Here is a 534,691-nt window from a genome sequence, read left to right as displayed (position 1 = left end):
TATAGTTGCCCAATTAAAGAAATTATGAGTCTATAGTTGAAACCCATGAACCTAAGGGTAGATGAATTTTGCCTGACATTTATGAGGGGAAAAAAAAGAAAAGATGAATAGGACTAATATGCTTCAGGCATATATTATAAACTACAAATCCAGATTCAGAGAATGAAGGGTATTTTCTGGATGCAATGCACTAAATTGACAAACAAATACAATGTTTTAGAGATTCAAAACTAGCTGGAAGATTCTTTTTAGAAAACAATTCAGAACATTTAAAAAATCATTTCCTTGTCTTGCTGAAAATTATAACTACTATGAATTATATTTTAGTGAGGAATGAAGGCAACAGACAGGTAAACAAATTTAAAAAAAAACTATAGTTAATGATAAGTGTCTCTGAAGAGAATAAAGGCATGGTGATGCAAAAAAAAAAGATATAGCTGCCATCAGTCACTGACAAAAGATGATATAATCTTTTGCTTCCAACTTCTGTGTCAAATAAAATCATTTTTCATAACAAAAAGAACAAAATATTTTGATAGAAGGAATTTATGTCTAAGATTGGTAAGATGATTTTTAAAAATGCAGTTTGATTCTCTTTTAAACCTCCAAAACATATTATAAATGGAATGGGATATATTGTATACCAGATAAGTATGTTGTCATCAGGGTAGACTGATGATCAGTTAAACATAACATGATGTAATCTGATATCAATAAACATAAAAATTTTCACTACCTGCCAAAAAACACAACTGTAAAAGTACAAAATAGGGAAAATACGCTGCTTTTTATATCCAATTTCATCACTAGACAAGGTCATCATAATATTTTGAGTGATGAAAGGCTAAGAGCAAAGATGAAAATAGCAACTGTTATGTTGGATCCTGGAGAATGGGGTGATGTGGACCTTGATAAGAAGCCAAAATGTTGTCAATGATGAAGCAGAGATTGGTTAGGTCAGATACTGTGGTTACTTAAAAATACATAGCAAACTGAAGCATGGACACACCAGAATCAGAATCGCTAGGAAAATCAATGATCAAACTACAAGAAGACAAAACAGAAGACCCTAAGCAGGCATGCAAATAAATAATCCAGACACATAGTTATGGACAGCATTTCTGTTATGTAAACATCTTCCTTAAGGACACATAGATTTACCCCTGTACCTAAAATTTAATATGACATCAGGTAGATTAGCATGAACGGAATCAAATGTTTATTCTGGAGTAGAGAAACCTCAGCGAAAACAAGGTAGCTGTGTTCAAATACATGCTGATTTGTCATAGGTAATCTCAAAGAGAGGATCTAAGACTAGTGGTTGATCTAAAAGAGATGCATATCTTAAATATAAAAATAAACCCTTTGAGAGCTTCCTTTCAAAAGTTGAGTAAGTTAGATCAGTACATATGAGTTGAAAGTATAGATTGTAATAAAAACCTTATTGGTAAAAAACTCAAATCCTGAATAAAGTGATCCGTCACTTCAAGTAGATGACTAAGACTTTTTTGACCCAAAGATCCATAATTTTAGTCATTAAGTGTCAAAGTGACTAGTTTGATTTTTTTTTATTTCATGTCCTTAACTCAGCATTTGAAGAAGTATAGAGTGAGAGGCTAAAAAGAAAGTACATGAAAGTCAAAAGTAATTCCAAGAAAAGTCACTTCTGTTCTTTTTATCTTATCCATCATTATCACTATTATAACCATGTAATTCTCCTTACAATGCTTCAATGATTCTTGACTTCTCATTCAGCGTAAGTTCTCAGCCTGGTGTTCCAATGTTTCTAATAAGTATCCATAACAACTCTCCAATCCAAGCTTTTAATTCAATTCAAATTCATTCTGATCTTTCAAAACTTATTTCCTTTCTGTGTCCTCTATTTCTAATTTGTTCCCATTAAAATACATAGCAAAATACTAGTCAGAGAGCAGATTCTTAGCAAATAATTTTTGAGTGGTCAATAGCTGACTATACAGCTTATGGCTCCTTATAAGCTTCATTTTTTTTTCCTCCAGCTTTAAGAATCCCTAAATAAATACCTACTTAGTTGTGGCATCACTGATGAAGTTATAATGAACTTTTCTAACAGTTGGTACCTGAAGATTCAAGTTTCAATCACAGAAACAAATATTTAGTCAATATCTTAATACCAGAGATACAACAGCACAGGCTCTAAAGGAATGCATAATCAAAGATGGAAGAAAAGAAAACAGAATTTGAAGTGCCTCAACATAAGAAGGTGAACGTGCACTGGGGGAGCTCTTAACAGCAGTGCTTAATCACATTGTTGTGAGAACCAGTCAAGAACTTGTAACAGGGAATAAACCTAAGTTGGTTTGAAGCAAATCTAAGTAAAAATATGTTAACAGGGCAATGAAGTATGGTAAGAGTCTGGAAGCAAATGAAACTGTACGTACAAAGAGCCAGAAGAAAGAAGAAGAGGCATGCTCAGTGATTTGAAAAGTTTTCAGTACATAGGGGAGAAATGAGAGAGAAAACTGAAAAGGTAAAAAGGAGATCATGTAAGATCTTTGATGCCACACTTAAAAGTTTTTTTCTTCTGTAAGTGATAACCCACAAGATAGTATTAATGTAAGAAGAAATGTTTGAGCCATAGAGCAACATGCTGTCTTGGTGTCTTGCTACGAGAGATCTGTGCTTTTAGATATTTAATATTTTAGTTTAGCTTCTCATATCATGGTGTCACTAGCACTACGCCAATACAGGTAAAACATCACCCAGTGACTAACGTGGCTGCAAATAAGGCCATGTGGCAACACAACTCAGACCATGTTCCTAGGGGTAATTGATAGCTCTTCCTAAGAGAAATAGGTTAATGAAAGGAAAAACGCATGGATCCATCCTAGATAAAAAGGTATTAATATACTTCTGGTCCCCAAAACAGAAAGAGTGTTGTTCTTAAGCTATTTATACATCATTAGTTGAAATCCATGAAGCATTTCCCCATAGAAACATTGTGGCAAATGGTTAGATCTTCTTCTTAGCTTTCAGCCAACAGGAGCCAGGAACTCTGACTTCCCTGACACAGAGTGAGGCTTCATCAATAAAGACAGATAATAACATAGATGGAGGATATGGAGATAGTAGGGTAAGAAATAGAAGGCAGAAGACAGAACAAGTATTCCAGGGAGATATATCTGAAAGCATCCAGAATGTGCTTCTTGTGTAATTATCTGGAAAACCTCTCTTTCCATCCTGCTCCCATCTTTGGCTTCTGATCAACCATACTTTCCCATCCAAGCCAATGCAGTAACTGAAACAGTCATCTAGCTTTGTGTGCATCTGAGTGTAGGTGTTTGTGTGTGTGTGTGTGTGTGTGTGTGTGTGTGTGTGTGTGATTTTCTAAGGGTATTGCTATTGTTATCATTCTGCTGTCAGAGAATGAGATAAGGCTAATTCAATAGGCTAAGTCACAGAACATCAACCCTATTCTGTTCCAAGGGTTTTAACCTAAGAAGGAAGTGATGCAAGACATGAATCCTAGGGATGTAACCAGGGAAATGGTGTGAGGGACATAACTTTGTCATAACTAATCTCCCCCCAGTTCCCTGGCCTGAGTCCTCGCCTTGTGGTGAAGTGAGAAATTGGAACTATACTTCTATGAAGGGCAGAATTAGAGAATTGTGCAAACACAGATAGCTAAATAATTAAAAGCAGATTTAACAAAATAGATACATAGATCAATGGAACAGAATAGAAAACCCAGAAATGGACCCACAACTATATGGTCAACTCATCTTCAACAAAGCAGGTAAGAATATCCAATGGAAAAAAGTCTCTTCAACAAATGGGGCTGGGAAAACTGGACAGCAACACGCAGAAGAACGAAACTAGACCACTTTCCTACAATACACAAAAATAAACTCAAACTGGATTAAAGACCTAAATGTGATATTGGAGGGGCCCCTGGGTGGCTCAATTAAGTGTTTGACTTTTGATTTCAGCTCAGGTCATGACCTCACAATTCATGAGTTTGAGCCCCGTATCAGGCTCCATGATAACACTGTGGAGCCTACTTGGGATTCTTTCTCCCTTTCTCACAGACCCTACCCCACTCATTTGTGAGCTTTCTCACTCTCCCAAAAATAAATAAACTTTAAATGTGAGACAGGAAACCACCAAAATCCTAGAAGAGAACACAGGCAGAAAGCTCTTTGACTTTGGCCATTAACAACTTCTTACTAAACACATCTCCAGAGTCAAGAGAAACAAAAGCAAAAATGAACTATCGGGGCCTCATCAAGATAAAAAGTTTCTGCACAGCAAAAAAAAAAAATTAATAAAATTAAAAGGCAGCCTACAGAAATGGAGAAGATATTTGCAAATGGAATATCTGATAAAGTGTTAGTATCCAAAATCTACAAAGAACTTATCAAATTCAACACCCAAAAAATAAATAACCCAATTAAAAAATGGGCAGAAGACATGAACATTTTTCCAAAGAAGACATCCAGATGACAAACAGACAAATGAAAAGATGCTCAACATCACTTATCATCAGGGAAATACAAATCAAAACCACAATGCAATACCACTTCACACCTGTCAGAATATCTAAAATTAGCAACATAGGAGACAACAGATATTGATGAGGATGTGGAGAAAGGGGAATCCTCCTATACTGTTGGTGGGAATACAAACTTGTGCAGCTACTCTGGAAAACTGTACGGAGGTTCCTCAAAAAGTTAAAAATAGAACTACCCTATGATTCAGCAACTGCACTACTAGGTATTCACCCAAAAGATACAAAAATACTCACTTGAAGGGGCACATTCACTCTAATATTTATAGCAGCATTATCGACAATAGCCAAACTATGGAAAGAGCCCAAATGTCCATCAACTGACGAAGGGATAAAGAAGATAAGAAGGAATAAGAAGGAATGTTATTCAGCCATCAAAAAGAATGAAATCTTGCCATTTACAATGATGTGGATAGAGCTAGAGTATAGTATGCTAAGCAAAATAAGTCAGTCAGAGAAAGATAAATACCATATGATTTCACTGATATGTGGAATTTAAGAGACAGAACAGATGAACATACAGGAAAGGGAAAAAAAGAGAGAGAGATGGAAGCAAACCATAAGAGACTCTTAAGCATAGAGAACAAACTGAGGGTTGCTGGAGGGGAGGTGGGTGGGGGACAGGCTAAATTCTTGGTGGGTATTAAGGAGGGTAGTTGTGATGAGCAATGGGTGTTATATGCAAGTGATAAACCATTGCATATATGCCTGAAAACAATTTTACCATATGCGTTAGGTAGCTAGAATTTAAATAAAAACTTGAAAACAACCGCTGTAAATATTTAATATTTTGTTTACTTTAAAGAATTATTTTAAATATATTTAATTTTAAAATCATTCTGTTTTAAAGACAAGTACAATATAAAGACAAAAGTCAAGATTAAAAAACTAATTCATGGTTTATAATAATGTTCAAGTTATTTTCCTTGCATAATTAGACCTTGTATATTTATAGTTTTGGTTAACTCTTACTAACTGGAATATAAGCTCTTATTTTTGGCTACAACTTCCTCAATAAAAATGCCTTTTTAGTGGGGGAAAGTATCTTCCTGTCTGACAAATGCATAATGCATAAAATATTAAAGATCTTAAAATAGCAAAGTGATATGATCCCTGAGAGAGGACATCTTTATGCACATAGTAACTCCCTCATGAAAACAGATATGTTCTGTCATCTCTGAAATCTAGGCTGGGATTTGGTCTCCTTGACCTTAACCAACCTGCACAATAAACCAACAATTATTTAAGTAGTGTTTCCAGTAGCTACAACATTTAACATGCAGGAAATCAAATCCCAGCTCCAATTAATAAAATGCAACTTTAATATTGAGCTATTAAACAGATTTTCTAAAAACCCCATTGAATCCAATGAAAAAGAAATTTTCTTAATCAAAACATCATTAGTGTGAATTAACTAATTCTAGCCAAGGGAGCATAAGCTCTTTAAAAACACAGTTTTTAAATATTATGGTAAAACATTGATTTAAAAGATATATATTATTAATCACAAATATCAGCTGTTAAGGTGGTGTTAAGGGAAGCTAAATGCTTGAAACTACAAATTCACACCATTTAGAATCTGGCACAGTAAAATTAAATGTTTAAGAAGCAAGTTGATATCCTTAAAAATTTGGGATAGAAGTGAGTAAGATGTTAATAATTTTATCTTTTAACACCTCTCTTATGACAATTAGGTTCTTCTTTTCTGTTTTGTAATAATGTATGTGTTTAAGTTTTTCTGGAAAAAAAAGGGATTGAGAACGGGAAAAACACACATGCTTTCAGTTCGATGTATGACAAACAATTTTGTGACAATTCAATCTCATGCCACTCTTCAAAGATGGGTAATAGTCAAGAACCATTATCCCTGGTGTCTATTTTGTTGTACTCTATACACTGTGTCTTGTCTATGATAAATTGCTACAGGTCTTTAGAGATTTTAACTATTTGGTTTTGACTTCCACATCACATTCCTTGATTTAAAGGCTTTACCAGGTATACGGCAAGCCAAGTTTCCCACTGCAGGGCTATGACCCAAATTACTACTCAGCTGCCATAATCGATAGTTGCATCCCTATTCTCTGAAGACAGTATCGTATTCTCCTTGTCTTGGTGGTATTGAATAAGTATGTTTATCACCACCTGATTAAATAGTTCAGTACTCCTGGGATTTCTACTCCCATATTTTCTATGATATGGGCATATCAAGAGCTGAATCGCTCTATCTGATAAAAAAGAGATCACCTCTGGCAGTAGAAATCAAAGCTACCATTCAGCAAAATGACATATTAAATATACTTCCTGGAAAGATTTTTCACATGTTGGAAGAATAAAATCAGATCCAGTAGTTAGGATTCTGCCAATATTTACAATCTACTTATTCCTTCGCAATGCCTGATACCCACAAATGAAGAAATCCCTCTTTATGAGGTGCTTGCCTAATCTATAAATAATACTCACTTAGCAGAAAATAATTTGTGCATGCTGTAAATGTGGCAGGTAGAATGAAATTAATTTGGGAAACTGACAATAATAGAGCACTTCTATAATACTTGAACTGAGGAAGAGACATTAGATTAATATTTATTTAGTTCTAACTATGTGCCAAGCACTTTCACATACAATATTTCATGAAAACTTCTCATCTGCCCTAGGAAAATTGTATTTAATCCTATTTTTAGGAACTAAACCCCACAGAATGCAAGTAATTTCCCTAAGATCACAACTGCTAATAAGTGGCAGAGCTGGCATATGAATAAACTCTACCTAAACTTAAAGTCCTATCATCTTCCCTCTGTACCAATAAGGAAAACTCTGTCTCTACTGGCTTTGCAACATTGAGCGCAATGCATAGTGCTCCACAGAGGAAATAATGGCTGGATCCCCAAAACAGACTAGAGTATTACAAGGCTTATTGTAACAGGGTTTTTAACTTTTAAAGTCTATAAATCTCCCAGTTTGAGGCTAGATGCATAGACTATCTCTGTGGTCTCACAGGGAAAGTGACAAAGGATCCTTCCAGGGAGATTTCCACTTGTCCTTTTAGGCAGAGATCTGCCAACTATGTCAAGCGAGTCTAGAAAATACAGAATTGCCTAAAATCTGCTTTCCTGAAATATACTCCTTTGATAGGGTTAAAATCAAAATCAAAGTACCTGCATTTTATCTTGAACTAGTTATAAATGCCTTCAAGAAATGGAAAGGAACCACTGCAGTCTTCACATTTAGTGCTATTTGAAAAATTTCCCCGGCAATCCTGTGTTCTAGCGTACAACACAGCATATTCAAAATAGTTGTGGGAGAACAGCTGTACTGATCAGACACAGATTTTAAAAGTGGATGAAATAGCAGTATTGTGTCATCAAATCTTCCAGCCCCAGGAGCAAGTGATAAGACATGTTCTTTTTTTTCTTTCCCTTTGCAGGTGCAATCATTTACAACTAAATGAAAGGAATGTCTCTCACACAAGCAATTAATACACACTAGAATTTTCCCAGTAACCAGATGGCATGCATTTCATACCAAGCTTTTTGAAATAAGAACTAAAATCATCTGCCAATAAGTTGCATGGAAGTTTTCCACAGTCTCCTTAGGTGACCTCCTTTAAGATTTTGAATTTTTTGAGGTCAGAAAGCTTATAAATATTCATTTCTTGATGACTCACTTTCAGGGCTGTGGTGGAGTAATTATAGAATAATTCTAGTTAGCCATCATTGAAAACATTCTGACTTTAGCTCATGTTAGGTTATGCTTTTTTTTTTTTTACTTTCTGCTTGTTTTCAATATAGTTCTTACTCAGAGTGCCACATAAAGAAATGTAGATAAATCTAAAAGGCTATGGACAATGTTATTCTCTTTGACTAGAGACATTATTGCTTTGAGTCCAAAACTTTAGAGAATGTATGAGAGTATTGAAATTATACTTCAAAATTTTTCAATATACGTAAGCATTATTTTGGTCTAAATAGTATCTGTTGCCTTCTCATCTGCAACTGATGCTCTAATTTTCTTTTGGATGATATCCCTACCTTCTTTCTACCAGTCCCTTATTGAAGGGAGGATATGTGATCTGGATCTGCCTGGAGGGGTACACCACAGGATTCATTCAGAATGGTCACATGTCCCAAGTCAGGCAATCAGAGCCATAAAACACATCTGTGGGATTTTTGTTGAAACAGGAAGAAATATCTTTTTCTTTAGACTTAAAACTTATAGAATATAAACACAGAGATGCTGGTGGACATCTTGTTACCATATAAGGGAGCTTATTTAGGAGTAAAGCCAGAAAAGTAGAAAGATCTCAGAAATGGAGTAAGAAAGAGGGAGAGAGAGATGGAGATGGAAACAGAGACAGAGACAGACAGACAGAGAGGGAGGGAGGGAAAGGGAGGAGGGAGCGAGGGAAAGGGGGGAGGGAGAGAGGGGGAGGGAGAGAGATGCTGCTGGAACCTAATTCTATATATTTTAGATATATTTTATATATATACATATATAAATATACATGTGCATGTATATGTATATGTGTGTGCGTGTGTGTGTGTATATATATATATATATATATATATATATATATATATATATATATATTGCAAATTACATTTGTGCTCTCTCTGACTCTGGAAAAACAATAGTGTGCTCCCAGGCATTGATTATACTATTCTATGGGAACGTTCTCCTCAGATTTGGAATAAATTCATTTCCTTAGAAATATGCGTCAAAATTCTCATTCTATCTAAATTAACCAAGATACGGATTGTTTGCTTGTCCAGTCTCATATTAAGAGATGGTCTAGTGAAGATGAGTGTGGCCCTGGAGGAAAATTCTCTTACTCATGAATTATTCTTTATCTTTGCAACATTTATACACATGGATAGTGGTATCATAAACTGCAGGATGGTTGTTGTTTTCTATACATGAAGGAAACCACATAACTTTAAAATACAATTTTTTTCCTAAGGACAAAAAAGGGAGTAAAACCCTATTTCAGATGCCATCTCGACTTATGATTTCCTTTGTCATTTTGGGCTCAGCTTTCAGCTTCATTTGTTCAGTATGGTACTGACTGGATTTATGAGGCATAACTGGACCATTCTAGTCTATTTCCCACAGTAAATGTTTCAGGCTTTCCCTCCCTTTTCTCTCCAGCATTTCTTTCTCTCTATGTCTCACTCTCAAAATTATCAGACTCTCAGAGGATTTGTCCATTCCCAAGTTGTTCCTTTTTCCATGTTCTTTATCATGTTCCTTTCCACCTCTCTAAAACTTTGCTCTGTCACTTCTACATGTGTTTTATATTTACAGTCTTTCCCATTTCAATCAACTGGCTCTTTCTCTTTTTCCTTCAAGTATAAAAAATATATATATCAAACTTGCCTTGGGAAAAGAAAAATCCCCTGTATTATCACCCCATTCAGGTCCCATACTATGGGGAGTCATTAGTATAATCTGCCTGCCCATGTCTGGTTTGGGTTTCCTAATGGGAGTCTTATGATTAGGTGGACCTGTGTGACTAGATCTGGCCAAAGAGTTGTGAGTAGAAGGGACATATGTCACTTCTAAGCCAAAATACATAATCGTCAATGCAAGGCTGTCCAGAGCTCCCTTTCTATGTGCTGATACGTGTCAGTACTTGAAATAATGGATGTTCCATCAACTTGAGACCCAAAGCAAGAAGATGTGGAATATAACATCAGCCAAAGGACGTGTAGTGAGTGAAAACTTGTGTTAATCCATTAAGATCTGTGGTTACTGTGGTTTAAATTGGCTTATTCTGATTGATACACTTACTATTCTGTTTCTTTGTCAGTTTATTTATTTAACTTCTAATCTCCTAAACAGAAGGTTTTTTTTTACATGTTTCCACTATTTTCTGAATGTCCCATCATTTCTAAAGGTAAATGTGGCTTCCAAAATAATGAAGGTAACAAACTCTTGCAGCCCTAGTCTGTTGCTCTGCCTTTATTCTGTGATATTTGACTTTCTGCTGCATCTCATACCACAGATCATGACTTCCATCTGGAAATTCCCACAGCTTCCATTGCCCTCAATTTGTCTGCCTCTCCTATTTCCTCTCAGATTCCCATTTCCTACATCGATTCTTCTTCCTTTGCCCAGCATTCAGTCCTGGCAGGTTAGTGTGATGAAAAAGACAAGACTCTGGAATGAAACGAACTGGGTTTAAATTTCACCTTCACCACTTATTAGTTATGAGACCCTGAGAAGGTCACTTAACCTCTTTAAGTCTCAATTTCCGTTTCAGGAAATAGGGATGGTAATTGCTAACTAACAGCATTGGCATAAGGATTAGCAATATGATGAATGTAAAACACCCAGTTCATAGTAGGGACTAAACGATGAGGATGCTGATTTTTATGTAATTCAAGTGTCTCTACTCTCTGCAATTTCAGAGTGTGACATTTTTCTTTAAACATGGTGGCTGCAGTACAGAATCCTAGAGGGCACCACTCACATTATGTTTAAATATTGGTTCTCTCTAAAGAACAAGTCCAATGTGAATGTTGCCTCTGTTACTTTCCTTTCTCATATAGTTTCTCAGAATTCTTGCTACATCAATGTTGAATATGTTCATAATCTGTGATGGCTGTTACTTTGATGGTCTGAACAACTATGGCCACAGAATCCTGCAGACCCTTCTTCACCATCTCATAACTGGCTACTTTAGACTGATGGTGCTTGGCTTATACTTCTATCATTCTCCCAAGTACAGCTAAGGCGTGCTGAAATGTTTAATTCACTCCTCCAGAAGTTCAGATGACTAAAGTACATCACAAAGAGTAATGATGGAATTGGCTCTAAGAAGAGACTAGACTTAGGGCCCATTGTTCCAAACCTAGTGCTTGGGAGGCTTTCACAAAGCTCAGCATCTAATAATGGGAAAGCCCCAGCTTGGAATCTGGAACCAACTCTCTTAGGACCCAGAGGGAAAAAAAAATAATTCTCTATCCCATGTCAAAGCCTCTTTCCCGTAGGAGGATGATTAGCAGAGGACAACAGAATTGATTAGGGTGCAGTATCAGATGGGATGGGTTTGAACCCCAGATCTATCACCTATTAATTGTGACTTGGGGAAGTCACTGTAACTTCCTATACCTCAGATTCTTCATAATGAAAATAAGGATAATAATATTATATATACCATAGAGTTTTATGGAGATTGAATAAGAATGCACATGAAATACTTAGTATATTGACTGCTTATTATAAGTACTCCCTCCATATCAGGTATTATTATAATTATTAATCAAAATCTAGCACTTGAAGAGTGCCTATTCTGTGACAGGGTAGGGTTAAGAACTTTACAAATGTTGGACACTATGAGGTAAATACCATTATTTATTTATATCAGAGAAAAAGTTAAGTGGTTTTTGCAAGGTCAGAGTTGAGGCTGAGAAACAAAACCATCTATTTAGGTTCTCCCCGTTGTCCTGAGAATGCAATCACAAAGCCCAGGAGTCCATCCCAAATTTACAGTGTACTGGGGGCACAAACAAATCATCTAGAAGTTTCCAGCACTGCTTGTCCAGCCTCTTGCTACCAGAATAAGAAGATACACCTTTCACCTTTCTAGGCGGTCTGTAAGCCTGATTTCCTGTTCAGGACACACACACACACACACACACACCTCTTCCCAAACTGCAATTTTTAGGAATATGGAAATATAAGTTCACAGTTAAGAAGTGTATCACTGCTAAACAATCCAATATATGTTACCAAGCAGAGGACTCAGTAAATCAAGTCTATAGGAAGCATTCCAAAACCATTATGTACTTAACTTATAGCCATTTGACTAAAACACTCTTCCAGAAAGGAAAAAAAAAATCAACATCTACCCTAAAATGTAGAAACTTCCCGCACCCTCTAAAATGGCAATGTTTTAAATATCTTCATATCCAGTCTCCACTAATGTGTTTCTCCCACTTACTTGAAAGTATAATCCACACTTTTAACATCAAGTATTACTACCATATTGCTAACTCCTGAAGGAAAACAAACTTGTCTAAGCCCTTCAGCCAAGTTCTATCTAGTTCCATACACCTTTTCTAGGGCATCTCCATTTGGATGCCCAGCTATCAACTAAGAATCACAGGTAAAGGGGAGAAAAGTATCACAAACTGATTCAAAGTGTGGCTTTAGAATCATCCAGCCTGGTTTGAATCCAAGTCTTATCATATATAGCTCTGTGACCTTGGGCAGCTTATGAAACCTCAAGACTGTTTCCTCAGCTGTAAAACGGGACTAGTAATAGACACTATATTACAGGCATGTGAGATAGAGATAATGTAAGTTAAGAATAGCAGGATGAGGGCCATGTTTGTACTTCTCTAATAAATATTTTTCTATTGTTTTTTACCTTACTATCATTATGCACAAATTAAATTTATCTCTCATTATTCACATGTAAATTTCTATTCAACACAATTGTATCTGTTCCTCAGGATCAAAATCTTAGAGCTTTCTTTAACTTATTTTCTCTTGTTTGTATGTTACTTAAATTCTTCATAGAATGATATGACAAAACTAATGAATAAACTGAATCATATGAAAAAAATGAAAAAATAAAATATGATCACCAAGTGCTAATTTCTTTTAAAAAAATTACCTCACTCTCATTTCTGCCTTCAAGATCCCAGTTTGGACTTGTACTTTCCAATGCATAATTACTCTATGAAGCCCCCAAACTGAACACTCAGCCTCTAGGCTTTTGCCCTACAATTCATTGTCTAATCAAGTTTTCTAAGACATGGTTTTCATTGCCCTATAAAGGCTCTTAGTTTTCCTACCTGACTTTAGTCCAAACTGCTCATTTTGGCATTGAAAGACCACCATCAGGAGGACTTCCCCCCAATCTGATCTCTAACTGTTCCCAGCATTGACCTGTTCCTGAACCTGGGGTCCTCACCCCTAACCCATGCCAAATACATTAGACATCATCCTGCCTCTGTCTTAGCCACCTGGAATCCTTTAAGCCTTTGAAAACATAAATCTAATTATGCAACTCCTCTTTACTTTATCCTGCAATATCTCTTGCCTTCAGAATAAAATACAATTTCTTTATCAGCATGTTTATATAGAGTCAACCATGTTTCAAGCATTGTGCTGAGCAACAGTGAGCAGGATTCAGTTCTGGCTCCTAAGGTCCTCACAGTCTTACAACAAGATGTAAAAATGTCCTGTGAATTTGGTCCCTGCCTAACTCTGGCACACTTGCCACTCTTTGCTTGAATCTCATTTTTCAGCCTTAATTAACTGCCAGCAGTTTTCCACATGGGTCCTGCTCCCTCACTTTCCCAGATCTCCCAATATCCACCCCCACCCTTGTCTAGTTTGGTATTCCTCTTCTGCATTCCTATAGCACTCACTTTGTAATGGGTTCTTCCACAGTATTACAATACCATATGGAAGGTCTTCCTAACCAGACAGTCAACAGGAACTGTGCTAGTTAACTCCTGTGGTAGCTAGTACATATCATTACGTGATGGCATGTTGCTCTATTCTGATTATTGATGTTTATGGAATGACAGTCTGATTCTCTCCAGAAAGAGAAAGGTCGATGTATTTGAAAATTATTATGAGCTATCCCTTCACTGGCTTCCTTTCTTAAAGAAATTTACCTTCCCTTGTAGGCCCCTCACTGCTCTTCCCACAGAGCTTATGTTCCTACCCCTGAGTGTTCTTTATTACTCTCCTCTGGGCTCCTTCCTTATAATAGTTTGTGCTTCTCTCCTATTTAGGATTTGCTACTCTGGATCACATTTTCTGGGCATATTATTAAATGACAAATGGGCTCAGGAGTCAAACAAACCTGCTTTCAAATTCTAGCTCTGCTGTGGTGAAGTGCAGGTTACTTCCCCTTCTTATCCACAGAGCTTTCATATAGAAGGTGGGATAATAAAATAAAATACTGTCATACAGAATTCTTTGGAGTATTAAAGATATACTCCATCTAAAACACCACAGTAGCCACGACTTTTGGGAAACCTATGTCTGTTTATCTATTTATCCATCTATCCAATAATGCTGTTTTTTGTTAAGCTCTTACTTTCTATCATAGTCATTATTACAAAGACCACAGAGCTTGGTTTTTAATTCCTTTTAGTTTTAGACAGACATCCTTTTTTTTGTTTTAGAGACTTTCCAATCACTGAGCACATGAATAAATTATCAGAGCATTCAACTTCCTCCTGTACTCTCAGCAGAGATCTTGGTCTCCTGCTTCCCAGAGAAAATAATAGCATCAAACAGGTACTGCCTCAACATCTCACTCCAAAACCTCTGGGTCTGCAGTGAGAGAACGTGCCTCCAATCAAGCACAGGATTTTACCTCCCCCCAGCATTCTCAGCAACATCTGCCATCAAGTTAACCTTCATACTCTCTCTCTAATAACTTTAACCATCTACTCCACTGATTCCTTCCCATTCATGGGGAACTGTCACTTAGCTCTATATCCTGAGTCCTCATACTTAGTAGCTGGTAAACTAGTAATGACTTGGTAAGCATTTGCGGTGTGAATAAATAAATCAGGATCCCTGTCTGCTGGAAATTGATCTCCTCCACAAAGTTGGTCCAGTTGGTGCTATTCCTCCCTATCTATGAGGTCCTGCTGCATTTGTGTGACCACATCATCCCAGATCAAACTTTCCAAATGCTTCTCATTTCTTTCAGAGTAAACACCAACATCCTGACAGTGGCCTATGAAAAGGTGCTCCTGCCTCAGGGCACTTGTACTTGCTCTTCCTTCTACCTGGATCTTCTCCCCAAATACCTGCTTAACTACCCCCTCATTTGCTCCTAATTCTTGCTCTCTTCTAATGTCATCATCTCAATGAGGTCCACCACCAACATTATGACTCTCTTCTTATCCCTCTTGCTTTATTTTCCATAATGATGCTTCTCACTATCTAAGCTATCATCTCTTTTATTAATTTGTTTTATTTATTGTCTGTCCCACACATGCACAAACATAAGCTTTATAAACAGTTGTGTTTGCCTATTTTATTTTTTGCTTCATCTCCAGCACTTAGAATAGTGCCTGACACATAGCTGATGATCAATATATATTTGTTGAATGAAGGAATGACCCTGTGATTGGTTGTTTTACTTCATTAACTCATTCCACAAATACTTATTGAAGTTTTGTTATGTACAAAGCACAGTTCTAAATAAACTCTGGGAAAGATTAATGAACATGAAGGGCAAGGGCCTCAAAGTTATGAAATTTACATTATCTTTAGCTATTTTATATATATATATATATATATATATATATATATATATATATAGTGTGTGTGTGTGTGTGGTGTGTGTGTCTGTGTGTGTGTGTGTATAGTAAGATTTCTGAAAGAAAGGAGCCAAGACTCCTATTTCTTTTGTGTAGCCAGCAAAGTCCTGCTGAGAGCAAGTTTATGGGGAAAATCCCATAAACTTAGTGACTATTTGAGATCTTTTGGTCCTAAAGTCCACAAAAGTAGAAATATGAAAATATCTGTGGGATAGATTTTGGGGGATAGAGGATCATACGGAGACTAGTTAGGAGCCCATTGCAGTTGCCACACGGAGAAGACTATTGCTTGAACCAAGAGCAGGGAGTTGAAAGCAGACTCTGTAACAAGATTAGACATGTAGAAATTGTATTAGGAGAAATACTGTGTGAGACAAAATAGAAAGAGTCAGCAGAGGCTGGAAGGTAAGTCAGTCTGCAATGCAAGTGTGACTCTCAAGTGAAAGAGAGGGGAAAGGGAGGTTGGTAGAAGTACCCTAGACAGCCATGCAGTCTAAAAAAAGTAGTTCAGCAAGGCTGTTAAGGAGACCTCAAGCTGTCAGAGACATTGAGCCTGCTTACTGTATATTACAGCACTTATTATTTGCTGGAAGCAACCCATGGAAAGCATGGGCCCAGAATAAACCTTTTCATGCACTGAGGATTTTGGAACCAAACTATGCCATTCTTTGGAGTTAATTACACTATTTTTTAGATACAGTTTCTGACTTAACACTGGACCCTACTAAAGACTGAGCACTTGATCACAGACTACCAAGTAGTCAGGTCATATGAGCTGCCCATGCATATGAGTTGTTGGCCTACCAAGCCATAAAGCTGGGCATGCATCACTGAACTTCATCATCAAGAAATACTGCATATGGAATCAGGCATGACCAGATCCTGAACACACAGATAAGTTTCTGAGAAAGTAACCTAGATTTTCATATCTCCTACTCTCGCAAGATTACCTTCTCTCTCTTTCATAATAATGAATAAAATGTCAGCTTTAATTTATAGATAGTTCCACATGATATGTCAAAAGTAAACAACTGCATTACTATAGCCTTAGGAGTAATCCTTAAGGACAACTGTTAAGGGAAATTGTTCCAGTGGGCAGAAATTCAAGCAGTGCAGCTATCTGTTAATTTGACTCAAAGAAGAGATGTCTGAGGTACAGTCTATACTTATTCATGTCCAGTGGCTAAACGTTTGAATAGTCAAGAATTTGGAAAGGGCATTATTGGAAAATTGGTGGTAATGGTGTCTGGGACAGGCATACAATTGAATACTTCTCAGCAATAAAAAAAAAAAAAAAGAACAAACTACTGACCCATACAACAATGTGGACAAACCCCCAAATCATTAGGTTAAGAAAATCATGCAGAATCAAAAAGCAACATATTCTATGATTCCATTTGTAGAATATTATAGAAAAGGCAAACTCTAGAGACAGAAAACAGATGAGTTGTCACTAGGAGCTAGTGGAAGGAAGAATTACCCATAAAGGGACATGGGGAAATTTTGGGGGGTGATAAACTATTCAATATCTTGATTACAGTGGAAGTATACAAGTATATGTACTTGCAAAATTATGAAACTACATAGTAAGATGGGAGAATTTTTCTGTGGACGCATTTTACTGAGTGGAAGAAAAGACACCTAGATGACTATATCAATATCTGACAAAGTAGACTTTGCATGAAGATTATTACAAAAAGGAAATATTTCATAAGAACAAGTATCAATGCATCAAGAAGACATAGCAAGCCTATACATACCTGAGGCTAGTAACAGCTTTAGTACACATGAAGCAAAAACTGATAAAACTAAAAGGAAAAAATTTTAAATCCACAATTATGGTAGAAAATTTCAGTATTCCTTTTTCAATAATAGTTATGAGAAGTTGGTGAGAATTCCATCAAATATATATAAAAGAACTGAACAACCACTCTTAGGCAAATTTACCTAACTGAAATGTATACAATACTCCCCCGACAACAACAGAATATATACTCTTTTGAAGTATACATGGAACAGTCACTAAATAGACCACATTATGGGCCATTAAAATTTTTTAAATAAGTTAAAAAAATTTAAAGCATGAAGAATTAATTCTTAGACCACACGGACAAGAACAAATTAATGAACTAAGATACAGAAAAAAGAACTGATAAAATCAATGAAACCAAAAACTGATTCTTTGATAAGATCAATAAAGTTAATGAACCTCAAGTAGACTGATCAGGAAAAAAAGAGAAGACACAATTAACCAATATGAGAATGAAAGAGGGACATCACCATAGATCCTTCAAACTTTCAGAACGTAATAAGGTACTATTGTAAACAATTTTATACCAACAATTTTGACAACTTAACTATTGGACAAATTTCTTTAATAAGGTACAAACTACCAAAGCTCAGTCAAGAAGAAATAGATAAGCTGGATAGCTATCTATCTATTAGAAAACTTAAATTCATAGTTAAAAAGAAATCTCCCAACAAAGACAACTTTAGGTCTCACAAGTGAATTTTACTACAGTTTTAAATAAGAAGTAGTGCCATTTTTACACAAATGCTTTCAGGAAACTGAAGAAGGCCAGTATTACCCGAGTATGAAAACTAGATAGACATCACAAGAAAGGAAATGACAGACATGTTTCTCATGAATACACATGCACACAACATCTGTAACAAAACGTCAACAATCAAATCCAACGTTGTCTAAAATTATAATATTTAATGACTATGATGGTTAATTTTATGTGTCAACTTAACTGGGCCACAGGATGCCCAGATATCTGGTTAAATATTATTTCTAAATGAGTTTAAAAGGGTGTTTCCAGAAGAGACAAGCATTTGAATTGGACTGAGTAAAGCAGATTGTCCTTTCCAGTGTGGGTGGGCATTGTCCAACCTGTTGAAGGCCTGAATTTAAAAAAAGGTGGGGAAAGGTTAGAAGGTTGAATCCTCTCTCTCTTTCTGCCTGACTGGTTGAGCTGAAACATCAGTCTTCCCTTGCCCTCAGCTGGGACCTACACCATCAATCCTTATAAACTACACCACCAGTTTCCTACATCTCCAGCTTATAAACAGCAGACTGTGGGACTTCTCAGCCTACACAATCATGTAAGTCAATTCCTTTTAATAACATATAAAATTATTAAGATAATAATTATACATATTTATTTTTATTGTTTATATATATTACAGTTATTTACATATAAATTTACATTTATTACATTACATGTAAATACTAATACATACAACCATTAATATCATTTGTGATTTGGAAAAAAAACATTTAGAAATATAAGAATAGAATTAAACTTTCTAAAAAGTTCATCTAAGAAAAATCCAGAGCTAACATCATATTTAATGTTGAAAGTCTGAATGCTTTCTCCCTAATATTAGGAACAAAGCAATCTATTCTCATCAGTTCTATTCAACATTGTACTGAAAAACTTAGCTACTGCAATAAGGCAAAACAAAAATTCCATGTTCATACTAGAAAGGAAGAAGTGAGACTATCTTTAGTCACAAACAATATTTTAATCTATTAGAAAAACTTAAGAATTCTAAAAAGTCTCCTATATCTCATAAGTGCATTTATCAAGGTCTCAGAAAACAAGGTCAACATACTAAAATTAAATGTACTTTACACAGTAACAATTAACAAGTAGAAATGAAATTTGAAACCCAGAATCACCTGCAATAACATCAAAAAGATCAAATACCTAAGAGTAAACAGCAAAGATTTTCAAGAACTCTATCCTAGCAATTATAAAGCATTATTAAAGAAATTAAAGACCCCAGAAAATTATAGTTTATTACTATATTTATGAATTAGAAGACTCAAAACAGAACAGTTCTCTTCAAATTGTTGTATTTAATGTAATCCATGTCAAAGTCACAGTGGTTGTTATTTATTTTTGTTTGTTTTCTGTAACAATCCACAAACTAGTTCTAAAATCTATATGGAAAGGCAAAGGACCTAGAGCAGTAAAAGCAGTATCAAAGAAGACAAGAAATGGAAGATTTATATTACTAGATATCAAGACTTATCATACATCTATATGATATATGATATATCTTACTATATATCTATAGTAATTAAAACAACATTGTCTGGCACAAATATAGACCAGCACATGGAGAGGTCAGAAACACCCACACAAATACAATTATCTGATTTATAACAAGAATTTGAAATTCACTGGGGGAAAGAATGAATATTATATTTATACTAAACAGTGCTATGTCAATTATATACCCACATGGAAAATAATGAACCTTGACTCTTACCTCACTCCCACCTCAGACACACACAAGTGTGATAACTCATAGACGTACATCTGACAGCTTCTAAAGTAAACCATAGGATAATAGTTTTATGACCTTGGGAAAGGCAAAAGTTTTTAAAGCAGGATAAATAAATAAAAAGCACTGATCATAAAAGAAATAATCAGTACACCAGACTTCATTAAAAGTAAGAATTTCTATTAATCAAAAGACACTATGAAGACAGTAAAAGGCAAACATGCCACAGACTAGAAAATGGTACTTCAAATACATAAAATACATAAAGCATTTTAGGATTTCTAAAAAGTAACTTTCAAGTTAATAATAAAAAAACATTCAAAAGAAATAGAAGCAAAGACTTAAAAAGACACCTCTCGAGGGAAGATATAAAAATGGACATTAAACAAATTAAAAGATTCTCAATATCATTAGCCATTAGGAAAAAAATCCAAATTAAAATTATGAGATACCATTTTACAATCCCTATGGCTAAAATTAAAAATCACTATAAAATTCTAGTGAAAATTTAGATTAAAGAAAAGTCTCTCATGTTGATTATGAGTACAACTTGATACAAACATTTTAGAACTTTCTGGTGGTACCTACAAAAAACTAAATATGCCTATATCTAAGAGTGGAATCCTTGGATATGAATAAATGAATAAATGCCTATATCCAAGAATTCCACTCTATTAGTGCTTATATCCAACAAAAGACCTGATAAAGAATATTTATAACATCTTTATTCATAATATCCCCAAACCATGAACAACCCAAATTTCCATCAGCAATAGACAGAGAATAAAAATTGTAGAATAGTCATACAATGGAATACTACAAAACAGTGTTAAAGAGCAAACAACTAATACATGCAACAATAGCATGCATGATTCCCAATGCTACAAAGATAGGCGAAAGAAGTCAGACATATCTAGTATTAATATTCTGGTGATAGCTGTGAGAATAGTGCATGTCCTTATGCAGGGAGGCATAAAAAAAGACACAGGGTTGAATAAAATCACCAAGGAAGACAGAGTAGATAGAGAAAGGGAGGAATATACGTACACACACACACACACACACACACACACACACACAGAGGGAGAGAGAGAGGGAGAGAGAGAAAGAGAGAGAGAGTATGAGCATTTAGTCAAGTCAAAGAATAAAAGTCAAAGTAGAAGTCAAGTCAAAGGATAAAAGTCAAAGTAGAAGTCAAAGATAAAAACCAGCACTTGTTTATGGAAGACTAGTGCTGAGAAGTTAGGGCATAAAATGTCAGTGAAAGAAATGACAGAAAATTCAACACTAGGTTGGAGAACATAGATATCATTTGTGAACTTGACTAGTGGTGTTAAAAGGAACTGAAGTAGGATTGGTATGTTAAAGAGGCTATGGATGAAAAGAATTGGATGCGGGGAATATGGATAACGTTTTTTTAAAATAAATTTTGCTCTAAAGGGGAACAGAAAAATGGAGCACAAGCTAGATTAGAATGAGAGGTCAAGAGACTCTTTTGATAGAAATATTATAAGATTACATGCTGTTTCAGTTAGAAAAGAAATTTTAAAGCTGTATGGAGGCAAAGATGGAACAGTGTCAGAAGCAAAGTCCTTTTAGATTTAACAGAATACAACCCTGGTTATTTCCAATTGGAGTTCTTTTCTGATGAAACCTCGATTCAGTCACAATTATTTATGATTCCTGTCACCATCGACATAACTCTAAATGAGCATTAGGTCATTCTCAAAGAACTTTCATTGGGCTTTAGGTTGCTGCCTTCACGTGAATTATCATGCTGACCAGCTGATAAGTTGTGCATACATTCTTTGCTGTTGTTGTTGTTGTTGTTGTTGTTGTTGTTCCTGTTCCTGAAGCTAACTGTTTGGAACTTAGAAAGTATTCATGCCAAAACTCTTCTTGGTGACAGGCAAACTATTACGTTAAGAAAATAAGAGTCAGCATAACTAAAGTGTATTCCTTATAGACATTTTTTGGATGGTGGGCTTTAGTGGGGACATTTTACTCTGGGATTAAAAAAACAGGCAAGAATCCCTTCAGCATGATTTTGGGTTCTCGTGTCTTTTTAATTTGATAATTTGTGCCTTCAGCTTATTTGTAGATGACACAATGGGGCATGATTTTAAGTTTTAAGCTGTATATTGACAACATCATTGTCATACAATTTGGGGATCCAATTTATACTTATTTTGTGTCTTATATTTATGTTCCTTCCTATAATATATTTTGCTAAAATCATAACACACACCTTATTATAACATAATAATTAATATTCAGCAGACATAATTTAAAAATTGGTGTATATATATACATATATGTGTATATATATACACATGTATATACATATATATACACATATGTATATACATATATACACATATATACACATATATATGTATATGTATGTATACATACATATACATATATATGTGTATATATATATATATAATCAATAAAGTCCAGTTTTATTCAACACCCATATTTGTGTTAACCATACACATAACTGATGGAATTTACATAGGGCAACCCCCACACACAATTCCTATTTTTCTCATGTTTTCTCATGTTTGTAAAATAGAGAATTGGACTCCAAAGATATGGTATTACTCCAAATTAAATTTTAAATAATACATAACTAGATTTGTATTTGCTTTATAAATTAAAGTTATATTCTTGGCAACAGGAACCAGGGATTTGGCTGGTGGTAAGAAATAACAAATTCTTCCTTCCCTTGTTTTGTCTGAATTCCTTCCTTTCTCTGTCAAAAATCACAATGCCCTCTTCAAAAAGAACACACCATGAGTCAGAGAGATCCTGACTCTCTTGCTTTCATTCTGAGTATACCAGCATCAACAAATGACACAGTTCAATGACAGGGCCCTGCCTGCTTGTCTATTAACCTAATTGACAGTGCCTGTGACACGTGTCGGAATGACTCCTCTCTGAACAGCTCACAGATTTGAGCAAATAGGAAGGGATGGGGAGGGAAAACCTAATCACTCCTGCTCCTTCATCTCTGGGAGAATAAAGTGCCAGCCTGACAGTTCAGGATCATGTCAAAAACTCAAAAAATTATTTGCAAGTAACATATATGCGATGAGGGGAACTTCCCAGGATGGAAAATAGGAGCTGTGAAAGAGTATGTTATTAAGGGCCTTCAACTTGGTCTTAGGATCAGGATACAGCTGTGTAACTGATCAACAAAAGAATTTTCAAAGGCTTCCTGGACAGTGATGAATAAAATTATTCATCTAAAGGCAGGTGTATTAAAAAGGAGAAACACTGTTAACTCCTAATATGGAGAATAAATATAAGGGCCCAAGAGCATGAGAGCAGGAGAATTATACAAAGCAAGCTCAGATATGCATGGTAAGGTTGATAAATTAGTAATATAGCCTCGGGCTTTTTGCCAAGAAAACTTCCAACACCATGGCTCAAACTGTCGTGAGACATGTTTAGTAGTATGTCAAAAAAGTCAAATTTCACTCTCCTTATCTAGCAGAGAACAAGAATATGTATATATTTTAAATGTCCCATTGCAGCCTAGCCCGTAGGTTATATGAAACTTGTGATTTTCATGCCTTATATTTTCCAGTATACTACTAAGCTTTTTCTTGTTTATCAAGACGGAGAAATTAATTTTTTGTAAAAATCTACTAATCAATTCTTCTTTGAAAGGGGTCATGGAATGTCCCCAAATTAAAATGACAGAATCCCAGCTAAGTTGGTTGTCACTTTTGGATCCTTCTCCCACACATTTTCAAATAGCGAGACAGACCATGCCAAACACTAGTCAGTCTAACCAGGAATTCTTGTAGAAAAACACCTCATGAACACTGTAGGTATTAATAGTTCTTATCAGTTTAAGCTCTGAAAATACTGTGACCGTTTCTTAGAAATAATGATTGTATTCCTTTGCTTCCAATTTCCATTACAGGCATTTTACAAACTATTCATTAGTTTATCCAACTAACATTTATTGATTGTTTATTATGTGCCAGACCCTCTGAGAGAGGCTTGTTATTGCTACTCAGTATAAATGTAAACTCTTTATGAACCCAAACTTTGCAATTTTTTAATATGTAGAAGCCATTGAATTAATCCCACCATTAGGATAAGAATTTTAAGGATGATTATTGTTTTTTAATTTGTTTCTTCTAAAATTATAAGCTTTGGGACACAAGTGTTGAATCACACAAGTATTGAATACTTGAACACAAGTATTGTTCTCATTTTTTCTCCTAGACATCACCTCACATAGAAGACCTTCAATATTTTCTACAGACATTGAGTTTACAAATTGATAAGTATATAAAATATAATATAATCATCATTTTTCAAAGCAAAGTGCAAAATGTTGGTTGACAGAGTATAATTAAGTAGAAAATGCCCATTGTTTATATTTACCTATTTTATTCATCCATCCATCTACCCATCCATTCATCCATCTATCCATCCATTCATCCCTCCATTTATTTCTTCAACACTTTTTATTGAGATTCTACCATGTGTCAAAAATAATGCCAGATGCTAAGGACAAAATAGTACATAAAACATAGGTGTCTGAGTGGCTCAGTCGCTTAAGCATCCAACTCTTGGTTTTAGCTCAGGTCATGATCCCATGGTCATGAGATCAAGCCTTGTGTCACACTACTCCACACACTGGGTGTGAAGCCTGCTTGAGATTCTCCCCCTCCATCTCCCTCTGCCCCTCCCTCACACTTTCTCTCTCTCTCTCTCTCTCTCAAAAAAAAAAAGTACAAGGGTTCTACAATCTCAGGAAGATTGTATTCTTCTAAAGGAAAAGAAACAAATAATCACATGTTGTAGTAAATTCAAAGAAGGAAACCAAAAGACATACTATAGAAAATAATGAGGACTTCAAGCTATATTACAAAGTTGTAATCATCAAGACAGTATGGTACTGGCACAAGAACAGACACTCAGATCAATGAAACAGAATAGAAAACCCAGAAATGGACCCACAAACATATGGGCAGCTAATCTTTGACAAAGCAGGAAAGAATATCCAATGGAATAAAGATAGTCTCTTCAGCAAGTGGAGCTGCGAAAACTGGACAGCAACATGCAGAAGAATGAACCTGGACCACTTTCTCACACCATACACAAAAATAAACTCAAAATGGATGAAAGACCTCAATGTAAGACAGGAAGCCATCAAAATCCTTGAGGAGAAAGCAGGAAAAAACCTCTTTGATCTTGCCAGCAGCAACTTCTTACTCAACACATCTCTAGAGGCAAGGAAAACAAAAGCAAAAATGAACTACTGGGACCTCATCAAATAAAAAGCTTCTGAATGGTGAAGGAAACAATCAGCAAAACTAAAAGGTAACCAACACAATGGGAGAAGATATTTGCAAATGACATATCAGATAAAGGGTTAGTATCCAAAATCTATAAGGAACTCATCAAACTCAACACCCAAAAACCAAATAATCCAGTGAAGAAATGGGCAAAAGACATGAATAGACACTTCTCCAAGGAAGACATCCAGATGGCCAACTGACACATGAAAAAATGCTCAACTTCACTCATCATCAGGGAAATACAAATCAAAACCACAATGAGATACCACCTTACACCTGTCAGAATGGCTAACATTAACAACTCAGGCAACAACAGATGTTGGTGAGGATGAGGAGAAAGAGGATCTCTTTTGCATTGTTGGTGGGAATGCAAGCTGGTGCAGCCACTTTGGAAAACAGTATGGAGGTTCCTCAAAAAACTAAAAATAGAACTACCCTACGACCCAGCAATTGCACTACTAGGCATTTATCCAAGGGATACAGGTGTGCTGTTTCAAAGGGACACATGAACCCCCATGTTTATAGCAGCACTATCAACAATAGCCAAAGTATGGAAAGAGCCCAAATGTCCATCGATGGATGAATGGATAAAGAAGATGTGGTGTATATATATACAATGGAGTATTACTCAGCAATCAAAAAGAATGAAATCTTACCATTTGCAACTATGTGGATGGAACTGGAGGGTATTATGCTAAGTGAAATTAGTCAGTCAGAGAAAGACAAAAATCATATGACTTCACTCATATGAGGACTTTAGGAGACAAAACAGATGAATATAAGGGAGGTGAAACAAAAATAATATAAAAACAGGGAGGGGGACAAAGCATAAGCGACTCATAAATATGGAGAACAAACAGAGGGTTACTGGAGGGTTGTGGGAGGGGGATAGGCTAAATGGGTAAGGGCCATCAAGGAATCTACTCCTGAAATCATTGTTTCACTATATGTTAACTAATTTGGATGTAAATTAAAAAAATAAAATTAAAAAAAAGAAAGAAAATAATAAGAAGAGATTACCTTAGATTATACTCCTCTTTCAGGGAGTGGCATTTAATCTAAGAAGTAATAAGAGTTAGAGAATTTTAGTTATATTTGCAAGTGCAAAGGCTCTATGAAGAGAAAGAACTTGATGATGCCTGATGCCTGGGTTGAATAGAGTTCCCCCAAAATTCATGTTTGCTCAGAATGTTGGGATATAACCTTATTTGGAAATTAAGTCCAAATGAGGTTATTCTCTGTTAGGGTGGGCTCTTATCCAATGACTGCTATTTTTATAAGAGAGAAAATTGAACACAGACACAGGGAATAAGGCCATCTGACAACAGAGGCAGAGACTGGAGCTTTGTTGTCATAAGCCAAGGAACACCAATAGCTAGACAAGGCAAGGAAGAATTCTACCTGAGACCATTCAGAGGCAGCATGTCTCTGCCAACACCTTGATTTTGGACTTCTAGCCTCCTAAACTGTGACATTTCTATTTATTTTATTTTAATTTCTATTATTTTAAGCCAGGTACTTTGTAGTAATTTGTTATGGTAGCTCTAGGAAACTAATACACCTAGAAAATGTCGGGAGGCTTTGGCTAGAACCAGTGAGAATGAAAACTTTTCTTTGCTGAAGCTGCTAATCTGGGTGATTCAAGCCAGAGTACTTGCCATGGCTAGGGGACACCTTTCCAAAGAATAAAGGCATCATAGACAAAACTGAAGCAATAGGTAGATAAAGCCTTCACTGGACATCTGGATTCAGCCTAAGGCCTTTTCTTATGTAAGTCAGTTTGAGTTGAATTTCTCTCATTTATGTCTTAAAAAAAAACACCTAAATGATACAGAAATCAGTACTTGGAAATAGAATATTATACATGACAGATCCTAAATTATGGGCTTGTCTACATCAAGATGGAGTTCTGAGCAGTGAGTTCTCTGTTTCAAACTGAGAAATTTGAAGCTCCTGTGGATGGCAAGAAAGCAACTGATTCAGCTGATGCCTGTTGTCTCTGAAGACAAAAACACTATGTTTCACCGAGCCTGGATATGAGTGACGTCATAAAAAGTATCAGGTTGTAATTATAATTTGTTGAAGATTTGGCAAATCCAAGGCAAAGGCAAAACTTAGATTGAAGGAGGCAGAAATGGAAGAAAATAGGTTTTAACTAGACTGCATCTACCTTTGGCCAGAAATTTATAGTCAGTGAACACCTAGAAAGTTGTGCATCTGACCTTAACTGAAGGACAGGGGAGCCAAGATAAGAAGGCTCGAAACAAAGGGGGTGGGGACCTGGGAGGAGTTACTTACTGATTCCCCATGCCCTTCATAAGTACCTCTGATCATCACTCCTTGCCTGTCCACAGCAACAATTACCCTCATCGTAAAGGGTCATTCCTGGAATGCAGCCTATAAGCAGTAATGAATCATGACTTCCTCCCCAGCAGGCTTTCCATTGACCCAAGATATTGGCTAACATGGAAACAATTCATCTAAGGACTTGAAGTTTGGCCAGAGAGCACTGAGTCTAGTTTTTAAGAGATGGACAATCCCAAGTCATGGTTTAATTTTAAGGACAACAGTGTGACAAGATCTGACTTTGGGTATTAGACCATGCATTAACAAAAATTGACTAAATCCCCAGATAAAACCCAGCCTGAAAAACAAAGACTTGCAGTTACTTAAATGCTAAGGTACTCCTTAGATTTCCAGATCTGCACCAAATGAGCACAAACTTCAAATGAGTGTCTTCCTAGTAACTCACCCCCAGTGTGGTCAGAGAGAATAATGAACAATGGACAAGAAGAAAAAACAGGAAAATGCAGGTTGGTAAATTTTTGCTCCTTATTTTTGCAGAATATGCTATATTCTGTGAAGTTGTAAACTTCAGATGTGAGTTCATATTTGAATTTGTTTGTTTTCCTGCTACTGGGAAGTTGAGTGGTTTGACAGTAGTTGCAGTGAGCATTTTATTTACAGGTCTCCAGACTATGAGAAGCTCTGTTGAATCTAATCAAGGTGAGTGAACCTTATCTTGAGTTGACTTGGAGTTCAATGCCACCGGATATGATTTTGGTTTTCTCCTGCCTAGGAGGGATTGATGGTCTCTTGTTGATGGAATAATGGCATAACATTCAGTGGAAAAGATTTTGAAATTCTATATACCAAAAGAAAAATTTATGTGGATCATAAAAACCTAGAAGTTACAGCCTGTTGGGCATATTGGACATATTCTCTTTGCCTTTCTAGCATCCACTTCTACTTTTTCTGGTTCTTTATTTATTACAGAGTCATTTTATCCCTATTTGTAGTCCATGCCATTTAGGGGTGGGACCTGCCCTACCCCAGATCAAGACATCAGCGTAAGAACCACACTCAAGTCTTCAGAGTGACTAGCTCAGAGATGGCACACGGTCCAAGGGGAATCATTAAAATTTGATAAGTTTGAGCTCCAAGCTTGTTTATAATATTCTGTTAGCTTATCAACTTAGAAACTTCCTTTCTTGATTTATTGTCCTGGAAAATTCCTAATCTTGTGCAACCAAATGTAAATGTCACCTCTTCAAAAACCTTCTCTGCTTCCTTTTCACAATGCTAATCACTCCTTTTTGCTAGTTTTTCTTACCTGCTTTTCAAATGTATTATTTATTAAGTACCTACAATGAAGCACAAAGCCACACACTAGAGATTCAAAGAAAAATAAATTATGGTTGGTGTTCTTGGAGAATTTGTAAACAATTTAGAAAGAAAAAGTAAACTCATACTTGCAATATAGCATAAAACATGGTATGATGGAGTGGGTATTTTCAAAAAAAAATTACTCAACTGGTTTCAGGTTGGCAATTGACAGCAAGAACCACATTGTTGATAAAAGTATAATTTTTCATATGATGAATGTACATGTCATGAGAAATAAGCCATATTTGCATGAACCAGTGAGTCAGAGAGACTGAGCAGAGAAGTCAGGTAAGATGAGGTATCAGAACTAAGGAGAAAAAGAAAATGATTACATATATGAAGGCCACATTAGAATCAGCACAAAGGAGAAGACACTGCAAAAACATCTTTCATGTCTTAAGAAGAAAATGGAAATGAACAAGAAGTTTCAAATGAGTAGAGAAAATACCAATATATATGGAAAATATAAGAAGGAAATTCTAATATATAGAATTGTTATCCTTTAGGAAGAACAAAACCCCCACATATATGTCATATTTTCTGAGACAGAAAACATATTTAAAGAAAAATAAAAATCACTGAATAACTGACACACATACATACCTAACAGAATTATCAGACCACAAAGAGATAGGAAGGAAAACAGAGAAAGAAAGAGGGGGAAGGAGGAAGAGGGAGGGCATCCATACTCCCTGCTCTCCTCCATTTGCTTCTTCAGAATTGAAGAAATAGTGGTAGCTACTAGAGAATCTCTCAAAGTGACATCGCACCTGGTTGAAATGATGCTAATAATGGGTATGTAAGATTAGGACCTTGCACTCTAAATACAATTGGTGTTGCATGTGCATATATTACCAATGCAACTATGAACACCATTCCCTCATTGTATGAGTAAATAATAATTAACAACATTTTTCTGGACAGTCTTTTAAGAAAATCCCTGCACTCCAAGAAGATCAGCAGCATGAAGTGCCTTACCTGGGCATCTCAATCTGCAGTCATACAACAGATTTTTCTTGATACTTTCAAAATAAGAAAATCAAGTTTGTCATCCCCTCACCAGTAAAATTACCAGTATGATTACTTGAGTACATTCGAAAAGCTTCTCCTGAATACTGGAAGATGGTAAGAGGATAACTGGTTCAGTTTAGGTAGGACATTTTGAAATTGTCAGCCACATACTATAACTGCCTAATGAAAACCACTCTACCACCTCCTAGGAGAAATGCTGTCCCCAGTAGTTCTTCCTGCAAAAAGCTACCAGGGCCAATGCCATGCATGAAAGGAGAAACCAACATTGCATCTCTGTGAAAACTGATGGAGAGGGATTCACAGTAAATCCAAAGGTAGTAAAAAACAAGGATAAGCAAACATTTTTGTGTAGAGCCATTCAAATATGAAGTTTCTGAAATAAGAACAATAATAAATACAAGCAAAATAAAGTTATTATTTCCCTTCTCCTACAACCCTCTCCAAATCTCAAAAGGAAAAAAAATGAATCTAGCAAAACTCAGGTTCATCCAAAATAATTTTACTCCAAAGGGATGTAAATGAAAGTTCAGTTGAGCAAGTGGTCCTTCTGACTTTTTGTGCTATGGGTCACTGGAGAAAATCACGAAGTTTGAGCAATAAAAGTAAAGTTCTGACTTCAGATTGCCATGGAATATTAAAACTGAATTAACAGGAAACTCAGCACTGCATACTATATACTGAATCAATGTGGCTGGTTAATATTTTCACTAGTAAGGGGAAATTCAATACAGAAAAATCTCTCAGGAGGCTTTAATTGAAATGAGGTGCATAGAATTAGATCACAATCCACAGGAACACGGAGGAGGCATATCCAAGTCAGCCTGAGGTTTTCAGAAAGTTTTCCTGAATGAGAAAACTTCTCATGAGCTGAGTTCTTTAGGACAGAGTAACAAGATGTTGGATGAGGGAAAGACTATTTCATACTAAGAAAGTAAAAATAGCAAGGAATGGTGACATAAATAGCCTGGCATTTTTGAAAAACCACAAGTTATTTGGGAAGATGATACCCAAAGGATAAGTAAGACTTAGCTAGGGAAAACGTGAGGGGAAGAGTATTTTAGGCAGAGAAAACAGTGTGTGGGAAGACCCTGGGGAAAGAAAGAACTAGGCACATTTGCAGACCTGAACGAAAGCCACTGTGGTTAATGCATACTGAGGAAGGGCGAGAGCAAATCGAGGTCAGGTTGGGCAGATAGGAGGGGCCAGCTCATGCAGTGTCCCATGGGTATGTTAAAGACTGTACTTCGTTGTTAGTTCACAGAGAAACTATTAAGAGTTTTACAGAGGAGTGATATTTTTAAATGATTACACTGGATACCATGTGGAGAATAGATTATGAGGAGACAAGAGAGAGAACAATAGCAAGACTTAATTTGTCCAGAAAGATATGACATGATTTGGACCAGGTTTGTGGTCTTGGGGTTGAAGAAAGACAGATAAATGAATATAAATGATAAAACATAAGAGAAGATAGAAACATAAGAGAGAAATGATAAAACAGAAGATGGAAATGATTGATTTATTCTATAGCTAGAGGGAAACATTAAGAAATTTTAAGATTTTAAGCAGGAATGTGACTTGATTTTGCTATTCTATGACAACAGTGTAGAAGACTAGAAGAGGAAAGGCAGACTAGAATTGTTTTTAAAAATATCAGTCAATGAGAAAGAAAAAGAGAGAAATAGAGGATATAATGACAGAAGATACATTAAGGAGATAGAATATCTAGTTCTTGATAAGTTGCTATAAGGATGATGGAGAATGGAATGTAAAATGAACAGATCTTTCGCTGAGTTTCTAGATAGACAGTTGTGACTTCAACTGATGTATAAGCTATAAAAGAAGACAAGAAATTTGGAGAATAAATAATAAATCATTTTCCAGATTGCTCAGTTTGTGGGACATCCAAGAATGTGTAGAAATGGTTCTGGGTTTTGGAAGGAAGGTCTGGATGAGTCAGAGAGAATCAATGTCATCAATGTAAAGGTGGTATTTGAAGTTATAGATTTGCACGATTGTCTAGGAAGAATGTTTCAAACAATTAAACCTCATTTTGGTGTGTTGTTTTTCCCAATATATCGAAAGCTTAAGGCATATACATCTCATTACAAGTGATTTTAACCATGTTAACAAGCTCACTCACATAAATGTAGGAGGGTTAACAACAACAAACAAAAGGAAAATAAACTCATATTTTTCATACTTTCCATCTTACTCCCAAATTATTGAAAGCCAATAATAGAGATTTATAGATGCAGGCATCCCTGAGGAACATCAAAGTTGCCTAAGATAGTGGCCCTCACATAGTAGGCTCTCAAAAATTATGTGTTAAATGTTGACCAGAACAATGAAAGATCCCAAATGGGACAAAGAAAGTAAATGGTTGAAGAGGAAGAAGGAAAGATGGTGCTAAAGAAGCCAAAGGAAGAGATAAAAACTGTCAAAAATATATAGTGACTTTATCACACTCTATTTTTCTTTCTCCAAATTTAAATGACACATTTCAGCCTGTTGTCCACCAAAACTAATAATACTCACTTAGACAACCATCTCTAAGCTGTATGATAAACAAGGCAAAATTGAGGATAAGCTGTACTTTTGCTCAGTACATTAGCCTTCCCTTAATGCTTCCCTTTTATCTATCACCCAAAACAATCACCAGAATGCTAGTGAATGAGAATGATTTCATTTCAGGGATAAGCTACTGATAATAGCGAACATTAAAACACTCACACCCATACACACACACACACACACACACACACACACACACACACACAAACCATGTAACAAATCGTGTGAGATAAACTCCAGAAATGATCACAGTATCAGGACAGAAGTGTGGGGAGGTGTTGAAATTGAGAGTTGCTGGACTCAACTGTGACCTCCTTTGAATTTTTGTATTCTTAGTACCTGGAATATGATAGGCACTAAATAAATGTTCAATGATGTAGAGTGAATTAAATTTCCAAACTGAGAAGTCATGGTTTTCTTTTCCTTGTACCTTCAAGAATGCCTTCTGATGTGGTCTGTATTGCCTCTGGCTGGCTACTACCTGCTCATTCTCAGAAACTATGCTCATACATCTCCAAAAACCTTCCTTCAGCCACCTCCTCTTACCCCCCTACAGTGTCCCCTCCCCACCGTTACCTCAAGGCTGAGTTGAGGTGCCCTTTTGCATACCCCAACTCTGGATACTTAGCAATGTCTGGGGACATTTTTGGTTGTCAAAACTTGGCTGGAAGTGGTACCATTAGCATCTAGTAGGCAGAGGCCAAAGATGTTGCTAAACATCCTACGCACAGGACAGCCCCTCACAACTAAAAATCATCCAGCTTAAAAATTTTAATGTCTATAATGCTAACATACAGAAGCCCTGTGCTAAAGCATTTTGCGTGTGTATCTCTCCTTGTACTTTTTGCATTGTATTACACTATATACTCTTTAAAGGAAGGAATTTTTATCCATTTTATTCAAATTATCTGGCACCACAGATCACAACACTGCACTTATAAACCAAGGATCATGAATTAACTTGTTGCTGGAGCCTTCTGTTTATTTCTAGTGTCTGGCCTCAAACTAAAAAGTGGTAGATGGTCAATGAATGATTGAATATGTTACTTAATTCTTGACCACTTCAAATTCATTTTTCATCTCCTAGCCCATTCACATGACCTTGAAGGATTGTTATGTTAGTATTTCAAATTAGAATGTGTTGTGTGTAAATGTGGAGTTTTTATTCTTTAAGACTATGTATAAAAATTTAAAAGTAAACTTTTTCCGAGCATTAATCCTTGGGGTACCATACCACTCACATCTCTCCATTATATAAAGTATCTCTTTCTTTCCTTCATTGGCTTTCTATCTTTCTTATAGTTCCCTAGACATGCTAAAACAGGCTACAAAACTTATGGTAATTATATTGCCCAATGGCTTTCACTAGGGAGAGATTATTGAAAGCCTAAATCCATCTTCAGTTACAGCCACTGCTTCTTCCTTCTCTGCATGTTTATTTACCTACTCCAAGAACTTGCATAGGTTAGTTAGGCATAATTTCCTTTTACAGAGTGCCATGATGCCTATCCCTCCATTAGTTTTGTGTTTAAATGTTCAATAGATTTGTTTTCCATTCCTTTTATAGCTGGAACTTGTGAGGCCCCCTCAAGGGATGATATTAGCTCCTCTGAACAATCTGGACAAGAGATTACAACCCACTGGGCAGAGAATGCTGGCAGTGTGGCTCCTGGGAAATGAGCATCTGTCTGACTTCCTACTGAGCTCATCTAATGCTGTGTCCCAAGGTACGTATTTCCCCCTAACCTCAGTGGCTCCACTGTTAAAGCAAGCATGATATTTACTACTACTCTGTAGGAAAAGGAAGATCATGGCATAGTAGCACAAACAAGGACTCTGGAGTCCAGAAGACCTGCCTTTGAAACTCAGAGCTGCTATTCTTTAGCTGTGTGACCAGGAACATTCTTTTTTGTTTTTGTTTTTTCTTTTCCAAGTCTATAGTTTATTGCAGGAAAAGGATTCAATACAGAAAAAAACATTAAAGTAAGGATATGCATCACAAACAACAGCAAGGGGTCCAGATGGACCAGACTCAGGCTCTAAATGTTTTCTCTCTGTTAAGGACTATACTGGACACAATTTTTCTCTCCAATTAGGAACCAGTGTATACATGGAACACTTTAGAACCAGGAGCATGAAATGGAATCTCAGATGTTAATTTTTACAATTTGCTGGTCAAGTAAGCATATTCCTGCTTTGTAACCAGTTTCTGATAGTCTCAATAAATGAGGTGTGAATCATCAGCATCACTCTTATCAATAATAATGCTGATAAACTGAGTACAAACTACTTCAAAACTTCTTAGACTTCTGATTACAAAGGAACACTTGGCAAATCAATAGGTTTCATGGCTTGATGGGGGGGGTCACTGTGATGCAGAAATTTCAGCAGAACAATTTAGTGGTAATTCTAGGCCTGCTGGAATTAGCCTTTATAGCACTATTGCTGTGAACAGTCACGTTGCTATCTTTTGATAGACATGTGCACATTTCTCTTGGGTGAAATTGTGCTGAATTACAGGGTATGAATATATTCAACTTCAATATATAATCCCAAACATTTTTCAAGTGGTTGTACCAACTTACGGTATACGGACAATGTAAGAGGATTCTCATTGCTCTATAAGATTATATTATTGTTCCCTTGAGGTTTAGTCATTCTGGTAAGTGTAAAGACATTCACTGTATTTTTATTAGAAGCAGGAGATAATATCTACTTCAGATGCTTAATGAACTAACACATACAAATATTTAGCAAAGGATTGGGCCAAAGTTAAGTAAATTAGAGCTCCTTTTTCTGGTAACTGTGTTACATGTTAGCCAATAGCAGTGAATTAGAGAGTTCAAGAGTAAGATCTAATTTTAAATCCTTTTTTTTTTTAAATGAGAGCAATGAGTGCACTGAATCACACCAACAAATTTTATCCTCTGCAGGAAGAAATATAAAATGTAGCAATAAAGCACAGTGTGGATTTTCTTGGTGGGGCTTCACATCTGGTAATAGAGCTCAATGAGCCCCTCTGATAAAGTATTCCCAGGTAACTCTCTTTTGGATTAGTAGCCTGCAAGATTTTTATTCTTTCTAATTTTCATGTGGCTGCCTCTTGTCTCTCAATCACAAGGACCAGAGATTCCAGCTGGCTAATATGTTGCATACTGTGAAGTGGATGCTATTTTAAATTAAGGCACTATATGAGAACATGTAAAAAGCATATAAAAATCATTTGACTTTTTTTGACATTCCCATATTTTTTGCATAAATACATAGAGGACACCTTCCAAATCTCCCCAATGGTCTGTCACAGTTCATCTCAAGGGGAATACAAATCACAGCAGCCGAATCCCAAGGAATACTCTAAAAGCAAGTGACTCAAAATCTCAAGTGGCTCCATCTTGTTCATTTGCTTTTCCACAGACTAGATTTTGTGCCTGGGTGATCACTTTTCCTTTAGCAAGAAGTAAATTGTATTTCAGCTGCTGCTCTTGCATATTTGGGACTTCACAGATCTTTGATTGCTGAGACGTTGCATATTGCATATAGAGCTGGCTTTAATGACGTGTTCATGGGAAATTAATGTGCCTCGTCAGGAACTGACATTCATCTCAACTGCTCTGGTAATGCGAGTTGCTGATCTATTTGCCAAGTGGATGGCTTCTCTGAGATCAATATTCAAAGGCAGCATTATTAGTAATAATAATATATTAAAGTCCATGCTATAAAGCTCTTCAAGTACTCAAATTTATTTTTCTCTTTAAGCCTGGCAAATGCCTTCAGTATTCAATAATCTGTATTTTAACCAGGACCTTACTCTGGTAAGTTTTCTTGAAAATTTTTAAATGATGGCCGCTTAAGAACTACCATCTTGGTAAGTCGCGGACCATTTTTATATAAAGTAAATGCCTAAAACTCATTTAAGAAGAAACCATTCAGAGAAACTTTGCTTTCCAGTATCCATTCTTGTGTGTTTCTTTGTCAAGAATATTAATTATTTCTCAGGTACCACTAATGAAAATGGAGGCTTAAAAATATAATCAATCAGCCAAATTGAGAAAAAAAACCTTACTATGGTTTGTAATCAATGCCAAAGAGACTATTATACTTTTGAATTTGTAACAAATAGGCCTTACAACCTTTTAGAAATTTGCTATAATACTATAGTATAATAAATATAGCAAAAACCATTCTTAACCCACTAACTCAAAAGTGTAAGAAGTAAACTTCCTTCCTATCATTGAATCTATGTTTCTATTTTTAACCCCAATTTCCCTCCGTTTTCATTTTGGTCGTGGCTCTCTAACAGGAGATCAAAGCTGGTGGGAGGGGAAGGTCTGATCTGGACCTTGGTTTCAAGATTGCTTATGATGATACCCTCTGCAACATCCTCATTCCCTCTGGTCCCATGTAAGTTTGAGCTGAAGTGTCCCTCATTCCTAAACTCAAGGCCTCATAGGATTTTGCCCCCATTACTTTGATGCCTTTCCTCTGTTTGGCATCGTTTTATTGCCCCTAGATAACACTACCCATGAAAATTCTATGGAATTAAAACCCTCTTGACCTCTAGGTCACCCTTGAGCATATTTATGACCGACAGTGTTCTCTCTTTTATAGGTTGCTGGGGCACAGGTTTCTGCTAATATTGACTTTGAAAAAATATTCAAGATTTGAATCTAGGATTCCTGCATTACGTGCAGGACTGATGAGGGAGAATGGTGTTTCTCACAAACCCAGCAGTTTAAGCTCTCCGGGCTTCCCTTCTAAGGAGCTTCCCACTCCAATCTGGGAAAAGTGAAATTAGTCTCTAGACAGCAAGCCCTACTCGAGTTCTTCACACAAGTTTTGAATCTGTTCTTTGGGCGTCATGTCCCCTGAGGCTTCTGCTTATGCGAATGAAAAGGCAGAAATGGCTCTTTTCACTCCACTTTGTATTATAAAACTCCTTCCCTAAAGCACTGAAAGCTCAATGGCCCGAGTACTTACATTTGAGAAGGGTTAAGTAGTATAAGGAAACACAGGAATAAAACCTCGGTTCATATTTCAAGTATTGCCACATTTCACTAAATATTATTTAATTCCAACTCTGTGTCATGCAAAGTGATGAGGAAGTGTGGGGCAAGCTGAGGGCAAAGTACAGGCTAACAGCACCCTCCCTCCAGGTGGGATACATGTGATATTCCTCAGACACTCCTAGCTACCCAAGAACAAAGGAAAGGGGTTTACGTACTTGCCAGGGTAATGTGGGAAACTAAGGCAAATGAAAAATTAAATTCCCTTACTGCGTACAGCCCATTAACAAGTCCTTGAAACAGGCAGGGCGACCTCCCTCTAGGAGCTCAGCTGCCTGGATGATAACACTTTGCTAGGGGCATAAGGGAATTAACATTATCCTGACCCTCTCTAGGATCCTGTAAGTCTACTTTAACTTAGAAAAATTCCTTTGGAAACTTCCTTTACCTCAATTCCCCCAAGATATATGCTGGCAATCATATTCCAAGCTTAAGGACCCCTGATACACATCTGAAGGGTCTCATGACTGAGGTTTTACTAAACGGTAACAAATGGCATTTTCCTAACAGCAGCTACCCCCTCAAGGTCCTGTAAGTAAACCTGTTCCAAAATTTCTTAGAGACTTATGCTCTTCCTGACACCCTCCCAACCTGAGGGTATATAATCAGCTACCTATCACAACCCCAGTGCAGCTCTTTCTGCCCATGGATCCTGTCCCTGAAAGGGCGGACCTACACCGGCAGACTCCATCTTGTTCTGTGTCCTCCACCTTGAGTGACTATGTCCCTGACATGCCCCCTTTCCGGGAAAATCGAAGAAACCTCAGACCACGCCTCCTCCCCTTGAATAACCTCCTGCTCACCAGTTCAAACTTCCCGATCAAAACATGCCCAGCGACCTGCGTAACAGGACTCCGACCTTCCCCAGCCAATTGGCTGAGGCCACAGCCATAACCTCACCAACTGCCCCTAGACCCCTATAAAACCTTTGTGCTTTTGAAACTCGCTCTCTCTCTCCGGTATCTCACCACTGCGTCAGTGCAGGTAGGGGATTGAGCTCGAGCTAGCTCGAATAAAGGCTCTTTTGCTTTTGCATCAGACTCGGCTTCCTGGTGATCTTTGGGGATCACGAATTCTGGGCATAACAGTCCCCATGCTTTAATAAAATCTTTGCACCAAAGACATCTTCAAGAATTCTTTCTTGGCCATCAGCTCCAAATCTCCCACCATCTAAGTTTCTACATGTCTTTTTTTTTTTTTTTTTTTTTTTTACCATGCATTACTGATGCCCATCGTAGCATTTGAATGCTCATTAAATGTTAGGTATAGAGGAAAAAGAGAGTCAGATGAGAGTAAACAGTGTCCTGGTAGAGCTGGACTTTAAAGTTTATTTATTCATTCAGTTATTCAATCAATCATCCAAAAATACTTATCGAGGGAGGCCTGGCTGGCATCTGACTCTTGATTTTGGCTCAGGTAAATTTTCAAAAAATACTTATTGAGCACCTACTATATGCTAAGCACTGTTTAGGCATTAGTTTTAGTATAGTGACCAAAATGAACAAAATCCCTAATGAGTTTGCCTTCTAAAAAGGGATGAAGACAATAAACAAACAAATAAATATGCAGAACATCACAATATGATCAGTGATGTGAAGAAAATAAAACAAAGAAGATATATAGAGTGCGGCCCAGATTGGGAGTTTATTTTCTTTTCAAGAGAGCAGGTCCAAAATGTCTATCTCAAATAAGGTTATATTTGGGCAAAGACCTAAAGGACATGCGAAAATGAATGATGTAGATGTTAGGGCTGGAGGGAGGAGGGACTATTCTATGCAGAGGGAACTATAAGTGCAAAGATACTGAGTAAAATGATACTCATTGTGTTTAAGGAACAGTAATGAGGCAGTGTAGGTAAAGCAAGAAGGAGGGTAGGTAATTAGGTCTGAAAAGTCTTTTATGTAGGTATTTTTAGTCTGTGACAAAGATTATGGATTTTATTCAGAGTGTGATGGGAATTCATTAGAGCGTTTTAGAACATAAGATTGACACACTCTTAAATCTTGATTGACATAAGTTAAATTTTAAAAGTATCATTCTGAATGTTGCAGTAGAAAAGGCTATATAGGATCAAAGGTGAATGCAACAATACTAGTTAGGAGGTTATTGGAATTATGGTGCTTAAACCTGGGCTCTGGGAAGTAGAATGACTCCAGATGTATTTAGAAGGCACAGCTCATAGAATTTCCTCATGGAATGATATGGATTCTTAGAAAAATATCTGAATTAAGGATTACTCAGGATTTGGGCCTGGGCAACTTGGTAAATGGTGATACAATATCCTAAGAGAAGATATACTGCAGACAGAGCTATGTGGGGGGAGTAAGGGAGCAGAGGAATCAAGAGCTTTGCTCTGGACATTGTAGGAAAGGAAAAAGTTTTCTTCACCTTTCTTAGGATCCTTGGCTGGGTCTGAAAATTAAATTGACAAAGACAGATTAACAAGTGAAAAGAATATAAATTTTATTAAATTTTTCATGTACATTGGAACCTTCACAGGAGAATGAAGACCTGAAGAAGTGACTCGAGCAGGAAGCTTTTAGACAAATAAACAATAAATATGTGAAGAATTGACAAGACCAACGAGTTTGGGCTAGGGGTAATAACTGGTAAAAAAAAAAAAAAAAAAGTAACTAGGGAGATAAGAGTTAATTCAACAAGGTTTATTTGAACTGATTTCTTGGCCCCCAGTTCCGCATCTGTGGTGATAAGAACATCTTCCCTCCTCCCAGTTACTGGGATGGTAACTTTCACATAGAAGATTTTTTTTTAAGTTTATTCATTTATTTTGAGAATGAGAAAAAGCATGAGCAGGGGAGGGGCAGAGAGAGAGAGGGAGAGAAAGAATCACAAGAAGGCTCCATGCTGTCAGCACAGAGCCCTATGTGGGGCTTCATCTTATGAACTGCGAGATCATGACCTGAACAGAAATCAACAGTTGGACACTCAACTGACTGAGCCACCCAGGTACCCCCACATGAAGGTTTCATAATCTATTTCAGGGAAGAAAGGTGAGGGAGGGGTAGTCAAAGTGTCCTCCTTACTTCTGTTATTTTAATTTTCTTTAGCTTCAGATATTTAATATATCAACATGATGTATTTGGGGATAGCCTATCCTGAACCCCATCAACATGTTTACTTTGAGATATCTATCTGACATGCAGGTGGAAATTTAGAGTAGGGTGATAAAAATAAAAGTCAGCAGTGCAGGGGGAGAATGTGAGACGAGACACGTGAATCTGGGAGTCATTTGCCTATAGGAAGCTTTTCAAATTGTAGAAATGGGTGAGATTAAATAGTGAGTGTATGTATAGAGAAATCAGAGGACTGAGGCCTGGACACTCTAATGTTTAGTCAAAATTATTCAAAAAGAAAAGAGTAGAGAAAAAGAAGGGCTCCTCTACCTCTAATGTCCAGGCAGCCAAAGTATGAAGGAGTTATGGGGTAGTATGGTCTGCTGGGGCAAAGGCTGCTAAAAGGCAAGTTAGGGTAAAAACTGAGAATTATGGATTAAATTTGGCAATGAAGTGGTCATTGAAGACACTGATATGATCAGTTTCAAGAGTAGTGAGGACTAGGGGCACCTGGGTGGCTTAGTCAGTTAAGCGACCGGCTTAAGCTCAGGTCATGATCTTGCCCTCCATGAGTTTGAGCCCCACGTCGGACTCTGTGCTGACAGCTCAGAGCCGGGAGCCTGCTTCAGATTCTGTGTCTCCCTCTCCCTCTGCCCCTCATCCATTCATGCTCTGTCTCTCTCTCTCAAAAATGAATAAATGTTAATTTTTTTTTTAAAGAGTAGTGAGGACTAAAATCTGACTGCTTATTCAAGAGAGAATTGAAGGAATAGTGGACCATAATTACATAGTTCTTTATAGGAAATTTACTATAAAAGTAGATAAGGTGCAGACAGACATGGATTTGGGAAAAAGGAAAGATTATTATACTTTTAACTTTTTTTTAAAAAAAGTTTTATTTATTGGGGTGTCTGCATGGCTCAGTTGGTTGAGTGTCCAACTCTTGGTTTCAGCTCAGGTCATGATCCCACAGTTTGTGAGTTCAAGCCCCACACTGGGCTCTGCGCTGACAGTGCAGAGACTGTTTGGGACCCTGTCTCTCTTTCTCTCTCCTTCTCTCTCTGCCCCTCCCCCACTCGCTTAAACTTTTAAAAAAATAAAATTTTTTATTTATTTTTGAGAGACAGAGCATGACTGGGAGAGGGACAAAAAGAGAGAGGGACAGAGGACATGAAGCAGGTTCCGTGCTAACAGCAGCAAGCCTGATGAGGGGCTGAGATCATGATCTGAGCCGAAGTCCAAGACTCAACCAACTGAGCCACCCCTATACTTTTAACGTTTAATCTTGAAATGATAGTAGATGCACAAGATGTTGCCAAGGTATTACAGAGATCCTGTGTACTCTCCACCCAGCCTCATGTACATGAAAAATTAAAAAATAAGACATATTTTTTCGTTCTTATAAGAATTATCCAATATTGGGGAAAATGGATGATATAGAATAAATGGAGGTAAGTGTAGTGGTAAAAGCTCTTTAGTCGGTGAAGGGGTAAAATCTAGTACACAAGTAGAAATCTGAGATCTGGAAATCTGAGAAATCTGGATCTGAGCAGGGCATTGTTACTAGTGGAAAGACATCCTATACATGGTTTATATGTTTATTGGTGGGAATACATATGAATTTTCATCAAATTGCTCCCATTTCTTCAGGAGTATGCGGAAGTATGATGAGGTGTTGCTAGGCTGGGGATAATGTGTCATCTAGAAGAGGGGTAGGAATCTCTGGACTAAGAAAATGTAGTAGGGTTGTTGTTAGCAGTAAGGCCTCTATAAGGTTTGTGGTCGTGATTTTAAAATGAAACTAATCAGTCTTACAGCTTCTTTTTCTTCAGTCACATTCAATTGTTTGGGTGAAGGTGTAAACGGAGAGTCAGATTTTCGCCAGGGATGACATTTCAACCAGAAAGTAGGACAAAGAGAAACTGCAATAAGAGAATTGGAAATATATACTCAGGAGTGATTTCTATGATGGGCCATAGGATGTAAACCAAGTAAGGAGGGAAGAGAGGACATACATTGGGGAATGGTCAATGGATTGTAACTCCCAGCAGAGACAAACATTTCTGGAGCTTACACATTGAAGCAAATGAACTTGAAATGTAGGAAGTGATGGTAAGAGATGGATATTTAGAGTTTGTGGAGTCAGTGCAATTGTTGGTAATGAATAGGTCTGGATAATGACCATGGGAGGAAAAGACTGAGATGAAAAATTACCAAGATTATGGTGGCAGTAGTTTTGGAGAGAATAGCAATAAGCCAGATAGTAAAAGATTTGAGGAATAAGGGGAAGTGACAGACATCAGTGGATGACAAGCCAGAACCACAAGCCCATAAGATGCCCATAAGCAAATTAGAAACAAGAAAACAAAACAAAACAAAACAAAACCCAGTATCCCCACTGGGGAGACACTGCTTCACAAAAGGTCAACTAGGAAGTGAATGGTTCCTTCGAACACCTTTAGACAAGGAGCGTCATCCATGACATGGATGCATCCCTGAGCCAGGTCTCATGACTTAGGAAGAACTCTATGAACCCTTTAGATTATAAATCATTGTGTAGGCACCATTTGTCCCTGTACAATCATATGGGACAGCCGTGGCTATAATAAATGATTGATATTGAAATAATCTGGGCATGTATAACGAAGGAAGAAGCAACCTTCTGGGAGCAGCAACTAAGAATAAGAATGCTAACTCCCTTCCCCTCAGTCTCACCAGCATCTGAGTGTGAAAGGGAGAATTTCTACAGAATCTATGTTCTCAGAAAATAGCCAAGCTTTAGTAGAAGAAGGTAATGTTACTTTCAGAAGAAGGTGAGGATATCAGGAATTACTCAGGAAAAGTAATGTGTTTCATAGATGCAGTGGAGGGAGGGGTTCAGGGATTTAAGAGGCTTTGAGAATGAATCTTGAACTTCGTGAGAAGATGTAACTAACTTTGGATGAAGAAAATAACAGGATTAATCTTCATTGCATTTTAAGAAAGATAGAAATCAATTCTAATTACTGCCTCCTTCTGAAGACTAAATTCTTTGGCATTCTTGATGAAATGGAAATACTGATAGAGTAAAACTGGCGTTGGCCCAAAGAGGCTGCCTTTACCCATCTTTGCCTAACTTTGCCAAGGTTAGTGTGGAAGCTATGTGAGGGATTTACAAAGAGAATTAAGTACATGCCGAAATACAAATCTCTACTACCCTTAATAAAACCTCATTCATTCTGAATAAATTGATTTAGAATTTGTCTTATTTTGACCTGAGCTGAGCTAAAGCTTACTATTCTGTTGTATTTGAAGATAAGGTTTGCTCAGCAAAGTATTACTACAAATAATATTGCAGATGTTTAACTTACTTGGAAGTACTCGTTCAGTGACATTTACACATGAATGTGTTAAATTGATCCTGTTAATTTACAAGTGAGTCATTTAATTTGTTATAAATATATATGAGTGCATTTTCACACAGTAAAATCCTATTTATGATAAATACCCTGCCAAAAGTATGCCTCTATAAATATATAAATGCATGGTTATTCTAGTAGGGAGTATGTTCCCAATTGTGTCTCAACAACAGAAAACTTAATTCTGTGCCCAGTTATACAATTTTAGATAGCTATTGCATTTATTTCTGCATCCTTTATTGTTTTAATTCTGTTGAATACCTAAACGTTTAATTTTGAAATAGCTTATTAACCTATAAGCTACCTCCAGACCTCTTCAAAGGACACAGCATGGTGTAGTATCAAAAAAACCCTACAATGGGACTTTAATCCAATGTTAATAAGGCTTATTAAAAAGTGAATTGTATACAAAGACCATATGATAGGCCACATATTACCATATTCTATACTGAAAAAAGCTTTTAGAATAACATCTAACTAAAAAAAGAGGCAAACTTATGTGATTAAAAATTTGCAAAAACAAAGCTACAGATGACAGAAAATTCACTACTAATTCCTACAGCCATCTTTTATTATATACACTTGTCTCCTTTCTATGAATATATATTAATAAGTTGTTATCCAAATGAATATATGTTTTGTAGGTTGTTTTGCTTTCCATATAATAGGTATCACTAAAAGTATATATTTTAAAGGGATAATTTTAACTTTCACCTATAGTCATGATGGAGTAACTGTTATCAGATTTGCCTGATAGGAAAAGATTTAAAAACTGCACTAAATATGAAACGGTTGTTTACAGGCACTGAATGACAAGCAACACAAATCTGTGATTACTAAGGAGGGCAGGGGAAACATAAGCCCTAAGATAGCCCTAGCTTTCCAGCTGGAGGCACTTTCCAGACTGCAATGCATGAAAATATACCCAAGCAGAGCATGTCTCATACAGCAGAGAACATACAAATGGAAATTTGGGGAAGCCAATATGAATGGAATTTAAAAAGCAAAGTACCAGAAAGTAAATAAATATAAGAAGAAAGAGAAGAAGGAGGAGGAGGGAGGGAGGGAGGGAGTAAGGAAGAAAGGAATGAAGGTAAGAAAGAAGGAAGGGGGGAAGGAAGAGAGGGAGGAAGAAAAGGAGCCCTTGAATTTTTGACTCAATACTAAGCTGAGTATTTGTAGGAAGATTCCATGAAGTTAAACAAAATACTATCCAGGAAGAAACAACTATTGGGAGTTGTAGCTAAATGATTCCCAGAGCTGAATAAAAAAGGACTGAGAATTGTTTGAGCTCTGACCAGGGTAAAGATTACTTGTTCAAATCCCAGTGCATTCAGTAGAGACTCTAAAGGGTAAATTTAGTAGAACTAAACTATCTTTAAAGACTGCTATAGGACCTTTTTAAGAGAGTTTAAAAATAAGCCTCCCAAAATTAGGTTGACCCACAAGTTACTTACCTGCCTAACAAACCAACAAACAAATCTATACTTTTAAAGAACATCCAGACCTTAAATACATATCATTCATAATGTTAACCATCTGATTGAGAAATGCTAGATATATGAAGTAAATAGGAGCCATTTTAGCCAGGAGAAAAACCAGTCACTAAAAACAGACCCAAATATAATGGAAGTGAATAACTTTTATAAATTTAAAGAATTTAAAGGAAAATATTATCATAATAAAGAGGCAAATGAAAGATTAAAAAAGAACCAGATGGAATATTAGTGCTAAAAAAATTAATATCTAAAATAAAAAAATATACTGATGGGCCTAATAGAAGATTGGACATTTTAGAGGAAAAAGTCAATTAACTTGAAGATTTTACAATACAAATTATCCAAATTGAGGCACAGAAGGAAAAAAGTGAATGAGAAAAAAGAATGAATAGACCTCTGATGAGGTATGGAACAATGTCAAGTGGTTTAACATGTGTTATTAACCCATATGAGAAATAAAAGAAAGGATGTCACGATAGAGCCTATAGACATTTAAAGGATAAGAGACCTTATGAACAAATTTATCCCAATAAATTTGACAACTGAGATAAAATAAATGGGTTTCTGAAAGATGGAAATTACCAAAATTGAATGGTAAGAAATAGAAATTCTTCATAGCTTCGTACCTAAAGAAAAAAAAATGAATTTGTAATACAACCCTCAAGATAACTCCTGGTCTAGGTGGATTCACTGGTGATTTTTATAAAATGGTTAAGCAATAAATTATATACATCTTTCATCAACCCCCTCAGAAACTAGAAAAGAAGGAAACAATTCTCGACTCATATACTCTAATAATAAAGCCAGAGGAAAACATTAGAAGAGAAGAAAATTAGAAGACAACATCCTTCCTGAACACAGATGCATAAATCCTTCATAAAATATTTGTAATACTGTGATATATAAACAGTATCATGACTAAATGGGATTTATCCCATTAATGCAAAACAAGTCAGTATAAGCCACTATAATCAATAATCAATGTATTTCATCACATCATGAGAATAAAAAGGGAAAAATAAAGAAAGAAAGAATGCAATTCATTGTATTAACAGATTAGGAGGAAACAAATACCCATTTCAATGGTTGTAAGGGCATTTGACAAAATTTAACACTGGTTTAAGACAAAAATCTTTCAGTAAACTAGATACAGAAAGGCATTTTGTTAGTCTCATAAGGAGTGTCTACCAAAACATATAGATAATCCATACTTAAAGATGAAACTCTACGATTAAGAAAAATAAGAAGAATGTTTTTCCCTCACCGCCACTATTCAGCATTCTACTGGATGCCCCAGATAGCAGGAGAAGAAAAAGCAGCAGCTTTCAGTCTGGAAAGAAAGAAGTATATACAGCATGATCACATATGTAAAAAATTCTAAGAAATCTGCATAACAGCTGTTACAACTAGTAAGTGAATTCAGCAAGGTCACAGTATATACGGCCAATAAACAAAAGCCATTTTTTATAACTTATGAAAAAACAAATGGAAAATGAAACGTATTAAATATTCCAATTATAATAGAATCAAAAGCAAAATTCTTAAGGATAAGTTAAGAAAGAAGTGTAAGAATTATACACTAAAGACTACAAAACATTGCTGAGACAAATTAAAGAAACCCTAAAGGAATAGTAAGCTATATTATGGTTAGATTAGAAGATTATATCATTAAGGTACTATTTCTCTAGATTAATCCTTAGATATAATATAATTGTAGGCTTTTTTTTTGTAGAATCAATTGAAATGCTGATTCTACAATTTATATGGAAGTGTTAGAGACCTCAAATAGCTAAAGCAATTTTGAAAAAGAAAAGGAACTAATTCAGAGGATTTATACTACTGATTTCATGATTTATTATCAAGTACACTAATCTAGATGGTGTTATATTGGTATAAGGATAATACATAGATCAATAGATCTTTTCAACAAATTATGCTTGAATAACTGCTAATTCAAAGGAAAAAATAAATTAAACTTGCTCTTACCTCACACCTTACACACAAACTAACTAGAAATAAACCATAGACCTTAACATAAAAGCCAAAACTATAAAAACTTCTGAGAAGAAACATAGGAGAAAATCTTTATAACTTTGGAATACACACAAATTTCTTAGGATAAAAAACTATTACTATAAATTTCAAAAAATTGAAAAGTTGGACATCATCACAATGAAAAACTGGAGTAACAATACTAAATATTGACAAAGGTATGCAGGAACTAGAACACAATTACATTATTTTGCTAGTGAGACTCTAAAATGTCACAGCTATTTCAGGCAACTATTTGGCAATTTATCATAAACTTAAACATGCATCTACCCTATACTCTACAATTCTACTCTAAAGATAAATGAGAATATATGTCTACAAAAAGACTTCAAGAATATTCATAACAGCTTTATCCATAATATCAAAAAAGGGGAAACAATCTAAATGTCTATCAATAGGAGAATGGACAAACTGTGAGATATTCACAATGCAATCATTATTCGGCAATAAATATAAACAAATACTGAGATATGCAACAACATTATGAATCTCAAAAACATAATGCTGAGCAAAGAACCTAGAGTACATACTATATAATTTCTTTTATATGAAATTCTAAAATAGACAAAACTAATCTATACTGACAGAAAGCAGGTATGTAGTTGCCCAGGCCCAATGACTGGGGAAGACTAACTGCAAAGGGCATGAGAGAACTTTTTAGGGAGATGGAAATGTTTTATATTTTGACTGATTTGGTGGTTACTTGGTTATGTCAAAAATCATTGAAGTTTATACCTAAATGTGTTCATTTTACTGAATGAAAATTATACTTCAAAAAAGTTGATATTTGGGTGAACTTGGATAGCTTACAGCATAGTTGGGGATGAAGGGAAAAGGAGGTTATAGATATTATCTATATTGCAGGTAAACTTTCAATCAATGTACTCAAAATTTAATGGTAACCACTATAGCTAGTACAGGAATAAACTTTTTACACCACTACAGGAAAAAAAAATCTATTATTGTAACCATAGACAGAAAACAGCAGGAGAGAGATGGAAAACAATAGGAAAAAGCATATTTGTGAGATAAAATATTTAAAAGACACTTAAAAAAAAAGACAGATCCCGCTATATATTATTAACAAGAAAAACACCAAGTAACAATAGAACTTAGAAATAAAGGAACAAGCAGGGATAGAAGGAACATAGCTCTAGATTATAAAGGCCATATACAAAAGACCCACAGCTAATATCATCCTCAATGGTGAAAAACTGAGAGCTTCCCCCCTCAGGTCAGGAACACAACAGAGATGTCCACTCTTACCACTGTTGTTCAACATAGTGTTAGAAGTCCTATCCTCAGCAATTAGACAACAAAAAGAAAGAAAAGGCATTCAAATCAGCAAGGAAGAAGTCAAACTTTCACTGTTCACAGATGACATGATACTCTAAGGTGAAAATCCAAAAGATTCCACCAAAACACTGCTAGAACTGATACATGAATTCAGCAAAGTCACAGGATACAAAATGAATGTCCAGAAATCTGTGGCATTTCTATACACCAAAAATGAAGCAGCAGAAAGAAAAATCAAGGAATTGATCCCATTTACAATTGCACTGAAAACATAAAGTACGTAGGAATAAACTTAACCCAAGAGGTAAAAGATCAATATGCTGAAAACTATAGAAAGCTTATGAAAGAAATTGGAGAAGACACAAAGAAATGGAAAAATATTCCATGCTCATGGATTGGAAGAACAAAGATTATTAAAATGTCTATACTACCCAAAGCAATCTACACATTGAAGGCAATCCCTATCAAAATAACACCAGCATTATTCACAGTGCTAGAACAAACAATTCTAAATTTTTATGGAATCAGAAAAGACCCCAAATCTATTTAGCCAACGTAATGTTAGAAAAGAAAACCAAACCTGGAGGCAACACAATTCCAGACTTCAAGCTGTATTACAAAGCTGTGATCATCAAGACAGTATGGTACTGGCACAAGAATAGACACTCAGATCAATGGAACAGAATAGAGAACCCAGAAATGGACCCATAAACGTATGGCCAACTAATCTTTGACAAAGCAGGAAAGAATATCCAATGGAAAAAAGAAGATCTCTTCAGCAAATGGTGTTGGGAAAACTGGACAGCAACATGCAGAAGAATGAACCTGGACCACTTTCTACACCATACACAAAAATAAACTCAAAATGGATGAAAGACCTAAATGTAAGACAGGAAACCATCAAAATCCTAGAGGAGAAAACAGGCAACAACCTCTTTGACCTCAGCCACAGCAACTTCTTACTAGCCATATCTCCAGAGGCAAGTTAAACAAAAGCAAAAGTGAACTGGTGGGATCTCATCAAGCTAAAAAGCTTCTGTACAGCAAAAGAAACAACAAACTAAAAGGCAACCAACAGAATGGGAGAAGATATTTGTAAATGACATATCAGGTAAAGGGTTAGTATCTAAAATCTATAAAGAACTTATCAAACTCAACACCTGGAAACAAATAATCCAGTGGAGAAATAGACAAAAGACCTGAATAGACACTTTTCCAAAGAAGACACCCAGATGGTGAACAGACACATGAAAAGATGCTCACGTCACTCACATCACTCATCACATCACTCACATCACTCATTATCAGAGAAATACAAATTAAAACTATAATGAGGGGGTGCTTAGGTGGCTCAGTGGATTAAGTATCTAACTATGACTCAGGTCATGATCTCACAGCTTGTGGGTTTGATGCCCACATTGGGCTCTGTGCTGATAGCTCAGAGCCTGGAAGCTGCTTCGGATTCTGTGTCTCCATCTTTTTCTGCTCCTCTCCCACTTGCACTCTGTCTCTTTCTCTCTCTCTCTCAAAAATAAATAAACATAAATAAAATAAAATAAAATAAAATAAAATAAAATAAAATAAAATAAAATAAAATAAAATGTAAGGACGGTTAAAAAAAAAAAGAAACCACAGTTAGATACCACCTCACACTAGTCAGAATATCTAAAATTAACAACTCAGGAAACAATAGATGTTGGTGAGGATGCAGAGAAAGGGGAACCCTTTTGCACTGTTGGTGGGAATACAAACTGGTGCAGCCACTCGGGAAAGCCATATGGAGGTTTCTCAAAAAAACTAAAAATAGAACTACCCTACAAGCCAGCAATTGCACTACTAGGTATTTATCCAAAGGACACAAAAATGCTGATTCAAAGGGGCACATGCACCTCAATGTTTATAGCAGCACTATAAACAATAGCCAAATTATGGAAAGAGCCCAAATGTCCATCAACTGATGAATGGATAAAGAAGTTGTGTGTGTGTGTGTGTGTGTGTGTGTGTGTGTGTGTGTGTGTAGAGAGAGAGAGAGAGAGAGAGAGAGAGTGAGAGAGAGTGAGAGATCTGACTCTCACTCTCACACACTCTCTCTCTCTCTCTCTCTCTATATATACATATATATACACACACAACTTCTTTATCCATTCATCAGTCGATGGACATTTGGGTTCTCTCTCAGATCTCTCAGAGATCTCTCACTCTCTCTCTCACTCTCACTCTTTCTCTATAGATATATATCTAGTTGTGTATGTATATATATAAAGTTGTATATATACATACACAACTAGATATATATCTATATAGACATATATATGCAATGGAATATTACTAAGCAATCAAAAAGAACGAAATCTTGCCATTTGCAACAACATGGATGGAACTAGACTGTATTATGCTAAGTGAAATAAGTCAGAGAAAGATAAATATTATATGATTTCAGTCATATGTGGATTTAAGAAACAAACAGTTGATCATAGGGGAAGAGAAGAAAAAAATAAGATAAAAAGAGAGAAGGAGGCAAATTATCAGAGACTCTTAAATACAAAGGACAAACTGAGGGTTGCTGGAGGCTGGAGGGGTATTTGGATGAGGGTATAGGCTAAATGGGTGATGGGCATTAAGGGGCACTTGTTGGAATGAGCACTGGGTGTTATACATAGGTGATAAATCACTAAATTCCACCCCTGAAATCATTATTACACTATATGTTAACTAAATTGTATTTATTTTTTTTAATTTTTTTTTCAACGTTTATTTATTTTTGGGAGAGAGAGAGACAGAGCATGAACGGGGGAGGGGCAGAGAGAGAGGGAGACACAGAATCGGAAACAGGCTCCAGGCTCTGAGCCATCAGCCCAGAGCCTGACGCGGGGCTCGAACTCACGGACCGCGAGATCATGACCTGGCTGAAGTCGGACGCTTAACGGACTGCGCCACCCAGGCGCCCCACTAAATTGTATTTAAATAAAATTTTAAAAATAAAAAAAGCAAGGAACAGAAAAAATATATACCAGAAAATGGAAATAAAATAAAGCATATATAACACTATTAATATTATATGAAATAAAACCAATTCAGAAAGCTGAATCTTATCCCAAGAAAGATATTTAGCAAATGTTATTGTTTATCACAATGTGTATCTTAAATCTTTGTTTTCCTTTGAATATGCCTCATATTCTTTTTAAAAACTAATTCTATTAAATAAAGTAAAAAAGAATAAAGCATATCATATAAAGATAATAAACTAGTATAATAGTTCACAATATATTTCCCTAAATCTCAGTCATTCTGCCTTAAAATTCCAGTTGGAGGATATCAACATTCCAGTTTAAATCTTGACTTTTCAGGACAACTATTCTTCTCTTTCTTGAGGGAAATACATAGATAAAGACATGCCTTGTTTGATCCCAGCTGACCTCCTGGCCCTTCAGTCTGCAGCATTTGCAGAAAAGATTTTTTTCACAGTTTTCTCTAAGAACAATAGGTAGTTAACTATAATTTTATTAAAGATATAACAGAGCTCCTGCTCATGTAATACAAACTCCTCCAAAAACTCCTTTTCTGAAAAATTTCACACTAAAAGGAGTATCATTTTAAAGGAAAAACAGGTTTGAGAAAGATCAGTCAAAGCTTCTGAAACTTTTTGTTCAGAGCACTAACATAAACAACTGCAACCCCCAAAATGTTCAAGCACAGTTAAAAAAATAAAACATGCTATATCCCTAAAAAATATCATTTAATATAGGACTTTAACATTGAGTGAGAAAAATAAAGGCCAAACTAGGGACAACTGTAGGGAAATATTAAAGCTACAATTTTATGGACACAGGGAAAATGCACTTGCAGGAGAGAACATCTCACCTAGCTGAAGCGAGAGAAAGAAAATGGGGGTACATCCAGTACCACATCCTGGTTAGGTGCAGGGCTTGAGGTTCAGCTGCTGTTACTTGGTAGGACAGAAGCATTTATGTGTTGAAGTGAACCTATGAGCCAGTGAGCCTTCTGTCACAACATCATCCCGTTTATGAATCATATTAACCAATTTGCATCAGAGAAATATTTGCTATGGCAAAACAGAATGTAACTTAAAAAACACACCCAGGTCGGGGTGCCTGGGTGTTTCAGTCATGTTAAGCAGCCAACTTTGGCTCAGATCATGATCTTGTTATTTGTGAGTTTGATCCCAAGTCGGGCTCTGTGAGGACAGCTCAGAGCCTGGAGCCTGCTTTGGATTCTGTGTCTCCCTCTCTCTCTGCTCCTCCCCTGCTCACTCTCTGTCTCTCTCTCTCTCTCAAAAGTAAATAAACATTAAAAATAAAATTAAAAAAAAAACCCACACACCCAAGTGAATTTTCCAAAGCAATAATGAGGCAGAACTGATGAGGGAGTGTAAGGCAAGCTGAGGGCAAAGTACAAGCTAACACACTGCCCCCAGCCCAGGTGAGATGTGTGTGATATTCCTCAGGCCCTCCTACCCAAGAACAAAGGAAAGGAAAGAAAACAAATGGTTAATTGATAGAGATCACAGTCATACAAGACATGAATCTCCATCAGTTTACAATTATCTTTGTAAATTACAAGAAAAAGGCAATCTTATCAATAGCCTAATCTCCAGAAAATCTATAGACTCCGTTTCCTAGAGCCCTAACATCACCCTCCCCTCCATAGTGATGGGGAACAAAGGCAAGAAGGCAATGGCAGATAAAATTGAATTTCCTTATAACCTGCAGCCCATTGACAAATACTTGAGGCAGGCATAATTCCATGTTTTGCTAAAGGGAAAAACAACTTAGCTTGACAACAGCTAAACCTCCAGTAATCTGTGAGTCCTTAGCATATGGAAAATCCCTTTAAGAAACTTCCTCTTGACTTTACCTCCCCCAGCCCCATAGTATGTAAGGAGTCACTCTTCACAACCCCAGCGAAGCTCTTTCTTCCAGGACAGGGTCCTGTCCCTGTGCTTTACTAAAATCACCTTTTTGCGCCAAAGACATCTTTAAGAATTCTTTCTTGGCCATCTGCTCCGAACCCTCCATCACCCCAAAACTTCATCAGAACTATTAACTGCTACTCCCTAAAGAATAAAATTTAAAAACAAATAATCAAAAGAACAAAAATCATTTTTAGAAAAGCATCTTTTTTCATCATGCATCTTGCTAGTCAACAAATTATAACTGAAAAAGGATAGGTCCCAAAACCTGATAATAGCCTATGGAAAAATAAAAACTACTAATTCATACCAAAATAAGATATATGATGAGAATATTGAATTCTTATAAAGCTAAATCAACATTATTTTTAAAGTTTTTTTAGTGTTTATTTTTGAGAGAGAAAGAGTACGAGGGGGGAAGGGGCGGAGAGAGGTGGGGACAGAGGATCCGAAGTAGGCTCTGAACTGACAGTGGCAAGCCCAATGTAAATTGACATTATTTACATCCTTTGTATGTCAGGTAACCAGACACAATTTACCTCAAATTACCATTTGTTGCCACTTTTTAAAGTATCTTGGTTTTATTATATGGTAATCCTATTTATAGCACTTTTTACTTTTTTGTACAATATTGTGGTCTATTGTTTCTTCTTAAAATAGATCAGCACAAACAGTATGTATAGGTATATAAATTATCTCTAATCTGCACCCTAGCCGAGGACCCACAGAGGCTGTTAGCATATAAAGTCCCTTAATCAAGAATCTACACTACAAGTGTGCTTAGTTTGCACTTGACACATGCTAATCAAGAACCAAACCACAGAAATGGCTAAGACAATTGTTTTAAATGTGAAGGACTGAACTAGAGGGATTTTTAATTAGATAAGGGGTATTAGAAATAATTGGTAAACTGAGTAATATTCAAGACACGTGATTGGCCAGAAAGATTGTATCTAAATCTTTGCATGAACAAAATATAAGAATACCAATTTCAATAACCAACACCTTTATTTTATTTTGAGAGCGTCCATGAGTGGGGGCGAGGGGCAGATAGAATCTTTTTTTTTAATGTTTATTTATCTTTGAGAGAGACAAAGAATGTGAGCAGAGGAGGCATGGAGAGAGAGGGAGACAGAATCCAAAGCAGGCTCCAGGCTCTGGGCTGTCAGCACAGAGCCCGACGTGGGGCTTGAACTCACAACCGTGAGATCATGACCTGAGCCGAAGTCAGACGCTTAACCAACTAAGCCCCCCAGGGGCCAAGAGAGAGAGACAGAGACAGAGAGACAGAGACAGAGACAGAGAACAGACAGAGACAGAGAAAGAGAATCTTAAGCAGGCTCCAGACTCTAAGCTGTCAGCACAGAGCCCATCACGGGGCTCAATTCCATGGCCCTGGGATCAAGACCTGAGCTGAAATTAAGAGTTGGATGTTCACCTGACTGAGCCATCCAGGCTCATCAACAACCAGCACCTGACTGAACTAGAAAATGTCCACTGGTCTTGCCAAAAGCATTGTGTTGCTTCCATCTTGAAGTGACTTTTTATGTCAAGTGCTTATTAGATGCCTGAGGGCCATAAAGCAAAGGTCTTTGCCCACTGCCTGGAATAGGCAGTGCCTATTTGGTGCCTGCTTGCTAATAAATTCTTGCATTCATAGAAAATTCATCCTCAGGCTTTTGATTCATCATAATATCACAACAGGTGGTGAGGTTGTAGGCACAGAATCACATAGTCCCCACCTGCTTCTAATTGTCACAGACTATTGGCATTTAACAACAAAACCTGACAGACTGTGAAAGGTCAAATTGGCTTAGGGTTTTCAACATGAGTTGTTGGTTTTTTAAATGAAAGAAGTGTAAAAGTAAATATCAGCATTTGTTTCGTTTTGTTTTACTTATTTTGTGTTGCTTGTCTTATTCTACAGCTCAAAATAAAAAGTAGCAAAATGCTACGATTCATCTGTATTTTACTTCATTATACTTGTTACTTATTCATAAATGGATGGACCTCATCCTTTTGGACTAAAGGAATAGAAACTATTGATCTAAAATGTGCATAGGGGGGTGGTGCCTGGGTGTCTCAGTCAGTTAAGCATCCAACTCTTGGTTTTGGCTCAGGTCACGATCTCACAGTTTGATGAGTTCGAGCCCTGTGTCAGGCTCTGTGCTGATGGTGCCCTGCCTGCTTGGGATTCTCTGTCTCATGTCTCCCTCTCTCTCTGCTCCTCCCCTGCTCACACTGTCTCTGTCTCTCTCAAAAATAAATAAATAGACTTAAATTTTTTTTTTAATTTAAAGATTAAAACATTAAAAATTAAATGCTCACAAAACTATAGAGGATGGTGAATCAAGCAAGATTTGGTGAATGAAAGGATGTGGACAAAAGTAAAATTTATGTGATGAATTAAATACTAATCTGGGGTTTTACAAACTATACAATTGTGTCATTGGAGGAGATGGTAAATTGAGGAAGAGAAACTGGATTGGGGAGGGACAAGAATTCATTAATTACATTTTTAATATATTGTACTTAAGGCCACATCAGGTCATTCAATTGAAAATATAGTCTAGGGGTGCCTGGGTGGCTCAATCGGTAAAGTGTCCAGCTTTGGCTCAGGTCATGAGGCAAATTCTCATGAGTTTGAGCCCCGCTTCAGGCTCTGTGCTTACAGCTCAGAGCCTGGCGCCTGCTTCATATTCTGTGTCTCCCTCTCTCTCTCTCTCTGCCCCTCCCTGAGTCATGCTCTCCCTCTCTCCACCCCCCTCAGAAATAAATAAACATTAAAAAAAACTTTTTTTGAGAAGTATAGCCTAGAGCAAAAGTGAGTGTTGAGGCTGCATTTTATTTATTAAGCAATTATTACTGTGACTTTGCCAGATGTTAAAGTAAGAAACTGGGTATACATGCATGGTGAAAAGGCAGATTTAGTCCCCACCTTCACAGAGGTTATAATTTGAAATTAATGGTCTAGGATAAGCACTTGCTGATCACTATTTCAAGAATGTATCAAATGTCACAGAAAAGTCAAAGTAAAAATTAAAATGGAGAATGGCACCAAATTTGGCAATAATAAAGTCATCAATAATCACTGAGAAAACAGTTTCATCAGAATGATGAGAATAGAAGTTGGATTATAGAGGGTTATCGAAGGGGTAGAAAAGAACAGCTTAATAGATGGCATCACTACTGTCCTCAAAATTAAGAAGAGTTTTTATGAAATGATCACTTGTTCTCTTTGGCTCATGCAGAACCAAATTGGAAAAATAAAAGTTGGCTTTAACTAAACCAGGAAGACTTTAAATCCTTATAAGAAATAATTAGCATAACAATAGCATTCTCAAATGTCCAAAATAAAATTTGTAAAATGTAGAAATGGTTGCCTTTCAGGTTTTCACAGATACAAAATTGTCTTAAAATATTCTAAAAAAAAAAATCCTTTAACACCGTGATCATATACCTCTCAAAGTGTCTTGCAAGCTGCATATAGAGAAGTCAAGAAGACCCAATTTTGAGCCTGGAAATGGAAAATAATGGTCTCTTCAGAGACGTGGGGAACCCTGAAGAGAAGGAGTTGGGGGAGCCTCATCAAGGCAAGTCAATGAGTTGGAGTTAAAAGACTGAGCTGAAGTACAGATGTCCTGTTCACATTGGTTTCTTTTGAGAAAAACTTCTCTTTGGTCATTTTCCAAAGTCATACCAATCTTCCCTAAATTTTTTTCTGCAATATTTCTTAAGATCAGCAACCTATTCCTGGCTTGTCATTTTCTAAATTCACCTATTCTTTTCTTGAAGGATGTATTCCAATGGCCCTTTTAGAGTCTTCTGGAAACTCTCTCATTTTCCACATTACGTCTATAAATGGTGGTTTTGCAATCCCATCTCCCGGTTCTTTCAGGATCCTGATGTACAATCTGTGTGGGCTTAGAGTCTTGAAGTCATTTAAAACAAATGTGTCTCTTTTCATCTACCCGCCTACTTTGAGCTTTAATTCCCTATTAATGATGTTCATTTATTTAAAAAGATTGCAAATTCATACTAATTCAGTTTAGCCTTTGCCCTTTGTCATTTAGTAACACTAGTTAATAACATTGTTGCATTTCATTTTAGACTCTATTTTCATTTGGCCCTGCAGATTATTAGATAGGATTTTGAATGGTCTTGTTATGGGAGGGTTTACTTTAAAAGACTTTCTTTGTGAATTGCAACTTAATGTCACTGAATCATTATTTTAACTAACAAACCAGCAATGGAGTGTTTTCACAGCCACTAGTTACCCAAAAAATGAGCCAACCTATGGCCTTTTCTGGGTGGGAGGAATCCACACTGATAGTATCATCCTTGTTTTCTGTAATTAAAAGAATAAAGACGTCTTATTATAAGAAAACACAAGATGTCTTTGAAACACCTAACTTCTAGTGTTTCTAGAAACTCAATCCATTGAGATGCTTTTCTCCAAATTGAAGAAAAATAGAACCGCTCCTAGGCTGAGGTTTTGGTGTGTCAAGTTTCAGCCTATAGTAGATTTTTTATGGCAAACCTATGAATCTCTGAAAATAAGAATGCATGTGGAACTGCTGACATAGCTTCCTTAATGGAGCTACTCCCTCCTGGCACTGATAGGATTTTATCCAAGAGCCAGAGATGATGGGCCTAAATTGCTTGTCTCAGAGGAAGCAAGATGAACATTTGAATAAAAAAGTGCCTCAGTTAATACTTTCTCAATTTGTCAGTAAATTTGTTAGTGAATACAGCATCCTCCCCAAAAAAATCACTTCTTAACATCTAAGGGATTCCTAAATGAGTTTTTGTGTTCAAATCTGGATTTTTTTCATGTAATTGTGATATTTTTAAACCATGAGTTTGAAAAAAAAATAACCAAACAAATTCATCCTTGTCTGTTTTGTCTAGGAATGGAACAATAGTTTAGAAATGGAATTCTTATCTTAATCATTTCATTGCAAAGTTTTCCTTGCCTCATTTTCCATGCGTAGAAAGGTAGGTGAATTAGCTCCGAAAACAGTAAGTAAGAATTACTATTATTGGGGGTGCCTGGGTGGCTAAGTCAGCTAGGTGTCTGACTCTTGATTTCAGCTCAGGTCATGATCTCACAGTCATGAGTTCGAGCCCCGCATTGGGCTGACAGTGCAGAGCCTGCTTGGGATTCTCTCTCCCTCTCTCTGCCCTTCCCCACCCCTCAAAATAAGTAAATATTAAAAAAAGAATTACTATTACTAGGAGAGTAATACAAGCTTTGATCTGAACAATGTTTTTCATTTTACCAAATAATATTGCCGGTAATAAAAGGATATAAGATTTGGAAATATCACTCTCTAAGAAATGAAAAAAGAGTACAGAGTACTGAACTACAGAATGCACAAAACTTTTAAATAAATAAATAAAAAAAAAAGTCCAAGTCTGATAAGCATGGACCTCTTGATTTTGGCTCAGGTCATGATCTCATGGTTTGTAAGACAGAGCCTGGAGTGCCAGGCTCTGTGCTGTTAGTGTGGAGACTGTTTGGGAGTCTCTCTTTCTCTCTCTCTGCCCCTCCCCTGCCTCAAATAAATAAATAAACAATAATGCCATTTTAAATATCATGCATTATGTTAGTTTTCTTTCACTACTGTTACACATTACTACAAAGTTAGCTGCTTAAAAAAACCACATTTATTACCTTAAAATCTGGAGGTCAGAAATCTGAAATGGGTCTCATTCGGCTAAAATCAAGGTGTTGCTGGGCTGTATTCCATTCTCGAATTCTAAGAGAGATTCTGTTTACTTGCTCTTCCCAGTTTCTTGGAGCTGCCTTTGGCTCTTGCCCCCTTCCATCATCAAAACCAGCAACAGTAGGTTAAGTTCTTCTCCTGTGCCATTCCTCTGACCTCTTTCTTCTTTTGCATACTTCTTCCACATTTAGGGACCTTTGTGCTTACGCTGGGCCCAGGTGGCTAACCCAGTATAATCTATCTGTCTTAGAGTCAGCTGATTAGATCTTAATGCCATCTGCTATCTCAATCCCCCTCTGCCATGGAACATAAATTCACACCCCAAGGGATTAGTACATAGATATCTTTGGAGGGCCATTATTCTGTCTACCAAACATACACAGATTTTAGTTTGCATAAATCAGAAAAAAAACCACAGTCATAAGAATTTTAGCGACCAAAATTGCCTTTCATCATACAATGTTTGCTTTTTTTTTTTTTCTAGAAACTTTAGGTTAGAAAATTTTCATAATCTTTATCTAAAAGATCTTTTGGTAGAACTTCAAGATTGAACAAAAATGGGATAAATACTGTCATAAAGGTATCTGTATTATTGATATCAGTGATTTAATCATAAATCAAAAAGGGAAGAAATATATCTATATTGATAGCCTTTCTCTATGGTGTATGTTTTGCTTTCACAGTGTGTTAGGTAGGCGTGATTCTATCAGTTTCCTTCCAGGACATTAAAAGTATTTAATTCAACAGATTATATATATAAGTAAAATGAAAATATTAAAATGCAAAATGGCACCAAAATATAATACAGAGTTAATAATTAATAATATCACTGTATTATTAGCTTGGCTTTTACACTCTAAAAACATTAAAAAGCCAAATGAGTCCCAGATTTTTCACTTTACAATCAGACTTTAGTTTTGTAATACTCATGTTTTATTAAGGGTCCCAAGAGCTTACAATGGCAGACAGTTCCCCAAATGCTCACAGTGCTGCCTGAACTCTGCTATATCACCTCCAAACTGCTAGCTCTTTCCCACTGATGCTCTCTACACACTCTCAGGGGTTCTTCCAACCCCCCCCCCAACTAAATATTCTCCCTTTTCTTTGCCAGTGGGGCACAATGTCTTTTAAATCCAGTATTTCCTAGCTCCATTAAAGTCATGGCCTTAAGAATTAAGAATTGAATCAGTGTCATACATAAATTTCAAAGGCAGAGAAGGGAATTGTCTATGAAAATCCATCTTGGGGAGCCTGGGTGGCTCAGTTGGCTCAGTGTCCCACTTCAGCTCAGGTCATGATCTCAAAGTTCATGGGTTTGAGCCCCACATAAGGCTCTGTGCTGAAAGCTCAGAGCCTGGAGCCTGCTTCAGATTCTGTATCTCCCTCTCTCTGCCCTTCCCCCACTCATGCTCCATCTCTCCCTCTCTCAAATATTAACATTTAAAAAATTGTTTAAAAAATAAATAAAAATTAAAAATGCTGTATTATTTAAAAAGAAAATCCATCTTAACCCCCCTTTTTTCTGTTTTACATGCCTTTGTTTAACATTCTAGCTTTCTATTTGGTTAGTGTTAGGAACTCAGGAGTTGCTATAACAGGACGAAGAGCGAGTTAATCATCATTTTACATTATACATCACAACACTCTCTTTTAGTAAGTCAGGTATTCATTTACTGACTTCTGTTTGGCCTGAACTCCTTTAAGCTCTTTGTTCCTCAATTTTTTTGGCTGCAAATAGGAGTGCTATTTATGCATTGCTCCAATGTGTACATTGTAAGGAATGAATTTGATCATATTGTCCTTATTTTCTACACCGGTAAATATATCTTTGTGTAACATTATTTCAATAGGAAAGAGGAAAATACTGGACTAAGCATGGCTTAAGTGTTACAAAGAGCAGGAAAATTACATAAAAAGCAAATCAGCATCTCATGGCTAAAGAAGATGAAGCCTCATCCTGGAAAAATAGTAGGACTTCCTCTTTTAGATAAAATTAAAAATAGGAAAGAGAGGGCATTAAGGAGGTAGACAGAAAATGCCGACAGAGCACCCAATATCACACAATCTCCTGTTTTAGACTTTATTCCTTTCTTTATCACTAATTTATTTACTTCAGAGATCTATGAAGAGAAAAAATAGCTGTCATCAATTTAAGTTTGAAGACAAGAAATGTGAATGAACCAATTCTCAACTGATTCCTCATATTTCAAAGTCCTGCTAATATTAGCTATCATGTATACTTGAAAGCCAATTGTACTCCAGGGATTGAGGAAGTCAGGTAAGGACTTTACAATGGTTATTCGCTAGATGGGTGTGCTAATACTGGGACTGCACTTAGGACAGGAAGGTAAGACCCAAAATGACATTTCCCAAAGTGCATATCTTACAAATTAATCTTAAGTGGCTTCATGTTAAAATCGTTCTGTGGTCAAAATGTTTAGAAAAGATTACACAGCACATCCCTCTCATGGAAGCTACCTCTAACCTGCTCATATAGCAATCTTCTTATCTTAGTAAATGGCTACTCCATTCCTCTGTTGCTCAAGCAAAAATCATTGGAACTATTTCAAATCTTCACTTTTGTTTATGCCCCACATCCAAACCAATGGCAAATACTGTCAATCTATTCTGAAAATATATTCAAAATTTAACTAATTCTTTGGTTTATAATACTACTACTCTGATACAAGCCATCACCTCTCAAGTGGATTATTTCATAGACTCCTAACTGGTCTACTTGCTTTCACCTTGTGATCTGTTAAATTTTAGTCTTGTGTTCATACCCTTCCAATGGCTTCTAATTATTTGTTATTTCTATTTATTTGCAATCCAATGTGATTGGTTTTTTTGCTGGACTTCTGGCCCTTCCTTTGTTCAATCCATTCGCACTGGTTTCTACTTTGTTTCTCAAACATGTCAATTATATTCCTAATTTGGGGCTATGGGAAATGTTTTCCTCTTCCTTTAGACCTTTTTTCTGCAGAGAGACACATGGCTCACTTCTTAACTGTATTTAGGACTGTGCTCTAATAAAACATGATCAGAGAGATCTCCCCAAACAAATCCATTAAAAAAGCACCCTCCCCAGCTATATTGCTTTGATCTATTTTATTCACCATTGCACTTTTAGTGTCTAGAAGAGTAGATACTCAGTAAATAAATATTTATGATTTGAAACAAAAATAGCCTAAAGTTAATTCCAAAATTAAAAGAATTGGGAAGAAATATAACTCATGTGTTACCCAGCATAACCTGCCCAAATCACTCAATTTTTACTGGGGAGAGACAAAGAATATTTGCTCAATAATCTAGAAAAAACTAGATGGAAGAACTTCTTCAGTATGGCAGAATAATTCAAAGTTGTCATACCTTCTTAAGCCTCTGGTTTTAATTCCTGCTCTACCATTTAATAACTCTGTGGCTTTGGTCAAGTCGCTGAATTAAAATCCCTGAGACTTACTACCTTCTTAGTGATAGCCCATCATCCTCCAGAATAGCAGAAAGAGGCCCCTTGGGGGACAAGCAATGTTACATGTGCTGTTGAGGCACAGTGGATACTGAGAGGCAGGGGTTTCAAATATAAGTCAGCAAGTGAAAAATAAATTTGGACCTACTGGCTTATTTCCTGAAATCAGTGCTTATTAATTCTAACACATGTGGGGGGAAAAGTTATAAAATAGAGGTATGTATGTATGTGTTTGATGCCAAGGGGAATACACAAATATAATTTTATATAGTTCAACATTTAAATTTAGGAGGGTATCTTTGAACCAGAGGGAATATTTATTAACAAGATGTCTCTTGGGCCTAAACCCGCATTTCTGGTATCTTTCCTAGTTCTAGCGCATATTAAACTCTTAGAGTTGAGGTCAGCATTGAGCACACTTCCAAAGCTCTGTGTCTTCTGTTACTAATTTTAATGAACACTAAGGGCTTATATGTATTTAGTGTTTAAAAATGCCACACTGTTTTGAGGGTCTGGAAATTCTCACTTCTGAAAATACTGGTGCCAAAGAATGCCTCCATAACCTTCACATTTTAGGAGAAATATTTGCTTGTGTCATTCTTTTGTTTCCGCACACACAAAATCATCAGAGATGTTACACTATTCAGCTCTCAGACAAAAAAACTAAACTCAGAGCACTATTGAGCAAAGGTGGGAGAAAGGTCAAAAATCAGGAATGGTCCTATTTGCAATATTTTAAAAATGGATATTCCATAAGTACACAGTATGTTATTTGGTTTTTCATAAGGAAAACATTTTTTAAAAACTGTATAATTCTAGCTGTTCTTAGAATTCTGGCCCAAATGGAGAGATCTTAAAACACATTTTGTAGCAGAAAACAGAAATAAAGGCTGGAAAAGTAACATTAAAACTTTTTACAAATCACAGTTCAAAGCTCCTAGGGTTCCAGATTCCATTTTGATGTCCTCTGACTCTAATATCTCTTTCTCTTCCTCTCTCCCTCCTTCACTTCTTCCCCTTCTCTCATACATACATACCAAAACACACACACACACACACACACACACACACACACACACCGACCCCTCACAGGGAACAGAGTCCAAATATGGCACTCTATCTGCAATCTTGACCTTTTTTAAGATAAAGGAACAATGAATAAATTGTACTTTGGAACCTCAGTTTTCTCATCTGTAAATATAGAATTACTATTCTACATATCTCAGAAAAACTGGTAAAATTTAAAGAAATGAATATAAGGCATTTTTCAAATGGTAAAGAACTATACAAATGCAAACTGTTACCATTCTCCAGTGTTGTAACAGTGTCAATATCATTATCAAGAGAAAAAGCATATTTCAGTTGAATTAATTAGGGTATAGGTTGTGAATAAGGATCACAGAATCTTGGTGCTAGAAGAGAATTCAAACAAACATTATGTTATCTAATCTTCCAACCCATTTAAGGAATTGCCCTCTACTACATCCCTGACAAAAGGCCACTGAGCTTCTACTTAAATAATTCCATTGATGGGCAATTTGATGGGGTTTTTTTAGACTGTTTATTCCACTAATGGAAATGGAAATTTTCTTCTTATGTTGAATTGAAATCTTCTCCATAATTTCTAATATAAGCAGACACATAGCTTGAAAACTTATATCCCTCTTCTCTCTGGCAGTTCTCCAAATGCTTTATAAAAATCATTATGCCTCACCTTTTGCATTTATCCAGCAATGCCATGTGTCAAGCACTGAGTTAAGTGCAAAGACTTAAAGATTAATCAGAGCTAATGCCTGTCCTTGAGTAGTGTGCCAGTCAGGGTCTAGCCTCCCAAAATAAAAACCAGACTCATAAATAAATAGAACAAACCAGTGGTAGCCAGAGAAGAGGGGTTGGGTGGATGGATGAAATGGGTAAAGGGATTAAGAGGTACAAATTTTCAGTTATAAAATACATGAGTCATGGCGATGTGAAATACAGCATCGGGAATATAGTCAATAATGTTGTAATAACTTTGTACGGCGACTGATAGTGACTACACTTACAATGGGCAGCATATGGTAATATATACGAATGTTGAATCACTATGGTAAACACCTGAAACTAATATAATACTATATGTCAACTACATGTCAATTAAAAAAGTTAATTGAGACAGTACAGGAGAGATTTCAAACAAATAGAATTTAATAGAGGGAATTAATTAGTAAGAGTTGGAATGCTTAGGTAACTAGTTATTGTCTACAGGAAGCAATGACTACCCAGTGGCTGAGCAGGAAGCAGTGGTCACCATTTTGAAGAGGTGGAGCTAACAGAACCTAGCAACTTGGCAGAGGAACCACTTCATGGTTGGTGCTTAGATCTATAAGGGCAGCATAGCATACCTGGTGCTCAGCTTTCCCTGGGAGCAAGCATGCTGTGTAGCAATGCATGGACCACCAAAAGTAGAATAGTCAGCTAGCTTCAAAACTCTGAGGAGGCCTAGCACAATTGGTAATGAGGGTGCAAAGAAAAGCTGGAGACTGAAGCCATAGCTGTCCTTGATTGCCTGTGGAAAGCTGACAGTTCAGAAAAGGATATAAATCCTTCTCCCGGTCTTTTTTCCCTCCTGTCTGCCATCAGTGACTACCATTGGCAAAACCAATTGCAAAGAAATTTACATGGTAGTCTGGAAAATGTACCCTGAAGAATCCCAATCCTAGCAACACAGAGTAAAGTGTGTAGAGCAAGCTTGATGCTAAGACACAGTAGGTAGATTAATAGCAAAATCTATATTTTTGGCCACTCAACATCCCTATGCATTCTCCCATCTTTATTTAAAACTCCATAGAGCAACAATAGCATCACATATCTTTCTAATAAGATTGAAGTATCCTTCATAAAAATAATTCTCTCATCTCCCCAGAAAGGGCAAATACAAGTTTTAAGAGTGGCCACACCCATCTCTTGATGATGTTATTCCTCTTCTAACTCACTCAACCTCCATCTGAATATTCTCTAACACAAAGACTAAAGTTTACCACTAAAAACAACCAGTACTTAAGAGGATAGGGGAAAGATATAAGAAAGGAAAATTTAGTTAATATATATAAAGTATCTATGTTCAGCTGCTACAGTCATCAATTATAAATCTACTCTCAAGAACATAGATGCTATTTATATCTTCCTTATTCTCTACCTATTCCATTACCCCCTTGTCCTCAGTTGATCAGGGTTCTATAACCTATTAGAATCACACACAACTTCATTTGGGAAGGTTATGAGTTATCAAAAGCACTGTTTTTATTTTGTTGCTCTAGTTTTTGGTTAAATTTTACTACGGATAAAAAGGGGAATAATGGGAAGACTAAGAAGCCCCTACCCCAGATCTCCTAGAATCCAGATATAGAGCCTCCCTACTCCCATTTTGCTTCAATCACCCAGTTTCTCCTCAATAGTCAGGGTCAGTAATACTATCCAGCAGAGACACTGCCTCCTTTGCCGGTAATTTCAGTGGCATGAAGAGCCCTCTATGGTCAGGTGGAAATCTTAACTCCCAACTCAACGGGACTGAAGTTTTGAGTTCCCTGCTAGAAGTTTTTCTCTCCTAAAGATGACTGTACCTAAATTATTAGAGCCTAAAGTTGAAGTTTTAGGAAACCCAAGTTATTCAAATGGTTCATCTTTTTAATAGTAAGAGATGCTTCTCCAACTCTATTTGCTTTTCAGACCCAAGTATTCTTTACTAGTTGCTTGTTAAAAGCATGTCTTATGGGATAATGCCCTAACCTTGCAAGTATTCCTTCCAATTAACATATTAACTGAATCTTCTATTAGTTACCTATTGCTGGTTGAGTGGGTATGGACATTAATACATTTCTTAAGAGTTAATCTTTTGCTATACTTCTTTTTCTGTTAAAAGAGTTTCTTGGTTAGAAGCAGTGTTGTATAGAAGGAGACTTCTGGGGAAGATGATGGAGTAGGAGGACCTTAAACTCACCTTGTTGCACAGATACAACTAGATAACATTCATATTAAATAACCCAGAAAACAACCTGAAGACTGGCAGAACAAACTCCACAACTAAAGGTAGAGAAGAGGTCACATAAAAAGAGGGTAGGAAAGGCAGAGCCATAGTCAGGAGCTAAATGGGCCCTCGAATCTGTCTGTAGGAGGGAAGGAGTCACTGGTACAGAGAGAGGAAGAAAACAGACTATCCTACCAGGGAGCCAGCCACACAGGGAAGACAAATCCCCACAACATTTGGTTTTGAAAACCAGAGAGGCCGAATTTCTTAGTTCTTACAACCAGTGAGACTGGTTTTAAAGCCTAGAACTTTAAAAATCAGTAGGCTCAGTTCTGCAAGAGCCTAGAGGGTGAGAAGAAACTGAGTCTCCACCCTTAAAGTGACAGAACAATAATCAGCCCACAAAGATACAACATAGAAGCAGCAGCTTGAAAAATGCCTGGAGCATACAAGAGAAAGAGTGATTTACTAATGTCAGAGCATGTCCCAGAGAAACAGAGGTCAGTGGGAGAGTCCTCTGGGAACAAAGGAGCTGACATGTGCCATTTATTTCCCCTACCCCAAGCATAAACACACAGCCACCTATAGGAGCCAGCACAGCACTGGTATTTACTACCTAACTTGCTTACACAATGCCCTGGCCCCTCCAGCCAGACCTGCCTCAGTCCCTGTGTTGCAGATTCCCTCCCCTAGAAGACCAACACAAACTTTGCAAACACCGTGTCTCCCAACCAGGCACTTTATGGGACCTGAGTCCCAGCAGCAGTGGTGGTGGCCAGTCAATCACCTCCCATGGAGGAGGCACACACCTTTTTAAAACTGAATGTCCTGCCTGCATGCTTTGCAGAACTACCTGGCCAACCCTAGTCTCAGTGTTGGATGCATGTCCCTTTGGAAGAGGCCCATGATACACCCTGTTAAAACTGTGCACCTGGCCTATTATTTTCAAGAGAAAGAGATGTAGCTAACTTTTCTAACAGAGAAACAGACACAGGGAGTTAGACAAAATGAGAGGACAGAGGAGTATACCCCAAATAGAAGAACAGGACAACACCACAGTAAGAGACCTAAGTGAAAGGGAAATAAGTAGTATGCCTGATAAGGAATTTAAAGTAATGATCATAAAGATACTCAATGGACTTGAGAAGAGTGAAGGACATCAGTGAGACCCTTAACAGAGAGATAGAAAAGAACCAATCTGAGAAGAACACAATAATTAAAATAAAAAATACACTATATAGAATAAGTAGAACAGAGGAAAAAGAACAAACCAGTAACCCAGAAGACAGCAAAATGGAAAGTAGTCAAGGTGAGAGGGAGAGAAAAAAATTATGCAAAATGAGAATAGACTTAGGGAATTCAGTGACTCCATCAAGCATCACAATAGTCACAGTATATGGATCCCAGAAGAAGAGGTGAGACAAAAGGGGGAAGAAAATTTATTTAGCTGAAAACCCCCCAAATCTGGGGTAAGGAATATAAATTCAGATCAAGGAGGCACAGAGATCCCCACAAGACACAAAGTAATTAAAATAACAAAAAAAAAATAGTGATGAATAGAGATTTTAAAAGCAGTATGAAAAAGGGGGAGGAGTTAAGATGGAGTGGTAGAAGGACCCTGGACTTACCTCATCCCATGAGCATAAATATTTGATCATCAAATCATTTCGAACACCTAAGAAATCGTTCTGAGGATTAACAGAAAAATATGTATAATTTGAGGAAGAGAACATGGCATGTACAAGATGCAGAGACATGAATTTGGGGAAAGAAAAGCTGTGGTGCCATGGAGGGGTGGGAGCCCTTTTTAAGGAGAGAAGATAGAGAAGGAGAAAGGAGGAGAGAGAGAGAGCAGGTTCACGCCAAGAAAAGCACTCCTCCCAAATCATTGATGGGTAAATTGGGAGGAACTGACTATGGCAAGTTTTTGCAAGCAGTGGAGCTCAAATTCTTAGGTTTTGGAAGTCTAAGCCATTTGCTGGAGTCGATATGGGTGGGTGGCAGTATTGCTGGGAAGGAGGGTGGAGGCTCAGGAAAGGACAGCAGATAGCGTGGTGTGGGGATCAAGAGAATGTTCCCCTTCCTGGAGTGCATTTGGAAGAAGGTATATTGCCTCTCCAAGGACAAAAGACCCTGTAGGCACCACTGAGTGACCATTCAACAGCAGGAGACAGAGGCACACACAGAGGGTGGATAACCTAATCACAGATTTTTGCTATGCTTCACCATAAACTCCAGGCACCTGTGTGGCCCTCTGACTGCTTTTCTGGGACAGAACAACACCAGGTGCAGAGCTGTGAGACTCTCCTCAGAAGTAGGGGAGTGGATCCATGCCTTACTAGGTCCTTTAAGATTTGGAGTTTTGAGTCCTGGCCATGTGCCAGGGATAAAATACGGGAAAGCTGTGGTACTAGGCATGACAATGGCCTCAGGCACAGATGGGTTGAGGGCAGGGATCTAACAGAATCCTGGGACACAGGAGGGGAGGGCTTCCTGAACAGCAATGGCTGAGAACTCCCCTCCCCAGGGATGAGAGCAGGGTGATGGCATACCCTCTCACATACACCTCCCATCAGCACAGTCAGCTCTCAGAGAGCAACATAGCACCCCCAGGTGGGACTGGAGCTGCCTACACCAAACCCCTCCCCCTTGGGCTCTACAGGGCATCTTTATCAGGACAGGTTTGACTGTAAGCCAGCACAGCAAGCTTCTCCCTCAGAGGACTAACACAGGCCCCTACATGCACCAAATCTATTGATCATAGAATGCTCCAAAGCATCAATTTCATGTCCAGTGGAAATAAGACCAGAATCAGGCTCATAGCTTTTTGTTCATTTGGGGTTTTTATTTGTTTGTTTGTTTTTGTGTCTCATTTTTTGAAACTACCTTTTTTTTCTTTCTTTTTCTTTGGAATCAGTCTTATAGTTTTTTTGTTTGTGGGTATTTTTGTTATTGTTATTGTTGTTTTTGTTATTACTTTTCCCTTTCTCTTTTTTTGAATCAGGTTTTTTTTATTATTTAAAACAGGCTTATTTTAACCAACAAATCAAAGCACACCTAGTTAAAGGTTCAAACACTGCCCACTGCAACCAAAAACAACTCTGCAGAGGAATGACCTGGGGGAAGAGCAGCCAAATCACAACAACATAGTGCACACAGCATATACAGAAACACTTCCTGAAATGCCAAGCCCTGGACAGTGTATGACCCCTAATATAGTAATACTCTCAGGAGCAGGAAATATAACAAACTTTTATAACACACACACACACACACACACACACACACACACAAATAGAAACCCAGAAAAAAATGACAAGATATGGGGAAATTCTTCCCAAAAGGAAGATCAAAAAGAAGCCACAGCCAGGGATTTTCTCAAAATGGGTATAAGCAATATATCTGAACAAGAATTTAGAACAAGTCATAAGAATACTAGCTGGGCTTGAAACAAAGGATAGGAGACACCAGAAAAACCCTTGCTGTAGAGATTAAAGACCTAAAAAATAGTCAAGCTGAAATAAAAAAATGCTATAACTGAGATGCAAAACTGACTGAATGTAATCACAACAAGGATGGAAGAATCAGAGGAAAGAATAGGTGATATAGAAGATAAAATTATGGAAAATAATGAAGCTGAAAATGAGAGAAAAAAAAAACTATTAGCTCATGAATGTAGACTTAAGGGAATCAATGACTCCATAAAGTACAATAATACCCATATCATAGGAGGTCCAGAAGAAGACCAGGAAAGGGGGTCAGAAGGTTTATTTAAACAAATTATAGGTGAGAACTCCCCTAACCTGGGGAAGGAAATAGGCAGTCAAGTCCAAGAGGCACAGAGAACTCCTCTCAAAATCAACAAAAACAGGACAACACCAAGACATATCATAGTGAAACTTGTAAATTACAAAGATAAAGACAGAATTTTGAAAGCAGCAAGAGACAAAAAGTCCTTAATCTACAAAGGTAGATACGTAAGGTTCATAGCAGCCCTGTCCAAAGAAACTTGGCAGGCCAGAAGAGAGTGACATGATGTAGTCAACATGCTAAACAGGAAAAATATGCAGCCAAGAATTCTTTATTCAGCAAGGCTGTCATTCAGAATAGACGGAGAAATAAAGTTTCCAAGAGAAGCAAAAACTAAAGGAGTTTGTGAACACTAAACCAGCTCAGCAGAAATATTAACGGGGACCCTTTGAGTGGAAAAGAAAAGCCAAAAACAACAAAGACTAATAAGGAACAGAGACAATCTATAGGAACAGCAACTTTATAGGTAATACAATGGCACTAAATTCATATTTATCAATAATTACTCTAAACAACAATGGACAATGCTCTAATCAAAAGAAGTAGAGTATCAGAATGGATTAAAACCAAAACAAAACAAAAAACAAACAAAACAACACCCATCAATATGCTGCTTACAAGAGTTTCATTTTAAACCCAAAGTAACCTCCAGATTGAAAGTGTAGTTACATGCAAAAAAATGAAACTGGACCACTTTCTTACACCACACACAACAATAAACTCAAGGGGTGCCTGGGGGGCTCAGATGGTTAAGTGTCTGACTCTTGGTTTCAGCTCATGATCTCATAGTTTCATGGGTTTGAGACCCCCATCAGTCTCTGCACTGATAGCATGGAGCCTACTAGGCATTCTCTGTCTCCCTCTCTCTGCCCCTCCCCCACTCATTCTGTCTCTGTGTGTCTCTCAAAATAAATGAATAAACTTAAAAAAAATAAATTCAAAATGAATTAAGGACCGAAATGTGACACCTGAAACCATTAAAATCCTAGGAGAGAGCCAAGACAGTAATTTCTCTGACATCAGCAATAACAGCATCTTTTCAGATATGTCTCCTGAGGAAAGGGAAACAAAAGCAAAAGTAAACTATTGGGACTTCATCAAAATAAAAGCTTATGCACAGCAAAGGAAAGAATCAACAAAACTCAAAGGCAGCCTCCTAAATGGGAGAAGATATTTGCAAATGACATCTCCAATAAAGGGTTAATATCCAAACTATAAAGAGAACTGATACAACTCAACACCAAAACAATAAATTGTCCAATTTAAAAAATGGGCAGAAGACATAAACAGACATTTCTCTAAAGAAGACATACAGATGGCCAGCAGACACATGAAAAGATGCTCAACATTACTCATCATCAGGGAAATGCAAATCAAAACTACAATGAGATATCACCTCATATCTATCAGAATGACAAAAATCAAAAACACAAGAAACAGTGAGTGTTCATGAGGATGTGGAGAAAAAGGAAACCTCTTGTACTGTTGGTGGGAATGCAAACTGGTTCAGCCACTGTAGAAGACAGTATGGCGGTTCCTCAAAAAATTAAATATAGAATTACCATATGATCCAGCAATCACACTATTGGGTATTTATCCAAAGAATACAAAACACTGATTCAAAGGGATATATTCGCCCTTATGTTTATGGCAGAATTATTTATAATAGCCAAATTACAGAAGCATCTCAAGTGTCCATCGATAGATGAATGGATAAAGAAGAGGTGGTATAGATAGATAGATAGATAGATAGATAGATAGATGATAGATAGATAGTGTATTTAGCATTTCTGAGCACAAGCTTCAAGGTTCAGTTTCTCATCATCCTTACTCCAGGATGTAAGTCTAGACCAGAGTCGACAAATAGCCCATGAGCCTAAAGTTTTATTGAAACATAGCCACATAGCCACACTCTTTCATTTACATATCTTCTATGGCATATATATATATATATATATATACACATATATATATATATTAACTGCCATATTCCATATATAGCAGAATATTATTCAGCTACTAAAAGTAATGAAATCTTACCAGTTGCAACAACATGGATGGATCTGGAGAGTATAATGCTAAGTGAAATAAACCAGTCAGAGAAAGACAAATACCATGTGATTTCACCCATATGTGGAATTTAAGAAACGAAACAAAGGGAAGGGGGAAAAAGAGACAAACCAAAAAAAAAGGTTGACTTCTAGCTATAAAGAACAAAGAGACACATAATTACCAGAAGGGTGGGGGAGGGAGTATGGGTGAAATAGGTGAAGGGGATTAAGAGAACACTTATCTTGGGGCACCTGGGCAGCTCAGTGGGTTAAGCATCAGACTCTTGGTTTCAGTTCACATCATGATCTCATGGTTTCATGAGTTTGAGCCCCGCATTGATATGCTGGTGGTGCAGAGCGTGCTTGTGATTCTCTGTTTCTCTCTCTCTGTCCCTCCCCCACTTGCGCTGTCTCTGTCTCTCTCAAAATAAATAAACTTAAAAAAAATTTAATAAAAAAAGGGTACACTTCTCATGACGATCACTGAGTAATATATGGAGTTGCTGAACCATTACATTTTACACCTGAAACTAATATAACAGCATATGTTAACTATATTGGAATAAAAATGAAATCAATTTTTAAAGAGCAATGTCGTGTAGAAAACCAAGATGGTGAATCAGAGCTGCATTAAGTTCCTGGGTAGTTGCACTGGTAAAAGTACTGCTAACACAAAGGAAAACTCTATATTCAAAATAAATGTTCATTGTAGTAAGGAAACGCTTCCCTTATATAATGGAAGGTGCCCAACCTGCCAACAGTTGGCTGCTTGGTTTCCTCAGAGAATGGTCCATATCAAGAATTGAGTATTGGTCTCTTGTAGGCTAGTTAGGCACTTGGCAGTGATAGTATTTATATCAAGCTTTTGTGAGGGAATGCCTTCATTGCTAAATACACATGTAAGCTGTACCCCTCCTACAAAGAATAATTTGTACTTGAGTCCTTTGAGCAACACTGGGGATCCTGAGGGAAAGGGCTTACTGACATCTACAGAATGGGTTACAAGTCTGTAGAGAAACTATAATCAACTATCCAATGTGAAAGAACTCTGAAGGTCAAAAACCCTGATTACCATTGCATCCCTGCTTCACTTTATGCTCAGTGTGCCACCTTGTTTCTGGCAATTAAGTGCTGTTGCATTGGTTTTGAGCTCTCCAGGACCCCATGATCCCCACTAAAGTTAAAAGACCTATTCCAAAAGCAGTTTCTCTCTCTACAGAGAATAATCACTACAGAGCCTTTCAAAGATGCTGGAGACAGCTCCCTGGTGGCTTTCTTGACTTTGTTAAATATCCTCTGGACCCTCTCAGGGAATTTGTTCAGGGCAGAGAATGAGGGGATGAGTAGAATGAGTAAGGATGAGGTTATATGTGATAAATATACTCCAACATTCTTATCATGGATTCCTTCTGGCAGATTGTGTATTTACCATTTATGAGCATAAGCTTCAAGGTTCAGTTTCTCGTCATCCTTACTCCAGGATGTAACAGCCTAGACCACAGTTGGCAAACCAATAGCCCATGAGCCTACTTAAAGTTTTAATGAAACATAACCACACTCTTTCATTTACATATTTTTTACGGCAGTTTTCATGTTAGTACTGCAGAATTGAGTAGTTGTGACAAAGACCTTATTCTAGGCTGGCAATACTAGAATCTATGTAGCCCTTTAGAAAAAATTCTGATCCCTGGCTTAGATTGCCTTCAGTCTTGCCTCTGCCTATTTGAACTCTCTGTGTTTGTTTTTTTGTCTGCTGTTTGCTTATCCACAGTTTCTATTTTGTCTTTAGTAAACATCCCAATTAGTCAATCAGGAAAACATAGTCATTAAGCTTTTGACACATGCAAGGTATGTATTAACCATAGAGTAATGGTGAACAAAACAGATATGAGCCTCATGGAGCTTAAAGCCTACATCATACCTTATTTCATGCATTAAAACACTAAAAGTAAATTATATATATAACATATATACATTATATATATGTAATATAATATATAATATATATATGTATACATATATATATAATATCTCTAGCCATGTGATGTAAAGAAAACCAGTAAACCAGTATGTTTTCACCTACTGCTGAGAAGACCCAGGGACTAACTCCTGTTATATCATGGGGTGATGAGACTCTGACAGCCTGATTTATGAGCATAGAAACATACACAAGATGGGCTCAGACATCAGAATGCTAACTTACTGATTTACAATGAAAAATTCCTGTCACAGAGACCAGAAATATGTGATGGCCATATGCTCAGCACATGCTCTCCTACAGTCAAGCTGTAGGGAAAGCCAAAACCTAATCAGAAACCACTTTATTGATTTCTCAGGAAAAATTATTGCAAAGCAGGACAAAAATACCCATAACTATATGATTAGTGCATTTTCCATGTTGGTAAAATTGCATGGGGTTTAGAAGACTGTTTGTTGAACACAGAAACAGAATAAGGAGGTACGATTAATGGCATCAAGCCATTACAGAAATTTGGATGCACTCATCAAATGTAAAGGTGATTTTGTAAGTGGGAGCAGAAACAGTTGAAGGCTAATGCTGACAAATCCCTATATTATCTCTGCCTCAAAGAGAGCCTTAGCAGTTGGCCTTATCAGAATATGCAAGACTTCCTCATTTTTATAATATTTCTTTACCTACACCTCTACAAATGATCAGCTTTCTTGGTATTGAAATTGCATCTCTTTAAGTGTGCTAATTATAAGACCCATATAACTTTCAACCTCTTTCAGATTATTTTGCCTATTTCAGTTCTAGTGTGTTATGTGATGATCTTATATTTGTATACTCAGAAACATCCATCCATAGTTAATCATTTATGATACTTTCCAAATAAGTTTGCTGTGGGAATTGAATACGATAATTTTTGTAAAGTGCTATTACTAAGTGAAACACATAGCAGGTGCTTAGTAATGAAAAACAGTATTATACTGGAGGAGGCAGATACCACAATGTATGGTATGTCATGAACACTAGTGGTAGGAACCATGTGCTGTGGGAACATATAGAGGAAATACTCCCAGGACCTTTAACTATTCAACATATGCGACTGTAAATTGCTTCCTTACTGTCTGTCACTTTTCTCTGGCTGTATTCCAGAGCATAAATACCAGATTCCATGTGGGGCCCAGAGTTTGACACTGTACATAGAATGTAGTTCAGCTCAGGCTGAGTACAGGATAAACATCACTTCTTTATTAACTCAGACTAAGGAAAGCTTCACTGATGCTCACATTAATCTTGTGGTCACCCAACCACTGTGGGTTTTGTTATGTTAATTATTTTCACATCAAGTCTCTCCAATCCTGCTCTTATAGGACTGATTAAAAAAAACACACACACACCTAAAACAGTATTTTAAACTAACTTATTTTCCTTCCTCTAAACCATGGCTTTCTTTCTCATGTCATGGTGTCATAATCTACACTTACTTGAAGCTAGAAAATTCAGTCATAGCTATGTCTGCAAAATCTATACACACTGTCAATTCTTCTGAAATTGCCCCATATTGATCTTCACTTATATCTACTGCCTTGTTTGCTTAGTTTTATTTATTTTTATTTAAAAAATTCTTACTGAGTCCCAGGTACTGTTCTAAGCACTTTAAAAATACTAACTCATTTTATCCTCCTAACAACTCTATGAGGAACAAAGTATTATTACCCTTAAGGCACAGAAAGGCTCCATGATTCTCCCAATGTCACAAATCCAATGTATGGATATTGACCCAGGCAGTCTGACTCCTGAGAATGAGTCTTATCTATTCTGTTCCATGCACTTTTAGTTTAGTTTTTTATTATCCTTACTCTAAGCTAATTGCCTGAGTATTAATCTCCCTGTCTCCAGGTTGGCCTCTTCCCATTTGAACTTGTCATCCTCATTGTAGATAGAGCTACATCTTGAAATAACAGATATACTTATACTATCGCTGGGCTTAAAAACTTGAGAAGTCTCCCTAGAGATGCAAGGTAAAATCTTTAACATAAAGAATGATCTGTAATAATTGCCAGGGCACTCATGTCTTTTCATAATCTGCCTTCAATCATCCTGTCTAGCTTTATCTACTATTTTCCCACTATCCCCTCAATAGACTCTCTTAGAGCCATACTAGACACTGCATGCTGTTTCCTGAATATATCCTAAATGTTTCTACCTCTATATTACTCACTTTCACTGAACGTCTTCATCCCTCCAACTGCTTACCATATGTGCATGTGCATACACACACACACACACACACACACACACAAATACAATACCCATATCCATACTCATGGAATTCTAATGATACATCAAAGCTCTAACGAAATGTCCTTGAGACAGTTTATATAACCATAGTATATACATAATAACTACTCTCACCTTTAACCTCTCATACCAATTTATTTCTTCTGCAAAATTGGCACTTCAAAAATTGTCATATATGTTGTTGAATACATATCCATCTCTCCTACACGGCTGCAAAATCCTAGAAGTTAGGAGCTGGGTTTTGCATATGTTTCTATTTTTATTACTTAGCATTTTTGGTACTTAAAAATATTAAATTAAAATAAATTAGGCTGACCTAAACTTTAATAAATAATATTTTTTAAATTGTAAGCATATTATCCCAATTTTTATAAACATTTAGGTGTAGGTATCTGAGTGTGTTATGTATTATACATACATATTAAAATACTAAGAATGATTTATTTAACAAAATGAGATTCTGGATTGTTTCAAGTTTACTCTGTAGTTCTATGTTTTATAAATTTTCAATTAAAACTTTTAATCAGAGCACCTGGGTGGCTTAGTCACTTAAGTGTCTGATTCTTTATTTCAGCGCAGGTATGATCTCACAGTTCATAGATCACGCCCCACATTGGGCACTGAGCTGACAGCATGGAGCCTACTTGGGATTTTCTCTCTCCCTGTCTCTCTGCCCCTCTCTTGCATGTGCATTCTCGCTGTCCCACTCTCTTTCTTAAAATAAGTAAACTTAAAAAAAACTTTTAATAACAAAAAAGTTGTCTTCATATATAAAATTTTATTTTAGTGATTTTAGCCATATTTGAAGCTCGATCTGACTTGTAAAAATCTTTATACTGTTTATCAAACTTCCATTTCCAGTAAGGATGTGGAATGTGAAATTGCTGTGGTCCCAAGGCAATCACAAGAAAAGTCTGAACAAAACAAAACAATACTTTCCTATGAAGAAAGCCAATAGGATTCAAAGAATCCTTGTTAAACTGAATTCTAGAAGGAAATGAGCCCTTCATAGTAAGAGGAGACCTTGGCATCTTCTAAACTCGAGAGCAGACTCCCGGTCTCAGAACAGGTGAATGAGTGGTGAAATAAGTCTCATATAAACAACGAAACTTCATAGGAAATAAGCTGAGCCTCAGGTGGCAGTGCAGTCTGGGGGGAGATTTTGGAATCTGGAAGAGTGGCAAATGTAAAAACAAATCATGTGATGCCCAAACAATCTCTTTCCCTGACCAACCACTGAATTTTGCTATGAAAGGAGCAATGGAAACAGGCCTAAAAGTAGAGGGAAACAGCAATCGTCCCACACGTTCTCACAATCAGATTGTGGAGACACACTGGAGTTGAATCCAGAAATAAACCAAACCAAACCAAGCAAAACAAAACAAAACAAAACAAACTACGACGACAACAAAAACAGAGGAAACTGATAAACCAGTTCCCTCTCAGATCAAATACTGACTTGTTGAAAAGGTGGAGGTGGTGCTTGCAGGAGTTTAGCAAAGGCCATCTAAGTGAATCTAAATGAGCAAAGGCTAATGTAAATGAGCTCAATCTAAATGAATCTCAGACCCATGCCCCAAAATACTTACTCTCACCCTAACCACTAGACAGAAGAAAAGAGCTTGCTTCTCTTATGAAATGAATAAAACAATCTCTACTATCATTTTATACACAATATAACAAAAAATATATATATGAGACATACAAAGAACAGGCAAAAGTGACTCATAATCAAAAGAACATAACTATTAGAAGAGAAACCTTAGATCAACACCAATTAACTGAAGCAGAGAGACAAAGAAAAGATTAAGGAAAACTAAGGGAGGATTACTGACATGTGAGATAATGTAAAGCCACCTAACATACTTGTAATTGCCATCCCAGAAGGAGAGGAGAGACAAAATGAGGAAGGGGAAGAAGGACTTGAAGAAATATTAGTCAAAAGTTTTCAAAATTTAATTTAAGATATCAACCCAGAAGTACAAGAAATGTGATTATGATTAATGCAAAGAAAGCTTCATTTAGGCACATCGTTATCAGGTTTCTGAAAATAAGATATAAAAAGAAAGTCTTAAAACAATTCAGAGAAAAGACACATTACCTCCAGGTGAACAATGATAAACATGATTAACTTCTCACCAGAAAAATGCAAGTTATAAGAAAATGAAACATCATCTATGAAGTACCAAAGAAAGCAAGACTTATCAACCTAGAATTCTACATCCGGCATAAATATCCTTCAAAAATAAAGACATTTTGGGGTGCCTGTATGGCTCAGTCAGTTAAGTGACCAACTTTGGCTCAGGGCATGGTTTCACGGTTAGTGAGTTTGAGCCCCGAATCGGGCTCCACACTGATGGTGCAGCTCAGTATGGAGCCTTCTTGGGATTCAATCTCTCTCTCTCTTTCTCTCTCTCTCTCTGTCTCTCTCTTTCTCTGCTCCTCCCCTACTCTTGCACTCTCTCTCTCTCAAAAATAAATAAACTTTTAAAAAATCTTTTAAAAAAGACATTTTAAAATCGGTGAAACTATAAAAAATTCATTGCCAGCAAAAAAAATGCATAATATAAATATTTAATAGAGAATTTATATCATATCCAAAATAAATAACTCCTGAGCAAATGGTCAAAGCACTCAAGCAAATGCTTATCAAGGACAAAATAAGACATAAAATAGCTACTGAGTACATGATAAGGTATATTATAGCATTAGTTATCAGGGAAATGTAAATTCAAATCAAAATGAGATACTTCACACCCACTAGAATAGCTAAATAGGTTTTAAGAAAACTGATAATACAAAATGCTGGTGAGGATATGGAGTAACTGGATTTTTTATATATTGCTGGTGGGGATGCAATCACTTTGGAAAACTGTAGGAAAATTTCTTATAAGGTTAAACATGCACATGCCTTAGCAATTTCTTTCCTGGAAAAACAAAAACATATGTCCACAAGAAGATTTATACAAGAAGTATTATTCTTCAAAAATAAAAACTTCTACATGAGTGGACAACTGATACAAAGAATAGCATGGATAAATCTCAAAAACATTACATTGAAAGAAATAATGCAATCACAAAAGAGTACATACACATAATTTCATTTATGTGCAATTCAGGAACAGGCAAAATTAATCTAAGGGATGGAAACTGTAATAGTAGTTACCTCTCAGTAATGGAACTGAATGGAAAGTGGTACATGGGAACCCTTTCTGGGTGATGAAATCTGTATTTTGAAATGTATGCTACAACTGTCAAAACTAATCAACCTGTACCTTTAAGGTATGTCAATCTCTACTGATGGACGTAAAAATAAAGACTACTGTCTACAAGCACACTACTTATGCCCCTCAAGGTTTCTGCCATATGCAAATTATTATTATTATTATTATTATTCAAATACTCTTATTAATTCCATTGTAGTTGGTGAAGTAGAATCACAGGTGGCTAATCACTACATCATTTTGTTCATACTAGAACTTAACTTTCAGCAGGTAATCAATTGAAATCAATACTTTTAATGTACAATTATTATATTAATCTCAAGTTAATAATTTTTAGTTATTGGCTAAACCACAATCAGGGTGAGTTCCATCCGGAAATTGTTTCCGTCCAAAATGTGGCCCTCTCCTTCTCTAGCTTTGGTACTAAGTGGACCTGTAATAACTGTCTTCCACAGCCTCACAGTTGTGTCACAGATACAGATCTAATCAAAGCACTTAGTTTCTGTGTCCACTGATCGCTCCAGCATGAGCAGGTGACTCAATCTAGGCCAACAGAGTTCTTTCCCAGGACTATTTTATTTAGAGTTAAATGAAAAGGGACTTTCTCTTTTTTGAGTATTTTCCTAGAAAAATGCAAATTGGGGACTATTAGCAGTCTACTTTTCCACTAGATAAGGAATGCTCATAGTGAGAAAGTGTAAAGTCAAGTAAAGACAAACATACAAAAGAGGAAGAGTTCTACTGTTTGCACTGAGGATCCAATTTTCTTCTGTAAGATTCCTATAAGGACCTAGTTAACTATAAGAAAAACCATCTTGGTTTCCTGAGCCAAAAAATTTCCTTTTTGTTAATGTTAGCTTGATGTTAAATTGATGTTAATGTTAAATTTCTGTTGCTTCCAATATAAAAAAAAAATTGGACTACTATATCATACTATCACTGAGATAATGAAACAACACCAAAATAAAAAGCTTCTGCAAAGTAAAGGAAACAATCAACAAAACTTAAAGGCAACCTACAGAATGGGAAAAGATATTTGCAAATCACATCTCCGATAAAGGGTTAGTATCCAAAATATATGAAAAACTGATACAACTCAAGACCCAAAAAACAAATCCAATAAAAATGGGCAGAAGAGGGGTACCTGGGTGGCTCAGTGGGTTGAGCATCCAAGTCTTGATTTTGGCTCAGGTCATGACCCCAGGATTGTGGGATTGAGCCCCATATCAGTCTCTACACACAGTGTGGATTCTCTCAAAAAAAAAGGGGGGGGGCAGAAGACATGAATAGACATTACTCCAAAGAAGACATACAGATGACCAACAGACACATGAAAAGATGCTCATCATCAGTTATCAGAGAAATGCAAATCAAAATTATGATGTGCTACCACCTCACACCTGTCAGAATAGCTAAAATTAACACAAGAAACACAAAAAACACAACTTGCATTGTTGGTTGGAATGCAACCTGGTGTAGCCATCTGGAAAACAGTATAAAGATTCCTCAAAAGTTAAAAATAGAACTACCCTATGATCCAGCAATCACACTATTGTGTATTTACCCCAAAATACAAAAATACTAATTCAAAGGGATATATACACCCCAATGTTTATAGTAGCATTATATATATGTTAACTAACTGGAATTACAATAAAAACTTTTTTAAAAAAGAAAAAAGTGAAAATTAGTAACAATAATATTAAAATGGTATGTAAAATTCTTATATGATATATATAGATAGATAGATATGAAAAAAATCAAGAATACTTTGGTTAAGGTATTTTAAGTTTAATAACTATTTTTAAGAAATTTAGTATGACTACTCCTGGCACCTACTAATCTATTTATTTTGTTCTGTGCTTAGAAATAATGCATTTAACATTTAATTCTAAAGTATCAGTAGATATTAATATCAATTCCAATACTAAGTAATCTCCAGTGTCTTCCTTTATAAAAAAAAATAATCCTTGGAAAATGGCAGTGATGGTATTTTTCAATATTTCCAAGTCATCTATCAAAATAAATATACTAACTAGACTGGGGGTGGTGGCACACAGGGCCCATATAATATGTGTGCATAAAAATGAAGAGGGAAACAATGGGGAATCTAAAAAATCTAAAAATAGGAGAACCCCCAAATATCCAAAATATTCACTGGAAAGTATGATGGGACAATTTTGAAATAACAGCTAAAAATGGGAGGAATTTTGGGATGTGTACAGAAATGAAAGTAGTGTAGGCTCTACGATGTCTCAAAACTATCCAAATATCCCTTCCAAAACAAAGTCCCACACTAAGTAGAACTCATAGGAACAGAATATAAATTGAATAGTACATGAATAAAGGGGTGTATTGGTCAGCTAGGGCTGCCATGACAAAATACCAGAGTGGGTGGCTTAAAAAGCAGAAATTATTTTCTGGAGGTTAGAAATCCAAGATCAAGGTGCTAGAAAATTTGGTTGCTAATGAGAGTTTTCCTTCTGGTTTGTAGACAGCTTCCTTCTTGCTGTGTCTTCACATGGGCTTTTGTCTGTGCACACATAGAGAGAAAAATATTTCCCTGATGTGTCTCTCATGATTTAAGAATACCAGTCCTAGAGGAGTAGCACACACTCTTATTGCCTCACTAATTATTACCTCCTGATAGCCCCTATCTCCAAATGCAGTCATATTGGAGATTAGGGCTTCAAATATATGAATTGGCAAGATGGGGGCACAATTTAGTACATAACAAGGGGTCAAAGGAAATAGAAGTTCTAGATAAAAACTGGAAAGAAGAACAAAGACAGGAAATCTCAAGAAGTCCATGACTATATATTATTTAATACTTCACAAAAATAACAAAACACAGAACTTTAGAGTCACAAAGTTAAACTGCTGTCCTGACCTATTTTCTCCCTTTTAAAAGTTTAGAAAACAAAAATGTACAACAGAAATGATTGTGATTGAATCCCAAATAATGTCACTATAATAAAAAGGATAATAAGGAACAAGCTAATACCCTTACAAGAAGAGAAAAATGACAGAAAGTCAGGATCACAACATAGATAAAAAGTGTAACCTAATATTTCAAAATCAGGTTAAGGAAATTAAGAAAATAATGTAAGATATAACATAAAAACAAATCAGAATTAAACATAAATAAGAGAAGACCTCTGGTTTCTGTTCTGACATGCAAAGATCTTAGAATTTATCAATCCTTCATAAAAATTTTAAAAATGAAATTTTTAAAACAAAAATCAATGATTTGTCTTAGGTTCCTTAGAGAATTGAGATCACATCGCTGCCAACCCAAAATCCGAGGGAAAATGTGAATACAGAGAATCAAGACAAGATCAGCCTACCTAAAGCAAAGCTTTTGGAGACTGTAACTGGACAAGGAGGGAAGGAGGAACCAACCACAGACAAATTAATGAACAAACAAATGAAGAGGTTAATGTTTCCCAAAATTAATTACAGACACAAAACCACAAATTTAGGAAATTCAGAGAACACCAAGCAGGATAAGTACCAAAATATTTAAACCTAGCTTCACATTCAAACAGCAGAAATTCAATGATAAAAAATCTTGAAAGAAGCCAGGTAGAGGATGGGTTAAATAGGTGATGGATATTAAGGAGGGCATTTATTGTGATGAGCAATGGGTGTTGTATGTAAGTGATGAATCACTAAATTCTACACCTGGAATTAATGTTACAATGTATGTTGAACTAACTGGAATTTAAATAAAAACATGAAGGAAAAAAAGAGCCAGAGGATAAAATAACTTACCTGTTGTTATAGATGAATTGTGTCCCCCCAAAATTCATATGCAAAGTTCTAACACCTAATGTGGCTGTATAAGGTCTTTAGGGAGGTAATTACAATTAAATGAGATCATAAGGGTGGGACCTAATTCAACATGACTGGTGCCCTTAGAAGAGAAAGAGAGACACCAGGGAAGTGGATGCAGAAAGGAAAAGCCTTCTGGTAACACAGAAAGAAAATGGCCATATGGAAGCCAAAGAGAGAGGCTTCAGGAGAAATCAAATCTTCCAACACCTTGATCTTAAATTTTTAGCTTCCAGAATTGTGAGAAAACAAATTTCTGTTATTAAAGCTCCCTACTCTGTGATATTTTGTTACAGCAGCCATAGTAGACTAATACACTTATACAGAAAAAGGGATACTAATTGCATCAGACTTCACATTAGAAACTGTGCAGCAAACTGGAGTTTTTAAAAAGTGAACTTAGATTATTTATAAATGTATATTACAAACTCTAGGGCAACACTAAATAAAATTAAAAGAAGTATAATTACAATGCTAAGGAAAGAAAGCAATGGAATTATATTAAATGTTCAAATAACAGAGAAGGCAGACAATGAGAGAAAGACAAAGGAAAAAAAAGACAAAAATAATGAAAAAAATCATCACAAATATGGTAGATATCAATCCAACTATACCAATAAGAACTTTAAATGTGAATGGCCCAAATACACTAATTAAAAGACAGAGACTATCAGAGTGGATTTTAAAAAGTAGGTATTTTCTAAAAGAAATCCACTTTAAATATAAACCTAGGGATAGTTTAAATGTAAAGAGATGAATAAAGCTATACCATGCTAACACTAATCAAAAGAAAGCTGGATGTTAACTAACTTGGATTTAAATAAAATCTTGGGGGAAGAAAAGAAAGCTGGAACAGCTATATTAATTTCAGATAAAGCAGACTTCAGAAAAGGGAAAATTATTAAGGATAAAGAGAGGCATTACCAAATGTTAAAGGGGTCAATTCTCAAAGAGGTCATAACAATCCCAAATATACATATACCTAATAACAGAGCACCACATACATGAAACAAAAACTGATAAAACAGCACAGAGAAATGGACAAACTTACTAGTTATAGTTGGAGCCTTCAATAGCCTTCTTTCAATTTTGATAGGCCCAGTAAGCAGAAAATCATTGAGAACATAGTTGATCTTAACAACACCATCAATCAATTAAATCCAGCAACAGTGGAATATATATTCTTCTCAAGGTCACATGAAACATTTTCCAAGATAGGCCACATTCTGGGCCATAAAACACACCTTAACAAAATAAAATGAATAGAAACAATGTAAAGTATGCTCTCAGACCTCAATGGAATCAAACTCAAAAACAATAACAGAAACATTTGGAAAATCCAAAATATTTGGAGATTAAATAACACATTTCTAAATAAAACATGGGTGGAAAAGTTTAAAATTTTTAAAAATATTTTGAGCTAAATAAAAATGAAAAGAAAACTTGCCTAAATTTGTGATATGCATTGAAATCAGTGCTTACAGAAAAATTAACAGCATTGAATGCGTATGTTACAAAAGAAGATAAATCTAAAATCAGTAATATAAACTTCCACCTTAGGAAACTAGAAAAAGAAAAGCAATATAAACCTAAGCAAGCAGAAAAGAAACAATATATATTTAAAGAAAAAATCAATGAAATTGAAAACAGGAAATCAATAGAAGAAATCAACTAAACCAAAAGTTGGTACTTTGAAAAGATAAATAAAATTTATAAACCTCTAGCCAGATTAAGAAGACAGAATACATAAATTATAAAAATCAGAAGTGAAAGTGAGGATATCACTATTGATCCCAGGGACACTAAAAGAATTCTGAAGGAATATTGTGTACAAGTCTGTGCCCACAAATTGAATAACTTAGGTGAAATGGACCTATCTTTGGGAGGCACAAGCTACTTAAACTTACAAAGGAGAGATAGATAATCTAAATATGTATATATCTATGAAATAAAGTAAATAAATAATTAATAACCTTCCAAAAAAAGAGTACCAGGCCCAGATGGTTTCACTGATGACTTCTACCAAACATTTAAGAAAGCAATGACATTGCAGTGCCTGAGTGCCTCAGTCAGTTGAGCGGCCAACTCTTCATTTCGGCTCAGGTCATGATTCCAGGGTCATGGGATTGAGCCCTGCATCAGGCTCTATGCTGCATGGAGCCTGCTTAAAATTCTCTCTCTCTCTCTCTCTCTCTCTCTCTCTCTCTCTCTCTCTCTCTCTCCCCCCCCCCCTCTGGCCCTCTCCCCCGTAGTGCTCTCTCTCTCTAAAGAGAAAGAAAGACAGAAAGAAAGACAGACAGAAAGAAAGAGAAAGAAAGAAAGAAAGAAAGAAAGAAAGAAAGAAAGAAAGAAAGAGGAGAGAGGGAAGGAGAGAGGAAGGAAGGAAGGAAGGAAGGAAGGAAGGAAGGAAGGAAGGAAGGACATCAATTCTGTATAATCTCTTCTGAAGAGGGAAATAGAGGGATTACTTCCTAACTTATTTTATGAGGCCACTATTACCAAAATACCTAAACCAGGTCAAGACATTATGAGAAAGAAAGACAAAAGGCCAATCTCTCATGATAGCTGTGAAAATCCTCAACAAAATATCAACAAATTGAATCAAATGATGTATAAAAGGATTATACAGCATGACCAAGGGATACTTATTCCAGGTATGAAAAGCTGGGGTCATAAAAACTATACCAGTTAATGTAATCTATCACATCAATGGATAAAGAAGAAAACTCATAATCATATCAATAGATACCAAAAAAGAAAAGCATCTGACAAAACCTAATACCCACTACTGATAAAAACTTTCAGCTAAATGGAATAGAGGAGCACTTCCTCAACTTGACCAGGAATACCTGCAAATAACCCATAACAAGCATCATTCTGAATGGTGAGAAATCAGATGCTTCCCCACTAAGTTTGAGCACAAGACAAAAATGATCCCTGTCACAGCTCCTTTTCAACATCATATGAGAAGTCCTAGCTAATGCAGTATAACATAAAGAAAATAAAAGATATACACATTGGAAAGGAAGACATAAAGCTGCCTTAGCTGTCTTTGCAGATGACATGATTGCCCTATGAAGAAAAACCCAAAGATAAAAAAAACAAAACAAAGCCTCTTGGAACTAATAAGCAATTATGTAAAAGTTGCAGGACTTATGATTAATATATGAAATTGAATTTCTTTCTTATATACCTGTAATAAACAATTGAAATTTGAAATTTAAATCACAATATTATTTAATTAGCATAAACATAATGAATACTTAGGTATGAACCTAATAATACATGTACAGATTTATGTGAGGAAAACTAAGACATTAATATATATCAAAGAAATTCTAAAAAAATGGACAAATATCCCATGTTCACTGGTAGAAAGGCTCAATTATCATTAGGATATCAATTCTTCCCAACTTGATCTATAGATCCTATGCAACACCAATCAAAAATCTCATTTTGTGGATATTGATAAACTGATTCTAAAGCTTATATGGAAAGGTAAAATTCCCAGAATGGCCAAAATAATGTTGACCAAAAAAAAAATTGGAGAACTAACTTCAAGACTTACTATCAAACTAAATTAATCAAAGCAACATAGTGTTTGCAAAAGAATAATGTATGATAATGTAATGTAAGAATATTCAGTGGAACAGAACAGAGTCCAGAAATACACACACAAATATACTCATAAAATACAGTCATATAAGCTGATCTTTTACAAATGAACAAAGACAACTCAATGGAGAAAGTATAGTCTTTTTAACAAATGGTGCTGGAACAATGGGACATGTGCAAAAAATAAAATTGAGAAAGATACTATACCTTTCACAAAAATTAACTCAAAATTTTTCATAGACCTAAATGTAAAAGATAAGACTAAAACTTCTAGAAAGTAATACAGGAAAAAAATCTAGATGACCTTGGATTTGGCAATAAGTTTTTACATACATACTGAAAGCACTCTCCTTGAAAAAATTCTGATATTTTGTACTTTATTAAAATTAAAAACTTCTGCCCAACCTAAAGACACTCAAGTAAACAAAAAACAAGCCACAAAATGGGTGAAAGTATTTGCAAAACATACACATGATAAAGTACTTACATCCAAAACAAAAACTCTTAAAATTCAATAATAAAAAAGCCATACAATCCAAATGAACAATAAGCAAAAGAACTGAATAAGCAAAAGAACTAAACATACACTTCACTAAAGAAGAGGTAGAGATGATAAACTGATACATAAGAAAAGATAGTCAACATCATATCCTATTAGAGAATTTCAAATTAAAACAATAAGGTACTAATACACGCCTTTTAGAATGGCTAAAATCCGAAAAACTGAAAAGGGGGGTGATGACGTGTAATATCAGGAACTTTCATCAATGCTGGTGCAAATGCACAATGGTACTACCACTTTGGAAGACTAGTTTGCAGTTTTTTTTTTTTAGAAAGCTAAATATGACTTTGTTGCCTAGCAATTATATTCCTAAGTATGTACCCAGTGGAGTTGAAATGTGTAAACACAAAAGCCTGCACCTAAATGTTCATAGCAGGTTTACTGATGCTTATCAAGAACTGAAGCCTCCAAGAGGTCCTTCAGTGACCGAATGGATATACAAACTGTGGTATATACATACAATGGAATATCACTCAATGATTTTTTAAAATGAGCTGTGAAGGCATAAGAACACATGGAGGAACTTTAAATGCATATTCTTATGTGAACAAAGTTATCTGAGAAGACTACATACTCTTCAATTCCAACTATGTGACATTCCGGTAAAAACAAAATTATAGAGAAAGTAAAAAGATGAATGGTGTTTCTAGAGACTTAGGGGAGGGGAAGAGGGATGAATAAGTGAAACACCAGTTCATAGGGGATTTTTACAACAGTGAGGCTACTTTGTAGGATATTATGATGAAGCATATATGATATTATGCATGTATTAAAACCCAAGACCAATATAGCACAAAGAATAAACCTTAATGTAAATGGTGGTCATTAACCATAATGTATCAATATTGGCTAATTAATTCAATAGATATACCACACTAATGCATGATGCTAATAAAAGTAGAAACTGTGTTGTGGGGTGGGGAGCATATCTATTCAATTTTTCTATTAATCTAAAACTGTTTTAAAAAAACCTGTAAAACAAATAAACCTAGAAGGGAATTAAAAATAAAAGAAAAATGCATTTAAAAAATAAAGACTAAACCAAAAGAAACACAAGAGCAAATAAACCCAGTACATAGTAACTTCAGAGAAATAGAAGGTGAAAAGAAAAATAAATAAAGAAAAGAGAAATAAAGAAAAAAGTATAAAGGATTAGAGAGAAACTGATAAATTAGAGGCTGGTAAAGAAACTCCAGCATACATAACAGAGGTCCCTGGAAAAGTAAAGTAATGCAATGGAATAGAATCGCACCAACAAAAACCTGTAATTCAAGAAAATGCTTCAAACAGAAGGATAAAGTTTGAAACTTCATATTGAAATGATCTACTGTGTTCCTGGGAAATTGGCCCAGAACAAACAATATCAAGAGTGCTAGGCAGAGTTATGACCACCCTACAAGATGGCTGCACCCTAATCTTCAGAACTCTGAATGCACTCCCTTGCATGACAGAGGGACTTTACATGTGTAGTTAATGTTAAGGGCCTTGAGATGAGATAATCCTGTGTCATCTGAGTGGGCCCAATCTAACCACATGAATCCTTAAAAGAGGAGAACATTTCCTGACTGAGGTCAGAGGGAGATGTGACTACTGAAGAACTATCAGAGGAAGATACAGTGATGCTGGCTTTAGAGATGAAGGAAGGGCTCCACATGAGCCAACAAAAGACAAGGAAATGGATTCTCCCTCAGAGCTTCCAGAAAGAAATGCATCTTTGCTAATACTGTGATTTTAGCCTAGTGAGACCGACCCATTTTAAATATCTGACATAGAGACCTGTAAGAAGATAAATTTGTGTTTTTTAAGCCATTGGGTTAATACATTACCCATTGGGTTAATGTACCAAAAAATAATAAAATCAGTCAACCTTAAAAATAAAAATTCTAGGCAAGAAAGAAATTCAGACTGCAATTAGGCTTTTCAGTAGCAGTGCTATTGGATGCAGCAAAGACGGAAAATGATGGAGTAACTTTTTTAAGATATCCAAAGAAAAAAGTGAGACAGATTTTATATCCAGTTACCAATAAATTAACAACATGCAAGTTCACAGTGACTACCCTCAAACCTTTCCTAAGGAATCTTCTACAAAATGAGCTTCAGAGAACACAGATGACCTGAGAGACACTGACATAAAAACTATTATGTCACTAAAACTGAGATTGATAGCATGGGAGAAAGAAAATACAAATGTAAAAACCTGAATTTAATAAGAAAATATCAACATAAGGCATTAAATATTTTATCTTTATTTTTTAAATGTTTATTTTTGAGAGAGAGAGAGAGAGAGAGAGAGAGCACAAGCAGGGGAGGAGCAGAGAGAGAGGGAGACAGAATCCAAAGCAGGCTCCAGGCTCTGCCTTGTCAGTGCCCAGCCCAATGCAGGGTCAAACTCACAAACCGTGAGATCATGACCTGAGCGAGCCAAAGCCAGATGCTTAACCGACTGAGCCACCCAGTTGCCCCAATATTCTATCTTTAAAAAGCAAGAACTTATAGGGGTGCCTGTGTGGCTCAGTTGGTTGGGCAACCAACTTCGGCTCAGGTCATGATCTCAGTTTGTTGAGTTCAAGCCCTGATTCAGGCTCTGTGCTGACAGCTCAGAGCCTGGAGTCTGCTTTGGATTCTATGTCTCCCTCTCTCTCTGCCCCTCTCCTGCTCATGCTCTGTGTCTCTCTGTCTCTCAATAATAGATAAATGTTAAAAAAAATTAAAAAGCAAGAACTTATACGTAGTTTTGTCTACTGAAAGGAAATAGTGACTAACCTAGGTGCAATGTATGCAGCTGGTACATAAAACCCAAGCTGTGGTCTCTAAGTACTATTTCCTACTGAAAAAGAACCCAAGGATTCTTAGCAGAAGGGTTGTCCAGGTTTGGGGAAGGAAACATACAAGAAGGCTGAAATATCTTATAATACAAGATAGCCATGACTCTATCAAAAACTATTCAAATAGTTTGAAAGATCTCAGGAGTCAAATTGAAGAGGCTCCTGCTGGCCAAAATGATTTAATTTGAATATCATTGAAAATTATAGGTGCAATTGCTGAAATATATCAAACATGTTTATTTACATGACTTTATTATAATACCAAAAAAAAGACTTGATCATCATCAGAACATGGAAGAAATTGAACTCAATATTTTAGAAATGGGTGAAGAGAAATAATCAAACATTTATCCTGCTTTTCCAATACTATTGTACCATTGAGTTACCTAACAGCAGATCAGATGAAGTTTCACTTTATAATAGTATTCTAGCTAAGAAATGTAGAAGGAAGGACAGAAGTAGAATGTCACCATTTTCTCCCTTAATCAAGTATTCAATCCAAGCACTGAGCATCAGTGCCTGTTAACATCATAAAGGGAGAGAGAACCAGACATAATTTGCCTTGTGATGGAACACACCCCCACCTATGAAATTGCCTTGGGAAAAAAAACCTAACCAAATATGATCAAAACTCTAGATCCACTACCAATTTTCAGGATATTTAGAAGACAGAGCAACCTGTTCAAGTACAAAAAAAACCAGCCAGCTTTTCTTTAACAATGACAACAACAAAAGCAAGAAATAAAAGAAGTAGAGACAGAGAAAGAAACCAAAGATTAAAAGAAACAAAAAAACCCCATTGCCACATATTGCGCTTATTTGGATTTTGATTCAAACAAAATGTAAAATAAATTGACTTATTGAATTTATGAGACAATGGGAAGTTTGTATGTTTACTGGATATAGGATCATATTTTAAAATATTCAATTTTCAGTTAGGGCATTGATATTTTCATTACATTAATAAGTAAATTCTTTTAGAGATACTGAAATACAAAGAGATGAAATTGGATGTTTGAAATTGGATTCAAAATTTTAAATTTTTTTTACATTTATTTATTTTTTGATAGAGAGAGACAGAGCACAAGTGGCAGAGGGGCAGAAAGAGAGGGAGACACAGAATCCGAAGCAGGCTCCAGGCTCCGAGCTGTCAGCACAGAGCCCGATGCGGGGCTCCGACCCACAAACTGCGAGATCATGACCTGAGCCGAAGTCAGACCCTTAACCGACTGAACCACCCAAGCACCCCTGGATTCAAAATTTTATAGGCTGAGAGAAAGTAGATATATTATGGGCAACAGAATATAGTATAAGAGTTGGTAATTATTGAAGTTGTATAATAAGTTTAGAAATTTTATTATATTGTTCTATTCTCAAATATGTTTGACATTCTCAACAATAAAAAGTTTCTTTAAAAAATCAATATAATTTGACTTTTTCTAGCCTTGTGATGACTATTTTGTTTTTTCTCTTCAAGATTACTACACAACACTTATCATGATGAGCACTGAGCAATATATAGAATTACTGAATCACCAGAAACTGTTGTATACCTGAAACTGATATAATGCAGCATGGTAACTATACTGGAATTAAAATTAAAAACTTAATAAAAAGTTAAGAAATCTAAAAAGATTATTATATATGTTATGAGAACAGCATTATGAAGTACTTTAAGTAGTTTGGAATATAATGTATATGGAAGTGGAGACTTGAATACATGTAAAGCAGCTCAGTTCCCTCTTACATTTCCTTCACTCTTTCCAGATTGATTAGTTGTATGGACAAATAACATGGAAACAAAGGATTGAGGCAGGAACAGCTTAGCCTTGACTAAGTCAAAGGAAGAGTAGTCATAACCCAAGAGCCCGCCAGGCATTTCTCTTTTAAGACAGGTAAAGTCTTGAGTCTAAATTTGAAATATATGTGTGATTCACTTTCTTTTTACATTAAGTAAACCCAACTCTCACTTGGGGCAAGAGGGAAGCTACAGATAGACACTGCAATTATTATAGATTTGAAGTTTTTGGTAACGGAGTTCATTGCTCTGTTAATGGGACAACATCATTTGTTTTCTTCATGTTGAATTAAAAAATGTACGATGCTTACTTTTCTAATTTTCGCTCATATTATTTCCCAATAATTTTAAAAGACACTAGACACTTTCTGCTTATACTCTCCAGTCTCTGTGAATGATATTTATTATGTGACCTTTGTGAATAGAGAAATGTTAAAATTTATTAAAAGTTATATTCTATTATTCCCTAACTTGAATTTAAGAGCTTAATACGAAACTATTTGAATTTCTAATTTCTCCCCTCACAGTACAGCAGTAGCATACATCCAGCTGCAGGATAATATTGGCAAGCACAGCAATGAATTTTCATGAAAACCCCAAACACTGAATGCTTCATTTTTCTTTTTCATTCTTCTTTTTTTTTCAAGAAATTCCCTATCGTATGAGATATGTAATGCCATTTGTGCCAGACTGCTTTGCATAATAATGGTCTCCTTCAGTTTTCCAGGCTTACACAGAAGAATCACTAAGGAAACTAGGCTGTAACACCAACAACAAAAAAGAAAATTGCCCATTTTTCACTGAAACTGCTCTTATTCTTCTCCTAATTTTTTTTAGCAATTTTATCTTTTTACATGTAAATACTTGTAAGAGTTCAGAAAAAGATATCCAGTTATTAACATTTCAGGTATAATTATTACTCTTCCTAATCTCCACCTTCTCCATGGAGCAGTTTTCTTTAGAAGAAGTATTATTACCTTCCTACTTGTGTGGGCCCTCAGACATCTTCAAATAAATGTCTGTAGGTGGGACTCTGATTATAAAGGCTGAGTGAAATTAATGTTATTAATGTACCAAGGTGTGAAGTATGAACTTCAACTGGATTTCCATAAAGAACTCTGTTGATTATGTGTTTTAAACTACAGAAGATCTGTCTAAAATGTCGCTATTGAGGCCTTTCACTAGCTCTTGTGCTAATCAGGGAGGAAAGCCTGAAGCTTTTCTATACTGTGGAGTCAGAGTGCTGACAAGCAGCTTATCAGTGCTAATGATAACTTCTGTGTTTCAGCAGCCAGGATCAGAAGATGCATTTCACATTTGAGCTCTTTTTTTTCCAAAATTGAATACTTGAGAAATCAGTAGAATGTTGCCAGGAGCCTGGCCTACAAGCTGCTGCCTTTGAGAATTTTTGCAAGCCTTTAAAAGAGTACCCAGAATATATTCTGTAACTCGTGAATTTCTTAGTCTATGGGAAAAGCAGAAGTGTAAGGTATCCTCCTATGGACTGTTAGACATATCTAATATTCTAATCATTTTCTGCATGTCTGAAATCTCTTAAGACTTATATTTTGAAATATTTCAAAAGATGCAACTGTCAGGATATTGATGTAAACTGTATTTGATAATGACAAGGGGGATTCTGAGTCAAAATTCTACGGGTTTCTCCTAATCCTCCAGCTTCTAAATCCTTGCCAAACTTAGAAATCTTGACTTGGTGAACTACCTTCAACCCACATCATTGGTCTCAAACATTCACTTATTAATTCATTCATCCATTTACTCATGGATCAGTCAATAAATATTTGCTGAGCACTTACTGTGTACTCATAGAAAAGAGGATAAAATTATCCTGAAAGAACTCATGATCTATAGAGGATGCATAAAAACATGAGCTTTCATTGAGTACCTCTGGCGGCTAGGGAAGGAATAAAGAATGCTCCTTGGGCAGTGAGGCAGGCTTCATAGAGGAGGTAACAGTTATCCTAGGCCTTAAAGAATAAGGAAGGACTCTGTGAAAATGAGTATCGGTACATTTTATAATGTGTTCTTTATAGTACCAGTGGGACATCTTCCTTGCCCCGTGGCGGGGGGGGGGGGGGGGGAGGGAATATCATGATTATAAGCTAGTAACAACGCCTTGATCTTTGGTGTCAAGAAATCTATCTCCAGAAAGTCCCTGTTAAAATGTGAAGGAGGCTTGCTCATTAACTCTTTTATAGGATTTCTAATAACTCTGTTGTCACATCACATACTGATATGAGGTTCAAATGAAAAGATATTTGAGAAATCACATTCTTTGTAAATTGCAAGTACAACGCAAATGTTAGTTATTTGTGCTATTACTATTATCACAGTAATAACATTATTACTTTAATAAGGATTATTTTATCAATTTTCTGGACTCTGGCAATATAACTTGCAGAAAACTGAAAAATATCAAATGTCTTTAAAATATTTTTATGTAATATCATGGTGGATACTTTCAAAAAAACTTATTAGGGGAAACTAACTTGGAGCTTTGTCATGAAGATAAATCCCTTTGTGCTACCAGACAGACAAAACAGCAAATAGGCTAGATTATCGGATCTAGTTTAGAAATTATGATGACTTCCAACTAGTTGTCACACTGTGGAATCCAGGGCTCCATCTCACACATCTACCTTAGCTGCAGCACCTTATTTCAGTAAAGCTGGCTTTATCCTTCATCTGCTTTCCCAGTCCATCTATGGATAATCCACGTCAGCTACCATGCAAAAAGTTACCTAGTGGATAGCCTAAACCCGTAATCGGGTGCCAACAAATCAGAGACCCCACAAGGAATATATCAGAAGGAATATACTTGATATTTCAATTAGATTTATCAAAGAACTTAATCCTAAAAAAAACTCTTCTGTATTACCTAGTCTTCTTTTATCATTTAGAACTGTTTTTATTTTTAATACATGTGGAAGAGGCACCACAAATTTTGTGTTTAAGGCTCACTAAAGGTCTTAATATGTCCCCACTTGGGATTTTAAAAATGTTTCATAGTTTTCCTGCAACTCTAAATGACTGAAAGGAGTGACAGCATGATTTTGTAAACTGAGGGAAGAACTGAACGTCACATTCTCTGAGCACCCCCTCTCCGCAAACAGCCAATGAATGGTGCTTGGCAAATGGGAAAGGATATTCTTAAACCAGGTGATATTCTTGGGTGCAGACTGAAGGTAGCCAGCACTAGCAACAAGAATGACTGTTAATGACTTCCAGTAAAATTCCCCACATCTAAAAGGGGCTAGCCTCAAGCCTTCCTGTCTCCTCCATGCTACACACAAGAATTAAAAGCTGTTCCCACAGTTTGATTTGAGGTATACCATAGGTTCCCAGGGTGCATACAACTTCTCCTTAGTTATTTCCTCCTGGTCTGAACTAGTTCCCTATGAAGTCACATTAGACATGTGGTGCATTAGGCAACAAAGCCTCCCATCCATCGGAACATGTGTGACCACAGGTGAGGTGAGAGGTCTCCACTCAAGAAGCACATTCTCCATGAACATGTTTGCATGGATTAGTGCCCCAGAATGTGCTGAGTTTGTAAACCTCACTAAGAAATGACTGTGGTGTTTAACATTAATGTGGTGGTATAATCAAAAACACACTCCAGAAAATAGAACAGGAAATTCAAAATAGTAAGTTTTTTTCCTTACATTTTTAGAACATTGTTCACTGCAACCTTTCTTAAAATTCCCCTTTCCTTTCACATCCCCTTCTTATGCTCCTAACCTTTGCCTGAAAAATTCTCCCACTGTCTTTCTATAAATTCCCCTTTCCCTCTACTTACCACCGTGTGGAGTCCCCATTTGGTCCCCTCCTTAATTATAATATCATATCATAAAAGCCCAGGATGAAAGAATTGGCTTGGAAACAGCAGACTTTTCCTTAGTGTGTGCAGCAGAGGAAAGCCCTTAGTGGTAAAATCTAAACATTTGATTTTTAAAAAAAAATTATTTTTCCCCAGCACAGTTGTCATTTGAGAAAGCTGAACATAAGGTCCTTAAGTAAATGAGATGAGACAGGCAAGTTTTATTTGGGTGTGGGTGATCCTGAGAATCTATAATACCATTCAGGAAAGGCACCCACAGAATAGTCACAATCATAAGAGCCACTGATTTGAAACCTTCTGTGTACTAGGGAGTTTCATGCGCTTTATTTTTCTTCAGAGTAATATGGTGGGATAGATTTAATTATCCCTGTCTTACAAATGAAGAAATAGAGAAAATCAAGGAAATAATATGCAGCTAATTATAACAGGTAGCATGAGAACCCAGTTCCTGGTTAGCTTTTAGGCCAAAATATTTCCCTTTAAGTCACATTATTTCCATGGTGAGAGGAGACAGCATTAGGGCTGTGGGAGCTCCTGGAATACGTAGAATTTTACCAAAGACGACATTCATCCACCTGCCCCTTGGCCCAGCCTCTCTACAGATTTGAAGGCTGTGTTCATACCAAGCACACTTTGACCTGCCCCTTGTAGGATGAGAGCTCTCCACTATCATTCCAGTCATAGGTGTCTGATTTCCACTGGGAGCTGCAAAGAGGAAATACCCATGGGGGGGAGGAGGGAGGGGAAGAGGGCAGCCACTCAGCTTTGGGGTAGTTCATGCTAAGTGATAGAAAGTAATCTTTTTCTTCCTGCCTCCTCCCCTTCCCTGTGATTCAGATGGGAAGGTTCTCAGTGTTCTTAGGGGTTAAGGGGGTTAAATCTCCATAGGCCATTTTCAGAGCTTTAAAACAAAACAATAAAAAGGCTCTGTAAGCCCTAACACCTTTTATATATTTTGTTGTTAAAAGAAGAAAGAGAACAGTGTGCCCCTAGCAAGACAGTTATATACTTTCCATTTCAACTTCTTTCCATTCTAGCCCTGTTTTCTCTATATAGCCTGCTGGTAATATTCTTAATTAGGGGTCAATATTTCTTCCCTTTTAAAATAAGAAATAGTATAAAACCTCCCATGTTCCACTTTAATGGGAAGGACCCAGAAACACATTGGTTAAAGGCAGTTTGCATTCAGTTTCCACACTGAAGTGATCCTTATAAAACCCAGTTCACTGTATAATTAATGACCCTTTTCTCATGCTTTAGGGCATAAGCCGATCACCAGTCCTGGTCAGAGAAAACACTTCCCAGGTACAGGATTGCACAATTAAACATGTGGTGAGGAATTTGTGCTTTCCTTTGATTCTTTGGTCTTTGCCATAGTGGGGGGCAGGATACTGGGCAGGACAGGGAGGCAGTTGTGGTACAATGCCATATCATCTGTTTCCCCAAACATACTGGAAAACAAATTGAGACCACCTGAAACACTTATTCCACTGGTTCCTTTGGTGCCCCCATGTGGAGAGGGGGTGTCTGCATGCCAGTAGTCTGGATGCAGCCAACTGAAGCAATTTTTAACACTAGGTGAAAATTTATCTTTCTGGAAAGACAAAAAAGACCCCCTCCCAACTCGATTTGCTTTCACTCAGAAGTTGCTGACCAATCATTTTTTGTACACATTAACACTAGTGTTTTTCATTTTAACCCAAGCAAAAGAAAATCGTGTGTTCTCTAAAACAGACAGAAAAAAACTGTAAGAACGGTACACATAATATAGGAATTTAAATAATTCAAATGGATATGGTTTGCTATAAGTTTGGCCAAAATTTATTTTCTAAAGCAGTACCATCTAACAGAGTTTTCAGTGATGATAAAATGTCCTATATCCTTGCTGTTCAAGGTGGGAGCCACTGAAATATGGCTAGTATGACTGAGGAGATGAAATTTTAATTAAATTTAAATTTATCTAGTCACATGTGGCTAGTGACTACCATATTTGACAGTGCAGTCTTAAAGTGTATGCTGTGACTATTTAGCATTTGATATAATGAGCATATTAAAATAATATTAGCAATTCAATGTGGTTTCTCTACCATTCATTGAAAATATTTTGTCTCACACATGGGGATAGCAAGCATAGGATATGTGCTTGATCTCCATCTATGGCCCTGCTTTAAGGTGATAAAAACAAGCCCCCAAAATGTTAAGAAACCCTGCTACACTTACTTACTCTTTCACTCATCCTCACTTCTGACTTGCCTCATTAAACTATGAAAGTAAGAGAGATCTGTTATAAGGAAACAGATGAACCTTGTCTCCAATGAACATTTCTACTAGCCCCATTATCTTTTGAAAGACCAATGTAATGCAAGAGTTGAAAAGACATATAACCAAACAATTTCCAAGATAAAATAATTATCTTTCATTATTTCTCTCACTTTTCTTATCTTCATATTCCCTTTCCAAGCCTAATTTCTTCTTTCTGGCTTGATAATCATATTAGTTTTCTAGGGCTGCTATGACAAAATATCATAAACCAGGTGGCTTAAACAACAGAAATTTATTTTCTCACAGTTCTAGAGGCTGGAAGTCCAAGAAACCCTCTTGCACTATCATTGGGAATGCAAAGTGGTACAGCCACTATGGAAAACAGCATGGAATTTCCTCAAAAAGCTAAAAATAAAACTACACTAAGATTCATAATCACACTACTGGGTATTTACCTACAGAATGCAAAAGTACTAATTCAAAGGGATACATACAGCCCTATGTTTATAGCAGCACTATTTACAATAGCCAAATTATGGAAGTAGCCCAAGTGTCATCAATAGATGAATGGAGAAAGAAGAGGTGGTATATCTATATACAGTGGAATATTATTCAGCCATAAAAAAAGAATGAAATCTTGCCATTTGCAATGACACGGATGGAGTTAGAGAGTTTTATGCTAAGTGAAATAAGTCAATCAGAGAAAGGCAAATACCATATGATTTCACTCATATGTGAAATTTAAGAAACAAAACAAATGAACAAAGTGAATGAAAAAAAGAGACAAGCCAGGAAATAGACTCTCAACTATAAAGAACAAACTGATAATTACCATAGGGCAGTTAGGTGGGGGGATGAGGGAAATAGGGGATGGGGATTAAAGAGTACACTTATCATGATATTAATAAAATAAAATAAAATAAAATAAAATAAAATAAAATAAAATAAAACAGTAAATAAGTGAAATAAAATAAGCAAAAAAATGAAAATGAAGGGGTTCTCAACTTTACCTAATGCCATATTTTAGCTGTTTACCTAATTAAGAATTTTTAGCTGTTTATCTAATTAAGAATAGATAATTCAGAAACACATTTTGCTATGTTACTAACTACAGCTCTTGGTTTTTCATAGCTTGCCATCTCATCAGAAATGAAATGCTAATTATCTAAAATCAAAGTCAGTCAAATGAATTTTTGCAGTTATTGTAACTGAAAACTTGGTTTACACTATTCTTTCTAGAAATAGGCTTCTAAGGCAAAATGTACCAAAGCAAGGAAATGTAAAAAGAATTATCAAGTCAGAGATGAAAGCTCCTAAAAACAACTCTGAATAATTCACAATGAAAACTCAATTTTATTTATCAGACTATGTATCACCATAATTAATAAATCTGATTTATTTCTACAATTAATTAAAAATTAATTTGCTATAATTCTTTTGTCTTGATGTACATTGAAAAATGTTAAAAATAAGAAGGGCACTTGGGATGAGGACTGGCTGTTATATATATATGCGATGAATCACTAAATGATGTAAATCATTATTACACTATATGTTAACTAACTTGGATTTAAATAAATTAAAAATATAATACTAATAAATAGAAGCAAATATGGTTTATGACTTCTCAAAACTTTTGATTTTATATTCCATCCATTAAAACTTTTACAGTAATGATACTTAGATGTAAGTACATTTATATAAGGTGCCAATCTTTTGCCACAAGTGTGCCAATCAATGTTCCAGTAACATTATCTCCATCCTAGAACATGCTAAGACATTCCTAATTCCAAATTCTTAGGACTGAACATTTTGAAATTTTAAGTATTCCTGATTGTAGAAAGGTAGAATAGTATATATACCACATATGATGTAAAACCTTCTCTCGGTTCTGATATAATACCTTGTAATTAAATGCATTAATATTTTTACAATGAAAAATATGCATATTGATACTAAGTGGCATAACTAAATTTATTCAAATATATCTTAAAATGTTCAGTTTTTGGGAGCGCCTGGGTGGCTCAGTCGGTTAAGCATCCGACTTCAGCTCAGGTCATGATCTCACAGTTCATGAGTTCAAGCCCCACATCAGGCTCTGTGCTGACAGCTCAGAGCCTGGAGCCTGCTTCAGATTCTGTGTCTCCCTCTCTCTCTGCCCCCTGACCTGCTCACACTCTCTCTGTCTCTCAAAAAGTGAATAAACATTAAAAAAATTTTTTTAGTGTTCAGTTTATAACTAATAGGCAAACCACAGACTGTGGGAAAACAGTATTTGCAATACATGTATCGGACAGGAGGTACACATCCAAAATATATAAAGAATTCTAAAAAAAAAAAAAGAATACTAACAATCAACATTTTAAAAATCTTATTTAAAAAAGGGAAAAAATTGTAAATCTCTTAATAAAATGGGACATACAAATGGCCAGTAAACTGTAAAAATGCTCAATACTTATCATCATAAAATATAAATTAAACCTGCAATGTTATACCATTTCATATCCACTAGAATGCTTCAAGTCCCAAACACCAAGACCAACAATGCCAAATATTGGTGAGAATAAAAGCACCCAGTATCTTCATACTTTCATAGTGGGAATACAAAAGAGTAAAACTACTTTAGAAAGTATTTTGCATTTTCTTATTAAGTTAAATATCTAGCTCATGACCCAGAGATTCTATTCCTAGATATTTACCCAAGAAAAATAAAAATACATATCCACAAAAAAGATTTCTATGAGGATAGTCATATCAGCATTATTCATAAGCCAATAAGTAGAAGAAACCCAAATGTTCATCAACAGAAGGATATACAAAGTGTGTTATATTTATATAAGAGAATGAAACTCAGGAAAAAGAGAACATATTTCAAATAAAATAAGGATGAATCTCAAAAGTTTTTGAATGAAATAACTCAGGCAGAAAAGATAATATGCTATATGACTGTTTATGTGAAGCCCAAGAACAAGCAAAACTAATCTGTGCTGATAGAAAAATTAGAAATGTTTTCTGGGAGGATTATGGAGAAAATGGAGCAGGCTGCAAGAAGGAAACTTTGTGGGGCATGGAAATAGTTTATCTCTTTTTTTTTTTTTGAAAGTGTGGGAAGTTGCACAGGTGTATACAGCTGTCAAAACTCATCTAACTGAACATTAGGATCTGTTATTTTATGTAAATTTGACATCTTTTTTTAAAACTGTTTTCAAAATTGTTCTAAGTTTGGAATTGCAGGTAAAGCACTGTGGATCTGTATTAAATGCTTATTTTCTAACAAATCTTACCACTGATGGAAGAAGTTAAGTACATTCTATGGTACAGAAAAATTCTGTTGCTAAGGACTGCTGACCTGCAGTTTCAATACTTAGTGATTGACTTTTCACAGATAAACCTTACACAGATTGGTTTGGTAAACCGATTAGGTTTACTTCAAAGATAGAAAATGTGGTTTTGCATTTAAATCCTCAACATACACCTCAACATAATACACCTATTATCTAATATTTAAATCTTAAAGAAAAGGCGTGGGGCCCTTTCTAGCTACCTCACTCATCTGTACTCCAAAATGTTAATTTTCCAACGACAAGGAGAGTGAAACTAGAGATGAGACTTCACTTGTTTGTACTCATTATGGAGGGGTCTGCAGATGGAGCACCTACTGTTCACTTAACTTCTGCAATCCTATTGGATTTCAATATGTCCAGTCACATGGCAGTGCTAGGCCTTGAACTTCCTTTTCAAATTATGTTCCATATTGTAGAATAAACACACAGCTCCAATGGGAAAACCCTTCCAATTGGCAGGCAGAGCATTTGCTACAATTAAGACTCTTTGGGGAATGACCTGATAAAGATTTTCAAACCAGATTTTGCTGTCTTCATTTAAATGTTGGCTTTGAAGAAGGTGAAAAGCTATAATTATCTTTTATACAACCGTCAAAAGTCAAATGATTGTACCTGTATGCTTCTATTCTAAAGGAAAATCAAAATTAGAGTGATGTTAAATCTTTAAATTGTGCTATATGTTTCCATAAATTACAGTTCATTGAGAAGAATCTTTTTGTTTACTTTATGATATTCTTGCATTTATTTAGATTGTGGTCTACTGGGTGAATGGTAGAGAACAAATTTAATACATATATATGCTATTTATACATATAATGTTATAAATTATGTTGGTTATGCAAATCTTAAGACAATTCACTGTTTATTCCTGAAAGTAAAAGGCACTGTGGAAAGGAACCCACAGAAGTTGGGTGGCATGCCAGTGTGTATTCAAATGCAGTTATCTTTCCTAGCCATGGAACCAGAGATACTTTCCTGATACTACTTAAGTTCTAGTTTCCTCATCTATAAAGTGAGAATGATAATATTTATTTCAGTAACTACTCTGAAGAGCTACTGAAAGAACTGATAAAAGACACTTTTGAAATGTCTAGCAGAGAAGCACCATATTTAACTTTCTTCACAAATTATTGAGCAAATCAAATAATTTCTCTTTGCCTCAATTTTCTCATCTGTAAAATAGAAATAACATCAGTACCTGACTTATAGGGTAAAATTAATATATGTAAAGGTTTTAAAAATTGGCTGGCCAAATCAAAATAATAAAAGGCACCTAATATTAACATTATTTCTCTCCATTCCTACCGTTTATTGTGACATGAACAGTCTCATGTCACTTCTTTCTATACCACCTTTATTTTGGATCTTCACCTGTCATTGAAAATTAAGTTCCAGAACTGTTCAAGGCCTGAATAAGTGTTGAACTGACACTTCAGTCTTTGCAACGTAGAAACATGATAATAACAGTTGACATTTATTGCAAGTTTATCATGTGTAAGACACTATACTGTTTTACATACATAATGCCATTTAATACTAACAACAATAACAAAAAAAACAGTGATATCAGTAGTATTATTATCCTCATTAAAAAGAGGTGAAAGTTTAAAATGTTAATCTATCCATGAATATATAGGAAAGAATTAAGATCTAACCCAAGTCTAATGATTCAGGAAGCGAAAAAGCATAACCAAAATGCAGCAAGGCCTCCACAGGAAAGAGATGAGTTAAACTGGGGGTTGGGTTAGGAGATGGGAGGATGGGGCCTCAGAGTAAAAGGTCTCCTTGATTAGAGGAGAAGCACAGTACTTCTCTGAAGTATAATTCATTGGAGCAAAACTGCCTTTTTCATTTCTGATGATCTCCAATGCCTAAGAGAGCCCTTGGTACATAGTATGGGTTCAAGAAACACATGCTGAGCTAAATAAACTGTTAAAACTCGCCTGACCTAAAAAGAGTTTCCCTGAATCTCCCTGACGGGGGGGGGGGGGGGGGGGGGGGGGGGGGGATTAAATACACATAAACACAGTACAGTACAATTTAGTGATTTGCATTAAGACTTTTAACGATATTCTTACATTTTAATAGAATAAGTTCTCTTCTCAGAGTACATTCTAAAGAGATAATTGGTGTGGGAAACAAAGGCAAATGAAAAATTAAATTTCCTTACAACTTAGAGCCCATTGACAAGGCAGAGTGACATTCCTCTAGGAACTCAGCTGCCTCGATGATGACACTTTCCTGAGGGCAAAAGGCAATCTCAGTGTGACCCCCCAGGATCCTCTAAGTCTACTTTAACATATAAAAATTCCTTTGGAAACTTCCTTTAACTCTATCCCCACCACAGATAAATGGTGGTAATCATACTCCAAGCTTATGGCTCACTGATATATATCTGAAGGGTTTCATGACTGAGTTTTTACTAAACAGTAATAAATGACCTTTCCTAACAACAGCTAGCCCCTTCAAAGTCATGGAAACCTTGCTTCCAAAATTCCTTAGAGACCTACACTATCCCTAACCCCCTCCCAACTTGAAGATATATAACCAGTCACCCATCACAACCCCAGTGCAACTCTTTCTGCCCACAGGTGCTGTCCCTGTGTTTTAATAAAACCACATTTTCACACCAAAGACACCTCAATAATTCTTTCTTGGCCATCAGCTCTGAACCCCAACATTTTATACATCAATAATCAGTTGTGAAATAAGTCTTGTACAATGATATTTTATGCAGAATTGCTTATAATAGTATAAAATTGAAGACATAAAACCAAAGGAAAAGAGTTACATATGTTGTGGAAAACCTTTACATACAATATTATAGAAATTTTAATAATGATGTTTTCAAAGTTAATTTGATAACTGGAAAATACTTATGAAAAACATAAAGTGAAAAAGCATATATAAAGATAGAGATAAATTTTTCTAAAATGTGAATGGTACTATCTCTGGCAAGCTCTCAGATAATTTTTATTTGCTTCTCTTTTATTTTTATGTTTTTTCTAATTTTCTCTGCTGTTTTACTTTAATGAATAAAGAGAAAACATTCAAGATCACAAACTATAATAAAGACCTAAAAAAAGAATAATTTATACTGTGAACTCCTCTGCACCTCTATTGCCAAGCAGTGGGGTGTCTGGGTGGCTCAATCAGTTAAGCATCTGACTCTTGGTTTCAGCTTAGGTCATGATCTCACCATTCATGGACTTAAGCCTCACACTGGGCTCTGTGCTGAGAGTGCAGAGCCTGCTTGGGATTCTCTCTCTCTCTCTCTCCCACTCTCTCTGCACCTCCCACTTCTCTCTCTCTCAAAATGAATAAAATTTAAAAACAAATTTTAAAGCAGAGAAATACAACAAAAGCACAAAGAAATTAACAAGGGTATCCCATGTTCTTACTCCATTTCTTATTTTAGTTACTTGGGCCCTCTCTCTTTTTATCTTTATTGCTAAAGGTTTATCAATTTTGTTTGTTTGTCTTTTCAAAGAGCAAGCTCTTAGTTTTGTTGATCTTTTCTATTTTTTTTAAATGTTGGTCTATTTCATGTATTTCCATTCTGATCATTATTATGTCCTTCCTCCTCCTAACTATAGGCTTTGTTTGTTCTTATTTTTATAGATCCTTTAGGTATAAGGTTAGATTATTTGAGATTTTCCTTGTTTCCTGAAGTAAGTCTATATTACCATAAACTTCCCTCTTAGAGCTGTTTTTTGCTGTGTCCCATAGATTTTGGACCACTGCATTTCCATTTTCATTTGTCTTAAGGTATTATTTATTTTTTTTATTTTTTACGTTATTTAAATACTAGTTAGTTAACATACACTGTAGTATTAGTTTCAGGTGTACAATATAGCGATTCAACATTTCCATACAAGTGCTCATCACAACAAGTGCACTCCTTAATCCCCATCACTTATTTAACCCATCCCCCCTACCCATTTCCCCTCTGGTAACCATCAGTTGTTCTCTAGAGTTAAGAGTCTGTTTCTCAGTTTACCTCTCTCTCTCTCTCTCTGTTTAATAGATCACATCTCTACCCCCTTTTCCCATTTCAATGTAGCTTTTTCTTTATATCCTTAGTTATATAAGATCTGTTCTGCTAGTCCTCAGTTCATTCTCAGAGATAGTTGTCCTACTAATTGAAGATTTTGGTGTGTCCACGAAAGAAGATGAGCTACCTTTATCTACTTGTATTTAAATTCCCTTATTAGAAGACCCCTGATTGGGGCGCCTGGGTGGCTCAGTTGGTTAAGCATCTGACCTCGGCTCAGGTCATGATCTCACGGTTTGTGAGTTCGAGCCCTGCATCAGGCTCTGTGCTGACAGCTTACAGCCTGGAGCCTGTTTCAGATTCTGTCTCCCTCTCTCTGCCCCTCCCCTGCTCACACTCTGTCTGGCTGTCTCTGTCTCTCAAAAATAAATAAATTAAAAAAATTTTTTAGAAGACCCGTGATCTTGCTCTACATTCTAGTCTCATCATATTATCAACTTCCTTTTGAAGTCTCTGCTCCAGTCCTTTGTTCATTTCCTCCCTCACACTTTTATGTTCTCTCTTACCACAAATAGTGTTCAACCTTGTTTTCAGTGCCTCAAATGCATTTCATCCTCCCTTTGCCTTCTTAACTTCACCTCATCATACCAGTCTCAGCTTAAATGTCACTCTTTCAAGAAGTCCACTAGATATTTCTGAACCAATGAAATTCCCCTACTGTATTTTAGCAATGCACCAAGTAACTCTTCTTCACTGATACCATCACATGTTTATTTTTTTAACCACATGATGCCTATTAGCCGCTCAACAAACAACTGCAAGAATGATGAATAAGAAGCTCTTTACAGGCCTGAGTCAGATTAGCCTTAGGATCAAAAACAAGCTCCAAGATCTCGCTAACTCCAGTGTCACTACATCAAGCAGTACGCTATGTTATTAGCTATGTGACTCTTGGGAAAGTATTTAACTTCCTTTGTTTGTTCTCTCAAGAGACTTTTGGTTATATTAAGAACTATCTTGAAGTGGTGTAAGTCAAATTCATTGGCTCAAGTACCTAGAAAGAGAAGTTCCTCAGACTCTAACCTCCTATATTTAACCCATAACAGTATCTGTTTCCACAGACTCTTTCTTCCTATTACTATAGATGGACTATTTTCTTGTAAAATACTTCTGCACTTAAAAAAATCCTTCTGCATTTGCCCCCTTAATTCCATTTTCCTCTCCCCTGCTCAGGGAATGTGATCCAGAAATGTTTCCTCTTACTTATTCATCATCAATTTTTCTTTTTCTCCTAGATCATTCCCATTGAGCCACAAATATTTTCTCTTAAAAAAGAAAATATTTTTTTAAAAGAGCCAAATGCTGCCTTTGCAGCCAAATGCTGCCTTATGTATTTGTTTCCCTTCACAGCAAAAATCTACAACAAAGTTGCCTATCCCCACTGTCCACCAATCATTCTTCTCTTGTAATTTCTTAGAAGCATTCTAGTCAAGTTTTACTCCAGCTATTGCACTGAAACTACTTCCAGGAAACTTCTCCTAACAAGGCCATCAGTGGCTTCCGTGCTGACCCATCTGACACAGTTGATCATGCCTTCCTCCTGGATCCATTTTCTTCACTTGCCTGACAAAACACCACCCTCTACTGATTTCTCTCACACTTTAGAATTCACTTCTTGGAGGGATTCCTCTGCAGTTCTTACGACCTCTAAATATTGGATTGCCCCAGGACTCTGTATTTAGGTTTTCTTTACCTTCATATATTGTTTTGGCAAACTCCTCCCTTTTCAGGTCATTAATGCCAAATTCATATCTTTCACAGACCCATTTTCTTAACTCCATATTTACATATTCATTCCCTTATTATCATAAGCACACAGATGTCTAACAGATGTCTTAAATCCAACATGTCCAAAACTAAACTCCCGCTCCACCTACCACCCACAAAATCTCAGCTGATAACAGTTGCTCAGGGGGAAAAAATGATATCATCACTGATCTTTCTCATTTTCTCCTAATATCATCCAATACCTCAGGAAATCCATCTGACCTTGTATTCAAATCCATAACCCAATCATTTCTCATATTCTTGTCCAAGTCACCAGTAACTATCTCCTCCTTCAATTATTAAAATAGCTTCCTTCCTAGTTATTTCTACTTCCATTGTTGCTCATCTGTACAGTCCTTCTCAATAAATCTTTTATTTTTTAAATTTTAATAAAATATTTTATTTAACCTGATGTGTCTAAGATATTCTCACTTCAACATATAATCACCATAAAAGTATTAATGAGATACTTTACATTCTTTATGTTCGTCTTTTTTTTTTAATTGTACTAAGCCTCAAACTCTGGTGTGTATTTTACACTTCTCATATCTCAGTTTGGACTAGCCACATTTCAAGTGCTTAGTAGCCACATGTCGCCCAGGGCTACTGTTTTAGACAGTGCAATGCTAGACTTCTGGCAGTGGTAATTTCAAGTATGCCCAAGCACACTCTGTCCAGCACTATGGAGGAATTCTAACACACTGAATAAAGAGTCAAATATTCTGTTTCTAGTCTTCACACAACTATCAATCTTCTTTCCCCTCAGCTAATTCATCCTCAAAACTGAGATAACACCTTCCTTACCACTGCCATTTAGTTTTCTTTTTCTTTCTTTCTTTTTTTAAATTTAAATCCAAGTTAGTTAACACATAGTGTAATAATGGTTTCAGGAGTAGAATTTACTAATTAATCACTTACATATAATACCCAGTGCTCATCACAACAAGTGCCCTTTTAATGCATATCACACTTTTAGCCCATATCCTCACTCAACACTCCTCCAGCAACCCTAAGTTTGATCTCTGTACTTAAGAGTTTCTTATGATTTGCCTTCCTGTTTTTAACTTATTTTTCCTTCCCCTCCCCTATGTTTATCTGTTGTGTTTCTCAAATTCCACATGAGTGAAATCATATGATATTTGTATTTCATTTAGCATAATACACTCTAGTTCCATCCATGTAGTTGCAAATGGCAAGCTTTCATTCTTTTTGATCCCCAAGTAATATATTCCATTATACACACACACACACACACACACACACACACACACACATCACTTCTTTATCCATTCATCAGTAGATGGACATTTGAATTTTTCATAATTTGATTATTGTTGATACAGTTGCTATAACCATTGAGGTGCATGTGCCCCTTCTAACCAGCATTTTTGTATCCTTTGGATAAATAACTAGCAGTACAATTGCTGGGTCATAGGGTACTTCTATTTTTAACTTGTTGAGGAACTTCCATATTGTTTTCCAGAGTGACTGCATTCCAGTTTGCATTCTCACCAGCAGTTCAAAGGGGTTCCCTTTTCTCCACATCCTTGTCAACATCTGTTGTTTCCTGAGTTGTTAATTTTAGATATTCTAATAGGTGTGAAATGGTATCTCATTGTGGTTTTGATTTGTATTTCCCTGATGATGAGTGATGTGGAGCATCTTTTAATGTGTCTGTTAGTCATCTGTTAGCCACTTTTCTTTGGAAAAAAATGTTCACGTCTTTTGCCCATTTCTTCACTAGATTATGTGTTTTGGGGGTGTTGAGTTGAATAAAGTCTTACAGAATTTGGATACTAACCCTTTATCTGATCTGTCATTTGCAAATATCTTTCTCCATTCTATCAGTTGCTGTTTAGTTTTGTTGATCGTTTCCTTTGCTGTGCAGAAGCTTTTTATCTTGATGAGGTCCCAAGAGTTCATTTCTGCTTTTGTTTACCTTGCCTACAGAGACATGTCTAGTAAGAAGTTGCTGTGGCTGAGGTCAAAGAAGTTGTTGCCTGTGTTCTTCTATAGGATTTTGATGGTTTCCTGTCTCACATTTAGGTCTTTAATCCATTTTGAATTAATTTTTGTGTGTGGTATAAAAAAGTGGTCTAGTTTCATTCATCTGTATGTTGCTGTCCAGTTTTCCCAGCACCATTTGCCGAAAAGACTGTCTTTTTTTCCATTGGATATTCTTTCCTGCTTTGTCAAAAATTAGTTTGCCATAAACTTGTGAATTCATTTCTGGGTCCTCTATTATGTTCCATTGATCTATATGTCTGTTTTTTTGCCAGTATCATACTGTCTTGATGAACATAGCTTTGTAATACAGCTTGAAGTCTGGAATTGTGATGTCTCCAGGTTTGTTTTTTTTAACATTACTTTGGCTATTCAGGGACTTTTCAAGTTCCGTACAAATTTTAGAATTGTTTGTTCTAGCTCTGTGAAGAATTCTAGTGGTATTTTGATAGGGACTGCATTCAATCTGTAGATTGCCTTGGGTAGAATAGACATTTTAACAATATTTGTTCTTCTAATCCATGAACATGGAATGTTTTTTCCATTTCTTTGTGTCTTCTTCAATTTCTTTCATAAGGTTTCTACAGATTTCAGTGTACAGAACTTTTGCCTCTTTGGTTAGGTTTACTCCTAGGTATTTTATGGTTTTTCATGTAATTGAAAATGGGATCAATTCCTTGATTTTTCTTTCTGCGGCTTCATTATTGGTGTATAGAAATGCCACAGATTTCTGTACACTGATTTTATATCTTGAGATTTTGCACAATTCATGTACCAGTTATAGCAGTTTTTGGTGGAGCCTTTTGGGTCTTCCAAGTAGAGTATCATGTCATCTGTGAAGAGTGAAAGTTTGACTTCCTCCTTGCCAATCTGGATGCCTTTCATTTCTTTTTTTTTCTTTTTTTTTTTTTGTCTGATTGCCAAGGTTAGGACTTCCAGTACCATATTAAACAACAGTGGTGGGAGTAGACATCCCCGTCATGTACCTAACCTTAGGGGGAAAGCTCTCAGTTTTTCCCCATTGAGGATGATATTAGCTGTGTGTCTTTCATATACAGCCTTTAGGATCTGGAGGTATGTTCCTTCTATCCCTACTTTCCTGAGGGTTTTTATTCAAGAAAGGATATTTTAAATGTATTTTTTCAAATGCTTTTCCTGCATCTATTGAGAGAATCATATGGTTCTTATCCTTTCTTCTATTAAGGTGATATATCACATTGATTGAATTGCAAATATTGAACCTCTGCTGCCCCCAAAGAATAAATCCCACTTGATTGTGGTGAATAATTCTTTTAAAATATTGTTGGATTCAATTTTCTAGTATCTTGTTGAGAATTCTTGCATCCATGTTCATCAGTGAAATTGTTCTGTAATTCTCCTTTTTAGTGGGGTCTTTGTCTGCTTTTGGAATCAAGGTAATGCAGACTTCATAAAGTGAGTTTAGAAGTTTCCCTTCCATTTTTATTTTTTGCAACACTTCAAAAGCATAGGTATTAACTCTTCTTTAAATGGTTGATAGAATTCCCCCGGGAAATCATCCAGTCCTGGACTCTTGTTTGTTGGGAGATTTTTGATTACTGATTCAATTCCTTTACTGGCTATGGGTCTGTTCAAATTTTCTATTTCTTCCTGTTTCTGTTTTGGTACTTTATATGTTTCCAGGAATTTATCCATTTCTTCCAGATTGCCCAATTTGCTGGTGTATAATTTCTCATAATATTCTATTATTGTTTATATTTCTGCAGTGTTGGTTGTGAATCTTTCCTCTTTTTTGTGATTTTATTTATTTGGGTCCTTTCCTTTTTCTTTTTGATCAATCTGGCTAGGGGTTTATCAGTTTTGTTAATTCTTTCAAAGAAGCACCTGCTAGTTTCATTGATCAGTTCTATTGTGTTGTGCTTTTTTTCCATAACATTAATGTCTGCTTTAGTCTTTATTATTTCCCTTCTTCTGTTGGTTTTGAGCTATATTTGCTGTTCTTTTCCAGCCCTTTTAGGTGTAAGGTTAGGTTGAAACCTTAATTCCTTCTTCAGGATGGCCTGGATTGCTATATACTTCCCTCTATGACCTCTTTTGCTGCATTCCAAAGTTTCTGTACTGTCATGTTTTCATTTTCATTGGCCTCCATGTACTTTTTATTTCCTCTTTAATTTCTTGGTTAACCCATTTATTCCTTAATAGGATGTTCTTTAATCTCCAAAGATTTGTGGTCTTTCCAAATTTTTTCTTGTCATTGACTTCAAGTTTCATAGCACTGTGGTCTGATAGTATGCATGATATGATATTGATCTTTTTGTACTTGTTGAGGGCTGATTTGTGACCCAGTATGTGATCGATTCTAGACGATGTTCATGTGCACTTGAGAAGAGTGTGCATTCTGCTGCTTTAGGATGAAATGTTCTGAATATATCTATTAAGTCCATCCAGTCCAGTGTGTCATTCAAAGTCATCATTTCCTGTTGATTTTCTGATTAGATGATCTGTCCATTGCTGTAAGTGGGGTGTTAAAGTGTCCTATTATTATTGTATTATTATCAATGAGTTTCTTTATGGCTGTGATTAAAAGATTTATATTCTGGTACTCCAAGTTGGGGGCATAAATATTTATAATTATTAGATCTTTTGGATACATCCCTTATAATGTCCTTCTTCATCTCTTGTTACAGTCTTTGATTCAAAATCTAGTTTGTCAAATGTAAGTATGGCTACTCGGGCTTTTTTTTTTTGATGTCCATTAGCATGATAGATGTTTCTCTATTCCCTTACTTTCACTCTGAAAAACATGTCTCTAGGTCTAAAATGAATCCCTTGTAGGCAGCACATAGATGAGATGATTTTTTCATCCATTCTTATGTGCAATGTCTTTTGATTGGAGCATTTAGTCCATTTACATTGAGAGTGATTATTGAAAGATATTAATTTAGTGCCATTGTGTTGCCTTCACAGTTGGTGTTTCTGGTGACATTCTCTAGTCCTTTGTAGTATTTGTTGCTTTGGTGTTTTTTGTTTTGTTTTGTTTCTCCAAAGGGTCTCCCTTAAAATTTCTTCCAGGGCTCATTTAGTGATCACAAACTCCTTTAGTTTTTGTTTGTCTGGGAAACCCTTTATCTCTCCTTCTATTCTTAAAGACAATCTTTCTGATTAATGAATTCTTAGTTCATATTTTTCTGACTCAGCATGTTGAATATCTCCTGCCACTTCTTTCTGGCCTGACAAGTTTCTATGGATAGATCTGCTGCAACCTGATCTGTCTTCCCTTGTAGGTTAAGGACTTTTTTCTCTTTGCTGCTTTCAGGATTCATTCCTTAACTGTGTATTTTGTGAATTTAACTATGATATGCCTTGGTGATGGTCAGGTTTTTTTGATCTAATGGAAGTTCTCTGTGCTTCTTGGATTTTGACATCTGTGTCTTTCCCCAGAGTAGAAAAGTTTTCAGCTACAATTTGCGCACATAAACATTCTGCCCCCTTTTCTCTTTCTTCATCTTCTGGGTCTCCTATGATATGAATATTATTCCTCTTTAATAAGTTGCTGAGTTCTCTAAGTCTTGTATCATGATCTTTTGTCTTTGTTTTCCTTTTTTTTGCCTCATTATTTTCCATTTTATCTTCTATATCACTGATTCACTGCTCTGTTTCATCTATTCTTGCTGTTATAGCACCCATTAGAGGTTGCATTTAATTTATGGCATTTTTAATTTCAGCCTGACTAGATTTTATTCTTTATCTCTGCAGAAAGGGGTTCTCTGGTGTCTTCTATGCTTTTTTCAACCCCAGATAGTATTCTTATAACTTTGGTTTAAATTGTAGTTCAGACATCTTGTGTTGATTAAATCAATGGCCATCATCTTTCTTTTGGGGTGAATTCCTCTGTGTTGTCATTTTGGAAGAAGAAAAAATAATAAAATTAAAAATTAAAATTAAAAACAAAACAAAAATATCAAATAAAGGAAGCTAGATTCTAGGTGTGTTTGATCTGCTTGTTGAGAGAAGCTTGATAGAAAACAGGAAAAAGAGAAAGGAAAAAAATTAATTTAAAAAGTAAAAAAAAGTCAAGTAATCTAAAAAAATAGAGATAATAAAATAGAATAAAAAATTAAAAAAAATCTTTCTGTATCTAAGAGGAAGAAAAGAAAGAAAAACGAAAGCAACATGAGCAGAAACAGCAGCAAACACAACAAACAAACAAAATGAACAAACAGAATGAAACTCAAATGAAGTTACATCCAGTTTCCCCCAAACTGAAACTCTGCAGCACACCACAGTCCGTAGACTAACCTGGTGGAAGAAATTTCTGCTGGTCTTCTGGGGAATGTGCCCGGAGGGTGCAGGTGGGCAGGGTTTGGTGTAATGGCTTCATTCTCCACATGGTGGCATTGTTTAGCTCACTGGAATAACCCCATGGGTGTGTGCATGCACACTATCGGTGAAAATAGCTTCACGCAGTTCTCTAGTCTCTGGCACAGCAATTTCATGCCCTCACAGACACATGATCAAGCAACCCTCCTTTGTCTCAGGTTTCCATCTGTTCCCTGCCTTTACCTTGTCTATGTCCAAGCTGTCTGCCTGCCAGGTTTGTCTCCCTCCAGAGTTTTAGCTCAGATGGGGCTGGGTTTCAAAGCCCCCACACTTCAGAGACCCCCATGGTTTGGACCTGCACTGATTCTTTGTGGGATATCCTCTCAGAGCAATGGCCCAGTATCAGTTTGTTCCCCAAAACATCCCCATGATTGCTCAGTGGCAGAGACTCAAAGTTTATGGTAAGTCACACACACAGCTGGCTCCAGGTTTTTCTGCTCTTTGACATCTTTGTTCCAATATCAGTAAATATAGCAGCTCTCCAGGTCCACAGGGACTTTTGCCCACTGGGAGGGTATATGGCCTCTACAAAATGCACTACAAGCAAGGAAACTGCTTCTCCCCATGTGGCCCATGGACCCCTCAGACCACGCTGCCTGCTCCTAGGTATTCACCCTATTTCCTCACCAGAGCACTTGTAGGCACTGAGCTCTGAAACTTCAGACTCTGTGCCCCACTGTTTATAGAATCCTGGTGGTATTGAAACTCTCTCCTTTCTCCCCATCAATGGTTTTGGGGAATAGATTCCTTGTACAGTCCCCTGTGAGAGTTTTCATCCTTTCTCTCTCTCTTTCTCTCCAGCTCAGCTATTCAGGCAAGTGCGTTTCTTGCATGATCCTGATGTGCTGCACTCTCCCCCTTTCTTTCTTTCTTTCTTTCTTTCTTTCTTTCTTTCTCTCTCTCTCTCTCTCTCCCCCCCACTCTGTCTTCTCACCACAAAAATGGGTCCCTAACCTCCAAGCCACTGTTGCTTTTCTCTCTCCCAATTCACTTCTCCACACCGCATACCTGCCAAGTTCTCTGGCTCAAATTATGCAGATTGTTGAATCCTCAGATCAATTTCCTAAATGTCCAAAATTTGATCCTGATCTAGCTGTGTTTCAGGGATGAGACAAGCTCAGGGCCCTCCATACTACTTTGCCATCTTGACTCCTCCCCTCTACTCTCAACAAATCCTTTAAATGTATAACCCAGATCACTTCACTCTGATGCTTAAAATTTGATAGTGGCTTCATATTTCACAGAGATAAAAACAAAAACTCTCACATATGGCTATCCAGCCCCATATAATCTGGACCCATCCTTTTTTGCCTCTCTGACTTTACCTCCTTCAATTTTCCCTTCAGTTTCAGCCACACTGGCTATCTTATCATTGGCATATACTTGGCTTGTTTTTGCTGGAGGTTGCTGCACTTGCTGTTTCAGCTCCTTGGATCACTCTTCCCACATACCTGTTTGCCTCACTCTCTACTTCTTTCACATATGTGTATAAATGCCGGCCGTAACTCTCTTATTTAAATCAAAACCTGCCTACTTCCTTACTCCTATGCTTTCCTACTTGTTGTTTCACCCTACTCAATCCCTTGTACCTCATAGGATTTATCATTCCCTAACATACTATGTAATTTACTTAGCATTTTATTGTCTGCCTCTTCCTACTAGAATGTAAATCCCACCAGGCAAGTATTTTTAAGTGTTCTTAAATCTCCCAAACCTACAATAGTGCTCAGCAGTAGACTTGGTAGGAACTCAGTAAGTATCCACTGACTGAATGGGAAAATTACAAGTGGATTGGGCCTCAGGGACAACTAGCTGCAAACACAGGACCATATTACCCATGAAGGTTTTCTACACCCATTGTCTCTGTTTCATTTTCTCTGTGTTTTAGCCACATTCTCTCCTAGTACAGGTATATTTCTTCTACAGTATGGTGGGGGTGGGGTTGGTAATATGACCACAGACAGTCCTACATTTATGTTGTCCCAGCTATTGATACAAAAGTGAAAAGACAGCTTTTCTCTTTTAAAAGTCAATAAAATTCCAGGGAAGAATTCTGGTTCAGTTTGTCAATGAGTAAAACAATTGCCCAAGTCTAGGTCATAAGGCTACCCCTCTGGGAGTACAATTCTGTGACTGACAGCCTCACAGGAACCATATGCAGGAGCTAAGTTGTATTACCAAAATATAATAGAATATTACAGAATCTAATAAGCTGGAAATATCAAAAGATGATCACTACACTGTTTTGTTTCTCTAAACTTTTCCTTTTCTGTTATCCTTTTCCTAATTTCATTTTATTTCTTCTTCTATTAGTCAATATGTTTTTTTTTTAAAAATGTCTCTAATTGGAGTACAAAAAATCTGGAAAATATTACCTCAAGCCTTAAAATGCAGGGGGGAAAAAGACCGTGAAACTGAAAACTGGAGAAGGGAGTATCACACATTCATTGGCAAGGCATGTCTAATAAATACTTCCATAACAATCACAATAATAACTTATCTGCATATAATGCCTAAAGTGTATAAAACTAATTAACATACAGACCTTTAAGATAAATTATTATTATTAACTGATTTTATAAATGATAAATCTGAGAGATAAATATTTATTTTCCCAGGGTCCTGAGACAATGAAATGGTATATTCTGAATTCAAATTCTGACTTTGTGTCCAGGTATCACAAATTTCTTACTAAACAACACTACTTGCATATAAAAATTTTGCTAGAAAGTAACGTTTTTATCACTTAAAAGTTTTCACAGTGGCCACATTCTTATCCAGCACCCCAACGACATCATCAAGAGTAGATACATAACTAGAATCCTCTCTATTCCAGACCAAGTCCAATTCTAAGGAACATGGCCAAAAGTATGTTTTTGTTTCTTCCATATCTATGAGGAGGTAATTATATGTAAGAAATTTATGCATATTCTATGCTTTCTACCCAATCTTTAAAGATTGATATTCCTGCCATAGCAACTTCTTTATAGCGATGCCTCCTGAACCAAGAGGAAAAAAAACTAAAACTATTGAAACTTCATCAAAATAAAAAGTTTCTGCACGATGAAGGAAACAATCAACAGCAACAACAAAGGCAATCTACGGGATGGGAGAAGATAATTACAAATGACATATCTGATATGGGGTTAGTATCCAAAATATATAAAGAACTTATATAACTCAACACCCCAAAAATGAATAATCCATGGGCAGAAGACGTGAATAGACATCTTCCCAAAGAAGGTATAAAGACAGCCAACAGACACATGAAAAGATGCTCATCATCACTGATCATCAGAGAACTACAAATCAAAACTACAATGCAACATTATTTCATACCTGTCAGAATGGCTAAAATCAACACCATAACAAACAAAAGGTGTTGGCAAAGATGTGGAGAAAAAGGAACCTTCTTGCCCTGGTGATGGGAATGCAAATTGGGGCAGCCACTATGGGAAACAGTATGGAGGCTCCACAAAAAGTTAAAAATAGAACTACTCTATGAGCTAGCAATTGCACTACTAGGCATTTACCCAACAAATACAAAAATACTAATTCAAAGGGGTACATGCACCCTGATGTTTATAGCCAAATTATGGAAACAGCCCAAGTGTCTACCAACTGGTGAATGGATAAAGAAGAGGAGGTGTGTGTGTGTGTGTGTGTGTGCGCGCAAAGACATATTACTCAGCCATAAAAATAAAAATGAAATCTTATCATTTGCAATGACATGGATGGAGCTACAGAGTATTATGCTAAGTGAAAAAAGTTAGTCATAGAAAGACAAGTATCATGACTTCACTCATATGTGGAATTAAAACAAAACAAAACAAAACAAAACAAAACAAAACAAATGAGCAAGGGGGAAAAAAGAGAAAGAGGCAAACCAAGATCCAGACTCTTAACTATAGGGATCAAACTGATGGTTACCAGAAGGGAGCTGGTGGGGAAGGGATGAGTCAAATAGGTGATGGGGATCAAGGAGGGCATTTGCTGTGACAAGCACTGCATGTTGTATGTAAGTGTTGAATCACTATATTGTACACCTAAAATTAATATCATGCTGTATGCAAGATTACTGGAATTTAAATAAAAACTTTAAAAACAAGATTGATATCCCTAGGAAATATCTTATCTACTGTGAGTGAATCAGTCTCAAACCATTAAGAAATGGAAATTCTTTCTAAGATGAATTAAGGATGGGAATGTTCAGCTCAATTGTCCTATTTTTGTCCTCTCCTCTTCACTGATTCATCATTGCAGTTTCAAGAAACTGCTTTATAAAAGACTTTTAAAAACAGATTCATACTGGCTTGGTGTATGAATATTATACCTCCCACTGATTCTGGGCAATAAAACAAATTTTATACAAAATTAGGTACTAGTTTCTAGATAACATTTCCCCTTGCTACATAACAGTAAAAATATAGTCACTAAAGTACTCAAAGAAGTATAGGATAACAATTAGATCATGGATCCTAACGCCAGAATACCCCATTGAAAATTTCAGCTCTGTCACTTACTAGCTATGTGACTGGGTAAGTTGCCTCTTTCCACTGCCTGTCTTTCTCCATCTATAAAAAAAATGGAATTGATAATAGATCACACTCCATAAGATCACTGTGAGTATTCAGTGAATTATATAAAAAGCACTTAGAACAGTGCCAGGAATAGAATAAATGCTATATAAGGGTATGATTTTGGATGTTATTCAACCTTGTCATTTTACAGATGAGGAAACTGAGGCAATAAGAGGTTAAGGAAATTGCCCAATGTCATAAATCTAGTGTATAAACATCTGTTAAGTCTTAATCCCTTTGCTTTTATTTGCATCATCTTGCCTTTTGTATACATCTTTTTAACACACAAAAAATTTCCATTCATTAAGAGTAAATGTTTAAAAAACTCTCAAAACTGAACATTACATGTAAAATAACTTTGGCCACTTGAATACATACCATAGTTTAGGTAGTAAATAGTTTCAGGTATATAACTGAAGGACATTGAGAATGACACACAAGTCAAGCCATATTTTAAAACTCTGTTAGCCATTTGATAAGGGCAATGAGGAGCACGTGTTCTGTGTTTCTGTGATTATAATATTGCTTTGCATGAATAAAGACCTATTCCTTTCTTATTTACTTTGGTTAATTTGCTGTGCAGATGGACACCAGCAGAGATACACTTAATAAAGTGTGAAACATAAAAATGGACAACTTACTATTTGTTCCAACAAAGTATAGGGGAGACAAACAATGCACTGGCTATGCATTCATCAAGGTGTAGTGTCAAAGTCAATGTATGTTACAGAGAAGGATGTTGCATTCAAAGGCTGGCCTTGTCATATAAAACAGGACATATGAAATCCCAATATACTATCTAGGCTATGAATTATCATCCCCTTTTCTACTCACTTTTTTCTTCCTTTTTATTTTAATGATAATGAAACCCTGAGTTAGGTATTACATGTCAACCTGAAGCATATGTCTTCAGTGTCCTTGCATTTATTGCCAAATACAGCATCCTCCACCTCAATAGACACTTTCAGTATACAGTGCTTTCTTGCCTGGGAAGGTGAACAAGGACAGAGCAGACAAATCAGAGGTTGACAATAAGGCACACTGATGTAATGTATATAATGTGTCACATTGACAAGTCACTCCAGGAAACACTAAAGGGCATAGTCTACACTGTTTTCATTAGAGTGCTTATTAGAGGGAATTTATGTTTAGACAGAGATTAATTTCTAGATGGTCTGAATGTAAAATTGTTGGTATCACTTCTGAAGAAAGCCAGTACTTGATCCTTTCATTCTTAAGTATTTAGTTATGCTTTGAATATATAATTTTTCTTAGGATATCGGCTTAACTCTGTTTCATAATAGTAAGTAAGTTATATGATGGAATGTAAACAATCATGAGTTAAGAAAGTTGACCTGGATATCTACAGCGTAAGAATGTATCTGAATTGACCAAAATATCCTTTAGCTACATTAAATCTCTCCTTTCATTTGCATGTGCTCATTCATCTATTTGCCAAGTGTTTATTTAGATCTCATAGTCACTGTGTGAGGCCCTAGGGATACAAAGTCCATCATTTTCCCCATGGGGCTTAATGACTAGTGAAGGAAGTAAGCATATTCAGAAAATTACAGTGCATAGCTCCTGAACACAGTGAGTTCACTCAAGCATGTGTTTGAGTGAATAACTACCCATAAATTGTTAATACAGCTTTATATTTGATATAATATAGGTATAAATATAGTTCTGAGAGGGAAGAGACTACCTCTGTCCCCCTGGAGTGTGAGAATGTGTCAGAGAAGGGACGACATATGCAATGGGTCTTAAAGGATTAATAGGGAGTCAAAAGGAAAAGATAGAACACATTTCAAACATAGGGATAAGCCTGTGCAAAGGCACAAAAACTTGACAGAGAGTGATGTGTTTGGGCCTGGGTAGAAGCTCATTCATTGTTCATCTTCTCAAATCATGGATGTAAGAGTTGCAGGGGGAAAACATAGCCAAAGGGGTAGGATAGAGTTGGATTTTATTCCATGGGAAAACTTTTTTAGTTTATCTTACGGTAATTATGGGATCACCAAAAAGTTTATGCAAAACTGTGATTTGTTGTTTTGGAAGAAAGTATCTGGCAACAGTATACAGTCTAAAGGAAAGATGATAGAGTAGTATCAGGAAGCCACTGACAAGACAAATGAAAGAGATGTCCCTAGCCAAAAATGCTCAAAAGTCAAAGTAAAGCAAAGCAGGGAAAATTGAATATAAAAGTTGAATTCAAAGAAAAAAAATCCCCTTTTCCAAGATTATTATTTCATTCCTTCAACTGAAGACATCTCTGTGACAGAGTAGCACCTGATCAGGCAGTCTTTGATTAGGAATAAGGAAAAGACAGACATATTTAGAAGGACTAAATGCAAGGCACTTTAGGTAAGATATTAAGTTCGAAAGCATGAAGTAGTAACAGCTGATGAAGAGAGAGGCAGAGATGCATCAGATGCAGAGATGATTGTCAGCAGGCTGACTTGGGTACGGTAGGCACTACTGGCTCATCAGCCATCGTGAGCTGAAGTCACAGTGCAAAGACCACAAATTCTTGTCTGTACACACACAGCATCATCTTTACCTCCCAGAACCTTTCAGTTTTATTCTTGTGACGTAATCAGACTGGAAGGTGTTCATTATAAAAATGAGTGTAGTGGGTTAAATGGCGGTCCCCCAAAAGATATGTCCACCTGAACCTGTAAATGTAACCTTTTTGAAAAAGGGGTCCTTACAGATGTAAATTAAGGATCTTAAGATAAGATCATCCTAGATTAAGGTGGACAGTAATCCAATGACTACTGACCTTAGAAAAAAAGGAAAGAAGACACGCAAAAAGAACATGTAAACAGAGACTGGAATGTTGCATCTACAAGTGAAGGAAGGCCAAAGATTTCCAGCAGCCGCTGGAAGCTAAGAGAGACACACACAACAGACTTTTCCTCAGAACCTCCAGAAGGAACTGTTGAAGGGGTTAACAGAGAGAACATGACCACTGGTTGATGCCTGAACTGGACCTGGGCAATCAGAGGTTTCTCACCTCCTCCCCTGTCCTCAGAATATGTGCTCTGTTTACTATTCTTCCAGTGGGAGCTGTTCCAAAGACATAGCCTTGAGACAGTAAGGTTTTGTTCAGACCATCTGGACAGTATATGTGACTAAACCTCATTAAGGCTTATATATAAACTTTTAAGATTCTGGTTGGCAGATGTAGAGATCTATTTCCTCTTTCGGCCACCCAAGACAAGCCTCATAAGTAAGTTCCCCTGCTTATTAAAACTGCCATCTACCAATCTGAAGTGGTCTTCCTCTTTCTTCAGTCTGTCCTTGCCTTCTATGTAAGGGGGCCAGTTTGTGAACCAACAGAAACCAACCCTGCCAACACCTACATTTCAGACTTCTGGCACCTAGAACTGAGAAAGAATAATCTTCTGTTGATTTAGGCCACCCATTTTGCAGTAATTTTTTACAGCAGCCACAGAAAACTAATAGAATAAGTGGTCTTGTTCTAATGCGTGAGTTAGCACTCCCCACTTAAGAAGTCATAGGTATACTCAGCATTTGGGGTATTCAGACTCAAATCTATCTGAGTTGTTCTACAATACAACTGCAAATTTTAACTTGAGAATATAATTAAAGGATCAAATAGGAGATGAATATTTTAAATGCTGCTAAAAAAAAACAGTTTTCTATATGCACATTAGAAAATGCTGCCATGGGTCCATTTTGATTTCCTAGACATTCTGGTCAAATTAAGATTCAGCCTCTAGAGAAAGAGAGACATAAATGAGAATAAACTCTTGGTCCCATCAGTGCCTAAGCTACCCAAAGCAGACCCCTTTTGTGACAAGGTTGCCCTCAATTTTACTTTTACATTTATAATGACTCTCATTACCCTTTCCACTTGTGACATTCCTATTTGCCACTAATTGACCAAATTAATCAGTGGGACGGGAAATAATCGCTCACTAGCTGTCAAGCAAACCTTGTCACTTTGTGACTTCCAAGGGCTCAAAGCCATTCAATTCAATTAGCTTCAGTGTTTTATACACAGTACTATACAGCCATTTGGAAAATTCCTACGTGTTTTGTTTTTTTTTTTTTCTTTTTCCCCCATTAGACAATGACACGTCTTAATAAAAATGCTAAAAATACATACAGAACTAACAATGCTAAAAGTGCTGCTTTTGAGGGATTCAATATCATCTGCTTCAAAATTATCTACTACAAAAGTTGTATCCTTTCTGAGTGCCCTCTTAATGTCTGGAGGAAAAACCAGATTTTCTGGTTGTCCAAAAAGATCAGTAGCTAATTACAGCTAATTACAGTCAACTTTCACCTATCTTTGCTAATGGAAGGAAGCACTGATGCAGGCAATTCCCAAATGGCAAATCTTCCATTCGATTTCAGCAAGTAAAACACAAAAGACATTTAAACTTCAAGGATTTTCTCACAGTTTTTTAAGAAAACTCCTGATCAAGTCAGGGGTTCACTTTTAGATTGTCTGGAGGTAACACAGTTATGTTTCCACGACTGACCCACTGGACTTACCATGCAACTGTACTTAAACTAGAATTAAGATGTAATTCGCGTCCCTTGGCAAGCACTGGCTGAGAAATAAATGGAAGGAGCTCAAAGGGCTCATGTCACCAAGCCATAAAGCTTGTAAGTCACACTCGCACTACCGGTAGTAATTAATAACAACAACCATAATAACAGTTCCTGTTACTGAGTATCTATTACATGCCAGATACATTACCTTCATTATCTACAATGCTAGAAACAATCCTGCAAAGGTTTTATTACCTTCATTTTACAAATAAGGAACTGAGTCTTGGAGAAGTTATGTGACTGACAGTGTTACCTGAACAGTATATACTGAAAGTTAGATTCAAATTGGATCGGACTCCACAGTTTAGGCTCTTTCCACAAGGATGTTTGGATAAAACAAGTGGACAATGTTTACTGGACATTTTTTAATTCTTGTTACAATTACACACACCTAGTTCGTGTACTAGTTAAGCCACTTTCTAAGCCTAGATACTTAACTAATAATATCCTAAATAAAAGCAGAATTTATTGTATGATAGATGGACCTTAAGGGTTTATTTACTGAAATTTTAAAAGATCTACTTAAAGATTGTTTTCTTTAGAAGGTGTCTGATACTAAAATGTACGTGTAGGAGCCATTGTGTCAGTGAAAGACCTATTATATCAAGACTCTAGCATCCAAAAGTGTCATAATCTTGTTTCTACATTAACTTTACCCAGTGCCTGGTTCTCAGCCAAAATTTTCATCAATCAAGTGTAATTTGTGTTCTAACTATGTAAATAATTGTTTTCTAGAAGTGAAGTGAACTTTTATTTTAAAAATATCTTAAAACTGGGGGCACCTGGGTGGCTCCGTCGGTTAAGCGGCCAACTTCAGTTCAGGTCATGATCTCACAGTCTGTGAGTTTGAGCCCCGCATCACGCTCTGTGCTGACAGCTCTGTGTTGACAACAGGCCTGGAGACTGCTTCGGATTCTGTGTCTCCTTCTCTCTCTGACCCTCCCCCATTCACACTCTGTATCTCTCTCTCAAAAATAAAAATAAATGTTAAAAAAATATCTTAAAACTAGACATACTAGAAAAAAGATAAATATAGGAATCCTCAATAAAGAGAAATTATACTTCTACAGAATGAAAATTGTGATGAAGACATATTATAAACGTTCTTTATATTCCTCAATTAGCCATTATCCTTGAAGATATTGACTCAACTAATAATTTCATGTTATAATGGTGGTAATTAAATTATTATCAGTAAAGTACATTCTTATCCACACTTACAGATTGAGCCTGGTGCTACAGTAAGGGCTGGAACACGGAAATAATTAGTAGTCTCTGACCACATTTCAATGTAAGAAGCACACATATACACAAATAATTATATCCAAAACTATAGCTTTTATTGATAGCACCACCATTCACAATATCCCCTAAAATAGAAATATGAAGCCAGTCTTCATTCCTCACTCTCTGAAACCTCTACTTTCTGTCATTCTCAATGTCTTGATAACTTTACTTTGTTTTTGGTTTTGTTTTCAATTCTAACCCCTCCTCTCCACCCCCACTCTCATTGCCTTTGGCCACGCCTTTATCATATCTCACACCTAGACTTTCATTATGGCCTCTGTCCAATCCTCTTATTTCTAACATATCTAACATTCCCATATTTTTCCCCATAGAATTATCTGTCTTAATTGAAAGTTTGACCATGTGATTCTCATGCTCTCAGTCAACTAATGAATGTTTTTGTGATACAAAATAGGATTTAAAAACAAAAGAAGTTCAAATCCTGGATTTTCTATGTACTAAATATATGATCTTGGGAATAACTTATTCTCTGTGAACCTTGTTCTTGATATATAAGTTGTCAATAATAATATCTTGGCAACCTCAGGAATAAATGAGAATATTATAAATAATACAGAGTAATCACTCAATAAAAGAGTCATAATCATTATTTCATGTTCACAATCATTATATAGCTTTGCATACACAAGTCCTCTGTGGCATCTTAAACATCTTTCTTCCTTGTACTTTATGCCTTAAAAACATATAAACATTTATTATCACCTAAAAATGCCATCGTTTTCCACACCCTATAACTTTCCACACCTATTCTAATAGCTCAGTTTGGAATGTCATTTCTTCTCAGGAAAGCAGGATCACCAGCAGGAAAGCCACCTCTGCAGTCACAATTTTCCTAGAGCAACCTATATCTGGTGCCTAAGGTAGGCAGGAGTATAAAAGCCCAGTCATTTTGCCCCAATTCTGTCAGTCCCAAATATTCATAAAATTGGGTAGACCCAGAATGCACACATTGTGAGATGGAAATGTTGCATGTGCATCAAGTCCAACCATGGCCAGAGGGCATGTTAGTCCAGTCACCCATGTCACATCCCAAAGTTGCAACAGCATCCCTCCCTCAGCTCATACGTAAGGCCATCTGGGTCCCATGGACAAGCTTAATGAAGAAGGGAAAAAACCCAACCTTCACATGCCAATTGGCCACATATGTGATTAAAGCCAAAAGCAGGTGATGACTTTATTCCTGCCACATTTAAGAAATGGCTGTTGTACGTTACTTATAGGAGTTATAGGAGTTATCTGTCCCTATGAGTACTAACCACTAGCTCTCTCAGGATGGAAGAGACCCAATGTCGTCAACTGGCCACCAACTAATCCTCTTAAGTAATGGTGTCATATTGGGAATACAATGTTGGTAGGCTGGGCATTCAGAAATGACAACAGCTATAATAGTCATAGGAAGTGGAAGTCTATGCTGTTGGACTCATGTATATCCTACATTTCTTCTACCATTGCTATTCCTATCATTTACCCTTGTGTTAGTTCTGGTGTTGCTGCTACTGATGACAGGCTAATATCAATGAGATGAGTTGTATTCTTGGTTATTTAGTGCATCTTCTGTGGTTCATGCTGTCCAGTAGACATTAAGATGTGATACAAAAAAATCTTCATGTTTTATTTCTACTTTCATATGCCACTACCATATTTCTTTCTTCTGTATCTCTGATCAGACATTCAGACCATTGGCCATTGCCCAGAATCTACATATATACTAGCACCAACCACTTTCTCTTTCATACAGCATAAATGATCAGATTCACCACTTTCTGTTCTACCCACTAGTAAGATTTTCCTTCTCCCTTATTCCTTAATGCTGCACTAAATTAGAGAATTCCAATATTGTGCTGTTTCTAATAGGAAGAACACATAAGTTAGGGCAATAAGGAATGGAAGCATGAATGACCTCAATTATCATCATCCCTAATGATCCACTGAGGAACTTTCCATACCCACAACTCTTGGTTAAAAGTCCTGGTTCCCAAAGGAGCACACTCTAGCCAAAGAACACACCACAGTTCCCACTGAACTACATATCATAGTTTCCCCTAGGCACTTTGGGCTTATTGTATTCGAAGACCAACAGGCAAGAAGAAGAGTCAACATTAGTGGCAGGGACATTTGATTTTGATCATCATGAGAATATAGTGCTTTTTTCACACAATGAGTGAAGTGAAGAATACAGTTGGAACCTAGGTGTTTCATTTGGTTCACTTAGGATGACCCACTCCCTTACCCAATTAGAACTATGACCATACCACAGCCGTGACCTAAGATGGTTGTAATTACCAGGGATTTGGGTATATCAGAAATGAGGGCTAAGATTACATCATAAACTAAAAAACCAAGATCTGCAGAGGTGGTAGCTGAGGTTGGGGAGAATTTAGAATAGATAGTGAGTAAGGATGATAGTGAATACCATAGCAATGGGGGATGCATGTTTTTAAGTTTTTATTTATTTATTTTGAGAGAGAGAAAGAGAGCAAGTAGGGAAGGGGCAGAGAGAGAGTATCTCTTCCTCCTCTTCCCTTTTCTTCTTCTCCTCTTCCTCCTCTTCCTCCTTCTCCTCCTCCTCCTCCTCCTCCTCCTCCTCCTCCCCCTCCTCCTTCTCCTCCTCCTTCTCCCCCCCCTCCTCCTTCTCCTCCTCCTTCTTTTGCCTGCATCCCTCCTCAAACTATAAACATCATGATGGAAGGTCACAATCTACTTCTTCACTATTGTATACCTAGCATCCTTAACAATGTCTCACAATACTTGGCTTTTTTTAGGGACCCAATAAATGTTTATTGAATGAATAACTAAATACAAAGCAGGATAATGAAAATCATGGAAATAAGTCAAGGGAGGACCTAGGGAGGAAGGACAGAGGTGGAACTTAGGAGAACTCCACTGAATAAAAAACATTCTGCAGACATTTTTAAAAGGTACCCTGCAGTTTCAGAAGTAGGCAGAGTGGAAACTATTAAGGGCACTGACCCAGCTTAGACATAAATCTTCAGAACATTGGATTCTACCCATGACATTAGTTTTATTGGCAACGTGGTCAGTTCTTGTCTACATGGGGATAAGGATGTCATTGCACTTTAGAAGTAACCCAAGCCAGATGACGCCAGATACAATAACTCCCTAGAGTCACAGCTTTATTTTGGCCAGTGATAAGAACCAGTCTATTGATGAGCAGGTTATGGAACTAACTTAGATGCACAAAGATTTGCAACTCCTATCATAGGGGGAAAAAGTTAAAAGATGCTCTAAAAAGTAGCTCCTCAAGACCTCTTCTCTTTTCACCTTCCAATTTGCTGGACTCTCTTGTACTTATTCTTGTTAACTTCATTCCAGATTCTAAGTTTTATATACCAGATTCTATACTTGCTTCTAAACACTATTGGATTCAATGACTCTGAATTCTTTCCTTGACTTTTCTACCAAGTTTATGTATTCTTCTATGTTTGGGAACTTTTTCTGTTCCAGCTATTTCTGTGTACATCTTTACTTTGAGTGAAGACTCTCCACTTTTTTCCAAAGGAAACCCAATCCTCATCCTCATAAATAGACCATTTTATTTGAGGCAAAGAGAATCATCATTGTAATAATATTTATTTAAAATGTATCATCCAGAAGCTATAAAAATTACATTCATTTTTCTGAGTTAGAAAGAATTACATGCATGAGTACTTAGTAAAGTCTATTAAATCAACATTGGTTTGAAGATAGTTATTATGAAGTCATCAGAAACTGATGTCACTTCAATTAGACATCAGAAGTTGACATGCCCAAGAACGTATCTTATGCAGTAAATTTTAGTCTTAATGTATCACTTTCAAAAAGCCTTAAATTCTCAGAGGGACATTTGTTAAAAGAATAAAAAGTAAAACATGCCTGAAATGTAGAACATTTTCCAACAGCGTTCTTTCTTACTGATCCATCCTTCCCCAGCAAGGAAGCTGTGTAGGTTTGCCAGGAGGCTATACAACCTATGGAACTAAGCAGGCAACAGAAGCACTTCTTAAGCATAGCTGTAGCACCTCAATGCAGAGTGCAAGATCTAAAAAGTGTCTCAGTAGTTTTTCAAATACAGATGATCTCAGGGGCTGGGCAGTGCAAGGGTGTACAAGGGCAGTGCAAGGGCTGAGTTGGAGAACCAGGGACTCAAAGGAAAGAAATAGCAGGTTTAAAAGGACAAGTACAAGGAGGACCAGAAAAAAATATTACAGACAATAAATTAGAACCCACAGCCCAATCCAGATGTTAGTTTATGGCACTCCAGTAGCCACTGCATGGAGAGTTTAGTGAACTACATTTAACATGTGTGCATTTCATTTTATTTAATGTTTAAGCTCTTTAATTCTTTGTGTCTATGAAAAGTCACAGTCAGAAAATCCAGATGGACTATATTAATCAGAGCACATAATTTTAGTGGTAGACATGCTTATTCCCAAAGCCTGGATATATTCCTAGAGCCGTTGCAATGCCTCGTTGTCTCGAGGTAAGAAATATGGTTGGCTCAGCAGCATTTGTTAATTTATGTAAGAAAGAAAATGAATCACATATAAACATATGGAAATATCCAAATGCCAATTTTTTTTAGGTTAGCTCTTTGCGTCCTCATTTTCCTTTTAACCTGGGATTTATGCTATCAATTTTTAACATTAAACAGATTCCTCACTTATACTTAGTTTTCAAATGTATGTATGTATGTATGTATGTATGTACATATATATGTGTGTGTGTGTATAAATTTAAGATATATATGTATGCATGTATATAAATATATATATATATATATATATATATATTTCAGACTAAGTAAAATTAGTGTTTTCTTTGGATAGAAAACTGACAAAGAATGGGAAATCCTTACTTCAGGATATTACAGTTAAGGGTTGTGAACATTTAAGCAGGAGTTAGTGCCATCCAGAGGCAGAAAGCCATGAACTGCCATATCCTATTACAGTTTTACCAAAAAGGAAGTAAGCCAAGAGAAATGTGTACATTGTTGCAGTTCTGCTCATTAAATCACCATATAATGGGAAAATAATAGTTAGAATCAAGTGTCACTGGGTCTGTGGTCCTACTGTCATCATAAATGATGGAATATATTTAGCATTCATCAAAGCTAGTCATAGTGAAGGAGAATGCAGCTTTCTGTGATATAAGGCTAACCATTTCCACAGACTCCTCCAAGTGCAAAAGTATAAAACATCTTGTAAATGAACTCTTCTATGTTTCTTTGAAACTATATTTATTCTTGTTTTGAAGGCATATGATACCTCAGTGGAGACATTAAAAATTAATGATTCCAGTGGGTGATGAAGGCAGACTATTACCTTCAGCATAGGTAAAATACAGATTTCCTGGCTATGAAAAGTCTATCAGGACACTAATATCCATCCTATAAAATACTACTCAGTATTTGAACGTGGGCTTCCAAAAATTGTTTACAATATATATAGTAAATCATTGTAGTGGTATTAGTAAGTAAAATTCTAAAAGAGTTGGCAGAGTTGAAAAGTGCTGGGATTACTTTGAGAGAGTTCCTTATTATACAGGTTCTGACTTGGAGAAAATTATATGCTATTTTTCTAGTACTCCATCATTTGACATTACTATCTGACTATGTAAGGGTCAGTTTTCACAGCTGTTCCATAGGCCAAATTCCCTCTGTCAATCAAAGAATAAACAAATACATTAATTCTAGAGTATTACCACTTGCTTACATTTTGTTGAAGATCCAAATTCAAAACCCACATTAATTTCAGGTTTTAACACAAGAACAAATAATTTTCTTTCTTTTCTCAGGCACTTTACATGCCAATGAAAGGTATAGATATGACCTTTTTAAATGCCTTTTATAACTTTGAATACACACACACGATCTGAAAGATAAATCAAGTAAAAATGCAATCCTGTTAACCCAAGGCTACTTCCATTTTCTAACCAATTCATACTACACAAAGGATTTCAGTGTCATACCATTTGGAATCAAATAAAATAATTGATAATTAGATAAGAAAATGTTATTAAATAATAAGTTTCACTCTGCCCAAAATATTTGTTGTATATGTTAGAATGTTTTCTAGAAGCCCACATTCAAATGTACTAAAGGTGGGGGGAACAAAGAAGGCTTCACCCATTAGTAGTATAAATAGTTTTGACTGTCAAAAAAATCCCCAAACTACACGTCTGTAGTGTCCTGTGTTTTGATCCCTGTCTTAAAGCCCTATTCCACTTTTTGTTTGTGAGTATCTTTCCATTAGACTTCTTCCATGTACAGGGTTATCAGTGCCCTCTACTGGTTTTCAGCCTGAAGTAAAGAAAAAAAAAAAAAAAAAAGAAGAAGAAGAAAAAAAAATTGAATGGAAACAAACAGTCTTTTAAATCCTGGGAAACTGCACTCTATCTAAATACAAATTAATTAATTAATTAATTAATTAATTAAAGTCTCACTTATGCTGATGTTATTTGTTTGTTCACTTGTTGTCTTAGTGAACTATTTATATCAAAGATCATTTGTGAGGTGAGTTGTTTCTGAGGAGTTCCAAATCATTATTATGTCTTAATTCACTCCAGAAAAGGAGATAGCAACACAGGATAAAGGAGTAAAAAAAAACTGAAAATAAATTGAAAATCCTTTATTTATTTATGTTTATATATACATAAACTATTTGTAAATGACATAGAGTAAGATTTGGTGATGCATATATACTAAACTGTTAATAATAGTTACCTCTGAAAAAAAGATTGGTATTTTCTTTCTATACACATCATTTAAAACTTTAACAGAGAGATTGCATCTTGAATCCCTATACTTCTCAACTCTTTTCCAACAACCATTCTCTCACTGGACTACAAGCATCCCTCAGCAGTCTGCTAACTTCTCTTCTTGCATCCCTTTTGATCTTCCTATAGTCAGTCTCATATAGTGGTCGGAGTACTCCTTAAATATGACTAATATTATGCCTTTCCCTCACCAAGGCCAGCCTATAGCTTTCCCTCATACTTAAAATAAAACATGATCTGTTATTCTCCAAATTCTCCAGAAGCTATATATATATATATATATATATATATATATATATATATATATACCTGGCACATAGTAGATACTTTGTAAATGAGTTTTTAATACATAGATGAATAGACAAACAAGAATGTACTATGAAAATTTTAAAAGAAAAATCAACTTGGAGAATACATGAAAACCAGTTGCTAACAGTCTGACTTGAGTGAATTTATTTTACCTCTTTGGGTCTTATTTGTCATATGGACTAAATAATGGCTCTACATCTAAAGTTTTAATGGTTTGAGGTCTCCAGTTTTCATACCTACACAACCACACAAACATACCAGATGTCTGCTTATTTTAGGGGGAATCCTATCTTAAGCTGTTTTTTGATGACATTACACTATACAAGTGACAGAACTCTAAAGAATATAGGTGACATTGAAAATATGCTATGTGCCAGTAGTAGGCTACACATTTATAAACTGATTTAGAACTTCAGGTATATTCACTTATTTATACTTCAAACAACCAATGATATAGGTGTTGTTATTAATTTAAATATGGGGGAAATGAGACAGAGTTTTGATTAAATATCATTCATATAGTCATAGTCAGTAAGTGATACATTTGGGATGTAAACTCCTTCTGTCTGGTTGCATCACCCTAAGCCACTCAAGACCAGTGATACTCACCAAAGGAATGCCAGGAGCTGGTAGGCTTTGTCAAACTAGCTTCCACTCTGAGACTAGAAATGGACACATCCTCCACTGAGTCACATAGGAGATGTGTGGATAGTTGTACAAAACTGGGGTTCTGTTAGAAAGGAAAAAGAGGGAAATGGCTTCTGTGTGGACAAACAATAGTGTTTCTTACAAAACAAAGACTTGTTAACAACATAAATGTCCGCCACAACAGAGAAAGAGAGAGAGTTAAGTAAATGAGTCCATATCACAAAGGTAAAATATGATGAAGCCACTAAAACTGAGGACAACATTGAACAGTAAGAGAAATGCACAGAGGAAAATCAGAAAGCACTATAATTATAATTATGCAAAATTGTACATGCATATGAACAAGATGGAGAAAAATTGTGTGTGTTTAGTTTTTTTATTTTTAGATTTCCATTATTCTTGATTTATTATTGTTTGTGTAGCAGAGAAAAAGAAAACCAGTAATCAACATCAATTTTCCTAAAAGCCTACTCTAGACAAATGAACTAAATATAATATAGCCTGAGCAACAGCCCAAGGAAAACCATAAAGAATGTTTATCACATAATGAAAATATTGATCCCCATGAAAAGCCTATGATTTGTTATATTCCTCCTTATTATCTTCTCTACCATCATTTCCTTAGAGTGAAATTTTTCCTTTAATGCATCTCATTTCTTAACCTGTTTCTCAGAACCTGAGAAACCCTAGAACCTGTTTCTCATTACACATTTACCTTAAAACTTAATCTATAATGGTTTTTTTCTAGTTAAAACCACCCAATAGAGTTTATTACTTAATTCTATGACCTATTATCTATTTAGTGTATGAGACATTTCACATTCATATAGTTTATCATTAATGAAGTACTAGGAAATCTCAAATATATAGCACTATATTTTTTTTAACGTTTATTTATTTTTGAGACAGAGAGAGACAGAGCATGAATGGGGGAGGGTCAGAGAGAGAAGGAGACACAGAATCCGAAGCAGGCTCCAGGCTCCGAGCTGTCAGCACAGAGCCTGACGTGGGGCTTGAACTCACGGACCGTGAGATCATGACCTGAGTCTAAGTCGGACGCTTAACCAACTGAGCCACCCAGGCGCCCCTATATAGCACTATATTTAGATAAAAAGCCCATGAGTAACATGTTTTGTTTTGGGAATATGAGGAGGAAGGTGTGTTTGTTATACAGAATGGATGGTTAAGATTACTTTCTTGGAAATTTACCCTCTAAATTGTAGAATTTTAAATTAAAAAAATTAAAATCACATGGTTTTCATGTACTTTGTTAAACTGTATGTGTATATAGGTATCTATGTAACATGTGCTGTGTAAATATCAAGTTATAAATGTTTTTATTTTTGTTTATGTGTGTTCCACGAATAGATCTAATTCAATTATAATTAATAGATTAATTAATTAACATAATTAATAGCACCAATTATAATTGGTGCTTTGTTGCTGTTTTCTTCTTTTACATGTTTAAAACTCAAAATACAATCAGAAGTGTCCGATGGGGTGCAACTTGAAACATAGCAACACTAGACAAATATTTTCAACTGTCCAAAGGGTTCTTTACATTTCAATATTGTCAGAAAATACTCAACTGAATTGGAAAGAGAAATTATCCGATATAGAGAAAGCAAAAGTTCACATCTAGTTCAACCACTTGCAGAACAAGGTTGATAAAATTAACTATTAACAAAACAAAAACGTATATATAGGAAAAAAGATTGTGTAAACAACTTAAGATATTATATAATATTATAGATAATATTTTTTAAATTGTGAAAGCAATAAATTTAAGTCCTATGAAAAGCAAATAAAACTTTAAATCAACAAAAGAAATAAAGAACAGAATTAGACTCCCAAAGATTTTCGATCATGGATAACCAGTTGTACAACATAAAATAGACATATTAAAAATATTTCTTAGAAGCAAAGATCTATTCAAACATCTATGCAAAGCCTTAAGATACTATTTAGAACCCTATTCAGGTTAAGGAAGAAGAAAAAATAGAATCTAAAGAAAGAAAAAAATATAACCACTGAAATTAAAAACTTAGTGGATAGATTGGTATTTATCTATCACAGTAGACTGCATACAGCTAAAAAGTAATGAGTTCACAAACAATCCAAAGACTAACCAAGAAAACTGCAGAGATAAAAAGATATAACACATGAATAAGAAGTTAACAGACATGAAGGAAAGAACATCACGTCTAACTGAGGTAACAGAAATACAGAATAGAATAAATTGGGGGATAGGTCACATTCAAAAAAGTTTGTAACTGAGAATTCAGATTCAAGAATCCAAATCACAAGCACAATAAAGAAAAAATATACACTTAGGCAAATTAGAGTGATACTGCAGGATTCCAAAACAGAACAAGACAGAGATTTTTATAGCAGCCAGAGAGAGAAGATATATTACTGCAAAAGCATAATTAAATAGACCAGATAATTTTTAACAGAAAAAACAGAACCAAAAGACCATAGAAACATTTTTAAGAACAGGACAAAATAAACACTTTTCACTCAATTAACATCTCTAAAGATTTACCTCCAACAGATCTCCCCTAAATTAAGATGTAAAGTACTTTAGGAAAACTGAAAACTATTCAAGACAAAATGAGTAAGAATGATGAGGCAAATAAACAAATAAAAGTAGATAAGATGGAAAAAATAGTGACTGTACAAAATAATAATAATAACTAATTATGGAGTCTAAACAAAAATGGAATTAAAACGTGGAACAAAGATACATACAAGATAATGGGGTTCTGTGAAGTTTACGTGTTAATACATATTATTCATGAGTAGAGTAGGGAAAATTATTAATGTTAGACACTGTCAACATATATATACATATATTATAAGTAATACAATTTAAATATAAGCACTTTAGTAGATTGCATGGCAAATTGATTGATGGACTCTAATTTCTCATACATCCATAACTTTGGTTCTAGTGCAACTGCCTTTCCCAGTCACATTGTTTTAGTATGAATAGACCATCCCAAACCCCTGCCCACCCCACATCTACTGACCTGGGAGTTTTGCAGGGCCTCAGTTCCACACTGAGGTCACAAATGACCAGAGCGCACTTACTTAAAACATGCCATAATCAGGCCAGGAACCAAACAGTGTACACAACAAGCAAAGACAGCCTCTGTAGACAACTTGTCTGAAGTATAAAGTGGCCAGGACTCAACAGCAGAGCACATAAATCATACCTTGAGACACTCCCTGAAGCATCAAGTTCTAGGGACATGGGACACTACATTGCAGAGCACTACAGGACTATTTTCTTCATAAAGCCATTACCCTCAAGAACAGAAGATGTAGCTAACATTCTTAACACAGAGAAGCAGGCACAGGGACTCAGACAAAATGAAAAGACAGAGGAATCTGCCCCAAGTGAAAGAACAACACATGGCCACAGCCAGAGATCTAAGTGAAACAGATATTAGTAACATGCTTGATAAAGAATTTAAAGTAATAATGAGTCCACTCACTGGACTTGAAGAAAAAGAGTGGAAGACTGCAGTGAGACCCTTAAAACAGAAATAAGGAAAAACATAACATAGATAAAGGGCTCAATAAGCAAAATGAGAAACTCTCTTGATGGAAAGAAGAGCAGGACAGAATAAGCAGAAGAATGAATTGACCTAGAAGACAAAAAATGGAAAGTATTCAAGCTGAACAAAAGACAGAAAAAAGAATTATGCAAAATGAGAATGGACTTAGTGAACTCAGTGACTCCATCAAACAAAATAACATTCACATTACAGGAGTCAAATGAGGGAGAGAAAAGGGGACAGAAAATTTATCTGAAGAAATAAGAGCTGAAAACTTCCCTAATATGGGGGAGAAAGCAGATATCCAGATCCAGTAGGCACAGAGAACCCCCAATAAAATCAACAAAAGCAGATCCACACCAAGACATATTATAATTAAATGGCAAAATATAGTGATAAATAAAAAATATTTAGAGCAGTATGACAAAAGATGATTGTTACATACAAGGGAAACCCCATAAATCCATAAGGGGATTTTTTAGCAGAAACTTTCCAAGCCATAAGGACATGATATAATCAAAGTGTTGAATGGGAAAAATCTGCAGTCAAGAATACTTTATCCAGTGAGGCTATAATTCATAATAGAAGGAGAGGTAGAGTTTACCAGATAAACAAAAGCTAAAGGAGTTCATGACCACTAAACCAGCCCTGCAAGAAATATTAGATTACTCTCTGAGTGGAAAGGAAAGACCAAAAGTGACATTTTGAAGGTAGAAAACACAAAAGCAGTAAAAATGAATATTTTTGTAAAATATCAATCAAGGAACTCACCAAAGGATGCAAAAATGACACTATATCCCTAAAACATGAGGTAAAGTAAACTGAAGAATGGATAAAAAAAAAAGACCCATATATATGCTGCTTACAGAGACTCATTTAACACTTAAAGACACGTGCAGATTGAAAGCGAGGGACAGAGAAACATCTATTATGTAAATGGATGTCAAAAGAAATCAGCAGTGGTAATACTTTTATTGGACAAAATGGACTTTAAAATATTGTAACAAAAGACAAAGAAGGACACTAAATAGTCATTAAGAGAACAATCTAACAAGGAGATATAACAATTGCAAATATTTATGCACCCAATATGATTGCACCCAAATACATAAAACAGTTAACAACAAACATGAAGGAACTCATTAATAGTAATACAAAAATAGCAGGGGACTTTAACACCCCACATACATAGACAGATCATCTAAACAGAAAATTGACAAGAAAACAATGGCATTGAATAACACACTGGAACAGATTTAACAGACATATTCAGAACATTCCATCCTAAAACAGAATACAGATTCTTTTCAAGTGCACATAGAACATTATTCAAAGTAGATTACATATTATATTAGCCCACAAAACAAGCTTCAACAAATTTAAGATCGAAGTCATACCATGAATCTTTTCTGACATGATGCTATGAAACTAGAACTCAACCACAGGAAAATATCCAGAAAGACCACAAATACATGAAGGTTAAAAACACATGTTACTAAACAATGAGTTGGGTCAGCCAAGAAATAAAAGAAAAAATAAAAATGTACATGGAAACAAATGAAAATTAAGACATAATGGTTCAAAACCTTTGGGATTTAGCAAAAGTGGTTCCAAGAGAGAAGTTTTTAGCAATACAGGCCTACCTAAGAAGCAAGAAAAATCTTAAATAAAAAACTTAACCTTATACCTAAAGAAGCTAGAAAAAGAACAACAAACAAAATCCAAAACAAGCAGAAGGAAGGAAATAATAAAGATTAGAGCAGAAATAAATGAAATAGAAACTAAGAAAAAAAACAAAAACAAAAACAAAAAACAAAAACAGACCCATGAAACCAGGATCTGGTTCTTGGAATAAATCAATACAATTGATAATACTCTAGCCAGATGTATCCATATCAAGAAAAGAAAAGAAAGGATAAATATATCACAAATAAATACAGTCACAAATGAGAGAAGAGAAATAACAACCAACACCACAGAAATACAAGCAATTATAAAAGAATCTATTATGAAAACTATATGCCAACAAATTGGACAGCCTAGAAGAAATGGATAAATTCCTAGAAGCATATAAACTACCAAAACTAAAACAGGAAGAAATAAGAAATTTGAACAGACTGATAACAGAATCTATTGTGAAAAACTATACCAACAAACTAAACAGCCTAGAAGAAATGAATAAATTCCTAGAAGCATATAAACTACCAAAACTAAAGCAGGAAGAAATGGGAAATTTGAACAGACCAATAACCAGCAAGGAGATTGAATCAGTAATCAAAAAACTCCCAACAAAAATCCAGTACCAAATGGCTTCTGAGACAAATTCTATCAAGCATTCAAAGAATAGTTAATACCTATTCTTCTCAAAATTTAGCAAAAAATAAAAGAGGAAGGAAACCTTCCAAATTCATTCTACCAGGCCAGCATTACCCAGATACCAACACCAGATACACCACAAAAAAAGGGAACTACAGGCTAATATCTCTGATGAACATAGATGCAAATATCCTCCATAAAATACTAGTAAACTAAATCTAACAATACATTAAATAATAATTCACCATAATCAAGTGGGATTTATTCCTGGGCTGAAGGGTGGTTCAATATTCACAAATCAATCAATGTGATACATCACATCAATAAAAGAAAGGATAAGAACCATAGGATCAGTTCAATAGATGCAGAAAAAGCATTTGACAAATTACAGCATCCATTTATGATAAAAACCCTCAACAAAGTAGGTATAGAGGGAATATCCCTCAACATAATAAAGACTATATATGAAAAACACACAGCTATCATCATCCTTTATATGGAAAAACTGTGAGATGTCTACTTTCACCACTTTTATTCAACATAGTACAGGAAGTCCTAGCCATGGGAATAAGACAACAAAAAGAAGTAAGAGGCATCCAGGGGCGCCTGGTGTCCCAGTGGGTTAAACATTCAACTTTGGTTGAGGTCATGATCTCATGGTCTGTGAGTTCAAGTCCCAGGTCAGGCTCTGTGCTGATAGCTTGAAGCCTGGAGCCTGCTTTGGATTCTGTGTCTCCCTCTCTCTCTGCCCTTCCCCTACTTAAGCTCTCTCTTTCTCTCAAGTTCTGTCTCTCCCACTCTCAAAAATAAATAAACATTAAAAAAAAATTTTTAAAGAAAGAAAAGGCATCCAGATTGGTAAGGAAGAGGTAAAACTTTTACTATTTACAAATGGCATGATACTATATATAGAAAACTCAAAAGACTACCAAAAACTGCTAAAACTGATAAATGAATTAAGCAAAATCACAGAAAATAAAACCAATCTACAGAAATCTGTTGCATTTCTATATATCAATAATGAAACAGCATAAAGAGAAATTAAGAAAACAATCCCATTTACAACTGCACCAAAAATAAAAAGATATCTAGGAATATATCTAACAAAAGAGATGAAAGACTTGTATTTTAAAACTATAAAAAAACTGATGAAAGAAATTGAAGATGAGACAAAGAACTGGATTCCAGGCTCACAGATGGGAGAACAAATGTTGTTAAAATGTCTATACTACCCAAAGCAATCTACATATTCAATGCCATCCCTATCAAAATACTAACATCTTTTTCCACAGAGTTAAAACAAACAATCTTAAAATTTGTATACAACCACAAAAGACCTCAAATAGCCAAAGCAATCTTGAAAAAGAAAAGTACAATTCCAGGCTTCGAGGTATACTACAAAGCCATAGTCATCAAAACAGTGTGGTACTTGCACAAAAACAGACACACAGATCAATGGAACAGAATAGAAAACCCAGAAATGAACCCACAACTATATGGTCAACTAATCTTCGACAAAGCAAGAAATAATATCCAATGGGAAAAAGACAGTCTTTTCAACAAATGGTGTTGGGAAGACTAGACAGCAACATGCAACAAAATGAAATTGGATGACATTTTTACACCATACACAAAAATAAAATCAAAATGGATAAAAGACCTAAATGTGAGATCTGCAGCCATAAAAATCCTAGAAGAGAACACAGGCAGTAACTTCTCTGACATCAGCTGTAGCAACTTCTTTTAGATATATCCCCTGAACAATGAATGTATAGAATTATTGAATAATTATGCTGTACACCTGAAATTAATATAACACTGTATGTTAATTATACTTCAATTAGAAAAAGAAAAAGGCAAATAATTTTAAATGAGCTCTCAATAGGAAAATGAAAAGTCTATGACTAAACAACTCACAGAAGAAAACAAATGGTACATACACTTGAAAAGATGCTCAACCAGTGACAAGGAGAAATAAGAATAAAAACCACACTGAGGAGTCACTTCACACAGTCAGATTTACAAAAATAAATTTAAAAAGGAGTTTAACAATATAAAGGAACATATGACATGACAGGTACAATGCTAATGTGAACATACATCAATACAAGTGCTTAAGAAATTTATTTGGAACTATCTCCTAAATTTAAAGATGCACACCCCTTACCACCAGTCATTCCACTCCTAGGAAACTTCAAGATATGTACAAAGAAAACTAGTACATAAATGTTTCCAAAAATATCCAATAAATGAATTCAACAATAATACCTACCAAGTAGAGGACAGACTAATAATTTATGCTATTCTGCAACAGACTATAATATACAATTAAAAAGAGATGAAAAAGAACTCCTGTATCGATACGAATAAATCTCACAGAAACAATGGAGCAAATTCCAGAAGGATATAAATAGCATTTTTCAATTTCTAATTTATATAATGTCTTAAAATATTTAATTTAGAGAAATAGGATATATTGTTTAGGAATAAGTTGTCATTCATCTAAACAAATAAATATATGGAAAGACAATCGCAAAAGTCAGACACTGGCTGCTTATGGTAAAGAAAGAGAACAATATGAACAGAAATGGGCCAAGGAAAAAAATTATATTTGTAATGTTTTATCTCAATCCATTTATGAGTATAAGAATATTATATTAATTTTGACATTTTTTATATCAAAATGTTTTCATTTAAAAAAACGAAAATAAAGAGAGCATATAATCTAGAATCAATCTAGAGAGCATATAATCTAGAATCATAATCTAGATGAATCCCAGCTCCATCATTACTACATTATTTTGAACCAACTAATTAACTTGTTTGAGCCTCATGGTCTGATAGAAAAATAGTTACAATACCTAACTTACAGATTTATGGTAACAATTAATGCACTACTATTATAATATGTAAAGTACTCAGCATAATGCCAAACAGAAATCACTCAATAAATGGGAGCTATGATAATCTGTGTGTGCCTCATCCTCTAGGGAGTTGTCTCTTGAGCCTATTTATTGTGGAATCATTTCTATATTGTAGTGCAGTCAGGATTTTCTCAAGAAGGACACACTAATTACCATAAAGTTTCTGGTACCCTTAACACTTGTCAATCATGTCATGTGAAAAAAATCGTTATCTGGGGTACTAAATGTTGCACACATTTAAGTAAACTATTGTCATTTAGTTAATTGATGAATAGATAAGCAAAATTATCAGAAAAATCTCACCTCTTTGCTAATTGCAAAACAAGCGGTTCTCTGGTCAAGAACTAACTCTAGATTAGCTTTTAAGCAAAGTAGGTAAATGATCTTAGAAATTTTTTAATAACATTCATCCTCTCCAATAAAGAATGTGCTGCTTGGGGCACCTGGGTGGCTCAGTCAGTTAAGCGTCCGACTTCAACTCAGGTCAGATCTCGCGGTCCGTGAGTTCAAGCCCCGCATCGGGCTCTGGGCTGATGGCTCAGAGCCTGGAGCCTCCTTCCGATTCTGTGTCTCCTTCTCTCTCTGCCCCTTCCCCGTTCATGCTATGTCTCTCTCTGTCTCAAAAATAAATAAACGTTAAAAAAAATACTTAAGCTTTGGGAATACTTAAGTTTTGTATTAACAGGCAACTTGGGAGTTTTTATTGCACTGAATTTCCTATAGAAAATAGAATATAAATTTACCTTCTAAAGATAAGCAAATCAACGAAGGATATTCTTTCTGCTCTTTTTCTCAGTGAAACAAAATGAAAAGTCCTTTCACATGCTTTATCAGTACATGGTTCGTCATCAAACTTACAATGTTTTTGCCACTAAATTTTATTTTTACTTAAACAAGAAAAAAACTTTGAATATTAGCATGTCAACCACCATAATATTCTATGTGTTCTTGGTCTATCTAATTACAAACAAATCTAAAAAATTGATGCAGAAAAATAACCCCTTGATTCACCACTATAAAGTCAAACTCCATAAGAAAAAACAGACTCATCCCATCTCTTTCAAAACCAGAGAAAATAATAAGTAAAAATCATCAAAAGACCATAAATGTTAAACACAAAGTCTTAATAATTAGTTTTGATCTCAATATTTTTCTCTCCTCATCACCTTTCCAGAGTTTTGCTTTATGAGAGAAAATGAGACTTTCTGTCCTAAAATTGTGTAGCCTGGTTAGAACATGAAACCAAACACTGTGACTAAAAGTGAGAACAGTGTAATTGTGATTATACAGGCCAAAGTGGAAAAAAAAATGTCACTTCAGGCTAGATCTTCCAACACACACACATCCCAAACAGGAATGAGATATGAATTTATCTCACCTCACTTTTACTATTTTGCTCTTGAGCCAGAATAGCTATTGTTTCAAGGCTGCATGAGCTCCTTTTCTGTCTTAATGAATTGTTCATCTTAGTAAAACAAAGCTACAACAAGTAGAGTAAAAAAGCAGGCATTGTTACATTAATAATAGACAGAATACAGAAAAAAGTATTAAATGACAAAGAAGAATGTATTCTATTGTTAAAGGCTACAAATCACAAAGAATAAATTACACCCAGTATCTACATGCTCCAAACACAGCATCAACTTTCATAAAGAAGCAGCTACAGGACATAGAAGAAACGTAGTGAAGATTAATTATAAAGGATTTTTTAATGTTTATTTATTATTTATTTTGAGATACAGTATAAGCAGGATGAGGGACAGAGAGAGAAGAGAGAGAGAATCCTAAGCAGGCTCTGCTCCATCAGTGCAGAGCCCACACAGATTTTGATCCCACAAACTGTGAGATCATGACCTGAGCCAAAATCATGAGTTGGACACTTAATGGACTGAGCCAGCCAGGCACCCCTAATTATAAAGAATTTTAAATATCTCTCCCAATTCAAGACAGATTTAGTGGAATAAAAGTTAGTAAAGATAGAGGAGACTCAAAAATAAAAAAACACAAATGCATAAAATAAAAATTAAAAAACCAATAAGATGTATATTATAGGGAAATATTATAATCTTGCACTTTAATAGTAGATAAGTTATTTTCAAATGAACATATACCATTCATAAAAATTGACTACATATAAGCCCCCAACACACAAATCAATAATTTTTTAAATGGAGCTAGTTTAAAAATATTAAAGTAAACAGTGCATATACTTTGATTATATACAATAAACTAAACATAAAGCAGAAACTAATAATAAAAATTTTAAAGTCTCTTCTACTTGCAATTTTTAAAAATGATATTAAACACCTATTCTTTCCTATGTTGTTAATTTTATCCATTCTGACAGGTGTGAAGTGATATCTCATTGTAGTTTTTATTTGGATTTCCCTGATGATGAGTTATGTTGAGCATCTTTTCATATGTCTTTTGTGGAGTACAGCAAAAGTAATGCTTACAAAGAAATTTGTACATTAAATGCACATATTAGAGAAGATCTAAAATCAGTAATCTAAATTCCCACTTTAGGAAATTAAATCCCGAGGAGCCAGAAGAAAATAAATAAGATTTAGGACAGAAACCAATAAAATTGAAAACAGGAAATCAACAGAGAAAATCGGCAAAACCAAAAGTTGGTTCTTTAAAGATATGAATAAATTGATAAGCTTCTAGCTTGGCTAAGAAAAAAAGAGGATATAAATTAAAGAATACATCAGAAATGAAAGAGGGGACATCACTACAGACCTTATGGCAGATCTTACAGACATCAAAATGATGGATATTAAAGGAATACTATGAACAACTCTATGTCCACAAATTCAATAACTTGGATAAAACAGACCAATTCCTTGAAAGATACAATCTGCCAAACTCACAACAGAAGAAACAGAATATCTGCATAGGCTATATATAAAGAAATTTAACTAACGATTAATATCCTCCCAAAACAGAAAGCACCAGGCCTTGGATCATGATGATGATCTTTTATATACAACATCAAAGACATGACCCATGAGAGAAATAATTAATAAGCTGGACTTCATTAAAATTAAAAACTTCTCCTCTGCAAAGGCAATAGCAAGACTATTAAAGGATAAGCCAAAGACTGGAAGAAAATATTTTCAAAAGATATGACAAAAAATAAAGGACTTTTATCCAAGATATACAAATGGCTAATAAAACTCGACAATAAAAAAAAATTATAAAGTAGGCCAAGATCTTAACAGACACTTCATCAAAGAAGACATATAGATGGTAAATAAGCATATGAAAAGATACTTCACATTAGATATCATCAGGGAAATGTAATTTAAAACAATGAGATACCACTGCACTCCTCTTAGAATGGCCAAAATCCAGAACACTGCAACAGTAAATGCTAACAAGGATGTGGAGCAACAGGAATTCTCATACATTGTTAGTGGTAATGCAAAATGGGACAGTCACTTTGGAAGAAAGAGAGTTTGATGGCTTCTTATAAGACTAAACTCACTCAGCATATAATCCAGCCATCATATTCCTTGGTACTTACCCAAAAGACTTTAAAACTTAGGACCACACAAAAACTTGCACACAGATATTTATAGCAGTTTTATTTATAATTGTCAAAACTTGGAAGCAACCAAGGTCCCCTTCAGTAGGTGAAGAGATAAATAAACCATGGTACATCCAGACCAGGGAATATTATTCAGTGGTAAAAAGAAATGACCTATCAAGTCATGGAAGGACAAGGAGGAAGCCTAAAGGCATATTACTGAGTCAAAAAAAGCCAATCTGCAAAGACTATCAACTGTATGATTCCAAATATATGACATCCTAGAAAAGATAAACTATGGAGACAACAAATAATCACTGCTTGCCAGAGGTGAGAAAGGAGAGAGGTCATCAGTAGAGCACAGAGGATTTTTAGGGCAGTGAAAATACTCTGTATGATATAATAATGGATATATGTCATTATATATTTGTACAAATCTATAGAAAATACAACACAAAGAGTGAACCCTAAAGTAAATGTGGACTTCAGGTTATTATGATGTGTCAATGTAGATCCATGCTTGGTAATAAAGGTACCATTCTGGTGAGTGATGTTGATAATGGAGGGAGGCTATGCATGTGTGAGGGCAGGGGATATGTGGGAAATCTCTCTACCTCCCTCTCAGCTGTGTTGTAAACTAAAACTGCTCTTAAAAAAAATAAAGTATTTTTTAAATGTTGGGGAGATATGTGTGTGTGTGTGTGTGTGTGTGTGTGTGTGTGTGTGTGTATTTAAAATTCATTGGGAAGGAAAGGAAAATGTCTATTAAATATGTAAGAAGATCCTCAACCTCACTTATGAGAATGACCTAAAGGCTATTCACTGTAGTATTATTAGCTATAACAAAATCTAGGAACAACTCAAATGTCCATCACCAAGATGCCAGTTGAATAAACTATGGTACATCAATACAATGACATGGTATGCAATATAAAAAGAAAGGAAAACTCTATTAACTCTGATAAGCAATGATCTCCAGGCTACCTCACTAGTGAAAAAGCAACCTGTAGAACATCGCTGCACTTTCAGAATCAAAATCTGTTTTTATTATCTACTGCTACAGAAAATATTACCCCCAGGTTTAGTGGCTTACAACAACAAATGTCTCACAATTTCTCTAAGTCAGGAATCTGAGCACAGCTTAGACTGTCTGGCTCACAGTCTCTCATGAGGCTGCAATCAAGGTGTTGGCAGTCATCTCAAGGCTTGGCTGGAGGATCATCCACTTCCAACTTCACTCATGTTGTTGACAGGCCTGAGATCTTTGTTGGCTGTTGGCTAGTGACATCACTTCCATGACACATGGACTTATTTCCATAGAGCTGCTCATAACATGATAGCTGGATTTTCTCAGAGCTAGTAAGCTATCTTTTATGAAAAAAGAAGGTGTGTGAGTGAGTCTGTGTGTGTTTATGTGTGAGTGTGTTTATGTGTCTTGAATTATAAAATAACCATTTTGTAACCAAATAAGCTAATAGAATGAGTCAACAATTGTTGATAGATATTAAATCACTGGGAATTTTAAAATGGTAGGATCAGGCTGACAGCACCTGAAACCAATAATCAAACTTAACTTCATTAAAGGTCCTCAACCAGACATTATGTTTTTCATAGTATGTTAGATACATTTTTCACAATAAAAAAATATAAAATAAAATGAAACTAGTCAAGCCTCTAGACTTAACTACCAGTTTATATAAAATACAGGTATGGAACAGCAAGATAAAAGACCTAACAAGAAGGCAATCAGTGTAATTCAGAATATGGAATTTTGTTAAGGACAAAAGACCCATTTTCTCTCTCCCAAAATTCATGGGCATGAATAAAAAAAGGGGACTAGGAGAAGATGGTGGTGTAGGAGGACACTGGGCTCATCTCATCCTGCTAATCCCTTAGATTCCACCCACATCTGCCTAAATAACCCAGAAAACTGCCAGAAGACTAGCAGAACAGACTCTCCAGAGCCAAGCGTAGACAAGAGGCCCACGGAAGAGGGTAGTAAGGGCGGAGACAGACTTGCAGGAGGGAGCCAGGACGGTGGAGGGTCAGCCTGCCTGGCAAGGCAGAGCCCCTGAGTCTGGCTTGCAAAACCAGAAGGGCCAGACTGTGAGTTCTGACAGCCAGTGGGACTTAACATCTGGAACGTTGTAAGTCAACAGCTCTGCTCAGAGAGCAGGAGGGTGAGAGGACACCAGGAGGGAGAGGTGTTGAGCCCCAGAAGACAGAGCTCAGCTCTTCAGGGAATAAAGGCGCTGGCCAGCGCCATCTCCCTCTCCCATCCCCCAGCTGAAACCCGAAAGGCAACCAGTTCACCTAACTTGCTTGCACTGAGCAAACACCCAACACTGTGCTTCTTTGGATCCATCCCTCCAACGGGTCGGCCTCCCTCCCAGTGCAGCAGGGCCCCTCCCACAGGGGACCACCATAGGCAAAGCAAGCTGAGCCTGCCCCTCCCACCCCTGTGCACCTTGCGGATCCACCCTGGCTAATATGTCAGATCCCATCAAAGCAGCACCACAAGCCTGTCAGTATGCAAGTAGCCCAGACAGGGGCCACACCACTCCACAGTGAGTCCTGCCCCTGAGAGAGGGGAAGGTAAGGTACGCACCAGTCTGACTGTGGCCCCAGCAGTGGGCTGGGGATAGACATCAGGTCTGACTGTGTCCCTGCCCACCAACACAAGTTACTCCAGACAGCACAGGGGAAGTGCCCTGCAGTTCGCACCACCCCAGGGACTATCCAAAATGACGAAATGGAAGATTCTCCTCAAAAGAAACTCCAGGAAGTAACGACAGCTAACAAATTAATGAAAAATGATTTAAGCAATATAACGGAACAAGAATTTAGAATAATAGTCATAAAATTAATCGCTGGGATTGAAGAAAAGAATAGACGACAGCAGAGAGTCTATTGCTACAGAGATCAAGGGACTAAGAAATTGTCATGAGGAGCTAAAAAATGCTATAAAGGAGATGCAAAATAAAATGGAGGCGAACACAGCTCGGATTGAAGAGGCAGAAGAGAGAATAGGTGAATTAGAAGACAAAATTACAGAAAAGATGAAGCTGAGAAAAAGAGAGATAAAAAAATCTACAAGTATGAGGGGAGAATTGGAGAACTAAGTGATGCAATCAAATGCAGTGATATCCATATAATAGGAAATCAGGAAGAGGAAGAGAGAGAGAGAAAGGGGCTGAGGATGTATTTGAACAAATCATAGCTGAGAACTTCCCTCATCTGGGGAAGGAAAAAGGCATTGAAATCCACGAGGCACAGAGAACTCCCTTCAGACATAACTTGAATTCATCTTCTGTGTGACATATCATAGTGAAACTGGCAAAATACAAGGATAAAGAGAAAATTCTGAAAGCAGCTAGGGAGAAACAGCTCTAACATATAAAGGGAGACCGGTAAGACTAGTGACAGACCTATCCACTGAAACTTGGCAGGCCAGTCTGGAAAACCTCCAAAAGCATGGAGATAAAAGAACTCCCTACTAAAGAATGAATGGGTCAACCAGGCTATTAGAGAAGAAATTTAAAAATATATGGAAACAAACGAAAATGAAAATACAACAATCCAAATGCTTTGGGATGCAGCGAAGGCAGTCCTGAGAGGAAAATACATTGCAATCCAGGCCTATCTCCAGAAACAAGAAAAATCCCAAATACAAAATCTAACAGCACACCTAAAGGAAATAGAAACAGAACAGCAAAGACACCCCAATCCCAGCAGAAGAACAGAAATAATAAAGATCAGAGCAGAAATAAACAATATAGAATCTAAAAAAACTGTAGAGCAGATCAATGAAACCAAGAGTTGGTTTTTTGAAAAAATAAACAAAATTGATAAAACTCTAGCCAGGCTCCTCAAAAAGAAAAGGGAGATGACCCAAATAGATAAAATCATGAATGAAAACGGAATGATGACAACCAATCCTTCAGAAGTAGAAACAATTATCAGGGAATGTTATGAAAAATTATATGCCAACAAACTGGACAACCTGGAAGAAATGGACAAATTCCTCAGCACCCACACACTTCCAAAACTCAAACAGGAAGAAATAGAAAACTTGAACAGACCCATAACCAGTGAAGAAATTGAATCAGTTATCAAAAATCTCCCAACAAATAAGAGTCCAGGACCAGATGGCTTCCCAGGGGAATTCTATCAGACATTTAAAGCAGAGATAATACCTATCCTTCTCAAGCTGTTCCAAAAAACAGAAAGGTAAGGAAAACTTCCAGACTCATTCTATGAAGCCAGCATTACTTTGATTCCCAAACCAGACAGAAACCCAGCAAAAAAAGAGAACTACAGGCCAATATCCCTGATGAATATGGATGCAAAAATTCTCAGTAAGATACTAGCAAATCAAATTTAACAGCATATAAAAAGAATTATTCACCATGATCAAGTGGGATTCATTCCTGGCTTCAGGACTGTTCAACATTCTCAAATCAATGAATGTGATACATCACATTAATAAAAGAAAAGATAAGAACCATATGATCCTGTCAATCGATGCAGAAAAAGCATTTGACAAAATTCAGCATCCTTTCTTAATAAAAACCCTCAAGAAAGTCAGGATAGAAGGAACATACTTAAATATCATAAAAGCCATTTATGAAGAGCCCACAGCTAACATCATCCTCAATGGGGAAAAACAGAGCTTTCCCCCTGAGATCAGGAACACGACAGGGATGTCCACTCTCACCGCTGTTCTTTAGCATAGCGTTGGAAGTGCTAGCATCAGCCATCAGACGAAAAAAGGAAATCAAAGGCATCAAAATTGGCAAAGATGAAGTCAAGCTCTCACTTTTTGCAGATGATGTGATATTATACATGGAAAACCTGACAGACTCCACCAAAAGTCTGCTAGAGCTGATACATGAATTCAGCAAAGTCGCAGGATACAAAATCAATGTACAGAAATCAGTTGCATCCTTATACACTAATAATGAAGCAACAGAAAGACAAATAAAGAAATTGATCCCATTCACAATTGCACCAAGAAGCATAAATACCTAGGAATAAACCTAACCAAAGATGTAAAAGATCTGTCTGCTGAAAACTACAGAAAGCTTATGAAGGAAATTGAAGAAGATATAAAGAAATGGAAAAACATTCCATGCTCATGGATTGGAAGAATAAATATTGTTAAAATGTCAATACGACCCAAAGCTATCTACACATTCAATGCAATCCCAATCAAAATGCACCAGCATTCTTCTTGAAGCTAGAACAAGCAATCCTAAAATTTGTATGGAACCACAAAAGACCCCGAATAGCCAAAGTAATTTTGAAGAAGAAGACCAAAGCGGGAGGCATCATAATCCCAGACTTTAGGCTCTACTACAAAGCTGTAATCATCAGGACAGCATGGTATTGGCACAAAAACAGACACATAGACCAATGGAATAGAATAGAAACCCCAGAATTAGACTCACAAAAGTATGGCCAACTAATCTTTGACAAAGCAGAAAAGAATATCCAATGGAAAAAGACAGTCTCTTTAACAAATGGTGCTGGGAGAACTGGACAGCACCATGCAGAAGGATGAAACTAGACCACTTTCTTACACCATTCACAAAAATAAACTCAAAATGGATAAAGGACCTGAATGTGAGACAGGAAACCATCAAAACCCTAGAGGAGAAAACAGGAAAAGACCTCTCTGACCTCAGCCGCAGCAATTTCTTACCTGACACATCCCCAAAGGCAAGGGAATTAAAAGCAAAAATGAACTATTGGGACCTCATGAAGATAAAAATCTTCTGCAGTGCAAAGGAAACAATCAACAAAAAAAAAGGCAGCCAACGGAATGGGAAAAGATATTTGCAAATGACATATCAGACAAAGGGCTAGTATCCAAATTCTATAAAGAGCTCACCAAACTCCACACCCGAAAAACAAATAATCCAGTGAAGAAATGGGCAGAAAACATGAATAGACACTTCTCTAAAGAAGACATCTGGATGGCCAACAGGCACATGAAAAGATGCGCAACATCGCTCCTCATCAGGGAAATACAAATCAAAACCACACTCAGATACCACCTCACTCCAGTGAGAGTGGCTAAAATGAACAAATCAGGAGACTATAGATGCTGGGAGGATGTGGAGAAACGGGAACCCTCTCGCACTGTTGGTGAGAATGCAAACTGGTGCAGCCACTCTGGAAAACAGTGTGGAGGTTCCTCAAAAAATTAAAAATAGACCTACCCTATGACCCAGCAGTAGCACTGCTAGGAATTTACCCAAGGGATACAGGAGTGCTGATGCCTAGAGGCACTTGTACCCCAATGTTTACAGCAGCACTTTCAATAATAGCCAAATTATGGAAAGAGCCTAAATGTCCATCAACTGATGAATAGATAAAGAAATTGTGGCTTATATACACAATGGAATACTACATGGCAATGAGAAAGAATGAAATATGGCCTTTTGTAGCAATGTGGATGGAACTGGAGAGTGTTATGCTAAGTGAAATAAGTCATACAGAGAAAGACAGATAGCATATGTTTTCACTCTTATGTGGGTCCTGAGAAACGTTAACAGAAGACCATGGGGGAGGGGGAGGGGAAAAAATGTTAGAGAGGGAGGGAGCCAAAACATAAGAGACTCTTAAAAACTGAGAACAAACTGAGGGTTGATGGGGGGTGGGAAGGAGGGGAGGGTGGGTGATGGGTATTGAGGAGGGCACCTGTTGGGATGAGCACTGGGTGTTGTATGGAAACCAATTTGACAATAAATTTCATATTTTAAAAAAAGGGAGTATAATACGGACTTCTATAAAATAAAATAAGTTTAAAACAAAATACCAAATGCAGTGCATCATCCTTGTTAGAATTCTAATGCAAATATATTACTGCCAAACTTTTAAACATTCAGAGAAATTTAAACACTCATTATCTGAATTATTATTTCTGTTAAGTGAGATAATGGAGTGGTATCTTTATGTATGTACATAAAGATAATTATTCTTATTTGTGAGAGATAGGTAAAATAACATGATGTCTGGAACTTGCTTTAACATAATCCAGGGGAACAGAAATTGGGGGGGTGCTGAAAAATGAAACATCTTTTTATTTTAACCATTAAGAAATTATGTTTTTATCTTCTTCTTTTGTAAAACTGCAAGTAAAAACATTTGAAATCATGTATCTGCCTTTCCTAATTTTTAATGACACAGGGTTTCAGAGCTGAAAAAAAAATACTGCTTGGAATGTTGGGTCAAATAGCTAAAACATATATATTTATAGGTTGCAAAATGCATAGGTTAGACTGTAAAAGAACAAATAGTCCTATAATCTCAGTGACTTAACAACAAATACTTAACTTTTTGCCCAAACTACATGTCCAGTCAGAACGAGTGTGTTCAGGGATTTAGTGGCTCCGTGGGAGAACTGATCTTCTCGGTCGCCTCGTGGGCAGGAGGAGTAGCCTGGACATACTTGTTACCATGTTTTTATTTGAAAATGACACAGGTCACTGCTGCATCTAGCCCACCGGCCAGAATACAGTACATGTCTCAAACCCAACTGATGGGGATGCTGGGAAATAAAGTGTTTCCATATATCCAATAATAAGAAATTAAAACAAAACCTTTAAAATACATATTATGTCTGTTCCAATCACAGCACCCTCGTATTGTAAAATCAACACTCAGGCACCCCTTATGAATTCTAAAATGGAGCAAATAAAATTAATCTATAAAATCAATACTCTTATGGCTCCAAGTAGATCTATAAGAACCATACAGACACTTCCCAGTTCTGCAAACACTAGGAAGCTCATCCCAGCATTGTCCCAGATTTTAGATTTATATTGTCTTTCTTTGAGGATTGTATTTTGTATTTGTGGTGTCTGTGTTGGTGGGGGCTCCGGGAGTGAGATCATTGATGAGTAGGCACATCTTTGTGTCACTCTAGTAAAGACCTCAAAGGAGACTAGGAAAAAAAAACACCAAAGCCCACCTGGACTATTCTGCTGAAATGCCTTCCCACCCACAATGTATTCATTCATTCAACAACTGCATGTATCAGGCACTGTTTTAGGCCCAGGAAGTACAAATGAACAAAAAGATATGCCAGTCATCCAATGGCATTACTTTTATCTGCTTAAACCCATACTCTAAGAAATATACTTCAGGGCTTTCTATGCCTCAAGATTGCTTGATGGTAAAATGGAACAGATTTCAGGGTGAAGTCAATTCCTGTAGGTGGGAGGAGAAGCCTTTCCTATAGAGAAGTTTAAATTTACACTCTGAAAATTTCAGTAAAGTGTGAAGCATATTAGCATAGTTCCATCAAGAAATCAGATTTCCCAACCTGTTTTCCTAATTAAAGAAAATTAACTTCTCCCCACACCATTTATTTTTTTCTGAATGTGACATCTTATCAGATGTTGTACTGACAAGCCAGTTAGCTTGTATTTTGCACATATATCAAAAAATCATAAGTCAAAATGTGTTAAATCATTTAATATCCATGTGCTCCTTTAATAGGTAGGCTTTCATTTCTAAGTAACAGAAGTCTTTCAGAACCTTTGAAATAGCTTCTCTCTTTTTCAGTTGGAGAATATTGTTTATGTTAAGCATACTGTTAACAGCCAAAGGGCTCAATGTTTAATTCTATATGCTGTTAATGTAATAAAGGGGAAATTAAATGATTTATGTGACTAGCTGTGTATGCAGAAAATATGTAGCCCTTTGTTAAGGTGACCAGTAAGATATAGGACTTCATGGATTTACTTAACAACATTACTTCCCACATTGAAAAGAAATGAACAGCATAAGCTATTCCTGGGATACTCTGTAATTATGATAAATCATATAGAAAGATAAATGGGAATACATTTCCCTTTCAGAAGGGAAACCTTTGTGTCTATTTTGAACTGCTCATAGCTAAGTTTTAAATCGTGGTTGATTCCTGGCCTCTTTTTCCTCTTCTGCTCCCCTTGTTTTGGTAGGTCAGAAGATGTTAGCCTAAAAAGGAGTGGGGGAAGTAGCCTATTTTGCTACTTTATAGCTGCTCTAATAAAAACCTTTGGACACTGGGGTGAGATGGGGAATAGATGCGGAGGTGCTTCTGGGTGGCTCAGTTAGTTGATCATGGGACTCTTGATTTTGGCTCCAATCATGATTCCAAGGTTGTGAGATCAAGCCCCATGTTGGGCTCCATGCTCAGTGTGGAGCCTGCTTAAGATTCTCTCTCTCTGTCTCTCTCTCTCTCTCCCTCTATCCCTCCTCCACTTGGCCTCTCTCTCTCTCTCTCTCTCTCTCTCTCTCTCTCTCTCAAATGAAAAAAACAAAAACAAAAACAAAAAAAAGCAAAAAACCTTTGGACACCAGAAGACTGCACATTTTGGAGAAAATAAGATGCAGGAATTGATAGTACATTCAATATGTCTCCTTTCACTTCAGATATAGTCAACATTTACGTTTATGTTAACTCAAGGAGCTCTTGTTTTTAAGCTCTGGATTATACTTAAGGATGGATCATGTTTGAGAAATAAAAGCCTGGGGTGCCTGGGTGGTTCAGTCGGTTGGGCATCCGACTTTGGCTCAGGTCATGATCTCGCGGTCTGTGAGTTCAAGCCCCACGTCGGTCTCTGTGCTGACAGCTTGGAGCCTGGAGCCTGGAGCCTGTTTCGGATTCTGTGTCTCCCTCTCTCTCTGACCCTCCCTTGTTCATGCTCTGTTTCTGTCTCAAAAATAAATAAAAGTTAAAAAAAAAGAAATAAAATCCTTTAATGGTCCCCTTTTGGTCTTTTTTCCTATACATCTATTTTGTAACAGTTGTGAAGGTATATACATATGTATAGATTTTTGAGCCATGTGAAACTGCTATTTTTGTAAGGAAAAAAATGATCAAATATATACATGGAAGTCATCACATGATTAAGTTTTATATGAAAAAATATGGAAAAAAACAGGAGTAAATGAATATACAACTCCTTAAGATACCATTAAATAGTTAAGTTCTTACTATTTGTTGAATAAATGAGAAAATTATAAAATTAACTAATAGACAAAAGTCAATCCAAATTTATTAAGTGAGTCAAATCATCATTCCAAATTATTTTTGCAATACTAAGCTAAATGCTATATGATACAGACAGAATAATCACCTAGATTTCCTGTACTGTCCAATTTATATTTTCATTTTAAGATTTCAAACTTACAGTGGCCTACAAATCCAGAAAGCAACAAATTCACTACCCAAATTCCAAAACTGACTGCTTTTCTTTACCTGTTTCCAACTGCAAAAGTAAAATTGTAATAGACATCTTTTTAACTGAAATTCTAAAGTATCTCCCCAAATAGGAAAGTTGGCCTGCAAAGCAGGCCATGTATTACTATACAATAATCTTTAAGCCTACCAATCATGTCAGCCTGCATTTTTGATTAATAATCAGCCAAAGTTGATTATTATTTTTCTTAAACATGATGTGAAGACTGGTATCATATAAGTTTTATGAAGGAAGTTGATATTCAGAAGAGAGTGACTTGTTTTAAGATCCTCCTGTCAGTTAACTTTATATGCCTAGTGTCCTGTTTGTAAGAGATAATTTCTTTTCATGATGTCTCACAAGATGGATAGACTTCTGCAAATTGAACAGAAAAAAATAGCAAAGCTCTTTGCTGCTTTAGGCTTTTAGATGAAGGCTAGAAAATCTGAGCTTATTCTCTAAATTTCCATTTTCAAGCTGCTACATTACATTTTTTTCCTCCCTCTTTACTTGACTTTTTTAACGTTAGGCAACATTCATCATGAAAAGAATCTCCGAAATCCTTGTGCATCTACTTTACTCGGTTGTTTTCTTTAAAGCAGAAGTTGTATGGATGAGCAATTTGTAAATGTTTCTAAAAGCACTTTTTTTAAAAAAAGCGGTAAGATGAATTTTAAGGAAGGATCTTGAGGCCACTTGTTTCATCTACTGTTCCAATAAAACTCTTCTGTGGGAGTGGAAAAGTGGCCGCTGCATATAATGTATCTTTCCCACTCAGTAAGAAGTCCAGTTGAATACCCTATTGATTCCACTGAACTACCCACCACACAGATATTTAATGAAGTTGGTAGTTTGAGAGGACAAGTCACAGGATGTGTGCCACTAGACCAGATACCTCCAGTGTAACATTGTTGTCAGCTCTGCCTCTATCATGAGATGATGTATTTCCATAGCACGTGAGAAACAATTGATCTAGCAGGTAATAGATAACTCCAAAGTAATAGCATCCAAGAAAAGCAGAACAGAAATCACTTGAGCACCATTCTCTAGTACCTACGAGTGAAAATGAGCTTTCATGTGAGCCTACACCTAAAAAGGATGCATTCTCATTTTCTAGAATATTTATATAATCTGCTACATTTCTAAATCTGTGTATGTTGATCAAAGTTAGAAAAAGCAGTGGGTTTTATTATACATAAGCTGTGGCCATGTTAATACTGTACTTGAGATTGATGGGCTGATTCTCCAAATCCTAGCTGTAATTTTCCACCACACTTGACCAGCTAAATACACATATTGTAAAGAGTTTTGGCAACAGTTTTCCCTTCACTGTCGGTGGTTTTTTTAAACACTGACAGAAATAGGGAGGAAATCCTCAAAGAATGAAATCATTAGAGTAAGTTCTATTTGTATATTTTTAGACAATCAGAACAATTCTTTGAAGGCAGTTTGTGGTAATAATTTTATGCACGTTTCCTATATTGCCTATGCCTGGAATCTGCCCTGCTCTGGCTTCCTGGCTGGCTGCCCTCCTGTAAACACTGCAGAAATGAAATGCTGCCACAAAGAATTGTCTTCGAGACTGGCCACTCTACTAAAGCGCATGCCACGGTGGCAGTCTTAGGAAAACTAACCCCGTCATCAAATTCAAGAAATTCCTGCTAAATGAATCGTGAGCCTTTTTTCCTTTAGTAGTGGTGATGAGGATTACTATATATTGAGCACCCAGTGAACACCTAACTTACTGATGTAAACACAGAGGTAAGCATTGAAAGCACTTAATCTCTTCCTTGTAACAACACTACAAGAATTGTGTTATTCTCTCAAATTTCTGGGTGAAATAAACAAAGGCCAACAGAGGTGAAGACTCTTGTCCAAAGTCGCACGCACAGTAAGAGGCATCTGCCTGGCCCAGCACCTAACTAGAAGAGCTGAAATTCTAACTCATTCAGCAATCAGCCAGTTGACAGGTTCCTAAAGTTGGCCGCAACAGTCAGCTGAGTCCTGAGCAAAATAAAGCACGACAGAATAGCGCTCTCCACACAGAATGAGTGATTTATATCGCCATCTATCTTTTAAACCTGTTAACCTGCCTCCCAAGAAGTTGCCTGGGTCTGAACAAAAACTAGAGAGAAAATAATAACAAAAGTGTGAAATGTTGTGTTGACATGAAAACCAGAAAGAACGTGTAAATCTATTTTCAATTCATAATTCAATTCAATAATTTTCAATTCATCCAAGTAAACTGCATCTATATGTAACTTCTGTTGTCCAATTATAAGAGACAAAAGGATATAAAAGACAATTTGAAATAAACTGTGACATGACCCTCAGTGCATGCAATAAAATCCTTGCTTTCAATATAGAATTATGTAATTTTAATCAATACAAAATTATCTTCTACCAAAAACCACCGAAAGAATGATGAACAACAATATTTTTAAAGGTCACTTAAAATAGTTGCAAGTTATTAGGAAAGCAGTGATAGTTTAAATACCTACTTTATTCATCTACTTATTTATTACTTATTCCACAATGCCTGTGCTAGCACACAAGAAGACAAGCTCCTTGTGTCTCAGTCTCCTCATCTGCAAAGTAAGAGAATTTGCACTAAGCGATTCGTATGTTCTCTTCAATCAATTCAAACAACATGAGACTTCATGTTTTATTTTATTCTGAGGAAAGGTTACAAATGTAAACACGTATTACCTCCACGATCAGTAACTTAACCTTCTTAAATGGGAAAGATTTAGTATTCCATACATACCATTATCATCTTCCTAAGCACCTTTTAAACACTTGTTTGCCAGTGGTGATGAGCTATGTGGTGGTCAGAGTATATCTTAGGAGTTTATTCTTAAAGGTGAAAACGATAAATAACAGGTATGAAATATCAACATATATTATACTGAAAGCTGTATGTGAAAAATAAAGATTCAACTGACTATTTTATCAATACTGTGCCTTCCAGAAAGGACCTGCCTTGTATTGAGTGGCACAGACAACCACCCGCCTCCTGTGAGTTGAAGACTCTCTATTTCTAAATTATATCTGTCATTATATATGAAATTCTACCACTTCTGGTTTATTTTTTTGGTTTAAGACATTATCTCTGGGATTTCCCATCCAAGATGCAAATACCCTTCAGTGAGTTCACTGCTTATAAGCCGAGAAGAGATTACAAAGAGAAAATGTAAGGCGTGTACATGTTGATGACTTGGAGGGAAAGTAACTGAATGGAAAGCAAGCTGCCTTGCAGAGGCTCTTTGCAGAGAGAATCCTGGTTCATCAGAAGCCAAATGAAAGCTCTTTGCATTAGTATGCCAGAAGGAAGATTTGGCTGTGTCAGGAAGAGAAACACGGAACAAGGTGGGAGAACGTAGAAGACAAACTGTGTCCACTTTTCAATTTTTCCAAGGGTTAGTCCTAACGCCATATGTTTGTCATCTAGGCAGTAAAACTTGGAGTGATTGAACTCTTTATCTTTAATCCTGAAACATTCTAATTGTTTAGATATGTTCATGGACATGTCAAGAGTGGTTGAAATTAAATGAGATATTGCACATGAAATGACTTGTATCAACTCTAAAGTATGAAACAGATGTTATTGTTTTTATTTGATAGAGAAAGCAAGGGCAAGGAGCTTTAGAGGATAAAGGGTAAGGGAAGTAGCTATATAAATACACAGAATTGTAACTGGCAGCATAAGCTAATTTATCCCAAAAAGCAAATTTGCCTTCTCTTAACTATAACATCAATCCCTCACTTCTGAACAGAAATGTAGGTGTGTCTTATAGAGAAAACCTTTCCCTGCCTGAACATAGCAGAGTAATAACACAGCACAATGGGTTCTTGTCAGGAAAAGAAGTACGTATCCTGTAGCCTGCCCAGAAGACATTAGGGTTTCACCTGAGAGAAACTCTCTTCTATATCAGGTAGAAAAAAAAAGTGATACAGACAAAATTCCAAATATAAGCTAGAATTAATTGAATTACTCAGAGTCCATTTATGAAATGATCTGTGAAGGACAGTAATGAGCTCACCTTTGAGCTTCCCATTAATGACTAGGTTGTATCATGCCTGTCTAGCCACAGTATCTGCAATAATTATGGAATGATTAGAAAGCATTATTGATGAACAATTAGAAAGTTGACCATGGGATTGATTTTGACAGTAGTTAAGGACCAATTCTACTCTCAAATATTTACAACAGTCACATTTTTGAAACTCCTGGATCACAAAAGCAAAATAAAATAGAAAATAGTTCCAACCTCCAATAGAGAAAAGTTCCAATTCCTATATGAAAATCTTAACAGTTTTCTTCCACAATTTGTAATAATCCAAACTGATATTCACGAAGCTTGATTCCCTAACAATTCCAAGTAACATATCATATTATTCCAGATTCAGTTTCCATTTCCCAAAACACCTCTCCATCCTCAATTCTCTTTGCTTCTTATTTTTATTTTTTTTATAATTAAATAGAAGGAAATCATCGTTGCCCTGATTTCAGATAATAACCATAATGTTCCACTCAGGAATTCCCATCTAATCAACACTATCCACCTGAGGATGCCTTTAGCATAGAATATACCCTGTAGGAAGAAGTACCTACTGCTGGAAGCAGTTAAGTTGTGACTAGAGTCATACAGAACACTGAGGTTTATTGCAGAGAAGTCCAAGTTCAAGGGCCAGGCTTCCTCAAATATCTGACTCTGATTATTAGCCTAAGTCCCCAGAAGAGAGTTGGCCAGCCATCAAAGCTTTGTGGAAATTGTGTTACTGAAGTGACACAATCCTGGCAAAGAGTGGCCTATGATGGTTCAACCATATAGAGTCTAGGCCATCTCTAGCCGTGTTCTACAAACCATAGTAATATGAAGTAAGCTTTCAAAGAGAAGAAGAATCCTCCCACCACCATACCCTTCTCTAATGGCCACAAATAAATAAATAAATGAAAGAAAAAAGGCATCTTCATGGAAATTAGAACCAGAAACAGCTAGGTTAGCTAATGTCACTTCTCAGAGCCCTTGCTGACCAGGCCAGCAAAAAACAATGAAAACGCACTTTACATCTATTAGATTGGCAAAGGCAGAAGAGAGCTAACAATGGTAAGTAAAGACAGGGACATGGAGGCATGGGATCCTCATATGCACTGCTGCAGGGAGTGCAGAAGAAGTGTATGACTTCTCTAGAGAACAATCTGGGAATACTTAACCAAATTACACAGACACGTTCCTTACAACCCATCAATTCACACACACACACACACACACACACACACACACACACGAATACATACATATCCCAAAGAAACTCTCACACAGGCCCCTAAAAGGACCTATATGAGGATTGATTCCCATATAAATTGGGAGGCAGGCAGTTGATGGCAATTTGAGTATCTATCTCTGGGAGAGTGAATAGGAAAAAAATGGTATGTGCATACACTGATTTAAGCAACAGATTAGAAGTACATATATTAACATAATTGTACATGTATGTACAGGGGGGATAAGAAACTGAATGAAATAAATAATGCAGTACTATCTTCATAACTAAAAAATACAAGCACACAGAACCGCAATATACATCTGGGAACAATAACTGCAAAAATATCGACATTAAATATACTAGAAGATTGTCTATGGGGGACTGGAGGAGAATAAAAGTAGGAAATGGGTATAAAAGAGAAGGGGGAAGGAAGAAAATAAGACAGGAAGCATCATTATATAAAATCATGATAATTAGCCATACTGAGAAATATGTTTAATGCAATAATCTGTATCTGAATCCAAACATCCCATCTGTACATTTTGACTCACATATACACTGTTTCACTTTTCTCTTTTCTGTCCTTCATGTCAACAGTCTTATTTAATATAAAACCATATGCTCATTACTGACATTAGAAAGGAGAGGTGCTAGAGTCGATGGTTCCTCTTGCTGACCCACAGGTGTCCCTACACACAATCGAATATCTGGATCCAAGGCTGGAATTCTTGAACAGACTTCCTAAAAATCCTTGCATGTTAAAGCTGGAAAATAACTTAAATATCAAACTTTACATTTTACAGATGAGGTGGCTGGAACCCACCACAATGGCAAGTGACCCAGAGAGAATGCATGTCACATAACTCCAGCTAGGAGATTTTCCACTACATACTTGAACTACAAGTTCAATCGAACTACATAATTTAGCATTAAATGACATTACCTTATACAATTTTCTATTATTTCATCAATATTTCTGAAAGCAGTGGCAATGTCTTATTAACCTCTCTCATTGTATTCAACTCAGGAAAAATTCATATCAAGGCACCTGACTGACTTGGTTGAGCCTCCAACTCTTGATTTTGGCTCAGGTCATGATCCCAGGGTAGTGGGACTGAGACCCATGACAAGCTCCACACTGACCATGGAGTTGCTTGGGATTCTCTCTCTCTCTCGCTCTGCCCCTCTCCCCCCACTCACATGCTCGCTCTCTCTCTCTCTCTCTCTCAAAAAATAAAAAATAAAAAATAAAAATAATGAAAAATTCACATCAATGAATAGAAGCTAATTCATTCCAAAATGTTGATTAGCCTACCCTGCTATAGGCAAAGTTATAGGTTCAACAACTGGAAGGACCACCTACTTCCATTCTAAGTGTATTCATGATGAGATCAAGAATCATAGCAGACCCTTATGAATATTAGATATATCTTGATTAAATCTATCAGTTGGCACCACAATGAGGAACAAAAGTGTCTCTCTAAGATGATTCTTGTTTCACCAGAGTTCTCACCTGAAACACAGCAAATTAATTAAGCCATGACTCAAGATAGAGTTCAGTACTTTCTAGTTGCTAAATCCCTTGATCTAGTATTGACTTAACTTCACTGAAGTCCTGCCATATTGATTTCTCTACAACTACTGTGTCACACTATGGCAAGGGAGGTAGCAAACAAAGCTTTTAAATACACTCCAATAGTAACATTTTTCATTCTCATGTATGCCATATTTGTTCACACCTCTGTGCCTTTGCACACCACCAAAAGCCAGGAGGATCCCAAGGCCTAGTTAATTTTACTCATCCCTCAAGACTCAACCTAAGTCCATGTAAACTCCCTGAGTTCCCAGAACACATTCAATAAAAAATCTATTGGTTTTTTATAATCTATATGTCTTATATTTTCACTAGCCAGGGCTGTAAGAATGCAGGAACTGGGTCTTTTTCTTTATTCTCCATAGCATCTATCCAATTCCTGACTCACAGGAGGAGTATAGTAATTGAACAAAAATATATAAAACAGCTAAGAGAGGCAAGATCAGGAGCCCAATTTGGTTTCTTCAGATATATTAGTCAAGAGACTACAGTCCAGAGGACAGGGTAGTACCATAGTTTTAGGCAAGCAAAGGGTATAACTTAATTAGTTCAGTATATGGAAGAAGGGTAAGCTGGTCTCCCTGGTCAGAATTTGGCAATGGTTGATGAATGTAGGTTTTAAGCAAGAGGAAGCAGTTATTCAGGTTATGAGACTTAGCAACAAAATGTCAAAGACCTAAGCAGGATACTGGAAAATAAATACCAGAAAATCAAAACTTTTATGACTCTGAGCCAGGGCTCTCTATAAACTTTAGGCCAACTACAGGGGCTGGTCTCAGAATATGGGACAACCTAAAATCTAAACTGACAGCAAGTCAAAATAAGTTGCTAGTTTGGACACCAAAGAGACCAAGAGCAAGCTACTTTTGAAATGACTGACAGATAACTCAACATAAATTCAGCAAGATAAGGCTACATCCTAATATCTCCATCTAAAATGCATGAGATTAGGGGCGCCTGGGTGGTTTATTCAGTTAAGTGGCAGACTTCAGCTTGGGTCATGATCTCACAGTTCCTTAGTTCAAGCCCCACATTGGGCTCCCTGCTGTCAGCACGGAGCCCGCTTTGGATCCTGTGCATCCCCCCCGGCCCCTCACCCGTTTAAGCACATTCTTTCTCAAAGATAAACATACATACATACATACATACATACATAAAATGTGTGAGATTAAAGCTCTTATAGAAATACAACATATGCAGAGTATATTCTTATAAAATCTCCCAGTTTTATTTCAATGCCTATTCTAATATGAAAACAATGTTATCTTTCCTAAATATCTATAGTCAAGATCTATAAAGGAAAGTTGTTAAATCATTCAGAAGTAATATATATATATATATATATACATACATATATATATGTATGTATATATATATATATATATATACACACACACATTCTGGAGGCTTTCTAATATAATCATAGAACAAATAATTTTAATTCTCATTTGATAAAACTGCTTATTAAAATCAAATAATATTAGTTTAAGCTTCTAAAATGTATCTTTATTTTTATATGTTAACAAGACAGCCTTTACATCTTTTTACTTAAAGCTGCATGTTTATTTATCAGAAAATTAAGCTCAAAAGTGAAATAACAGTTTCTAAGGATGTTCTCCAATAGCTTGCAAAGTAATTCTTTTTGAAAAGTTGCAAATTTCCACTGTCACCTCAGTTTAAAACTTTCCTCGTGAATCAGTCCTTCCTCCAAAGCCCAGTACAAGGAAGTTTCTCACACAACTGTCAGATGGCCTTGACGCTTTTCCAGAATGCCATGGAATTATATCCTTTCCAGAAAATATTTTAGGGAATAAAACAACATTTATATCAGTATATAATATGGTAGCAATGAAAGAAAATGATTTAGAAATTTTCCAGAATAGTACTTTTTTTAAAAGAAAGCCCTTACAAAACTCCATTCTCCAATAAAAGTATTCCAATACAAAAGTGTAGCATGCATACCTTGCACTTTGTTTCACTGGGAACTGGTTTAATGCCCTTTTAGAGCAGTCCACTGATACCCCTGTAAGAACCTTCTGAAGGTTACAGATTACAGAGGACAGGTGATAGGAAAAAGAATGTAAAATGTTGGAACATTTACTGGGCTATTAGACAAGGCAGAAGTGGGATAGCGTTCAGGGCAGAGGCAGTCATGTGTGCCGTTTCTTCCTCATTCCCACTTATCTGAATGAAATGAGGAAAGCCAGAGAGAGGGTTTAAAATTACCTAACAGACAGTAGAAGTGGTTCTTCCAAGCACTCTCTCACGGAAGCAAGCATTCCTTCTCCACCATGACTTGAATTTTGGATTACAGACAGGCAATGTACTCTTCATAGAACATTGACATTTGTTTCGAACACTAACATTTTATTTCAATAAAAATTTTGTCTAAATGAAATGTGGTAACTTAGGTAAAATCATGGAATAGAAAAACATATATATTAGTGACAAACTGGAGAGATTTGAATACAGTCTAGAGTTCAGTTAATGGTAATGCATAAAGATTGGTTTCTTAATTTTTCCAAAAGCCCCAGGCTAATATAAGATTTCAACAAAGAAAACTGGATGAAGCATATATAGGAACTCTCTGTACTTTCTCTGCAACATTTCTGTAAATCTAAAATTATTCAAAAACAAACAAATGAGTAAACAAACAAAGAGCAGAAACAGACCCATAAATACATAGAACAAACTGATGGTAGCCACAGGGAAAGGATTTAAGGGATGGGCGGAATAGGACTCAGGGAGTGGGAGGTATAAGCTTCCAGTTATGGAATGAGTAAGTCATGGGGATTAAAGGTACAGCACAGGAAATACAGTCAGTGGTACTGTAATAGCGCTGTATGGTGACAGACGGTAGCTGCACTTGTGCTGAGCACAGCAAAACATCTAAATTTGTTGAATCACTGTGCTATACACCTGAAACTAATGTAGTATCATGTGTCAACTATATTTCAATTAAAATAGATAAACAATAAATAAATAATTCAAAAAATTAAATGTTTATGAAAAAAACTATGATAAACTTGTTAAGTACAGCGTTTACCACTCCACACAAAATTTATTTCATTCATCCTGACTTTAAAATGAACATAAAATATATTAAATCCCCTAGCAGCTAAACTAATAACTCTAACTTGTGTTGGAAGAACAGATATTCATTAAAGCATCTGGAGATTCTGTAATCTCATTATAAATCAAGTCATAGATGAAAGAGGATTCATAAAACAGTGGATAAAAATGCCAAGATAACAAAGGATAACAAATTCAATTAATGGGGATTGTGAATTTCACATTTCTGTAAGAAAGTAACTTTTATAAAAGCAATTGAAACTCCTTTTCAGTATGACATGCTAAAAAGAACAAATGATTAATTTATTTCAATTTAATCAAATTTGATAGCATGTGACCCACTGCTCTGATTTGTGAAGAGGGTACTAAATACACAGGAAAACATAATACTGAACCTTCATTGATTCACAATATCTACAAAGGCTTTTCCTAGGTTGAGTCACAGAAGGAATAAACTTGGTGAGTAAAGATAAAGAATTATATTTAAAAAAAAACACTAAACATTAATACAGAAAAGAAAAACCAGGTTTTATATTATGAATTTTCCTTTTAAGTTTTCACCCAAATAAACTCCTATCCTATCTGAAGGCCAGAAAAATAAGTAAGTATTACAGTCAACTAGAATGATGACTGGATGAGCAATAATAAAAACAGTGACAGGCATTGATAGATGCCACCCACAGTGATGCCCTTGCAGGAATTCCCATGCAACAGCCCTTACAATCCGTCCTCCTGTTGGCAATAGGCCTATCCATAATCACCATAATTAATCTTGCTCTTATTTTAAGAAGATCTCCAGGAAGGACATCAGATGGCCTCCCTTAGTTGTACATTCCAATACTTAATAAATCTCATTCCTAGAAAAGTTTTCCCTTGCTTTAGTTTCCAAACTATTGTGTAATTCCATGTAAGAAAAACAGAAAGGAAGGATATTAGTGTATCAGCATTTTTAACAATCTTTTCTCTGTTGGCATAGCATGAATCAAACACTCAGAGACTGATGCTCTCTAGATAAATGAATAAAATAGAGCTACTTAGACTCTATCCCTGGAGTGTGACAAACCAACTTCTCCATATGATTCCCATCCTAACCCATCCCAACATATCACAAAATAAGCCAGCAGACCTATGAAGGCTATCCTGAAACATCCAGTTCTACCCTTCTAATATCATAACATTCCCTAACCCAGCGTATACATTTATAAAAGACATTAAAAAATTACAATTCAGTTAAATATGGCCACCTTTATTGAGATTTGGATTACAATACGAATATGCTCAGACAATGAGATCTCTCTGATATCTTATGTGGCATAAAGCTTTACATTAATAAAATCCTACAATAAAACCCCAGAGCAGGTAGCTTATTAGGCAACTATTGTCCCACAAACTACCCTTCCCTATACTTCATAATCTTCATATGAGCTTATTTCAGTACCTTTAAAATATTTTTTTCCTATTAAGAAATTTGAAAAATTTACTTAGACACTAAAATTAGCAAATTACCTTGGATTTGCAATTCTATTAATTGTTCTTCCCTTGTATTTCTTGGCAGACACAGAAGACTTTGTAAAATCTAGTTCTACCTAAAGTTGACGAAATATTTGAGGCCACTGGAAGTGTCACTAATGTCATTTTCCAGGCCAGTTTCAAATTGAAAACATGTTCATACTTTGCACACAATTTTGTCACACAACTACTCTTAAGTAATCTCATAGCAATTCCAGTGATTTTTTTAATAAGGTTATTTGTGGATACGACAGGTAGCAATTTTTGACAAACCAAGTGAAAAATAGATGTTCAAAAATATCCATTTCTTTTTATTAAATTATGTTTAAGATGTTAATATTATGTGGCAAACTATAAAATTTTTTAGACATTACCAAATTACTCTCCAAATTACTATTTTCTCCACTTTATCTACGGAAAAATGAGGTTAAAATACATTGTAAACAGCGGAGTTAATAAAAAGCAGAATAGAAATGATCTTGTACTTTGAGTTTTAGCTTACTATTATGTGCCTACAACCTTTTTTTTTAAACATTTGTTAATGTTTACTTATTTTTGAGAGAGAGAGACAGACAGACAGATAGACTGTGAGCGGGAGAGGGGCAGAGACAGAGGGAGACACAGAATCCGAAGCAGGCTCCAGGCTCTGAGCTGTCAGCACAGAGCCCAATGCAGGCCTGAAGTTGTGAACCATGAGATCATGATGTGAGCCAAAGTTGGATATTTAACTGACTGAGCCACCCAGGCACCCTGACCTCTTTTCATCATAGTAAAACCTCTAGATTGTTGGAGCCATCTATGTCTTGAGCAACTGAAAGTACAAACTTGAGAAAGATAACAAATAACTCTATTAAAAATTCACACAGAAAAAAAAGATTTTATTTTATAAATTAACCTTTTCAATCTTTACCCAAATGAACTCCTAGTCTATCTAAAAGGAAGAAGAATAAATATTGTTAAAATGTCGACACTACCCAAAGCAATCTACATATTCAATGCAATCCCTATCAAAATAACACCAGCATTCGTCACAGAGCTAGAACAAACAATCCTAAAATTTGTATAGAACCAGAAAAGGCCCCAAATAGCCAAAGCAATCTTGAAAAAGAAAACCAAAGCAGGAGGCATCACAATCCCAAACTTCAAGCTGTATTGCAAAGCTGTAATCATCAAGACAGTATGGTACTGGCACAAGAACAGATACCTAGATCGATGGAACAGAATCGAGAACGCAGAAATAGACCCACAATCGTATGGCCAACTAATCTTTGACAAAGTAGGAAAGAATATCCAATGGAATGAAGACAGTCTCTTTGGCAAGTGGTGCTGGGAAAACTGGACAGCGACATGCAGAAGAATGAACCTGGACCACTTTCTTACACCATACTCAAAAATAAACTCAAAATGGATGAAAGACCTCAGTGTAAGACAGGAAACCATTAAAATCCTCGAGGAGAAAGCAGGAAAAAACCTCTTTGATCTTGCCGCCAGCAATTTCTTACTCAACACTTCTCCAGAGGCAAGGGAAACAAAAGCAAAAATGAACTACTGGGACCTCATCAAAATAAAAAGCTTCTGCAGAGCAAAGGAAACAATCAGCAAAACTAAAAGGTAACCAACACAATGGGAGAAGATATTTGCAAATGACATATCAGATAAAGGGTTAGGATCCAAAATCTATAAGGAACTCATCAAACTCAACACCCAAAAACCAAATAATCCAGTGAAGAAATGGGCAAAAGACATGAATAGACACTTCTCCAAAGAAGACATCCAGATGGCCAACCGACACATGAAAAAATGCTCAACTTCACTCATCATCAGGGAAATACAAATCAAAACCACAATGTGATACCACTTTACACTTGTCAGAATGGCAAACATTAACAACTCAGGCAACAACAGATGTTGCCGAGGATGCAGAGAAAGAGGATCTCTTTTGCATTGTGGGTGGGAATGCAAGCTGGTGTAGCCACTCTGGAAAACAGTATGGAGGTTCCTCAAAAAATTAAAAATAGAACTACCCTATGACCCATAAATTGAACTACTAGGCAATTATCCAAGGGATACAGGTGTGCTGTTTCAAAGGGACACAGACACCCCAATGTTTATAGCAGCACTATCAACAAGAGCCAGAGTATGGAAAGAGCCCAAATGTTCATCGATGGATGAATGGATAAAGAAGATGTGGTGTGTGTGTGTATATGTGTGTGTGTATATGTGTGTGTATATATATATACACACACACACATATACACACACACACACATGCGTACACACCACACAATGTAGTATTACTCGGCAATCAAAAAGAATGAAATCTTGCCATTTGCAACTACGTGGATGGAACTGGAAAGTATTATGCTAAGTGAAATTAGTCAGAGAAAGACAAAAATCGTATGACTTCATTCATAGGAGGACTTTAAGAGACAAAACAGATGAACATAAGGTAAGGAAAACAAAAATGATATAAAAACAGGGAGGGGACAAAACAGAAGAGACTCATATATATGGAGAACAAACTGAAGGTTACTGGAGGGGTTGTGGGAGAGGGGATGGGCTAAATGGGTAAGGGGCACTAAGGAATCTACTCCTGAAATCATTGTTGCACTATATGCTAACTAATTTGGATGTAAATTTTAAAAAAATAAATAATAAAAATTATAAGTGAAAAAAGAAACGAAAAGAGAAAAAAGGAAAGGAAAAGAAAAGAAAAGAAAAGAAAAGAAAAGAAAAGAAAAGAAAAGAAAGGAAAAGTAAAGGAAATACAGGTAAATCCAAAAAAATAAATAAATAAAGGCAAGGGAAAAAATGTGTTAAGATCTAATGGAGTGATGATTGGAGGAATAAGGATAAAAATAGTGATAGTAGTGTAGGAAGAGAAAATAAATTTGGGAATTCTTGGCTCCTTACCCAACCTGAGTATTTTTGTTAGATGTGTATTTTTAACTCCCTCTCTGGGTAACAGTTTTTCCCACTCATTGTTCAGCTTTAGCTCTACCTGTGGGAATCTATAAGTTTTTCCTAAAATCAAGTATAAAATTTATGTTACTGTTATTCTATCTAGGTGCCCAGCAGGATGGACCAGACTGAATGAGGCCAGGACCCAGAGACTAGACACACCCACTGAGGGGAGCCCAGGTGGATTCAAAAGCAAATAGCAGAGGAAATCCAGTTAACGTAACTATGCTGGAGATGATGTCCAGTGTCCGCAAACAGGATGATCCAGGCAGGCAAGGAAGTAGTTGGTCAGCATTGTGGAAGAGTAGCAGGAGGGTAGTCAGGTTTTTCTGAAAAGAAAGTAAAACAAAGAATGTCCAGGCAATATATTCATAATAAGATAAATGTGAAGTTGGCCTTGGATTTCACTAAGAGATTTTATTGGAGGAGGATCAGCAAGCAGAGAACTGTGTCTGGGTGGTCCTAGAGTCCTGGGCAGGTTGTGAAAGTGGGGAACCAAAGAGAAGGGCAAAATAAGTCTCTAAGTTTCTACTCAATGGGCATAAAGTTTCTACTCAATGGGCATAAACTTTCAACTACGCAAGTAAGTTCCAGAGATCTGTACAACACTGTGCCTATAGTTAACAAAACTGTATTATATTTAAACATTTATTAAGAGGATATATTGTCTTGCCACAATTAAAAACAAAACAAAACAAACAAAAAAACCACAAAACTTCACTCCTTAGTCCCAGGATAAAAGGCAGAGAGTCTTTTTCACTGATCAAGACAAAGTCCTGCCACTAGAATGAAATTGTAAATTCAAAGCCATAGGAGCATCATCCATTAATGTCAAATTGAATGAATTATTGGCCCAGTAAAGGATCTGTAGCTTCTCCCTTATGTATTTTTTTTAAATGTCATTCACCTCCCCTTCTTCAGGTTCCTTGTCAAAATAGGAACAAGTGGTATTTTTCGCCCTCATACTTCATGTGTATATCTCACGTATCTTCCACTGCAACTTTTTATGTTTCTAATTACAGAAGGGAAGGCTTTAACACTGCTAATAGGAAGTTCACTAAGGGGCACGTCAATTGTCTGAGCTGGGGAGGCTCAGCTATTCCTAAAAGTCACTGACTTCATCACTTAGGGCTTTTTTGATGGTGGGAATGACAGCAGGTAAGTCACTGTGTCTATGGGAAGCAGAGTATGAGAATATCCCTACCCCTCTTTTCTCCCATTTTTTTTTGCACTGAAACCCTTTCCATAATTTAGCATTAGTCATTCTCTTCTTTTAAATCCCTTTACTTCTAATCATTCTTGACTGAGTTTAAAATTTTACTCCTAACAATTTACTCTTGCCTTTGCATCAATTTGTTGCCTTTGTCATACTTAAAGTTCCATTACCAACATCACATTATGTTATAATTCCTTGTTTACTTGCCTGTTCTCCAGTATACTACAAATTTCAAGAAAGCAGTGATCAGATTTATCTCTTATATAGCAACTCCAGCACCTGGACTAGTGTTCACCATTGAGATTTAAGCATTCAATTAATATTTGTGGAAAGAAAAAATAACTACATAAGCCAGGGACCCATACTATTCTCTCTCCCTTTATCTGTTACACAATGTATGTTCTGAAATCCCATCCTGACTTCTACTCTTCCCAGGCATAGTGTATAAACTGAAAATCCTACAGCATCATGGTTCAGATTGTCTGCTGCCTTAAGAATTGGTGGGGGAAAAAAAAAGAATTGGTGGGCTGCTCTATTTCTCCATCTTCCCTGCCATCATCCTAGAGCAAGCCACAGTTAAGATTTCCTGGAGCACTATAGTGGTGACCTATGGCCTCCCTGCTATCACTTACACTCATCTTCAAAACTTTTCCCCTGAGGGCAGCAGTCATATTGTGAAATCATCAATAATACTTTCTTTTCCTTAAAACCCCAGAATGGCTTCCTAATACTGAAAGAGTAAAATTGAAACTGCTTTTTTAGCCCCTTCCATGAGATCTAATTTCTTCCCATCTCTCTACTCTTCCCCCACTATGGCCTCTTTTCAGGTTTTCAAGAATAGCTGAAATGTGTTTCCCTGCCAAACAGTTCCTTGCATGGCAGGCTCCATGACATTTTTTTAAAGATCTTACTTTGTCAGATCACCTTCTCCCAAACTCCTACCCCCTCCTAATTATTTTTTAGCATTTCTAAACTGTACAATTCCTTCAAATTATGGACTATAAATTGAATCAAGATCTGTTTGTCTACTTCTTTTATTATCTCCTCCTCTACTAGACTATAAATTCCATTAGGACAAAGATCTGCTTCTGTTTTTCTTCCTTGTCTCCCAAACTTGCAGAACTTGGCTCAAAACTGATACTCAACACATATTTGTTATATAAATTGTTGAATAAAAAATAAATGAGTGGGAATTCATAGCCAATATGAAAAAACTTAACAGTGGAACAACAATGGGAACCAGGTAGCATAAGAAGGTGTATTAGTCTGTTCAGACTGCCATAACAAAATATAACAGACTGGATGGTGTTAATGACAAAAATTTTATTTTCTCACAGTTTTGGAGACTAGAAGTCTCAGACAGAACTGCTGGCAGATTCTGTTTCTGGTGAAACATCTCTTCCTAACTTGTAGATGGCCACCTCCTCACTGTATCTGCACCTGATCTCTTTTCTGTGCATGAGCAGAAAGATCTCTTATGTCTCTTCCTCTTCTTATAAGGACATCAGCTCTGTTGGATTAGGGCCAAATTCTTATGACCTCATCTGACCTTAGTTATCTCCTTGAAGGCCTTGTCTCAAAATATCATCACAGACGTTTAGGGCTTCAACATACAAATTTGGGGGAACACAATTAGTCCATAGCACAATGAAACACTAGATGCTAAAAGATTAGATCCTAGACCTTTGTGCAAGCTATCATGAAAATTAATATAGGCTCTAGAGAGCAAAGTTTTGAAATGAAAAAACAAATTAATATTTGATTGTTTAAAACACATCTAATTAAATAAATTTTTATGGGCAATTTATCATGCATACAATTATACAACAAAGAAATTATTGTGCATAATAATATATCTGTAGCAAATCAGCTTTGATGTAAATTTTTAAAATTATTACCACTAACTATATATGCTCAGTTTTTGTGAATTTCCTATCAAGGAAGATTGATTGTATGAAGAACAAGTTCTCAATGCTGTTGCATTTTGGTTTATTTTTGTGGGTGGGGGTTATTGAGAACAACTTTAAAATAATCAGAAGTTCTTCATCTCTCTGATGCTAAGTTCTACTTGGCCACCCTACTGCGTTCAGTGTTCTAGCACAGTTGACCCTCTGTTTGCTCTTCTCATTTATGTGAATGTTCATTGGGCACCTCTAAGGTAACATTCCAAAACTAAATGTACCATCTTTGTCCAAACCTATTCATTCAATGCACATGACTTTATGTTTTAAGTATCTGCACTTTCTATTTTCTCCACCAAGAACTCTTCCACTGGTAAAACCTACCAAAATTTCAAAACTGTGTTCAGGTGTTTTCTTATCCTGGAAGCTCTCCCTGAATCCCCAGAAGAGACTAGAGATTCCTTTTTGTTCTCCTTTGGCACTTAGTGCATACCAACCTCATAATTTACCATAATATATGCAATAGTCTTCATTTTTTCTATCTCCTTTCCTAGACTATTCTTTTCATTTCACAAATACCTGCCAAGCATCTATTATGTTCCAGGAAAGTCTATGGTTCTTAGGATACCTTAGTGCACAAAACAATTTCTTGCCAAAAAGGAACTTACACTCTAGTGGAGAGAGACAAAGGCTAAATCACTTCTTACATTATAATAAAAGTAAGCAAGAACAAATAGAATAAGAGGAATTCAGAGTGCATGCAGGGTGTAGAGGTCAGGGCAGGTAGCAATATTGGATAGTGTGGTCAGTACTGGGTTACTGATAAGGTGATATGTGAATAAAGACACGAGGACCCCCAGAGAGGAACTCAAGAGGAAGAGCATTCCAGACAAAGAGACTAGCTAGTGCAAAGTGCTTACATGGGAATTATCTAGTGTTTTTAAGGAACAGCAAGTTGGCCAGTGTAAGTAAACCAAAGGGAATAAGGGTAGAGTAGCAGAAGAAGAAAGTCACTGAATTATAATGGGTTCCTATAGGCCATTATAAGATTATGGCTTTTACCCTAAGTAAAATAAGCAGCATTGCGGACCCTTGAGCAAAGGAATGACATAGTGATTTATTTATTTATTTATTTATTTAGAGACAGAATGTGTGTGAGTGGGAGTGAGGGGCAGAGAGACAGAGAGAGAATCATAAGCAGGCTCCACGCTCAGCATAAAGGCCAATGTTGGGCTTGATCCCACAACCCTGGGATCATAACCTGAGCTGAAATCAAGAGTCAGGTGATCAACTGACTGAGCCACCTAGATGCCCCACAATTTAAATTTTTAAAAATGTTCTGGCATCTAACTTAAGGCTAAACTCACAAGATAGTGACAAGAAGCCCTGTTAGAAGACTACTGCAGTAGATGTAAGGGTAACTCAAAGCAAGGAAGTAGTTATAAAAGTAGTGAGAAGGGGACAGGTAGAACACACAGGATTACATAACAGGTTATGTGCAGTTTGAAGGAAGGACAGAAGTCAAGTAAAACTGCACAATTTTTGGCTTGAGCAACTGAAAAAAAAATGAAGCTGACATCAACTGAGATGCAATTATCAAAATAGTACATGTAAGATAAAGAGGAAGATCGAGGTCTAAGCCTCACAACACTCCAACATAAAATGGCAGGTGAAAAGAGGAGGAAGTAGGAAGAAAGACCAATAAATAGTAACTGTGGATTTAAGACAAAAAGCAAGAAAGTATGATGTATAGAAGCCAAGTCTGGAAAGTTTACCTAGGTGCAAGGAGTAGTCAACAGTGTGACAAGTTGCCAAGATGCCAGGAAATACAAGGATTGAGAATTAACTGTTTGACCAACTTGTGTATGTCTTATTCACTTTGAACCTCCAGCACAATACAGAGTAGGCAGTCAGAAGTTCTTCCCTCTGTGTGTATCACAAGAACATTAGCTAATAGAATACTGGAAGAGATCTATAGTGGAGTGGAGGTGAAATGGGAGAAATAGGTTAATCATATTACATGGTAAGATTCTTAGCTCAGTGTTTTGTCGGGTGATTCAACCTTATTCATATGCCCATGCCATGTCTAAATGGGCATAGATGATTTATAGAAAGGCAATTTATTTATGAACTTTACTTGTATATTGGCCATATACAACCTTACTAAATATCTCTTGTATTGCTTTGGTAGAGCTCTCATTAACTTTCCCAGATATAATTTACTTGTAATTATAAATTTCCAGATTCTCCAAAAGGAATTTTCATTTTTAAACAAATACAGTAAAACGCTGAACAAAAAGATGAATGAAAAACTAGAAAGCACAGTGCAATTTTAAACTACAAAACTTACCAAACAGTCATAGACTTTCACCTTGGAAAAAGCAATACCAGTAAATAACCAACTCAGTAGAGGAAATGTACTGAGCTTTACTAGGACATTAAAAACACTGCATTATGAAGCCCTCTAAGAAAGTGTTTTTAAATTGATTTGTTTAAGCAACCTGTCACTGAGACTGAAATAGCCAATAATGAAAAACATCAGCACCCTGAACTGAGAAGATATTTAACGGAATGGCAAAGAGGAGAAAGGTACGCCTTGCTTTATGTAGCATACTAATTAACTATTTAGAAGGAGGAGTAAATATTTGCAGATTATATTCAGAGATGGCATTCATTTTGATAATACTACAAAGATGATTAATAGAGGAAAATAAAATGCACCATGGCCTGGGAAGTTTGAGATGTTAGTAAGTGAAAGAAAAAAGATATAAAGAAAAAAATAATTTTTGAAAAATTCTGAAGAATAAACAAACCTTGAAAGTAATAATTCTAGTTTTTAACATTTATAGAGGCTAATATATTATTCTGAGTATAATAAATGTGACATATACTGGACTCAGCAGATTGGGGGGAGCCATGCAAAGATAAAATGGTTAAAATTCCTCTTGGAATAGAATATGAAGGAAAAGGGCAAAACTTTGGAACACTTCAATCTAAACCTGGTATGTGCTTACTAATATGAATGGGGCATGAAATGTAAGCACCAGGTTGGGGGCGGGGGTGGAGGAAGGACAAAAAGTATTACAACAATCTTCATTTGTCCTGGTTGCTCTGAAGATCATAAACTTTACACAAAAAATAAACTCTTATGGCTGAAATTCCTCTAGTATCAGAGCTCTCAAGAGGAAGAGTTTTCTGATTACAGCAAGATGGCAGAATAATATCTGAACTTCTCTCTAAAATATTCATAAATTATGAAAATATTTAATAAATTTAATGCCTATCTGAGATATCCAGAAAAGAAAAGAAAACATCCAACTGTCAGAATTGAAGAGTGAATCTGAAATGAGGAAATCCATGTAAGCCATCTTGGTATCTGCCTAAGATGGAGCAGGGCACAGAAGAGAAAAATGGCGGGTACTAGTGTCATCAGCAGTAGATACGCTTTTTCAGAACCAGTTGAAACAGAGTCAGAACTAAAACCCCAACATGAGGGGCACCTGGGTGGCTCAGTCGGTTAAGCGTCTGACTTCAGCTAGGATCCTGACCTCACGTTTTGTGAGTTCAAGCCCCGCATCAGGCCCTGTGTTGACAGCCTGGAGCCTGCTTCAGATTCAGTCTCCATCTCTCTGCGCCTCCCCTGCTCATTTTCTGTCTCAAACATAAAATAAAACAAAAAAAAAAAATTAAATTAAATTAAAAAAAACAACAACATGAAATGAGAATCCCAGAAGATGTGCACTTTCAGAGAAAGGCGCGGGGGAGGAGGGGTGCTAGAAAAAAAGTTTCCCACCAGCACAAAGAGACAAAAAAAAGCTTATAATTGCCCGATTTGGGCGGGGAAGGGGAGGGAGAATTCTCCTTAGAAATGACCACTATAAGCACCTCTACAAATACTGTCTTGTATATCATGCAGTTTGAGGATCCAAATTTATACAACTACAAAGCCTGGAGCCTGCTTCAGATTCTGTGTCTCCCTCTCTCTCTGACCCTCTCCCACTTGCACTCTGTCTCTGTCTTTGCCTCTCTCTCTCTCTCTCTCTCTCTCTCTCTCTCTGTCTCTCTCTCTCAATCTCTCATAAATAAATAAACAGTAAAAAAGGGTTGTTTTGGGGCGCCTGGGTGGCTCAGTCGGTTAAGCGTCCGACTTCAGCTCAGGTCATGATCTCACAGTCCATGAGTTTGAGCCCCGCGTCGGACTCTGTGATGACAGCTGGGAGCACGGAGCCTGCTTCAGATTTTGTGTCTCCTTCTCTCTCTGCCCCTTCCCTGCTCATGCTCTGTCTCTTTCTGTCTCAAAAATAAATAAATAAATACATTTTTAAAAAAATAAAAAAGTGTGTTTTTTTTAAGAACACAACATAAGATCTACCTTCTCAGCAAATTTTTAAGTATACAATACAATATTACTAACTTTAGGCACTATGCTTTTAGTACTTCCTACCAAAAAAAAAAAAAAGTTTTCAGAATGGTTGTTTGTATGACAAAAGAAACTGAGTCTTTGTATCCTGAAATATTTTTTTTATATAATATCCTCAAATCAAATGAAAATTTGGCTAGATATAAAATTATAGGCACAATGTAGGGTTTTTTCCCCTTTTCTTTACGTCTTTAGAATATTATTCACGTTTCTTTTTGCTTTCAATGTTGTTGAGAAATCTATGGTTACTGTTATCCTTGTCCCTTTGTTCATAATCAGCTTTTTCTTTGAACTTAATAGAAGCTTCTCAGTGTAAGTAATGTTTTTAAATTTCATTATACTGTAGATAAGTTTGTATTTTTCTTATTTACCCTTTTTGATACTTTACGATCTCTGAAGCCAGAAGTCATTCATCTTTTTTCTTTTTTTGTAAACTTTTAAATTGAAGCATAACATATATAATATAAAGTATACAAATTTTAAGTGTATAGCTCAATGATGTCTCTTTGCACAGTGAATATACCCATGTAAACACCACCCATATTAAGATATAGAATACCCCAAAATACTCCAGAAGATTAACTATTTTTTAACTTCTCTCACTAAATATTGCCTCATGTCTATATACAAGGAATCACAGAATTTTATATCTTTTGCTTCTGACTTTATGCACTAAACATATTATGTCTGAAGGATTTATTCATGAGTCCAACATTAGTCCATTATTATCATTGCTATTTAGATCTCCATTGTATTAGTATATTACAATTCATTATAATTCTTCTTTTAATGGGTATTTGGATGGTGTCCAGTTTGGGACTATTATGAGTACCATTGTAAGTATTTTTGTTCATGTGTGAAATTTCTGTTGGGTATATACCTAAGAATGGAATTTCTGAGTCAGAGGATATGCACATGATTATCCTTAGTAGATACTGTCAAACAATTTACCAAAATGGCTGTATACATTTAAGCTCCCATCAACCATAAATAAAAATTCAACTATACCAAAGTTTTTTTATATCTACTCATCCTGCATACATACAGAGATATATATTATTTCTCAATACTTTTCTTATGTTTAAAGGACTTCACAATTTTAAAAATATGTAAAAATATGAAAACTAAAAGCAATTTCAGGAAGAATATTCAACTAAGTGGGGCAAGATTGTTTTATTCTTGTCCCTCCTTCCTCCTCCTGGACAATAGATACATAAATGTTAGGGGAATAGAGATATTGACCAGCAAGACTTGGGATTCTTTAACATAGTAAGATTCAGGGAATATGTGAAAAGAGCTTGATTTTGACAGAAGGATAAGGTCAAATTTTCTCATAGATACTCTGTCAACAAGATCTAGGGCACATCTTTCAGCATCCCACCTTTACTCTGAATCCGAGAAGCTCTTGCAGAAGACCTAGGAGAAAAATCCAAGGGTTTCTAGTAGCAGTGATAAAACAAAGGGTTAAGGGCCCTTGTAGGAAAATAAGATGAAAAGAATCTAAAATAGGGTGTTTTTTAACCCACTCCATGGGAGGCCATGTGGGGCTGCCCAAGGAGCCGAGACAGAGTAAGTATGGTAAGGAGCTGAATAAATTAAACTACATTCTAAATCCACATGCTCCTGGGGATCTGTACAAGGAGCATGTTTGCCTTGCAGCTGAAGTAAAGCAGTTTTGCATATGTTAGTTTCACTTACAGTAAGCTTGCTTACAATGGACCCTACATTCTTCTAAGAGCAAAGTCAAATGGTTGTACTTGAGTCAGCATTTCTGGGGGTGAACCCTGGGAATCTGTTCCATAAACATGCTCCCTTGGTGATACTGGTATGCAGCCAAGTTTTGGAACCACTAATATGTAATCTTTTGTATCACTGAGTTGGCTCATGGAGTTAAATAATTGAAAGTCACTAAACCATGGATATTTCTGGCTCCTATATTTGAAGAAAAGTTCATTCAGGGGATATGGATTCATTTGGACCTGCAGCCAGAGGTGATTTTACATTATCTACAGCGAGAGAGTTCTGGGTATGCAGCCCCAGCTTGAGAATAATGAACTGACCCAGGGTGGGCCTGCCCACCAGAAGACAGCGCTTCTAAGACAACCTTCAACCCTTGCAGACCACAGGGCTTAGTTGGCAATCAGAAAAACTACAGTATGGTGCTGTATCTTTTCTGCAGCTTTATCCTCCATTTTATGAAACATAATACTTACTGGAAGCTGAACAGAACATCGAAAAAAATTTTTTGACTCCAAAAATGGAATAGCTGATTTATAAAATTAGACACACATTACTTAGTGTTTCAGAGCATTCAATCTAGATCGTAAATATTTCCATTCAGTTCCAAAGGTAAGCATTTTATCCCATGCATTCATTATTCTCCTTGTTAGGAAATCACTCTCTTTGTGATGAAATTACTTTTTCTTTTCTTAAATCAAACCATAATCTTCCCTCCTCTCCCAAACTATAATTTTTCTCTTTTCTTTCTCTTTTTCTAAGAATTTAGAAACAACTTTTTACTTTTCAAGACGTGAGGTTTCGATGTTAACAGCATTTCATGCACATCTTCCTGTATACCAGATATTGTATCAGATACTTAGTATTTTACTATATTGCAAAGGATTTGGTCTTAGCAAAAAACTAGGTGTGGTAAGGGTCACCATCCCTACATGACACTTGAGAAAACCAAAGCTCTGTAAGTTTACATCATGTGCCCAAATTCATACAGCTAGTGCATGAATGAGTTAGGATTCCTGGGCAGTCATTAAGATGTTCTATCTCTTGTTTTTTCCATAAAATGAGTGGTTTTCAGATTTGTCCTCTGGAACCTTGGTAATCCAAAGACATAGTCCAGGAGTTTTGCAAATGTTAGACACAAATTTCATTTTTCAGTGTTATAAATCAAACTTGGACATGCTGAAAACTATCATCTGTTGGCTGCACAGTTAGATCCATTCATTTCATGCCCTCCTCAAATTTCCTCCTACCATCTCTATACATACATTTAAACTTTTCATAATCTGCTGATTAGAAAGATTTTTCTTTCTGTACTAATCTTTTGTTGAATTTAGATTCAACATGCTCATGCTTTCATAAATTCCACAAACAGAACACATGTGTTACATGTACTCAGTTAAATACCAAACAGAGCTCAAGAACATCTGCTCGATGCATTGGCCAATCATGATATGCAATCTATTGTGAAATAAGAAGTTATTATAGAGAAAGTCTGCTAGTAATTACAGAATATTACAATTAATAGAGGTGGCTATTATCCAATTTGTATTCTGAATGTCTGTTTTAGTAAAGGAACTGAATCAGTTGTTAGATATTATTAGTGATTCTTTTTGAGAAGTTGTATTCATTTTTAATATTGGAAGTATTCTATATGCTTTTCAACCATCCCGACATTATAAAATGAGCTGTTTAAATAGTTGTTATCCTTTGCAACCACCTCTCTGTATTAGTCATGATTTTCTTGATACAGTTTAACTAAAACAAAACAGAAATTAATGTTTATGACACTGACTACAAAGTGTAGCTGTCATCCTTAGCTGTTAAATTCAATATGTGCGTTCACAAAAAAAAAAAAAAAAAACAACTCATTATTTGATTCTTAAGAAATAAATGTTATCAATTTCAACTTCTAAAAAGACATTTGGCCAAAAGAAATAGCATTGTTATCATTCTATATAATGGGGTTTCAATTAAAGTTTTCCTTGAAAAAAGAATCCTACTGCTTTGAAATTTTAAAGATCAGTCTACTACAACAACCTGACATTTGGCAAATAAAATAGTACCCTGCCATGAAAGAAAAAATGAAAACTTATTGAATAAACAGACTACTTTGTAATTTTCCATTGTAATTAACTGAGGTAAAAATACATTTTACTGTGTTCCATTATTCTCCCAAGCAATCTTAACAAAAATATTATATTCTCAAAGGACATTTCATCTACAACATCCTTAAAAGAAAAAAGAATTTAATTAAAATGGGGATGAAGTTATAAAACTGGATCACTTTGGCCAATATAGCATTGCATATTTCATTGTCCACTTACATTATTTATAGTAAGATATGAGGAAGTTTCTATAGTTGTCTATACTGATGCATTCAAGAACAAAGCAGTCAATACCACTGATGTCTAGAATATTATTTAGAAATAGCTTCTTCCCATAATAAAATATCATGGTATATTATATTTTCTACTTAATAAATAATACAAAATCTACTCTTCTTTCTCAAAGTTCAATCTCTCCACACTGTTTCTTTATCTTTCAAATACATATGATAGCTCCTCTAAAGCCAGCCTCTCCACTTGTACCCAAATCCCATCCTTCCCACCCACTTAAGGACATCACTAGAACAATGCTCCATACCCTATTCTATGCCATCAATTCTTGCTTTCTGCTGGATCTTTCTTGTCAGGGAAAAACATTCTTTTAAAAATTTTCCCATATTTAAAGGAAATCTTCTCTAACTTCAACTTTCCCCACTAGCTGCTATTTTACTTTTTTTTTCTCCTCTTTTTGGTAAAAAGTTCCTGGAAGGGTGCTCTGTATATGCTATCTTCAATTTCTCAGCCCCATTTTCTCTTAAATCCACTCCACTCAGTCTTGTATCACTTTTGCTCCTATCACTCTTATCAAAGTCACCAATCACCTCCACAAGTCAATACCCAATGGTCAACTTTTGGTCTTAGCAATAGCGTTTGACACAGTTGATCATTCTTCTTTTCTACACTTGGATTCCAGCACATCACAGTTCCCCAGACTTCTCTTATCTCAATGCTTGTTCCTTCTCAGTGTCCGTTGTTAGTTCTTCCTCCTTCTCCTCCCGTACCATGCAATGCTGGATAGATTTCCACTATGTCTTTCCTATTTTTATAATAATTCCCTTGGAGATTCCATTCAGACATGATCTTAAATGCCAGCTATGTGCCAATAACTCCCAAATTCATATCTCCAGCTCCAACCTTTCCCCAAACACCATACTTAGGTAGGCAATTGAATACCTGAAATCTCCATCTGTTTGTTCAATAAATAGATCAATTCAAACATTAAACCTACCCCACCAACACTGCTCATCATTTGCATTGATGGCAACTCCAACTTTTTCAATTGCTAGTATTGAAATCTTACAGTCATCCTTTTATCCTCTACTTCTCTCACATTCTACATCCAGTTCTCAAGAAATTTTGTTGTCTGTGCCTTCAAAATATATCAAAAATCCAATCCCTTCTCATTACTTCCAGTCCCACCTTCCTGACCCAAATCACCATCATCAGTATCCTAAATTATTGCAATAGACTCCTAACAGGTCTCCCCGCTTCTATCCTACACAACTACCACCCCCAACAGCCTAATCTCAGCAGAAGAGTCAGATGATTGCATTAAAAGGTAAGTCACCTCATGTCATTCCTCTGCTACCAGGTCCTATGGGTTCTGGCCCCTTGACCACTCCCTTCATTCACTCTGCTTCAGCCACATTGGACTTCTTGCTGTTCTTCTAAAGGCCAGGAATGTTCCTACCTTAAAGCCTTTGCACTGGCTCTCCCTGCCTTCTTAAATGCTCTTCCTCAGATATCACCAACTTCAAGTTTTTGCCCAAATATCACCTTATTGAGGCCTTCCCTTAGCTACTTACTCTACTGAAACTTGCAACCTGTAGCCCTTCCCTGCCATCTGCCATTCTCCTTATTTACTTAACTGTATTTTTTTTCTTTTGCCTAATACTTACCATCTTCTAAAATTGGCTAAAAATGTTGAGAAGTAATCTCCTCTCTAGAATGTAAGTTCCATGAAGGCAGGGATCTTTATCTGGTTTGTTTAGTAATGGATGGTAAGCACCTAAAACATTGCCTAAGCCACACCAGGTATTTAGTAAATGCATGCTAACTAAATGAACCCCACTCACAATGGACTCAACAACAGAATCCTTGATGAATTGAAAAAAACAAAACAAAACAATGGAAATCATCATTAAATCACATCAAACAATCAATTATATCTATAGAGTTTCAATCAGTGGTTTTCAGTGCAGACTGATTTTGTCCCCTCACTGCCGCCACCCAGGGAAGATTTGAAATGTCTGAGACATTTTTGGTTGTCATATTTTGGAGGTTGCTACTGATGTCCACTGAATAAAGATCAGGGATACCGCTAAACATTCTACAATGTGCAAGAAAGCCCCCATAACAAAAAATCATCTGGCCCAAAATGTCGATAGTACTGAGGCTGAGAAACCCTAGTTTACACTGAGATTTTGAGAGATCCAAAAAGAACAGGATATTCAGAAACTAAATATTATAGAACTACCATGCTTAGATATTTTATTATGCCCAAAGTTTTATTTAGTTCAGTGAATCCTTTCTTATATTTTTAGTATGTAATAAGATCACAAGCAATTGAATCCTGCTATTTATAGGGTAAACTAAGTTCCCAAAGAGATTTAACAATGTTTCAATCCTCACAAGGCCAGTTAAAAACAAACCATGATAATGCTTTTAAATCTGAAAACAAAAACAGGGGCACCTGAGTGGCTCAGTCAGTTAAGCATCCTACTCTTGACTTTGGCTCAGGTAGGTCATGATCTCACAGTTCATGGGTTTCAGACCCACGTTGGGCTCTGCACTGACAGTACAGTACAGAGCCTGCTTGGGATTCTCTCTCTCTCCTTCTTTCTGTGCCCCTCCCCCATTCATGCTGTCTACCCCCTGCCAAAATAAATAATTTTTTAAAAAATGAAAAATTTTAAAGATCCAAAGATGAAATAAATATAAGAAAAGAGTGCAATAAATAAGATGCCCTAGAGCTGGTATGCCCTGTGTCCAGGAGGTTTTTAATGACTTCTCTTCTTTTCTACAAAATGATCCTAGACCACAGAACATTTCACATGCCTGCTGGTGGTTTTAAAAGACCTGAAAAATAGGGGCACCTGGGTAGTTCAATCTGTTAAGTGTTGGACTTCAGATGACTGTGATCTCACAGTTCGTGGGTTCGAGCCCCATGTGGGGCTCTGCGCTGGACAGCTCAGAGCCTGGAGCCTGCTTTGGATTCTGTGTCTCCCTCTCTCTCTGCCCCTTCCCCCATTTGTACTCTCTCTCTCTCTCTCTCAAAAATAAAATAAACATTAAAAAAAATTAATGAAAGACCTGAAAAACAAACAAACAAACAAACAAACAAAAAACAGGCATGGCCCCAGTCAATACAACAATGAGCAAAGAAAATTAGCAATAAAACAGCTGCAGAAAAAACTTAAAAACAGCTTCGTCTCTATCAACTATCCCACCCCTTTCTCCTCACCAAGGAAAAAATATTTAAATCTAACCTACTAATTGTCTGTATATAGAGAAAGAATACTCAACATTTACAATAAAAGTGTTAACCTAATGTATTGTTGGATTATAAGCAGTGATATATTGAAGCTGGGTCCCACCGCATAATAAGAGCCAACTGTACACAACTCTTCCCAAGGCTGCAATAGCTTGAAATCAGCCTCTGCAATAATATTTACACCATGGAAATTGGCAAATTGAACAAATCAGCCCCTGTCCCCATTGCTGAATTTGTTAACATTTAAGAGCATACCACTAACTACACCTAACATGGTACCAATGGGTCTGTTGGACCTTTGATTTCCCAAATTAATTTGCAAAGAAGTCTCTTTAGTTCTGAAGGTCACCATAGCAGGTTGAGGAACCCCCACTTGAGGAAGCCAGCTTTGATTTTAAAACTATATAAGCCAGGATTTGAATATCAGTCTTAGGTAAATTACTTTCTCTTAACCCTATCCTCATTTGTGAGGTGTGGATAGTAATACACCCAGCAGAGAATTGACTGTGAACATTAAGTTAAATACCTACATAAAGTTCTAAGTTCAGAGGCTGGCAAGTGACAAATAGATGTTCAACTAAATCCATAAGCCCTGTTCTTATGTGCTTGTCCAAAGATAGAAAGTATTGCTGGGGTTTGAGACATGCCAATGGCCAACATCGTTCATTTCCTCCTCTGACTTTCTCTCAACTAATAGTTACAAAGGATGTGGGAGACTGAAGGAGAAATCAATTATTGAAATTAATTACTAATTAATTATAATTAATTAATTCAAATATAATTAAACAATTTGGGGAAATTTTTCAGAGTATTAGTAGGTCACTCATTCACACCAAGATTCAAAAGATTCATCTGAACTATAAATGTTACCTGGCTATTTAATTTGCAGGGCGCAGTGCAAAATCAAAATATGGGGTCAACTTATTTAATTATTAAGAATTTCAAGAATTGACAGTGTAGCACTGGAGTGAGCATGCGGTCCTCCAGGGTACAGGGCCCTACATGATGCACAGGTCACCTGCTCCATGAAGCCAGGCTTGGTGACTTCTTTCTACATCCTTCCTTCACTGCCTTCTCCCCTTCTATCACTGTCCACATACACATACATTCAGATTCCCTTTCTGATGCCTATAAAGTTTTTGCCAGGTTTTAGCAGCACAGATAGCTTGCTGTGGATGCCAAAGCTGAGGGGAAAGGGACATCTATTTCTGATTTGTGTTCTCTCCTCTCATAAGTTCCTTTGTTGATGTTCACTTACAAACAACTGTCCAATCCAAGTTCTTCCCATCTACCCAATAGTATTTTGACTTATGGGGGTTATTATATTTTAAATATTTGACCTAGATTATATATGGTTTTTAAAAGCTATTCAGTATGTTTTATTTATTTTTTTTATTTTTTATTTAAAATTTTTTTTTCAACGTTTATTTATTTTTGGGACAGAGAGAGACAGAGCATGAACGGGGGAGGGGCAGAGAGAGAGGGAGACATAGAATCGGAAACAGGCTCCAGGCTCTGAGCCATCAGCCCAGAGCCTGACGCGGGGCTGGAACTCACGGACCGCGAGATCGTGACTTGGCTGAAGTCGGACGCTTAACCGACTGCGCCACCCAGGTGCCCCTGTTTTAAACACATCCTAAAAAAATTGTTTTTTTTTTTAAATTCAAAAAATGTAAGCTTTGAAGATAGACAAACTGAAGGTTTGCTGATTATTGGATGGGTGGCAATAATTATAAATTATATTTGAATTACATATCATTTTAAATTATTAAGAATTTTAAGGCAATGGCAATAAGTATTAAACCAAGCATTGGGGCCATTAGAACACAGAAAAATTATATGAACTATCTGACAATCAGTTTTGTCATTTATAACAACTATGAAAGTTTAGTACATAAAGTTTTAAAAAGTGCTTGGCACTTATTTTCCAAAATCACCTATCACAATAGGTATGTAATCATATTATTACAACTTAATACAGTTTCTAGCATTCTAGTTTAGGGTCTTATTAAGCCAAAATAATAAAACAATAAATGAAACTGTGACATCTTTAGCAGATCTGGAAAGTCAAATACTTTCATCTGTGAAACTATAGTTTTTTATTACAGAGTGAAAGACAACTGCACTGTGTAAGTACCAAATATCTGTAACTAAAATAATTAAAAATCAGTACAGATATAAAAGGACAAACACAGAGCTCCACATCATTTATTTATCGGACAAACTGCTGAACCTTTCTGCCTTATTTTCTCCATTTATATAAATGAGAGGATAGAACTGAAAAGCATAAAGACTTTATGCTCATTTAAGGAGCCATACTGAAGAGGAAGAGGTCTCAGAGAGCATGTCCCATAAGCATTCCCTCCTTGGTTACTGGTTTCCAGCTCCTGGTTCTCAGCTTTTCAGATTCAGAAACTATCTTTTATTGTTGTAGGCAATCAGTTAAACTCAGAGAGATTTATTTAGGCAAACTGAAATTGCAGGAGTCTCTTTTAGAAAAGTTTTTTTAATGTTTACATATTTTTGAGACAGAGAGAGACAGAGCACAAGCGTGGAGGGGTGTGCAGAGAGAGAGGGAGACACAGGGAAGGCTCCAGGCTCGGAGCTGTCAGCACAGAGCTTGACTCGGATCGAACTCACAGACCACAAGATCATGACCTGAGCTGATGTTGGACACTCAACCCGACTGAGCCACCCAGGTGCCCCTGCAGGAGTCTCTTTTATAAACCAATAAGCCAGTTATTAAGTTACAATAAAAGAAATAATGCCAGATTCACAGCCTTTGGTCATTTGCCCTGGGTGCTGCTTCTTGGTGGATTGATTCACTTCACAGACTAAATTACAGGTCAGAAGTTTGCTTGAAGAGCCCAGAATCAGAATATAAAAGAGTCATCAGTGAAGGAGAGATATGTGAGTTGGATTGCTTCTCTTCACTGGGGGTGTTTTTGCCCCTGTAAACAATATTGCCCTTTCAGAACAAGAAGGACACCTTCTCTACTATACTAACATGAACACTATTTACTATTCCATACCTCCCTCTTTTCTCTTTCAATCTCTACCTAGAGTAGTGCCCTTCTATTAATTCATCCCTTCATCAGAAAGTTACATTTTGATACAATTAAGTTGCTTCTTTAGTGACATCTCAGTCATGGAACTATACTCTGGTCACATGGTTCACCTGGGCATCCTAATCCACAAATTTACAGATCCTCTTTTAGGAAAGAATATCTTCATAGATATCTACTGTACAGAGATTTAGAATACTTGCTTTGGGACCAGACAGCCTTGCGTTAATTTATAAGCAAATTTAGACAAGTTAATTAACTCTCAAAGTCTCAAAATCTTTATCTGTAAAATATGAATAATGATTCCTACTTCTCACGTTTTCCAAAAGGATAATGAAATAATGTTCATGAAGTACAATGTTGAGCCTAAAGTAAGGACTCCACATTGAACAGATATAGTCATCAATACTTTCAAACATTTGACATTGTGTTTTTACTAATGTCAGTCTTCCAAAATGGCCTTTGTATTCCTTTGTCTCAAAATAAGGGAAACACCTATACAACCCTTTATGTCTTGACCGCATATTTCAGCATTAACTTTGTGTAAGTCAACACGTGTACAAAGGCAAATGCAGGGGAAGTTTCAAAGGCAATATACTCTTCACAAAATTGAATGCAATGAATTATACATTCGCTAATAACTAATTATAGCTTTTTGTTTTGCTGGTTATATGACAATGCATTGTGCTATTTTCTCACACTGCAAATGTTACTCGACTGAACCCATCAGTTCATAAAAACAAATTTGGCATCTCCTTGTCATGTTTAATATAAATCAACTGCACCATGAAATTCTGCTTTGTTTAAGCTCATGATAGTCACCAGCGTGGACCATGCAAACTTTGGCCTTTAAACTCCAAGACCATTTTTCATTATATTTCTTTGTTAGGAGGACCTGTTTGTATATAATTAAATGTGGCTTTCTTAAACCTTTACAGTTGGTAGCTTAATGTATTTTTGTTTTATTTCGAGTACAAAGGCTATATTATGCTTTTGTTGGCATCAACACTAGTTAGTGTGCCAGCTACATAATTTTGTTCTCTGCAATATGTCAGTATTTGAGTGCCTTGGGCTCAACAGGTGGTGCTAGATAAGGTTCTGGCAAATCAAATAGGTAATGTGGTTATTTCTTTTGTCAAATTATAATTAAAAACAGTCTGTGTAAAATGAGACTTACATTTTCCTGTTTTAAAAAGGGCTCAACATCCAGTACAAATTATTTTCTATAACAAAGACCCATTAGTGAGGGAGCATACTGCCTGCATAAATGTGCAACACCTTCTCATGTGCAGTTTCTAGCTCAAAGTAAAGTTTACTTTGTAAACCTGAAGTGTAAACATTGCTACATATGGTTGTGACTTTTCTACCCTTCTGTAATTCAGGAGTATGTACTTAAAACCCCACCAAAAATTTAATGGGGAATTTAAACATTGTTATCCCCTACCTTCTAGAATATTAAGAAACTCCAAACATTTTACTTAAATCATCTGGTTAATATAATTTCCTTTGTATGCTATGATATCCTAGTCCCTGATTGCAACAGGAGAATGGTCTCCATTATCAAGAAAGTGGAAAGACCCTTAGCCCAAGAGTTAGGGTTAATGTCAAGCCCTGCCAGAGAACTGGGAACTACCCCATATGTGATGAGGCAATGGGGACTCATACACTCAATTATGCCTCTGAAACCCCCCCCCCTGATGAAAGATGCTTCTACAGGACAGGTATATGTGCTCTTGGCTCATTACTTTTATGTGCTCAACATCATTCCAAAATGAATAAACTAAACAGTGGCTACATGCTGTCTTTGTTCTCAAGAAGAAGCCACCACTGTCTTCCTGAAAGCCAGAGTACATTTAATATTCTGGTTTGAATTTTATTGTGCCCTAAAATAAAGACATGCTAGAAAAAGAACTTATCATATAGTTCTTTTATTTGAACAAAATTTGATCCGATAATAGTAATTCATTCATGTGTGTCCATATAGCAAATTATCTGAAGAAAAACAAAGCAAATCAAGAATATTCATCTAAACTTCTTATCTCTGTGATAACATCTTGATACATGGAGACATCTGAGTACTTGGTATCTTACAGACATGACACATAGAAGATTAATCGAAACTTCTTCAGGAATTGAGTTAGACTTTAATAAAGAACATCTGATTTTTCTTTTTTCCACCGAATTTTCTTTTCTGCCCCATAGTAAATATACTTCATTTAGATTTTGACTTTCTCTAAGTAGATGAGTTTTCTAATGTCTTCATATAATGAATATTAATGAATTATTGTGTATAAATATTCTTTAGCTCTAAGATGAAGATACATAGTTCTGACAGACTAAAGAGCATCTATATTGTGTGTCTATATTTGACTTTATTTATCAAGAATATACCTGGCTACAGCTCAGCAGTAAATCAGGTTTCCAGACTGAAAGCCAAAGATGATGAAATTTTGCACATATTTTAAATTGAAGGTTAAACAAATTGAGTGTATATCACACATTAGATCATGCTTCTGGTCTAACACCACCGTTATCAAGCTGAGTAAATGAGAATAGAACTTCTGTTTGCCTGCAGTTTTTAGATCTATAAAAAAGGGTCTGAACTGGAACCAGAGGTTTCCAGATGTTTGAAAGCACCATCTCTCCTTCTTCAAGGGGAGAAAAAAAAAAACACAAGGCATAAACCTAATACAGAAAAATGGGGAGGGTCCCCTGAACTTTCACTCTTTCTCCTACTCAGGCCCCTAATTCCACCCTCTGGTTCTGGGAAATACCTAGAAAATACCTAGGGCCCCAAGGACTGGTGAAGTAGCTAATCTCTGTGGTCTTGGCCCAGGTCCACAACTCTATTACTCCAGCAATACATAATACCATGAATTTTATAAAACCTTACAAAGTATTCACTACACTTTACTTTCATCTCAATCCTTTGAAATAAGGAGAATGAATGGGTTTCATTATTGCTATTCTGTAAGTTATGAAGTTAAATATCAGTGAGATCAAGATGAACTCCAAATCCACAGTGAATAATGGTTACAACTAAGATTAGAAGCCAGAATCTCCCGGTATTGTTTCCCACCTAAGATCCCTTTCTATATGGCATACTGTCATAGGTTTGATGCTTTACATTTTTGCAATGTTCAAATAAGCCCTTTAAACTCTGACCATAAACATGAAAACAAAACTTTATAGAAGCTTAGAAAGAAACAACAGACAAATCACCAGACTCAATAGGCTGAAAGAACCCCTTACCATTCAATGCTATAACAAACAACAAACAAACAAACAAACAAAAACAGTTACTACGATTAATGACTTTGATTATCCTCATAAGGTTTTAATTCAGAGATTTGGACTTTCACTACTCTATATTGAAGGTGTATAGCACTGAATTAACCCTAATCCATTAAGGAGTCTAATGGGCCAAAAATCTTTTTTTCCCATTTTCTCAGCTATTGGGGTAATATCAAAGAGAAAAGTCTATGTTGTAAAGCTGTTGATTCTCTCCAAGTTCCTTTATAAAGAATATAAATCCAGTTAAAATTCTGACAGGATGTCTTTTAAACTTAATAAAATTATTTTAAAGTTTAACTGAAAAAATGCATGAAAGTAGGTACAAAACTTTTGGGGGGAGAAAATTTTACTACAGAGTGTAAAACATATTGTAAATATGCACTAAATTAAAACAATGAAATATTAGTTCAGGAGGTAGACAGATGCATAGAAAAGAATAGAAAGTTCAATAGGCTAACGTAACAGTTCTTTTTTTAAAATATTTTTTAATGTTTATTTATTTTTGAGAGAGAGGATAGACAGAGTGCAAGCAGGGAAGGGCCAGAGAGAGAGGGACGCAGAATCCAAAGCAGGCTCCAGGCTCTGAGCTGTCAGCACAGAGCCTGACATGGGGCTCAAACTCACCAACTGCGAGATCATGACCTGGGCTGAAGTCCAACAGTTAAGTGACTGAGCCACCTAAGCGCCCCTAAAGTAGCAGTTCTTAAAATGTGATCCAAAGACCCTTGGGGGTTCTTGAGACCCTCAGAAGGTTCTCCCTTTCCCAGCCCCATATCTATGTAAAACTAGAATTTACAAGGTTCTCCCTTTCCCAGCCCCATATCTATGTAAGACTAGAATTTTTTTCATCTTCTTTAAGGAAAATAAGACATCACAACAGATTGGCTGAAAAAGCAGATATGAGAATCCAACTGTCTTCTATAACACCAGACATTCAGAGATGTGCAAAAACAGTGAAACAATTCAATTTTTTCTCACCAGTTTTTTTTTGTAGGAAAATAAGTTTTTTTCACAAAAAATGTTACTTATATTAACATGTAAATATCCTTATTATTACTCTTAATGAATTAATAAATATTTTAAATAGTTCTTAGTTTTAATTTCTATTATGACAAATATCAATAGATATAACCCACATAAACGAATGCTTGTTGAGAGCTTCAAAAAAATGTTAAGGGTGCAAAAACATGTGCAGCCAAAAACTCTAAGAACTACTGGCCCAAATAATATATTAAAATTTAATATGTGACAAAGGCAACATTTCAAACTAGTGGGAAAAGAATAAAGTATTTAATCTTGTTGGAACAAGAAACCAATTATTTGGGAGAAGTGTGTGTCCATGGCTAACAAAGCCAAAACAACTTTCTGATTCTCCTCCTCAGTGTGAGGTGCTCTCTCAACTCCTGGCTGAATGGAAGTTGGACAGTTAATACTTAAACATTTGTCCCCATTATGCATCTTAGTTTCCACAAATGGATCCAATTCCCATCTGTTTCTATGATTGTCAAATTATAACACATACCACTGTATGAGCTCCCTAGGGGCTGATGAGAGATTTAATCTCAGTCACAAATCTCAGATCCTCTTTTTTCTCTTAGAGTTATGACAATATCCTGCAGTGTTACTCAGGACCAGTGTATCATCCCTTCACACTGAGTACCATGGAGATAACCACTATCTTAGTCCACAAGTACCCATCAGGGTCAGAGCTTGTAGACCACACCATGAGCTAGGAACCACTGGCCAGTCCTGTCTGATACCTTCCCAGGATGCTGCCAGGGCAGCTTACCAGGACCCACGTATCTGTGAAACCCTCCTCCCTAACCTACCCCAGGTGTGGTAACCATCATTATATATTCTGTATTTAATGCTTTGGCATCCTTTTATAGGCCATACTCTAACCGCCACCCTTGTTTACCACCCTGGGCCCACTTGTGTCATTCCCTCTATTATGGGGGTGTGCATTCCATAGTGTACAATAACCAAGCACATTTAAACATATCTGTATCACACTTATACAACAGTAAGGGACTTCCCCTTTCCCTGATTCTTGCAGTAACTGACAGCACTCAAGACTCAAGATTGTTACTATTCTTTTTCCTGTCCACCTTGTCTAACTGTGTGTCCCCATGTGGCCCTGTGGGGTATGCCATGCCAATTCCCTAGCAAATTGTGAGTAGAACAAACTTCTTCCTTCACGACAATGACTTCATGACTCTCTGTCTGTGCATCTTACCACATCTAACTAAACAATACCAAGTACCATCTAAAACACCAAGGGATTTCCTTTTAATCTCGAAGTGTTTCCTCTGTCTTTGCAGTCTCCTTGGAAACATCCAAATGCTCCTTGCCACTGACCTTATACTGACATGAAGCTAGATTTTAGTAACTGGCTCCTTTGTCATTCTTGGGCCTGAGACCAGTGATCTCATTTCCAATTTTTCTGCCTTCATCTTTGGTTTTGGTGTCTTACATAGAAGCTTACACCTTTACTAACTCTAAGCACTGTCTTGGTTTTTGAATTCCCCTCCCATATTCTATGGGTCTTATTACCCAAGAACAAAGCTTACCCATTTCAATTTTTTAGATGAGAAAACTTAAGTTCATATAGGATGAACAGACTCTTTGATAGCAAATTTATTAGTGGTAGAGACAAATAATACCAAAATTTCAGTGTTCTTTTTACTATACTATGCTCTTCATATTATATAATGCAACATCCAATACATTCATTTAATTTGCTTTTGCATTTGGCAGTGAATTTTTTTAAAAAATGAAACACATTATGTATTAATGATAAATCTTGCCTTATATTTCTCAAAAAGAATCAAAAGTGTAAAGTGTAATAAAAAGCCATAGATACACATCTTCTAGAGAATGTGTTTACTATGTATTAAATAGTCAAACTAAAATTGATGTTAAAAATATAATTTACTACAGAGCTTGCAAAAAATTGCACTTATTTTACAAAGTACTTGGATTTGTATTGTTTTGTTTGGGTTTTATTTCAGATACTATTTCACTTGTGAATGACTTTTGCAATGCTTTCTCTCAACAATAAAACTTTACATGCTTTTCATTTTTTTCATTGAAGTAAAATAGACATAGAACATTATATTAATTTCAACTATACAGCATAATGATTCAGTATTTGTATAAACTCTGAAATGATTACCATAATATGTCTAGTTACATTCACACCATACAAAGTTAATTCTTTTTCTTGTAATGAGAATTTTTAGGATTTATTCTCTTAGAAACTTCTAAATGGCACTACAATTGACTAGAGTCACTATGCTGTATATTACACTTCCATGACTTATTTTTTTTATAATTGGAAGTTTGTATCTCTTGAGCTCCTTCACCCATTTCTCCCACCGACAACCCCCCTCCCCTCTAGTAAACACTATTCTGTTCTTGTATCTATCAGTTTTATTTTGTTTTGCTTTTTTTTTAGATTCCACATATAAGTGAAACCATATAGTATTTGTCTTTCTCTGACATTTCATTTGACATAATTCCCTAAAGATCCATCCACGTTGTTGCAAATAGTAAGATTCCTTCTTTTTTATGACTGTGTAGTATTACATTAGGAGACTCTGTGCGTGTGTGTGTGTGTGTGTGTGTGTGTGTGTGTGTGTATTTTCCTTTATCCGTTCAGCCATCTATGGATACTTAGATTGTTTCCATATATTGGCTATCGTAAATAATGCTTCAATAAACACAGAGGTGCATATATCTTTTCAAATTCGTGTTTCTGTTTCTTCTGGATATATACCCAGATGTGGAATTGCTGCATCATGTGGTATTTCTATTCTTAATTTTTGAGGAACTTCCATACTGCTTTCCATAGTTGCTGCACCAATTTAGATTTCTACTAACAGTGCATGAGAGTCCTCTTCCCTCCACATCTTTGCCAATGCTTGCTATCTCTCGTCTTTTTGATAATAGCCATTTTAGCAGGTCTGAGGTGGTATCTCACTGTGGTTTTGATTTGTAGTTCCCTGATGATTAGTGATGTTGAGCATCTTTTTATGTGCCTCTGTCTTCTTTGGGAAAAAAAGTCTATTTAATTATTTATCCAGATGGTTTGGTGGGACTTATTTTAATGCTATTGAGTTATAGGAGTTCTTTATATTTTTTGGATATTAATGAATATACGATTTGCAAATATTTTTTCCCATTCAGTAGGTTGCCTTTTAGTTTTGTTGATTGTTTCCTTTGCTGTGCAGAAGTTTATTAGTTTGATATAGTCCTATTTATTTATTTTTGCTTTTCTTACCTTGTTTTTGGAATCAGGTTCAAAAAATCATCTCAAAGACAGATGTTAAGGAGATTATCTCCTGTTTTCTTCTAAAAGTTTTATGGTTTCAGGTCTTACATTCAAGACTTTCATACATTTTGAGTTAATTTTTATGTGTAGTATAAGACAATAGTAGTGCATATGGCTATCCAGTTTTCCCAGCACCATTTATTGAAGAGATTGTCTTTCCCCATTGTATATTTTTGCCTCCTTTATGTGGGTTTATTTCTAAGCTGTCAGTTCTGTTCCATTGATTGGTGTGCCTGTTTTTGTAACAATACCATGCTGTTTTGGTTACTATAGCTTTGTAATGTAGTGTGAAATCAAAGAGTGTGAACTTCCAGCTTTGTTTTTTTGTTTTTGTGTTTGTTTGTTTGTTTGTTCTGTTTTCTTTTTCTTCCTGACTGCCTTGGCTATTGGGGGTCTTTTTTTGTTCCACACAAATTTTAAGTTTGTTTATTCTATTTCTCTGAAAAACCCCATTGTTTTTTTTGATAGAGATTGCACTGAATCTATAAATTACTTTGAGTAACATGGACTTGAACAATATTAATTCTTCTAATCCATGAGCATGATATATCTTTCCATTTATTTGTGTCTTTTTCAATTTCTTTCATCAATATTTTATAGTTTTCAACATACAGGTCTTTCACTTCCTTGGTCAAATTTATTCCTAGTATTTTATTCTTTTTGATTCAATTGTAAATCTTATTAAGTTTCTACTAACTAAAGCAACAACTAGTGCATTTCAAACAACCAAAGCCTTGAAGAAAAGAAAACTAGCAAAGGAGAAAGGCACCTTACCAAGACACACAGGTTACATCTTCCATATTGTCAAGCCAATAGATTACTCATTCTTGGTTAATTCAGAGCGATCCAGTGAAGAAAAAAAAAAACATGCAAAGTAGAAGAAGAAGAAGAAGAAGAAGAAGAAGAAGAAAAAGAAGAAGGAAAGAAAAACAATGACATTTTAGAATAATTTGTGTTTCTTTTTACTGTATTAGTATCCTATAGTTAAAAGTAATTAAAGCTTTCAAATTAGCTACATATAACATTTAGTTTCCTAAATAAATATACAAAATTGTCAGTAAAGACTGGATAGCCCAGTGGCAGGCATACTGAATGCTCTCAATAATGTTAACTACATTATTATTGGTAGCAGAAGCACTCTCATACAACTCATGTGAGACCAATGCAGAAGACTTTTGCTGAAAAAAAACAAATTTTTGAGGTAAAATGGCTGGAAAGATAAGTCATTCCAATAAGAAGGTAATTTCAGTGGGACTCATACCACTCTAAAAAATCACATAAATAAGCCCCTTAATTACTGTTTCTAAGTCCTTAAGTATAAAACAAGCAAAATAAGGATTTGGTATTTAAGCCATGCCAATTATTGAAAATTAACTTAAATATTCTCTGACCAAAATTTTGTGGGTTTTTTTCTCTCTTTCTACTTTCCAAGTGTCCCTGCTTCTTAACCCAGCTCAGCTAACAATATCTATGCAACCATCATTTTATTTACAAATTAGATGCTTTATTTTTGACCACCTTTAATTCTCACTATAAAAATTTCGTTAATTCTTTTAATGAATATATCTTTTAATCATACACTTGTCACCAAATCAAAGCTTTAAAATATGCTGCACATTTTCTTCATGAGATTTCCTTTGTATATCTCATAGTTAAAAAACAAAACAAAACAAAACAAAACAAAACAAAACAAAAACACTATGAGTGCCTGGGTGGTTCAGTCATTTAAGTGTCTGACCCTTGATTTTGGTTAAGGTCATGATCTCACAGTTTGTGGGATCAAGCCCCATATCAGGCCCTGTGCTAATAGCACAGGGCCTGGTTGGGATTCTGTCACTCTCCCTCTTTCTCTGTCCCTACCCAGCTGACACACATTCTCTCTCTCATTCTCTCTCTCTAAACCTCAAAATAAATAAATGACTATTAAAAAAAAAAAACAATAAGAATGGCTCAAGAAAAAACAGAAGACCTGAAAACTTCTACATATTAGATAGTGCAAAAGCTAAATATGATAAAAATTAGAAAAAATTAAATTAAAGCAATTCAGTATATTAGCCAAACATAGGGGAAAAAACTTATGATCATCCAAATAAGAGTACAGAGAATATTTTAAAGAATGCTATATCCAACTGTAATCTTTTTAAAAAGGAAAAAATGGAAATTTCATAGAAATCTAAAAATTGAAAAGAAATCCTTAAACTGATGGAGGGCATATGCCTCCTCCAACCTCCCAAAAATACAGTAAATATGATACTCAGTGATTGGAAAAGCAGAAAAGTCATTTGGTAGAGAATGTGATTTCTACATAGAAAATCTAAATAATCCACCAGTTTAAATTAATAAGAGTTTAACAAAGTTTCTGCTTATATTATCAACACACGAAAGTCTATTCAATTTATAGACATCACCAAATATTAGTTCAAATTTACATTTAAAAAAACATTTGGGGGTGCCTGGGTGGCTCAGTTGGTTAAGCATCTGACTTGGGTCAGGTCATGATCTCATGGCTCATGAGTTCGAGCCCCACATGGGGCTCTGTGCTGACAGCTGAGAGCCTGGAGCCTGCTTCCAATTCTGTGTCTCTGTTACTCTCTGCCTCTCTCTCTCTCTCAAAAATAAACATTAAAAATTTTTAATAAATTAAAAAATAAAAAATTATAAAACTTATTAAAAGTGATATTTAAGAATATTTTATTAAGTTTTTATTTTAATTACAATATCATTAACATACAGTGTTATATTTAGTTTCAGGTGTACATATAATGATAAGAATAGTTTTTAGAATCAAAGAATAAGGAAGTTTCTTAACTGCAGTGCAGAAAGAAAAAAATGAAATTCAACTAAATTAAAATTAAGAGTTACTGTTCTTTAAAAAATTTTTTAAAGTGCTCTAAGGAGAATTAAAAAAAGCTGCATATTGAAAATACACAGGTATCTTACAGAATAGAGAATCTTCAACTTCATTAATAATAGAGTAAATGCTAATTAAGCTCACATAAATTTCATACTCATCATGTTTGTCAAATTAAAATCTCTGTCAGTGGAATGCAAATTGGTACAACCACCCTGGAAAACATTTTCACCATACTTGTCAAAGTTGAACATGTATATGCCCTATAACTTATCACTTAACATTCCTGAGTACATACATAATCAAATCATGTCCCCTGGTGCACATGTGCAAGAGGCAATGCTATTCACAACAATAAAATCTACAAAGAACACATAGGTCCATCAACCACAGGATGAATAAACCATGGTATGTACTCTCTGCCCTTAATGGAGACTATTTTTATTGCAAGTAAAAAACAAAATCAACTCAAATTTGCAAAAGAATAAAAGGAATGTTCTGGCACCCATAAATGAGAAGTCTAGGAATCATTTTAGATTCAGGCCCATTAGATCCAACAACTCAAACAATGTCATCATCAGGACTCTGTTGGCCTGACACTTTCTCTCTGCTTTCTTCTGCCTGTAATGTCTTTCTTTATTCCCAGGACATTTCCACCTGGCACCAAGATAGCCATCAGCTGCTACAGGCTGGGCACTTTTCTGCAATCCCAGCAGAAAAGACAACTTTTTCCCAGTAGCTGCAACTGAAGTCCAGCAATTTAATCTCATTTGCCGGGTTTGATTCACATGCTAGACCACTGTGGCCAGGAAAACAAAAACAAACAAGAAAAACTAAACAGCAGAACCAGAGTGGTGTCAGCCCACCCGGCCACATGGATTACGGTTATATATACTGGCCTCTTCCACCCAACATTAGCAGCTCTTATCAAAAGAAGGGAGACGGACTTCAGGCTGTATTACAAAGCTGTAATCATCAAGACAGTATGGAACTGGCACAAAAACACTCAGGTTAATGGAACAGAATAGAGAACCCAGAAATGGACCCACAAACGTATGGCCAACTAATCTTTGACAAAGCAGGAAAGAATATCCAATGGAATGAAGACAGTCTCTTTGGCAAGTGGTGCTGGGAAAACTGGACAGCGACATGCAGAAAAATGAATCTGGACCACTTTCTTACACCATATACAAAAATAAACTCAAAATGGATGAAAGACCTCAATGTAAGACAGGAAGCCATCAAACTCCTCGAGGAGAAAGCAGGAAAAAACCTCTTTGATCTTGCCGCCAGCAACTTCTCACTCAACACTTCTCCAGAGGCAAGGGAAACAAAAGCAAAAATGAACTACTGGGACCTCATCAAAATAAAAAGCTTCTGCAGAGCAAAGGAAACAATCAGCAAAACTAAAAGGCACCTGACAGAATGGGAGAAGATATCTGCAAATGACATATCAGATAAAGGGTTAGGATCTAAAATCTATAAAGAACTTCTCAAACTCAACACCCAAAAACCAAATAATCCAGTGAAGAAATGGGCAAAAGACATGAATAGACACTTCTCCAAAGAAGACATCCAGATGGCCAACCGACATATGAAAAAATGTTCAACGTCACTCATCATCAGGGAAATACAAATCAAAACCACAATGAGATACCACCTCACACCTGTCAAAATGGCTAACATTAACAACTCAGGGCACAACAGATGTTGGCGAGCATGCAGAGAAAGAGGATCTCTTTTGCATTGTTGGTGGGAATGCAAGCTGGTGCAGCCACTCTGGAGAACAGTATGGAGGTTCCTCAAAAAATTAAAAATAGAACTACCCTATGACTCAGCAATTGCACTACTAGGCATTTATCCAAGGGATACAGGTGTGCTGTTTCAAAGGGACACAGACACACCCCAATGTTTATAGCAGCACTATCAACAAGAGCCAAAGTATGGAAAGAGCCCAAATGTTCATCGATGGATGAATGGATAAAGAAGATGTGGTACATGTGTACAATGGAGAATTACTCAACAGTGAAAAAGAATGAAATCTTGCCATTTGCAACCATGTGGATGGAACTGGAGGGTATTATGCTAAGCGAAATTAGAGAAAGACAAATATCATATGACTTCACTCATATGAGGACATTAAGACACAAAACAGATGAACATAAGGGAAGGGAAACAAAAATAATATAAAAACAGGGAGGGGGACAAAACATAAGAGACTCTTAAATATGGAGAACAAACAGAGGGTTACTGGTGGAATTGTGGGAAGGGAGATGGGCTAAATGAGTAAGAGGGATTAAGGAATATACTCCTGAAATGCTAATTTGGATGTAAATTTAAAAAATAAATTTAAATTTAAAAAAAAAAGGTGAACAGATCCTGAGCAGAAAAAAACACAATAAATCTTTATAATAGGATTCACCAAAATAGAAAAATCCCAACCTCCTTGTCTACCACCTTGAAACTATCACTATCTCCCTCCCAACCTGCTCAAATGGCATCCAGTGCATCCTTCAATCTGAGCATTTACCTATTATATTCATCTGCACGTAGATGTCTTTCCTCTCATCTGTAAAATAATCTGGGGTATGTATGTGTTTTTCATTCCCTTATCTGATCATCTAGCCCAACACCTGGCAAATAATAGGTTACCCAGTGAAGTTGTATGAGTAAACATACACATCAGTGGAGATATCTGGTCTGACTGCTCATTATCACTATGTTGTATCTTGACAAGTGACTTAACAAAAGTCATATAAAATCCAAAAAATAACAGAGATTAAAACTATAGTCAAGACTCTACTTCTTTGCATTTGTTCCACTTACTCCAATACATTCAGCCTCTAATTTTATTGATATTTAATCTAGTGTCACTAAGTATTCTGTATATCACAGTGAGTTTTCATATATGTATTTAAATATTTAATACTAAATTCAATAAGCAATATGTTGTGTTAATGCAAATTGGTGCAAAAATACTTATCACTATATATATTCTGGTAATATATAATAATTATAAATAAAATTGATAATGTATAATAATGTATATTATTATAAACCAAGTATTTATTTCCTAGAACTGTGTTTGTCATATCCTTGTTCCCTGAATGTAGCTCTTATATGTATGATATATATTTAATTCTGCTCTGCTATTCCTCCAGGTGGGTTTAGACTCATCAAAGTTACCTATCTTAAGCTATAAACTATAGTTTCAGGAAACATAACTTACAGTTTGGGTGCGATCTGGTATGTTCTCTGCAACTATGGTTTATGTAGATTATTAATCTCTGGGGATTCAGACTATCTCACTTATACTTGTTTCTCTAATCAAGACTCAACCATGTGTTTGCCCAAGGAAAAAAAACACATTAATGTTTCCATGAATTGAATGGTTCAGTTTAGTTCTTTTAATGAGGAAGAATTATTGAAAAATGGGCTGCTTTCATTTAATGTGTTTTGCTTTCATAATGTTTCAACAGCCTTTTAACTTGCATTGCAAAAGTATGGTAGGTTTTTCTCTAAATACATAAAGTATTACTTTAATAAGAAAAATCAGGGGCACCTGGGTGGCTCAGTCTGTTGAGCGTCTGACTTCGGCTTGGGTCATGATCTCACAGATTGTGAGTTCGAGCCCCACGTCGGGCTCTGAGCTGTCTGCACAGGGCCTGGAGCCTGCTTCAGATTCTGTATCTCCCTCTCTCTCTGCCCTTCCCCCATTCATACTCTGTGTGTGTGTGTGTGTGTGTGTCTCTCTCTCAAAAATAAATAATCATTAAAAAGAAAAAAAAAAAGAAAATCCAGAAGGGATTTCTCATTGGGACTATAAAAGTGAGCTTAACCATCACCCCTCCTTCATTCTCCGTCCTATTGCCTTGTTCCTCCTTATACAAGCACAATGGTTTCATGAAAATAACAAACTGTCTGCTTCCACGGACTCTCCCTTCTGAGAATCCTCTTCTTCATTACTGATATTTCTGTGGAATCAGTTGTGAATAGCACAAAGATAACTTCCTTAACAAATAGAATGCTTACTTCCTGAACATGAGATTTATCAAAGGTTCCTAGTTTTCAATATTCTACCACTTATATGTGATTTTAAGAATACTGAGACAAAAATATTTTTTAAAAAAAGTGGGGGGACGCCTGGGTAGCTCAGTCGGAAGTGTCGGACTTCGGCTCAGGTCATGATCTCACAGTTCATGGGTTCGAGTCCCAGCATCGGGCTCTGTGCTGACAGCTCAGAGCCTGGAACCTGCTTCAGATTCTGTGTCTCCCTCTCTCTTTGCCCCTCCCCCGCACACGCGCGCTCTCTCTCTCTCTCTCTCTCTCTCAAAAATAAATAAATATTTTCAAAAAAATTTTTTAAAGAATACTGAGACATACTCTACAATTGACAACATGGACTATCTGACTTGACTTGGCTTTACTAGTGTGAGAAGTTTGGTTATGGGCAGACTGCCAGCTGTCAATCTGTCAAATTCAGATTACAAAGACTAATAGAAGCAGAAAACAGGAATCATCTGATGCTTTCTGGTTAATGTACTATATACAAATTAATACAGCAAATGAAAGTGATTTTAGGAAGAAAAAAATGAGTCATTTACTGTCAAGTTTTCCATGGAAATTTGTTGCAAATAAACTTTAATTGGGTTCTTATTGTATTTAGTCAGCTATATTTGAAATATCTTTGAAGTGAAGAAGATCATTGACTCACATTTTTAGAAGAAATGATTGAAGAATAACCTTTTAAAAAAACTCATGAATACAAATGGATTTTAATGGAAGTCTATTATCACCTCAATGCTTGTATGCAATGGCATTAATATTAATGAGAGTTAGACATACGCATTTATGAGAGATGAATAGACTCTTATTGTGTTTACTACAGGACTGTTTGGCTTGTCCAGAAACTTGTAGTGTTAAACTTAACCACAGTTGCCAATAACAATGAATATAAAGAGAAGAGGAGACTTCTAATATTTACCTTTTTTTTCTCTTCCTCTTTCTTAAGGATATTCCATTTCCTGTAGGAAATGGGAAATTTAAATATGTGCACTTATTGGTTTGTAAAATTTTGCTTCAAGTGACAAGCTCACATCCTGCATAAATAATTAATAAGATAGAAATGAATATGTAGTAGGCTGGTTTTATTCCTCTAAGGGTTAACTTCCATTTCTGTAAATTGGTTTGTACCCTATTTCAGCTCTTATGTGTCTGTGCATCTGGGCATTTTCTTTGGCTCTTTCTTGGTGTACTGAGATCATCAGAGATTCGCTAGTAATTGACCTGTTTAGATTGCATATGAGTGGCATCTGTTAAAAGATAATGCAGTCCTGCAGTTCACTATTAAGTGCTGGCCACATTATTAACTTGTGGCCAAACCAGCATGAAGACTACTGAGACATCATTTTCCTTCAGACAACTTCATTTTATTCTTACTGTGATCTCCATCACAAATGAAGCACTTTGGTTGAGAACAAAGATTTGTGTATCATACAGCTTGTTTACCCCATGTATGCGGTAGTTATTTAGTCCTTATGGTCTCATTTTCATTCACCCTCTCCATTTCTCCACAGGCTCCCCACCCCAAGAATAACAACCACTAAAAATCAACACAGCTCTTCCCAGGAGAGAAAAGATCAATACAATGTGGAAGTCAGATGAGTTAACCTCTACTACTTACTTAAATGATGAAGACCACCACCACTAACATATCATTTCTGTGCTTCAGAAGATGGATGGATCTTGAATTTTTTTTCAAATGCCCAGGCATGCCTTATTTAGTAGAAAGCACAGGTCAGAGCAATACCTGCTTTCTTTTTGTGACACTAACAAATGTCATTTTGAGCCAAACTTTGTATGGGAAAGCCAGAGGTTAGCAAGTAAAAAAAGATACTCTCCTGGATATAACAGAAGAGCAAAATTTCTGATCTACATACTTAAGGATGGGAAATGAAATATAATGCTATGAGGCTGGCAATAATCTAGAGGCTACTTAACTATACACGAAAAGGGGGAAGCACTCTTTTAATATAGACAAATGGAATTCAGTTCAAGTTTTAAAACAGCAATAATAACATCATTTCAAGTGAAATTGATATTTTAGAATACTTTAATAGAATAATTAAAATATTTGAAAGTATAAGACTTAAAATTATTGATAATTATTAGTTAATAATGACAATTCTCTGTGGATTATATGGAAGATAAGAAGCATCCTTGCCTACGCTCCAGCAGGTAAAGGGACTTTTTCTCTCGAAGTACATGGCAATAATCAGACCACTTCACAGAGGATCCAAAGGACCTTGGAAATGATCCAGCAGATAAAGAGAGTCAGGAAAGAGGAATTAATCATCTCTGGGGTTCCTACTTGCTGGGGGATTAAAGTTCAGATTACAATGTCCACAATCATGTGTTTGCACCTTGCAATATACTACTATGGTTCTGGTTAAGGGTGGAGATCCATCTTTTCAAAGCAGTCCCCAGGAAATATCTGGGAGATCTGGAGCTTGACAAAGATTGCCATGTTGTAAGAGACTCAGCCAAACTGACAAGTTCAGGAGAAAGAGGGCTAACAGGAGCACTGAGAATAATCAGGAAACTGAGGCAGAGACTCAGATTCACACAATAAATCCACATGGTAGACTTACTAGTTAAAACAAAACAAAACAAAAAACAAAGTAGTTTGGTAAATAAACAAATTCAAACCAAAAATCAGCTCCAGAAATCAGCTGCTGGAGGGACTAGCACTCTTAGCATGAATTATATAACCAGGTGTAGAGAGCATTACCTTAGGCTCTGACTGAACTGCAGGTCAGGGACAAGACAGTCATTCAGCAAACTACTTCCCTTTCTTCTTGAGCATTTAGTTCAACTGTGTGTGCTACAATCCCTACAGTTAGACAACACGAGGTGACTGCACTCTGGGCCATGACATGGACTGTAAGTGGAAGTATACTGTATCCAGCCTTCCAGTCCAGACCCATAAAATCCTCCTGCATTACCCTGCAGCCTCTCTCTTCTTCAACTGCTGGCTGAGTAGAGAGCACACAGAGGTCCCAGAAAAGGATAAAGCCACAAGATGAAAGAAGCCTGGAACCCAGAGCTCACACGACTGCTCCTGTCCCTGGTGCCAAGTGAACTTTGCATGAGTAAAAGTAAACATCTGTGATGCTTTTACACCACTCTTACATAAGCCTAAACTATTTTTTAAGAAGTACCACAAATATTTTCAGCAACTGCCATTGGACAGGGCTAAAAATAACATGTGGGTATTCTGTAGGGTTTTTTTTATTTTTTTAAATTCAAACTTAGGGTATGAAACTATAATATTTAAGTAGATTCAAATGAACAAAAATAATAGATGTCAGAGTGGAAATGGATAAAATAGAATACAAATACACAAGACAGAAAATTAATGAAGCCAAAAACTATTCTTTGAGAAAATGAGTAAAATTGATAAAACTAAATGGACTGGGCAAAATATTTACAAGTCATCTATGAAATTAAAAAATTTGTATTTAGAACACCTAAAAGATTCCCATTAACAATACTGTCAATAACAATAACAAAACAAAGAGCAATTTTTTAAATGGGAAATACTTTTGTAAATTTTTATTTTAATTTGCTAGTTAATATACAGTATTATATTAGCTTCAGGTGTACAATATAGTTATTCAACAATTCCCTGTATCATCAAGTGCTCATCATGACAAGTGCACTCCTTAATGCCATCACTTATTTAACCCATCCCCCCAACCCACCTCCCTTCTGGTAACCATCAGTGTGTTCTCTATACTTAAGTATCCGTTTCTTGATTTGTCTCTCTCTCCTTTTTTCCCCTTTGCTCATTAGTTTTTTTTTCCTTAAATTCTACCTATGAATGAAATCATATGGTATTTGTCTTTCTATGACTGACTTATTTCACTTTGCATTATACTCTCTAGCTCCAACCATTTCATTGTAAATGGCAAGATTTCATTCATTTTTATCTTTTTTAAAAATGTTTATTTATTTTTGAGAGAGATAGAGACTGAGCATGAGCTGGGGAAGAGCAGAGAGATGGCGACACAGAATCCGAAGCAGGCTCCAGGCTCCAAGCTGTCAGCACAGATCCCGATGCAGGGTTTGAACCCACAAACCATGAGATCATGACCTGAGTTGAAGTCAGATGCTTAACCAACTGAGCCACCCAGGCACCCCAAGATTTCATTCATTTTTATGTGTGAGTAGTATTCCATTGTATGTATATATACATACATACCACATCTTTATTTTTCATCAATCGATAGACACTTGGGCTGCTTCCACACCTTGACTATTGTAAATAATGCTGCTATAAACATAGCAGTGCATGTATCTCTCTGAATAACGCTTTTGTATTCTGTGGGTAAATACCCAGTAGTGTGATTGGTGGATCTTAGGGTAGTTTTATTTTTAACTTTTTGAGGAATCTCCATACTGTTTTTCACAGTGGCTATACCAGTTTGCATTCCCACCAATGGTGCAAGAGGGTTCCTTTTTCTCCACATCCTTGCCAACACCTATTGTTTTTTGTGGTGTTCATTTTAGCCATTCTGACAGGTGTGAGGTGGTATCTCATTGTAGTTTTGATTTGCATTTCCCTCATGGTAAGTGATGATGATCACCTTTTCATGTGTCTGTTAGCCATCTGTATGCCTTCTTTGGAGAAATGTCTGTTCATGTCTTCTGCCGATTTCTTAATTGGATCATTTGATCTTTGGGTATCTTTATATATTTTAGATACTAAACCTTTACCAGAGATGTCATTTACAAATATCTTCTCATATTTCCTAGGTTGCCTATTAGTTTTGTTGATCATTTCCTTCATTATGCCAAAACTTTTAATTTTGATGTCACCCAAATAGTTTATTTTTGCTGTTGTTTCCCTTGACTCAGGAGACATATGTAGAAAAAATTGCTACAGCAAATGGCAAAGAGGTTACTACCTGTCTTCTCTTCTAGGATTCTTATGGTATTAAGCCCCACATTTAGGTCTTTAATCAAAAATAGGAAATAATTTTTAACAGATACTTCATCAAAGAAGATATATGAATGGCAAATAAACCATGAAAAGATGTTTAACATTGTTAGTTATTAAGGAAATACAAAATAAAACCACAATGAATTGCAACTACACAATAATTTTTAAAGTTGGTATGATTATAAATATGAATACGTATAAACATTAATACCAGTTCAAGAACTTAAGAGGCTGACCATACCACCCTTTGGCAAAAATGTGGAGGTGTTTTTTTTTGCTATGTATATACATATATAATACATAATACATACATATTATACATATATAATACATGTATGTATAATAATACATATATAATATATACTCAGCCATATACATATCCATTCAACAATTGATAGACATTTGGTCTCTTTCTATAATTTGGCTATTGTTGATAATGCTGCTATAAATATCAGGGTGCATGTGCCCCTTCAAATTTGTATTTTTGTATCATTTGGGTAAATGTCTACTAGTGCAATTGCTGGGTCATAGAGTAGTTCTTTTTTTAACATTTTGAGGGACCTCCATACTGTTTTCCAGAGTGGCTGCACCAGTTTGTTTTTCCACCAACAGTGTAGGAGGGTTCCCCTTTCTCACCAACACCTACTGTTTCCTGTGTTGTTAATTTTGTCATTCTGACAGGTATGAGGTGATATCTCATCATGGTTTTGATTTGTATTTCCCTGATGATGAGTGATGTTGAGCATCTTTTCATGTGCCTAATAGGGTGCCTATTAGGGTCTGTATGTCTTCTTTGGAAAAATGTCCATTCATGTCTTCTGCTCATTTCTTCACTGGATTATTTATGTTTTTGGCGTTGAATTTGATAAGTTCTTTATAGATTTTGGATACTAACCCTTTATCAGATAGTTGTTTGAAAATATCTTCTCCCATTCTGTAGGTTGTCTTTTAGTTTTGTTGATTGTTTCCTTTGCTATGCAGAAGAAGCTTTTTATCTTCACACAGTCCTAACAGCTAATTTTTATTTTTGTTTCCCATGCCTCCAGAGACATGTTTAGTAAGAAGTTCCTGTGGCTGAGATCAGAAAGGTTGCTGCTTGTGTTTTTCTCTAGAATTTTGATGGCTTCCTGTCTCAGATTTAGTTCTTTCATATATTTTGAATTTATGTTTGTGTATGGTTTAAGAAAGTGGGCCAGTTTCATTCTTCTGCATGTTACTGTCCAGTTTTCCCAACACCATTTGTTGAAGAGAATGTCTTTTTTTCCATTGGATATTCTTTCCTGCCTTGTCAAAGACTAGTTGACCATACAGTTGTGGGCCCATTTCTGGGTTTTCTATTCTGTTCCACTGATCTATGTGTCTGTTTTTGTGCCAATACCATACTGTCTTGATCACTACTGCTTTGTAATACAACTTGAAATCCAGTAGTGATGCCTCCTGCCTTGCTTTTCTTTTTCTTTTTTTTTTTATATGAAACTTACTGTCAAATTGGTTTCCATACAACACCCAGTGCTCATTCCAACAGGTGCCCTCCTCAATACCCATGACCTACCCTCCCTTCCCTCCAACCCCCCTCAACCCTCAGTTTATTCTCAGTTTTTAAGAGTCTCTTATTTTGCTTTTCTTTTTCAATATTACTTTGGCTATTCAGGGTCTTTCTGGTTCCATACAAATTTAAGGATTGTTTGTTCTACTTCTGCGAAAAATACTGGTGGTATTTTGACAGGGATTGCATTAAATTTGCAGATTGCTTTCAGTAGTATAGATATTTTAACAATATTTGTTCTTCTAATCCATGAGCATGGAATGTTTCCCATTTCTTTGTGTTATCTCCAATTTTTTTTTCATATGTTGTCTATAGTTTTCAGAGTATAGATCTTTTACCTTTTTGGTTAAGTTTATTCCTGGGGATCTTACTGTTTTGGTGCAACTGTAAATGGGATCAACTCCTTGATTTCTCCTTCTTCTGCTTTATCATGGGTGTATAGAAATACAACAAATTTCTGTACATTGATTTTATATCCTGTGACTTTGCTGAATTTGTGTATCAGTTCTAGTAATGTTTTGGTGGAGTTTTTTGGGTTTCCTGTATAATGTATCATGTCATATGCAAACAGTGAAAGTTTGACTTTTTCCTTGCCAATTTGGATGCTTTTGCTTCTTTTTGTTATCTGATTGCTGTGGCTATGACTTTCAGCACTATGTTAAATAACAATGGTGAGAGTGGACATCATTGTCTTCTTCCTGACCTCAGAGGAAAAGCTCTCACTTTTCCCCCACTGAAGATGATATTAGCTGTGGGTCTTTTGTATGCAGGGAGTTTCTTTTTGTTTTTTTGTTTGTTTGTTTTGTTGTTTTGTTTTTGTTTTTTGTTTCCATAAATATTTTTCACATTTTTTTTAAATTTACATCCTAGTTAGCATATAGTCCTATAAAGATTTCAGGAGTAGATTCCAGTGATTCATCCCCTATGTATAACACCCACTGCTCATCCCAACAAGTGTCCTCCCCAATACCCCTTACCCATTTATCCCATACCCTCCTCCCACAATCCCTCCAGCAACCCTCAGTTTGTTCTCTATATTTAAGAGTCTCTTATGTTTTGTCCCCCACATCCTTGTTTTTATATTATTTTTGCTTCCCTTCCCTTATGTGCATCTGTTTTGTATCTTAAATTCCACATATGAGTAAAGTCATATGATATTTGTCTTTCTTGGACTGGCTAATTTTGCTTAGCATAATACCCTCTAGTTCCATCCACATAGTTGCAAATGGCAAGATTTCATTCTTTTTGATTGCTGAGTAATACAGGTAGTTTCTTAAAGTTAATCATGCCCATACACTATGATCCATGCTACAACATGGATGAATAGAAAAATAATTATACTAGGTGAAAGAAGAGAGACATAATATAGTGCATAACACTTTACATAAAGTCTAACAAATGTTAAAGAAATCTATAGTGAGAAAAAGCACATTAGTGGTTGCCTGGGGACAGAAGAAAACGTACAAGATGCAAAGGTGTACAAAGGAACTTTTGTGAGTGATGAATATGCTCATGATCTTAACAACAGTGATGATTTCCTTAGTGTATACATATGTCAAAACTTATCAATTGTATACTTTAAATGTTTGATTTATTTGCATTAATTATGCTTTAACAAAACTGTTAAAAAGGGATCAACAGGGGTGCCTGGGTGGCGCAGTCATTTGAGTGTCCGACTTCAGTTCAAGTCATGATCTCACAGCTTGTGAGTTTGAGCCCCACATCAGGCTCTGTGCTGACAGCTCAGAGCCTGGAGCCTGCTTTGGAATCTGTGTCTCCCTCTCTCTCTGCCCCTAACCCACTCGCATTCTGTCTCTGTCTCTCTCAAAAATAAACATTAAAAAAAGTTTTTTTAAAAAGGGATCAACAAAAATAAGTATTCATATTTTCTAGTTGTCTGCATAATAAATGTTTAAAATAGATTAAATTATATAGTTCATGGGATATTTTTAGAATGTCTATATGTCTAAAGCCCTTTACTCATAATCAGTTCACTCTGCACAGGGACAGGGAAACAGGTGACGCTGTACATGGAAGCCATTGGAAAAGCTTCAAATGATGATGATGATGTTAGCCAACAGTTTTTGAACATTTGGTCGAGCATTTTTGTAAGCATGTTAAAGCTATTGACTCAGTTCATTTTCATAGCAAAACTTTGGAATGCGTAGTAAAAAAGTTAACCCATATTTATTGATGAGAAAACTGAGGCACAAAAAAGCTTCTGTATCTTATTCAAGGTCAAATATCTATTAAGTAGCCAAACAGTTATATAAGGTACCCAAAACAAACCACCATAGGATAGACTAAGTCAAAATTAAACCTAGGCCTCTGGATTTCCAAATCAAGTCTTCAGTATCTAGCAGACACACAGATCTATTAACTATCGACTATTAAATGTGTACTATATGTCAGACATTATGATAAGCTTTTCACACGAAAAGCTCTATAAACAAATCACATGAGAAAATTACTCGAGCATTTCCTCATGTGATTTTCAGAGTAATTCGTGCTACAGATGAGGGCAGTCAGGCTTAGAATGGATGAGTAACCTGGCCACAGACACATGACCACTAAGTGCCAAAGTTTAAATTTGAATCCAGGTCTGTTACAAACATCTTTGCTTTTTACTACTCTCTGATGTCTCTTTGCCATGGCAATTGTATCGTGGTAACAAATTTAACTCCTACCACAACACTCGTGTTCTTAGAAAAGACTAATTCACTCATTTTGTCAGATTTGATCTTCCACGTGAGACCCACCAACATCACGTCACTAACCTCTATTTAACAGAGAAAAGTTAACCAGAAGTCCAATCCGGTTTAAAGCTTAGCATGATCCAATAACTCTGACAGTCCTTTCAGGTATTATTCCACATCTAATGGATAAAAATGCTCATCAGTCAGACAGTCTCTCTTCTCTCTTCCATTCCCCAATTTTCTCTCTACTGCCATGTCTAGATTTATGAAAGGAAAGGTGTGTAAGATAAATTGGCATTGATTATGGGAGCACAGCCCTCTTATTCAGGCAGTGCCCCTGTACTTTCGTCAGCCTCTTTCGGTGACTGGCATTCTGTTCTCTCTTTAGACTTGGAAAAATTCCAGGGGAATGCCCTAGCTGACCTTAGCTGCTTCCATAAACCCCACTGAGGTCTGACTTCAACTTCCGTTTGCTCCTGGTCACATATTATTAGGTTGTCTGTTCCACGATCCTCATTACAAAGTCACCTTGCCCCACTATGGCTGCCACTGATGCCTCTGTCAAGATCCTCAACTAGAAATACCAGTCCATTCCACACAGAGTCCAAGAGGGTACAGGAAAGATAAAGTCCCAGCACGTCTGCCTGCCTGGCCAGACTCTGCCAGCAAGTCCGCTTTGATTTGGCCACGCTTTGTTGCTATGAAGTGCCATTCAAGACAACCACCTCACACATTCCCAAATGGAAAGTGTAGGTGAAGGCACCCACCCTCATTTACTTGCACAACTCCCTTTTCTGACTTTAGAAATCAGGATGTGTGTTGCTCCTCTTGTTTTCCTACCTAGCTTTTTCTTCTGAAGGAAAAAGTAAGTTTCCCTCTCCTTTTTTATGGGACCTCCCCTTTACAAAACGTTATGTTCTCACAGACAGCATGCTAAAAAAAGGAGTTAGAGAAATTCAGATGTCCTTTGGTCAAGGTACTATTGTAGCCTACACTGCTACTATTCTGATGCAAAATTATATTTTGTTTAAGAGTAGTAACTAATTGTTACCTAATGCTTTTTCTTTATAATCCTTCTGTAACAAATTTTAACCTACTCCTAAGCAGAACCATGCTTTCAAAAGGCAAAATTGTATCAATAATTTTTAAAATATTCATGGATGTAAATTGTACAGAATAGTACAAATGATATGTTAATGAAGAATCATTTGGCAACATTGTAAATATGTATTATTTGATTATAAATTGATAGTTTTATTAAAATATGTTAATGGTTATCTGATTATTAATGGAGTTTGAGAATGAGAAAATAATTTTTGATGTTAGTTTTCGATTCTTATCAATGTTGCTGAAAAAAGTCCTAGTTTTGTCATCAGACTGTTTTTGAAAAATCAGAAAATAGCATTTTTTAAATAATTTGAGTGTAAATTAAATTTTCTTATAATTTCTTCTATCCTATCTTCAACACAGAATATTTACATTATTGTGAATTCCTCATTCTTACACTGTGCCATGATGTGATTTGACCTTCATTAGCACAAATATAATTGTAAACACAAATGCCAACCTGGGCACTGAAACCGCACGGTACTTCTAATTTATCTCCACACTATGCCTCTTTAGTTCCTTTATGTTACCTTTTTTCCCCAAAACAATATGCTTTTTTATTTGCTTTATTTTTTTATTTATATTATTTTTTATTTATTTTTATTTTTTTAAATTTTATTTAATTCCAAGTCAGTAAATATATAGTGTAATAATGATTTCAGGAGTAGAATTTAGTGATTCATTACTTGCATATAACACTCAGTGTTCATCCCAACAAGTGCCCTCCTTAATGCCCATCACCATTTAGTGCATCTCCCCACCTACCACCCCTCCAGCAACCATCAGTTTGTTCTCAACAGTTAAAGAGTCTCATGGCTTGCCTCCCTCTCTGTTTTTTGTTTTTTTTTTTTACATTTATTTATTTTGGAGAGACAGAGAACAAGTGGGGGAGGGGCAGAGAGAGAATGAGACACAGAAACCAAAGCAGGCTCCAGGCTCTGAGCTGTCAGCACAGAGCCCAACGTGGGGCTCAAACCCATGAATTATGAGATCATGACCTGAGCTGAAGTCAGATGCTTAACCAACTGAACCACCCACGTGCCCCTCCCTCTCTGTTTTTATCTTATTTTTCCTTCCTTTCCTTTATGTTCATCTGTTATGTTTCTTAAATTCCCCTATGCAAATCTGTTTTGTTTCATGTGATATTTGTCTTTTTCTGACTAACTTATTTTGCTTAGCAATAACACATTCTAGTTCCATCCACATTACTGCAAATGTCAAGATCTCATTCTTTCTGATCCTCGAGTAATACTCTATTGTATACATATACATCTTATTTATCCATTCATCAGTCAATGAACATTTGGGCTCTTTCCATAATTTGCCTATTGTTGGCAGTATTGCTATAAACATTGTGGTGCATGTGCCCCTTCAAAACAACACTCCTGTGTCCTTTGGATATTTGGATAAATACCTAGTAGTGCAATTGCTGGGTTGTAGGTGCAATTAATTTTTTGAGGAACCTCCAAATTGTTCTCCAGAGTGGCTGCATCATTTTGCATTCCCACCAGCAGCAAAAGTGTTCCCCTTTCTCCGCATCCTTGCCAACATCTGTTGTTTCCTGAGTTGTTAATTTTAGTATGTTAGTTATCTTTTAAATAAAAATTCCAAATGTAAAATTCCTCACCAGGAATTCACAGGTCCAAAAAACAGTAAGATATCTCATTTAAACTTTAACATAAAACAACCACCCTGTAGTAAGCATCTATACTTTTCAGGCATTTTAATATACAAATTTCATTTAATCTCCACATGAGCTTGATTTTATTATCTTCATTTTACAGAGATTCAGCAAGTTCAAATGACTTACATAGTAAGCTGCAAAGTGATGAATAAACACAATCTTTCCGGTGCCAAATACCATGTTTTTATCACATCACAATACATTCTGTTTCATATTAAATAATATGCATACATGATATTACCATAAGAATACAAAATAACGGCTATTTTTAGTATGTCTACAATGTAGTATATATTTATATGTGGGCCCAATGATAAAAAGATTCTCTACAAAGACCCATTAATTAAAGCTGTGATGCTAGAATTAGTAATCAATCTAGACCTGGAGAGAGGTAACACTCTCCAATCAATAAATTAATAAAATATCAATCAGCATCGTAAGTATATATTTTTACAGTCAGCCTCTTAAATTTGAACCAAAGGCATTCTGCATAGAATACATTTTAAAAGTCCTTAACCTTGCTTTCAGGAAACAAAACACCTTATAAAAATCTAAGGAACATCTCCAGTATACATCTACTACCTTCTTTGACCGTGTCTATCACAGTTCAATGCCAACTTCAAGCTTTCACAGTTTGGCAAAAACACTGAATAGGATTGAGATAAATTTAATAAGCTTTTTCTTAAACAGAGAAAAATACCTTAAACTCTGTCTGCTAATCATGTTTTAAAAGCATATTATTTGTGCCCAACAAGTTACTTTTAAAATTCTATTCTCAGGATTTCTAGATAAACTGATGAAGTTCAAGCCCAGGCCACAAGGAAAGGAAGGAAAAATAATTAGCAAATTTATAAATATAATATACTCCCATGATGAAAAAAACAGTACTGTTGAAGTAAGATCTTACTTCTCAATTGCAGTAGCAATATGCAAAATCGGGCTATGTCTATATCCCAGCTATGAAATACAAGAAGAAAACTACAATAAATATAAGATATATAATTGTTTACACATAGATATGATTGCCCTTCATTAAGGAAGAATATCTTAGTTAAAATAAATAATTTACTTTGGCAAACAAACAAATGCAACTGAAACCCTAATTACTTTGCTCCTCCCTCTACTTGTTCATCTCTACCCATGCATGTACCTATCCCTGGATTCTCATTTTTAAGTAGGGAATGAAGAAACCATCCTGTCAAAAAAGAGAGAAGTGTATATACCTCTCTAGTGGTTTTTCTAGGCAATTCAGTTGAGCTGAACAGGAATTCTCATTAGTTCAATATAGATAAATAAGAATCCCTGGTTGAGGGATGACATTATTCTTCCTTTCTTTCAAAACTCTGTCTAAATCTGACCTCCAAGGAACCCTTCTTCGTACCGTCTGCTTATCCCTTATCCATAAAAATGCATATAGATCTTTTAATCCATATGCATTTATACTCTTGCACAGTTTCAATGTACATTATTTATATGTGGTTCTATTATTGCTATCATTGCCAATGGCTAAATATGTGTGTGTCGTGTGCATATACATACATATATAAGTAGGATATATATCTATAAATATATAAATATAGCCTCCAACTATAAAACCTTGCATTATTTTTATATCCGTGTACTACTGAGCATAGAGCTATGACAGGGAAGGCACACTTAGATGTTAACAATGTCACACTGTATGGACATACTGCTGGCCACTGTCAAAATGACCGAGAGCAGGTGATTTCATTTCCAGTTATCATCTGTATTTCTGCAGAAACTTCTTTAAAATACATACAAACTTCTGAATCCCACAGGGCCCCACTCTGCGTAGCACCAAGTTAATGATGCTGTAACTAGCATCATTGATAAGCTTTATCAGGAAAACACTTGATCACTTGGCAAGATGTAAATGGATGTCCTGGCAGCAAATCTTACGAAGGTTTCTGAAAAAGACTGTTCTGTTTCAAATTATCTTCAAGAAAAAGACAGTAATTAGAATTCATGATGTCAGGAAGGTAACTGCCAAGAGAAGTAAAGCTGCTTTTGGAAACATACAAAGCCAGAGGCTTCTGATTCATGTTTAAATCACACAGAAAAAAAAATGAATTAAATCTTATTAAAATTGAACTAAAATCTTAAAGTGACTCAATTTAATAATTCAACTCAATATAAAATCACTGCTTGTCCATGGAAAAATAAGTGTCTACTACTTGTTCAGGATTTTTTAAAATCTTTATTGAGATATAATTCACATATCATATAATTTACTCATTCAAACTGTATAACTCGATGAATTTTAGTATATTCACAGATATGTGCAAACACCACTGTAGTCAATTTTAGAATATTTTCATTACAAAAAAAAAAAAAAACCTGTACACTTTACCTGCCATTCCCAATTCCCCCTTAATCCCCAGCCCTAAGGAACCACTAATTTACTTTCTTTCTACGTGGATTTACCTACTCTGGAGTTTCACATGAATGGAATCATAATTTATGGACTTTGTGACTATTTTTTTCACTTAGTATAATGTGTTTGATTAGTACTACATTCCTTTTTGTGGCTAAATAATATTCCATTGTTTGGATATACATTTCATTTATCGATCTATAGATGGACATTTGGATTATTTCCATCTTTTTGGCTATTATGAATAATGTTGCTATAACCATTCACATACAAGTTTTTGTGTAGACATATGCTTTCATTCCTCTTCAGTCCATACAAAGAGTGGAGTTGCTGGATCATATGACAACTCGATCTTCAAATTTTTTTATGTCTTTCATTTTTTTTTTTTTTTGACAGAGAGTGCAAGATGGGGAGGAGCAGAGAGAGAAGGGGACAGAGGATCCCAAGTGGGGTCTGCACTAACAGTTGACAGCAGCAAGTCTGATGTGGGGCTTGGTCACTAACTGTGAGATCATGACCTGAGCCACCTAGGTGCCTTTGATCTTTAATTTTTAATTGAGGAACTAACTACCAGACTCTTCAAAGAAGCTGCACCATTCTACATTCCCACCAGCAGGGTAAGAGAATCTGATTTCTCCATAACCTCATTATTATCTGGTTGTTGTGTTTTGTTTTTAAGCCATCCCAGTATGTGTGAAACAGTATCTTATGATGGTTTTGATTTGCATTTTCCCAATAATTAATAATGTCAAGCACCTCTTCATGTGCTTTTTGGACATTTGTACATCTTCTTTGGAGAAATATCTCCTCAGATAATCTGCCTATTTTTAATCATCTTTTTGTCATTTTATTATTGAGTTGAAAGAGTTCTTTATATTTCTAGGTACAACATCCTTATGAGATCTATTATGGACTGACTTTTCACTTTACTTTTTTCCAGCTTTACTGGGATATCATTCACATGTAACATTGTGTAAATTTAGAGGATACAATCTGATGATCTGATACACATATATACATTGTGAAATGTCGACCACAACAAGATTACTTAAGATTACATGCTTCCCCCATCTAATCACCCTATTTTTTTTTGTTATTGTTGTTAAGATGAGAACATTTAAGATGAATTCTCACAGCACCCTTTAAGTATACAATACAATGTTCTCAACTATATCACCATGCTGTACCTTAAATCCTCAGAAGTCATTCATCTGATAACTGGAAGTTTGTACCCTTGATTGGCATCTCCCCATTTTCCCCACTCCCTGGTAACCTTGATTTTTTTCTCTGAGTTTGGCACTTTTAGGATCCACATATAAGATCATATAGCATTATCTTTATGTAACTTATTTCACTTAGCAAGATGCCCTCCCATTTATCCATGTTATTGCTAATGTCAGAATATCCTACTTTTTATGGCTGAATAATATTCTATTATCTATATGTACCACATTTTCTTTATCCACTCATCTATTGATGGGCACTTAGGTTGTTTCCATATCTTGTAAATAGTGCTGCAATGAACACGGGAATGCAGATATCTCTCCAAGATAGTGATTTCATTTTCTCTGGGTATATACCAAAGAGTGGGATTGCTTGATCATGCGGTAGTTCAATGTTTAGTTTTTTGAGGAACGCCCATACTGTTCATAGTGGCTAAATTAATTTACATTCCCACCAACAGTGTACAAAGGTTCTCTTTTCTCTATATCCTCATCAGTATTTGTTATCTCTTGTCTTTTGATGACATCCATTCTAACGCATGTGAATGTGGAGTTTTACAATTTCAGCTCTTACATCTGAGTCCTTAATATATTTTGAGGCAATTTTCGTAAGTGACAAAATGGTCCAATTTATAGTTATGCATTTAGATATCCAGTTCTACCAACACTATGTATTGAAGAGATTACCCTTTACTCACTGAGTATTCTTGGCTCCATATCAAATATTAATTGGCCATCCCTGTGTGGGTTATTTCTAGGATCTCTATTTTGTTCCATTGATCTGTTTTTGTCTTTTGCCAGTACCTTACCATTGTAATTACTATATATTTATAACATAGTTTGAAATTGGAAGCATACCACCTCCAGCTGTATTCTTTCTCAAGATTTCTTTGACTATTTGCAGTCTTTTGTGATTCCATGCAAATTGTAGGATTTTTTTTTCTATTTTTGAAAATATCGCCAATGGAATTTTGACAGGGATTGCATTCAATCTACAGATGGCTTTGGATAGTGTTGACATTTTAACAATTTTAACTCCTCTGATCTGACATGAGATTTCTTTCCATTTATTTCTGTCTTTCAAATTTCTTTCGTTGGTGTCTTAAAGTTTCAGTGTGCAGATCTTTCACTTCCTTGGATAATTCCTAAATGTTTTATTCGTTTCGATGCTATTGTAAATAGGATTCTTTTTGTATTTCTTTTGCAAATATTTCACTGTGAGTGTATAGAAACAACTGATTTTTGTAAGTTGATTTTGCATCTTAAAACTTTTACTGAATTTGTTTATTAGGTCTAGTAGCTTTTTGGTGGAGTTTTCCCACATATATAATCTTGTCATTAGCAAACAGAGACAATTTTACTTCTTCCTTTCTAATTTTAATGTCTTATACATCTTTGTCAAACTTTCACCATTGAATATGAGGTTAGCTGTGAGTTTGTCATAGACAGCCTTTATTTTGTTGAAGTATGTACCTTCTTTTTTTTTTTTTTTTTTTTGAAGTATGTTCCTTCTAAACCCAGTTTGCTGAAAGTTTGTATCATGAATCGATGGGGAAATGTGTCAAATGCATTTCCCACAACTATTGAGATGATCACACAGTTTTCATCTGTGTATGTTTAACTATCCTTGCATCCCAAGGATAAATCCAATTTGACCATGGTGTATGATCTTTCTAATGTACTGTTAAATTCAGTTTTCTAGTATTTTGTTGAGAATTTTTACATCTTTATTAGCATATATAATGGTCTGTAGTTTTCTTTTCTGAATGTACCCTTATCTGGCTTTGGTATCATTGCAATGCTGGCCTCATAAAGTGAGTTTGGGACTGTTCCCTTCTCATTAATTTTTTGAAAGAGTTTGAGGAAAATTTGGCATTAATTCTTCTTTAAATGTTTTACTATAATATTATTGTCAAATTGGTTTCCATACAACACCCAGTGCTCAGCGCAACAGGTGCCCTCCTCAATACCCATCACCCACCCTCCCCTCCTTCCCACCCCCCATCAACCCTCAGTTTGTTCTCAATTTTTAAGAGTCTCTTATGTTTTGGCTCCCTCCCTCTCTAACCTCTTTTTTTTCCTTCCCCTCCCCCATGGTCTTCTGTTAAGTTTCTCAGGATCCACATAAGAGTGAAAACATATGATATCTGTCTTTCTCTGTATGACTTATTTCACTTAGCATAACACTCTCCAGTTCCATCCACGTTGCTACAAAAGGCCATATTTCATTCCTTCTCATCGCCACATAGTACTCCATTGTGTATATAAACCACAATTTCTTTATCCATTCATCAGTTGATAGACATTTAGGCTCTTTCCATAATTTAGCTATTGTTGAGAGTGCTGCTATAAACATTGGGGTACAAGTGCCCTTATACATTAGCACTCCTGTATCCCTTGGGTGAATTCCTAGCAGTGCTATGGCTGGGTCATAGTGTTAGATCTGTTTTTAATTTTTTGAGGAATTTCCACACTGTTTTCCAGAGGGGCTGCACCAGTTTGCATTCCTACCAACAGTGCAAGAGGGTTCCCGTTTCTCCACATCCTCTCCAGCATCTATAGTCTCCTGATTTGTTCATTTTAGCCACTCTCACTGGCATGAGGGGGTATCTGAGTATGGTTTTGACTTGTATTTCCCTGATGAGGAATGATGTTGAGCATCTTTTCATGTGCCTGCTGGCCATCCGGATGTCTTCTTTAGAGAAGTGTCTATTCATGTTTTCTGCCCATTTCTTCACTGGATTGTTTGCTTTTTGGGTGTGGAGTTTGGTGAACTCTTTATACATTTTGGATACTAGCCCTTTGTCCGATACGTCATTTGCAAATATCTTTTCCCATTCTGTTGGCTGCCTTTTAGTTTTGTTGGTTGTTTCCTTTGCTGTGCAGAAGATTTTTATCTTAATTAAGTCCCAATAGTTCATTTTTGCTTTTAATTCCCTTGCCTTTGGGGATGTGTCAAGTAAGAAATTGCTGCAGCTGAGGTCAGAGAGGTCTTTTCCTGTTTTCTCCTCTAGGTTTTTGATGGTTTCCTGTCTCACATTCAGGTCCTTTATCCATTTTGAGTTTATTTTTGTGAATGGTGTAAGAAAGTGGTCTAGTTTCATCCTTCTGCATGGTGCTGTCCAGTTCTCCCAGCACCATTTGTTAAAGAGACTGTCTTTTTCCATTGGATATTCTTTTCTGCTTTGTCAAAGATTAGTTGGCCGTAATTTTGGTGGGTCTAGTTCTGGGGTTTCTATTCTATTCCATTGGTCTATGTGTCTGTTTTTGTGCCAATACCATGCTCTCCTGATGATTACAGCTTTGTAGTAGAGCCTAAAGTCTGGGATTATGATGCCTCCCGCTTTGGTCTTCTTCAAAATTACTTTGGCTATTCGGGGTCTTTTGTGGTTCCATACAAATTTTAGGATTGCTTGTTCTAGCTTCAAGAAGAATGCTGGTGCAATTTTGATTGGGATTGCATTGAATGTGTAGATAGCTTTGGGTCGTATTGACATTTTAACAATATTTATTCTTCTAATCCATGAGCATGGAATGTTTTTCCATTTCTTTATATCTTCTTCAATTTCCTTCATAAGCTTTCTATAGTTTTCAGCAGACAGATCTTTTACATCTTTGGTTAGGTTTAGTCCTAGGTATTTATGCTTCTTGGTGCAATTGTGAATGGGATCAGTTTCTTTATTTGTCTTTCCGTTGCTTCATATTAGTGTATAAGAATGCAACTGATTTCTGTACATTGATTTTGTATCCTGCGACTTTGCTGAATTCATGTATCAGTTCTAGCAGACTTTTGGTGGAGTCTACCGGGTTTTCCATGTATAATATCACATCATCTGCAAAAAGTGAGAGCTTGACTTCATCTTTGCCAATTTTGATGCCTTTGATTTCCTTTTGTCATCTGATGGCTGGTGCTAGCACTTCCAACACTATGTTAAACAACGGCGGTGAGAGTGGACATCCCTGTCGTGTTCCTGATCTCAGGGGGAAAGCTCTGTTTTTCCCCATTAAGGATGATATTAGCTGTGGGCTTTTCCTAAATGGCTTTTATGATGTTTAAGTATGTTCCTTCTATCCCGACTTTCTCGAGGGTTTTATTAAGAAAGGATGCTGAGGGGCGCCTGGGTGCCTCAGTCAGTTGAGCGTCCGACTTCGGCTCAGGTCATGATCTCACGGTTCATGAGTTCAAGCCCCACATCAGGCTCTGGGCTGATGGCTTGGAGCTTGGAGCCTGCTTCCGATTCTGTGCCTCCCTCTCTCTCTGCCCCTCCCCCATTCATGCTCTGTCTCTCTCTGTCTCAAAAATAAATAAACATTAAAAAAATTTAAAAAAAAAAGGATGCTGAATTTTGTCAAATGCTTTTTCTGCATCGATTGACAGGATCATATGGTTCTTATCTTTTCTTTTATTAATATGATGTACCACATTCATTGATTTGCGAATGTTGAACCGGCCCTGCAGCCAGGAATGAATCCCACTTGATCATGGTGAATAATTCTTTTTATATGCTGTTGAATTCGATTTGCTAGTATCTTATTGAGAATTTTTGCATCCATATTCATCAGGGATATTGGCCTGTAGTTCTCTTTTTTTGCTGGGTTTCTGTCTGGTTTAGGAATCAAAGTAATGCTGGCTTCATAGAATGAGTCTGGAAGTTTTCCTTACCTTTCTGTTTTTTGTAACAGCTTGAGAAGGCTAGGTACTATCTCTGCTTTAAATGTCTGATAGAATTCCCCTGGGAAGCCATCTGGTCCTGGACTCTTATTTGTTGGGAGATTTTTGATAACTGATTCAATTTCTTCACTGGTTATGGGTTTGTTCAAGTTTTCTATTTCTTCCCGTTTGAGTTTTGGAAATATGTGAGGCTTAGGAATTTGTCCATTTCTTCCAGGTTGTCCAGTTTGTTGGCATATAATTTTTCATAGTATTCCCTGATAATTGCTTGTATTTCTGAGGGATTGGTTGTAATAATTCCATTTTCATTCATGATTTTATCTATTTGGGTCATCTCCCTTTTCTTTTTCAGAAGCCTGGCTAGAGGTTTATCAATTTTGTTTATTTTTTCAAAAAACCAACTCTGGGTTTCATTGATCTTCTCTACAATTTTTTTATATTCTATATCGTTATTTCTGCTCTGATCTTTATTATTTCTCTTCTGCTGGGATTGGGGTGTCTTTGCTGTTCTGTTTCTATTTCCTTTAGGTGTGCTGTTAGATTTTGTATTTGGGATTTTTCTTGTTTCTGGAAATAGGCCTGGATTGCAATGTATTTTCCTCTCAGGACTGCCTTCGCTGCATCCCAAAGCATTTGGATTGTGGTATTTTCATTTTCATTTCTTTCCACATATTGTTCAATTTCTTCTCTAATTGCCTGGTTGACCCATTCATTCTTTAGTAGGGTGTTTTTTAACCTCCATGCTTTTGAAGGTTTTCCAGACGTTTTCCTGTGGTTCCTTTCAAGCTTCATAGCATTGTGGTCTGAAAGTGTGCATGGTATGATCTCAATTCTTGTATACATATGAAAGGCTGTTTTGTGACCCAGTATGTGATCTATCTTGGAGAATGTTTCATGTGCACTCGAGAAGAAAGTATATTCTGTTGCTTTGGGATGCAGAGTTCTAAATATATCTGTCAAGTCCATCTGATCCAATGTATCATTCAGGGCCCTTTTTTCTTTATTGATCCTGTGTCTAGATGATCTACCCATGGTTGTAAGCAGGGTATTAAAGTCACCTGCAATTACCACATTCTTATCAATAAGGTTGCTTATGATTGTGATTGTTTTATATATTTGGGGGCTCCCATATTCGGTGCATAGATATTTCTAATTGTTAGCTCTTCCTGATGGATAGAGCCTGTAATTATTATATAATGCCCTTCTTCATCTGTTGTTACAGCCTTTAATTTAAAGTCGAGTTTGTCTGATACAAGTATGGCTACTTCAGCTTTCTTTTGACTTCCAGTAGCATGACAGATAGTTCTCCATCCCCTCACTCTCAATCTAAAGGTGTCCTCAGGTCTAAAATCAGTCTCTTGTAGACAGCAAATAGATGGGTCTTGTTTTTTTTATCTATTCTGATACCCTGTGTCTTTTGGTGGGAGCATTTAGTCCATTTACATTCAGTGTTATTATTGAAAGATATGGGTTTAGAGTCATTGTGATGTCTGTAGGTTTCAGGCTTCTAGTGATGTCTCTGGTACTTTGTGGTCCTTGCAACATTTCACTCACAGAGTCCCCCTGAGGATCTCTTGTAGGGCTCATTTAGTGGTGATGAATTTCTTCAGTTTTTGTTTGTTTGGGAACACCTTTATCTCTCCTTCTATTCTGAATGACAGACTTGCTGGATAAAGGATTCTCAGCTGCATATTTTTTCTGTTCATCACATTGAAGATTTCCTGCCATTCCTTTCTGGCCTGCCAAGTTTCAGTAGATAGGTCTGTCACTAGTCTTATCAGTCTCCCTTTATATGTATGTTTATCCCTAGCTGCTTTCAGAATTTTCTCTTTATTCTTGTATTTTGCCAGTTTCACACTATGTCTTGCAGAAGATCAATTCAAGTGACATCTGAAGGGAGTTCTCTGTGCCTCTTGGATTTCAAAGCCTTTTTCCTTCCCCAGATCAGGTAAGTTCTCAGCTATGACTTGTTCAAGTACACCTTCAGCCCCTTTCTCTTCTTCTTCTGGAATTCCTATGATACAGACATTGTTCTGTTTGATTGCATCATTTAGTTCTCTAAATCTCCCCTCATACTCCTAGATATTTTTTTATCTCTTTTTCTCAGCTTCCTCTTTTTCCATAATTTTATCTTCTAATTCACCTATTCTCCTCTGCCTCTTCAATCTGTGCTATGGCCACCTCCATTTTATTTTGCACTCATTTACAACATGTTTTACTTCCTCATGACTATTTCTCAGTCCCTTGATCTCTGTAGCAATAGATTCTCTGCTGTCCTCTCTGCTTTTTTCAAGCCCAGTGATTAATTTTATGACTGTTATTCTAAATTCTTGTTCCATTATATTGCTTAAATTGTTTTTGATCAATTCGTTAGCTGTCACTACTTCCTGGAGTTTCTTTTGAGGAGAATTCTTCTGTTTCGTCATTTTGGGTATTCCCTGGGGTGGCTCCAAACTGCAGGGCACTTCCCCTGTCCTGTCCGGAGTAACGTGTTGGTGGGCAGGGCCACAGTCAGACCCAATGTCTGTCCCTAGCCCACCGCTGGGGCCACAGTCAGACTGGTGTGTACCTTATCTTCCCCTCTCCCAGGGGCAGGACTCACTGTGGAGTGGTGTGGCCCCTGTCTGGGCTACTTGCACACTGCCAGGCTTGTGGTGCCGCTTCAATGGGATCTGGCCAAGGGCGTATTAGCCAGGGTGGATCCGCAAGGTGCACTGGGGTGGGAGGGGCAGACTTAGCTCGCTTTGCTGTCGGAGGTCCCCTGTGGGAGGGGCCCTGCAGCTCCAGGAGGGAGGCAGGCCTTTCGGAGAGATGGATCCACAGAAGCACCGTGTTGGGCATTTGAGAGGTGCAAGCAATTTGGGTGATGGAACTGGTTCCCTTTGGAATTTCAGCTGGGGGATGGGAGAGGGAGACAGCAGTTGCCAACACCTTTGTTCCCCCAAGCTGAGCTGTCTTCCGGGGATCAACAGCTCTCCCTTCCAGGGTCCTCTCGCCCTCCCTGCTCTCCAAGAGCACAGCTGTTGACTTTTAACATTCCAGATGTTATATCCCACTGGCTGTCAGAACTCACAGAGTCCAGCCCCTCCGTTTTTGCAAGCCAGGCTTCAGGGGCTCTGCCTTGCCAGGCAGGCTGCCCCTCCACTGCCCCAGCTCCTTCTTGCCAGTCTGTGTAGCACACACCGCTTCTCTGCCCTTCCTAGCCTCTTCCGTGGGCCTCTTGTCTACACTTGGCTCCAGAGAGTCTGTTCTGCTAGTCTTCTGGTGGTTTTCTGGGTTATTTAGGCAGATGTGGGTGGAATTTAAGGGATCAGCAGGACGAGGTGAGCCCAGAGTCCTCCTACACCGCCATCTTCCCTAAAAATCCTTCTTTAAATGTTTTATAGAGTTTACTTGTGAAGCCATCTGGTCCTGGGTTTTCTTTGTTAAGAGGTATACAATTGCTTATTTAATCTCTTTACTTCTTATTTATCTGTTCAAATTTTCTATTTTTTCATGACTCAATATTGGTGGATTATATGTTTCTATAAATTTATCCATTTCTTCCAAATTGTCAAATCTGTTGCCATATACTTACTAATAATAGTCTTTTATGATCCTGCAGTATCATTATAATGTCTTTTTTCATTTCTGATTTTGAGTCTTCTTTTTTTTCTTGAGGAAATCTAGCTAAAGGTTTGTCGATCTTATTTATCTCCTCAAAAACACAACTCTTAGTTTTGTTGATCTTTTCTATTGTTTTTCTACTATGTTTTTTTTGTTGTTGTTGTGATCTTTGTTATCTAGTTTCTTCTGCTAACTTTGGGCATCATTTGTTCTTCTCTCTCTAGTTCCTTGTGTTGTGAAATTATTTACTTGAGATCTTTCACTTGTTTTAATGTAAGCACCATTCCTATAAATTTCACTTTTAACACTGTTTTCATTGTATCCCATAAGTTTGATATGTTGTGTTTCCATTTTCATTTGTTTCAAGATTCTTCATTTCTCTAATGGTTTCATCTTTGACCCACTGGTTGTTCAGAAGTATGTTATTTAATTTCCACCTATTGGTTAATTTCCCAATTTTCTTTTTGTTATTGTTTTCTAGTTCCATGCTACTGCAACCTAAAAAGATACTTGGTATGATTTCAATCATTTATAATTTGCTAATACTTGTTTTGTGACATAACACATGATCTACTTCAGAGAATGTTTCATGTAGACTTGAGAAGAATGTGTATTCAACTGCCGTTAGATGGAATGTTCTGTATGTCTCTTAGATATATTTGTCTAATCGTAAGTTTCCTTATTGGTTTTCTGTCTGGATGATCTATCCATTGTTGAAAATGGGGTATTAAAATGCCCTCCTAGGGGTGCCTGGGTGGCTCAGTCAGTTAAGCATCCAACTTCAGCTCAGGTCATGATCTCAAGGTCCGTGAGTTCAAGCCCATGTTGGACTCTGTGCTGACAGCTCAGAGCCTGGAGCCTGTCTGGGATTCTGTGTTTCCCTCTCCCTCTCTCTCTCTCTCTCTCTCTCTCTCTCTCTGCCCCTCAGCTGCTCGCACTCTGTCTCTCTCTCTCTGTCTCTCTCTCTCTCTCTCAAAAGAATGAATAAATAAATAAATAAATAAATAAATAAATAAATAAACATTAAAAGAATTTTAGAAAGGGGCTCCTGGGTGGCTCAGTTGGTTAAGTGTCTGATTTCAGCTCAGGTCATGATCTCATGGTTCACGAGTTCGAGCCCCGCATCAGGCTCTGTGCTGAGAGCACCAAACCCAGAGCCTGCTTCAGACTGTTTCAGCTTGTTTCAGATTCTGTGTCTCCCTCTCTCTCTACCCCTTCCCTACTCATGTTCTGTCTCTACCTCTCTCTCAAAAATAAATAAACATTTAAATTTTTTTAACTATGCCCACTATTGTATTATTGACTATTAAGCCCTTTAGTTATGTTAGTATATGCTTAATATATTGAGGTGTCCCAATGTTGGGTGTATATATATTTATGATTGTTATATCCTTTTGATAAATTGACCCCTTAATTATGATCTAATAACCTTTTTTGTCTCTTGTTACAGTTTTTGACTTAAAATCTTTTACAGTTTTTGTCCAATATAAATATAGTTACCCTTGGTCTCTTTTGGTTTCTATTTGCTTGGAATATCTTTTTCTATCCCTTTACTTTGTGTGTCCTTGAAGCTGAAGTGAGTCTCATGTAGGCAGCATATAATTAAGTCTTTTTTATCCATTCAGCCACATGTACCTTTTGATTGGAGAACTTAATCCATTTATATTTAAAATGATTATTGATAGGTAAGGACTTACTATTGCTATCTTGCTCATTGCTTTCTGGCTGTTTCGTAGTTCCTTTGTTCCTTTCTTCCTCTCTTGCTCTGCTCTCTTATAAATTGATGATTTTTCACAGTGGTATACTTCGATTCCCTTTTCTTTATCTTTTGTGGTCAACTATAGGTTGTTTTGTGGCTACCCTGAGGCTTACTTGAAACATCCTATAGACATAACAGTATATTTTAAGTTTGTAACAACTTAACTTGGATTGCCTATGAAACTCTACCCTTTTACTGTCCCCCCACACTTTATGTTTTTAATGCCAAAGTTTACATCTTTTTACATGTGTACACATTAGCAAGTTATTTTTGTAGAGCCTTTGTTTTGTTTTGGGTTTTTTTGTATGTGTTTCTTTTTGGTTTTGTTTTATTTTTTTTGTTTGTTTGTTTGTTTATTTTTGAAAGACAGAGCATGAGCAGGGAAGGAGCAGAGACAGTGGGAGACACAGAATCTGAAACAGCTCCAGGCTCTGAGCTGTCAGCACAGAGCCCAACACGGGGCTCAAACTCACAAACTGCGAGATCAAGACCTTAGCTGAAGTTGGATGCTTAACCAATTAAGCCACCCAGGTGCCCCTGTAGAGCTTTTGTACAGCTATTTTTGTAGCTGTAGCTATTTTTAATACTTTTGTCCTTTAACTTTTATTCTAGAGTTAAGTGGGTAACCCTCTACCATATTCCAGTAATCCAGTATTAGACTAGTCTGAATCTGACTGTATACTCACTTTTACCAATGTTTGTATATTTTTATGTTACTAATTAGTTTGGTTTTAAGAATTTCTTATAAGGCAGGTCTAGTGGTAATAGATTCTCTTAGTTTTGGGAAGGGCAATTTTGCCTGTTAAAGTATTTTTGGTTGCAGAGGTTTTTTTCTTTTAGCACTTTGAATATATAATCTTACTCTCTCTTGTTCACTTATGGGAGTTCCCTGGTATGAGAAAATATGTGTTTCTCTTGCTACCTTTAAATTTATCTCTTTATCTTTGATTTTAGATATTAGTGTGTCTTGGAGAATATTTTGGATTATAATTTTTGGGTGACCTACTTAGCTTCCTGAACTTGGATTTCTAAATGTTTTTCCAAGTTTGGGAAGTTATTAGCCATTAAAAAAAATAATAAGCTTTCTGTCTCTCTCTCCCTCTCTTCTCCTTCTGGGATTCCAATAATGCAGAGACTAGGTGTCCCATAAGTACTGTAAACTTCCGTCATTCCTCCTTCAGTTTTGGTGGTGGTGGTGGTGGTGGTCCTCTGACTATATCATTTCAAATGATTTGTCTTCAAGCTCATTGATTATTTCTTCTGGTTGGTCAAGCCTGATATTGAAGCCCTCTATTGAATTCTTCAGTTCAGTCATTGTATTCTTCAGCCCTAAAATTTGTTTGGTTCTGCTTTATGTTTTCTATCTCCTATTGAACTTCTCATTTTGTTCTTGTATTGTTGTCCTGATTTCATTTAATTATTTAACTGTGTTCTTTTGTAGCTCTCTGAACATCTTTAGAACAATTATTTTTTTTTATGTTTACCAGTTCATTAAAGGATATGATAAAAGTTAATGATGAACAGCTAGATGTAGAGATACATAGGGCAAGGCCTGGGTAGAACAATTATTTTTAATTCTTTGTTAGGTAATTCATGTATCTCCATTTCTTTGGGGTCAGTTTCTGGAAGTTAACTATATTCCCTTGGTAGTAACATGTTTTCCAGATTCTTCTTGTAGTTTGTCATAGGTGAACACATTTGACCTCTGGAAGTCACCTCTTCCAGACTTTATGGACTGACTTAGGTAAGGCAATAACTTCATCCGCAGGTGAAGTTACCAGTAATGTGTATGCAGGTCTGGTGGTACAGGGCACCAAGTGCAGGGGCATGTGGCAGTTCTGTGTCTGGGGAGGTATAATGTCTCAATGTCTCAGGCTACTTCGGCCTAAAACATCAACAACTGCATGTTGTTTGGTGAACATTGCAGTGAGTCCAAAGTGCTTGCAAGACCTATTCAGGTCCTCAGCAGTGCCTCTAGGTCCAGCACCTAGGGACCGAGGCAGGCAATGATGGCCAGAAGCAGTGGTATGCCCACATTCAGGAAGGCACTGGCTACCGGTGCTTGTCTAATGGCAGAGGTCAGTTGCAGACACATACAAGTAGTGACTATGGCTAAGGCCAGCAGCAAGGTCAGGCACAACTGTGGGTGCACTGGGAGCTCCAAGGTCCCTGGCTATTTTTATTTACTCCTTTGGCTTCAGGGTCTCATCAAAGGCACAAGCATAGCAGGGAAGGCAGTGATAGGAGTAAAGACACCAGGTGGAAGCACACACCTAGAGGTAGCTAAAAGTGAGCCCAGCAGTTGCAAGCCAGTGATAGGAGACAGGACTTGATATGGACCCCAAAGTAGCTGTGGGGGCCTTGGCTATTAACATGTACCTCTGAGGCTGCTGTGTCTCTCCATAGTCATGCATGTGACAGTGAAGGCTGGCTGGAGTCAGACTAGCAGACGGGCTAGCTAGAAGGGCTAGCATGTTCATATCAGTAGAGGTCAGAAGTCTACATCACCATCTTGCATTTGTGCAGCTACAAAGCCAGGGCTGGCTGCTGGTGTATTCCAATGGCGGTAAGGTGGGGGTGGGGAGTGGGAAGGGATTCAGGTGACTGACATCTACAAGTACAAAAATTTGGAAGGCGAAAAACAGTGAAATCCGCAGGGGGTCTGCAATGGGTGTGCTGGCCATTGGTTGCTTCAGTGGTGAAAGCTGCTGGTATCCTCTGCAGAGCAGGTCACTGTGAACTGTGATAGTTCCCACTGCATGGTTGATACTGGTAGCCCCAGCCTCTCTTCCTTTTTGCCAGGCATCTCAATGTCTCAGCGATGGTCTCTGGGTGAGGTGAAACCAAACCCTTAAAGGCTGGGGAAGCTGGTCACTCACCTTGTTCTCCCTTTCTTAGTGAGAGGAACTCTTCTGAGCTGGGGCATTCACTCTAGGTGCTAAGCAGTGTTGGCCTCAGGGACTGGATGAAGCTGCTTCCTTTTTTGTGCAGTTCTTCTCAGGTTTTTTGTTCCACTCTGCTGCTAAAGTTTTTTAAATGGACTCCTGAGCTCTCCCAGAGATGTTTTTTATTCTTGGGTAGCTGTCTAATTATTGATCTTTGTTTGGGGGAGAGAGGCTGGCTTTTCCTATTCTGCCACCCTGGCAACATCCTGTTTGTTTCATCGTTTCACTTTCTTGATAGGATACTTCGAAGCACAAAAGTTTTTCATTTTGATGAAGTCTAATATATATATACGTATATACATATATATATATATATGTATATACGTATATATATATACATATATGTATACATGTATATGTGTATTTTCTGTTTGCTGCTTGTGTTTGTGGTGTCATATTTGAGAATCTTTTGTGAAATACCACTTCATGAAGATTTCCCCTTGTTTTCTTTGAGGATTTTTATAGTTTTAGCTCTTATAAATTTTGCTTAGAGTTATGGAAAAATGAGTTCAAGACATATATTTTATCTCTAATTTCATCTTAGTCCTAAAGAATCTTGCCTTTAATTCCTATATTCTTCTTCCTAGAATGAACCTCGCTTTAAACTCATCAAAATAAATTTTCTCCATTGTTATATCACCAGTTTGTTTAAGTCATTAAATAATTTAATAGGGGCTCAAATCTGATACACAGATGTCAGAATGCAAAGTCTGGATTCTCACAAACTAACTGATGCAAGAAATAAAGCTGTGTGAACACTGCTAGAGATTGAGGGCTGAGACCATTGGAAGACTCATTGCTTTGGTTAATTTTGGTTCACAACAGGGCACATGATGAGTCATGGAGGTTTAGGGTATGGGGACACAAGATAAACCATGGTGAGTGGTGATGCAGGGACACAAATGAGCCATGGTGGGTGAAGGTAGGAGGGACACAAGATGGAATTACATTGGGTGGGGGTAGGAGGAACACAGGATAGGCCATGGTGAGTGAGGGTAGGTGGGATGCAGGATGAGCTACAGTGGAGGGGCTTCTGTGAATCTAGTTAAAGAAAGGAGTGAAGTGTGAATTAATAGAGAAAAAGATACAGGTAGACATTCTTTGACAAGTCTTGTCCTCTCCCTTGTGGGCTTCCAGATCATCATCTTCCTAAACCTTACCAGATAGAAACTATTTGGTGGATCATTGAAAGAAATAATTGTGTAGAAAGACGTATTTAATTAGAAAGAATCCTCCTCTAAATTATACATGAAATGTCTCGTCAAATTTCTAAGATACAATGGTTAATTTTATAATTAAAACTTCAAAGCAACGTTTTTAAGTTGTAATTTATTCCCATTCATGCACTGTCTTTCTACAATTCCTCTGTTTCCAGGGAGTAATTATAATAAATTGAACTTCCACACAATTACACTTAAAACATGTAACATATTGTTTAGAGTACTTATTAATAGCAGGTTCGGTATTTGGAAATAGCCAAGTTATTCAGGGCCAAATGTGCTTTAAAAAAGTGGGCAATCAAGCTGTATAATATTGTTTTTGATAAAAAGGAAAAAATTAATTTATTCATGCATTGATTTATTTACTTATGTAACAAATTTTTCCAAGTACCTGGTATGTGCCAGGCCCTGTCTCGGTGCTGGGGACATAGCTAGGAAGAACAAAGTGCCTTTTCTCATGGAGCTTACACTCAAATGGAGAAACAGGCAATAAAATATCAGATGTTGGTGAATTCAGGGAAGAAATAATGAGAGATTAGAGTGAACACTCTATTTTAGAGTTAAAACTATTTTAAGTAGGGTGAATGATCAAAGAAGCCTTCTCGGATGAGGTGACAAGTGAAGGAACAGTGAAGGAAAGAATAATGGTGTTTTCCACTTACACGTTAACAGTCCCATTCATTCAATATGCTGGCTACACTTCTCAGTTCAATAAATACCAACTTCATGATTCCAATGAATTACCATCGTATGTAGCCCTTTCTTAATAAATAAGCCCAAGTCCTTAGAAATATTTTCACATTCACCCAGGAAACCAAACTGATTTCCACCACTTTGTCCAAGCTGAAACAATATGGAAGTGTTCTATTAAGTACAGATAAATAATCACAAGTAGGATTTGAATTTATTATTAGCCTTCAGCCTCCTTAGTTATCATTTTCTGAAAATGTTAAGATAAAAATTCACCAAAAATGAAAACACAGAGCTTCCTAGAAATTTTAAAAAGCATTCCTTTCCTTTTCTCACTTTTTTCAACTCATCTGAGAAAGACATCTGTCTGATCTTTTGTCAAATCATTTGTTTCAATTTCCCAGAAGAGACGATCCTCCTTCTTATCCTATGCCATAAATAAGGACATAACTAGTAACAGACACTTTGGCCAACTGAAACTATTATTTTGGATTTTCTAAAACATACATTTTAGATACAATGCTCAAACAAATAAATTATTTGAGAAAAGCTCTATTCTGCAACTCTGCTTGGTTCAAAGTCTATCAAATCACCATTTCCACTGAGGACTCAATTATTGCCAGAACTGTTTCATCCATTGCAAATTGCATTAGTCAGAAATTTGGCCCCCAAAATTTTAGACCAGATGCAAGTTTCAAAGAATTCTTTTTGTCTGAAGATGTATTAACTATGTTCTGATTTGAGCACTGAAATGAATTTGTATGATTGAGAGATGAAATGAAAGTATATGTTTCCCACCTTCTAAGCCTAAATTAAGAACAACTGCCTCAAGCAGCGGCTTTGAAACTCTACTAATTTGATGTGTACCAGTATATTTACAAATGGAGTGATTGAAGCAGATACCTCTTTTTAAAAAACTTATTCTTATATTCTGGAACCTGTGGGAAACATATCGCTGACTCGCAACTATCACTGTCATATGGCTAGGGTTTTGGCTGCAGTTATTGGTTATTTTAGTATGTGGTTCTTGTATAGAGCTGATGTGATAGCATGCTATTTTGTTTTTGACATGTCTTTACTCCTCGTTGCAAGCCATATCCCTTCCACTCATTCTGTGCCTTCAGAAAACACAGGAAGCCTTGAAGATAGAGGAAACCAAGAGCTATAGAAAGGAACAAAAGAATTCCTGATTTGTAGCAATTTCACAGACAAGTGGTACTGAAAAAAATTACGGAAGGAGTTATAGATGGGTTTCGCCTTCTTATTATTTACGGTAAGATGGGCCCATTTTGTATCTAAACTAAAGAAAATTACCTCACAGTCTTTCTATAGATATGGTTTCTTTGCACCCATCTTTAAACAGAAATAAGCACTTATAAAAAGTTGAGAAAGATTTGTTATTTGGATTGTATTGATATTCAATATTTGCTTGATTGGTCACATGTGCACTCCCAAACAAAACTGAACCTCATCTACATTCTAGTCTTTTCTCCACCAAAGATATGATCTTCTCTAAAATCATTTGCTTTCTATGAAGAAGACTAAGGAGAAAAATATAACTCAAGAAGAAACCAAGCAAACAAAACCCTAGAGTAAAAAGGAAGAATAAAAGGCTATTTTTTTCACATACATTTTAATTCACACCTCCCCATTCTGCAAAGTGGCAGATAGCTTTGCACCTCGCTTAAAATCCCAGGACAGGCACACCTGATTTTATTTGCCCCCAACCACAGACTAAATAAGAAGCCACTGATGCCACAGGAAAGCAGGGTTGGGTTTGTAAATTGAAGTCAATTCTCCCTACTAACCAAACATCAGGAATGCATTTGTACCATGTTGATGCCCACCATAAAATATTATATGACATATTTTAAGCATTGTCATCCTCAAAACAGGAGGTTTTATATTCCTGAAAATATGGAAATCATGAATATTTTTTTTAAACGACCCTCTTATTCAATCTCTTCCTCCTTGTTTAGGACCTGTCTTTAAATGTAGATGATAGATTTATAAATCTCTTCTCTCCACCTAACTAAATGCGAAGTGGAATCTGGAGTGGGGGTGGGGGCAGGGAAATCAGTTACTCAACCCATTCTGAATCTCTCAAGACTTCATTACTAAGCACTCCATATACTTTGCATACATCTCATCAAGCATGAAAAATTATTCAGGTTTGTTCAGGAACAAGATATTTCCTCATTTCTACTTACAAGCAGGGTTTTTTTTTTGCACTCTCTAAAATATCATTAACAGAATTTTATGAACTGCCCATAGGACCCCTAAATCCAACTTAATTTGAAGATGTACATCCTGTTCCTTAAGCAAGGAATGTTTGGGTATGACCAATATACTGAAAGATGGATGAGATGTGCTCATGGCAATACAGCTTTTAACCTTTCCTCTCCTCTACCATGACGGGGGTGAATTACCGTAAATGATGGGTACCCTGTCTGCAGTGTGGACAATTGATTTGACCTGACTGCCTCCAAAGCTCTAATGGACTTTGTGGCCAAATCCCCCGAGATATAAAATATGTCTAAGTGAATTGGGGCAGGTTAAAGAACAGACCTGCTTTTCATTGCAGGCTCTAGCTCTAATACATCTCCCAGTTGTTCAGGGCAAAAGATTAAAAATGATCAATACCCAAATCATTTTTTTAAAGTGTTGCCCTCAGTAAATCTATTTTTTGTTATTTTTCCCCCTGCCAAGCATGGTTTTACAAACCTTGAAAAGATCTTTTTCTTCAAACACAGAATTGCGTGCACAGCTCTATCTTCAGTTTATTTTGATTTAATTTATCCTCATCTACTCAGTTATTGATTACCCAGGCTGTACAAAATTTCTTTGGATTCAGATAGTGAATTCCTCATTTTTTGCGTTTACACTGAAGTTTCTATTTGCAGTGAGAAGGCAGGTTATCAAAGAGGAAGGAAACAGGGTAGGAAATGCTTCAGGAAAACAAAAGAAAGAATAATAAAGAAAAGGATGCCCAGGTAAAGTACAAAAAAACAGACCAAAAATTTGGAAATAAAAAATCATCATATTTGACATTGAAATTTTGTTTTTTTCTAATTCACATGATAAATAAGAAGAAGAAGAAATCATGACCAGTGTATAAAAATTCTAAATTAATTAATAGTATAAGAAGTGAAGATCAATAACAAAAGCAATATTTTTATTGTTTTTCATTAAAACAAAAATGAAATCCTAACACTTACCTCTCTGATGGCCTTTAGAAGGGGAGATCCGTGCAGAGAGGAAGGGAAGAAATGGAAAAGAAAACATTCAGTAAGCCAAAGAAAGAATACTTCAGTAAGCGGCTTCTTGAATCAAGAGAACAGCTAGTCTATAAATAATAATATTTTAATCTAGATGTCACAAGATACAGAGTTTCATTTTGAAGGACACTATCCAACTCTGTATTCTCAGAAACAATAATATACAAGGTAGCTTTTGTGTTATCTTGAAGGTGTATCTCAAAAAGAATAAGAATCCATTTTCTTTAAAAATGCAGCTAATCAGGTCACTGACATTCACTCAACCATCACTGAACAATACTCTGCACAAAACACTGTGCTAGATAGCAAGGGAGAAAAGTGAGATGAGAAACTATTCCTGTTCCTCAAGGAGATGATAATCTAGCTGGCAAAGTTAGATAAGCACAAGTGATAACATTAGTCAAAGCAAATATTGTGATACCATAAGAGTTATAAAGTGCTTTGAGTTTAAGAGAGAACTGTTATTTCCTTGTCAGAGCAAAGAAAGTTTTGTAGGAGTTGTTATATTTAAGCCTAATTCAAATGCAATGTGCACCTAAAACAATTTTAAAGCTTCAAACATTTTCAGAAGCTAGATATAGGAGGGAAAATTATTTCTATAAGTGTGCTACATTACGTGCATAATTATACTGCCTTTCCATGACCTAAACAATGAGCTTTAAATTAGGGGCCAGTAAGGTTTTTCTATTAAGGGCCAGATAGTAAATACTTTACACTTTGTGAACCATAATGTGCTCTGTTGTAATTACTCCATTCTACCATAGACAGTATGTAAATGAATGAGCACGGCTCTGTTCCAATAAAACTTTATTTATGGACATTGAAATCTGAATTTCATATAATTTTTACATGAAACAAAATAGTATTCTTTTTAAAATCTGTCAACTATTTAAAACTGTAAAAACTATTCTTAGTTCACAGACTGCAAAAAAAACAGAGGGTGGGCTACATTTAGCACATAGGCTGTAGGTTGCCAGCCCATTTGCTTTAGAGTTTTAATATCTCATCCTAGACACATATTACTTTGTAATTTTCTACCGATCACATCTTCAGACGTTATCTTTCCACATAACCTCTACACTACATCTGTAGAATAAGAAAAACCACTTCTCTTCCTATACATGTTTAGTAGTTACACTTCTTTGAAACAATTCAACTCTCTTGTGATTTTCTTGGAATGAATCACCAGTTGTATAGTTTCTAAAAGGGCAGTGCTACAATTTTTGTTTCAGTTTTACACTCCAATGCCCTTCCAGATTATGGCCAATATTTTATTGAATTCCTTTAGCAATAACATATGGGTCAAAGATGATACATGTTTATTAATATGCTAAAGAGTTTGTTATAAGCACAGAAAGAGATGAAGCACAAAGGATAGATTGACCCTGAAACAGAATTTGAAAGAACTTTCTAACATAAATGCTCATCCTGCAGGTACATGAGGACCTCTTCTTGTGATCTGCAGGAAAGCACTTTTATGGGATACATTCTATGAATCAAAGTTCTATATTATCTCATTTGATCTCACTTGATTCTCACTTTAACTGTGTGAGAGACAATTTCTATCATTTCTACTTCTGAAACTTTGAAGAGATTAAGTGACTCATTTAAGTTAACATAGTAAGTGGTAAAAAATAAAATGTAAACCTAAACTTCCTGCCCCCAAACTCCAAAATGATTTCATTTGCTGTTTCACTTCTGATCTGAAGTCAAGGTTTATCTTAGCCAGCATATTTTACATAATTAAATATTAATAAACTGACTAAGCAGATAGAATGCTCACCTAAACACACATCCATATTTATTATAGTCAACAGGCCAGTCACTACTGAACAAACTTTTAGCACTTGATAAATATATTGGATTACACAGCAGATAGATAGGCAACAACATCACCTCCCGCACTCTGGAAAAGAGAGATATCTCTGCACCCTAATTTTTTGTTTACATTTATTCATTTTTGAGAGACAGAGAGAGACAGAGCACAAGCGGGGGAGGGGCAGAGAGAGAGGGAGACACAGAATCCAAGCAGGCTCCAGGCTCTGAGCTGTCAGCACAGAGCCTGACGCGGGGCTCAAACTCGCAAACTGCAAGACCATGACCTGAGCCAAAGACGGACGCTTCACCAACTGAGCCACCCAGGCACTCCTAATTCTGTTTTTTTATGCAAAGTAATGCTAACTGAAGAAGGAAAAGTGTTAATGGTTGATACTTTCTTACTAAATAAATCACCTTCTACCTCCACAATAATTCAAAAGCTACCTATATAACATCACTTTTGCCTGCAAGGATCACTAGGTAGAAAAGAAAAAAACATTCAAGTAATACTTCAAAAGAACACCAGATATGCACAGATATGAAGATGAGAAATATGGTAAGGAGCTGTCATTCCTCCTAGTCTGGCGCTAGAAACTTCACACAACCTCAGAGTATCACAGGTAGGGTATGTGAAGGGGTTTCCAGTTTGGTCATTCATTGCAGAGGATCTATGAGTTGGAACCAGAGAATCCAGAATTATTAACAAATAATAATAATATTGTAAATGTTAATGAAAATTATAATCTCTACTATACATCAAAGTTAAAGGGATATCGAGATGCAGAATTTATCCCATAGGCCAATAAACAAAGCCGTCAAGAGCCATTTCTTGACATTACAGGATTTCAAGTGTTTGTTCCTTTCGATTTTCAGCATAGTATAAAAAATAGTTTTTAAGGGAAAATGGATTTTCTTAAAATTTCTAATTGATTAACATATATGATGATGTCAAAAGTCAAAATAATGAAAATATTTTAGCTCAGGAATAAAGGAGCTTCCAGATATACCATTGTTCCTCTAATCAGTCTCACTGAATTCCTCCAGAAAGATTCTAGTATGAAAAGCACATGTATTTAACGTTATAATAACAAGATAGGGGCACCTGGGTGGCTCAGTTGATTGAGCATCCAACTTTGGCTCAGTCATGATCTCACAGTTGATGAGTTCAAGCCCCGCGTAGGGCTCTGTGCTGACAGCTCAGAATCTGCTTCAGATTCTGTGTCTCCCTCTCTCTGCCCCTCCCATGCTCATGCTCTGTCTCTCTCTCTCAAAAATAAACATTATAAAAAATTTATAATAACAAGATAAAATGATTTAACTTAATTCTACTAAATGTAGGGTCATTATTTTGCTTATCTTTTCTTCACTTCCACTAGGGAACCCAGTGGTAACTGTACACAATGCTTCCATGATGGTATTATTCTCTCTAGTGATATAATTCAGAAAAAAAGAGTCATTTGATTCTATATACCTGCACTTGTATGAATCAGCTGCTTTTATAGAATTTGTCATGTATCTGCCTAATAGAGATCAAGTAATCAGTTAAATGTCTTCAAATAACCTAGTAGCAACCAATTAGCTGTGTATTTCTTAGAATTCTAAACTATCCACCCAGATATTTAGCGTAATATTGATATAGCTATTTTCCATTTCTGAGTCATCTTTACCTTGACTCCATGTGCCTTTTTATCTTATCTCTCATTTCTACTTTTTATCCAAGGACTTCATGATGTAGTCTCTAGAAATCCTTTCCAGCACAGTGGGGCAGGGGATAAATGGAGATGGGGAGGCACTCTTGGTGGCCAGGAATTGTATGTGTACACTTGAGTGATTTTTTTTTTTAATTTACATCCAAGTTAGGTAGCATATAGTGCAATGATGACTTCAGGAGTAGAATCCAGTGATTCATCTCCTACATATAACATCTCCTACATATAACCCAGTGCTCATCCCAACAAGTGTCCTCCTTAATGCCCCTTGCCCATTTAGCCCATCCCCCCACCCACAACCCCTCCAGCAGCCCTCAGTTTGTTCTCTGTATTTAAGAGTCTCTTATGTTTTGTTCCTCTCCCTGTTTTCATATTATTTTTGCTTCCCTTCCCTTACACTCATCTGTTTTGTATCCTAAATTCCACATATGAGTGAAGACATATGATATTTGTCTTTCTCTAAGTTTGCTTAGCATAATACACTCTAGTTCCAACCACATAGTTGTAAATGGAAAGATTTCATTCTCTTTGATTGCTGAGAAATACTCTATTGTATATATATACCACATCTTCTTTATCCTTCATCCATCAATGGACATTTGGGCTCTTTCCATACTTTGGCTACTGTCAATAGCACTGCTATAAACATTGGGGTGCATGTGCCCCTTCGAAACAGCACAGCCGTATCCTTCAGATAAATACTTAGTGGTACAATTGCGGGGTCGTAGTTCTATTTTTAATTTTTTGAGGAAACTCCATACTGCTTTACAGAGTGGCTGCACCAGTTTGCATTCCCACCAACAATGCAAAAGAGATCCTCTTTCTCCGCATCCTTGCCAACACCTGTTGTTGCCTGAGTTGTTAATTTTAGCCATTCTGACTGGTGTGAGGTGGTATCTCATTGTGCTTTTGATTTGCATTTCCCTGATGATTGTTTTTTTTTATTCCATCCCTTAACTCATTTCAGTAGACCTCAACAAACCTGGATGTGGAATATGTAAGTTTTACAAACTTTAACTGAATTACAACCTGAATCAGAAAAGGTATGAATCCTAAGTGTACAGCTTAATGAGTAACAAACCTGAGCACACCAATGTAATATCCTCTGATCAAGAAACACAGCATTACTAGCATCTCAGAAGACTATATTCTGGTCTCCCTGCCACTACTTCACCCCTTCTTTTCACCCAACAAGTATCTGTTTATATTTCTGTTTCCTTTTAATGTTATTTAAATCTATGCATTCATACCATATCTTCCTGTTCAGTGCTATTACCCTGCAAAAATGCTTTTAGAGCTTTACACATTTTGTGACACAGCATATTGAACTTGGCTTCTACTCAGAAAGATCACTTACTAGTTTGGTGACCATGGACAAGTCACTTAACCTCTCTAAGCCCCAACTGTTTTCCTCAACCATAAAATTTAGACAATCATAGTATACACTTTTTGTGGGATTATTGTGGGAATTAAATGAAATAATGCATGTGCAGTTGTTAACACTCTATTTTTGTAAGAAAACCATAAATAATAATTTTCATTATTATATCAATTTTCACTAGCCTAGCATGATTATAGATAGCCAGTAAATATTGGAGTCCCTATCCTGGGCTCTGTGTAACTCAGCTTGAATAAACTATATAAGCCTCTCTGTGTATATAACCTGATTCCATCTGTAATTTTATCTTATGTTTGTTTTATTTTATTTTTTTAATTTAAATCCAAGGTAGTTAACATATAATGTAATAATGATTTCAGGAATAGAATTCAGTGATTCATCATTTACATATGACACCCAGTACTCATCCAAACAAGGGTCCTCCTTAATCCCCTAGCTCACTTAGCCCATCACCCCCACCCAACACTCCTCCAGCAACCCTCAGTTTCTTCTCTGTATTTAAGAGTCTCTTATGGTTTTTCTCTTTCTCTGTTTTTATCTTATTTTTGTTTCCCTTCCCTTATGTTCACTCTGTTTCGTATCTTACATTCCACATTAGTGAAATCATATGATATTTGTCTTTCTCTGACTGACTTATTTCGCTTAGCATAATACACACTAGTTCCATCCATGTTGTTGCAAATGGCAAGATTTCATTTTTTTTTGATCGTCAAGTAATATTCCCATATATACATATATATACCACATCTCCTTTAACCCATTCATCACTCAATCCAGTCAATCAGTTGCTTTGTAGTTTTGCTGACTGTTTCCTTTGCTGTGCAGAAGCTTTTTATATTGATGAGACCCCAATAGTTCATTCTTGCTTTCGTTTCCCTTGCCTCTGGAGACATGTCAAGTAAGAAGTTGTTGTGGTTGAAGTCAAAGCGGTTGTTGTCTGTTCTCTCCTTAGGATTTTGATGGCTTCCTGTCTTACATTTAGGTCTTTCATACATTTTGAGTTCATTTTTCTGTATGGTGTAAGAAAGCGGTCCAAGTTCACTCTTCTGCATGTTGCTGACCAGTTTTCCCAACACCATTTGCTGAAGAGACCGTCTTCTTTCCATAGGACATTCTTTCCTGCTTTGTCAAAGATTAGTTGGCCATATATTTGTGGATCCATTTCAAGGTTCTATATTCTGTTCCATTGATCTAAGTGTCTGTTTTTGTGCCAGTACCATACTGTCTTCATGATCATAATTTTATAACACAGCTTGAAGTCTGGAATTGTGATGCCTCCAGCTTCAGTTTTCTTTTTCAGGATTGCTTTGGCTATTCAGGGTCTTTTCTGGTTCCATACAAATTTTAGGATTGTTTCTTCTAGCTCTGTGGACAATGCTGGTGTTTTTTTGATAGGGATTCCACTGAATATGTAGATTGCTGTGGGTAGTATCAACATTTTAACAGTATTTGTTTTTCCAATCCATGAGCATGGGATGTGTTTCCATTTTTTGTGTCTTCTTCAATTTCTTTCATAAGCTTTCTATAGTTTTCAGTGTATAGATTTTTCACCTCTCTGGTTAGGTTTATTCTTAGGTATTTTATAGTTTTTGGCACAACTGTAAATGGGATCGATTCTGTGATTTCTCTTTCTGCTGCTTCATATTTGGTGTATATAAATGCAACCGATTTCTATACATTGATTTTGTATCCTGTGACTTTGCTGAATTCATGGATCAGCTCTAGCAGGTTTTTTGGTAGAGTCTTTTCAGATTTCCATGTAGAGTATCATATTATCTGCAAAGAGTGAAAGTTTGACTTCCTCCTTGCCAATTTGGATGCATTTGTTTCTTCATGTTATCAGATTGCTGAGCTAGGACTTCCAACCCTATGTTCAATAACAGTGGTGAGAATGGACATCCCTGTCATGGTCCTGACCTCAGAGGGAAAGCTCTCAGTTTTTCCCCATTGAGGATGATATTAGCGGTGGGTCTTTTGCATATGGTTTTTATGATCTCAAGGCATGATTCTTCTATCCATACTTGCTTGCAGGTTTTTGTCAAGAAAGGATGCTGTATTTTTTCAAATGCTTTCTCTGCATCTGTTGAGAGGATTGTGTGGTTCTTGTTCTTTTTTTTTATTAATATGATGTATCACTTTGAATGATTTGCAGATATTGAACCAGCTTGGCATCCCAATAACAAATACCACTTGATCATAGTGAATAATTCTTTTAGTGTATTGTTGGATGCAGTTTGCTTGTTTCTTGTTGAGAATTTTTGCATCCATGTTCATCAGGGAAATTGGCCTGTCGTCCTCCTTTTTAGTGTGATCTTTGTCTGGTTTGGTGATTAAGGTGATGCTGGCCTTGTAGAATGAGTTTGCAAGTTTTTCTTCCATTTCTGTTTTTTGGAACAGCTTCAAAAGAATAGGTGTTAAAAGAATAGGTGTTACTCTTCTTTAAATGTTTACTCAAACTACCCTGGAAAGCCATCGGGCCCTGGACTCTTGTATGTTGGGAGATTTTTAATTACTGATTCCATTTCTTTACTGGTTATGGGTCTGTTCAAATCTTCTATTTCTTCCTGTTTCCATTTTGGTAGTTTATATGTTTCTAGGAATTTATCCATTTCTTCCAGATTGCCTAATTTATTGGCATATAATTGCTCATAATATTCTATTATTGTTTGTATTTCTGAGGTGTTGGTTGTGATCTTTCCTCTTTCATTCATGATTTTATTTATTTGAGTCCTTTCCTTTTCCTTTTTGATCATTCTGGCTATCAATTTTCTTCTTTCAAAGAATCAGCTCCTGGGGTGCCTGGGTGGCTCAGTCGGTTGAGCGACCAACTTCAGCTCAGGTCATGATCTCACAGTTTGTGAGTTCGAGGCCCATGTCGGGCTCTGTACTGACAGCTCAGAGTCTGGAGCCGGCTTCAGATTCTGTGCCTCCCTCTCTCTGTTCCTCCCCTGCTCACACTCTGTCTCTGTCTCAGAAATAAATAAATATAAAAAAAAATTTTAAAAAAAGAATGAGCTCCTGGTTTCATTAATCTGTTCTACTGGGTTTTTTGTTTGTTTGTTTTTGTTTTGTTGTTTGGTATCATTGATTTCTGCTCTAATCTTTACTCTTTTCCTTCTTCTGCTGGTTTGGGCTTTATTTGCTGTTCTTTTTCCAGCTCTTTTAGATGTAAGGTTAGGTTGGGTATTTGAGGCCTTTCTTCCTTCTTTAGAAAGGGAAGTATATGGCAATCCAGGCTTTCTATTTTGAATGACAGCCTTTCTGGATAAAGAATTCTTGCCTGCATATTTTTCCAACACATTGAATATATCCTGCCACTCCTTTCTGGCCTGCCAAGTTTCTGTGGATAGGTCTGCTGCGAACCTGATCTGTCTTCCCTTGTAGGTTAAGGACTTTTTTTCCCTTGCTGCTTTTATAATTCTTTCCTTGTTTGTGTATTTTGTGAATTTGACTATGATATGCCTTGTCAAAGGTTGCTTTTTGTTGAATCAAATGGGTTTCCTAGATTTTGATGTCTGGGTCCTTCCCCAAACTAGGAAAGTTTTTTGCTATAATTTACTCACATAAACCTTCTGTCCCTTTTTCTCTCTCTTCATCTTCTGGCACTCCTATGATTCAGATGTTATTCCTTTTTAATTAGTCACTGAGTTCTCTAAGTCTTGTACTGTGCTCTTTTCCCTTTGTTCCCCTCTTTTTTTCTGCTTCATTATTCTCCATAATTTTGTCTTCAATATTGATGATTTGCTGCTCTGCTTCATCCATCCTTGCTGTCACAGTACCCATTCCAGATTGCAACTTGGTTTTAACATTTTTTTTTTCAATATATGAAATTTATTGTCAAATTGGTTTCCATACAACACCCAGTGCTCATCCCAAAAGGTGCCCTCCTCAATACCCATCACCCACCCTCCCTTCCCTCCCACCCCCCATCAACCCTCAGTTTGTTCTCAGTTTTGAAGAGTCTCTTATGCTTTGGCTCTCTCCCACTCTAACCTCGCTTTTTTTTTTTTCCCCTTTCTCTCCCACAGGGGTTTCTGTTAAGTTTCTCAGGATCCACATAAGAGTGAAACCATATGGTATCTGTCTTTCTCTGTATGGCTTATTTCACTTAGCATAACACTCTCCAGTTCCATCCACGTTGCTACAAAGGGCCATATTTCATTCTTTCTCATTGCCACATAGTACTTCATTGGGTATATAAACCACAATTTCTTTATCCATTCATCAGTTGATGGACATTTAGGCTCTTTCCATAATTTGGCTATTGTTGAGAGTGCTGCTATAAACATTGGGGTTAAAGTGCCCCTATGCATCAGTACTCCTGTATCCCTTGGGTAAATTCCTAGCAGTGCTACTGCTGGGTCATAGGGTAGGTCTATTTTTAATTTTTTGAGGAAGCTCTACACTGTTTTCCAGAGTGGCTGCACCAATTTGCATTCCCACCAACAGTGCAAGAGGGTTCCCGTTTCTCCACATCCTCTCCAGCATCTATAGTCTCCTGATTTTGGCCACTCTGACTGGCATGAGGTGGTATCTGAGTGTGGTTTTGATTTGTATTTCCCTGATGAGGAGCGACGTTGAGCATCTTTTCATGTGCCTGTTGGCCATCCGGATGTCTTCTTTAGAGAAGTGTCTATTCATGTTTTCTGCCCATTTCTTCACTGGATTATTTGCTTTTTGGGTGTGGAGTTTGGTGAGCTCTTTATAGATTTTGGATACTAGCCCTTTGTCTGATATGTCATTTGCAAATATCTTTTCCCATTCCGTCAGCTGCCTTTTAGTTTTGTTGGTTGTTTCCTTTGCTGTGCAGAAGCTTTTTATCTTCATGAGGTCCCAATAGTTCATTTTTGCTTTTAATTCCCTTGCCTGTGGGGATGTGTCAAGTAAGAAATTGCTACGACTGAGGTCAGAGAGGTGGTTTTAACATTTTTAATTTCAGCCTCACTATTTTTTACTTCTTTTATCTCAGCAGAAATGGATTCTATGCTTTTTTCAACCCCAGCTAGTTCAGACATCTTGCTTATTATATCTGTGCTGATTAAGCCCCTGGCTGTTATTTCTTCCTGTTCTTTATTTTTTGGTGAATTCCTTCATTTTGTCATTTTTAGAGGAAGAAAAAAATTAATAAAATTAAAAACTTAAAAACAAAACAAAAAAACAAATAAAGGAAGTTAGATCTTAGGTGTGTTTTGGTCTGTGTTGAAAGAAGCTTGACAGAGGAAAAAAGGGAAAGAGAAGAAAGAAAATAAAAAAAGGAAGAAAAAAATGTTTAATTAAAAACTATATAATAAATAGAATAAAATGAAATAAAGAAAATGAAACAGAATAAAATATTTTTAAAAATAAAAAAATAAAGTAAAAAATAATTTAAAAATAAAAAATATATTAAAAAAGAAAATAAAAATAAAATTTTCTCTGTATCTATGAAAAAGAAAGGAAAAATTTTTAACAAAACAGAAGCAAAAAACCAAATTGCTAAATGGGTCAGAAAACAGAAGGAAACCCAAATGAAGCTCCATCCAGTTTCCCCTAGAACTGAAGCTATGAAGCACTCTATAGTCCATACACTAAGCAGGTAGAGGGACTTGTGCTGGTCTTCTAGGAGATATGCTTGGAGGGCACAGTTGGGCAGGCTTGGTGTAATGGCTCCGTTCTCCATTATGAGGTGCTCCTTAGCTTACTGGGGTGGATGCACTGTGGTGCATATGCACGTGTGCAGAACAGGTGGAAGTGTCTTCACCCAGCTTCCTAGTCTCTGGCACAGGAACTTCAATCTCTCACTGACCCCCAAACAAGCACCCCTCCTTTGTCTCAGGCCTCCATCCACTCCCTGCCTCTACCCTGTTCGTGTCCAAGTGGTCTGACTGCCAGATGGCACCTCTCTCCAGAATTTCGTCTCAGATGGTGTTGTGTTTCAAAACCCCACATCTCAGAGACACCTGCGGCTTGGACCCACACTGACACTGTGGGCGAGGGTCTTGCTGAGCAATGGCCAGGTGCCAGCTTGCCCCAGAAAATGTTCTTGCATTTGTGCAATAGTAGAGGTCCAGATATTATGGCAAACCACAACACACAGCCAGCACCAGGTTTCACCACACTCTGGCATCTTTGTCCCAATACCAGCAAACATGGCTGTTCTCTGGGGTCCACTGGGACCTTTGCCTATGGGGAGGCCATATAGCCTCTACCCAATGCTCTCAAGCAGTGGAACTACTTCTCCCCATGTGGTACACAGACCTCTTGGACTCCACTGCCTGCTTCTGGGGATTCACCCTACTTCCTCACTACAGCACCACCAGGCACTGAACTCTGAAACTTCAGACTCTGTGCTCCACTGTTTATAGAATCCTGGTGGTATTGAAACCCTCTTTCTTCCCATCAGTGGTTTTGAGGAACAGATTTCTTGCTCAGTCCCCTGTGAGTGTTTTCATTCTTTCTCTTTCTCTCCAGCTACTTCCAGAGGAGTGTTTTTCCTGCACCCTCCTAATACACCACACTCTCCCCCTTTCTCTGTCCTCTCTCTGCAAAAAGAGCTCCCTACCCTCCATGGCTTTTCACTCCTCCAGTTCACCTCTCTGTACCATGTATCTGCCTAGTTCTGTGGCTCAAGTTATGCAGATTGTTGTGTTAATCCTAAGATCAATTTCCCAAGTGGGCAAAATGGTTTGGTGCTGATCTAGCTGTTTCAAGGACGAGACAAGCTGAGGGTCTCCATGCTGCTCCTCCACTTGTAATTTTAAATGTAATCAAAAAAAATCCTTAATCTGAAACAAATATCAGTAACTCTTCATTATTCTAAAAACTAGTTCATAAGACATGTGTATGTGTAAATATAGTTGACCCTTGAACAACACAGTTTGAACTGTGAAAGTCCACATATAGATGGATTTTTTTTAACTAAATTTACAATACGGTACCATATATGTATTTTCTTTTGCTTATGATTTTCTTAATAACATTTTCTTTTCTCTAGTTTATTTTATTTAAGAATATAGTATATAATACATAAACATATATAATATGTATTAATTGACTACATTATCAGTAAGGCTTCCAGTTCTGGTCAACAATAGGCTATTAGTAAAGTTTGGGGGGAAACAAAAGTTATACATGAATTTCAACAGTGCAGAGGGATCAGTGCTTTAATACCACATTGTTCAGGGCACAACTCTACTGTCCACCAGATTTACTCCCAAAATCTATTCATATTTTAAGACTCATCTCAAATATCCATCTCTCACTGTAAATTTTCTTTTCTTCTTTTTTTAATTTTAGTTAGTTAACATGCAGTGAGTGCACTATTAGTTTCAGGACTATAATTCAGTGATTCATCACTGACATACAATACCCGGTGCTCATCACAAGTGCCCTCCTTAATACTCATCACCCATCTAGCCCATCTGCCACCCACATCCCTCCATCAATCCTCAGTTTGTTCTCTATAATTAAGAGTCTCTTGTGGTTTGTTCCCCTCTCTTCTCTTCCCCCGCTTCCCATATGTTCATCTGTTTTGTTTCCTGAATTCCACATATTAGAAATCATGTGGTATTTGTCTTTCTCTGATTGACTTATTTCATTTAGCAGAGTACATTCTAGCTCCATCCATGTCATTGCAAATGGCAAGATTTCTTTCTTTTTTGATGACTAAGTAATATTCCGGGGTGTGTGTGTGTGTGTGTGTGTGTGTGTGTGTGTATTACCACATTTTCTTTATCCATTCATCAGTCAGTGGACATTCAGGCTCTCTGCATAGTTTGGCTATTGTTGGTAAGGCTGCTATAAACATTGGGGTGTATGTACCCCTTCAAATCTGCATTTTTGTATCCTTTTCTCAATCGTTGGATTCCAGGAAACCTCACATTTCTAACACTTCATAGAGCCCAGTTACTTTCATTGTCTGTCTTGGACAAGAGAAGTACATGAGTGACCATATTATACCTGCTAAAGGATGGTCTCCTTGAGCACAGAAACGGTTTCCCTTGCAGCCAGCCCAGTATTATATTTTACTACTACTACTACTACAATAATTAATAATAATAATAATAATAATAATGTAATAATCATGCTATCAAATAAATATGAGTTCACAGTTTACTTTTTATTTAATTATTATAACTCTTCAAAATATGCCCATTAAGTATTGTAATTATTCTCAGTTTACAATTATTTGATTTGACAAACATTTATATAGCATTTACTATGCCCAAGCAGTATACTAAGTGCTTTACATAGTATCAACTCATTTAATTCCACTGGTGAGGTAGGCATTACTATGGTCCCATTCTACAGATGGGGAGACAAAGACAAAGTATTCAAATAAGTATCCCAAGGTCACCTATTGTTATAGATTGAATATTTGTGTTGCCCCTAAACACAGATGTTGAAATCCTAAGTCCTAATATCATGGCTGATTAAGCCACCAGGGTGGAACCTTATAAAAGAATAGAATTAATGCCCTTATGAAAGATACCCCACAGAGCCCTCTTATTCTTTCACCATGCGCAGACCAGAGAGCCACCTCTGTGAACCAGGCCCTCCAGAGACAATGGACTATGAACGAGGAAGCAGGCCCTCACCAGACACTTCCACACCTTGATCTTAGACTTTCTAGCCTCCAGAACTATGAGAAATAAATGTTTTTTCTCCATGCTGCCCAGTCTACATTTTTGTTATAGCAGCCCAGATGGACTAAAACACCCAGGCAGTAAATGGCATCACTGGGGATCACCCCCAGGCAGGCCAGCTCTAGTGACAGCACAGCTAACCACCATGCTATCATGTGCCGCCAAGAGTGGCAAGTAGCCAATAAATAGATGAAGAAACTGACTGAAGCTTATTTGTGTAATTCCTTGTGTAAAAGAGATATTTTAAATATCTGGTTTCCCTCTTTTGCCTTAACCCCTCATCACCTGCCTCCCCCTCAGGGGGCACCGTGTACCAGTGAGCTTGGATTATTCTCAGGGCTTGCAGCAGGACACAGAGGAACCTTCTTGGGCTCCTCATGGCCTGGAAGCAGAAGTCGCCAAAAAGTGTTAATATGTTTTTTGAATTCTTGGTTCTAAAAAAATCTAAGACACTGAAGTTACAGTAACAATAATCTACTTTCATAATTATAATTTTTGATATAATTATTTGTCAGATCTGTGACTTTTTTGAATTACCAGGTATCTCCTCTGGACATTAGTTTTTCTTACTATTACCATCAACACATGGTTATTAAATGCCTACTATGCATGGCTCTGTCCCAAGTATCAGATACAGAAATAAGACATTATTTCAAATGCTTTATCATCTAGTTTTCTTTTTAAAATGATCATTTTTCCTTAATTCTTTAACCTGGGGGGTTTCATTGAAATAAGATCTACAAACATTTTGTATTCCATAAAAAGAAGATAATATATTGTAATGTTTTATATGTAAGCATTACAGCTAACATGTGGCAAATTATTGGAGGCAAAGGCTATGTATAGATAATTCAAACATTTTTTTTCACTTAGTTTACATTTGTATTGTTCTAACTGTATCTTTTTACACTTCTTACAAGAAAAAAATAAATCCTTATTTTTGACTGTTAGGTAAAATTAATACCTGAAGAATATTTTAGATATAAGGGAAGAGTATTTTTTAAATCACAATTTCTATTTTCCTCTTTCCTCTTATTGCTGTAAACACCTATTCTTTATCATGGCACATCTGTTCTATTCCATGGGTTGTATTAGGAGCAATGGGTAACCTCTCTGGGCCTCTGTTCTTGTATTTGGAAACACTGTAGGATGTTGTTCGCCTCTTGTCCCCTCAAAGGCCAAAGTTGAACACTATATTATCTGGGCAGACGACACCTTATTCTTATTCCTCAACAATTCTAACAACTCACAGCCCCTCTCAGTCCCTTTATGAACACAGATGTCATTTTAATGGGGGGAGAGCTGAAGTGACAAGAAGGTGACCTGTGGGTGAACCCAGGAGCAGGTGAGGTCTGTCAGTTTTTAATTTGAAACTGGTGTCAGGTCTGAGGAATGGCTGGTATAATCACATTTGTAACTGATCTCCTATAAACTCTGCAAACATTTAGGGGATGACTGTTGTAGGCAATATGAAATTAACAATTCATGTGGAGGTCTCTGGGCACCTAACTAAATCACATGTATCTTTGAAAACTGTATAAACATCATATGTTTCCCAGATGACAAGACTGGCATAGCAAAAAAGTTCTGATTATGCTCTTAATGAAAGAAAAATTTTTGCATCAATTTATAAAGACATAACCTTTTTAAGAAGACAATTACTGTTTTAAGGCATATAGTCCAAGTAAAAAAGGTATATAAAATTAAACTCATCATTTCCATCACATAATCAATTCCAAGTTATGCCCTAATATACACCTTTACAAAATGCTTCTTGTTTTAAATTTTTCCATTCAGTCCATTAAGATTTCATTTACAAAAATTGACTCTAAGTATTAGAATTACTGTTATTCATTACATATGCATAAGACACAATTTTGAAAACTTTACATTTAGTAGAAAATCATTCTTTTTTTTTTTTAGTTTATTTACTTATTTTTGAGAGAAGGAGAGCACGAATGAGGGAGGGACTGAGAGCACCAGGAGAGAGAGAATCCCAAGCAGGTTCCGTGTCATCAGCACAGAGCTCGATGCAGGGCTCAAACCCACGAACCGTGAAATCATAATCTGAGCTGAAATCAAGAGTCCGATGCTTAACAAACTGAGCCACCCAGGCTCCCTTAGCACAAAATCATTCTAATCTGGGACTTGCTACAAAAGTCAAATTCAAATGTTCCATAAGATAATAGCATTTCCACCCAAACAAGAAAGTATTCCAAAACTCTCCGGGATAAAATGTCCTTCTACACTGAGAGGGTGATGTGACATGTGACATCAAGCAGTATCAACTGATACCAAAACAAGATCGTTGAGGCACAAGAGATTTGTCACTTTACTTCCACAAATTTAGGATGAGAGAAATAACCATAATAATTGCTGGCACCTTAGTAATTATTTGCCAGGAACTGTTGTAAGCATTTCACATGTTGACTGAATCTTCACAACCCTGTGAGAAAGCTCAGTTTATTATCCTTATTTTACTGGCCAAGGAAACTGACACAGAGCAAACAAGTAACTTAACAAACTGTCAATGGTGGGACCAGGATGTGAACCCAAATCTAACTCAAGAGCCCTTGCTCTTAACCACTCTTTATCACCCCCTGGGACATGTAATTTGAAATCCCACTGCTTCTGTGGCACTGAAGAACATGAATATGTGGTCTATACAAAAATATCATCAATAAAGGACATGTGAGACAGATTGACAATTATATATTTCCTGTTGGTGGGAAATACAAATTAAAACCAGAATGAGATGGGGCGCCTGGGTGGCTCAGTAGGTTGAGCATCCGACTTCGGCTCAGATCATGATCTCACAGTTTGTGGGTTCAAGCCCCGCATCAGGCTCTGTGTTGACAGCTTGCTCAGAGCCTGCAGCCTGCTTCAGATTCTGTGTCTCCTTCTCTCTCTCTGCCCCTCCCCTGCTCATGCTCTATCTCTCTCTGTCTCTCAAAAATAAATAAATGTTAAAAAAAACATTTTTTAAAAAACCACAATGAGATAGCACTTCACACCAGTCAGAATGGCTAAAATTAACAACTCAGGCAACAACAAATATTGGTGAGGATGTGAAGAGAGAGGATCACTTTTGCATTCCCATCAGGAATTCCCGATGGGAATGCAAACTGGTGCAGCCACTCTGGAAAACAGTATGGAGGTTCTTCAAAAAATTAAAAATAGAAATACCCTATGACCCAGCAATTGCACTATTAGGAATTTATCCAAGGGATACAGGTGTGCTGTTTCAAAAGGGCACATGCACCCCAGTGTTTATAGCAGCACTATCAAAGTTTGAAAAGAGCTCAGAGGCGTCTGGGTGGCTCAGCCGGTTAGGCCTCCGACTTTTGCTCAGGTCACAATCTCACAGTTTGTGGGTTCGAGCCCCATGTCAGGCTCTGTGCTGACAGCTCAGAGCCTGGACCCTGCTTTGGATTCTGTGTCTCCCTCTCTCTCTCTGCCCCTTCCCTGCTCATGCTCTGGCTCTCTCTCTCTCTCTCAAAAATAAACATTTTAAAATAAAAGAGCCCAAATGTCCACTGACAGATGAGTGGATAAAGACAATGTGGTATATATATATATATATATATATATATATATATACACACACACACACACACACACACACCACACACACACACACACACACACACAATGCAGTATTATTTGGCAATCAAAAAGAATGAAATCTTGCCATTTGCAACAACATGGATGGAACTAGAGTGTATTATGCCAAGTGAAATTAGAGAAAGACAAAATATCATATGACTTCACTCATATGTGGAATTTAAGATACAAAACAGATGAACATAAGGGAAGGGAAGGAAAAATAATACAAAAACAAGGAGGAGGATAAAACATAAGAGACTCTTAAATACAGAGAACAAACAGAGGGTTACTGGAGGGGTTGTGGGTGGGGGAATGGCTAGATGGGTAAGGGGCATAAGAAGACACTTGTTGGGATGAGAACTGGGTGTTACACATAGGGGATGAATCACTGGAATCTACTTCGGAAATCATTATAAATTTTCTGGAATTTCCTGTTGGTGGAGCAATGAACTTTTCTTACTGTATATCCTTAGAACTCAGTCTTCTTAAGAACCGTTTCAGTGACACCACTCCCTAAATTTTGGACATGTGGAATTCCTACACTTTCAAGTGATCTATGTCATATTATCTTTTCTTCTAAAGCTGTTCATATGTCATGTAGAAGAGAACCTGTTGTAAGGAAAAGAGCTTAGATTGTGAAGTTAGAGAACCTGTCTGTGAGTCCTAGATCGACAGCTTTCTATCTAGGTGAATTTGCCCAAGTGACTCAAACCTACTGAATCTTAGTTTCTTTATCTTCAGAATGGGGAGAATATTATTTGCTAGTATTTTTCTCAGAGGGTTATTATGAGACTCAAAAGAGACAATGGATGTAAAATTGCTTTGTAAATGGGGAAATAAAAGAGGAAGGCCTAAAGAAGGAACTTTCTTGGGCTAGTGATGTCACCTAGAGACCAGACAAAGAAGTGGCATGACCCCAGATTTCTTGCTTACCACTTCTTTCCTTTCCTACTGGGAGCACTTAATATAACTAATACTCTACTCTTTTCCTAAGCCATGTGGGCAAATGGTTATAGTGCCCATTCCTAGCTTTCAAGACCACAGAAGCTGATTCAGTAACAAAAAGTATACACGTGCTTAAAGAGTGTTCAACGCCTCAAGTCTCCAGGCTTTAATCTAGGCTATTTCCTTTCCTTCATTCATCCTATACACTTTCTTCACCTGTGTTATTCCCAAAAAAACCTTCTAGAGTCAATTTAATTCACTTTCCTTACACTGCTCCCCATGAGCCCCCATATAAGTCTAATTTTATTACCCCAATTATCTAGTAGCATCTGTCTGCTGCTTCTACTATTGCACTCAGAACACTATATTTTAACTATTCACCTTTGTCCCTGGCTTGAGTCCAAAACCCTGGAAGACAGACAACCTTATTGAATTTGTCTGTGTATCCCTGGTATCTAACACAGTGCCTGGCACAGAATAGAGGCTCAACCAATGTTTGCTGAGTGTAGACTGGGATCCATGGTTTATAGCCAAGTAGACATGAAAAATGAATTTTGAAAAACAAAGGAAGGGCATCTCAAGTGAGGCAATACATTCAACCAATACATAATATGAACAATAGACAAGTAATTTGTAGGAAACTTTTGTATCAGCAGATTAAGTGGAACAAAAGATGTATTTTGAAGAGGATAGACAGTATTTCGAAAACCAAATAAAATAATTTAGACTCAATACAGTAGGCTATTTGCTCACTAATAAATCCTTGTATTCATTCAAAAAGCATTTTTTAGTGCCTGCTATGTGACATTTAGCAAGTCATAAAAATGAGTAAGATATGGTTTCTTCTCTTGAAGAGTTTATTATAATGTAATTTCATATGGAGCATTTATGGAAAACATCATAGTACAAAAACTGCAAGACTAGCCATGGCTAAATGTTTAAAAACCACTGGGGTAAGTGTGTATCTGGAGGGTACTCAAGCCAAGCAAATCAGTAGAGCACATTCACTCTTCCTTCTGTCTCTACAATAATCATCAGGCAAAGGTTTAGGTCCTTTGCTATTTGCTCTCAGTTAAATTGCCTCATCACAGAGGAAGTTCCCAGGAGACATGTCCACACAGCAAGTCACTTCTGGCATCGACAAATTCCATGCAGAGAATTTCATTTTCACAAGGTGGCTTCATGGGGATTTTTTTTTTACTCTTTTTTTTTTTAACTCTTCCTTTTCTCCTCTCTCTTCTTAATCCCTACAATCATTTTGATCCTTGTATTTGTTTGCTAGAGTTGCCATAATAAAATACCACAGATTGGGTTTTGTTCACAGTTCTGGAGGCTGGAAGTCTGAGATCCAGAAGTCAGCAGGGTAGATTTCTTCTGAAGCCTCTCTCCTTGGCTTATGGGTAGTCACCTTCTCCCCATGCCTTCACATGCTCTTTTCCTTTTGTGTGTGTCTGTGTCCTAATTTCCTCTTTGTATATATCCATTTGTATTGGATTAGGTCCCACCCCAATGGCTTCATTTTAACTTAATTAACTCTTTAAAGACCAAGTTTAGTCACATTCTGAGGTACACGAGATTAAGGCTTCAACATATAAATTTAGGGAAGGCACGCTCCATCCTCCTAGAATCAGTTAACTTAAAGTCTGTAGCCAAAGTGCCACTTCTGCCTCTAACTGTACATGAATCTATAATCCCAGCTTCACAAAGAGAATTTAGGATAACGGGTTCTCCAAATTGGCTGCACTTTGGAGAAAGAAAGTTAAAAACACAAAAACTAAAACAAAACAACAAAAAAAAACTCATATCCAAGGATCTGATGTAATTAATTGGTTTGGGCTGTAGCCTGGGCATGGTGATCATTAAAAGCTCCCAAAGGGATTCAAAAAAGTAGTCAGGGGTGAGAACCAGGGAAAGGACTATTTGAGTTAAGGGGGAATGGGGACTTCAGATAAAAATGAGGGGGCTCTGTGTAGATGAGTAGAGGGCCATTTAAAAAAATGCTTTTTACTATACAATGCACTTCAGGGGAATAGGGAACCTAACTGACCTTACTAGTAGCTGCAAATATTTCCCACAATCAATGCTGACTTGATCATTCACTAGTAATAAATTAATCAGTAACTGACCAAAGGAAAAGTTTGGTCCCCAGTGAGGAACACCGCCACAGCAAGCGCTCTTAGTGTTTGTTCTGCCTTGAAGAACCCAAAGCTGGAATGGAGTGAGGAAAGGGGGACAGAAAATCCAATTTCATGGTCCTGATTGCTTTAGGAAAATACAAATAACAACCCCAAATAAATTATTTCAGGTAGTTCTTCCCCCTCTCCATTTTCCCATTCCCGAAAGTGCTGTTTTTAGTAAGTGTTATAAAGCAAACTTAATAAATAATTGTTGGAACTCTCATGTAATTTATTAAAAGCTAGGTTTTTAACTAATTTGTTTACACTAAGCTCTCATTATGTCCTCAATTTAGCAGGTACATAAGCATGGCTGGTTTCCCCCAAAACATCAGCAGATACTCGTACGTTATGGCTCTGATGCTACATTTGAGTTCAGAAAAAGGAAAAAACATAATTTACAGAAAAAAAAAATTTAAATTTATAAAATGGTTAATATCTGCAAAAACTAAAATTCCTGGCTTCTAGAGTATATGACTTTGAAATAGTTGCAGTTTATCTTTGAACCCTTCATTCACTGCCCAAATTATTGGGAATCAAAGTAAGGGTTAGAGAAGTGAAGAAAAGTTGTAGAAAAGAAACTCACTTTTACTTAAGCTTAGTATCAATGAAATGGACTTCCATAAATACAAAGATATTTGGAAGTTTTGAAAAGTTTCTTGAGTAGTTTTTGAACAACTTTTTTAAAAAAAAGCTCCAAACTTCATCATTACAAAAATTACAAAGACTTCAACACCATATTCATTTTCCTTGTCATTCATTTTTTTACAGAATTCATTTTTTACCTTCAGAAAAACTTAGAGAAATATTCCTGGCTCTTGAATTCCATATGCTTCTTCCTTATTTTACATGTGAATTCTGATGCTCAAACACCATATTCTTCACTGGGAATTTTAATCCTCTGTTCTATATTTCTACACACACACACGCACACACATACACATACACATTCAAAGTTTAATGAAATGGGAATTACTTCTATACACTGGGTGGATAATAGGATTTCAACCTGACAAGCCAATGCAAGCAATATTCAACTGACAAACTAGTTTCACTCCAAGGTCCAGGTATGATGTGGTTGTAACTTGAAAAAATATTTTCCTCTAGAAATAATTTATAAATAGTACTTATAATTTCAGGCCTGCCAACATATCTTATAATTGAGGCCTGTGCTTTATTTATTATTTATTAACATACTAGTGTGGACTTGGTTAGTGTACAGTGATATCAAGGGCCAGATTATAAGAGAAAAAGGAAGAAGGGATTTGCTTCCTCTTTCCCAAGTTCCAAAACCATTCACCTATCCTCTCTCTCAGTCAAAATACACATTTTCTCAGTGTAGTTTACTGTATCTAGAAGGCACATGTTACTTCCCTTCATCCCACAAGAGCATCATCAGAATTTATTACCATTCTATACCAGAGTAAACTATGGGTCAAAAACTTGAGAAGCCTTAACTAAAGAGAACAAATAGATGGTTACCCGGGGGGGGGGGGGGGGGGGGAGGGAATGGGGGATGCACAAAATAAGGGATGGGGGTTAAGGAGGGCACTTGTGATGAGCACTTGGTGATGTATGGATGTGTTGAACCACTATATTATACACTTGAAACTGATATAACACTGTATGCGAACTATACTAGAATTAAATTTTTTAAAAAAAGAAAAACTTGAGGAGCTTGCCTAAGGGAAAACTGCCAGAACTGGTACAGTAGAATTCAAATTCACATTGGTTTGACTTCCAACAAGTCAAAGAAACCTAGAAGGCTTCTGTATACTAATGTGTGTGTGATGAATGGTATTTCCTAATTTGGTCACTGGGCTTCCTAACTGCAACATCCAAAGGTCTCTTTTTGGTCCTTATTTGAGGGGTTTGATACCATTTATTAATCCCTCCACTTGGCAACCATTAAAACCAGGCTCAGAGTTTTCCTCACACTTTCTCCCATCTTTCTCCTTAATCTGCTGGCCTCCCTGATCTCCACTTATATCAAGCCAGAGACTGATAAACATTTGATTTTTCTCTTAGGTTACATTGACCACATTCTTCTCTTCTCCCTCTCCATATTCCCGCTTGAGAATCACAAACATTCCCTATTATAATAATCATCCATAGGTTGATTATGCAAATCTTATCTCTAATCTAGACTTATGAGTTCTAAAACTTTCTTTCCAACAACCGACTTGGAAGTTTCCACCTGGATAATCCATAGTTACCTCAAGTTCAATATATTCAAAATTGAACTTATTATCCTCTCCTAAAAACATCTGTGCCTCTTGAGTCTCAATTTCATGTAATGGCATTATGATGATCTATCCACTCTTTGGAGTTATAAATCTGAGTTATTCTTGACTTCGTGCTCCCCACATCTTCCAGTCATGTCCTGTCAATACTACTTCCTAAGTAAATACCTCCTGAATATATTTCCTTCTGTTTTATCCCAATGACTACATCATCTATCATTGAGATTACTTAAATATTTTTAAGTAGTGTTCCTGCTACCAATCTCACTTCATTCCAATCAAGCTTCTTCACTGCTATTATATTTATTAAAATATTAAAGACCTGGGGCGCTGGGTGGCTCAGTGGGTTGAGTGTCTGACTCTTGATTTCGGCTCAGGTCATGATCTCACAGTCATGGGATAAGCCCCATGTCGGGCTCTGCACTGGGCATGGAGCCTGCTTGAGATTCTCTCTCTCCCTCTACCCCCCTCTCTTTCTCTCTCTCTCAATAATAATAATAATAATAATAATAATAATAATAATAGACCTTATTCAACAAATAAAGTACCTATCGTGTACCAGCAGCATGTTAGGTCCTAAGGATATAAAATTAAAAAGGCACACCCAATATCTCAGGAAGTTCACAGGTCCTACAAGAAAAAGTAATAAAGTAAGAGAGTATCTTTTAAGATATATCAAAGTAGAAGTAAGCACAAATTTTAAGAAGGTCAAAGAGAAAAGACATTAACCTAGACAGGAGGTAAATTTTCTTTCTTAGGTTCCCAACACTCTGCACATACCTCTATTTTGATTCTTTCCACAATGTCATTGTTAAAAGAACTTAGACCTGCAACCAATAATCAGAAGTAAAAAGTATCAGAAAATAAACAGAGTAGGAGAATCCAATGAAGTGATGGGAGGTGCAGAGTTTGCCTGGGAAGAGATGTTCAAGGAAACTTTCTGGAGAGCTGAAAATATTTTGAAACTTGATATGAGATGTGGATTACACAGGTGTGTACATTTGTTAAAACTCATTTAACTGTAACATTACATGTCAACTGTGTGTAAGTTACACTTCAATTTTTAAAATAAGAGGAAAATTAATAATTTCAGTATAATAATCATCAGCTTTGTCACATCATCACCAAGGAAGATTTTCTCAGTATCAATGCATAAATGTACATAAAAGGCACAATTTGCAAACCTGTAGTCATATTCTTTCCAGTCAGTGTGAAACTGCTTTTAAAAATGATTTTGATTTTTGCCACTTCTTTACACCTGCTAGCAGAATTTCCACCATGGCAGGTGCATTCTAACTATTCCTAGAGTGAACAGTGACCTAAAGGATCAGGAATAGGTCTATCTGATCTACTTATAAAGACAAACATGAGCTATCCACCCTGAATCATACGCAGCATGACTTTTTCTTATTACGAAATACCATTATATAAGTACCCCTCAACAATGCAATTTACACAGCTGGGCTGCTCTCCCTGACAAAATACCCTTTAAAACAATACTCTATATTTGCTTGAAATTTCATATACTTAAGAGAGGGAATGGAATAAGGAGAAAAATAATTTCTTCTGAAGAAAACTGCAGCAAGGAAACTTGCATGTTAAAAATCTGCAAGATTGTGTGTCAAAATATCTTCTGTTACTGGCAATTAAAAACTACTTTTACCAAGAATGGCATTCTGTGAATCAAATTTCTACATTATCACACTGTCTGGCTTGTTGTTTCTCTATGTCCAATAACTTCTTAAATAAAAATATCTAGGGTGTTTTCCTAATTCTTTTGCATGTTTTTAATATAATCAACAAATAAAATTTTTCTGGTAGTAAAAAAACATGAATAACTAAAAATTCATTCTACTTGTCAATTATCAATATTTGAGTCCTAGAACAGTAGCCAAGGTTCAACCCCAGTGACAGTTTATATCAGAATAAGATCAGACCTTTTTCAGCGTATCTCTCAAGCAGGCAATTGAGTATCAAACAAGAAATGACAGGTAAAAAGCAATGAGCGTTCCAGTTCATTGTGGATATTTACATATTTCACAAGTTCCTACTATCGTGTCGATGCATTTCAATCCTTGCCAACAAACTAAATCAACTTGAATTTTTATATGTGGTCTTCCTTTCATTCTCTAACCTACACTATACATTCTTTCACAACTCTATAAAGCATGCACTTCATTTACAGAAGGGTCCCACTCCTAACATTTTAGTAATGTTTAGTTTGATAACTTTGGATTTAAGGCAATGATTTCTTCAAATGTATTCCCCACCCCCCCACCCCCCCCCCCACCCCCACCCCATACAAATCATATTCCAAAGGAGGGGAAAAAAGGAAGCCAGGTTGTAAACAGCACCACTGGCATATATCCACTAGATGTCAGTCATGCAGTTAGCATCAATTTACATTCTTAATCCTAATGGACACAAACAGAAATTCTATTAAATCTATCCCTGATCCAGTGTGAATATACCACAGTGTGGTATTTTTACACAGTGTGGGCTAAAGCATTGTGCCTAGAAGGGCTGCTGTCTTCTAGTGAGGACTCTAGCTAGCCATCAGTGAAATGCAGGCTCTTTCCAAGTACCATTGTTAGTTGAGGATTACCATGCTAGGGACACTTGAGGTGATTCAAATCAGTTTTCAAGAAAGAGTGATGTGGCAACCATTTCAGAGAGCAATGTTTTGAAAGATTTAGCTTGTGGAAACAGGGAATCAGAAAGAAGAATATTCCATAGATTATGTAACATTCAGAGAATTTCAAAGAACACTGTCCCCCACCCAACCATCTCCCCCCCCAAAATGCTGATTATATTAAAAATAAAATATTCTTGGAGAAATTGACTTAAGAAGATGAGACATCTTGGGCTGTTGCCACCAAAATCACAAATTAATTCCATTCTTTCAGACATCTGACATCCTCAGTAAAATAGTATGAGGTTTGTAGAAAGCTTCTTAAATATTCTCACAGAAAAGGACCCTACAAGGTGCTTACTGTTTCTGGGAAGGGAGTAAAATGACTGCTTACCCAATTGTCGTATCATCTCCATCCAGTTCAGCATGTGCCTGGTCACCATGGACTGTGTTTGAACTCTTTTCTATACGAGCAGTCTCCCCGTAACACCAAGCGTTCCACACAAGTCCTAAATAAATGTGGGAGACAAAATTAAAATAGGGCTCATAAAAATCTCTGGGAAAGTCTTGAGTTAATCAACAGGAAAATTAGACTGAATTAGGTAGCTTCAAGTTTTCCTTCCAGCTCTACCATTTTGTGATTCTATGATGCAAAAATGTTCTTTTCCTCAAAATAATGGAAATTCTTTCTGATTAGCTGTAATGTGTTAGTTGTTCTTGAAGATAGAAAAATGTAATTACATGTTATCAGTTACACTGCTCACCAATAACCCTGATCCCTGGCTTTTGTGGTCTGAAAGTTTAAAATTCTCCCCACCCTCACATCCAATGCAAGTCAAGGACTTCTTTTCCAGAGTTCTCTGTATGCTGCCTCTACTCCCATTTCTCATTCCCCAACTCCAACTCATCCCCATTCCTGCATTCCCACACCACACAGGATCCTCTATGAAAAAGCAATAGTTTGGAGATTATAAATCCCACAGCAGATAAATTCATGGTCAGGAGAGTACCCATTTTATAGTGTTTCCAACATGTTAGGGAAGTATATGATGCCTTCTGTGTTATGATGATGAAGTCTCCTAATACTTGATTTCGTAACTGAGAATCAAAGAAGCACACAATCTGAACATCGCACATGCTGAGAGGAACAAGATATGGAATGTGGAATTATAATATGTGTAGATCCAACCCACACCCTCAATCTGGGTATCATCCCATTTCCAGGCATTGTGCTAATAAAACCATGTATTCATTCAGTTTTTCAGCAAATATTTATCCATCTACTCTATGCCAAGCACCACATTGAGCATTAGAGATGAGTTAGGAAATCTGCAGGTGCAGTCTGTTCTCAAAGAATGTAACGCCTCGTAGAGGATAGTGATGAATTAAATCACATGATGTTCTAACAGGAAACAACATGACTGGTAGGTTTATTGTAGTTACAATACTGCAATAGTAGAGTTACTAAATAAATAGAACTATAAATAAAACAGAAGACCGTGCAGAGCAGGCATGCAGATTCTCCCAAGTAATGTGTCCTAAACTGCAGGATGGTTGTAATGTAAACTCAGAATCACAGTTCTGGACATGTTTCGAGCACCCCTTTCTTCTATTACTGCTTTAGAATTCTGGGGGCCTGCATGAATCTAAGGAATCTCTTCCTCAGAGAACAGATTCTAGAGTGCTGTTAATTAATTTTATTTCTGTTTCCTCAAAAACCTAATCAAAGAATGTTGCCAATTGCAGAGAGAGAGAACTGAAATGAAAAGCCATCGCCTCCTTCCTTTATACTTTTGATGCTAGACTCCCTAGGTAAGACTTTGAGTAGAAAACCCTGGAAGGCCTCAAAGCCAATCCTGCTGTCATTTTGCACAACTTACAGAGGAGAGAAAATAGCTAATAGACTGTCAGAAGGGAGAAGTTTATTAAACCAAGCAATTATCCTGTTACTTTAAAGGGATGCGGTGAGACTAAATGAAGTCAAATACACAAGGTAATTTAAGCTTTTTGAAAAGAAGGACAAAGTATTCAGGGCTCTAGGAATAAAGTACCAAGATTTAATGAACATCTGTCTCACACTTTCCACTTCGTAACTGGCTTTCACTTATTTTATTAACCCCTCATAGCAACCCTATTACACAGGCCGGGCAGATACACCTCTCTCTGTGATCCCTGAGTGTGGGTCGTCTAAGCCACAATGAAACACATGCTCCACGAGTTTGTATAAATGCACAGCGACTGGGAGAGGGATACTGCTGAGCAGCTAAGATCACAGCAGACAGAAACATTAGCGACCATGAATGAAGTCAACACAAACAGGAAGGAGAAGAGTGTCTGGGCAAGTGTGACTCTCAGAAGGCAGACTGAGGACACATTAGACACAAATTAGCCACATTTCAGCGAGGTTAAAACGATTTGTCTAAGATTATGTAGCCAGATTAGACCCCCGCTGTTAGACGCCCAGTCTAGTAGTCTTTCTAATATACCATATTTTCTCTCAAACAGCTTTTAAAGAGGGAAAGGGGGTGGAGAAGTTGGCCTTTGTTGAAGGTCTGCTCTGGACAGGAAAATTTCTGGATGCTAGGTATACACAACCTCATGTAATTCTTATACCAACACTGTAAGATATTATTATGATCTCAATTTTACAGATGAAGAAACTGAGGGTCAGAATTTAAATAATTTACCAGCATCACCTGGCAGGAGGAAAACACGAAGGCAGGATTTGAATCCAGTTCTTTCTTTTCAAAAGTTTATTTAAAAAACAAACAATGTTGCTGCCCATCCTACTATGTTTATTTTTTATGCTTATTCCACAGTACCTCTCTCTACTATTTTTTAGGGGGCTTAATATATGTTTTCTGAGTTAGAACAATGTTTGCTGGACCTTTCGATATATGAGGTTGCTTCTTGCTAAGTTAGCCAAAGGAACATTGAAGAAAGTATTAAAATACTTAATTCAAAAAGCAATGGGACATGAGGACACAAGATATTACACGAATAGAATTAAATAAGTAAATAGATCATTGAGCAACTGAATAATCTAAACTTTTAATTACTACAGATAAACTAATGCTTTTAAGAGATTAGGCAAATATTTGAGTATCAACTTGTTTGCATCACTTAACTAATTTGATTAACAATCTAAGGAAATATGAAATCGTATTGATAAAATTTAAATTTTTATATACCATAAAATCTATTCACAAAGAAAATATTTTTAGCAATATATATTGCTTCAGAAAAGATGTCAGGATATTAATTCTTCTTAAAACAAATGACATTTTTAGTGCCCTAAAGAAAACAAATCCTGTCAATTCTCTTAGAAAGTGAAAAATCGTATTATAAGACAATATGTTACTCCTTATCCCAATTGTTTTAAAGTAGAAGATACTACTTTTCAGATACTGATCACATCCTGGCATGAAAAATAATTACATTGCTCTTAGACAACGGAGATTATACACTGAGCTTATATCATCCTAAAAATGCTTTATCCTAAAGCAAACAACTAAAGGATTGTTCCCCATCCGGAAAATTGTTCATCTATATCCCCTCCCATTTCCTCAATATTCTGACCTTACCCCAGCTGGTGAGCCAGCCCCACAATCCATTTAGACTGCACAGCAGAAATAAAATGCACACATACTGTAGCTGTAATTCAATTAATCTTCTCCTTGGGTTTCCTCTGCTCTGTGCCAGGGTCATTTGTAAGGCCATCACTCACTCCAAACTGTTGCACCTGTGCTACTATTGAAACACCCCTTCCTCCCTTCCACCCACCCCCACCCCCGCCATCTCTATCCACCCAGGCACAGTGCCCTAATCACCTTTTTCCCAGGCACAAAAGCTTTCCTCTGCTAGCGAGGAATGCTAGAATTCCCCCAAGCATTGGCAAGGAAATATTTAAATGTAATCAGAGGATCTTCCTTTGTTTTATTTTCTTTCCTAGGAAATTAATCTCTCTAAGGTATTCGATGTATTCTTCTGCTCTTCCGTGAGGCAACATCATCATCCAGTGCTGAAGTGGTCACAGCTTGCAAAGGCTAAATATTTTCTTCTCCTTCACTGCTGACACAGATGATACGTGCCTGGTTTCCTCAAGCATCCCTAATTGAATACTTTGCTTCATTTAAATTGTTTTAAACTTGGCTGTGAGAAACGTGTGTATGGCTATCCTATCCCTCCCCCACCTATGGTGTGAATGCAGAATCACTGGCAGCTGTGGCTCCCCTAATAGCTGCCTCTGCAACCTGTAGTTCCCTTACCTCTAACAAGCTTGAGAAATTTCTCAGCTCAGTTTTTCCCACTCACTACAAGTCTTGGGTCCTTCCAAGTTCACGTAGTTCCCAGGGGAAAAGCTAGACTCCGTTACATATCTTGATAAGGTTGAAAGTCAAACTGGGCTTAAATCTCTATTCTACCTCTTTAGAGCTATGTGGGCTTAGACAAATTACTTGACCTGTCTGAACTTCAGTTTCATTATTTGCAAAGTGGTAGGATAATAACAACTGCAGAGAGCTGATGTGAGCACGAAATGGGATAATGTATATAAAACATCTAGCGCAATCCCTGGCCCGTACTATGTACTTAATGAACATGAAGGTCCCTCCTTCCCATATCGTTACTTAACAATTACTGAGTGTCCTCAAATTGTAATCATATATCATGGGCAAAAACACAGATCTAACTCTTGCTATCAAACCAAGATGCAGACAGACCTGAGGATTTGTGGGGAGTTAAAGCTCTAAAGCAGTGATTCTCACACTCTAGTCAGCATCAGTGTCACCAAGAGAGTGTGAAAACACAGATTACTGAGCCCCACCTCCAGAGTTTCAGATTCAGGAGGTGTGCACAGTGTTGCTGCTACAGGCTTAGAGACCATATTTTGAGAACCATCACTTTACAGGATGTGAAAATGAGCAGTCTGGGGAAAATAACTAATATGATAAGGTAAAGAAATATCTCACATTGAACAGAATCAAAGCGTCGGAGTTTTATGGAGGCATTACCAAAAGAGATCCCCTGCTTCCCAAAATGGGCCTAAATTACTTAGGTAGAGCTCTCTTCCCAATCCCAGGGAGAGAGACACTCTAGTCTGTTTTGCTGTCATTTGTTTTGTTCGGGGGGATTGTGGGTTATTTTTTTAGATGAACATTATTTATTTCTTCTTCCCCACGCGTTATAGGGCCAATGTGAAAGCTTATAATTTATCCTGCAGAAGTAAATTAGTCTGTATCCTACTTTGATGACAAACCGAGACCAATTATCACCTAACAATCAAGTGCAGTGATGTTGCTGAGAATCATTTCAGGCAAGCGCTGGGAAGCCACGTGCACTGACACCTAGGAAAGCAGTTCTGGGGGCATTATACTGACTTGTTTAATCCTAACTAGAACTCTATAAGGTAAGTATTACCATTTCCAGAAGTAGAAAACTAAAGCTCAGACAGCATAAGTCACCTGCCCGTTTCCCCCAATTATTGACTGATGCAACTTGCATTTTTCAGGTCTGACGTTAAGACTTTATTTCCACTCTGTCATTTCCATTCCTCTTCTGTAAAGTGAGGGAGATTAAACTATGATCTAGTTCCTTCTGGCTGCTTTATTCTATGATTTATCAGGTTTCCTCTCCTAAATGTACAGTGAATTTTTTTAAGTCCATACATTTATGACATGACCACATAAATAGTGTCACTCTTTTAAACTATCAAAAAGCAATTCAGAGCATTTAATAACAACAGAAATGTTTCCACCTGCACTTGCTTTTAGGTCTATATTCTTCAGCAGGTCTGTTATTCCTTCCCCACCGCACCCCCCACAAGCAGCTAAGAATGAACTAAAGGAACTTTTTGCATCTAGGTTAGTTGATAACCTCTTATGAAACAATGTGGATTATAAGTGGAGTTGCCAGATTCAGCAAATAAAAACAAAAGACAAAAGTTAAACTGAAATTCTAGATAAATATTAAATAATTCGTTAGTGTGCATTTATCCCATACAGTATGTGAAACATACTCACACTGAAAAATTATTCTTTATCTATCTGCAATTCAAATTCAACTGAGCATCCTGTATTTTATTCACAACCTGCCAATAAAAGCTTCCTCAGAGGTCATCCTTAGGCTCTGCATTGTCAGAAAAAAAGAGCTGAGGGGAGCTTAGGAGTTGAACAATGTGTGAGATAGGAACTGATGACGAAGGAACCCCCTTCCCTCCTCTGTGAGCCGCCACTGGTGCTTCCGTCTGCATGCTGCACTGTGGTCACGGAGACGTGTTAACCACAGCTCCAACATCACTTTATAAATCATTACTCACTTCCCGTCCATTAACATTGTCAAACAGCAAGGGACATTTGTAAGCTATTATCCTGAAGTCGAGACCTTGCTTAGAGGTACATCAGGAATACTAGTTCACCAAGTATGCTCATACATTTCCATATAGGATTGTTCTTTCCTAAGTCAAATTCTAAATCCTTTCTCCACTGTTACCACCTTTCTAAAATTATTTGCCCAAAAATGCCCTACCTTATTTTTCTTTTTCAAGATATGGTTATCAAATAACCAGAGTTTCCCATTTTTACCATTTGCCCATCATCAATGGAACAAAGGCATTAAAACACCTAAAACCATTAGACAATGCATAAAGATAATTCAAAACATGAGATTTGCTCTTGAGAACTTCACTTACAGGCTGAGGTTAACAAAGATCAATAAAATACCTGACATGGATTGAATTGTGCCCCTCCCTCTGAAAAATTCATACGTTGAATCCCTAATTCCCACTGTGAGATATTTGGCCTTTAAGAGACAATGAGGTTTCAGTAGCTGATGAGAGTGGGCCCTGATGATAAGATTAGTGGCCTTGCAAGCAGAGACACCAGAGAGCTTGCTCTGACTCTCCATCTCCCTCTGCCATGTGTAAAAAGGTGGCTATCTGAGAGCCAGTAAGAGTCCTCATTAGAGGCTGACACTCAGACTTCCAGCCTCCAGAACTGTGAGAAAATACATGTCTGCTGTTTAAGTTACCCAGTTTATAGTATACTGTTATGGCAGCCTGTGTTAATATACAAGACGCTTTTGTGAACCCATTTAAAATATTTAGGAAATTTTAAATGATTTGAAAAGTATTCATCAGTACTCTTGAACCACTGAAGTACCTGCTACCCATTCAATGCATGATTATTCTTTTCTTGGAATTTCCTTCCCTTCCCAGGAAAGTGGATCCTGGAAACAATCTTAGCAGCTTCCTTATGTCCCTGACAGCTTGGCCATGACCAACTGGACCAGGGCACACTCTTAATGCAAGTGGCATCAATTTTATCTCTTTGCCTAGGAATTTAGGATTGAGACTGAGAAATAGCAGCAACTTAGCCTCTGAATGTGGTTGGAATCTGATGTGGAAAATGATGGGTGCCATTTGTGCATTGAAAACATTTTTTAAAAAGGCAATCTATGGAGAAAAGAAGAAAGCAGAGAATGAAGAGAGAGTAGCTGTGTTTTTACTCATCCATTTGTTCAAGATGCTTTTGTTAAGTGCCTGCCATGTGCCAAACAGTTCTAGACTCTAGCAACAGAGGAGTGAAGAGCCAAATCTTCAGTCCAAGGCTAAATAAATAAATAAATTTAATAAATGAAGAAAAGAAAGAATATTGTATGTCAGATGAGTGCTAAAATGAAAAATAAAAAATGGAACAGAAATAAGAAACTCTAGAAAAGTGTAGGACAATTTCAAATAGAGTGGTCAGGAAGACCTCACTGAGCATAAAATGTTTCAGAAAAGACCGGAGAACATGAAGTCGTGAACATCTCGGATCTGTTTTGGCACTTTGGAGGTATCCTGAACTCAAACAGTGGAGATAGCTGACTTCACAACCTGAAGTCTAAAGTACATTTGCACACACCTTCTAATAGAATAGCCATATCCTTTGCCTTTGGCAGGTATTCAGCAAAAACCCACTGTGTGCCTTGTATGTGAAATCAAGACAGACAGATGGATGGAGTGGATCTAAAGCAGTGACCCAGTGGTGCTGATATCAAGGACAAGAAGAGGCAGAGTTCAGGGTATCAGATGGCAGGAGGAAGGCCTTCCGGGTATGCAGTACTGTGGCCTGGGTCATATACCTCCTACGTGGATCATACAGAATGTTCATGGCCCCTCCATGCCCCAGTCCAGAACTAGGCAAGACATGAGAAAAGGGGTTGCCACCACTTAAGCTTACCCCTCAGGAAACAGATATTCGGGGGACAATGTCCAATTAAAATACGCAAATTGGTCAGGAGAAGCTACTGTGTTTAAAGACTTTGTATGAATGGAGAATGTTTTGTGCTTCCTGATGATCTAAAGGTAAAATATATTGTATGCTCTGGCTTTATTTAAATAAGATGTATTAGGGCCACCTGGCTGACTCAGTCAGTGGAGCATGCAACTCATGATCTCAGGGTTGTGACTTTGACCCCCACGTTGGGTGTAGAGATTACTTACAAATAAAATCTTTTAGGGGCACTGGGGTATTTCAGTCTGTTAAGCGTCCAATTCTTGATTTCAGCTCAGGTCATGATCCCAGGATCGTGGGATGGAGCCCCACATCAGGCTCTGCACTGAGCATGGAGACTGCTTAAGAGTCTCTCTCTCACTCCCTCTGACCCTCTCCCCTGCTCATGCTCTCTCTCTCTAAAAATAAATAAATAAATAAATAAATAAATAAATAAATAAATAAATAAATAAAATCTTTTAAATAAAAAAATATGTATTAAAAGAAAAGCAATCTGTATTTGTGGGAGATCAGACTATACCCCAACTTAAAATATATGTTTTTATGATGCCATGAAGTCAAAATAATCTGCACATGCAGCAAGTGAAATTTCCTTTGGATAAAAAAAATAAGGCATGACAAACTTGTCTTCACGGGTTAAAAAACAAATTACTCTCATGGCAAGATAACTGAGACCAAACACAAAGAAAAGACAGCACAGTAAAGGAAAACAAATAATGAGGAAGTGCAAATCACTTAATGGGGGGAGGCCTGAAGTTGAGGTACTAAAACAGCTGCAGACAGTCCAACCGCCAGGTCATGACTAGGGATGCTGAAGGTTGGAACAGTTCTCTTTTGTCCAGGAGCCTGCCGGTCTTCAGGCACTACCTCAAATAAGTGATCTGTCTGAATTATTATGCAGCATGCAGTATTTTGAATCACTTCAGGCTTCATTAGGTTACAGTATCACATAAGTCATATTACACTGTGCTTGGGAGAAGTGGCACATATTTATTCCTTTTCCAGGAGTTAACATGTTTTTTCCATGCTTCTTTTAAATCTGTTAATACCAAAGCTCAGAAGACTTCACTTTATCTAATGTATCAAAATAAACTTTGGGCATAACTATCACTGTATCACAGCAAGGTCAAGATGAACCGATGATATAATCCTTCAAATGATGATCAAATGCCACCAAATCATCTCAGGTTTAGGATTGAGATGGGGCTGGGGGTACAGAATAGTTGCATATTATTTGAATGAAGGAAACCACATTATTCAAATGAAGGAAAACCAGGACTGGAGATGGAAGAATTGAGGGAAAGGCAGAAGAGACCACCATCATAGCAAGGACATGGCTGCAATAAGGCCCTGCCAGTGCAGCCTGCCTCACCTCATCTCTGCCTGAGCTCTAGTCACAGTGATTCTCTTGCAGGTACCATCACACTGGAGTATTTCAAAATGTTTCTCCCATCCATACAAGTTGATCTTTCTGCTCTTTCTTCCTTAAATGTCCTGCCCTGTTGCATACCCACAAACACTATCTTTCAAGTTGCAGCTCAACCAACATCCCCCTAGAATTTTATGAAATATTTGTCTCCCTCCCCTGGAATAGAGAATTGACCACTCCCTCCTTTGCCTCTCTCTTCTCCACTGTGCCAAAACACACTCCTAACAAGACACCAGTTATATTTTATTAGAGGTCAGTCCTCTTCCTACCAGATTTAAAGCTCATTGAGTACAAGAATAGTATTATTTTCATTATTACTTACTGAGGTCTATCAAATAAAAAGCAAGCAATTCCATGCTATTTAATTTTAATTCTCATGACATCAACTAGTATCTTTTCGATAATCCTCTGATCAGTAGAGAATTCAAGCTAAAACAGATGATGTCTTTTTTCCAAGCCTACAAACTGAGTTTTAACCTCCAAACATGATCCCAAGCATAATATGTTTGGAAAGATGATACTAACAAGCCAACTCCAACTAACATGAGATTAGCATGGGCCACCTCAGCCCTCTCTGGAGGAAGGGGAGTACAGTGAAGGATGTTCAACCTGTCAGTTACTCACAGTCAAAAGACTGGAGGAGGGACTGTGTGATCAGAGAGCCAACCTCTAGCCCTTCCCAGAGGAAATTCATTTCAAATCTTTATCTCCCTAATTCTAATTCAGTTGTATCCACTAACTTGGCTGTTTCGATATGGAAGCTCTGTAATTACTTCAACCACCACAGTTCCAAATCTGAACCCGATCAGCATCCCTTTTAATCATATCCTTCCACCAATGTCTCCTCATTTCTTAGACCACCTGGCTCAAATGCTGGGATCATCATTAAGTCTTTCTTTTCCTTTACTTCTCACACTTTATTATGTTTATCTTATGTTTGTCTCAGATATTAGAGTTTTAAAACCTATCATATAAACTGCCTCATTTAATCCTTACAGTAAATCTGTTAGAGATAAAATGAAAATTGGAAGAACTGATCAAGGTCACTAAGTTGGTAACAATAGCATATGTGAGACTCAAATCCTGGTCTTATGAATCCAAATTCGGGTCTCATATCCCATCACTAATGAGTCCTACTTCACTTTCTCTGCAACAATAATCCCTTCTCCATGCTCCTACTGCTATCCAACTACCGTGGTCATGGTTTTCAAGTCCTCAAACCTTGGATTATGACATTTGTCTCCATGCATCAAAATTCACTCATCTCCATACACTCTCTTAATGCTAATGCCAAACTAATATGCCCAAACACTGAATTCATCACATCAATAACAATACAAAAGGTTTTAGCAGCATCATATTGCTCTGAGAATAAGCTCCAAGGGAAAGCAGTATTTGGAAATGGAATGGAGTAGCAACAGGCACTCCCATACACTTCTGGTGGTGATGGAGATGGCACGGCCTTTCTGGGAAGAAATGTGGAAATATCCATCAATATTCAAAGTAAACATAACCTATTCCTTAGCAAGTTTACTATAAAATTATATCTTGTTTGAAACCTCCTTAAGAATACAAATATATAGGGGTGCCTGGGTGGCTCAGTTGGTTAAGCATCTGACTTCGGCTCAGGTCATGATCTCACAGTTTGTGAGTTCACGCCCCGTGTAGGGCTCTGTGCTGACAGCTCAGAGCCTGGAGCCTGCTTTGGATTCTGTGTCTCATTGTCTCTCTGCCCCTCCCCCACTTGTGCTCTGTCTAGCTCACTCTCTCAAAAATAAATAAATGTAAAAAAAATTTTAGAATACAAATATACAATTCCATTACTGGAGCATTGTTGTTAGTGGCTGGAAATTTAACACCTTTAATGCCCATCAATAGTAGATTCAATATTTAAATAAGGTTTTATCTATACAACAGAATATATAGTCTATTAAGTAACAATGTAATTACTTAATAGACTGATATAGATCTGTATGCATCTTCATGACAATATTATGGCCCACCCCATTGTGTTAAAAATATATGTATGTGTATCTTAATAGGACAGGGTATATGTGTATATGAATTAAACTAAAACTCAACCAAATTAAAACTAGAAAACCCCCCAAAGTTTTGGAAAATAAAGAACACACTATTAAATAACCCATGCATCAAGGAGAATATTTCAAGAGAAATAAAACCATTTTAAACTGAATGAAAATAAAAATGCAACAACTCAAAAGGTACAGTGTGCAGCTAAAGTAGAGATTAGAAAGAATTTTACAGCATCAAATGCCTATGTAAAAAAAAAGTTCTCAAATCAGTAACTAATTTTCACTCTTAAGAAATTACAGAAAGAGAAGCAAATTAATTCTAAGGAAAGTACAAGGAAGTAAATAATATAGAAACAAGTAGAAATCAATTAAATTGAAACAGAAACACAATACAGAAAGTCAATAAAACCCAAGCTGGTCCTTTGAAAAGAGAAATAAAATTGAGAAACTTCTGGACAAACTGACAAAGAAAAACCAGAGAGGACCAAATGACCAAATCAGGAATGACAGAGGGGCATCACTAAAAACCTTGAGATATCTAAAGGCTAATGAAGGAATATTACCAAAAAAAAAATGTTATGCCCATAAATTGAATGATTTAGACAGAATCAATTTCTTAAAAGTCAAAAATTACCAAAATTACTCCAGAAGAAATCATCTGAATATTTTTATACATATAAGAAATTTAATTTATGGTTTAATACTTTCCAATACAGATTTCCAAGTCCAGATAATTCCACCGGTGGGTTGTACCAAATGTTCAAGGGAAAAAATGGGAACAATTCTGCATAACATTTTTCAGGACAAGGAAGACTTTCCAACTCAGTTTATGAAGTCAGCAATACCAAAATCCACACCATAATCATACCAAAGCATTACATTTAAAAAAAAATTATAGGAGGGGCCAAGATGATGGAACAGCATGGAAGTTTTTTTGTGTGTTTCTAGTCCCTGAAATGCAGCCAGATCAACACTAAACTATCTTGCACACCTAGAAAACTAATCTGAGGATTAACACAACAATCTGCACAACCTGAACCAGGGAATTCAGCAGGTGCATGGCACAGAGACATGAACTGGGGGAGAGAGAAGCCTCAGAGGGCAAGGAGATGTTTTTGCTTGCAGAGAGAGAACACAGTTAGGGGGAAAGTACTGGAAAAGCACCCCCCTCCCCAAAAAAAAGCAACTGTAGAGAAAGTAGAAAAGTGGAAAAGTGGAAACAGCTGCAGGGACTGAAGAAAAAAGGAGAAAGGAGGAAGGAGAAGGCTTAAATTCCATTAAGACTCTATAAACAGGGGGAGCACAGAGGCTGAAACTCCGCAGCTTGATACCTGGTGGTGCTCTGGTGGGAAGGGCGAATCCCCAGGAGCAGAGAGCAAGTCTGATGGGTCCTAGGGCCACATGGGGAGAGGTGGTTCCCCTGCTGGGAGGACATTTGCTACAGGTTGTGTGGCTACCCCACAGGCAAAGATCCCAGTGGACCCTGGAGAACAACCACACTTGCTGGTGTTGGAACAAGGATGTTAAGGGTAAAGCTTGGCGCTGGATGTGTGTTGTGATTTCCCATAAACCCTGAAATGCTGCTGATACAAGATCAAGTGAACTTCTTCTGGCTGGCACCCAGCCGCAGTCTCTGGGCATTGGCAGCAGCACAGTCTTGCGAATGTTCCTGGGGGTGGGCCAGGACCTGGCCATTGCTCAGAGAGACCCTCCCCCAGAAGGTCTGAGTGGGTCAAACCCACAGACCCTCAGAAGTGAGGGATTGGGAAGCACTGCCCCATTTGAGATAAAACTCATGAGGGAGGTGTCACCCTGGCAGCCTGACAGCTTGGTCACAGACAAAGTAGAAGCGAGGAGTAGACAGAAGCCAGAGACAAAGGAGGGGTGCTTGATTGCCAGTCATGGAGACCACAGAGTTCTGATACTAGAGACTTAGTAGCTGGGTGACACCATTTTCACCCCTCTCGTGCATGTGCATACACGCCTACATACACCACAGCAATCCACCCCAGTAAGCTAAACAGCACCATCTAGTGGAAAACAGAGCTGTGACACTAAACACTGCCCAACTGGGCCAACAGCAGTCTTGACAAACACAAGTCTCTCCACCTGCTTAGTTTACAGACTATAAAATGCTTCACAGTTTGACTTCTACAGGAAACCAGATGTACTTTCAATCATACTTCATTCTGTTCCCTGGTCCTTTTATTCAATTTGTTTTCTTTTTCTTTTCTTTTCTTATTCTTGAATACAGAAAGAGAAAAAAAATCTATTTTTATTTTCCATTTTTATTAAAATGATTTGTCTTTAATTTTTTTCTTATATTTATTATTTTGTAAATTTTTTAAATTCTATTTTACTTTGATTTTATTTTATTTTATTCATTTTTTCAAATTTTCAAATCTTTTCCTTTTTTTTCTTCTTTCTCTTTTTCTATTTTTTCTTTTTTCTTTTATTTCTTATCTTTCCATTTTTTTCTCTAATCTGTCAAGCTTCTTTCAACAACCAGACCAAAACACACCTAAGATCTAGAATCCTTTATTTGATTTCTTTGTGTTATTTTCAATTTTTTAATTTTAATTTTTTACTTAATTCCTTTTCTTCCTCCAAAATGATGAAACAAAGGAATTCACCCTAAAAGAAAAAACAGGAAGAAATGATGGCCAGGGACTTAACCAACACAGATACAAGCAAGATGGCTGAACCAGAATTTAGGTTCATGATAATAAGAATACTAACTGGGGTTGAAAATAGATTAGAGTCACTTTTTGTGGAGATAAAAGAAGTAAAAGCTACTCAGGATGAAATAAAAAATGCTATAACTGAGCTGCAATCTCAAATGGATGCCACACCAGCAAGGATGGATGAGGCAGAACAGCAAATCAGTGATATAGAGGACAAACTTATGGAGAATAATAAAGCAGAAAAAAAGGGAAACTAAGGCACAAGAGCACAAAATATAAATTAGAGAACTCTGTGACTCTTTAAAAAGGAATAACATCAGAATGATAGGGGTCCCAGAAGATGAAGAGAGATAAAAAAGGGTAAAAAATTTATGTGAGCAAATCATAGCAGAAAACTTTCCTAATCTGGGAAAAGACACAGACATCAAAATCCAGAGAGCACAGAGGACTCCCATTAGATTCAACAAAAACTGACCATTAACAAGGCATATCATAGTGAAGTTCACAAAATACTCAGGCAAGGAAAGAATGATGAAAGTAGCAAGGGAAAAAAAGTCCTTAACCTACAAGGGAAGACAGATCAGGTTCGCAGCAGACCTATCCACAGAAACTTGGCAGGCCAGAAAGGAGTGGCAGGATATATTCAATGTGCTGAATTGGAAAAATATGCAGCCAAGAATTCTTTATCCAGCAAGGCTGTCATTCAAAATAGAAGGAGAGATTAAAAGTTTCCCAGACAAACAAAAATTAAAGGAGCTTATGACCACTAAACCAACCCTGCAAGAAATTTTAAGGGGACTCTCTGAGGGGAGAAAAGATGAAAAAAAAAAGCAACAAAGACTACAAAGGACCAGAATAAATTCATATCTTTCAGTACTCACTCTAAACATCAATGGTATAAACACTCCAATCAAAAGGCATAGGGTAAGAGAATGGATAAGAAAACAAGATCCATCTATATTCTGTTTACAAGAGACCCATTTTAGACCTAAAGACACCTTCAGGTTGAAAATAAGGGGATGGAGAACCATGTATCATGCTAATGGTCACCAAAAGAAAGCCAGAGTAGCCACACTTATAGAAGACAATCTAGATTTTAAAATAAAGACTGTATTGAGAGATGAAGAAGGGCATTATATCATAATTAAGGGGTCTATCCACCAGAAGAGCTAACAAGTGTAAACATTTATGCTCCAAATATATAAATCAATTAATCATGAACATAAAGAAACTCATTGATAATAATACCATAATACTAACGGCCTTCAACACCCCACTTGTAGCAATGTAGAGATCATCTAAACAGAAAATCAACAAGGAAACAATGGCTTTGAATGACACATTGAACCAGATGGACTTAACAGATATGTTCAGAATATTTCATCCTAAAGCAACAAAATACACATTCTTCTCGAGTGCACATGGAACATTCTCCAGAATAGACCACATACTGGGACACAAATCAGCCCTCAACAATACAAAGGATTGAGTTCATACCATGCATATTTTCAGACCACAATGCTATGAAACTCAAAATAAACCACAAGAAAAAAAAATCAGAAAGATAACAAATACTGGGAGGCTAAAGAACATCCTACTAAAGAATGAATGGGCTAACCAAGAAATTAGAGAAGGAAATTAAAAAGTACAAGAAAGCCAATTAAAATGATAACACCACAGCCCAAAACCTCTGGGATGCAGCAAAGGCGGTCATAAGAGGGAAGTATATAGCATCCCAGGCCTTCCTAAAGAAGGAAGAAAGTTCTCAGATACACAACCTAACCTAACACCTCAAAGAGCTGGAAAAAGAACAGCAAATAAAACCCAAAACCAGCAGAAGACAGGAAATAATAAAGATTAGAGCAGAAATTAATGCTATCGAAACCAAACAAAAACAAAAAAACAAAAAAACAGTAGAACAGATCAATGAAACTAGGAGCTGGTTCTTTGAAAGAATTAACAAAATTGATAAACCCCTAGCCAGTTTGATCAAAAACAAAAAGGAAAAGACCCAAATAAACCACAAATGAAAGATGAGAAATCACAAACAACGCTGCAGAAATACAAACAATAATAAGAGAATATTATGAGCAATTATATACCAATAAAATGGGCACTATGGAAGAAATGGACAAATTCCTAGAAACATATAAACTACTAAATTAAAACAGGAAGAAACAGAAAATTTGAACAGACCCATAACCAGTAAAGAAATGGAATTAGTAATCAAATATCTCCCAAAAAACAAGAGCCCAGGGCCAGATGGCTTTACATGGGAATTCTACCAAACGTTTAAAGATGAGTTAACACCTATTCTCTTGAAGCTGTTCCAAACAATAGAAATGGAAGGAAAACTTCCAAACTCTTTCTATGAAGTCAGCATTACCTTGATTCTAAAACCAGACAAAGACCCCACTAAAAAGGAGAACTATAGACAAATTTTCTGATGAACATGCAAAAATCCTCAACAAGATACTAGCCAACCAGATCCAACAATACATTAAAAGAATTATTCACTACGACCAAGTGGAATTTACACCTGGGATTCTGGGTTGGTTCAATATCTGCAAAAAAATCAATGTGATACATCACATCAATAAAAGAAAGGATAACACATGATCCTCTCAATAGATGCAGAGAAAACATTTGAAAAAATACAGCATTCTTTCTTGATAAAAACCCTCAAGAAAGTAGGGATAGAAGGATCATACCTCAAGATCATAAAAGCCATATGAAAGACTCAATGCTAATATCATCCTCAAAGGAGAAAAACTGAGAGCTTTGACCCTATGATTAGGAACACAACAGAAATGTCCACTCTCACCAGTGTTATTGAACACAGTATTGAAAGTCTTAGCCTCAGCAATCAGACAATACAAAGGAATAAAAGGCATCCAAATCAGCAAGGAGGAAGTCAAACTTTCACTCTTTGCAAATGACATGATACTCTATATGGAAAACCCAAAAGATTCCGCCAAAAATCTGCAAGAACTGATCCATGAATTCAGCAAAGTCGCAGGATATAAAATCAATGCACAGAAATCAGTTGCATTTCTATATACCAATAATGAAGCAACAGAAAGAGAAATCAAGGAATCAATCCCACTTACAATTCCACCAAACAAACACCATAAAATACCAAGGAATAAACATGACTGAAGAGGTGAAAAATCCATACACTGAAAACCATTGAAAGCTTATGAAAGAAATTGAAAAAGACACACAAAAATGAAACAATATTCCATGCTCATGGATTGGAAGAACATTGTTAAAATGTTGATACTACCCAAAGCAATCCACATATTCAAAGCAATCCCTATCAATATAACACCAGCATTCTTCAGAGCTAGAACAAGCAATCCTAAAATTTGTATGGAACCAGAAAGACCTTGAATAGCCAAAGCAATCTTGAAAAAGAAAACTCAAGCTGGAGGCATCACGATCCCAGACCTCAAGCTGTATTACAAAACTGTAATCATCAAGACAGTATGGTACTAGCACAAAAACAGACACTCAGATCAATGGAACAGAATAGAGAACCCAGAAATGGACCCACAAACGTATGGCCAACTAATCTTTGACAAAGCAGGAAAGAATATCCAATGGAATAAAGACAGTCTCTTCAGCAAGTGAAAACTGGACAGCAACATGCAGAAAAATGAACCTGGGCCACTTTCTCACACCATACACAAAAATAAACTCAAAATGGATGAAAGACCTAAACATAAGACTGGAAGCCATCAAAATCCTCGAGGAGAAAGCAGGAAAAAACCTCTTGCACCTTGGCTACAGCAACTTATTACTCAACACGTCTCCAGAGGCAAGGGAAACAAAAGCAAAAATGAACTATTGGGATCTCATCAAAATAAAAAGCTTCTGCACAGCGAAGGAAACAATCAGCAAAACTAAAAAGCAACAGATGGAATGGGAGAAGATATTTGCAAATGACATATCAGATAAAGAGTTAGTATCCAAAATCTATAAAGAATTTATCAAACTCAACATCCAAAAAACAATCCAGTGAAGAAATGGGAAAAAGACATGAATAGACACCTCTCCAAAGAAGACATCCGGATGGCCAACTGACACATGAAAAAATGCTCAACATCACTGATTATCAGGGAAATACAAATCAAAACCACAATGAGATACCACCTCACATCTGTCAGAATGGCTAAAATTAACAATTTAGGCAACAACAGATGTTAATGAGGATGTGGAGAAAGAGGATCTCTTTTGCATTGTTGGTGGGAATGCAAGCTGGTGCAGCCACTCTGGAAAACAGTATGGAGGTTCCTCAAAAAATTAAAAATAGAACTACCCTACGACCCAGCAATTGTGTTACTAGGTATTTATCCAATGGATACAGGTGTGCTATTTCAAAGGGGCACATGCACCCCAATATTTATAGCAGCACTATCAACAATAGCCAAAGTATGAAAAGAGCCCAAATGTCCATCAACAGATGAATAGACAAAGAAGATGTGGTATATATATGCAATGGAGTATTACTCGGCAATCAAAAAGTATTAGTTGCCATTTGTAACTATGTGGATGGAACTGGAGGGTATTATGCAAAGGGAAATTAGTCAGAGAAGACAAATATCATATGACTTCACTCAGATGAGGACTTTAAGATACAAAACAGATGACCATAAGGGAAGGGAAGAAAAAATGATATAAAAACAGGGAGGAGGATAAAACATAAAAGACTCTTAAATACAGAGAACAAACAGAGGGTTTCTGAAGGGGTTGTGGGAGAGGAGATGGTCTAAATGGCTAAGGGGCATTAAGGAATCTACTCCTGAAATCACTGTTGCACCATATGCTAACTAGCTTGGATGTAAATTAAACAATAAATAAATTAAAAATTCAATTCAGTTCAATTCAATAAAAACATTATAGACTAATGTTCCTCATGAACATATGTGCAAAACAGTCATCTAAATATTACCAAATCAAAACCAGCAATATATAAAAAGGACAATAAAATAGCAAAGCTTCTTCAACATTTAAAAATTAATCCAAATAACTCCTATTAGTAAAGAAGAAAAGGTATGTGATCATCTTAATTAATACATAAAAATCATTTGACAAAATTAATTATCCATTCATTATAAAAACTCTCAGCAAAACAGGAATAGAAGAGAATTTCCTAAACTTGATAAAGGGAATCTATAAAAATCTACAACTAATGGCAAAAGACTGAATGCTCCCCACCCCCACAAGATAGGGAACAAGGCAAGAGTGTCCTTTCTCACAACTCCTATTGAAGCTAATACTAGAAGTTCTAGCCAGTGTAAAAAGGAAAGAAAAAGAAAGAAAAAAGGAGTCAGATGGTAAAGGAAGAAATAAAACTGTTTCTATTAGCAGACAATATGACTATTGATCAAGAAAATTCCAAATAATCTACAAGACCTTCTAAAACCAATAAGTTTATCTAAGTCACAAAACGCAAGATCAATATACAAAAATAAATTGTGTTTCTTATATAATAGCAATTAATAATTAAACACAAATTCGTTTTTAAAGTGTCATATACAATAGCACCAACAGGCAAAAAAGAAAGAAAAGAAATACTAAGACACAAATCTAAGACAAAATATATATAGAATCTGTAAGCTGAATACTAAAAAATACTAATAAAATAAACCAAAGAAGACCTGAAAAATGGAGAGATGTATCTGTTCATGGACTGAAAGAATCAGTATAATATTGTAATAAAGTACTATATAATATTATACAATATTATAATTGTATTGTCAGTGTGCTACATGATATGGCAAGTGTAATATAATTTTATGACAATTATATAATACTGTAATATAGAATATTGTATCACAATTTGGAACAATATTGTAAAGACTCAAAAGTGACTTATAGATTCATTATATCCTCAGTTAAAATCCAAGCAAGCTGGATTTGTTTGTTTGTCTGTTTGTTGGGGGGAAGTGACAGGCACAGAGACTGTAACACTGATTTTTAAATGTGTTACGTAAAGCCAAAGGAACCAGAAGAGTTCAAAACAATTTTTAGAAAGGGCCAAGTTGAGGACTCACACTACCCAATTTCAAGACTTAGTATAAAGTGACAGTGACAAAGACCATGTGCTACCATTCAACAGAGAGACACAGTGATGGATAGAAATCCAGAAACAGTCCCATACAGATGGGATTTCAACTGAGTTTTTAAAGAAAAGTACAAAGGCAAAGGCAACTCTTCAGTGCTGAAAAACTGGGCATTCTTATAGAAAAGAAATAAATCTTGATCTATACCTATATGCAGATGTTTATAGCAACTTCATTCACAACTATCAAAAGTGGATTTCTTCAATTGGTGAATGTATTATAGATAGATAGATAGATAGATAGATAGATAGATAGATAGATAGATGATATGATAGAGAGAGAGAGAGAGTAACTGATGAGTACTTGTCAAAAGTGTCAAGGTCATGAAACACAAAGACGGATAAGATGCTATAGATTATAGGAGATAAGGAGGCAAAACAACTAAATGCAATGTGAGATGCTAAATTGGATACTGGAACAAAAGTGGAAAATTGAAATAAAATCTATACTTTAGTTAATAGTATTGTACTAAGGATAATTTCCTAGTTTTGGTAATTTTACTACACTTACATAAGATGCTAATATTAGAGGAATCTGGATGAAACATATGTATAAACTCTATACTATTTGTTCAGCCTTTCTGTAAGATGAAAATTATTTTAAAATAAAAAGTAAATAAATAAATAAACCCATTTAGAATCTGCACTCAGTTTTACTTTAATATTCACTAGATATCAGTACCAGCACAGTTGGCACAGTGATATATACATCTATTCTGAGGAAAGTTTGTTTGATTTGGTAATCAAGTTTTTCTGTATTTTTTCCTGAAAAATAAGGGAAATATTTCCATCTCAAATGAATTGGTATACTGGCCAAATTCAGAGAAAATGATACATATTCTCCCCTCAGGAACATCCAGCATCTAAGAAGGGTAGACAAAACCTTGGGAAATCTTTCAAGGGTTTCCTAAAATCAGACTTTTCTAACAGCATAAATGCTTTAGATAGGGCATTTTTGTGTTTCTTCTCAAAAAGCGTTTTGCTTATTACATTAGGGAACTGAGGGCAAGCTTCTTTTTGGAGAAGTCAAACTGTACTTTTACAATATGGCTTACAATAACATCATTGTTGAGATTTACAATCTTAATAGATGCATGGAAGTCTCAATACATTTGATAAAGGTCCTTATGAGACAATATAATGAAGGTATTAACATATTACAATCAGTGTCTATCTTGTACTTATGGGCATACATGAGTACTATTGCAAATACTTTGGTATCCTGGGTATTTTTAGTTAAATCCTCAGAATATTATATAATTCCCGGGATTCAATTTCCTGTGAATGTTCAAGATCACCTAATAGCGATGATGTGCTGACTGCTATGACAGACAGTTAATAAAAATTATGCTAATGACTTCGTGGTACACAATCTCTCTAGGTGGTCTTTATTCTTGTAGAATCTTTAACTCACTTTCTTAAACATTTAAATCATTTTCTACTGTAACTCAACAAAATCTGCTCAAGAATTGGCATCTCTGAGCTGAGCTGCAGATATTCTGAAGCATGCTCTTCTGATATTGGGTTGTCCATTACACCATGTTTTGTAATGTATGAAATGACCAGTATTTCTAATAAGTTACTCCTTCAATTACTCTCCCAAGTATTGATGAGGGTCACTAACCAAAACTTTCTCTGGGGGCGCCTAGGTGGCTCAGTCGGTTAAGCATCCAACTTCAGCTCAGGTCATGATCTCGCAGTTTACAAGTTCAAGCCCCCTGTCAGGCCCTGTGCTGACAGCTCAGAGACCTGGAGCCTGCTTTAGATTCTGTGTGTCCCTCTCTCTCTGCCCCTTCCCTACTTGTGCACTTTCTCTCTCTCTCTCTCTCTCTCTCTCTCTCTCTCTCTCTCTCTCAAAATAAAATAAAACATTAAAAACAAAAAGACAACTTTCTCTGGCTCTTCAAAATGTTACACAGGTTCTCCCCCTGCCCCCTCCCCGCCTCCCACCACCAGAGAGTAGAGCATTCCTACAAAAGCATTTTTTTGGAAGCTGAAAAAGTCTAGGGGGTGTAAGAGTGTAGTTTCTGGGCAAGGAGTTTGGTGGGTCTACTCTCACTGCTTGGGGTGGGTGCTGCCCCTATAAAGTCTCCCTGAACAACAAATGCTGAACATTATTTTCCACTTTTCACCCTTTTTTATAGAAGTAAAAATCCTCTCTGGATTCCCTTCAGTTACCAAAAAACAGATACTAGTGTAGGTCTTTTGAAAAAGTGGAGGATAACTGTATTTGGTTGAGTGAAAAAAGATCATCGAAAAATATCAATTTCAAGGTCACATAATAATAATTGGGCAAAGCAGCATTTTTTAAAATCTCCGAAATTAGAACTGCCTATCTCTTATAGGCAGCATTCCCATAAGGTTCTTTTTTTTTTAATGTTTATTTATTTTTGAGAGAGAGACAGAGTGTGAGCAGGGGAGGGCAGAGAAAGAGGGAGACACGGAACCCGAAGCAGGCTCCAGTCTCTGAGCTGTCAGCACAGAGCCCAACACGGGGCTCGAACTCACAGACCGCGAAATCATAACCTGAGCTGAAGTCGGATTCTCAACCGACTGAGCCACCCAGGCGCCCCTCCCATAAGGTTCCTAATAACGATTATGAGATAGGCACAGGGAGAGGTGATGTTGGAGATATTCATCATTTCAATTACATCACAAATGTTTTAAAATCTCAGCTTTAGCAGTTCCCATCAGTAAGCACCATGAAGTACCTCTTTTCAGTGGCTCCTACTTTATCTCCTTTGGAAAGAAAGGACAACTGCATGTGAATCTAGAAAGCAGGGTAGTCCACCCTTCAATGGCTCAGCTGGCAGAGCAACTGACTATAAACTGGGTGTGTACAGAAAGCAGGACAGACCTGAATCAGCTACACACATACCAAATATTTTAAGCAGAGAGTCCCAAAAGTTTCAGAGTGGAGACTTTATTCAATTGTTCGTCTAAAATGCAATGAAAAATGTGAGCTTTCTTTTGATCTGTCCCCCATCCTTAATACCAGAATACATACTGTGATAGAAAAAGGTTGATTCTGAAGAACAAACAAAATAACTACACTTTTTTGGGCAAAAAATATATCAAGGATAATCACCTCTTAAAAACTTCAAGTCTACGCTGGCAGCAACTCAGAACAATATACTAACAGGGTCTTTGCTCTCAGCTTATATAACAATAATTCTATGACAATAAGAGTGTTAGCGAAAGCAATAATTGTTGACTGTTTGTTATGCCAGGTTGTATCCTGCACAGTCAGGTCTCCTGGTATATTTACTTAAATTCAAACCCAGAAGTTAACGCAGCAAGGAGAATACATTGTCTTTATAGAGGTAGATTAGGACTGGCATTTACTACACATGTTCAGAAAATAAACTCTAATCATATAATACTGAGCAAAACTTTACTATAAATTCAACTCAAATTGTATTCAATGCAAGAGTCAATTCTGTTTCATTTTCCACATCTTTGTTCTTCACCTAAGTGACAGCCTCTGTTCCCTGGGCTGTTGTTACATCCTCAGTCACCTCATATCTCAAAATGGCTAACCCTGTACCTCTCAGTTTCAGGGAGCATCTTGAATTTTTCGAATGATCTGTCTTCAACAAATGTGTAACATGTGTTAAGAAGAACTTTTCCTTCCCATTTTTAAATCCACACTTATTTGAAGGAGAAATTTACTTTATATATGTGTCTAACTGCTGACTTATTTTTTTATTTTTTTTAATGTTTATCTATTTTTGAGAGAGAGAGAGAGAGAGAGAGAGAGAGGGAGAGAGGCAGAGCACGAACAGTGGAGGGGCAGAGACGGAGGGAGACACAGAATCCAAAGCAGGTTCCAGGCTCTGAGCTGTCAGCACAGAGCCCAAGGTGAGACTTGAACTCATGAACCGCGAGATCATGACCTGAGCCGAAGTCAGATGCTTAACCAACTGAGCCACCCAGGTGTCCCTAACTGCTCACAAATCATCAAGGGAAAAACTGGTGGTGGTTATTTGATCATCTTTCTAACCCACTGACACATTTTCAGAAAACTTTTAAAGATATTTTAATATAAGAAAATTCTTTGTTTTTTTTCTGATGGTAGCTAATGCAGAACTTCAAATCTCAGCTCATATGTGTATGTATCTGCCCTGTGATTGAAACAACTTCTTAACTTGGAGACAAGCATTTACTTAGCCCACAAGGCAATTTCTTTCCTCCACATTTTGTCATCAAATTCTAAAGTGTTTTGCAGAAATACACAGGAAATACCTACTATATCAAGAGCAGAGTGATTCAGAAATATGCAGACCTATAATGCTCCTTCAGTATGCATTTTAAATGTAGAAACATCTGACCTCTGAACCACTACCAGTTCCAGTCAGAATTCTGAGATAAACAATACTAATCCCCGGTATTTAAAAAATAATGTTGGGTAAACTTAGTACTTAGGAAATGCGAGTGAATTAATGGAATTAACTCAAATATATAACTTGAGTTGAAGCATACTGATGGAGGCACCTTAACTAGATGTCACACATAATATCTAGGTGCCCCATTTCTGAGCCTTCTTAAATGACCTGCTATTTTTACCAGAGCTGGGATTTTCTACCTTTAATATAATAGCAAAATAACAATTCAGCATGTTCCCAGAGTAAAAACAAGGATTGTGCTGATATTATATTTACAACTACATCTTCCCCCGTGTTATTCTTTTATCTCTTCCTCTGCTCGGGGTCTTTTATCAGTCAGTCAGCTAAGGTCAGACTCACCTCAATGGCTCAGCACACCAGTCTTGTTCCCATTACATTTGGAAGCAGAAAATCTGAATCTTTACAATGCTGACCTTATTGTTTTACAAGCTATTGATTATGGCTATCAAGTTCCAACAGTTCACTAGGGTCAGTCTCTGGAAAAGAACAGGCAGAAAGAGAAGCCACATTCCTCTTCTTCCAACTGCACTGACTTCTCCATTAGTTAGATTTTGGTGTAATTAGAATGAATCACTGCAAGACGCGGCTGCTGTCTATTCTATACCGCCACTCTTGATTCACCTAGATTTTTGGCCATACATCAGAGTACACATCTGGTATGTAATGAGGAATGTACAGAGTGGAAAGGGGAGGTCAGCGAGAAGTGAATGGGTCCTCTATAGGAATGAATATAGAGTTACTGACACGCAAATAAATGGCATGTATCACAATCCACAACACTTAGGAAGTGTAAATCTCATATTTGACATACCCTTTGGCAAGAGATAGACTGTATGAATCTTTTTCACATCACTAGAGCAGTTTTATACAAGGATACCCTGTCCTGACATAACTCTCAACCTCAAAATGCTTTCTTTATCTATCAGGAATGTATTTTTTCACCGTAAGTTTTTCAATGTGTTATACCTTTAATACAATAATCATTAAACCACAGCATTTTTGTTTCATATGTAATTTTCTCCTGGACTGCTTTTGTTCTAATCTTATGATTTTTTAAAATAATATTATTATTTACTTGAATGCTTACAACATTCTAGACACGGTGTTAGGTGATTTACATAATTATCTCATTTAACCTTAAGAATCCTATGAGGTAGAATTGTATTATCTCATTCATGGGTGAGATGGCTGAGGCAAAATGAGATTAAATACTTTGCTCATAGCTACACAAACAGAACTAGAGTTCCAACCCAGGAAATATATCTCTAAGCCTGAGCTTACCCACTGTACCATATTGCCTTCTTTTCATTAGCTGAACACATGAATGAACTAACCAACTACCCACCCACCAACTCTGTGTCTGCCTCTTTGCTTGGTGCCGGGAATACAAAGGTGAATCTGTCGTTGTCCCTTAACTATATTGCAGAAAAATAGCACGTGCCAAATAGTTTCATTACAACGTTATAACTATAATAAAACAGCTAATATTTATTGCTCATTATGTGCCAGACACTAATTGAAATGCCTTACCTACTTTATCTAACACAAGCCTAACAATTCACCTAGGTAGGCACTATTGTTATCCCTACTTTATAGATAAGAAAAACAAAAGAGAGGAAAATACAGTTGCTTGGTCAAGGACAGCCAAAGATCAAGGGGTGAGTGTGAGATACAAAGTAAAGTCGAAAGTGCCACAAGACATAGAGATGAGGGGCCAGATTTCATAGAACAGATGGGAGAAATCAGCGAAACTTCATGGCAGAGACAGCATTCGATCTAAACTGTAAATTCTTAGAGGAGGTAAGAGGGTGAGCTAAGAGATAGAAAAATACAGAGCAAATACGGAGAACGGCAAATACCGCAGAGGAAACTGTAACTGAGAGCGGTAATAAAAAAAGATGCTATGCATATTTTGATTCTCATGGCATTCTTAAATTAATATTATTAAATGATATAATGGCAAATAGGCTACGGAATTTAACCTGCAATTCACCTGTGAAAACCGAGGCAAACATGCCATTAAAAACTGTTGCACACACTTTCCACGTTAGACCTGGATTCTAGTGTATACTATAATGACATGGCACCCAGTGTCTTCCAGTCATTGTCTCTGTCACTGGTATGATCTCAGGACAGATTTTCTCACCTCAGTGTTTGTCAAGCACTGGATCAGTCCAGGGTCCAATGAAGCAGACAGCACAGTCATAATGGGTTGATTTGAGGACGGTTTGTTTTCATAGAGACTATACAAACTTGTGGATGGAGTACAGAGGGAGCCCAAGGAATGATGCAGGAATCTGGGACCAGTAGTAATGGAGTCTTTCCTCCTCTCAGCTTACAGGCTTGAGGAGAGGGAGAGGAGAGACCCAAAATGTGAGAGAATCAGTAGAGAAGGTGGCCTTGAAGTCAGCAATGACCTTCAGTGGAAGAAAACAGCCAGTGTGAGAAAACTTTGAAGGGAGCTATGAGAATAAATGTCTTAATTTCCTTTAAATCTTAGGGTGGATGGATGGGATTTCCCATTGGCCTAAGCCAACCAGAAGACAGAAGGCATGGGCACCACGGAAGTAGTCCATATAAGTCACAGGGCAAAGAAGGGTTATGGAGGCACCCGGAGGGGCAAAAGAAAAATACTGAGTACCTGTATATAAAAATGTGCTCTGCACATATATAAGGACTGCAAATTTTTCAGGAATAGTGGTTTGAATAACTACTGAAGTTTGAGGAGATGCTCCTGGTTTATACTGAATCTTTTAGATCATTATGGAAGATCTCCTGAACTTAGTGACTACCTTAACAATGGATTTCTTATGCTTTCATAGTAAATATACACTTCAGGCACTAAGATATTCAAGTAATTATGTTGTAACTCTTTTTTTTGTAATTTTTATTTATTTTTGAGAGAGAGAGACAGAGAGAGAGAGAGAGAGAGAGAGAGAGAGAGAGAGAGAGAATGAGCGGGGGAGGGGCAGAGAGAGAGGGAGATACAGGCTCTGAGCTGTGAGATTCCAGGCTCTGAGCTGTCAGCACAGACCCCAAAGCGGAGCTCAAACTCACAAACCATGAGATCGTGACCTGAGCTGAAATCAGACGCTCAGCCAACTGAGCCACCCAGGTACCCCTTATGTTATAACTCTTGATTCAGACAAAAGAAACTCCAAGAAACACCATGTGATATTTATTTTAATGGCTGAGGCTTTTTGAAATAGGTATAGAGTTTTTCATGAAAACTTCCATTTAGGTCGGTGGTTTGTAACTGTAGCTACACAGTGAAATTACCTGGAGAGATCTGAAAAGACTAATGCCTGGTATCCACCCCAGAGACCCTGTTCTGTCTGGCCTGGGCTCCAGCCTGGGCAACAGAAGTTCTAAGATATTCTCCTGCAGAGTCTAATTTGCAATCAAGGGTAAGCACCTCTGATTTCTTTTATGATCTTACTGTTCCTGTCAACTCAATATGACATTTAGTCCTCTTCAAAATCAACCGTAAGTCAATAAACTACATGCTCAACTGAATCACTGAATAAACTGAAATTAGTACATGAACCTGCCACCTTCCCTTTAGTTTTCACTCCATGCCAACCTCACCTGAATCAAGCAAATATGTTCTACATGGAGAACCTACATTTTATCCTGAAGTTGCCAAGGAGACAGGTCATTAAGGCATTAATATGTTTATACTATGGTCATGATAGTTTGGCCATAAGGAGGAACTACAAAAGCAAAAATGTTAAAGGAGGCTGCCAGACATAAAGAAAAGAGCATGGGCTTTGGTATCTGAAAACCCTAGGTACTAATTCTGATGCTATCTCTTACTACCTTACTAATCAAAGTGTGGCCCATGGACCAGCAAGCACCGTTAGCATCACCTAGGATCTTATTAGAAGTGCAAATTCTGAATTCAAAGGAACATATGTATCCCTGTGTTTATAGCATCATTATTTACAAACATTATTTATAACAGCATTATTTGGAAGCAGCCCAAGTGTCCATCCATAGATGAATGGATAAAGAAGACGTGACATGTATGTATATATTTATATACATGTATATATATATATATATTTATTCTTATTTTTAAATATATACAACGGAATATTATTCAGCCATAAAGAATAATGAAATCTTGCCATTTGCAACAACACGGATGGAGTTAGAGAGTATAATGCTAAGTGAAATAAGTCAGAGAAAGACAAATACCATATGACTTCACTCATATGTGAAATTTAAGATACAAAACAAACAAGCAAAGGAAAAAGGGACAGATAAAGAGGGCACCACACCAAGAAACAAACTCTTAACTATAGAGAACAAACTGATGGTCACCACAGGGTAGGTGGGGGTGGGGGGGGGACGGGTTAAACAGGTGATGGCGATTAAGGAATACACATGTCATGATGAGCACTGAGTGATGTACGGAATTGCTGAATCATTATATTGTACACCCAAACTAATATAACACTGTATGCTAACTATACCAGAATTAAAATGAAAACTTAATTTTAAAAAAACGAAATGCAAATTCTGAGACCCCACCCCAGACCTATTGCATCAGAATCTACATTTTAATAACACCTCTAGGTGATCTGAATGCACATGAGAGTCTGAGAAACACTGATGTACTAGTGGTCCTAGGTAGAATCGACGCTGTCAAGATTTTTCAGTTCTGAGCAATGATTGCTCCTCACAACCTAAAACGGCTGTTGGAGCACCATCCATCATATCTATGTTCCTGCCATCAGAAAGAAGAAGAGGGGGCAGGAGTGTAGGTTAAAGATACACACTCACTTTTAAGGACATTTTTCAGAAGTCACACATATTTGCCTACGTCTTATTGGCCAGAACTTAATCTCATGGTAACACCTGGCTGCAAGGAATACTTAAAAGTAGTCTTCATTCCAGGCATTCTTTTTGTGATGTTTATTTGTTTTTTAGAGAGAGAGAAACAGACAGACAGAGCATGAGTAGTGGAGGAGCAAAGAGAGAGGGAGACTCAGAATCCAAAGCAGGATCCAGGCTCTAAGCTATCAGCAGTAGGGTTCAAACTCATGAACCGCAAGATCATGACCTGAGCCAAAGTTGGATGCTTAACCGACTGAGCCACCCAGATGCCCCTCAGGTATTCTTATAATAGCTAGTAGTCAGGAAGGTTTATTACTGATGAAGTAGTAAACAGTGAATACTGAGAAACAGCCAGCACTTTGTATAACATGGAGCCTTGGGCATATTACTTAACCTCCCTAAATCTCATATTCTTCTATGCAAAATATAAAAAATAATACCCACATAAATTATTTTGAAGGTAAGATGAATGTAAAATGTCTCACACATAGTAGAGACTCAATAAGTAATAGCTCTTATGCTAGGAGTGGTTCAGGAGCTCAATCTTTATATAATATACACTGCTGGTTAAAATGTAACAAGTAAATGTTAAATGTTATGCAAATATTAAAATTTATTTCAAAATATTATCTTTTAAAAAAAAACCGCTACATGGGTGCCTGGTGGTACAGCTGGTTAAGTGCCTGACTCTTGATTTCAGCTCAGATCATGATCTCGTTGTTGTGGGTTGTAAGACCAGGCTCCATGCTGGGCATAGAGGCTGCTTAATATTCTCTCTCTCCCTCTCCCTCTATCCCTCTCCCATTCGCATGTGCATGCTCCCTCTCATAAATAAATAAATAAACAAACAAACAAACAAATAATGAAAAACAGCTATAAGCAGATCCTGTGGAAGGTTTTATTGATTCCAGTGGCATTTTCCCTTCACTGCAAAATGGCAGTCTTATCCAGCATACTTTATCACTCCTGAATGGAGTTCTACATATGAGAAAAAGCAGTATCGCATAGGAGTTAGGAGCTGGACCCTGAAGCCAGACAGTGTGAGTTTGAATTTGACTCCATTATGTTATAGCTAGGCAATTTTTGCCATTGCTTTTCAACTTCTGTAAAGCTAAAATAATAATACCCACCTCACAGGTTATTATGAGGATTCCTTGAGTTAATATGAGTAAAAACACTTAGAAAAGTGCCTAGCCCATAATAAGAGTTAGATGAGTGTTAGCTATTGTCATCAGTCATGCAACGTTGGGTGAATTATGTGCTAGGAAAAGTCTCTTTCACCAACAGGACTTTTCTCTTAATAATGAATCAGTTTACCAACCAGGATTTAGTTAACATGCAAAGGTCACTCACATAGCTAATTCTTGGCTTTAGAAAGTGTATGAAAAAAAATCAATGAATACACAATTAAAAAGAAAAGGAATTAAAGTTTTCATATTTACATTGCCATCTCTCTTAGGAGCCTTCTTGATAAATACTAACTGATACTGCAATCAATAAAGGGAAAGATTTGAAGATCACGCCTCTCAAGAAACAGGCAGCAAATGGAGAGAAAGTTCATTTAAATCCTCTAGGATATAAAAGAATACTTAATTTCTGATTACATATTTACTTGAATGAGGGTGGTTCAAAAAATGCCTTGATTATAAAAAGTTGAAGGTTTTCCCTTTGACAGGGGACAAGTTCCCGCCCCATTTGCATGCATGTGGTTTATATTGTTCTAACCTAATGAGATATAGAATACCTCCTAAACATTGACACATTAGAGGCATGCTTCACTCAGCATGAAGGTTTGAGACATCAAGGATACCTTGAGCATCCTCAGATTCCAACAACTTGTCAGACAAATTAGCACCTTCTCAACCAAGGGTAAAATTGAGTTTCACATTTCTCCCTGGTGGAGGGGGGGAGTAGAGAATGAAGAAGAAAATCACTCTGGTTTAATACTTCCCTTGTGAAGACAAATACAGAGCCTTATCATCTCTGCACGGCTCTCCCTGACCTCCTGATTTTTAATTCATTGGTTTTAAATGATCCTTGACAGTCGAGATCCTTTTGTCAACTTTGATATGCTTACCACAGAAGACAGACACTCTGGCCTTTATTACCTATTTCTGTTTGTATGCATTTAACATGCTAATCTAAAAAAAAATGAAATTCTGCTAATATGTGATGAAAAAATAGATAATACATCATAAATAAGATCACACTTTAAATGTCTTATATGGTCAATTTTTAAAAAACTTTTACAGGCATTTTAAAAATTCAGTTGAGTACAGTTTGTGGGCTGAGTTAACAACTTCAGGGAGTAAGAGGATCCCACTAACAGTTTTAAAATTTTTCTGTGGAATCTTGAGATAAATGCCTTTGCAGTTCTGTAGAGAATGAATGTATCATGTTATCCTTTTTTTTCTACAAGTAACTTTTCATTTTGTAAAGTAGAATGAAATACATGAAAAATGCTTTGAAAGGTATTTTGTCTATTATTGTCATTATAGTGAAGCCATATCCTTCTAGACAGTAATCTTATAGAACCCTTAAGCCTCAAAAAAACTTGAGAAAATTATTCAACACCCAAAAAAGAACCTCTTTGTGGCTAATCAAACCCCACACACCTAGCAATAGATGCACATTAAAAAACAATGATGTGATTCTGGAGGGCCTGGCCAGCAAGGGAGGGTGTTCTTTGACACACAGATTGGTCCACTTGCTCTGGGGGAAGAAAGATGAGCTGTTACCCACAGCCATTCTCAGCAAAGCACTTTTTTCAGCAGAACTTAAAGCAGGTAGGAGAGTGAACAAAATGCAGAAGAAGCAAGAATAAGATATGGAAAGAGAACAATCATAGAATTAGAGAACTGAAAGAAATCTGAGAAATCATCTCCTCTAATCTTATTTTTCAGGAACAGGAATCTAGAGGCACTGAGTGACTTTCCCATTAGTCACATCATTGCCCTGACTCCCAGAACAATGTTTTCGCATTTTCATCAATGTTTCAGGGATCTGCAGTGATAGTGGCCATGGCAGTAGCAGCAGCAAAGGCACTATATAATTATCAGTGGTGGGTGTTCTCAACTGCAGATGCTGTGGCAGAGAAGACAATCAGCAAGAGAGGACCAGAAGGTGTGACAGCTCTGTGGAGGAAGGAGCAGGTGGAGGGTTACTTAGCACCCAGCAGCCTCGGGACCATCCAAGGGCCACTTTAAGAACATAGATCATTTAGAAGACCACTGCTTCATTGCCTAGGAAGCTGAATCAATCTCTGCAAATATTTTCACCATCTCCCTGCCCTCCCACTGAGTTCCTTCATTAATTCAACTTATAAATCCAGGTGTTATTCAGAAAATAAAATATGAGGAGAGAGATTACCTGAGAAATTTGATTCATCACACAGACACTGGAAATAACTACAATATTCTTTTTATTTGTAATTCAGATGAAACTAACATTTGCTGGATGTCTATTTTGTGCCAGGAACCGGGCTATGGGTTTCCATTTAGGATATTTTATTTCCTCTTCACAGTAACACTTCAAGTCAGAGTCTTATTACTACCTAGCTGAGGAAACTGAGGTTCAGAGATGTCTGCGAAATACATCCAAAGTCATACTGAGTTGAGTTACTAAGCTGGGATTTTCCCCCCATGTCTTCTGACCATAAGTTCTGAGATTCTCCACAATGTCATACTAAGGAGACACATGGATTAGCTATGGAGGAAGATAGTCCTAGACCCAAATCTCAGTTTGAAAGTCACTAACCATGAGATCATGAATGAGTGACTTAAGCTCTCTTCTTAATGTTTCTTTATCTTCTTTATAAAACAGGGAAAATAAAACCTGTCTTGAAGAGCAGTTGTAAGGATTACATGATTCCAATTACATGACTCAAACCAACCCATATTACAAAATATGTGATATGTGTATATTTTTGTCCATTTTTTACTGCACTAAAAAAAAACTTAGCACTCAAAGCAATATTTGGCATCTGTATGTGCTCAATAAATATCTGTGAAATAAATAAAAATGAAATCACCTGACATGCAGGAGTTCAATAAATGACAACTATTATGCAAAGGATGGAGAAAATCTGTTCTGATTTCTGCAAAATCGCCATCTCCTTATAATGCATTATTAAGAGATTTTAAAATAAGCTCTTCCCTAGCAAAAAGTCTTCAAATGGTAAGAAATTCTCAATCTTCAATGCCCACTAAAAGATGGAAGCAGGAGAGAAGAATTTGTCCAGGTTGACAGTGAAGCGGCAACAGGGGAGCTATTTTTAGTCGGTCATACAGTCATTCTGGATAGCATGTATTAACAAGAGAAGAGTGATAGCAAAAGGGAAGATGATTTCTAGACACTAGAAAAAACAAATGGGAGAAAGAGGGTAAGCAATCAATGTGCTAAATCATTTAACTAATCATTTACATTAGTGGTGTAATACTGAACCATATTCTCATCATTCATTCAATCATTCATTCATTCATCAACAATATTTATTTACTTTTTCTCTTCTGATCCCAGTCCCTTCAGGAGCCATGAGCTTCAATGCAAATATGACCAAATCCAAGAACCACATCACTCACAACCAGTCCCAAAAATGGCACAGAAATGGGGTCAAGAAAACCCAATCACAAAGATACGGGTCTTTTAAGGTTGTGGACCCTGAGTTCCTGAGAAACTTCCACTTTGTCTAGAAACACAAGAAGGACCTGAAGAAAATACAGGCCAGCAAAGCCAAGACCATAAGTACACATGCCCAGGCTATCAAGGCCCTCCTGAAGTCCTAGGAAGGCAAGCCCAAGATCCCCAAAGGCATCAGTCACAAGCTCCATCAACTTGCCTATATTGCCCAGCCCAAGCTAAGGAAATGTGCTCATCTCCACACTGCTGAGGGTCTCAGGTTCTGCCATCCAAAGGCCAAGGCCAAGGCTCAAAACAAGACTCAGGCTGAGGCTCCAGCTCCAGCTCCCAAAGGCACCCATGATGCCTCCAGTGTAGAGTGCTATGTCTGCCATTGTGAGGAGGGAAGGACTGGTGTGAGTCTGAGGGCTGCTGTCCTTCTGCGCTGTTTGTACAAGCAAGCATGAGGCAGAGAAAAAGTTAACCTAAACAAACTCTACTTTCCTTGACATTGTTAGAATCTGAGAATACAATATAAAAAGTACAACCTCCCTCTTCCAAGTATCCAGCGATCCAGTGAGTCAGGTAAGGGCCCCAAAACATGTCAGCCAGCCAGAAGATGAAGTAAAGGCATTCCACAGAAGGTAGCATTTACACTCAATTTGGAAAGGTAAGTAACTTTTCAAGGGAATAAACCAGAAGTTTTGATAATAGCAAAGAAACAGAATCTTGAGAGAAGTTACCCAGTGCAAGTAACTACAAATAAATCCAAAAGTTGAAATCTACTGACTTACTGGACAGAGATGAGTTTAACCAGTTAAACAAAGTCTACACACAAAGGGCTGTGTGCCATGCAACTAAGAGTTTAGGTTTTACTCTGTAGAGACTAGGGACACTTGACAAAGGTGATTGCAATGTAACTGAGGTTAAAGTCTTAGCACCTGCCTCTAGTACACAGTAAACAATAAGTAAATAGTGGGAATTAGGATTTGGGGCTCCTTTTTTCCCCTTTTCTTCTTTATTCCATTTGCTGCTAATTTTTCTTAGATTTCTTTTTTTTTTCCTTAGTCACCGTCTTCCCTTCTAAGATATTATCATCCCTCACCTGAATTATTTTTTTTTTAATGTTTATTTACTTTTAAGAGAGAGACAGACAGACAGACAGATCATGAGCAGCAGAGGGGCAGAGAGAGAGAGACACAAAATCCAAAGCAAGCTCCGGCTCTGAACTGTCAGGACAGAGCCTGATGCAGGGCTCAAACTCACAAACCGTGGGATCATTACCTGAATTGAAGTCGGACACTTAACCGACTGAACCACCAGATGCCCCTTCCTTGAATTGTTTTTATAGCTGCCTCCTAACCAGTTTCTATTCCTCAGTCCATTCAAATTCATACTAATACTCCTACCAGACTGACCTTCAAAATCTTCAGTCTTTTTAGTTCGTTTCTCAGGGTAGAGCTTAGCAGGGTACCCTAACATTAACTCACATCATGTTTCAGTTAATCATTCTAAAATTTCACTGTATAACAGATGATACTTGCTGCCTTATTTCTGTTTTCCTGATGTTTTTTATGTTTGTTGTTTTTTAAACATCTTCTATTTACTCAAACTCTTCTCCTATCTCCAAGCACTTCCACTGTCTGATACTGCCCACACTTTAAGACTCAGGTCAAGTTCACTATTCCAACCCACAATGGCCTCCCTGTTCCATATTCCTATACTAATTCTACACTGCAATAGCTAATTTTATGTGTCAACTTGAGTAGGTCACAGGATGCCCAACATCTGGTCAAACATTATTCTCTCTGTAAAGATGTGTTTCTGGATAAGATTAGTAGACTGGATTAGATCAGTAGACTGAGTGAAGCAGATTGCTCTCCCTAACATGAATGGGCCTCAACCAATCTATTGAACACCTGAATACAACAAAAGACTGGGAAAGAAGAAACTCTTCCTCCATGACTACTTAAGCTGGGACATGATGGTTTTCGGGACTTCTGAAACCTAGGCTCTTCTTAGGTCTCAAGCTTGCCAGTTTTGGGATTGGAACTTATATCTTCTGCTCTCCTTGTCCTCAAGTGTTCAGACCCAGACTAGAGCTATACATCATCTCTCCTGGGTCTCCAGCTTGCTGGCTGCACATCTTAGGACTCCACAGCCTTGGGAGCCAATTCCTTACGATAAATCATGTACATATATGATTTATATAAAAATATATATACATCTAATATGCACACCTTTTTATATTTTTAGAAAAATATGTACTCTTTCTATGAGGTAAGCTCTTTGAGGCTGGAACCATTCATCTACTTTTCAAAATATTAACTATTCAGTGATATTGACAAAATTGGCATCAAAAAATCGCAAGTATATTGCTTTAGGGTAAGAATTCAACAGTTGGTATGTCAAAGCAAAAATGCTTAAAAAGCTTTTTGCATAAATTTTGGCTAACTTTGGCTAAAGATAGAAATCAGGTAAGAATATTGGAACTCATGTCAATTGGATTAAAAATAGGAGACAATTCTAATTTGGCTTCTGACCCCAATGACCATGGGAAATGCTGGCCTTGCAAAATGCTTCTAAGACTATAACAACACTTCCCATTTAAAATGGGTGAGAAGTAAATGTGGTTGGGGAAATTCTGACTTTTTTTCTTGCTATTGTACCTAGAATGAGTACATCAGAGCAGTTATTCAAATTCACAATCAACAGGCTTGGACATTTTTACTCAACTAGTCTTGAAATTATGACATCATTAGAGTAAAGGTTCCTAATTTTTTTTTAAAGTGTAGGTGGTACAACAATCTTTAAAAGTCATTATTCAGCAACTATATGTGAGGTACAATCCTGGACTAGATACTGGACCAGAGACAATCAGCAAATCCAAATAAGATCTGAAGAGGACTAAATTGAATTAATCAATGTGAATTATATAATTTTGAGAAGATAGGTAAAGGGCATACAGGAATTCTTCATACCATTTTTGCCACATTCTTGTAAGTCTAGAATTATTTCAAATAAAAAGTTAAACATTTTAATTAAATCACAGTCTCAGGTATTAGGCACTCCATAACCTACAACTCTCTCCAGAGCTAGGCTCACAGCTGAATAAATTCATTATCATCATGATTTATTTTTCTTAATTTACCACTTCCCACTTGCTGTGCCTGAAGTATTCAAATTGAGTTCGTTTCCAATCCCGTGAAACAGGAACGGAAGCTATTTAAAGAAGGATGTGACCATGATGCCACAGTAGCCACAATGCTTTGCCTGGTTGCCCAGGATGTGTTACAATCAGGAACCAGAAGGACCCGCTGCTGTCTCATGTTTGCACATCCTAAGCAATTGCAAAACAAAACAAAACACAACCCACAGTAGTATGACATTTCCTGAGGAAACTCAAAATGTCATTCTTCAGCAGAAACCAAACAAGGCAAGTTCTAACAAAAAGTTAGAAGTAGCTTCTTTGTCTCTTGCCTGCCTTAGGTACCAGCACTGTTAGGCCTGCCGTTTCTGGCTAGAAACCTGCACCAAAAACTAGGATGATCATCTATGCTTGGTTTCAGGTTAACACAGACTCTAAATCTCATGCCATTCTGTCAGCTACATTCTATAAACCAGCAATCAAATAGCTAGAATGTTTATGCACCATTTGACCAGAAAAGGTTTTCTTTCCTTTTCTTTTTTCTTTTCCCTTTTTTCTTTTTCGCACGTTTCTAGAGGAAAATAAATCAGTGGTGGTACGAAAGAAATACTTGAGCCTCTCCCCACCACACCCACAAGCAAATCATCAAATCAGGGTTTTGTCTTTGATAACCAGTCTTACCCTTTCTGCTCCAGTCCCCTCACTTCAGGAGACCTGTACTATTTGGTTCCCAGAGATCCTAGCCTCTATCAAAACCAGAAAGGATCTGGTTTTTGATGCCTACATTTACCTTCCCGCCCATGTTAACTCTTCCCAGTGAGTTTGGGACTTTTACCTTTGTGAAATGAAAATCTTTGGTTTCTTTTAAAAGGATCTAGGATGGGGATGAGGAGGGGGATGGCGGGAGAAAGTACTGCTGCTGAGAAGTAAGGCATTCTTTCCTGACTCCAAAAAAAAAACAAAACAAAATATGTGCACTTTGCTTCTTCTAGAGAACCAAATAAGCTGAACCACAAAGTGAGTCTCCCTAAATCCTTTCCTGGAACAAACCTGAACTCCTCACTCCTCTCCCATTGTCAGGCCCCACATTCTCCAGCTCCCCTGTTTCGTGTTATCTCTCCCCTCCTCTGGTTCCATCCCTGCCTGGCATCTTTCTTCTTCCCTTGCTTTGAGTCTTTATGTGGTAACTTCTCTACTTCACACCTCACCACACCACTTTTCCTCTACTTTAAATGCTCCAGCATCCTGAAAAATCTATAGATTGAGGTGGGAGAGAAGAAAAGGGGAGCATGAGATCTGCTCAAAACACTCACTTCGGGTAGACACTCTGAAGAGGAGATTTGTAAAATGGATTTTTAATGCTGAAAGAAAAAAGAGTTCACATTTCAAGTTGTAAAAAAAAAAAGTGGTTGAGGTCAAAAGTAACCACCATTGTGAATAATATAAATATTTTACCAAAATAAAATACATTTGAGTATTCCTGGGTGGTAGTAATGTCAGAAGTGAGGATGAAACAAAACAGGTTACTGGGAGAATTTTGTGGTTTCTGAAGAGAAACTTACACAATAAAAATTCATATAAAATTATTGCAATTTTATTACTAGATTTTAAAAGAATTATAGAAATTCTCATTCAATGTCCCATCCAAAGGGCAAAAATCTTATACTGTAATTACAAACATGTATTTCCAAACTCAAGAGAAGAGGTGTGAATCTTTACTAGCACTGTATTCTCAGGCAAAAAGGTTATCTTCTCTGCGCCTGAGAGAAGGCAAGGGTATCTGAACACAGCCACACAGACCCTCAGATTCAAAGGTGAGATGCACAAAGCTTTCAATCTATGCTTATTTATAAGGTGATACCAAAGTGTTTATAAATGTCATTACATATGTTAGACTTAATGTAAATTTTAGTTCAACATAAGAACAAATCTTTAGTTCAAGGTACATTACTTGGGAGTATCATTCTCCGCTCTTGTAGCAAAATTCACAATTAAAACAAAGAAATCCTATCTTGTGGGTATGCTATCTTATTGACACATGTTAATGACATTGCATCTGCGACAATAAATGACCAAGTTCATATTTCTGAGTCAGACCAAGAGACTCTCGGAGATCCCTCCTGTGAGTTTGTGAGCTTTTGCCCAGCTCTTTGAGATCACCAATGTTAGGTTTTTCCATCACTCCTCTGCCAAAGCCATCAAATAAGGGGCCACTGATCACCCAAAAAAGAAAAGCCACACCTAGCCATATGATTATGTATCCTTCACTGAAGAACACAGGACAGCAAGTGCTCAGGCAGGTGAAGAGAAAGAAATAGAAAAAAATTCCATGTGCACTATACCGAACCACCACTTTCACTGGATATTGATGGTGATTGACTCACAAAAGTAGCCTCTCCAATCTAGCTGAGCAAGACTACTTAAATATGACATTTTTAAAGCTTTTTAAGGAGCTAATTAATTCATTTGTTGGTTAAATACAAATAAGGTCCATTTTTATTTTCTTAGCCTCAGGCCTTGACTCTCAGAAGACTGTTAGGCCTGCATAATGACTTCATCTGAATTTCATTTTATTTTCAGGCTACTTTGGAACAATTACATGACTGATTTATATTAGTCATCTCTAAGGACTCTCAGACCACGTTCCCATCTGTAAATAGGTACCCCTTCCAGTGCTACTTTCCTCTGGGTCACCACCTACGTGAAGGAGTTGAGAATTCCACATTTATGGGTTGATAACGTTATTGACATTTGGATCTTTTTGTGGATCTGTTCCTGGTAAGTTAATATAAATCATTGTACAACCAAAGTGCAGGAAATTTTAGTGCATTTATAAATTTAAAATTAAATTGAGTCTTATTATAAGGAAAACATAAAGCTGATTTGACTCACATCATTTAGAAATAGCCTAATATCCCAGCTGACTTCTCATTATCCTCCTTTCCCCTAATCTAGCCTGAGTTAACTCCAATTAGGAAGTAACAATTAGTGGCCTTTCACACTAGTCCTTGCTAATGAACAACTCACTCCAGATATATTGGAAAACTCAAAGAAGTCATGTTATTTGGTAAGTCCCCTTTGTCAATAAATAATTCTATGAGCCTCCCAGACAACAGAACAAAACAGCTTAGATATTAACCTAGCATTTGCCTGACTCAGCATAATCAGTGTAGTTTCTGAAAGGGGGAAATTGCTTTTACAAGCTCTCTTGTATTGAGAAAATTAGTCTTAGGGATTTCCTTCACTCTATACTAAACCAATCTTTCTCTCTTATTTTTCCTTTTTTTCATTCTCTTTCTTTCAGTTCATCCACTATCCAGCCCTACCTCCATTAATTGCAAAGCACTAAATTGGTAGAGAGCAATGAACGTACTTTGTAGGTCAGCAAACTGGAAAGTAATTTTATTCATTAGGTAAAAGCACTACATTTCCCCCTTCAATAAAATTTTACCATGATTTGTTATGATTCCATCTTGCATTTCTAGAAAATGTCTATGTTTAAAACCCTGTGAGTTCTATGAATGAAAATAGTTATCCATTTTTTAAGTTACAACTAAAAAGCCTGGAGGTCCAGTTGCAAATCACCTAGAGGGTGGGCTCAATGTCTTATTGATACCTGAGAGGAGGACCTATATAATTTCTTTGCATCAAAGCAATAGTTCACAGCACAGGATGCAAATAGGAAGTTTCATCCTATGCTTCTGGATGACCACTCTGAAAACAGACCATTCATTCAAGAACCTTAAAAAGATAAACACTCTACATCTATGCATGTTAGGGATGGAGAGTGGGAGCTAATGTATTCCCAACTGTGGTTCTAATTCTAAAATACTGTGACCTCTCTGGGGAAGATATCTAAATCACTTTACTAATCAAGGTGCAAGTGACCTAGATTAAGGAGTCAAAGAAGGCTTCCTTGAGGAAAATATTCTTGATTTGAAGAATGAGTAGAGGTTAAAAGTGAAAGATGGCAAAGGGATAGCGGGGTTTCTGAACATAGGGAACAAGATATGCACAAGTACTGTAGTGAGCAGGGACACAGCACATTCTTGGAGTCTGAGAGGAGTCCAGATCACAAAGAACAAAAGGAGAATTTGCAAGACGCTGGAGATATAAGTGGTGGCCAAGGCATGGAGGTTTTATGGGACATCCACTCCCTGGGACTAAGAACACATTTAATCCTCCATATCTTATCTCCTCTTTGTTTTGTGCCCCTGTAGACCTAGGAGCCCAGCCATATTTTTTTTTTCTTCATAGCTAATTAGAAATTCTAAAGAATGCTGCATTGGCATTTGCCTTAGGTATCAAAGGTGATAGCTGAGACTAAAAGGTGCTGCACATCTGGATCCAGATAAGCTGCCGGATGCCTCCAACTAATTCTTGGCCTTTGGCTTCATCAAAACAGGAAATTCAGATGCCAGTTAATGGAAGATAAGATTTCTGAGATGTTGGCCTACTTCTTTTCTTCCTAGCATTTTTCCTTTTACTTTCAAGCAGTTGTGGGTTCTATGATCTTTGCTATAGAGAAAAGATATGACAGGTAGAAGGAAAAAATTAACCTAAGATAGATACATGCCTTCTAAAAGCACACACATTTAGGGAAACCTAAAGAACTAGGGTTTAGCTGATTAATTTTAAATAAATTAATTTAAATAAGATTTAAAATTCCATTATACCATCACACTGGCCACATTTCAAGTGTTCAGTAGCCACATGGGACTGTCAGCTATCTATAGTGGACAGCGCATATAGAGAACATTTCCATCATCGTAGAAGCTGTACTGAACATTGCTGGACTAGAGCAGAGACAACATATTTGTGAGAAGCAGAGGACAAGACAAGCAGAGTATATCTTCTAATAAAGTATCAGCTTCAATCTTTGAGATAGCAGAAAAAAAAGACATTTATGCTCCCTCTCTCCCTTAGTAATCATCTTAAAACAACAAAAACGTGAACCTGAAATGTAAATGCCATCACTGGTGAGACAATGAGATGCTGTAACCCCAAACTACAACATATGGGGAAAGTCAGCAAAGATCTAACAGACATGTGGGAAGATATCAGGAAGAGACATCTGTGGCTGCAGGTTTGGGAGAAAACCTACAGAGCACAGTTACCAAAGCAAGTGGTCAAGGCTTAAAAGTGAATCCAACAATCCCTTGTCTTGAATGACAAATTTAGGTGGAAGGAACTTCCTAGAATCACATCCAGCAAAGTGGAAAAGCAAAAATCTGGAGTTGAACAAAGAATGTTTAGACACTTGGTCACCGCTGAAGACCAACTGCCAGGAAGTAAACTATGAGGAGAGGGGCTCTGGATAGTGAGCAACCATGCAACTGCAGATCTCCTTCAATGAGGGAAAAATAAATTTAAAAGAACTCATTCAGCGGTATGAACTTGTGCCATAAGGAAATTTCATAATAACCAGAGAGAGTAATGATAGCCCAGAAAACTGCCCTGGACTGTTCACAAATTTGCAAAGAGCTGGTCCAGAAAGAATCCATCTCATTTAAAGATTAATCATCATAATTATAATAATGAAACACGAACAGTATCTATACACAGATAACAGAAGAAGGAGGAGGAGGAGGATGGAAGTGGAGGTGGAGGAGGAGGATGAGGAGGAGGACGAGGAAGAGTAAGAAGAAAAGGAACAGGAAAAACAAACAGTTGAAAAAAAAATTCACCAGGTAATGATTATAAAAACTGAGTAGGAAGCTCAAGCCAGCTACACCAGGAAAGAGCACTATTAATACGACTATGGGTTCTGAGGAGAGGATAAGCGGAGAGACTCTAGGTCATGCCCTGACTTCAGTTCCCCTAAGAGTTTACAAGAACCTTCCTGGGAAAATCTTGGGCAAGGCTATAAGATCTGGGGAAAAAAGGACTTCATCACATTTAGGATCTCTTGCAAAGATGTAGCATGGGCCTAGTACTGTACATCAAGCAAGAATGTGGGTGGGAGGCAGTTATTTCCCTTTCCCAGTTAGTCATGGCCTACTTCCAGTTCTCAGAAGAGGAGTAAGATCATAACTGGACAGGCAGTGAAATGAGCACCCTCAGCTTACCCAGGTGGCAGGAATGGAACACAAGAGGAGGTAACTTGTCCTACCAGGTAGTGAGACTTATCATGCAGTAGTGTGAAGGCAGTGTGGTACTGGTCCAAGGGTAGACAACAGGCCAATCGAACAGAAACCGCCCCCCCGACACACACACACACACACATATATATATAAGTGGATACTTAGAAAATTAACATTGCAGAGCAGTGTGGAAAGACTGGTGTCTTCAGTCAATGGTTCTGGATCAATTAAATTTCATATGAAGAACAATCAAAACTTGACAGCTAGCTTAACAGCTAAGCATATATGTTTTAAAACATAATTTCAAATGATTATAGACAAATTTCAAGAGCAAAACAAGTGTTTAAAATGAAAGTTGGAGTATTTTCAAGATTTTGAACTGGGGGAAAATTTCTTTTAAATAGAACACAAAAATACCAGTGTTAAATGAAATTTGATCAATGACATCAATTAAAGAAAATACATTCATTAAAAAAATTCTATTCTGTTAGGAGTGTAAAAACCCACCATGAAGTTGGGGAAGGCATTTATAACACAAATAACTTTTTAAAAACGCTCATATCCAGAATATTTTAAAAAATTTTACACACAAACAAAAAAAAATTACAGAGACTCTAATAAAAAAATGGGGGAAAATTGCTGGTCTTTGTTTGGGCTGCTATACAAAATGTCAGACACTAGGTGGATTATAAACAAGAGAAGTTTATTGCTCACAGTTCTGAAGCCTAAAAGTTCAAGATGAAGGTGTCAGCATGGTCTCATTCTGTTCAGGCTAGCTTCCTGGTTCTGAACATGTCTGAACTTTCAAAGATTCTACATCTCATTGGGTCTGAGCTTTCCACATTTCAAGGGTTGGCTTTTTCGGGTCTGTCAAATCAATTATCACTCAACCATATGCTTTCCAGCACTGACATATTCTACTTTTTCCCATTTCCTCCATCCTCATTATGGTTATATATATATATTTTTTTAAATCTCTGTACTGTATTTTCACTGCAATTTCAAAAGAAATAAAATTAGATGAATATATTCAATCTGCCACCTTTCCACAGAATGAGTTTGGGTCTCTTAATCTCTAAAATGAACATCAAAATAACTATTTAATGGGATTGAACTATTAAAAGAGATTTATATATTTAAAGCAACCAACATCTTTCCTGTGGCTATTAAAACAGGATTTAAATGCAGGTGAAACCACCACCACCACCATCACCACCACCACACACACACACACACACACACACACACACACACACATCACATCACATGAAATCACATTAACATACGTGTACACACACACACACACACACACACACATAAACAGTCTCATCTCCCCACTCCTCCAACCCTGGAAAGATCATGTAAATTCAATCAAGGGTAGAATTCAGATGTGGATTATTCAGATATGGAGCTTATTCTGAGTGTGAGGCATTCTTAGTCCATAATGAGAAAATATAATTGACTACAGGAACCCTGAGGATATTTAGATACGAAGCATCAAACTTTCTCTTGAAAGACACTATTAAAACAGGACATACATTTATAATCAGTTGTATATCTGGGGAGATATTGGGATTTGAATAGAACAATATTAGTAAGCATTAATAGAATGTAGTATATTGCCTGACTTGTGAAATCTAGCAGTAAAAGAAGATCACAGTTCCCTGTTAATTAGGGCCACCTACAGTGTTGGAAACCTTTTTGGATGATCAAAGAGGAGGCATACTTAACCCAGGAGATGTTGACAAGCTCTTCAGCTTGTTAGCATAATATAACTCTCCACTAAGTGCTTGATGTACAAGCTCTTTTATGCTCTACCATAGTTTTGGTTTAGTAGTTTTTGAAACAATATTCCTTACATAAACAATGAAACTTAAATGGGAATTTGATTTGTGCTAGTATCTATTCAAGCATATCATTCAATACTGAATATCTTTTGTGACACTTCTTCTTACTACAAGAATTATAAAATACTTTAAGATACTAAGGATACTTCCCTTTTTGAATCTGCAAATGAATCCATAAAGGTCTAAAGAAGGTTGGGCTCAGATTACATAGGAGATCATCTATTTCCCCCTGCCTGCTTCACAACTGAAATACTGGTCCCTAATGTTAAACTTCAGGGAATTGAGAAATATACATTCTTGGTAAGGGATCTCAGATCAATGACTTCCTGAGCTGGAGAGGAATTTTTTTTTAAAGTCTCTGGTCTATATAAATAGTCTGTGCGGCACAGTAGGAAGATCATTTCCTGTGAATCGGATAAACATGCACTCAACTCCTCGCTTGTTATCTGAGTGCTTTGGGGTATGTTACTTCATCTTTCAGTGTAAAAACAAGGGTCATAATACCAACTTTTAAAGTTGTGTGGAAACAGGAAAAAGAAAAGGCCGATAAACCACCTCATACATTTGGGGCCTCAATAATTTGTAGCTCTTACCAATAAGCACTCGATCTGCATCCTTTTCTCACTTAAACCAAAAATACAATTGCTTATCATGAAAGGTATTGACAGACTGGTAGAAAAAGAAATATTTTAGAGTATTCAAAGTAAATTTATGTGTAGTATCATTAAAATGATTTTATTTTCTTCAACCTACTAACTACTGAAATGTACCTGCTGATTAAATTCAATTTGTTAATAAACATCTATAGAGGACGTAAATGCATGCCAAACTCAGTACATAGAACTAGGGATCCGTGCTTGGGAACCCTTGGACAAGCCTGACTCAGCAGGTCACAGGACTTTCTGGCCATTCTCCTTGTGGCGATGTGTCCTTCCTCTGTGAGCATATGGAATTGTAACTGTCACTTTCCATAACCAGGAGGTAATTTATAGCAAGGGAAGAGAGCAAAAGTGTATTTTCTCTTTACATTTGCACTGTGTAGTAAGAATTTTCAACTGCTTGTTGCTTTGTAATATCTGTTAGAGAAGAGTGAAGAGGCGAAATGAAAAAAAGTAAATGTAAAAGCGGTGGATGATAGACCTGCTTATCGTCTTGGGTATAAAAGAGGTGGCAAGTCACCTCAAGGGGAGAAGCACAGGTCAGGTGATCCATGGAGCTCTTTTCCTGCCCCCTCAGCCCCAGCCTGACCCTCCCAGGCCTCTGCTTCTACAGTTCAGGGACCAGAGGTTAAGGTGTGTGGGGGAGTTTGCCAGGAAATAAGGCTTGGAGGAGCAGGCTGGGGCCAGGCTGGGGAGATTAGCCTTCATCCTCTAGACACCAGGGAGCCAACAGAGGTCTTTAAACAGGGAAGCCATGTGATCAGATTAGCTTTTCAGGATGATAACTCTTTATTGTGGAAAATGGACTGTGGGGGGAGAGACGTGTTAAGGGAACCAATTAGGAGGCTGTTGTCTTATCGGACTTTCTTATACAATAACTGTATGTTACTCTATAAAATATCTCAAGGACCTCATGGTGCTGTAATTTTTAGTATTTATTTAACATTCAACATAATTTAACTCCCTAAGCATTTTCTTTCATTCATTAATATATGTTTAAATATTGTTCTAATAGAAAATAAAAATGCAATCCAACATGAACTTAAGGTACTCATAGTAATCTCCATTCTTTCAAAAGAATTAAATGCATGAAATATGCATGTTCACTCTGCATATGTATATGAAAGCTCAATTTTGCATTTAAAACAGTGTTTCATTTGCAAATATTTATTTGCTTTGTGCTGCATGGTACCAACTTTTTTATTTTCCACATAAACTAATATCACAGGTTGAGACACTAACTAGATATTAAATTGTACAGCAGGAAACTGTGCAATACTAGCCACCTTCCTTTATAGCACTCTAAAATAAGTTTAAATATACATGTGTGTATACATATATATATATATATGTGTATATATATATATATATATAGACATACCTTCGAAGCTTCCACTGAGCCTAAACAGTAGAATATAAAATTACTCATAGAATTTGCTCAAGTTGCACTTTCAAAATTCACTCTTTTTAGAAGTTGTAAAGTATTCATAAAAGCTGAAAAAATGTGCAAAAATTTGCATTGATGGATGTTTTCTTATCCTCCATCAGGAAATGATGTACTTGAAACTCATTATAGATCTTCATAGAAACTCAACGGAACGTGCCTTGGGCTTTGTGCTCATCAGCACATACCGAGTTGACTGCATAATTCATATCTCTTGTGTCACATTTAATGTATAACATGTATTTCCTGTTAATTATAAAAATAAAAACACATCATATATTCTAAGAGCATAATTACGAAAATGCTGCAGAAAGTTGTGTTTGAAGTGTATTATCCAATTTCTCTTTTAAACATATAAGGTGGAAGTTATTTTCTCTTGCTATTTTAAAGACAGTTTAACAATGCTTCTTTTTTCTCTTCCACCTGACTCTACAGAATGATATAGAGGCTCCATAACATAGGAAACAGGAAATAATAGAGACAGAGGAGTTACCAACTCTATCATCTCGAAACATTTAGACAAATAAATAAAATGAACTCAGGACTTCCCAGGACAGAACCAAGATTGTTCTCTGGATATGAAAACCAAAGCAATTCACTGATTAATGATTAATTATTTTTTTTTCCTCTTTGAAGGACATGATTTTTTTAATATATGTTTGTAGTTCATAGAAAAACAAAATTCCATGAAGGGCCTGATCCTATTAGCCTCCAGCAGTCAAAATTCTCTTAGATAACATCTTCCTTTATAAAAGAGGAAATATATCATGTAATTAAGATTCTAACTACTTAATAATTATAATTTAGCTTGAGAGGACTTTTTAAGTATCATGTAAGGTTCATAAATCTTGAACTGCATATGAGGTTATAACCCCTATTGCAGTGTAAGCTTTCACACCTACATAATATACAAGCTCTAGCTGTACAAGACAGCCACCACCCTTTGGTTACTAATTAAACAGGCATGGTATTAAAAATAAATTAACTATATAATTAATATTACATACTTGTCATAGGTAGTTATTGTGCATCTTTTCCCTTGACTCACAGGGAAGAAACTTTTTGGCATTAAACTTTGGTTAATTGATTCACTGCTGAAGAAATGGGCTGAATTGTTAGACTGACTTGTCATCAAATATGAACTTTTCCACGCAGAAGCGACTTTGAGTTCCCTAAAGTAACCCTGTTTTGCCACCAAAACCTTATCTAAGAAAATGGTGTGATTTGTTTAGTAATATATATAACTTTGTAAATGTATTCACTTATTGATTTATTAATTTATCTACAAGTGCCATCAGAAACTAACATGTTTATAAAAATGAATATAAAAATATATATTCACAGAAATGACAAATAGGCTTGCTATGACCAACTGCTTCCCATCTCGGCATTAGCTGCCTAACATATTCATATAAGTCCGGCATTATGAATATTATTCATAATAATAATAATAATAGCTATTGTGATTATAATAAGATCCCATAAATAAAGAAAAGGGATGCTGATCTGTGTGCCAAGTATTTGCAGAGACCTTGAATAAAGCATTACAGACAGCATCCCAAAAGTTTATACAAAGTAACCAAGGAGGTACAAGAAGAATAATCCACTCTTCTTATGGGGTCATAGAAAAAAGTATCTCATGGTGACTGAAGATGACCCAGAACAATTCAAGTAGAGATGACTAGTGACCAATATAATATCTGAAACAGGAGCTGAGCTCAAGTTCTGAGCTTGAGATGTAAATTTATGAGTCACCAGCTGATTATTAAAAGATATGTAAAGGCTTTTTGGGTGGACGAGGCTGGAAAGACATCTCTAGCAAAGACACCAAGCTTGAGCAAAAGAACATCCTTCTCAACTTGTTTAATAGTTCTTCACAATGGAAGCATTGGATGTATTTCCTGGGTGGTGAGAGGCAAATGATAAAACATTGGAAACTTGATTGGCTAGAAGAAAAGATTAAATTAGGATTTTATTCTTCATCAATTTGTATTTGTCAGAAATGAAATATGTTACCAGACTTACATATTTGCCTATTTATATTGTATATTTACATGTTTTATACTCCTAGCTGTCAAATAGATATGAAATTCTATTATTTAGTAAACTATCTGAAGTAATGGTTTTCTTTATGCAATTATAACTGCTTCTTTGCAATCCTTATAAATTTAATATTCATTTGATACAACTCCAATGTATCACTTCTGTTTGGTAATGAAAAATCTTGAATGATATTTGAATAAACATTTTCAAATATACTTACATACTTGGGGTTTCCTAATTAATGGAATTCTTGAAAATATGTAGGACAGATACACAAGTTTTAAGGCTTTTCATTTGTTTTACTTGAAATTTATTTATTTTGTGAGCGAGAGAGAACGAGCAGGGGAGAGGGGTAGAGAGAGGAAGGAGGATCCCAAGCAGGCTCTGCACCATTAGCGCAGAGCCTGACACGGGCTTGAACTCACGAACCATGAGATCATGACATGAGCTGAAATCAAGAGACACTTAACCCTAAACCACTCACACGCCCCTCAAGTTTTAAGTTTTAAGTTGACACATTAATGTATCAAGGCATAGTTAAAGAAAAAGTTTAGGCTTTTTTATTGGAAGAAATTGGTTTCTAAGCCTGGGCAAACTGCTTAAAGTTCCATAATGTCTGCTTCTTTTCAACTGAAAAAAAATAACATCTAGTAAGGATGAGATGAGATAAATAAAGCATGTACAGCTTGAAAATGCTAATAAATCATGACTATACTATTATTGGAACATATTGTTATGGAATGGTGTATATGTTCTACACAAGAAGTTAAGAATGTGCTGAAATCTGCATGTCCATTCCCAAATTTAAATGTAGCATACATTAGGACATATAGCATGAAGTTCCTGCTTTTAAGGAATTTCAATTGAGTGATGTAATAAATGAAAGATGTCAAAGCCAATTTGCATTAGGAAAGCAACTAGTATACATGATATTATCCAATAGACATCTAGTCTATCAGCAGTTTACAGAGGATAACTTTTGTAATGTAAAGGAAACATGAACAAAATATATTTTTTTAAATTTTTTAAAGAGCAACTCTTCCAAACGATTTCAATATTATGAAATGAATTATTTGATTGATTAATGAATTTTAAGGAATTTACAATGCTTGTGTAAAAACAATTAATTGCCTCTTTGACTCAAACAGGTTTATATTTGTAAGTTATTTTTAAGCCCCCAGTTGAGTCTATCAATTTCTTTAGTCAGGAGGCTCACCCTCATTAGTCAAATGAGAGATAGATTGCAGCTAGGAATATTCCAGTTTGTCCTCAGAATAGAACCCTCTCTCTCTCTCCCCCCTTTGTCCTTTTTCGTCCTCCTTCCTACAAAGATTTATTTTCCTATTTGTTTCCTCTTTTCCATCGGCTGATCATTGAAGGTCTGTTACTGCACATTCATTAAGACCACGCTGGGTGCAGAACACTGCAGAAGACATTGAGGAACATAGCTCAGTAGTTTCTGATTGAATTGGGGCTTAATTTTGCTTTTGTTCTGCACTGGGATACAGAGATTTAGTTCATTCATGCCTTTTCTCTTACTTTTGCAGTTAATATTTTGGTTCACTTTTACAAACACTTTGAGTATTCTCTGTGACAAGAAATGAGCAAATTGTAAGAGACAATTATAATGCAATGGGATACAGAAATTATTTCCAAATACAGGATGATGGGGCATAGAAGATGGGCTTAATCTATCTAAGGATGGGCTGAGGGGAAGACTTCTCGGACTACATGATGTTTCAGTCAAGGTCTTACAAATGAGTAGAAATTACCTAGAAGTTGTGTGTGTGTGTTTGACAGACAAACACACACACACACACACACACACACACACAGAGACAGAGAAGCTGGGATTGGGAGCAGAGTGGGCATTTCGCAAAGAAATGCACGAGCAAAGATGCACACAACGGCACCAAACTGGATGGTACTTTTACTGTTTTCTGCGACTAAAACTGGGGAGTGAGCAGTCAGGTCAGACTATGGGAAGCCTTATATGAAATGCTGACGTGTTTAAGTCATAAGTCGTGAATATCTATATATAGAGAGAGAAAAACAGCAGGAATCTAGACTTTAAATGCTCAACCTCACCTCTAGAAGTTCAATGACAACTATATATCCAAAGGTTCAGGAAAAGAAACATACCATATTTTACTTTTTCTCTATTATACTTATTATATTTATTCCCTAGGTGATTTTGTCTAATCTCATGGCTTTAAGTATTATCTGTATGCTCCTGACTCCCAAATACTTTTATCTCTAGTCTCAATCACTGCCCTGAACTCCAAACTCACATCCAGTTGCCTACCCATATTCCCAATCAAATGTCTATTGGAGACCTCAAACTTAAGCTTAGTACAGAAATCCCACCATGCCCTCCCAAGCTGCTCCTCCCACACTTCCCCTTATCTCATTAAATAAAAACTCTGGTCTTCTAGTTGCTCAGTCTGAAATCTTGACTCCAGGGGCTTATCTGATCTGCAAGGATCTCCTGCTGGCTCCTTCTTGAATGTGTAATCCAAAATGAACCACTTCCCACCTCCGGTTGCTGCCAACCTACTGCAACTGTCATCTCCCACCCAGATTACTCCAGCAGTCTCCCAAATAAGCTTCTTGTTTCCAGGCTTGCTCTCGTAAAAAACACTCTCCACATAGCAGACTGAAGCTATAAAAACAGTCAGATCACATGACTCCCTCCAATGGCACCTCACCTCACTTAGAGAAAAGACCATATTTACCATGACCCACAAGCATTCTTGGGTTAGCTCCTGATACCTCTCTGACCTTATCTCCCTCCTCTCTCCCCACTGCTTACTTTACTTTAACCCCACTGGCCTCCTTGCTGTTCCTCAGACACATCAAGTACACTCATGCACTTGCTAGTCTCTCTGCCTAGAAGGCTCTTCCCACCATGCTCTCTTCCTCCCTTCTTTCAGGCCTCTTTTCAAATGTCGTCTTATCACGAAGGTCTTTCTTGGACGCTCTATACAAAAGAGCAACGGCTCCCCTTGGGCGCCTGGGTGGCTCAGTCAGTTGAGCATCTGACTTTGGCTCAAGTCATGATCTTACGGCTTGTGGGTGCGAGCCTGCATTGGGCTCTGTGCTGACAGCTCAGAGCCTGGAGCCTGCTTTGGATTCTGTGTCTCCTTCTCTCTCTGCTCCTCCCCACTCTCATTCTCTCTCTCAATCTCTCTCTCTCTCTCAAAAATAAACGTTAAAAAAAAAAGAGCACCAGCTCCCTACACACACACACAGACACACACAAACTGACTACTCCCCCAAAACCTACTCTACTTTACTCCATAGCACTTACCAGCATTTGCCCATGTATGTACACATCTGTACATCTATAGTTTATACTTACATACTGTCCCTTTCTCTCCCCTAGAATAAAAATACCCTATGAGCTGGGATCTGGGACTGTTTTGTTTGCTGCTAAATCCCCAGGTCCTACAACAATGTAACACTCAATAAATTTTTGTTAAATGAATGAATTTGAGGCTCCCTCCCAAGTATAATATTTCTTGGTAAGACACTCTAGGTTCCTGCTGCATCTCTTCTCTCAACCTCCCACCCCTCCTCTTCTGAAAAAGAACTCTTATTCATCATTTATTCTTCTTCTTTGTAGCCCAAGTACCCAGCGCACTCTGATATATCTGGCCACTCAAACAAGACAAAGAAGAGGCTTCACTGATCCGTTTACACTTCTAAAATACAATAATCACTACTTCAGCCAGAAATAATTCCTTTATCTCCTAAGCTCATTCCAGAATTACAACCCTCTCTAGTTTATCATTCTAATGATGAGGATACACTGACCCAAGTCACTTCATGCAAGAAGATGAATCATAGGCCACCTGCCCCATGCAGCAGCCCAAAGCCCACTGTATCTCCCTGGTCACATAGGCTATGAGTCTCCAAAGGGGACCAGTAGTGAATTTCCCATGAGGCTAATGAAGCGTGCGTAACAGGGCTCCTCAATGTCATGGACACCTCCTAAAGTCCCATGCCTAATTGTCTATTTATAATTTTTTTAATCTTTTTCTCTTAAAGAAAGCTGCACTAAACCTTTAAGTGTCAAAGCCCACAAAACCAGGACAAGATGGGAATTTTCCTAAGACAAAAAGGCAAACAAAATATAACCCATCATGCTTTGAACATGCATGTACCCATCACCTTCTGGCCTCTCACCTCTTTAGCCACCCACATGTTCATCAACTTTCTACTTCCATTCCACCTTGTTTGAAAATGCCCATCCTGGACATTTTTAAAACCGAGACCGGTTTTGTCTCTTTTCTTACCACTATACATAATAATTTTCATTCTTATGTTTTTCAAATCTGTTTAGCAAACATGTTTCTTAAAATTTTGCCTCATAAAATTAAATAATACTTTTTATTGTATTTCAGGTTTCCCTGTGATGCATTTCTCTCATTCACAGAGTCATGGCAAGTTTCTGTTGTTTTCTTTTCCTCCTCTTACATTTCTTTTTCTAATGTGTAGGCCTGATGGTCAACTTCTCTCCATGGTACCTGTGATTTATTGAGGAAGCTACCATTTGTCAGCTTTATCGTTCTTTCTCTGGACTGCTATTCACTGTTATGTCTCCTTTCAAGACCTGACACAGCACTTGGCATTAGAGGCACAAGATGAATAAATGAAATGTAAATCTAAGGGAAATTACCTTTGAATGGCATATGGTGCCTGCTCCTGTAAGGAGTTCAAAGCTGCCTGTTCATTCATAAATCCAGAATCCCCAAATTGTACTATTCATAGTCTTGTGACAGACAGTTGTTATAAATTTAACATTTATAGAATGAAGACTAAAACCTGGATTTCCCCCATGGACTTCATCTAGGGTCAAGAAACTCAGAGAATTCTCAATTTCTTTAAAAGATTTTTAAAAAGAACTACAGATCTTCAGAGTAAAGGGCACTTAAATTTACAAGGTTAGACACTCAATCAGCCAAAGGCTTCACAGCATGGACCAAACACCCTGACATCTAAAATGTAAGATTTCTGGTTGTCCCAGAATTTTATATCCCTATAAACTGTCTTTTAGAACATGATCTGTATTTTAACCAACTGATTTTTGTGGGATTTCAGGAGGGAAAAACAAGTTACTTCAATAACTTACAATCAATATGAAGAACTTCACATAGAGCTAACCTCATAACTTTCCCTGAAAGAACTCATGTTTAATATGTACACAACACATTTCCTTGGGTTCAGAGTGCTGCATTCACTATGTTCCCTATTTTCTTGTCAGTCTTCCACAAAGTCTCCAACTTGCTCAGGAACAGCTGAAATAATATACACAATAGTTTCAAACAGAGAAGAAGGCAAACTATAAGAGACTCTTAAATACAGAGAACAAAATGAGTGTTGATGGAAGGGCCAGGGAGTAGGGAAAAATGGGTGATAGGCATTGAGGAGGGCACTTATTGGGGTGAGCACTGGGTGTTGTATGTAAGCAATGAATCATGGGAATCTACTCCTGAAGCCAAGAGCACACTGTATACACTGTATGTTAGCCAACTTTACAATAAATTATATTTAAAAAAATAATAAAGGGGTGCCTGGGGGGCTCAGTTGGTTAAGCATCTGACTTCAGGTCATGATCTCACAGTTCGTGAGTTCAAGCCCCGCATCAGGTTCTGTGCTGACATCTCAGAGCCGAGAGCCTGCTTCACATTCTTTGTCTCCCTTTTTCTCTGCCCCTCCCCCACTCATGCTCTGCCTCTCTCTCTCTCAAAAATAAGCATTAAAAAAAATTTAATAAAAAAGTAATAAATAGCTACCAGCTATTAAATACACACGTGCGTGTGCGCGCGCACACACACACACACACACAAAAGATTGAGAAAGTTACTTCTCTCTGAATCTTCTCTCCAACTGGGACTGGGGCTGATGTGAAGCGGGTGAGACCCTTCCTTGCCAGGACACTCTTGATTTTTTTCTCCTTTCATTTCTAACTTAAAAATCATATCACTTAGGGGCACTTAGGTGGCTCAGTCGGTTAGGTGTCCACATTTGTCTCAGGTTATGATCTTGTAGTCCATGAATTTGAGCCATGTATTGGGCCCTGTGCTGTCAGTTCAGAGCCTGGAACCTGCCTCAGATTGTGTCTCCTCTCTCTCTGCCCCTCCCCCGCTCACACTCTCTCTCTCTCTCTCTCTCTCTCCCTCTCCTCAAAAATAAATAAACATTAAAAAAATGTTTTTAACAAAATCATATCACTTAGAGTTTTGTCTTGGGGCTGGATCAGTGGGGGGCAGGTGCCACAAATAATATATGGACACAAAATTGAACAATACAGAAATTATATGAAAAGGAGTATTCTCTTTTCTAAATCTTTCTTACTCCTTGTGGGTAAAATCAAGGAGAATTTCTCAGTTTGGTGCTAATATTACTTAAGTCCTAACTCTTATTATATCCCTTTTTAATTAAATAAATAAACAAACAAACCTCAGGCTCAAAAAACCCTGGGCATGTCACAGTCAACTAAAGTTCAATGGCACGTATCACTCTAATGACTGATAATTTCTTCTATTTAAGGAAAAGAATATCGGTTTTCCATTTATGGGAGTGATTTAAAGTTTCATTGTAGTTAAAATCTATGCAAACTTTAAAAGTTAGTTTAAAATAATATTAAATAAGTAACAGGTAATAAACAGATATGGCAAAAATCTTGAATATTGTATGAGAATGACTGAAATTTAGGAAACAATGATTACATGGCATTATTTTATAGAGGTCTTCATTAAAATATTCTTTACCTGGAATGGGGAGCCTTTTTGCCTCCCCAAATTTTCCTGACAACTTGCATTTTTTTTCATGTTAGTGATTTAGTCTTTGTTGAGGCACAACAAAAGCATCACCCACATGGCTACCAAAGTTTAGGTTGTGGTCGATAAGGACACAGAGCAAAATGTGCAGCCATGGTTCTAGGGAGCAGAAGCAATGGAAAGGCCAAAAGAAGCAATGGAAAGGCCAAAAGGGCAAGAACCTCATGTCTTGCTCTCTGAGACCTGGTGCCGAGCCACCAAAGAATGGAGAGATGATAGGCTGTTTGGAAATAGGCACCCCAAAGTGGACACCTAGAGGTCAGCATGCCCTAGGAGCAGGAAGACTTGAAAATAAAAAGATACCCATCTTCTTGTTGGAGAGGGAAGAATAGCAGCATCTAGACAATTTCTGACTCACCTCCCTGCTCTCAACTATTCATCTCTTACCTCTCGGTCATCTTTGATACCCTAGACTCTAAATAATTCCCTCCCTGACATCTTTCATTGCATACATGGACCAGAAAATCCCAGTTGTTCTACTTCCCTTCTAAAGTTCAGAATTCCCTCCAGAAATATATAAATGATTGGTAATTATCCCTTTGTTACATATATGCTCACTCATCTCCTTTCTCACCAACATCCCTACACACAGCATCCACACTACAGAGCCACCACCCTCCACCCTGCAATATCGCCATAGAGTTTTCGGATGATAATATAAATTCAGCCAGGCTACTACTCTCACAATAAACTGCAAACTGATGATCTCCTAGAGAAAGTGAAGCTGGTGAGTTTGCCCCAAGTCTAAACTTTAGAAATGAAGAACAGAATTTAGACAGCAGACACAGAATTTTAACTGAGTTAGAGGGTTCACTGAGACCTCTAGACATCAGTTAGTCTTTTTCTTATCAGGAACTGTTTTTAGAATAAAATCCAACCATCTGGGGGTTGTTTCAATGAGATTTGCACTCCAATGCCTATATATATATATATATATATATATATATATATATATATCAGTTACTAATTGGAAGTTTATTTGAGCACTCTTTAAAAATTCCTTCCAAAATTAATGAGGGCATATAGTGCATAAAGATCCACCGAGGGAGACCGGCAGCACCAGGAGACATTTGAACATCGTACATAAATGCAGCAGGTAAACAAGTTCACGACATGCATAAAAATGGCAGTGGGGGCTACAACTTGTGAGAATATCTCAGAGGAGCTTTATACTTTTGAGCAAAATTTTTAAAATTTGCCACAGACTTTCAGGTCTATTGTGATATTAGAGCAACTCACTGCATCTGCATAAACAGTTCATTTCATTTTTCTCTTTAATTGTACATTGTGATTGCTAAATATTAATCTCATCCTTTTATTAAAGAAAAATGTGTATTTTTATCTGGTATTTAGAGCTTTCATAAGTTCTTCAAATTTGAAGCAGAGTCAACCAATAATATACTACTACCCTGACTACCTCTGGGTTGTTCATAGTCTATCTGAATAGGAGGCAAAATGACAACAAGGGGTCCTTGAACTCATTAAGTGTTTTATGAGTAGTTCTCATTTCCAGAAAAAGTATAAATTCGTTTTCCAGATCCACTCTCTCCACATGTCCATGATGAAAGACACATGCATTCTTTTACCTTACCGAGAGCTTTGTTTTATGGGAGTTATAGAAAACAGAAGACAACCTATAACAATAAACTTAATGCTTCCAATATTAAATTATATTATAAAGTAAATTCCTGCACTAATCTAAAACCATCGAAAATGAATGGAGCTATGAAGATCTCTATGACACTACTGTATACTAATTCATCCCTAGCCACAGGGTATCTAAACCCGTAATGAAGCAGTTTTTTTCTGCGCACTTATTAACTGCTAATAATTTATTTTTTCAGTGAGAGTATAAGAACACTTAATTCTGGTGAGCTCAGCTATTTGTAGGTCACGAGGTTTACCCCCCCCCTTTTCCTCTGTTGCTACGTACAAAAGTGTCTGTGTCCCCAGGACCAAGTAGAGACGCAAGAAAAGATTCAGGGTGTGTGCAAAGGAGCCCTCTAACAGAGCACACAGCAAAAAGGAAGGTTTACAGAGTACAGCAGAGTCAGACAGCCAAGAGTAACAGAAAGAATGGTTTAAAGCTTTGGGTCCAAACCGTAAATTGGAGAAGGAAGCTCATCTACAACTTAGAATTTGCAGACCACTTTTCAAATGCTTGGTTAAGTTCTTCACAGTCCTTAAGGATTTGCAGACATAGTACTTTCATTACTAATAAATGGTTTGTATAATTAAAATAGTTTTTTGAAAGCTCTTTGAATTTCAAAGCACATAGAATTATCCTCTGCACAATCCTGATTCAGAGCAATCGGGTACAATAAGGCATGGATCATGTGCTTTATGATTTACTTAATTCATCATCCTATTTCCCTCTACTACTTACTCCCAAACTGTATTGATCTACTCTTTCTCAAAGCAGGTTACCCAGGCCCAGATCGGGCCTGCGTCTGGCAGTAACAGTTTCTCTAGGAGACAGTTCTATTTAAAATGTTTCATAGCCGTCTAGTTATTTGTTCATTGTTAGGGACGGTGGGAGAGACTATAATAGACAGGCAGCCTCAGCTGGCTTCTGGAAGTAAGGCTAGATCTGGCATTATTAAGAGGATAGATGGTATATTCTATGCCCTATGGAAAATAGTTTGATAATACATCTTGACCCAGAACTTATTAAAAAATCCATTACCTTTTTAATTCAAGTTCATAATGCCCTTTAGAATTTCAATTTAGGCATTTCTTACCAAAATAATAGGTAGCTTTATTACTGAACATGGGAAATAGAGTCTCTCATATTGACAACTCTCTAACACGAGGGTTATTCATTTACTACTGACAAATCTGTGTTCTTACTCTTCACAAAAAAAGGGGTGGGGCACATCTTTTCCTTAGGAGTAGACCTTAGATCAACTTTGCTGTTTCCTTGTGTTAATCTTACAGTGGTGCACAAGTTCTATTTATTGGGCTGTTAATCTTTGCTTAAGAGGACCTGGCTCAATCCCAAAGACCGCTCATAAATCTGCACCCTGAGGACAGTTTACTTTCAAATCAACTGTACACAAATATTAGGAAAGGATAGTGCTGTGCATGGATTCTAGGCAGATATAAATTCATTTGCAATATCAAAGACCATGTGTAGCTGTGGGAGATCTAGTGGCCGCCTCTTGCTGTGCATCAGAAGCGGTAGCCGGGAACCCGACACCTGCTCCTCTCTTTCTGACACACTTACAAGACAAACACATGCTCCATTAAAAATAACACCACTCTGCTCTGACATGTTTTCTTCCCATGCGCCTGGCTTTAAAATGTTCTTGTATTTGTGGTGTGGGCATGTTAAGATATCACGTTACCACTCCACAGTAAGCTCCCTGGGAGCTGGTAGACTGGCAACTGTGTGCAACCACTCAGTGCTTCCTCTGGTCTCCAGAGTACAGCCTTCTTTTCCCCCCATTATATTCCTGAGTCATTTAGGTTCCTTCTTTGGTGCTAACGCAACGGGCCTTTCTCATAACTGTGGCTAAAAGCAATTGAAGGCAATGCCAAACCATCCCTCTGTCCCGTACTATCTACCACCTGGGGGCCAGCTAGGGAAGGCCCTTCAAACTGGTTCTCCAGCCTTCTTTTGAAATGATGTGCTAGCAAAAAATTGCTTATCTAACTATTGGGTATTTTAATAGTTGTCCTAACTGACCCAAGGAACTAGTCAATCTGGTCAAAAGACACAGCATGATTACACAGGCTTTGCTTATTATTTCATGCTAATCTGGGCCACAAATTCTACAAACGTATCTAGTCGGCCAACACATGACTAGCACTTTTGGCACCGCCTGAAACTCTTCAAAGGGCTTCGATCCATCGCACATTTATTGCTATTAAAAAGAAAGCATCAAAACAGCAGGTACATCTCTCAGGAGATTCTAGAAAATATGTAAATTATTTAAATGACTGTAGCAGTCCGTTGGGGGGTGGAAACTGGGAGAATTATGTTTTATAAGTACAGTGTTAAATCTCCTTCATTTCTGGGCTTTTTATAAATGGTCATTTGCCTTTCTTTGTGGTTTAGCACCAGCCTTTCCCAGGAGGGTAACAGTAAAGACTATATCCCTGCAATTTCCATTTAGCATGAATGCCCTAGGGGCAGGATCGATGTCTTTTTGGGAGTGAGTGCTTCAGACAGTTAGCACTTAGGGATACATTAGCTTATCTCAAAGGTTCATCATTAAAATGGTTGGAAAAAAGAGAAAGTACCCTTTTGCCTTAAACTTTTTTTTCATTAGTGTTCTCATAATGTTCCACTATTACTACTGCTATTTCTTAAAGAATGTGGTTTTCAGCAAGTTTTTAACCTTTTCCACTCTTTTTCCTTACAGTGTCCTTTTATTGTTGTTGAAATGAAATCACTTATTTCCCTTCTAAGAAAAAGGACTTTAAAAAATTAATGGAGTTATGTTTTTCCACTGTTAACTCAGAGAATAAGATAGTGAGAAATTTCCCAATAATGCTACAGATTAAGTCAAAAATAGGTAAGGTGCACTGGGAGGAAATCTAGTCAAATTTAAAGGAGGCCTAAGAAAAGACTTAAAGAATGGAAAACAGCATGGGAAGCAGGAAAGCATCAAGGACAAGGCCACCAAAGGTAGACAGATGTGATGGCCTGTTAGACTAGGAGATGTTCTAGAATCAGAAGACCAGACTTTTTTTAAATTAAATAAGTATGCAAGACTAGCAAAAACAGTGTAGGGGATAAAGGACAGTCAGCCTCAAATTTCTGTGGTCCTGGAATTTAATACATATGCTACCAGGTTTAGAAAACTAATAAAAAGGCAATTGACGAGCATTAGGTACAATGCTGTAAACTGCTTTAAAATTGAATTCTTACTTTAGCTAAAATAGTAAGTCTGGATGATGAACATGAAGAATTTAATTGGTAACTTGGTAAGTGCTGTGAAAGTCAGAAGTACTTGTATATATTGACAAGGAATATTTGGAAAGGAAAATATAATTAGAAGATATTTCTTCAGCCTATCTTCACAAAGCATTCAGCAATACCAGATCTCACAAACCCAATCAAAACATTTCAGTCTGGGCAATGATTTCTTTTGAGTCATGCTATTGAAGGCAGTATTCCAGGGTCTCCTGCAGTCATACCTCAGAAATACTAGCCCCAACTCCTGTGCACATGAGAATTGGGGATAACAGTATAGGAGATATGCCACATGCCAGGTGGCTGAGAGGAGAGTAACAATAGCTAACTTTTGTATAATGTTACTATGAACCAGAGACTTTTTTCAGCACTGCATATAGATGTTAGCTCATCCAGCCCACCTAACAGCTCAGTAAGGTATGTTTTTTTTTATCCTCATTTTCCTAATAAGATAAAACTCCTATAGTTTAGGTGGCTTGCCCATGTTCACACAACTAGTAGGTACCAGAGCTGGGACACAAACCCAGGCATGCTGGCTCCTGGGTGTGTGCTCTTTCCCACTACACTACGTTACTTTTGAAATTTGTCATAACCCTTCCTATAGCAATATATCTCTGGAAGCTAAAGAATAAGGAAGATAATTTTCCTTGGTCCTACTGACTTGTTCTCAGTGCTATTTTTTTATTGACATGAATAATTAAATGGTTTACTTCAATGACAAATATTCACTAGTACGCATTAATGAGAAGCCTTATTACTAACATTTTTTTCTCCAAAATAAATGTTAAATACTGTGTGAAATGTATGTAAGGTAAGTTAATCCATAGAACAAATGTGTATAATGAGCTAAAACAAATTAAGTGACATTTTATCCACTCGTTTGGGTCAATTACAGTTCTGTATAATTTACCAAAATTATGGGAGAAGTGAAAAACAGACTGGAAAAGCAAACTTGCCTTTATACTGATAAAACATTATGTTTTCCTCTTTCCCCTAATCAAATCTGAGGTTATGTATCAAGCACTCACCATACTTTATAATCTGCGTATTTATTGTTCCTCAAAACCATTCTAATATACAGCCTACAAGAAAGTCTTATCACAGAGGTTGAATGGTGAGGCCCAAGTTTCCATGAGGGAAAATGGCCACCTGGAATAAATAATGTTGACTCCATGTTATTGTCATGGCAATACTAATAAAAACTAATATTAGTAACATCAATAGATATGAGTTTTTACTACTATTTGCAAGCATTATATAGGTATCATTCCATTTATCTTAACCATACTACCTGACGGATACCATTATTCTCCCCATTTTTTTAGATGAAGGATTTTGTTCAAAATCATACGGATAATAAATGGCAGAGGTAGATTTTGAGCTGGGAAATTTTCCTGGAGTGTAGAGGCACTAAGCACTAAACTCTACTGGGTACTGAATGGTGTGGGCTTTGACACTGACTGACCCGTGCCGGGATCTGGCTGTACCACTTATTAGGTGGTAACCTCAGATAAATCTGAGTGTCTGCTTCCAAATCTATAAAATGAGGATAGTGGTACCTACATTGCAGTGTTGTTATGAATATTAAATTAAATGATGTAAGTAAAGCCTATGACACCTAGGATGTACTCAGTAAATAAAAATACCGCCCATTTACTAAATGCTTATTATATTTCAGACTTTATGCTAAGTAATTTACAAACACTATTTCCTTAATCTTCCATTAACTCCATCAGGTGGCTTTTATTATTTCTACCTTATAAGAAATGGGTTTACAGAAGATATGCAATCAGCCCAAGTGACATAGCTAGTGAGGGGCAGAAGAAATGTAAATCCTGATCCACACTGGTTACATGGCACTGGGTCACTCCACCAGGTGATATGAAGTTCATGCTCTCTCACAAGACGGCTGAAACCAATGCTGGGAACCACCAGTGCTGATGTAAATCACAAGTCGGAATTGATATTTTACTGAGCTGACACCTCACTGTTTGCATAAATTGTTCAGTATAAATATCAGTATCTCTGGGGCACCTAGGTGGCTCAGTCAGTTGAGTCTCTGACTTCGGCTCAGGTCATGATCTCACAGCTGGTGGGTTCAAGTCCCGCACGTGGCTCTGTGCTGACAGCTCGGAGTCTGGAGCCTACTTTGGATTCTGTGTCTCCCTCTCTCTGCCCCTCCCCCGCTCTCACTCAGTCTCTCTCTCTTTCTCTCAAAAATAAATAAACATTTAAAAAAATTCAAATATCAGTATCTCCTCCCTGCCCACTGCTAGAGACAATTCTCCTTAGGGCCTTCATGCTTCTGCACATCTTACAAAAAGAAGCATTGCTTCCTTTCTTCTGGATGATCTCTTCAGGAATGTTTGCATAACGAATAACTTTTGAAATTAGACATGGTGTTTTCTTCAGGGCAAAAGGATGATCTACTTACAGACAGAAAGAGAGAATTAGTGTCTCCCTAACAAAGCCAAGGATAGGCATGCTTACTGCCCACTAGCCAAGATTTGGGTTCCCCAAGTTTAAGGTCCCTCTCCTGTAACATTCACTGCGTGTGCAAGTGTTTCCTGTCCCTCTTCACTTTGCCCTATGGGAACTGGGGTTCTGGGAACCAGCACAAAGAAAACAGCGGCTATCGGGTTACTTCTACCGATACGAATAATAAACTGTCCTTTGACTCTAATCCAGGAGTCATGAAATTGTAGCACGCGAACTTGTTGACTGGCAAGTATGGTAACATCTCCAACCCTTCGGGGTTCTTGAGAACTTTCTTCTCAGCCCACCACACACCCTGGAAATGTGAGCTCAGTGAAAACTAGGTCCTTGTTCTATCGTATTCAGTGTTATCTGGGCAGTCTCTGAAACAGTGCCTGTTCACAGTAGATGCTACATCTGTAGGCTTCTGCAAATTAATTCAATTTTATATTAGACTGTTTTTATATTACTTCTAAAATTAAAATATAATCATTATATTTGATCATCTGTACCAAAAATTCATGTAAGAATGTGGAAGTTTTACCATATGACTCATTATTTAAGAACGTACGCACACTGTGAATATACTTAACACCACTGACTTCTATACTTAAAATTGGTTAAGATAATAAACTTTATGTTATGTAATTTTTACCACAATTAAACATTTAAATTTTTACTAAATAAAGAACTTGAACATGCCCAAGAAGCTATTTTTTTTTTGGAGGAATCCCTTTAGTATTGCATAGATCCAGCTCTAGCCAACATCGCCTGGTGCTGTTATAAACCCACACCCTCCCTGTGATCCCTGAGCCTTTTATAATGAGGACTCAGGAACCACTGGCTTCACTAGAAAACTCCCTAGATCCTCCTCAGGGCTGAAATATTCTTCTCTATTTTTCCACTGGTCACCTTGATCAGAACTTAGCTTCCATTCTGCTTTCTGAGGGAAATATGAAATATGGGACATATGGAAAATATGTAATATGAAACACGGAAACTCTTTGTCAAAAGTTCACTAAGCAATGAAGATGCTTCACTCTAAGCAGTGTGCAAAATGAATCAACACTCACCAGTACTTCATAGCACAGCTATGAACATAAACATAGCTTTGTGAACTGGATCATAACTGTTAGGTATGAGCCTACAAAGGAAAGGATGTGGACAAAAAGAGAAGTGGAAGGGAAGAAACACAAAGAGAATGAAGAGGAGAGACCTCAAAAAAAGAACCCAGTAGGCCATTTTCTCACTGAGCTCACATCTCCTTGCCCGAGCTCCACAGCTCCTCCAGCTGCCTCCAGTGATGCTTCCTGTGTAATTCTGCCAGGAATGCCATAACACCATACCACAGACTGGATGCCTTAAAGAACAGAAATTAATTTTATCACCATTCTGGAGGCTGGGAGTCCAAGATCAAGGTGTCAGCATGTTCGGTTTCTTCTGAAGACTTCTTTGCTTGTAGACGGCTACCTCCTCACTGCCCCCTACATGATCACCCCCTGCATCCATGTTGTCTGTGCCTAATCTCTTCTTATTATTAGGACAGCAGTCATATTGAATGAAAGCCCATCCATATGACCTCATTTTTCCTTAGTTAACTCTTTAATGTCCCTGTCTCCAAACACAGATTCTAAGGCACTGAGTGGGGCGGGGGGGGGGGGGGGGGGCGGTGGAGGGGGTCGTGGCGATACTAGGACTTGACCATATGAATCTGGAGAGACACAACTCAACCCATAACATTCTCCATCAGAGTTACCCAGGAGTCCAGGCCTGGGTTTCAGGCAGGAGAACCTGTGAGAACCTACCCTGCAAATCTAACTATAGATGAAATGTTTCTCCCCTCCTTTTCTGTTTTCCCCCTTTTTCAACTGTAATACATAGACTTGGATTCTTCTCTAGAACTTTACCCCTTTAACAATTTCCCCTCCAGATCTAGCACAGGCAGACTGTCTCTTCTGTGCTGAATACAGTAAATGTAAATAGTCCCCATCATCTGCAAATGTCACCAGTTTTTCAGTCATCCCTAAATGTAACAGATAGAAACCCAAGTTACTGCATATTTTGTTTATGGCTCTCTTCTAAAATGATTTGGATATTGAATGGTTCATGAGACAATCTGGATATTAAATGGTTCATGTAAGAAATATTGCAAAATAAAATTTCTGTCTAAATTAATAAATCATTCTGATAGGATAATTTAGATTTGGATTTATTAACAATTAAACTAACTTACAAGACATTTCATGGAACTGAAGATAACAGAGACACAGCTACAGAAATTATATTTGCTATTAACATTAGAATAGCATTTAGGATAGCAGATCCCTAAAGAAAAAAAAAAAAAACAGTTTGCAGGGTTGCCTGGGTGGCTCAGTCAGTTGAGCATCTAACTCGATTTTGGCTCAGGTCATGCATGATTCCAGTGTCATGGGATCGAGCTCCACGTTGGGGCTTAAGATTCTCTCTCTAGGGGCGCCTGGGTGGCGCAGTCGGTTAAGCGTCCGACTTCAGCCAGGTCACGATCTCGCGGTCCATGAGTTCGAGCCCTGCGTCGGGCTCTGGGCTGATGGCTCAGAGCCTGGAGCCTGTTTCTGATTCTGTGTTTCCCTCTCTCTCTGCCCCTCGCCCGTTCATGCTCTGTCTCTCTCTGTCCCAAAAATAAATAAACGTTGAAAAAAAAAATTAAAAAAAAAAAAAAAGATTCTCTCTCTCTCTTACCCTCTGCCCCTCTCTTCTGCACTCTCTCTCTTTCTATCTTTCTAAAAAAAGAAAAGAGAAGAAAAGAGAAGAAAAGAAGAGGAAAGGAAAGGAAAGGAAAGGAAAGGAAAGGAAAGGAAAGAAAAGAAAAGAAAAGAAAAGAAAAGAAAAGAAAAGAAAAAAGTTTGCAGTTACAAGTATCAATCAATGCAGACTTGTGACAAAGTTGATGAATTCACCAGTTCACACATAAATTTTTAGTAGACTACCTTCATCTGGGAAGGCATGGATAAATAACAAATTATTGATTTTTTCTGTTCACATAACATAAAATGCAGATCAGTTATTTGAAGGGAAGAGTAGACTATATTCTATATTTTCTATGATGTAAATTAATTATGTAAAGCATTTAAAAGAATTATACTGATGTATTTAATAATACGGTATCATCTTGGGATACTAAGTAGTTAATGGAGGGGAAGACAGTGAAAAGATGTGTGAAATATATACATAATGCCTTAGTTCCATCTGAGTAATCATGCAAAACAGAGAAAAATAAGTGCTATTAATTTTCTTATTATACTAGACATCCTTAAAATTAGTTTTCTCCTTAAGTAGCTAAGGTATTTCTACTGCATCTGTAAATAACTTGCAATTTTACTGGGTTGGGATGAAGAGTTGCAAAAATTCCAAGGGTTTCTGCCCTCAGGAAGCCCACCACTGCCCACAGTCTCTTAAATTGGTTTATTTCCCCTCTATCTCACCCGATAATGTGTCCTATTCTATATTAGATGCCCTCTTTCTCCCGTCCTTCCTGAAGTTACCACTAAAAAAGTGAGAGATTTCAGAGCCAAGGAGACTTTTTCCTGAGTCCCAGCCCTACCACTAAGTAGCTCTGTGACCTTAGTGAAGCTACTTCACCTTTCAAAATTTCACTTTCCTCACCTGCAAAGTATGAATAATAAAATATTTCTCAAAAATTAGAGAGTCCTTCCCTTTTACTTCTTTCATTTTTATTTTACTTTAAAAGAATTTTTTTAATGTTTATTTATTTTTGAGAGACAGAGACAGAAGCCGAGCAGGGGAGGGGCAGAGAGAGAGGGAGACATGGGATTTGAAGCAGGCTCCAGGCTCCAAGCTGTCAGCACGGGGCGCAACACGGGGCTCGAACTCACAAACTGTGAGATCATGACCTGAGCTGAAGTCAGATGCTCAACTGACTGAGCTGCCCAGGTGCTCCAATTTTTTTTTTTTTTTTTACTTTAAATGTACTTTTCCAAAGCCCCCAGCAGTTTTGTTCAATACATCATCTTTCAATTTGGGGGGAATTGACCATACCATTTATGGACTGTTTTCAATGTGTAATTTCTTCCACTTGCTTTGCTTGCTATGGACCCATTGGCCTGAGCTACTATCTTGTACAGAGTAAGAGTAAGGAAAATCAATCAACAACTGCATTCAAGGTACAGGAATCATGAGAACAACAGCCAAACTACCATATATGTTTCATGGATGTTTCACAGTTCTCTCCAGAAACAACTGCTTTGCTTCACAGAATGTATTTTTCTTCTTCCTTTTACATTGTCTCAGAACCCACCTCTTCTTATGTCATCCCTGATAATCATACTGTGCAAAAGTCTGCCCATTGATTCCTATCTCAATGTAAATTCTTCCTGTACTACATCTCTTGTTTACTTGAAATATCTTGCTTATAACACAATGTTATAATAATTTTAATCATCAATGAAGCCTGTCAAAAGTAAGAATGACATTAACAAAAATGAAAAAAATGTAAATACACAGAAAGAACTGATGTGAGCAATCCATAAAAGCTCTTCTTTTCTCTGTGAGGCATTTGAAGATATTTTCTTTCTTTTTTCAATTTTTTAATGTTTATTTATTTTTTGAGAGAGAGAGAGAGAGAGCACAAGCAGGGGAGAGGGAGACAAAGAATCCGAAGCAGGCTCCAGGCTCTGAGCTGTCACCACAAAGCTGATGCAGGGCACAAACCCATGAACTGTGAGATCATGACCTGAGCTGAAATCAGACGCTTAACCAACTAAGCCACCCAGGCACCCCTGAAGATATTTTCATTTTCACTGTAAATATATAGTTGCCAATTTAAAGCAACTATGCCCAAGAGGAGCTGTGGTCTCCACAGCTTGATTGAATAGTATTGAATAGTATTGAATAGTATTCTCACACCAGGTGCAGAAGCCAGATTCACACAAACCAACAAGCAGCCGCACTGCAACCAACTCCAGAAATGACCTTGTTTCCCAACATCACTTCAAGGTGGTACATGGTGAGGGTATAAGACAAAGAACAAGTGTTAAAGTGACTGTGGTCTTAACCCAAAAGTAAAGCCAAATCTCTTTGAAATGAAAGTTCTAACCCAATGGTATAAATAGCAGAGTAGAGCCCCTACCATCTCAAAATGCTACCTTCTCACCATTCCTGCTACAGTTCCTGTCCAGGTATCGGTTTCAAAACAAAAACAAAAACAAACAAACAAACAAACAAAAAACCTTACTTTTTATTGCAGTTAAAAAAAATCAAACGTCTATAACTTATTACCCAAGTAATTCATGCCTAGTTACATGGCAAAGAGTCTTAAATGTAGGCATTTTGTGCTCATCTCTAAAACTCATTCTATTGTCCTTATTTTATGTACTGGGTGAAGAAAGAAGTCCTTCCACACAGAAGCAAGTTTGTCTGAATCTTGCCTAGAGCTGGTATGTGAGGGCAAAATAGCTCCCCTTCATTCTCACCATGGGGAGGCATTTGGTGTAAGGTCGGTTCATCTGCAACCTAATCCAAAGGTCTCAGTTTCAAACTAAACAGCTTCTTTAAAAGCGAGTTCACAACATGAAACCACAGCATGGTGCCACAGTAGCAGTCCAAGACACTGAAGCAGTGTGGTCTACAATGGAGAACTGGTCGGGGCTGGAAGGAGCCTGAGTCGTCATCCCAGGTCCATATCTGAAAAATGGCTGACCTTGGATAAGTCAGTCACACTGACACCAAGCCTCTCCACAAAAATGATGAAATAATGGAAACTGCCCTCTAACTTACACTGGTGTTCTAAATAAAACCTTTGGGAAAATAGTTAAATTCTCAGGAAGAAAGGAACTCTGTCAATTCGGGATTCTAATACAATTAACCAGGATATACCGATGTTATTAGACACAGATTAAGCCAATCAAATCATGTACCTGGCACCATCCAGGATACTTTATGAAACGGGTTATATAGAGTCCTTCAAACTCAAGACAAGTTGAAATGAACTGAAAGTGCCTCAACAGAGTTTAAAGAGTGATAAGTTAAAGTACAATACTTGTGAAAGAATCACAAATTCCATCTGCCCAGTAGGAACTATACCTCTAAATTCTCCATCAAACAGGCAATTTCCTAACTGGGAGGGGCTGAACAGAAAGGAAATTCAGTATATGCTTGATTGCTTTGGAGTTCTTTACATGCAACTCCCCAGTTTCCATGCTGATATAGTTAAGACATACTCGGCACAGTTTGGTGCCATTTGGGGGTTTAAGGGAGCACTCATTAGAGTTACTACACCGTGACATCCAATCCAATATAGCACAAGGAGAATCTACTATACACATGGTGCTTTGGGATGTTTTCTTGAGTAAGATAAGCACAATACAATCTGGCCTAGTGCAAGATTTGACAATCTTTCAGAAGTCAGGGGTGCTAAATCGCTGAGTAATGGTAATGAGGAAAAAGGGAGTTCAACTAGAAAAAGCATGACAAAGGTCCCGCTGCTCAGAAACACCTCACTAGTTAGAGTTTCATCTGTATTAAACATTCTCCTTTTGAAATACAAATATTCCTTGAGAAGGAGTCACTTTGATCAGCTCAGTTTTGGGCTTGGAATAGATGGGTTCCAAACTGAGAGTTTTGCTCAGGAACTGTGGGGTGAGCAGGAAAAGATCATTTGGAACATTAGTCACTTTGGAAACAGTCTGGCCTGAGGAATGTACTGCATTAGGGACTTGTGAACAGCTGAAGACTGCAAAGAGAGGGCACCAGGCAGAGGAAGGGGCCATGGGAGACGTACTTTGCCAATGTGGCAACATTTTCTAGTACAACCAGCCAGGAGCCACTGACAATAATTCGCTGTGACTCCTTGGTCCCCAGTGCCATAGGATGTGGACTCTTATTCTGTCGGAAGAACATAAGTTAAGGGTTCAAAGACATGGGCTTGGTTCTCTCACAATGAGCTATCCACATTTCTTCTGTCTGCCTCATCCTATACCTCTGCCACGTAGCATGGTTTAGATTTGCTTCTGCCAGTCTTCCTGCAGTATTTTAAGAATAAGTAATTGAATTTCTTTGTGAACCACATTTGGTGCCAAAATCTGAACAATGCTAGCAATTTTAAATAAGTGAAAATTCCATAGGTGACCAAAGTTATTATTTCTTCTAATAAGAATAGGCTGCCTATGTGTGTGCTTTTAAGAAATAAGAGTCTTGATGCCTACACATTTAATGTTTCTAAAAATATAAAACTGTCCTATGCACAATAAAAAGCCAAAATAATTTTAGTAGAGATCCAGAACGCTTTCCGAGAAGTTTAAGAATAGGGGAGCAGTAGAATAGGATTGATTACTCCAAGCCAGGTGGACTCCTAAAATAATACGCATTAAGTCATATAATCTCCAAAGCAACCTAAAAGGAAATTGCTATTGGTATGCCCATTTGATAGGTTAGAAGACTGAAACATAAAGAATATCTGCTCCAGGTACCACAGCCAGTAAATACTGAAGCCAGGATTCAAAGCCAGACAATGTGACACAAAAACCCACACTCTACTAGGGGTTGGAAAACTTTTCCCATAAGAGCCAGATAGTAAATATTTTCAAATCTGCAGTCCATATAGCCTCTACCACAGCTACTCAATTTGCCTTGGCAGTGGGAAAGCAGCCACAGACAATATGTAAATAGGCATGACTATATCAATAAAACTTTATTTAAAAAACAAGCAGGTGGATGACTAGATTTGCCCTGGGGCTCTAGGGTGCTGACCCCTGTTCTTAACCATTATATGATACTGCCTCTTGGAATGAATATATAATTTCACTCTGAAAAACTGAAATCATTTGTTTGCTTCTGTATTTGGCACACACTGACCTCTTTGTTACTCTGTTTAGTAGCTCAAGATGATGATACACTGAAAATATATGTCTCCCTTTTATTAAAGCTTAGGTTTTAGCAGTTGGGATATCTCATAATTTATCACTCTGAAATAGAAGCACAGAGGCTATCTTTTGTAACTGCACAATCCTCTCAGGCTTTAACAAGCGAGAAAACACACTCTTTTGACTCAAAAAGCTGTCCATGTAGAGCATCCAGCTTGGTTGTTAGGGTGTTTGTTTCTAAAGATCAAGCGACAATGTAATACAGTCTGATGATCCAGGACACATGTGAGGATAAGTCTAAGCTGAAAATATTCCCGGAGAACTTAAACTAAGATCAGAGGCATTTTCACCAGGCATGTGGCAAGTTGGAGTTTGGAAAATGTGCTGTCTTGTATGAAATCAGTGTCCCACTGACTGCCCCACCTTTGACACAGCTGCAGTGGGAGGAGGTCAGATTTACAAGTGGTGTTGACCTCGTTGTCAAGGGAAGTAAAGCAAGTTTGGTTCCACTCTCCATCCCTTAACCCGACAGGGAAAAGGCTTCTGCAAAAAATCATGAAACTGACCCCAGTGGGCTTCCTGCAATTTAGCGTTGTGTATTTGTATCTCCATTCTCTACTACCTCTCCTGCAAAGATGGTTCTATTTCTTTTGCTTGGGTGCTGTACCATATGCCTACGTGTCACAGAAACCACGCATTAACAATGAAGTGTTCATACTGATAAACCAGCAAAGATGTTGGCTAATCTACTTCCCAATTCGCCTGTTCCTAAATCACAATATTAGTACTTAAGCATTACAGCTAGGTTGACTGTTTCCTTTGCCGTACTCATTCTATTCCTCCCTCTCTCCCTCTCTCCCTCTTTTTCTGTTATTCGCTACCTGGTTACCTCGTTTCTATAGCTACTAATAGCAGAGCTACCCTCGAAACTATAATGGAGTTTGCTTTCTCATTCTTATTTTAAAGAAAATAGAAAATTGAGTACTTTAAAACTTAGTGAATTCCTGCTTTTTAATTGCTCTGGTTCTGATGGAAAATCTACTTCGCTGTACCTGATTTTATATCATTTGAAATGGGGTTGCCATCATATCCACATTTAGATTATGGGACAAAGTTATCTTTTCTTGAACTGAATTCTGAAAAATAAACAACTATCCTCATTTCCAATAGAGAGTGGGAGAAAATGAAACCCACGTGTATTTGCACAAATCTTTTAGATATCACTCTGAATTAAGAGAAAATGTATGATAGTTTGAATTTGGCAATTACAAATTCCAATTAAATGTTCTTTTTTTTTTAAGTACAACTATATGTATTACAAATAAAAATGTCCCATTTTTGCCTGGAGGGCAGAAAATAGTTTAGCAAATTTATGGTAAAGCAAATTTTTTTCTATCGATCAATCCCTAGAGGGGCATTAACTACTCTTTAGGGAGCTTACTGCAGACGAAGGCATAACAGACGTGCACAAAAGACAGAGTAAGAATGCTGAGACGTGGAGGAGGAAATGGAACACTTTAACATTACATCCTGGTCATACCAAGGTCCATTGACCCTGTATTCATTCCAGATAATTAATTTACAACACATTAAACCTCAATGTGAAGCAGGCTGTTCTGCATCAACTGCATAGGAATAAAAAGTGTTATTGATTTAGGATTTCTATTGTATCGTGTGCTGACAGAAACGACAACAACCGAGTTATATCTCAAAGACAGGACAAACCTCTGTCAAATGACAGAACAGCTAAATAAGTGCACTCGAATACACTTAGCCGGGGTGACACTGCCTGACAGGAGCTCTGTGCCATGAACTAGGAAGGATAATTAGAGCCAACCAAAGCGTCTAATAAATATTGATAAATAAGCACTCTAGAAATCAAATTTGGGGATGTGATAATGATCTTCTTTACAGTAAAGGTCTAAAATAGCCCCCTGCCCTCTGCCAAATCCAACCATTAATATTTATTAAATAAAATATGAGGGTACCATTAATTTTACACAACTGACATGAATCGAAGCTGTCTTCCTCTTGAAGCATAGAAATTATAAGGGTGAGGCCACACAAGCTTGAAGTCATGATGTTTTGAAGATGCTGAAAGAACCAGTCATCAATTTAAAAAGTCAAGTGGCCTCATGAACTAGTATAGCTAGCAGATGCAGGGAAGAATAAAAAATGAGTAATACTGTTTGAGTTCACCTCCTCAGTGACCAAGGGCAAGTCACTGAACTTCTCTGAAGCCACAACAGTCACATCTGTAAAGCAGAAATAATGCCCTCTCTATTTGACTCACAGGGCCAATGACAGGAATAAATGAGACAATACATGTGAAAGTGACAGTAAATATTATTCAGTTCTATTTAAATATGTTATTGAAATGATTTTATTTGTAAATTGATTTTTAAGAAGAATGTAGCAACAAGCACTTCTTTTAAAGGTGATACAGGGGCGCCTGGGTGGCGCAGTCGGTTGGGCGTCCGACTTCAGCCAGGTCACGATCTCGCGGTCCGTGAGTTCGAGCCCCGCGTCAGGCTCTGGGCTGATGGCTCAGAGCCTGGAGCCTGTTTCCGATTCTGTGTCTCCCTCTCTCTCTGCCCCTCCCCCGTTCATGCTCTGTCTCTCTCTGTCCCAAAAATAAACGTTGAAAAAAAAAAATTAAAAAAAAAAAAGGTGATACAAAAAACAAAACAAAACAAAAAAAAATAAAGGTGATACATTCTAAACATGATTTTCTAACATATCACAAATTCTCATTTTTCATATGTGGTTTATAACACCTTAATTTAGCCTGAAAGGACCTATTTTAGGTCAAAAAAGTAGGACAGGATGGTGATGTACATATCAGTAACAAAGTTAAAAATAAAGTTCTAAAAATTATTACTTAAAAATTCAGATACCCATTACTCCATGGGTCAAACTGACATGACCTGAGTCCTTTCCTTTCCCTAACTCAAGAGCCTCTATATGTATCAAAGGACTCCACTATATGCAATACCCAACATATTCTTTCTTGTTTTATAAACCACCTGTCCAAATACCTTTGCCACATCTACAGTAGAATTTTCACATCTACAGTAGAAAGCTGACAGGACCATCTGTAAGTATGTTGATTTCTTGCAAGTTCTTCTGATAATAAAAATAGGATTGCAGTAAAACTACACTGTCCACTGTGGCAGACACTAGCCACACATGAGTATATAAATGTAAATTAGTTAAAATTATAAAATTAAAAATTCAGTTCCTCAGTCACCTTAGCCATATTTCAAGGCCTCAACAGCTATCTGTGGCTGGCTGGCGACCACCATAATGAACAGTGCAGATACAGCACATGTCCATCGTCCATCAGAAAGTTCTGGTGTTCAGTACTATTATAGAGTCTTTGGAGTCATAACCTCAGATCAGCATCTCCAGGTATTGAGCCTTATCCACTTCACGGCAGTAAAACACTCTTCACTCTTCACTTAGTAACACTGCAAGGTCCTGCTCTTCCAGTTTCTCACAGCCTGAGTTTCTTAGTGGGTATGAGACAATTAAACTGTCTTATTTTGGGGCGCCTGGTGGCTCAGTTGGTTAAGTGTCCAACTTCAGCTCAGGTCATGATCTCGAGGTTGTGAGCTCGAGCCCCATGTCAAGTTCTGTGCTGACAGCTCAGAGCCTAGAGCCTGCTTCTGATTCTGTCTCCCTATCTCTCTGCTCCTCCCCTGCTCATGCTCGTGCTCTCTCTCTGTCTCTCTCCTTCTCTCTCAAAAATTAGTAAACATTAAAATTTTTTTTAATTTTGTCTTATTTTGTTTTTGCTACCATTCTCAGCACTTGATTAGAGAAGCATGGTTATGAGGGTAGTAACATTTATGCAATGAGAAAAAACTAGAAATAAAAAGAGTAAAGTTGAGTAAATAAAGAGTCTTCCTAGGCTTTCTGGGACCTACCTTCTTAACGGGATCCTTAAATCTAGGTGATTTCTCTTTTTTTGTTTAAATAAATTTCATTTAGTGGGTAAATTGCTATGTCCAATTTTCTAACAAACTCAGTGGAATCACAGAGAAATTGTAAAACTTGCAGAAAGATAAGTCAACATATGGTCAACGCAGCTGAGAGGAACAGGCTCATTAAAGTACCTATTAGTCCATAAAACTAACAAAAGCATGGCTGTTGGCATAACCAGAGTGAACAATTTAAGGGTGAGCAGAAGACAGCTAGCATTTACTAAACACTATGCATTCACAGTAACCCTACAAAGTAGGTAGAATGAATCCTATTAATAGAACAGAAAACTGATGTTTAGAGTATAATTTTCCCAAAGTTACACAGCTATTAAATGATGTATATATCATTTAAATCTACATCTATCTAGCTTCAGGGATCTTATTTTCTTCCATAAAACTTTAAAGACCTCCAAAAAGAATAGTATTGTCAATAAATTATGTGATTCCTGCCTCCTAATCATGGATAAAATCAAGACTTAAGACTTTCCTCAGAGGGCAGTTGGCAAAGAATGAAATAATAGTAAATTCTATCCAACCTGAAGCATATGAAGAAAAAGACTGGGTGGGGGCGGGGGGGCGGAGAACTTAACAAAGCCTCAATAATCTGTGGAATAATATTAAGTGATCTCATAAATAGATAAATGGAATTCCAGAAAAAGAAGGGGAACAAAAAATATATTTGATGATATAGTGGCAGAATGTTTTTTTTTTTTTAGAAATTTGATGAACACTATAAATCCACAGAACCAAGAACCTCAATGAACTCCAAGCAGGATAAACAAACAAAAAAACACCAAGGCACATGATATTCAAATTGCTGAAAACCAGTGATAATACCTTAAAAACAGAAATAGGAAAAGAAAGACATGTTACATACAAGAGAACAAAGATAAAAAATAATCTCACTTTTCTCATCAGAAACAATGCAAGCTAGAGGATAATGAAACAACATATTTAAAATACTGAATTAAAAAAAAGAAGTCAACCTACTGTTCTATATCCAGAAAAAATACCCTTCAAAAATGAACAGCATGGGAAAATCTTCATGACATTAAATTTGACAATTATCTCATGAATGTAACATCAAAAGCACAGGCAACAAAAGATAAAAGAGACAAACTGGACTTCATAAAATTAAAGACTTTTATGTACCAACAGATACTACCAAGAAAGTAAAAAATAACCTATTGAATGAGCAAAAATATTTGTAAATTACTTGTCTGATAAGAGATTAATATTAATGTATAAAGAACCCCTACAACCCAAAAACAAAATACAAACAACCCAATTCAAAAATAGGCAAAGGACATGAATACACATTTCGCCAAAGAAGGTATGCAAATGGCCAATAACTACATTAAAAGATACTCAAATTTCATTCGTCATTAAGACAATACAAATCAAAACCACTCTGAGATATCACTTCACCTTCTCAGATGGCTATGATTTTTTTAAACTGGAAAATAACATGTGTATGCAAGGACATGGAGACATTGGAATACTGTTCATTGCTAGTGGGAATATAAAATGATATAGCTGCTACAGACAAGTTTGGCAGTTTCTCAAAAGGTTAAACAGAAATATCACATGACCCAGCATTTCCACTCCTAGGTATATATCCAAACAAACTGAAAGCAGAGAAATAAACAGGTATTTGTATACCAAATTTTGCAGTAGTGTTATCCACCAAAGCCAAAAGGTAGAAACAACCCAACAGATCCATCCATCAACAGATGCATGGGTAAACAAAACGTGGTCTATGTATACAACAGCATGTTATTCGGCCATAAAAAGGAACAAAATTTTGATAGGTGCTACAACATGGATGGATCTTGAGAATATTATGCTTAACTAAATACGTCAGACACTGTATTGATATTGATGATTCCACCTACATGAGATACCTAGAATAGGTAAGTTCATGGACACAGAAAGTAGTGCTGAGGTACCAGAGAGTGGGGGAAGAACAGAGGGTAAGTTATTATTTAACATGTACAGAGTTTTGTTGGGGATGATAAAATGGTTTGAGTGTAGATAGTGGGTGATGTTACACAACACTATGACTGTATTTAATGTCACCGAACTGTACACTTATAAATGATTTAAATGATAAATATTATGGTACATATATTTTACCACCAAAAAGAGAAAAATATGACAAAACAAAACAATTTAGATGAGCAAAAAGAAGTAAAAAAATCAGTTATGATCCCCTCATCTAAAGATAGCCAGTTACAGTTTGATGTAAAATATTTACTTTTTTAATTCACAGTTATAGGTTTAACAACAAAAATAAAAACATACACCATAAGACACTGGGAGAAGAAAGTAGAAGAACTGATTCCAATGCCTCTTCTCCCGCCACCCTGGTTTCTATTTCATGGTCCAGCAATGTCCATGAGCTTTATAGTACACTCACTTTCCACTCACTTTCTCACTCGTTATTGCTCTTCTCGATCTGTATACACTAGCTGTCTCCATTTCCTCACTTTACAATTCACTCCTCACTCTTGTCAATTAGGTTTTAGCCTTACCAAACGTATTCTTAATAAGATAATGTCTTGGGTGGATTCCCCAGAAGCAGATCCTGAGATGGGTATTCTTGTGCAAATGATTTATTCATGGGATGCTCTCAGAAAAATGGAGTGAGAGAAGCATAATTGGGCAGAAGGGGAAAAGTCTAAGCAAGAATGTCATCTCAACTGGAGGCTAGCTTTAGCCAAATCCACAGGGAGTTCTATGAATTGCCCCACAGAGGCAAAAGAGATGGACTTGTCTACCTCCACGTCAGTTAGTCATTGGTGGCAAGCTGCATAAAGAGTGGAATTGGGGAGTGGCTTACTAGAGCTGACTTGTATGGTGTGTGAGAACCAATTTTTAAATTTCTTAAAATTTTGCAAACTGGTTGTTAAACACAGCTACTATTAAAAATTAAATTATATAAATTTACAATTAAAGTATATTAAAAACAAAGGTAATAAATACTCAAAATGCATCACTTCCTAATTATGTTGCTATATTTTATCCATGTTCTTGAAATTAATCACATCTATTATATGCTGTAGGTAGAACTACTATATAATGGTATGTTAATGAACATCTCTTTCCAGTTCCAGGTTCACAACATCACATTGGTAGCACTAAATCAGTCACAATGAGAGTATTTATGTACAAGTTGACAGACACTACAAATTAGGGCTTGGTTTACTGTTTTTTAATCAAGTAATCTTAAGGTGATGGAGAAAACCTTAATGAAGTAGCCGTTACATTGTGAATAGCACAAAAAAAGTTAAGAAAATACTTTTGGATGTATGTGAAAACTACTATCTGAATCAATAAAGAAGCCATTCATGCCATTGGCAAATGAGTGAAATCCTGCATACATACCTGCTGTTTCATTTCCATACTACTCATTAACATAAACACAAATATCAACCAGCATTTATGTAACTGCATTTGTCAGTCATTTGAATACATAGACATTGGCTATTAATAAATACAAGAGTTTGGTGGAAAGAAGAAAGAAGACAAAAAGGAAAGCACTCCATAAAAATCAATTAGCTATATAGAATTTGGAATAAAGAATATTTGACATTTGATTATTATTGTATACTACATGCCTTTTACATCAGTAAAATTTATAATAAAAGTAGACAGATAGATGGACACAGGCAGATAAAGGCATAAATTTCTTTTCCAGAAAGCTGAGTGTTAAACATTTGCAAACATACTATGGAGGAAGAGGTGGGGAATGCAACTCCCTCCATTTGGACAAGGGCAATTCTTCAGAAAGGGCAAATTGTGAGCAAAACATCTCACAGTATCAGGAGCATAGATGCAACAGCCTGGTAGAAAGAATCTGGACAGGATGAGGTGTTCCTTGACCTACGGGCTATGTCCCCATAAACCCATCAAAAGCTAAAAATATCTAAATTGAAAATGCATTTAGTACACCAAACCTACCAAACATCATAGCTTAGCTTAGCTTACTTTAAATGTGATCAGAACATTTACATCAGCTGACAGTTGGCACAATCAGCTAACACAAAGCCTGGCTGATAACAAAGTGTTGCATAGGTCATGTAATTTATTGAGTATTATACTGAAAGTGAAACACAGAGGATTCTATGGGTACAGAATGGTTGTGTGTCTACTGTTTACCCTAACAACTGTGTGGCTAACTGGGGGATGGGACTTGCTGCCCAGCATCACAAGTGAGCATCTTACCACGTATCGCTAGCCCAAGAATAGAGCAAATTTTCAAAGTACGGTTTCTATTGAATGTATACCACTTTTGCACTATTATAAAGTTGAAAATTTGCCAGACCATCATAAGTCAGGGATCATCTGTAGATGGCTAATGGCCTCTCTGTTGTTAAGCACAACAGACTCATGATTTTCAACCGCTTTGCACCAAATGGAGGAAGTTGCATTCTCTACAGTAGCTGATGGCTGACCTTTCCCTTCTCCTTTAAACAGACTTCTTTTAGATCTCTTGACATTACATCCTCATAGCTTTCCTCCTAACTCTTTGGCCTATTTTCTCCACACTCCTTTGTCTTCTCCTCCTCCATTAATTGTTGGAGCTCATCCAGCTCAAAGGCCTCTTTTCTTCTCATTCCACATTCTCTTGTAGGCCTCCTAATCTACCCCAGGCTTCATCTACTAGAGGAACTGCAATGGCTTCTAAATGTCTATTTTCAACCCAGGTTTCTCTTCTGATGCCCAGACCCATGTCTCCTATTGTCTATTCAAACAACTCCACTTGGATATTTCAAAGGTGTTCCAGTCTTGATATGCCCACAAATCAAAGCCTGATTCCAACCCTCCAAAAGTTATTTTTCTTCTTCTTCTTCATCCAGTATTCCATATCTTAGCAAATGGCATTACAATTCACCCAGTTACTTGTGCCAGACATCTGGAAACTATCCTTCACGTCTTCCCAACACCTTTCCTGTGCCCCCACCAGCAAATGTTATTTCTATACATTTCCTGAATTTGTCACTTCTACATTCACACTGTAATCTCTTACTCAAGACAGGCTGCTCTCCCTGACAAGAAGGCTTCACCTCCACTCTTTTCGCTGCTACTGGGGCCCTGAAGTCTGTGACGCTAATTTGGTCTGATGCCGAGGCAGCCCACCCTAATCCCTTAACCACAGGGCTCTACGTGGTCTATATATGGGTTATAATAAGCTTTCCCTCTGCATCATCTCCACTTTCCCCTGAATGGTCACCCACATAATCACTTTGGTGCCAAGGCGTTCTACAAAGCAGTCCCTTCTTCAAGTCCCACACTTAAGATTCAGCAAAATTTTCTGTGGGAGTTCCTCTAGACCTCTATCTCCTTTCTCCTGACTTAAACTGAGAGAACATTTAGGATAGATGTGTCTCAACCCCAAACACTCCTATCTGCATTGCCATTCTTCCTCCCACCATTTACAAGGGCAGGGACAGACAGGGTTCTCTGCTCTTCTTCTTGTATGCCAAAGAAATGCAAATTAAAACAAATAACTACTTTTTTCCCTAACAAAATAGCAAATGAGTTTTATTTGAAAATACTCAGGGATAATGAGAATGAGGTGAAATAAATATTTTCAGACAGCATGGACAGGAGTGTAATTTGATACTGTCTCTCTTTGGGGGAAATACCTGGCAATATGCATCTTTCACTCAAATGCAGTAATTCTACTTCTGTGAATACATTTTGAAAACTACAAAATACAGATGAAGATATAGGCACAATACTACTCATCAGGATATCATTTACAAAATCCAAAATTTTAAATGACCTAAATCTCAACCAATAGGAAATTGGTAATATAGCATATGGTACATATGTATGGGGAAATATGATGGCTGTTTGAAAACTGGAATTGCTTATATTGTAACAGCTAGAAAGACAGGATCACACTTTTTTCAAAAATTCTATATGCTATATGATCTCAACTAAATAAAAAAACATCTGAAAATGTTGTAAGTCGATACAACAAAATGTTACTCCTAAGAGGGAAGCTTATGCTTTTCTTTCTTCCACATCATACTGTCTTATAATTTTCATCTTTACTACTTTCCATTTACTCATTCAACATACTATTGAGCATAATTATATGCTATTATTCATCATTCTCAACATTGGGGATACTGCAATGGAAAAAGAAAACAGATGAAATCCCTACTTTCATGGAGCTTTGCCTGCTTAAGATAAACAAAAATTAGAATATATAGTATATATATACTACAACAGATAGAAAGTTATTAAATGTTGGAGAGAAAAAAATCAGCAAAAAATAGGGATTGAGAGTGCTAACAAGAGGGTGAAGAGTGTGATTTTAAACAGGACAGTCAGGGCAGCAGTCAGGGCAGCCTCACTGGGATGGTGGCATTTGAGCACAGACCTTAAGGAGATGAGGACAAAGCCATGTGAGGTCTGGGGAAGTGTTGCTGGCAGAGGAAATAGCAGGTACAAAGGTTCTGGGGTAGGAGTGTGCCTGGAGTGCTCAAAGAACAACAAAGGGGCCAGTGGGGCCAGAGCAAATAACCATGGCATTCTTTTATACTGAGCTAGAGATAAATATTTCTGAAAAATAAAATATAAAGATATATCTGTATCAGTGCAGATACTTAATATATGAAAGCAGAGTAAGAAAACCTGCATCTAGTGAAATTGATTATATGGAGGTTCTGTTTATTTTCATTTTTCTACTTGTTTTCCAATGACTCAGTTCAAAAATTTAAATTGGAATTATTATAAATTCCAAACACAAGATTTTGCTTGTAAAAGCAGGTTTTATAAAATACTCTTACCGTAAAAAGACATTACATGTCCCTCAAAAGATAATGTAATGTAATAAAGTAACTCAATGAAATAGTAGACTACAGTTAAAAGCAATCAAAATGGACATATCACAAAAGCGTAATGTTGACTGAAAAGAATTTACTGGACAATATGTACAGCAATATGCCATTAATGTAACTTATTAAGCATGAATAAAACAGTGATATACTATATGTCATTAATGGAGGCACACAGGTGTGTAATGTTATACAAAACAAATAGGTAACACACCACACACAAATGACCATTGTTACCCAAAGAGGTGGTAGGAGAAAAAACTGGAAAAGGTCAAAAGGAAGATTCAAGATGGGAAGAAAACACGGCAAAACATTAGTTGTTGTTAATGTGAGGCGGAAACAAGGGTGCTTGTTCTATAATTCTTTGTACTTTTTAGTATTTTTTAAAATTTTTCTTATAAAGGAAGGAAGGAAGGAAGGAAGGAAGGAAGAAAAATGAAGGAGGAAGGAAGGGAGGGAGGGAAGGAGGAAGAAGGAAGGAAGGAAGGAGGAAAGGTGGGGGAAGGGAGGCTGGGGAGGTAAGGGAAGGGAGGCCTATTTTCCACATCTGAGGTAGTCAAGTGTATTAAAATCAACAAATGTTCAGTGACCACCTATGAACCACAGACACTGTTTCTGGGGCGAAGTGTACCAAAATTAATGAGACACAGGCTCTTCCCTGGAGAAGTTTCCTGGCGAAGTCTGGTAAGCACAAAAGTATGATTTAAAAAAATTTTTTTAATTTCAATAAAAACCTTCTAATTGCTAGTGCCTTATTCTAGATAAATTATCACTGATAATAGCTAAATTTCATTTTCATTAAGTATTCTAATTTAACTAGAAGGGGGATACCTGCTAAAAATAGGTACATTGACATCAAATAGGAAGAAGCAAAAGAAGCTCACAATCATAAGCATGAAGAGGGGAGGGGTCCATTGCCACTAATACCCCATTGTGAATGACCATAATCAAATCTCAATTAGCTGGGCTGTTTCATCTGCAAATCAAAAAAAACAAAAACAAAAACAAAAACAAAAAACAAAAAACCTAACTCCAACTTACTTAATCAAAGTTCACATATTATAAAGTCCAGATATAGTTCTAGCTTTCAGTTCTAGCTAGAGTCAGGTCTGTATCCAGATGCTCAAGCAATATCACCTAGAATCAATCAATCTCTTTTTTCTTTTCTCTTTTCTCTCTTCTTTTCTTTTTCTTTTCCTTTTCTTTTCTTTCTTCCTTTCCTTTTCTTTCCTTCTCTTTTTCTTTCTTTCTTTTTTTCTTTCTTTCCTTCCTTCCTTCCTTCCTTCCTTCCTTCCTTCCTTCCCTCCTTCCCTCCTTCCTTCTTTCTCATTCTCGGTCTGCAAACACTTGGATCTGCCATCTTTTGCCATGGCAAATATCTCAGGCAGGTCCTCCATGTAAAGTGAGAAAATGGTCACCAGCAACTCCAGCTAAAGAGAGCACTTCGTACACCAGTTCCACACTGATACTCACTAGCTCCTATTGAACTGGCTTTGGAAAGTGTCTACCACTGTAGCCAAGAGATATCATCACCTCCACAGAAACCCCATCAACTAAGAGTAAAAGAGAGGTCATTTTCCAAAGAAAAATAAATGGTGTAGGCAAAAACAAAAGTAGACATATGAAAAAAGGTTTACAAAATATTTTGTCATTAAGTTGTGGTAATAATAATATTAACAATATCAAGCTCTGTGCTAAGCAGACTACAAACATTATCTCATCTCGAGCACATAACATCCTGTGAAGTAGATACTCAGTACATACTGACTTTAAAATTGAACAAATCAAATCTTGAGGCAGTTAAATTGCCCAAAATCGCCCCCATTAAGGAGCAGGAACAGAATTGGCACCCAGATGGTAGATTAATCATTACTTTCAAAGGATCAAATGATTCCAAATGAATTCTATATATATTTGCTTTTAAAGATGATTATAATCCAGACCAAGAAAGATACTTTGAAAATGCTTAAATAATAAATCCAGTTCCAGTTAGTAACTCTCTTCCAACTGCCATACTAACCTTTCTCCATTTTCCAACTATCCTCTTTCTTAGCAATCCCTCCTCTTTCCATTCCATGCTGCATATAAAGGAACCTGACACAACCTCAAATATCAATAATCCAACTCAATGCAGTAAATATGTATGAAGTGTTACTATGTGCAAGGCTCCAGATCTCAAACTTGAAAATACAGTCTTTATGCCAGGGAGTCCACAGTTTAGGACCAAAGACAGACATATCTCCCTATCTCTCATTCTTACCTGTATCTCTCCTTTTCTGTCTCTTTATTCCTTTTTTTCCTCAGGTTGAGGAGGCAAAGAGTAAGAACCAAAGTCCACCCAGTTCTCCACTAGCCAAGCCTTATACCCTGGCCCAAAGCTCTACCAGCCCAGAAGAAGGGAAGACTTTTTCTAAAAAAAAATAGTTTTAAACAAGGGTGCCATATATAGTAAGAAAGGTTTTCTTGGGGCACCTGGGTGGCTCAGTTGGTTAAGCCTCCAACTTCAGCTCAGGTCATGATCTCACAGTTTAGGAGATTAAGCCCCACATAGGCCTCTGCATTGACAGAAGGGAACCTGCTTGGGATTCATTCTCTCTCTCTCTCTCTCTCTCTCTCTCTCTCTCTCTCTCTCTCTCTCCTTCCCTCCCTCCCTCCCTGCCTCCCTCTCTCTCTGGCCTTCCCCACTTGTACTTTCTCTCTCAAAATAAATAAATAAACTTTAGAAAGAAGTTATTTAAAAAAAAGGTTTTCTTTCCTTCCTTCTGTCCTTCCTTTATGCTTGCTTCCATCATTATGGGCCATTATCTGTCTAGGTGTTAGGTATACAATGGTAACCAAAGCAGGGTTTCTATACTCATGAATTTAAAGCCTAATGGAAAATGTGAATCGATAAAGTACTATATGAGAAGAAAATACAGTAATATAAATATGTTTTTAAAAAGGAGCATGGAAAGAGTAATTAACTGAACCTGAAGAGAAAGAGGAAGAGAGTGGTCAGAGGAATGCATTTCTGAGCTGGGTTTAAAACGTCTATTGGACCTTGCTGAGCGGACAAAAGAGAAAAGCAACCAGGCATTAAAAATAGAATACACAAGGGCTCAGAGGTGCGAAACACCACTGTAAGTCATATTTGCTCTGGCATTAGGGGAATTTTCTACCTCCCAATCTGCAATTGACCTCAAAGTGGTCCCATAGACTAAAATCAGCTTTGAATAAAGATTCTAACATATTATTTTCCAAATCCAGGCAGTAAAAATCATTCATGTAGCATCAGTAAGCTACATTTTCAACTAGAATCTACCTCTACAAAGGCAAAATTATATGGCATTAGAATTTGCTCATGATCCAAAACCAGGCAGGCGTCAAGAAAAAAAGTGGAACAATTTCATTTCAAAACAGAAGAAAAAATAGGTATCATTTAAATTAAAAAAAAGAAAAGGAAGCACCTCCTTTCTTTGCACCTCATCCTCAATCTATACTCCTAATTTTACCCAGACAAGTGCAGCCAGGCTTCCCTGCTCTCTTATTGTGTGGAGATGGCTTTGGCAAACAGATCTCTGTGCATCTGAGCAAAGCACGGATGGGGATTATTGACCACATTTGTTGATGGGTCTGTTCAACTCTACTGAGAAATGTTTGCTTAGGAAAGAGCCAGGATGGTGCCAATACAAAAGCTAACCCACCCATTTCTTCATACGACATGTTGGTCTTCATGAAGTGTGGTCTGAGGTCATTTGTGGGCCACCAGAGAGAATGAATGCATGGCTGATTTTATGAGGCCTGCCAAGAGATAAGGAGCAGGCTGCAGCTTTAACTGCTACAAGGTCAAATACTTGACCAAAAGTGAAAACAAAAATGAAGGAAGCAGAATGTTGCAAATGACAGGGAAAAAAAAAAGAGAGAAACAGAGAGAGACAGAGAGAAAGAATCTCTTAAAATCACACAACATAAGGAATGCAACTGAAAAATAATCATACTAAGGTCGCTTTATGAATCTTTGTGTAGTTGCTATTCTTTCTTTTTATGATCATCTCAAGTAACTAAGTACATATGGCATGTTTGTAAGTAAAGCAGTCGATGAAGTCAGTTACACCTCTGCATTTATTACCGTGCCCCTGAGTATTATTAACTTTTACACTCCCCATAAAATATAATTTATCACTTAAATAATTTGCTTTGTGTCAGGGTTCAGTGTGCTCCAGTGCTTTCCTGCTCATTAAATGAGATATTTTTACTTAATGAGCCAAGGATGTCCTTTGTATTTAACATTTGAATTGATTTCTAACACTTCATTTTTATAATAGTTTGGTATGTGATTCTAAAAAATGTGGGTTTCATTTCACAATGTCAAAGGAAAACAATACAGAAAATTGTTAAATATATGTGGAATTTAGGTGATAAATGGTTTTATCCTTAACTAACTATAAAGACTGAGTGAACAAAAATCATGAAAGTATGCAATCATAAAATAATGATTTTTTACACTAGTGAGCAAATCATGGAATTTGGGAACTGAAGTATCTATCAATTGTTCAAAACAAAACTTCACTCTAAGCCACACAGAAAAAAGGTTATCATCTTATGTGAAATAGAAAGTCTTAAGTCAAAGCTGCTGTGGTTGACTGAGCAGCGTGGGATTGTTTTCAACATGTAGAGCTACTATGTTCTGATTCAAGATTGTCTACATGACAAAAATGACTGGCTGCTTGGACATTTCTTTTCATTTAACAAACCAAAGCTTGAGAATTGAAGTCCCATGTTTCCTAAGTCATTTGCAAGTCATTCAGTATTCTAAACAACTGTAGATACTTACTGTCACCAGACAGGGGAAGAGGGGAAAAAAAGGGTTTTTGATCTGAGTACTACAAACAAAAGTATTATATTAGCCCAAATTATTTACAATTCACAATATATTCCCAGGTGTATCTTGATGTAAAGCTTCTACTATTAGATAACAGCACACTGGATTTTTCATTTATTAAGATTTATTTTATCCTTTAAATAGGTATGAATATATCACTACAATATATATCGCATCATATGTATATATCTTTATATATAGTATAGCATCATTAAGGAAAGCAGGATTTAAATGATTTGAGAACAAAACAGTCAAATGCCCATTTTCATTTTACAGTTTAGAGAACTTGAGCATTCTTCTCTTGTTTCTCACTCAGCATTGTCTCTCATTCTATATCCCTTGCCTATTTTTTCAGATCCATGAAAATGGAGTGTCATTCTGATTGTCTGTGATGACTAAACACCAGATGGATAAGACCTTGAAACATTAGTACCAAATCTGCCAATAAACATTTCCATGGTCAAATAAGCTTGGGAAGTAATGCCTATTTTAGTCTTCACTTGTAGATTCACAAAGCACACGAGCATTTTTAAAACTATGGGAGATCCTGCAGAGAAAAACTTGTTTATCCCAGAGTTTCTCAAACTTATTAGACTATGGAAATTTTTGGTCCAAAAACACTTTGAAAAATCCCTTTCATCTAGGGTTTCTTCATGTAGGGTTTCATCTAGGGTTGCTTTCATCTAGGGTTTATCAACTAATTAAATAACCAGTTGGTTCAGTGACTGAGTTTGTTTTTTAGAAAACATCCTTCCCCATGCTCCATATCCCAGTCCCCAGGGCAGCCATTTACAATTCTGAATATTGGTTGCCTTTCAGATTGTATTTATGTGTATGGCGCCCCCTGGAGTTGCATCATATAGGACCTATGGATTGTGTGCCTCCATCCCCATGTTTGACCTCTCTAAACTCTGAGGTTTGTAGTATATAGACAGTATCTATTCCATATGTAAGACAGGAAAAATCAGTTTAAATATTTCACTAGAGAAATAAAGTATCAATCAACTGAAAAGTAAGTGTGACTTGGAGAAAAGTTTACATTATGAAATATTTCAAAGAAATGCAAATTCATTATTTGAAAGAACATGGTATCTTTGGAACCAATGCCCTGGAAGATCTAACTTTAATAATGCAATAGTAATTATTAGTACAAAACTATTTTCAATTAATTTATTAAAAGTATTATTCATTTAAAAAATTACCCCAAGTCCTAATGCAGTATTAATTCCAAGTTCACATAATCTAAAATAATAAAAATTGAGTAAATCTTGATAACTTGGGCCTAAATAGATATTTTTAAAAAAACAAACAAAAAAAAACAAGGCATTTGTAAATTACTTGATTCACTTAAAAAACTGATTCATACATTGATGATGGCTTTGGTCATGGATGAATCACACTTCCATACAAACAGAGGCAATGAACAAGAATTTACATGAGTATGTGGTACTGTAATTCTGCAAAATGAAGATTGGTCCAGAAAGATCTTTGTTACTTAACATATCTGAAATTCAATCCCACCAAATAATTACAACTTGTTTATTTCATTCTAATATGTTCAGAATCTTTAAAATGTTAAATGCATTTTAGTTTTATATCTAGAAAAAGTACTATTTTTTAAAAAAGAAGTACTATACATTGATGTCATTGGAAAAGCTCTTACCCTGTAAGATGCTCCTGCCCACAAAGGAAGATTTACCTCCTCCCCCTCTTTAATCTCTTTGTCCTCCAGCAAAACCTACCCACATCTAGGAAGCTTTTCTTGACCAACTTCTCCTGCTCCCAGCTAGATTCAGTGCCCAACCTCTATCTCAGTAATATCTCGTGTACCACCTCTATTATTTCACTTCCCCTACTTTATCATGATGATCTCTTTACTTGTTCATAAATTTGAGCTGCGGAAGTCAAAAAATGGTGACCAAAGGCAAAACTCTCATAAGCTAAGTTAATGTGCAATATTCTAGTTTGGATAAAATATTCAAAGGAACCTGGTGATGATAGTATTTTATGGAATAGAATGGAGAGGATGTGGGAGTGTTTTGTCTCTCTGGAGGTTTTTATTTTGTTTGCCTTTTTTTTTTTTTTAAGTAGGCTCTACACTCTGGACACAGCCCAACATGGAACTTGAATTCAGGACCCCGAGATCAAGAGTTGGATGCTTAACCAACTGAGCCACCCAGGCACCTCATTTATTTTATTTAATTTTTTTTTTAATGTTTACTTTTGAGAGAGAAAGTGACAGAGTGCTACCAGGGGAGGCACAGAGAGAGAGGGAGACACAGAATCCAAAACAGGATCCAGGGTTCAAGATGTCAGCACAGAGCTCAACGCAGGGCTCAAACTCACAAACCCTAGATCATGACCTAAGCCGAAGTTGGACACTTAACTGTCCAAAATAGTTTATTTAAACTATTTCAAATTTAGGTAAATGCTATACTCATTTTTTTCCAGAATGGTTTCCCTTTAGTTGTACTTTAAGTCAAAGACAGGAGTTTGATAAAATTCTCAAGCTCCTTTAAGAATATAAGATGCTACTCCCTGCCTTCAAGGCCTCTCTGCATCTCACAGGCTTTCTTGCATTACTGTAATAGGACTTTTCCATGAGAAAGAAGCTAGTGCTAATTTAAGTTCTCTACATTGTCTTTACAAAGGAGGCCTATTGTGATACTTTACTGACTCAAGATCTTCTTGCACTAGTCCCCAAGGGCTCTCAATATCACTATTTTTGTCTCCTTATGAGGAAATCCGACATATTTAGTATCTCAAACTAAAAAAAGAAAACCATCTACAAACACATTTGCTTGAAAGAGTGTGGCCAATTTAGGCCCTTGGAGAAGACGGGAGGCCTAGAAAGCAGAACATACTTCATACTTCATACTTCAGAACAGTCTTCTCTGTGACAGAAGTCGTTCCTTTCTAGAAATGGCCTCTTTTCTGAATCCTGACTAGAAGCAGTACCTGAGCAGAAGCAGGTTTCCGAACCTGGCTATGATATCTTTCCTTAAGCCCTTATTTTAGTGGATATGACGTGGAGGAGGGGGGAGTTCCTAGCTATGTTAGCTATCATCACAAGCCTCCTATTAAAACTAGAGCTTTGTTATTACTATACCTTTCTTCTGGTGTTTCATAAAAGAAAGAGAAAGAAAGAAAAGAAAGAAAAGAAAGAAAGAAAGGAAGAAAGGAAGAAAGGAAGAAAGGAAGAAAGAAAGAAAGAAAGAAAGAAAGAAAGAAAGAAGTCCCTGTGGTATTTCTTATTTATTGAAGGTGTAACTTGCAGTTTGCCCAGCCCCACAGCTGGGAAAGGGCACAGGCATTTTACTTTATCAGAGCAAATATTCATCAGAAAACGCAAGTGAAAGTTGAAGCTGGGCCTTCCACTTTCAACCCTCAGCAAGTTCTCCACCCCACCTACACGGAGCTTTCACCGAAGGAGCTGGATGAGGCCCATCCTGCTCCTGCACACCCACCACCACAGCGTAACTTTTGTGCCATTACCTTTGGCACAGCTGCTTGAAATAACACTGTAGCTCTTCCAGTAAGAGTGAATGTGGACATATCTTGGCAGAACTGCACCAAGAGAGTGCAAGAGAGGTGGTGAGGTGCCTCCAGCTAGGAAAAGCTAGACAATATTGCACCGGCAACCACCTCTGCCAGAGCGGCTGTGAAATACTTGGGGGGGCGTCACAGAAGTAGATATCGTAGGTCTCAGACAACTTTGCAGCATTTTGCTCTCAGCGTAGTAAAAAATGAAGCATGATGCTTAAAAAGGAAACTTACAAACCAAGCAGAATTTTGCCAAACAGATAAAGTCAAGTTATTTTTTTCCTCACAATAGTCCATCTTGTGATTTCATTAACAGAAGTGACGTGCTAGTTCAAATCAGATATTTTCCATCATTAAAACATCCACAAGCAAATTTGTCTCACATAACAGTTGAGTAACCACGCTGAGAGTACAAGCTCAGGGGAACAGAAAGTGAAAATACGGTCCTAGCAGCATGATTTAAATTAATTAAACAAGCGTTAATACCTTCAAGCATTCGCACACTATGGCTTCAAATCTTTGGTGGGAAAAGCTATAATTTATATGTTCTACCATTTTAATATTTTCTATGTATTAGATATATACAGTAGCTGTGCTAGCTGATGCTCTAAACAAAAGATACAGTTGAAAACACATGCTATAATAATTAAAATGTTATGCTGACACTATCTTTCTTCTAGGATCTTGTAACATCTGTATTGACTGTGATAAGCATTGATTATCTGGAGTGATGTAAATATTTGGGGAGTTAATAACAATCAGGAGTTCAGTGCATGCTAAGACACCAAAGATAAATCACAGGAAATTCAGATCAAAGCAGGTTTGTGAATAAGCTTGTTTTTATAGTTAATGACTAACTATAAAGTGCATATACACATTTCTTTTCTCCAATGAAATGCACAAGGAAATGTCATAAAGAAACATCCCATCCTGTGTAGCATTTCTGTACATCTGTCGAATTTCCATATGTAGAGAGGAGGATGTCAACACACAGCACTACAAAGACTGAATTGATCCAATCCATCAAGTACTTAACATGCACTTTTAAAATCATTAAAAAGTTCTTTGAATTATTAAGACCTTTTTTCAAAAGAAAAAAAAAAGAAGCCCACAACTTATAAATCTTGCATTTCCTGAGAGGTTAATTTAAGGATGCTGGGGTCAGCAGTTATCCAGTTCTAGCAAAGATTCTGAAATTTCCCTTCATGTACGGCCTGATACTGAGCCTTTTTTTTTTTTAAGAAAAAAAAATGCAGTTTCACCAGTTAGATATCTTACACTCATTATGAACCTTATTTTGAAGAGTGAGCACATGCTGAAGCCACTGAACTGAGACTCTTTTCAGTTTATCAAAATAGGTACAGAAATAACTGGTGGTCTATGACCTACTCCTTACATGGATACAGATAGATACACAGTAAACTTTTCAGAATATTAAGTAACCCTTAACTAAATCTAAAAGCCCATTATGATCTCCCTCCCCCCTTCTCTTTAGCCTCACCTATTGACATTGAACTTTCAAAGCTACTCACTTTCTCCTGCCCCCAACACTTTATCATAGCCCTCTGCCTAAAACACACTCCCTTTATTACCTGCTATTTAACTGTTCCTGGGTCCGTCATAACATAACTCAGTCTTCATATCCTCTAGAAACTCTTTCTTGATACACCCTACTCTGGGTCAAGTGCATTTTCAAGGTACTCCCACAGCACCCTGTACTTATCCCTACCAAAATATTTACCACATTGTACTGAAATGGCGATTTATCTTGTCCATCTCTCTAAAAGTCTATGTGCTATTTTGAATCAAGGGCCAAGTTTTATCATCTTTATATTCTCAGAGCATAGCATATAGCATCCACTCAATACACGATCAAGTGAATAAGAAAGTAAGTCAATGACACATTCATTCTCCTGATATAATGTGATTCTGAGAAAGACCCTACCAGAGGTGTCCCACATCCAGAATAGAATGAAGACTTATTCTAAGCAAGTTTCAGGGATCCAGAGTGTCTTTGACTGGTCTCAACCATTTGAGAAGATATAGATCCTTTGAGATCTAAGAGCAAAGAAATCTAGAGAAGAAGCTAAGAGAAAAGCTAAAGTCAGTCAAGCTTTGCAAAGTAGAACAAAGCTAGTAGGTAATCAATATAATAACCAATATTTTTAAAATAACATAAGCTAGTAAAATGCTCCCCAAACCTGGTTGATTCCTCTCCTGAGTATTTATTCCAGAGGCAGAAGATGGGAGGAAGTGATTGAGGGAAGGGAAGGAAACATGTCCACAGGACATATACTAAAAGATTTATAACAAATTTATTTTATTTTTTTAGTGTTTATTTATTTTTGAGAGAGAGGGACAGAGCACAAGCCGGGGCGGGGGGAAGATGGGCAGAGAGAGAGGTAGACACAGAATCTGAAGCAGGCTCCACTGAGCTGTCAGCACCAAGCCCAATGCAGGGCTCAAACTCATGAACTGTGAGGTTCTAGCTGAGGTCGGACACTTAATTGAGTGAGCCACCCAGGCGCTCCTATAATACATTCATTTATGATAGCCAGGAATTGGAAACACCCCAGGTGTTCCTCAACAGAGGGATGGCTAACCATTTTGTGATATATCCATAGAATGAGATACTACTCATTAGTAAAACAAACAAACAAACAAACTACTGATACACCCAATAACATGCATAAATCTCAAAAACATGCTGAGTGAAAGAAGCCTTACACAAGAATCACATATTGTGTGATTCTCTTTCTATGAAGTTCTAAACAGGCAAAACTAATCTATCATGAAAAAAAAATCAGAACAGCAAATGCTTATTCTGGAATGGGTCATGAGGAGACTTTCTAGAGTGATGGTAGTGTTCTGTATCTTACACAGACATAATCTGTGTGACCTATAGGTTGCACAGGTGTATATATTTGTTAAAATGTACCAAATGGTACACTTAGGATTTGTGTCTTTCACTATATGTAATTTCTACCTTAAAAATAATAAATAAATGAGTCTTGGTTCATGATATACCTGCTGAATGAAATGTGTAGGCATGAGGAATACGAACATTGTTAACTTACTTTGAAATGCATCAAAGATGAGATGACAGATGAATAAAGTGATGAAAAGATGAGAGACGCACAATAAAGCAAATAGAGCAAAATGTTCATTGTAGACTCTAAGTAATAGGTATATGGCAATTCACTGTATAATTCCTTCAAATTTGCTACATTCAAAAAAATTTATAATGCAATATTGGAGGTGAAGTATATATTTTGAATCCCCCATCCCAGAGTTACTGGGGCAGAGGTATAAACTTGTCATTTATCTACATATTATTAAGCTGGCCAAATTGTTGTTCTGTTTTTTTTCACACAGCCATCAGTTGCAGGTCTATAGCATTAATATTTAGGATACTGAAATCTGACCCAATCTAATAATATTTTGAGAACCTACACCTCAACCTCAAATTTTCTCTCCCATTTATTGCAAATTGATGCCTAAAATTCCACCAACACAGATTCACTCCATGAGGGAAAAGTAAAAAAGCCAGTAAATCAGTAATTTACCCACAATGGCAAAATAATATAATAGAGCTTTCTCAACTGGCAGTTATCTGAGTATGTATTTTGCAGGCAGGTATGGCAGAGCAAGAATGGAAAAATCAAAAGGAATACGAGCACGTAAAAATGCCCAAGACAATCTTGCCTCCTCTCAGCTGTCCCTCAAACGTGCCATCCAGTGAAATGACCAAATGCAGCAAATCTCTGGGATATTGAAGGAAAGCTATTTTCCCCCTCTAGGCCTCAATTACTTCAACTGTGAAACAGAGACTATCTTTCCTAACTATAATCTATCATGGTTCCAAGACAGAGTTACCAAACAAAATACAGGATGCTTGGTTACATATGAATTTCAGATAAACAGTATTTTTTTTAATATAAGTATGTCCTTACTGGGGCGCCTGGGTGGCTCAGTCGGTTAAGTGTCCGACTTCCACCCAGGTCATGCATGATCTCACGATCCGTGAGTTCGAGCCCCGCGTCAGTCTCTGTGCGGACAGCTCAGAGCCTGGAGCCCGTTTCAGATTCTGTGTCTCCCTCTCTCTCTGCCCTTCCCCTGTTCATGCTCTGTCTCTCTCTGTCTCAAAAATAAATAAACGTTAAAAAAAATTTTTTTTTAAAAGTATGTCCTTACTATTGTATTGCACATACCTATTCTTAAAAAAAAAAAATCAAGATTTACTTGATGTTCACATTTAACCGGGCACTCAGCTTTATCATTGCTGCTTGTTTGTTTGCCTTTTGCTAAATTTGGCAACTCTCTTCCAAGGGAATGCAAACATTAAAGTTTTAGCTCAGAATCACTGCTATTTTGATTAAAACTGCCTATGACTGTGAAGCCAGAGACTCATTTGGAAAAGTATAATTATTATGTGTGCAAAGGATTTCAGTATATGATGCAGATGGCATGCTCAAGCCACAGGTATTCAGGGGAGGGATCCTGGTTTTCCTGAAAGCCAATGCTTGATTCTTCAGAGGCCATAGTGTGTCCAGCCTAAAAGGAATAGTGGATGCAGACAGATACTAAAAGACATGCCCCAAGATCTGTGAATTGACCAACAGTCTCCGTGTATAAAACTCAGCACAAGATTAGTGAGAATGAGGGAGAAATACTTCATTTGGATCAGTACATCAACTTGACACAAGTTGGAGAAGGACTGCTTTAACTGAGCCCAGCTCCAACCAAATGCCTTTATGCCAAGTCAATGCAGAATCAAGAAGATACTTCTTACGTGTCTGAAGTTACAGGGCGTTCAAACAGCAGACATTAAATGACCACCCTGGAGTCTACAAGAGGTCACTGGGGCTAACTGAATACTCCATTGTTTTATTTTAAATCCCATGTGAAATGGTCACAGATAAAAAATGAGGTTTTCCTAAAATGCTGACTGAATCTGTTTTGTGAGAAACAGGGTGGGAAGCAGAAAGGCTGAAATCCCTCTGCCTGAGCATTCAGCTTCAGGGTGGGGAAGTTAACTATTTCATATTTAAAGGTTAGATTTAATTTCCTAAATCAGGTACCAAATTTGGAGGCCACTAGGGTAGGAGTCAGACCCAGAAATTGTCTTGTTTATTCTTGTTCATCCTCATAAACACAGACTATTGTGAAGGAAGTTTGAAAAGAGTTAAGTAATAAAAAGTTGCTGCCTGATAAATGTTGACCTTCAGAGTGTGCACTGGCAGTTTCTTCCAGGCTCCTTGTAACGTGCAACCCCTTTACATGGTGGGCAAGAATTTTGAGTCAGGAATGTGTGACGTATTGCATGGGCTTTTGAAACCTTGACACCAACTGAGGTCATGCCTAAAGAAACAAAAAAGTATTTACCTAAATTCAATCTGGTCTTCACATACACATGGATACAAATTATATTTCATATTTTCTGCAAACATTTTAAATTCATTTTCCCTTTCTTTATAACACAATGTATTGTCTTATGCTAGTTTAATTTCTCAGCTATTGTTCATTCCACGCATTGAGTCCTCTACATATAAGCTTTTTTTTTTTTAAGACTATGCATTAACTTCTCTTTCTATAACCCCTGACCAGCTTTTTCTTTGCTTGTTGTAACAGTTTGTACTATACAGAGGCACCAGGATTAATTGTGTCTCCAGTCATTATCTTGTCCTTGTTTTTTTCAGACTTGTGGCCTCTGAAATTTTTCAAAACAGCTCAGGGCCTAAAAAGACATCTTCTTCACAATAGCATAAACTAATGCTTTGTAGACCCAACAATGGATGTTTATTGCACCTTACAAAACTACTTTAATTACTTTCAGATTACTGGTTTTATTCAAATGGATTCATTCTCAGCTAAGGACGCCTGTGGACATTTACAAAAAGTCTTTATAATGCAGTGTTTTATGAAGAATGATTACAATATTCTCCCCTGCTCATATAAAAAAAGAAAAAATAAAAGGAGATGGATTTGTAGTAAATAAAAAGAAAAGTTTAGGTATTAATGTAACAGGAAGGTTTTCACTGTATATAATATGAGTTGAAAGCCTGGCATCTTAAGACTTAATTTTGTCTCAGTGAGTCCTGGCCTTGTTCCCACACAGTAACTACATCGTCATAATCAGGTTAATATGTACCAGTTCACTGAGCTTAACCAAACCTCTAGTTTATACTGACCCATTTATTTGGACATAATATAATATATATGTATTTCTTTACCCTTGGCATCCAATGAAAGGATAAGATGTTTCAATATATCTATTTCCACATTACTTGAGTATATATTCCACATTACCCCAAAACATAAGCAATTTGTCTCAAATTCTTAACTTATAAATAAAAACAATTTAGCTAATGTGTACTGAACACTTAGTCTGTCAGACACTATGCTAAGTGCTTCATTTGTATTGTGTCATTTAACCTTTACAACATCTCCATGAAGGATCTCTAATATCCTCACTCTACAGATACAGAAATGGAGTCAAAAGGAAGTTAAGTAACTTATTCAAAGTCCAAAGCAAGCAGCACAGTCAAAATTCAAACACAAGACTCCAAAGCCCATGATGCACCTATCTTTTAATTATACATGTATTTGATTATATATATTCGATTATGTTAATTATAACATACTCAATTTTTAGGTTGGCTAATACATAATTCTGTAACTGCAAGTTACGAAGACAAGGCTAAATGATATCTAACTTTCCTATGACTTTAATCGTATTTTAATATGCTATCTAAAACGCCAGTGCCTGTACAATGAATTAAAATAAATTCCAACATAAGCTTAGCAGGTGTAAACCTGTGCTTGCCTTCAAAGCAACACTTGTATATACATAAGCCATGTGGCATAGCTTTTTCATGTAAGCAATAAAAATAACCGGGACACATGAAAACATTGCCCTCAGAGGAAAACCATTACAAAATATTATCTTCTTGCACTAACATTTCTACCTTTTAACAGGCGACAAGTCAACTGACATGGGAAACACTTCAGTTAAGTTAAAATGGTCAAACTGGTTTTGTCTAAACACAATCCATATAGTCCCCTTGTAAAGGTCTTATTATAAGTCATAAGGAATTTGAGACTCCCTTAATATATAAAAATATAAAGCTGCTCAAGCGTGTTGACAAATGGGTTTAACTCAGATATTTGGAATCACACCCAAAATTTTCTCTCTGCATTCTCCTTCTTGATGGAACTTTGATTCTAACATTAGGCTTTCTCATTTAGAATACTTTCATAGTCAGTCTGAGGCAAAATCATGAAGTCAAATTGCTTTGTGTTTGGTCTATGAGATATTGTGATTTATAAGAAACATGTATTTGGCCATTCAGATTTTTCATATATATTTGGTCTTCTCCACAGTTCCTGGCTCATAGCTCTTAAAATCCTTGGATTTACTAGGTGATAAAAGCCATAAAGACATCTTTTCTTATGTTAATGAGGTGACTTTGAGACTCTACCTAGGGATCAAAGATGCTTGCCAAGGGAATCAACCATGTCCTAGTCCCATTCCCTGACCCCCCGGGGAGAGAAGAGGGACAGAAGGTTGAATCAATCATCAATGGCCATTGGTTTAATCAATCATGCCTATATAACGACAGCTCCATAAAAATCCAAAAGGGGGCACCTGGGTGGCTCAGTCGGTTAAGCATCCAACTCTCGATTGTCACTCAGGTCATGATTTCATGGTTCATAAGACTGAACCCTGCATGAGGCTCCGTTCTGACAGCACAGAGCCTGCTTGGGATTCTCTCTCTCTCTCCCTCTCTATCTGCCTCTTCCCCGCTCATGCACATGCTCACTCGCTCGCTCTCTCTCAACATACATAACTTTTAAAAAAATCCAAAAGGACTGGGGATCAGAGAGCTTCTGGGTTGGTGAACACAGGGAAATTTGAGAACACTGGCACACTCAGGTCATGGAAGCCCTGCCCCTTTCCCCATACCTAGCTATGTTATATCCTTTTATAATACACTAGTGATCTAGTAAGTAAAATGTTTTTCTGAGTTCTATGAGACACTCTAGCAAATTAACCAAACCCAAAGAGGGGGTTGTAGGAACCTCCAATTTATGTCCAGTTGGTCAAAAGTACAGGTGACAACCTAGGCTCTTGACTGGTGTCTGGACGGGGGGGCAGTCTTGAATGACTGAGCCCTTAACCTGCAGGATGTGATGCTATCTCTAGTAGATAGTGTCAGAACAGAGTTGAATTCTAGGATACCCCACTGGTATAGAGAATTACTTGGAGACACACATGTTGGAATTGGTCTTAGAACTTCAAAATAGTCTCCTCTCCATTGTTAAGAACTCCAGCTACTTTTTCTCTAAGCTTCTATCTTCCTTCCGCACTTCTTTCACAACCTGCTGTCCTGGGTTCTTTCACCCTCTCATTTCATTGGTAGAGAAAAGCAACAAGACTGCTAGTCTAAGATAATGCATCCTTTGGAGCAGAATTCGAGGCACCAAGGCTCTGAACAGGGAGGCATTTGGGATTAAGATCAAAAGAGGTTCAAAAGCATGAAACTCTTATATTCATGCTAGCATCAGTCTATAGATAAGTAACTTGAGACAATACCTCCCTCCCTCCCGTAAAGTTATGGAAGAGGAAAAAAACAAAAGAGCAAAAAATTAAAAAACTTTGCCTTCTATATTTGAAATAGAAATCAGAGTCGAGGGAATCTACAGAAAGTATAGTCCTTAGTCGTCCTTCATTCTAAAGTAAGAAACCCACCAAAAGTAAAAGCAAAATTAACGAATCCCACTGCAATGTTTAGCAGCCTTAAAGAAGGCACCAAGAGAACGAGATGTCTCACTGGGTGTAGCTCAGATTCCTATCGTGAATTTCTAAGACAGAGAAGTGAAGTGCCCCAGTGAAGGCACTTTTATTGCACAGTGATTAGTAAAAAGCTTTCAAGCGTAAAGGATAAAATAAGAATTTAATTGAGAAAAGAAATTATAAATTCCAACTAGAAAAGAAGAGATTTTCCATGCGTTTTATAAAATAATGATAATGAGTAACAAATTGCATTGATATTTAGATTCCATAGGATACATTTAAAAAAAATGACGTAGCCATTTATTTTAGTTTTAAGGTAATCCATTTCCAGACCTACACATTCCATATATACTCTCCTAAACTGATCTGCTTAAGAGCAAGCCACGGTCAGGGCATCACACCTATTCTCCTTTTGCACCTTCCTTGCACAATTGCCCTTTACCCTCTTTACAAAAGAAAGGCATACTTCTTGTCCTTTCTGATTCTTATTATGGTACATTGTCCCTAAAGTATGAGTTCTTTGAGGTGGCAAAGGGACATGAAATATTCATGTCTTATAAGCCTCTGTTAACTGAGACATGAGTCTGCTTCTCAGCTGTGTATTTTGCATGATTTCAAGGTGGCAAAAAGTTTCGCATTGACCTTTGACAGCTCAGCACTACATCCTGGGTAGAAGTAACACATGTCAAAGGTAACTGGTAGTTCTATTTCCTTGGCGGTGTATTGAATCTCATAAAAGAAACGTTTTCATTACTTTTCCAAAAGAATATTGGGTAGCATAGAGCGATATTCATTTCTTCTCCTTGGAAATGTCTCCAACTTGTCCTCAACCATTTCTCTGATTATGTATTTACTCTTCCAATACATTTATTTAATTTAAATTAACTCAACAGGAAGATGTTGGGGATGCAAATGTTACAATTGCTCTTAAAATATAATCACTAGTGGAACTTTTTTAAGCACTGCACTTCCTAATAGCCCAATTACTTACCTTCCTTTAATGTTAGTTTTTATTGAATCTGGTCTCAACTAGCACATGTGGTATTTATTTATAAGATACATGAGCTAATTGAAGGGGAAAAACAGCCATGTCCATCATCTGAAGAGATAGGATCTCAATAAAATTTTACTTTTGATATTTAGTATTCACCAAAATGTGAGATGTATTTATGTTATTGTTTTAATCAGGCATGCACTAATAATAGTGTAATATTTCAACCCAAAAGATGTTTTTAATAACATTTTCAAACTTCAAGCTACTTATTGTAAGTTTTTTTAATTCATTCATTTAAAAATAATAATAAACTCGGGGCACCTGGGTGGCTCAGTCAGTTAAGGCTCTGACTTCAGCTCAGGTCATGATCTTGCACTCTGTGAGTTTGAGTCCCACGTCTGGCTCTGTGCTGACAGCTCAAAGCCTGGAGCCTGCTTTGGATTCTATGTCTCCTTCTCTCTCTTCCCCCCCGCCTTTCAGGCTCTGTCTCTGTCTCTGTTTCTGTCTCTCTCTCTCTCTCAAAAACAAATAAACATTAAAAAATTTTTTTAAAAAATCATAAACTCATTCATGTTAATATAAATTTCATGTTTTATGAAAAATAGCTACACTTTCAAAAAACAAAACAAGTTAGTAAGAAGAATGATGCTATTTTACATTTTTGCAAGTATCTTTATTTTTTTTAAGAAGGGAGAGATGGGCAGAGACAGAAGGAGAGCAAGAATCCTGAGTAGGCTCCACACTGTCAGAGCAGAGCCCGATGCGGGGCTCGAACCCACAAACTGTGAGATCATGACCTGTGCAGAAATCAGGAGTCAGCTGCTTAACCAACTGAGCCACCCAGGTGCCCCTTTCCAAGTATCTTTAACATCTGGCTTAGAAGACAATCACATTCTCATACCTGCTTCTGCATTTAACCTATCTGATAATCCATTCGGTTAAAGTATATGAAGAAAATCTAGTCTCTCAAAGATAGGTAACTGGAAAAGATAAGAGTGTTTTAATTAATCTTTTACCATTGTAGATACCCTTTTTTGACAATGCACTAAAACTCAACAAGTGGTAGTTCCTTAAGGGTTAGTTGCACTGTGAATCTGAAAGCATATCAGGAAAGTTTTCATGTTCTGTTACATTAAAATCCATTGACATATCTTCTGCTTTGAATGGATGTTTTTCCTGTGCATGAGTTTGAACATTCTATACTGGTTATTCAGAAAATATGCATTCACTGAGTTAGAAATTTTCCAGGTGTTGACACATTTCATTATGCAATATCAAAAATTCATGTTAGCTATCACCACTGGTGTCATGAGAAAAGTCTTGACATTTGGGGAGGCTGCCATGTTCCCAGCAGCAAATACAAATTTTCCAAACTTTAAGTTTTGCCTGAAAGCCTTATGTGTATCTCTGACCACAAATACTATCAGTTGTTTTTCTTGACACAACAGACTCACTTGGTTCATTTTTAGAAAAAAAAAAAATGTCTAACAAACATCTAAGTCTGAAGAATCAAGACAAATCTAGTTTGTCAACAGTTCTTTCAAGTAAAATGTGGTTCCATGAGAAAAAAAAAAAGTAACTAGTTCAGTTATCAACCAAAACAATTGCAAAATGCTTTTGCTTGAAATAACTATGTGTATTCCCACACTGGCACACAGAATATCAAAAAGATGCATATTCAAGGGTCAAGATTTAATAAAATTAAAGAATATTCTTAAGTGCAACTGGCATTTTCTTCACCATGATTGTATGGGAAGGAGATACACACTCACCAATAACTCATAGGGTTGAGTGCCTATCTTGATCCACGCTAAAGTGCCAGCAGTTATATCCACCATATGCTTTTGCATACAGGCCAAGCCAGTGGGAAAAGGCAAATAACCACTTCTCATTATGAAAATATCACTGACCTGGCAGATAACCTGAAACGGCCTTCAGAATTCCATTGTCCGTCAGCCACATAGCAGGACCATGGGGCTAAGCTTTTCTGATTCCATTGGATACATTTAGAAATTAATCTAGCAACTTACTTTAAAATTTTAAACATTTGCATTTCATCAGAAATTACTACTATTCTACTTTATTCATTAACGCAAAACAAAATTGTAGATGTCCACTTAGTTTTTCAAAGCAGAGTACTTACTTCTTCAAAGATCTTTTAGGGAAAATATGAGTCAAAATTTTTGAAATTCATTCCTAAACCCAGATAAGCAGAAGAAAAAAAAGATGATAGGAAATGGAGCCGCATTCACTGTGCTTTTATCTGGATTTTGTCTTAATGATAGTTTTCCATCAAAAAAGTTCATTAGAGGATTCAGAAATATTAAAGTATCTTTGTCTTCAACTCTCCATAAATTCCCATTTCTTAAATTTAAAAATAGCATGTGAAAATTATTTAAAGCAATAGATCCTATAACCCTACTGCCTTCATGTAACTCTGTATTTATACATTATTCACAATAAGCACCTACAATTTATTTAAATGAAATTGTGGTGTACAGAACCATTCCATAATGTAGAAATTTAAAAAAAAAGGGGGAAGGATAAAGAAAATAATGATACCATGAAAAATACACTGTTGACACTTCATTTCTACCAGTCTTTTCTTTATGTGTACACATATTTTACATAGACATACACACCAACTCACAGTTAGCATCATTTTATGCCTGTTTAAGCTTCCTTCCTTTTCTTGAACTTTATAGGCATTTTTCCATCTGTTTAAATACAGTTTGAAAACATAATTATTAATGACTGAGTAATATTCCATTGTGTATGCTCTAAAATATATTATTTTCTCTCATCTCCAATTTTCTTGGTATTATATATCAGGCCACATAAATCTTTGTATACGTGTATGATTATGTCTCTAAGACAACACCTTACTTACCAGGGGAATTAGTCAAAAGGTCAGAACTATTTTCATGCCATGTTCCTACCAGGAAGATTATACCAACTTACTTCCCACCAGCATTATAATAGCTTATTTCTCCAAATGCCTGCTAACATCAAATACCACTTTGTCCCCCATATTCCCTAAACTAATAAGTAGGAAAAGTTTGTGATTAAATTTATACTTCTTTGTGAATATTTTTCCTTAATTTACTTTCTGGTAAATATTTTCTACTGTGTCTTGCCTAACCTTATCTTTTGCCCATTTTCTCTTCTCATTTCAGGGGTCTAGTGTTTTTGCTAATCCATTTTTATGAAGTCTTTTTATGTTTAATATAGTAGCCCTTGGTCTCTCAAGCACCAGTGATACATGATTTCTTAATATTTTTATTGTTGGTTTTTTTTTTTTTGAGAAAGAGAGAGAGAGAGAGAGTGAGCACAAAGTGGGGGAGGGATAGAGAGAGAAGGAGAGAGACTTTTAAGCAGGCTCCATGCCCAGCACATAGTTGGACACAGGCATTGGTGTTACAACTATTACATCATGACCTGAGTCAAAATCAAGAGTCAGATGCTTAACTGACTGAGCCACTCAGGTGCCCCTGATTTCCTAATTTTTTATTTGTCTTTTAAGTTTATATTTTCAAGAATGATGTACTTTTATTTTTAAGTAAAATATAGCCATTTTTACTCAGTATTTATCTTAATATTTTAATTTTTAAAAATATCTCCCCTAAGAATCACTCCTAAGAATGTAGAGAACTTACTTTGGTTACAGGTAAGAGGTGATATGTAACTTTATGTATGGCAAATTTTTAAACAATTCTCTCAGCATTGTTAATGAACTTTCCTTTCTTCACCAACTTATACTATCTTGTGTTAAATGCAAAATCCTTTCATATACTAGGATCTATTTCTGAGTTATTTGGGCCTACTAGTCAGTCTGGTGATTCTTGTACCAAAACCACATTCTTTTTATTATTTAGGAGGAAATGTTCTTCCTCACATGCCTTTTTTTCAAATTTTCATAAATATTCTTTTTTCTTTCATTGAAATCTGGACTCATTTAACCAAGTTAGAAAAAAAACTGGAATTTGAAATGTAGCTGAAATCAATCTAAAAGTAATTTAAAAATAAACATCTTTGTAATATTCAGTCTTCTTATCCAAGAAAAGGGTAATGTTCCCATGTATTTGTTTTACTTTATATTCCTCTGTAAAGCTGTACTCTTCACATACATCCTACATTTCTTATTAAATTTATTAAGTATTTTAATTGTTGTGTCTACTGGGAAGATATTTTATTCATCATATTTCTAGCTTGTTATACAAGTTTATAGAAAAATTATCGGTTTTGATAATGAGCTAAGTAGCCACTTTACCAAATGGTTTTTCCTAATGGTTTTTTCAGTTGATATGTTTGGAGGGACCATAAAAATAATCTGAAAGTAAGCATATTTTTTCTTCTTCTTTAATACCCTGTAATTCTTAATAATTTCTTGCTTCATGCTTACTTTTAAAAGTTTTTTTAATGTTTATTTGTTTTTGAGAAAGAGAGAGACAGCACAAGCAGGGGAGGGGCAGAAAGAGGGAAACACAGAATCCAAAGCAGGCTCCAGGCTCTGAGCTGTCAGCACAGAGCCCAACACAGGGCTCCAACTCATGAGTCATGAGATCATGACCTGAGTCAAAGTCAGAAGCTCAACCAGCTGAGCCACCCACGTGCCCTTGCTTCATGCTTACTGAAACAGCTAGAATTTCTAGGATAATGTTAAATAATAATAATGATTACCATCCATCCTTGTTCTCAAATTTAGTAAAAATAGTTCTAATGTTTCTATTTAGTACATTGTTGGTTATAGATATTTTATTTTAATCAAGCTAAAGAATATTTCTGGTAATAGTTTATCATTATAAAGAATCAATATAGAATGTTATTAATACTACCTTAGCATCTTTTGTGATGATTTTTTTCACATATTGATAATACACACAAATAGACTCCCTGATAATAAATAAAAACTCTCTTTGCTGTAAATTAGTTGTTGTTCTTATGCTCGTGTAACTTTGAAGTTTTGTTTGTATATACACTCAAAAATAAAATCTGCAAAATGAATTGTCATTTTCCTTTTTTGTGTCCTCTTTGAAAAGTTTTATATCATGGTTATACTTTTAAAATGTAAACTTTCCATAATGTTCCAAGCAGAGTTCTTTGAGAAAAAAAAAAAATAAGCCACTAGAAAAAACATTAGCCCTACAACCTTGTTTATTCAAAATAGTAATAATATTTTAAATTTCTCTCAGTTTATTAATCTATTCAAGCCTTTTCCCCCATGATTACATTTTCATAATTTGTAAGAATATATCTGCTAGTCATTACTTTTTCTCATTTATATTTAATATTGTTTTCCCTTTCTTTAAAATACAGGTCAGAATTTTCTCAATGTTTTTGCAAATAACCAACCCTTAAACTAAGTTATCAAATCTCTGCTTTCCTGTTTCTGACTTGTTATTATACCTATGCTTTTGTTATGGCTTTCTCTTATTTTCCTAAAGTTTGTTTTATTATTTGTGTTCTAATATTTTATGTTGAATGTGTGTTGATGTGTTTTCATTATTTCTTTTTATTTTTAAATCATTTAATCTCTCAATATATGAGTATCATTTTGTGGCAAAAAAAAAATCCACTGATGATGACAAATATTTTTTCATGTTTTCTAAATAGCTATTGTGGTTTGACTTCCTTTTTTGCCAAATAAGCATTTAGGAGAATGTATGTAAAATATCCCAGGGGATACTCAACAATGATGACTATATTTTTCAAATTTTCTTTTTTCCAATTTGTGTTTTAGCTACCTGATTTATACAAAACTAAGAAAAGTAATGTCTCCAACGATATTTTGTTTCTTATATTTAATTATTCTTTTATGTGGACCTAAAAATGTATAGTGCTTGTGAATCCTATATTTTATGAACAAGTAGTAACCTTCTTCGTCCAATTCTATTCTATTTGTGTTGCATTTTAATAAATCCAAAGTTATCACTAACATCTATTTCTTTTTATAATGAATTTTTTTCATTTTCATCATTTAATAATTGAAACCTTTGTGGAAATTATAAGTAATATATTCTTGGACGTTTTTGAACTTATCTGAGATATTTTGTCTATTAATTTGAATTTTAACTCATCTATTTTTGATTCCTATAACATTTACTTTTGCTTCTCTATGTACCCTTCCAACTTCTTTTCCAAACATGCCATGTGATTTGTGCTTTGTTCTTTCAGCCATGCCGTCCTCACGTAAGATTTTGATGAGCTCTCAGAACCAGACTGGTTTCTTCCCACTCATCTCCACCTCTGCCAGTCCCCAGATTACTGCCACAAAATAACTGTTACATTTTGTATCTTTTCTTTTTAAAGTTGTGTTTGGATTGGAATTGAACTTTTTCCCAAATGCCATAAATTTATTCTAAATTCTGTACCTAAATGTTTTTGATATTCACTGCCATTTCTTTTACAGCACAAAGTCTCCATCCTTGAACTCTTCATTCTGCTCCATCTACCTGGTGACAGATGTAAGCATTTTTTTTTCAAAATAGTAAAAAGAATATAATTTGGAACACTTGAACATGAATTATGTGTCTGGGTATAACATTTTGAAGTCAGTGTCTTTTTCCCTCAAAATTTTCCCATGTAAATTAATGGTATGGTATGCTTCTTAGATTTATGCCATTTCAGGTTAGATAGGTTTCATGGAACACTATGCTTTCAGATAGCAGGGAAATCTATACATATATAAATGTGCACACACACACACACACACACACACACATATACACACAAAGTTTTTGCTACCTACAGGTGTATATTATACTGGCTATAATTATTTATTTTTTTAAACAAATAATAAAACTTTAGTAGTGAGATAAACAATTTCCATATTTTATTAACTACTTGTAATTACTGTTCTTCTCAAATTTATTTGATAAATATTCTACCATAAACTGCTTTGTGGCTAATAATTTCCAATTCAAATGTTTCATGGCCCTGGGCAATTCCCTTAAGCTCCCCAAATAGATAACTTCTATTTACTTTTTGTTCTCTGTAGTACTTACACAATACCACAATACCTTGCACATACAAGTAACAAATATCTGTTATTTAGTTGTTAATTTAAAATGAAATAGACATGATTAAGGAAAAATCTTTTATAGAGTCAACTATTTACATCTGTAGCTAAAACAAAATAAAAATTAAGTAATTTCAGAAATTTGGGGCTTTTGTTAAGCACACCTAAACAAGATCCTAAATAATCCTACAAGTAAAACCATTTATCACTTTGAATTTTACTTTTATTATAAAACAACAAATTATTTATAGTATAGCCCATCAAAATTCTCAATCAGAACAATTATTTCATCATATCTTCTGGCACTGAAGTAGGTGAGATCAAAGCATGAGCTCAAGAGATTTTTTTTCCCATGTATTTTTATCATAGTACGTTTAGCAATTCCATACTTTAACCTGTTCAATTTGTGAGAAGTGGTTTTTGTTTGGTTGGTTGGTTTTGGTGTTTTTTGTTTGTTTGTTTGTTTGCAGGAAAATCACACTACATTTGGTTCCTAGTATGTCAAGGGTTTAGAAAATTTTCACTTCTGAAGATGAGCTCTCTTTTGTGGTTTGGACTGAATTTATGAGTTCTGAAGATCTGTTTAACCAGGAGCTCAGGCATGGTTTACCTAAGCTGAGAAAGCACACCTCCTTCAAAATAGAACACAGAAGGATATGTTCTAAATTCTACATAAGCCTGTAAAATATACTGATGTGGGTGTTAAAAATTTAACAGGAAAGGTTATGAGCGACTAGAAAATCCCCCACTAGCCTAAAGCATGTAAGAAATTCACTTAAGACTCAGAAGACTTAATTTCCCATCTTTTACTGACTTTTAATTTTTATCCACACCAGTTTTATTTAAAAGAGAGGATTTTCCTCCAATAGGTCAACACTATTATCTATCAAAAAGAACATATTCTTTGTCCTTTTCACAGAATCCAAAATCTAGCAAAATAAATAAAAGATAAAATATACAATACTATTTCAATATCATCCCCCTCTTCTATGGAGTTGCCTGTATAAGCGAGTAATTAATAAATACATTCAAGATTCTATAAGTATTAAACTATGAAAAATTTTATTAACACTCAATTATCCAGTCACCAAAAGCAGCTGAATTTTCATGATGCTAGATAATACTTGTTCTATATTTCATCCCTAATGTTCAACTGTTTCAAAGTTGTAATTACTTTTAATCTGGTAGTATTTCCAGGGGGAAAAAAGATTTAGAAAGCAATACTGAATGCTGCGGTGTAAATCATGACATGAAGTTTCTATTCATGGGAAACCTGTTGCAAAAAAATAAAAATAAAAATAAAAAGCAGGTAATAACATACTGTCCCTTGTTCAGACATGTGAAAAAACAAATAACTGATAGATTCATTTTTTTGGTTTGAGATGAAAGGCATTATGCAAATAGAACACTAATTTCCATATCCTTGGGATTATTTTGTTGAATATAAGAATCACTAAATATCTGTCTCAATTATTTTTCTTCTCATTTCTTTCCATGTTTCATTCTCTAAAAATTATGTACAACAATGATTAGCAAACGAAAACAAAAAAAGACTAGAAGGAAATTCACCAAGATATTAACAGACAGTGCTACCAGATAATTAGAGTATGAGTAATTTTGTTTTTCTTGATTTTCCCAAATTTGAAATGATGAATGTGTCTTCCTTTACAATCAAAAGAAGATGTTTTAAATTGTCTGTATTGTTTTCTTTCTGCTTCAGTGAGCACAGTAACAAACTGTCCCATGTAATAGAAATACTGCTAGCTTAACTTTTCACCATCTCATCCTGTTGACATTCCATTCCCAACCTTCCAGGATCCTCAGGCTGGCTTCTAGGGTCCTTAAATAAGCATTTGGTCCATCTCACTGAGCACTCCATACAATGATAAGACCAAGGCTGCATAAAGGTGGAAAATCTAAGAAACACCATTGGTCAGGATCACTGCTTGGAGCCTTCAGAACCACCAACAAAATTCAGTGCAATAAGGACTTCCTAGAAACATGTCCCTCCCCTGGGATGTCTGCAGAAGGCTTCCTTCCTATATAAATTTGCCAGAGTCCTCAACTTGCCCTTCAGGGCAGAAACATTAAATCAATATTCAATTACTTATGACTTTCAATTTTTAATTAACGTGTTTCAACTGGATGGTTGAATGGTCCTTTGTACTTTGAGAAGTCATTATCAGGGGTGTTATCTTCAGCTCCTTTAAAGATAGGTACTTAATTATTTATTAAGTGTATGGTTTACATTGTGTCAGACCTCCAGACACCCAGTGGGAGAGATTATTAAGCAGATTAGAACCAATATCTAAAATTTGCGCACAGTCACTTTAACTAAAGTATAGCCAGGTAGGAATAAATATATTTAACCATATATAGGAAGAGTTGGCTAGAAATCATACACTACCTACCACACACACACACACACACCCTATATCCTGAAACTGTCATTTGCATGTAGATCTGCAAAGCCACATCTTCAAAAAAGAAAGTAGGATTTTGGGGAGACTAAATTCTTAACTTTTTAAAAACAGCTGAACACTTTTAAGAAGCTAGATATCCTTTAACATACCAAAAATGCAATTTTTAAGTAACCTGACAAAATAACTGCATATAGAGAAAAAACCATGATTAACTATTTTCACCTCTAAACCTAAGAAGGAAAAGGAGAATCACCAGTACTGGCAAAACAACTACCATTTAATAAGCAGATTGCTCTGTGCCAAACATCCTGCTAAGAACCTCTATAAGTGTTATCTTAGTTCACTGTCACAAATGCCCAGTAAGGTAGATGTCATTATCTCTAATCTAAGGACAGGGGAACTAGGTCTCAGAAAAAATATCACGCCCTAGATCATCCAGGTGGTGAGTGGTAGAGTGGGAATTCAAGTCCAGCTGTGCTATAATCCAAAACCAATGCTGTTTCTAAGGTCTGACTATACCTCTTTGGACCAGTTACGGATTTAGGATTACAAATACAAGTGGGATTCTTTTTCCTAATCCCATTGCAGCACAAATTTTAAAAATATTCATGCATGTCCAACATTTATCATAACAAAATACGTTAAATGAGTGGCATAATTATGTCCATACAGACAAGTGTGGCAGATGGAAGGCTCCAGTTTCCCTTCATTTTTATATTACACAAAGACATCTACATGAGGAACAAGGTCTCACCACATCCACGCCGAAGGAATTCTTAATGTCTTAGCTCGTGTTAACACTTTCTATCATTTGAAAATGGCTTTTGTAATTGCCAAAATGTCTGCACGCATTTGCTTCTAAATCACAGAAAGATTGTGAAGGAAGTTAAATAGAAAATTAAGAAAGAGGCAAAACACAACAGCCTTTATACTGTCGACCTTGATTCAGAACAAATGATTTAGCTGTAAGCCAGCATTATCCCAGCCCTACTTCCAGCACAGATTTTCTTTGTTTAATGCACTCTGCTCAGCTCTAACAAAGGGAAATGGGTAGGAAGATAATTAGATCTTCTTTTAAAAACGACCTAGCAATAGCATCTTTAAAACCACCTGCATCTTTACAGCAAATGAAATAATACATAAATATAAATGTTTCATGCTGCTATCAAACATTGATAATAAAGGTTTTAATATTTATTGTTACCTTTGGCCAAAGCCCGAGTTCACTCTTTAGTAGGAGAGGCACAGAGAGGTAAGGATCGCCTTTGGGTACTACTGATTGGGATGGTGTCCGCATTAGAATATCCCTGTGGAAAAGGGGGCTTGGGCATGGCATCCTTAATCTTCTTAACATTCTCTTCTCTGCACTCATCTGTAATCAGCTTTCTCTCAAATTCTAATAGGTTCTTCTTCTTTTTTAATATAAGGCTCTGTACTTCCTTACAATCGGGCATATTTAAATGATCCTAGATCCTTCTGTAGTCCACAGAGGGGGTTTTCCTAGATGTGCCCTAGAGATTTCATTGTCCCAACATTAGTAATGACCCCAGGCAAAATGTTTTTCTGTGAACATCAAAGTATTTTGAGCAGTTACTCAAATACCTCATGAATGTGGAGTTCAAGTTTTGTTATCCACACCTCTCTTCAGCTGCTGATAATTGAAGCAAGGTGGGTCAGGGAAGTCTTAGCAAAATTCAGCCAAATGCAGGATGCACACGGTAAGACCTCACAGTTAGTGCCATGGCTTGTACTTTGTGCCAGGCACCGTTCTGAATGCTTTGCAAGCATTAACTTGCTTAGTCTCTACAGCAACCTTATGAGGTAGGTATAAGTTATTATGCCCATTTTAGAGATGGTAAAACTGAGGCACAGAGTCATTATAAAATGTGCTCAAAGGTCACATGATTAGTAAATGGAGGAGCTGAAGCTTGAACCCAAACAGGCTCCAGAACCAGAGCTCAAGCAATACACTGTGCCATGTTGGCCCTGAGGTGAAACCAGAACAAAAAGGGAGCTTCTCATCTCCCTTACCCCTCTGGAGAACCCACTGCCATCTCATTACCACAACCCTTTATCTTTCGCTTGTGACAGAAGAGCAGTGCAGAACACCAGCTTGCAGCTGACCGCACCTGTCCCTGCAGACTCCTTCTGCCCTAAATGCAAGTCATCGCAGTGGACTCAGAACAGCTCACTTCACGTTCCTATCTGGGGCAGATGAATGGGACTCCCTGCTTCCTCTTGAGGCCTTCCTGGTCATTCACACTCTTTTCAAGAGTCTTTTCTATTAAAACTCTGTGTACAAGCAACAATTACCATCCAATGTCCTCTTCATCCCAGGGAGGAAGGAGTCCTTCCTTCCTGCTCTTCTCTGCCAATCCAGCTTCCTCCATTTTCTCTCTTCTGTAGGCCAGCTCAGACAGCTTTGAGTCTGCTATCATATCACTTTTTGTCTTATATTAGAATTATTCAGCCTCACACCCTATTTCTTCTACTAAGTGGTAAACAGGGAAGAAACATCTTTTTTTCTTCTTTGTCTTCCCCACAGCACCTTCATTTTGTTACTTGGGTACTATCCCTTCTTTCCCACACTCAATAACAACCAAAAAAAGAAAAGGACATGCATTCCAGCAACGAACCAGGAACTATATTTCCAAACATATTTTGCACTACAAAATTCAACTTTTTGAAATATTGCCTCAATTTATTTTCAAAAAATATTTTCCTTTAAAGTAATGCTTATTGTTCTTTGACACTGGTGGAATTGCAAAGGATGATGTAGTGTCATGATATCTTCCGTTATACCCTGATGGCGTTTGATTTACAGACACTATAACGGTAGAAAAAATATCTGTCACAGTGACATCGATCGGTGTTTTGACTGGCTGAGGTTAAGCCTTAGAGAGGTACCGTCAAGAGGGAAAATGTAGGGAAACTCCTCCTTGCTCCCAACAGAGAATGTGTTTGATAGCCTCTAGCCTGGGAGCCATTTCCAGACAGAGATTTATAAATAAAAACGGAATGTGGCATTAATTGAAATCATGTTCCTTAAGGTCTCATCAGACATCCAACCAGCACCATGACTGATCAACTTAGTTAAATATCAGGGGCTTTATTTCCCAACCTCCTCCCCTAATGAATTAGAAAGCTATTAACTCATTGACAGATCAAGTTATTCAAAACAACTGAAGCAACCGTATGTAGACAATCTCAGTTATTCAGGAGTTTCCAGTTTTGTGACTTGTTTTGTCTTCAAACGTCTTGTTTCACTATCCACTAGATACTAAAATCTCTTTCTTTGCACATTGATGAGACCAACAAGGAAAAGGAAGAAAATTCAATTTAGCCAAAAATTATTATATCAAGAGACTGTCAAGAGGTCGAAGAGACCTTAGAAATTATTTAGTACACCACCTAATTTTGAAAATGAAGAAAGTAAATGTTGGAGTAAAAAAAAGACTTTCCAAAAAACACGTATCTCATTAGTGATAAAAACTGATTAAGAATTCTAGAAACTAGCCTCCACAAACAGGATTTACTTTCAGACATAAAATGGGACTTAGTAGAAGCTCTTAACAATTACTATTGAAAATTTTTAAAAATACAAAATGAGGACTGACGATCTTATTTTTCTACGTGACTCTGAAGTTACCTATGGACAGTCCTCATTTTCTATTTTTTAAAATGGCAATAAGATAACTTTTCTGGAGTCACATAAGCCAGTGGTTTTCCCTCTTCTTTCTCTATTTCTCTTTTGAGCCTAGAAATTATGTATTGAAATAAAATGGCCTATAAATAATATTGTCTTTTTTAGTATTTTTTTTAAGTTTTTAAATGTTTTTTGACAGAGAGACATAGAGCATGCATAAGCAGGGAAGAGGCAGAGAGGGAGAGAGAGAATCCCAAGCAGGCTCTGCACTAACAGCACAGAGTCAGACATGGGGTTCGATCTCATGAACAATCAGACCATGACCTGAGCCAAAGTCAAGAGTTGGACACATAACCAACTGAGTCACCCAGGTGCCCCTAAATATTTTCTTAATTCCTTACAGTCTCCCCCTTCACCTTGATATATCAATGGGAGGAATTTTAAAGGAACAAAGGAAGGATATAAAGGGTCAAGAGACACAGATCCACCCTAGTCCCTGCAGAATGTACAATTCCAGAATCTTCTCTTCTCTGGCCAGGAAATGGATTCTGACTACATGAGTATTCATGCATTCAATGCCTTATCTTTGCAACCACTAGGACTGCCTAGCCATACTTCTTTCCCATGGGCTTCACCAGCCTATGACCACCTGTGGACAGACAACACTCTGAGGTCCTTGACACAGACAAAACAATCCACTGAGCCGCTGATTTTGTCACTTTTAAAACTGTATGGAATTTTTTAGACACACAGCAAGAATTTTAATTTCCCATTCTCTTTTCCCTGTAGGCACTAGAATAGAGTTGTAGAATGTTTCAAGCAGATGTGTGGAGGAGCTAAATAAATGTGTAATAAGAAATGATCATCCAAGTAAATAGGATTTGCCTCATTTATCTCCCTTAATATGAAGATCTCTCTTTTAATCACATCTAAAGTTACTCAGAGGTTTTCTTAAAGACATATTGGATTACATGGTTCCCTTATTGGCCAATCAACACTGCATGGGTTGAGTGAGGGACCTCACCTTTCCCTTTCCCCCTTCTCCCTTGGGATTTCATCAAAGAGGCCACCCTGAAGTTTCCGGGCTATGCCTCAGTGACCTGAAACTCATCTATCACTGATGACCATCAACATCTGTTATCCACCCTGCTCAAGATATCTTTCCTCCACTGGTGCTTGCACTCTGGTAGACAAGTTTCTTATACATAAAAATATGAATAGCATAAAATATATTAACTAATTTCACAACCTCACTGTCTTTGATCCACGTTTTAAAAGAGTTTACTAATAGTACCATAACACTGTAATATAGAGGGAGGTTTTTTTTTTCTTTTTGCTTTAGACAGGATATAACAGCTATTTGTTTTTATTTATCTCCCAATTTTTTTTATTTCTTGAAGGCAACCATTCTGTTTTACTGTAAACCTGCTAAAAATTCAAATGTGTTTAAAGTACATGTATTTTTGGATTTCAGAGAACAAATTTAAAAGTTACTGCATTTCCACTGTTTTAATTATTTTATAATTCTCCTTCTTTGTAAGAATGCACTTTTTGATACATTTCAAGGAATTTTAACTTTAAAAATGGCTAAAAGTATTTCAACATAAAGACATACTTTCTAACTCAAAGCTGGGTTGTTTTCCTTGAGTTTAATAGAAAGAAGTTCCTTATGGATATTTAATAGTTGCCTTGTTTTTATTCATTAAAAAACGTTTACATTTTAACAAAAGAAGAGAAGGCCACTAAAATCTTCTATGTAAATTTCTGAATGGAAATTTGAGACTTTTTTCTCAAATTTTCTCAATAAAATATCCTCAAAATATTTTAATGTTTAGAATATTTTTAACTTGCAGTGTAAAAATTTTTTTCCCAGAGTCAAGATGTTAACTAAAACATACTATTTAATTATCTATGGCACTAAAATACAGTTTCTTTAGAATTAATTCCTAGAGAGCTAAGAAATTTCTTTCCCATCCCCACTGAAGAATAGTTCCATTCAAAACTTTTACAAACATAGCCTGAATATAAATATAACCTTTAAGATAATATGAGTAGTAAAAAAGATAAAAGTCATATAAAGTATCCAGTTTTTCAATCAATATATTGAAGCTATAGGATGTTTACACACTGCTATTCACTTCAGGGAGACCCAGAAGAGAATCCATATCTATTGTACACGGAAATAGACAAAACAACAGGAGTTTTAGCTACTGGGCACCAATTAAAGAATAATGGGAAAACTTTTATGCAGCTAAAAATCTTCTGGGACTACTTGCTTTTTAATGGACAGTAACAGTTTTAGAACACAATCTTTATTGGTTCTGTACAAAGGTCATTTGTCTTCTGAAAGTTTACTTGAGTTCTTTCAATCAGCAAATATTACTTGAGCATCTTCTGTGTACCAGGTGCGAGATGTACAGAAAGAAACAGTATAGCCCCTGGCCTCACTGAGCTTATAGTTAAGAGATGAAATACCTTAGGAACCAATGATCTGTGCATATCAGATAAGGGTTCCAGTATAGGCATGTTTAATGTGCAATAGAAGTGTGGAGGAAGGGATGTCCACAGCTGCTCTGATAGTCATTCAGTACTTCAGAAATGAGCATCTAGGTGTCAGATGCTGTGCTTAGCATCAGGATTACAAAGATGAAGAAGAAAACGAAAGCATACCAGAGTGTAACTGCCAAGAGATGTGCAGAGGATTCCATAGAAACACCAAGAAGGATACTTGGCTCAAAGAGGGAGATGTAAAATCTCTTTAAGACCTCACCAAGAAGTCCAAATATGTTCTACCTACTTGCATTTACAGATTTAATATTCAAGGAACAAATTTAAAACACTAGTTGAATTTCCACTGCTTTATATTTCCTATAATTTGCCTTCTTCATAAGAATATTCTTTAATTCCCAGATGACTAACAAACACATGAAAAGATGCTCAACATCACTCATCATCAGGGAAATACAAATCAAAACCACAGTGAGATACCACCTCACACCTGTCAGAATGGCTAACATTAACAACTCAGGAAACAACACATATTGGCGAGGATGTGGAGAAAGGGGAACACTTTTGTGGTGTTGGTGGGAATGTAAACTGGTGCAGCCATACTGGAAAACAGTACGGAGGTTCCTCAAAAATTAAAAATAGAACTACCCTACAACCCAGCAATTGCACTAACAGGTATTTATCTAACGGATACAAAAATGCTGATTTGAAGGGGCACATGCACCCCAATGTTTATAGCAGCGTTATCAACAATAGCCAAATTATGGAAAGAGCCCAAATGTCCACCGACTGATGAATGGATAAAGAAGATGTGGTATATATACACACAATGGAATATTACTTGATAATCAAAAAGAATGAAATCTTGCCATTTGTAACTACATGGATGAACTAGAATGTATTATGCTAAGCAAAATAAGTCAGTCAGAGAAAAACAAATATATGATTTCACTCATGTGGAATTTAAGAAACACAACAGATGAACATAGGGGAAGGGAAGAAAAAATAAGATAAAAACAGAGAGGAAGGCAAACCTTAAGAGACTCTTAAATACAGAGAACAAACTGAGGGTTGCTGGAGTGGAGATGGGTGGGGGGATGGGCTAAAGGGGTGATGGGCATTAAGGAGGGCACTTGTTGGGATGAGCACTGGGTATTATATGTAAGTGATGAATCACTAAACTCTACTCTTGAAACCAATACTACACTGTATGTTAACTAACTTGAACTTGAATTTTAAAAAAAAAGAATATACTTTAATTCAAGGAGGATGCATAGAAAACAGGAGGTCATATGGCATAAGAGTCTGGCAGAGGCATGTTTGAGAAATGATAAGTAGTTTTGCATGGTTGTGGTGCAGGGGAAAATATCTGAGGGAAAAAATCAAACCTGGGAAGGTGGTTGGAGCCACATCATGGCAGTCCTTTAAGGCCAATCTAAACAAGTTGGACTATATCCCATAGACAACAGGAGCCACCAAATGGCTTTATGAGAAGAGATAGGATCAGATTTGTCTTTTTAGAAAGATCACCTAGTAGTTGTGAGGGGCTTGCCCTAATCAGTTCATACCCATTCACAAATCTGACTCCTACCCCAAGCACAGGCTCAGTCCAGGCCCATTCTCTAGGACACATCTTAACCATGAGCAACAGCCAATATAAGGTAACCCTCCCGGAACTAGCATCAGTCTGGCTCGCTATTGGTCCTACTTTTCTCCTGGAAGCCTCCATTCTTCACAAGGAGCCCTTCTGCCTTTTGTAATCCCTCCTCTCCATTGTCTAGGGAAACCATCCTTGTCCTCATCCCACAGCATTTCTGCCTTCAGGGGCTTGACCTCATTAGCCTAAATTTCAGCTTTTGGGACCCTATCTCTCTGATCAATGGATCAGACCTTGCCCATAGTTCCCCATCCCTATGACTGAAGAGTGTTAACTGAGGATCCACATGATTTGATTTTCCCCAAGTCCTAAATTCTCCCTCCTTTTCAGACCCCTTTTCCTCTAATCTGACCTCATAACCCCTGCCTTTCTGACTGTCTCCCACCTGTCACTACTGCCCCACTCTATATGCCTGAGGAGAAACTCTCCACTCAAATGGCCACAGACTGAAATTTGGATTGGTGGATACCAGTCCCAGTCCCAGTCCCATGTCCTCATATGGCCTTTAATCCTCTCCAATTCCACATCTGTTGGAATTCTGATGTGAATGTTTACCTTTTGAGCATTGTTTTCTACCCAGGATCACATTATATCCCCTGCGCTGACTTCTCTCTCTAGACTTCCCGCCCAGACCCAACCCTCTACAAGACTGTACCTGAACTAGATAATTCTGGAGCAGGAAGTACCCAGTTTTTATCTTACTCTTTTCTCATTTGGTCTCTGAGATTAAGAATCATCTCAGCATTGCCTAAGCCCCAGGTCTATCGGGGTAGACTGCTTACTAATGCCCAAGTAATAATGGTTTCCATCTTTGGTGGACTTCATTGCCAGAAATGGTGCAATGCACCTTACATTCATTGTTTCTTTTATTCTCACAGCAACTCTATGTGAGAGGCATTAACAGCTACACTTTACAAAGGGGACAGTAAGGCATAAAGAGATTAAATAAATTTGCCACTGCTAAGTGACAAGATCACTAGAAAATTTTTTGAATACACAGCTCTTTACCAAGAGCTATGCTGCAAAGCCTTTGCCTCTGGGGCCATGTGATCCCAACCAGCACATGCTCTAGGTGCCCCTGAGGATTCCAAGCGGCCCTTACCTATCTGAGAGATCACTGGTACAGCTGGGAAAAGGCGGAAGTTGGTCTGGAATTCCCAGAAAGAGCAGGGGAACATAGCCAGGTTAATGTTTCCATGTATCTCTTCCTAAGATATGCTAATTCATAAAAGGGCTAGAACCTAAAAGACACAGCTTTTTCTAGAGGAACACCATTAATGGCTTAGAGTCTTTGATGTAAAATTATATAGTACCTGGAATCTTCTCTAAAGCTTTTCTCGTGGGACCCATATCATATAATTTCCTTATAATGAGGTCTTTCACTTTCAGGAATGAATTTATCTTAGATTTAAAAGAGACTCTTTTCACACAAACCCCACCAATTAAAAACTACTTAAAGCATCTTCCAAACATGGTAGACTTTTTTTTTTTTTAAGAAATTTCACCTCACAAGGGCACCTGGGTGGCTCAGTTGGTTAAGCACCCGACTCCTGAATTTGGCTCAGGTCATGTTCTCACAGTTTGTGAGATGGATCCCCACATTATGCTCTGTGCCGACAGCATGGAGCCTGCTTGGGATTCTCTCTCTCTGCCCCTCCCGAGCATGTGTGCTCTCTCTCAAAATAAATAAATAAACTTCAAAAAATAAATTTTACAGTGGGAAAGATATGTTTGCCATCTGGCAAGTATGACTAGCTGACTACACTCAACCAGTTACAACATTTTCTGCTTTCTTTCTCTTGTTCTAAGAGCCCAGTAGGAGGTGTCACATTTCATTAGACAGAGGCCCTGGTTTGATAAGCGACATATCTTTCTCACTGGATGATATATCCATTTATTTGTATTTATAAAATTCCAGTGACCTTTTGAATGTGAAAAGCGTTAAGTCTTTCAATAGATTATCGCTCCACTCTAGAATTTTATAAACAAAGACACATTTATCCAACATAAGGGGATAAATGACAATAAAAGCACAGAACATCAATTTGCTATCAGACACTGTTTTGTGAAAGATTCCCCTAAGGCATTACAGAACTTATAAAGTAGTATATACATTTAAAATCATATACAACTTGATTTTCAATGCTTGAACCTCTTAAAATAACTTATGCATAATGATATTTTCACTCATATCTACTGGACTATAAAGCATGAGCAAGTTTTCTAAATCTGTTTGTAAGTAAAGAATAAATGTGTAAAATGAAAAAAATCTATTTAGACTTATATCTTTCATAATTAGTGTATTAAAGTTACCATTTATTGTATGTCTAGTAAGTATTGGGCATAATACTCAGTGCTTTACATATATTATTTAACACTAAAAATAATTCTACACTAGTCATTATCTTCTTTATAAGAAAACTGAGAAGCTATATGACTTCTCGAAGGTCAAGTAACGATTAAGAAACAAGTACAGATTTCAAATCCAAGTCCATTTGATTCTAAAAGCTGTGCTCTTCCTACCAAGCATTATAGCTAACATTAACACAGGAACTATATTAGCTGAACTTTAATCCTGGCTCTACCAACAACTGTGTGATGTTGGGCTAGTTACTTAACCTCTCTGTTCTTCAGTTTTCTCGTCTATTAAAATAGGAATAACAAGAACACCTACAACACCAACAAATGTATTGCAGGGATTAAATGAGTTAACATAAGAAAAGTATTTGGAACTATGTCTAGTATAAAATAAGTTCTCAAAAATTGATGGTTGTTAGTATCATCATCATCAGTACCATTGTTGTTATTATTACTACACAAGGCTTCCTCCATGGAAAACTTCTCTTGACCCTCCATTCCTCTCCATCTACCATCCCGTTTCATGATCCCCTTCACAGTTACACGTATTGAAAGAGATATCTGCGCTTGCTGTCTCCATTTCTTAACCTCACACCCACAGCCACTGAGCTATGGTTTCCTCTGGATCCACACTGTAAAAACTGCTCTTATTGAGATCTCGGTAGCAGAGACTACTATGTGTTCACCAAACCCCATCTACTTTATCTTCTAGAAACATATTCAGACTACAGTTCCCAGCCTCCCTTGTTGTTGCCTATATCCATGTGATTAAGCTCTAGCCAATCAAATGTGAAAAAAAGTGATATAGCCCATGACAGAGTTCGCACGTGTGATCCTTCCTCTCTTCCTCCATCCACAGACCCAATGCTGGTGGATCTGGATCCAGCTTCACATTTCAAAGCCCAAAAGTATAACAGAGCCACAAAATAAAAGGACTTGTGTCCCCATACGAATATATGGAGCTGAGCACACCACCTCTGCACCTCTGGCCAACCGAAAATTGCACTCGTGAGAAATAAACTTGTACTGTGTCAAGTCACTGAAATGTTACTGCTGTTTGCTACAGACACTAATGTCGCTTTCCTTAACTATAATGAGATCATCTATGGTATTCAGGTCATTCTTTGTCCTCATCTTAGTATCCTCTCAGAGACTTTTTTTCACTTTCTTGTCTTAGCCTCCATGACATCATACTCTTCTGATTTCCCCCCTAAATTTCTGCACATTTCTTCTCAGTTTCCTTTGCTTGCTTCATATTCTCTAACTTTTTCAAACCTCTTCTCTAAAAAGGCTAGATCATAAATATTTTAGGCTTTGTGAGCCACATGCAATCTCATATATTCTTCTTTGTTTTCCTTACAAGTCTTTGAAAGTATAAAAACCTTTCTTAACTGGTAGCCATGCACTAACAGGCCCCAGGCTGGATGTGGTCCACAGGTTGTGGTTTGCTGACCTCCATCCTAGTTTACTGACAAATATAAAGTGCCACCCTTTCCAGCTCAGCTTTAACCTCTAGTATCTTTGCTTGGTATACTCTCCCTAGAGAATCGTATCAAATCCTATACTTTAAACATACCTGTATACTAATGTCTCCTAGGTATCTCCAAAGCTGGCCTTTCCCTTGTGAAATAGACCTAAATATGTAACAGCCTACTTGGCCTATCCCCTTGGGTACCTACGAGTATTAGGCTTCTCAAACACAAAACAAAAAAACAAACAAGTAAACAACAACAAAGAAAAACCTGAAAGACTGCTGATCCCCCTCCACTTCAAACATGTTCCAAGCTCAATAAAATACACCATTATCCTCGAGCTAAAAAAAATAGCACTTATTCCTGATGTCTCCTTTCCTCATCCCCCAAGCCTAATCCCTAAGATTTGTTGGTTCTATTTTCACCATATACCTGCAATGTGCCTACTCCTCTATACTTTTTTGGACTCTCATCCAGTTCAAGCCATCATTGCCTCCCATCTGAACAATTACAATAGCCTCCTAGGTGGGGTCCCTGCTTCAACCTTCACCTCCCCATATGTATCTTCCAAAGAACAATTACAGTGTTGTTGTTTTTTAATTTAAATCACCTCAAGATGCTCTTCACACTTGAGTGTTTTCCCTTTGCTCTTAAAATAAAACCAAACTCTTACTCTATAGGATACAGCCTCTTCATCATCTTCTTCCACCCACCACCTGATCTTCCGTTCCAACCACACTAGCCTGTTCTGCACACCCAAGTATTCCCTATTACATCACTCTATTTCCTTCTCAGTAATGTTCACAATGTGTAACTCACTTGTATATTCATTTACTTGCCTATTTTTGTCTCTCATGCAACAAATACAAACCCTCATTCACACATGGAGAACATAAACCCCATGATGGCAAGGATCTCATGGCATCTCATGATGGCAAGGTCTAATTTATCAGTGTATTACCCAGACTGATACCTGGTACATGCTGTACTAAGTGCATATTTATGGGACAAGAGGAATACAGGGATGAAGAAAGAAAACAGATGAATAAATTTCAGTGACAGAATTTATTTTGATTTTGATTTACTGATATGAACATTAACTTCAGATGAATTAACAATTGCTGATGGTATTTTTCAGCTCAAAATATTTTACAGTCATGTTCCCTTTTTCCTTATTTTTCATAAATCCCAATGTGAGGCCAAAAGAAGTTAAATATCATGAACCTAATTTTACAGAAAAGCATGTTGACATACAAACAGGTTGATTTCACCAGATCACTATGAATATGAAGATAGAAATTTACTGCAAGTTTCTGCAGAGTTGGGCCCACTGTCCTTATCCAGTAGATACTGGACATTTTATGAATCTCCAAAAAGTCATTAGTTATCCCTATTGCCCTGCTTCTGTAAGGGTCCGGATGCTGTCACTGCAGGCCTCAGACAAGGCGGCCTTTAAAGATTGCTGTATAAAATATGAAGTGACAAATTCAGTTCTGTATGTGAAGCAAGAAACTAGGGAAAAGTACAGTCACAAAGATAGTGTTATATATGTTATATAAGGAATTCCAAGGCTTGGAATGTGACCCATATAAACAAGAGTACAAAAAGAGTGTGAAATCACATCCCACTGAAAACAGAATTTACCTGACACTCACTCACTTCGCCCTAGAAGTTGTGGAAATCTTTAAGAGAAGCCTTGTGAGAACAGAGCAATAATTCAAAGTCTGGGTGGCAGATTAAAGGCTAAAAGAATTGATATAAAATTCCCCTAAAGAAGAGATGTCAAGAGGGAAGCCATGACATTGTTGAACACTTGATCAAGATGTCTTCTGTTTCTACTAACAAGAATAATGGATTTAAATTACAAACTAGAGTGATTTCAGCCGGATGAGAGAATTTTGGAGTTAGTGAATCTTTGCCTAAGCTTTTCATTCCCTGAAGATAGTTCATTACCAGAAAGCACACCAAGACGTGGGCCACAATGCCATGGTGGGGAAGCTTTTCCTGGGTACCCCTCGCATCCAAATCTCTGCCCTATAATTGGGCTTTTTCTTCTGCATGCTGTCAAGCATATGCTTTGCTACTTTATTCATACCAGATTACAAAAGATCCTAGTACCTTAAAGCATAACCCTTCCCAAAAACATCTGCATTTTCATTTGAATCTATGCTAGAGCAATAAAGTTCTGCTTGCAATATTTCAGAAATCAGCCAAACAGTTGTGAGAATACTTGAATGGAACTTTAGAACCTTCCCACAGTTTTTCTGAGTATTGCATACAGGCAGACACTAGGAAGCAGGGGCACCGGGGATGGAGGAAGATGGGGCAAGAGAGGATTTTGCAATTCCATTAATAGAACAGGTGATCCACTTCCTTGTTCTAGTAAATAAAGTAAAATAAATAGTAAAGTAAAAAACAGTAGGGTAAATATTAAATTAATTAATAAAGTAAATAATAAAGTAAAAAACAATTTATCAAGAAAAAAAGGCACATGTTGAGATAGCTCTGATCCAAATCAGAGTATAGAGAGTATTATAAAGAGGATAAAACTGCAGAACTTGGAAAGGGAGACTAATTCCCATGAAGATATTCCAGTTCATCAAAAAAAATTGCTAAACAGAGAATTATGTGTACAGGCAAAAATCACAAATGTATAATTTTTTTAGATTTTCTATTTTTTTAAGTTTATTTTTATTTATTTTGAAAGAGAGATAGAGAGCAAGTGGGGGAAGGGGCAGAGACAGAGGAAGCCAGAATCCCAAGCAGTCTCCATGGTGTCAGCACAGAGCCTGATGCAGGGCTCGATCTCACAAACGGTGAGATTATGACCTGAGCTGAAGTCAAAAGTCAGACGCTTAACCAACTGAGCCACCCAGGCGCCCCAAACAGAATTATTTTTAAAAATTAAACCACACTAAAATATACACGATAATAAACTGAAAATAATAATATTTTTTCTCTAATGATTCAGAAACAACTTAAGAGTTTTATAGAGGCTTGGAAACTTCCTTATAATCATCAAACGTCAATAAACTACAGATGTATAATGTGTTGTTTAATAGACTATTTTAACTAATAAATTTCCATCCATTTCATGTGTCATGTCTATGACACATATCCAAGCTGTAGGACATAGAAGACTAATAACGTTTTCTCATTTTTTAATATGTTTGATGACTTCAGATACATTTAACAGAACTGAACATGAAATTCAGAAACTTCTGACATTAGACAGATGGAAAATATAAAAAAAGATTTTGTAAACTTTAAAAAGTGGGGAGGTCGGAGAATAGACAATTGTCATAGATAGCTATATCGACAAAACCTTAAAAACACAACAATCTTTAGAATTATTTAGATTCTACTACTACTGCACATTCCACACACATTTTGGAGAAGGATAATGAATATACGTCATTCAGGCAGGACAGTGGAGGCATCAGCTAATGTGCCGATTTGGAGTTATTTACCCCGCTTAGAATCCCCTAACAGATACCTTAGTCTTCAGGATAAAATCAAACTCACCTTCTCAAAATGAAAATGTTATAAAGAAGTATTTAATCCCTCTCAAAAATTCTGTTCCCTATCTCAAAAACTCAAAGTCTGAACCAATCTGAAAATTGTTACCCAGCCTTTATTGCCTTTCTTTTTATACTTTTTAGAACTATAACTCCCAGAAAACTACAGGGCAAGAAGGCAAGGTGAAGGAAGTGGCAATGTCAGATCCTGGGGAGTGAACTTACTGTAGATAAAAATACCATATAAGGAAGGCAAAAAGACCCCTGGTGAGCAATGCATGGCTTGGGCTAGAAAGTTTCTTGCACGCAAAGGTTCAAAATGTGGGAGAACCAAACAGACAAAACAAATCCACACGGTAAAAGACAAAAACAAAAAACAAAAAGCAAAAAACAACAAAAAAAGAAACCTTTAAAAACACATAAAATGGGAAAAAAAAAACATATTAGTGATCTCCAAAGGTATAATTCTCTCATTAAAACAGTATAATTTCCAGATTCAGTTTTTTTAAAAAGCAAAACTCAACCACATTTGGCCTCATATAAGTAAGGGACATAGGGGACCCATGCAATGTGAAGGACCTGAGTTTGCTCAATGCTTGAAGCACAAGACTGAGGTGGGGCTCCTTATCACAACCTTGTAATAAGAACCGGTGTTAAAAACAAAACAAAACAAAAAAAAAAAGAAATGGCATAGTGACTAGATCTGGATCATCCCCATTTTACTCAGGGGCAGGACCCCAAATTACCATAACAAAACAGGGTTTGCACTGGTACTAGAGGGCTGAGGGAGGCCACTGCAACATCCCTTGACAGAGGGAGGTGAGCAAAGAGAAGGAAAATATGAAAGATCACAAATGCCAATAGTCATTAGGGATGAAAACCAGACACAGACACCACTTAGGCAAATCAAGGAAGGTTTTCTGATCACAAAGATTTAGAAGGAAGTCACCGAACATTTTAGATAGAGTGGTAAGTGCTAAGTCCCCCAAAAGACCTTATCAGAAGGTCACAGTTACAAATGGTAAGTCTAAAGGAGTGAGGATCCCATCCCATTTTGGAGGCATGGCTGTCCACCTCCAAGCTCAGACTCATACGTGAGGTTAGAGTATATGAACTGACATTTGACCATTTTTTACCTACACTATCGTGAAACGGTATATAAGGCAAATGTAGATCTGCACGTAGGTAAGTTTAGATAAATGAGTCAGAGGAGCCCATCCAATCAGTGTTAATCCAATGTGCATTATTCTAGTGTGTTATATGTACTACAATACTATTAGGCATGGACATAGACCTCATTTTTATACCCAGTCTTTCTCAGCCAGAAGAGTCTGATCCAAGTGTTTTCCTGGATAATTAGAACAAGGTTCAGATACACAAATGTCTCTGAATTTTCAATAATATCTAATGTTATGAAAATTTTTGACAAAAGTGAAGAAAGACATTATATACAATTATATATTATTATGTATTATATATATTTCCAATTTAGTATGAGAAATATAGAATATTTGCATAGAAAAGACAACTAAAAGAAGTGCACTAGGTTGTAGTAACACAACAAATGAATTAGATTTTCCTCTTTATTGTTTTTGGTATCTCCAAATTATTAGAGTAATTGCTCATTAATACTATAATCATGAAGCAATACGTTAAAAAAATTTATTTTTGTAGTAATGTGGAGAAGGATGTGGAGGGTCAAGGGGATCAAAGAGGAGACTCCACACTTGTCAAGACAAGAGGGCGATAAGGGCCTGGGAAGAAAAGAAGGATTTAGGATTTATTAAAAGGTCTTATTTTATGTAGAAGTTGAATGTAAGTTTTCTGGCTTGGGCAGCTGTGTACATAGAAAGAGCATTAATTAGGAGAATATATGCAGTTCACAAGGAATGTCCTAGGAAAATGATAAATTTTATTTTGACATGTGTTTCTGGTGTTTTGAGGCATAAAAGTAGAGATGCTGAGCAAACACAGTAAAAAAGAAAGACACAAGATCAGAAGGCAGGGAGGGAAAGGAAGGAGGGGTGAGGGAGGGAAGGAAGGAGGAAGAGGAGAAAAGTGTAAAGACAGATATGGGTCACAAGCTTCAAACATATATTTAGGCTGGAGATACAGTATATAAATAGCCATTGACACTGTGTAGATCAATATGGTTCCAATAAAACGTATGATCACATAGGCTTCTTTTCTTCCAGAATGGTAGCACAACTGATACTTGGGGCAGGATAATTCTTTGTTTGGGAGTGGGGTGGGTAGTTGTCCTGTGCATCATAGGATGTTTAACAACATCCCTGGCCTCTACCCACTAGATTCAGTAGCACCACTCCTCCAAATCTGTTGTGACCACTGGCTATAGCCATAACCAAATATCCCAGGGGGCAGAGCGGCAGGGGGCAGGGGGGTGGGCAGAGAAGGGGACCCAAATCACTTCCAGTTGAGAACTACTGTTCTAGTGTATTACAGCAATGAGGCATGATGTCACTCAATAGGAACCTACATATTCAGATAAAGATGCTTTTACATAAAGGTATTTTACTGGCTAAAATATGTGTCAGGTACTGCCTTAGGTTCTGGAGATTCAAAGTTAAATATGATATTTGCCCAGGTCCTCAAGGAGTGCATAATCCAGTGATGCACAGAGACACATAAAGAAATACTTGCAATGCATTGGGGAAAGTGCTGGTCTCAACAAGCATAAAATACTCTAGCAGCAAAATAGAGAATGTTATACTGACAGGAGAAAAAAAAAGTCAAAGAGAAAGTGACATTTCAGTTTCCTCTTGCAAGGTAAGTATACATTCAATAAGTAAAAATGATGGGGAAAGACATGGTATGAGGAATGTATGCAACAGAATATATCCAAAGAGCTAATAACAGCCCAGAATTTATGTTGAGACATTTTTTGTTTTGCTCATGGATGATTCATGTCTATTTGGGCAACAACATCCCACTCGTAGGAAACTAGCACCCAAAGTGAAAAGCATATTTTGTACCAAAGGTAAACAAAGTGGTACTAACCGAGCTGGGCAAAAGAACAGAAGTTGTCTTTAGAGCTACTTTAGTTCCCACATATTGCCCAGAGCACTTAAATTGACCTCATAGGGGGCCGTTAAAAAGGGCTTCTATTCCAGTCAATACCTCAGGAGCAGTGGGCTTTTCCCCTGTGTTACAAGGTAACCCCTCAGTGAAACTAATTAGATTTTTTTTTCCAAAAAATATCCAGGCTATTGATTTGAGAATTGAAAATAGTATTGATGTACAGCTGTCAGTTATACCTGAATAAGAATTAACTATAGAATTTTTTAACATAAGAAAAATATGAAATGTCTACAATTTTTACTGCTATAAGATTTCAATTTAAAAAAATCATTTGTTGTAAATCCGCTTACAAAATGTAGGCTTCCTAAATCAAATAAATTATGCAATAATTTTGCCAAGTGGCTTAAAATTTTACCTGAGTGTCTTCTTATATTGAAATATTTTGTTTATCCCTGGGACTATAATGTTCTTCACATAACACTTATTTGAAGGTTTATCATTATAATCTCTTAATGACATTAAGATTTGCTCAGCCTTTGCTACAACCATACTTATGCTTTCAACATTTACTAAATACCAATGATGTACATGGCCATTTGCAAATATGTAGATGCTTCTCAACAAAATTGACATAAAAAGAACTAAGAACATATTGAGCCCCGCCCATGTGATAGTCACTGTGCTTATGTTTCATGTGGCTTATCTTTAATTCCCAAAACCCTATGTAAAAGATATTATAATTATCTCTATTTTACAAATGAGCAACTAAGGAGTTGAAGTTACTTGTCCAAGCACCTACAGCTAAAATGGAAGACTCTGAAATAGGCCTATGTGTCCCTTTCCCTCTCTAGACCCTAAAGAGTAGAGATGCCCAATTCAACAGTCCAGTCCCATTTCCTTTTTGTCTTCCACAATTCCAAACTGGTCTCTGTTCCTGAGGACTAAAGCTACATTTTACATGCCTACAAGTTCTCACCCTTCAAAATGCCTTCCTTCTTCCTGCCAAAGGTACTGACTGCCCCAATGGGTTGTTAGGGCTCAGACTGTGAGGCTAATACTCTCCTTTACCTGATGGTGGTGTGTTAGCCCACAACCAATTTTACATTGTCTCTTTTATAATATTTGGCCATAAATGTCAGGTATCACTTGATCCTAGACCTTGTCCACCTAAGACTCTCTCCCTGTCTCATACTTTTAAATATTATCTTATGCTATGTAGTTCCAAAACTTACATCTCCAATATAGACTTCCCTGAGCTCTAAACTTAAACTCCACCAGCATACTTGAAGTCGCTAACTGGACATGGTGACTTCTAGGCTCATCAAATCATATATGGGCATAAACTAGACTATATTTCCTACACAGGTGTAGCCACATGGCTATGTTTTATTTAATGGAATAAAGTAGAAGTAATGGGTGTGCAATTTCCAGTCCTGACCCAAAAAACCTCCCATATCCCCTGCTTCTTTTTCCCTGTTTTTTTTTCTCTTCCTTCTGGTGGAATGGAAATAATCTCAGGGTGAAAGCTAAAGTCACATGTTGAAGGTGGCAGAGTTTCTGTCAGCCTAGATCTCAACTGCACAGAAGAGAGCTGCCTTTCTAATCTATTTACCCATGTGTTATTCATGTAAAAAGTTAGTCTTTGGGCTAATATACATTTTTTTTTATCTAATTGCTAGTTAGAAAGGCAGTTAGCCTTCCAAACTAACATAATTTTCTTATAGTAATCGGAAGCTTAACATGATTTCCACCCAAACTTGTCCTCATCAACCTTCCTTAATTTAGAAAATGGCACTGCCTTTCACTTAATCTCAAAGATCAGAAATCTGGCAGTTATTCTTGATTTTTTTTCTCTTCATTCTTCACATGCAATCCATGTAAATTCTATCTCTAAAATCCTTCAGAAAACTATCCATTCTGTTTATCTCTCCTACCAATTCCCTAATCCAAACTACCATATTGTCTACCTCAATTGTGACAATAGCTATCTAGTTTTTCCCTACCTTCTTCCATTCAGGACTGTGAGGGAAATATTTTAGGGATTGAAAACAACCAGTTGAGGGGGTCCAAGAAAACCTCATGAAGGAGATTTGAATGATGGATAGAATAGGAATATAAGGGGGGCATTGCAGGGAAGGTGAGCAGAATAAGGCAATATACACAAAAAGAACAATAGGAAATTAAATGAAGCAGGACTGTTGAGTGTCCCTGAGGACCATAATGTATTCTTCCTCCCTATATAAAGGGCTTGACTGATGGAAGTGGCCAGCATTAAAAATGCTGTCTTTAAAAAAATTATTTCTTTGAATAAATGTGTTCATACAAGAGTTATTCTGTCTTAAAATTATCCATGTTCAACTCCCAGTCAACCTATAAGAATTATTCTGTTTAACTCAATTACTGTATAGATAAGCTGCTAATTATAGCACTTGGTAATTACTGCTCTTGCTATTAGTAATACATTTGTTGATAAAAAGGAAGTAATCTTATCACTTTAATTAATGCTTGATTTGAGACAACAGTGAACTTATCAGTGAAGTATATTTCAGCCTGAATAAAATTTTTTAAAGGGTACTTTCTTTTTAAGATGCTTTTCAAGTAAATCGTATTGCACAAAATTACATATGATATATTAATGGTTATTCTCACATTTTTAATATTAAAAAATAAATGATGCAAAGAAGCTTAAAAAAAACAAGTTTCATTTATGGTTCAAGTTTTAAAGCTGATCATTTTAAATGAGAAAGAAATAATGTTCTTTCTTCTTCCTCATCACTACAATCAGTTCTCTCTTATGCTAGTTTTCAGAAAATGAAACACACTGTCCAAGGAAAATCACATTCTAATCACTTTAAGCTCTACCTTCCTGTAAGGTCTATGGACAAAAAACAAGAGAGAGAAACTTTTATAACTCCTTTATGCTCAAACATAAGCAAAAGTGTTGATTTTCTCTGTTGAGCAGTCAGTGCTCCTCTTCACTGACATACTTTAAGTGGGGAGAGAAGTTTGTAGAAAGGCATATAATTGTCACTATATTAAACATGGCGGGAGTGATGGGAGACTTGTACATAAGTTATAGAGATACAGAGTAATTAAATATATGCTCTACATGCACGTATCTTTCACAGATATGAAGATCTCTAGAAAACCAAGTATTTTCTAGTGTATCAATAAATCCACAAAGCTAGAGAGCAAACACATTCAGATAAACAATGAGCAAGCAGCAACAGGCATGGTTTCCATCCAAGAAGCTAAGAAATGACTCCTCTGAGTTTTTCTCATGAAGCAATCCATAAGCCGGGTAATAGTGCATGACCCCCAGGGCTCCAATGTTGTGGAGATTAGAAAAATAGAGTATGAGATATATGTTAAGCCCCTGAAAAAAGGAATATGGAAATATATTGTCATAGAATTGATTACCTGGCCAAGCAAAACTGAGACCACTTTCAGCAAGTTTTAAGGGGAAACTCCCAACTGAGTATTTCAAACCAAAGTATGTTTTTCCTGAATTATATGGATGCCATTTCAACTCTCCACTTTAATGGCTTTTGAGTGCTCTACTAGATTGTTAACAATAAGAGTCCCACTTCCTAATTCACTGACTGGAGACCTAAGCAATACATTGTAAATCTGTTAAAGCAGCTTTTGTGTGGGTGTACACAGAAGTAGCAGAAGTCAGTTCCTCTGGTTATAGCACAGCCAATGGTAAAGCTGATGCATGTGACTTTTGTTTTAAGTTTTTATTTAAATTCTAGTTTCTTATGCATAAGAGACTTTTAAAAACTGAGAACAAACTGAGGGTTGGGGGGGGGTGGGAGGAAAGGGAGGGTGGGTGATGGGTATTGAGGAGGGCACCTTTTGGGATGAGCACTGGGTGTTGTATGGAAACAACTGGACAATAAATTTCATTAAAAAAATTCTAGTTTCATGTGACTTTTGAGGATATAACTTGTGAAACTGGGAAAGGTGAACTTATTTTTTTTTTTGAGAGGGAGAGAGTATGTAAGCACACAGGGGAGGGACAGAGAGAGGGAGAGGAAGAATCTTAAGCAGTCTAGATGCATGAGGCAGAGCTCAATCTCATGACCCTGGGATCATGACCTGAGCTAAAATCAAGAGTTGGACGCTTAACTGAGCCACCCAGGCAACCCAGGAAAGGTGAACTTAAATCTCAACAACCTTGCCAATTTTATTACTGAAAAGAGGAGTACTGTGAAAGTCTATCTTCAGTGTTCAATATACTAATGGCCAGTAATAATTCAATCGTAACTAAATTTGCCAATGCGCTCAGGCTAAGAAAATGACTTGGTAACTTTTATAAGTTTACTGACATGTCAGTTCCAAGTAAACTGTCTTCTTAGGGAATTCTAAGTATCTACAGAATACTTGGCCTTAATCTAGAATTCCAAGAGTTAAAGCTGAATTCATTAAGATCTGAAATATCCTTACTTTTTATTACAAATATTATATTCAGGAGACAATGGAAGTACAAGTATTACTTGATCATATTTCAGCTGAGGTTTTATTAAAATTTTGTTATGGTGAAGACAACACAAGTGAATCAGATAACCTGGCTGTAGATCAGTCTCAAATGCTAACTAGCTGTATGGCCTTGTTAGTTAACTCCTCCATAAAATAAGGGGAATGCATTAGTGAAGCCTTTGTGTTGCAGTGAAAGAAAGCAGATCTGGGAAGTAAATAAAACTGAGTTTGAATTTTAACACCATTCCATATGGTGAGTCCCTGAACAATTTATTTGCCGATGGGACTTAGTTTTCCCATCAGTCAAATGTTTCCATCTCCTTACTTATTTACATACTACATCAGCCCCTGGATGGCCTCTTTTGCTCACAAACCAGCCTGGACTCACTCAGCTATTTCTATGGAATCCCTGCTAGCACTCTTGGCCCCCTTCTTGGTTCTTTCCCTTGATAAGCTTATCACTGACATGCCTTCATCTCTCAGCTGTCATCTTCCTCCTCGCTCAAGTTCCAGGTTTATATTCTCACCTTTGTACACAGATATCTCCAACTCTAAGTCCAAATTCAAATGTCCCAAATCAATTCACCACCTACCTTCTGGGTTTTCTATTTTTGTTGAGGCACCACCATTCTCCACATCTAGCAAAGGCAAGCTTTGCTTTTAACTGTGGTCCTCTTCCCTTTATCTGCTCACACTCTCTTGGGTTTACACTTGCCCAATCCAATGGCTATAAAATATCATCTTAATGCCAAAGACTCAAAAATGTATATGTCCAGTCTAGCTCTTCTTCCCCAACCACACATTCACATTTCACTCTCTACAGTACTCACACCTCCACCTAGTTAACTCACAACCATCCCAAACTCAGCATATGCACAAGTGAACTCCCAATCTCTATCTCCCAAACCTACTCCCCCTGCAGCCTTCCCAACTACTCCTGCTTCCCAACTACTCAGGCCAAAACCCTTGGCATCATCTTTGCTCCTTCTCTTTCTCTTCCTCCCTCTCCTCACATTCAAAATTTGGGTAAGCCCTGACAGCACTACTATCAAAATATATGCAAAACACAAACAATTCTCACATAGATTTTTGTCTGTTTTGTTGAACAGCTCACTTTACCACTTTGTCTGTTTCTTCCTTCACCTGAAACAGTTCTCAACCATATTCACATTTGACTCCTGCTTCAAAACGAAATCAAATGGCACTTTGTCTACCAAGTGACCTTTCTAGCCCTTGCCTGGAGGAGATAGCTCCCTCTTTTAATGTGTCTGATTTCATTGCTGCTACAATAAGTGAAAACTTTCAAACTGTTTCAAATTGGTGTGGCAAATCTGTATAGATGACTAATTCTGCATGACAGGCAGTTCCTTCCAGGTGCAAGTCCATACAGTTTGCTATTTATAGATCCCTCACATTCCCTACCATATAGTAGATGAACTAAAATTAACTTAAATAAATTATGGATTTAAATTATGGTTTATAAAGATATACAGGATGATATAAAAAGGTGGAGAAGAGTGATGTGCACATTGCTTGGGGAAAGGTTGTGGAATTACTGTCGTGTTGGGAAAATTGGAAGGGAATGATGAAAGCAACGAGTACGAGACACAGGAACAAAAGGGCCTCTGCCACACAGAAAGGTAAGGAAAGGGCTCATTAGGTAGTTGCTAAAATGTCACAAAAACCTTAAAAGGTTAGAGAAATCAATATTTTAAAATATACAGGGGCGCCTGGGTGGCTCAGGTGGTTAAGCTTCCAACTTCAGCTCAAGTCATGATCTCATGGTTCATGGGTTCGAGCCCCACGTTGTGCTCTGCACACTGGCCACAAAGATCTTGCTTCAGATTCTGTCTCCCTCTCTCTCTGCCCCTTCCCTGCTCGCTCTCTCTCTTTCTCTCAAAAATAAACATTAAAAAATAATAAAAATAAATAAAATATATTATAGAGTTGTTAATTTTAAGCTCATAAATTGATTTCAATAATCACATTCACTTATCAAAAACAGGAATGTGTCCTTCGTTCACCTACATTGATCCCTCCCAATCTGACCATAAGTTCTAGTGATTAGTGAAAGACACATTCTCTGTAAGAAGACAGGAGCCACACACATAGAAATTCTGATGTTCTTTTAAAATAATGGGTTTGTGAATTAAATATTGCTTAAATTACTCGAGTCTGAACCACTTCCTCCATTCCCAGCGTTCTTATTAGCATGTCTATATAACCATACCTGACACAAATATACAAGAAAAAGAGAGAGTACAATATTTCCCCCAACTAAAGACCAAAATGTCCCTAGTGTTTGATCTTCAACAGCTACAAATCATAGTTGCAGAACTTTTCAGTGTTACTTCAGAAGTTTACATTTGTTTGAGGTAGCGTGTATCCTTTAGTTCAATGAACTGATTAGAACCCACATCTCCCACATCATGCTTGAGACCTCCATCAGAGCCGACCAATACAACACATAAAATCTAGCATATTCCTGAGTAACACTTTAATCAGATCTGATTGCATTAAAAGCAATAGCATTTGTAAAACAAAAAGCTATCACAGAAGACAAATTTTCCCACCAAAACAAGGCAAAGCTAAAAACTATTATAGAAGATCTATCCATCCTCCATGAGGAAAAAGAAGCCTGTCAATTGGGTAATTTGTGCACATCATTCCCCAGCCTGGTGCTGGAGACAAGACCCCAGATTTCTGCTTGCTCATGCTGTGTCCTTCCACAGAAGTTTTCTAAAGTAGACAATTTCAACATATTTGCCTAAACTTAACTCTTTTCTTCAAAACAGTTACTTTCCAAAATAGCCAATGGTTTCATCAAATTAAATACTTTTTAAAAAAATTTGTAGAGAGTAAGAACTCAACAAAAATGATGACTGGGTTTTCTATTCCATTTTCACAGAGCCAAAAAGCTCAGTTATACATCCAGTCCATCCCAACAGAAGTTCAGGTCTCCAAAGAAGGATCTTCCACAAACTGCCTGAGTGTATCTTGTCCATGTTTACTATTAAGTCATTTTTTGCATGCCTACCTTAATGTTTCTCCAGCTTTCATATTTATTTTTCGAATATTCAAGTCCCAAACGTATTTAACTTATGTGCTTTCAATCTGTACTTAAAATTGGGCGTTAATAAATAACTTGCCAAAAATCCTTAATTAGAGCAGTATTTCTGTGCATTTGTGTGTCTTTACACATACATCTACACATATACATATGTGCGTGCATAGCACACATACACTACCTATTAATAAATATTTATGACCTTGTTATTTGGGAAAAAGCTCACATATTTATTTCAGTAATAAAGTTTAATGCTGTCTTATATACAAAACCAAAAGACATATACTGTGTTCTCTATGGATTTCAATGATTTTTTTTAATTTCTGAGAATTCTGCATTTCACTTTCTGATTATAGTTGTACTAAAGACTTGCACTTTTTCTAAAGACGCAGAATAGCCTGACTTGAAAAATAACCAAATTTTTAATCATTAACTACTTTCATCATTTACATCTAGGGTTCCTAGTTTCTTTGATTTTATACTATGCTTCCCAAAAGGTTTCTCCATTAATATTAACAGCTTTATGAATCTCATTACTCTGATTTATGCTTCTTCAATTTATTTAAGGTTGTGTCAATATTAAATTATCTGTCCCTTGTGAGCAACTTCAATAATGTTTAGATGCAAAATAATCTTAAACATTACCTAGCAGGCAAAAATCCATGTTTTTACTTATAATGCCATCCTCCCTAACAGAATTTACTAATAATTAACAAGTATTATATTGAAGAATTCAGAGCCAGTCTAAAATACAATAAAAATATCTATAAGCTGTACTGTAACTCTGCTTTTAGTTAACCTCAAATGTACTTGTTCTTAAAAAAAAAATTGTGCCAGGAGAGAAATAAAAGGTCAAAAGATGAATTGAAATTTCTGCCTAGATATCTAGGGGAAGCTCTAAACAAAATTAAGTGAATACTGTACTATAATTTTTATTTTAGGAGACTTCTGCTACTAGGAAGATGGAGTTGATATATGTATTTTTTCCCTATTCCTTTAAGTTCAACTGTAAGTCTTGGACATTATGTATAAAATAAACATAAAGCTGAAAGATGGGAGAGAAGAGTCAGGCAAACCAGTGAGTGAACACAGGACCCAAAGAACACAGTGGTGACTTTCCTAAATTATCTTTTCCCCTTATATATTCCAGACTTGCCAAAGAAGCCAGCAACTTGGACATGCCAAAGCAGAGCCCCCTCACCCCACAAAAAGAAGGAAAATCCTGCTTCCTCCAGCCAAAGGACCAGAAGAGGGTCAGTCTAGCAAGACCAAAAAAAAAAAAGTTTCTATTCCCATCAAACATCAGTGGCAAACTGTGGCCCCACCCATACTGATGACAACAAAGGCCAAGTGGGGGGCCTAAAGCCCAACCTCACAGAGTGTACTAAGGTGTGCCAACATGACCTCAAGACTGGTGTCAGAGAAGACCAAATAGAGAGCTGAAACATTCTACCCTACCTGCCAAAAATTAGTCCTCCACCCATGGAGTCTATAGAGACCACATGGTTACATAGACTTCCACCTCTGCTTGGCAGTAATGAAACACCTCCTCCTCTCCACTGGGGTAGTGTTAGAGGAAGTCTAGTGGAGAGTCAGGACTTTTGTCATTGCCCAGAGGTAAGGACGTCAACCCATCCCCTGCTATCAGTGGTGGCAGAGTGGAGAGCAGAACAATAATAAGGAACCCCTACTCCTCCCAGCCAGGGAGGTATCAGTGAAGGCCTATCAGAACTTCCACTCCCAAGGCTCCCTGGCTGGCTCAGTCAATGGAATGTGCAGCTCTTGATCTTGGGGTTCTAAGTTTAAGCCCCATATTGGATATAGAGACTACTTAAAAATTTAAAAAATTAAAACATTTTTTAATCTAAAAAAGAAAAACAATTTCCACTCCCAACCAGCAATAATGAGGACTTCCTCAACGTCTATTGTCAATAGAGGTCAAATGGAAAGCTGGATTTCCACCTTAACCTAACAGTACTGAGGCAATGCCTCTTTCCCCTGCCTGACTGTTATCAAAGATATTCAATTATAACAGAAAGTTTAAAGAAGATCCATAATCTTGGTACTTAATATCCAAAATGTTTAGGTTTAAATTAAAAAAGAAGAAGAAGCAGCAAGAACCAGGAAGCCTAAAACTGAAGAAAAAAAAACATGCATACATTAGAAAAGAGAAAAAGTATCAAATCAATAATGCAAGCTTCCATCTCAAGAACCTAGAAAAAGAAGAGCAAAATAAACTCAAAGCAAACTGATGGAAGAAAATAATAAAGATAAGAGCAGAAATCAATGAAATTGAAAACAGAAAAACAGTAGAGAAAATCAATGAAACAAAGAGCTGGTTCTTCAAAAAGATCAATATAATTGACAAACCTTTAGCAAACTGACAAAAAAAAAAAGAGAGAACTATATTAGGAATGAAACAGGTGAGAGGACACCAAAAGGATAAGAGAATACCACAAACAACCCTACACACATGAATTTAACAACTCAGGAAGAACAGACTCATTCTTCAAAAAACATAAACAATGATAAATCATCCAATATGAAATAAATCACTTGAATAATTCTGTAACTATTAGGGAAATTGAATTTATAATTTAAAAACTCCCAAAAAAATTATCTCTAAACACAAAGGGTTTCAATGAAGTATTCTACAGAATGTGTAAAGAATTAACACCAATCTTATACAATCTTCTCAAATAACTTTATAAAGGTAGTATTGTCCTGATACTGAAACTTGACAAAGACAATGCAATATAGATGTTAAATTCCTTAAGAAAATATTAACAAACAAAATTCAGTGATATGTAAAAAGAATTATTTATTGTGACCAAGTGGGATTTATTCCAGGGATGCAAGGCTGGTTCAATATCCAAATGTTAATATAATCCATCATATTAACAGGTTAAGAAAAATCATATGATCCTATCAATCAATGAAGAAAAAACATCTCACACAATTCCAAATTCACTCATGATAAAAATTCTCAGAAAAGAAAGATAATGGCACTTCCTTAACTTAATAAAGAATATCTACAAAAAAAGCTACATTCAACATTACACTTAATGGGAAAAACTCCCCACTAAAATTAGGAACAAAACAAGAATGCCCACACTCATTACTCTTACTTAACACAGTGCTAAGAGCCCTGACCACTAGCAAGATGGCAATAAAGAGAAATAAAAGGCAAACATATCAGAAAGGAAGAAATGAAACCATCCCTATTTGAAGACAATATGATAACCTACACAGAAAATCTCACTGAACCTACAATAAAACCCCTAGAAGTAAATGAGTTTGGCAAGGTTTCAGGATACAAGATAAACATACCATCAATGGTATTTCTATATACTAACAGTGAATACATGGATATCAAGCTTGAAAATACAATACCATTTCCATCACTCAAAAAAAAAAAAATTAAATAGATGTAATTGTAGTTGGTCACTGTTAGTAGAACCTCACAAAACATGTACAGAGGTTATATTTTTTAACTTTATTGTAGAATAATTGATAAATACAATTATATATATTTAAAGTATACAGCATGAAGTTCATTTGTTATACATATACATAGTAGAATGATTACTAAGATCAAAGTCTTGTATTCTAAATGCTATCAAACACTGATGAAAGAGATTTTTAAAGATCTAAATAGACATAATGTTATAGACTAGAAAGCTAAATATAGTAAAGATATCAAATCTCTCAAAACTTATATAAAGGTTTAACACAATTCTTATCAAAATCCACCAAAAAAAAATTGTTGATATAGACAATTAATTCTAAAAATGTATATGGAAAAGTAAAGAAACTAGAATAGCCAAAACAATTTTGCAAAAGAAAAATTAAGTGGGAAGAATTAGTCTATGTGATTTCAAAATTGATTATATAGCTACAGTAATTAAGGCTGTGTAATAATGGTAGAGAGATGAACACATAGACTAATAGAACAGAAGGGTATATACAGGTGGTATATGAGCACATCACATAATTAGACTTAGGGGAAATGCAAATTAAAACCATAATGAGGTATTACTACACTTCTATCAGAATGGCTAAAGTAAAAAATAGTGACATCATCAAATGCTAGATGCTGATGGGAATATAAAATGGTATAGACTCCAGGAAATGGCAGTTCCTTAAAAAGTAAGCATGAAACTGCAATGTGACGTGGGAATTGCACTCTTGGGCATTTATCACAGAGAAATGAAAACTCATGTTCACACAAAACACTACTAACAGTGACCAACTACAATTTTTCAACTTTATGATGGTGTCAAAGTTATATGCATTCAGTAGAAACCATACTTCAAATTTTGAATTTTAATCTTTTCCTGGGCTAATTACTGATATGCACTCTAATACTCACCGTTGATGGTGGGCAAGGGCAGTGAGCCATAGCTCCCAGTCATCTATGCAATCACATGGGTAAACAACCAACATGCTTACAACTATTCTGTACCCCCATACAACCATTCTGTTTTTCACTCTTAATACAGTATTCAATGAATTATAAGAGATATTCAACATTTCATTATAAGGTAGGCTTTGTGTTAAATTATTTTGCCCAACTATAGGTTAATGTAAGTGTTCTGAGCTCATTTAAAGTAGGCTATGCTAAGCAAGGATGTTTGGTAGGTTAGGTGTATTAACCGCATTTTTAACTTACAATATTTTCAACTTATGATGGGTTTATCAGGAAATAATCCCATCATAAATTGAGGAGTATCTATACTGTTTATGGTCATTTGATTCATGATAGCAAGAGTAGGAAAAAATAAAAACCAGATGTACTACAATGGGTGAACGGTTTAACAACTGTGGTACAGTCTATGGAACACTATGTAGCAATAAAAGGGAATGAACTGTTGACACATTCAATAACCTGGCTGAATCTCCAGGGAATTACGCTGAGTAAAAAAAAGCCAATCCCAAAAGGTTACATACTGAATGATTCCATTTATATAATCTTAGAATTATAGAATTATAAAAATGGAGAACAGATTAGTGGTTGCCAGGGGTTAAGGTACGAGGAATGAAAGGGAAATGAGTATGGCCATAAAAGGACAACATGAGAGAACCCTGTGGTGATGAAAATGTTGTGTATCTTGATTCCATCAATGTCAGTATCTTGGTTGTGATATTGTACTAGAGTTGCGCAAGATGTTCCAATTTGGGGAAACTAGGTAAAAGGTACACAGGTTCTCTTTACATCATCTCTTACAATGGCATAAGAATCTATAATTATCTCAAAATAAAAATGAGTTTTTTTTAATACATTTTAGATACACATAAGGCAATGCCTAGATCACACTGCACAGATTTTTAAACAGAACATGAATTCAATATGAAACAGCATTTTATTTGCAGAATTTTACTTTCTAGAAAGTTTACTAGATTTTCCCAAATCTATTTTTTATTAAGTAATAGAAAATATGAAACAAAACAAAAAATTAAAATATCATTAGTGTTAATAAAGCAAAGTTCTTCCATGGGGCGCCTGGGTGGCTCACTCAGTTAAGCGTCCAATTTTGGCTCAGGTCATGACCTCACAGTTCTTGAATTCAAGCCCAGCATCGGGCTCTGTGCTGACCTGCAGCCTGCTTCAGACTCTCTGTCTCCCTCTTTCTCTGCCCCTCCCCTGCTCATGCTCTGTCTCTCCCTCTCCCTCTCCCTCTTTCTCTCTCTCTCTCTCTCTCTCTCTCTCTCTCTCAAAATAAATAAATAAATAAATAAATAAATAAATAAATAAAACATTTTTAAATATTAAAAAAAAAAGTTCTTCCCTTTTACGGTTTCCTCTCTCCCTCTGTTCCTCCCCCTGTTCCTTCCTTCTATCATTCCAATCATTCCATAAAAACAGTCACTACTCTTCATTTTGACTGAGATAAATCACAATTTTAAATTAAATTTAAATGGCCACAATTTAAAATTGAAAAAGGCAGTATCATTCAAGAATAATGGATTTAAGACTTACAATTAGGGAAGAATGAAGAAAGGCAGTAAGAAAATAAACAAGCAAAAAGAGAAGAAAGGAAGGAGGAAAAAAATTTTTACTTAGAAACTGCTCTATGCCAAGCACCTTTACATCATTGTCTCATTCTGTGCTCATAATGTCCCTGTGAGGGAGATGATATCTGTCATACAGATTAGGAAATTGCTGCCCACAGAGAGTGAGTCAACTCCCTCTGAGAAGAAATTCAAGATAGTAAATATGAAACAAAAGAAGATACAGAAAAATTCTACTGTACTGATATTTCCAAATACTGTAAAAATATTTTTACATTTATTTATTTATTTATTTATTTTGAGAGAGAGAGCACGTGTACGCACAAGTAGAGAAAGAGGGGCAGAGAGAAGGAGAGACAGAATCACAAGCAGGCTCTGGGCTGTCAGCACAGAGCCAGATGTGGGGTTCAAACTCATGAACTATGAGATCATGACCTGAGCTAAGATCAAGAGTCGGACGCTTAACCAACTGTGCCACCCAGGCACCCCAAAATATTTTTAAATTAAATATTAAAAGGCAACTATTTTAACAAACCCAAAAGAAATGAAAGCACATCATGAAATATGTTCTACCTTGAGATCCTAACATGTAAATGGAGAATAAATGACTGAACAAGGAGACATGTTGTATGTAACCAGCTTTCTTGATCTTCTGTCTTTAAATTCTTGGCATTATCATCATCATTAGTCATAGTAATCATTTACTGACTACAATTGCTGTTTTTAAACATTGTTCCTTTCTCAGACATTTTATACGTTATATTTTCTTGAATTCTGAATGTTTAGGGCAAAGAGAACATTCCAGGAAAAGTCTTATGTTCTCTTCCTTCTAAATAATCAAATAAGTACAGGAATCATTGTGCAGTAAGTATGCAAAGGAAATAAATCTTAATCAGCTCTTGACCTGCTGCCTAGCTCCTCTGTGAATGCTATCTCAGCAAACATATGTTCTGCTCTTTTATTTTATGTAGTAATAAACAACAGAAGTGCATGTCAGTCAACAACGCGCTTGAGGTGAGAAGGAAGTGTGTCTCAAATCCTTTTATCCACATGGAAATTGTAAAATAATCTGCATTAATCATTTGCTGTACTCCAAATGAAGTATGTGTCCAAAGAGACTATTTGAAGCATTTATTGTCATTGAACATATGGCCTGTTTTCACTATCTCCCTGATTATTTTCAACACAAACATAAATAGAAGAGTAAGGGAAGTTTATTCTACCAGGTTTTAAAACAGATGTCAATTATACTGAAGTGTTCCATAAGGGGCACTAACTTTGTTATTGACATTGTAATGGAGACAGCCAACAACTGTAATTAGCAATCGATCTTCGTGGTATGTAGATGTGTAGTCAAATGAAGAGAACTCAAATTCCATTCATAAGGCAAGTAACATCAGTACTAATCTGTACCTGTTTGAAGTGCCATGTGCTTGTAAAAATTTAAATGTGAACTATAATCATAAATAACATTCCTGGTAACAAATTACCAAATCCATCATTTAAAGGGGGTAAAGAGCTAAACTGGATGGTTAAGGAAAGAGAATTAATATATATATATGTTATCATTCTAGTATCTTAGGTAATAAAAAGAAATCTTTGTTTCCAAGACACACACCATTATTTCTGAATCTTGTCTTTTAAAAATAAGCAAATTTAATGAGAATTTATAAGTACACAAGTCTTGAAAAAATGACTAATGTGGTAGAATACATTTATTTTTGCAATTAAGGTTAGATAAGCATATATTTGGTGCCCTTCCTACATTGATGAATGCCATCAGCATTTATTCAGGGAACAAAATAGAAACTCACCTTCTCACCGCCTCACAGATGCACACATCGGATCATTTACAAAGCCTTAGGGGCTGCCCCTTCCACTTCCATGTCCCTTCTCTCTATGTCCTCTGTTCATTTCTGACTACCTGTCCCCATATAAGACCCCATGATCCCTTACCTAAGCTAGTGTGGGATTACTTTGGCATCTGCTTCAATTCACTGACCAATCTCTCTCTCTCTCTCTCTCTCTCTCTCTCTCTCTCTCTCTCTCTCGTCACAGATCTCACTGTGTTAACCTGCATTCTAGTTGTGCTCTTAAGAGCAATAGATGACAAAGGCAATTTTATGGATAAGAGCCCTCCAAATTGTTGAAGGTTTCTACCAGATGTCCTTTTAGTCTCTCCATCTGAGGCAAAGTATGCCCTTTCTTCATTCATTCCTTTGTAATAGCTATCTACTATACTATAGTAAGCAACACAGAGGCATGGCATCCAATATGGTACTGCCATTTTCTGTATGGGTATGTCATGTAACTATTTTGGACTCTGTTGTCTCATTTATTAATTAATAATAATAATAATCCCTTTCTGGTTTTTTTTCAGTTGTGTTAAAAGGACTGAATAGGATAACACAGGATTAACTTTTTTTAATTACATGGGCAATACAATTATTTAATATACTTAAACTGAAGACTTTTAAGCTTCAGGAGAAGCCCCATAGAAGCAAGAACTTAATTACACGGGCAATACAATTATTTAATATACTTAAACTGAAGACTTTTAAGCTTCAGGAGAAGCCCCATAGAAGCAAGACCTTAATTACACCTAATCATCCGAAGGAGTGGGGGTTGGCAGAGAGAATGAAAGGAAAAGAAAGATATCAATTCCCGTAGGAATAAAGACAAACCCTCATGATCCAGCTGTAACTACACTTTTGAACCACCTCTCCCCCTCATTTCCATCTTCCAGTCAGATTTCTTCCTATAGTTCCTCAAGATGCCATGCCCCCTCCCATCAAGATTTGCCCCTTCCCCAGTCTTCTATTTCTTAGTAAAAGGCAATATTACCCAGTTGTTCAAACCAAAGACCCAGGAGGCCTCTTTAAGTCTACTCCTTCTCTTGCTCTCTACATCTACTTAATCCAACAGTGAATTCTGCCTGCTCCATCTCCAAAATAGATCCTGAATCCTCCCACTTTTCTTCCTCTTTACTCTTTTTGGTTCAAACCACCACCATGGGTCCTCCTAATTGTCTTCCTGTTTTTACTCTTGCTGCCCTACTCTGTTCACAGCAGTCAAGTTAACTTTTGAAAGTATTATGTCTATAGTGAAGGAGCCAAAATATGCTCACCATAATTTAGGTGTGCAGAAGGGGAAATTTCTTTATTTTCAATAACTGAACTCAACTAAGCTCTCAGGCCTCCATCTGCCTATAAAAACGGACAATTTATTCCATCTTATCCTGATACTACAACTGATGGAATGAATTTCCCACTAAATTCAAATATCATTACCTTCATCACTATCCACTTTAAAGCTTACTCACCTTTCTCTGGGGTGTTCATTGCCCTGCCCTCCTCCTGTCTCTTGCCCTAGGAGTGTTGTATAGTCCCTAATGACTTAGATGGCATATATGAGTATGTGACTGTGGTTTCCTAGCAAAATGTCTGGCACATGCTCTATAAACAAGTTTGATTAAATGAAATGAATGCTCACTAACATTATTACAGAGTTCATTCACTTGAAATTGCTCACAAATTTGGGAAGCCCCATTCTCAACTCTACCAGCCTCCCAAGTACTTAGTCATTCATTCAACTTAAGCCCATGAGTGCCAGTTATTTCAGGGTATTATTATAGGTCTATGAGAGATAGGAAGGATGCTGCTGCTATCAGGGAAAATACTGGCTCAAATCTGGCTCAAAAAAAAAAAAGGCTACCCAAAAATTTCACTTAAGTATTTGAATTTTACAACTTGAATGAAAGAAAAAACAGGATAAAAGAGGTAATATATTGGACTGTTGACTTTAAGCTATAAGGTAAGCTCTCAGAAATTCTTGGCAGAGAGGAGAGCAAAGAGAGCACTGTTTCCCAGAATGCAGCTGAAGGACAATGAGCAGGCAGGAGTCTGTGGCTCCATTTGCAATTCTGCCTAAAGGCAACTTTGACCAATCATTGGTAAAGTGCATGTTCACTACATAGAAAGGACACTGTTTAGAAGAACCCTAGCTGGTAAAAGTGTTTTGTTGACATTAATTAATTAGTGTTGCTGTTATGCAATTGTAATGAAAATATATCCTTTTTGAGTAAATGTAATGCTTTGCCTTACTAGCATTTGAAACTAACACCAGATGGGGAAAAGGTCAAGATTCTGTTCTCTTAGAAGGAATGTGTACTAAAATGGGTATATGATCTCAACCTTTTTTCCTTCCCAATAAAGTAAAGGCGTTTAGCAGATTTCTGTGAATAATGGTGACTGCGTATGACATGTGATTATCAGAGTAACCACCCAGGAGAAGCTAGGTCTGAAACTCCCTTGTTGAGCAGAGTTTCCCCAGCCTTCCCTGCTCTTTATAAGGACTCCCTTTCTCCATTTCTCCTCTCTCCCACCTAATAGAGAAGCACTGCTTATATTCAAGAGCAAGTGTATTTATTCATAATTTTTTTTATTTTCATGCATATAGAACAACAGACCTATATCTGGTACTCATTGAATGAAGATTTAAAAATGAGATGCTTAAATCTTGAGCCAAAATGAAATAGCAGAAAGTTTTCATCAATTATAAAGAGACCCATACAAAACATTCTCCATACTTTTCGGATAGACTTTTTAATATTGAGAATTGTTAGACATTACCTGTTCTTCCGTGAATAGTTACACTCAGAACCAATTAAAGTTTGCAAAATAAACAGACTCCACTACAGTTCTGTCATATAGCTGCACCATCCAGCTATGCTCTGAAAACAAAGTCCCTGTGATCATTTGAAAACATTTGCAGAATGATTGGGCCGAATATGGAGAGAAGCCAGTGAGTGACCAAGTCCAAGACGGAGAATGAGACCTTTGGTGAGAATAAACCCAAGACCTTTACTTCATTATTGCCATGTATTAACCACCTGAGCCAACTTGTAGAACTTATTTCTTTGGGTTAAGAATGTGAGCTGTAGTGGCATCTTGAGTTTTCCTATCTTAAAATCTCACAAAAATGTAAGCTCTGCTAATATTTCCATTGCAGCTCCAATCTCTTTCTTTTGATGTAAGTAATGCATTCACCATGCAGGCCACTAATATCAACAGGAAAGTCAGCAGGGACCCAACCTCTTGGGTTCCTGGGTTCCTGAACTATAACAAGAAAAAAATTTCCCTTTCAAAAAGAAAAAAAAAAGAAAAAAACTATTGCCCCACTCCATCCTAATTTGTTTTCTTTGGGTTGCTCCTGTTTGCAGAGCTTTTGAAATAAGTTATTCCCTGCCAACTGCTAACTCTTTCTAGTAAGCTGGAAACTCTGAGCACACCTGCTATTTTTTAATGCTACTCTTCTTACTCAACTAGGACAGTGGATCCTATATCTTTTAGCATGACAAGAGCATTGTGCATCATAATGCTGCAGCATTATAAATTTTCCCCAAATGTGTCCTGAGTGCCCTATAGGGCACTCTGTACAGATTTGTTTTTTGAATGACCCTCAAAAAACAAAGTCCTGTGCAAAAGGATTAAAAATCCCTCAGGGAACTTCCTTCCTTTAACAGATTTTCCAGAAGGAATGTGCTTCAGGCTCTTGATTTGATTTCCTGCCCCAGTCAAAAGCACCGCGGTGGAAGACATGTTTTATCCCCATTTTTCACCTTATAAATGAAGTTTACCTATAATGAATGCCTATATTGGCTCAAAAGCAAAGTAACCAGTGAGATTAGCTAGAATATTACATCTACCAAGGAAGAATTCTCTTTTGGTACCAGCTAAATTGCTGAATTTGAATCACAGATATGCTGTGTCTTTTGACTCTGAGTCACAGGCTGCATGAAGTGGGTCAAAGGTATTGCGGCAGAGACAACTGGGGAGAATTCTATGGATATAGGGATGGGATGTTAACAGTTGTTTCTCTTACTGCTCCCCCAAACCAGCAAGGGGTCACCAATACTTTCCATGTGGAAAGTTAGAAAACATGCACGTTTTCTAAGATCGTAACTGGCCACAGCTAATAAATCTATATTGTTTCAAGGTTGGTACAAGATTGTATATTTTACTATTTTCCTAAAGAAAACAGTAACAGCCACTGTGCGTTGAATTGTGGCCCTAAAAAAATATATTCAAGCCCTAAACCCCAGTACCTCTGAATGTGACCTTATTTGGATACAGGGTCTTTGCAGATATAATCAAGTTAAGGCCACACTAGATTAGGATGAGCCCTAATCCAATGACCAGTGTTTTTATAAAGGAAAGACAGAGAGAAGTACGCCAAAGACTACCAACAACTACCAGAAGCTATTACAGACACGTGGGATAGTTTCTCCCTCAGAGACTTTAGTGGGTTATAGCCATGCCCACACCTTCGTTTCAAACTTCTAGCTTCGAAAACATTGAGGGGATAAAATTTCGTTTTAAACCACCCAGTTTGTGGTGATTTGCTGCAGCAGACCTAGGAAACTGATACAAGCTATTAAAAGATTTTCTTTTTTTTATATATAATCAGAGACCATTTTGCAAAGATATGCATTATCTTTCTGGGTCTCTGTAACACCTTACTTCACTAATTGATAAACTAATTCCTCTGTCTTCAGTCCATCATATCTATATTAGAAATAATGCTCTTTGACATTCTTATACTCCTCTGATTTCACTAGTTTGTTCTGATTTCACCAATTTTATATGCATTTGTGTGTGTGTGTGTGTGGTTATATGCAGTTTTATCATATGTATAAATTCATACAATCACTACTACAATCAAGATATAGAACTGCTCTATCAGATTAAGGCTCCGTTTCATACCCCTTTATAGCTACAACAACCCCCTTGTCTCCTCTCCTTCCCTAACCTCTGACAACCACTAATCTGTTCTCCATCTCTATAATTTTGTTGTTTCAATACTGTTAAATAAACAGTCATACAGTGTATAATTCTTTTTTATTCAGAAAAATCCCCTTGAGATCCATACAAGTTATTGCATGTATAAGTGGTTTATTCTTTTTTATTGCTGAGTAGTATTGCAGGGTATGGTTGTGTTACCACAGTTGGTTTAACCATTCACCTGCTGAAGGACATTCTAGTTATTTTCAGTTTGGAGCTATTATAAGAAAACCTGCTATGAATATTCAAGTGTAGATTTTTGCATAAACATAAGTTTTTATTTCTCTGGGATGAATGTTCAAGAGTGAAATTGCTGGGTTGTCTGATAAATGCATGTTTAGTTTTTTTAAAAGCTGTCGAACTATGGGGCACCCACCTGGCTCAGTAGGTAGAGCATGAGACTCTTGATCTTGGGATCTCAAGTTCAAGCCCCACATTGAGGTAAAGTTTACTTAAAAAAGAAAAAGCTATCTTTGCCCTATGACCCAGCAATTGCACTACTAGGCATTTATCCAAGGGATAGAGGTATGCTGTTTCAAAGGGGCACATGCACCCCAAAGTTTATAGCAGCACTATCAACAATAGCCAAAGTAGGGAAAAAGTCCAAATGTCCATCAATGGATGAATGGATAAAGAACACGTGGTATACACACACATGCACGTGTGCAGGCGTGCGCACACTATGGAGTATTACTCGGCAATCAAAAAGAATGAAATCTTGCCATTCACAACTATGTGGATGGAACTAGAAGGTATTATGCTAAGCAAAATTAGTCAGAGAAAGACAAATATCACATGACTTCACTCATGTAAGGACTTTAAGATACAAAACAGATGAACATAAGGGAAGGGAAGCAAAAAATAGCATAAAAACAGGGAGGGGGACAAAAACATAAGAGACTCTTAAATAAGGAGAACAAAGAGAGGGTTATTGGAGGGGTAATGGGATGAGGGGTGGGTTAAATGGGTAAGGGGAATTAAGGAATCTATTCCCGAAATCATTATTGCACGGTATGCTAACTTTAAAAAAATAAATTAAATAAACATTAAAAAAAAAAGAAAAAGCTACCAAACTATTTTGCAGAGTGTATGTACCATTTGACATTCCAACCAGCAATGTATGAATGATCCAGTTTCTCTGAGCATTTGGTATACTCACTACATTTTATTTTAGCCATTTTGATAGTTGTGTAATGATGTATTACAGTGATTTTAATTTGAATTCCCCTAGTAACTAATGATGTTAAACACATTTTCATGTGCCATCCAAATACCCTCTTCAGTGAAATGTCTGTTCATATCTTTGTCTATTTTCTAATTGGATTGTAAAGTTTTTTACTGCTCAGTTCTGAGAATTCTTTACATAGTCTAGATACAAGGCACTTATGATTTGCAATTTTTCTCCCAATCTATAGTTTATCTTTTTATCCTCGTTATGGAGTCAGTCTTACAAATCCAAAGTTTTTTCATTCTGATGAGATCTAATTTCTCAATATTTCCTTTATTGATCATTCTTTTGGTGTCAAGTCTATAAACTCTTTGCCTATAAAGTCTACCTCTTGGTTCCGAAGATTTTCTCCTACATTTTTTCTGAAAGTTTGATAGGTTTGCATTTTCTATTTTACATGATATATTTCAAGTTCATTTGGAGGGGCTCAGGTTGAGGTTCATTTATTTGCTTATGGATGTCCAACTGTTGACTTGCTTCTGTGCTGCTGTTAAAAATCACTGAACATATATGTGGGATAAAAGTTTTTCAATAGGATTTTTAACGAGAAATATTGAAATTTCCATTTCTATGACTTTTATTCTACAATAAAAGATTTCTTCACTTTTATTGTAAATGTACTGTTAGAGACCTGGAACTTTTTCTATCCTTGAGAGTGCTTTCGGATCCTATAATACATTGATAGGTTCAGAATAATAGTTACAGCTACAAACAGTAAGTGAAGCCAAAAGCAGACCACTTGGCTACAAAGCAAACTGTCAACAACAGACAGCTTAGTATATTGGTGGGTTCACATATATCAAATCAGGTACAATGGTTGGTCCGTAATTCTCATTTTTCCTCTTAAAAAGAATTGTTTCTTTTGCATACCAATGCAAACTCTCAGCACATCTAAACTAACATCCCAGTTCTCAGACTTAGAGCAGAGTTCTCTGAACCTTTGACAAATATTTACTTACCAGCTACCATAAACCACACATTGTACTGAGAGCTGGGGATAGAGCAATGAATAAAATAAAGTCCATGACCTTGAGGAATTTATACTCTAGGAGAGGATAACAAGAAACTTGTAAGTTTTTAAATGTGTATTATAATGTCAAACACTGTGCAGTGTTACAAAGAAATATAAATCAGGAAAGAGTAATGAAGTTGAGAAATTTGGTCTTTTAAACAGGGTGCCTTTGAGGATATAAGATGTAATGAAGTGATAAATTGGGCCAGCAAATAGCTGGGGGAAAATTATTCCAGACAAGAGGAACCAAGAGAGAGAAGGCCTCTGTGATACGAATGTACTCAAGTACAGTCAGGAATAGGAAACCGGCCCTTATGGTTTGAGGTGGGTAATCTAAGGCAAAGAAGAGACCACAAGAAAAACAGGGCCTTGTAGATGTCACAGGCTGAGGCTTAATACCCCAATTTGTTTGTGCATTTGATCAAGATAGCCAAAGAAAGATAGCATAATAAAACCCATTATTGTACTTGGTTTTATGAGCTTTGTCAATAACTTGCAACATGATTTGTGGGTCATCATCCATTTACTTGATAAAATGCATTGTGTACCATATGAGCAATGGATTGTGATAAGTTCCCGGAATGCAAAAGAAAATAGAATACAGTCCCTATGCTTGATAAGTTCACAGGAGAGTGGAGGTGAGGGGACATGCAAAGACAGTATAGTGCCTATCTGTGATAACTAAATATTTGCAAACATAGAGCAAGAATGTTGTAAAAGCACTGAAGAACAAGTCTTAGGGTGTGTAGAGCTGGCTAGGGGCATCAGCAAGTATTTGAAAGAATATTTGAATTGGATGAGTAAGAGTTTGTTAGGAGAAGAAGACAAAAAACACTTTAAAGAGAGGAAGGGTAATGGCAAAGGCATGTAGCCTCAGGGCTTATTCCTATCTCCATTACTTAAAAGACAGTATTATTCATCTTCACTCAGGGAAACAAGTCTCTGATGACCAGGATTATCTATATCGCTGGATATGGTTCAACAGAAAAGAATGCCATGCTAATTAAAAATTCTGACAACATTATGACTCTGAGGTACATTATCTCAAAATTCACTTAATGTACTCAAAATGTTCTAATGCTAGCCATTAAGCCTAACTATTCTGCTTAATATCACCCAATCTCTTTTTCATTGTGCAAATTTGCCAAATATTTTTTCTTTTAGCCATCTCTCTGTGACTTCTGCCCTGGGAGGAGTAGTATAAGAAACATCCCTTCATTGCTGAGACTGACTACATTCCAGGATCTTAAGGTGTGAGTGTCCTATCTGACCACTCCAACTAAGTAAACTGCTTTTAAAATAATAATTATTATTTGCAACATGCCAGGAATCATGCTTAAGCTTTGAGCAAAAACAAGAAAAGTTTCCCTTTCTGGACCATTATTTAAAAAACTGACAATGATTCTGAGAAGACAGGTGGCAAAATTATAAAATAATTGGGAAACAATTATGGTCCCAAAGCAGAACTGGCCACAAATGTTGAAAGAGTAGTGTATCTTCTACAAAAGATGTCACACATACGCTCATGATGCACTAAATAAAATTCTGTAAGATTTGTAGATTTGCTGTCTACATTTTCAGTATCCACTTTGAAATGCAAATATCTAGGAAAGAAGAGAATTTCTAAAGATATTTCTGAAATAAGTCTCAACTGAGTTTAGAAGAAAGGTTTAATTTTTAAGTGTCAGATTGTTCTAGCAGAGGTGGGCCTGAACAGATTGCCATCATGAGGATGTTGTATGTGTCATATGCCAGGATAAGATAAGGTATCAGAAGGGGTAGGTAGGTACCAGATACAAAATGTGCCTTTCTCCTAATTTTGCATTATTTCATAATAAAATATCCAGCTGTTTTTAAAAGGAGAATGAATTCACTCTTTGGAGTAATAAAGTTATTAAATAACCAAAGTTATTTGCATATGGAATATATGTGCAGCTATTATCTATCAGAATTTAAAATATTTAATGACATGGAAAATCATTCATAACTAGGGAAAAAACAGCTAGAAAAAACACATATAGAGTAATCCTAACACAAGTACGTAAAATGAGAGGGGAAAGAAAATACACCCCAAGGTAGTAATCTACAAAATGTGTTTCTCACCCTGTTGTTCTTCAAAAATTCCTACAACAAACGTTTTACTCCAGTATTAAAAGAAACAACAAAACTTATTATTTAAATGGGATAAAAAAAGATTCTCTCTGATATTAATCCCTATGCCTGCTTCCATGAATTCTGGAAATGAGACAGCACACCCAGTCACCATGGCTGTGCTGGAAGGTTAACATAACTTTTGGGCTGCTTTACTCCAAGTCAATGACTGCTGGCTGCTCCCCTCACATGCCAGGATGCCAGTCCTGCCTGGGAGGGATGAGGACTTGCACTCCCTGTGGCCTTGCTATCTTGCCTGGAATGTGCATCATGGTCAAGATGGAAAGGGATTTTTAAGATTCATGGTTTAAAATGATATGATGAAATATTCTAAGGGGAATGATGAAAGGCGGACTGAATGTTCCTGAACCCTCAAAACAAAATGAAGTATGACAAATGAGTTTCTTTTTTACTTGAATCTATTATTTACTCTTCCTGAGTATGATATGAATTGGAGGACAGGAGACTCTCTCAAGCAGAGGATAAAAAAAAAAAAAATCTGGAGAGCTGATAAAATTTCTAATATTACAACCCTTTAAATGTATTTTTGAGTATTTTACATATCTAGTAGAAAAATGTTATTTTACCTAACTTCTTTTAAAACCACAGATAAGGGGCACCTGGGTTGCTCAGTCACTTAAGCGTCTGACTCTTGGTTTTGGCTCAGGTCATGATCTCACGGTTTGTGAGTCGAGCTCTGCAAGGCGGTCTGTGCTGATAGTGCAGAACCTGCTTGAGATTCTCTCTCTCACTCTCCCTCTGCCCCTACCCCACTCATATGTGCTCGCTCTCTCTCTCTCTCTCTCTCTCTCAAAATAAATATATAAACTTAAAAAAAAAGCACAGATAATGTAAAGATGAATGTGAGGTAGTATTTGATGTACATGTTGAAAGAATGAGTTAAAATTATTTTGAATTGTTTTAATCATTTTTATTACCTACTTATCCCCATAAATACATATATACATACATAAATATATACACACATACATATATATATACACACACACACACACACATACACACATGGATATACATACACATATATTTACATGCATACATATATACACATGTGAACTTAATATATCCACATTACCAATCTTCTATGTCCTTATTTTTAAATATGACCAAAAAACACCAGCATCTGTCTAGCAAATAACTTCGGAATCCACCCCACCCATCTTGAACATAGTCATGAACAATCTATATTGATGGCACAGATACAGCTCCATCCCATTGTTCTCCATTGGAGACACAGTCGCCACCTAAGCCAGTGTTTCACGTTGTTCTACCTCACACGGGTAACATAGGCAGAGTACTCAAAACGGACATATGGTGTTGTGGCAATATTGATAAAGTCTTGTAACAAGAAACCACAGTAACCTCAAATGAGTAGTGCTATGAAACTTATATCCTCAGTGTCACTTAGCTTCTATTGTGGTCAAGACCTAAACGATAATTCTCAGTGTTCTGAGCATCCACATAAACAGTGTGGTGGCCTGGCCACAATTATCATCTGTTCTGATAATTATTGGTATATGCCATTAGAATCTTCTTCAGGCAAGAGGCCAACATAAATGTAGCAAAGACAGGCATGAAAAACAATGAGGACGGAAGAAAATGCATCCACCCCAGCCAGTGCAGAAGGAAATTTACAATGACTCCACAGAGAATACTTCACTGAGAAACAAAAAAATTCCCAGAAAAAAAGATCAATGTACCCACCTCTAAAGAGAACGTTTTGCAAAATTTCACATAAATTTAAGGTAACTGAAACTTTTTGTTGGATTCACAGTAATTGTATTGCATCATAATTCTATTTTGTTTTACACTTCATTTTAAAACATGCAATGTTGTAGCACCTTCATTGTTAAAATTAAGAAAGGTAAAACTAATGTGAATCACATGTGTTCTTTGAATTTTCAAATACATGCATGCTTTTCCACTTGACATTAGATTTTCCTTCAGATATAGGAATCTGAAATCACTAAAGAGTAAGGAATAATGAATATAGTTTCCCCAACTGCTCCACCTTTGTGTTACCACCCTCCTCATTCCATATCCATTTATTTCTTAGTTGGGTCAACTTTGGTCTAATTATTTGAGATTTGTGACTGCTATAGGAAAAAGAAAAAAGCCAGGAATTAAGAGGGCATGAAATGAGTTTTGAAAGAATCCATAAATGAGTCTAATTTCCTAGTGCTTAAACAAGAGAGAGAGAACCCTAACATACCTACCATCTTTAAAAAGACTTCTTTTCATTTGTTTTTAAGTTTATTTATTTTGAAAGAGAGAATGAGAGAGAATGAAGGAAAGAGAGAGAAGGAAAGAGAAAGAATCCCAAGCAAGTTCTGCACTCCATGCAGAACCTCACGCTCCATGAGCCTTGGGGTTCAATCCCATGATGGTGAGATCATGACCTGAGCCAAAATGAAGAGTCGGTAGCTCAACTGACAGCCACCCAGGTGCCCCGTGGGGTTCTCTTTAAATTCCAAACTTCCTATCTTCAAAATGTAGAACATTTTCAGGTCTTCTGCTTGCCTCTTATTTTGTAAGAACTGTTAAGTTTATCAGCCTCTTTCTTAAGCCCAGATATGAGAAAAGAGTTACGTTGACATTTGTTTGGTTAGTTGGTTTTATGTATTTTTTTTTTACATTCTAGTGTCTATTGGGAAACAACACCATGATAAAAAGGACAAACAGGAACGCCACACCTGACCACAATAAAAAAATCGTGGTTTCAAACATCACACAATTGGCTGACCCGTATTTTTTTTTCCTTTGGGCCAACAGCTGCATGACTCACTGATGTATGTTTTGCCTGCCTTCACACTGAGTGGGCTGATGTAAATAGGAAGTGATGAGGAAAATCAATTTGGGGCAAACACATTTTTTCAAGGCTGTAACAGGAAGAGATAGGAAGCCCAGGAAGATACTTGATAGATATTCAACTCTGTAGAAAGGAGGAAGTAGCATGTTGAAGCACGAGGCTAGTTATTTTGAGTTGTTGAACGGAAACGGGATACAACAGAGAAAGGACGCAGATAGGATGCATTTTGTTGCATAGCAACACAGAGGATGGCAGCCACTGTACATAACGGAGACCATCTGTTTGCATGAAAGACTGAGGAGAAACGGTTGTTTACAAGAAAGGAAAAAAAATGAGGTGAATAAAATAAGTCTGCAAAGAATTTATGAGGCTCCATATTCCTTTTTAAAAGCATGTTTTATAATAATATAAGACGACTCTTATTAAGATTTAAATGTTATTTCAAAGAGTTGATTTTAATCCATGAAATATGATGCCTTATACTACCACCCTGACTCTGTACCACACTCCTTGCTTTGGATCAAGCACTTGCTGCACAACTTTCTAGAAAGGCTTGGAAGGGGTTAGGTTGGTGCAGTGTGTACTGTTTATAACTTTGGACAACACGATTCAACCCAAAAGTCAATGTCCAATAAAAATTAATGGTCAGTGGAATCTCCCAGATAGTTATACCAGCCAGGAAGACTGTATCTAGAAATGATTAGAAGTGGGACTCTGCTGTATTTCAGATGGGTAAATGAGGTATCTGGTAAGAAGGTACCAAGGTATATCAAGGAGGCAGAAAAATGAACGATTAGGTTTCCAAGGAACAAGCAAACTCAGTAACCGCCTCCAAGGTCAACCAGCCTGAACCATGCAGGGATCTCAGTCACTGGTAATCCCATCACCAATTTCCCTCAAAGGTCCCTCAGATGAAAGGCATAAACTGGGCTGGTGAACTGGCTAGAACTGGCCAAAATCCTGGTGCAGCACCCCAGCCCACATTGGGACCTTCTGAACTCTGTGTGGTTAAAACTGAGAGAATTTCAGTAAATCACAGTTCAAAAAAAAAAAAAAAAAATAGTGGCCAATTAGCTTAAAGACAAATTAGTGGAGTCGGGGTGATAAATGAGGAGGGGAGTGAGAATGTTAGCTCCATTGAAGATAAATGTCCTCTCTCCTGTCCTGTAAGTTCCTCCAGAGGACTTCCTGGGGAGTAACTCCTATCACAGACCACTGGCTGAAAAGAGAGACATGGAGCCACAACAGTATTTTCCTAGGAAGCCCCTAGTGTAAGTAGGAAAATGTGCAAAGTGGATAAATTCTTCCTTTGGGGACAGGAAGTGCTCTCCAGAAATAATATCCAATTTCCTGCTGCCAAAGACTATCAGCCCTTGTCTGATTCTACTTCTATAGAAATGTACTAGCCTGCTTCCTTCCCTCTACCACTGATATGCCCCAAATTTGCCCCTTTCTCCACCCCACAGAATTATCGAGCCACACTTGTCCAGAGACTGTGCCTCTGTTGCTGTCTTCTTACACTGGTTGGCAGCCATATCCTTGCTTCTCTTTTATGCAGGGGCACAACTAAGGGGACAAAGGATCTATGTTCACCCAGCAGTGGCACCACAGGCATTATATTAGGGGAAACCATCATCCCATCATAGAAACCTTCACTTTGGTGGTACCAAAAAGAGAACCCTACCCCCAGCAATATTCCATTTTAGAAGAGGTATTTATATGATATCCCACAAGATAGAAAACGTCAAGGAGCAATATTCCATTTTAGAAGAGGTATTTATATGATATCCCACAAGATAGAAAACGTCAAGGAGAATACCAAAAAATTAAAAAGAACATGAGCTAACACTGACCTAGAACAGGATGAGAAGCAGAAGTATTAGTCTATTCGCCACTTTCACCTTACATTATAGGCAAATAATACAGTTAGGAGCATGGACTCTGGTATCAGAGTACTAGGTTCAATTCCAGATTCCCCTCTCTACCGGCCTGATGGCCTTTGGGTTTTCTCATCTGTAAAATGGAAATAACTACACCAAATATCTCATGAGGTGGTGAGGATTTGGGAAGACAACTCACATGAAGCATGTACATAATAAACATATACATACATAGTAAGCACTCACTAAATATTAGCGATGACCATTTGGGGAAACCAATTTTGGCAGATAAAGTTATGAACCTGAAAAAGTTTTAATCCATATAATAAATCTAACACAATCCATCATATATGTAGATCTCTGCAAAAAAATGTGGAAAATAGTTTCCCTTGCTGAAATATCAGGAAATCAAAACTACATGACCTGTGATATTCTTAAAGTACATATGTTTATACTGATTAGTGGCTGTACATATTTATTGGAAATTAAAGTTCAATTTTTGGCATGTTTGTTCCTAATAAAAAAGTTTATTATAACACAGACCTTTCTCTCGATGTGAATGCTTACCCAGAAGAACCCGAATCAAGATTTCTTAAGAGTGTATTAAATTTTTAAGCAATGAAATGATTTTCAAATTTTAGTCCTGGGATTCCTAAATTTAAATATATCACAATTTCTCAAACTCATGTGTGTAGGCTCTTAGTTTTGCCCTATATAGTTTACACTTGTATATTACAAAATTCTCATGAAATGCAAAAGACAACTGACAATACATTTACTCCCAGAGTAATCACAGAAGACTGGCTAGTACTGGAAGTGCAAAAATTAAGATCAAATACCAGCTCCACACCTTGTACCTGAGAAATCCTGAGCCTTCTACTCAACCTCTCAGAGCCCCAGTTTCCCGATTTTTAAAATGGTATGAGAACATAAATTCATATTATTAAGACTTGTTTTGCAGTCTAACAAATGATCTATCCTAGAGAATGTTACTTGTGTGTTTAAGAAGACTGTGTATTCTGCTACTGTTAGATGAAATACTGTAAATGTCTACCTGGTCTAATATGTCATTTAAGCCAATGTTCCCTTATTGATTTTCTACCTGGATGATCTATCCCCATTGTTGAAAGTGGGGTATTGAATTACCCTACTATTATTGTATTGCTATCAATAACTCCCTTCAGACCTGTTAATATTTGCTTTATATAGTTAGATGTTTCTATGTTGGGTGCATAAACATTTACAAATGTTATATCCTCTTGTTGGATTGATCCCTTTATCATTATCAGATGACCTATTTTGTCTCTTGTATAGTTTTTGGCTTAAAGTCTAAAAGTCTAATTTGTCTGATATTAAGTACAGTTACCTCTGGTTTCTTTTGGTTTCCATTTGCACGGAGTATCATTTTCCATCATATCAAGCATCTTTTCCATTCACAATGTTATAAAACTAGAAATTAATTAAAAGGATAAAACTGGAAAATTCAGGAGCATGTGAAAATTAAACAACATGCTCTTGAACAACCAATGGGGTCAAAGAAGAAATTAAAAAAAAAGAAATCAAAAAATATCTTCAGACAAATAAAAATGGAAACACAACACACAAAACTTATGGGATACAGCAAAAGCAATTTAAAGAGGGCAGTTTATAGTGATATACACCTACATTAAGAAAAAAGAAAGATCTCAAACAACCTAACTTTACACCTAAAGGAAACTAGAAAAATGAGAACTAAGCCCAAAATTAACAGAAGGAAAGAAAAAACAAAGATCAGAGTGCAAAGAAATTCAATAAAGATTATAAAGACAACAGAAATGGTTGATGAAACTGAAACCTGATTTTTTGAAAATATAAACAAAATACACAAAGGTTTAGCTAGAATAATCAAAGGAAAAAGATGACTCATATAAATAAAATTATAAATAAAAAAGGAGACATTCCAACAGTTATTGTATAAATACAAATGATGGTAAGGACCACTACAAACAATTATACCTAAAAATAAATCTATAAAAACCCTAGAAGCACCTGGCTGGCTCAGTCAGTAGAGCATGTGACCCTTTGGGGTCCTGATTTCAAGCCTCATGTTGCATGTAGAGTTTACTTTAAAAAAAAAATCCTAAAGATTCCATCAAAAAACTGTTAGAAATAATAAACAAATTCAGTAAAGTTTTGGGAAACAAAACCAATATAAAAAAATCAGTTGCATGTCTATATACTAATAATCTATCATAACAGAAATTAAGAAACAATCCACTTTATAACAGCATTAAAAAGAATAAAATGCTTAAGGATAAATTCAACCAAAGAGGTGAAAAATCTATACACTGAAACTATATGAATCTGATGAAAGAAACTGAAGAAGACACAAATAAATGGAAATATATTCCATGTTCGTGGATTAAAAGAATATTGTTAAAATGCCCGTAATATCCAAAGCAATCTACAGAATCAATGCAATATCTATCAGAATTCTAATGCCATTTTTTTCCTCAGAAATAGAACAAACAATCCTAAAATGTGTATGTAACCACAAAAAGTCCTGAATAGCCAAAGCAATCTTAAGAAGAACAAAGCTGAGCACATCAAGGTTCCTAATTTCAAACTGTATTGCAAAGCTACAGTCATCAAAACAGTATGGAATCGGTTTAAAAACAGATACACACACCAACAGAATACAATATAGAGCCCAGAAATAAACCAAACATATATGGTCAGGTAATTTATGATAAAGGAACCAACAATATACAATGGGGAAAGGATAATCTCTACAATAAATGATACTAGGAAAACTGGCTGGCCATATGCAAAAAAATGAAACTAGACTCCTATATCATACACAAAAATTACCTCAAAATGGATTAAACACTTGAACATAAGACCTGAACCCACAAAACTAGTAGGCATTACAGAAAATGTAGAAATATAAGAAAATGTAGGCAATAAACTACTTGACATCAATCTTGGAAGTGATTTTTCAATTTGACAACAAAAGCAAAGGCAACATAAAGCAAAAAGAAATAAGTGGGACTACATCAAACTAAAAAACTTTTGCACAGCAAAGGAAACCATCAAAAAACTGAAAAAGCAACCTACTGAATGGGAGAAAATGTCTACAAATCATCTATATGATAATGAGTTAATATACAAAATATATAACGAATACATGTGACTTAATAGCAAAAAAAAAAAAAACCTGATTAAAAAATGGGTAGAGGAACTGAATAGACATTTTTCCAAAGAAGACCTACAAAAGGCCAACAGGTACACGTGGGCACTGTCAGTAAGAACGTAAAATGGTGCAGCCACTACAGAAAACAGTTTGGAGTCTCCTCAAAAATTAAAACTAAACTAGCATATTATCCAGCAATCCCACTTCTAAATATATGACCAACGGAAATGAAAATAGAATCTTGAAGATATATCCACACTCTCATGTTTACTGTGGCATTATTCACAATAGCCAAGATGCAGAAACAACTTAAGTGCCAGTCAATAGAAGAACATATAATGATATACATATATGTACCATATATATTATGATATATATATATATAATATTAAGTACTATTCAGCCACAACAAAGAAGGAAATCCTGTCTTTTGTGACAACATGGGTGGACCCTGAAGGCATTATGCTAAGTGAAATAAGTCAGATGGAGAAAGATAAATACTGTACGATCTCATGTATATGTAGAATCTAAAAAAGCCAAATTCGGGGTACCTGGGTGGCTAGGCTGGTTAAGAGACCAACTCTTGACTTCGGCGCAGGTCATGATCTCACAGTTCATGAGATTAAGCTGCTGTTGGGCTCTGCACTGACAGCACAGAGCCTGCTTGGGATTCTCTCTATGTCCCTCCTCTGATCATGCTCACTCACTCTCTCTCTCTCTCAAAATAAATAAACATTTAAAAATTAAATTAAATTAAATTAAATTAAGCCAAATTTGTAGAAACAGAGACTGGAATGCTGGCTGCCAGAAACTTGGGGGTGGAGGAAATGTGTGGGTCAAAGAGTACAAATTTCCAGCTATAGGATGAATACATTCTTGGGATCTAATGTGCAATATGGTGATTATAGTTAATAATATTGTATTATATACTTGGGAACTGCTAAGAAGGACCTTCAGTGTTCTTACCTTAAAAAAGAAATGGTATTTATTTGATGTGATGAAGGTGTTAACTAATGCTACGGTGATAATCATTCTACAATATCTAAGTATGTCAAACCAATACATTGTACACCTTTAAGTTACACAATGTTGTATGTCAATTATATCTCAATAAAACTGGGGAGAAAAAAGAAACCTGGAAGCTCATGCTAATAAAAAACTTGACTTCAGCTTTTTCCAAAGATTTTTCAGAAAAGGATTAAGTTTGTGTCTCTGTTATTCAGATGGATGCCTTAATATATACTTTTCTTGGCCACTTATGTGTTAGAAACAAAAATAAAGGGGTGCCTCGTTGGCTCAATACGGGGAGCATGTGAATCTTGATCTTAGGGTTGTAAGTTCAAGCCCCACATTGGGTATAGAGATTATTTAAAAATAAAATATTTTTAAAAAAAAAGAAACAAAATAAGATCATCTACTTCTAGGATGCAATAAAAAAAATTTAAATCAATCACAGTCTGCACTTACAATTAATTTTGAAGTGCTTTCTTAAAGTATTCTTATCAGTGACGTGCAAAAAACTGAATCCTTGGCAAAGACTTCAACATATCATTAGATAAACATTGTAAGTGAACCTTTTTAATGCTCCAGAATACACTTCAACAATGAATACAGTAATTCCAAATTAATATTCCTCAGGTAGGGGCACCAGGCTGGCTCAGTTGGAAGAGGAAGCAACTCTTGATCTCGGGGTTGTGAGTTTGAACCCTACATTGGGTATAGAGATTACTAAAAAACTAAATAAACTTAAAAAAATATTGCTAGGGCATATAGAACTTAGAATAATACTCTAACATTCTGAGTAGCTATATTAGAAGTTGTATGTGTTTTGATGATGTTAGCTACAGCACACAATGTCATCATGTATTTGTTTTTCAAAAATAAAACAATCAAAAAATGATTTACTGCGTCCTTAAAAAAAAAAAAGGAGTACAACTTGATAGTATGGGATTTTTAATACAAATTAAATGTTTTAGGATGGGAAAATACCTGGCACAAAGCAAGCATGAAACAAATGATCATTTCCTTCCATTCTCCAGTTCATAAAAAAAATTTCTTATGTCAAATTGCTCTATCAAATCCTCAGATGGTAGGTACTATATCTCATCCTCAAATGAAAGAAATGAAGCAATGAATGAGTAAACTGTCTTGGTGACTGCCTCTCCCCTGCAGAGCAGGAGAATTAGTCTTGTTAAACCCCACACGACTCTCTATAGTGTATAGGGAAGAGGCCACTCCATGTGTCTAAGTCCTCAAGACATAGTTATAAGCACTGCACAGTCTCAAAGATGGGTCTCATCTGGTGAGAATTTTCCCAGCATCCTGAGAGGTGGGGAAGCTTCTGAAAGTGAACTCCCAAGTTCCTAGCTCACAAGTAATCACTCTCTCCTTAGTCCTTAATAAGAACCAAGAACCTTGACTTGAAGAAAGGTGTGTGTCCCTCAGGTGTGACAGTGGGATGTAATTAGTTTCCATGCACTGTTCCAACCTGTACTAGTCTAAATATACTTGTTTGTTCTTCTTGTTCAGAGGTTCCAAAGGATTATTTGAAAAGTTAAACTCTTTCATGCATGGTTGAGACTTGCTCATGACAAGCTGTTTGCTAAATATGGGATACGTCTAGTTACATAATTAGCAGCCCAATTTATGTCAGCATAAATGTGTTCCCCATAGGAAAATCTAGGAGATTTGTTCTTGGCACTTGCTAAAACTCACCTTTACCATGTAACTTATTCTCCACAGCAACTTATAAAGTAATCTAGAAAAGCTGAATCGATCACATCATATCAGCAAAGTATAAAGCTGTGATGAATTCACTAGTTAACAGAGGATACTGGTGTAAAACATGTTCATTATGCTTGGTTAAAAGATAACTATACCCCAGGGGTGCCTGGGTGGCTTAGTCAGTTAAGTGTCCGACTCTTGATTGGCTCTGGTCATGATCTCACAGTTCATGGGTTCCAGCCCTGCACAGGGCTCTGTGCTGACAGCTCGGAGCCTGCTTGGGATTCTCTCTCTGCCACACCCTCACCCCTTCTCACACACGTGTACCCTCTCTCTCTCAAAATAAATAAAATTTAAAAAAAAAGCTGTACCTCCTATTGCTCTGAGTAATATGCTCAGTAAGAAGCATATCAAATCTAACTGCTATTACATCAAGTTTTAGTTACAACTGAAATGGTTTTTTCTGTGACAGGACTTTTTAGTACATGAATAACCCAATATTTCAGAGACTTAATGTAATGTTGACAGAAATAGGCTTAATTTACTCCACCAGTCATATTTCTAAAAGTATAGATTTGATGTCAGATCCAACAATCTGGGCTCTAAGATGTCTTCTTTGGAAGCTGATAATCTATAGCACTGTTTTAAAATATTAAAACATGAAAATTAAAACATTAAAATATGATTCAGATAAATTAACAGGAAAACTAATCCAACTGGCCAATAATGACAAAATCTGTGCTTAGTTTTAAATATGGCATAGGCATATCTGTGTGTGTGTGTGTGTGTGTGTGTGTGTGTGTGTGTGTGTGTGTAGAAGGAGAAATGGAAGGCAATGGAAAGGAAAAAGAAGATGAAGAAGGGTGGAGAGAAAACGGAGGAGCAGGGAGAGGTTTAGTCTTGGCTCTGACACTGACCCTCACAAGCTGCATGACCCAGTGCAGGTTCCTATGAACTCCCAGCTCCCAGCTTTGTATTGAGAACAATTATTTCTGTTTGTAAGGCTGTCATTGAGATCCCTTGTCTCAGTGTGTGACCCAATGAAGATGCTCAACAAATGACAGCTGACAATGTCCTTTTCTATCCATGGGTTCATTTGATTATTTAACTCCTAAATGCGCTGTCTACTGGTCCCATTCTTCCTTGAAGAGCCTATGACAGTCTCCTATGCACAGTGCACCTTCACAAAAAATTTTTGTGTCTCACCCACAAGTATTTCTCAAATGCTTATATAATAAAAGCTCATGTTTGTTTCTAACTTCATGAAACACTTTCATGTACATTATGTTATTTGAGCCCTTAACCTAGGAGACTGAGTCCTAACACCCCCCACCACCCCATGAAGGAGGCAGAACAAGGATTACCGTCCCCATCTTACACCTAGAACACTGAAGGTCCCAAAGGCCCAGAGATTTGCCTTAACTCTTGCAGCCAGCAAGTGGGCTGGTCTTCTGCCCAGGAACTCTGGCTCCTTCCTGCTCATCCCAGGCTTCCCCTAGAATATGAGCTTTACAGAAGCTGGCACCATCTAGGACCCAATTCTACCCTCTTTATTTCTGTGGATGGTGAGCATTCGAGTACCAATTATTACCATGTACAGCATAGTGGGGTATTTTAAAAAGAAGATACCACTTCACTCTAATGACCACCTTCCTGCCAGTGGTCAGATTGAAATCCCCCGGGGTGGGAGAGGAAACAGTATTTCAGAAGAAGAAGCACAAATAGCTTCCCTTGTTCTCAGCATTTGATTCCATTTTATTTCCTTTCCCTACTACCGTCTGAAATAAGCATCCAGCAAAGTAGTCATTTTCTGAGGCACCCAGTATGTAATTGTTGAGGAAATAACTGTGCTCCATCTGTCTTAGCTAATTTATTGCCACGTACCATGCTGGCCTGAATTGCCGCAGTGACATTGCTGGGTTCAGGTGGAGCACAGGGCACTCCCACTCCCAGTGTTTATGCACAGAGTTTTTACTGGGGGTTGTTTGAATTAAAGATCTCGTGGTTTTTAAAATGGTGCGGGAGGGGCACTGGGGTGGCTCAGTTGGTTAAGGGTCCGACTTCAGCTCAGGTCATGATCTCACGGTTCATAGGTTCGAGCCCTGCGTCGGGCTCTTTGCTGACAGCTCAGAGCCTGGAGCCTGCTTCAGATTCTGTGTCTCCCTCTCTCTCTCTCTGCCCCTACCCTGCTCATGCTCTGTCTCTCTCAAAAATAAACAAACATTTTTAAAAAGTTTTTTTTTAAGTGGTGAGGGAGTGAAAACTTTTGTTCTAGATGATTATAGGTTTGACTAAAGAGAAACTTGAAATGGAAGCAAGAGACACAGGTAGAGGTAAAACAGAATGAGCCACTGGATGATCACAAGAATAAAATTTTGCATTTCTAAACTATCTACTTTACAGAGTAGCTCGTTAAACCTTGCAGCTATTAGGTTAGTGCTTACAATTTCTTTTAGATAACACAGAAGTTCCATTTCCTTATTAGTGGAAACTAAGGGCCAGTTACTGGCAATCAACCTGGGTGGGGAGGCACGTTGTACAGCAGTTGGCTCCTGCCCTGAAGAGAAGAATGTCTGAGAAAGCAGGGAGGAAAGACAGAGACCACCAGGGAGTGGCAGAGGTGGCCTGGAGCAGGTGGGGAGCATCAGGCAGGAGGCAAGCTCCCATGACTCATGTAGGACTGTGGTCTCAGAAGTTTGACAAGTGAGTGCAGTGAAAAGCTGGAGAAAAAAAAACCACCACTCACTGTGCACCTTCTCCTAGTGAGGGGCAGAGCAGAGGCATGAGAATGTTGATGTGTACCTACCCAGCCACTCGTCTCACAAAGTGGGGCAGTCTCTACACCTGTTTCCTAAAGTTCTACCTAATGGTCCTTCCTGTGATTCCCATGGGTCCCCATCTTTTTCCCTTCATGTCAACTATTTTGCATTCTTACTTTTAATGCTGCCATAGAGGAAAATTAATAAAATATAAATTTAAAGTATGTACAAATTAAATTTATTTGCTCACTTAAGAAATACTTCCTGAGCCCCTATGATGTATCAGCAGAATGTGCCAGGGATACAGCAAATGAAAAGGCAGAGGCAGTCCTGCCCTCTTGGAGATGTGATGTTTGTACTAGGAAGGCAAATACTTAACACTGCTTTAATTTTTAAGGAAGGTCTAATTTTATAAGCAAATCATGTATCTTAAGTATATTAGCAGGAAAAAAATGTAGTGTTTGAAAGTTATTGACAAAAGAGTATAAGCTTTTACTATGTACTCAAAGGAAACAGATTATCTGAGGTTCCTGCTTCTTCCTGGAAGAAATCCACCAGGTGCCATTATAAGGCCCTAACAACCTCCATTATCTTACCTCAAGTATCTTTGATACTATCAGACAAGAGTATTCCAAGCGTGGTCCCCGAACCTGCTTCACCTGCATTACTTGGGAACTCCTTAGAAGTGCACACTATTCCAGGGGTGTCTGTGGCTCAGTAGGTTCAGCATCAGACCTTGGTTCAGGTCATGATCTCATGGCTCGTGAGTTCAAGCCCCGCCTCAGGCTCTGCACCTACAGCTCAGAGCCTGGAGTCTGCTTCAGATTGTGTCTCCCTCTCTCTCTGCCCCTCCCCCCCATCAAAAATAAATAAACATTAAAAAATTAAGAAAAAAGGAAGAAAGAAAAACAAATGCCCACTATTTGGCCCCAGTTTCGACCTAACAAATCAGAACTCTAGGGCTAGGGCCCAGAAATCCATGTTTCAATAACCCCACCAGGTAATTCTAATGCACACTACAGTGTGAAAGCCTGTGTGATAAGATAACGTCAATCAAAAGTCATCCCCTGTGGCAAGGCTCTTGACCTCAACAGAGTCTCTAGACCTTATTCCCCACACTTGGAACTGCTTGAACATCACTTATAAGCTGATTTTCATCACCTAATCCTTAGGCAAGAAAAATATGAGGACAAAGTTTGATAGCTCAGCATAAAACAAGCTTTACCAGGGTTATCCTCTCAGCTTTGCATTCTGCTTTGAGCAACCAGGCTCTTTTGTATTCTCCTGAGCAAGCCTTGCCCCATTATCCAGTTTCAGTAAATCTGCCATATTATCTTTTGCTTAACCTCTGCCTTCCGTCCCATCTCAATATCTTGATATCTTCATTTCCTAATTACTCTAGGTGACTGCTCTCCCGGCCCTAAAAATGAGGTTCAGGGTCTACAACTCCACACCTGGCTGTCAAACTTTTGTCAGACTCACACTTGCTGTAGGATCCTTTGCCCTGGCTGCTGTGCAACCTCTGTGATCAGGGCTGCATCACCTGTTCAATCTTCCACTTGCCTGTGCCCCGCAGTCTAACACTCCTGAGATTACAGGTGTTCATTACAGTCAGCTGAGAAATCCATTTGGCCCTTGACAAGAGACCTGAAGTATGTTCTGTTTCCAGATCTTAGTGGATAAACACCTTCCTAGAATTCTAGTTGACAAATAAAATTGTATTCTAGGTGATGAAAAGAGAAATAACTGGGTAGAACATTTATTGACAATCCAATAATCTACCTTTCCTTATGGAACAAAAATTACCTTCAAAGTACCACCCTGATTCAATCACCTAGACTGCAATCCCCACAGTTACTGGTAAGGCTCACATCCCTGTTGTACCCTACTGTGTCTCACGGAGTGTCTTACACAATGCACGGCAACATGGTAAGCACTCGATAAATATGTGCTACATAAATGAAGGCATAGTCTATTCCCCTTCTCTTGTTTTCCAGCTAATTTATAAATTAGCTTAGTCATCATTCTCACATGCTTATTAAGTACCATCATGGGAAACATTAGGGCCGAGACTGACTGTTGATTGCACAAAGATAACAAAGAGAGGGGAGAGGGTTCATTTAAAACATGCACACTGTCCTGGGGGCCAGACAACTGGATTTCTCTCATGGCTTAGCCACTGGTTATCTAAGTAACCTGAGCATGTAGCATAAGATGTCTCAATTGCCTCATCTGCAAAAGGATGAGATTGGATTATATAGTCTCAAAATCTCCTTCTGGCTGTATCATTCTAGGACCTTACAGTGGACCAAAGTCCCCTGGTTTTTAATTTTTAGAATAGATTCAACACAGAAGTTGCTGACATGCTACATAACTTATTATATTTCATTACAGTGCATAAATAAAGGTAATTATTTTTCTGCTAATATAGATAAGAGACATAATTTGCTTTAAAAATGGATATTCCCTTCAAATTTGAAATAGACTACAGGTAGTCTTGCTGAAGGGTATAGAGGTTGGCTGATCTTGGCTGCAGACTCTGAAATGGGTTCAGGTCTGCTTCACATGTCTCCTCCTTCTCTTTGGATCAGCAGCTACCTGAGGATGTTCTTGTGTTAACTGGTAGAAGCACAAGAAGCCAAGTCAAATCACACAGGAAAATTTAAAACCTCTGTTTGCATCACAGCCACTGATATTCATTCTACTGACCAGGACACGAAAAGATGTTCAACATCATTAAGCCATTAGGGAAATGAAAACCACAGCGATAAGATACAACTTCACACCCACTACGATGACTATAATCAAAATGACAGATTATAATAATGTTGTTGAAGATATGGAGGAACTGGAATTCTCAAACATTACTGAAGAAATATAAAATGGTACATCTACTGGAGAAAAAAGATTGGCAAGTCTCCAAAATAGAGGTATCTTATGGTTCGATGCTATCCCTATGTATATACTCAAGAGAACTGAAACCATTTGCTCATATAAAAACTTGTACGTGAATGCTCCTAACAGCTTTATTCACAACAGCCAAATGGTGGAAACAACCAAAATGTCCATTAACAAATAAACAAAATGTGGCATACCCATACAATGGAATATTATTTGACCATAAAAAGAAATGAAGTCTTATTTCATGCTGCAGCCTACATAAGTCTTTAAAACACTGTAGTGAGTAAAAGAAGCCAGACACAAAAGACCACGTAACATATGATTCTATTTTATATGACATATCCAAAATAGATGGACATATCTTTCTTATAAAGACAGAAAGTAGATTAGTGGCGGCTTGGAGTTGGGGGAGGGTGGAATAGGCAGAGACTGCTGACTAGTATATGGTTCCTTTCTGGGGTAATGAAAATGTCCCTAATTAGATGACAGTAAGGATTGCACATTTTCATGAATATGCTAAAAGCCACTGAACTGTACACTTCAAAATGGTGAAGTTTATGGTATATGAATTACGTTTCAATAAAAAATAAGATTAGAGTTTCCAAAGTAAATCAATGAGATAAGAAAATATGTATGTTCTGCCTATTCTAGAAGGAGGGACTGTGAAGCCACACAGTAAAGGTTTCAATGTATTGATGCATAATTAAAAGGAGTGAAGAAGTGGAAAATTAATCCAGCATACTAAAAATAATGTTCTGTATTTTCATAAATTTTAAGCATATTTTCAAAGCTTAAAAAGCAGAGAGGAATTCTCAGCAGAGATAAACTTGGAAATGCCCAACATTAAATATATATATTTGCCTACAAATAAATTATATATAAATATATATATTTTTAGATACATATATAGATAGATCTCCTGTAGAAATCCTGCTTTCAGGAGCTTCTTGAAACAACGTGGAAACAAACCATCAAACATCAGTAATGAGGGATGAGAAACAATTGGAATTTGTGAAGCATCTGAATTATAAACATTCTTGAAGTACAGTTTCATTCCTTTCAAGTACAAACAACATAAACTAATCTGGAGAAAAAAATCACCTGGTAGAAATCTTTAGAAAATTAGTTTAATGAGATTTCAAATTGCAATTAGCACATCAATTATCCATATATAAATTGTGTTTCTACAGTGCTTAGTGGAATTTTTTAAGTGCCTCAAACCATGTATTCTGTTGAACAACTTAAAAATTTCCTCCTACCCTCAGGTCTTGTTTACATATTTAATGTGTGTTATCTACAAATTAAGTGTTTGCTCATGCACCCTAATGTTTATAGCAGCATTATCAACAGCCAAAGTATGGAAAGAGACAAAACATCCATCATGGATGAATAGATAAAGAAGATGTGGTGTATACACACACACACACACACACACACACACACACACACACACACATATACACACATATATATACACACATATATAATGGAGTATTACTCAGCAATCAAAAAGAATGAAATCTTGCCATTTGCAACCACATGGATGGAACTGGAGGGTATTATGCTAAGTGAAATTAGTCAGTCAGAGAAAAACAAATATCACATGACTTCACTCATATGAGGACTTTAAAATACAAAACAGATGAACAAAAGGGAAAGCAAAAATAATATAAAAACAGGGAGGGGGACAAAACATAAGAGACTCTTAAATACGGAGAACAAACAGAGGGTTACCGGAGGGGTTGTGGGAGGGGAGATGGGCTAAATGGGTAAGGGGCATTAAAGAATCTGAAATCATTGTTGCACTATATGCTAACTTGGATGTAAATTAAAAAAATAAATTAAATTTAAAAAAAGAAAAAAAAATTAAGTGTTTGCTTAGCAAAATAAACCTCAGTACTACGCTCCTGACTCAACCATCACCAGTTGAAAATCACTCAAGTTCCAATTTCATTTGATCTTCCTCATGATCCATCATGGTAAAGCAGTGAATGGCAATAAAAAGAGATTTTAAATTTGAGTCTCAGAATTAAAGTGCCTGAATGTTCTGATTCTACATATGCAGCTAACACTCTTTTCTATACACCAGGCTTACAGTGGCCCATGTTAATGTACACCTGAAAAACAAAAGGTCCTCCTACACAGAAATTCCTCTGTGAAGTACAACTCATTAACTCTTCTTAGCTTTATCTAAAACTGACCTGATCAGGTTACAGTTAAACTCATACCTCTCTCATCTTGCCATAACCAAAAAATCCTAGGTAATCAGAAGCACAAGTGAAAACTATCAACATGTTCCAAAGGAATCATTCTTTGGTTTGAGATTCCAGGGAAACAATACATACAACCTCCCCACACACACAATCCTACTAAATTGCAGTTACTACCTTCCCATTTACTGCTCAAAACTCTTCAAAAGGGGGTGCACCATGGACGACAAAATCCTGGATTTTGTTGGATACCGGGGAAGAAAAAAGAGAGAGGCAGCAAAAATGTGCACTACAGACGAGCCAGAGAAGTGTGGGAAAAGAGCAATGAATGGGTTAGAAGTAATTCTTGGGCAGAAGCAAGACAGGAATAGAGTGAAAACCAAGAGAAGGAACACAAGAAAAAAAAAATCATGGGATGGGTTAAACAGGTTACAGGTTAAGGGGATTATGAGTACACTTATGAGCACTGAGGTATTGTATAGAATTGCTGAATCACTATCTTGGACACCTGAAGCTAATATAATACAGTTAACTATACTGGATTGATAATAATTAATTAATAGATGAATAAATAAACAAATAAATAAATAGAAAAGGCTATTCCTCTGACAGTAGGCAAAGCAAAGAAAAGCTAAAAGAAAGAAAAGGGACAGAAACTTAAAACTGAGGAACAAGATACGCAATATTTTATAAGCAAAATTTGGGCAAAGTATCTGACTTCATATGGTAAAAATGGTATCTGTGGAATAAATAAATGAGCATCTAACTCTGAAGTAACAGCAATAAAAGCCAACTCACCATTTCATCTCCAAAACTCATTCTTTGCTGATGTCCTTTCTTCTGTTAATAGTGTCATCCTTTTAGGGGCACCTGGGTGGCTCAGCCGGTTAAGCTTCTGGCTCTGGATTTCCACTGGGGTCATGGTCTCACTATTGGTAGGATCGAGCCCCATGTCAGGCTCTGCCTGGACAGCAAAAAGTCTGCTTGGGATTCTCTCTCCTTCTCTCTTTGTCCCTCCCACCTCGCTCTCACGCATGTGTGCACGCTCTCTCTCAAAATTAATTAATTAATTAAAAAAACATTTTTTAATAGTCATTGTTTTCTCAGCTCCCCAAGCTCTTAAAATCCTAGAATCATCTCTACTATTCACTTTGCTTCTCCAGTGCCAGCTTCAATCATTGGAGCATAATTAATCGTTTCTTCATGAGGTCTCCTTTACCCACCTTTTCTGTCCACTCTGACCAACTCAATGCATATGTCAATTATGGACTCAAATTACCCTGCACCCGCACTAGTAATTGAAGATAGTTCTTGCCTTCAGCGAGTTCAAATGAGACATATAAACAAATACAAGTTGGCCCTTGAATAATGCGGGTTTCAACTGCAACAATCCACCAATAAGCCAGAATTTTTCTTTTTTCCTGCACAAAATTTTATTGTCTCCATTTGGTCCGCAGCTTTGAAGAAGGTTCCAGGGTGGTTGAAAAGCCTCCTAGTGACTGCAGGGATAGGCTCAGGCAAAAGCCCTGACACCGTGGGGCTCCAGAGGTTCCCAGTGGCAACTGAGGGTGAGCCTTTCCAAGAGACACTCACCCAGCCCCGTCTGGAGGCCAGCCAGCCTGCACAGTCAAGTTGTTGCCCATCTTCTTGAACAGTTTCCTCTCCTCATCCAGGAAGTGGTTCTCCAGGAAGTCACAGAGATGGGGGTCTGCCCGGGGACAGGCAGGACATGCACAGTTCAGTACATGTAGCTTCAGGTCCTTCTCCGTCCAGGGCATGGCGGTTTCCATGATGTCCGCGGTTTCTGACTGTCCTGAAAGAGAGCACAGCCACGGAGCTGGTTTGTTAAGGTCAAGGGACACCTGGAACCCTCTGTTGGAAAGAAATGGCCCATGCTCTCAACATCCACATCCTCCAGGTGGAAACAGTAGCGTAGAGAAAGGTAGGTGCCCAGGTCCTTAGATGCACACTGATCAGGTGGTCCATGGAGCCTTCACCTCTGTGGAGTAATTTTGATGAATGTGATCGTTCACGGTTGATCAGCAATGAGGTGCTAAGCTCAAGAAACAGTGTTGGCTGGCCCTGGAGATAGAAGATGGTAAGAAGATGCTTTCAGAGGTTTCAACTGGAAAAGAAGTTGGAAGGGTGGTGGGGGGCTGGAAGAAGCTATTCCCTGGATGTGTTCCCTCCCAACACTGTTGAAGCAAGAGACAGATCCTGTGAATCTGCCTATACATAGATTTTTTTATAGTACACTACTGTAAGTGTATATTATCTTCCTTATAATTTTCTTAACAACATTCTTTTCTCTAACTTACTTTGTGATAAGAATACAATATATAATACATATAACACACAAAATATGTTAGACTGTTTATATTATCAACAAGGCTTTCAGTCAACAGTAGGCTATTAGTAGTTAAGTTTTGGAGAGGTCAAAATTTATACCCAGATTTTTTATGTGAGGGGGTAGTTTTGGTGTCCCTCACCCCATGCCCCCAACCTTGTTAAAGGGTCAGCTATAATACAGTGTGACAAAAATGACTGTGGAACTAGTTACAAAGAAAAATGCCTGAGAAACTCATAATTTAATTATAAATCTCCCCTAATCTCACTATCCCTAGCCTCTTCCCTTTTTTTTTTGAGAGTTCATGAGCATTTAATAGCACTTCCTGTTTAGACATACCATTTCTTTTACATCATTATTTACTTATTTATTTATTACTAACATGAATTCAAGGCAAGTATGCAGTTTCTTTTATACTAAAGCAAATCAGGAAATGAAGACAAAATTGCCATCATCGAATGTTAATCTCCAGAGGGGCACCTGGGTGGCTCAGATGGTTAAGCGTCCCACTCTTGATTTCAGCTCAGGTCATGATTTCATGGTTTGTGCGATCCAGCCTTGCAATATCAGGCTCTGCACTCATAGGGCAGAGCCTGCTTGGGATTCTCTCTCTCCCACTCTCTCTGTCCCTCCCCCACTTGTGCACCTGTTCTCTCTCTCTCTCAAAATAAATAAATTAGCTAAAATTAAAAAATGCTAACATCCAGAGAACAACATCTCCACAAAGTTGGCCTAAAGACACTCAGATTCTACCAGTTTTTGAGATGTTCCATATTTAGGTAGTATAGACACTGCAGTTGCTTTTAAGCTTTTTCTTTTTTTTTTATTTTTTTTAATGTTTTTATTTTATTTTTGAGACAGAGAGAGACAGAGCACAAGCAGGGAAGGGGCAGAGAGAGAGGGAGACATGGAATCCAAAGCAGGCTCCAGGCTCTGAGCTGTCAGCACAGAACCCGACACGGGGCTCGAACTCACAGACTGTCAGATCATGACCTGAGCCAAAGTTGGACACTTGACCCACTGGACCACCCAGGTGCCCCACTTCCAAGCTTTTTCTGAAGTCATTATTTGGATCTTTGCAAAAAGGTTTTTCTCCTACTTGGCAGCAGATGAACACACATCCTTCACTAGCAAACTTCAGCCCCTCTCCTAAGACTGGTTCAGCCTGTGCACAGTTGGACATCAGCCATTCCCTCCAGCATCCTCAGAGCGAGTAAAGTTGGCAAAAATTGTCTTGCCACTGTGCTGCTCCATAGCCAGTTGCCATCATGAGGGCGCATGACCACAGGGTCTCTGGGTGACACCACCAGGGGCTGGGGCCCCATAAGCCTCTTCCCTTTTAGATAATATTTTTAGCTAATCTATCCTGAAGGATTATGTGCCAGGCATGTATGAAAGGACCAAGCATTTTACATACTTCCTCTCATTTACTCCTCACAATAACCCTAGAGATAGGTGGTATTATCATTCAACACCTCCATTTTAAAAATAGAGCAACAGTATTTTTCACCACAATGAAAAATAAAACTTAATTAATAAATTAAGTTCTTTAATGAGGGAACTAAGGCTCAGAATGGATAAAGTATTTGCCAAAGTTTATACAGCAAATAGTCAAGTCTATCGTTCTGATTCTATACCCATGCTCTTTACCTCTGTGCTATATACTGTACACTATCACCAGATTCGCTTTCTTTTTTTCTAGTGCTTATTTTATTTTTGAGAGAGAGAGTGAGAACACGGAGGGGCAGAGAGAGAGGGAGACAAAGTATTCAAATCAGGCTCTGCTCTGAGAGTGGAGAGTCCAATGTGGGGCTTAAACTCACCAACCATGAGATAATGACCTGCGTCAGACACTTAACCAACTAAGCCACCCAGGCACCCCCCAGATTCATTTTCTTAAAGTATTCTGTCACTCTCTTTTCCAAAACACATTTCCCACAGGATCAAATCTTTAGCAATTTTCAAGGCCCTTATCACCTAACCACAGCCTCTTTTACTAACTTTACTATTGCCAATACAAACTCCCTCTTCTTCAGAATGAACTCTACACACTCCCATACATACCAGCTCATTCTAATCCATTCCTCTCCCCAAACCTGATGTGGCCTCCACCTCTCCAACCATTTAAATCCTGCCTATGATTCAAGACCCACTCTAAGTCATACCTTCTCCATAAAAACATTCTCAACCAGCAAAAGCTCACCCTCAAGGCCCTCTTCTCTGAAATCTCAAACTTTACTATGTGCACCATTAACTTGATACATAATTATAGACTGCATTTGATTGCTTTTTAATTTACAAGCATCTAAACCTTAGGAGCACCTGGATGGCTCAGTCAGTTAAGTGTCCAACTCTTGATTTCCAATCAGGTCATTGTCTCATGGTTCGTGAGATGGAGCCCCAGGTCAGGCTCTGCACTGACAATGTGGAGCCTGCTTGGTATTCTCTCTCCTCTCTCTCTCTCTCTCTCTGCCCCTTCCCCTGCTCACTCTCTCTCTCTCTCTTTTTCTCAAAAATAAATAAACATTAAAAAAATTTAAACCTTACTTGTGAACTCCAACAAGGATCCTAATCTCAGCATTTCTTTATATCCCCTACTTATGCCTTTTTTTTTTAACATTTACTTATTTTTAAGAAGAGACACATTGTGTGACTGGGGGAGGGGCAGAGAGAGAGGGAGACACAGAATCTGAAGCAGACTCCAGGTTCTGAGCTGTCAGCACAGAGTCAGATGCGGGCTCAAACACCAACCACAAGATCATGACCTGAACCAAAGTCAGACACTTACCCAACTAAGCCACCCAGGTTCCCCCTACCTATGCCTTTAATAAAGAAGGAGCTTAACAAGTGAATACTAGGACATCAATAAATGACTCATAACTCAGGTAATACTTTGGGGGGTTATAGGAATTGGAAATATAAAGATTAGTGCTTGTTGAAAATCAAATGCATATAAGCAAGGAAAATGTCACAAATATAGCTCTTAAGCACATACACTAACTTTTAATTAATTTTCCAGTAGACACAAGTAAGTATACACAAGTAAGTGTATTTTAGTATTTTAGCATAAGCACACTGATGTAAAAACAAAAAAAAATACAGTCTAAAATACTATTAAGCCACTAAGCTATACATTTTTAATAATACTAAAAGGGAATTAACCCAACTCAAATATCTTGTCAGAATCTAGATATCAGAAGAAAAGGAAAACTGAGGAATCACTGGGAAGAGATACTTCTCTTACTCCATGGAGGACCTAAGAGAGAGAGATAAGAGTAAGATATAAGAACTCCCCTGCACAACAATGTGCTTCTGAGAAAAATTATAGAACCATTTACTTTGAAAGTCTCTAAAAATATGGATATAGGAATAATCTTTGCAAACATCCAGATCATGGATTCATTGATTTCCCAAATCAAATCTCAAAATGATTTATTTTTCCAAAGTATTCTTTTTCCTAAGAACAAGACAGCAGAGTTAGAGACTTTTAAGGTCATGTCCAACACCATAATCATCCGACCTCTCTTTCTTTCCTGCTGATGACTCTCCCTCCTAAGCTTTGGAAGAACTTGATCTTTCTAATGATGCATCCAACATCCATTAACCTAAAAACAGTGTTAGCTGAGTTATGGACCTCTTAAAATTCCCTGTGGTGTAATGGCAAATTCTGGCTCTGGTCCTCTATAGAATGACACATGTTCAAGCTGTAGTCAGAATGATGAAATGTATGCCATGCAAATGGAGCCTACTTTTTGTGTAATAACCATACTTTCTATTTACACTGATAATACCTTATTCAATCTGCACAATATATTGCTATTTAGTCTCTCTTGGAAACAGTTTGCTTTATGATTCATTAAGTAGTTAAGGTTGCTCTTTCACAACAAGAAGGATGCATTCGTGCCCCTCAACTACACTCTAAGAGTCATGAGTATTTAAATTAGGACATTATAGCCAAACTAAATAGCATATTTATTGTAGTCCTTGTCATTTTTAACCTGAAAAGGTATTGTTCCCTGACACATAGGATAAGAAACAGAATAGTGTGGTTAAAAAAAAAAAATGTGGTATTGGAGCCAGAAGATCCTAGAGGCCAAATTCCAGCTCTACTACTTATTTCTTGTGTGACTTTGAACAACGTACTTAGCCCCTCTAACATTCAGTATTTTCTTTCTTTTTCTTTTTTTAAGTAGGCTGTACACCCAGCACAAAGCCCAGTGTGGGGCTTGAACTAATGACCCTGAGATCAAGACCTAAGCTGAGATCAAGAGTCAGATGCTTGGGGTGCCTGGGTGGCTCAGTCGGTTAAGCATCCAACTTCAGCTCAGGTCATGATTTCACAGTTTGGGGGTTCAAGCCCCCTGTCAGGCTTTATGCTAGCAGCTCATAGCCCGGATCCTGCTTCAGATTCTGTCTCTCCCTCTCTCTCTCTCTGCCCACCCCCCCCACTCGCACTCTGTCTCTCAGAAATAAACTTTAAAAAAATTTTTTTCAAAAATAAAGAACACTAATTCAAAGGGATACACACTGCTTGTGTTTATTGCAACATTACTGAACCAGCCCAAGTGTCCATCAGTTGATGAAAGTATAAAGAAGATGTTTTATATATATTTATATACATTATATATACATATAATGGATTATTATTCAGTCATTAAAAAATACTGAAATCTTGCCATTTGCAACAACATGAATAGACCTAGAGAGTTACAATGCTAAGTAAAGTAAGTCAGAGAAAGACAAACACATGATTTCACTCATGTGTAGAATTTAAGGGGTGCCTGGGTGTCTCAATCAGTGGCTGAGCTGTCTGTGCTAACAGTTCAGAGCCTGCAGCTTGCTTTGAATTCTATATCTCCCTCTCTCACTGCCCCTCTCAACCCATGCTCTGTCTCTGTCTCTCAAAAATGAATAAATGTTTAAAAATTTTTTTGTTTAAATAAATAAATAATTTAAGAAACAAAAACAAACAAGCAAAGGGGAAAAAATAAGACAGAGAGAGACAAAGCAAGAAATAGACTCTTAACTGTAGAGAACAATCTGGCATTACCACAAGGGAGGTGGGTGGAGGGATGGGCTAAATAGGTGATGGGGATTAAAGAGATGAGTGCAGGGTGGTGTATGGAAGTACTGAATAATTATATTGTACACCTGAAACTAATATACAGCTGTACTTTAACTAACTGGAATTAAAATAAAAACTTAAAAAAAAAAAAAGGAGCCATCAACTGCCCAGGACAATGGATGAAAACAGACCATATTATGGCACATGAATATACAACTTAAGAACACTGGGAACAATTAAAAGATTCACCAGAAAGAGAAAGAAAAAGAAAAAGAGGGGAGAAAGGGGATTCATATGAATGATTTTGAACTTCTCAACAATCCTGGAAGCCAGATGACAATGGCATTCTATACTGAGATGTTCAATCAAGCGCTATTTTTAATCATACCAAATTTATTAGATGGAGGTAAAGCAGTGCTTAGAGGGAAATTTTTAGCTGTAACACCAAAATTGTAAAAACCTCAAATCAACATGTAAACCTCCACCTTAAGAAACTGGAAACAGAAGAGCAAACCAAACTCAAAGCAATAGAAGGAAGGAAATAAGAGACATTAGGATAGAAATCAATGAAATAGAAAATAGAAAAACAATAGAGAAAAGGCAATGAAAACAAAATTGGTTCTTTGAAAGTATCAATAAAATTGACAAACTTTTAGCTAGACTAACCAAAACTCATTTAAGTTCCTACTCTAAAACTGACATACAAGCTGTCTGAGAGCTTTATATTCTAAGTGACAAGAAAACCACTTATAGGGAAGTTAAGAACTAAAAAGTTACCCTAAAATCCAAGATTGATGATAGTCCTTGACAAAAGAATTGATATTGCCCCAAAGTTTGTAACCTATCAGTGAAATAAAGTCACTTCCCAACACATAAGGTTGGTTTTATGATCCCATGTTTAACTTATAGTCTCACACATCTGTGTTCACCTCTACTAAGGAAGGGGTTAGACTCACCTATACTAAGGAAGCATTGGCATGCAACAGAGGAATATATGTCTAAAGATATTATATAACATATATACAAATGTACAATAAAACCTTGGTTTGCAAGCATGATTTGTTCTGGAAACATGCTTGAAATCCAAAGCACTTGTATATCAAAGCAAATTTACCTATAAGAAATAATGGAAACTCAAAAGTTTCATTCCACAACCCAAAAATATTCACATAAAAATGATTACCATACTGTAATGTAATACAAAATAATAAATAAAATACAAAATAGTTTTTAAAATGAAAAAATTAACCTGCAATTACCTTTGAAACCCTTTGTGGTTGGTGTGAGAGAGACAAAAGAGAGAAAGGATACTGTGTAGGACGACTTTCACTATCACTAACAGAATCACTGCTCTCTAGTGGCTCAATGGCATCTTTTTCTTTTCATGAAACTTTAACAAGGAGCCTATCCAATGACACTTGCTTTGGCCTCCTTTTGAGGATTTCACGGAAATGTGACATTGCATTGTTGTTAAACAGATTCATGGCTCATACTGTTACAGCCTTACTCTGGTGGTGCTTTTCCACAGAATTTGGCAATGTTTCCCACATTTTACACACCTCCCTAATCTCATTTGAAGTGATAGATTCCTCTGCCTTTTTCTCCTCCTCTGCAGACAAGATCTCCTCCATAACCTCTCACTGTTTTTTTTTTCAGTAGGTTTTACTTTTTATTTATATTTTCATGGCCACTTTTTATTACTTTGATAGTTGACAGATGATCACTTAATATGACAGTGCTTATACTTTCACAGATTTACCAAACACTTGTATTCTTATGACTTTTTTGTTTTGAAGACAATTTTTTTCTTGCAATAAAAAAAAATTATTTTCAAAGAGAACTGCTTTCAAAGTTTCATTTACATTGGTACATTAGAGAGCCTTGACCTCTGCAATTACATAATAATTGAATTAACTATTCTTAGAAATCTATCAATTTAGTCTGATTTAATTTAATCTTTTATGGTTTCTTTTAATTTTGTATTTTTTAATTTACATCCAAATTGGTTAGCATATAGTGCAACAATGATTTCAGGAGGAGATTCCTTAATCTCCCTTACCCCTTTAGCCCATCCCCCCTCCACAACCCCTCCAGTAACCCTGTTTGTTCTCCATATTTAAGAGTCTCTTATGTTTTGTCCCCCTCCCTGTTTTTATATTATTTTTGCTTCCCTTCCCTTATGTTCATCTGTTCTGTGTCTTCCAGTCCTCATATGAGTGAAGTCATATATTTGTCTTTCTCTGACTAACTTCACTTAGCATAATACCCTCCAGTTCCATCCACATAGCTGCAAATGACAAGATTTCATTCTCTTTGATTGCCGAGTAATACTCCATTATACATATATATATATACATATATATATATATACATATACACACCCCACATTTTCTTTTATATATATATATATACACCCCACATTTTCTTTATCTATTCATCCATCAATGGACATCTGGGCTCTTTCCATACTTGGGCTATTGTTGATAGTGCTGCTATAAACATGGGGGTGCCTGTGTCCCTTCGAAACAGCATACCTGTATCCCTTGGATAAATACCTAGTAGAGCAATTGCTGGGTCATAGGGCAATTCTATTTTCAATTTTTTGAGGAACCTCCATACTGCTTTCCAGAGTAGCTGCACCAGCTTGCATTCCCACCAGTGCAAAAGAGATCCTCTCTCTCCACATCCTCACCAACATCTGTTGTTGCCTGAGTTGTTAGTGTTAGCCATTCTGACAGGTGTGACGAGGTATTTCATCGTGGTTTTGATCTGTATTTACCTGATGATGGGTAATGTTGAGCATTTTTTCATGTGTCAGTTGGCCATCTGGATGTCTTCTTTGGAGAAGTGTCTATTCATGTCTTTTGCCCATTTCTTCACTGGGATACTTGCTTTTTGGGTGTTGAGTTTGATAAGTTCTTTATAGATTTTGGATACTAACCCTTTATCTGATATGTCATTTGCAAATATCTTCTCCCATTGTGTCGGTTGCCTTTTAGTTTTGCTGATTTTTTCCTTTGCTGTGCAGAAGCTTTTTATTTTGATGACATCCCAGTAGTTCATTTTTGCTTTTGTTTCTCTTGTCTCTAGAGACGTGTTGAGTAAGAAGTTGCTGCAGGCAAGATCAAAGAGGCTTTTGCCTGCTTTCACCTTGAGGATTTTGATGGCTTCCTGTCTTACATTTAGGTCTTTCATCCATTTCGAGTTTATTTTTGTGCATGCTGTAAGTGGTCCAAGTTCATTCTTCTGCACATCACTGTCCAGTTATCCCAGGACCACTTGCTGAAGAGACTGTCTATTCCATTGGATATTCTTTCCTGCTTTGTCAAAGATTAGTTGACCATATGTTTGTGAGTCCATTTCTGGGTTCTCTATTCTGTTCCATTGATCTGAGTATCTGTTTTTGTGTCCCATAACCTCTTACTCTTGCTCTTGACACAGATCCATCAGTTCATCAGTGGTCAGTTCCTGGCCATGTTTCCCCACCAGCTCTTGAATGTCACCCTCATTCACCTCCAGTCCCACAATCTTCCCCAAGGACACAATTTCATCCACAACTGGTGATGATCAAGCCCCTCTAAGTCATGTTCAAGAACACAATCAGGCCATAGCTCTCCACACAGAATTGAGGGTTCTCTTGATGACCCCATCCCAGGCTTTATTGATGATCTTGAGGTAGTTCATGATGTGGAAATGATTTTTCCCAAACTCTTGGAAGGTAAGGTTTGATCCTTCAGTCACCTCAAAGCATCGCTGAAAATAGTGCTTTGGTATAAAGCATTCTAAAGTTCAAAATGACCTGCCAATCCATGGGCATACCTTGTTCATTCTTCTCGATGATTTCCTTAACTTCTGCCATAGTCATCTCCTTCTTCTTACTGCCTTTCTTTTCAACCTTTTTCTGCATCGGGGCCATTGTATATACTCTCACAGATGTTGACTACAGTACAGTATTAATAAACTTTATCATATACAGTATTTAATGTAACTAGCAATAAGGCAACAGAGGAAAGGTTCTATATCTGTAGGCAGCCTGACCTAGAATGAAGCAAAGCAGTCCTAAGCTTACTCTTATATGAAGAAGCAAAGGACTGTCCATTGGTGCTTTGAAGTGACAAAAAAATACACTAGTGCCAGTTGTGGGCACCTTCCAATGTTCTTAAAAATCACTGATTTTTGCCAAATACAATGGCCTGAGACTGAGCATCCAAGCATGGGGAATGATCACCCACAATCCCGCAGCAAGAGAGAGAGAGAGAGAGAGAGAGAGAGAAGAACCATTGGCTCAGTTGTGATCATGTGAGATTCAGCATCACTTTCTACTCATATTGCAAAATATTGCTCATTTATCAAGTTAAAATTTATAGAAATATTCGCTCATCTTGCAGTACCCTTGAAGTTACTTACAATTCAAGGTTTTACTGCATATTTGAATGTCTTTGGGTAATTTTTCTTCCATTATTTTACCTCTGTATTGTTTTTTTTTCCCCTTTATTCTCTAGTTAACATACAGTGTAGTCTTCACTTCAGGAGTAGAATCCAATGATTCATCACTTACATATAACACCCAGTGCTCATCTTAACAAGTGCCCTCCTTAATGCCCATCACCCATTTTCCCCACCTCCATCAACCCTCAGTTTGTTCTCGGTATTTAGGAGTCTCTTATGATTTGCCTCCCTCTCTGTTTTTATATTATTTTCCTTCCCTTCCCCTATGATCATCTGTTAAGTTTCTCAAATTCCACATATGGGTGAAATCATATGATGTCTTCTGACTGACTTATTTCGCTCAGCATAATATTCTCCAGTTGCATCCACATTGTTGCAAATGGCAAGATTTCATTCTTTTTCATCACGAAGTAGTATTCCATTGTATATATATACACCATATCATCTTAATCCATTCATTAGTTGATGGGCATTTGGGCTCTTTCAGTAATTGGTTATTGGTAGCACTGCTATAGACACTGGAGTGCATGTGCCCCTTCTAATCAGCATTTTTGTACCCTTTGGATAAAGTCCTAGTAGTGTAATTGCTGGGTCAAGGGTCTTCTAGTTTCCGTTTTTTGAGGAACCTCCACACTGTTTTCCAGAGTGGCTGCACCAGATTGCATTCCCACCAACAGTGCACAAGGGTTCCCCTTTCTCCACATCCTCACCAACATCTGTTGTTTCCTGAATTGTCATACCTCTGTATTTCTAAGTCCACAAAATACTGTGCTGTGCTTAGGAGATTCATTCAATTTTTTTTCTTTCCCTACTTCCCTCAGGATCCATAACCACAACTGGTCTTACAGTATTTTAGAAATAGAGTGGTTGCTGTCTTCAAATTTTATGACTTCAGTCAGTCTTATTCCTTTCTCCTTTGGCTGGAATTCTGTTTAACTGAGTATCCATCTGTCATCTGACCTCCCTGTGTCTGCCTTATGTTTCCACATTTTAACTTAGATGGAATTCTCTCGTGGATGAGAAAGGAGAGAGAGTGACGACTGAAAAGATGGAAGGCAGGGAGTTGAAAATAGTGATACACACACACGGACATATACATACATACACACATAAGCACACACATGCATACACAAAGTACAAAAAAATAGAAATTACAAAATTATTAAGAGAAGAAAAACAATGTGATTGAAGTAGGTCACAGTTGGGGGTTTCTACATTATAAGCAATGAATGACCTATTTCTTAACAGAAGTAACTACACAGTTTATTTTATTATAGTATTATTTGTTATATTATCTAAAAGAGATACATTTTAGACACTTTTCTACATGTGTGACATAGTTCACAATTATAACATAAAAATAATAAAAACAAAAATGTACCCCAAAATGCAGAAAAGTCAAAATTAAAAATACTTTTAATTTAAAAATATAATAAAACAAAATTTAAAACAAGTGACAAAACTATTAGCTCTTTATCTGACAAAGAGTTTTGCAAATCATTCAACAAAATATAAACATTTCCCAAAAGGAAAATGGACAAAGGCTACTCATAGGCAAGTCTCAAAAAAAGAGAGGAAAAAAGTGAACAGCCAATGTATTAAGCAATGTTCTCTAGAGAACAGAGCCTGCAGAGAGACTTAAGCATGAATGCTTTATGGGGGAGATACAACTTCAGGACAGGGAGGGTGAGGGAATAAGGGAAGGGAGGAGTGAAGGATGAGAAATAAATTCAGATGGTTCCGCATCACCAAAATATGCAGAGCATTTCAGGTCCCAGTGGGTCAGATTATACAGATATGCAGTACCTTAGTCCATAGGTGGGACAGGAATGGAGACTGAATTTAATTAATTTACAATTTCATTCACTTGACTCTTTCAGCTTGCCCTGCTTGCTCTCTCTCTCTCTCTCTCTCTCTCTCAAAATTAATAAATAGGGGCACCTGGGTGGCTCAGTCGGTTAAGCATTCAACTTCATTTCAGGTCATGATCTCACCATCTGTGAGTTCAAGCCCCATGTCAGGCTCTGTGCTGACAGCTCAGAGCCTGGAGCCTGCTTCAGATTCTGTGTCTCCCTCTCTCTCTCTGCCCCTCCCTCACTCGCACTCTCTCTCTGTCTCAAAAATGAATAAACATTAAAAATAAATAAATAAATAAATAAATAAATAAATAAATAAAAATAAACTTTAAAAAAAAGAAAAAGAAATTTCTCTATCTTGAACACCAATCTTACATACCAGTGTTATTAAAGGAATCTTTATAGAATGGGAAATCACATTGTTATAGTTGACAACAGAACAAAGAATCCTCTGAATGGTTTAAAAACCCAGTTGTATGTTCTGTTCAATCCTTCAGTTATGTGTGCTTAGGAGGTAATTCTAGCGGAGTATAACATAAAAAGCTGGCTACAGGCAGCAAAACTGTGGTCACATTCATAATTCTTCTGCAGCCAAAGACAACTTGACATACAAGAGGTTTGGGAACTGCCTGATCATCATATAAGATGATCAAACAATAAAAGATAATAAATGTCTTCAAAAAAAAAAACAAAGAAAAATAATTTTAACTGCTTTCCAAAAGAAAGCCTTAACATTGTACATTGTAGAGATGAATATCTACAGCACAGGATACACTAGCAACTCATAGTTCCTCACAGAGAAAGTGGTTGGTTGAGTGAAGCTTACCACGAAAGAGTAAGTATTACATGATGATATCTGCTGTGAAGAGCTTCAGGTCACACTGTTCCACCAAAGATGCAGTGAAAGCTGAGACACAGATGGAAAGGCAAAGAAAATTTTGCTAAACTGAAAGCCAATTACATTATTCCACTGCTACATGTCTAGATCTAAGACTTAATAACAAAATTGTCCCAGTGATTATATAAAACATCATGTGTAGACAAAAGAATTTTTTTAATTAAAAATATATGTTATTCAGGGGTGCCTGGGTGGCTCAGTCAGTTGAGCATCCAACTCTTGACTTCGGCTCAGGTCATGATCTCATGGTTTGTGAGATCAAGCCCTGCATTGGGCTTTGTGCTGAGCCTGCTTGGGATTGTCTATCTCAGTCTCTTTCTGTCACTCCCCTGCTCGTGCTCTCTCTCAAAATGAATAAATAAGTTTAAAATATATATATATGTATATATATACGTATATATACATATATATACATATATATATACATATATATACATATATGTATACACATATATATATATGCTATTCATTAAGTATCTTTCTCCCATTGAACAAAAAGCTTAAATTTGTGGAATTGCTTCAAAAAAGCTGCATAATTACCACTAATCAAATCTTCAAAGACAGAATATAAACAACAGATAAATTTTTACCTTAGTTGGTTACAATTCCAAAGAAGCAAACACTCAATCACTTAGAGCAACATGGCCATTAGCCACAAATATCATGTTTGTCACAGAACTGAGCTGAAAATGAGCATCTCTTTAGTAGCCCAAGTGGAGTCTGAGGCCCATGAGCAGACCAGCAGCTAAGATATCTAGGTAGACGGTAATGTTCCTGTCCCATAATGTCAAACTTTCAAATTATATTATGAAAATCTTAATATGAAACTGTAGTAATAATTAAGTTTATTGACCTCATTTTGAATTTACTTTGGTAAATTCATTTTTGATGGTTACATTTGCCTTTGGTCTCAGTTCCACTGAATATTGATCTTCATAGTCAATCTCTCAGCATTTGGCCAAGATGAATTTAGTGTTCCTTCACTCTCGATGTACAGAAACCATGGGTGCATTATACAGGTACAACATGAGAAAAAAAATAGGCCAACACGTTAGGCATGACTTTCTCTAGGTGCCAGTGAATTATATTCTTCTCTGTACATGTCTCATGTTTCCCAGTTTCTTCAAAAAATATATATTGGTAGTTAGATAAAAAAGAAACAAATGCTCTTTTTAGCAAAATAGCAGGACATACAAATATCATTAAAATGCAGACTTTCTGTTTTTATAGTTTATTACAAACGTATCATTGAAAATATTTTAATATGATGACAGAGATGCACAAATTCTAACTCTTGGAGTTCACTTCAGGGCTCTACAAGGATTTTAAGTAGACCTAACATTGCTTGTGCATCTTTATGTTCATGGTGAAGATCTGTGAACTGAGATTGAGTATTTGAATAATTAACAACCTAACTGCAAGCAGAGGAGCTGGAAATTTATATCCATCTTATTCCAAAGACAGGTTTAGGACATTTGGCAATTGTAGACTGAGACAAAAGAACTGGAACTGAAATGTTGAGTGTGAAATTGAGGTCAATTAGAACATCCCTCAATCTAAATTTTTCCCCATGGAAACAATTCTACCCAAATGTTTTTCTGTGAAAAAAAATTGGTTTTCTTTTAAAAATACATAGTTCTAAAATATATGGAAAATAGCAAGGCTGCCTACATCACAGGACATGTAAAAAATAAAATCCAAATGCATTAAATATTTAAAGACAGAAAAGAAATACATTTTTGGTCTTGGAATAGAAAAACATTTTTTTAGGCAGGATAAAAAACACCACACTTATAAAGGAAATACAGAAGCTAAAATTTTTGTGGCACAAAGTGCAACGATATCTATTGCAGAAACGTTCATAAAAATCAAAAATAGAACACAAACTAAATGTCCACCAATAAACAAATTATGATAGTCATAAAATAGAATACTATGTGCCTACTAAAAAGAATAAGGTTTATCTGAATATGTAAACACAGAAAATGATCCAAAATATATTATTAGGTTAAAAGAGAAATTTCAGAAAAATATGTATGGTATAATTTTGTTTTAATAAAATGTATAGGGATATGTATGAATGACTCTTTGCATAGTAAGAATACTATTTAGAAAATAGTAAATAATAGTCTTTATTTCCTCTATAAATCATATTTGCTCATACTCCTCTCATCCTATGGCCCCAGGGAAAGGATGTCAAATGCTACCTTCATATGGAGAAAGACACAACCTGATCATACAGACACTGGTAAAAAGAGAAGGCCCTTCATCTTCCAGAGGTGGAACGATGCTGTGAAAACTCAAAGGGATGTTTAGAAAATTCAGATAAATATGACTGGATCTGAGAACATCAGATCTAATGGTAGAGATACAGAAATGGCTATGGCAGGGAAAGGTGATCTGCAAGATAGACTTAGCACATAGGCTAGTATACAAAAGATCCATAAATTCCAACCTGCCATGGTGGCAAGGGCATGCTGAGAGGACCCCTGAAATGGCAGGGACCTGGGGTCAGAATGTAGAAGCCACAAAGAGCAGGTACCTCAAGACTGGAAGGTAATGGTGGAGCTTACAGTTAGCAACAGTGGATGCTAACACCATCAAAGACCAGGTAAGACTTGTTAGTGAAAACAGAGGTTAATACCCAGAGAGAGACACGATATCTCAGCTGGAAATCAGATGACAGCAAGTGGATCTCACCTCCTGCACACACATACCCCACTGCTCCCCAGACACGCACACACACACTTCTCACATTGTGTTAAATAAGTCAGCTTTCCTCCACCCAGATGCCCTCTTAAGAAGAAATCGGGGGAAGAAAGAAATCTTAAAAGGCTAAGTTAACCTACAATAGAACCTGGATGAAACTGAGGCAAAATATATTGTTAAATGGATGCTCCAACACCACCACCCATTACTACCCAAGCATACCAACTATAAATTTTTGGCACAGTATGAATTGTAGAATGTTACATTTTCACTAACTACAAGAAAAAATGGATTATTTTGAGGATTAAATGAACATGACTTAGTGACAGGTTGGATATTGAGGTGTGAGGGAAAGGGAGAAATTAAATATGACCCCCAGGTATCTGCCTTGATTGCCAGGTGGAAATAATATCATTAACTAATGTATAAATATGAGAAGAACACCTAGAATGGGCTTATAAGAAAACAGATTAATCTGATTTTTAATCTGTTGAATTTGAAGGGCCTCTGATACACCTTAGTAAAGATGTCCTGGAACCAGATGGAAATTCTGATTCAGAAAAAAGTTTTGGGGGTGCCTCGGCAGCTCAGTCGGTTAAGCGTCCGACTTCAGCTCAGGTTATGATTTCACGGGTTCGTGAATTTGAGCCCCAAGTCAGGCTCTGTGCTGACAGCTTGGAGCCTGGAGCCCACTTCAGATTCTGTGTCTCCTTCTCTCTACCCCTCCCTTGACTGTGCTCTTTCTCTCTCTCTCAAAAATAAATAAACATTAAAAAATAATAATAAAAAGAAAAGGAAAGAAGTTTTGGAAGTCTTCAAGGTGCACAGCAAATTTAAGCTAATGCTAATGGAAATGGATGAGATCATTCAGGAAAACAAAGTAGAATTCCTGTGCTCTTAGAGCCAACTCTACGTAATCAAGCTCCAATTGGGTTATATTGTCACCTTGATTGTGAACTCCAAAAGAGTAAAGAACATGCCTTCTAGGTATCTGTGATGTTGTAATTTATAATAAAAAGTATGTATTTGTTCTTTGCCCTGGTTTCTGGGACAGAGCTTCTAAAACACTTGTTTCCCTAAGTGATAAGAGCACAAAGGTGTCTTTTATTATGTTAATGAGGTGACTTTAGAAAGCCACTAGGTAAACTAAGGATGGAGGCTGGTTGCTCTTGGAGCCAATCATGTGATTAGAGAGTTGAAACTTTTGGTCCCACCACAGGACCTCCTGGAAAGGGAGAGGGGCTGGAGACCGAGTTCAATCACCAATGGCCAATGATTTAATCTATCATCTCTATGTAGTAAAACCTCCATAAAAACCCAAAAGGGCTGGGTTCAGAGAGCTTCCAGGTTGGTAAACACAAGGAGGTCTGGGAAAAGGCATGAAAGATCTGTCCTCTTTCCTCCTACATTGCCCCATGTGTCTCTTCCATTTGGCTGTTCCTGAGTTCTATCCTTTTATCACAAACTGGTAAGTAAAGTCAGTAAAAACTGGTAAGTAAGTAAAATGTTTCTCTGAGTTCCGTGAGCCTCTCTAGCAAATTAATCAAACCCAAGGAAAGGGTCATTGAAACCTCCAAGCTATACCTGGCAAGTAGGTCAGAAGCCCAGGTGGCAGGTGGAGTGTGGACTGGGGAGGCGTGGCAGTCTTATAGAACTGAACCCTTAATGTGTGGAATCTGTCACTATCTTCGGGTAGTGTAAGAATTGAGTTGAATTGTAGGACACTCAGCTAGTATCAGAGAATTCCATGGTGTTGGGAGGAGGGGACCCCACACATTGGCATTGGATGCTGAACCTTTAATCTCTAATTCCCTTTAGATTGTACTGAGTATGGGACAAAGCTCAGTAGATACCTATTGCTGAATTATGAAGTATTTCCTTTCTCAGTGGGTGGTAAACAACGATTCCAAGTGGTCACTCTTTCCAGAATTAAAAAGATCTCAGTTTGGCAGAGATAGTCGCCCTCTTTATGTACTTTCCCATAAGGTGGTGATGAACGTGGAAACTGTGGAAACCAATGTCTGGAGATCTTGGGTGGTGTGCAGGTATGAACCAAGGACTTCCCTGGAAGTCAGGAGTCCTAAGTTATAATCTAAACCCTCCTAAAGAAATCATTCACTGCTCTCAAAGTTTCAGGTCCCTCCCTACCCCCACCACAAGTAAACAGATACAGAATGCTTCTCATTTGTCTTAATCAATATACTGTGAGTGCTTTAAAGGTATCATCTATAAATATCCTAGACATCCATCCTAACCCACTCTACAATAGTACGAAAAGCTACTAGGTGCAGAGCCTGTCTTGGATCCCTGTTTATTTAACTCTTCAGAAAGAAGTAAATAGAAGGAGATACCATAGTATCTCAGAAATAAAATGTCAGTGGGACTCCAGACAAAACAGTCACATACTCCTTTTAATTTAGTTGTACAGAACAATTCGCATTTCTCCCAAGCTTCTTACTCCCAAAAGCTTTGTCACATGTTGTTCTGTCTGACTGAAAGATTGTTAGGCTTCTTCTTCACTTCATAAACTCCAGCTCGTTCTTCAAGGCCCACCTAAAAGTTTCCCCTTTCTAGGAAGACTTCTTTAAGCAGAGTTGGTGACCTGTTACATGGTGCTTCAATTACAGAATTTTTTTACACTGTATTATCACCTATTCATATTTTTCCCCATCTAGACTTCAAGACTGCGACTATATCATTCATTTTTTTAAGTTCAGAACCTGACAGGGCACCTGGGAGGCTCAGGTGGTCAAGCATCCAACTTCGGCTCAGGTCTTGATCTTACAGTTTGTGGGTTCAGGCTCTGTGCTGACAGATCAGAGCCTGGAGCCTGCAAAAGATTCTGTGTCTTCCCCTTTCTCTGCCCCTTCCCCACTCGCACTCTGTCTCTCTCTCTCTCAAAAATAAATAAACATTAAAAATAAATAAATAAATAAATAACCTGAGTTCTAATTAAAAAAATAATACACGCTGTTCACAGAAGGTGGTCACTAGTTTTAATGATGCCTCTGATCCTTTGCCTCTGATCTGTGGTCTGATGCCTTGGAATAAACTCGCACAAGGAGGAAAGAATGAACTCCCTGCTGGAAACTCTCTCACTTTATGGAAGCAAATATAAGATCCTATGCTATAAAGACTACAGTGCAAATTTCTGGCAGGTCCTAGCATGACACTAAGGTTTCCAGAGAAGCATCTCTGATATTCTTTCACACGTCATATCTTCTGAGTATTCGAAGACAGTGGAAGGATGTTTCTGGCTTTATCCCATAACAAAGTTGTCATAATGCATTCTGACATTTTAAAAATACATTCAAAGCTGATAAAATGAAGATTTTGGATTTTGGCATTGGAAAAAGGCCTTGAACTTCAGCCAGAGGGTTCCCAAGAGAAATAAAAGTGATTGATATTGGAAGCTAGGTAGCAAAATGTATTGGACATTCAAGAACTATTTCAAGGTCCATAATCATTGACCTAACTGTCAGAGAATTAAAATCTCTTTGCAGTAGCTCTACGGGTTACAGTTCATTACAGTGTTAGGTTAGAGCCACTGTTCTCAACCATGGTGTCATCACTGACTGTACTGAAACCACCTGAGAGGTGGGCTGCAAAGAACTTAATACAAATAATAAACTACTAACATTTGTGAATGCTATTTTAGATACAAAATTACTGTAGATCTAATATTTCCTATCAATACATTATCATTAGTAGTTCTAGGCATCAATTATTTTTTTTCTGAGTTACAGATGAAAAGTTCTAGTCACAGATTAATTCTGTAGAAAATAAACATAAACTGCCATATACTTTGTCTGTTTTGCATAAGAACCACTAGCTTTCATGGCAGTTAAACATCTCTTGATGGGAGGAGTGCCAAAGAATTCTTGAACCTCTTTAATCTCTCAAAGGAATGATTAACAGCAGCATATGTGGCAAAGAGATCCCTAAGAGCTGGGAAATGCATATTGCATTTAACAATATGAAGGTCAACAGGAACCATACTGAGATCAGTTCAGTGCAACAGTTAAAGCAGAAGTCAAATTCAAGTGTTTGGGAAATGAACTGAAATGTATTGTACTTCAGAGACATTCATAGAAGAGAATGGGAAAATTGAACTGCAGCCAGAGGAAGGACAAGAGAGTTGTTATGAAGGAAAAACAAAATAAAAACAAAGCAAAACACCGACAGGTTGAAAAGAAGAAATCAGAGAAGGAGATACAGCTCAGAACACAGGGTGGAGAAGAGATAAATGAGGTCTTATAAGTCGTTAAAAGGAAAGGAGTAAAAAGCATAGATGGAAAGTTAATCCCTGAATAAGAGAAGAAATGTTTCAACTTCTTTTTTTAGTATATGTGCTGTCTAAGGAAGCACAGAAATGTTTCAACCTTTCAACAGTTAATTTTGTACCTCAAGTGTCAGGAAGTATATACACATGTCCTCAAAGCATATTTCTCCACCTCTGCCTTCTCCTTCCACCAACAGGAACAGCGTCTACAGGCTGATACACCCTAAAGAAGTCTGTCTGTCTGAAGAAATGCCATCTTTCACAATTCAGCTGGTGATGGTTGGGTACCATGTTGGACATTTCCCAGCCATAACCACCTATGGCTTTGTGTGAGGCAGCTGAGGAAGGTCTCTTTCGGCAGAACTTTGCTGTAAGTTCAGAATTCACAGTCTCCTGGTCATAGTTAGGCTCAACCAGTTTTTGGAGCATCCTAGTTAGGCATATACATGGCATAGGGAATGGGATACAGAGATATCCTTTTAAAACAATATCCACAGTACAGCTTGCTAATCAAGGTGCCAAAATATACTGGTACATAGTGAATAGATTATGGATATGCTGAGTGATACAAATCCCCTCAAAATACAGGGCAACTTGTCCTAGACTAACTTCTCCCCAAGCCAGTCACCTCCATCCATAAACAGCCTCCCCTGAGGACCCTCAGAGGACTGAAGGAGTGTGAGCAGAGGTTGACACATCTCAGAAGTGCCTGCAGGGGACAAGCAAAATGACTGTTATCTGGCACTTGCTGCTTCGCCACTCTCTAAGCCTGGCCAAAAGGGTATTCCACTGCCTGGATATTGATTTTTAGGAGCCAGCTCCCTAGATTATTTCAAAATAATAATAAAGCTATTTTGCAGAATGTGTTTGACTTTTTAGAGTGGTCACTTAGAACACATCAGTACCAATGGACAGATGTGTCCAGCATGCATGGTGACAAAGACTCAAGCTGCTTCCTTCCCAGGGCCTGCCAGGAGCCCTGTCAGCCTCACCACCACCTACCGCCTTCATACCATGGGCAGGAATGCACTTTAGGAATCTTTTATATAAACTTCTCCAGCAGCTCCATGAGCCCCGTATCAGAAGGTTAAATGGTGGCTCTTGGCAGACACTGTTTTTTACAGCTTAAATTTCTTGTCATTATATGTATCAGATACATTCATTGCTACTGACTGCCCTAACAATGCAAGTGCATTCTGCAATATGTAACTTTATTATTATGTTAAAATATCTGATAGGAAAGGTTTTACAGAAATCACATTATCCTAAGAAATAAACATTAATTACATTTCTAAGCAGAAGGAAAAAATGTTATTTCCAATATAATTCAAGTGTTATAAATATTTTTAACCGTTTAAAATTTTCATCATATAATTGCAGGAAGTTCTATTGTCAAACTTGACCTTAAATATGAAGAGACTATTATTTAAAAAGTCTTAATCAGAAATTATATTTCAACTGTAACACCTGATAATAAAACTTTATGGACAAGAAAGCAAGTTTAAGGTTATTAATTTTTTTAATATTTTATTTATAAGTAAGTTCTTTGTAAGTTCTTCTCTTCTCATAACCATTTAATAACAAAAAAGTGGGGGGGGGGGGTGCCTGGGTGGCTCAGTGGGGTAAGTATCCAACTTCAGCTCAGGTCATGATCTCATGGCTTTTGAGTTCAAGCCCTGCATCAGGCTCTGTGCTGACAGCTCAGAGTCTGGAGCCTGCTTCGGATTCTGTCTCCCTCTCTCTCTGCCCCTCCCCTACGTACTCGCTCTCTCTCAAAAATAAATAAACATTTGAATTTAAAAAAAAAAAAAATGAATTTCTCCCCAGGCTTCATATAGACAACTCAAATCCCCTTCGGTTCATTCTACTGCACAATACAAATATCATTTTTCTGTGTGTGTCATTACAATGAAAAAGGTTAGGAAGTACTGATTTACAGATACTAACTGAATATAAGAATAGCAGAAAATACACAAATAAGGCACATTTGATAGAATATGGATGCCTTCATCAGAACATTCCAGAGAAAGACACACCCTTCTCTCGAAGCTATTTGGAAATGAAAGAGAAGTCCTGAGATTTACGGAATAAATTCTTCTTTCTTCTAATTCCTAAACAATGCATTCTCATCTAATTCTTTTTGGTCTTTTAGGTATTGTCTAAATTAATGTAGCACCTGCTTATCTAATACACAGTATCTAATATGCATCCCAGAAGAATGAGAAAGAAAAACCATACTGCAGACACATATACATTGTACCAACCACAAGGGTTGAGATATCCCAAAGAGGGGTTCAGAATGGTCCAATATGGAAAATGTTCCACAGACAGAAATTTGACTGTATTGGAAGCAGCTTTGCACAACGAACAAGGACCATGTGGATCCAGAATAAACAGACCTCCTTCAAGAAAGGACCTTAAAATTCAGCTCACAATAAATGAAACATCTCCACCTAAACTCAGAGAATGAAAGCCCAGGCCAAAGTGAACAGAGAAGCCTCAGATCTTGGCTTATATAATTTCTTGTGACTCCAAGATCAAGTAAATAAATAATAGGCAATAACTGACTTCATTTGGAGCCATTTAAAATGACTGCCTCCTTCAGCAGTCCTGTAGAGCGCCCCAAACACAGATAGGACCTGACAAGCAGGCAGCTACGAGCTGGCCCAAGAGCTAAGCTGTTAGTAGGAAGGCATCTGGGAAACAGAAAGGCAAATGCGTTGAAGCAGTTGCCTGAAATCCCCAAAGCTTTCTCCATTAATGCGTGTTTTAAAATGCCGAGAGCATTTCTGTGAACTATTAAGGGTAGGCAGAGTTACCTAATGAGGCTGTTAAATTCATTAGCCGTGTGCTTCATCTTTCTTGGTTTCCAACGTGCACGTGAAGGAGACCTCAGAGAAGTCTGTCAGAGGTCATAACCGCAAGGTGGTCACTCAGTCCTGAGCCTTAGTGAAAGGCTCAAGGCTCCTCCTAAACCATTTCTTTGAAAATACAATGGATTAATTACTGTCATTTGCATCTGTAGCTATGCAAGCTATGATAATGATGTGCTCTAATGAAACCTATGCCTCAGGCTATAAGCTGACGACCTGAGGGGCTGAGGGAGGATTCTCTCCACCTGAGCCCCGGGATTTCCTAAATCCTAAAGTGTGTTAGAAAAGTTGGGGAATGGTTCATAACTTGGGGCAAATTCCTAACTGTAGACAAGCTACGCTGGGTCTTATATTCATAGCTCTCAGAAACTTTTACATGCCAGAGTTTGTTAATCTACATGTTGCCAAACACTGACAACATTTATTTGGGTGAAATACCATTTAATCACGACTGGTTCTCAACTGATTTATAAGGCTCTTCCAAAATATATGCATCTAGGCCACCTTGATTCAAGTCTAGTTTTCCTATTATTAGAAAAAAGTACCTCTGCTCTCTACAGAAAAAAAGATTATATTTTTTAATAGTCTTTAAACAGGATCCTTATAATTTTCTCAAATCTTAGGGTCTCAAGTTGTATGTTTATTAATCAATCCTCAGGAATGGAGCTTGCTTTCTGCTAACGCTTTTTTTTCTTCTAATTTTTTTAAGCAGCCTCCACACCCAGCATGGAGCCCAATGCAGGGCTTAAACTCACAACCCTGAGCTGAAATCAAGAGTCAGATATTTAACCGACTGAGCCATGAAGGCGTCCCCCAATTTTTTTAATTGAAGTTGACATACAATGTTATACTGTTGCAGGTGTACAACAGGGATTGGTGAGTGTAGTTGCCATGTGTCATCACACAACATTATTACAGTGTACTACTGTTTTCTTTAATATCAATTGCACGGTTTACAAAGCGAGTGGTCCAAAAGACAGTAGACTGTATCTGTGTTGAAAAATTAAAAAGTGAAAAAAAAATCTATCAATGATTTCAAAAACTGGCCGAAGGAATATTACTTAGCTAGAGATTTCAAAATACTGATTTTTCACTTCTCATCTGGAAATGTGGGAGCTGGACAGCCTCCCTGTAGTCATTTTGAGTATTTCCTTTTATTAGACAATTTGAATAATTGTTTAACCAGTTTCAACCGTGTTGCATTAATCACAGCAAGACTTGGAGGAAAGAATTCGAAGGTGAAGCAACACCCTGGGATTTTTGTTTTTGCTGGGAGGTGCAGATAGTTGTTAGTTTGTTGTCACGCCCTGTTAGACTCTTGAATGCTGCTGTGTTCTTAAAACATATAGACTATATTTTCAGTTCACAAAGAACTTTTGCAGGTATTATCTAACGCAGATCAACTTAAATGCAAAAAAGAGAAATGTTACCCAAAGAACAATTGTTTACGAGTTGAAATTTTGTGAAAAAATGTTTAATCAATACTTCAAGATTTTCTTCTACCCTGGTAAGTTTGCAAAACTTAGCAAGTAAAAATACAAGACACCCACTTAAATTTGAATTTCAGAAAAACAAATAATACTTTGTTTAGTATAAATATGTCCATGTAATATTTGGGACATATTATACTAAAAAATTATTTGTTGCTTATCCTAAATGTAAATTTAACTGGGCATTGTGTATTTTACCTGGTAACCCTATTGGTAAAGAATAACCTAAAAATCCTCTTCTAGCCAGGCTTTCTAGCAAGTAATTATTTGAGCAGAGAACACTAGGAGGCCTCTTTTTAAATGAAGTCAGGGTAATTTAGTAAAGCAAAGATTCTCTCTGAAAAACAATTGTGTCCTAAAGTGTTATTTTTGCACATCTGTATTTTTGTGCAATACACTTCTCAAAGTACTCTACACCTTTAAAAGCATAATTTTGAAATAGGAAGAATCATTTCTGTTTAAGTCTGTTTCAGGCTCAATCATCACAGAAATGCATGTTGATAAAGAATAAAAAGGGGCGCCTGGGTGGCTCAGTCAGTTAAGCGTCCGACTTCAGCTCAGGTCATGATCTCACGGTCCGTGGGTTCAAGCCCCGTGCCGGGCTCTGTGCTGACAGCTCAGAGCCTGGAGCCTGTTTCAGATTCTGTGTCTCCCTCTTTCTCTGACCCTCCCCTGTTCATGCTCTGTCTCAAAAATAAATAAATGTTTAAAAAAAAAAGAAAAAAAGAAAGAACAAGATGTAGGCAGCAAAGACAGCGATAAGCTTCAGTTATCCTTAAGACAAAAAACATTACAATAAATTGAGGATGAAAAACTGCCTTTCCTAGACATCATTTTAACTAACCAGAATATAATTGATCTTATGGTATTCTGTTCTTTAAATATGATATATTATGGACTTACTCTGCTCTTGGCAGAAGGTATAATGTTTATAGGAAATAAGCTTAAAGATTGTAGGAGCTAGGTGATTCAAAAATTACAATGCTGTATTTCTAGACAGACGACCTAGACAGGATAGGTCTGAAGAAAAAATCCACGGCTGTGTGGAAATTGATATACTCAACACAAAGAGTTGAGGGACCACTAACAGAGGCCATTTTACTTACCCTTCAAAGTATCCCTGACATCTATCTCCATCAATTCCTTCCCCATTGCTATTGTCAGAGAAACAGTTTTCTGTGTGATGCAATGCTGAGTAAGCCCAATGTGAAGCACCAATGTTTGTCAGGGTCTTACATTCAGATTAAAAGTCACTTTCGCTGAAATTATTATTCTAGAATCCTATAAGCAGAACTGTCTTGGAGAAGGAAAAACTAAGGTCACATTCACCTCAGACCTACACAGTGTTTAGAAAAAGATATGAGCAATGATGTTCTCCCAACCCATCCTTGGGAAAGTGCAACCGCCTCTAGTGTATAAACATGGGCCATTCCCCTCCCCATGTGACTTATAGAATGCGTGTTCTCATAAATAATACATGAAAGATGCTGCAATTGCATTGTTTTGAAGCTGAAGGTCATCAGTATTCTTTCCAAATTATCACAGTGGCAATTCTATTTTCCAAGAACTTGGTTGTTTAAAGAGGTTATTCCAAAATTGTTTGCATCTGTTTAGGACATGAGGATCATGTCTGACCAACACAAACAACCAAAGGGCAGGTCACTTATCAGAGATAAAACCAGACTGGAGAAAAACTCACAATATTTAGTATTAGGATATCTTCTCTATGTAACAATAGGAAACATAAGGGGCTCTTGTTATAACATCATAGCTCTTGGGAGTCTAAAATTTATGGCTATTTCTGATTGACTTAATTATTTAAGTACCTGAGCATAAAAAATAAAACTTCATCTTTTCCTTCTTTAATTGTCATTTTTTAATGCTTTGAAGTTTCAATATGCCCGCTTATGACTTACTAAGAATAGACAATGATCATCAAACCAACAAAAAATTACTTAGCACTTACCATGAACTTGGCCACATATTAGATCCTATGAGGGATAAAAAGATAAACAAGGTATAGCCTTGTCCTCACAGAGCTTAAGTTTACACACTAGCAGAGAACTGGACTATAATAACTATACTACAAATTAGAATATGTAAGTGCCCAAGCAAAGAAGTAAACAGTAATGGGAACACAAACAGGGAAAAGCTTAATTTAGGGTTTCTAGAAAGATAGCTTCTGAGTCTAAGGTAGTGGGTAGGATTTCATTTAGCAGATTTGGGGGGAAAAACAAAAATTCCAAATGTGCATTAGTTCAAAAGCACAGAAGTAATAAATGGTGGGACATGGTCACAAAACGGTTGGGTATAGGATGGCTGAGAAAGAACAGGAATGATAAGTTTGACAATAGAGTATAAATAATAGCATACCCATTATGGTAGACTTCTGATTTGGTTTTTGTTTTGTTCTCTTGTTTATTTTTTGCTTTCCCAATATCTGCTTCTGGTATCCACTTTCCTTATTCTGGCAACAGTATTGGATTTTTTTCTCTACAGAACAGTCAGTTGCTGTTCCAGTAGGGCTAAAGACAGTGTAGAGTAGGAAGAAAAGAAGTCTAGGAGAGCGCCTCAATATAGCCCAGCACTTAGTAACTGCATGGAGGAAGGCAGCCCATAAAGGAACAGAGAAGAGATGACAAGAAGTAGGAGCAGGCTGGCAAGAAGAAGGTCAGGAAACGGACACTGCCAGAATAGACAACTTTTTCAAGTCTTGAAGGTGAATGTGCTGTAAAAGAAAGATGACTGATAAGGCAGGGGCACAGAGGGAAATGAGGGATCGAGTGAGGGTTTGTTTGTTTGTTTTTAATTGGATGTACTTAAGCATGATTAAAAATTGATGGGGAGAATCTGAGAGAAAGATGATGCTTGAGAAAAAAGAAGCAATACTTTATTTAGATCCTATATGTTATCCATCATAGATGGCAAAAGTATCACTGACTGATCTGGTAGGTTTTCAAATTTTCTCAAATTCAACTGATTCAGTCAAACAGCAGAACACTTTAAAAGTAAACAAATAAAAAGAAAGCAGAAATGATTAACAGTGTGAGGTTCCTGGCAGGTGGAGGCGATGTGATCCAGAGTACAGACCGGTAGGCCCTGCCACATGATAGGGATGACAAAGAGGTGCAGAAGAAGAGACAACAGCAAGTTCGGTATCGGGAAAAGAGGGCATTCGCAGACAATGGAAGTACAAGTGATGTGAAATCAGGCACCAACATGGACGAGAGCTAAAAAGGGAAAACAAAGTTGGAGGACAGGAATAAGTTGCTGCAAGCACCACTACTGGTTAAGTTTTTCAGTAGAAATATTTATTTCCACATTGACTTGGCTTGCCCAGCAAAGCAGCTAAATGGAAGAAACATGTTTGGAGATACTTGAAAATGTCTCTCTCACTCTTGAAAATTAGTAGACCGCAAGTAAAATAATACTTTTAACCCTCCAGGTTTAGACTGATAATGCAAGTTTTATTTATTTTTTAAAGCAAGTGGTTTTTTTTCATGTTTTTAATGTTTTTTAATTTATTTTGAGAGAGAGACACCAAGTTGGGGAGGGTCAGAGAGACAGAGAGAGAGAGAGAGAGAGAGAGAGAGAGAGAATCCCAAGCAGGCTCTGCACTGTCAGCACACTGCATAGGGCTAGCACCCACAAACTGTGAGATCATGACCTGAGCTGAAACCAAGAGCTGGACTCTTAACCGACTGAGCCACCCAAGTGCCCCCTAAAAGCAACTTTTAAATGACAAACTGAAAATGAGTTTTGGAACCAACAACTGAAGTCTGTATTGCCAAGTGGTTAGTATGCTCATCGTGTGAGAACCATTCATTTATATAAATTATATAAAGTACAGTTACTGATGGCCACACCAAACATTCAAATTTAATCAGTATAAGGATAAATGGGTTGTATAAATAAATAAATAAATAAATAAATAAATAAATAAATAAAACAATGCCTTTGTCTTTGCTGCTTGGTTATAAAAGCCTTATTCCATCACAAATATTTTAAAGGTATCATAAACAACAATCCACCGACATAAATCAGAGCATATACCTTGCAAAGCAATATCACTGATGTCTATTATCTGGCTGTGATTGATTATCTGCTTATCCCAAACTCATCTAAGTTCCAATCCAGATTGTACACTGAAAGCAGGCTTGGTTCTGAAAATAGGGGAAAATTATTTTCAAAGCCAATGCATTAGTGGTCTAGAATTTTTAGTTACTCATCTTAAACATATGCACAATCTGGAACAAAAGTAATTGCTAAGTAGTAGTAGCAGAGTAGTCTAAGTCACATGGGAGACGGGCAAGATGCCCACATGTTTCTTGAAAAGGAAGTTCCTGGTATACGATTTCAAAGGCAGCTTTGTTAAACTGGCGTTCAGTAAAGGCCAAAAAAGGATCTATAGAGAATTCCAAGCTCATATTTATCTTGTCGCATATCAATTTTTTATCAAAGTAATCATTTTATCACTAGTTTTTAAAAGCTTAGATAAAATTTTTTAAAAATTTGTCAATGATTATGTTCTACTTTTAAATATTCTTTTTGTTTCAATTTTTTTTCTAATGTTTATTTATTTTAGAGAGAGAGAGAGAGAGACAGAGCACAAGCAGGGGAGGGACAGAGAGAGAGAGGGAGGCACAGAATCCCAAGTAGGCTCCAGGCTCTGAGCTGTCAGCACAAAGGCTGACGTGGGGCTTGAACCCACAAAATGCAAAATCATGGCTTGAGCTGAAGTCAGATGCTTAACTGACTGAGCCACCCAGGTGCCCCTAATTTTAAATATTCTGATTTTGGGGTGTCTGCATGGCTGTCAGTTAAGAGTCGGATTTCAGCTCAAGTCATGATCTCACATGGGTTCATGTGGGTTCAAGTCCTGCATCAGGCTCTATGCTGACAGTGCAGAGCCTCCTTAAGATTCTCTCTCTCCCTCGCTCTCTGCCCCTCCCACATTCACAGATTCTCTCTCTCTCTCTCAAAATAAATAAATAAAACTTGAATTTCTTTTTTTTTTAGATTTATTTATTTTTGATAGAAGAGAGAGACAGAGCACAAGTGGGGGAGGAGCAGAGAGAGAGGGAGACACAGAATCTGAAACAGGCTCCAGGCTCTTGAGCTGTCAGCACAGAGCCCAATGCAGGGCTTGAACTGACAAACCACGAGATCATGGCATGAGCCGAAGTCGGACGTTTAACCGACTGAGCCACCCAGGCACCCCTGAAAATAAATAAATAAAACTTTAAAAAAATAAATGAGTAAATGTTCTTTTACTATTCTCTCTTGTTCAGATTCTTTAGTCTACCTTCTCCTTCATGACATATTTTCTTGTGCGTATCTCTTTACCATCTGTCAAAACCCGGTTTAAAATGTCATCTCCTCAGGGGTGCCAGGGTGGCTCAGTCAGTTAAGCTTCTGACTTCGGCTCAAGTCATGATCTCGCAGTTAGTGAGTTTGAGCCCCGCTTCTGGCTCTGTGCTGACAGTTCAGAACCTGGAGCCTGCTTCAGATTCGGTTGTCTCCCTCTCTCTACCCCTCCCCTGCTTGTGTTCTGTCTGTCTCTGTCTCTCAAAAATAAATTAATGTTAAAAAAAGAACTGACTCTGCTAAAAAAAAAAAATATGCCACCTCCTCAGTGAAGCTTTCCCAACTTCAATTCATAAATTAGTTCCCCGTCCTCCTCACATGGCATTATATAGTTATACACCTCTCTCTGCCCCTAGACCTTTTTGTATCCCTAGCATTGAGCACCGTTTCTGACATTGTAATCTCAATAAATGCATGAGTTTGAAAGTCGCTAGTATTTATAGGTAAGCACGAAAATAACTGTCATGACCTCTCAAGTACTTCCTAATGCCATCAAGGTTACACATTATGTTCTCTGCAGACAAGACTCCAAATGCTAGCCTTTCCACTCACCCAGGCCGTTTTGGACTCATCCTCATCAATTCTGTATTTACAACTTTGTATGTACTCTCATATTTGCACCCATGTCCCAATCTCTCTGTCAATCCCTCACTCTCTTTCTCCCTCACCAGAATTTATATCTCTATGGTAGGAGACAATGAGAAGTCTGTATTCTCTTAGCCCCTTACTGCTATTTTCAGACTGTTCTTCTAGCACTTTTATCTACAAAACCCTCTTCCCCTGAAGTTCATGCCTCCTTATTTATTACCAGTGTCTCCATTTCCTTGTCAATTTCAAACACCTGTTTCAAAACCATGACCCAAAAGTCATTGATGACTGTGGCACCCAATTCACATTTTTTCTCTCATCTCTTATGTTATTCTGGGCAACTTCAACAATTATATGGAAGCTTAAAAATTGGAAAAGAACTACCTGGTATTTTTTAGCACCTTCTATGTGCTAAATACTGTGCAAGTGCTTTCATGAATTATCTTGTTTAATCCTCCCACTGATCCCATGAGACATGTGCTACAATTAACCCCATTTTACAGGTGAGAAAATGGAAGCTTAGACACTCTTACTGACTCTTGGCCAAGATCACACAGCAAGCAACTAAGTAGTAGAACTGAGAGGGAAACTCAGGCAGCATGACCACTGGGCTGCACTTTAAACCACTAGCCCATGCTGTCCCTAGATTAACAGAAAAACCACAGTTCCTTGATTTCCCAAACATGGTGGCCTCTCCCTTCGTAACAACAAACTCCCAGTGCCAAACCAGGAGTCTGTGGGCACTGGGAACTGCTCCTATATGAAATATTCCAAATTGCATTACACCTTCTCCCTCCACCTCACCTGATTGCTTACTGCCCTCCCACATGTTCCTCTACCCCATGGAGATTTCAGTCCTTCTACTCACCCCCTACTAATCTCCCTTACCCACACTTTCTAGACCATTAATAACCATCTAACCTGCACCCTCAACAAGCTAATGCCCTGTTCTCCAGCCTTACTGCTCCCCAAATTTCTAATCATGATCCATTTTAATCACATGCTTTTCCTCTCCTATATCTAGCCCTGACATTACCTCGCCATTCAGCAGCATCTGATTATGATGCTGTCCCTCACCTTATAGTACTTGGGGCTGGGTTTTCCTGGTTTTTATATTTCCTGACCTTTCTTTCTAAGAATCTCTATTTGGTTTTTCTGACCAAACTTTCAATGTTGGATTCCAAGGGTTTTCTCACTGACTCTTTTATAATTTTAAAATAATTTGGGGGCATCTGGGTGGCTCAATCGGTTGAGCATCTGACTCTTGATTTCAGCTCAGGTCGTGATCTCACAGTTTGTGACATCGAGCCCTGAGTAGGGCTTTGCGCTGGCAGCACAGAGCCTGCTTGGGATTCTCTCTCTCCCCATCTCTCTCTGCCCCTCCCCCCACTTCTCTCAAAAATAAACTTTAAAAAAATACTCTGTATGATACTATAATGGGGGATAAATGTCATTATACATTTGTCCAAATCCATAAAATGAACAACACCAAGAGTTAGCCTTAATGTAAACTATGGACTTTGAGTGATTACAATGTATCAATGTAAGTTCAACTGTACCAAATGTACCATTCTGTGGGCTATGTTGATAATGTGGAAGGCTGTGCACGTGTGATGGCAGCAGGTATTAAAGTCTAAAAAAAAAAAACTTTATAGTATAAGCTGTACGTATTTCTACAATTTTATCCTTCTACAACTTGTTCTTTTCATTCAAATTTTCAACATTATTTTTAGACACCTAAAACAATTTATCTTTTCTCCTACTAGTAGACATTTAGGCTGTTCCCAGCTTTTTACAACTGTAAATAACACTGCAGTAAGCATTCCTTTTTCTTGGTGCACATGAGACTTTCTTGAAGATTTTCAAACTTTTTGTAATCAGGACAGCTTTACACTCTTAAAAATCCCTGAGGACCCCAAGGAACTTTTGTTTATGTAGATTATATCTATAAATATTTGTCATATCAGAAGTTGAAACTTAAATATTAACAATGCAGGGCACCTGGCTGTCTCAGTCTGAAGAGACTACAACTCTTGGGTTGTGAGTTCGAGCCCTACACTCCATGCTTGCAAGGTGTGGAACCTGCTTAAGATTTTTTCTCTCCCTCTCCCTCTGCTCCTCCCCCACTTGCACACATGTACAATAAATACATACATACATACATACATACATACATACATACTTTATTAAAAAGCTTTGACCTTCCAAAACCCCTAAAGGATCTCAGGGGTGACCAAAGGTCCCAGATCACATTGTGAGAGCCGCTACTCTTAGGTATATACAAGGTTGAAGATCTCTGCATTAATATAACACTGCCAAATTTCTCTCCAAAGTGGTTATACTAGATACACTCCCAGCATCTGGCAGTTCTGCTTTTTATTTTTTCCTAACTGGTGGGTGCAATTTTCAAGGATGTTGTTTATATATGTGTGTATGTAATATATATAAAACTATATATATATATATATATATATATATATATATATATATAACATATAATTACATATATATTATATTATATTATATTATACTATATTATATATATAATATAATATATATATCACAATTCCTTGCTACCTTGATAGATCTCAAAGGCCTTCAAACAGCTTTTTAAATATTTAATCGTTTTTGGGGTGCCTGGGGGGCACAGTCGGTTAAGCGTCCGACTTCAGCCAGGTCACGATCTCGCGGTCCGTGAGTTCGAGCCCCGTGTCAGGCTCTGTGCTGACTGCTCAGAGCCTGGAGCCTGTTTCTGATTCTGTGTCTCCCTCTCTCTCTGCCCCTCTCCTGTTCATGCTCTGTCTCTCTCTGTCCCAAAAATAAATAAACGTTGAAAAAAAAATTTAAATATTTAATCGTTTTTCTTAAATGACTGAGCCACCCAGGTGCCCCTATTAAACAAGTTTTTCTAATGAGCTGAGCAGAAGATTGCTTTCTACCACAAGAATGTCTATAATTACCACAAGCAGAAATCAGGTTACATTTTCTTTTTAATATTCATATTATTTAATATTCATATTTGGCTTAATAAAATGTAAAATTAAGCAACAGTTCTATTCTCCTCCTGAACAATATAAGAACCTAAAAACACTTTAATTGTAATATCCCTCCTATTTTAGCACTGTTTATTGAGTATTTTTTATTAACTTATTTTTATATTTCCTAAATCAGTCATAGTTATATGTGTATATGTACATATGTATGTATACATATATAAATTACATAGATTTTCTCTGATTAGGGAAATGAAATATATAATATACATTATATATTTTATTATTATATATGTTACATAATTGTGTAGTATTATTTATTAAACATTATACATGTATATATTTTATATGTTATATATTACATATGTATATACATATATAATGTATATAATTTCTCTAAACTGTTTTCTGGATTTTTTTCTCAAAAAATATCTTCTAATTCACTAATTTTGTCTTCAGCTATGGATAATCTGTTATTTAACCCATCTACTGAGTTTTCTATTCTTTTCTATTTTTCATCTCTAGAAGTTATTTTTTTCTTTTCCAATCTATCTGCTCTTTTCTCAAAGTGTCATATTTTTCTCTATATTTTTAATAATCTTATGAATTTAGTCTTTCCAAAAAGTCTCATTTATTGTTTCTTCAAGATTGTTTCATTATTCAAAGGTCTGTGGAGTATAATCCTAGTTTTTTTGTGTCCAATGACTTTTCCTTTCGACGGCTCTTTTTTTTTGAAATTCCTATGAAGTTTTGAGGTACATCAAATATACTATATCTTGATTATTTTGGAGATTACATAACTATACACATTTGTAAAAACTCATCAAACCTTTAACTTTAAAAGACTGAAATTTACAGTCTGTAAATTATACCTCAATGTGATTTAAAATTTTTTTGAACCCCAAACCCATATTGATACAAATTTTTATTTAAAAATCACTACATGAGACTTTTTCTTTCTACCTCAAAACCCAGGTAAAACAGTTTACAGGCCTTCTTTCTGTGCCAGTGGGCATTTTTTCCCTAATTCACCACTTGAAGTGCATACATCCATTCAGGGATCCCAAATGGGTTTGAGTTTTAAAGTCCTACTCCACTAGGGACAAAAGCTTCATCTCTTGACCACATGTGTTACAACCCAATCCTCTAGGTTATTGAAAGCACAAAACCTCCACTGCATTCCATTAGGCGGGCACCACCTCAGCTTACTCTTTCACCATTATGGTAATTTTGAGGGAATCATAATTGAGAGATAGTGAAGGAAGCTTTCTGCTCCTTTTTCATTTCTGACCCCTGGAAATACCCACTACTTTCTGAGTGTGGCTCTGCTTTAGTGAGAGTCGCTGCATGTATATTAGATTTGTATGAGTTTGCAGGGGGTGAGTTCTTATGTTTTCTGGTCTGCCATATTTTCAGGACCAGAAGTGCCTCCTTTCCTCTTATTCAATGAACTGTCACTGGGTGGCATGTATTCCCACGGCTTCAAGTTAATAGGCTGATTAACTCCCAAATCCACATCTCTAGCATAGACATCTCATTTCAAATCCAGAAATACACTTGCAATTCACAAGTAGATATTCCCACCTGAACATCCCATAAAAATCTTAAACTCCATAATATGTTCATATCTAAACTCCCTCAAAACTATATCTTTTCCCCCAACTAATGGCATCACCATCCCATCAGTTTTCCATGCCATACATCTGACATTTTTCCTCTACTTTTCTGCTCCTTTATCCCCTGTCAATACTGCAATTCTACTCCTTTATGTCCCCCAGATAAGTTCCCTCTTCTCCATTCTCACTGCCTTAATTCATACCTCTCTTTATAGTCTCCCCAAAAATATTCTCTAGAGTTAACAGTCCATCTTTTGCACTTTTTCCAGAAAATGACAAACCCAAATGCCACTCTTCTCTTTAAAATCCAAAACTGCATATATGTTCTGCCACTGTATACATAAGGAAGCCCACATCACGAAATTTCATGTCACATCCTTTCATGACTTCGCTTCTTATTCAATGTCAACTCCTGCTAGTTCCCTCTGAAGCTCAAGCCTTAGGGAACATCTGACTTCCCTAAATGCAATGTACCTTTTGACACTACCAAATCTTTGGACATGAGAACCAAGCTGCCTAGACTACCATCCACACCACACACCCTCTTGGCCTAGAGATTCTCCGGCATCCTTGTCATTCACGTCAGCCCAAGAAGCCTGTTCTCTCTGACACCTTCCCCAAGCTTTCAGAACCCTGCCCTAGCCATCACGAGTGCCCCCTCTGAGCTCCCAGGGGAGTTCAGATAAATGCCAAATGCCATTTACCACATTGTTTTGAAAAACTATTTAGACTTCTGTCTCCTCCACTATACTACGAATTCCCTGAGGGAGGGGAATACTGTTGTACTATTTATGTTACCACTCCTAATTCCTAGCATAGTCCCTGGCCCATAGTAAATATTCTGCTGACTCATTAATAAAAATTGTCATACTTGCAATTTAGGGAAGACTACATGATCTATTGGGTCTCATCCAGATATAACTTATATGATCAGTCAAGGTTGAAAATAATTGTACCTAAAACTCTACAGGCAAAATATGCTTATTCTTTTCCTATCTGTAAGCCTTATAGTATAGGCATTCTGTAATGTACATGTCATGATAAGCTCTCATAGGCTGCCACTTCCAGCTTCAGTCTATTTTTTAGAATTCATAGGGATTAGTGTACATTATCCTCTCTTAAAGCAAATGGCACTTCAGCTTGACCAAGTTTAATGTCCATATAAAAATCAGAAATGCTACAAATTGAGGCATATAGATATATTTCCCATCTCTCCTTCAGGCTCTGTCTGCCATCTGCATCCTACATCCCCACTGCTAACCTGCATCCAACCACTTTCAATCTAGAAACCTCATTCTCTGTGGAATACTTGAGTCGGAACTAATTATAGCAATAACTAAAATGGTCCTATGAATGCATGCACTGCACAACAAGAATACTTTTACTGGATTACTTAGCCGTGGCATGCTGGGTCTGTTAATGTGCTCTGCCTGGCTTCACTGCAGACATACTTCAGAAATTGTAAGGCTGCAGTTAAAGTAATAGAAGGCCAAAGAAACCTGAAGAGATAAAGAATCAAATTCATCTCCTTGGGAATATGTTTTAAAACAATCTTCTAATGGGAATAAGGGACTTAAGAGGTTCATTTCAGAGCAGATGTCAAACCGGAGCTGGGTCTGTTTTGTAGGTTTTGTTCACTAGTTGGCTTTTTGCTGCATCAGTTTTACTTGAGTTTAGAAAAGCAGCCTGAGACAGCACTCATAGCAAAAAGTTGTGCAGGGCCTTGTAATGCTCAGGCTCCCTTTCTGTGCAGCAACCCACTGAGAAGGAAGGGATGCACCAGGCCACTGGTTCTCTCTCACTCAGTTATACACACATGGCTCTTGAAAAGAGCTTTTCCTGAAAAGCAAATGGAACTAAAAAACTTAATTCGGCATGGTGTTGCCAAAGCATAAAAGCAATCAGCTTGGTCTTTAGCTAATTCCATCAAAATAGAAGGAAACATGAAAATAAACAGGCAACAATAGGACAATGTCTCAAGACAGAGGGCATATAGTATGGCAGTTAATACTTTGGACTATGAATCAAAAGGGAGCTGTGTTTAAAGCTTAGCTCTTTGGGAGCACCTGGGTGGCTCAGTTGGTTAAGTGTCTGACTCTTGGTTTCAGCTCAGGTCATGATCTCATGGGTCATGAGTTCTAGCCCTGCATCAGGCTCTGTTCTGACAGTGCAGAGCCTGCTTAGGATTCTCAATCTCTCTCTCTCTCTCTCTCAAAATAAATAAGCTTGAAAAAAATGTAACTTGGCTCATCCATTTACAGCCATATGACCCTCTCAGAGCCTTAGGGTCTCTGCCTATAAGAATGAAGCTTTTAACCAAGCTTCAAAAAATTATATTCATCAATAAATTTAAATTGTCTTAGCCTCAGTAGTACAAGACAGCAGGTAGTATAAGAACAAGAGGATGGATCTATTATGTCCTTCTTTATTGAATACTACAAAAGAAACTTTATATAATTGTTGGCAACTTGGCTCAATGATCAATGCAACAAACATCTAAATAGGTTGCCTAGATTCTATCCACCTCTTCCTCTGACTTATCACTACACCTTCAACAAACCTTCAGTTAATCTAGTCTATGACAGTATTTTCTACCTTATACTGTAATTATAATATATTTAAAGGGATATTTCTAAACTGACAACATGTCTGTGATCTTCAAATACAAGATTCCATCATATATCAAATTACCACCAATGCTAAGCATGTAGAATGTTACAAAAAGCATTGCAACTATACAAGTTGAAGTCAGGAGCTCAAACCAAATTTAATTTAGACTTGATTTGAAAACATTCTAGTGTTATGGTTGCGTGGTTTTAGAAAAATACTCATGGTTGGTTCTGGTTTGAATAGGTTGACTGGGTTAAAACTAAAACATTTCTCCATTGGTTTGTGGTTAACCAATTAATTTATTGCTTCAGAAATTGAAGTTGGTTAGCCAGCCCCAGGTTTGGGTTCCCGGTTCAATTCAGTTCAAGTTCCTAGAAAATGTATACTCAGAAAACTGAATGATTCCTAAATTACCATGTGCTAAATATCCCAACTTCCTCAAAAACCACAAGTCTCCCACAAACCACAAACTCTCCTACTCTGGTAAGACAACAAATGTCCTAGCAAGAGGCTGCCCAGAATCCAACCCAAAGTAGAGCAGAAGGCAGGCAACACCTAGTCTGAGAGCAAAGAGGACCCCAACAGTTCGACTTACAGCAGAAGATAATCACTGTACTAAAACATGTGTCTTTCTTGGGCATTAGGAATCTTTATGTTGGCAACTCTCAACCATATCTGGACATAAATGTGTATCTCTTCTAGTTAGGAGGCATCTGTCAGGTAATCATTTACAAATAATTGTTAAATTTGTTTCAAATGGACATATTAATACATAGATGTGTGCATTCATATATATAATGACTATATGGTTATGCCTTAATGAATTATTCTTAGTCACATGCATTCTGATACGTGTTCTTTGTCCAGGAGGAAAATACATGGGGCTACAGGGGGTACATATCTGGGAATGATATATACCTGCATTTGGGCATAAACTGTATGTGGCAGCAGAAAAATGTGACAGCAGGTTCTTTGGATGGCATTCCCTTATTTCTGTTCATACCACGGGATAAACTTGGTAATGAAGACATGAGAATGTGGACATCAGACTAAGGGTTGAGGTATAGCCATAGGCATCACAGGTCTTGGATTCCCTGAAGTATTACAATGGCTATGAGACCTATTAAAGCATTGCAATAGCTGAGGCCTATATTAAAGCCAATTTGCCCTGAGAGTAACTAGCTCTAACAGTATCACAGATTCCTTGATAAGATCACTTGACCTTGGTTAGTGCCAATTTGCATGAGCTTGAGCAATTAAGTATCAAAACCAAAACCTTCTCAATATTCCAAATTTAAATTCTGGAATGTGCAGCGGAGAGAAAATGTAGAAATCTCCTAATCTAGTGGTTTCTAAATTTAGCTGGCCACCAGAATCAGTCGCAGAGGTTTATAGAAAAGATCTTTTAAATAAGAATGTCCAGTGCGGCAACCTGGAAATCTAGGACCTTAGGAAGCACTCAGGAAATTGTGATGATCAGTCAGCTTTGGACACTACTGATCTAGTCCATCCCCCTTTTTCCATTCAGAATAATATAAGTGCAGACAACTCTTCAGCTGTAATAATCATAGTTAATATGTGTAAAGCGCCTGCTGTGAACCACTTTAACAAACCTCCCCTCCAATCTTTGTAACTACTCTTAAATCCATGCTGTGAGTAAACAACTTTCTACAATCTCCTCTCTCTAGATGTTCTGCACTATTCTCATGCAGTTTATCTTTTCATATGCTTCTGATGGGCATTGTTAGGTGTCCATGTGGTGCTTCAGAAAGTCCTGCCATCTTAAGCAAAGAAGATAAAGTAATTGAATGGCATTTTTCATCAACAGCAGGTTCTCAAGGATGTTTCCTAGGACCTTTAAGGCATACATTATACTTTTCTCAGGCTTGTGGCATGTCAAACCCCATAATGATCAGGGAGATTAATGAACTCTTAGCAAATTAATATGTTCATGATTCACATGAGTATAAATTACCCAGTGAAAACCCATGGTGCTTGATCACCAGGCACTTCCAGGACCAGGGCTCCAAGATTTCAACCTCTTCTTCCCACTTCCAACCATTTCCATGTTGGGCCAACATATGATTTAGATTGATGGGCCTACTCAGAACATTAAGATGCTTGGCTACATGACTAAGTTTTCATACACAAAATGGCTTCACTTTTATTAAAAATACCCACAATGAAACAAGTCTAACTTCAAGAAATTTTGTTGCCAGGGTGCCTGGGTGGCTCAGTTGGTTAAGCATCCGACCTTGGCTCAGGTCATGATCTCATGGTTCATGAATTTGAGCCCAGCATTGGGGTCTGTGCTTACAGCTCAGAGCCTGGAGCCTGCTTCAGATTCTGTCCCTCCCGTGCTTGCATGCTCGCTCTCTCTCTCTCTGTCTCTCTCTCTCTCAAAAATAAATAAACATTAAAAAAATAAAAAGAAATAAAGAGAAATTTTGTTACTGATGTTTCTACTATTACTTGCTTCCAGAATTTCTAGCAACAAACACTTTGACTTTAATCAAAATCAACATAAAAAAAAAAATCCACACAAATGCTTTACTTTTCAAATGATTGTCTGGCATCCTGGTAGAGAATTTACCTGTTAAGCATAGTCTGCCAAAAGGGTGAAATGAAATAAGACAGCATCTGACAATATCCCTGGCAACACTACCACCATTTTGTGCCACAGGCCCTCAGTTCGCTTACATCATTTCTGAACTCTAATCAAAGCCTCCCAAAGGAAAGTTTTGGAAGCCTGAAAACATATCTATTCCCCTTTGAAATAGTTATTTTGGGGGGCTCCTGGGTGGCTCAGTTAGTAGAACATCCAACTTCAGCTCAGGCCGTGATCTCACGGTTCATGGGTTCAAGCCCCACGTTGAGCTCACTACTGTCAGCATGGAGCCTGCTTCAGATCCTCTGTCCCCTTCTCTCTCTCTCTCTCTCTCTCAGTCTCTCTCTCTCTCTCTCCGCCCCTCCCCCACTCACGTTCTCTCAAAAATAAAAATGAATATTTAAAAAAATAATAATTAAAAAAAAAGTTATTCTTAAGGGGGTGCCTGGCTGGCTCAGTGGAAAGAGCATGTGACTCGTGATCTTGGAGTCATGATTTTGGGCCCCCTATTGGGTGTAGAGATTACTTAAGTAAAAATAAAACTTAAACAGAAATAAGAAAATTATTTTTCTAAATTGCAGAAAATTGAATGGATATCACAAACGAGCTATAAAAGTTAGTGCCTCCATAATAAATGCCAGCTACACTTCTTGTGATTATTTCATCTCATTTAGCCAACTGTGTAAATGATGTTACCTAAATTAACAGATGAGACAGGAAGAAGGTATAATAGAGTCTTCTATAAGCTAAAACTTCAAGAGTCGTATTTACAGACACATGGGCATTTGGGGAACTCCAAAATCATTGGGTCTCAGCTTATTTTACAGTTTTCCAAATCCATGCACGGACATTATCATGCATGTTCCTCACAGCAATTTCCAAAGGAAGCAGTCATGCAGCAGTGAAAGAAGTGTGCTCTGAAGCAGGAAGCTTGAGTTTGAGTCCAGGTTCTCAACTTAACTAGAGGTCTGATAGTTATTTATCAATGCCATTACCTGTGAAATGTGTGTGCTGATAGCTACTTTCACTTGCTGAACAGATAAGTGAAATGAATACATAAAAATATCTAGCTCTGTTTCCAACTTCTAACTTCTTTCCATGCAAATCCCAATGGGTATTCTTTTTTATTTATTTAGAGAGAGAGAGCATGAGCGGGGTGGGGGGGAGTGCAGAGAGAGAGGAGGAGGGAGAATCCCAAGCAGGCTCCATGCTGCCAGCACAGAGCCCAACCTGGGGCTCAAACTCAGGAACTTTTAGATCATGACCTGAGCTGATACCAAGAGTCCAATGCTTAACTGACTGAGCCACCCAGGAGCCCTCCAATGAGTATTTTTTTTATCGTGGCAAAATGGTTCCAAAATATAACAAGTCTCCAGGAAGAGCCAATAAAAAGTATTAAAGAAGAATAATGGAAGACCACCATGGTGGTACATGAATTACATTAATGGACTCAATTCCTCAATCCCTCTCTGCATCCACCTTTTTTGCAGTGTGACTCCGCAGTTCCTTCTAGGAAAAATGGAATGTGTTTCCCTGCACCTTGTTTTGGCCAATGAGATGTTAGCAAACTTGCTGCAAGCAGAGATTTATAAAAGTGCTTTTGCATTTGCTTCCTGTCTGCCCTCTGCACCTCACCATGGAACATGTCTGGGCTGGCTGGTGGTTAAAAGATATGTAGCCCAATTGCATGCATTTCCTTAGACCATGAGCCAGCAGACCACCAGACTTAAGAATGAGCCTAACTAAAGCCAGAAAAACTTCCCAGCTTAGCCCAGCCTAAATTACAAGCTGCAAATGCAAGAGCTAAATAAACATTTATTGTTTTAAGCTGTATTTTCTCAGTGGGGTTTTTATAAGAAAATTAAGCCCTATAGAAAAAATATTTGAGTGACTATTTTCTCAATTCTCCCAAATGGTACATAGTTAATTCATTACATATAATAAATGTCTTAGGGTATTAAGGCTTAATTATCTTCTGGAACCCTGCTAAGAAGAGATGTTTTATGCCATTGCACTTTGGATGGTTGTCATATAGCATAATTGTAACAACAGATAACTAATACAACCATATATGCTTTATAAAGTCATCATTCTTAAAATAATGTGTCACCAAAATGACAGAGTAATGGACCAAAATTAAATATGAAAAAGTCTGAAATCTATAAAAAATACAAAATAAAAGTGACATTTTAAGGAAGAAATGGAGCATTCATTGTGACAAGTGGCTACTATATGCAGAACAAAAACCGAACTCCTTGACATCTTGCCTTCAAATACACTCCATATTGTTAAAAAGAGTATTTGTTTGAAGAAAAAGCTGTATTATAAAAAAAATAGGTAATAGTTCATATCATCTTCTACTGATAAAGGCCTTTTTAAGCATGATTACCAGTAAAGGAAACAATAATAGAATGACTGATAGATCTATGTGAAACTTTTAAACATCACTGTATGTTTAAAAATCAAAAATATTAACTCTGACACAAAATCTTCATATTTCAACAAATAGTTAAAAGGAAAACAAGAATTAAATTTGGTAATAGCTATTACTTATATATGTGTTTTCATAGCAAAAACTTATTGAGCTTCTTCTATATGCCAGAACTGTGTATTTGGAGCTTAAATAGAAAGCAGGGGAAAAAAAGAAGGAAAGAAAGCAGAAAGAAGCACAACCCCTATTCACACAGCACTTAAAGTTTAGTGAAGAAGCCAGAATAGAAGCCAGTAAATAAGTACAGGAGAGCATTCCAGTAAGAGGAAACTGCATGTGCAAAGGCCCCGTGGTGGGAGGGAATTTAGTGCATGTGAGAAACTGAAATAAGGCCAAAGCAGCAAGAACACAGCAAACAAATGAGAGACTGGCTCAAAAAGAACCAAAGAGGAAAACAGGGGCCAGAAGTTGCAAAGCCTTATAAGGCCTCAGGAAGACATTTGATGTTTACCCTAAGAAAGTTACTTAAAGTGAATGGTTTTAATTGGGTGGGTGACATGATCATATTTGTGTTTTGACTTTCTGACTATAGACAAGATAATTTATTCAAACATGTGAAGTTAGTGAGTTACTGTATTAACACAGGCAAGAAGCTCTAGGAATTTGGCCCAGAGGGATGGTAATGAAGATACTGAGAAGTGAATGGATTCAAAGATACTTTAATGATTAAGCACACACACACACACACACACACACACACACACACACACACAAGCTTGGTGACGGGAAGGATTAAGGGAGTGACGGAAAGATAATATTCTATTATGCCAAAATGTGATAATGGCATTCACTAGGCAAGTTAAAATCAGTAGAAAACCAGGTGGGGAAGAGATGGATCATGAGCTTTATCTTAAATATTAAACATATTGGGGCGCCTGGGTGGCGCAGTCGGTTAAGCGTCCGACTTCAGCCAGGTCACGATCTCGCGGTCCGGGAGTTCGAGCCCCGCGTCGGGCTCTGGGCTGATGGCTGGGAGCCTGGAGCCTGTTTCCGATTCTGTGTCTCCTTCTCTCTCTGCCCCTCCCCCGTTCATGCTCTGTCTTTCTCTGTCCCAAAAATAAATAAACGTTGAAAAAAAATTTTTTTGAAAAAAAAATATTAAACATATTAAGGCTGAATTGTCTCTGACACATTCATGTAGAAGTGAAGTAAGTGGTTCAGTATAGAGTAGAGGTAGGAGCTAGAGAAAGAAATTTGGATCTCATCAGCATTTAGCGGATAGCTGAAGCTACAAACATGGATATTTGAAGCTGTGGGAAAGCTTCTCAAAGCAGAGACGGAAGATAAGTATCCCTAAGACTTAGCCTTTAGAAGTTCCCAAGATTGACGGCCAGCTGGAGAAGAACAAAGACTTGCGAAAGAATGAGGCTAGCATGAAAGGAGAAAAGCCCAGGGTGGGGAAGAGTAAAATCACCAAGGCCAGCAGAAGAGAAAACTTCAAGAAGTAGTGGTCACCAATGTCCAACTCGGTGGAAAGGCCAAGTCAGACAAGGACCTGACAAGGTGGTATCCTGAGCAAGAGCTGCCAAATGCATTCAGAGGTGGGAAAATTAAGACATCAAGGACAGTCCTCCCCGCGAACCCACGGGGGATACCTTCCAAGACCCCTCGTGGATGCGTAAAACCAAGGAGAGTACCAAAATTTATATATCCTATGGCTTTTTCTATACATACCTATAATGAAGTTTAATTATAAATTCGGCACAGTAAAAGATTAACAACGATAATAATAAAATAGAACAATTATACCAATATACTGTAATAAAAGTTCTGTGAATGTGATCCCTCTCTTTCTCTCAAAATATTACACTGTAGGGGCACCTGGGTGGCTCAGTCGGTTAAGCGCCCCACTTCGCTCAGGTCGTGATCTCACGGTTCATGGGTTCCAGCCCTGAGTCTGTGTGCTGACAGCTCAGAGCCTGGAACATGCTTTGGATTCTGTCTCCCTCTCTCTCTGCCCCTCCCCCGCTCACTCGCGCGGTCGCTCTCTCTCCCTCTCTCTCTCAAAAATAAATAAACATTTTTTTAAAAAATTTAAATACTGTCATCTTCACAAAGTATCTTAAAAAAGATATTACCCTGTACTCACCCTTCTTGTGACGTTGTGAGATGTGAAACTGCCTACGTAATGGGATGAAGAGAGGTGAGTGACGCAGGCGCTGTGACGTAGCTACTCTACTATTCACCTTCTGATGATTCGTCAGGATTATCTGCTTCCTCCCCGCGGTTTGCCGTGGGGAAAATGAAATCACAGCGAAAGTGCGGATAAGAGGGGAACTACTATACAGGCAACTCTTGTCAGAAAATAGGTTGCAGAACAGAAGGATTATCGAGGGATGTGATTAATCTCTCCCTGCTCTCTTCCTTTTTGAATTTGCCATATGTTTTGTTATTAACAAAATTTTAAGTTTATTTATTTTTCATTTACACCCAACGTGGGCCTCAAACTCACAATCTGGAGATCAGGAGTCACATGCTCTTTCACCTGAGCCTCCGGCGCCCCCTACAAAATGTTAAAGGTTATTAATATCGTCAAATTCAGTACTCCAAAATGTTGTCAGTAAGTATAAAATGGATAATAGTTTAAAATATATGGGCGATTTACATACTATGGTATATATTAGTCCTCATCATTAAGGTTTGTAAGAAATAGAAGTAAAAAGTAAATGTAATTTAAAAATCAAAATAAAAGTAAGTAATGTACGGAAAGTTCTTACTTCCCTGGCTGACACAAATAGACATTTTCTTCCCTTTTCTCTTTTATATGAATAATACTACAGTCTAAGACAATTGAAAGATTTTGTGCAATTGAAACTGAGCATTGTGCTTTATCAATGTTAATCTTCATTGGACAAATTCTACTTATTTCATATCTTTCTTATTCTGTTAGTACATATATACTTCCATTATAATTAAATTGATATAGATTTAATAAGCAAACAAATATTTCACAAAAATACCATCCAGTATGTTTGGTTGTGGAGTTTTTTAAAAAAGATAGGGCACAATTTATGCATACACACATATTATAAGTAAAGAAATGGGTACACAAACATGTTTAACTTGTTTAAGATCAAAATTATTTATTAGGGGCGCCGGGGTGGCTCAGTGGGTTGAGTGTCAGACTCTGGATTTCAGCTCAGGTCTTGATCTCGCGGTTGGTGAGTTCGAGCCCCACAAGGGGCGGGCTCTGCACTGACAGTGTGGCTCCTGCTTGAGATTCTCTCTCTCTCTCTCTCTCTCTCTCTCTCTCTCTCTCTCTCTCTCCCTCTTTCTGCCCCTCCCCTGCTCATGCTCTATCTCAAAATAAGTAAAAACTCATTTTAAAAAAAGAATATTTGATTAAATGAAGCAGTGAATAAATTTTTTTCTTGCAAAAATTTTGCCTGAGCCTGAAAAGGAATAGGAATCAGTGCCTGGCATTATGAATGCATTTCATCAGGTGCCATAGGCACATAAAAATTGGTTATTCCTGCTTTACTCTTATGTTGGACATAAACCAACACCACTCTGCAGCAAGTTCCCTTACAGAAGGAACTCTGTCTAATCTCTTACAAAATGTCCTAAATAAGAAAATAAAATAAGTAGAATTAAAGCTGTACTATACCAGGGCACATTTATATTTCTGACAACTATGGATTATTCAGTAATACCCCTCAGTGCACCAGTAAGCAGGGAGCATGGAAAGCTAATAAAAGTAATGAAGTCTTTGTAATACATGAACTCACTGCTATTAAATCTCTTCTGAGAAATGGGATGAGCCTGCCAAGTTTGTTGGGAGGACAGCTGAATTTGTAAGCTGGTGAAGTGAATATAAGTTGTGCCACGTGGCAACAGGGGCTGAGAGATAATGGGTGTTAATCCTCAGAAACTGAATGCTTTCTCTAGCCTTCAAATTTATTGAGAGGTGATCATGACACAAAGCTGGATTTGTCATATCTGTGTACTTGTCAGCAAAGTCCAGAGATGAAATCGCAGTTTCCTAGTATACAAAGCTTGGGTGTATCATAGTTGCTACCAGTATTGAGCCACACAATGTAAACTTAACATTCTTCGTCCAATGACTGATATCATTTGCCATCCCTGTTTAAGGCCTGTTGAAGTGCCTTAGTTGTCCAGAGCTCCCTGGAGCCATGATGATATTCAGGTCTACGGAAAGTGCTAGTCAAGTGGTGTATTGATCAAAGACCAACCAGGAAACAGCACACTGTAATTTAGGAAAGCTTAATATACAAAGGTGTGGGCAGGGTACACGAAAACCACAAAAATAGTACCGTACATACCCTGAGGTAGTATTAGTGGGGAGCATTTACCACTCCTGGAACAGAAGTGTCAAGAGACGGAAAAGGTTACTGGAATCTAGAGACAGAAAGGACTAGGCAGAAAACATCACCTTACAGAGGCTGTGACTTTCAGAAGAGGGACACAGCCAGTCTGAAGCCATCCTGCAGGGAGGGGGATAGGCAAGTAATACCCCAGCCTTCTCTTCCCTCTACTCTCCAGCAGGTGCCGCCCATTGACTGAACCCAACCAACAGCCCAGGGCAGAGAGCCCTCTGAAGCTGTCTCTCAGGCATGGTGCAAGGTGGAGTAGCAGGTAGGGTAACCTGAAGGGGCAAATGGAAGGTACCCAACGTAAGTGGAAAGACAGTGTTATTGTCTTAAGTAAACTCTAGCTTTGCCTAAGCCTTATTTTATCGGTAGTTCCCTAGATGATATTATTTGCTTGGTTTCCTCTCCAGCAGGAAGAGTTTTAACCTAAGAGTGGGTGAAGGACATTAATCCCCCATAGTCAATTTCCTTAAGCATTTTCAGGTAACATTATCTCCTGCTTCCCCATAAAAATCAAGAAGGCTCACCTGAATCCCCAGGAGAATATTTATTTTCATTTTACAAAGAATGCCTGGTGTTGAGTCATGGCTTTTTTTTAAAAAAGAGAATAATTAAAGCTCTCAGTTTTTCCTTTTACAAATCAGGTGAGCAATGTACTTACTCTGAACAATGACAGTTTTTTGGCTGCTTGTGAACCCTGGAAATATTGATCAGTTAAAAATATTCGGACGCTTGCATCTCCTGAATTTGCTTACTGCAGCCCTTCTTCCTGGTCGGTCAGGAGAACACCAGCAATTTTGTTCTCATGATAAATTATCCTCCCTGGTAGGTCACTCTTTTTTACCTAAAGTCACAATTTGCTCCTTCCTCTAGGTCACAACCTGATTTTTCAGGGTGACAGATTTATTGCTTGCTTTGTGCTCCAAAAAACAAATAGCCAACATTGCTCAAAATACAGTACTGTCACAATAACTTTGGCTATTTCCCAATGGGAATAAGACCTGGCATTTATATTCCTGTTTGGATTAGGTAGAGAGAGAAAGAGCATTTCCACATTTCTCCAGATCTGGGCTGGAGATTGGTAGTTAGGTTCAAGCCACGCTGCCAGTGTAAGCAAGTGTTTGTTGGCGTAGTCTTGGAGGTTCTCTTCTTCTTTTGAGGAAGCCCTAAAAGCAGAGCAAACAGCTACTTCTGACCTCCAAAGTAAGCCTTTTCACTGATGGTACATTTACCCCTGCCATCATAAAAGCCCAAGTCACCAATAAAATGTCCCTCAAACCTGAGAAGGAAGCTGTGATGTTAGGTAAGGTCATGTCGAAGACCTCTCATGGTGGAATGTGGATTAAAGTGATGAACCACATTTCCAGGCCTGTTCATAAAAAAGAAAAGGAAAGGAAAGGGAAGGGGAGGGGAGGGGAGGGGAGGGGAGGGGAGGGGAGGGGAGGGGAAAGAAAGAGAGAGAGAGAGAGAGAGAGAGAGAGAGAAAGAACGAACAAAACCCACACTCAAGTCTTCCATGGTTCCTTCCCCAACCTGCCATCTGGATATGCTGCAAATCTCCAACCCTGCATCAAACCCACATTGCACATTTGTAAATGCTGTGTGACCTTGCAAACGTTATTAAACAGCTCTGTGCCTCCGTTTCCTCATCTGTTAGATAGAGAAAATTATAGAACATACTTTATAGGGCTGTTGAGGGAATTAAATAAGCTACTGCTTATAAAGCATGTAAAACAATGCCTTCCTATGCAGGAATTAGATAATGTTTATAAATTTAGTCTGGTGAAAATAAAGTGGTATCTTCTTTGTGGTTTCCATTTCCTAAAATGACTGTTCACATCTTTTGCCATTTTTTTCTACTCTGGTTGTTAATCTTTCTCTTATTCATTCACTGAAATTCTCTATTCTGGGCTAAACATTTGCTATTTGTGTGTTGCAAGTATGGCTATTCTTATTCATTCACTTTTAAGGATGTGGAGGAATGGTTGGCAGACCAGCTGAGGGTTTATTTGGGAAAAGACACTTGAATTGGCTTTTAGCTGGGGGCAAGGGCGAGAGGGAATACCCAGGGCAGTAGACTCCCCAGAAGGGTAGACTAAGGATTGGGACTGAGCCTCAGGTGGGTCTCCTGTTCCTGTAGCCACCCTGCACAGCCCCTTCCCCCAAAGGCTCTATGGCAGCCACAGGAGCGAGGAGGCTGGGAGCAACCACAGTGGCTGCTCAGTTGGACAGGACATCAGATGACTCGGAAACCAGCTTCCCATCACGTGTCTCAGCCTTCTTCATAACCACAACCCTGGAGGAGCTGACTCGGCTGAAGGTACTGGAGCCCTGCCGCAGCAGAAGCAGGACTGGAAGGAGCTCAGGCTGTAGCTGTGGCCAGGGTTCCTGAGCCCCCCCAAAGGGCGGAGCTCAGCCCACCGGAGCAGCCACCTTGGTATGGTTACTCATGTTGTGCATTCCAGACTCCAGCTATATCTCCCCGCCCTCCAGCAGCTTGCAGGTGGTGGCAATCTCCATGTCCAGGGCCAGCTTAATGTTCCCAAGCTCCAGGCCCTCGCACATCTGTCCTGCCATGTTCCACTGGTCTCGCTGCAGTGCAGCCTCCACTTGGCGTCGGCGTCCTTCGTGACCAGCTCCCCACACTGCCCGGTATCAGCAAGGGCAGCCTCCAGGGAAGCCCCCTGGCCTTTGAGGCTGTCGATCTCAGCCTGGAGTCGGCCGTTGTTCCGGTTCATCTCACAAATCGTCTTTATGCAACTGAGGTCATCCCTGTGCTTCTCAGCCAGTGCCAGCACCTCTCATACTTCTGGTACAAGGTCTCAGCCTCGGCCGGATACAGTTAGCAATCTCCTTGTACTGGACCTTGACCTTGGTGATGATGCCATCGGTCCAGGAGGCTGCTGCTGTCCACGGAGTGGAATGCAGAGGTGTCAGAGATCTGTGGCTGCTCTCGGCTCTCCGCTTCACAGGCCGGCCAGCAGCTCCAGGAGGGACTCCAGCTCTGCCTCATCCATGGAAGCTTCACCCACAGCCTTCTTGACTCGGAAGATGCATCTTCCCATCTCTGCGTGCTCTGTATCTCTTCCTCCTACTTATTCTTGAAGTCCTCCGCCAGCCCCTCCTGTTGATGGGCTCCACCGCAGGTTCCAGCTTCTCCTGGGCCAGTGTGTCCAGCTGGCACCCGAAGCTATTGATGTAGCTCTCCAATATGTTATCCATGTTGCTCCGAGCCGTCTTCCGCTGCTGCAGGAGGCTCCAGTTGGTCTCTGGAATCTCATTCTGCTGCTGCACGTCGCGTACCTTGTTGATAAAGGAGGCAGACTTGCTGCTGAGGGTCTTGAGCTGCTCCTTCTCCTGGATGCACACCCTTGGATGTTGGGGTCCACGTCCATCTTAAGAGGGCTCAACAGGCTTTGGTGCCCTGAGACAGCTACGGTGCCCCCTGGACCCTCTCGCCTGCGTAGCCCCCGACCACATTCATGCTGGTGCTCAAGCCACCTCTGAAGCTGCTGCTGCTGCCCACCTGGGGGGCTGGGGAGCTGATATGGGAGCCAGGTGTGCCAGAGCATGAGCTGCTGCTGAAGGCCCAGGGGCCAGAGGTAGACACCTTATAGGACCTCTGGGTCACCCTGATGGACACAGTAGAGGCTGGAGAGGAGGCAAGTAGGCTGAACCAGAGATTCCAGAGGGAGCCAAGGATGACTTCTAGGTGGGGCGCTCACTCTCATTATGATATGCACAGTATAGATTTTAATCAGGAAAATAAGAATTTTCAAAAAAGGCATTGAAAGGCAATGCCCTAATAATTGGAATAAAATATTCCAAACAGGCTGACTGCCAGCCTTCATTAGACATTGCTTTTTACCAAATCAAACTGGCTTAAATGTTACATCAAATTGTTAAATCAGAGTAAATTTATAAAATAATCATCAATAATAACACATTCGGGGATGCACAGAATAATAAACACAATTCCTGCCTTTATCAGATTTAACATCTAGCTACGATGAAAGAATAAGCACATTAAAAATATTTAAAATTATAAGGAAGTATAAATTTTAGGTAGTACACACCACTGTACGTCTCATTATATAATTCATTCTTATATTTAAGAAACTCGTTTCATAAGTCACACCAACAAAGACAACAAAATGGTGAAAACTCATTTCCTTCCCTGTTGACGGGAATCCTTGAAAAGTCACAGTTTCTAGTGTCCAAACCATGAAAGAACAGATTTTTGTTATTGGAATTAGTCCATGGATAGGAATATTGTCATAGATTCAGTGTCCAAGAGGATGATTGGGCTGCAGCTAAGTCCTTGTTCTCTTTCTCTTATCTTTACCATCTCTCATTTGTGTAGTATGGTTTCTAACACATCACGCATATGGGGAAACTCCTAACCTTTAAAAAGTCTCGTTATCTTATTTCTGTAAACATTCTTAAGTTTTTCAAAGCTCTCTCTATATAGGTCTTGAGTGATAAATGCATGTTGGTTTCAATTATTTTTATTCTTAAGCATTTTGTGATCCAAATATGGCCTCTGTGGACTCAAAATATTTTTTTAATTTTTCTTAATGTTTATTTATTTTTCACAGAGAGAGAGAGAGACAGAGCATGAGCATGAGCAGGGGAGGGGCAGAGAGAGAGGGAGACACAGAATCCAAAGCAGGCTCCAGGCTCTGAGCTGTCAGCACAGAACCCAACATGGGGCTCGAACCCACGAACTGTGAGATCATGGCCTGAGCTGATGTCAGATTCTTAACTGATCGAGCCACCCAGGAGCCCCTTAAATTTCTTTTTTTTTTTATTTTTTTTAATTGTTTTTGACATTTATTTATTTTTGAGAGACAGAGAGAGACAGTGCATGAGCAGGGGAGGGGCAGAGAGAGAGGGAGACACAGAATCCAAAGCAGGCTCCAGGCTCTGAGCTGTCAGCACAGAGTTCGCGGGGCTCAAACTCACAGACCACGAGATCATGACCTGAGCCGAAGTCGGACGCTCAACCAACTGAGCCACCCAGGCACCCCTGGACTCAAAACATTTAAAGTCTCAGGTGTTTGTTTCAAATCAGTCCAGCTTCGGTCCTTAGTTCAGTATTGGTTATCAGAGAACAAGAAATATGTTAAAACACAGTTTTCTCTGGACAGAGAAAGAGGAAGAATGCCAAGCAGGATCCACGCTGTCTTCACAAAGCCCGATGCGGGGCTTGAACTCATGAACTGTGAGATCATGACCTGAACTGAAGAGTTGGATGCTTAACCAAGTAAGCCACCAGGCACCCCATTTTTTAAGGTGTTTTTTTTGTTTGTTTGTTTGTTTGTTTTGAGAAAAAGAGAGAGAGAAGGGAGGGGCAGAGGGAGAGGGAGAAACTCAAGCAGGCTCCATGCTTAGTGCAGAGCCAAACACAGGACTTGATCTCACTACCCTGAGATCATGACCTGAGCTGAAATCAAGATTCGAATGGATAACCGACTGAGTCACCCAGGCACCCCAAAAATATTATATTTTAATTGTAAAAATTTATTCCTGAATTCTTATGACTGTTACAAGCCAAAAGACCAGTTGGCAGAACAAGTATTTAAATTCTGATGTATTGTTTCAATTCAATAAATGTTTGTAGTAATGGAAAGAATAGTTCATAGAAAATGAATGTCTGTGTGCCAGGCCCTGAGCAAAGCTCTATCAGAACTAGGGCTTATCTACTCAACTCAATATATGTTTCTTGTGGTCGTGGTATGTGCAAAGCACTGTCCTAGGCGTTTTGGAGTCTATACTCCAAATGCCTGCTTTGGTAGCTCAAAGACTGGAGAGAGCCTATCTCTAAAGGAATCTGGAAAGGTTTCCGAGCCAATGTTAGCACATTAGGGCTTGAAAACCGAGGAAGCCTCCCCCGCTTCTGCCCGCCCCACACAAGCCACAGGGGTTGGGCCATGGGCCTTAGCAGAGGCACTGCTGCAGCAGGACGCTGCCCACACAACTCCATCCCCACCCCTGCACAGGAGCTCCAATCCCCATCGCCCTGTGCGTGTGCTCTTTTTGACTCTGATTTTGTGTTTCAATCCTGCTTGGTGGTGGTGTCACCTGCTCATGATTTGGTTTGTGGCCACGGCCCATTCTCACCTCAGCCTGTCACATACCCCCTGGGAAGATCTGTTAGGACTCAACAGATCACCATGTCCATATAGCTCCTTAAGCTTTTCAAAGTATCATCTCAGATAAGGAAATGTGTGGAGATTTAAAGGTGATTAACTATATCACTATGTAGTAAAGAATATAGATAGCAAAAAATACTGGATTGTATTAAGCAGGAGTTACAAACCTGCAAGGCATCTGGGGGAAATAGCTTGGGCACGTAATGACATCCCTGACTTCAACCCACCGGTATTTTTTCAATTTACATTTTGTAAGATGATCTATAATGACATGCCATCGAAACATAAATACTTCCACAGGAATCAGCAGAATTTTCCAAGGTCCCATCCAAACCACTCTGTACACATTCATAATCCGAATAACAGAATTCCTTTCCCTCTGTCAGTCACTGTGTTTGTTTTCTTTTCGTGGCCATCAGAAGCTACCAGTGAGATAACTCAGAAAATATCATGCACAGAGAGCTAATTGGAATGGACTTTGCTACTCCTTGGCTGGTTTCAAGAAGCTGACCTCGAGCAAGAAATTTCAGAAGATGGGGAGTGAATGCACGAGCAATGTGTTCGAATTCACTAACTCTGTTCACAATTCTCTTCTGGGAATGATCGACTCAGAGGAAAATGAAACCACAGCTGAGCCTTAATGGTGGGCACTGAGTGGAATGTAATAAAAATATCCTCTTTTTAATATTCATTTATTTTTGAGGGAGAACGCACACAAGCAAGGGAGGAGCATAGAGAGGAGGGGGCAGAGGATCTGAAGTGGGCTACATGCTGACAGCAGAGACCCAGAAGCAGAGCTCAAACTCACAAACTCACAAACCTGAGCCTGTAACAGACGCTTAACTGCTTAACCAACTCAGCCACCCAAGCACCCCTTTCCTCATCATTACTTCAGGAGACCATGGAGTTTAATGGAGAGATCAGTGAATTTAAGGCAGAAAGGTGCAGATCTAATCTGCCAAAAAGTAAACATTAGTCCTTGCCTAAGATCCTTCAGTTTCTCCTGCTGTAACAGGGTGGGGAGTAACTAAATATTCTCTAAGATTCCCCAGAGTTTTAACATTGTCTCACTAGATTGCTCTCCATTCTAGGCAAGCTGGTTTTCCTAGACTATCCATTAAGTATCCAATATACAAAGGAAGAGATTCTTAAAAGTGGCAGAAGTTAGATTTCAGGTCAAAATTGTTGCTCAAGGTTAGAGTCTTGAGGCGCCTGGGTGGCTCAGTCAGTTAAGAGTCCAACTCTTGATTTCAGCTCAGGTCATGATCCCACTGTTCGTGAGATCTAGCCCCATGTGGGGTTCTGTGCTGACAGAGTGGAACCTGCTCAGGATTCTCTCTCTCCCTGTCTTTCTGCGCCTCCCATGCTCGTGCGTGCTCTCTCTCTCTCTCTCTCACTATCAAAATAAATAAATAAACATTTTTTTTTAAAGATTAGAGTCTCTCTCTGTGAACTAAGATAAAGCAAGCACCACCTCTCAATTTGACAGAGACAAACTGACTCTCTCTGTGATAAACTCAAATCAAATGCCTAAAAATTTTTAAAGTTACATATAAAGCTTTTTGGCCAATCCTGTTCCTGTATTGGGGCGCCTAGCTGGCTCAGTTGGTAGAGCATGCGACTCTTGATGTCGGAGTTGTAAGTTCAAGACCCATGACGGTATGGACATTACTTAAATTTTTTTTTAATCTTTAAAAAAAGAACCTGTTACTGCATTATTGTCATTCAAATACTTAAAAGTAAACTGTGTTGATAAGGTGCCAGATAAAGATGCCTACTGCAAGACAGCCTGTGCCTCTCCTTCCCATTTATTCTCAGCTTTCTTTTCCAGGAGGGGCCCTCCCTAGCCACCCTGTCCTAAAACATACCCCCAGAGGCTTTCTCTTCACCCTTTACTTTTTTCTTGAGTACTTATCATCATCTAACATAAGATATATTTTATTTACTTGACTTATTCTCTCTCCATGAAAGCAGAGAATTTTGTCTATTTTATTCATTGCTAAATTTGTAACATCTAGAACAGTATCTAGCACATAGGAAGCACTCAACGTTTATTTGTTGAATGCATAAGTAAATATTATTTACCATTATGATATAACAATTGCCACTTTTAAAAGAGTGGTGTATATCGGGTATATAACCGGAATAAATGTAGGCCTGCATTCAGGATGTTTTCCAGCTCCAGATTACAAGAAAGGTACACCTTTGGTAGGTACACCCTACCAAAAATAACTACATAAATGAACATTCCACATTGGCAATTATGACACAGTCTGAAGTCTGACATAAATCAAGGGATTTAACTTCAGGATGACAAGAGAATCAGAGAAACACATTATTCTCAGGTGTCTTCAGTCTGGGTTTGGGTGACACACAGAGTAAGCAAAGGTATCCTAAAGGTTTTTTTGCTGGAGTAGCAGCCAGACTTGTCTTGCTTTTGCTTTATAAGCGCAAATTATAATGAGTAGCTCTATGATAAAATATAATTCTGGTTCTCACCCACATTCCAGAAGAAGAAACTCCAGAATCTCTCTTTGGGCTTCTCCTAAATTATTCCTGAATTCTAGGGGCTGATGCAGTGTGAAGGGAGGGTGGGTAGTCAGTAAGATGCCCACTCCAGAGAAGGAAAGGCCATTCCGATGTCTTGCCCACCTGTCCACCTCTCAGTTCTCAGTTCCGTGTGCCTCATGCTTAGTCTACCCCAGGCACCAGGCAGCTCTACAGCATTGTAGTAAGATCTGCTCTGTGACTCACCTGCAAAATCACCGTCTTGTTTTCCCTCCCAAAGCCCAGAACTGTCTTTTCAATACTGACATACAGGATCTTTTTCCCTCTTCTTCCCTTGCTCAGAAACCATTCACTATCCTGCTACCCACTTCCTCTCCTCAACCCCTAAGTTCCTTAACACACACACACACACACACACACACACACACACACACACACAATTTATTTCACAAGACTCCTTTATTCCTATATTCCAAAACCTAAGTACTTTTTGCTTGGCAATTGCACTAAATTGGCTCTCATGTAGCTAGTTCCACTTACCTGTTTACTCTTTGGAAGTAATACTTTCTTGTCTTGTTATCAATTTATCACCTCCAATGCCACCCCCATTTCTAGGCTTGTCCATTTGGTTGGCAGAATTCAATGCCTTGCAGTAGTGGGACTGAGGACCCCATTTCCTTGTTGGCCATCACTCACTCTCAGCTGTAGAGGCTGCCCATATGCCTTACTGTGTAGCCCTGTACATTTTCAAACCAGCAAGAGTGCATCAAATCTTTCTCAGATCTCCTATAGTCGGTAAGTGGCAATCAGCCATGTTGCCTAAGCCAAAAATTTGGTGATCTTTCTTGACTCTGTCTGTCTATTCAATTCTACCTCCATATGTATAAAATTTATCCACTTAGCCTTATCCCAACTGTTTTGATTCTAGTCCAAGCTGCCATTGTCTGCCACCTGATATTTTGTAACAGCTCCTTAACTAGCCTCCTTGCTGCCCCACCTCCTGGTAATGGAGTTTCCTCATTGCATCCAAAATGGTTCTTCTAAATCTTAGATCTGGTCTGTTTTTTTTTTTAAATTGCCTTCCTAATTCCCTGTCATCTTCAGGATAAAGATCAAATTCCTTACCATAGTCTACAAGTGACATTCCTAATCTAGTCCCTATTTATCTCTCTGATTTCATCTCTCGCTCCTCTCCCTACCCAATCCTCAACACAGAATAGAAGAAAATCCAGAATCCCCCTCTTGGGGCTTCTTCTAAATTATTCTACCATTTTCTCCCTGTCTCTCTGCTCCAGCCTTTCAGAACTACTTTTTATTCACCCAACATGCCTTCTCCTCTCCCGCCCACCACCAAACCTGTAGGCAGGCAGTTTCATTTTCCTAGAATAGTATGTCCTCCCTCTAGGCTTTCTTAGATGTCACTTTAGAAATCATGTCTTTAAGAAATCTTCCCAGGGCCCCCCGGGTGGCTCAGTCGGTTGAGCGTCCGACTTCGGCTCAGGTCACGATCTCACGGTCCGTGAGTTCGAGCCCTGTGTCGGGCTCTGTGCTGACTGCTCAGAGCCTGGAGCCTGTTTCAGATTCTGTGTCTCCCTCTCTCTCTGACCCTCCCCCATTCATGCTCTCCCTCTGTCTCAAAAATAAATAAACGTTAAAAAAAATATTAAAAAAAATAGATAAACGTTAAAAAAAATTTTTTTAACAGAAAAAAGAAATCTTCCCAGACTTGCCAAAGGCTTCCCTAAGTCCCATTATGTTGTACTTACTCCACCAAACTGTTCATTATGTTTTGTCATCAATGCCCGTCTCGTGGTACTTCCATCAGACTGTAATGAGACATTCAAGGTAGGAACCATGTCTTCTCTCTTGTGTCTCTAGTAGTTAGAAGGTGATTAGTAAATGTGAAGCACTACATTTTTTAAAAAGTTAATGCATGAATTTATTACCAAAAGTCACAGGCTGTTTCCCCTGGAAAGTAAATAGTAGGAGGTTAAGAGTACAAGAGATGTATCGGTGAGTAATGCTAATTAGGAAGAAAAAAAGGAAGAGCCAGATGGGCAGAGCTAAATGTCAGGCTGAGATGCACACCTGACAATGTCTCTGCCAGCTCAGCAGAGAGTGTGTGACAAAGGTTTTCCATGACAGGGGCTTCATGTTGGGCACATGTCTGGACTGCATAAGCCTTGCTTAGACATTGGTGGAGACCCCTCTGAGAAGAGTATGACCTCGGCCTGAAAGCGGAGGCCAACTCTGAACAAGCCAACAAGTGGAGTTGTCAGCTGAACACAACTTTTGGGAGCCAAGTAACAAACAAGTCTTTTTTTTTTTAAACAGGTTTGTTTGTTTTTCAATGGTTATTTATTCATTTTGAGAGAGAGGCAAAGACAGAGAGAGAGAGAGAGAATCCTAAGCAAGTACTGTCAGCCCAGAGCACCACACAGGGCTCAAACTCACAAACCAAACCATGAGATCATGTCCTGAGCTAAAATCAAGGGTCAGGCGCTTAACCCACTGAGCCACCCAGGCACCCCCAAACGAGTCCTTTCATGAAGGGGGATCTGAGTAGCACATCTCCCGGGGTTCCATACCAGCAAAGGTGTCCAAAAGTGTGTTCCTTGGGCTTTGAAAACAATATCAAAAAATGGGTTCTAAAAATAGTTTAACTTTAGTAACGTCAATGACAGTATGTATGAAGGGGCGCCTGGGTGGGTCTGTTGGTTAAGCCTCAGGCTCTTGACTTCAGCTCAGGTCATGATATCACGGTTCATGAGTTTGAGCCCTGCATTGGGCTCTGCACTGACAGTGTGGAGCCTGCTTGGGAGTCTGTCTCCCTCCCCCATTCATGTGTTCTGTTTCTCTCTCTCTCTCTCTCTCCCTCTCTCTCTCTCTAAATAAGTAAACTTTAAAAAAAAACAGTATGTATCAAGATAATACTGTATTAACATAATATCAACAATATATGTTAACAATATTTACAAATAACATCATGTTTTAAGTATATTTCTCCCAAGGTAACAATTTTTGCTATTTTTGAGGAGAAAGTATTCATTCTTTGAACACATTGGTTCTGGCATATTTGGTTTTCAAAATCTTAATCATATGAGAGCACCTGAGTGACTCAAGTCAGTTAAAGGCCTGATTCTTTATTTCAGCTCAGGTTATGATCTCATGGTTTGTGAATTCAAGCCCTGAGTCAGGTTCTGCACTGACAGTGAGGATTGTGCTTAGGATTGTCTATCTGTCTGTCTGTCTGTCTCTCTCTCTCTCTGCCCCTCCCCCACTTGCACACACACTCTCTCTTTCTCTCACTTAAAATAAATAAATAAACTTAAAAAAAAGTTAATCATATGACTTTAGAATCATTACTCTTACATATACAGGATGATGAAGTCTTGTTTCATTTTATTAACATATATTGTTAGAATTTCTAAACGGGCTATTTTTGACCCAATATTTGTCTTTTAACAAATTGTAAAGGAATAGTAAAAAGTAAATTATGCTCACATAATCTAATTTGCACTCCTGCAACCCAGAGTCTGCAAAATGTCAATCACTTAATGACACTTTGATAAACTGAGCAAAATGAACAAATTCCACTAAATATACTGAGAATAAAATGTGAGAATTTTTGCTTTTAGCATTTCATCTCTATATTCAACTTGATAACTATACATTTTAAATTGAGATTTGATAGAATCTAAAGACAAGTTTTCCTATATTTTCAGAAACCAAAGTAGTAGAAACAACCACAAATTTTCAGGAAAATATTCTATGTGAGGCAAGTTGTTTCATGAGGCCTAGATTAGAAAATTCCACTTTAAATATCTTGTGCAGGAACACAGTGACCACACATATGCAATTTCACCAGACTTCATAGTATATGAGCAACATAGTTCAAATATCCCCAGAACCTTTTTCTAATATTAAATATGTTGTGTTCCCCATCCTAAATCATCTTTATAATTTATTCAGTCATTTTTTCTGATATCTTAAATTCTTGGCTTTTCTATATCCTGTATACATACTCAAACTTTGCTTCTAAAAGAATAGAGTCCAGGAGCACCTGGATGGCTCAGTCAATAGAGCATGAAACTCTTAATCTCAGGGTCATGAGTTCAAGCCCCATGTTGGGAATGGAGCCTAGTTAAAATTTGAACAATGTATTAAAGAAAAGAAAAGAATAGAGTTCATATACTCCCTCACAAGAGAAGGGTTCTATGGGTTACCTATAATATTTGGAAGACAAAAATTATTGGTGAGAAAAAATAATTATTGGGGTGGGGGGGATAGTCAAACTGATTCTATCCTACAGGCACATACTGAACAATGACTTCATACAGAACTCTGCGAGGTGTTTGGGATACCAGGATGTACAAACTAGAATCTTGCCTCTGGTAGTTTGCATTTTAGAGAAGAAGGAGAAGGAACAAGCAGGAGAGGAGGAGGAGGAGGAGGAGGAGGAGAAGGAGGAGGAGGAGAAGGAGGGGGAGGAGGAGGAAGAAGGAGAAGAAGACAACATAGAAAGAAACTTTACTGATGAAGAAGTATATAACAGTGAAGAATGAATGTGATGTGAGCATGACCTATCAGAAATAAGAGAGGAGATTTTAACAAAATGGGTCTATTTTGTGTATGTGTATGAGAAGAACACTTACCATGAAAGCTACCCTGTTAGCAGACTTTTGTGTGTGCAATATAGTGTTGTTACTGCAGACACAGTATTGTAGTGGCCTTGAAACACAAAGGATATAAAATAGCTGCCTTTTGAAGTTGTGGTTGAAAAATGGATCTTATCATCATCATCATCAAAGAATGATCACTATGTTGCTGTCAGTCCACGATTATCATGTGAGATTCCCTGGGTTGTTCACACCTTTAGAAGTCATGCTGCCTCAGGAGTCATATCACCTCTTTCAGATCCCTAAACTCTTACTCTATGATAACACACTTCAAATAGTTCTCCACATAATGGTTAACTTCCTCTTAAAGCAGTGGTTTGTGCCCTCAGGAGAGTGGTATTCATTCAGTCAGCACTTACTGAGAGACTACTAGATGTCAGGCTTTCAAGAAAAAAAAATCATATAAGCTCTCAAGGAGTTCATCTTTTTCTCTACACCACAAAGTCCAGCCTGCAATTAAATGTGTTTGTATGGGAGTGCCTCGGTGGCTCAGTTAGTTAAGGGTCCAACTCTTGATTTTGGCTCAGGTCATGATCTCACAATTCATGGGATCAGGCTCTGCACTGACAGCACAGAGCCTGCTTGGGATTCTCTCTCTCCCTCTCTCTGCCCTCCCCCCACCCTCAAAAAAATAAATAAACTTTTTTTTTAATGTGTTTATATGATTACTTATTTGAAGTCTGGCTTCTGCATTACACTGTAACTTCCCTGAGGCAATATAACATATTGGCTAATATACGGGACTATGAAGTCACACTGCCTGGGTTCAAATCCTTACTGTGCCACTTACTTGCTGTGTGACCTTGGAAAATGACTCAACCTCTCTCACACCTGAGTTTCATCATCTGAAAAATACCTACCTTGTAGAGTTGTTGTGAATACTAAACAAAATAAAGTCTATAAAGCCCTTAGTATAGTACCTGCCACACAGAAATGCTTGATAAATGTTAAATATTTCTAGGATAGGAGTCATTTCTCCTTTGCTATACAGTTTATTCCTTGTGCCTGATACCCACCAGTGCTCAATAAAACAATTTAGTTCATTTTGGTCCCATTAAGAGTACACAGAACAGATACTAAATGCACTGTTGAATTCTTTAATTCATTCAACAAAAATTTGACCGCCTACTATGTGCCAGGCAGTGTTGATACAGCAATCAATAGAACAGTAAAAAATCCGTGTTCTTATGAAGCACATAATATAATGGAAGAAAGACATGCCAAAAACATAATGCATGTAGAAATGCTATCTTAAAGGTGCCTAGTGCTAGAGGACAAAATAGCACAGAAGGGAGACTGGGAGTGCAGAGGAATAGGTTGAATGTTTAAATAAAGTAGTCAGGATAATCCTCCTTGAAAAGTTACCATTTGAACAAAGACTTAAAGGAGTTGAAAGAACAGGCACTGCAATCATCAAGGTAGGGCATAGCCAGTGCCAAGTGCCTGAGGCAAGAGCGTGCCTGGCAAAGGAGCAGCAAAGGGACCGGTGGGGCTGGAGCAGAGTCAGTGGAGGGGAGAAGCGTACCAGATGGGGTCAGAGAGTTAATGGCAGGATGGGAGAGGGCACAGACCATATAGGGCTCTGTAGACCATTGTGAGAACCTGAGCTTATACTGTGTGACATCAGAGCCAGCATTGAACAGAATGACATGATCTGTCAGACATACGTATAGATATAGATATATACATATATATTTAAGAATCAATCTAGTTGTTTCCTCGGAATACATCAGATGAAGGAAGGAGACCAGGTAGGCTGCTGGTATAATAAACTAAATGAGACATGGTGGTGGCTTCGATCATAGATGTAGTAAGCGATAAGCTTCTGGATGCATTTTGCAGACAGTGTCATCAGGATGTCCTGAAAGATTGATGTATTCGGAGAAAACGAGTCGATGATGTCTCCGAGGCTTTTGGTTTGAGCAACTGAAAGGATGAGGTTGTTATCAACCAAAAAGGGGGCAGTGAGTGGGCAGAACTGGGGATGAGGAAGATCCAGAATTCAGTTTTGGATACATGAAGTTGGACTTTCAAGTAGAGAGCTGAATAGGCATTTTGGAGTACAGGCTTTTGGGCCTTCCTCTAGGTGGGTCAATCTGAACTCTCTCAGGACTGTCTTCTCTGAAGGAGAAAATCATATGGAGGAGTTGGGAAAAAAATGTCTTTTAGATTCTTCCACCTTTAATTTATTCAGCTGTTGTTTATTTTATTGGAGGTCTTGAATGTATCGGGAATTCCTGAAGGTGCTGATACAACTGCAAACAAGAAAACAAAACCCAACTCTTTCCTCATAGGACACATTTCATCTTCTCTAACTCTGTGATTCTGCAGAATGACCCATCCAAAGGAACAGCTAAAAATCTGAGCCTTCCCAAGGGTTAGTCCTGGAATTAAAAATAAGTGAGCTAGGGGCGCCTGGGTGGTGCAGTCGGTTGAGCGTCCGACTTCAGCCAGGTCACGATCTCGCGGTCCGTGAGTTCGAGCCCCGTGTCGGGTTCTGGTCTGATGGCTCAGAGCCTGGAGCCTGTTTCCGATTCTGTGTCTCCGTCTCTCTCTGCCCCTCCCCCATTCATGCTCTGTCTCTCTCTGTCCCAAAAATAAATAAACGTTGAAAAAAAATAAAAATAAAAAAATAAAAATAAGTGAGCTGTTGAAAAGGTTTTTCTGATATTCTGTTTGTTAGGTCTTTTTTTTTTTTAACTGTTCAATGGAGAATGTGAACCAGGTAGTCAGTTTGCGTTCTAGAGTATCAACATGTGAGAGATCAAGATGGAACATCAGTGTCACAAAACTGCCTTTTCTAGGCAGCGCCCTGGAAGAAATTGCCAGAACGTGAGTTTTCTAGTTAAAAGGAAAAAATGTTGCAACTACTCAAATCAATAAATGACTACCTCTATCATCTCTGTGGCCACATGTGTGGAAATATCCTGGCAGCACAGCTAGTATTTGTGCTAACATTAGCACGTTCAAGGAAAATCAAAATGTGCTGTTTTTGGTTGCCAGGCCCTCTTAAAAGCTTTCTCCCTCCCATCACCTCTTAGATGAGATTGACATATCTGCAGGGTAATGGAGAGAAGCCAAACCCCTTTTTCATCTACAAGGACCATGGCTAAAATTATCTATAGAGTATGCTCCCCAGACAATTGTATATCACGTCTGCCTAGATTAACAAACACAAGATTGAGTAATGAGAGGAAACCCAGTGGATTACACAGACACCCTTTCTGGATCTCAAGTCCTAAGTACTTTGTGTTCCCTCTGCCTAATGCCCCATTCCCCTAGATATTTACTTAGCTGGCTGCTTCTCACCAAAAGTTCTGAAGCTCCTTACCTCAGAAGGACTTCTTCCCTGATCGCATCTTCTTAAAGGGGGATCCAACACCCCCCAGACTCCCAAGTGTCCACAGTGATATAACTGCCCTTCCGATAGAACTGTATTTGTCACTCTGAAAGAATCTTGATATTTAACTTCTTGATAAGCAACTTCTTGATATTGTTTCAATCTTACTTGAATATAGGCTTCATGAGGGCAGGCACCCAAGACTGTCTGATTCTCCTTTGCAGAGCCAGAGTTGAGAATAGTGCCCAACAAATATTTATTATCCAATGAGCAAATGCTTGACCTGGATTACCTGGGTGGTGGTCTACAGTGCCTGAAGCCTGAAGATCATTTTTCAATCGCTCCATTTCAATGGGTTAAATCCCTCATAAGCAAGTCAAAAGTAAGAATTGTGGCAAATATCCAGAGAATTCAGGTGCAAAAACCTACTTTGACCTCAGATATCCATTTCAAGAGAAAGTGAATCTTTCCAGTTCCTTGGGTTCTTGATTTGACTTTGTATGTGTAAATCTGGCTATAAACAGCTTTTCCACTGACAGTAGAGAATAGGCTTTTCTCCTTCCTCAACAATTAGGAAGTTTCAAAGTAGTGAAGCTCTAATGAATTATGGATATATTTGCAGATAGTTTGGGGTTTTGTTTGTTTGTTTTTTCATTCTTCACTTAGAAAAGAATTAGGCCAGGGGCACCTGGGTGGCTCTGTTGGTTGAGCGTCTGTGAGTTCCAGCCTGGAGTCGGGCTCTGTGCTGACAGCTCAGAGCCTGGAGCCTGCTTCAGGTTCTGTGTCTCCCTCTCTCTCTGCTCCTCCCTCACTCATGCTCTGTCTCTGTCTCTCTCTCTCTGTAAAAATAAACATTAAAAAAATTAAAAAAAAAAAAAGAATTAGGCCAGAGAAGCTTTGGTTCTAGACTCAATACAGCTGATTCTCTGTCAGATCCTGACTTTGCTGTACCTCAGTTTCCAACTTTTTGAATGACAAGGTTTAGCTAATAACAGGTAAAGTTTCTTCTTTAGAATATGTAATTCTAAAAAATAGATATTTTTCTACAATGCTAAGATGATTTATGAGCAAGATTCTATCCCATGGGGAGCAAGGAAAAGAAGAGTTCTTTTTGAATCCTTTCTTACATACTTTTACTCATCTGCTGAACTTTGTTCACCACAAAGTATTGAAGATTTGTGTAAGCCATGACTTACTGAAAGGATTTTGTAATTATTATTTACACACCAAAATGCTTCAACTGGGTTAAAGAGTTAAATATACAAGAACAATAGCAAATATTTATTTGCATAGCATTTACTATGTGTTTCAAAGTATCTTAATCTCTACATCAGCTTTATGAAGTTGGTAATAATATAATCATTGTACAGATGAAGAAACTGAGGCATAAAGGAGTTAATGATCTTGCTTCAAGTCACACAACTTGTAGATACCAAGTGAAGATTTGAACTGTGTGCAGAGCTCCAGAACTCACACAATCACCAAGTTATACCACCTCTGGGTATAGGATTTTTCTAAATCCAGAATGCAGAAAGGTAATGCAAACCTTACCAAAAAGAAAGTTATCAAGTGTTCTGATATGTTGATTAATCTACTTAAAAATGAAAATGGCTTGGGGCACCTGGCTGGCTAATTCAGTAGAGCTTGTGACTCTTGATCTCGGGGTCATGAGTTCAAATTCCACATTGGGCATAGACTTATAGAAAGGAAGGAAGGAAGGAAGAAAAGAAAGAGAAAATCGTTCTGTCAGAAAACAACGTACATAAAATTTAAAAGACAAATAAATAATAAGTATCTGGGGAAAATACCAGTACTAGCTATTATTATCCCTTTTATATAGAGCTCTTTAAATAAGACAAAGATAAATACCAGAAAAGAAAAATGGACAAAGGATATGAATGTACAATCCAATAAGAATAAATACTGACTGTAAACAAGTTTGAAGAGTATCTTCAAACTCGGCTATCAAATAAGTGCAAATCAAAACAACAAAATAATTTTTGCCTATAAAAATTTGTTTTTTCACACTAATATTTTTACTGAGACAAGCTCATGCATGGTAAAACAATTTGGCACAACCTTTCTTGAAAGTTTTTTTTTTTTTTACATTGAGTACCTGGAAAAATAAAAGTAATCATTCATGAATGTGGGAAAATATTGATAATTGTGAAAATCTTGATGTCTTTTGAAACTTGGTGACAGGAATGTGGGGGTTCGTTGTAATAGACTCAACCTCTGTGTTTGAATTTTTTCACATAAAAATACTTTCAAGAAAAAGTTTTTAATTTAAAAACATTTAATACTTTTAAAAAATCACTTAATGCTTTTAAGCAACACCTCAAAAAGCTTATATACAAGTCATCTTAGCCTTATTTATAATAGCCAAAAAAATCACATTATATTCTGGCAACAGAAATGTGTTTTTAAAATAGTAGTGTCAAATTGCTAAGATGGAATATTAAGGGACTGTCGAAAACCATATTTACAAAGAATGTTTCATGACACGAGAAGATATTCCTGGTAAAATATCAAGCAAAAACAGAAAGAAACTAAAAGATTTTATGCTTTGCAAAAATATATTTATGGGCCCAATAAAGTTGAAAGAAAAACATTTTCAAATTATACACAGATTTTCTTTGATAATTTTCTTGAAATTATTTTTACACTTTCAAAAAAACATTTGGTACATGTTTAACAGTACATATAGTAATGTTACAATGAAGCCAGAATATAATCTATACATTAAAGATAGGGGGGAAAAAAGAGCAAGAAGGACAGAGAATCACAAATGAAAAAATTAATCTTATTTGAATCCATTTAGTTGAGTTTCCCTGGGAGTGCTACTATCCTAAAGAGATGTGTACAATAAACATGATAATACCATGAGAGATAGCACTCATAGCCCACAAATTCTGAAGACTCTTCTCTTTATCAAGTTCTAGCATTTTGTAAGTACTGACATTTGACCGAGCAAAAAGCATTTCAGACTCTAAGCTCAAATGACTTAGGGGCTACCATCTGAAAACAGCATGTCAAGCCCATGCAAGAGAATAGAGTCAAGTTGAGGCACAGGTGATGTAAATTAGCCGAACAGCCTTCACAGATCTGAGGCCCAGAGAGACCGCGGGCTAGAAGCACAGATGTGAGCCCCATTGGCTTTGCCACTGAGCACATTGCAAGATTATAGAACACTCTCTGGAAGATCAGGGCTTTATGAACAACAAAAATAATTTTCACAGATAGAAATCATCATTCCTTCTTGTAGTTCATTAGTATAAATTCCCACTCCTTTTTTTTTTTTTTAATGTTATTTCAAAATGGAAAATCTGCGTGACCCAACTCAACACGTATGTGTTCAATTTTTTACTATGGTCAGCAATTGAAGGTTCAGGTTTTAAAGATAGACAAGATGGTTGCAGTTGTCTGATAAATGCTCTGCTTCTCCAGATGGAAGAAATTTGAGAAAATTCAACAGAATGTCAAAATGTTTATAAGAAATATGAGATGAGAGAATTCTGTGATATAGAACAGATAGACAAAATAAACACACTTTAGTCCTTTGCCACCTCTTAGGCCTCGTTACAAATCTTTTAACTCCCTGAACTGTGTGCTTCAATTTCCTCAACCAGTGGGAGAGTTGAGATTATCCAAAAGCATACACAAAAAATGTAATGAAAACCTTGTCCTTACATGATGTAGGACCTACTTTAGTCCTGTACATCCAACTGCTATGTGCCTAGGTGCTTCCTTCTGCACAGTCTTGCCAAGCATACTGCTGTAACTGCCCAGGTAGCAGGAACTACAAACTATAACTTGTTCTGTAGAGTTCAACAACATCAACATGTATGACTGGTTGACAAATAGGACTTGGAGGTTGAGGTGATAAATTTTAAGGCACATGTGAAAGGTGACAGCCCAGTTGCCTAATGATAGAAATATAATTTTTAGGATATAAATTGTCAAATTATTTCTAAGAGTGGAGGGTTAAAGAAGCAAGAAAAAAAAGCAGAGAGGAGATTTTAAATCACGGATGAAAAATCAAATCCTTTACACCTTTCTCCTACGAAGTGCGCATTTTTAAACTTTTAGCTTGGTTATCTCGATTTAAGTTTTTACTCTTTTTAATGTTTATTTATTTTGGGGGAGGAGGGCAGAGTGAGAGGGAGAGAGTCCCAAGCAGGCTCCTGGCTGTAAGCATGGAGCCAGAGTTAGGCCTTGATCTCGAAACCCCTGAGATCATGACCTGAGCTTAAATCAAGAGTCAGATGCCTAACCAACTGAGCCACTCAGGTTCTCCCAATCTTTTTTTAATAGACTTTTTATTTAAAAAAATTTTTTTTCAAAGTTTATTTATTTTTGGGACAGAGAGAGACAGAGCATGAAAGGGGAAGGGGCAGAGAGAGAGGGAGACACAGAATCGGAAACAGGCTCCAGTCTCCGAGCCATCAGCCCAGAGCCTGATGCGGGGCTCGAACTCACGGACCGCGAGATCGTGACCTGGCTGAAGTCGGACGCTTAACCGACTGCGCCACCCAGGTGCCCCTTAATAGACTTTTTAAAAGCAGCTTTAGGTTCGTAGCAAAATTGAGTGGCAGGTACAGAGCTCCCCATATAGTCCCTACCTTCACACATGCTAGCCTCCGCTATTATCCACGTTCCCCACCAGAGTGATTTATTTGTTACAACTGATGAACCTTCATCAACATATCATTATAATCCAGAATTTGTAGTCTACATTAGAGTTCACTCTTGTAGTTGTACATTATATGAGTTTGGACAAATATATTCATGTATCCACCATGATAATATCATACAGAATACTTTCACCGCCCCCAAAATCCTCTGTGCTTTGCCTCTCTTGTGTGTGTGTGTGTGTGTGTGTGTGTGAATAAGAGTTAATAAGTAAATAAACCCACTTTTCTTTTAGTTATTTAGTTTGTCATCCAAGGATGTTCATAATCAGACTCAAAGTTCCTCCCTCTACTCTCTTCTATACCAACTTGTCTTATTTAGCCACTGCTTCCTCAGCACATTTTGTTCATTTAAGTCCTTATATCTTTTTTTAAACACTTCTCACCTGAGTGCTCTCCATTTTTCATCTCATCACCCATCCACTCCTTTAAGACCCAGTTGTATCCTACCTTGACTAGGAAGCTGCTACTGATTCCTCCTACCAACAATGATTTCCCCCCTCTGAATGCTTACTCGGTCACTGTTTCATCATTTGACTTTGGTTTATATAACTGGTTTTTACTGCTGGTTAAATTTTCGTATGTGTAGGTCTTGTCCCCAAAACTGAACTGTAAACAGCTAAAACGCAAGAGCTCTGTTTTCCTCTTAAAAGAAAGCATAGTTCCATGAATGGAGATGCAGTTCACTAAATTGTTTGCACTTTTAACTAAATGGAATCAAGCCAAATCCATGGAGTTTCCATCATTAGAAAAGTAGGTATGGTTAGAAGACCATAAAGACCATCTCTTTATACCTCAGTTGAACTAGAACAAAACCATAAACCTGTTTCAGTTCAATTCACTATGGCTTATCCAGATTTATCTCCAAGTGAAGTTTTCCAATCAAACAAGTACACTGATTCCACCTTCACTAGATGATTAAATGGCTTACAGCTAACCAGGCTAGCCTTCCCTCAAACTCCACACCCAATTGGTTCACCATGTTTCTCCACAGATAATTGGAATTTTATGTAACAAATTATTAGCACTAGTGTATGTTTCTTCTGAAACCAACCTGCCCTGATGTGCCTTAATGAAAGCCAATTGCTGGTCCTTCTGTAAAATAAAGTACTTTATAAATTATTTTAATGTTTATTTATTTTTGAGAGACAGAGACAGAGTGTGAGCAGGCAAGGGGCAGAGAGAGAGGGAGACACAGAATCTGAAGCAGGCTCCAGACTCTGAGCTGTCAGCACAGAGCCTGACGCAGGCTTGAACTCACGAACCACGAGATCATGACCTGAGCTGAAGTCAGATACTTAACCGACTGAGCCACCCGGGCGCCCCTAAAGTAAAATACTTTAAAATATTTTTGTACAAACAAAAAATGTATTTGCAGCGTAATCTCTCATGGAGTTCTATAGACGTGGAAACAATTTTAAAAGACTAAATTGAGAAAGGTATGTTTGTATAATGAGAATAACCTGTCTTGGTTGACATACGGTTATTTTCTGCTTAAAAGCTGTTTTAGTGCTATTGTAAGAACCCTCCAACACACCCTTTTCTTTTTCAAGCCCATCCCTTAGGAGAGAAGAAAATATGGCTGGTGATCATTAGCCAGTTTTATTTTATTTACTAAGATAAGATTTATAGCTTTCAAGTAAGACTAAACTCTTGTGCACTACCCACAATTACCTTGTGACACAGAATATGGTGACCAAGTTTCTTTGTAAATGTTGGACTCTCCCAAGACAGTGAAAATTCCTGGATACCACTTGCCCTACTGACCTCAAAGAAATTGTCAGATCACAGCTCATAACTGATTGAAATAGTCAAATAACAGAAGGTAATGTGTGGGAAAGAAGTTATCATAAGACAATGGAAAAAGGAAGATTATTATTAAGTGGTATTGGGATAACTAGATAACTCTACAGACAGGAAAAAGGAGGCCAGACAATGATTTATATTAAATCATAAAATCAAACACCAAAATAGAGTGCATTAGTTTTTAAATCATTCAAAATTAGCAAATATGTCTTTGGAAGAGTGATGATAATATGTTCCTCAGCTTTGACACAATAGAAGAAAATATAAACAAAAAGATAACTAGATAAAATAAAATAAAATATTTAAATTTCTATACAATAAAAAGATCAGAGAGGAAAATCAACATAAATGTCAAACAATTTGTGTTATAAATATCTCATCTTAAGGTTTAAGAATAACAAAACTTCAGGGTGCCTGGATGATTCAGTTGGTTAAACGTCGGACTTTTGGATCAGTTCAGATCATGATTTCACAGATTGTAAGTTTGAGGCCTGCATTGGGCTCTTTGCTCACAGCACAGAGCATGCTTGAGATTCTCTCTCTCCCTCTCTTTCTGCCCCTCCCTCACTTGTGCTCTCTCTCTCTCCAAATAATTAAATAAACTTAAAAAAAAATAACAAAACCTCAAAAAACAAAAAGACAAAAGAAGGAAACACCTAAGTCATACAAAAGAAAATGAAAATTATAGCACACAAAAAAATACTCAACTTGTTAACAGTTAAGGAAATAAAAGTAAATACTAATAACAACATAATAATAATGAACATTTATTATGTGGTAGGCACTGGACTAAACTGTAGATGTCATCTTATTTAATCTTAACAATACACATAAAAGTGTACATTTCATTCCCATTTTACAGATAATGAAGCCTTAGAGATATTAGCAATCTATCCAAGGTCATGTAACTAGTATTTGGTTATACAGAAATGTGAACTCAAGCAGTTTGATTCCAGATCTTCATATATTCAGGATACCTGTTTACAACTGATTATTTGTAATGTGGACAGATGGTGGTGAAACCATTCAGCTTATACATTGATTGGGTACAAACTGATACAACTCTTTTAAAGAAATGGCAACACGTATTGAGTCATAATGATGCTCATAGCATTTGTATTGATAATCTAGTTTCTTAGGAATGCATCCTAAGAAAATAACTCAAAAGAATAAAAAAGATGTCATAAAAATGTCTATTGCATATTAATTCAAAATAGCAAATAATCTGAAAACTACCATCACTCAGAAAGGTAGAAATTATCAAATAAATGTTGGCATAAAAACATGGCGGACTATTAAGCAAATTTTAAAACATCTTTATTAAATACAAAATAGCAGCATAGAACAAGAGAGAAAAATGTTAATATATAAGGTAACACTTAAAGCTAAGTAAGTGTTAATCTTGTTTATCTTTAATCATTATGATCTAAAATGTAAATGAAGATTGAAAGGGAATACAGAAAAAATGCAGACATCTAGATTTGAATGTTTCACAAATATCTCAAAGCAGGAATGTGTTCAAGCTGAACTTATAATCTTTACCCAAATTTTGCAAAACTAAAGAAAAATCTATATTAAAATATTTTTAAACTTTCCATAGAAACACAAATATATATGATCTCATATATCCTAATCATAATTGTCTCACTTGAGCCAATGCATTTAAAAACTAACTGAAATAGAGTTTGAAGGTCCCACAAAATGCCTTAAATTTAAGCAAAACCTCTATGAACAGCTAACACAATGCTAGTTTGAAGTGCAAGTTGCTGGAGAACATTCCAGTCCACTCTTCCAAGCACAAGATATTTGCAAAGAACTAGCATATTATTCTTCTGCCCTTTGTGAGCAAATGTTGGCTTTTAATTTAATGTAAGAAATGACATACAGTGTCTAACCTCACTTGATAGATCATTTTTTTTATCACTTGGTAGATAATTGACCTCTAGAATCCATGAAAGGAAAATGGCAGCAACAGTACAGCACAATATTTTGGGGGGCACAATATATTCAAACAGTCTCCAAAGTTATGAATTTCTAGAACAACAGTACTCAATAATCCAATAAAAGCCATCATAATGTTAGTAGATCTCTTTATAGTGGAAGAACAATTCTCATCAGATTTGATTTCAGTTTTAGATATATAACTTGAGCATAGTATAAATGTGTCTATCTAATATATTGATTTGTAATGTGCTCCCTTGCTCACATTCTGGTATAGTATCTTGATTTTGGAATCTCTTATTCTGGTATCCTGATTCATCAGAATTTATGTCATCCTTTAATATGATATTTTGGCAATAATGTTAAGTGTGAAAGCCGATGTACTACATTGTCTGACTGTTTTAGCTTGGTTCTCACTCAAGAATGAAAGCACTGTCCAATTGAACTTTCTGCAATAATGGAAATGTACTATATCTGCATTGTCCATTACTGTAGCCACTAGCCATGATAGGTTATTAAGCACCTGAAATGTGACTAGTGGAACTCAAGAAATAAATCTAGTTTAAATAATTTAAATTGAAATAGCTATTGTTTAGAGAATCCTTATCCATTGTTAGGTTATTTGTTATCTTTTCATACTTGAGCTTCTTATCTCTGGAACCAGAAAAGTCATCTTCAATATCAAACAAACACATATTAGAACAACCTCAGTTCCCATTTCAAAGACACAGCAGCAACTGCTTGAACCAGTGTCCCAGATTAAATTAATGATATTCCACATATATATTGACTTCAGTTTCATCAAAATTCGGTTGACTTGTTCATTCTGATAGAAGCCTATTAATTTAGAGGGTAGCATCAAATTTAAAGCTTAGGTCACCTTAGAATGATCACTGGCAATATACAGAGAACTAACTTTAGTGTTGAATTAGTACTTCCAACTTACTCATGTCTACCTCGCCATCAAAAGCCACCATCTGTACATCACTATTGGTCACATACCATACTTAAATCAAGACAGTGGTTTGCATAAGATTGGCATAGCCTTGAATGTTCTCTGGAGAAAGCAAATAAAACCTACATTTTAATAAAATTGGAAAACCTGCTTCTGACTTTCTAAAGTTCCTCTGAAAGGCAGTAAAATGGGAATCTAAGAGATGGAATGTAAAACAAAGCTGTTTTCTGGTTTATGGGATGGCAATTCTCTAGAAATTCCAAATCCTGTAGAATGCAACATTAGGACTTTGCCCTGGGAGCAGCCTTTGATTTGTAAATATTCTTAAGGAGCTATGGCCAATCAAGGCAAACTTCAAGGAGGGGGAACAGGTGGAAGTCTGCCTCCCAGCTTGGTGCTATCCCCACATTCCACTGAACTTCCCTCCTACCTACTTCCACCCCTCCCTCCCAGTCCGAGGAACCAATGGCTCCTGGAACTTGAGGCCAGTCATGGTCCAGTGGGAGAAAAGAGGTCACTTAGCACAACTGGAATTTGAATCTACATTTGTTTTCTAGCTCCTCCCTTGGGCTCTAAGCTCCATCACAAAAGGGACTACATATGGGTTCTTAACCAAAGAATTCCCATGCTTAAACTGTCTGCTCATAAGCACTTTGGGGAATTTTACTCATTTACTCATGAATTTTAACTCATTAATGAGTAAGGTATGGTGGTGGGATTATGTGCGTTATAACCTTTCCTCTTTTGTGATGTTATAATATTCTTCTTCCAGTATTAAAATTGGAAGCTGAGATTCACTTGTGTACTATTTTTCTGGATAAAGCAAATACGATGAGAAAGAGAAAACATTTTTATCATAGAAGCACTTATTGAGTGGCTGTTGCTAGGAACTGGATTCAGTGTAATGGAGGACCCAAGGATAAATAAGACAAAAAGTCCTTGCCCTCAAAGAGCTAGTATTAGAGTACAGGGTGGGTGGGGAAATATGTACACATACAACTTCTGCATGGCAGCAGGTGACGGGTGCTATGAATGAGGACAGAGGATTTACTTTTAGCTAGAGTCGCTCGGTGACTTCTACGGGCATTCCATTTCCAATGCCCTCTCGTTTCTGATTAACTGCCTGTTAACTTGCCCGAATCTTATACTGAACTAGAAAAATTCCTGGAAAATCAGGGTTTATGCTTTATCTTCCACGGTATCTGCAAAACCAGCACACTGATTTAGAATAAGCACTCAATAAATATTTGCTAAATAAAGAAATGAATGAACTGCAAGGCAACAAAAAGTTTTATCATGAGTCTTTGCCCTCCCCTTTTCATTAATAGTCCTGGTTACTCCCCAGAATGAAGAACAAACAGGGCCATTAAAACCAGTTTGAATTTGGGGCACCTGGGTGGCTCAGTCGGTTAAGCAACTGACTCTTGGTTTTGGCTCAGGTCAGGATCTCATGGTTCGTGAGGTTGAGCCCTGCATTGGATTTAGTGCTGATGGTGTGGAGCCTGCTTGGGATTCTCTCTCCCTCTCCCCTCCCTGCCCCTCCCAGGTTCGCATGCTCTGTCTCTCTCTGTCTCAAAATAAATAAATAAACTTCAAAAAAATTTTAAATTTGAAAATTCCATAATGAACACAAACTCCAGTTTGATGAGGGGCACCTGGGTGGCTCAGTTGGCTAAGTGTCCAACTCTTGGTTTTGGCTCAGGTCATGATCTCAAGGTTCATGAGTTCGAGCCCTGCATTGGGCTCCACACTGCACTGGCAGTTCTGAGCCTGCTTGTGATTCTCTCTCTCCCCTCTCTCTCTTTCTATCCCTACCCTACTCATGCTCTCTCTTTCTCAAAATAAATCAACTGTTAAAAAAATTTTTTAATTAAAAAAAACCCTCCAGTTTGACAAGAACTAAGCAATATCTTAAGGACTATTTATTAAAAAGTATTTCAGAAAGAACTGAATAGCAAGAAAATATATCTCTGAGTATCCCTCTGTGACAGGCAACTAATCCAAAAGTTGAACTCAGAGCAAGCTTGTTCTGGCCTGGAGGTGTAAGTGTGCCCAAGCTTCACAGTGAAAATGTGAATATCTTCAAGATAGCAGAGTTAGTCTTCCAACTACAGATACCAATCCGGTCATCTGAACGAAGAGTGAGATTTTCATCACTTGATTTCACTTAGCATATATTTAATTGTTTGGTAAACTTAGACTCAAACAGGAAGAAGAGAGAGGTGAAAATAGTAACTAAACTGGTTCATATTTATATTTTTCAAAGGAGAATATGAACATCTGGAAAGTACTCGCTTTAAGGAACCAATTGTGTATAATCTTTGGCTAATTAAAATTAATATGAATAAAGTTACAATACTCATTTTCCACATGGGTTGGTGTTCTGTGATTATTACAAACTTCTAGTTTGATTCTTTTCCTCGGAAATCACTCAGACAAAGGGAGGGGGAATAATTTAGTGAAGGAGTTTGCAGAAGAGGATTTTCGTGTAATATTCTTGGTCCTCCCAAGTGGCTCTTGGCATACAGTGTAAATATTCACAAATCACAGACTTAGCAAGAACTGCTTGCCAGAATCTTAAAGATCCACTATTAATAACAGCAACAGTTCTGATAAAGAATCACAGTGCTGGGTGCTTTAAATATATCCTTCTTAATCCATTTTGAAACCTGCAAGGTGGATGTTATTATCCCTACTTTGCAGATGAGGAGACTGAAGTTCGAGTGGGTTAAGAAATTTTCCCAAGATCAGACAAGTAAGTGCCTGATGAGGATTTAAATCCACATCAGTGTGATTCAAAAACCCATGCTCTTGAGCACCTGGGCGACTCAGTCGGTTGAACATCTGACTCTTGATTTGGGCTCAGGTCATGATCTCACAGTTTGTGGATTTGAGCCCCACGTTGGGCTCTGCACTGACAGCCTGGAACCTGCTTGGGATTCTCTCTCTGTCTCTCTCTCTCTGTCTCTCTCTCTCTGCCCCTCCCCTACTCTCCTCCTCAAAAATAAACACTTAGAAGAAAAAACCCCAAGCCCTTTGCTCAGCTTGACTTCCTGAAGTAAAAATTACATATACACGAGTAGCAGCTAGCATCCCTGCAGCTGCTGGAGCAGGTTTGTAAAAATGGCAAGAATAGCATCAGCCATGCTTACCATTAGCATCTGCTACATGTGCTGTTTCGTAAGTCTGGGCCTGGGGACACCTCAGTCATCCCTTCCTCTGCACTCCCCCCTCTCTTCTCCCTCCTGTAATTTATGTGGTGATTCTCTTGGGCCATTCTCCCTGAATACATCTATGCTCTTCCATTCGAGAGTCATCAAGTCTAGTTCATCTTTGTACCCTCAGAGCACTTAGTGTAGAGATAAACTCATGGCATTCATAAGGGGCTGTTTTATCTTCTATGTATCTCAAAGAAAGAATCGGACATAAATGAAACCCTCTAAGCCCATGGATATTACCACACATATCATCACTTCACATGCTGGTTTTCATACCAATGCCTATTGTCTCCAGGCATTGGAAGACAGCTAATATGGTTTTTTTTTTAAGTTTATTTATTTATTTTGAGAGAGAGAGAGAAAAGAGGAGGGGCAGAGAGAGAGGGAGAAAGAGAATCCCAGGCAGGTTTCACTCTGTCAGTGCAGAGCCTGACAGGGGGCTGAAACTCATGAACTGTGAGATCATGAACTGAGATGAAATCAAGAGCCGGATGCTTAACCGACTGAGTCACCCAGGCATCCCTAATATGTTTTTTTTTTAAGTTGATTTATTTATTTTGAGAGAGAGAGAGTGCACACAAGTTGAGGAGGGGCAGAGAGCATCTCATATTGTTCATTATTGTTTCATGTGCTTGACTACCTTCAACTAGACTCTGAATTCCTTAAGGAATCACACTGCATTACCCAGAACATGTGGCACACTGATAATCACACTCCACAGAATGCTTATGGGATCAAGTACTACTTTTTTTTTTTAATTAGTTCATTTTTTTAAGGTAAGTTCCACAACCAACATGGGACTCAAACCCACAACCCCAAAGTCAAGAGCTGTGTGTTCTACCAACTAGGCTGGCCAGACACCCCACAATTACTACTTGTAAACACTCAGAGTAACACCATTCTAAGTCAGGCAGTGCTGTGGAGTGGGACAACAAACAGACACTTTAGAGCCAGACATGCTTGGGAGTGACTCCGGTTCTTACTAGTTGAGTAAACTTGGGAATTTACTTACATTCTCTGAGGCTCAATGTCTCCAATTGCAAATGACCTAGACACATGCCTTACTGGTGTCATGGTTAAAGTTAAATTATCACATGAGAAAATAATCCCAAATACTTATCATGGTGACTAACACCTAACAGGTTCTCACTAGTATTCTTGATATAGATTCCTAAATCCCATTGGTCAAATCAGGATAGGCTAGATTATACTGTGGTAACAAATAAGGTTATAATATTGGTGAGTTAACACAATGGTAATTTATTTGACACTCACTGAAATACCTGGTTAATATCTCAAGATTTGAGTGACTTTCCTGGGACAACTGTATTATTATTATTTTTAATGTCTATTTTATTTTTGAGAGAGAGAGAGAGAGAGCATGCCCAAGCATGGGTAGGGCAGAGAGAGAGGCAGAGAGAATCCCAAGCAGGATCTGCACTACCAGCGACAGGTTTGATAGATGGGGGCACTCAAACTCATGAACTGCCAGACCACGACCTGAACCGAAATCAAGAGTTGGCTGCTTAACCAACTGAGCCACCCAGGAGCCCCGAGATAACTGGTTTCAACGTAGCAACTCAGCCATCCATACTGAAGTAAGCACCACCATCTTCTATCATCTGGAAAACATAGCCTCTTTGGTTAATGTGGAAAGGGAGAAGGTTCTGGAAAGTGTCACACTGACACCTAAATAAATGTTTGTCTCAGAAGTATCACATAATTGTCACTTCTTCTTGCATAATCTTGGCCAAAGAAATTCACATGGCTATGTCCCACTACTAGGAGGCAAGGAAATACTACCTTCCTGTATGTATGAAAATATTGGTAAGCAGCTATCATACCATATTAGACAGGAAGTCACTTCATATTGAAAGAAGAATTAAAATGGGACTTTCTGGGGGCGCCTGGGTGGCTCAGTCGGTTAAGTGTTAGACTTTGGTTCAGGTCATGATCTCACTGTTACTAAGTTTGAGCCCCACATCAGGCTCTGTGCTGACAGCTCAGAGCCTGGAACCTGCTTCAGATTCTGTGTTTCCCTCTCTCTCTGCACCACCCCTGCTCACACACACACACACTCTCTCTCTCTCTCTCTCTCTCTCTCTCTCTCTCTCAAAATTAAACATTAAAAAAAATTTTTTTAAGTAAAATGGGACTTTCTTCCAAAACAGAGGTAGAACAAACACACTAAAATGGACACTGTTGGGGCAACTGGGTGGCTCAGTCAGTTAAGTGTCTGGACTCTTGATTTTGGCTCAGGTCATGATCTCACAGTTAGCAAGATTGAGCCCCTTGCCAGGCTCTATGCTGACAGCACAAAGCCGCTTGGGATTCACTCTCCCCCTCTCTCTCTGGCCTTCCCCTACTCTTTCTCTCAAAATAAATAAATAAACTTAAAAAAATAAAATAAAATAAAACGGACACTCTTTACTACCTTTGGAGTGGAAAAGACACTGAAATGAGAGATAGTTGGTATGGTTTTAGTCCCAATCCACATTACTATCTGAGTGTACGTTGGCCGTGGACCACATTATTATTCTGCACTTTGTTTCCTCATACATAAAAAGAGAGGAATAAAGCCTACTTTTAATGTTTTGTTCAGATCAAGTAGGTTTGGACATTTTAATTAAAATTGAATTTTAATTGAATTTGAAGTGAAAAATTAGACCAGATATTTGAGTTCATCAAATTGTCTTAAACACTTCAGGATGGACTTTTATTTATAGGCGTGGAAAACAAAAATGAAATAGAAGGAGAAAACCCAGAAAACTGATTCAAGTGGCAAGTTCTTAATTATTATTTGAAAAAAATTGAACAGTAACAGTAGTGACAGGGAGTGTGCTATGAGCTATGTGTAAGCTATGAGTAAGACTCCCATAGCTGGAACTCTCATGTCCAACTGAGACAGTCTTGAGCCTCAGTCGTTTAGCTCTTTCCGTCTTCCCTGCCATCTCTGCGGAGCATGGGACCAGAAATGGAGCTGCAATCTCCTGCTTGGTCATTTACTGCTACTTTCAAGCAGCAGGAACTTTGTGGTTAATAAAAATATATATCCTGGAAAGACCTGATTTCTTCTCACCACATGGCTTCATGTGTCTTAGGGCCAACACTGAGGGAATATGTCAAAGACAAAGGTCTTGCCCTTGACAAAATTCTAAGAACATCAAGGGTAGGACAAGTCTTGTCTCCACTGTCAACCATCCTCCACTCCTACCTTCTTCCAACTCGTTTTCCTCCTAGCAAGTAAAGCTCAGGTCCTGGAGCCAGACGACCTGATTAGTAGCTGCGTGACCTTAGGTAAGTGGCTTAGCATCTCTGAGCTTTAGTTCCCTTGCGTGTAAAACAGAGTAATAACAGTACTTAACTTATAGGGATGCTGTGATGTAAGGATTGAGTTAACAGTTGTGAACTATGTCTGGCATATAGTAATGATGGAGAAATGTCTACTCTCATAATTATCAATAACAATAGTAGTAGTAGCAGCAATAATATAAACAGTGCTTCAACCTGGTCTGCTACCCCAGCACTTTGTACCCTGGAAAATCTGCCTTCATAGCATTGCCTATAGACCAAGATCATAATGGGCAGGTATGTTGTATCCTTGACTTTTAAATAGGTCCTGGTGTGATTTACTTGATACTAAAACAGGGAGGGAACTCAAAGCACCAAGGCAGATTGGTGAAGAACAAATAGGAACAAATAGTTTTTTCTGCATCCCGTGACTGCATCCTTTGATACAAGGTAACTAAGAAAACTCTGCTTCTACTAACCTCTACTAATTAATACTAGCAGAGATATACACTCAAAATCTAAAATATGTTTCCTCAAATTGCAAACAAGATCAATTCAAATCCTAGTACCACAGTATGTAAGGCTCTATGTATTATAGAGTTTACAAAGAATTATAGATCACAGTCTTTTTCCTTGAGTGGTTCACAAATGGCACAGGCTTTCTTAAGGAATTCAATTTTATTTTATTTTATTTTATTTTACATTTATTTATTTTTGATAGAGTGAGACAGAGCACGAGTGGGGGAAGGGCAGAGAGAGAGTGAGACACAGAATCCGAAGCAGGCTTCAGGCTCCGAACTGTTAGCACAGAGCCCAACATGGGGCTCCAACCCAGGAACCGTGAGATTGTGACCTGAGCAGAAGCTGGACACTTAACCCACTGAGCCACCCAGGTGCCCCAAGGAATTCCATTTTAAATGTGTAAGAATAAATAATAACTTGATAAAGTTGAGGGGGGAAAAGAACAAATATCAATACAAGACACCAACGAAAAAGAAAACTGGCACATTATGTAATTAATTGCTAGATGAAAGGCACAGATACAATGAGTTTCAAAAAACACTGATGAAGCAGATTAAGTAATTTAATCAAAATCAGTTCGTCTATTTGTGAATCAGAGAATTCACTCTAAAGTAATTACTCAGGGGCGCCTGGGTGCCTCAGTCAGTTAAGCGTCTGACCTTGGCCCAGGTCATGATTTCGCGATTCATGAGTTCGAGAGTCAGGCTCTTTGCTGACAGCTCAGAGCCTGGAGCCTGCTTCTGCTTCTACATCTCCCTGTCTCTGTCCCTCCTTGCTGGTGCTCAGTCTCTGTCTCTGTCTCTCTGTCTCTCTCTCTCTCTGTCTCTCTCTCTCAAAAACAAGAATAAACATTTTTTAAAAAATTTTAAATAAATAAATGAATGAATGAATGAATGAATGAATGAATAAATAAATAAATAAATAAATAAAAGTAATTACTCTGGAACTGCCTAATGGCTCAGAAAGTGAAGTCAGGATTGGAACCAGGAAGAGACTGTGGCTCTTGCTGACTCCCGGGTTGTGCTGAACCGATCACTTAGTTGCACTGTGTTTCTATTTCTTGATCTGAAAATTGAGGCCAATAGATCAAACCAGCCTACAGATAGATTCTGAAAAATAATCTACCAGAAAGATAGGAAAAGGTTTTTCTGACGTTATAAAAAAAAATTTATGCTATAGCATGAGTTCAAGTGATTCAAAACAGCATGTGGAAATTAAACCCCAATTAAAAAATCAAAAAATAGAAACCATGGAAAACCCAAATGAAGTCCTTCATTACTAACAGTGTTTCAGAAGCAATCCAAATAAGGTCAGTTTCACAACTGCAATGGGACAGTCCCTCTATTTTGCATGAAATATTATTGAGATTAATTAAGCACTCCAACATTACTGGATTGTATAGTTTTCTGGAAAGCTATCCATTTTTTTAATTATTGCTCAATTAAAAATAGAAGAAAAAATTCATAGAGATAATCATAAATCTAAGGGGGCAAAATTTCAGTCACTCTCTTCAGTCTTTTAGATGAGTTGAGAAAACATGTATACTTTGTAATTTGTAACTTCTCAAGGCCCATAAGGAAGGATCCAGAAAACAGATACTTAACATGAAATCATGCCTTCATGGACACTAAGTATTGGCATAGACTGGGGGATTTTACTCACTGAATATGATATTGCTACAATTTAATTTTATTCTCAACCAAACCAACTTTAAAAAGCCTTATGTTTTTCAGGGACAATGGAATGTCAGCTAAACAGTATTATCTGACATGCTCGGGTCAAGGCAAATTATCTGCTTGGCCTAGGGGTAGCCTAACCATCAAGTCCCAGTTCCTTAATAACCTAGTTCAACCTGAATCCTTTTCTTTGACACTCTAAGCAACCACTGGAAGCCTATATAATTGTCATCTTATAAAAGAATTCATTTAAAGGTGGTTTGAAAGTTAATGGTTAAACCCATTGTTTGTGGTTCCATGAATATAGGTCACAATAGTAACAAGCCTTTAGACTGAAGGTACATAAAGAGGCAGTGAGCAGTTCAGGACCTTATTACAACATGTCTATCAAACCCAGAGGAACAAACAATGTGTCTGATTGATTTTAAAAAAAAGAAAAAGAGAGAGAGTCTGGTAGACAGCTCTCATTGTGCCATTAGCCCCAAACCTTGTCCCAAATTAAAATTGGAAGTTGAAGCAAAAACTTTCCTGACTCAAGTCCCCAGGACCAGCTCTCTTTAGGGCAAAACTTTCAGTTACACTCAAAATTCTCATCTTTCCTGTCATAGGTTCAGCTGCTGGTGACCCAGAAATGTCTATGTATAAACAATGGTCCCCAGGATGGCAAGATCTATGAAGAACAAAACAAGACCCACCCACACTGCCCCCAACAGCACATAACATAAAAGCTCCCTTTCACTTTTGACACTTCTGTTCTAGTTAATCTCCTGTCTCATTATGGGAAAGGCCAAATATGAACACTGCAAATGAATGATATGCATGGCCTTTTAAGAATAGTTCAGGGAGAGGAATATAATGTCTGAACAGTAATTTTTATTTCTTAAACTAATATCACATCATAAGTCTCTCACTACCAGTTATTTGGACCCTTGGAAGCCTATAGGTAATATAATGGTGGCTCATATCGCATTACATTATTGTCTCCCATGTGACCATGAGGTGTTCCCTTTCTCTTCTTATTACCAGCACCTCATCCAGTGTGAACCATTCAAGAGGTGCTCAATGAAAGCTGTGCAGACTACACTGGTTTAAACACAGCTAGTTAGGGTGCCTGGGTGGCTCAGTCTGTTAAGAGTCTGACTTCAGCTCAGGTCATGGTCTCATGGTTCATGAGTCCGAGCCCCACGTCAGGCTCTGTGCTGACAGCTCAGAGCCTGGAGCCTGCTTTCAATTCTGTGTCTCCATCTATCTCTCTCTCTGTCCCTCCCCTGTCTATTCTCTCTCTCTCTCAAAAATAAGTAGACATTAAAAAAATTTTTTAAACACAGCTAGTCAAAGGTTTCAGATTTAAGTTTCAAAGTATGTATCAAATTGTAAAAGCATATTTTAGATTCAAATAAATGAGGGGAACATAATTGGAAACTGTGAATACTTAATTAAAGGACTACATAGGACAATTCCAGCAATCACATTTAAAATTTATAAAGCCTGTGCAACTGAATCACAAAAACTGTGGGTATGGGATCCGGGAAATGCAAATAGAAACCACAGTGAGATTGCACCTTGCACTCATCAGAATGGCTGGAATCAAAAAGACAAGAAATAACAGGTGTTGGTGTGGATGTGGGGAAAAAAAGGTACTCTTGTGCGCTATTGGTAGGAATGTAAATTGGTAGAGTCGCTGTGGAAAACAATATGGAGTTTTCTCAAAATATTAAAAACAGAGGTACCATATGATCCAATGTTTCCACTGCTGGGTATTTATCCAAAGAAAATGAAAACACTAATTCAAAAAGATGTCTGCATTCCTATATTTATTGCAGCATTATGTATAATAACCAAGGTATGGAAGTGACCCAAGAGTCTACCCATAGATGAATGGGTAAAGATATGGGGTGTGTGTGTGTGTGTGTGTGTGTGTGTGTGTGGTGTGTGATAGAATATTACTCAGCCATATAAAGGAGAAAAATCTTGCCACTTGTGAGAATGTGCATGGTACATGGACCTAGAAGGTATTCTACTAAGTGAAATTAGACAAAGACAAGTACCGTATGATTTTACTTACATGTAGAATCAAACAAACAAACAAAAAAGAATAAAGAAAGAAAAAGGAGAATCAGACTTACAAATGCAAAGAACAAACTGATGATTATCAGAGAGAAGGGGATAAAGGAATGGGCAAAATAAATGAAAATGAGTGGGAAGTATAGGCTTCCAGTTATGGAATAAATAAGTCACAGGGATAAAAGGTAGAACATAGGGAATATAGTCAATGATATTATAATAGTAATGTATAGGGACAGATGGTAGCTACAATTGTGGTGAGCATTATGTAATGTATAAACTTGTTGAAAAAATAAGTGAATGGTATATTTGGGTATACTTAAATTTTATTTTTCACACTGACTGAGTCCTGACCAAATGCAAAAGGAATTAACCAGTTGACCTAAATTCAAAGTAACTCCCCCTCGCCCCCCCCCCCCACACACACAAAGACTATCTTCAAATGCTTTAAGTTCCTTGAGGACAAGGCTGATGTCTTAGGCCTCTACTGTATTTTCCATAGAACCTACCAATATGCTACAAAATGCTTATTAACAGTTTGATAATTTACGCTAAGTGATCGTCCTTCTCTATTTGAAAATATAAGACACAACCACTTCGACAACCACATACCACTATCTAAATGTTTGAGGTTTCCTTAAATATGAGTAAAATGAGTAAATTGGAGAGGATTTAATCTCTTTTAAAATATAGAGACTTTTATTGTGCTGCTTTTTAGAGGTGATAAATGATGAAGATTGCTGTTCAAGGTGATGCTGTCACAGAGGTTTCCAGGGCCTTGGTGCATCTTGACTTAGGTTTTGCTCACAACACCTTGTGCAATGCCTACTACAAAGTAGGTACTCAATAAATATGAATTAATATCAAAGAGTCAATACCTAAATATCAGCAACTTGATTGTTAATTCTTATAAGGTGAAAACTCTCTTTCTTGCTTATTTTTGGCACTAAAATATCCCAAGGCTGCCAAATTCTTTCATTAAAAAAAAAAAAAATCTTCTGTAACTTGAGAAAACCAAGATTGAATCTGATTAGTGGTGTGAAAACCTAGGAGAAAAGAACCTGGAGACATGTTGAGGAGGAGAATGCAGGGAGCTTCCTGTAGAGAGTGATAGAGAAATAGAAGAAATGGAGATATTTTTGTCCTGGATTATTTTTGAAGACCTTCATTTTATTTTTTTATTTTTTTTTGGAGAAGACTTTCATTTTAAAATAATCAGAATAATAATAATCAGAAATGATCAAGGGCGCCTGGGTGGCTGAATCATCTAAGTGTCTGACTCTTGACTTCGGCTCAGGTCATGATCTCACAGTTTGTGAGTTTAAGCCCCACACCTAGCACAGAGCCTGCTTGGGATTCTCTCTCCCTCTCTCTCTGCCTCTCCCCTGCTCTCTCTCTCAAAATAAATAAACAAACTTTAAAAAAAGATCAGAAATGATCATTTTATGAGTAAATTAATTATGCCAAATACACTTGTCAATTTCTAAAGTAGCAGGAAGGCTTTGAACTTAAAATATTCTAAATATATTTACCACTGTGCTCATTTACCTGCACTGCTAGGCTTTTTTCTTTGTATATCCCCAAATAGCTTATTCCTCAATAGCTTGAAAATTCTGGACATTTTATTTCTGCCTACCTTTTGACTAATCAGGTTGAAATCAAGATATTACAATGATTGAGACACAGGGTGCTGTCTATGCTACTGTAGTGAGGTTTCTCTCCTGTACAAGCAGCAAACATGGGCACTGGCCATCTCCAGCTTGGCCTTACCTCAGGGAGAAAATGGACTTTGCTGTTAGTCAGCCTCAGATGTCAAAAGACCCACTTGGGTCCTGAAGAACAAGGGAGGCTCAATGGTCTTCTCTTGTTTATGGTTTCTTTTTGTAATAGAAAAATGAAAAGGAGGGGCACCTGGGTGGCTTAGTTGGTTAAGCATCAGACTCTTGATATCGGCTCAGGTCATGATCTCATCGTAGTGGGATCGAACCCCTCATCAGGCTCCAAGCTGAGCGTGGATTCTCTCTCTCTCTCTCCCTTTCTCTGTACCTTCTCCCTTCTCTCTCTCTATTTCAAAAATAAAACAAATAAACATTTTTTTAAAGTAAAGGAGAAATCTTAAACCAAATGGAACACCATGCTAATCTCTTGCTAAAATGATTTGAGGACTTGGGACCGTGGATACCTTTAACAAATCAGAGAGGTCTTGAGACAGCTAGGTGGCTCAGTTGGTTGAGTGTCCAACTCTTGATTTTGACTCAGGTCATGATCTCATGGTTCATAGGATCAGGCCTTGTGTCAGGCTCCATGCTGACAGCAGGGAGCCTGCTTGGGATCCTCTCTCCCCTCTCTCTGTCTCTGTCCCTCCCTCCCCCGCTCTTTCTCTCAAAATAAATACACTTAAAAAATCATAGAAGTTTTTCCTGAAATCCTGATACTTTGATATCTCAAACAAAGATTCAGATCACAAGTTTAAAAGTGATGTTTTTACTGAAAGAAGTTAAATTGCTTAAATGTATTAACTGTGCAGAGGGATTTTGTTTTTATGTGGTAGTTCTGGAATAGCAGATTTGATGAGAGTCGTTTGCCCTTTGAAAGATATTAGGAGAGGACCTGCATTTGCTGGTTTTCATATGTGAAACAAGAAAAGAGAATAACCAAGTTCTTAACATTAAGCCAGTGTAAACATGTAGCCAAATCGATTTCAGGCTGTGTGCTTTCCATGTGGCAAGGCAGGCTTCTCTGGGAGGCCATCAACCTGTGGGTAGGCTTACCCAGGATCAGAGAGGTGGCTGGATGTGGCCATCCCCCCCTGGGGTCATCACTTACGCAATCTCAAACCTTCTATTGATTTGTTACTCTGACTTTCACAACACCACCACTCATGCCTGAGTTTTTCCATCTCATTAAGGAATAATAGTAATAATATTTGTCTTTTCCTCATGGTACAATGGCAATGGAAGTGAGTGGAAGTGAAGTGTCGAAATCTTGGCAATCTAAAGAAGGATATTCTTCAGGCTCCCTAGAACACATCTCAGAAGAAAGTATACACGATATACATAAACCAAATCAGTATTTAACAAGCTATCCTAAGTGACATTAGGTGAGGTTGTTGTTCTAAAATTAATGTTTAATTATTTTTGAGAGAGAGAGAGGGAAACACAGAACCTGAGGCAGGCTCCAGGCTCTGAGCTGCCAGCATGGAGCCCAAGGTGGGGCTTGAACTCACGAACCGTGAGATCATGGCCTGAGCTGTCCACTTAACCAACTGAGCCACTCAGGCACCCCCTAAAATTAAATATGGGGGAAAGCAATGATAAAAATTAAACACAAGCTGCTTTTCAAAGTGATGAAAATGTAAACTCCCAAGATAGTACTTTAAGTGTTTTCAATACACACACACACACACACACACACACACACACACACACGTGTGAGTCTCTAGCTATAGAATTCTATTTTTTTTTAATTTTTTTTAACGTTTATTTATCTTTGAGACAGAGAGAGACAGAGCATGAATGGGAGAGGGCCAGAGAGAGGGAGACACAGAATCCGAAACAGGCTCCAGGCTCTGAGCTGTCAGCACAGAGCCCGACGCGGGGCTTGAACTCACAGACCGCGAGATCATGACCTGAGCCGAAGTCGGCTTAACCGACTGAGCCACCCAGGCGCCCCTAGAATTCTATTTTAAGCAAAACCAAGAAGAGTAAAATATTTAATGTGGATTCCAAGAGCTATACAGAAAAATTCCCTAAAGTTATAAAGTATAATTTTTATGTTGAATGCAGAAAAGTAATGAAATATTCCCTGAAGGGCTCTAGAATAATTTTTCTGTATCATCCCTCTCAGCAATCTGATAAGGCAGATTTATAATTGCAACTAGTTTTTATAGATGAGGAAACTGAAGTTGAATAAAAGGGAAAAAAATATCTTCACAAAAAAAGTTCAAATGTAAGCTCTTGAAATCCTATTCCCCAGTATTTGGACATAATAGAAGAATTTATTTTCAAATACACAAGTTTATTGCAAATTCAATTAAAGGTCTTTAGATGTTTAGATCATAGTTCAGAAAGGTTTTTGAAAACTGTATTTCTTTAAGAAGTTGCATTTGAAGCACATTTGAAAATTATCTAATAATACATTTAGAAAGTGTCAACATAATATTAATTCCCATAAAACTTCAAAAGTTGTCAACACAATAGGTCTTTTGTACCTCCTAGTGACTTTAGGACTAAGGCAGATCCTTCTAGTAATTCAAAATTGTCCCACCACCTTCTAGAACAATGAGCCATCTAACTGAGGCTTAAGATGAGGTACAAAGTATTGTGGATTCCTAAATTGGACCAAAATTTTTCTTTTGGGGTGGGGGCTACTTTTGATGATGTCCTTACTGATGCCAGATAATGTAAAAACAGGAATGTCTAATTTGCTATCAAGTTGCTTTGAAACCCATTCATCAAGGAAATATTTTGAAGCCCCTAAATCAATCAGTCTTTGCAAGCATTTCTCAAAGAGTTTTTTTGTCTTTTGCTTTCCGCTTTTAAACTTAGGCAAATCCCACATGGCTTCATTGATCAATTAATACACGGATGGGTACTTTCTATAAAAATATAACGTCAGTATTAATAGATGAAAAATAAGGACCTGCGGGTGTATTCTATACTCTGGCAATCTCATCTCATTCTCTCAAGCTGAAGCCAGTCAGCAAAATCAATGACCCCACCCTCCCACCAAAAAGAAAAATTATTTTTTTCTAGTGTACCTTGCCCCACATCCCCAGACCACTCTTCATACTTCATTTTATGCCACATCAACTTTGATGTTAAAAGGACTGCGAAGCAGCTTTTACCAAAATGGTAATTCTCAGCATTCTTCCAAAAGAGATATTAGAGTTTTTTTCTATTAATATATATGTAGGTTTAAGATGAATAAATGATTATTAGAATCAATTCTAATCAATATTTAATAATTCTAACTCTAGTCAAAAACTTTCACCTTGGAAGGCTTGAGTGGAGAGCCAACCATGGGGAGAAAGTAATAACTAAGATACTTTGTTACTATGTACCAGGCTTTCAGTGTAACTCATTTCATCCTCACAGTGACCCTAGGACATTTTAGGACAATTAGTATCCTTTTTTCATAGATGAAGAAACTGAGGCTTACAGGGGTTAAGTGACTTGCCCAAAGTCAGCTGAGCTTAAATCAATGCAGTTGGCCTTTGGAACCTGCACACTGAAGCCCAGCACTCTACTGCCTACACACACACACACACACACACACACACACACACACACACGTGCGCGCATGCACGCACACACATTTCTTTAACTCCAAGTATGCATCATCTCTCCCATTTGGTACTAAGAATGTACCTTCTTAGCAGACATGCAGGGATCAATGTGATCTAATAACACACCAAACACAAGTAAGGAACTAAAACTATAATGACCCTTCAGGTCCAGAATCCACTGCTCTGTTACTCTGATTCTTTGTTTCCCCCTACAAAGCCTAGGACAGTTCTGGGAGGACATCCGCTCAGTACTGTCTATTAATTTTTTTAAGTGCTTATTGACTTATTTTGAGAGAGAGAGTTCACATGAGGGAGGGGCAGAAAGAGAGAGGGAGGGAGAGAGAGAATCCGAAGCAGACTCCTCACTGTCAGCAAATAGCTGTACTTGGGGCTTGAACTCACAAATGCTGAGATCATAACCTGAGCCAAAATCAAGAGTCAGGCACTTAACCAACTGAGCCACCCATGTGCCCCTCTACTGCCAATTAATTTGATTTTAGTAATACTGAAGGATGGATGATGAACCTTTAAATTTTTTTTTTCAACGTTTATTTATTTTTGGGACAGAGACAGAGCATGAACGGGGGAGAGGCAGAGAGAGAGGGAGACACAGAATCGGAAACAGGCTCCAGGCTCCGAGCTGTCAGCCCAGAGCCTGACGCGGGGCTCGAACTCACGGACCGCGAGATCGTGACCTGGCTGAAGTCGGACGCTTAACCGACTGCGCCACCCAGGCGCCCCAAATGATGAACCTTTAAAAAGACTCAACCCAAGCACTAAAACTTTCTGTAGCAGCTAGGAGTCCAGCCAAATCATCCAGATAACAGTCACAGTGTGGACAGGATAACTTGGGAGCAAGGAAATAGGATGTGACTGGGGGGCTGCTTTTGATGAAGTTAAATATTTTTTGAATATTTCCCAGTGGTCAGGTTTATGACTATCTTATGTGAGTTATTCAGATAGCTACTTTGTGTGAGAGTACATGTATGACTAAGCATAGAAAAAATAAGTTGGTAAAGGATGGAAAATGGGAGAAGAGAAAGAGGAGAAAGGATCCACACCACAGATTTGATATCCCAAACTGCAAACTTCAAATGGATCAATGGGAGAAGGGTATCAACACTGCAAAGAGATTTCCATTTTACAAAAGGAATACAAGTTGGGGCGCTTGGGCGGCTCAGTCGGTTAAGTGTCTGACTACGGCTCAGGTCATGGATCTCGCGGTTCGTGAGTTCGAGCCCCGCGTCGGGCTCTGCGCTGACAGCTCAGAGCCTGGAGCCTGCTTCAGATTCTGTGCCTCCTTCTCTCTCTGCCCCTCCCCTGCTCATGCTCTGTCTCTCTCTGTCTCAAAAATAAATTCAAAAAAACATTAAAAAAAAAACCAAAAGGAATACAAGCTTGCACTGAACAGCAAATATGGCATTTTTATTTTGTTAAATTTGATTTACATCTAACTTATTTATTTTTTTATTTAAAAAAGTTTTAATGTTTTATTTAAACATTAAATAATGTTCAATTATTATTAAACATTAATAGTAATTAATGAGATGGAGACAGAGTACTAGCTAGGGAGGAGCAGAGAGAGAGGGAGACACAGAATCTGAAGCAGGCTCCAGGCCCCGAGCCGTCAGCACAGAGCCTGACGCGAGGCTCAAACTCACAGACCTCGAGATCATATCTGAGCCGAAGTCGGATGCTCAACCAACTGAGCCACCCAGGTGCCCCTATATCTAAACTTTTTAAAACAAATCTATCAAATAAAGCAAGATATGATGATACTTACTTACACTTGCAAAAGTTTGAGCTACATTATTTCCAAAGTTTTCGGAAATAGCCACCACAGGTTCCAGTGCTGTAGCTGGGTTTTATTGCTAGATCATTTAGATGTTAAGATTGACCTTTTCTAATTAAACATCTTTAGAATACAAGAATAAAAAGCCTAGTTGTGTGTTTAAGGGTACTCTAGGAAAACAGTGACTTAAGTACTCAAATATAATCATCATTGCCTCTAAGGTTACTCATTATCAGAGTATACACACACACACACACACACACACACACACACACACATCCATACATACAATGTACAGTGTATGATTTCTAGCTCTATATTTGTCTGAAGTGTTAACCAAAGACTCTCTTGGATTTCCAATTTAAACATTAAGCCGTGGTGTGAGATGCAAAACAATTATCAAAACAAAACAGAAAAACACTAGTGAGAAAACTAAAGCATTTTTAACATTCCCCTGTACCAAGGTTAAGTGAAACTACTTGATAAGGCAAAACAAACAAACAAACAAAAAAAGTTATCAAAGTGGCATCTGTAGCAGGTTCAAGCCTCCTGAAGGAAGCAGGAAGGTATGAGGCTAAGTGCAAAAACAACAAACTCACCAGTTTCTTCCATTTACAATGTCTTCAGCCCTATGCAAGTTACACAACCTCACCATGTGTCAGTTCTTGATCTTCAAAATGGGAGTGCAAATACTACTTACCTCACAGGATTGTTGAACAAATGAATTAGTTCATATTAAGTGCATATAACAGTGTCTCAACATAGCAATTTGCACTTAACTCTTTGGTATTATTCGTGAGATAGAAGATAGGACCGGAACATTCAAATAAGGTCAGACATATAAAAGAACCACATATGTTTTGGTTCTACCCTCTGCTGGTTTCCCTGTGGATATTCTGATGAGTCCAATTTTATTTTCTTACTGCACACAATCTCTGTGCATCTCCAGAGAAAGATGGAGAGAAAGAGAGAGAGAGAGAGAGAGAGAGAGAGAGAGAGAGAGAGAGAAAATCCCAAGCAGACTCCATGCTATCAGCATGAAGCACAACTCAGAGCTTGAACCCATGAATCACGAGATCATGACCTAGGCTGAAATCAAGAGTTAGATGCTTAACCAACTGATTCTGTTGCCCCAGAATCCTTGTGCATCATGATAATGATGGCCCAGATCAAAGAATTGATAGAAGTTGATAATTATGCAAAATGTCTAGGGGAATATAAAGTTTCCAAGCCTCTGTATCTCTTCAGGCTTATTTTGGGTTCTCAGGACTTCTACCTCTTGCACGTCTTATCTTAATACAGTTGGGTAGGAAACGGTGTTTCATCGATAGGTGTGACCTACTTCTAACTACCCCGTATGATCTGTGTACACTGCTCTCACCTCCTTGCCTGTGAGTCTCCTTTCTGCCTCAGGCTGTTAAATCCTCCCCCACCCTCACCCCCACCACACACAAAGACTGCTCCATTCCAACTTTGCAAACTCTCTTGTCTAAATATGTGAAATTAATGATTGCTAAAATGACATAGGCATTAAAGGGGCAGAAAGAGAACAACATTTAAAGCAGGTGGCAGACATTAATTACTTATCCCAAACCATCCTCTCTTTCTTCCTACCAACAGAACCCTAATTTTTTCCCACTGGACAAGTGATCTATTGTAAGCTGAGCTTGAGTCTAAATCCTGAATATTCTAACTAATTATGGCTATTCCATTTCCCTTCCCAGTGAGTGGTTTAGGGATGGGCATGTGACCAGGATATCATCAGTGATATAATGAGGAATCTGCCAGGTGTTATTGGGAGGATTTCTTTTCTGATAAAAGGATAAAAAATAAGACACCCTCATTCCTTTCACTGGGCCTCATTTTGTCATCTGATGTGACTTCTGTAACTGCTGCAGCCACCTGGCAACAATGAAAATTACCAGAAGACAAGTCAACATATTGGGTGAAAATTACCAGAAGGGTAATTACCAGAAAAATTACCAGAAAAAAAAAAAACAAGGGTTCTGATGATGTCACCAAGCCATGGATTAACCAGCCCTGGAGCTGCCCCACCTCTGACTCTCTGATGATGTGAGAGAGATTATATTTTCCTCAGGTTGAAGCCAGGTGGGTCTGGGCTTTCTATTGTTTGCAGTTTAACTAAAACAAAGGGAAACCATTGTCTTGGAAAAGAAAATAACCTAAAGAGATGCCTGGAGAAAAGAGGGTGGAGGATGGAGGGAGAGGGACAGGGTGATTATGAGTTGCTTAATGATGGATTCAGGATATATTTTAGTCTATTTTTAATTGTAGGAACAGCCTACCCTTTTCTTTGCATAAAAGCTGATAAACTGTATGAAGAAATATTTAGTGCCATATAGACTATAGGTCTGTGGCATTTATCCATGGTGATGACCAAAACACTTCAAATTTTTGTCAAATGCCTCAAGATTACTGGATAGTCAAATTTGAAGTCAAGTCCAGCATCTACTCCTCATTACAAAGTCAGAGCTTACCTGAGGCAACATTATGAAAAGAAAATCAATGCTAATTGTTTAAATCATTAGTTCCCATTAACTGACACTCCATTTCTCTGATACAATGATTCGCTGCAAACAACTCTAACCACCCACTAACTCCCTATGAAACTCAATTCGGGAGAGAAAGTAAAAGTATTTTTGCTTTTGATGAATAAAGGAGAAAACATTCCTCTTCAAATCTTTCTCTAGTTGAGTGGCTTCTTTGTAAAGATCTAAAGTCCAATCGTATCAGAAATGGGAGACTGTGAAGATATGATGAACCCCTAAAAACTATTTGTCCAACCCAGAATTCAGAAGTAAATGATGCATTATCGGGGCCGGTAAGAACCTGGAGTCATTTGTGGTTCTGTTGCAAATAGCCTGCCCAAATGAACTGCCCCTGGACATTTCTCTAGAACTGCAGTTAGAAACCTTCGTGCCCTCTATTTAAAAGCTCAAATCATGGGGTGCTTGGGTGGCTCAGTTGGTTGAGCATCTGATTCTTGGTTTCAGCTCAGGTCATGGTCCCACAGTTTATGAGATTGGGCCTTGCCTTAGGCTCTCTCTCCCTCTCTTTCTGCCCCTCCCCCCCCTCCTTCTCTCTCTCTCTCTCTCTCTCTCAAAATAAATAAATAAACTTTTAAAAAATTAAATAAAAGCTCAAGTCTTTATTTTATTTTTAATTATTTTAAGTTTGTTTATTTTAACAAGGAGAAAGAGAATGCATGTGCAAATGGGGGACGGGCAGAGGGAGAGAGGCAGAGAGAGAGAAAGAAAGAGGGAGACAGAGAGAGAGACTGAGAGAGACAGAGAGACAGAGACAGAGAATCCCAAGCAGGCTCCAAGTTGCCAGGGTGTAGCCCAGTGCAGGGTCCAAACCCACGAACCTTGAGATCATGACCTGAGCTGCAATCAAGAGCCAGATGCTCAACTGACTGAGCCCCCCAGGTGCCCTTCAAATCTGTAGTTCAAAGCAGTCCTTTTGTTCCTTGTACACTGTACTGTGGCTTTCTCGAAGCTCACATTTGGGATTTTATAAATATATTTTCAAATGTTTTAACCTTTAGCTTCTCAACTGTTGAAGATTTCCAGATTCATATCTCTGTTTAAAAATAAAATAGATTTTAGTTTTGCTGTTTACCTTGTTAATGTCTCCCTGCCTATTTCACCAACACTGTGCTACTTTTCCATGATTTAGTATAGGAAAATGCCACTTCTCATCCCATGTCTACTCATTGCCCTCAATTTTCCTTTCTTTTCACTGATGCCTCATAAGCAATGAGATGACAGATGTCACTGCAGACAGCCCAAGACTATGGATGGAAAAGGGCATGACCACTGCATACCTTTAGCTTGGTCCACTGAAACCAGGCTCTTCCTGCCATCTTTCAGGGGACATTCTGACCTTCTTGATTTGGTTTCCTCCTGCAGGACGTTGCCTCTTCAGATTACTGGATAGCCCTGTAAGAATGTCAATAACTGTATGCCAAACCATTACAGGAGAAGAATACTGAGAGCCAGGCTGGCTGTGCAATTTACCATGGTGACTGACAAGACACACTTGACCTTATTTGACAAACACTGAAACCAGGTCTGGTCCAAGCTCCATAAAGGACTGGGGAAAGCAGAGTGATGAGTGCCCAGGCCCTAGAGCCAGACAGACCCATGAATCACAGCTCCATTCCTTACTAGCTCATTGACGCTGGGCAAATAACTTCACCAATCCCCAGTTTTCTCACCCTTAAAATAGTTCTGGGAAATATTTCCCCCGTGGAGGAATTAATACATTTACCTAACACAGGGTGCTTGAAGTGATTAAATGAAAAATCATATTAGAATTTAGCCCAGTGCCTGCCACATAGCAGGGACTCAAAAGTTAGCTGCCAATTGCTAGGCAGAGAGAGCTGTCCCGCCTTGCACCTTGCTAGCCTGGGATTTCCTCTTCTTCCTTTTGTTTTTTCCCCCAAGTAATCAGTTCACACCACAGAGATCCTCACCAATTTCACTGCTCCTGTTATCCTCACATTATCTTCCCTGTCTTCACCTTCTCTGGTTCCCTGACAGTTTAATCCTATTTCTCACGATGATTCTTCTTTGGTCTTTTTCTTCTCTGTTCCCTCAAATAACCTCCCTTGTAGGTCCTCCTTCTTGCTACTATTCCTTTGCTAGACATTGAGTGCCCACAATGTATGAGCCATTGCACTGGGTGCTAGGGACAGACAAATAAAGGACTCAGATCTTAGCGAACAAGTGAAGGGGAAAATAAGCCATCACAATACAGAGAGATAAGTCCTGTAATAGAATTAAATGCTGGCTGTCATGTGAGCACAAAGCAAGAACATTTTATGGAGGCTGGAGACCTTCTGAGACCCAGGAAAATGGACTGAGGGCCTGCTATGTATCACGTATCACGTTAGCCACTTGGAGCACATTGTTTAATACTCAATAACAGTGATACGAGGTAGACACTGTCCTCTTCATTTTAGAAGAGAAGAATTCTCATACACTGCTTCAAAGAGCTTCATAAGAGCAAGTATTTATTGAGTACTTACTTTGCAGCAGGCTTTGTTATAAGCAAATATATTTTAATCATTTTACTCTTCACAACTACCCTATACTAATATTATGTCCATTTTACTGAGGCACGAAAAGATTAACATAGCCAGTAAATGACAAGATTGTTTAAATTAACAAAATACATACATAACAAATGTCCCACAATAGGAGACAAAGTTATGAAGGAAACATCTGAAGGAGAGTGGTCAAAAATAAAACGCATATTTTAGAAAAAATATGGTGTGGAAAAATATTCATCATATAATTGTAAATGTCTAAAAGGGAAGAATATGAAACTGTATATACAATATACCAATTTTGTCTGTATTTAAGTACTCCGATACATACAAAAAGATTAGAAAACAGACTTCAAAATGTAAAGATCTCAAGATGTCAAGATTACAGGTGATTCGTATATCTTTTCTTTATACTTGTCTGCATTTTCTAAGTTGTTTTAATCTATTTTATTTGCATACATATCCTCATGTACACAGATTTTTATATAAATGCATGACGTGATCATACTCCAGTACTTTATTTGCTTCTCTTCTGCTTGGTTCTCCCATTCACATAATTACCTTGCTTTGCTCATGCAACACTAAATGTTTCACACGAATTCCTCTAAGCCATCCAGAAAGTCTCTACTTAGCCAGTTTTAATGGCTGCATTATAGCCAGTGAAGTGGAGATACTGTAATTTATTCAGCCATTCCCCAATTGTTGGCCATTCCCTCTATTTTCACTTATGTCTAATCATTTGCCACTATTGAAGAAATGCTTCAAGAACAATACATATATATGTATACGTATACAAATACGTATATGTATATGTATACACACACAGACACACACACACACGCACACACACACACACACACAGGCGCCTGGGTGGTTCAGTTGATTAAGCATCCTAGTCTTGACTTCAGCTCAGGTCATGATCTCATGTTTCATGAGTTCGAGTCCCAAGTCAGGCTCTACAGTGTTGGACTCTCTCTCTCCCTCTCTCTCTCTCTCTGCCCCTACCCCACTTGTACTCACACACACTCTCCCAAAATAAATAAATAAATTTAAAAAAAAAGAGTATAAACTTTATCCCATAGTATGAGAAACCATCGAAGAATTTTAAGCAGCAAAATATCATTAATATTTTTTAAGTTATTTATTTTGAGACAGAGAGAGAGAGAGAGAGCACAAGCAGGGGAGGGGCGGAGAGAAGAGAGGCAGAATCCCAAGCAGGCTTTGTGCCATTAGTTTAGAGCCCAATGTAGGACACAAACTCACAAACTTTGAGATCATTACCTGAGCTGAGATCAAGAGTTGGACACTTAACCGACTGCCACACAGGCGCTCCTCAAAATATCATTAATTTTTTAAAAACTCTTTAGGCTGGGGCGCCTCAGTAGCTCAGTTGGTTAAGCGTCTGACTTTCGGCTCAGGTCATGAGCTCATGGTTCATGAGTTCGAGCCCCTCATCAGGCTCTAGGCTGGCAGCTCAGAGCCTGGAGCCCACTTCAGATTCTGTGTCTCCATCTCTCTCTATCCCTTCCCTGCTTGTACTCTGTCTCTGTCTCTCAAAAATAAATGAAACATTAAAAAATTTTTAAAAAATTCTTTAGGCTGAGTATGGAAGATGTCCTATATTAAGCCAGAGGAAAGACCAGGTACCATTAGAAGGAAACAAAGTAATAAAAGGAGAAATGATGAGGGCCATCTATGTGTCGACTGTTGGCCTAGATTTGTCACATGTGTTTTCATTTAATCTTCCCATCACCCCAAGAGCCATGGTTCATGCTCCACCCATGCTAAGGAAGCCATCTATGTGTCGACTGTTGGCCTAGACTTGTCATGTGTGTTTTCATTTAATCTTCCCATCACCCCAAGAGCCATGGTTCATGCTGCACCCATGCTAAGGAAACCATGCTAAAGGGAACAAATCGATCCCCAAGGGTCACACTGTTAATCAATGATGTGCCCTGACAGGACCTCAAGTTCCTCTGGCTCAAAGCCAGTAAGCTCTCCACGTGGATGTTGTGAAGAAAAGGCAAGGGCACTGCTAGAGAGGAGGGATGTTAAGGAAACAGAATGGTCTAAGCTTGTCAACTGAATAGACACAGCAAGTAAATCAGAGGGAGATTTTAGAATGATACCAACATTTCTGATTTAGTGGTGTCATCCAGCAAAATAAAAAGGGGGGGTGGGCATATGAAATGAAATTTAATGAGTTCCATTTAGGACTTGAAATCTAACAGAACTCCAAAAATCTAAAATGTATTAGTGTGTCCAGGCACCTGGGTGGTTCAATCAGTTAAGGGTCTGACTTTGGCTCAGGTCGTGATCTCACAGTTTGTGAGTTCAAGCCCTACATCAAGCGCTCTACTGTCAGCCCAGAACCCACTTTGGATCCTCTGTCTCCCTCTTTCTCTGCCCCTCCCCTGTGCTCTCTTTCTCTCTCTCAAAAGTAAATATTTTAAAAATAATAATAATAAAATAAAATATAGTAGTGTGTGCATAAATAATGCTTGAGGACTTGTTAGATTCACAGTAATGAAAATAACAGGTAGAAAGTAAGCTTACCTTTGAAACTCATTTATGTTTTTTCAATTTCATATTGTATATGATGGCCTTTCTAAGTGTCAACAGCTTTTTTTTTACTAATCCTTTCTTTCTAGGTTTTATCCTTTATTTTTCAAAATATAATAAAAAAGATAACATATGTACATATATGCACTCTTTCTACTTTATCATTTAAAAAAATTTTTTTTTAGTAATCTCTATGCCCAATGTGAGGCCCAAACTCACCACCCTGAGATCAAGAGTCCTGTGCTCTACTGACTGAGCCAGCCACGCACCCGTACTTTATTTATTATTATTATTATCATTATTATCATTATTATTATCATTTTTATTAACACTTCCTTTTTCCACAAATGAATTTAGAGGGCAGAAACTAATGTCTATTAAAATAACTGAAACACAATCGAGATAGGCTTATATAGCCATATATAAGATTTAGCCGTATAAAATATTTCGTTCTAGGGGTGCCTGGCTGGTTCAATTTGTAGAGTCACTTGATCAAGTGACTCTTGATCTTGGGGTTGTAAGTTTGAGCCCCACAATGGATGTAGAAAAATAAAATACTTAAATTTTTTAAAGTTTATTTGTTTATTTTGAGAGAGAGAGAGAGAGAGTGCAAGTGGGGAAGGGACAGAGAGAGAGAGGGAAGGAGAGAGAATCCCAAGCAGGTTCCACACCACCAGTGCAGAGCCAAATTCAGGGCTCAAACTCACGAACTGCAAGATTGTGACCTGACCCTAAGTGGGATGCTCAACCGACTGAGCCGCCCAGGTGCCCCCCCCAATAAAATATTTAAAAAGTATTCATTCTAGAGGAACCTCTATTATCTGAAAAAACTATTTTTCTTAATGTTTATTTATTTTTGAGAGAGAGAGAGAGAGCCAAAATGGGGAGGGACAGAGAGAGAGGGAGATACAGAATGTGAAGCAGGTTCTAGGCTCTGAGCTGTCAGCACAGAGCCCGATGTGGGGCTCAGACTCACAAACCATGAGATCATGACCTGAGCCTAAGTAAGACACTTTATGGGGTGCCTGGGTGACTCAGTCGGTTAAGCATCCAACTCTTGGTTTTGGCTCAGGTCATGATCTCAGGGTTCGTGGACTCGAGCTCTGCATCAGGTTCTGTGCTGCCAGTATAGAGCCTGCTTGGGATTCTCATTCTCTTCCTCTCTCTCTTTACCTCCCCTGTTTATGCTTTCTCTCTCTTTCTCTCTCTCAAAATAAATAAATAAACTTAAAAAAAAAGAAAAGAAAAAAACCTATTTTATTCACGTGGTCTACCAGACAATGTTAAGTGACATACAACAGTTTCATGAATTAAGATCTATTTTGTGGCTCCATATTTTAACAATACTTACTATGTGATTCCTAAGGAAATCACTTTGAATGCACTATAGATCCCTTTTTTAAAAATAGTTTA

At 37.1% G+C, this 534,691-nt stretch overlaps 1 long non-coding RNA gene and 1 pseudogene across 2 annotated transcripts; both read right to left on the bottom strand.

The window, feature by feature from the left end:
- Nucleotides 1–169,903: 169,903 nt before the first annotated feature.
- On the bottom strand, nt 169,904–479,566 carry LOC113603871 (uncharacterized). 2 transcript variants are annotated; one of them, XR_003425636.2, is made up of 5 exons: nt 479,476–479,566; nt 447,688–447,768; nt 357,667–357,805; nt 261,863–261,977; nt 169,904–170,407 (listed from the first exon to the last, which is right to left on the bottom strand). It is a non-coding gene; the product is annotated as an uncharacterized LOC113603871 (long non-coding RNA). The 2 variants fall into 2 exon arrangements; XR_008293064.1 differs by lacking the exon at nt 169,904–170,407 and adding an exon at nt 178,957–179,031.
- Nucleotides 479,567–483,829: 4,263 nt separating this feature from the next.
- On the bottom strand, nt 483,830–490,561 carry LOC106974270 (keratin, type II cytoskeletal 8-like; annotated as a pseudogene).
- Nucleotides 490,562–534,691: the final 44,130 nt, after the last annotated feature.

Source organism: Acinonyx jubatus, chromosome E4, assembly GCF_027475565.1.
Source record: "Acinonyx jubatus isolate Ajub_Pintada_27869175 chromosome E4, VMU_Ajub_asm_v1.0, whole genome shotgun sequence".
Taxonomy (NCBI): Eukaryota; Metazoa; Chordata; class Mammalia; order Carnivora; family Felidae; genus Acinonyx; species Acinonyx jubatus.
Note: the sequence above shows the minus strand (reverse complement) of the source record. Positions and strands in the feature narration are given on the sequence as shown.